This window comes from Diceros bicornis, chromosome 18 (genome assembly GCF_020826845.1).
Source record: "Diceros bicornis minor isolate mBicDic1 chromosome 18, mDicBic1.mat.cur, whole genome shotgun sequence".
Classification (NCBI taxonomy): domain Eukaryota; kingdom Metazoa; phylum Chordata; class Mammalia; order Perissodactyla; family Rhinocerotidae; genus Diceros; species Diceros bicornis.
This window is the reverse complement of record NC_080757.1, coordinates 43,923,463-44,470,778: the sequence shown is the minus strand read 5'-3', so window position 1 is coordinate 44,470,778 and position 547,316 is coordinate 43,923,463. Positions and strand designations below refer to the sequence as shown.

The 547,316-nt window shown below is 47.4% G+C and overlaps 7 protein-coding genes, 1 long non-coding RNA gene and 1 other non-coding gene across 14 annotated transcripts; 4 read left to right on the top strand and 5 right to left on the bottom strand.

Annotated features, from left to right (window-relative positions):
* Nucleotides 1-31,296: 31,296 nt before the first annotated feature.
* On the bottom strand, nt 31,297-33,351 carry SPPL2C (signal peptide peptidase like 2C). Its single transcript, XM_058559425.1, has one exon. The coding sequence runs from the start codon at nt 33,349-33,351 to the stop codon at nt 31,297-31,299; it is 2,055 nt and encodes a 684-aa protein (XP_058415408.1).
* An 8,680-nt stretch (nt 33,352-42,031) lies between these two features.
* CRHR1 (corticotropin releasing hormone receptor 1) lies at nt 42,032-89,222 on the bottom strand. Of its 2 annotated transcripts, XM_058561268.1 has the most exons (13): nt 89,005-89,222; nt 66,706-66,793; nt 59,452-59,571; nt 54,499-54,584; nt 47,292-47,398; nt 46,456-46,576; nt 46,096-46,249; nt 45,766-45,826; nt 43,564-43,636; nt 43,237-43,322; nt 42,888-43,023; nt 42,668-42,709; nt 42,032-42,223 (listed from the first exon to the last, which is right to left on the bottom strand). In XM_058561268.1, exons 1-13 carry the CDS (start codon nt 89,035-89,037, stop codon nt 42,083-42,085), a joined length of 1,248 nt encoding a protein of 415 aa, XP_058417251.1. In that variant the 5' UTR covers nt 89,038-89,222; the 3' UTR covers nt 42,032-42,082. The 2 variants fall into 2 exon arrangements, with proteins under 2 accessions (XP_058417251.1, XP_058417250.1); XM_058561267.1 differs by lacking the exon at nt 42,032-42,223 and having other exon boundaries at nt 42,431-42,709.
* An 84,286-nt stretch (nt 89,223-173,508) lies between these two features.
* LOC131416746 (uncharacterized) lies at nt 173,509-179,004 on the bottom strand. Its single transcript, XR_009222631.1, has 3 exons — nt 178,868-179,004; nt 177,967-178,010; nt 173,509-173,958 (listed from the first exon to the last, which is right to left on the bottom strand). It is a non-coding gene; the product is annotated as an uncharacterized LOC131416746 (long non-coding RNA).
* Nucleotides 179,005-221,145: 42,141 nt separating this feature from the next.
* On the bottom strand, nt 221,146-238,342 carry LOC131417614 (ADP-ribosylation factor 2). 2 transcript variants are annotated; one of them, XM_058561265.1, is made up of 5 exons: nt 238,198-238,342; nt 235,931-236,097; nt 230,249-230,359; nt 224,046-224,170; nt 221,146-222,972 (listed from the first exon to the last, which is right to left on the bottom strand). In XM_058561265.1, exons 2-5 carry the CDS (start codon nt 236,076-236,078, stop codon nt 222,811-222,813), a joined length of 546 nt encoding a protein of 181 aa, XP_058417248.1. In that variant the 5' UTR covers nt 236,079-236,097; nt 238,198-238,342; the 3' UTR covers nt 221,146-222,810. The 2 variants fall into 2 exon arrangements, with proteins under 2 accessions (XP_058417248.1, XP_058417249.1); XM_058561266.1 differs by lacking the exon at nt 238,198-238,342 and adding an exon at nt 237,982-238,157.
* An 8,280-nt stretch (nt 238,343-246,622) lies between these two features.
* NSF (N-ethylmaleimide sensitive factor, vesicle fusing ATPase) lies at nt 246,623-392,421 on the top strand. The gene is made up of 21 exons (XM_058561264.1): nt 246,623-246,678; nt 269,870-269,955; nt 272,055-272,154; nt 274,490-274,529; nt 283,457-283,623; nt 286,620-286,727; nt 287,483-287,558; nt 289,813-289,968; nt 320,002-320,201; nt 335,544-335,709; nt 336,546-336,620; nt 336,808-336,995; nt 345,639-345,734; nt 349,230-349,386; nt 352,439-352,572; nt 363,517-363,583; nt 365,623-365,702; nt 386,558-386,692; nt 388,637-388,750; nt 391,740-391,795; nt 392,248-392,421. The coding sequence occupies exons 1-21, from the start codon at nt 246,667-246,669 to the stop codon at nt 392,291-392,293; spliced, it is 2,259 nt and encodes a 752-aa protein (XP_058417247.1). The 5' UTR covers nt 246,623-246,666; the 3' UTR covers nt 392,294-392,421.
* LOC131418002 (small nucleolar RNA U13) lies at nt 330,270-330,373 on the top strand. The gene has a single exon (XR_009222799.1). It is a non-coding gene; the product is annotated as a small nucleolar RNA U13 (small nucleolar RNA).
* Nucleotides 392,422-397,291: 4,870 nt separating the features above from the next.
* WNT3 (Wnt family member 3) lies at nt 397,292-445,681 on the bottom strand. Of its 2 annotated transcripts, none has more exons than XM_058561262.1 (5): nt 445,293-445,681; nt 408,104-408,345; nt 404,124-404,389; nt 402,948-403,423; nt 397,292-399,325 (listed from the first exon to the last, which is right to left on the bottom strand). In XM_058561262.1, exons 1-5 carry the CDS (start codon nt 445,664-445,666, stop codon nt 399,076-399,078), a joined length of 1,608 nt encoding a protein of 535 aa, XP_058417245.1. In that variant the 5' UTR covers nt 445,667-445,681; the 3' UTR covers nt 397,292-399,075. The 2 variants fall into 2 exon arrangements, with proteins under 2 accessions (XP_058417245.1, XP_058417246.1); XM_058561263.1 differs by having other exon boundaries at nt 399,262-399,325; nt 402,936-403,423.
* A 25,360-nt stretch (nt 445,682-471,041) lies between these two features.
* WNT9B (Wnt family member 9B) lies at nt 471,042-494,204 on the top strand. The gene is made up of 4 exons (XM_058562052.1): nt 471,042-471,121; nt 487,383-487,639; nt 489,323-489,588; nt 490,491-494,204. Exons 1-4 carry the CDS (start codon nt 471,042-471,044, stop codon nt 490,962-490,964), a joined length of 1,077 nt encoding a protein of 358 aa, XP_058418035.1. The 3' UTR covers nt 490,965-494,204.
* A 30,253-nt stretch (nt 494,205-524,457) lies between these two features.
* GOSR2 (golgi SNAP receptor complex member 2) lies at nt 524,458-543,658 on the top strand. 3 transcript variants are annotated; one of them, XM_058561256.1, is made up of 6 exons: nt 524,458-524,543; nt 532,550-532,614; nt 534,083-534,191; nt 535,040-535,172; nt 537,616-537,756; nt 540,806-543,658. In XM_058561256.1, exons 1-6 carry the CDS (start codon nt 524,515-524,517, stop codon nt 540,965-540,967), a joined length of 639 nt encoding a protein of 212 aa, XP_058417239.1. In that variant the 5' UTR covers nt 524,458-524,514; the 3' UTR covers nt 540,968-543,658. The 3 variants fall into 3 exon arrangements, with proteins under 3 accessions (XP_058417239.1, XP_058417241.1, XP_058417240.1); XM_058561257.1 differs by lacking the exon at nt 524,458-524,543 and adding an exon at nt 524,640-525,086; XM_058561258.1 differs by lacking the exon at nt 537,616-537,756.
* Nucleotides 543,659-547,316: the final 3,658 nt, after the last annotated feature.

Here is a 547,316-nt window from a genome sequence, read left to right as displayed (position 1 = left end):
TTTTTTAACAAAGAGCATTCGAATCTATTTATCTAACTGTGACCCTAGAGTAAAATCTTAAATTAGACCAAGATTTAAATGGCGCTTATTACATTGTAAAGCATTTTCACATAAACAGTTATTTTTACCTCGTTTGTTGAAACACTGTTATACTGGAAGTAGAGCCTGACATCTGAATTTCTAAGTGCCTGGGGGAGGGGGGGGAGATTCTCACCTGGCTAACACACCTCTGACAAACTGACCAGAGGCCTTCATTCTCTCAGTCGCCCAATACGATATGGGAGCTTGTATTGAAGTTTTTTTTTTTTTTAATTTTTTGTTTATTGCAGTAACATTGGTTTATAACATTGTAAAAATTTCAGGTGTACATCATTGTACTTCTATTTCTGCATAGATTACATCATGTTCACCACCCAAATACTAATTACAAGCCATCACCACACACATGTACCGAATTATCCCTTTCACCCTCCTCCCTCCCCCCTTCCCCTCTGGTAACCACCAATCCAATCTCGGTCCCTATGTGTTTGTTTATTGTTGTTATTATCTACTACTTAATGAAGGAAATCATACGGTATTTGACCTTCTCCCTCTGACTTATTTCACTTTGCATTATACCCTCAGTGTCCATCTATGTTGTCACAAATGGCTGGATTTCATCGTTTCTTATGGCTGAGTAGTATTCCATTGTGTATATATACCACATCTTCTTTATCCATTCGTCCCTTGATGGGCGCTTAGGTTGCTTCCAAGTCTTGGCTATTGTGAATAACGCTGCAATGAACACAGGGGTGCATGTACCTTTACAAATTGGTGTTTTCAAGTTGTTTGGATAAATACCCAACAGTGGAATAGCTGGATCATATGGTAGTTCTATCCTTGATTTTTTGAGGAATCTCCATACTGTTTTCCATAGTGGCTGCACCAGTTTGCACTCCCACCAGCAGTGTATGAGAGTTCCCTTCTCTCCACATCCTCTCCAACACATGTTGTTTCCTGTCTTGTTAAGTATAGCCATTCTGACGGACGTGAGGTGATGTCTCATTGTAGTTTTGATTTGCATTTCCCTGATAGTTAGTGATTTTGAACATCTTTTCATGTGTCTGTTGGCCATCTGTATATCTTCTTTGGAAAAATGTCTGTTCAGGTCTTTTGCCCATTTTTTAATTGGGTTGGTAGTTTTTTTGTTGTTGAGATGCATGAGTTCTTTATATATTTTGGAGATTAAGCCCTTATCAGAAGTATGGTTTGCAAATATCTTCTCCCAATTGTTAGGTTGTCTTTTCATTTTGTTGATGGTTTCCTTTGCTGTGCAGAAGCTTTTTAGTTTGATGTAGTCCCATTTGTTTATTTTTTCTATTGTTTCTCTTGCCCGGTCAGACGTGGTGTTTGAAAAGATGTTGCTAAGACCGATGTTGAAGAGCGTACTGCCTATGTTTTCTTCTAGAAGTTTCACAGTTTCAGGTCTTACATTCAAGTCTTTAATCCATTTGGAGTTAATTTTTGTGTATAGTGTAAGGTAAGGGTCTACTTTCATTTTTTTGCATATGGCTATCCGGTTTTCCCAACACCATTTGTTGAAGAGACTTTCTTTTCCCCATTGTATGTTCTTGGCTCCTTTGTCAAAGATTAGCTGTCCATAGATGTGTGGGTTTATTTCCGGGCTTTCGATTCTATTCCATTGATCTGTGTGTCTGTTTTTGTGCCAGTACCATGCTGTTTTGGTTACTATAGCTTTGTAGGATGTTTTGAAATCAGGGAGTGTGATACCTCCAGCTTTATTCTTTTTTCTCAGGATTCCTTTAGCTATTCGCGGTCTTTTTTTGTTCCATATAAATTTTAGGATTCTTTGTTCTATTTCTGTGAATGATAGAGATGGGGACTGATTTCTTAAGCCACTGGTTCTGAGTCTCTGGAATCGACCTTTTTGTTTTTGTTGTTATTCCAACTGCCACCATCCTAAAGACCCTTACCTTGGTTCTGGACATGTAGTGACCTTACCAGTCTCCCTGCTCTCTGTTTCTCCCTGTATCAGCCTACCCTGCACCTCCTTGTGAGATCAACCTTAAGAAGGAATCATTTTAATCATGACACTCTGTTGCTCAAAAATATCTAAGTGGCGCCTAAGTGAAGTTAAACTCCTTAGCCTTAAACACCCCAGCCCCCACCCCATCACTTGAGCCCCTGTCCTCTCCAGGTATATCTCTCATCTACTCTGGCCAAATGAGCTTGTTTGCAGCTCTTCCCCATCTCTACTCTGAGGTTTTCCTTTGCCTAAAAAGTCCTTGCTCTGTCCCCACCCCACCAATATCCTACCTAACCTTCAAACTCTAGCTCAAATTTTACCAAAGCCTCCCCTAATCATCCCAACTGGAAGGGATATTTCCATCCTCTAGAAGGAGCTTAGCAAAGCTACTCATCTCCTTTCTCAAAGTGGAGAGATGAGTGGAATTAACATCAATCTTGCAGGACTGAAGTGTTATTATTGTCCCCAGTTGTTGCCTTTCCCCTTTTCCTGCATGGGGATTGTATGTCCTTGCCCCTTATGGTGAGACCTGCGTTGCTCCCAGTCTCCACTCCCCCGCTGTTGTTTGGTTAGGCTGTGTAATGGTCTTTGTAATGTGTCCGAGCTGAAGCTTTAAGAGGCATTGAGAGTTCCTGCCACTTTTACTCTTTCCCACCACCACCAGAATGGCATGTCCCTATAGGGCTGCTGCTTCTGCCTAGGTCCCAGAATGAAAAAACTCAAGGAAGTACATATCACATGAGCCAGAAGTAGACATTTATTGTGTGAATCACCGAGATTTTGAGAGTTTGTCACCACAGCAAAGCTGACTGATAGAGGGAGTAAATGAGAATATATATATTCTCATTTATATATATATATATGTTTCTTACACAGTGTGTGTGTAAAATTTCTTACACAGTGCCTGACGAATAATGGGCATTCATGAAATGATAAATAGTAGTTAGTTATTTCATCATCATCTTTATTACCTATGCTTTTGCTGTACATTATTTTATTTATATATGTAGAATAAACTGTAGTAGTCAAATTAACACTCCCCCATTCAAATTTCTCATTTTCTTTCCTTTAAGATATAGGATAATTGTGAACTGACAGGGCCTGATGACACTGTGGTCCCCTGATGCTGGGTGATCACATTTGCCTACATTAAATTGAGGTAATGAATGCTCGAAACAATCTTAAGCAGATTTGTCATCTAACTGTATGTAGTGTGGAGCTGAGTGTTCATTCCAGATAATTTAATCACTGTAGGTAGGTAAAGGCTCACGAATTCAGGCCAAGAAAATGCATTCCCTCCCTTCCTCCCTGCCCCTCCCTCTTGCTGAAATAGGAATCTCATGGCCACATTCAGCACACCGTGCCCACCGTACAGAACCACAGAAGGTAGAATGACATAGGAAGAGAGAACTGGATTAGGTTTCAGAACTGGATTAGGTTCAGAAGAGATGGCTAATCTTAGCCATCTTGCGTGACCTTAGACAAAATCATTAACTTCTCTGATCTTCAATTTCTTTATGTAACAGTGTCCCTGGTGGGATTAGAACTAAGATACAGATACCCATAGAATTTGGATGCTCTGCTACCAAATCTATTCACATACTGTTTCAGTCAAGGTAAGCTAAACTGTTGTAACAGGTAGACCCCAAAATGTAATGGCTCAAACACAACTCCCCTAACGGTCTAGCAGGGAATGTTCCAGGTTGGTGGTGGCCTCCTCCATGTGAGATTTGAGAACCTGGGCTCCTTCCATCTTGTGGCTCTGCCACTCCTTAGAGCCTTGTTGATGTTTGCTTGGTTGAGGCTGGGTCATCACATGCAGGGTCCAGCCGGCAGAAGGGGAAGGAGCAGTGGAAGAAGCACACTGGCTCTTGCAGAGGCTGGAATTAGTGTCTGATCATGTTCTACTGTTAGAGTTTAGTCACACGGCCACCCCTAACTGCAAGGAGACCAGTAAATGTAGGAGAGTTGTGTGCCCAGGAAGAAGAGGAGAAAGGATTTGGGCGGAGGGTAATACATACACACCTTGGCTTACATGGGGGCAAAAAAGACCCTTGGGAAAAGAACCTGAACTTGTCTGTCATGTGATTCTGACATACGGAAGTATGTCAGTAGACCTTGAAGGGGTGGTGGCTAACTAGAGAGAAAGATAAAAGCCAATTTCAAGTTAAGTTCCCGAGAGAGAAGACATCGTTGTACACCTCTATGTCAGAGGTTATTAACCTTTTTCACACCACGTAACTCTTTGGTAGTCTGAAGAGGCCCCTTCTCAGAAGAATATATTTAAATGCACAAAATAGAATGCATAGGATTACAAAGAAAACCCATTATGTACAGTTATGAAAATATTTAAATATCTGTGATCTGGTGTGTGATGGACATGAAGATGTGCTGCCCAGATTGCCCTTTAAGGAAGGGTTAGTTTTCTAGCTCCTAGGAGTGCTGTCTGGGAGTGCAGACGGGCTTCAGCTGTTGGTCCCTTCAGGGACTGCCATGGCTGCAAGTCCCTCCACTCCAGGGAGGCCCACGTCCGGTGACTGATGGAGGTAGGGGCTATAAAGGCCCAGTCATCGTGGCCCACAGCAGACAAGTCCGATGAGCCATTTCAAGTCCAGAACTTCCCATGGGCCGGCTGGGCTGTTACAGGGCTGAATCATAACTGAGCTTCTGCCTCTGCTCAGTCCTGCTTCCTTCTCCCGCTTCCTCAGGTGTTGATTGCATGTTCTAAAGAAGATTCTGTATCCTAAACTCTGTCTGGTTCCTGGGGACTCAACCCAGGACAGTTAGTGTCAGGTGTGGTTCAAGAAAGCAGATGATCAGATGGGGTTTTGGAATTGGATCATTTGCTGCGTGGCTGTCGATGGGTCCTCATTGCTGGTGGTGGGTGGAGGGCAGATAGCCCCTGGCACAGGTGGGTCCAATTATTAAAATGGTGGGTTGGGATGATAGGCTGGTAGAACAGAATGCATTATGGTGTGATATATCAGGTGTTTGAGAATATGGGGGAAATTGTAAGTAAGGACAATGTAATTGGGTGACTATTGCTAAATTCAATTGAATAACCATGCTCCAAAGAAGATTAAACGTCCAGCCAAGGCAGGCCTGCTATGACCAGGTTGGAGCCCTTGTTGGAAACGAATGGGTTCTGATGTGTGAAATGCGGACATCTTAGTTGATACCCCTGAAAATCTTGGATTGCCAGATTCCTTTGAACCCTCTGAGCCTGCAGACATGCCCCTCCCCCTTGCTTGAAGAAAACACAAAGGCCTCTTCCCACAAGTCGACATTGGAACCCCTTCAGGGTGTCCCCTCCCCTCCCCTCCTGGCCACTAAACATAACTAAGATTAATTCAGTCAAGGACTTAATTCAATCAGAGATATGATGGGGCTAATAAGGGAGAAAAGGGGCTATACCCAGGAGCTGCAAGACCTGACAGGCGTGTACCGGCAAGAACCTGGAGAGTGCACGTGGGGCTGGATTCTGGGGTGCCTGATCAAGGGGGCTGGGAATTTAATATCCTAGCAAGACTCCCAAAGATGATATGAACTCATCCTAGAAGCATGAAAAAAACAAAAGGCCACACTGAGTGGGACAGAAATGCCCAGAATTGCCATGGTGGACAGTGGAGGAAGGCATTAACAGGTTAAGGGCAGTAGGCCTGCTAGAGTAGATATACTGTGTAAGGTCCAGAAAACCCTCCAGATGACGAAGTTCCACAGGCAAGAGCAGAGGACAACTGTATCAAGACCATAAGGAATGTGCTGGTAAGAGGGACCCCAGCACCTGTAAGAAGTTCAGAGGTAGCTCTCCTCTAGGCCAGGTCGACACAGGAGAGGTTCTTATAGAATTGGGCCTGCTGAGGGCAGTGGGCGTGATAGAGCCCAAAGCCACAGAGGCCAGATGTGGCCCTTAACTACCTGGGTAGGTACAGGGTTCATCTTTTCTGGTTTGTTGCAGCCCTGAGCTGATCTTCAGGGGACCCTAAAGAAATGGTGCTGACCCTTGACCCATCCAGAATGGAATTTATAAAGTAGTGATTAATGTAGTTCTGTGCTGAGTCCAAAAAATACTAGGGACAGCCTGTACCAGCTTGTCACCATCATTTATAGAAAATGTGTAGATTATTTGCACCTGGTTTCTGGTATATAATCTTAGTTTCCACTATTGAGCCCAATCATGAAGGCTGGTTTTGGCTACATGACCAGAAGGATACTAAAGACCCATCTTGAGATGAGACTGTGGCTTCCCTGAGACCAAGGCATTTTGCACATATCCTGGTGGATTATAATCCTGAGATGAAGTGCATCCTATGTGACTGCCAGGAAGCCGCACCTGGATGTCTTGGACATCTCTGATATTTGCCTGTGATTTCTTGATCCTGCTGGATTATTTCCTTTACTTTTAATAATGTCTTAAGTGAGTGTACTTTCTGGAGCCTTGTAATTCCTCTCATTCATCCGAAGAGGCATAATTGGTGCACCATCAGAAGCCAGGTAGATGGATGCATTTATCATAATGAAGAATTGGGGTGGTAGCCAAGGGGCCTGACCTACAGAGCATTAGGGAATTGGGTAATGGAACACAGAGACCCTGGGGGCAAAGGAGGTGGGAAGCCAGAAAGGGTGTCATTCAACGTATACCATCAGAAGAAATCAAGGATGAATGATCAGGAAGCTAAGGCAGTCACCGAATAAAAAGTCATGCTCCCTTGCCAGTTTTCAGACCTGAGCCAGTTTTTGGATCCAGAGCCAATTAATTGAAAAGAAGCCTGACTCCTCCTGTTAAGAAAGGGCTCTGCAACACTATGGCAAGTGTATTGCTGGGGAAAGAGGAATACTCAAATATTTTGAGGACTGTTGGACACAGGGTCTGAATTGACATTGGTACCCAGAGACCGGAATGGCCCTCATTAGAGTGGGAGCATCTGAAAGCCAGGTAATAAATGGAGCCCTGGCCAAGGTCTGGCTGGTAATGAGTCCACTGGGTCCATAGACCCCACCTAGTCACCATTCCATGGTTCACATCTCCTTCTCTGACTCAGACACTCTTGCCTCCCTGTTTCGTTTATAATCCTTATGATTAAATTGGACCCACTCAGATAATCCAGGATAATCTCCCCATCTCAAGATCCTTAATTTAATCACAGCTTCAAAGTCCATTTTGTCATATAAGGTAACATATTCACAGGTTCCAGGGATTAGGACGTGGACATCTTTGGTGGGGGCATATTGTGCTTCCTCCAGAAGGACATGGTGACCAGGGCATAGACCCCCTCAGGGAAGATGGCTTGGGTCATGCTATCAGGTCAGCCCCGAGGCCAGCAGAGATGCTAGCTGAGGACAAGGGGAATCTAGAATGGGTAGTGGAGAAGGGAGATGACGAGTATCAACTGTGGCCCCCAGACCTGTTACAGCCATGGGGGCTGAGAGCTAACAGGGAGAACTAACCTTCCTGCTCTAACTTTCCCCCAAGAAGAGGGGCCTACTGGAATACTGAAAAAGCTGCTCCCTGAATGTGTGTGGAAAAGTGGATCTGAGGTGCAAAGGGATGGACATGGAGATGTACTGTCTAGGTCCCCTCTAAGGAGGACTTGTTGTCAGCTACTGGTTGTGCTGCAGCTGACAGCTTTCAGCTGTCATACCTTTCAGGGATGGCCTCACTGGCAGGGAGCTGCCCCCTCCAAGGCCATGCCCTTCCTGGGGTACCCCCATCTAATGGCTGCCCTGGGTGGGGGCTGATAAATGTTCAACATGGGGCAGCTCTGATGGTCCATTTTGGCTCCAGAGGTCCCTCTGTGCTTGGCTGAGGCTGTTGGTGGGCCTGCCTCCCAACTTGACTTCTCCTTTTGCACAATCTGCTTCCCTTCTCTCCCTTCCACAGGTTTCGATCCCAAGGGCACTACCTAAATATCTCACGTGCTAAACTCTGTCTCAGAATCTGCTTCCCAGAGAACCCAGGCTGCATCTTCATTAATTTAGTGCATTAAATAACAACATCTAGCAGCGGATTTAATGACTTTCCTAATATCAAATAGGGATAAATATAAGTGATAAATTGAGATAACACAGGTGCTGTGATATGAAAATATCTATCAATGACAAAGTCACAGGTACTGTTGATACTCATTCATTACTGAAATGTTAAATTCCAGTAGAGGTTGTGAAAACAAGGATGAACTTTTCCCTTCTAGGTTCATGGACCCTCAGGTTAAGAATCCCTATCATCTTTTTCTGTATAACAGGAGTTTAATAAGTCCATTTAATTGGATGAAATAAAGGCTACAATGAACTGAAATGAGCATTTCCTTAATGACTGGATTATTAGTCTTGGATTCAGCTCCAAGTGACAAAAAATGCAAACCAGCAGTGGTTTAAACAAGAGAAAATTTTATTTTTCTCTTACATAGAAGCCCAGAAGTAGGAGTCAAGGGCTGTTTTAGAAACTCCAACACCATATCCATTTACTTGTTTTCTCTACCATCCTTAGCTTGCTGCCTCATAGTCCAAAGTGGCTGCTTGAGCTCCAGGCATCACAGCCCCAGAAAGGAGGAAGAGATAAAGAAGGGAGCAACTCTGTCCTTTAAGGAATTGCCTGGAAGTCACACATGACATTCTTGCTAACATCCTATTGGCCAGAATTTACGCAGGACCACACATAGTTGCCAGTGAGGCTGGGAAATGTAGTCTTTATTTGAGAGGACCTTGTGACCAGCTAAATACCAGCTACAGACGGAGAAGGGGACATGGAGTAACAGCTACAATAATGCTAAGAAGCCGTCTTACTTGGTAATTCCCCCCAGCTATGAATGAGCAGCCCATTCTTTCTCTTTGAAATTGTTTCCCGAAAACACTTTTCATCACAAGGCATTTTCTACTGAGACAGATGACAGCCTTCAAGACCAACATTCCCTTATTTTCAATGATCAAGTTAGAGGCCCAGATTCACAGTATATTTAGACAGCTTCAAATGTATTTGTTCTCTCTAATTGTCTGCTAGGCGAGATGCTTTGACGAGACACCTACAGTCCTTTCTCAAAGCCAACATAGAGAAATATCAATATAATAGAGCTACATCAGGAAGCGAGCATGAACCTCAGAAATGCTTCACCATACAAAAGGAACCATCACTAGCTTCCCCTAAACGTCAGTTCCCTCTTGCAGTTGAAATGTGAGTTGATTTACATGCATATTTACAAACACCTCAATTCTATAAAGTGAGCAGATCCATGCCTTAATTTCTCTGGACTTACTTCTCCCTAATTATCATTTAGGCTCAAGTTTTCCTCTCTGTCTTTATATTTCCTGGCTGCCTCTGACCCAGCTCTCCCTCCCTCCGTTGCCTTGCGAGGCCATTGCCCCTGGTCTAGGTTCCCTGGTTCCGGCAAGAAGCAGGATGAATTACAGGCCAGGGTTTTGGTTACACATGACTCAGCAGTGTGGCTCTATTGTCAAAAAAGCAGGGATGATCCTGGGGCCCAGAAATAGGGACAAGGCATAACGGCTCCATGAGGTCATCTTCTCCTTATATTTGCCACCCAGACACTCTGGGTATCCTTGCCTTGGGGAGTGTCAGATAATTTGGGGAGTGCTCAGAGAGGAGCCCCCAGTATGAAACTTGAAGAAGTTGAGCAGAACCCCTTTCACTTAAACCATGCCGTCAGTTGCGAAGTCCCACTCTGTGGAAGATGTCAGAATTCTAAAAGTTACTGAAGTACTAAGATCTGAATCAGATCTCATGACCTACATATGTATGGAGACAGTCTGGCATTTGTATTTGACTTTATTTTTTACAAGCTTCTCTTTATTTAGAGTAAATATCATTATCATTTCTTTTTCTAAGTAATACTAAGTTCAAAGTACTGCCACTGACTGTTATTAGTTTTCTGATTTTTTTAATCAAAGAAGCATCCATTGATCCTTTTTACTTTTTAAACTGCAGCAATTGCTGCTTAGTACTTCTTTTTTTTTTTTTTTGAGGAAGACTGGCCCTGAGCTAACATCTGTTACCAACCTTCCTCTCTTTTCTTTTTTCTCCCCGAAGCCCCAGGACATAGCTGTGTATCATAGCTGTAAAGTTGTAGCTCTTCTATATGGGACGCCGCCTCAGCATGGCTTGATGAGCGGTGAGTAGGTCCTCGCCCAGGATCCGAACCAGTGGACCCTGGGCCGCTGAAGTGGAACGTGCGAACCTAACGGCTACACCACTGGGCCGGCCCCCCACTGATCCTTTCAACAAACGTTTGAGTGCCTCCTCTGTGCTGGGAATACAACAATGACCAAGACCTCGAGTTGCTCACAGCATAGCGAGTTGCAGGTGATATGAATTTATATCGATCTTACGCATTCAGAATTAGCCAATCCGAAAAGGCTACATACTGTATGATTCCAGCTATATGACATTCTGGAAAAGGCACAACTATGGAAGCAGTAAAAAGGTCAGTGGTTGTCAGAGGTTGGGGGGAAGAGATGGAGCACAGAGGATTTTTAGAGCAGTGAAATCATTCTGTATGACACTATAGGGGTGGATACCTGTCGTTGTACATTTGTCAAAACCCATACAATGTACAACACCAAGAGTGAGCCCTAATGTAAACCGTGGACTTTGGGTGATAATCATGTGTCAATGTAGCCCCATGGATTGTAACAAAGGTACCACTCTGATGCTGGATGTTGACAGTGAGCAAGGCTGTGTGTGTGGGGGCAAGGGGTATATGGAAATTCTCTGTATTTTCTACTCAGTTTTCTTGTAAACCTAAAACTACTCTAAAAAATAAAGTCCATCTTTTAAAATTAAATTTAAAAAAATTGGGGAAATGCAAAAAATAAAAACATTTGGCATTAGATACCACCTAGGCAGTTTGTAGCATACATTCTTTAAAAATCAAATTCTAAGTAGTGAATTATACACTTTAGTGATAAAGGAAAGTCCCTGAGGAGGTCAGTGGGTCAGCTAAGAGGTCAGACTGAGGGAACTGTGTCCTAGAACTTCTTTTTCCTATAAGAGACTGCCTATATTTTAAAATATTAAAGAAACCTATCAGTCTCATGTCTAGCATTTCAAAGAAATAATTGCCGTGGGAGGGTCTCTGGGATTTATCAGCTCAAGGAGTTCATTTATCACTCTGTCCCAGAAAATTTTGAAGCACCAGGCTGCCCTGACTGTTCTCGTAACATAGTGGCCTGCCACGTTTCTGTCAGCAGCCAGCAGGCCCCAGACCCCGACTCCCTGACGTTCCTCCACAGACAGAGATACAGGCAGTGTCTGTGCTGACAGCAGACACAGCAGAGAAGCCTCTGGGGCTCTTGAGGCTTTGCTTTGCTCCAGTCAGGAACGACTCTGCTAGTTGAGGAGTCTGGGTTCCCTGGCATCAGGGACCAAGCTGTAAGTCACCCTCTGACAGGCTATCCTTCTAGAATGATGCAGGGTGGTCTGTTTTAAACACTGCTGTAGTGTAATGTAGCTTTACGTGAGTTCCCAGATCTTTAGTCTTAAGTTCATAGATAGCTCTGAATTCACTCCTGCCTTTCTCCTGTATTCTAGGAGAAATCAAATGGAGAGAATCCGAATATTCTATTGAATATAGTGGTCATTGGCAGTACTGAGAGTTTAGGGGTTTGTACTTACGTTTCTGAAATACGGATATCCTCATCATGCACAATCCATATTTGTGAATTTACCTACTCCCTCAAAGGTGTTTGTAACCCCCAGATCAGTATTTGTGGCACTTTTGCGTCATTCATAAATATGAGCAGCGTGGTCCAGCTGTGCCTGCCCCTGAGGTCAAACAGGGCCCTGCCTTCCTGTCTCAGCTCTCACCCTGTGAGCAGGTGTCTTTTCTGTGGCCTATTTAGTGCCATGCTTTTTGCATTTTTGCGCTTTTTGTTGGTGATTTCGCTGTTTAAATGGCTGCCTAGTGTTTCTAAGCGCAGGAAGCTGTGATGCGCCTCATGGAGTTAGATAAGCGTCATTCAGACACGTGTTATAGGGCTGCTGGCCATGAGCTCAATGTTAATGGATCAACGATATACATTAAATAAGGTGTTTTAAAACAGAAACGCACATAAAACAATATTCTATATTGTCCAGTGGACGAAAATGTTGTGACCAGAGGCTGGCAGGAACCTATGCCAGTGTTTCCCTGAGAGCAATGGCTCAGTATTCACTAGTTCAGTGTTCGCTGAGACTTTGTAGAACACAACTACTGTGGATAACGGGGATGTGAATAATGGGAACTGTAGCTTGGTAACGAGGGCGGAGGCCCAGGGCAGAGCTCCCTGGCACGGCAGACGTGGGTCGGCCAGCTTGGTCTTATTCCTCACCATCTCCTCTCCAAATGCTGCTGTCTGATCACATTCTACTCTTTATAGGTCAATGAATCACTAAACTCTCTCCTGCTTTTATGCCTTTCATAAGCCTGGATCATTCTCTCATCTCTGCCTGAATAACTCCTATTTGTCCTTCAAGACCTAGCTCGATACCCCCTTCTCAGAGGGCCCCCTGAGGCCTCCCTTTCAGGGCCAGCTGTCACCCCGGTGTCCCATCTACCACACTGGCGGGTGATCACCTGTGTACATGACTTTGCCTGCCCGAGTGTCACGCCACGGAGGGCCTGGGCTGTATTTTATCCACCTTTGTACCCTCAGCCCGTAACACAGTACTCAACACACCGTGGGTGCTTCGCATCAGCTGGCGAGTGGCTGGCAGGCTGGATGGATAAAGCGCAACAGGCTGGAATTTCTCTGAGCAACAGCTGCTGACTGTTAGCATAGCCTGGGAGCTGGGGTTATTAGCAATCCAGAAAAGTGCTAACATGGCTGGAAAAAACCAAACAGGTACAAACCTAGCACAAATAAAAGGTAGGCATAAGCCCTTTTTAGGACACCTAGAGTGAAAAAGGCCGTTCAGCCTCCGGCTTTCAAAAAGTCCTGCGTCATTGTTTAGACTGAACAGCCTTTTATTAAACACCTCTCCCTCCCTGGCAAGTTCACTCTCAAGCTTTATTGGATTCTGCGATGGACCAGGAGGAAACGTGGATGGCGAGGAGCAGGGGGCATCTCTCCCTTTCCCCCTCTCGCCCCGTCTTTTGATTACAGCTAACAAGAGTCAAGAGGCCAATAAGAGACCAGTAAACCTAATAATCCTGTGATAATGATTCTTTTTAATCTTACAGGCAGATTCAAGCTGAATTGAAATTGTTCAATTTCTCTTGCCATTAGCAAGGATACAGCAGAGTCACACACACACACACACACACACACACACACACACACACTCCCTCCCATTCTTGGGTACATTGCTCTTTTCTCTGTGTACATTGCTTGCTATTTATCCCTTAACTTCTCCTTCAGAAACCCTTTCCCAGCCCCTTGTCCACCTCTTCTTATTCCTTAGGTCACAGATGACCTGTGAGTGGGGAAGCATGGGGTTATCAGGGCCTCCACGGCCGATGCCTTTCCCCCATCCTCCTCTTTCCCAGCCACCCCACTGGCTGCCAGCCCTCCATGCTCTATGGGCCCCTCATCAGCCCCCTCCCGTCATCTGGGCTGTCACGCTGTGCAGCTGAAATCCTCTCTCTACCACTTCTGTGGGGAGAGGGCGAGGCTATGACTGGAACGGTATTAGAAAGAAAAATTCCAGAACCGGAGCCCGACAACCTTAGAAGCTCTGAACCAACCTTAGGAATTGTCCTGCTCAATCCTCCCATTTTACAGATAGGGAAACTGCGGTCCCAAGAGGGAAGTTATTTAATGAGTGATTTAATGGCACAACTGGATTAAACTCAGGCCTTACAGTTCCAGTTCAGTGTTTGTTCCTCTGTGGCATAACTAAAACGGTACCCTCAGCAAACCTGGAAGCTGTGTTAGAACAGGGCTCTCAGCTGGGGGAGATATTGCCGGGGACACTGTCTGGAGACATTTCTGATTGTCACTGCTGGGGAGGCAGTGCTGCTGGTGTTTGGAGAGTCAAGGCCCCTTGTGAGCAGTAATCAGAGGCGGGATCTGGTCACGGCCCTGCGCAGGCCCCGCGGCAGCCCCCCTTGTGGACGCACCTGCGCGCCTTCTGCAGGTGGCGCTGCAGCTTCACGGCTGATGCAATGTGCGGGGCAGAACTCAAAGCGTGCTTTTTGTTTGTTTTAGTCTGAGGATTTGGTTTTGGTTTCTGTTCTGCTGTGTTTTCAGAATGTGATCTTTGCATTCCTCTGCTATAGTGTTTCTCAACCGTGGCACAGTTTTGGACCACAGAAGTCTTTGTTGTGGGGGCCTGTGTGGGCTGTGTAGCAGCATCCCTGGCCTCCCTCCTCCCGATACCAGTAGCACCTCTATGACTCTATTTTTCCCATGGAGGAACAGGGAAACTTTTTTATTATTATTAAGATATAACTCACACACCATAAAATTAGGTGAAAAATTTCTATGACTTTGGTTGTCTAAATTCCTACTCCTTACTCATCAGTCCCATCCAGGCCTTGCCCAGGATTGGTACTGAAATGTTTGACCACTGAACTTGGCCCTGAGCTCTCCTCAGAGAAGCATTTTCCTGGACCTGGAATGAAGGTGGGATCCTTTGGAGTGGTGGGTGCATGTGCCGAGTGCAGCAAGCAGGGCTGCCCTCCTCTCCCCGTGAGTGCACAGAGTACTGGGCTTCCTGGCCCCCTCCGGTTGCATGGGGTCATGTGACCAGTTCAGGCCAATGAGTTGTGAAGGGAAATGACAGGTGACACTTCTGGGCTGGAGCGTTAGATTGCTTGTGTGAGTCCCTCCAGAGCACCCTCCAGCTGCTGAGATGAGTGTGGAAGCACGTATCAGGATGGAGCCTCCTTCAGTCAGGGTCCCTGAGTGATTACAATGAGCGCTAAGCTCCCTCCTGATCCCCAGGGGACGTGTAAAATGAGCAGAAAACAAACCTCTGTCAAGCCTTTGAGATGTGGGTTTTGTTTGTTACTGCACCACAAAGGAGCCCATCCTGACTGCTACAGGCACACACACAGAAACCAGCCCATATTCAAAGAAACCATCCGATTCACACCAGCCAGTGGAGTCCATTCAAATGCAGAGATAATCTGGGGTTACAAAAAACCTCATGAAGTTAATTAACAAACATTTTATTGAGTTAAAAACACAAGCAAGCTGAAAAAACAACTTGTTTGTGTTATGTTTCAGTTGTTTACAAATTCAGGAGGGTTAGATGGAACGTGAGCACAGTGTGTGCCCTCTTTCCCGTGCTATGTGATGTGGGGGCTGGCTCTCACGGAGCCACAGAGGGGCCTTTGTGTCCAACAACAGCATCTCAGAGCCCACATGCTTCGCTCGTTCACCCATAATAACTGCTTTCTCTCCCAAGTTCGGGCCAATGACTTTGGGTTTGGGATATGGAATCAAAATTATGAACAGCCTAAGGAAGAAAAATTGTACCAAACATTATACATATAGGGGTGTCTGTCTCTTTAAGGAAGACAAATGTGAAGGTCCAGAAAGAGTGATCAATGACCGAAGCAATTCTTTTACAAGGAATTGTTGTGTCCTCATTCCCCTGGTGCCCTGAAGTGTTTGGTTACAGGACACTGGAGGTGGAGGTGAAGGGCAGAGAAATGTAAAGCTAAGATTCATTTTCCAGTGAAGATCAGAGACCCATAAAGATAAAGCATTTTGTAGATGAATGTACCAAGGAGAAAAATTAGATTTAGTATTCATGTGGTTAAAAAAATCTATGGCTTTAACTTTAAGCCTTAAAAAAAAGGTGAGACGTACCTGTCCAGGATAACTTTTTGTTATCACATTTTTTCTTAAATAGTTTGTAAACATTAGCTGGAAACCCTGAGTGTTAATTTTTAGGATTCCTTTATCGCCAATGCTACTAACCAGCTGGTACAGTCGAGCAAAACGTTCAACATCTCTGTGCCTGTTGCCTTGTTTGTAAAATAAAGGGGTTAGAATAGAAGACCTCCAGGGGGCTCTTAGCTCTAAAAAACATCTGTTTCTTTGAGAAGAAGTATCCTGGAGAGAAGCACGGGGCACCCTTTGTATACAAACGATGCATTTTCCAAGATAATCGACCCCCCAAATCTGACATTTCAAAAGCTAAAATAACTTTCTTCCTGATAGGCTGGTTGCTGAAAAAAGTCAGATTTGGCAGCATCCAAGGTGTTTGGTGCCTTAGAAGTGAAGGCCGTGAGGAGGGGCTGATGGAGTCAGAGCCAGCGCGCTCTGGGCGCGTGCTGTCGATGGCAGCGGCTGGGTGAAGGGGATGAAGCAAAAGCAACCGGCAGTGCCAGCCAGGTCTCCCACAGTCTTCCCTGCCTGCAAAGGAACCAGTCCTCACGCACATCAAGGCCAGGCCGTGGGCTGACCATGGGGCAATGTGAACCACGTGGTTCTGATCAGTGGCCCTGTGATGGTGTCCATCCCTCTGGTCGTGCCGGTGGGCACATGATCCAAGTAGGGCCGACCCCTAGGCTCTTTCTAGGTGGAATTGGAAGAAAAGGCCCCCTTCCTCTCTGGTGGCCAGGCTCCTAGCCTTGTGGAGAAAGTCTCTCTGAGAGAAAAAACAAGTAAGGGAGAGGCCTGATGGGGTCTGGGTCTCTGGCTGGACCTTTTCCTGCCCTCCCAGCAGCCTGTTATGAACCAACAACTTCCCCTCTCTACCCAAGTGAGTTGCAGTTAACCATTTGCAACCCGTGAGGCTGGACCTGTGGGAAAGAAGGAAGAGAGAGGAAGTCCCGGAAGCTTTCCTGTGTGTGTCGACGCAAATAATCCGTAACCAATCTATAAATCAAAATTGGGGTGAGTTTATTATGAGCCAACTTTTGAGGACCATATAGCCCGGGAGAGTCCTTTCACAAAGAAATGGAGCACTCCAAAGAAGTGGGGTGTACAGAGTGGTTATATATCATCAAAGAGCATGTATCACATATGATTGCAATGTCCCTTTTACAATAGCCGCAAGATTGACCTGCTGGCACAGCGATTGATGGACACAGCGAGTATCAGGTCTGCTGTCTCCATGGGCGTGGCTGGTGGCAGGTCTGTTGTCTCGAGTTGAGTGGTTACAGGATAAGCGCAGCAATCAAATCCTAGCCTAGGGAGAAATGCTTATCCTTAAGGAAATGCCAATGTGGGGGAAGTTGCATCCATATCTTAAGGGCATCTTCTTGTCTTTGGGACTTGGTAATTGCTTAAAGCAGATATACAATGAATGAACAGAGGCTACAGGACCTTTTTGGAAAAACAAGGTCAGGCTGAATTAGTTTTACACCAAATGGCTTCCTCATATGCTCCAATATATCCTATTGCTTGCCATTTATTTATCATGTGATCATCCTGGGGAATCCAGCCTTGGAAAGGGGAGTGGAGTCAAAGAGATGGAAAGACGTGACCAGCTCAAATGCCACTTGGGAAGGGCAGGCAGGATCAACAACAAAAATCCCCCTGGGAAGAGGATTTATCGAAGAGTGGCAAATCTCACTCAATGAGGAAAGAAAGAGGAGAGGGAGGAAGAGAAATGGCCAAAATCTTAGGAAGTTTAGGGAAAAGAAGATGGGTGGAAAACAGTCGTCCAGAGAAAGAGATAGAGAGGCAAAAGGAGAAAAAGAGGGAAGGGGTGATATACCATTGTGTTGAGAGAGATGTTTGAGAATAAATTTGGGTTTCAGTGCAAGGATCTGAGAAGAGGTCAAAACAGGACACTGTGCCTTAAGTGAACTTAGAGGGGCATGACGTATCCAGGAGATGGAAAAACACTACGACAGAGTGTGAACTTTAACAGGAAACTCACTTGAAATAGGTTCACACTGACCCTTTACTTCTCTTCAGCTCTGTTCACCTTGAGATGACCCCCAGTTGGTTAAAGACAGGTTCTACCTTGTGTTCCATGTTCTACCAAGATCAGCTCAGACTCACGTGGGCTTTGATGACCGGGTGGCCTCATGCCACCCCTCCCCCTTCCCCACTCCTCACCTCCCACCCCACCCCTCCGCCACCATTTAAAACCCTCCTGAGGCGTCCCACCCTCCTGAAGCTGAAATCCTAACTCCTTGCCCTGGTCTCCCAGGCCCTCTCTGATCTGGCCCCGCCTTTCTCTCCTCCCTCGTTGTTGCCTCGGGTGGTCAGGGAGGCCTCCCTGAGGAAGTGACGATTAGGCTGAGCTATAAACGACAGCTCTGTGAAGATGTGGGGAAGAGTGTACCAGCCGGGGGAAACAGCAAGAGCAGAGGCCCCAAGTCAGGAATGAGCTGGAAAGTGTGAGGACGAGAGAGAAGCGGGTGGGGGTGGAGAGGAGAGGGGTCAGTATACTACACAGCCTCAGATTCAAGTTAAAGAAATTCAGAGCTGGAAGCAATCTCAGAGGGGCCCTAAGTCAACTCCTTTATTTTATTTTATGTGTTTTTAATTGAGATATAGTTGACGTATAACATTGTATTACCAGCTCCTTTATTTTAAAGATAAGGACACTGCAGGTCAGAGAAGGTTAGCACCTGTTTAAAAAAATTATTTTAAAAAACCGCACAAGTAATACATGAAAGCATTATTGTTAAAGATTCAAAGAATATGGAGGGCCGGCCCCGTGGCTTAGCGGTTAAGTGTGCGCGCTCCGCTGCCGGCGGCCCGGGTTCGGATCCCAGGCACGTACCGATGCACTGCTTCTCCGGCCATGCTGAGGCTGTGTCCCACGTACAGCAACTAGAAGGGTGTGCAGCTATGACATACAACTATCTAATGGGGCTTTGGGGGAAAAATAAATAAAATTATAAAAAAATAAAATAAAATAAAAATTAGTCTTTAAAAAAAAAAACAACAAAGAATATGGAAAAAGTGAAAGTCCCCTTTGGCACCACCCCACACACCCAGCCCACCCCAATCCCGTCCCACAGCCCTGCCCACTGGGAGCTTCTGCGAGGCGGGAGAGTATTTTTCCTGACTTTTGGGTTAGCATATACATCTGTATACATACAAATAAATGGCTTTATTTGTGCTTTTCCTTCACATCAATGAGCTCATACTGTGTATATTGTTTTGCAACTTACTTGTTTACTTTAGAAAACTTTTCCTTTTGGTTCGTGTGGATGCACTGCTTTCTTTCTACCTGCTGCATAGGATTGCGTGATTAGACGCACTACATCATTGACCCTTTCCTCTGTTGGTACATTTTCTCTGTTTGGGCATTTAGGTTGCTCCATGACAAATAGGGCTATGGTGAACATCCTTGGTCACACCTCTTTGAATACAAGTGCAAGGATTTCGGAAGGGTAAATGCCAAGCTGTGGAATTCCTGGGTCAGGGGGCATGCACGATGAAATTATAATGCATACTGCCAAAGTGCTTTCCAAACAGGTAGCATCAAGTCACCCTCCCACCAACGGTACATGAGGCAGCCTGCTTCTACCGGCAACACCACACCCAATGCTGGATCTTATTAATCTTTATAATTCTAGCCAGTGTTGTGGAGATGGTGATAGCTCTGCTGTTTTCTGTTATTGTTGAGTAGCAGTTGTTGTTGACCTTTTTATTTTGAAATAAGTTTAGGCTTACAGAAAAGTTGTGAAAATAGACCCTTATTTTCACAGACCCTCCACCCAACTTCTCCTAATGTTAGCATCTTGCATCACCATAACACAATGATCAAAAGTATTGGTGTGATGCTGTGAGCTAAACTGCAGACCTTATTCGGGTGTCACTAATTTTCCCACTTGTGTCTGGTAGTTTTAAATTTTGTTTCCCTAATTAGTAGAGATATTGAATATCTTTTTGTATGTTTTTTGGCCATCTGCATTTCTTCTGTAAAATGCCTGTTCAAATTCTTTGCCCATTTTTCCCCCTATTGCATTGTTTGTCTTTTTCTAATGACTGGTAGAGGTTCTTTGTGTAAGAGCTCTTCTGAGCTCACACAGCTAATTAGTGGCCGAGCTGGGAGGAGAACCCAAGTCTCACCTAATTGCCTATTTCCTGTGTAAACACCCTGTCCTCAGTTCTCCTGCTTCTCAATTGCTTATGTTCTCTCTTGGTCCATGCTTAGTGGTTCCTAGCTGGCAGACCACGTTCTTATCAGCATCCCTCAGAGAAGCACAGTGGGGCCAGGGCTGCTCATCCTCGTTTCACTTATCATCGCTGGGCTAACAATATTAGAGGCTGTCCAGGATGGGCCCTTTCTGGACACCAGTTCAATTTCTGGAAAATCTCATCTCCCTTGGCCCTGAGACAGAACACCGGCTGCCAAGGCCCAACAACGTACCATTTGGCTGATTGTCTCCTCCTTAATTGCCCTCCTGGCAACTGTAAAACCTCCTGCACTGGCAGAACGGAAGCTGCAGAAGGGAGGGCATGCACATCTTAGGAGCGCTGGGGGCCCTGCAATTCCCAGAACACCATCCAGGGTGCCCCGGCCCCATCAGGGCACTCGCTCATCCTCCAGCCTCAGCTCTGGAGATTGACAGGAGCTGGTGGGCAGGGGCGGGCACTGCCGTGGGTGGGGGTGCAAAGGTGGCACCCCTCTTTGCTGTCTGGTCCCACCCAACCATCAGTTCCTTGAGGAGAGGGGCTGTGCCTTGTTTCTGGCTCTGATATGGGGCTAACCAGCAATCTTGTCATTTGTAGTTACTCCAGATAAGGATGGAGATGGGGTGGGGACACCATTTGTCCCTAGTCTTGTCCCAAACATTTGGCAGGGATGGTGGGGTAGTGTGTTGACTGGTGCCCCTCCCCCCAAAATATATGTCCACGTAGGACCTGAGAATGTGACCCTGTTTGGAAAAAGGGTCTTTGCAGATGTAATTAGTTAAGAACCCCAAGATGAGATCATCCTGGGTTATCGAGATGGTCCCTAAACCCAGTGACAAGTGTACTCGTAAGATAAAGGTGGAGGGAGATTTGAGACACACAGAGAAGAGAAGCCCATGTGAAGATGGTGGCAGAGATTGGAGTTATGTAGCCATAAGCCAGGGAAGCCTGGAGTCACCAGAGACTGGAAGAGGGAAAGAAGGGCTTCTCCCCTGGAACCTTCAGGGGGAGCACAGCCCCAGTGACACTGGAATTCCAGACTTCGGGCCTCCACACTGTAAGAAAACAAACTTCCATTGTTTAAAACCACCCAGTTAGTGGTAATTTGTTACAGCAGCCACAGGAAACTGATACAGGTGGGAACCGACCACTAAAACCCATAATCCTTGAAGGGACAAAAGAAATCGCCTGCCCTATTGTTGCCTGAATAGGAAAATGAGGGCCACAGGAAGAGTTGACCCCCTCTGACCAGCATAAACAAACATCAACGTGCTACATTTACATACAGCAGCTTGCGTGGTAGTTTCTCTTTGCCAGCCCCACGGGTGACAGGTGGAGAGCAAGATACTGACTCTTCATTGTGGAAAGAAGATGAGAATTTTCTCCATGGAAAACAGAGGGCAGGGCATGGGGCTCACTCTGAGCACTGGTGTGAAGTGCCCCCTCCAGGCCCCGGGCCAGGCCCTCAGAAGTTACGTTTCTGACGAGTTTCCAGGTGATGCTGATCCTTCTGGATCAGGGATCAATCTTTGGGAACCACTGCTCTATATCAGTGCTTCTTAAACTTTAATAAGCACACGAGTCGCCTGGGGATCTTGTCAAAATTCGGATTCTGACAACCCTCTGTACTGTGTGACCCTGCTCTCCCCACCCTCCATCTCCAGCCACAGCTGATTGAACCAGGGTTAGACACCTGAGAAGTGCCCGTAGGCTCACCAACAGCCGATGACAGGACCTGACCAAATAGAGTCAATCTGAGCAAGTCAGTTCTCTCTCTTGAGATTCTAAGTGGTGTCTGACTAGAGACTGTTGCCCATTGGTGGTGATCCCTGTGCTGAGAGACCATGACGTAGAGCTGGGGCCAGTACCATGTTGCACCAAGAGCAAGGTGGGTGTGCAGAGGCAGTTGGCTCGGGGAGGGGAGGAGAGGAAGTGGATGCACACAGACTATGCAGCCTGGAGAGGCAGAGGGCGGGTTTGCTTTCTGACAGCTTTCTATTTCCCAATTCCCATGAGCCCCACTGGGCTGTTTGCCCTCGTGTTCTGAGAAATCCCATACCCTTCCAATAAGCATCTCTTTTTGCTTGAGAGACTTTGAGCTGGCTCTTGTTCCTTGAAGCCAAAAGGGCCTTACTCATTCAGCATGTATCTGTGCCCTCCTCCACCTGATCCCGATGAAACCCTGTGAGTCAAGAACTACCTCCTGTTTACTCTTCATCTCCAGGACCTTGGACAGGGCCCTGCACAGGGGTGCTGGAGAGTGTAGAATGAGTCTCAGTGGCTACAATGTGCATAGGAATTAGCAAAGGTGGAAGAAGCACGTTCCACATGAGTGGAAGGGTGGAGCAGAGGCATGGAGGGAGGATGAGCATGTGTAGAGAACTACACACACAGCGTAGCCGGGGGCTCGTAGGAGGCAACGTTGGCTGGTAGAGAAGGCTGATCATGGATGGCCTTAAACACTAGGCCACGGAGTTGGGGTTGGTTTGACAGGCAGTAGGGAGGCATCTGAGGTCTTTCAGCTCGAAGCACATGACCAAGAATGGCTGTGCTCTTTTCTCTAACAAGGATTCTAATGGCCCAGGTGAGAGATAAATCTTGAAATAAGTCTGTGAAAATGGGAAGGAGAAAATCGATCCCAGCGATTTTCCTAGTGTAGAATCGACAAGAAATGATAACTGGTTGGACATTGTGCTAAGCTCCGAAATGGAGAGTATTCCATTAATAAACCAGAATATGGAAATAAAAGTCCAACCTCACCATTAATCATAGATATGCAAATTGAAAGAGATGCTGTTTTTCATCATATCAAATTAGCAAAGGGTGTGAGGATGTGGTAAAATGGTCATTTCCATGTTTGACAGCATTTGTGGAGGATAAATTGACATAAACATGATTTGGAAAGTAATTTGGCAAAACGCATCACACTCTTTAAAGATTTTCATGTCCCTAGTTTCCCAGAAATAAAATTACCGGATATATCTTACAAAAATCTCCTAAAACACATAGAATAGTTTAAAGCCAAAGATATTCTTCATGGTGCTGCAGGAAACAGACCAAACACCCGAGAAAAGAATGTGAAATCTATGTAGTTCCCCCTGCTCTGGAATACCGCATAGGCCATCCAAAACAAAGGTTCAAAGAGTACATAGACTACCTATAGCAAAATACCGATTTATATATCCAGTTTGATTATAACTATTATGTAAGTGAAACACACAAATAACAACCTATGCATGGAAAAAAATGACTGGTGGAAATAAACCAGAAGTTTAGCAGTAATCGTGCTTTTTCCTACTTTCTGTACTTGCCACTTTTTCTCCAAAGCACAATAAAATACAGTAAAAAGAAGTCCCTGGAGCCTGATAGAGCAGTCTGAACTGAGAATGCACTCACTGGCTGTTGTAACCGAGACCCAATTCCTGCCTCTCCTTCACTGACTCCCTTGTGCCCGGCTCTCCCCAGCAGGAAGCAACACATGGGCAGACTTGGAGTTATGCTGTTTTGCTGTGTCTTTGTCTCATCTGCTCTGTGAGACGTTTCATTCTCAGGGGCAGTGTGGGGCACACAGGCAGCCTGTGCCATGGATGTGTGTTGGCCAGTGTATTACTTTCCTGGGGCGGCCGTAACAAATTGCGACAAACTTGGTGGCTTAAAACAACAGACATTTATTCTCACACAGTTCTGGAGGCCAGAAGTCTGAAATCAGTATCACTGAGCTGAAATCAAGGGGTCGGCAGGCCAGTGCTCCTTCTGGAGGCTCTAGCGGAGAATCCGTTCTTTGCCTCTTCCAGCTTCTGACGGCTGCCAGCAATCTGTGGCTTGTGGCCTCATCAGTCCAATCTATGCTTCCATCATCACGTTGCCTCCTCCACTTCTGTATGCGTAGTCCTCCTCTGCCTCTCTCTTATAAGGACCCTTGTGGTTACATTTAGGACCTACACAGATAATATGGAATAGTCCCCCATCTCAAGATCCTTAACTTAATTGCAGCTGCAAAGTCCTTTTTTCCCTTCCATATAATGTAACATTCACAGGTTCCAGAAATTAGGACATGGCTGTCTTTTGGGAGAACATCGTTCAATTTACCACAACCAGCTTTAAGGATTAAGCAAGGTGGGTCGAGACCAGACCCGCCCTTGGCTCACACCCTCATGGCTGAGGCAGAGTGTGGCCTGGAAGACAACCTGAACAGTGATGGGCAAGGATTCTCAGGCAGGCACCCTCTTCTGCCCGAGCGCATGTCATTGACTGGGTCAGAACTGCGGGTGGTGGCGAGGCTTCAGCCAGTGGGTCATGAAGGGCCAAGGATTTTGCCCAGAGAAGTTCTTTTCTCTCTGGACCCAGGGCCTCCTGCTTTAAGAAGACCACGTACTTCTTCCGGGGGGGGGGGGGGATTGGGACCTCGTGAAGCAATCCCTGAAAGGCAAGCATGTGCATTCCGGGAAGGGTCTCTTGTTTTTGAAGGACTCTGGAGTTAGTTTCCAGGTTCTTGGTTGCTGTGGCCTTGTCATTAGCTTGCTGTGTGACCTTGGGCAGGCTGCTTTCCCTCTCTGTCCTCAGTTCTGGAGAGTTCTGGAAGGTCTCTGCCCTCAGTTCTGGAGCGTTCTGGAAGGTCTCTGGACAACCAACACCCTCATTCAGACCTCACACACTGCCCACTCCTACCCCCTGCCATCTTCTCCACCATTCAAGTCCTTAAGAGGCTGGGGGAAGCCACTTAAAGGCATTTCTCAGAACGACTCCTCAGAATGTAATAGCCCAAGGCTCTTCCAGCAGGAGCCTCAGTTTCCCTTGCCAGCCTCCCTCTCTGGGTCTCTCTAAGACTGTGTCCCATCATCCTAGGTGGGCTCAGGAGTGAGGTATGGGACCCGGGCTCAGACGCACACGCCTGGAAGAGCTCTAGACAAGGGGCCGCAGGGGAGGTCCCGGGAAGAGTTTCTCCTAAAGATGAAACTAAGCATTTGGAGAGCAAACCAGTGGTGGGCAGGGATTTGTCCCCAAACAAAATGAATAATCGCTGCCATGTGTGGGGGACGGGGCATCTGTGGGCCTACGAGGACAAGGTTGGGTCTGGGCCTTGGGGTGGAGTCCCCCCTCCTATAAGGGGTCCTAGTGCTGGAGCTCTGCAAACACTTATTCGCGGTGGCCTGGTTCTATGCTATGGGACAAGCAATGGTGTGAACCGTCTTCAAGCATTAAGGACATTCAGTGATGCTGTGTTGGGGCTGCTTCACTTTATAAAATACCGGGAAACTCTCAGACCCTTCTCCAGGACACCTCCACCTCCTCACAACCAGCTTCTGAAGGGTTAACCCTGGGCCTAATAGGGGCTTCAGAACTCTGCCAATGGGTAGGTTTATTACATGTTTTTTGAATATCACCCCTGATTGTAATTCCCAAGTTCCGTAATAGAATGCCCTGGCCCTTAGGGTGTGAGCCCGCCTGCTCTGATCTACCTACCAGCAGGTGGCAGCACAGGAGCGCTTAAAGTTCAGGGTTGCAGGAAAAAAGGCACAAAACGTTCGCATTTCCGTCTAACTGCGGAGGGACCCCTCTTCCCGACTCTGTCGTGGAGCCCCTGCTCACGGCCAGCCACCCACCCGTACATCACATCCCACCAGGCATAAGTGAGGAAGACCAAAGGAAGAGGATGACTCCACCTCTGGGAGCTCAACCCCGAGAACCATAGCTGATTTGGGAAAGACTGCATTTGCAGGGATGCCAAGCGCTGTTCTGGAAACATTTGCACTAAAATCTGGACATTATGTAACAAGATAACTCATATATCTAGCCCGTTTCTAGTGCTTAGCAAATGTTAGCTGTTTATACACATACTCACCTCATTTCACCCTTACCACAAACCCACAGGGTAAGTCTTAGCAGCCCATTTTACAGACAAGGATATTGAGGCACAGAGGCTCTGGCCTCAGTTGTTCAGGGTCACACAGCAAGCAAATAGCAATGCTGGGCTTTGACTCCAGGTCTCAGGGCTTCAGAGTCCAGCTGTGTCCTCCTGCTCTAGCTGAGATGCTCGATGTTGCTCACAAAACTTCTTTATCATGCAACACACACAACTACTTCCCAATGAGAACGGAGGGCTGGACCTACTGAGGGCACAGGGCAAAGGAGTGGGTAGACTCAGAGTTTTCCTGGGGGAGACTTGTTTTGCAGACTGGCATGTGTGCTGAGGATGAGACCTGGTCTCGCTGCTGGGCGGGAGGCAGGAGACCAGAGTTGTGTTCTATTTCTGCTGTCCCGTTGCTGCGTGACCTTGGGCAGGCCCCGGCCTTCTCTGAGCTTTCCTTTCCTCATCTGTGGATGAGAGCCTTTCACGGGTCCTTGCTGGTTCACACTATCCACGGAATCCTGAAGTTCCAGCACCAAACTCTTTTCATTAACTGAAAAAAAGCAAGGCTGTGAAATTCAGTTTATGGAGTCCTTGCTGGGATTAAAGGAGGCCACAACGAGAAATGCGGGGCAGCCTGAGCAGAGCACAGCCCCAGAGCCGAGGCTGGGCCCCCCGGAGCCCTGAGTGTGGCCTCGGGGAGTCTGTTCCTGCCCTGGTCCCATCTTGGGTTTCACCTGTCACAGGTTGGGAAGCAGGAAGCTGATGCTGAGATGGGGTCAGGAGGGCAAAGGAGAGGAGGAGGAAGCAGGTCAGAGCAGGGGGCGCCCTCAGACAGGGATGCAGGCCTTCTGCTGCCTCCGCCAGCCCCGAGGGCTTGGGCGCAGAGGCTGCCCGTTAGAGGAGGCCCGCGCTGGGCGGAGGTGGCCAGGCCCTGGTACCGCTGTCTTGCTCCATCACTAGCTGGCCTCCCATCCCCGTGTCCCCCAGAGCAGCCTGGGCTGGAAAGCAGAGGCATCCCCTGGAGGAGGCTGTCGGCCAGCCTCCCTCCTCGAGGTGGGATCTGAGCATTGTGTCTCCGTGTCTGCCCCATCAAGAAAGGGCTGCCCTGCCTCTGAGGTGGGAAATCCAGCCATCAGCACCCCACTCCCCAGGCTCAGGGCAGGCCTGATGCAGAAGGGTTGAGTCTGAAGGGAACAGCTGCAACAGGTCAGCGTTCAGGTGCAAGGGGTGTGTGTGGGTGTGCAAGTGTGCGTGGGTGAGTGTACACATGTAGGGACTGCACAGGGTATGTGCCAGTGTTCAGTACAGCTGCATGTGTGCTGGCATGAGTGTGCACATGAGTGTGTGCAGGGCATGGGGGTGCGTGTGTATATGCGTGTGTGCCTGAGGGTGCAGTATGGATGTGTGCATGTATCTACAGGCACACCCACCTGTGTGTACGCACATGTGCCGTACCCTGTGTCCCTCCAGCATTCAGGTGGGGCTGCCAGCTCTGGGCACCTCTGACAGGTGGCAGCTTGGTCCGGCCCCTGGGAAGAGGACTGGCAAAGTGAGGCAGGGCCCACAGCTAGGAGACCCTGGCTCCGGTGTCAGGGCAGGAGCAGGGCCACTGGGCCATCGCAGAGCAGCAGCAGCAGCACTACCAAATTCCTGGAGCCCTGGCTCTGCTCTGCCCTGTGTGGTTACTACCTACCACAGCCCCTGAGGTGGGTGGTTTTATTCTCCCCATTTTATAGGTAGGGGAACAGTTGTCCTCAAGCCCACACAGCAGTAAAGGGGACGTCATTCACCATCAATTTCCTAGTAGCACATGTTCTACTGACACCTACCCTGTGCCAGACCCGGTGCAGGATGAGCAGAAGGTCTCCCCTCAGGGACAGGACATTCTAGAGAGCAGGGCTTGGCGACGCTGGTGGGTTGTGAGTGGGTGAGGTCGGTGCAGTTCCTCCGGATTCAGAACAGGACCGGCCGGGGCGAGGGTTGGAGGCCGAGCCTCTGGTGCGGTCAGGTGGGCACAGGGCGGCAAGGGGAGCCCATCAGGGCCCCGGCTGAGCGTGTGTGTCAGCCGGGGAGGCAGGAGCTGCAATTTCAAGCCCTGGTCTCCCTTCCCCAACCCCTCCTGGCCCGGCTGAGACGAGAGACCTGGGGCCAGACTTCAGCCTGGGGTGGGGGTGGGTGTCCCCCCAGACCACAGGCCCTGGTTCCACCCCAGACCTGCCAAATCAGAATCTGTGGGGCTAGGGCCCGGGACTCTGTATTTTCAGCAGGTGACCCGGGGACTCTGACATGTGGCCGTGCTTTAGCACCATCGTCTACACACCTTGCTGCCTGTTAGACCCAGAACCCAGCCCCATCTATAAAATGAGCAGAATGGCTGCAGGGTGTTCGTGGAAGGAAAAGAAAGGTCCTGGCTCGTCTCCTGCCCTCCCCACATTCCTGCTCCAGAGTAGAACAGAGGAGCATGACGGGATGTGTTGGGTGTGTGGGGAATCTAGATAGTTCTTCCACCTCACGCGTAGACGTCAGATGTCCTGGGTTCCTGGGTTGGGAGAGTCGTTGGTGGAGGTGCGTGGGGAGTGCTCCAGGGGGAGACAGCTGTGAAGGGGTGAGGGGTGCAGGATGAGTGAGGGGAAGCTGGCCCACAACTGAGGCCTCAGCGAGCCCAAGGGGAGCTCTGGAGCTGGGATGCCCCTCAGAGTGGTTCCCCATGTTATCCAGGCAGGGTCAGCTCTGGGAGTGGCCAAGCTTTGGGTGACCAGGAAGATTTCCCAGTGAGGAACAGAGCTGTGAGGCTGCGCTGGGGGACAAGGTCTGGACACCTCAGTATCCACTGCACCCTGGGTTGCCTTCCACCCCAGGCCCAGACTCAGGACTCCTGTGGACCCTCCATTCCTGCTGCCCAAACACCACGTGCCAGCCCTTACCTCCCCCTTAGGCCCCCAGATGGACAGGGACAGGGGCTTCCCTCTTCAGACCTTCCCCTTGAGAGTCCTCTCCCTGGAGGCCTCGGCCCCACCGCAGGGAGCTCTAGTCCAGCGTCATCAGAGCCACCCTGACTGTGAATTCCTGGGAGAGAGGAGTTCCCTTGTCCTCCAGTTTGGGGAGTGAGGGGACTGAGAGGCCTTGGCTCTGTCCAGCCCCTCCCCTTGGGCCTGGCGGAGGGGTGTAGCCCACCCCTGGCAGGCCCAGTGACGCAGGTCAGCAATGGGAGGCCGCCCTGGCTGGGGACGAGCCAGGGCCTGCAGAGGCCCCTCTGTCCAGGCCAGATGGCCGCTGGTTCCAGGGGGAGGGGCTGCCAACACCTCCGGTCAGTGTCCTGGCTCGGGTTCCTCACTCTGCCCTTGTCCAGCTGGGCCTTCAGGTGCCATGTGCTGAGGGGTCCAGCGAGTGGGGCTTTCTTTGAGACGCTCATTACGTGCACCCCCAATGGCCCCCTTACTCCCCACTCCAGAGCCCAACCAGACCCCTCACGGTCTATCTCTGCACTGACCAAGGCCCTGCAGGAACTCAGGGAGGTGACCTGGGCAGTGGGGCCTTCCCTCATGGTATCTCCTTTTCCTCTACACTTCAGGCTGGATCAACTCCTCATTCATTCATTCATTCATTCCTCCAACAAATACAAATCAAGCCCCTCCTACACCAGGCCCTGTTCTGGGCCCTGGAAGTACACAGGTGAACAGGACAGAGGTCCCTGCCTCATGAAGCTGACACTCGACTGGGGGGAGATGAGAAGACTAGTGAACAGGATATACGGTAATATGATTGCAGCCAGGGCTACTTCAGAAAGGGCCCTCAAGGAGGGCCTCCCTGAGGTGGGGGCATCTGAGCTGGGGCTGGAAGGAGAAGGAGGCAGCCAGGCCAATTCTGGGGGCGGGAGGAGCGGAAAGTTCCAGGTAGAGGAACCAGCACGTGCGAGGGCCCTGTGGTGGGGTCCTGTGTGTGCTCGCTTGAGCATGGTTGTTGGGGCAGGAATGCCGGGTGTGGAGGGGAGGAGGGATGGAAGTCCTCGTAGGAGATGGATTTGATTTTGAAGGGCTTTCATGAAGGGGAGTAGTATCAACAGAGTGAACACTTATACAGCTGGTCCTGCACGCAGGGCCTGGTGTCAGTCACCTTACATGAGCCAACTCGTTCAAACCTCCCCAAACCCTCTTACAATGCCTACAGGTCCCATTAATATCCCATTTTACAGATGAGGAAACTGAGGCAGTGAGGGGTTAAGTCACTTGCCCAATGGCACACTTCGAGTCAGTGGTAGAGCTGGAATTTCCGGTAGACAGCCGGCTCTGGAACCCTAACCGCTGTACCACACTGCCTCTCAGGATGTGATTTCCTCACCTCCAACACACCTCCTCCAGGAAGCCTTCCCTCACCCCAGCATTTGTTTACACTGCTAAAGCAACATATAAACACGCCATACAGCCTAAAAAACTGGGGTCCTCAAGAGGTCATCTTGTCCATGCCCCTGCCTCTGGGTGGATGTGGTATTATAAGTCCCATTTTGAAGATGAGACTACTGAGGCCCAAAGAAGTTAAGAGACTTGTCCATTACCCGGAGGCAGTGAGGGAACCAGAGCTGTGGTCTCCTAAACTCTTCCACTCCAGCTCTAACCCCTCCATCCTCCTCCATGAGATGATTCTCAAGTTTTCTTGCCTGTTCTCCACTGCAACTTGTCCTCCAGCTAGACAGCAGCCTCCCTCGGTGCCCAGCACAGGGCAGTGCACACAGCAGGTGCACACTCAGTGTCTGCAGATGGAACAGGTGGATGAGTGCAGGAATGCGCTGGGCTTGGTGCTGCTGTCTAGGACGCCTTGAGCAGGGAAGGATGGGTGTCAGCGGCTGCTTGAAGGATGCTTAGGAATGTTTTAGTGAGCCAGGGAGCTGGGTTGGGGAATTTCTGTCTGGGATGGGAAAGGCGTCTTGGCCAGAGGGAACAGGGTGTGCAAAGCGAGAGGGAGAGGATATGGTGTGATCAAGGAGCAGTAATGGTTCAGTTGGACTTGAGCATGAGGAAAAGATGGGCAATGAGGCTGTGGTGGGGCTGCAGGGATGGGGCCTGTCTGCCAGACTAAGGAGCTGTGACTCTGGCTGTGGGGGTCATTGGGCAGGCAGAGAGAGGACAAGTAGCTGCCCAGTGAACCCTGGGCGCAAATCCTGACCTTGCTGAGTAACTTTGTGCAAGTCACGTGCCCTCCCTGAGCCTGTTTCCCGCTGTGGACGATTTGGGGATGGTGCCTATCCTAAGGGCCCTCTGGGCCCCGCATGGACTTATTCCGTGGTCGCTGAGTTCTTACAGTCTTAACAAACAAAGAGGCTCTGCTGGGTAGATATGGAATATCTTTAATGCCCTGATTTCTTCTTGCCATGCGTGGCTTTGCTCTGCGATATTCCGTGCCCTTGCAGAGGCACGTGGCCCGGGGCCCCAGGTCACAAGGGGGCCTGGGTCGACATGCTCTTCTTTATCTTCAAGCCTTTCCTTTTGTGGATTCCGGTCCAGGGCAGGTCGACATCGTGGGCCTGGGCCTGGGCCTGGGCGTGGCCCAGCTCCGAGGGTGGTGGCATCAATGGCATCAGTGGTATCAGCATGGCCATCGGCATTAGTGGCATCAGCCCCTCCGAGGCCCCAGGGGAGGCACGGGGCAACTCATCAGGGTACAGGTTGGCATCACTCCAGCCTTCGGAGCTATCACTGTGGCTATCTGGACCAGTGGCTTCATCCTCAGATATGGTGACGGTCTCAGCCGTGTCTTCCTCAAGGCTGCTGTCTAAGTCCTCTGACGAGTGGCCGGTAGCCCCCTTAAACCCACTGGCTGTGTGGACATCTGTTGCATCCTCCTGCTTCTGCTCAGAAGGGGCAGCGCAGAGCCCTGCCACAGGCCGAGTGGGCATCTTGACCCTGCCCTGGCCTGTCCAGAAGAGGGTGAGCTCCCGGCGGCAGGCGGCCACTGCCAGGCTGGTGAGCAGGGTGCTGGACACCAGGTAGAGCAGGGCGGGCTGGCCCATCTGCATGAGGACCATGGCCACAAAAGTGACCAGCAGGCCCACGGCATAGGCCACCGTGCAGGCCATGAAGTAGACCTGGCGTGAGCAGATTTGCACGTCGAAGCGGTGACAATAGGCCACCAGGAAGCCTGGGACCACGATGTCACCGAAGCCAAGGATAGAGAAGGGCTGGTTGCACAGGGTCAGGGCTGAGAAGCTCAGCCGGGGCACTTTGAGCACCATGGGCAGCCTCTCATGGCTCAAGGAATCTGTGGGGCCCGAGGCCACCTCCACCATGATGCTCTCGCCAGTCCTGGTGAGGAGGGGCGTGACAAAGACAAAGAAGACGTCAAAGGCCAGCAGGGCCAGCAGGAAGGAGGCGCAGTTCTTGAGTGTGGGCAGCCGCACGCGCTGCAGGACGAGGAGGCAGTAGGCCACGCCCAGCGTGTCCTGCAGGAGCCACGCCCAGCGTTCCTCGTTGCGGTAGGCAACCCAGAGGACGGTCACCACTGTGCACAGGCCGGCCAGCAGCAGCAGAGGCAGCTGCAGACGGGCCCGGCGGCCAGGCAGGAGCCACTGGTGCTGCTGCAGGGACAGGTGGCACGCCAGGGGTGCCAGGCAGCTGTAGAGGCCAGTGCCCGCGCCCAGGCCGAAGATGGCGATCATGACATAGACAAAGCAGTCGTAGAAGAAGTAGAGTAGCAGCATGATGGAGCAGGACGTGGTGACCACTGCGCCCGTCATGGCCGGCGTGAAGTCCACTGGGGCATCCTCGTCTTCCTCCTGCCCCCGCTGGGCTGCCACTGCTTGCTGATGGTTGTGTCCGCCCGGCCCCCCTCCTCCTCGGGCTCGGCGCCGCTGCAGCCGGTTAGACTCAGTCAGGCCCGCCCAGTAGCCGCCCACGGCCACGGTGCCTACGGCCAAGACAAAGATGACCACCATGTTGTAGTCAAGGATGGGCTCTGGGGGCGCATACAAGGCCACACGGACCGTGGCGCCACCGCGGATGTGGCTGAAGATGTCAAGCATGTCGGTGTAGCGGAGCACTGCCACTGGGATGGAGAGGTCTGGCAGGGGCTGGCGGGGGTCCTGGGACGCCGGGGTGGTGTCTGAGCACTGCTGGCCGCTGACGCGGCTCACGATGAGCAGCCCGTGGGCGCCTTGGCCCTGAGCCAGCCAGCCCTTGGTGTAGAAGCTGCAGTTGCCCCTCAGGACCATGGCGGTGGTCTGGCGGAGGGGCCGCTGGCTGGGGGAGGTGGGCTGGGCCTGGTGGAAGGAGTCCTCGCCTGGGCACCAGGGTGCTGTGGTGCCATCATGCAGGGGCAAGAGTGGGGCGTGGTGCAGGTCGCGGGGGAGGGTGACATAGTTGGAGCTGAACAGGACACAGTAGTCCTTGCTCCAGTTCTCTGACACCACATGGACCACGCCGTACTCCCCCCGGGCCACGGTGTTGGTGAGGAGGAGGAGGAGGAGGAGGAGGAGGAAACCCAGGCATGCCATCCTCCTCAGGCACCTATGCTGCATCCTAGCGCAGCAGCTGCTCGCAGCCCAGCTCCCCTCCCCGGGGCGGGTGTGGCCCTCTGTCACAGAGCAGCTGGGCCTCCCTTCCAGGAAACCAGGGCCACACCTACCTAGTCATAAAGCTGTGCAGCCCAGGCCCAGGGCACTGCTGTGGAGCACAGGGTCCCTCTCAGAATCATGTCCCCCAACCCTGCCTCCGGGTAGAGAGGTCCCCTGGGTCCCCACTCTCTGCCCAGCCCCAAGTGGGGCGAGACCAGGTAATTCGAAATAAGAGGTGGGAGGATGGGGTTGAAGATCCCAGACAGGATTCTGGACCAACTTTGCCCCTTACCCAGTGGGTGACCTGGGCGGACACCTCTACTCTCTGTGCCTGTTTCTTCAGCTGCAAAGAAATGAGGTTGTTAGACCAGAGTTTCCAAGGCCCTTGGGAGCCCAGACCTCAGTGACATTGCACACTTTTACTGAGCACTTACTGAGTGCCAGATACTTTATTTACACTCATTGCGCCCCTGCAAGGAGATATAACTATATCCACCCAGCCTGAGGCTGCAAGCTGTCCTTCAGAACCCATGCCCCTTTCTATCGGCACATGACTGGAATTTCGTTCCCGGCCTCCCTTGGAGTTAGGAATGGCCACGCGGCCATTTCTTGCCAATAGAATTGAGCAGAAACGACGTGAGCCCCTTAGGGGCCTGGACAGAGACTGCGGGGCTCCTCGTCCATCTCTTTCCCTTTCTCACAAGTCAGCCATGGGCAGGCCATTGACTGTGGAGAGGAAGACATTGTCCTAAGCGATGGGCAGAAAGGACGTGAAGGAACCAGTCCCTGGGTGTCTGCATGGAGCAGTGGCGTGGGATGCTCACTGTGGACTTCCTTAAGCCGCTGGCTTATTGTGGGCCTCTGTTACAGCAGTAACCTCACCCACATACCCCCATTTCATGGGTGAGTAAAGCTGAGGCCCAGAGAGGCCCACCCCATGGGCCCCAGCCACAGTCCCCAGACCTAGCTCTCCTTGGCTGGCAGCTGCCTCACTCCAATCTCTGCCTCTGTTGTCACATGGTGTTCTCCCCATGTGTCTCTGTGTCTCTCGTCTTCCTATAAGGTCACCAGTCATAGTGGATTAGGACCCATCCAATGACCTTATCTTGATTACATCTGCAAAGACCCTATTTCCAAATAAAGTCACATTTACAGGTACTAGGGGTTAAGACTCCAACATAGCATTTTTGAGAACACAATGCGAGGAACACATTTTATTTTAACTTCCAAGGAGTAAGCATACAGTCACTGATCTTTCCTAAGGCCTCTCCTTAAGGAGCAGTCACCTGCCTTGTGAAATCCACACCAATGAGCCACCATCTCCAATGTCCAGCTGTGGCTTCTTTGAAGTGGAGGGCGAGCTTGACAGGACCTTGCAAGTGGTTGGCAAGTGGAACCGTGTAGACTTGGACAATCTCCTCCCACCTGCTTATTTACATTTGTCTCACCCACACCTAATTTGACAGCTAATTTTTCGTATGACTCAGATTGTGTCTTTCAAAGCATTTGACTGAGTTTTCATAAGAAACAACATCTCTCCTTGTTTGTGCACTTCTGTTTCATCCATTACTCTAACATTTAATTATATTACAAATGGTAATTACAGGGACAACTTAACTGTCAGAAACGCATTAGGGAACAAAGACAAGTGACTGGGGAGCGCACCCCCAGCCAATGCGGGGAGAGGCGGCAGGCCCAGGGGTAGAGGCTCCCAGCTGCCCCTTCAGTGTCACATTTGTCAGGGGCGGTCAGGGGAGGAAGACGGCTTACATGGTTCTTATCAGAGTATAGCAGTGTCTAGACTGGGCACACCTCTCTGTGTCCAAGCACCTAGGCACTGGGCACAGCAGGGCATGCCAGCCCCTTCCTGAGTGCTGTGATAATAAAACTCTTTCTGGCCCCCCGGCCACTGAGGTTCAGCCTTTACCATCACTCAGGGCTCCGCTCTCCACGCAGGGAGTCTCGAGTCTTTTAGAAATCAAGGACAAACGCACCCACTGGGATGGCTATTATCAAAAACAGAAATCACAAGTTTTGGCGAGGATATGGAGAAATTGGAACCCTCATATGTTGCTACCGGGAATGTAAAATGGTGCAGCTGCGGTGGAAAACAGTTTAGTGGCTCCTCGGCAAGTGAAACATGGAGATACCGTATGACCCAGCCATTGCACTCTTGGGCATGTACCCCAAAGAACTGAAAATGGGTGTTCAAATGAAAACTTGTACATGAACGTTCATAGCAGCACCATTCACGATAACTTAGAAGAGGTGGAAAGAACCTAAATGTCCTTCAATTGATGAATGGATATATAAAGTGTAGTATATTCACACAATGCAATATCATCCAACCATAAAAAGGGATGAAGTTCTGACGCAGGCTACAGCGTGGATGAACCTTGAAAACATTACGCTAAGTGAAGGAAGCCAGACACAAAACGAGAAATATAGTATGATTCTACTTTTATGAAATATCTAGAATAGGCAAATCTATAGAGACAGAAAGCAGGTTCATGGTGGCCAGATGCTGGGGAAGGAAGAGTGGGCAGTGACCGCTTAATGGGTGTGGGTTTCCATTAGGATGATGAAAAAGTTCTGTAACTCGATAGTGGTGGTGGTTACACAACGTTGTTAGTGTATTTAATGACACTGAATTGTACACTTTAATGTGGTTGAAATGGTAAGTTCTACGTTATGTGTATTTTACCACAATTTAAAAAAGAGCAAAACAAGGACCAGCTCCAGTCCCCTCCAGGGGCAGTGTGCTCAGGACAGGCCTCGTTTTAGTTCTTCTGGAGCCATCAGACCAGCATGCACCCTGACTTGGGGCTCAGAAAACATGGGCACCCCAAACAGAGCCTGCTCCTGCCCTTCCTCTCTGATCTACCCTTGGGCTCCTGGTGGACTTGGCTCAAAGAATTCTCTGGGGCCCCATTCCCTCCGAGACTCTTCCAGGGACCCAGCTCACTGAAGGCTTTTGGGTGTCTGTACAGTCGCTGCTTCCTCAGATCTCCCCATCCAGCCCCCCAGCCCCCAATCCCTGACCCACCTGCCCTGAAAGGGCTCTTCTGCGTGGCCACTTGGTGCCCCGACAGCACTGTGCACGATGCCCTGGCAGGTGCAGTCACACAAGTGGCCGATGCCCTCTGGGGCCATGGCCCACGCCCCAGGCCTTCTGTTCCAAGACTCTGCAGCACCCACCCCGTACACCCCCAGATGCCATCCCTTTCCTTGAGGGCACCCCCTGACTCTGCAGCTTTTGCTCCCTCCTGCTGCCCCCCTTAGCTATGGCCTGGGTTCTCAGGATCACTCCTAGGGCAGGCCAAGGGCCTCTGCCTTCCTTTTGGGGAACTAAGTGGCACCTGGAGCATTTCTCTTCATCCACTCAGGGCAGTGAAGGCAGCAGACCCCAGGCAGTGTGTCTCAGCCCAGCATGGCTGCTCAGGAAGGATGGGGAAGGTGCCCAGCTCACCTGGCCCACCCACTGCCCTCGCATCCTGGCCCAGTGTCTTCCTAGCTGCATGTCTAGAAGTGGTACAATGCTGAGAAGGGACTGGATTGCTGTCTGCTTTCTCCCCCACTACTCCAGTAATGGAGGCAAGAGAGGCAGGAGCACGCTGGCCGGTCCCACGCCCTCCGACCCTAGTCAGGTCCCTGCTCTGCTCTCCCAATCTCCTCTTAGGTGCACTGAGTGCAAGGCCCCTGCCCTTGCTTCTGCTCCCACCTGCCTTGGCCCAATGGGCAATGAGGCTGGGCAGTAGGCCTCTGTCCATGACCCCCTGGAGGGGCAGAGGGGGTGGGTGACAGTCTGGTGACCAAAGGTGGTCTTTGGAGTTATCTCCAAAGGATGACACTCTCACTGGTCTTTCCAACATGCTGAGAGCTTTCAAAAATACACATGGTCCAGGCCTCTCCTGACCCTGAGCCTGCCCAGCAGGCTCTGCAGGGGTTGGTGGGCTGTAGAGGGTAGGGAACAGGAGGCGATGCTCTCAGATGGAGCAGGGACAGGGCTGGGGATCTTGGGGGGCTGGCAGCCAGCAGCTGGCCTGGGGGCTGGGCTGGGTTCCGGGGGTGGGCCACCTGAGCCCCATGCTTTGCAGACTCCTAAATCTAGCTTCATCTCTGAATGCCGTTTGTTCACAAACTGGGGAAAGTAAAGAATTTCCTTAGGGAGGGAATTGGGGGGCAGTGGGGCAGGGAGGGGGACCCTACAAAGAACTCCTGCCGCATAGGGATTAAACACCGCGGAGGCTGAGTGAGGCTGGCCTGGGTGCACGTCCCTGGGCCTCACTTTCCCCATCTGCTAAAGGGGATGACATCACCAGCCTCATAAGGCGGTATGAAGAGTAGATGAGATGTGAGGGGCTTCAGCGCCTGGCACCCAGGAAGCACTCACTCAATGACAGTATACCTATTGGTGAAATGCTGAAAGCAACCCCCTCTGTTTTGGCCAAGGGTGAGCAGTTGAGTTTGAAGCCAGGGGGCTGGATGAGATGAGCCTGAGAGACCCCTGAGCTGGAGGCTGGGGCACCCTTGCACAGGCTGGGCAGGGCCTGCGTGGTGCTGAGAGACCCACAGAGGCTTCTGGTGGCCTGGGTTGCACTGTTTGCAGCTAAGCATCATTTTAAGGAGTAGAGGGGTGGAGGATGTTGGGAAGGTGGGGAAGAGGGTGCTGGGAGCCAGGACGGACGTACACAACCCTCACTGCTCTCACCCAGGTGGGCCATCTTTGGGCTGGTTGCATCTTTGCCTGGGACACGTCCCTAAACAGACAATCTGAAACCCTGGGGCCTGCTCCCTGCTCCCTCCCCTCAGAGCTGCATTTTCAGTCCTGGCCTCTGGAAACCCAAGCCCAATGACTTCAGTCAACTGAGGGGGTGGAAAGAGCCCTGGGCTTGGAGGTGGACGACCTCCGATCACAGGGGAGTCCCCAGGCCTCAGTTTCCTCAGTTGTAAAATGGGCTGGTTCCTCCTTCTGTGGGCTAGTTGAGAATTCGATGATAAATGTTATAAAGGATTTTGTGGATTGCAAAGCAATCTACAAATGCCCACAATTAAGGTACTATTACCTAGATTCCAAAACCTCCCTCCCTCCCAGATCTGACTTGCTCCCCAGTCCTGGTCTGCCCCATCAGCAGCAGGCAGACTGAGGAGGCCTGGAGAAGAAGCCCAGGACCCCAGGGCAGGGGCTATGCAGTCCCACTCAGGGAGGTGGGGGGAGCTCAAACTGGAAAACCAAGCCCCACAGTGTGGTTTTTCCTCCATTGCTGATCTGTGCCCATGAGGGAGGGTCCCAAGGAGAAATGGGCTCAGGTCGGGGGAGTTTTAGGGACTGCAGCCTCTGGGCATGGCATGGAGAAAACTTCCTCCAGGCTTGAGAGAGGGGCCTGTCCCGCAGCGACTCCCACCCCGCAGCTGCCTGGGCCCGTCCCCACAGTGTAGTGACATGTGTGTTTGTTGGCCCATCACACCCCCACTTACCCCCAAGAGACCTCTTCCTACCCATCCACCCACAGGTGGAACCTCAGGGCAGAATGACCCTCAGAAACTCTGTCTGGGGGCCTGCCCCGACCCCGGCACAGGAGCCCAGAACACACACCGGCCGTGGAAGGGTTAAACCTTGGACACCTGCCCGTGGCACCAGAAGCTGATGTTTTTGGGGCCTAGATGTTCCCAGCTGTCTCCAAAGCAGCCCCTCCACCCTCACAGTCTCTGGATGGAAGGGGTTCTGAGGCTCATCTGGACCAGCCCCTGCCTGCCCACGGACCCCCGTGCAGCTTCTCTGAGACCACCAGCCTGGCCTCGGGAGTGTCCTCCGACGACCTTCCAGGGCCAGCAGCTCCCAACTTCGCAGTCGGTTGCTGGCGTAGGTCCTGGGGAGCTGCTCCCCTCTGCCCCTTGCGTGGGGCCAGCAGCGCTGAGCTCACAGGAGGTGCTCGGAGGGAGCCCATCAGCTAAAGCCACCAGGCGGCACCAGCAGGAAAGGGGGGCAGTGCCTCAGCTTGGCCCCCTCAAGACCCCGTGTCTATGCAACCCCCTCACAGAGTCCTCAGCCCCTCTCAGGCTTCGCCATCCTTGGGGTGGCCCCCACCACCTCCCGACACTGTCCAGGAAAAGCCTCGCTTTCTCACTTCTCCTCCTTCCTGGGGTGAAAGGTGAGTTGAGAAAAATACCTTAGTTGTGGCCATTTGAGACTCATGGGTCACTTCTGGTCCCTCCTGTCAGCCAGGACCCTTTATGGGGCTCCTCCCCAACCCTGCAGTTGCTCTAGAAGCTGTCAGCCTATCTCTGTCCCGGTGCCCCCTGGTCCCCTCCTCCTGTCTTCCTCTGCTCAGCTTGTCCCCCCTCCATCTCTCTACTTAAGGGGACAGAGCTTGGGGAGTTGGCAGAGTAGGTACCCACACGGCCTTCAGGGAGACCCCCTAGCTCCTCCCTGGGGCCAGACCCTCCTCCATCAGACCTCTCCTCCCTCAGCAGGAGCTTCTGGGCTCCCAGCACCACAGTCATCTCGGTCTGTTCTTGATGTCCTGTGCACGCTCTTGTGTGCACAGGTGTGCACACACACACCGGCGCGGCCCTCCTCCCTGGTCAGAGACCCAGAGGCAAGGCTGGGAGGCCCCGGGCCCGTGTGCCAGAGGTGGAGTTGTGGACACGGCACACACTGGTTTCCACCGCACGCTGCTGTGTCTGAGCGCTCTCTTGGCCTCCTCGTGGCCCATGTGGCCGCCGACAGTGCAGGGGGATTAATGCCCCCCGGGAGCAGCCTTCGCCCTGTGACTAACGGAGTTGGTGGATAAATACCCCTCGCCCCCCGGGTGGGATGACGGAGGCCTGTGTCCCACTCCAGGGCCCCAAGCTTCCACAGCAGGAGTAAGCTCCAGCTGCCCACGGGGGTGGAGGTGTGGGCGCGCCCACCCTTCCTCGCACCTTCCTTTCCTGGCCTCACGTCCCCACTGGCTCCCTGTGCCCCCAGGTCTGCTTCTGCAGATCCCAAGCTAAGACAGCATTCAAGCCCGTTCAGCCTCCCCAGCTCCTAACTCTATTTCCTGTTTCCAGCCCAGCTCCTCCCCGGGGGCGGGGACACACTCCTGTCTGGTCCCACTGCCACACCTTTGCTCAAGCTGTGACCCCGCCCACAGTGTCCTTCCCCTGCACCCTTCCCCCATGGCCCTTGGCCCTTCTCTCCCTCCAGCTTACCCCTACAGAGCTGTCCTTACTAACCGGGCCAGCCAGACCCACGCCCCTCTAAGTCCTCTACCAGCCCTCAGGGGCGCACCTAGCACCCTATCCTCGATGGTGTGTGAGAACTATCAGGTTTCCTGGCCACACAGCGGCCCTGAGGACTGAAAGTGGCCTCCATTCTCTGAGGCGCACTCTCCACCCAGCCCTAGCACAGTCCAGGCCTCCACAAACGCTGGTTGAAAAGATAAATATTATTATTTACATCACCACCCCCTCACAACCAACACTAACACCCTCATCTCCCAGCCCTGCACCCCCAAAGCCCTGCTCTGGCTGTCCAATACCTCTGGGTGTGGGCAGGTCCAGTGGGGGCTGGGGCAGTCCACACCTGGGGTGTAAGTCATCAGCTGGCTGGCTGCCCCAAGAGCCACTCGTCCTGCCCCAGGCACTGAAGGCAGAGAGGGGTCCAGCGCCCCATCCCTTCTCTTTTCTTCACTTAGCTAATGATGCTGCCCCAGGAGCCATCCAGGGGCCACAGGCTCCCTGTGACCAGCAGAGGGGTTGCCCCAGGGGCTGGGCCACTGAAGCCAGCAGCATGATGGCCCCAAGGATTCTCAGCCCTCTCCAAGAGAGGCTGGCTTTGGCTGGGGCCCACCCTGGCTCTTGCTCACAGGCCACTCCGTCACTCTCCCACCCCCCATCTTCTCACAAAGGGGACGCATGTGGGACAGGAGGTGACAGGAATCAGGGTGAGAGTCTTGGTGGTGGTTAAGGAGTGGGAGCCTGTGTGGCCGGCAGGGCAGTAAAGGTCCGAGGGTGCAAGGCAGCAAGGCAGGACTTTGCTGGTGGCTGTGCCACAGTGCCAGACGAAGTTCTGGTGGCCTGGGAGGGTTTCTAGTGATGTGGCCTGATGTCTGACGATGTCACCCAATTTCTAATGACGTCGCCAGGGCTTCTGACAATGTGGCCTCGGTTCCCAGTGGTGCTGGAAGGCACTGCTCAGGCCCAGGGGCAGCAGCGTGGTGGCTGGATGCTGTCACAAGAGCTTCCTGTGATGCCCCTGGGGCAGCGAGTGGCCCCGACAGTTGCTGAGGACGGCCCCAGGTCTCTGGTGGGCTGCAATCTGTGCTCTGGGAGCAGACCCCTCTTGGAGGGACCCCTGTGCTGCTTTGAATTTCCTGGCTCCCCATTTCCACTCCATGCCCCGTCTATTCCCCAGGGGGGCCTGGGGCAAGGAAGAGCCAGAGGCCTGGGGCCCAGCCCAGTACTATTGGTTATTTTCCATTGTCCTGTGGCCCAGACTGCTCTCCTAGGCCTAGAACTCCTGCCCAGCCTGGGGCTGGGGAGGGCCTCCCACGATCTCAGTGCCAGCTGCTCCTGGAGGTACAGGGTATAGGAAGGAGCTGGTCCCTCCACAGACAGGGCGGCCGGCTGAGCCTGGTGATCATCTTCCCAACCATAGATCTTGGGGGCCACTCCATGGCCCTCCGGCTCAGACGCCCGTGGACTGCTTGATGCTGTGAAAGCTGACGCGGGTGGGGGAGGTGGGGATGGACATGGCACGGGCCACCCGGGCGCGGATGGAGTGCTTGTCCTGCCATCGGTGCCACCTCTTCCGGATGGCAGAGCGGACCTGCAGGCACAGAGCAGAGCATGACGTCTGAGCCCTGGTGTCAGAACCCTCACTCCCGCCGCTGGGGCTGCCACAAGCAGCGGTGCAGGGAGCAGCTGTGCAGGTGAGCAATGCACAGGTGTGTAGTACACAGGGGTGAGGTGCATGAGGGCCACATAGGAGGTGGCGACATTCACATCGTCAACATTGTTGATTTGCATATCTGTTGGGACAATTTTGTCAGGTGTTCTGTGGAAGGGATGCTTTTTTAAAATCCACACAAAACTGCCATAAGGCCTTTGCCATGAAGATCCCCTACCCTCAACCCACTGGGGCTCCCAGCAGCATCTCCACAGGGACCTGGGAGCAGGGAGCAGAGAGCCAGAATGTGAAGGGCAGGACAAGGCTACAATCTCTGGTCCCAACGGGCCTCCTGCCATCCTGAGCCCAGCCCGAGGCCCTTACCTCGCTGTTGAGGAAACAGTAGAAAACAGACACGAAGAAACCCTGGGTGGAGGGAGAAGGCAATTCAGGGGTCTGGGGCGGGTGTGGCCCCACCCAGCCTCCGAGCTGCCCCCTCGCCCCTCCCCAAGCCTCACGCCCTTGCAGGCCCCTGCCTGGGAGCATCCCCACCCAAGAAGGTGCAGGCGACACCAGGGCCAGAGTGAGGGGAGGGCGGCTGTACCTGGAAGGATTCCAGGAAGGAGTTGAAGTAGATGAAGACGACCCGGGAGACCTCGTCCTCCCCGGGGTTCACGAAGAACAGCATGTAAGTGATGCCCAGGAGGGGAAGCAGCACCAGAGTGGCCTTCACAGCCTTCCTGGGGTGGGGCGGGGCGGGGAGGCCCAGAGTCACAGTCCACTCCCGGAGGTGAATGGGACCGGGTCTGGGGGGAGGGGGTGGCAGGTCCCGGGAATGTCTGAGACAAGGGGAGCCGGGGTTTCAGGAGGGACTGCCAGGCCTGGGGGGAGACCCTGGGTCAGAGGCCGGGATCTCTGAAGCCCCCATGGGTGGGGGAGGCGGGACCAATTACCTGTACTGAATGGTCTCAGACGTGGTGGACGCCCGAAGTTTGGTCATGAGGATGCGGACGATGTTGAAAAGGAAGATGAAATTGATCTGCAATTTGAGTATACAATGGCATGGTGTGGGCATGTACGTGTGCAAAACGTTGAGGGAGTGGGCCAACAGGTCAGGGACTCAGCCGTCTCAGGTCTCGTCTTGGTCCCCTGTTGTTCTTATTAGCATTTGCACATCCTGGCCCTTCACCCCCCACCTTGAGGCAAAGGGATCCACAGGAGGCATTAACGGCACCCCCCACACTGTGCCCCTCTCTCTTGCCCGATACCCAGGTTCTTACCAGGAGGACCAAGATCATGGGGCCCTGGTAGATGTAGTCGGTGTACACGCCAGGCCTTTTGCCAAACCAGCACCTAGAAGGCCAGAGAGGAGAGGTAAGAGAGGGTCATCTGGGTCCAGTTCAGTGGCATGGGGAGGGGCAGTGCTTGGCCAGGGCAGGATTGGGGCCAGAAGCCAGGCTCTGGGTGCCCCAATTCCAACCCTGGCAGAAGGTCAAGCCATTTGATTCCATCACAGTGCCTCAGTTATCCCATCTGCAGAATGGACAGCATCCTCTATTATGAGACGTACAGCTGAAGGCAGGGAATTGTGGCAGGAGGGGGACTGTGGGAAAGACCAGTGAGCGGAACAGGCACCCACCCTACACACCACCACTCCCCTCGGTCCCCACGGTGCCTCTGGCGCGTGCCCACAGGCAGTGCCTTGTCACACAGTGGGCACCCAACAGCTAGCAATCTCTAAATCTGTTTAACTGCAGCTTGAACGACCTCGAGGCAGAGATTCCACGGGTTCCACCTGTCGGGAGAGGCAGAATCGCTGTGCATTTCCCTGGATTTCCCTCCAGCAAGCTCTAGAGAGGTCTGGGGAGTGGGTGGGGAGGAGGCACGGGGGAAGTCCCAAGTCGTTGTGCAGAGACGATAGCTCCGTGGGCACGCAGACTCACAGCGCCTAATATCATGATGCTTCCATAAACCAGAACTGAGATTTTTATATGAAACCTCTTGACTTTTTAAAGGTTGGCAATAAATTCAAGTTTTCAAAAAACACTGTGCAGAACAAACGCAAGCTGTATGGGGCCAGGTTCAGTCCTTGGCCTCGGGTCTACAAGTGTTTCCCGATGTCTCCCACCTGGATCCCTTCTGCTGCAGTGTCGGCAGCTCACCACTAGGTGGGGTACCCGAGCCGCTCAGACGGACTGATTTCTCCAGTTTAGGCTCCTTTTCCCTCCAAGACACACATAGACACACACACTGGGCAGCTTTTTGAAACCTGTTCTTCCTCTCCCCCCCTGTACACACACTCACACCTGCACACCTGCAGGCACAGGCACCATGGCCCAGGCCACCATCCTGGGCATCACTGCCAGGCCCCCAGGTCTGTCAGCTGGTCCCCCTCCCAGACAGGGCCCCCACCCTGCCAGCTGTGCAAACGCAGTGACAGCCAGCTGGGCCCAAGTCAGGAAGGAGTCACTCTGATAAACATGAGTATAATTTTCCAGGCTCTTTGTCGAGCCCAGTGAGGTTGTGGTGGCGCCCGCTCCCCTCTACATGGGGGGAGGAATCGTCACTGTGATGGAGGCCTCCTGGAATCCCATTCCGACAGTGGGTTCCTGAGAACACTTTGGCAGAGAAGATCCTGGCACCTCCCCCGTCTGTCCACGTCCCTTTTTCTCCCTCTCTCTCAGTGGTTCTCAAGCCTAGCTGCACATCAGAATTACCTGGGCAGTTAAACAACATCCCAGTGCCCAGACCACACTCCAGACCAGTTACATCCAACTCCCCGGAGATCAAGCCCGGGCATCAGTACTTTTTAAAGCTTCCTGGGTGATTCTAACGTGAGACGAGGCTGAGAACCACCACAGCGGAAGTCTAGTTTTCGGGGGTGACTGGGAACACTTTCGTCCATTTAATGAGGCACTTCCCGACTGCAGAGCTGGAAGGAGCCTCTGAGATGGTCTGGGCCAATTTCTATTAAATCCGTGGACTCTTGCTGAATCAAGTCTTAATATTAACAGAAAACATTTATGTAGCATTTACTGTGTGCCAGATACCATCCAAAATGCTTAACAGATATTAAATCATGTCACCCACACAATCCTTTGAGGGAGACACTATTATTAGAACGCCCATTTTACAAATGAGGAAACTGAGACACACTGCAGAAACTAGCCCGAGGTCATAAAGCTACCTAATGATGGAGCCACGATTCAGAACCTGGGCAGGCTGGCTGCAGAGACTGCCAGTAGCCCTTACACAGCTCTGCCTATCGTGAAAGCCCAACACAGACAAGAGCCTGGATCCTCTGTCCAGCCCACCTCAGGTAGAGCACTGGTCGGGAGCCCGGGACTGACCAGCCCCCAGCGCCCTCCCTTTATAGAGGGAGAAACTGCGGCCCTTGGGGGGTGTCAGGCAGAGCTGGGCTGGGATCCTGGACCTCAGGGCTCAGGGGGCCTGAGGGCAGTGAAGGGAAGGAAGTGACTTACTTCTCGTTGTCGTAGTAGAGCTTCCCAATGGCCCAGGCCACGATGATGGGGAAAGGCACACCTGGGGGAGAGACCGGCTGTCCCAGAGCCTGACAGTGGGGTCTGAGGGATGCAGGGCCTGGAGGCCCCCAGTGCAGCCCAGGGCCCAGAGGAGGGCAGGGGTTCCCCAGGGTAGGGCCTGTATTCTTATGCTCAACATGCCCCCTTCAGGATGTTCCCACCGCCCCCCACCCCAAGCTGGGGCCTCGGTCTCTCGGGACTCCAGCCTGCTGGCCTGAATCTGGGTGAGGAGAGGGCAGCCGGGCTGGGGGCAGGGGGTGGCCCGCTTACCCCAGCCGATGCAGATGAACATCCACTTGCGCAGCCGGTCGGTGGAGTAGGTGAGCACGATGGCCGTGTGCAGGTAGCAGCCCTCGCCGAACATCCAGAAAAAGTTGGTCACGTGGAAGTAGTTGTAGGCGGCTGTCACCAACCGGCACCAGCCCTGCCACCCCACCCCCAGCAGAGATGACGATGCGCCGGGGAGTGGGGTAAAGGCAGCAGCAGCACCCCACCCTGGGCCTGGGGCCTCCTCTAGGCAGGATGGGGCACCCCCCGGGATCCACTCCTTTTCTATGGGCCCCTCATCCGCCAGGGCAGCCACACCCGGGGCCCTTCCTCTGACCCTGGGCCTGCCCCTTCAGGACGCACCACGTTGCTCTGGTGGACCTCAGGGCTCATGGTGAGCTGGACCACAAACCACGTGGCATTGCGCAGGATGAAGGCCGAGATGAGGTTCCAGTGGATGATGTTTCTCAGGCACCGGATGCTCCTGGGGCAGCAGGGGAGGGTGGGTGACAGGAGCAAGGGGAGGAGAGAGAGGATGAGGGACAGGTTGCCAGCATCACTCCAGCCCAGATGTATGGATGGGGAAACTGAGGCTCAGAGAGGGGCTGACTGGCTAGATCACTCTGGGAGGTGGCAGCAGAGGCTCTCCGATGCTCCCCAGGGCCCTTCCTACCTGTGGCCCAGAAGTAAGCTCTGGGGGGCAGAGCCTGGCATCCAGCTGGTGCTCCAGGGACCAGGGGCTGCTTACTTACTAGAGATGCCCCTTCTCCTGGGGCCCCTCCCCTCCCTGTAGTTCCAGGTTTGAGGGTCAGAAAACATCAAAGGCCTCCAGCGGACGCCTCCCTCCCAGTTTTCAACCCTGATGCTCAGCTCTTGCTCCCGCTCCCCATTCCTGGCACTAGCCTGCCTAGCACTGCCACCTGCATCCTTGGCAGTAGTGCCAGGTGGGTGTGGGTGACACAGGCCAGCCTGGGCTCTGGCCATCACCCCTCCCCCCCAGCAGTTACTAGGGAGGGGGACAGAAGTGACCCTGCCAGAGGTTCCAAGAGACTGGGGACTCCTATATCTGTCACTTCCTCCCACTGGTGGGAGGTGAGGGGGCAGGACTCCGCCTTCCCAGCAGCCCCCCCAGAGCCACCCTCTGCTTCTTACTTCTCTGCCCTGCTCAAGGCCCGGGGACAACACCAGGGCCTCCTTACCTGAGCCGCAGAAAGAGGACAAAGGCCACCAGGAGGGCCAGCAGGGAGACGCAGTGGCCCAGGTAGTTGATGATGACAGCAACATGGTAGTGTACCTTGCTCTTCTTCTGAGGCAGGAGAGAGGGGCAGAGGTGAGGCTCCTGCACAGCCGCACCTCTGCGCCAGCTGGACGTGCGAGGACGGCCTCCGTGGTGGCCGGGACAGTGTGGGTGACAGTAACAATTGTTATCCCCCTTGCTGCGCCCCTACTGTGTGTCAAGCATTGCCCAAGAGCAGCAGCGTCCAGTTTGAGACTATGTCTGTCTGTCTGTCTGTCCCTGGATCCCATGCTCTGTCCACTGCTCCATGCTGTGGGACAAATGTCAGTGAACTTGAATCTCCACATCACACAGGGTTCCTTGCTCCGCGTGCACAAACATGTGTGTGGCTCTCCAATGTGCTCTCACACTCACACTTCCATTCAGTCCAAACACCAGGTGGGCGTCGTAGGTGCAGACGCCAACCCTCTAGGACTTCTTTCCTGCACCCATTTCTGAGTTGAGCCACCATCTTCTCGATCACCCCTGAATCCCTCCTGCTGCAGGTGAGGCCTGCTCCTATCAGAGAGGAGGGAAGGGCAGTTGCTGTTGAGCAGCATCCACAGTATCATTAGAAACCAGAAAGAACCTCTCAGGCACCATAACTCACTTCCCAGGTCCTACCCCTGGCCCAGGGAGTCTGCTCGAAGTGAACAGGATCCTGTCCCAGGACTCAAACAAAGTCCCCAATGTGATTAATCCATTTCATATACTCATGGAAGCTGGAAAACGCCATGGTCCCTTCTCCAATCACAGGCTCCATGAGTGACGAAGCCTTCGCATTTACAGAATATTTTCACATCTGTTATCTTCTCAAACCCTCAAGGAAGCCTGTGGGAAGACCTGGAGGGGGGTCTGTACTTTATTTTGCAGAAAAATAGGCCCAGAAGTATGTTGACTCATTCAACGTCACTCAACTTCAAACCACCTCTCACCTGCATGTGCAGACTGCATGTGCTCAGTCTGCGAACAGGTCCCCAGCCCACAATGGGGGACTGGTGGTCCCCAGCGCCTAGCTCTATGCAGACTCCTCCCCCCTAAGAACAAAGCCCCCAGTCACTCTTTTCTGGGTCCCGAGAGGGCAAGGTCTAGAGAGCCAGATCATGGCACATCGTAGAGCTCCATAACTGTGTGTTGAGTGAAGGAAGGAAAAACGAATGTTGGAAAACAACTGGCTTTGCAAAGAGGGCTCCCTGTCAGCACCCCTCCCCATCTCTTTCCAGGTTCTTGGGGGAGGTGGGCTAGGGCTTGATGATGCACAGAAACTGGCAAGTGTTGACAAAAGGATGAGCTCACAGAGGCCTTGTTCATCCTTTCAGAGCCACCAAAGAGCTCCTGGCTCTCCGTGGACCCTCCTGTTGGAATTACAGAATCCATGGATGTCAGAGCCAGTCCCGAGGGACCCAGTCCAGCCCTGCCCATCTTCCAGATGAGGAAACTGAGGCCCAACCTCACCCACCCAAGGACAAGGGATATACCTCTGCGGCAGGACACCTAGCAGCCCTCCCTCTCCTCCTCTCCCTGGCCCCCGCCGCACCCCTTCTGAAGGGGCGTCCTCGCTGAAGAAGGTCTGGGGTCCAGAAGGCCCAGGAAGCTCTGCTCCAGGGGCTGGTTCTCCTGGCAGAGGTTTTCAGGAACACGGCAAGAAATTACATTAGCAACTCTGGCCTTGGAAGAGTTGAGACCCAGGAGCTGTAAACTGAGGTGGACAAGAGAGACAGAGAGAGGGCAGAGGGCATTCATTGCCGCCACGCAGACGGGGAGGGGCTCTGAGCACCTGGTCATCATAGAAGCCAAATCTGGAGACTCCAGAAGATGTGCACGTGTCCAGCCTGTCTGGAGCTGGTGCCTCATTTCCTTTTATTTAATTTTCCATAAACCCACCCTGCGAAGGCCCAGGGTAATAACAATGTGTGTGAAGCCCCGAGTGGCATGACGCCCCAGCTCCGTTCACGGGCCCAGGTGGACGAGGGAGACTTTGCCACCACCTGCTGTCAGCTGGTCCCCCCCCTGGCCCCCACAGTAGGCCGTGCCTGGGTTGTTTGGTTTGGGGTGGGATGAGTCATTTATTAAGCACCTACTGTATGCTGGGCACTGCATCAGGTGCTTTATAGATGTTGTTGCTTTTCTTTCTCCCAACTGCCCTCTGAGGCTGTCCTTCTGTCTGTTTTTCCAGTTGAAGATGCTGCATAATCGGCCCAAACTACCCGGCCAGCAGTCGGAATCCAGGTCTGCTTGGCCTTAAAGACCTTCCCTCTCCTGCCCCCATGGTGCATTTCTTGGGGGACAAGGAGGGACTGAAGACAGAGGCACTCTCTCCTTCCTGGGCCCAGGGTCCTCGGAGAGCTTCTGTGGGGAGGATGGGGGCTCAGGAGGAGTTTTTTCCACCCAGGCTCAAAGGGGAGAATTGGGCCAAACCATGTAGGGGCCGTCTCTGTGTGACTCAAGCTGAGAAACAGCAAGCCAGCTGGGGGGTTACAGGGCAGAGAGCCCGAGTAGACTACTGGAGAGACGGCAGTGTCACGCAAGAGACAGCCAGTGTCACCAGGACAGATGGCCAGAGACACCCTTTGATATGGCCAGCAATACCCTGAGAGGGGTCAGTGACACAGGAAAGAACAGCCAGCAACATCCTAAGAGATACTCAGTGACACTCCAAGAGACCCTAACGACACCCTGAGAGACCTCAGTGCCCTCCTGAGAGAAAGCCACCATTCACTGCAGAAGCAGCTCGGTGCTCAAAGGACAAATGGACACAGCCAGTCTCTGGGGACCTGACCAGCACTGTGTCCCTGTCTCTTCTGGAGACCTAGGACTGGCAGGTTCCCTGAGGAAGGTGGCACAGTGTGGCACTGGGCAGAGGCCACTCCGCTGCACCCCCAATGACCAGAATCCAATAAGTAATTAGTGCCGGGCCAATTCTGACCAGACTCTCTGCAAGACACACCTTGTCCCAAATGTCAGCAGCGTCAGACCTGTCCGGAAGCCTTTTCAGCACGGCGCAGACTCCTCGCTGCCTGGTGCCCAGCCCCGGTCTCTCTCCAGCCCCCGCTAGCCCCACTTAGTGGCTCCTCCTCTCCTGGGTTTCCTGAGCTACTCCCTCACCCCACCAGTGGGCACTCCAGCCCCCGCTCCTCACAGCGTGCTCCCAGACCCTGGAGCTGCAGCACCTGGAGCTTGCAGGAATCTTAAGCCCACCCCAGACCCACTGAGTCAAATCTTCATTTTAGCAAGAAGCCCAGGTGATTCCTAAGCATTTCAGAAGTCCTGGTCCAACAAACCCCCGCTGTGAGCAGGGAACCCCGGCCCACAAGCCTACACCCCCAGTCCCTTTCCCGACTGAGGCTCCCTGGGCTCAGCAGAGTGTGGGCGAGGGGAGCAGAGTGTGGAAGAGGGGAGCAGAGTGTGTGGGGAGGGGAGCAGAGTGTGGGGGAGGGGAGCAGAGCGTGTGGGGAGGGGAGCAGAGTGTGGGGGAGGGGAGCAGCGTGTGTGGAGAGGGGAGCAGCGTGTGTGGGGAGGGGAGCAGAGTGTGTGCAACTGTCATCGGAGGTGGTGGTGGGGTGGAGGCGTGGGGTGTCTGGAGGTCCCTGCAGTGGAGCAGACTGTGTGTGTGTGTGTGTGTGTGTGTGTGTGTGTGATGGGGGGTGCTGGCATGGAGAGTGGGGGCCCCTGCAGAGTGGTGCTGGGGGGTCAGTGCCATCCCCGGGGGGGGGCTGGGCCATGCATGAGCCAAGCTCCCCCATTGGGGGCTTGTCCCCTGGTGGTGATGGCTATGGGCAGGTCTCCTCCTCCGCCTGGCCTCTGGGCGCCCTCACAAGTGCCATTTCACAGGCAGCTGTCCTGCGAATCCATTATCTGCAATCCCCTCGGGGCGCTGGTGCCTAATTAGGGCTTAGCTGGGGCCCAGAGCTGAGAAACCAGGCTGCTCCATTAATTGGAGACTTTCCTCTTCCTCTTCGCAGTGACTCTGGGAGGAGTCTTGGGAGTAGGGAGGGGTCTGGCGAGGCTGGGGGCTGGCAGAAGGAGATGGCATTTTCACTAATTAAATTAATTGATTACCCAGAGTGCTAGGCAACCAGGTGGCAGGGGCTGCTGGGGAAGGGGGTGGGTGGCAAAGACAGGAGGGGCCCGCCGGGGTGGGGGTGTGGCATTGCACCACGTGGGGGCGTGCGGGTGGCAGCCCCCACCCTGTCGGTAACCAGAGGAAGGGGGTGCCCATGTTACCTGTGGTCTCTCATCGATGACCCCCCACCCTAGGTGTACACTACCAGCTCCCCTGAGCTCAGGTGAGACAAGAGGCAGAGGGGTGGCAGATGGATGGAGCGCCCTCCGCAGGCCAAGACACAGGCAGACACCACCCTCCCTCTGCCAGGAGGCAGAGACTGTGTTACCCTCGGCCCTTTTCCAGACGAGGACGCTGAGACTTAGTGAGGCTGAGTTACCAGCCCAGGGTCACACAGCGCACGTGTTGCAACCAGAATCCAAACCCCAAACCGTCCGCCTCCAAAGCCCACGCTGTTCAGTTATACTGCCCAATAGGGGACTGACGAGAAGTGGGTGCTCCCTCATCCTTCCCGCCCTCACCCCACTGGTGGACAGAGGGAGAGACCCCTGTCCTGGTGGAATGGGTGGGAGATGCAGGGTGGGGAGAAGGGAAGGCTGAGGGCAGCTGTCAAAGACCTGGAGTCTTTGAAGGGTGTTGGGGGCAAGGAGGGCTGCTGAGAGCCCCCTGGTCAGCCACCTAGAAGGAAGGGCTTAAATCAGAGCAGGAGAGATTGGGTGAGCCATGAACCACCCCTGACATTCAGGAGGCTCCAGTGCAGGAGGGAGGCTGGGGGCAGCTGCAGCATCTCCAGCTTTGCGGCTGTCCAGGAAGGGGACAGACACCTGCTCCTCTGGGGCGAGGGGAGGGTCGTCTGTCCTAAGGCAGGAGGCTGGAGACCTGACCCCTAGTTAGAGATACATCCAGATGGAGATACATAGTCTGCTCAGGCTCGGCAGACCCAGCAGGACAGTCAGAGCACAAGGTGGGGTGCGGTGGAGGGGCTGAAGATTCTTTGCCTTCGCCATGCCTCCCCCATACCATCCTCTCTGGGCATCAACTGTGGTCCTAAGAGACACTGACAGCACTGACCTGCCTTTCAGAACATGAGCCCCGGTTCCCGTACCCCTGCCCCTACTGTGTGCCAGGTAAGGAGTTCCCCACCCCACCCCCAGCCAAGCCCATCTCTCCTGGCCTAACTATGTTTCCTGACCTGGAACCCCACTTCCCTCCCCCATCTAGGGGAGTGCCCTCATTCCCAACCCCAGAACTTCCCCGGTTGGCTCACCATGTGGGTGCTTAGCAACCCGGGGGCTATCTTTGCTCAGGTCAGGCAGTCGGGGAGCCAGGCCAACACACCCCAGCCTGGGTGGACCACATAGTCTGGCCCGTGTGGTCTGAGATGCCAGGAACCCTCACCCTGCATCCTGAGGAATTCTTTCATCCTGCCAAAGCAGTGCCATTGAGGAGCGTGTCCTTCTTTTAAGCTAAGCTTTGCCCTATCTTTGCAGTTTCTGAAAGAAGACAGCAGAGCCCCAATATCTCAGTGACGTGAGGCCAGGCAGCCTGGGGAAGGAGCTAACCAAAGTGCTCAGGGTGGGGTGGGGTGCTAGGTGGGGAAAGCTGTTCTCCCACCATCAACATCGCTTCACACCAAGTACCTGGCGGTGGGCAAAGGAGAGCCTGGACCTCAAAACCCCAGGTTCCAGGCTCCAACTCACTCTGGCCATGTGACCTTGCATGAGTCACTCCCCCTTGCTGGGCCTCAGTCTCCCCATCTGTAAGGTGAGTGGGTTGCACTAGATCAGAGCTTCTCACTTTTTCTCCGTCAGAAGGCTCCCCTGGGGCACTTGTGAAAAATGTAGATTCTCAGGTCCTCCTTGGTGAGTTCGATGTATTGGGTGAGGGGTGTAGCCCTGGGACCTGTATTTGAACAAGGGCTCTGGGTGATTCTTATTACCAGGCAAGTCTAGGGATCTCAAGATGGGATGGAGGGTCTGCAAAGTCCCTTCCAATTCAGATCTTTTAGGTGCTGGAATTCTCGGGACTGTCGAGACCAGCCGCTCTCTTCCATGCCCCAGAAGCCTGGGGCCCTCGGACAGCTTGGGGCATCCTCCCCTCTGCCCTGCGCTTTCTGTTCACTTGTTCTTCCAGGTCCATGACCCCCACCTTCCTCAGCACCCATTGAGGGGTGGGTGGAAATGTCAGGGAGGGGGCAAGGGGCACAGAGGTAGCAGCAATACCAGGAGGATAGACACACCCGTGCATCTGTCAAATGTCACCTTTAAAAGATTATTCATTGCGGCACCATCAGTAATAACTGAAGACTGAGAATAAAGATTGGTTAAATAAATTACAGTACAGCTGCACAACGTGATGTTATGCAAATGTGGAAAGGAATAAAGATGCTCTTTATGTACTGATACAGAACAATCTCCAAGATGGATGATTATATGAAAACAGCAAGGTGCTGAAGTGTGTATAACATGCAGCATTTGGGTAAAAACAAAAAAGAATATATATACATAATTACACACATATGCAGAGAATGTCTCTGGGAGAACACTCAGGGAACTGGCAAAATGGCTGCCTCTAGGGAGGGAACCCGTGGCTGGGACAGGAGTGGGAGGGAGACTTTTCTCTGTATTTCCATTTGCATCTTTGAATTTTGTATTATGTGGAAGCAATATCTTCTCAAAAACATTTAAATATTTAGAAGGCTCTCTAAGGGCTTTTTGGAATGGCACTGCTCCCCTCACCCCATCCCTGACTCTGATGCAGCCCCCTTGGCTGGATCTGGATGTGGTGCTCAGGTGGGTGGGGTGGAAAATGGATGAGAACCCATCCCAGTGAGTGAGAGAGGAGCAGAGGAAGGAACAAGGACCCAACTCACCCCTCCCGGAGCCCGCCCACCGCCCACTTGGCTCCCCCTCCTCCGAGGATGCCTGCTCAGGGCCCTGAGCTCTGGCTCCCCAGTCGGCTTCCCTGGGGCAGGGCCTGGGTGTCAGCCTCTGCTGCCCCCACCCACTGGCCTTGTGAGGGGCCCCTAACCCCTCAACGCGGGCAGCCTCGCTCGGCACAGCCTCACCTCCTCACTGAGGATCTCCTGGCACTCCGAGTAGTTCACGCGGGCGGCCCAGCTGCCATTGGCCAGGCACTGCCGGTAGCCATTGTCTGGAAAAAGAAGAGCGAGTCAGAGTGACCCACGGGCTCCCCTCCAGAAGAGCAACCTGGGCGTCTGTCTGCCATTCGTCTGTCTATCTATCCATCCATCTGGGCCAGCACAAGGGCCTGCTTGCTGGGCGGCTTTGGGGTGAAGTGCGGGGAGGGGCTTCCCTACTACCCCCTTCCTTCTGCCTCTTTCTGCCCACTGGGCCCCAACAGGGATATAGTGGCAACCCCAACAATTGCCCATGGGGCCCGGGCCCTGCCCACCCAAGCTGGCATGATCATGCCTGTGGGACTGGCCACGGGCAGGCTTCACCAGCTCACTGGGCTGTTTCCTCGCAAGCCCTTATGTGGCGGCAGACTACGTGGCAGGTGCCATTCTGAGAAATCTCCCATTTTAGGGTCTCACGTGGCAGCAAAAAGAATGGTGAGATCTCATGAGTCAGTTCTCACTCACGTGGCTGGGTGTGATATGGTGGAAGGACGTGTGTTGACAGCTCACGTGGCACATTGAAATGACAGGGTTTCATATGGTGGGACTATCAGTGGTGAGGTACCCCGTGGGGGGTCCTCACGTGGCAGTGTTTTGCATGGGGTGGAGCTCATAGGGCAGGTGTTGGGGAAGGTCCCCATGGTGGCATTTCCCTACAGCAGGCCTTGTGCCAGAGGGTCATGTTGTGGGAACATCCACGGTGAAGGTTTCTTGGGACAGACAGTGACAGGTGGCAGGAGTGTGCTGGGGTATGTCACAAGGAGTGACTCTCATGTAGCACATATAGCAAGGATCTTATTGTTAGGATCTGCTACAACTGGCTCCCAGTCTGGCACATGGCCCTTGGGAAAAAAGACAGGACAGTGGCCCAGGGACGGGTGGTATCCATGCAGCCATCAGCCTGGACTGCAGCCCAGAATCTGTCACCTTCTAAGGAGATGGGGAGGGGCCCTGTGGTCCCAACTGAGGCCTGGCTTCAGGGCTCTGGGACGGCTGGAGCTGTACAAAGTGCACCCTCCCCGCCACCTGCCCCTGGGGCACCAGGGCCCTGAAACCCAGTAAGGGAAGTACCGAGGGAGTTCTAAATCTTGTCTTTTCTCCTTTGCTGGCGGCCGTTGCTCTGCCCCACCCCAGGCCCCTCTCTGGCATCAGTGGCTTTAAATATGTTTCCTTGAGTTAATTCTGGCCCCGACTCCAGCCAGTGCTGGCTGGAAGAGAAATTGAGTCCTGAGCCATTTCCACTGGAGCCCCTGCCCTGCTGCAGGCCTTTCCATGGCTCCTGCTGACCCTCACTCACATCCCCACCCCAGCAGGGCAGGAGGAGGGCTGGGGCAGCTGCCGGAGTCCCAGTCCCTGAGGCTGGAGGCCGGGAGGGGCAGAGCTCTGCGTGGGAGACACAGGCGGGGGCCCCGCCCACCTCAGTGCAGGGCTGTGCTGCCCGAGCAACCTCAGCCAGCGGTCTCTCGGGCCTCTCTCCTCATTTATAAGAGGAATGGTTGGACCAGCTGATCCCCCAGGCACTGTCCAGCCTGCGAGCTCCTCTCTGCGGGCAGCATCAGGACCAGAGGGAGATGATGGGTGGGCGGCGGAGAGGGAGCCACGGCCTGGCCTCCAGGGCTGCAAGGCAGAGGCCTGCTCTGTGACCCCCCTCCCCGGCCCCTCTGCTGCAGGCTGCTCATGCCACACATACCAGTGGGGAAAGGAGGCTAAATGGATTTTTAAAGCTCTGCTCAGCTTCCCTGCTGGAGGACCTGAGTCTCGGCAGAGTTGAGCCCTGGGGCAGAGTTCATGAAGATGCTGCTGATTCTCTCCTAATTGCTCAATGAGAGATAAGCTCCCAGAGGGCTGAGGGCTCAGAGACTGGGTTTTCAGGGAGATCTTGGAGAGGCAAGTAACCAGGGGAATCCAGTGTGTCTGCCATGGACCGGAAGTGCCTGGGACCAGAGGCTGCTCCGGGATGTCTGCAAAGAAAGGGACTTGGGGGCAGACATCTAGTTGGAAGGGGCACAAGGGTGGCGGGGTGGGGGTGGGAGTTGCCTTGCCTTAGGAAAGGCAGCACAAGGTAGTGTTAAGAGAATGGCTCTCAACCCAGACAGCCTGAGTTTAAACCCTGGCACCACCCCTTACTAGCTGTGTGACCTTGGGCAGGTCATGCAACCTCTTAGCTTCCTTATCTGCAGGATGGGAATGATCTTAACGAGGGCTCCTCCTTAGATGGCTGAGTGAGCATTTTTAGTTAATGTGTGCAGAGTGCTTAGAGCTCTACCTGCATGTGGTGTGGGCTGTAATTTTTATTACTATTGTCTTGGAGCTGTATTTATATAACCTTACATAAGATTCAGAATGTATCCATTATCTCTATCAAAGGGGGTACAAGTGGGAATTCCGGGAGGGGCCCCCTTGGCTCATCCACATGTGGGGTGAGAGCCTGGAGTCCCTCCCAGGCCGGGTCATGCAGGGGGAGCAGGCGTTGGCAGGAAGGGAGGAGGTGATCCTGAAAGAAAACAGGCCCGAGGAGCAGCGGGTCGTTGCCAGGGAGGATGCGACCTCCTTGTCTTTAATTGCCAAGCTGAGCAGTCCTCCGGAGAATCATGGGAAACCGGATATTTTTGGAAATGCTTCCCATCCATTTGAAGATCAGATGCAGCAGGAGGGAGGGCATTAAGGAAAGGCCTAGAAGTCCTGGCAGCACCTCATCAGTAAATGGATTAATTAGCGCCTAACGAGGAGGTACACCTCTGGGCTCCTAATCACTGCTTATTACACTGGTGTGTGCCTCATCATTCTGGCACTGGGGGCACCCGGAAAGAGGGAGTCTTCCAGCCCTGCCCCCACTTGAAGGGCCCATCACCCCCAGCTCCTCTCCTGGGATCAGAGAGGGAAGAGGGAGGGGGCCGAGAGAGCACCTCACCCAATCTCCCGCCCATCCTGCAGGTGGAGCCCCCGAGGCCCGGAGGGGGCCAGTGCCGAGGGTTCCCTAACCAGTTACAGACGGAGCTGGCGCTGGGACCCAGGACTCCCAGCTTCCACTTAAGGCAGGGCTGGCAAATTGAGTAGCACATGCCCAGGCACTAAAAGTTTATCTGGGGCATGTCAAGTCACCCTTGGGGACACCAGTGCAGGAGCTTGCGGGGAGGGGCCAGGGTTGGCTGCAAAGGTAGGCAGGGCTAGGGCCACAGGGAGCCTGGCTGGTCCCACTCAGAAGGGTGAACTGGACCATGGAGGCAGTGGGGAGCCACAGAGGGTTGACTCCAAGCAAGGAGGTAACAGGGTCAGATGAGAAACTAGAGTTAGAGACTGGGCAACCTTGGACAGGGCAGCAGCCCTGGGGATGGAGGGCAGGTAGGGTCAGACACGAGGATCACTTTGGAGGTGGAATTGACAGGACCTGGTGCTGTTGTGAGAGAGAGAGAGGGACCTCCGCCCAGAAGCACCCCCACCCACCTCGCGCCCCAGCTCTAATGCTGCCTCCTTCCTGCGAGCTCCAGAAGGACTGGGCACACAGCACTGTGAAGGGGGCACCGGGGGGCTCTGATTTCCGGGTTTGGCTCTGCTTCCAAGCTTTGTGACCTTGGGCAGTTATCAGCCTCTCTGCCTCCATTTCCTAATTGTAAAACGGGCCCTACTAAATTGGAGGCTGGTGGGCTGCGAACCCCAAAATCTCCTTTTAGGTCCTTCTGCCCTTCCTCCTGCCTGCGTTTCCTACCCACCCTCCTCCCAGTCTTTCTCCTCCTCCAGGGGTCCAGGATGCGGTTGCAGACATGTGAAGCTTCGAGGTCTGGCTGTTCCCTCCTCCTGCACAGTCCCAATGGCTCCCCAGGGCTCTCCCACCCCTTCTTGGTTGCAGCCCCCAACCCTAACCCCCTTCACCCAGCTGATAAAGGAGAGAGCGGCAGAAGAAAGAACTTGGGAGTTTGGAGCTGGACAGTCTTAAGAGCCATGTCATCCAGCCCTCTCCATCCTCAGACGAGGGGCCGGAGGGCCATATAAGAGGGGAAAATGTGCTACAGGTCATGCAGCGAGTCTCAGAATGAACACTCTCGTGTCCCTGGTCACCCTCGGTACCCTCTTGGGGCTCTGAGCTCAGACCCACCAGACCCCAAGGGCCTCCCAAGGCCTTCCACCCTCCCCTCAGATAGCTCAGGGCCCCTGGCCTGCAGCTGTTGCTCTCTTGATAAGCAGGGGCTGTGAGTCACTGACAGGGGAGAGCAAATTAATTCTGAGGGTGGCAGGTGGTATAGCAAGGAGCTGCAAAGCCCGCAGAGGGAGGCTCAGGGCCTCAGGGGAGCGTGTTTATATGGGGATCAAGTATCCGACTGACCCTGGTCTGTCTCTCCCATCTCACCTGACCTGTGGGCCTGCATGCATGGCTGAGCCCCAAGCCTAGGAGCTAAAACTCTGAGCCTCACCTCCTGGCTGGAGGGCCCGGGGAGGCCTCGTAACCTCCCTGAGCTCAGGGGTCTCGTCCACCAAGTTGGGGCTATTCTGAGGATTCCTGCCCCACCTCAGGGGGCTGTCGTGGGCTCACGCCGACTGACCCAGTCTGTCGACTGCAGAAGCAAGTGTCCGACAGGCCTGGATGCAATTCCAGCTGCACCTGTTCTCTAACCTCTCTGAGCCTGAGAGGCCTTAGTCATACACTGAGCACTACCTGGTTCTCTACAGTGTCTTCCAAGGTTCTGTGAGAAGCAGCAGTGAGGAGCACAGGGGGCCCAGCAGAGCACAGGGCCAGACTTTGGTAAATGGTGGCTGTACCCATGAGAGGTACAGTTGTGATTGTTGTTATTGTCATTATTATTTCCCCACCTCCAACAAGTCCCAAGCTCTCCCCATCTTGTCCCACCTCCCAGAAGATGCCCCGCCCTCCACACGCTCCCTTACTTGTGGTGTTGTAGCGGACACCGTAGAAATAGGCAGGGCAGGGTCGAACCACCAGCTGCCCCGCCGGGCTCTGGGGCCAGCAGGTGCCAATGAGGTCCACGGATGCATTGCACTGCAGTCCTGGGGGCAGAGACGGCCGGTGAGGCAGAGCAAGATCTCCACTCCAGGGTCCTACCCACCTCCCCACTGGCCCACACTAACACACCAACTGGAGACAGAACAGGAGCAACGACCCCAGTGCAGAGATGGACTCATCCTATGCAGAGGAAACACCAGGGGAGGGAATCTGAATTTGATACTATGGCACTAGGGAGCCAGTGTGGGTTCCAGAGCAGAGGAGGAACAAAGATGGCTGGAAGTGATGTAAAAAGCTGAGGTCCTGGCTGGCATTTAGAGGACGGCTGCACATGCTTCAGGTCCCCTGCTCTGTAGCCTGAGGACACTTCTCTCGGCCCCTCACTTGGTGTAGACTGGAACTCTTAGACTTCACAGCCTGAAACAGCTTGGAACAGACTCAGCCAACTCCTAACTGAGCCCCCTTACATGTCTCTAGAACCAAACCACATCTGCTCTGGCCCTGCAGGGAGGAACCAGCTAAGGGAGGAACCAGATGGTCCACCTTCCAGCTGGCCTGAAAACCACATTTACTGAACATACACTCTTGGTGCTCTGGTCTGTGTTGGGCTCTAAGAGAGGACTAACTGAGAAGCGGACTATAGGGAGAAAAAGGAGGGAGACACCATCCGGGGGAGTAGAAAGGACACTGAACCAGGAGTCTGGAACCCTGGCTTCAGACTGGGCTCTGCTACTAATTTGCTGTGTGACCATAGGCAGGTTGCTTACCCTCTCTGGGCCTTAGTGTCTTTATCTATAATAAAATGAAGTGGTTGGATCTGATCAGAGGTTCTTAATCTCAGTCCACTGGAAGCTTTAAGGGTTCATAGACTTTGAAATTAAATGCAAAATTTGGTCTATACATGTGTTTTAATTGGCAAAGGGACCATGGCTTCCATTAGATTCTCAAAGGGGTCTGTGACTCAAAAAAGGATATAAAGAGTTGAACTAGAAACAGAACGTCCAAGTCCCCCTCCAAAGGTTTGCCCTTAGTTAAAGAGCTTTTCGGAGTGGAGTGTGTGCGTGTGTGTATGTGTGTGCGTGTGTTGGGCCAGAGTTGAGGCCATGGTGACACTTCTGGAGGGGAGGGGGGCTTCTGGTCTCCAACAGGTGGGCGCTGGCTGAGGACAGTCCTGGCCCCCCTCCCGATGCTGCCGCTTATGTCTCTGCCCTTCGATGCCCCTCTCCTCCATAAGGCCGGCACCCGGGGCCTGTTGAGACCCAGCATGCCCATCGCGACGGGAGGGGGTTAATAATTCCTGGGACCGGCACAGGAATGCACAGACAAGCCAGAGAGAGCCATGAACCAATGGGGGGCAGCTGCCAAACCCCGGCTGGGGCCCGCCTGCCACCCCTTCCCCAGAGTATCTAGCCTGTCTCCAGTCTTTCAGGAAACAGCACCCGGGTAAGTTGGCCTCCTTTCCCTGCTGGACACGGGGCAGTGCTGAGTACCACTTGTACCAAACGCTGCTTTTTCTTTCTAATCAAAGCTATTCAGAGGGTGTTCGTGCAAATCAGAGCTCAAGGGGCAGAGGCCTTGAGGCCAAGTGGTTTAATTGGAGGAGAAAGAAATCTGGACTGGGGCTTAATGGACACGAGAAGCCAGCAGGCCAGGGAGCTGGGATGCGCCAAGCCCTGGTGCTCTGCCACCATAGAGCCTCGGAGAACGCATCACGGAGCACTGGTGGGGTGGGGATGTGAGAAAGCAGGGCTATGGGTGGCAAAGGCGTGCCAGGTTGGGATTTTAATCTGTCATGGGTTATGCTCATGGTGCGAAGTGTGGAGGAGGCGGGGAGCTGGAGGCACGCGGCTGAGGGGAGGGTGGGATACTATGGACCGTGCTCTGCTTTTTCAAAGCCTTCTTCATATATTTCGTTTGATTCTCATCCATTCTGCAATGTCACTATTCCCTTCTTACAGACGAGGACACGGAGGCCCAGGGAAGTTAAGTGACTTGCCCAAGGTCATGAGTCAACGAGTGAAGGAAGAAGACTCATAGGCAGGGGTTTTTGACTCTGGATTGAGTGATTTTTCTATTACACCACGTGGGCTGCCACTAAAGGGAGGGGGACATCCAGGAGGCAGTGGGGAAGGGGGCAGCATGTGCTGAGGGCTGACTGCGTGCAGGCACATGCAAGGGGCTCTACGTATACCATCTCTTTTAATGACATTCATTCACTCACTCATTCATTCACAGTATCTCCCGAGCCAGGCACTGGGAAGATTAAATGGGACATCCTGTGGGGCAGCAGCTGGAACTTGCCTACCACGCCTTCTCAGTCAGTGTCGCTTCTGCCCTCCCTCCCTCCCTTCCCTCTCCCTCTCTCCTGCCCTGGACAGTGCCCCAGAGCCCCTTTCGAAAAGAACAGAGGGCAGGGCAGGACTGGGCACCAGCCACAGCCAAGACCAGGCCAGAGCCGGCAGGGAGTGGTCACTGAGTGCATGGCTCTCCTGGCCTTGAGGACCAGGTACCAGCCAGCGCCCAGAGCCATGGCCCCGCCCACAGCTGGTTCAGGACATGGGGGTGGCAGTGAGCAAGGCAGACGCCATTCGCCCCTGGTCTGTGGTGTGGAGTAGGATTCCACAGCACCTACTATAGGTCTCACACCACCTGCCAACGTGGGCGCTAATTCTCCCCATTTTGCAGATAAGGAAACGAGGTCCAAGCAGTCAAATGACTCATCCTAAGTCACCCAGACACTACGAGGCAGAAGTCACCCAGGGCTCTTCCCACTGCACCACGGCCGGCGCGGTCTGGGCAACCGGCCCTCGCAGCATTTGGTTGCACCCATCTCTGTGCCCCGGGTTCCTCCGGGTCGCCATGCCTCTCTCCCTCCCACCTGCACAGAAGGCTGCGTGGAGGGGGCGCAGGAGACACTGCCGCAAACGTGACCTTTTACTAAGAGCCCAGAAAATCCTGGAGGGAATTCAAGTCTGCGTGAGACACGGGAAGAAACGCACGGAGAGGCTGCACGAGCGAAGAACAGAAGCTTAAGGAAAGGGGTCAGGAGACACCTGCCCCCTCCCCTCCTAATAAAAGGCCACCGCGCCCACCGAGGCGTCTGGGACTGGGTGGGCGGAGTCCGAGGGCAGGGCCGAGCCAGATGGGGCGTGGCCAGAGGTAGGGGGCCAATCAGGAGCGGCGGCCGAGCTCAGGCTCGGAAATACCGGCTAGAAAGTTCAATAGGAGGTTGGCCTTGTGGTTTTAGGGAGCAGGCGCAAGGATGTCCTAGGCAGAGGAAACAGCAAGTACCAAGGGCCTGAGGCAGGTGTATGTTCGCTGTATCCGAGGTGTTGACATTCCCATCACTTGATGGCTCACCCTCTCATTCATAGGGCTGCTAGATCCCTTCGGGATCTTTTGCTGGGGGTGGCGGTGGCGAGTCAAGTGGATTAAGGTAACCTGTAAAACTGGTCCTGCGACTTCCTCCTTCCCCACACATGCGCAGAGCAGATGCGCGGGGCCCACACTCCGACTGCTCTTGGCAGCACTGTGGTTAGACTGCCCCACATCCCTGCGAATTGGGGGAAGAGGAGAGAGGAATAGTGTGGCGGGCTCCCACCCGCCTATGAAAAAAACCCTGCTGAGTCAGGGTCCTGGGGGGCTGCTTTAATGAGCGGAGAAGAACCCTTTGAAGGTGGCCTATTTAATGCTTGTGCACAATTAGGCACCGGTTTCTTCCCCTGAGTGGATTACATAGTTCCCTTCCCATCAGGCTCAGGGTCCAAAAGGGCTCAGCAGATCTTTCCGTGGTAGAAAACTTCAGAGGGAAATGGGAACCTGGTTCCTGTCCCCAGTTATGTCGGGGCTCCCCTCACCAGCTTCTGAATGAACCAGCGTAGGTGGGCACCTGGCAGCAGCCCTGCGGCTGGCAAGCCCATCCCCCCGTTTGGTTTAAGCCCAAGAGAAGGACTCAGCCAAGGCTGCCCAGAGGGGAGCAGCCAGCTGGCCCAAGGGCAGGCTCTGAACACACATGTTGCCCATTCAAAGGAAGGTGCTGCTGGGGTGAATGGGCAGGGGCTCTGCCTGGGTCGCCTGACATGGAGAGGGTGGCAGAAGGCAGACAGAAAGTCCTGCTCTTTGCTCAGCCACCTTGTGGTTGGGCTGCCTCTGCCTTGGCTGGGCAGGATGGAAAGATGCCTTTGCAGGTCGTATGATTCATCAGGACAAGTGGGTGGGCGCCTCCTCTCCTGTGGTCTGTGGGCTCTTCGTTCTTGCACTCCCAGAACCTAGGACAGTGCCAGGCACATAGTAGGTTCGAGGAAAATTGGGGGCTGTGTGCAAACCCAATATGGGTAAGGGAAAATGCAGGGGCAACTCTGCACCCCCGGATGACTGACCACACCGGGCCCTGGGCACCGCAGCTCTCTGGGTGGCCACATATATGTGGTGGTGGGAAAGTCTGGAATCAGGCCCATTTGGTTCAAATCTAGAGGCCACTGCTTAGTAACAGTGTGTGCTTGGGCAAGTTGCTTAATCTCTCTGAGCCTTAGGTTCCTTTTCTGTAAAATGAGGATAAAAATACTTCCTGACAATATTATTGTGATGATTCATTGAGGTTAAAGCATTTAGAATGGTGTCTAACACGTAGTAGGTACTAAATAAATATTAGTTATCATTAATTATTATTATCATTCATGACCTTAAGACAGGGGATGGGAACTGATGACCCTGGGTCCTCGTTAACAATATGATTCCACTTGTCTCTGATGTCATTAGTCAATAATCCTATTACTTTCTGGCACTGTCATATTCATGCCATGATTTTATGTGTTGCCAGGTCTGTGATCTGCCACATGATGGAGACTCGGCCCTGGGGACCACCCCTCTCCCTGCTCCTGGCATGTGAGAGGCCCTCCAAAGGCCCCAGCTCAGTGCCAGCCACCCCAGCCAGACGCCCACCCATCTGTCCTGGTCCCTCCACCCCACCCTCACCATCTGTCTCTACCAATGCCCATGGGCAGATGGTAGGTCTCAGTGTCGGAAGACAAATAGCACGTTATCAGAGGCTGCTGTGGAGGGTGATGGATTGTGTGTCATGAAGCCAGCCGGGCTGGGCTGGGGTGGGGACAGGGGCACAGAGTACAAATCATCGGGGAATGAACGACATTCATCATGGCCTGTTGCCTCCAAGGACAGGTGACACCTGCGTGGGCTCAGGGATGTTACTCCTCTGGAGCACAACAAGCCAAGTTAATGGAGGCTCACCTGGCCCCTGTGCATGGGGGGCGTGGCCAGGGCCTTTCAACTCAGGCTCCAAACTCTTGCTTGCTCAAGAACTTTCCTGTTCCCCATGGCCCAGCTTAGCCAACTTTGCAGCCAGATGCTCTGGGCTCCCAGTACCTCCCCAGGCTTACTGCCCTTCCTTCCTCATCCCTCCCCTGTCCTTCCACCAAACCCACCTGCTAGCCCCTAGTCAACTCTAGCTTTGGCTCAGAGCTCTGGCTCTTCTTTGCTGGTCCATGCTCAGAGTCTCTCAGAGACTCACCCTGAAACCTCCTCCTTCAGGAAGCCTTCCTGGATTCACACCACCCCTGATCTAACCTCCCTGCCACCTCCATTGCAGTGAGCAATTCATGGCAAGTGCCTTCCCCTTATTCCAGCTATATGGTAAGCACTTTGAAAAGCCTGGTGATGTTACCAACAATAATAAATAATACTCAGTAATGGTATGGCATTCTACAGCTTGTGAAATATTACCGTAAATCGTGGTGCATTCAATCATAACAGATCCTTGAGGTTGGTATCATCCCCCTCATTTTACAGTTGGGCAAAGTGAGGCTCAAGGGGCTCATGCTCATCCCTGTGGTTACCAGTGAGGGCCGCTCAGGCAGACAGGACAAGACTGAGTGCCACTGTGAACACGCGACCCTGGTTGGCCTTTTCCAGTCCAGTGCCCATTCCTCTCCCCTCCACCCTCCCTAGTCAGGGAACCGCAGGCCTGGTGGCAGCTGCTCTGAGTTGCCGAGGCCTCCTCTCCCCGCAGACCCAGGTTCGGAGACTAATGCCTCCAGCTTCCCTGCTCGCACACTGTGTCATCCGTTCCTCCAGCAGCGCACGCCTCGTGCTCTGCCTCACAGTACACGTGTTTGTGGACTTGACTCCGAGACCAGACTGTGAGCCCTTCTTTGTCCTCCCCAGTGCCTTGCATGGGGCCCAGCGCACAGTAGGCACTCAACTAATGAGTTAGATTGAATTGGAAGAGACCTGAAGAGGAAAATGAATCAACAAAGAACAGTGAGCCCCCCAAAGACCCTTAGGTGCAGGAGGCCCTCTCCACCTTTGCAGCCCCAGGACCCCAGCTAAAGGGGCCAGGGTGAGGGTTCACGGGCCACACCCAAAGCTGGAAAAGGCATGGCCTCAGTTTCCTCATCTGTACAAACGCTGGGTCTTAAACACTTGTGAGCGGGAAATAAGATAATTGTACAAAAGCACTTTGTCAATGGTGAAGTTATACAAATATTAGTAAACTTTGCAGTTATGCAGTATTTTCTATTGAGGAGGTCGTGGAGCAGGGTATTAAGAACACATCTGGGAGCCAGGCTGCCTGGGCTCAGATCTTGGCTCCAGCACTTTCTAGTGTTTCTCTGTGCCTCAGTTTCCTTATGTGTAAGATGAGGATAGCAGCACTACCTCAGAAGGTCGTGGTGAAAATTGGGCTAATCTATCTCCAGTACCCCCAGCAGGGCCTGGCACACGGCTAGCACCACAGTTTTATGCTTCAGGCATTTTTAGCAGAGAAAACAGCAGCCTTTCTCCCTCGCTGATGCCTGAGTCACAGCCCAGGCCTCCTCTCTATTGATTCTCATGCAGCAAGGCTGGGGTGACTTCCTCTGTTGCCCACCCCAAAGCAGGGAAGATAACTACTTGGCACCCTTGCCACATGCCCCTCCTGCACCCATGGCAGATGCTGTCACCTAATTGCAGCTCTCTCTCCCACCACACTTACACGCGACTTCAGGATCCTCCTCAACACAGCACTCCGTGGAGATATGACGAATTGCTTGGAGCCCTAGAAAGGACATCCCTCTGCTCTTCTGCTCTAGGGCATGGCTCTGTGTGCAGGCCCTGGAAGACCTGGGAGAGTGGGGGGCTGTGGGCACCTGGAATCTTGCAGGAAGGGGGGCCGGGGTACTCACCGGAGATGTTGCTGGCTGGGGGAAGGCTCTCGCAGTGCTGGTCCTGGAGGGAGGCGGAGACAGGGTTCAGCCCCAGGAGGAGAAGGGCCTGTGGGTGCAGGGAGGCGAGGGACACGGTTAGACTGTGCCATGAGCAGGCTGCCTGCAGCTTCTCGCTTCCCCTCCCCTCACACATGTCTCTTCCCAGACACCCCTCCCACCAGTCTCCTTGCCCTCCTCCCCCACGTCCTCTCTGCCTAGAAGGTCTGCAGCTGAGGGGCCTGGAAGGGAGGCTGCTAACAGCAGGAGCCCAGGTCCCCAAGACAGAGGTGAGTTTTCTCCCTGAGGGCTGGGGGCCTCCAGCGAGGCTCTGCCTGAGGAAGCCCCCTCCATCCCCATGGGCTCCCAAGGATGGCCCAGCTGTGTCCCAACACACACACACACACTCACACACACACACACACACACGCACACCCTCCCACCTGCCCGCTGAGCACACACAGGCTCATTAGTTCTCCTCCCTCCCTCCCTCCCAAGCTGCAGGTGCTCCGGGCCCTCATCCTCGCTCAGTAATTACAGGTCACTACAAATTGTGCCTCACCGCTCACCAAGCTCTTTTACATCTGCGATGGCACTTAATTCTCCCTGGGCTGGTGCGGCTGCCCCTGTTTGCAGATGAGGAACCTGAGGCCCAGAGAGGTGAAGGGATAAATGTGTCTGGAAAGATGGCTGCCCCATTCCAGAAAGAATCTTTGCCCTTTACCCTCTCTGGGGACTCGGTGTCACTCTGATTCCAGAATTTCAGCCCACTTGGGAGGAGGGTGGGATGGGCCTCACACCCAGAGGGCCGCCCTTCTTCAGCTAACACCTCCACCCAATCATGTGTCCCTCCCTTGAGGTCAGCACCCTCCCCACAGATTTAGAGTCAAAAGAGACCTGGCGTCCAGCCCTGGTTTCACTGTGTTGCCATGGGCAGGTTACTTGACCTCTCTGTGCCTCAGTTTCCTCACCTGTAAAGACAGGTACAGTCATGCGCCACATAACAATGTTTCAGTCAACAATGGGCCACTTAGACGACGGTGGTTCCATGAGATTATAATGGAGCTGGAAGATTCCTATCGCCTAGTGACGTCATAGCCATGGCATAGCACCACGCATTACTCATGTGTCATGTTGATCCTGGCGACAGCTCCGAGCGTGTTATTGCTCCTGAAGCCCTTCCAGTGGGACAAGATGTGGAGGTGGAAGACGGTGATATTGATGATCCTGATGACCCCGTGTCAGCCTAGGCTGAGGTGTGTGTTTGTGTCTTAGTTTTTAACAAAAAAAGTTTAAAAAGTTAAAAAAAATAAAAAATTTTAAAAATAGAAAAAGCTCATAGAGTAGGGATATAAAGACAGAAAGTATGTTTCTTTTGTATACAGCTTGTGTACAATTTTTGTGTCAATCGCGTACAAGTTTTCATTGTACAGCTGTACAATGTATTTGTATTTTAAACTAAGTATTATTACAAAAGAGACGAAAGGTTAAAAAAATGAAAAAGTTTATAAAGTAAAAAGTTACAGTAAGCTAAGCTTAATTTACTACTGAAGAAAGAATTTTTAAAATAAATTTAGTGTGGCCTAAGTGTACAGTGTTATAAAGTCCACAGTAGTGTGCAGGAATGTCCTAGGCCTTCACACGCACTCCCCACTCACTCACTGGCTCACACAGAGCAGCTTCCAGTCCTGCCAGCTCCATTCGTGGTCAGTGCCCTATACAGGTGCGCCATTTTTCAGCTTTTATACTGTATTTTTACACTACGTTTTCTATGTTTAGATATGCTTAGATATACAAATACTTACTGTGGTGTTACAGTCGCCTACAGTGTTCAGTACAGTAAGGTGCTGTGCAGGTTTGTAGCCTGGAAGCAATAGGCTATACCATGGAGCCTAGGTGTGTAGTAGGCTGTACCATCTAGGTCTGTGTAAGTGCACTCTGTGATGTTCGCACAAGGTTGAAATCACCTAACGATGCACTTCGCTAAGTGGTGCAAGACCTCATCAGAGTCGTCGTCCCCCCCGCCCGGCTCACATGTGTGAGTATGAGCACAGCACACTCCCTGAGGGCAGGGTTCTGTTTTGTTCACTGCACTCAAATTTGCTGAAAACAGTAATGAACTACATTGAGTTTCAGGTCTATGATAGGCACTCAATAGGCCATGCTGATGGATTTGAACTTGGTGATTTTTATTCAGCCCTGGGTTAGAGGCGAGGTGGCTGTTTCCCCTGGGATTTGATTTTCGAGGGGATGAGAAGCATGTGCAGGTTGGGGTGGGGGGGGGTCTCGTAACCAGCCCCTCCCTCCAGCTGTCGGGACTTGGGCACCTGGTGACCAGCAGAGCTCCCTCCACCCGACCAGGCTCCCGGGGTGGTGAACTCCAGGTCACTCTCTGCATCCGTACCCCTGTGCCCCTGCTCTTTCTTCCTGGGGTCCCCTCCCTGGGACCCTCTCCCGGGACCCCCGGCCGTGGTGTCTCAGCCCCAGCCCACTTCCACAGTCTGCAAAATTCACTGCAGAACTTCAGACAGAGACGCGTAGATCTGGAAGCTGTCCTAGATCTGGAAGCTGTCGTAGCCATTTCACAGAAGGAAGATGAGAACGGGGGAGAGGTGGGGACTTGTCCGAGTCCCCTGGTGAGCAAGTTTCTAGTTTAGACTAGAGCCAGGGCGGTGGGCCACACTAGCAGCACACAGCCATCATGCCCAGTGCCCGGAGAAGGGTGAGGAGAGCCAGGCCCTCACCTCGGGTCCAAAATTTAAGGGGGCACCAAAAAACTTAGTAATCAAGACAGATAATATTTTAAGGCAACATTTTTTAAAACTCTAAATTAATGCAAAAAATCCATGAGGAACAAAATATCAAAAACTTTTTAAAAAAGACAGGATCAGTAACAGTGCTGGGTATATTGGAGCTTGGGGCAAAAGGAAAAATCAGTAATAATATTAAAATTCTGTGTATCTTGATTACTGAGACTTGGGGCACCTCCTTAAATTTTGCGCTTGAGGAGACTGCCTCACTCTCCTCACCCTAGTCCTGGCCCTTGGAGCCTTCTTCCCAAGCTGGACTCCAGCCCATCGCACCCGTGCCCAGGGCTGTACATCCTCCTTCCCCCTGGACTCCTCCCTATTCACCTCTTATGGACCTCAGGACCTTCCCCCAGTCCTTAGAAGCAAACTGACCTGCTCTTTTCCAGAGCTTTCCTCCCTCACCTGCCATGAATGTCCTCTCCTACGCTGCCCCATCCCCATCAGTGCCACCCACCTTCCCCGGTACCTGCCCCTTCCCACTCCTGTCCCATGACAAAGGCAGGCTCTGCTCCCCTCTCTCCCACCCTACATTCCAAGGTGGAATCAAACGCTCCCCACTCTGGGTCAGAGCCTGTCCCGTCCCCCCTTGACCCCGATGATTCACCCACATTGTACCCTCAGTGCTATTCCTGAGTCCTTAGTGGACTTGTTTACTCTATTCCCTCGCTGGCACACTCCTGTCACATCTTCACAGGAAGCACACTTCCTGCTCTTAATGGGCCAAGCTCCAGGGTCCCAAGCACCCCCAGAGCCCTGCACCCCATCCTGTGCTCAGCGCTCAGGACACTCAGCAAACGGCTCTGGGGTTAGTTGACTCGCTCCTGGGACTTGGGAGTGATTACAACAAACCCATTCGTCTCTCTGGCCCCAAGGAACTTCCAACACTTTATTAAACTTCACAGTAATTAAACTTCACAGCCCCCAGAGGGATGGAGAAATATCTTTACCCTCATTATCCAAATGAAGACGCAGAAGCAGAGAGAGGAGGGAGCCACCAGGCCACCCAGTGACTCTTGGTAGCTAAGCAGACAGCAGTGTCCTCGCTGACAAACCCACCCCGCTCAGCTCAGCGGTCGGCAGGGACTCAGCTCTGCGCTGTCCCCAGAGAGGGGCTGCTCAGCTAGGACGGCCAGAGGCCCCTTCTAGAGGGAGACTAGGAGTCCCTGCCCCCAGCTTGTTGCCCCATCCCTGCCTCTGCCACCTTCCAACACACACACACACACACACACACACACACACGCACACACAGAATGGAGGTGGGGCTCCCAGCGCCAGCTCAGCCACAGGCAAATTAAAGAAACTGGAAACGTGGAAAATATCAGCCCCGCTACTTGACATTCCACCCTTATGCTTCTAATCCCGAAGCCATGCTTTCTGCTTCGGTCTTTCAGATCCCTTTGGAATCACGCCACCTTCCATTCACATCGAATGACTTGTCACCTCCCCAGCACACCCGGGAGCCTGCCGGTGTCCGCACACCTCTCTCCGTGCAATTCTCTGCCCCTCCTCACCCCGGCCCACCCCTTCACCCCGTGAACCCTGCAGCCCTCCAAGCCAGTTCCTGGGCCCCCGCCCCGGGCAGCAACTTCCCCAAGACTCCAAAGTAAATCACCTCAGTCACCCTGTCAATGTGCCCATGTCCCCTCTGTACACGCGGTGGACCCTGGTGCTCGTGACGCTTGAAAACCGAGACCTCAGAGTAGTCCCAAATGCGTGAAACCTCCTCAGTATACAGAATTATGCCCCAGGGTTCTAATTAGATGGCAAATACACAGGCCGGAAGGTCTAAGCCTCGCATCTCAATGTCCTGAGGTTCACAGAGGAGCAGAGCCAATCCAGATTCATCACAAAACCCAACTGAACGCCACAGGGCGAGGGCTGGCCTGTCCACGGCTGGCTGCCTGTAACCCCGACCTTTACGTTTCCTTCTTGGAGGTGACGGTTCACAGTTTTTCTACCAAGAGGGCCAGTTTTGCATTATGCAAAGAAAAAGCCTTCTTAAAATTCCGGAACCAGCCGGAGAGCGTTGTTCGCTTCTCAGCGAGGTCTAGCAACCAAAACACATGACCAGAGCATATGGTGAATGGGGTCACATCAGAGGCCTGGGCCTCACCAAACGGGCCATGTCATCCTCTCTTAGAGCAAACCAAACGTGGTTTTGGCCTAAGAATCGCCACTTTCTTGGACGCCCTCCGTTTGCTCCTCCCCTCCATTATTAGCCCTAGCTGCTGGCTTTCCTTTCAGAACCGTTTTCGACAAGTCAAGTTTTCCGGACTTTGTGAGGGTTCTCATTTTCGATCAGCTGGTAGAGGAAACCCAAATGGCACTGAGGATCGCAGCCGGCGGAGCGCTAGGCTCACTCACGGGTAATGCCTCACTTCTGTACACCAGCCGGGCAGCCCCAAGGCCCCAGTAAAACCTGCACCTCGGCTACAAATCTCTCCACTTGCCAAAGAGCCAAACCTCAAATGTCAAATCTGAGAAGGCCAAGGGTGTGTGGCAGCTGGATTACAGCATCACGTAAATGGATGTCCAAGGACCCAGTGGGTCCCCGACACAGGAGGGGCGCTGCACTGCAGAAAGCAGATGGGGTGGGTCTCATGCTCCCCGTTTTACAGGGGTTTACAGTTGAGGTGCCCAAGGTCACGGAACTGTCTTCAGCAGCTGAGTGGGGACTAGGATCCAGTAAGCAGGCGATCGGAGTTTGTCTTTCAAGTGGATGAAAGGTGGTGGAGGGGGATGGTCTGGGTCAGGACAGGGCATGGGAGGAAGGGATGGGCTGAGGAGAGGGAAGCGGGCAGGAGCCGCGGAGAGGCGGAGTGGGAGGGCGGGAGTCTGACAGCCGCCTGCTTCAGCACAGAGCGAGCTGAGCGGGGCTGGAATGGAAGCTGCCATCCCAATTCGCAGTGTGACTTCGGCGTAAAGGTTAATCACACCCAGAAAATGCTTATTAGAGACCATAAATAACAATGTTGCTGGAGCTCAGTTTGGTCTTTAAGGCAGAAAAGTGCAATTTCTTTTGATGGGATGATTTGGTAATTAACCTTTTAGGGAGAGTCCTGAAGGGCCACTGGAGGGAGAAGAGGGGTGGCCTGGAGGCACCTGGGGCTGCCCCCACCTCCCAAAAGTTCATGAGGAGCAAGGAGAAGGGGGCCCGCCTCCCCTCCCCTTCATAACTACCTCTGATGTGCGGCTTGGGAAAAAGCCTCCAGAGGCCCCCGGAGAACCTCTCATAGGGGCCAGGGGCCGAGCTGGCCCTCTGACAGAGCCACAGCTGCAGCACTTGAGTGATCCTTCAGCAGGATTCCTCCCCCTTCTTTCTCTGCCTGAGCCCAGTCCTGCCACCGACTGTGTGACTTCAGGTGAGTCACCTGGCCCCCGTGGGCAATGGGGGCTTTCCTACCTGAAACACAGAGATGTGGGCCACCGGGGGAGAACGAGGGGAGAGATGCTTTCTGAAATCTAAAGTCCCCTACAAGTGTCCATGGGGTCGTTTTCACAACTTGGTTGCTCTGGGCCCCAGGACCTTCCTCCGTTACTTAGAGGGTCGGAGTAGAGCAGGCCTCCCGCAGGTGTTCCTCCCTGGGGGCCCTGGGGAGGGGCTGCAGGCAGGACCCAGGCCCTTGCCCTGCTCAGTCAGGCCTTGCTGCTTTCTCTGTAAGCTTTCCTTTGAGAAGGGGTTTTTCAGCTTAAAAGGAAAGTTGTTTTGTTTTTTTAAACCACCAGATTAAGTGATCTCACCAAGCCCCTTGCTGGACTGGGATTCTACATCCAAAGAGTAAGATTTACGTAAGATTACTCTCTAAGCCACTTTCAAATATACAACACAGTATTTTTAACTAGAGTCCCCATGCTGTACATTACATCCCCAGAACTTACTTGTCTTACAACTGGACATTTGTACCTTTTGACCACTTTCATCACCCCCCCACCCGCTCCCCGCAGCAAACACCAATCTGTTCTGTTTCTATGAGTTAGGTTTTTTAGATTCCACATATAAGTGAGATCATACGGTATTTGTCTTTCTCTGCCTGACTTATTTCACTTAGCATAATGTTCTCAAAGTCCATCCATGTTGTTATAAATGGCAAGATTTCCTTCTTTTTTATGGCTGAATAATATTCCATTATATATATACACACACACACCACATTTATATATACCCCATATATATACACACCATATATATATGTATGTATATATATATATATATACACACACGCACACACCATATATATATACACCACATTTTCTTTATCTATTCATCTGTTAGTGGACACTTAGGTTGCTTCCATATCTTGACTATTGTAAATAATGCTGCAATGAATACGGGGGTGCATATGCCTTTTCGAGTTAGTATTTTTGTTTCCTTTGGATATATACCCAGAAGTGGAATTGCTGGCTCATATGGTAGTTCTATTTTTAATTTTCTGAGGAACCTCCATACTGTTTTCCACAGTGGCTGCATCAATTTACATTTCCGCCAACAATGCACAAGGGTTCCCTTTTCTCTGCATCCTCGCCCGCATCTATGTCTTGTCTTTCTGATAACAGCCATTTTAACAGGTGTGAAGTGATATTTCATTGTGTTTTGATTTGTGGTTTTGATTTGCATTTCCCTGATGATTAGTGATGGTGAGCACCTTTTCATGTACCTATTGGCCATTTGAATATCTTCTTTGGAAAAATGTCTATTCGGGTCCTTTGTCCATTATTTAATTGGATTATTTGTTATTTTGCTATTGAGTTATATGAGTTCCTTATATATTTTTGATATTAGCCCTTTATCAGATACGTGGTTTGCAAGGTGTAGCCTGTTTTAAGCAAAGCCAAGAGAAGAAAATCTAAATATGAAAAAGAGGAAGGGTCATAAATCAAGATTTCTTTAAAAAGCTGGCTCCCCCATTGCATTTATTTATTTATTAATTTTAATTTTATTTTTTCTTCCCCCAAAGCCCCAGTAGATAGTTGTATGTCATAGCTGCACATCCTTCTAGCTGCTGTATGTGGGACGCGGCCTCAGCATGGCAGGAGAAGTGGTGCGTCGGTGTGCGCCCGGGATCCGAACCCGGGCCGCCAGCAGTGGAGCGCCCCGGGCCGCCAGCAGTGGAGCGCACGCACTTAACCGCTAAGCCACGGGGCTGGTCCCCCCATTGCATTTAAAAATGAGGATCTGGTTTGCAAAAATAAAACATATGTGCATACAACTCTTTGGAAACCTGTCTGCGCCTACAGGAGATATAGCTATGGTTACAGACTGACAGTACAGGGAGGGGCAGGGCCCACAGGCAATTGTGCAGTTTCTGCCCTGCCCAGAGGTGCTGAGCGGAGGGGTCCCTGGGGCTAGAACTGCAGGCTGTGCACCAGCAGGGCTGGGACCCTCAGGGGGCCTTTCTCCATGTCCGTAGAGGTGCTCTGAAGACCAGCCAGGGTGAAACAAGACTTGGGACTGAGGCAGCCATGTCGGGGGCCCTTTCTCAGTCCTCCTGATGGCCCAGGGCTCTTGCCCCCTGAGCCGGGCCAGGTCCCCCTCACAGTCTCTTTCTGTGACAGCCACAACCCGTCCCCACCTCAAGGCCAAGAATCTTTGTCTTCCCCCAAAGTGGGTGAGAGTGAGAGATTATTCTAGGCAGACAAGAAATAATTTATTATTACATTTAATTAACTTAAATTGCTGTTGTGCAGAGAGGAAAAAATGGAAAGGAAAATCTCCTGCCTACAGTTCAGGGAGGGGGCACGCCTGGGTGTTCCCCACCTCCACACCTTCTCCCCAGGGCCCTGGGCCCAGCATGCGCCCTGCCTGCCTCCCACCACTCGGGCCCTGCCCCCTTCCCTGCTACTTCACTCTGCTGCCCTAACGAGGCCCCAGAGCAGAGCTGAAAGCAGTGGGCCGCCTACTTCACCCACCCCCAGGGCAGCGAGGACCTGCGAGACCGCAGCTCTGGAGTCTATACATGCCCCTCGGAGGAGCCCAGATATACGCTCTAGTTGGGTGGTAAGCTCCCTGAGGGCAGGGTCTGTGTTTGGCTAGTTTTGTACCCACAGTGGGGCCTGGCGCAGAGTAGGCCCCAATACATGTTTGTGGAGTGAATAAATGACTGACTGACCGAGTGAATGAATGAACAGATGGGTTTTCACTTTTTGCTGCCTTTGACCATGGGGTCCCACCAACATTTTGATGGGCTCACTTCCCCATTTTTCTGCATCTCCTTTCCCCCTGCCCACCAGGAACTCTCTCTTACTCTTGGTCCTTGCTTCTGCATTGATCCCCACCTTGGACTCCAGAAGAGTGTGCTGGAGGAAAAAGTGTTTTGGGGTGGGAAGTACAGGGCTGAGACCCTATTCTGACTCTGACAAACTTGCTCTGTGCCTGTGGACAAGTCAATCCTCCACCTCCCTGCCTCAGTTTCCTCATCTGTAAAATCAGGAGGGCAGTGTGTTCCTTACGTTCCTTTCCAGGTCTGATATGCTCTGACTCCAGGACTGACAGGAGTGTAGAAATTCAGACCTCTAACTTCGGGGCCAGAGAGATTCACATTGGAATCTTTTATCTGCCCCCTCCGACCTGTGTGAACTTGGGCAAATCACTTACTCCTCTGAGCCTCAGTTTCCCCATCTGTAAATAGGGCTAATAGGGATGAAATAGGACAGCCTAAAGCTCTTGGAGAGATTCAACAATATGGTGCATTTAAAACAGCACGGGGCTGAACACATGGTAGGCAGTTAACAAATGGTTGTGATTACTATTACTTGACTATGTGCAAGTCGCTTCTTTCCTGACTTGGCCTTTCTCCCCAGAAGCACTCCCTGACCGGTCCCCTACCCACCCAGGTGCACACGCCCACTTTCCACCGCCACTGTGTTCCCAGGGGCCGGGGCCTGTGGCCACCTGTGAAAGTGGAGTACGCCCCACTGTTGATGATGGGGATTTGCTGGGCACGGGGCAGGGGGTGGGCAGTGCCCTGAGCACCGCTGACCTTCCCACCCCAACAGAGGTCTAGCCTCTTTTCCTGCCTCTCATGTCTTCATTCTCTCCCCTTCTTGGTATGATTCGCTCTCGGATTCACTCGTTAATATTTTCTCATAGCTCGTGCCTTCTCAGCCTCCCTGCCTCCCTCCTACCTACCTTCCTCTCTCCTGGTCTTAATCTCTCCACATCTCTTGGTCTTCCCTCACCTCCATTTTTCTCTTTCTCTCTCTTTCTTTCTTTTAAAGAAAGAAAGGCTGAAGGCTTGCACAGTCCAGACTCTGTGATTTTTCTCATTCAATCCCTCTCAATCCCAAGGAGTTGACTCTCTGTCCACTATACAGATGACAGACTGATGCATACAGAGATGGTGACTTGCCCAAGGTCTCTCACCATGGTAACTGGAGGGCCTGGGATGGCAGCGTGTTCCAGTCCTGGGGTTGTACCCCTGGGCGGGACAGCCTCTTGCCCCACCTGTCCTGTCTCCCTTCCTACCTCCCCCGGCATGGACCCCCAAAAAAGGAGGTACTGTTTTTCTTTGCCTCTTGACCTCTAGTTCCAGGCTGCAGCCTGGTTCCCCAAGAGCTGGCAGTGTGAACTGGGTGGTAGACACAGTGGGACTCTGTCAGTGGGGGACCCAGGAAGGGCTGAGTTTGGTTCTTGCAGAGGAGTGTAGCCCAGTCGGGGCTCTGATCCAGCCCCCCGCCCCCAGGAGCTGCTCAGCCGTGAGCTGTGAGCAGTCCAGACACTGGGAGCCGTCCCTGAGGGGGTGGAAGAGGCATCTGCTGCTCCGAGAGACAGAGCCAAGGTGTCGGCAGGCGGGGACACCAGCTATGCAGGTGCCACTATCAGCTGTGCTCTCGGCTCAGCCTGCTCTCTGGCAAGTGTAAAGCAAGGGGGATTTCAGTGTCGGCGGAAAAGGGATGTCTTTCAAGAAGTTGCATTTTAAAAGGGATGTGAAGAGGGCCAGGAAGGCAGAGTGAAATCGTCTGACAGCTGGGAATTAGGTTCTATTAGCGAAGCCTACACGGTTTGAGGCTTTTTTCCTGGAGAAGCGACTGCCTTCCCAGGCCGTGAGGGGTTGGCTTAAAGGGGGCTACTGGACCACCAAACCCCACTGAGCAGGGAGAAGTAGGGCAGAGACTAGGAATAACCATATAATCGCCCATGAGACAGGCAATGGCCTGTCTGTTTCTTTGCCTGTAAAAGGTGAATTAGACAAAATCAGAAGTTTCCAGACAGTGCTTGGCATCCGGGAGATAGAACATTCTGTTTCTCGGGCTTTACCCCAGAGATTCGGGCTCCGTTGGCTTGAGGGGAAAACTCAGGAGTGTCTCTGCCTTTAATGCTCTCCAGGTGATTCTGAAGGGTCACCAGAATTGAGGGTAACTGAACAATCCCGGTGGTTCTCAACTGGGGGCAATTTTGTCCCCCACGGGACATGTGGCAATGTCTGGAGACATTTTTGGTTGCCACAACTGGACGAGTGCTGCTAGCATTTAGTGGCTAGAGGCCAGGGATGTTGCTCTACATGCTCAAATGCACAGGACAGCCCCCACTGCAAAGAATTACCTGACCCCAAATGTCAACGGTGCTGAGATTGGGAAACTCCGGGCTGGAGGGTTTTGCATCTCCTTCCCAGCTCTGAAAACACTCACCTGCCAATCCATCATGGAAGTTTGGGAGGGGAAGAAAGATAAGGAGGAGGAAGGGAGCCCTAGAAAGAATGGGAAGACCAGAGGGAGGAGCCTTCAAGACAGGAAGAGACCTGGCTCTCACTCTGTCTAGCAGACGCCCTGTGGGACCTTGGACCGGTCATTTGCCCACCTCCTGACCTCAGTCTGCAGGCAGCAGACTGGCAGGAGTGACCTCTCCCAGCCAGCTGGGCAGATGGGAGGTCCTTCCCCTCGCTGCCGTCCTGGTGCTGCCTGGTCAGCTCCTCCAGGCCTCCCGCTGGGGGTTGTGCACGGGAGATGCAAGGACAAAGCAGGAAGGCGCCTGCTGCCTGCGGATGCCGCCAATGTGGGGAGCAAGCAGTGCAGGGAGGGCATGCACGGCAGCCTTTTCCTCAGGGCAGGTGAGCTGGGCTCACCCATCCTAGACTCTGGAGTGGCCTGTCCCCAGGGCCAGCACCTCGGAGGCGGGAGGCACAGCTGGGTCCTGGAGCACTGGAGAAGTCGGGCTCCTTTATCTTGGGTGAGCCCGGAGACAAGGGCTCAAACCAACGTGGGGCTGAGTCCTGTGAGCTTTGGGGTGAGCGCACCAAAGAGGAAGAGCTCCGCTTGCCTTGCTACAGCCCTGCAGCCCACTGAAGGTCACGAGTCTTCCCTTGTCCCCAGCGACAAGCTGCAGGTTGGTGAATGAGAACGCGGAGGGGGAAAGGGCCCACCCAGAGCTGCCAGGGAGAAGGGGTCTGAGTAAACCAAAGGTTTCTGCCCTCCTGGCCACGCGTTCTTCCTGCTCCAGTCAACACGGCCCCCGCGTCCAGAAAGAGCTGGCATACAGGTGCAGAGCATGGCAGGCAGCCAGACTCCCGTGGACAGTGAACCAGAGATTCCGGGCCATGAGTTCTGGCCCCAAAAGAAGGCCTTAGACCAGTGCTACTCAAACGGTGGTTGGGACTGGTGCCGGGCTGCCAACTGTGTGTTACTGAGAATAAGCATTGGAAACTTGGACATGAATTTGTTCTTGCCGTGACATCCACGCATGTTGTCAATAGACTCGTCTGGTTGAGCAGAGTCTAGAGCAATTCAGATGTCGTCCAGCTCTCCAGGGGAGGCGTGTGGTGCAGGCTGCACAGTTGTCATGTGCAATAGGACCAAGGGCCAGTCTGCCACGGGCTGGAAAACCCACGTGGTCCTTCCCTACAGGTGGTTTGAGAAGCTCTGCTTCAGCTAGAGGAGAGAACGAGGTGGCTGGCTTATCAGGGAGGGCGCAGTGGAGGAGGAGGGTCTTGAGTGGTGGTTGGGCTCAGCGTCAAGGGGAGATACAGCAGAGGCAGGGGGAGGGACCTCTCCAGTGCAGCAGGTCCTACTCATTGAGCTTCAGTGGGGCAGGACCCCCGCCACACAGGCATTTCCTCCTTTATTCTCCATCACAGTCCAGGGGAGGACCAAGCCCAGAGAGGTTGTGTGACTTGCCCAAGGACACCCAGCCAGGAAGTGGCAGAGCTGGCTCCAACCCCAGGCATCCTGCCTCCTCTGCTTCAGGGACAGTGCTCCTTCCTCAGGGGTGCTCTGCTTCTCAGGAGTGCACACGTGCCCTGACACTTCATGGGCCCCATGTTTCACAGCCTGGCAGCAGGATTCACAGTGAGGCCATTGGGGCCAGCGATCTGGAGAGAAAGACACCAAAGGCTGCCCCACCCCGGCCCATAGGGAGCTGGAGGGTAGGGATGTGGATTGAGACAGGATCCCACGGAGGGAGCCAAGAATGGCCCACTCTGGTCCACTGGTGTCTCTGCCCACTTCTACCTTGCCTGGCTACTCCTGCCTCGTAACCGCAGAACAAGGGCAGCAGCAGGGAGGGAGCCCCAGGCTGCCACCAAACCCCCTCTCCAGCCCCTGCTTGGGGACCAATGTGTCCTGGAGCTGCTCTCTGAAGACCCCAGGTTCCGAGAAGGTTCTTACACCTTTGTCCTCAGCCCAGCCCCAAACCTCCCGCTGATGACGCCTCCCACCAGCCCTCCCAGAACCCTCATGAAGCAAAATGCTGCCCCTGCTTTTAGAGGTGGACCAACACCCGCGGTGCCGTGGGGACCGCATGGAGCACGGTGCCGGACCAGAAACACTGAATGTCACTAAGCGGGTCCGGGAGCAGCACTCGATATGCTGTTGAGTCCTAAATCCACAGGCAGAGGCAGAGGACTCTCTGTCTAGCTTGTCATTTCCGTGTCTCCTGTCGCCATAGCACCTCCACAAGCACAGACAGACGTTCAGCAGGGAGCAGGAGTGGGGGGATGCCCTCCATTGAATTCAGCGTCTACTGTTCGGGGAGCACTGGACCAGATACTGGGGGCACAGTCTTCTGTTTTTGTTTTTAAGAGGCTCCTCCTGGCCCAGGCAGAGCTCAGACTCTATGGTGGGAACGAGGGCTTGGGTTAGATGTGAGGGACCACAGGATGTTTTGAGCATCAGAGAGCTCAAAACACACCAAAGAGCTGGAGGGCCCGGTGTGGTTGAGAGCCCAGGCTCCACCACGAGCTAGCGGCTCACACAACAGGAAGGAGATGCAGAGAAAGCAAAGGAACAACCAGTGAGAGATGGACTTAGACTGGAGGGCTTCCTGGAGGAGGGGATAGGGATGGTTCAGGAAGACTGTGGTGGACATGACAGATAAGATTAATACAGAGAGACTGGGGGGCAGAAGCCCCAGAAGGAGGAACAACACAGCCAAAGGCAGGGCAGCCAACAGTAATGAATATTCTGGGTGTTGGGGTAGGAAGGAGGACAGTGGGACTGAGGCAGAGGGCCAGAGGTGAGGATCGACAGATTCAGGGGCGTCTGATTCTTTCACTTCTGGAGGGACAGGAGGACTCAGTGGGGTCAGGCACACGGGCCCTGGCATGGAGGCAGCTCAGTAACTGGTGCATCTGGCCAAGAGAAGCTGGGTGACATGGCGGGGAAGGGCAGGAGGAGCGGGAAGAGGAAGGGGCTCAGACCAAGCCCAGGACGCAGGCCTCCCTCCGAGGAGCAGCTTCTCAGCCTCCCAGCCTCCCAGCCAGGCACGTGTGGCCAGGGGAGTGGCCGTGGAGGCTGTTCAACCTGCCTCCACTCCCACTGCTGACCCCACGGCCCCGGGTGCCCAGCTGCTCCTCTGAGTCGGTCCTGGAGCCCTGGCTGGAGCTGGCGGGGGCTGCCCACCTGCCTCGCCGGTTTGGCTGTGCTTAGAGAAGAAGGAGGAGGTGCTGGCCATACAGTCACCTCGAAGGGGGTGCAGGCGGGGGGACGCGATTACAAATGCTGCAAAAGTGGCTCACTCCCCGAGGGTCCCAACGTGTGTGTGTGTGCGCGCGCGTGTGTGTGTGTGTGTGCGTGTGTGTAAGAGACAGACGGCACACTTGGGGCCAGTTAGGACCACAAAGGCAACAGGCTCTGTTTGTTCTGAACTCGGTGGGGGGAACCAGCCCTGGGGAGGGTGTGGGATGGGGCGGCTCCTCCCTGCCGACATGCCCCGGCAGCCTGCACACAGCGTGTCTCAGAGCATCCCTGCTCCCTGGGGCTCTTCTGACAGCAGAGGAAGCTCCAGGCAGCAGGTTAGGGATGGGGGTGGGGAATTCTCGTCAAGAAACGGAGGAGGGGGTTTCCAAGAATTGCCATCTCTGGCCTCAGAACCAGGGGCACCTACTCTCTTGGGTGCCAGGGGGAAAGTACAAAGCAAGAACAACCAAAGAAGACACGCAGGTCTTTTTTCTTTTCATCACCCCTCTCCCTCCCTCCCTCCCTCTGTCCCTCCTCTTCCCTCTTTCCTCCAGGCCTTTCTATCCTGATCTCTCTCATGCCAACCTCAGCCAGTGGTCTCCATCTCTGCTCCACCTTTCATTTCTTTCTCTCTCTCACTGGCTGTCTGTCGGCATGCCCACATCTTACATAATAATAAAATCATCCACCCTGAGCAGCGCATGGACACTCAGCTGGGCCTTTGCTTCCGACCGTGGGTCAGGGCCCCCAGTTCCGGGGGGCCTGGACCTGTGAGGACTGAGCCTTAGAGAGCCTGGGGCTTTCCCTCGACCCTTCCCCAGGGTAGCCAAACCCCTCCAGGAGCTGGTTTCCTCTTCGGCCTGCACAGCCCAGACCCTCATCTCTGGGCCTACCCTCGTCCCCCCATCTGTGCCCACAGGTTTCCCACCCAGCTCTGTCCCCACAGTTCTCCAGGAGCAGCTGGTACTTCTGGAAACCACGGAGCCCCTCATACACCCTGCCAAGGAGGCTGGAAAAACACAGATCAAAGCGGGGAAAATCCTTGCTGTGAACGGAAATGTCACAGACATCTCTCACCCTAGCCCGTCACCCTGGGCAGGCTGCCTTCCAGCTCTCGGGCTCCATGTGCCTGCCAGGGATACTGAGCAGTAGGTAGTCCAGCCCTCCCAAAGGCCCTGACCTCCCAGAGCTTTAAAGGTTCAATTGTCTCCCCCTGTGCTTGCCACGGCCCCACTACCCCTTAAACCTCGCTGGTGGGTGGACTCCAAATTGTAGTGGGTCAGCCTAGAACAAACCCGGCCTCCCCAGTTCTTCAGCCTGGGAAGCAGCTGGACCAGTCTAGCCAGTTTCTGTCCTGGGCTCTGACCTAGGCGCCTTGGCTCACCGCCAGATTGGCTGGAGGTTGGGAATGATCGACAAGTGGAGGGGGGCAGGTGGGTACCCCACAAACCCCACCTGTAAGCACCCCACTGGGGCGCTCCCTGGGGCCCAGCAGGGCCAGGAGTGGGACCATGAAATTGCCTGTGGTTATAGGGCCGAAAGAGCACCCATGAACATCTCCGTCTGTCCTAGAAATGGTTTCACGGCTGCTGGGTGGACTGTTGCGAAAGGACGCATTTGGCTAAAGCACTGAGTCGGCGGTTCTGTGCACACGGGACCCGTCTCCCAGAAATGCATCTCAACACACCGATTTCACAGAAAAGGAAGTATGCGGCCATATTCCCCAAGACTTCCTCTTCCTGTCCTCCCTCCTGCCTTCCAGCCTCTCCATGTTGTTGAAACAGACACCAATCACTCCAAAAAGAAATGGTTAATAATCTGTTGCTTAATAGAACCCAGTTAGTTGTTTTCAAAATAATCGTTTGTACCAGTGAGTTAATCATTTTGTATTATCCTCCCCACAGGCTTTACTTTTATTGTCAACTGTTTTCCCATGTCGGAGATGTTCAGAGGGCCCTTTGTAGGCACCTCTGTCCTCTGACCTTTGAGCTCAGCTGACGGCAAGTGGCACCGCCCCTTCTCCCGGGAATGTGAAGAGGACCCTGGGGCAGGAGGAGATTCTATATTGCCCAGCACCCTCCCTCCACCTCCCACAGCCCCTCACCACGCCTCCTTTTGCTGTTCTTCCCTGGATTAATAAAACTTGGTACGAGGTATTAAATGACTACCAGATCTAATATTTATCAAGCACTCACTATGCGCCAGACACCGTGCGATTGTGCTTAATTTCACACTGACATCTCTTGGAGTTATTATGATTATCACGTAAAGTAGGTACTATTTTCCCCCTTTTAGAGATGAAGAAACAGGTTCAAAGTGATAACCTAACTTGCCCCAAGCTTCACAGCAGAGTCAGGATTCAAGCCCACGTTTGCTTCACCTGATGTTCCCATCCATACAAGAAGATGCTGACTGCCACACTGGGTGGAGTGAGGGATGGCTGGCCAACAGCGACAAGTCCAAAGACAAGCATTTAAAAAGGACTCGATGGGGGCCAGCCTGGTGGCGTAGCGGTTAAGCGCACGCGCTCTGCTGCGGCGGCCCAGGGTTTGGATCCCGGGCGTGCACTGATGCACCGCTTGTCAGGCCATGCTGTGGTGGCGTCCCATATAAAGTGGAGGAAGATGGGCATGGATGTTAGCCCAGGGCCAGTCTTCCTAAGCAAAAAGAGGAGGATTGGCAGATGTTAGCTCACAGCTGATCTTCCTCACAAAAAAATAAAAAAGTAAAAAGGACTCGATGGTGTTACTTCCAAGAGACTCTGCTGACAGGGGCCCCGGGGAATCTAAGTAGTCAGGAGTCATTTGTAACGAACAAAATTCATTCTTCAAATATAAAACTGCAGCTAAAATCATGAACAAATTCATTCTTGGAATATAAAACTGCAGCTAAAATCGCGACTTGGCCTTAGCTCCAAAATAGTCTCACTCTGCCTTTTGTTGATACCATGAGGGGTTAGGGCAGAGTCAGAGGAGGGAGAGCCTGCCACACCCCCCCTTCACTGAGGAGGAAGCAAGGAAGCCCCCAGGTCACCTGCCACCGGCCTGCTCTCCTCCAGATAGGGGCTGGAGCTTCACCAGCCACGGCTCCACTCTCAACGGCTGCATCAGCTGTTTGTTGCTGTCTTTAAAAAAAAAAAACCATAGTGGGCTTAACGGGCAGTTCCAGCCTTTTCTGCGTCAAAGATGGCTTTTCTGCTAGGGTGGCTTTGGCATCTCTCTGCCTTCTCTGTTTTGACATGACATCGACATCTCGTGGGAATGGCAACAGGTCCACTTGACTGTATAAGACTAAACTGGAGGAAGCAACAATAACGCCATCTATTCAGTCGACAAACGTTTGTGAAATGCCTACTATGTGCAACGGATTATTAGGCCCCGTGCTGTGAAGGGTGAAACATACAAAAATACCGAGCGTCCAGCAGCTGCTAGTTGTTTTTCCTGCATTATCTCATTTCCTCTGAAGAGTGGCCGCCTTGCACCTTTTTCTGAAACCAAACTGTGCCAGGTGCTATTCTAGACATTTTCCACGTACTAACTCATCTCATCCTTACCTCAACCTTATGAGTTAGGTATTGCCCCATTTCATAGCTGAGGATGCTGAAACTCAGAGAGGGTACTTAGTACCAAGTTCCCACAGCAGGGAGCGGGCAGGGCTAGGAATGGAATCTGCTGCACCCCTCTCCTCCCACGTGAGGTCATGGCCCTAACGAGTGTTTGGAAAAAGACCTTTCACAGAGACACGAAAGGTAACAGAGAATCTAGTTCAATAGAGAAACTGTGGCTCAGAGAGGGAGGATGACTTACCCAAAGTCACACAGCTGATCAGAGGTACAGGTGGGACCAAAGTCAGGTTTGCCATCTCCTGGCTGATGGTCTTGCCACCCCAATAGTTGCTGAAATGATCAGCCCTGCGCCTAACGCCTTCCTTCTAGGCCACACCATGGCCAGGGCTCAGGCCCATGGGCTTGGCAAGCATTGTGGGCACTTGAGGTGCTGCCAAAGGGCACCTTGGACCCTCCCACGCCTTCTTCTGCGCAGCTGAACCCCGCCGGCTGCTGATGCTCTCCGAGGAGCCAAACGTTAGGGAGGGTGAGAAATGGATTTTCCACTTGAGCTCGTCCTCACTGGCTCTGGGTCAGTGTCCTGCTTTTCCATAAATCTACACCCTCCTTGAGAACTGGCCTCACCCGAGTCATGCCCTCCCCAGGGCTGGTGGGATCGAATCCGAACAGCTTGGCCTGGCTGTCAGCCCCCCCACCTACTTTGCTCCTGGTCTGGCCAGGCCAGTTGTCCTCACTCTGCATGGCAGCCCGTGGCCCCACCCTGGGCTCACTCTTTTGCCCTCCTTATTCCTCCCGCCAATGCTCCCCTCAAAAACCAGGCTCCGTATTATTCGTCAGAGAAACAATTTGGAAATGGCCCAAATGCGCACAGACATAAGGACGGCAAAGCACATCCACTCACAGGGAACTCGCAGATGTCGACAACCTCCCTCCGGAGGCTCCAGAATAACGGGGCAGACGTGGACTGACATGGTGAGTGAGAGGGCGTGCCCCGCGGTCACAGCTGTGCCCGACCTGCGCTTGAGAAAGGCCTGCAGGGATTATTTTAAATGGTAACAATAGCTGTGCGAGGAGGGTAAGGTTGGAATAATCTTCCCATCGTTTCCAAACTTTGTGTAATGCTGCTAGATTGCTTTTATGATAATAACAATAGCAATAAAACTAGCTCCCTCCTCAGAACTCGCTCTCCCTTAATAACCCATGGAGACCTCGCGCCTTCTTCGCCCCTCACGCTCCCAGGAACCCCCCGCCTACACTCTGCTCTCCCTGCCAGGGGCTGCGATTGGTGGGGAGGTGCCCAGAGGCACTCCATCCCTCCTCCCCTGGGGGTAGAGACAGTATTCCACCTGTCTCCTCCTTCACATCCACCAACACTCACACACACATCTCGCTCCCTCATTCACGCACACAACCACCTTCTCATGCACACTCATACACATTTCTCTCACTCACACACACACATTTCTCCCTCATTCACACACAACCACTCTCTCATGCACACTCATACACATTTCTCTCACTCACACACACACATTTCTCTCACACACATCATCTCTCCCTCATTCACACACACAACCACTGTCATGCACACTCATACACATTTCTCTCACACACATTTCTCTCACACACATCATCTCTCCCTCATTCACACACACAGCCACTCTCTCATGCATACTCATACACATTTCTCTCACTCACACACTCACACACATCAACTCTCCCTCATTCACACACACAACCACTTTCTCATGCACACTCACACGCATTTCTCTCACTCGTGCACACACACACTCACACACTCTCCCCCACACACTCTCCTCCAGATCATAATCAGCACAGTGCGAGGCCCACAATAGGGCCCCCTTTCCCAACCCTGGCTGACTTGGTGGGGAGAGAGCTGGATTTTGGATTAACTCTCCTAGATTCATACTTTCATACTGAAAAAACTACCTGAGCTCTTGTCTGGCAGAGGTCTAGGATGAGATTTAAGTGGCTTAGAATATTTTCTGGTAAAAGCTACCAAAACAAAGCCCTAGAGCCACAGTGCCTGGGTTTGAATTCTGGCTCCACCACTCACTGGCTGTGTGATCTTAAACAAGTTACTTAGCCTCTCTGTGCCTCAGTAATAATTCCTACTTCCCAGGGCTGTTATGAGGACTAAATGACTTAATATTTGCAAAGAAGGTAGAACAATGCCCAGCAAGTTGTACATGCTACATAAATAAAATAAAAAGTAATTATTTAACTGAAATCAGTATTCACTGCCCATTCACTCACTGCCTCTCATTCATTCGGTTTTTGTTGAACACCTACTGAGTTCATTAGGCCAGACATGAAGGGCACACGCCTCACTATCTAGTAGGAAACACACACACAACAACAGTAAAAACAGTTTCTTTTCTTTTAGGAAAACGTGATAATTCTAAGCAGAGATTTGCACATGATTCTAAGAAAGGCCAGGGAAAGAACATTTACCTATTACCACGTAAACTCAAAAAAATCACCAAAAACCTACAGTTAAATCCTTTGAATCCATTTAAAAGAATGAATTCGGTCGAACTGATTTGTGTATTTAGATTTAGGTTCTGTACACACAAGCATTTTGGAAAATATTCCCATTCAATGCCATCTACTCAACCTCTCTGGATGTTTTTCTTCCTCCCTCCCTCCCGGATCTCCTTGATCACTCAGAAAATAATCTCCCAGCTCGCCCCCAGGCCTCAGTTAAGGGGTGGGAGAGGGGGTATGGTTCAATCAGACCAGCCCTCAGTCACTTTTAAAAACAGCTTATAAATATTTGGGAGCGGGAGGGAGAGGATGGAGAAAAACCCAGTAACTAGGAACGTCTCTACTGATGAACTGGCAGCGGTTGCATTTTAAAATCTTGATGGTTTAACTCAAACCACTTTGTGAGCTGGTACACGTTTAATGACTGATGGAAAAATGAAATTCAGTCAATCCGCACCCCTCCCCCAAATCCATTCAATCCTTTTGGACGAAACCGCTTTTAAATGCACTGAACCCAGTCAAGCTGGTGTCTGTGTTTGTAACTCAGGCCGTCCACACCGACCCTGCGGAGTCCGGATCCTCCGGCGTGAGCCGCGCGGGGCTCCCCGGCGGCGGCGCCCAGGCCCCCGCACCTCTCCCTCCGGCTGCTGCTTACGTGCCTACACCCAGCAACCGGGGAAGCGCTCGGCACTGGGAAGTGGCTGGCGGCTATCACTAGCGGCGGGCCTGCTGTCGATCCCCAGCCCTTCCCTGGCGCACGCCGCCCGCGGACAGCCCCCCGACGCCCCCGAACTTCAGCCGCAGACGCTGCACGTGCGGTCTGGCGACTTTCCTAAACTCCAGGCGCCGGGATCGCGTCGCCAGACCCGGGGCAGGAGCCGCCGGCGCAGCGCGGGGACCCGCGAGTGCAAAGGCTGGGAGGGGAGCGCTGCGCTCCCGCCGGCCGGCCTCGGCGGAGGAACCGCAACCGCCGCCGATGCACTCTCCTCCCCGGAGACTGCGATATTGATCCAGAGTTCCGAGGCGCGGGGGACATTTATCTCCACGGATTTGAAGCTTTCAGCGGAGGAGAAGGGATAGGAAGGAGCTCCCAGGAGCAGGGCGGGGGCGTGTGGAGTGGGGGAGCTGATGAGAGGGTGCTGGGGCGGGTGAGGAACCCATCTCCAGGGCCTCCTGGCCGGGTCTGCATGGGAGGGGTGGCAGGGAGAACCAAGCGTCGACTCCCAAAGCCTAAAGCGATTCTCGGCACAGAGCTGGTTACCCGGGTGGGCGGACCCCCTCCTCCGCCAACATCCCGGCCGCTTCGCCACAACGATTTCTTTTTTCACCTGAGTTCTCTCCCCACCCACCCAGCACCAGCTCCAAAGGTCCAGGGAGAGGGAGTTGGGCTGCCCCTCAAACCCCGGCCGCCCCCGACCTGTGCGCAGCTCTTCCCACTGACCCCCCATCACAGCCACAGCCCACCCGTGTCCCGCGCCGGCCCGGGGCTGGGGGCGCCCGCGCTTCTCTTACCTTGACGAGCCGGAGCTGCGGGCGCCGTCCCATCCTCGGGCTCGCTCGGTCACCGTCCTGGACGCCTGGGTCTCTCGGACATCCCAGAGGGGCCAGCCGCGGGGGCGGGCTCGGGCGGGGCGGGGATGGGGGGCGGCCTGGCTCCTCTGTCGCTGCCCTGCGCCGAGGCGCCCGGCTCCGCGCTCCCCGGCCCGCAGCCCGGCCCGGCCCGGCGGGCTCTCGCTCTCCCCTTCCCGAGGAAGTCCGGCCGCCGTTTCCTGACTCAGCCCGGCCCGCAGCCGCCTCTCGCCCGCCGGGAGCCCGCCTCGCCCCCGCCGCCTCCCCCTCGGTCCGCGCCGCTCTTCGCCTCGGCTCCCCGCCCCCTCGCCTCGGCGTCCCCTCCCCTCTCTCCCTCTCCCCTCCCTTCCCCTTCGGTCCCTCCTCCGCGCCTCGCCCCTCTGCTGCCTCCGCCACCCCGCCTCCCCGTCCCCTCCCCTTCCCCGGGCCAGCTCCTCGCGCCCTAGCCGCGCTGACCCCCTTTCCCTGCGCCCCGGTTTGCGGCAGTCGGCGGGGCGCACTGGCGGCAGTGGCGGCAGCCGCAGCCCAGGGAGAAACCGGGGATGGGGTTGGGGGGTGGGGGGAGACGCGCGGGAGAGGAGGCAGCCTCTCAGCTCCTGCCGGCTTGAAGTCCGGGCCTGGGGAGTCCAAGGAGTCTGAGGGGACTTGGGGGCCTCTGGCAAATCTATGGGAGCGAGGCTATTGGAGACTGGGGAATAGAGCAGCCCCGGCTGAGGGGAGCCTCCGCGGAAACCAGGTGGAGCTGAGGACTGCGTTTGGGCAGTTCCCGCCCTGCATCCCGCGGGGAGAAGGTCCTCACTGCCCCCGCCTCAGCGAGGCCTTTGGCGCTGACACCCCAGGTGCGCGCAGGGACACGAAAGCTCTGCGGAAGAAACCTCATTCATTCATTCATTTCATTCATTCGTTCTTTCATCCATTCATTCATTCTACAAACTAAGCGCCTGCCCAGTTTGGTCCCAGCAAGGGGCTGAACCTGGGAACCCCAAGATGAAGGGGAGACGGCGGTGCCCTGCAGGACTAGCGGACGTCTGAACGCTGCGGCGGGGAAAGCGGAGCGCATTGCGCTGCGGCGGGGGGAAAGCAGCTAGGAATCCAGCGGGCAGAGTGTAGAGGAGGCCACAGCGCCCCCTCTCGGCCGAGCCCTCAGGGTAGGGATCAGCACCCGCGTCCCGGTCTTCATCGAGTTTGGCCCTCTAGCTTCCCATCCCACCTTCAGCTCCGGGAAGCAGCTCCCGCCTCTTCCAGCCCCTTAAACTTTCCCCTCCAGCCCCTCCAGTTGGACAGAACTTTTGGCTTCCTTCTATCTCTTCCTTCCTCCCGCCAGCGCTGAGAAGGGAGATAGAGAAAATCACTCCACTCACAGAGCCTCGGCCTGCAGCGCCAACCGCAGCCCCTCCAGAGGAAGCCAGAGCTTCTGGGCGGAGCGCGGTCCCAGAGTGGTAGTCAGCCGGCTCTGAGATCAAACTCTGAACCCAACTGCCCTGGATTCTGTGTTCTGCCGCGCCCACGCCCCTCCTGCCTTCCACCCACTTCTCAGCACACTGGGCAAGAGTCAGCACGCTCACGATTCCAACTGGTTCTTCATTTAGAAAAGGAGTTATTGTAAGAGGTCCTGTGATCCAACACGCACAGTTTACTGGTGAGGAAACTGAGGCACACAGAGAGATGGTGACCTGTCCAAAGTCCCATAGCTGGCAAGCCTAGTCCTCAGTCTCCTGATTCCCAGCTTAAAGTGCCTGGAGGGCTGGGCCCTGATGGGGTTTGGGGCTCTGAGGTGGGGAGGGGCATTGCCCAGGAAGCCAGCTGGTCACACTGGCTTAGCCACACGGGGAGGCTCTTTCTAAATAAAGCACACAGTCTCCAGTCTGGCAAGACTCCCATTAGAGCTGGTCATGCTGAATCGTACACGGACTAACCCCAACTAATTCTAGAAGAAACGGATGTACCAACCAGATGGACAATTTATTGCTCTCAACAAAAACTAAATGCAGAGTGGTCTAGTGTAGTGCGGGTTCTGGAATTAGGCAGCCTAGCCTGAGTTTGAGCCTTGAGTCTTCCACTTACAAGCTATATAAACCTGGAAAATTATTTGACAGTGCCTCAATTTTCTCAACTATAACATGGGGGTGGGAATACCCACCTCATAGGGTTGTTGGGAGGTTTAAATGAGCTAACATTTGTAAATGACTTGGAAAGATGCCTGGCACATAACAAGGACTTAATGAAGGTTAGCTATAGTCACCATCACTATCATCATCATCATCATCATCATCATCATCATCAAGTGGACCAGATCCTCAAATGTATGGGCAGGGTGATCCCTCCTCTAAGCAATTCTCTGTGGGAAGCAGAATTCTTGATTAGAAGGCCACAGCAGCAGTGGATTGTGGAATCAGAGGAGAGGAAGCTGGTGGGTCCTCAGGGAGGTTTGCCTAGGCCCTGCAGAGACTTCACTCCCCAGACCTGCCCCACCTTGGAGCTGACTCTCCAGGGACCAGACAGCTCCAGATTTCCAGATTCTGTGTTTCTCTCTGCTTAATATTTTGCCTTTCTGAGCCCTGTCTTCCTCCCCTTGACATGATCTTGAAATATGCTAATGCCATGGGTTAGGCTGTAATCAAGTCTTGCTCTTCTTGCCTTTTTGGCCTGGGATTCAGACCTTCTCTTTCTAAAGGGGCACCTACAGACGGCACATTTCATCCCGCTGGTGTTGATGGTCTGTGTTGATTTTGCTGACTTAACTGGCACTCCCCCACTCCACCCGCCCCCCCCTGGAGTTGGCAGGAGGGGGCTTCTGTACCACTCCGGGATACTTATTCATAGTTTTGGCCTTGACCGCTTTGTGAGGGTTATGAGAGTCTCAAGTTTAACACCCTCTTTGTAAAAAGATTCCATATCCCCTTTCATTTGTCCTGAAACTGCTCCCTTCCACCTTCAAAAGCCCGGCTCTCGTCTGCTCTGCTTGGTGAGGATGCCAGTGCCCAGGTCTTCCACGCCCTTTCCCCCTCAGCCCCAGCTCTCCAGCCAACCAGCCCAAGGCTCAGGGTGGTCTCTTTAGGCAGCCTCTCCACCCTCCTCAGGACAGCCTCCTGCTCCATTCCAGCATTCTCTTCACAGCCTGACCTTCCCCAAATCTCTCCTCTTCCTGTCCAGGCCTAGACCAGAGTCAGCTGTCATTTGTGGAACCAAATTTGGAGGAAAGGAGAAATATGAGGAATCTAAACAGGAATAAAAGACAATTCCAGGTCCTTCCAAACAGTAGGAAAGACAGATGTGAGAACAAGTAGTGATGGTGGGACCCAGGGAGGGAGGGCTGAGAAGGCCCTTCTGCCTGTGGGGCTGTGGGGTGCCATTGGCTTAACTCTGGTCATCCCAGTGAAGTCGATGGTCTGGAACCATACTTCTCAGACTACTTGTGCCGAAGAACCAGTTCTTGATTTTTAAACTTCTATCTGTTGCAGACTGATACGATTGCAAAATAAAATGGGAATGAATTATTAAAAAATGAAATAAAAAATAAAGACATACAAAATAAAAGCCCAATTTTTAAAACTATCATATCCAATGGACATAAAACTACTCTGTGAAATTGCTTAAAATTTTTTAAATGCTTCCCTCAATTTCTGCACTTAACCTTGTCATGGACTGGCAACAAATAATCTGCAGACAGATCAAGCTTGGAATAGCACTGGTCTGGAATGCTTCTGAAGTATGAGGTCAGGAAAATGGCCTCATGGAGGGAGCAGCTTACAAAATCGCATGAACATTGGGGGAGATGGTGTTAATTACTCCATTCATCTGTGCATTCATTCAACAAACATTTAATGAGCAGCAATTATGTGCCAGTCACTTGGACGCCATGGCTAATAAAGATTACTACAACAGGGCCCTAGCCCTCAAGATGTTCACAGACTGGAAGGGCAAGCCACTTTGATAAATAATTAAAAGCTAGTGAAATCAGGTCAATAATAGACCAGGCACCATGCATGGAAGCAGGAATATCAATTCTGCCCAGGGCCAACAGGGAAGGTTCTCCCAAGGAGGTGATATTGTGCTGGAGTCTGGAGGCAGAGAGGCAGATGTTTGCTCGCATATGGCCAGCTGGCACTCAATAAACGAGTTAATATGTGTAAAGTGTTTACCGCAGTGCCTAGCACATAGTAAGTGCTTCAAAAGTGTTAGTTGTTTTGATTATTAAATTTTGTAAATTATCATCATCATCATCCACCCAGATCTACCCAGCAGTGTGCGTAACTTTGGCTGGGGGTTGTGGGGTTGTAGGTAGCTCAGCTGGGGGAAGAGAGCAAACTGGCCTTGACACACCCACTTTGTCAGAGGAAAGATCTTCTGGAAAAGGTGGGTTGGGAATTGTGTATTGAAGGAAATGGGTGTGGACAGGTGAAGAAGAGAGAGGGAGACCTTCAAAGCAGGAGGGTCCCTTAGAGACACAGCCAGAAGAGCAAATATGGGGCAGGGAAGGAGACTGGTCGGATGGGGACAAGCGACGGGGGTGCAGTGACTGGATGAGGCTCGGCAGTCAGCGGGGGGACGGTGACAGGCTGAGAATCTCCTCGGATAATGGGCTTGATATTGTTCATTCTTTCATTTAGAACAACAGATAATAATACTGATCAGGATTTGTGTGGCAGACTGTACCACACAGCTCTTTCACAAACATTTTCTCATTTAATCCTTACAACAACCGTGTGAAGGAGATATTAATAGCCTCTCTTTACAGAGGAGAAAGCTGAGCTCAGAGGTTGGTACCTTGGCCAAGGTCACACTGCTGCCCTTGGCACAGGCAGGATTCCAGCCCAATGTCCCCAGCTCCCACTCCAGATATTTTCCAGTGTAACACAGAGAGGTGACCTGAGCCTAGACCCCCAGGGAGCTGTGACATCACCTATAGGAGATATAGGCAGCTCCAGGAAAATGATGCTCCAGGACCAATCTTTCCCTTTTTCTTTTCCCAGTGGACACACAAAAAGAGAAGGGCAGAGGCAAGCCGTGAGACAGAGCTTGGCAGTGACAGCAGGCAGGGGTGGGCCACTCAGGTGACCTACCTGCTCCTCCTCCTCCCCTTGAGTCTGAGTCTGTATCAATCAAGGGCAAGTGTGCCTACCCTGAGCACAATTACCATATTTTTGCATTTATTAAGTATGGCTGAGAGAGCCAATGAAGTTGTTTATTTTTAAGAAAACTTTTTAAAGATGCATTGAAATAAGAAGGGTTGACACCCTGGGAACGTTCTGGAAGTGAAAACAGATCAGAGATGCTAGCCGGAAGTGCAGAGTTGAAGGCAAGGGCACACACCTGTATATCTTTACAGAGAAATAGCATTGCTCTAGGCTGGACCAGTGGTTCTCAACCTGGGTGCTTCTGCACTCCAGGGAAGGGTTAGCAATGTCTAGAGACATTCCTGGTTGTCACAACTGGGGGAGAGCTACTGGCATTTAGTGGGTAGAGGCCAGGGATGCCACTGTCTTCCAATGCACAGGAAGCGCCCACAGCAAACAATTATCTGGCTGCAAATATCCGTAGTGCTTGGTTGAGGCACCGTGGCCTAGACAGTAGTCTGGTACCATGGACAGCAGAAACTCAGGCTTTCCATGGGGCTATGATCCAAACCTAGACATTCTATTCTGTCTGAAAATCACAGAAAAGCAAGGGATCCCCATTCTACATTTCCTGAACTCCATTATTTCCAAACCACTGAGGCCCCAGGGAAGGCACCTCAGTAACACCAATCGTGGTGGGGGTGGGGGCGTCCTGCTTCAGGCCACCCAGCTGGTAGTTGGTAGAGCCAGGACTTGAGGACTCTGGGGTCTCCTGTGAATGTTCCTCACCCCTCCCCCAGGCTAGAGCCCAGCCCTCCCTCCTCTACCTCTTTTATAGGTGTAGTTGGTCCCTTTTTTCCTACTCATAAAAATCCCATTTAGAACTAGGAGGGCTCTCACAGAAACCTGCTGGTCTAACAGGTAAAGAGCTATTATTTCCATTTTACAGGTCAGCATGTTGAAGTCTAGATGTTAAATATAGGATGTGCCTGTCTGTTTCCCTGAAGAGCTGCAAACTCCTGGAGGGCAGAGACTGCCTCCCATTCTTCTCAGCAGTCCCAGCCTCTGGCAAAGTCCTGCGTCTCAGCAGATGCCAGATGAAATGTTTGCAGTTAATGGTCAATTTTATCAGTGGCTTAGACCCCAGGCTCCTGCCTCCAAAGCAGTGCACTCTGTAGGCACCCATCTTCTTCTGGATCCTTCTCACCACTAGTGAGGTACCCCCTCTCCCGGGGTTTGACCTCAACTCAGCCCTAGAAGGGGGCCCCCCCAAACAGGCAGTTACAGCTTCCTAGAGGGAAACCACAGCACTGAGCCTCAGCCTCGCCTTTTCACTCCCTCTCTCCTCTTCCCTCAGGCCTTAAAAAAGCTCAGGGGAGAGCAGATTCCCCCTCCAGCCTCCCGGGAGTGTCTTTGCTGCCCCCGAGAAGCCCACGCAACCTGGCCACCCTGCCCTTCACCAGGCACTTACAATTCACAGAACAAGACGGAGAGAGACTGAAGAGCCATATCAACCAGCTGCAGGATGTGGACCTCATTTGGACCTCGATGCTAACAAATAAAAAAAAAAGACCTATAAATAAACAATTGGAAATATGAATTCTGATTAGATATTTAAAAGTGTGGTAATGGCATTGTCGTTATGTATTTAAAATGAGCCCTTATCTTTCAGAGACACAAACTGAAATATTTACAGATGAAATGACACAATGTCTGGGATTTGCTTTGAAGTAATATGGGAAGAGAGGAAGTGAGTGGGGATATTAACACAAGAAGGTTGGCCATGAGTTGTTAATTGTCGAATCTGGGTGATGGGTACATGGGAATTTATGGTAACATTTTGTCTATTTTTATGCATTTAAAAAATTCACAGCATGTCAGCGGGGCCTGGGACTACTTTAGGGAGCGCATAGGCCAGGGTTTCCAAACTATTTTCTGTGGAACCTCAAGATTCCAAAGAGATGCCTCAGTGACTGATGGTAGAGATGGGGTGGGGGAAGGGAGTGGTGATGGGCAGACTGAGCTGGGGGGTCTGAGGCTGCACTTTTGTTTGAACCAGTTTTACGTATTGGAGTTCTACAGAAGACTTCATTTGGGAAAAGGGTTCTGCCCAGAGGGGGAAGCAATTTTGCCAAGACCAGGTGTGTTGGGGGCAGAGCTGGGCAGAGCCCGGTCTCCTGACCATAGGCCTCCTGTGCATTGCACTGCACCACACTGCCTCCCTCAGGCCTGGCTGATGCCCTACAGCCCCTGCCAGACTCAGTGGACCTGAGGTCTAGCCAGCGAGCCACAGCCGGCTGGAGGCTGGGCCGTGCCGCCCCTGCCCTGAGGTGCCTGTGGGCAGGCAGCCTCCCGTGGGCCACTGACTGCCTGATTTCCAAAGCCAGGCCCGTGGCTCAGAGCCAGCCTCAGCCTTTCTTGCTGCCATCTGGCCAGGCCCCAGTGGCTTGGCTGGATGGGGACCAGCACCTCCAGGCATGCCTGAGCCAGAGAAGCGCTGACCAGGGCTTGGCCCCCTGGCCACACAGCAGCAGCTCAATCCAGAAGAGGACGGCCTCATGCTTGCCCTTTCCCTCATGCTTGCACGGAGTCCCTCCTGCATGAGAGGACTGGCCTGAGGCTGGCCAGACAGTTCCAGCCCTGTGTGGTCAGGGCAAGGGGGTAATAAAGGCTGAAGTTATTGGGTCCCATCTGCAGGCCTGGTGGAGGAGAAGCCCAATCTCCTGGGCTCCTGAGCCACAGGGCAGAGGAGGAGAGAAAGAGGGGAAATTACTTGTAAGACAGGTGAGGGGTCCATTCACAGGAAACAGAGCCCAGTAGGACACGTGAGGGCACAAAGGGAGAGTGGGCATGTCAGTGATGAAGGAGTTCACGGTGGCTGTGCAGGGGACCTTCCATTTGCCCCTCCACATCCATCCTCCATCTTTCTCTACCTGCTGTGTGCCCCAGGGCTGACTGGTGTGAGCTGTACCAGTGGGCTCCCTCACTCTCCCACTTCCTGTTGGGTTCAGCCAATAAGAAGCCCTTGCTGTCGATCAGCTGAAGGGAGGAGAGGGAGTTGGGGTACTTATCCCATCAGCTCTGTCCCTGTGGGATGGCCATGGGCTGGCTGTGTCGCTCTGCTGAAGGTCCGTGCTGCTCTCATGGCAGCCTCTCTCCACAATTCTCCTTCAGCGTTCTGGTGACCTCTTCCTCCCCTCGTCCCTGTGCCTTCCCATCTAAACACAGTCAGTTCTCACTGGCCTCAGGATACTGCACGACCCCTTGTGGTTTCCCCATTCTATGCAAATTTTTGTAAACAGTCCCTTTAATAAACCCTTCTCAAGTTATCCGATTCAAGCAAGATTCAAGCGGGCCATTTGTTTCCTGCTAAGACTTTGGTCGATGCAGTCTACTCAGAAGCTGAGTTTGCAAATGTGAGGGCACAATGAGTCTTTTCTTGCATGTGACCTCAGTGAACTGGAAGGATGGGGAGGCCTCCCCAGGGGGCCTGACTGGACAGACTGGGCAAGGAGGCAGGATGTGAGGCAACCCAAAACAAATAGCGGAGACCCCAGTGGAGGGGATCCTGCTGGAGGCATGGTTTATAGAGGTGTCAGGTGGAGACGTGGGGGTCTCTCCAAACCTCACTGGAAGGATATTGCTATGGGCAGGGGAGGGCAGGAGGTGGAGGGGTCCAGGACAGAGAGCAGCAAGGCTGGGCTCTGCCCACGCCTCTCCAGCTGTGCTGATGGAGACAGCATGTACTGCACGACTCAGGGGGTGCCCTGGGCCTGTGGCTGCTTAACTCTCAAGGATGAGCCCCATTAGCTGGACAAGGATCTCCTGCCCAACGGCCCTTCCCAGCCGTGCTCTGGGTCCTCCCCTGTAAACATCCTCTCCCCAAGCTCGCTGCCTTGGCACTTTTTCTCAAGATCTGCCAGCTGCCTGTGGTGTCCGGCTCCCTCTCTAAGACAGCTAGAATCTCTATCCTGGCCCCTGGACAGCACTCTGGGCCCACTTCTCTCCTGCATCAGTTCTCACCTTATATTAGGTTTGTACCCCAAAACCTGCCCTCCAGTCCTGGCCCAGCTGTCTACTTGCTGTGTGACTTTGGGCAAGTCACCTCTTCTCTCTGGATCTCAGTTTCCTTGTCTGTGAAGTGGTAGCAGTCATGAGTGGTATATTAGGGGACCTCTCCTGTCCCTCTCAGACTTGCATAAATCCATGGATCTATGTCCTTTGTCCCACTGACAGATAATGCAAGAGAAGATAGCACGCTTCACTCATTCATCTTGTATTCCCCACGGCACCTGGCTGAGGGCCCGGCCAGGAAGGGTTGGACGGATGGATTGGTGGGTGGGTGGATGATAAATCTCCCTGGAGTGGAGAAAGGCAATTCATTCCATTGCCCTAAATTGATAGAAATGTCCCCTGGGAACTTCCACCACCTCTGCCCGCTTCCTGATCAATCCTGCATGTCCTCATTTGTAACCCGGTCCCCTGAGCAGACAATCCCCCAAAAAGTGCATCAGGAGCCAGCAATAACAGTTACGCTTTACAGGAACACGGGAGACCATCGACCACAATTACCTCTGCGGTATGAGCTTGGGGGCTCGGGAGAAAGAAAAAGTGTTCGTTGTAATCCTTTTTGTTCTCTTTGGATTTACTTAAAACCATGAATTACTTTTATAATATAAAGGAAGTCTTTTTGAAAAAAAAAAAAAGTCATACACAAGAGGCTGATAACCATTTGTTGCTTCCAGGGAGGGGACCTGGGTAGCTGAGGACTGAGGCAAGGGTGAGGAACAGGGAGGAGACTTGCCTGTCAACTTATATCCTTTGGTCCCTTTGGAATTTTGTACCGTGTACATTCATCATCTATTAAAAAATTAATACAAATTTAAAAAATCACTAACCTGTGTATAGATATTCTTATAGAGAAATGAGGCACTTTTACTTGCAATAGCTCACTTAATCCTCATCACAACCCTAAGTAGCCATTATTATCCCTATTTTTGGATGAGGAAACCAGGACTCATAGAGGATTACAGGTTTGCCCGAAGTTCCTTCGTTGGTGTGATGTGGCATTGAAACTCACATCCCAGGTTTCTAATCCTAAGGCAGGCTGCCAGTGAGGCTTAGCTTGCCAAATATACTTCCATTACAGAAAAGCAAATTGGCATTTTGATGTATGACTCAGTCTCTGGAAGGTTTGTTTATTGTGAGTCAGCCCCACTGAGCTCTATCCCATTGGAGGCAGTGGAAATAACCAAGCTCCCGATGCTGCAGAGCTGAGGCCGAGACGCAGGGCTGAGGAGACCCCACGAAACCGCAGCCTCGAGAGGCTCCCCGGGCCACCGGTCACATTCCAGCTCCTCATCTGGACTCCAGACTCCTCAACTTTGTCTTTGGAGATTTTACCTTAAACCCCACTCCCTCTAGGAAGCCGGCACGGTGTCCCAGGCGAGCTCTCTGGGCTTCCCCTTGCCACTCAGAACAGCCTCGTTCACAGTCTGCTTCCCCCGCTATACCCCAAGCTCACATCCTGTTCACACCTGCACCCCAGCACACCCAGCCCTGGGCCCAGCACTGAGCAGAACTCAGTAGATACTTGTCAAATGGACCAATAAACCAAAGGCCAGGCCCCTGCTCCTGCCAAGCTGCCCTACTTCTCTCCTTTCCTACGACCTCCATCTGTGCCCATCATAGGTCCACAGGGGTGCAAGGAGTGGCCACAGGGGATGGTGCCTGAGGAGTCTGCTTGCCAACTCTCTCTCTCTCTGTCCAAGGATGTGGTGTGGGTAAGGTAGCTGCTTCTCTTGTCAGTCAACGAGCGCACGTCCCTCCGGGGCTGCCCAGCCCCAGGCTCTAATTTCCCACAAGAGGCAGGGACTCGGGCTGGGGAGCCCTGGCGGGTGGATGAGCCACTGGCCCCTCCCTGAGGTGCCGCTCCCAGGGTGCCCGAGGTCTGGGGATGGAGCCGGGTGGCAGTGGTGGGGGAGGCGGCTGCGGGAGGCCCCAAGTGGCTCCTGGCCACCCCTGAGCAGGGTCGCCTTTGATATTACCTCGGCAGAGCTGTGTTGAAATTGCTCATTTGTGCGTCTCCGCCATCTCTCATCTCTCCCTTTGTACATCCCTGCCCTCCCAGCCGCGTCCCCCAGAAAGACAGGGGGAGACTGAAGGAGGTTCCGTTCTCTCCGGCGCTTGTTCAGATTTTCAATGAGCTGCAGCCTCACTCACGCCCTGACACCCACCCCCGGCACCGGCCCCTGCCCACCTTCCCTCCAACACCTCCTCCGTGAGTTCCACTTCTCTTCCATCCCCCTCCTCCCTGCCCCGCCCCTCCCCCCCTCAGCGGTAGAATTTCTGCTCGGGTCAATTTCAGCGTTCCTAAACCACGGGAAAGCCAGGCCTCACTAATGAGCTAAAGCTGACCTTGTCTCCTGCCTGGCCGCTGCACTGATGAGTCCCTCACTCCGCCGGGACCGCCGTTGATTTCCCAAATGCTTCCTCATCACTATTCAGTCCGTCCGATGCAGCCCTTAATTGGGCGCCTACTATGGGCCAGGCCTTGACGGGGAGGGGGGATGCTGGGGACATGGCGCTTTTCCTCGTAGAGCTGTAATCTCGCAGGAGCGCCTGCAGGCACAGGGCTCCGTGTGTGAGATGCAAGTGGCCTCTGTGAAGCCAACAGACCTGGCGTCTGGTCTGGGGCTTACTGCCAGCCAGCTGTGTGACCCCGTGCTAGTCCCTTCCTCTCTCTGGACCTTGGTACCTCTATTCGTAAAATAAGGGGTTGAACTACGCCTGCATTTTCCAAACTGCGGTTTGCAGCCCCTTACAAGATGGCTAAACAAATTTAATGAGTCAGAACCAGCATTCAAAAAAAAAAGAAGTAACTATCAGAGCACCGCACACGGGAGCAGTAAATGTCACATAAAGACATTTCTTTCAGTTGTAAGTATGTTGGTACATGTGTGCATTTGTGTGCACAAGTGTATCTACTCATATGTGTGCTTGAGTGTGTATATGTATGTGTTGTGTAGTGTGTGCATGCGTGTTTATGTGTGTTTTACGCATGTTTGTGTCTTTGTGTGCGTACTGGGTCACAATACACAGTGGATTTCTTACCATGGATCACAGTTAAAATATTTGGGGAAACGCTGGTGTAGATGGTCCCTCAGGCTCTTCTGGCTCTAACACTACCTGGTTTCAAAGGCTGTTTGAAGAAAGGAGGGACCCTGAGGGACGAATTCTAGCCGTGGGATAGGAAAGGCTTCACAAAAGAGATGGTGGAATTTGTACTCGAAAAGATGAGTAGGATTTCCACCAACAGAGAAATGTGAGGTGGGGAGAGAGGAGGGATGGGGAAACGGCGTTCCAGGAAGAGGCACCATTGTGAACAAAGGCCCAGAGGTGGGCCTGTGCTTGGTCTGTTTGGGGAACAGGAAGAAGTCCTGTGAACCTGAGCAGAGCATGACTGGGAGGTTCTGAGGTTGGAAAGGTGGGCTGGGGCCACAGATTGTGCAGGCCCTTGGCTTCCACATTGGGGCTTCTTAGGGGTGGTGGGGATCCACCATAAGGCTTTCCATATCCTAACATGATGGGCCCCCCACGAGGGACCCCAAGACTCCATGCTCCTCCTCCTCTTCCAGGAAAGGACTTTATAGACTCATTTATACTAAGATGTGACTGACTGAGAAAACTTCACGAATACCTTGTTTTATAGGGATGGTTGGTGTTTTACTGCTGGCTCTAAGACAGAGAAATTTTGGAATTTTTAGAGCTGAACAGGACTTTAAAGTGATTTTTATTTTCAAGGGAAAAATTGGCATGCAGGGTCTGAAGGATTATCACTGTGCACGTGCTGCCTGATGGTCTGTGAGGGGTTTGCACACTGATGTGTGGGCATTTCAGGGACCTTGATGTTGGTGAGGACATTTGGGATAAAATACTGGAAATTGTGAGTCCACAATGTCTGAAAATCCACTACATAATCGGATGGACTCATTTAATCCCTCCTTCGGCAGATGAGAAGCTGCAAACCAGAGGGAAGTGACCGGCCCAAGGTGACAAGTGGGCTAGAACCCATTCCTAGCCCACCGTACTCCCACGTGACGGTGAGCTGCTGTTGGGCGGAGAAGAGGTGGTATTTCGGGAGGCCAACCAGGGAGTCCTCGTGGAAGGTGCCTGCCTACTCAAAAACCTGTAGGATTAAAATAAAACAACTCAGCCTGGCCCTCCTCCCCCAGAGAAGGCAGCCTCGCCCCGGCCGGCCCTGCTGGATAATTCCTTGCCAGTCTCATTAGTTAAAGCTGGGTTAATCCTTGATGCCTGGCCCCCAGCACCAGGTCAGGACCCCAGACTCATTCCCTTCCTGGCACCAGTGGAGACGGGATGTTGAGCAGGGAAAGGTGAACCCACAAGCCCGCTATTTTTAGTCCAAAAATTGGTTGCCAGGGACATTAAGCTAATTCCCTGCCGTCTATCAGGGAAGCGACAGTGCTGCTGTTTGTAGGGTCTAATTGCGGGGATTTATTATAAAATGCAACTTGTCAGCACTGCTGTGCCCGGGGCTCAATCTTCTTGTCGTCGGGATCTGAGCTATTCCTCGGGTGGAGGGGAAGGGAGTGGGACCCTGGACAACTCTCAGTCCCGACCTTGCATGGACAGTTCTTGAGCCCAGGAGGGGACAGAGAGGATAAAAGGGATGGAGGCTGGACTGGGGCCAAGCGGAAGGGGCTGGGGCTGCTCCCACGGTTGACGAGACTCAACCTTGACTTTCTTTGTGCCCCCAGACCTGGAAGTGGCTCCTGCAGGACCATGCTGCCAGCTTTTCCTCTTGCCCGTGGACAACAGCACAAGGGGCCATGGACTTGGGTTACAGCAGGAGGGTTTTCAGCCAGACAGAAGGAGGACCTCCTCAACATGAGGGTGATTGATGGAGGCAAAGAGGGGACAATGTCTGGTCTCGGTGGTGATCATTCTTCCACCCAAAGGAGGGGAGGGGGATGAGCAGACACCCAGCAGAGTCCACTATGTGCCAGGCACACTGGGTGCACCTTGATAGGATCTTATTTAATCCTCTGCACAGGGGGTCTCTGAGCCCATGGCATAGAAGAGGAAACTGAGGGGCAGTGAAGAGACTCACCTAAGGTCACATGGCAGCCAGGAGAGCAGAGCTGGGGTTTTAGGTGGAATGTGTCCAACTCCAGGGCTCTGCTCACCAGCTCTCCCTGACCCAGGATCCCAGGAGCTGGAAGGAGGGCTCCTCTTCCCTTTTGTTCCTCCATGCCTGGAATTCTGGGGCAAAAAGACATCCGTCCGTCCATCCATCCATCCATCCACAAACGTGCCAGGTGCTGCAGCAGGCCTCTGGAATATTGGAATAGAACATGGTGCCCAGCCAGAAAGCGCTCACATGGAGAGGTCATTTCATCTAGCCCCCGCCCCATCTCATCCTCTCCAGAGACAGCAGTCTGCAATTCAAATAGCTCAGTAAAGGAAGGGCTGCAACCTTCCTTGTGTCAGGAAGATTTAGGAAGCTTCTGGTATCCCAGGGAAGGGGAAGGGGAAGGTCGGCTTGGACTTTTAGCGTCTTGGGGGAAGGCTGGACTCAGGCCTACTTTCCTTATTTAGAAACCCGGAGTAATGATGCAGAACCACCTTATGGGAATGCTAAATGAGAAAAGGAAGGTTGAACGCCGCCGGCCACGGGTTCAACTTTCCTGAGACAAGCTAAAATTGGGTTGATCATTGTAGCAAAACTCTGTGATCAGGCACCCAGGTATGTGGTTATTCTTTACAATTATTTTTAAGTTGTGTATATTTTTTAATAGATACCACAGAACTTGCACATGATGCAAAAATCAAAAAGTGCACAGGATACATACTGAAAATTTCTCTCCCTTCCCTGCTCTCAGCCACCTTATTCCTCTCTCCAGAGGCTCCAATGTTATCAGTTTCTTGGTTGACTCCCAGAGATAGTCTGTCTCTTCACATAAGCAAGCAATTATGGCTGTATGTTCTTTTTGTTTCATAAAAACATGCTTGCTTTTTTCCACTTAACAATTTATCTTGGAGACTGTTCCAAATCAGTCCATAAAGAATGTCCCCATTTGTTCCTTTTTTTATGGCTGCATAATATTCCACCAATTGGATGAACCATGACCTAGTTAGCTTGTCCTCAGTGATGGGCACTTAGGTGTTTCCAATCTTTTGCTCTTGTAAGCAGTGCTACAAAAAAAGCCTTGTTCACAAATCTTTTGGCATATATGAGAGTATATGTAGAGGATAAATTCCCAGAAGTGGAACTGCTGGCCCAAGAACGTGTGCATTTATAATTTTGACACTTATTGCCAAATTGTCCTCCAGATAGATTGTGCCAATTTAAGCTGTGTTAGGGTGCGTTTCCCCAGAAGCAGACCCTAGGAGAAGAGTTTGAGGGCAGGTAGTTTATTTGAGAGGTAATTCCAGGACACCCCAGTAGGAGAGGGGGAAGTGAGACAGGGAGGGAAGGAAACCCCTGTGGTGACTGGAGCTTAATCCCACTGAGGAACTTGGGGAGCCCGTGTGGGAACAGGCCTCAGAGTTATCCCAGTTGGGGTGCAAGGGTAGGGCTCTGCCAGAAACCTGGGTGTCCTGTTGCCCCACAGCCTCACCAACGGCATGTGGTTCGTATGAGAGCCCAGCCCTCCTTCCCTCGATGCCCCTCCCTGCGCCCATCTCACACCAGCACACTGACAGCCTGGGGGATGTCTGCTCTCCCTGTGCCCGATGCCGGTCTGACACCTGGTCATTCTGCCCTCGCAGGGCCCCTGCCAGCTGCCGAGCCCTGGAGAAGATCCAGAGGCACCTCTGGGGTAACCGGACGCTAAGCTCGGTCAAAGGAGACCATTCCTGGCCCTTCCTTTGTGCCCACCCCACCCTCCGGGCCTCAGCACAAAATGTGCCCACTCCATAGTTCTTTAATTGGCCCAAGATAAGATTCTGCCCTTGTTCCCCGGAACCCACAGGGTTCGGCAGATGTAAGCCCCAGGGAGGGGCAAGGCCACACACTGAGGACACAGACATAAACGCCAGGAGCGAGCCCAGCCAAAGTGAGGGCCGCGGCCTCCTCAGGTGGGCAGGGCTGGGTGCAGGTGGTGGTGCCGGCGCTGAGGGCCCAGGACGCTTCTCCCTGCTCTCCCCGCTCCCTACGCCTGCTCGCCCAACCCTGTACAGGCTGGAATAGAGCTCCAGGCTCCCCTACCAGAGGGCCCTGAAGAAGACTGTGGAGAAGGGGTACTACAGGGGCCAGGGCCCGGCCCCCGCCCAGTGAGGAGCCGATGAAGTTCTCTGTGGTGCCTCTCACCTGCTTTCAGGACGCTGTGCCTCCACCCAGCTTATTGAACTGATGGCTACTCTCCCGCTAGGACACTAGCAGTCAGCTCAGGTGCAAAAGAATAAGGGGAAGCACAGTATACTCACCAGGCCCAGGGCAGGACCATGGCCAGGGGCATTAGTCCTTAAACCAATCCTGCAGCCACTGGTGACGTACACCAGGTGTTAAGGTGGGAACAGAAGCGACCACCCTGACATCTGTGGAACCAAGTGGAGGTCTTAGCTATGGCCTCTCCTTACCCGAGTCCTTTTCCTGCTTGACTATTAACAAATGCTGGAGAGAAAACCCAGCACTCATGACAAGCGGCTCGGTGTCAGGGAGGGGAGAGGGCAGGCTCAGGGGAGCCTGGAAGCCTGCACCCACCACGTCCCCCAAGTCTGGCTGGTGAACACCAGACACAGCCCTGCTCCTCCCCAGGTCTCAGCTTACTTCTTTGTAAAATAAGGGTGCTGTGCTACATTCCAGTGATACATGAGCATGGAGCACCTAGTACATGCTGGGGGCCAGGGAAACAACTGTGGAGCAACCCGCAGTTCCTGCCCTCAAGACACCTTCTGTCCAGCGGGGACAGGCACGAGCAAACTACCTCCTGTGAAAGGAAGAGCGTAAAGTGGTGTGTGAGGGTCATGGGCACAGAGGAAGGACTGGTTAATTCTCGCAGTAGGGAAACTCTACAGAGAGCCCGAGGGCATCTGAAGTGGGCTTCAAACGATGGGTAGGAGTTTTCCAGGGGGACTTGCATGGCCCTTTCAATACTTCCAGTGCCAAAATTCTATTCCCTAGTCCGCCTCAGCATTTCCAAACTGCATCCTACAAAACTCTAGCTCTTCAAGATATGAATTAGGTGCCCTTGAGAAAAAAGTTTCCATGAGGGAAGATTTTGGGAAGCAGTGAGTTAAAACTAAACAGGTTACCTTGCTGCAGGACTCCTCAGAGCCTTCACTGTGCTTTTTACCTTGTGGGTGTGGAAGGGGCCAGAGACTCAGGATCCCCTTCCTCCCTCTTCTCATCTTGAAGAGGCCCATGGAGTCCAGCTGGGGAGGGCTCTCTTGGGGGATTTCCAGTTGAGTGTGGGCTCCGGCAGCTCCAGTCCCTCCCTCGGTGTTGGGCGCAGAGGCTGGGCTGGTTCCCACCCCTGCCTGCCAAGCGGCTGCTGCAACTGACTGTCCCTCCACCCAGACAGGCCTCTACGAGCCCAGTGATCTCCAAACAGCTGTGGTCCTGCTTCCCTCCCCTCCTGCAGCCAGGCGGGAGCCCCCATGCATGCGAAACAGGCCTGCCCCTCAGCCAGGCCCCAGGACGGAGAGCTGGGGGCTAGACGGAAAACGGAGGAGGAAGGGGAACGCACCTTTCCCCAGCCAGGCACTGCTCAGGCTGCACATGTGGCCTGCTTGGGTCCGGACAGGCTGCTTCTGCTGTCCCTGCCCCACGCTGCACCTGGCCAGGGTGGGCACTCCTGATTCTACTGGGTAGCACAGGGCCTCTGGAGCCAAGAGCTCTTACCTGGATGCCCCACCTCAGCTCAAGGGAGAGCAGAGCTGGACAGGAAGGGAAGTCCAGACCAAGGGAAGACAGACCAACGTCATATTCCCTCCCTTCCCCACTCCCTTCCATCCTTCCTTCCTTCCCTCCGTTCTTCCTTCTTTCCTTTCTTCTTTCCCTCCCCCCCTTCCCTCCCTCCCTCCTTCCCTCTTTCCCTCCGTCTGACCATATATCCATCCATCCACCCATCCATTCACACAAAGTGCCTCAGGCCCCTCTTCTGTACCAGTCCCTGTGGAATTCACCAGATGTCTAGTGCTGGTGAAGGACTCCTTCCCTCTCTCCCGGCCCCCCGTGACCTCTCTCCTTTTTCCTTCCTTCCCTCCTTCTCTTCTCCCTCCTCTCCTTCCTCTCCCTTTCTTGGCCCGCCTCCCCTTGGCCTGCACTCATGAGTGCTCGTTACCTGTAGAATTCCGGCCCTTTGCCTCTAGAGGGGAGCATGATGCCCACCATACTGAATGCACTAAGCAGAGGAAAGAGGGGGAGGCTACTCTGTGCCCAGGATGAACTCTCTGGCATTTAAGTACCCAGAGAGGCGGAATGAAGGAGCAGGGCACAGTGGGCCCAGAGAAAGGAATCAGATATTCCCGAGAGCTTCCTGGTGCTGAGCACATGCAGGGGAAGTGGTGTTGTTATCCACATTTTTGCCCATGAAGAACCTGAAGCTCAGAGGGGTTATGCAGGGGGACCAAGGTCACACAGTGAGTGGGGACTAAAGTGCCTACTTCTTGGACGCAGTGACCTGGAAACAGGTGTTGAAGGAAGTGACAGGCTGCACTGCTGGAGAGGCCAGCGAACCCAGCTGAGGAGCAAGAGTGAGTCTGTAGGGCGCTGGCCTGGGGGTGCTGGGTGATCAGCCACGATGGAGCTCAGAGGAGAAATGAGAGGAGAGAAGGGGCTGCTGAGCGAAGCTGTTGGCAGGAGGAGAGGTGGGGCTGGCTTCCCAGAAGTAGTTCATCAAAGACCCCATAACAGAAAGGTTTCTGGCCAAGGGAGTGGAAGAGACACTGGGGAATTCTTGCAAAAGGCACTGAGACTGTGAAATGTGAGCTTCTCTGATTTATCTGCTGCAGGTTATGTCATGGATATTGATTTTCTTTTAATAAAATTTCATTCTGATTTTTTAAAAAAGAAAGATGAGAATGGATGCTTGTGGAGACAGGGAGCTGGGCAGCAAAAGATTTGGTACAAAGGTTCTTCCCGGGCAATCGGGTACAGACCCCTGGAGGAAGGGCGGTCCCTCCACTGGGTGCAGGAGGGTGCTGGGGGTGGGTGAATGGGCCCGAGAAAGACACCCCCAGACTTCAGTCCCTGCCCACTCTCTTCCCTCCCACAATCCACTCTGGGTTGGAACAGATGGCAGTTCCATCGGTTGTGGTCTGCTCAGACACCTGCACCCATGTTCCTCTGCCCGCCGCTGGGGGCCTTTCCTGTACCACGTGACAGCTGTGGGCCCGGGGAAACCATGTCACCTCTCTGAGGCTCACCTTGTCTACAAAACAGGGATAATGCCACTTTGTGGATGCTCTGCCTACTCCACAGAAATGTGGTTACAGAAAATGAAAGCCCTTTGCAGACCCTAAAAGTTTCCCCCAAAAGCAAGGGAGGGGTTGAGGGGCTGTTGATTCCACCCCTCTGCAGGCGGGCCTGCTCCCCAGGCAGACACCTCCCTCACTCGCACACTCTCCTTCCCCGCCCATGTCCTAGCCATTTTCTGTTCCTGAAATGGGGGTGGCATTGATGAGGCCTGCAGGGGCCCATTAATTTCTCTTTGGCCGCCTGTCCCCAAATCAAGTAGCCACCACCACAGAGCATAAGCCAGAGGGGTGGTTTATTCCTCAGGAACCGCCACAATGCACACATTTCTATTTGTAAATAGATTTATTTTCATAAAGCAGAGACATTAAAAGAATGATACACATACAAATATAAATGATCTAACTCCCCTCTTTTGCCTGTTAAATTTAAAATAAAATCTCATTTGGAGCAAGATTTAAGGTAACCCCAATCCCTGCATACAGATGGGTGCCTTCTGTCTAACAAAGCTGTTATCAATCTCTGCTTAAATTAATTCTGGCTTCTCCCTTAGCTTCTCTGGAAATACTTCAGTTTTTCAAAATCCATGGTCTGGAACTATCCACAGACTTTTGCAAGCAGTTTGCAATTCTTCTTTTACAAAAGCCTTTCTGGGACCTCGCCTGCCAGGCTCACTGAGCCATCGACTGCTCATTTTCTAGGCAGGAACTTACCTGCTTTTCTCCCTGCTGCACCTTCCAGTTCTTTCTTCTCAAGAAAAAAATTGGCCTTTTTAAAAACATAACTATAATGTAACTGGAGGATCCAGCATGCCAGGTCCACAGTCTTCTATAACTCAAGCCTTTCATCCAGAAACACTCTGAGCCCGAGAGATAGCTTCCTTCCAACCCTCAGTGTGGAGTCGGAGCCCTCTCTCGTCCAGTCTTGTCTCCCACCACACGCCTCTTGGGTCGGCCTCACCAGCTCCCCACAGTCTCACTGCCTCCACTGTGTCCTCAGTGTGGAACGCCCATCCCACCACGTCTCCTTCAAGGCTCAGAACAAACGTCACCTCTTGCATAGAGCTTTCCAGAACCCTACAAGTGACCATGAACACTCCTTCCCTTGAGTTCCTTTACACTGTGCCTGGTAAAGCGGTTAAGGACCAAACTGCCTGGGTGGCCATCCCTGCTCTGCCTCTTCTCTATACGACCTTGATGAGTTGCTCAACCTCCACAAGCCCACTTCCCCCTGAAAATCGGAGATGATGATAATAGTACCTACCTCGTAGGGCTGTTGTGAAGATTTAAGAGTCCTTGTACCTGATCTGACCACGGCATGGGAGCAAGGGCTCCCCAAATGTTAGCTGATGGCAGTAGCCCTGACTACAGAAAACGTGTAAATGTCCATTTCTTTCACTAGACAGTGAGCTCCTAGAGGACGTGGACCAGGCCTTATTCATCTCATAGCCCGTTATCGGTCAGGACAGCTCAGGTCAGACCTCATCCATACAGCCTTCCTTGAATGCTCTAACCATCATGGTCCTTTCTTCCTTGAAAGCCCACCATCATTCATTCTACCCTTCTGCATTCATTAGGATTAAGTTTGGGTACAAATGACAAAACAACAAAAACAGCAGTGGCTTCAAGGAGACGGAAGTCTATTTCTCTCTCGCACAGAAGTCCAGGCAGGTAGATCAGGGCTGATATGGTGTTTCCATTTCAAGACCTCACACCTTATTGCTCTACCAGGTGTGACCTCCATGAGCTCATGACCTCCAACTTCATGATCCAAGATGGTAGCACCCATGCTCCTGGCAGCCAATGGACAAAGAGGAGGGATAAAATGTGTCTCTTAAGGAAGTCACGGAGGATCTCACAGGACCCTCCCACTTACCTGCCACACCCCCCTGCAAAGAATGTTGGGAAATGTAGTCTTTATTCTGGGTGGACTTGCACCCAGCTATATTTTCTATTTCTTTGAAAAAAGGGGAGAACAGCTATCAAGGGAAACTAACAATCTCTACCACCCCCATACAATGTAACACAATGATTTTTATTTTATTTTATTTTTTTTATTTTTTTTAATTTTTATTTATTTATTTTTCCCCCAAAGACCCAGTAGATAGTTGTATGTCATAGCTGCACATCCTTCTAGTTGCTGTATGTGGGACGTGGCCTCAGCATGGCCAGAGAAGCGGTGCGTCGGTGCGCACCTGGGATCCGAACCCAGGCCGCCAGCATCAGACCGCACGCACTTAACCGCTAAGCCACGGGGCCGGCCCATGATTTTTATTTTAAAATTTAAAAATTTTTTAATTGTGGTAAAATGCACATAACATAAAATTTACCATCCTAACCAATTTTAAGTGTACACGTCAGTGGTGTTAAGTACATTCACATTGTTGTGCAACAATCTCCAGAACTCTTTTCATCCTCCAAAACTGAAACTCTGTCCCCATTAAACAACAACTCTCCATTCCTTCTCCCCCCAGCCAGTGGCAACCACAATTCTACTTTCTGTCTCTATGAATTTGACTGCTCTAAGTACCTCATAAGAGTGGGATCATACAATCCTACAGTATTTGTCTTCGTGACTGGCTTATTTCACTTAGCACAGTGTCCCCGAGGTCCACCCACACTGTAGCATGTGTTAACCCATAATTTTATATAGTCCCACTGTCATTTCTGCTGTTCCTTGATGTTGGACTTGCCCTCCCGCTAGAACTGAACATCCTCACTCATTTGACAAAATTGTGTTGGAGGATTAACATGTGCCAAGGAGAATGCTGGGTGCTGGGGTGGAGGTTTGGGGCGAGGACAAAGGTGATGCTCCTCTCTGCCCTATGACCTGTCCAAGGCAGTGTTAGTTTACACTGCTGCTTAGTCAGTATTTGCTCAATGACTGAAAAGTCACTCTAGTCTACCATCACGCTGGTTCTCAGTGTTTTAATTTGCGAACAACTCAGACCAGAGACCCCATGGGTCACCTAACCACCTCCTCTCATGCCTTTACCTGGCTGGCTTCCCACTTTCGGCACCTTCTCCCCAGGCCCCTCCTGTGTTTCCTGAGATCCTCTTTACTCAGTCAGTTCTCAACCCTGTTTTCCTTGCTGGTCCCCACTGCGGAGAAAGAGGAGAGCTGGAGAGGGGAAGGTCAGGGTTAGGCTTCCGGCTCTGGACTGGGGCTGGGGAAAGGACAGGTGGCGGGGCCGGGGAGTCAGCTGTGCCCCTCAGGGAGACCTCCCCTCTCCCAACCCACCTCCTCTCTCTGCCTTCTACTCTCGAAGATTAAGTATCCACCTACAGGAGGTGTACCTGTACACACCTGGCCTTGTACCTGAATCTCCTGAGGGAAACTGTTAAAATAGAAACAAACAAACAAGTAAAACCAGATTCCTTGGCCCCACTCCAAACCTACAGAATCAGAACTTCTGAGGGTGAGGAACCAAAAATCTTAATTTCTAACAAGCTCACCTGATGATTCCCATGCAGCCAGCTTGGAGCTGGGAACCACTAGGATACAGAGGAAACAGTCTGTGGAATTGGACTCCCTAGGTCTAATGTCACTTCCAGCATTTATTTGCTGTGCAAGCTGGACAAGTTACTTAAACTCTCTGAGCCTCATACAACACCTGCCTTATAAGATGGTGGTGAGAATGACATGAAATGATGCATTTATCACACGAAATGTGAAGAACTTAGCACAGTGCCTGGCATGCCCCGAACCCTAATACATAAGGAGCTGATGTTACAGTTATTATTACGTCATTAATTATTATTTTTACTACTCAAACCCCTGCCACAGCCCACTCTGAGGACTGTAGTTCTAAAGAGTGCTGTCGCCAGGCAAGGCTCTTGGGGAGGGTGTCTCAAGTTGAAAGCCAGCCAGATAAAAGGCAGCAATAAGGCTATTTGCTAGATGCTGGGCTCAGTGATAGCGAAAGCTCCAGGGAGATGAGGGAGATGAAAGGAAGGGACTCTCCATGTTGGTGATATTACCCCGTCGCTGTGACATCTGCCAAACTCTCTGACCGCAGCTAACTCCAGCTGCAGCCACCCAGCAGCTGCCTGCAGCATGGGAAGAGGCTATGAGAAGCTTCAGGGCAGGGAGTCATTTGGGGAAGTTCCTCTGGGCTGGAGCAGGGGGCAGCTGGTACCACTCCGGAGCCCCAGCTCCTGGCAGGGAAAGGGAGGGAGTCTTGGAGCAAAGTCTATGGAGATAGAAGGAGGGAAGGCCACCCTGGGCCAAAGGGAGATTTTCAAGTGCCGTCTCAGGATTTGGTGCCAATGTTGCCTTCTCCAGGCTGAGTTCAGGGCTTCCCTGCAGCATTTACCACACTGCCCTGGTTGTTTGCTTGTCTGCATCTCCCACTGGAGGGCAGCGACTTGTCCAACCTCATCTTGTACTGCTGTCCCTCTTGCACTCCTGCTGCACTGGCCTCCTTTCTGGTCCTCAAACCCACTGAGCTGTTTCTAGCCCCAGGGCCTTTGCACTTGCTATGCTCTCTCTTGGCTCCTAGTTCCTGCCTCCTGGCTCTTTCTCCTCAGTCTTCAGGTCCTAGAGAGCCCCTCCCTAGACTGCCCCTGTCCAAAGTAGGTCACCCAATTGCTCTCCATCACAGCACCTACATATTTCCTTTAGAGCACCTACACAATCTAGAATCATCTTGCTTATTAATTGTGTACTTGCTTACTGTCTGTCTCCTGTGGAGGGGAACATATGCCCTCCATGGAGATAGGAATAGCTGTCCTATTCACCTCTCTGTCCAGAACCCAGCACGGTGTCTGGTGCAAAGTGGGAGCTCAATGCATATTGTTGAATGGCTTCATTGTCTAGTCATCTCAGTCCTTAGCACCTGGCATGGTGTCAGGAACCTGGAGCTGCCTAACAAATGCTCATTGAATGAATACATGATCCCTCAGCCACTCCTGACCTGGTTTATTACCAATCTTCTTAGAGTGATTCTAGGCCTGGAATTCCGTTCATTCAACTGTATTTATTAAACAGCTACTATATGCCAGACACTGAGCTAGGCTCAGGGCATACAGCAGAAACCAGGCCCTTCATGGTCTAAATTACAGAGGAGAGGATGTTAGCTGTGGGGAGGTGAGTACAGACACTCTCAACATCCTCTTTTCCCTCCATCCTTTTTCCTGAATTCTGGGATGTTCTAACATGCCATCATTGTTTGGTTTTGATTTGTGAGTTTGTGGCTTTGCTGGCAGGGATCTGAATGTTGAAGGAGGAGCCGGAGGAGACCGCTCTTTGTAGGCAGGATCAAAGCAGCCAAAGCTCAGAGACAAAGCTTCTCCCCTCCCCTGTCCCTGTCTCTCTGCGTCCGCCCAACCACAGCCCAGACAGCCTGCAATCGGGCACCCTCGTTATGAAGACTGGTGGTGCACGGACGGACGGGATCTGAGAACGCTTCTGCTCTGTCTGACTTTCGTGGTAGGAATTGAGAACCCTCAGTAGCCAGATCAGCACAGCTCCGTTACTCTGCGCCCATCAGCCAGGCTGAGGTGAAGGTTCCTAGGAGGACCTGGAATGAGTGCTGGGGGCCTAGGATTGCCAGCTGGATGAGCCGCCCCAGAGCCCAAAGGGGTGGGCGTTCCGGCCAACATGCGGGGCGCTGAGAAGCAGGTGCAGAAGCAGGGCCAGCCCAGGGTGGAGGGGCAGCAGGGGGCAGGAAGGCCAGGGTGGGAAATGGCGAGAGCAGATTTGGTTCCAGGAAGAGGAGCCCTGGTATTGCCTGAACACACACGCTGCCTGCGGAGAGGGTTAGGAAGCAGAGGGGCAACCCGGCACACTCCGGGGGCTGAGGGACTCCACAGGACAAGCTGCAGCCTCCAAAGTCCTAATGCCAGAGTCCACTTGCTACAGACTGAACGTGTGTGTCCCCTCAAATTCATATGTTGAAACCTAATCCCCAATGGAATGGTATTTGGAGGTGGGGTCTCTGGGAGCCTTCATGAAAGGGATTAGTGCCCCTATAAAAGAGACCCAGAGAGCTCCGTCGCCCCTTCTGCCGTGTGAGGACACAGCAAGAAGATGGCTGTGTATAGCAGAACTTGCTGGTAGCCTGATCCTGGACTTCCCAGCGTCTAGAACTGTGAGAAATAAATGTTGTTTAAGCTACCTGGTCTGTGGTTTTAGCCCAAATGGACTAAGCCACTGCTGATCAGCCTGGTCCCCCCAGATCTCTGAGATACAACCAAACACACAAATACCCACTTGATCTGAACCCTCTATTTTAGGGTCACCCCTTTCCTGTAAATCAGGCTCTCAGCCTGTGGAAGGGAGTGATGCCCACGACACCAGAGTCCTGAGTTCCCCTCATCCCATTATATTGCCCAAGCAGCCCCTGGGGTCTAGGAGAGGACCACTGTCTGGAAACGAGAAATTTCTGCCCAGAAAATCGGCCTGAACCCTGAAGTGCCAGAGCTGGAAGGGGCCTTGAGATCATTAATCCAACCCCTCGTTCTCCAGAGGGGAACTGAGGCCCAGAGAGAGCAGAAAACTGCCCAAGCGCTGGTGTTGGAATCCGGTGTTCCAGCCTTTTACCCCACGGTTCTTTTTATCCTACACACTGCCCAGTACACAGGAGGTGCTCAATATATATTGGCTGAACAACTGAATGACTCAATAGATGAATGGATGGATGGAGGGATGGATGATAGATGGAAGGGTTGTTTCCCATCTTTAGAAAAGGAACAAAGACATCCTCCAGATTTCCTGTGGTGTGGTTAACTCCACAGACCGTACCTCGGAAATTTATCAATAAACCAAATGATCAATTAGGCACCACCCGGAAGTGCATAACACACTACACAGCCGCGACCAAATTGGCTTTGGGAACAGCAAACTGTGCCAGACCAATTTAATTTCCTCTCCAGTGATAGAATGCCGGGCCTCCTTGGCGAGGGGTGACAAGGAGCTGTCATCTATCTTGATCTCAGGGCGCTGTTGGTTCTGTCCTACATGACATTCTCATCAACTTGCCAAGGAAACACTGTCTGTTCCAGCATCCCCTGGGGGTGGACAACCAGCCTGAGGCTTCCTGCTTGAGGCTTTGTCCCCACGTCTACTCCCGTGGGCACTGGACTCCCATTCAGACACCAGCCTGTGCATGCCTTTGTGTAGGGGGCCCCTCTGGGTGCTCACACACTGAAGACATGAAGAGGTCTGGAGGCAGACATGCATGCATGTATGGGTAGGGATATGTGTGCACGAGGCCACACGAATACACACATGGACTTGCAAACATGTGTGTCATACCGAGATGAGCATGCCAGCTATGGGCCACACATAAGCCCAAGGGGGCTATCTTTTGAGCCTGAGCGTGTGGGGGAGGGGAGGACAGGGTGGGGCTGGATTGTCATCACAAGCTAGATCAGTGGTCTATATGAGTGCTGTCTGATAGAAACAGAATTCAAGCTACATACATAATTTTAAATTTTCTAGTGGCCGTATTAAAAAAGTAAAAGAAAAACCAGATGAAATTAATTTTAAGAAACATTTTTGCTCTTTGCTCTATTAATTCAGTATATCCTACATATGATCATTTCAACATGTAACCAGTAAAAATTGAGATATTTTATGCTTTTTAAATTTTGTGTGAAGTCTTCAAAATCCAATGTGTGTTTTACACTTACAGCATGTCTCAGTGAGGATGCTAAATTCAGATACAAGTTTTTTTCACTGGATATATTAGATCTGCGTTTGGATTTCATTAAATTTACAGTTGAAAAGGTAGGTTCACATACCCAGATTGTTCCAAACATATTCAAAAGTTTTCCAATAGCTGAATTGAATATCAGTTTTTACATTTAAATCGATGTAAATGAAATGAAAAGTTTAGCTTCTCAGGCTCACTGGCCACATTCCAAGGGCTCAGCAGCCATGGGGAGCAACCGGCTACCAGACTGGAAGGCAGGCTGGAAGCCCCAGCAGGCCTGGGCTCTGCAAAGGCAGAGAGGGGGACTGCATGGAGGAGGAGGTCTGCGACTTAAGGGGAGGCAGCAGCCAGGAGCTCACGCTGGGGCTGTGTTGGAAGGACGGGCAGGGGTCAAGGATCTGGGGCCACTGGGCCATGGAGAGGCTTAACCTCCTAGACAACGGGAAGCACCTGGAGGTCTTTGGGCAGGTGGGCGCTGTGATGAGAGGGGACTTCAGATGAATGATGGCGGCAGGGCTGGGCTGGGGGGCGAGGTAAGGGCAGGGAGCCAGAGGGAGGCCAGAGCAAGGGATGAGGTGATGACAAGCTGAGCCAGGTCTGACAGGGGAATTGAAAGGAAAGGAGGGGTGTGAGGAACCCTGAAAGCAGGAAGCCACAGCGTTTCCTGACGCTGCTCCAGAAACAGTGGCGGGTAAGGGAGGGAAGTGGCAGAGGGGATACTGAGACTGGAATTGCTAGCCTCCCGTGGGCATCTCCCCGCCCCCAGGACTCAGCCTCAGGACCTTTCCTCTCCAGGAGGACCTCTGGGGTTGCCTATGACCTTGGCTGGGGCCTGCCCTGCTCCTTTGTCACAAGTCCTCCCACCTTAGCCCCTACCCAGAGGTCCCTCAACTCCCATCCCCTCCTTGGGGCCCCTAGAACCAACCTCCAGCCATTTGGGCACGCTCTTGCTGGCTCCAGCTCCAGCTGGGCAGGTTCTGTCCCTGGAGGGTTGGCTGCCCACACCTGGATGGGCCCAGGGACTTCTGCACCCCTGGCAGAAATAGGGGAGGACAGGGAATTGCCTGAGGGTGGGCTTAGAGAAGGCTCTGGTTTGGGGTGTGCTGGATTTGAGGGACCTGAGAGAGGTTCTGAGGAGAGTCCAGCAGGTGGCTGGAAACACTGGACATGAGTTCTAGAAGAGAGGCAGGAACGAGCTCTAGTTCAAGGAATCATTTCCTTGCAGGAATTCTCCAGCCACTGAGCACACACAGGCTCACACTTCCTCCCCTCCCACTGGCCAGCCTGTCACCAGCACCAGTAGGAGCAGTGCGGTGGGGTCCCAGGTTCACGGTCCACAGACACAAAAGAATTTGAGAGCAGACACACAGCAGCAGTTTTAACAGAGGAGGATTTATTAGCAAAGCAAAAGTACACCCCCAAGGGGAGGGGCAGGCAGCCTCGAGGGAGCAACTGCACCAAAGTTGTGGTGGTCAGTGGCTTTGGAAGGCAAGGTCCCGGCAGTGGGTGAGGGTCTTGGAACGTGTGCCAATCAGGGCATTGTCTCCAACCCCACGTCAGGAGGGGGATATTTTTCCTTACATAGGCGTCTCCGGAACTGTCACGGTGGTGATCCCCGCGGGGGGCCAGGGTCAAAACCGCAATGCAAATGAGGGTATAATGAGGTTTGGGACTACTCTCGGTCAGGGTCAGGGGGAGTGCTGCACATCTGAGGAGCCACTGCCTGGCGGAGTGACCTTGCTCCCAGCTCATACGTAGCCTCCTGCCTATCTCAAGCCCACCAGACCTTCCCCAGAGACAGGCTACAAGGAACCTTTGCTCTGCTCCCAGTGTTCCTTCATTCTTCTCCAAGCAGCAAATTAGTTCTACATTTGGATTTGGATTTGGATTTTGGACTGAGATTCTAGAAGAAATTGGATAGGAATGGGGATTGGTCTGGGGATGGGAGTGCCGGACTTACGAGGGCCCTGGTGGCGGGGGTCTGAGGGAGCAGAGAAGGTGGGTACTGTCTTAAGGGATGGGTTGGGTCAGCAGAGATCCCTGGCACTTACACATGTCCCTCCCCCAGTTCTGGTCACTCACTGATGCGTGGCACAAACACGAAAACTTAGTGGCTTAAAACAATGAACTGTTACCGTGTCTCACAATTCTGTGGGTCAGGGATTTGGACAGGGCACTGAGGGAATGGCTCATCTCTGCTCCAGGGTATTTGCGCTGCAGTTCCGCTGACGCCGGTGGCCGGTGGCCGGGAGCGGGGAACCCATGGAGCGTGGCCTGGCAGTCTCTCTCCCTGCTCGGTCTCTCCACGTGGCACCTTGGGCTCTTTCACTGCGTGGCAGCCTCAGGGAAGTCGGTCTTACACAGCAGCTCAAGGCCCCAAGGCCCTAGAGACTCAGACAGGAGCTGCAAGCTTCTTATGATCTTGCCTTAGAAGTCCCTAGTGTTACTTCTGCCACATTTTACAAGTCAAGCAAATCACTAAGGAAAGCCCAGATTCAAGAGGAGGGCAGGAAGAGATTCTGTTACCAAACCAACTGGGTTCACCTCCTGGTGAGTTAAATAAGACTCTACACCGTGAAAGTTGTCTCACAAAGTAAAGTGCATTTGCAGCAAATAGGAGACCATGAGGAATCATTTCCAAAGTCATGGCGTCCCTGAACAAAGAGAAGCAGGGACCTTTTATTTCGGATGGGGAATGAATATTCAAAACGGAGAGGTGGGTATTCACTTGCACAGGCTCAGTTGGAAAACATGCTTCCACATACACTGCAAGTTATGGTTATAAGGCCTAAGCTCGTCCTGGAGAGATCTTAGTGTTAAAAATAAGGCAAAGGTCATGGGCATAGCTCTTGTGGTGAGATTGGTCTAGTTCAGGGTGGTTGATGGTTGCATCTCCTTAACATAACAAAAAGGGAAAAAACAATTTGGAAAAACAGTTAAATGCTTCCAAACCCACCCTTGAGTTCCTCGGGGCACTTAGTCGGTGACAATTCCACCACTGGATGGGAGAATGACATGTACATAGAAAAGGAGGGAATGGACAGCAGCCATCTTGGGGACAAGCTACCCCCGTGTGTGTGTGTGTCCCCCCACCCCCAGCCCTGTAAGCAGCTGTGTGTTTTACCAGCTCTCCCACATTCGTCAACCCAACAACCTTTCTCTTACTGTCACTGCCTTCTGCATGGAGGCCACAGCCTCAGTGACACGTTCAAAAGCTTGTCTTACCTACTTAGCCAGAACATAAACCCCTCAAGAGTCGAGACGTCTCTTTTATGCCTTGTTGCCCTGGCCTTGGCAATTTGGGTGCTTTGCTTTGGAATCGGTGCTCCTCACCTGGTTCCATCAGCCTTCTGCCACTGGGCACCCCCCGCTCCTAGAAACACCCTTATTGAGTATCTGGACCCCAGCCCCCTGGGGTGGAAAGAGGTCTCACTAACTCACCACCACAGCTCAGACGCTGGGACAGATGCGGAAAGAGGACAGAGGTGTGGGGTGACAGAGTGGGAAGAGAGTGACCGTGGGGGCCGTGAGGGCCGTGGAGAAGCCATAGGTGCTGGTGGTCACCTGGATTTATACTCTTGTCGTGGACACACGCAGTCTCTGTCCACGAGGACCCAATGCTGCATTTCAATTTAATGTTGTCGTGGCCTTACACATGCAAACTGTGTTAGAGAATTACATCGTTCCGGGAGGGAAAACAAAGATAAACAACAAAAAGAGGGGAGGGAATAATAGTACCTTTAAAGAACTATTTGTCAAAATATTTCTAACTGATGATGGCTAGAATAGGCTAGAACAGATCAACATTCAGGTCCTTGTGGAGAAATACCTGCGCTTGCACTGAGAAAGGGATGTATCCAAGTGTGTTCTTCTCGCCCCTGGCGGAATGCCGTGGAACAATGAGACGGGGCCATGCAAAGCAGAAACTGCTGATGGAAAAGATGATTTCTGCTCAGGAGGGCAGGGGCTTGCCTCTGTCTGGATCCCTTTCATTGCTCCACAAAGAGCTCTTTCTTCCTCCCAGGCCATTCTCAATAATAACAACCAGGGACTTTTTCTCGCCTCGATTTCTGAGTCTCTTCAAGCGTCGCCTGGTCAGCAATAAAATTCATACCTGGAATAGTGTCTTTGACCTTGGGCGAGTCTGCACATTGCCCCAGTGCCTGGCCCTTTTGTTGGGATTCTGGGAGAAATAGCTTGGTTTGGAAATATGATGGCAATTGGAGGCTGCCTGAAATGTTGGCCGGCCGCGCCTATCTGTTGGATTTTTGTAGAGCAAATAGTTTTTCCTATTGGCTGCTGTTAGATTGGGGAAAAAGTGTTGTCCTGAAGGAATTGCATAAGCTCCACCCACCGGCCACCTCGGCCCAGGCTTCTCCGGCTTTCCTGCCCCCACCGTCTGGGCTGTGTCCTGGGGTACTGTTTTGCTTGGGTTTCTGCCTGCCTGTCTCCCAGTCCCGCAGGTCCTGGGTCCGGGGGGCCATCTGCCTTGCCTTGCTCTTGTTCTCTGTGTCCACCTCAGCATGCCTCGCCGCCCTGGCCTTGGCATTTTGGGTTCTTTGCTTCCAGAATCGGTGCTCCTCACCTGGTCCCATCAGCCTTCTGCCACCCATCGCCTGAGTGACGCCATGTCTCACAGAGTGGGGTGGTGGGGAGAGCCCAGCCAGCCGGGGGATGGGGGCTGGATTCGAATCCAAGCTCCACCACTCACTAGCTGTGGGACACGGGCAGGGCACTTAAGAAGCAAGAACGTCTGTTTCCTCATCTCTGAAACAGAGATAATAAAACCCTCCTTGCGGGGTCGATGTGAGGATTACAACCTTTGCAGGCCAAGGGGCTGGGCCTCTGGAAGCCCTGACTAAAGGACAGCTCCTGTCACCCCCTCTCCTTTACTGCTGCTGGTGGCAGTGGGGAATAGCTCCACGCACCTGAGCCGGGGGCTGCCTGGCCAAGGCCTTTGTAAACAGCCCATTTCGCTGCACGACCCGAGGGAGCAGATCAAGAGGGCTGAGGAGAAGCCGTCTGAGTCATGGGGCTCCTACCAGGTCTGGCATTTTGCTGGGAGCTCATTTACTCCTCCTCATTTAGTCCTAGGTGGGAGGCACCGTTGTGCTCATTTTACAGAAGAGGGAGTTGGGACTCAAGGCAGAAGGCAGGTGTAGACTAAAGGCTGGGATCCAAACCCATGGCTGGAACTGGCCCAGGATGAAGGCTAGATTCCAGGGGGACCAAGAAGATAACAGGTGACTCGATGCTGAATCTACAGACTCCCTATCCTCAGTTAGGGACGAGGCTCAGAAGCAGAGCCTGGGGAGGGGAGCCCTGTAGGTGGAGGCTGCGCAGCCCCTGTGCTGGGTGGGGCAGTGCCTGAGGGGTGGGGAGATGAGCGGGCCTTTGGAGGCCTGAGGGGTCTGTGTCACTGTGGGTGGCACAAGTTCTACATCAAGACTTGTTAACCCGCCTGCCAACTCAGCACGGTTCCTGGAACAGGGGCACCCAGGTTAGGAGGAGGGAGTGGGGGGCTGCGGTGGAGGCCAGTGGAAAGGGGCCCATCAGCCTCTGAGGACAGCATACTCCAGCCTGTCCAATCTTTCCCTCACCATCTACTTCCCGGCCCCCTTCCTTCTTCCCCCCACCCTGCAGCCCCCTCCCCAGTCACTCTTACTTCTCTCACCAACACTGCACCCTCATCTTCTGAAATCACTCTCTCCCTCCTTCCGAGAGATTGGAGGCCCAGAGAGGTGCCTCAATGGCCTGGAGATGCTCAGCGCGTCTACCGCAAGAACCTGTCTGCAAGCATGCTGAGATTCCCTTCCCTGCCCATTGTCCTAGTGCAGCTGCTGCCTCGTCCTTGGGCAACAGTCAAGGCTTGTCTTCTTTTTCCTCCCCCAGAGGGGAGATGGTGCAGCCCCTTAAAATGACAATGTTTGTCCTCCCATTTATAGGCAAGCCTGGCTGGTATAGAACTGACTGGCTTGTATAGCACCTTTCACAGCCTGTCCACTCAGGGGAATGTGTACTATCTCCCATCTCCCCGACCTGTGAAACCAAAATACAGAAACAAAGGCCCTTCCTCAGGGGCCCCTAATCTCTCAGCCAATCGTGGTCAAGGAGCCCTCTCTCCCTGGTCACACCTGCTGGCTCGGGTTTAAAGCTGAGGGCACGGCAGACAAAAGGGCAGCCAAGTAGGTGAAGACAGAGCTATTGTGTTGCCTGTTTAGTCCTGCCATCCCAGCCTGGCCAGCTGGGAGGGGCAGGGGGTCTGTTTCATTGCGGTTGGCACAGGTTCTACACATCAAGACTGGCTAGTCCACCTGCCAACTCAGCCCAGGCTCCGGGGCAGGGGCACCCCTGCTAGGAGGAAGTAGCGGGAGACAGTGGAGGTGGCGGGAGGGCAACATGACAGAAAAACAGAGGGGTAAACACCAGCTTTAGCATCAGATGATATCTGCCCCCATATCCCCAGGTGGCGGTGGGAATTGGGGATGGAGGATAGAGAGGCTGCAGTCTCAGCCCCCTCCATAACAGCAGCCCCTAGCCCTGGCTCTCCCACCCCACTGCCCCATGACTGGGCAAGCTGTTCCTGGGAGTCCCCTGGGAGTTCCCGAGTGAGCACTCAGGCCTCCTGGTTTAGGATTAGGCGTCCTGCTCTGGCATGTGCTGTAAATGAGGATGTCACAATAGGAGACCCATCCTTGGTGCTGAGTAACTCCCAGACTTGATAACAGTCATTCGTCACCCCCATTAACAGGCGCTGCCTGGTCTTATGCAGTGCATGTGACAAATACGGCTGGGTGTGCCCACCCAAAACCCTGGGCAAGGAGCTTCCCATGGGGCTGGAGGAGAGGGAGAGGCAAGACTTTCAGCTGAACGAGCTTCCGGCCAGCCTTGCCGTCCGTCTCAGCCAGCGCCTGCTACTAGGAGAACAGGGAGGGAAGCAATATGACTGAGGGGTTAACACTAGCCTTTGGTTTTGGGAGACTTTGGGTTCAAACCCTGACTCTGCCACTTCCTGCAGGTAATCCGCCCTCTCTGAGCTGCCATGGCCCCATCTGTAGGACGGTGAGAATAAGAACGGTTTCATAGAGTTTCCGGCAGATCAAGTGAGGTCAAGCTGTAAAGCCACCAGTACACAGGGCCATCAGCACACAGAAGTGGGTATTACTGAGATGTCACACGGGCGGAGCACAGGTAGTGTCAGACAAATGTTGCCTAATGAGGATGAGATAATTCTGGGCTGATGGCACCACTTCTGACAACCAGGGCAGCCTCTCTCTCCACCACTGTCCTTGGAAAGACCCTCGGGGCATCCTTGGAATTGCAAGGCACCTCACCTCCCGGCAAAGACAGGGAGACAGGGCAGGGACTTGCTTCGTGCACTCAGGGACCCAGGCCCCAGCGGTGGCAGGGGCAGTCCCCTGTTGCCCAGAGCGGGACACGGATGTTCCCTTTGAGGAGCTGTAACTGCCCAATTCCTCTCACACAGACTCTGTAATGATGTCTGGAGCAGATGGCAGGGGCGGCTGTTCCCGGCTGGGCTCACGGAGCCTCATTTGCCTGGAAATTCCCTCCAGTTCCAGGGAATCCCTTCCAGATGTTCTCACCCACAGCGTGGCTGAACGGGAGCAATGGGAGCTAAGGAGCTGGAGCTGGAAAGCTGAGCCAGCCTTCCACATAGATGAAGAAAGCAGCCTCCCATAAGACCAGTCCAATGGCCCTACTGCCCCAGTACCCTCCCACCACCACTTATACCAATCAAGGGCTCCACTATTAGATAGCCATTCCTTTGGATAAGTCATTCCATCTCAGGGAGTTCTCTCTCAGACTTTAACCCCCTGCGAGGGATAACACATAAACCCTTGCCACTCACACCGTGGTCCAGCAACACTGGGCATCACTTGTTAGAATCTCGGGCCTCACCCCAGATCTACTGGGTGAGAATCTGCATTTTAACAAGATGCTGCACTCAGTCATCATTGTTCCTTAACTTTCTGGATTCAAGCTCCAAGAGGGCAGAGATTTTGTTTGTTCTGTTCACAACTGTATCGGCAGCACCCAAATTGTTCCTGGCACAGAACTCATGAAAGATTTTTCAATAAATGAATTAACACTATTTAGAGCCTAGTTCCCCAGAGCCCCGAGGGAAAGGTACTCAGGAGAGGTAGGTTTTGATGTGGGAGGAAGGAGGAGTTAGAAGGGGACAGTACAGGGCCCAAGGCACTCCGAGGAGAGGGGGGCTGGAAAGAAGAGGGCGTGCAAAAGGTGCGGTGGCTCCAAAATAAGCTTTATAATTACTCCCAGAACTGGAAGTGAGAACGGGACTGGCGAGGAAATGAGACAAGCCCCTCCTCCTCGAGGTCCTCCTCCTCTCCTGCCACCTTCAATCTGACCCCCCTGGACCCCCTCCCCAAGTAGCCTCCTCCTTCAACAGCCTCTCACAGGCCTTGTCGCCTTCGATGCCTGCGAGGCTCCTGAGCTCACCGCACACGCCCTTTTCTTGTGGAGGTACATTCCACCCTCTGCCCCGCTGTGCAGGCTGCTCCCTCCCGTCCCCAGGAGGGGCCTTGGCTAATGTGGGTGGTCCTTGGAGAGGGCAGGCCCCAGCACTGACCATGGCTCATTCCCAGACCACCTGGGCTTCTGCCCGACCCCACCCCCAGCAGAGCATTCGGGCAAGCAGGCCAGGCCGGGTCTCTGCCGCTCAGGTCGCCTGGAGACCACTGCTCTAGTACCCCAGCCTCAGCCCAGTAGCTCAGCGGGAGAATCGCATAGTGATTGCTAAGCTGATCGCTCCATCGGCAGCTGGGGAAACTCTGGCCAATGAGGTAAAGCAACATGGCCAAGTTCTCACAGGTGGGAATGGCAGACGAATGCCCAGGGCTCTGCCTCTCGGATTGGTGCTCTCTCTGTCGCGCCTTTGGACAGCTCAGGTGTTCCTCCTCTGGGTACCCTAGCGTCTAGTGCCTGGCAACCAGGAGGTGGACTAACTGGAATGAATGAGTGAGAAGCAGAGCCCCACCAGGAGCCGAGAGACTGACAAGGGTGGTAAAGGCCCCCGCTTATCCAGCTCTTCCTCCGTGCCAGGCGCCGTGCTGAGCACATTATACAGGCTATTTCTTTGAATCCTTACAGCAACCCTATGGGGGAGGCACTGCTGTTATCCCCATCTACAGATGAAGAAACCGAGGCACAGGGTGATCAAGAAATGCACTTTAACCCTGTTGGAGCTGGGATTTCAACACATTTCTGCCTAAGACTCTAAAGCCCCCGGCCCTCATCAGGATGCTACGCTGCTCTCCTTTTTAGTCAACTCTCTTTGCAAGAAGCCACTGCTGCCCAGATGACTCTGGCACAGGCTCTAAGCCAGATGCGTTTTTAATTTGCTTTGATGGCAAGCAAAGCGTGTCCCCACTGGCTCGAGGAGGCTGAGACTTCAAGGAATTCTTTCTGAATCCTGCTCCCCATCTGGGATGCCCCGAGTCCCTGATTCACTCTCAGTGGCAGCTTCTATTCAAATACCAGCACTTCTGCTGGGCTTTGGGGACCCTTCAGTCTAAAATCGCAGCCCACCCACCCCTCCTCTCTCCCTCCTCTTTCCCCGCTTTATTTTTGTCCATAGGATAAAGCATTGCTCCACATCATCGTGTAGCTGCGAGCTGTGTTGCTCTTTACCTGTCACCCCACTAGGAAGTGACCTCCATGAGAGCAGGGACACGGGCTGGGCTCCTGGTGTATCCCCAGGGCCCCGGGACGCAGTCAGTGCTCAGTCCTTATTGACTGAATGCATCTTCGCAACACGATACATAAAACAGCGCTTTTCTAAATCGGTACGAGTTTGTAGCGATCCTGTGAGAGATGTGCCTCTAGGAATTTGTTAATAAGAGTAAATTTACTTTTAATGCCATTTACTTTAAAGAAATCACCGTAGACCTGTTGGCTCACGCGTGGAACAATTCCTGAGCGCCTCCGCGTGCCAGGCGGCGTATTAGGTTCTGGGCATGTGTCAGTGCGCAAGCCCCGCCCCGCCCCGCCCCGCCCCGCGAGTTGTACGTTAGCGGGGGAGGTGGACACTAAGTAATCTCCACAAATAAATATTGGACCTGCATTGTGATAGAGCTGGAGCTGGTCAGGGCCCCGACCTGATGTGGGGGAAGGAGCACGGATTCCGTAACCGCCCCCTGACAGGTGGCTCACACTTGTCTGCATTCCCGTGGTTCTTCCTGAGGGGCAGCCAGGGGCAGGAGCAGCAGTCGGCGGCTCGCCCAGAGCCGTGTATGCCGGAGGGGTGGGTTTAGCAGAGACAACATCCCTCCTGTCAGCAGCGGGGAGAGCAGGCTGGTAAAGGCTGAGGGGGAGACTTTCTCCAGGGAAGGCGGGGCCCCACAGGATCTGGCCTCAGCCTCACAGCGTTAGGGGGTCTTACAAGTTCCCTACAAAGGCCCCCCTCCATCTGGGCTCCAGGAGCGTGCTTCTCCCGCTATAACACAAGATTAACAAGATCTGCTTCCCTGCAGGAGACGTACGGAACAGGGAGACACAGGGGAAGGATGTAGCTCAGAGCCTGGCTCCCCGGATGAGCTGTGTGGGTCTCCAAGTGTGGGATGAGGTGGAGATTCCTGGGGAGGGGGTACAGTCAGGGGCCAATGGAAGGGGAAATGGAAGACAGGGACTGCGATTGTTCCATCTGGAGAGCAGATGGCTCGTGTGCCTCAGTTTCTTACTCTATAAAATGGATCACTAGCCAGTTGTTTTCACATGAAGGGCAGAACAAGGAGAGATGGACTTCAACTAAAGCAGAGAGATTTACAGTCAGATAAGAGGAAGAACTTCTTGAATCTCAGAGAAAATAAATGACTGAATTAGCCAGTGAGAGGGAGGGGTGGACTCCCTAGAAACAGAATTATAGAGCTGGAAGGGACAAGTCATCCCCGTCCCACAGACACACATCCCCTCGGATTTGAGAAGTGAGACTTGGAAGGAATGTGGCCTGCCTTTGGTCAACAGGCGGTCAATAGTGAGGCAGTCCTGTGAAGTGGGCACCTCATCACAGATAAAGAAACCGAGCCACAGAGAAGCTAAGCACAAACCCACCCTCATTCAGCTCAGCGGGGACCGGGGAGGACCTGCTCCCTTGCTTTCTGACTTACCTGCTGGCTCTGCAGCCTCTCCACTCTCCAGCCTCCAGCCTAGAGATGGAGGCCTATCTGTTGTGAGGGGGCCTATTTGTTAGGACAAATCAGTTTCCTAACCCGATTGTGAAGACCCCAAGCACTTCAAAAACGAGAGCAATTTCCCCTGGCACACCTTTGCACTCCCCCACACCATAAGCACACTCCCTGGGAGACAGTTTCAGGCAGGCCCCAGCTGCCTGAGTATGCCACCCACCCACTCACCCAGGGCCCCACACCTAGAAGGAGCCTGCCTTCGGCTTAATGCATTCTTAATACTTTTTAAACAAGTGCCCTGCATGTTTGTTTTGCACTGGGCCTTGCAAATTACATAGCCTGTCCTGATTTCAGACAAAGATCTTCAACTCCCATCTGAGGGGGCTGAGGGGCAGTGCTACTACCCTGGGGGGGAACAGCCCCCTGGCAGCAGGGGCCTCATATCCCTTCCCTGGGGTGGGGATGATTCCACCTCCGCCTTCCCACCCCACTTTTCCCAGACAGAGGTGAGGTCAGCTCAGGGCAGCACCCTCATGTTCTCTCTCTCCTTCCCACAGGCTATAGATGAACCGCGCAGGGCCAGGAGGAGAGGAAGCTCCCTCTGGGCTCAGAGGTGACGACTCACCCTCAGGCTTCCTCCACAGCCTCTGGCTTCTTCCTGACCCTGCTGGGCTTATGGCCAAAGGCAGCCCATCCAGCAACCCTGGAGCAAAAGACACAAGGAAGCTCCTCAACAATATTAACATCAGGCAAAACAGAGGACATGTGGGAGAGACACACGGTGGAATGCTACATGGCAGATAAAAGGAATGACCCAATTAGATCTCAAACAGAAAATCTTGAGTTTAAAAAAAGCATTTGGCTGAATGATATGTTACTGTGATACCCTCTATGTAAAATGAGCCTCATGCATACACACATTTGCACTCACAAAATGCTACATATTTTCCACCGGCTCATGTGTATATATGAAAAAAATTTTTAGGTGTGGAAAGATCATATCAAATTCGTATAATAGTTGTTACCTCTGACAGTGAAGTGAGGGACCAAAGGGGAGATTATCTGTGACTGTGTAACGACTTAAAAGGAGAATCACTCGTGCGGTTTTATATTAAGCACCAGCGCTTCAGCTATGCGGCAGAGGAGCCACGTCGACCCATCCTTCCGGGGGTTCCATTAGCGCCCACTCCCAGCTGACTGCACAGCACGCCGCGGGTGGCAGAGCACCGTCACCCCCCTCATCTTAGGTGATGCCCGCAGTAACGCCGGCGGGGTAGGGCAGGTGTCATTATTATCCCCATTCCACAGATGAGGCAATGGAGTCAGAAAGGTTGAGGGACTTGCCCTCCGTCACAAAGCCGGGAAGCAGCAAACTAGGACTCCGTTCCTCCAAGCTGAGTCAGGACAGTAGGAGTGGCCCGTCCAGGGTCCAAGTGGCCATTTATTCCCCAGGAGCTATTCAGGGTTTGCAGGGCTCATGGTGGCCTTCCAGGCAGAGGCAGCTTCTCCTAGACCTGCTCTGAGGCTCCACGCAGACATGAGATGTGTCCCCCATCCCCTTCCCTTGCCCCCATGGTCTCCTTCTCCTCCTGAACCCCAAAGGTGATGACTCAGGGTGCAAGGAGCTGCACCTAGACAGCAGTAGCCAAAGAACTTGGGCTTCTCTTCTCAAAGACTTCTTTTCCGGGGCTGCTAGCCCAGCTGTCTCCCTGGCCAGAAGAAGTCTCCCGTTTCCCTCACAAGAGGAATCCCAGTCCTGCTGCATCCGCTTCTCCTGATTGGGTCCTCCTCTGGCTCTTCCTCGTTCCTGGTCACTGATTGGCCTCTTCTCTGGCTTCTCCCACCTCCCTGGACCGGCCTCCCTAACTTCTGCCCAGGCTGCCCTGTGCTGGGTTTAGTGAAGTTCTAGGTCGTGGTTCTCGAGACGTCACTGCCCCAGTGGCCACTCAAAAACCCGCCTGAGAAGCCTGTTAAACACCCAGGCCCAGAGATTCTGATTCATTAGGTCTGTGGTGGGGCCCAGGAATCTGTAGTTTATAAAAACAAATCCCAGTGATGCTGATATTTAGTGAAATTTGGAAATCACCTTAGTCCAAATCTTTGAGTCAAAAATCAGGGAAACAAAGTCCCAAAGAGGATACATTACTTGTCCAAGGTCACACAGCTATTAAACTGAAAGCAAATGTTTGGAGGCTACTGGTCCTCCCATGACACCCTCCCCATGTCACAGACACACATGACACAGATGCACATACACACCCCACACATCCCCGCCTGAACTAACTCTAGGCTCCCGTCCTGGGCCCTGGCTGAACTCTGGTCCCTTTACTTCTAGGCCACAGGACCCACAGTCTGGGCCAGAGTAGTCCCTATAGAGCGGGGAAAGGACGGTGGTTTCTTGGTGAAAGGTATCAGCCCTCAGGGCCCGGGGCCTGGCATCATTCTGCTGCCCACTTGGAGCCCAGGTCACACACCAAGCAGTGATGAAACCTGAGCTGCCCCTCCCTGTCCCCAGCTGTCCCTGGAGGCTCCAGGGGCCTGGTCCCTCAGCCACCCTCCCCAAGATTCAGGTGCCACACAACTGGGCCCCAAGCCAGGCTTCTGGTTCCCAGGCCCCTCCTCCCCCCTCAAGCCTGTGGGGATCCCAGGAGACTGCAGTTCTTTCTGTTGGAAATGGCTGGAAGGCTTGGGAGGGCAGGGGGAGGGTGCTGAGGTAGTGGGGCCTCCTCCTGGGCCTCAAGAGACCGTCTCCACTACCAACAAGCCCTGAGTGGACAAGCCCGGTCTTCCAGGTCCTGCCATCTGCATGCTGCCCCAGGCCCGTCACTGCCAGCCCCGTGCCCTAGTGCCCTTCCTACCTTTGTGCTTGTCCTGATTCTCCTCAACACACTTGCTGACAGTTGCTCTTCCTAAAAACTCCAGTCCTGAAGTTTCTAGTGTCCAGGGAATTCTGAGAGCCAGTCCTTCTGCATCTCCTAATTGTGACCACACCCTCTCCTCACTGGTACCCATGGTGGGGAGTGGGCAGCAGAGATAGAGAGAAGGGCTATAAAATTCTGAGACTCACACCAAAAAGAACGGCTAAAATAACAACAATAACAATAATAATCTGACAATACCAAGTGTTGGCTGAGCCAAGCAACTGAAACTCACATGCCTTGCTTCTTGGGAATGCAAAATGGTACAGCCACTTTTGAAAACAGTTTGTCGGTTTCTTACGAAGTTAAACATATACTCGCCATACAACCCAGCAATGTTACTCATAGGTATTTACCCAAGAGAAATGAAAACTATGTACACACACAAACCTATGTGTGAACGTTTATAGAGACGTTATTCACAATCATCAAACACTGAAAGCCCCCAAATATCTTTCAACTGGTAAATGGATAAATAAACCGGTATATCCATGCAATGGAATACTACTCAGCAATAAAAAGAAATGAAGTACTGATACAAACAACATGTGTGAATCTCAAATGCATTTTACTAAGTAAAAGAAGCCAGATCCCAAAAAACTACATATTGTATGATTCTATTTATATGACTTTCTGGAAAAGGCAAAACTATAGAAGTGGACCAGTGGTTGTCTGGGCTGAAGCTGGGGGGAAGGGTTGACTACCGAGGGGCAGGTGGGAATTTTGAAGGATGATGGAAATGTTCTATTTCATGATTGTGGTGGTGATTACATGACTGTGTTCATTTATCAAAACTCTCAGACTTGTACACTATAAAGGCTGAATTTTACTGTACGTAAATTATACCATAGTTTTTTTAAAAGCCTCTCTCACCTCCCCATCTCACCTCCACAGTAGCTTTCTGCCACATCCCTGAGGCCTTAGTGCAAAACCCACAACACTAAACTATGACCAAATGCAATGTGGGACTCAAGATTGGCTCCCAGAATAGAAAAAAGGACATAAGTGGAAAAACTGGTGAAATCCAAATAAAGTCTGGAGTTTAATTAATAGTAGTGTACCAATGTCATTTCTTAGTTGTGACAAATGTACCATGATAATGGAAGATGTTAATGTTAGGGGAAACTGGATGAGGGGCATAAGGGAACTGTCTGTATTATCCTTGCAAGTTTTCTGTAAATCTAAAATTATTCCAAAATGATTAAAAAATATATGTATAATATTATCGTATTATACATTATTATATATATAATATATATTACTATATATAAGTGTTTTTTTATTTTATTGAGGTCATATTGGCTTATAACGTTGTGTAAACTTCAGGTGTACATTATTGTATTTCAGTTTCTGTATAGACTGCATTGTGTTCACCACCAATAGTCTAGTTTTTATCCATCACCATACATATGTTCCCCTTTGCCCCTTTTGCCCCCCCAACTCCCTTCCCCTCTGGTAACCACTAATCTGTTCTCCTTATCCATGTATTTATCTTCCATATATGAGTTAAATCATATGGTGTTTGTCTTTTTCTGTCTGATTTATTTCACTTAGCATAATACCCTCAAGGTTCATCCATGTTGTCACAAATGGCAAGCTTTTGTCTTTTTAATGGCTGAGTAGTATTCCATTGAATATGTATACCACATCTTCTTTATCCATTCATCCATTGATGGGCATTTGGGTTGCTTCCACATCTTGGCTATTGTGAATAATGCTGCAATGAACATAGGGGTGCATCTCTTTGTATTGTTAATTTCATGTTCTTTGGATAAATACCCAGCAGTGGGATAGCTGGATCGTATGGTATTTCTATTTTTAATTTTTTGAGAAATCTCCATACTGTTTTCCATAATGGCTGCACCAGTTTGCAGTCCCACCAGCAGTGAATGAGGGTCCCCTTTTCTCCACATCCTCTACAACACTTGTTATTTCTTGACTTGTTAATTATAGTCATTCTGACGGGTGTGAGGTGATGTCTCATTGTAGTTTTGATTTGCATTTCCCTAATGATTAGTGATGTTGAACATCTTTTCATATGCCTGTTGGCCATCTGTATATCTTCTTTGGAAAAATGTCTGTTCATATCCTCTGCCTATTTTTTGATCAGGTTGTTCATCTTTTTGTTGTAGAGTTGTATGAATTCTTTACATATTTTGGAAATTAAATGCTTGTCAGATATATGATATTCAAATATTTTCTCCCAGTTGGTGGATTATCTTTTCATTTTGTGGATGGTTTCCTTCACCATGTAGAAACTTTTTTTTTTTTTTTGTGAGGAGATCAGCCCTGAGCTAACATCCGCCAATCCTCCTCTTTTTTTGCTGAGGAAGACGGCCCTGGGCTAACATCGGTGCCTATCTTCCTCCACTTTATATGGGACGCCGCCACAGCATGGCTTACCAAGCAGTGCGTCGGTGCGCGCCCGGGATCCGAACCAGCGAACCCTGGGCCGCCGCAGCGGAGCGCGCGCACTTAACCGCTTGCGCCACCGGGCCGGCCCCACCATGCAGAAACTTTTTAATCTAATGTAGTCCCATATGTTTATTTTTTCTGTTTCCCTTGCCTGAGTAGACATGGTATTCAAAAAGATACTGCTAAGACTGATGTCAAAGAGTGTACTGCCTATATTTTCTTCTAAGAGTTTTATGGTTTCAGCTCTTACATTCAAGTCTTTAATCCATTTTGAGTTAATTTTTGTGTATGGTGTAAGATAATGATCTACTTTCATTCTTATGCACGTGGCTGTCCAGTTCTCCCAACATCGTTTATTGAAGAGACTTTCCTTTCTCCATTGTATGTTCTTGGCTGCTTTGTCAAAGATTAGCTGTCCATAGATGTGTTGTTTTATTTCTGGGCTTTCAATTCTGTTCCATTGATCTGTGTGTCTGTTTTTCTGCCATTACCATGCTGTTTTGAGTACTATAGTTTTGTAGCATATTTCGAATTCAGGGAGTGTGATACCTCCAACTTTGTTCTTTTTCTCAAGATTGTTTTGGCTATTTGGAGTCTTTTGTTATTTCATATACGTTTTAGGATTCTTTGTTCTATTTCCATGAAGAATGTCATTGGGATTCTGATTGGGATTGCATTGAATCTGTAGATTGCTTTAGGTAATATGGACATTTTAACTATGTTTATTCTTCCAATTCATGAGCATAGAGTATCCTTCTATTTCTTTATGTCTTCTTTGATGTCTTTCAATAATGTCTTATAGTTTTCGTTGTATAGGTCTTTCACCTCTTTGATTAAATTTATTCCTTGGTATTTTATTCTTTCTGTGGTGATTGTAAATGAGATTGTATCCTTGACTTCTCTTTCTGCTAGTTTGTTATTAGTGTACAGAAATGCAACCGATTTTTCTATGTTGATTTTGTACCCTGCAACTTTGCTGTATTTGTTGATTATTTCTAATAGTTCTCCCGTGGATTCTTTAGGGCTTTCTATATATGAATCATGTCATCTGCAAATAGCGAGAATTTTACTTCTTCCTTTCCAATTTGGATCTCTTTTATTTCTTTTTCTTGCCTAATTGCTTTGGCTAAAATTTCCAATACTATGTTGAATAGCAGTGGCATGAGTGGACATCCTTGTCTTGTTCATGTTCTCTGAGGGATGGCTTTCAGTTTTTCACCATTAAGTATGATGTTGGCTGTGGGTTTGTCATATATGGCCTTTATTATGTTAAGGTACTTTCCTTCTATACCCACTTTATTGAGAGTTTTTATCATAAATGGATGTTAGATAAATTATTATATGTAAAATTTTTTAATGTTTTGGAAGAATTATTCTCAGCTCCCTTGCATAGAGAAATGAAGACTTATGTTCACACAAAAACCTGTACACAGATGTTTATAGAAGCTTTATTCATAATAGCCCCAAACTGGAAACCACTCAGCTGTCTTTCAACAGGGGAATGGTTAAATAAACTGTGGCATATCCTATCATGAAACACTACTCAGCAATAAAAAGGAATGAACTATTGATACACACAACAACCTGGGTAAATCTTCAGAGAACTATGCTGAGTGAAAAAAGCCAATCCCCAAAGCTTACAAACTGCATGACTCCATTTGTATAACATTCTTGAAATGACAAAATGATGCAAGTGGAAAAGAAATTAGTTGTTGCCACCAGTTAAAGAGAGGGTAGGGTCAAGAGGGAAATAGGTGTGGTTATAAAAGGGCCACACGAAGATCCCTGTGGTGATGACAAGGTGCTGTATTCTTGACAGTGTCAATGTCAGTATCCTGGCTGTGAGATTCTAGTGTAGTTCTGCAAGATGTTACCATTGGGGGAACTGGGTAAAGGGCACATGGGATCTCCGTATTATTTCTTACAACTGCATGTGCATCTACAATTATCTCAAAATACAAAAGTTTAAATAAGTAAATTTAAACTTGGGAGACAGAAAGACGGGAAACAGCTGCTGCTTCTCCAAGATGAAATAAGAATGGCCAAGGCTTCCAGACGGGTACCTGGACTCACCTAGAACCCACTGGTTGAAAGGGAGGACGCTCAGCTTCCTCATTTTGCATCCAGTCTCTTCCTCTCTCCAACACAGCCTCAAGTAAGTCCTCTCAAGCCCCCTCTCCCCCTCCCCTGTCAAAATGGAGAAAAGCTGAGAAAGCCTCTAGTACCAAATCGTAGATAATTGTTCAGATAGTGACTGCCTGCTCACCAGAGGAGGCGCATTTTACTGGGAACAAGCCCTGTTAAACTAAAAAGCCAATCCCCATAGGGAAATTGTTGACACTGCAAACAGAGGAGGGAAAACATTTAAGACAGTTGGAGGAAGGCAGAGCTTCCTCATTCTCAGGAAAACCCATCAGGCCTGTAAGCCCGGCTGATTCACCAGGCTAGCTGTGCCCCATGGGCAGAAAGCAGAGACCTAACCACCCTGGTAGGGGACAGGAGGGGGCAGAATGTAAATTTCTGTAGTGGCACGTCAGTATTGGATGAGAATGACTAGAAGCAGAGAGAACTGGGATTTGGAAAACAAAAGATATTTACTAATTTGTCCAGAACATTTCACCCCCTTTTTTCTGGGCAAAGAACTGCCCATTCTCACTCTAGTTAGGGGATCTAAATGGGAGTGGCCATCTTGCTAAAACATGATTGGCCTAGGCGTGATCACCTGATTCAAGCCTGGCCAATCATGGTACTTTTCTACCTCTCGGTCTCAATAATTGGTCCAGAAGGTGATGGGTAACCGAAGCCTAGCCAATAGGAGTCTTTCCTCCTTTGTTGGTAACGGGAGTTAGAAAGAGTTTCGGTTTTCAGGGGCCAAACTGGGAGTATTAAGCCTCACAACAACAGCATGGGAGAAGACGTCTGAGCAGGAGTGGACTCCCAGAGGATCAGAGATAAGACAGTAGGAGAACCAGTGGTCCCAGAGGCCCTGGTTCTAGTCATCCCTGAGGCCGGCTGCATTCCTGCCCAGCCAGTGGTTTGGCTACCTGAGCCAATAAGTGCCCTCCTTATCCTTTTCCAGAAGCTGGAGCAAAGCTGAGTCTGTACCAGAGCGGGGGTGGGGGGAGTGGGGGGTGAAGTGGGGGTGGGGGGTGGCGGGTGGGCTTGACCAACGGTTCCTGGTCAGAAAGTTCTGTTGCTTCCCATGAGCCCTGGCAAAAGAGTCATCAGGGGCTGTGCTGAGGCTCTGAAACTGCGTGCTAGAGAAGAGGATGCTTAGGAAGCAATCATGTAGGGACAGTCTCCTGAGTACCTGAGCTGTGCCTGATGCACACCCTGCAGAGGAGGTATCTTAGTCCATTTACAGATGAGGAAACTCAGGCTCACAGAAGTAGAGTTGCTCAAGGTCACACAGGAGTGAGAGGCAAAGCCTGGGTTGGGACTCAATTATTTCTGACTTCCAAGCTAGTTTCTTTCCAGTTCACCACACTATTCTCCAGGAGCACAAGGATTTCTCTCTCAGTAAGTCTTGTCTGCTTAGATAAAGATTACCCAAAGCTGTTTACCATCTCAGACATCTCAGCTGCTTGAATCTCAAACCATAGGCGGGAGCCAACCCAGCAAGCCCTAGCGGTTAGAATTTGGTGTCAGGTGGACGTGGGACAGTGTCCAGGCTGGATATGGGACCCTGGGAAAGTTACTTAGCCTCCCTGAACCTCAGTTTTCCCATCTTCCATTTGAGTTAATAATAGTAATGACCTCATAGGGTAATCGCGTGGCTTAAACGAGACAGCGAATGGAAGGTCCTTAGCGTATACCAAGCGCTCTGGCAGAGCTCAGTGAGCCACCTATGATCCTTACGAAAGAGGAGCCCAGGGCCAGACATCTCCTGTCACCATGTCAGCCTTCTGACGTCCCTAATCCCCCAGGCTCTGACCTTCTCCCGCCTCCCAAGCTCAGCCCTGCCCAGGCCATTCTTGTCTAAACTTTCCCAAATGTCACCCTTTGGTTTTTTACTGCTTTATGCTCTGTGTCTTTATCTAGGTGACATTTTTCTTTCCTTCCACAGGGACTGTTATGAGAACAGGAGTGAAAATAACAACAGGGCCTCTGGTCAGGCTCCCCCAAAGAGCAGGAGGATATTTTGATCTAAAGACACCCAGAGGGAGTCCCAAGAGAGTAGAGGGGGGAGCAGGGAGAAACTGAGCTAAGGGAACGCTGGGGGCAGCTCTGCAGCTAAGTCAAAGGGCAGGCCTCCCTCTCTAGGGAAAACCCCGCTGACAGACTCTCAAGTGTGAGAAGTCAATGAAATCCAGCTCTGGAATTCTTGACAAACCTGAAGCCTTCCACATAGGAACTTGGGGAGCAGGTTAAAACACCTCTGGCACTTTCTGTCCACACTGTGCTGACTGGCTCAGTCAGATCAATCCTAAGCATCCCCCAGCTAGGTGAAGAGACCAAGTACAGAGCCCAGAGCAATGGGTCCCGCCGCAGTCAGGCTCTCCCAAGGCTCCAGGCTCCTCAGCCTTGTGCTGCTGAGATCGGTGAACCTCATGAGGGGTGTGGGATCGTCTCCATGGCACCTGTCACCTGTGATACATCACTTAGAGCCTCAGTGAGGGTTGGATGAGTGACATAGATCCTTGCTCTCTGGAAAAATGAAGAGCAGGACCTTCAAGGAGAGGAAGTGTGAGTTGATGGCAGGAGAGCACTGCATCTACAAGCTTGACTGCCCTAGTCTGCCCAGCTCGCCACGCCCTCCTCGTTCTCCAGGAACTGGCCATCCTCAGGCAAGGGCCCAGCGTGCTCCCAGCTCACCCCCACTCCTGGGGTTTAGCTAATTGGAGCAAAGAAGAACACCCGACTGGGGCTACCCAGTCAGAGTCTTTCTGCAAAGAATTTGAACTTTTACTGAGAGAATAACTCAGTAAAAGTTCTGAGGCATAAATGGTGATCCCTAGGAGGAAAGTCCGTGGCACGGGGCACGGACTTGCTCTTCCTCCCAAGGCCCATGTTGTTAGCTAGGAGCCTCAGTATCTCCCCAATTCATCCCTCCTTTCAGCTTGAGCTGGCAAAAGTCTGTGTTGCTTGCAAGCAGAAGAGCCTTAGCCGCTCATTCCCACATACCCTTGGCGGCCGGCCTGAGCCCCATGTGAGTGCAGATGTGCCACTGTCCTCCAGATGTGAGGTCAGCATGGTAGCTGGAGGTGCTTGGAGCCTGTGAGCCACCTGCTTTCTCCTTTCGATTCCGGGGAGGCTGAAAGAAGGGATGCGCCAGCCAGGCCTTCTGGATGAGGCAGTGAGTGCCGAGGGAAGAGCACTGGGTTGGAGTCAGGAAGCCCAAGTCCTAGGCTTAGTTCAGCCATCAACTTGCCATGTGACCCTGGACCCTTGTCACTGCATCTCTGGGCCTTTTGATCTTTTATCCTTTCTAACTCTGCATCTCCAATGCCGGGGTCCTGAGCACCTATTTTCCTGTGCCAGTCTTCCCCTCAAACTGATCCCTCCCCTTCCCTTCCATTCTGCTCCAACACACACACACACACACACACACACACACACACACACACACACAGTTTCTCTCTCTCTCTCTCGTGTGCACATGTATGCACGTGTGCTTTCTCTTTGTCTCGGTCTCTCTTTCATAAGGTGCCTTGAATTAGATGTGTCTTTGCAGTGTATGGGGAGGAGACGGGGCCTGTATCAGTCAGAGTGGGTGAGGTTATGCTGTAGTAACAAACAACCCCCACATCTCAGTAGGTTTCTTACTCCTGCTACCTTCCACAGTGGGTCCACTGGGGGCTCAGCTTCTAGTTTTCCTCACCCCAAGGCCTGGGATGACACACCAGCCTCTCGCTGGGAAGTTGCCAGTTGTTTGGCCCACAGGTTTTCATGACAGCAGGAAAGAGGAACATGGCCATCCAGAAACAATGATGCAAGTGCAAAAAGTTTATCTGGGAGGTGCAAGGAACACTGGTGTGGAGTGGGAAATGCAACACGGAAGGGAAAGCAGCAATAAAGGATGCACATTAAGCCAGCTGCCAGTGTGAGAGAATGGACTTAATCCCATGGGAAACCCCAGGGCAATGGTGAGGAACACAGGCTGCAGGGGGAGCACGTCCGAGGGCTGAGAGAGCTGGGGTATTTATATCTCAGCTCCCCAGTCAGTGACGAGGGCTGCCGGGGATGATGGCGTGTGATGCCCTGGCACTTTCAGCCTGTTGTGCATGCAGGCAGAGCTGTCTTTTGGGGTCTGGAAAAAGCCCTCAGGCACAGAGATGCAGACACTGCAGGGAGAAGTTGGCAGGATGATCCAGGGGCTGTGGGTGGGGCACTGATGGAGTCGCCTCCATGGGGAGTCGTGCACTGGTTCTTCAAGCTTCCACCTGGAAGTGATACCGTCACTTCCACTCACACGTCATTGGCCAGAGCAAGTCATATGGCCATGCAGAGCTCCAAAGGCATAGAGGATGTTGCTGCCATGTACCTCCATGTTTTCTGGAGAGAACACCAGACTATTTGTGCACAGCCCACTGAAAGCCGCAGGGACCCAGTCTGGACTCTCACTGCTTATGCAGAAAGCAGCTGGACCGAATCTGCCATGAGACACCGAAAATCCTGTCAGCTGGTCACATCTGGTCTCCTACTGGAACCACTTCCAGCTCCTCCCCTTTCCCTACCTCTTCCTGCGGTCTATTTTGGGTTTCCTCTCTCTGTTTTCTCCCTCTCTCTTCTCAGCAAAGCCACCACAGATGCTCCAGGGGAATTTCTTAGCTGTTCCTGTCCACCTCTCAGTCCAAATAACTGGACTGAATTTGCAATTTGCAAATCGTCAGGCATCCACTCTTTCTTCTTCTCCTTATCTCCTGTGAGGGGCATGATCTTCAGTTCGACAGACGAGAAAACTGAGGCACAGAGGACGTAAATGACCTGCACGGGGATACACAGCTCGTGGCAGACATGGGGTCTGAAAGTCAGGTCCCCTGGCTCTTAGTCCAGTGCTCACCTTTTCCCCACATGTGGCTTTTCTGAGGTCCTGACTCCACCCACCATCCTAGGGCCGCCCATGGTCATCCTAACTGGCCAGCACTCTGTTGTTCTATTATCTCTCAACTCCTTGTCCTTGTGTGTGCTCTTCTCTCCCCCCTTGAAAGCCCTCCTCCAGCTCCACCAACCCGAGGGCACCCCGGAAGTTTTTCCTCTCCCTCAGGCCACAAGTGCAGGAGCCCCTGGGTCTCCTCTTGAGGCTGCAGTGCTGGCACGTGAATTCCTTCCACCTGTGGCTACAGCCACTCAGATGCCAATTCCGTGGCTCATCACCTGAAGTGCAGCCTAACCTCCCCTCTTCCCATCAGTTCACTCCATCAGTTCAATTACCTCTGCCGGTGAAGCTCCACGTGCCATTCAGTGCGGGCAGCCGGCAGCCAGCCCAAGGATCCAGCACTAGTTGGTTCAGCCCCACTCCCTCTCTTGGGGGGACAGCAACTAGAATCTTCCTGCCAAATCACCCTCCTTGGCTCTGCTCTAGGCAGCCCATGGCGCTGGCCTGAGCCTCCTGTGCTGAGTCCAGCCTGGATTCTTCACCCTGCCTCGAGGCTCCAGACCTCGGATGGCCATGAGGAGGGAACAGGAGATGGGTTAAAGGTGGGCCTGAGCTAAAATTTGAGAGTTGAGGAGGAACTGGGTCTCCTGCTGCCATTGCACCAGTCAAGCCTTTCTTTCTGCAGCCTCTGCCTTCTAGCTCCTAAGCACATAGAACCTGCACTTCCTGGGTGTCTGTGAGCCAAGCACTGCACTCCACACTCAACCTGCACTGTCTCCTGCCATCCTCAACACACAGCCCCCATTTTATGGATGAGAAAATGGAGAAGGAAATAGATAGATAAAGAATCAGAGAGAAGTGTGTTCATGTGTCCATTCAAAGAAGATCGATTTGAATATTTACTGTGTGCCAGTCACTGTTCTAGGCACCAGGGATAGCAGACACAGGGAGGAGATGGATCATTAATATGTCAACAAAGAAATACACATAATAGAATGTCAAGTCATGATAACTGCCCTGGAGAAAAATAGAGCAGAGTCCAGGGGTGCAGAGCGACGGTGGGACTGCTTAGAAAGGGCAGTCAGGGCTTCTATCTCTGAGGAGGTAATATTTGATCCGAAGCCTGGATGAAGTGAGAAAGAGCATCATGCAAAACTTTGGGAAAAGAAGATTCTGGAGGAGGGAACAATGCGTGGCCAAGGCACTGAGGTGGAAATGAGCTTGGAGTGTCAGAGGCACAGCAGGAAGGCTGGTGTGGCTGGGGCAGAGTGAGGGAGAGGTAGAGACGTGGGTGAGTTTGGAGCGGGGCCGGACCGTACAGGGCCTTGTATTAGTCAGGGGAAGTCTGCTTACAGCCGCTGTAACAAATAGCCACCCAAGTTTCAATGGCTTCACACAAGAGAGGTTCATTTTTTTTGCTTGTGTTACAGTTCAATTAGTGTCATCAGAGTGGGGGTAGAGGGGTTTTGTTCCACACGCCCAGGGACCGAGGCACCTTCCGTCTTGGGGCTCCGTCATCTCCTCAGAGTCCTCACTGGATGCCCACAGCTAGCCGGCACTGGGGAGAGAGAACACTCCTCTCAACCTCCTCAGCCTAGGGCCACACATGCCACCTCCACTTGCATTCCATTGGCAAGAACCAGTCGCATGTCCCCCTACCCTTACGAGGGGCCTGAGGGATGCTGCAGCAGTGAGTCTGGGACCAAGAGGAGAATGTAGGTTTGGGTGAGCACTGGCAGCCTCTGCCATGGGCCTTGGTGAGACACTTGGATTTTATTCTAAATGTGATGAGAAGCTGTTTGGAGATTGAGAACAGAAGAGTGAAATGATCCAATTTATGTCACTCTGACAGCAGGGGAGGGGAGTATAGGGGTGGGGACTGGAGTAAAGAATCACCCAAAGTCACTTAGCTGGTTCAGTGCTACCAGCTCTAATTTGAACTCAACCAGTCTGACTCCAGAGCCCTTGGGCTTCACCCCTGGGTCTGCTGCCTCCTGAAGTAAGATGCACAGATGTCAGCTCTTACATGGACGGTTGCAGTAGTCGGCATGCCCACCCATCTTTCAGCCTCCTGGAAACAGCTCAGCACAGTAGGTAGAGGACAGTTTTCAGAGTAAAACAGGCTTGGCGTCAAATCCTAGCTCTGCACTTAGCAGTTATGGGACCTCTGTTGCCTTGCTCAGGCTTAGTTTCCTACAAGATGGTGATGATAATGTCACATAGCTCATAGGGTGGTTGTGATCATTAAATGAGATGCTGCATATGAAGTGTGGTGCTGGGGCACAGTAACTCTGCCCTGGAGAATCCAGGGACAACCTTCCAGGTGTACTTCTAGTAGCCTTGGGAAGAGGACCCCTGATCCCCAATGTTTGGCTTTGCTTTTCGTGGAAGCTGGGATCCTGTCCCCTGGGCTTAAGGCTCTGCCTCCTATTACCATGGAAAGTCCCCTGAGAGAAGCAGCACATTCCAAAGTCCCTGTCAGTTCCCTCTGGGGGACCAGCTTCTGCAAACCCTCCCCAGAAGCCCGCATGGATGAGAGTCTCAGGTCCCAGTCCATGAGGAGAGGAGTGCCAACAAGAAGAAAAATGACCCTCAAATTAGGGCCAAAGATTCTCTTTTTCTCCTAGGTAGCTTTGCCTGCTGTCCCACCCCAGAATTCTCTCACACTCCTTGATTCCATTCTGGGAAGGAGAAGTTGGCCAAATTCTGGCCCTTCCAAGCTCAGAGTTGGACCTCACAGGCCAGGACCTTGCCAATGGGAAGAGCTGGGAGTGAAGGCTTGGTGCTGACATTTGAGTCTCTGAGGATCAAAACTTTGAGTTTTTCTGACGTGTAATGTTCACATTGATTCAGAGGAGGGAAGCTCCAAAGAGATTATAAAAGCTCTGACCTAAACCTGCTCCTGGCTGAGCACTTTTGACATGTTGAGTAGTGATGGGTTGAAGAGCTCAGAATGAATAAAGAAGGACTCTGACAAGTCTGTGCGGTAGATAAAGCCTGAGCGTGCACACTGGGGCAGTGGAGTGTCTGGGGTTGTTCACTGGCCACATTAAGGGGCTGGAGCTAGAGAACCAAAGGGAGGAGCTGGGGAGGGTCAACCAGGAGCATTGAAGAAAACCTGCCAGAATGTTCCCTCAGGACATGCAAAGCTAATAGCTGAGATCTAGTAGATAAGTGTGGCTTTAGAGTGGAGAGAAGGAGCGAAGACTAGGGGAAAGACAAGAGAGAAAACGAGAAGGGGATAAAAAAAGACTGAAAGACAGTGGGATTTCAGAGTCACAGGCCATCCTGAAAACCTCTTCCAGTGCACAACACCTAGAAATGCTGGGCACAATGCAAAAACACCCTTTCACTGAAGCACTGAATCCCCAGACAGGTGGGGGCAATCCTCAGGGCCCCAGATGAGAGAGAAGAGGAAGTAGGAATGCTAAGATGACAGTGAAGGTGGCAGTTCCTCAGGGCATTAGCCACCTGCGTAACATAGGGGCTTGAGTTTTAAAATCCATATGGGGACCCCTGCAAGGTGGGACGCTGGCATTGAGATTCCAGCATAGAATCTTGATCCTTGAAGGGCTAAATCTGGAGTGAAAAGCCGTCCCCATCAGCAAAGAGAGACTGAAGGAAACACGGCTGTCTTGGCCTGGGCTCTGAGTTGAAAAAAGTCCGTCTCTCCTGAGAATTTGGAATCACAGGCTCCTCTCCTCTCCTGGTTGGGGTTCAAATATACACTGCTTAGATAATTTGGAATATCCCAAACCAAGAAATTTACCTAAAGTGGGCCCAGGTTAGGAGCACCCTGGAGTGCTAATGCTAATCCTCTTTGGGGCTCACATTCTTTTTTGTTGGTGAGGAAGATCAGCCCTGAGCTAACATCTGTTGCCAATCCTCCTCTTTTTTGCTGAGAAAGATTGGCCCTGGGCTAACATCCATGCCCATCGTCCTCTACTTTATATGTGGGATGCTGCCACAGCATGGCTTGACAAGTGGTGCTGTCGGTCCACATGGGGCTGACACTCTTAACCCAGGCCTCACAGGATTCCCACAGGTAAGGAAAGCCCAGATGAACATGAGTTCACAACCTGCAATTACAGGACATGCAAGAAAATAAGCCACCAGAGTGAAAATCAGCAGATAAAACAAACAGCAGAAGTAGACCTCCAGAGGACCTCAGATGCTGGAATTATCAAATTCAGACTACAAACAGCATGTTTAAGTTATTTAAAGAAAAATACTTAAAAAGATACAAAACTCTTACCCAAACGTTATTTTGTTTCAGTCTCATAAAACCTCTTTGGAGTATGCAGGTAAAGTTGCATTTGCTCCATTTTTTGGATAAAGACTCAGATCAGAGGCCAAGAGACCTGCTCAGGATCACACAATTAGTAACTGGCAGAATCAGACATGAAATTCAGGTCTCTTGCCTGCAAAATCAGTGCTTATCTCTTGTGTAGTCCCTCTGTTTCTCAAATGCATCCTCGAGGGCCACTTGGACTGGGGTTGACTTAGCATAGGTGAAGCGGTCGTGGGCTGGTGTAGGAAGGAAGACAGGGAGGCACACCATTGTCCTCAGCTCCAGCCCTCTGGGACGTGGTTGTGCACCCTGACCCACGGAACCCAGAAACACCATCCTGCTTATCCTAGGAGTTGTGTACCAGGTGAGGGAAGAGGTGGAAGAAAGAGTGAGGGTGAGGGATGGGGTGGGGGAGAGGGAGAAGAAGGGGGAGGAAGAGCAAGGAAGAGGGAGAGATAGCAATAAATGGATAGATGATGCAAAAAGGCATAATCTCATGAAGGGACCGTCAGAGGGAAAACATAAACTTTTGGCTTGATGTAGTTTTCAGAGACCCAGAGACTGCTAGTGACCCATCACACTTTATGTCCCTCCTCCCTCAGCGATCAAGTTGGGTCTGAACACATGAGAGCCTGGGTAGGGCCCATAATAACCAGCCTCCTTTGCAGTTAGGTGTGACCTTGGGGCTAAGTTGCCACCAATAGCATGTGAGCAAAGAAAGGAGCTCAGCCCCAGGCTGGGGCCCTAAGACAGGGGCGTGACCCCACAAAACCCAGCCTTGATTCTTGACCCCAAGGCTGTGGGTCAACAGAGCCACACCACAGAAGGAATCTGGGTCCCTGTGTGTCTGTGTGAAGAGTTGCCCACTGACCTGGAATCTTCACCTCGTTACGGGAGAGAGAGTTAAACTTCCATCTTCTGAGTTGTTGTTGGGTCTCTGTCACAGCAGCCTGGCCTTCCCCTAACGAATACACCAAGGAAGAAACAGCCAATTATAACTGAGGGAGAGTCAGCAATGTGTGCTGAATGACGCAGAGCTCTGTAAACTAATGTGAGCCCGAAGTCCATGCAGGCAGCTGCAAGGCCCGGCAGAGATGATCTAATTGAAGTGTCATTGTCACCTGTGTTATGCTGCAGGGCTCATATTTTGTTTTTTTTTTTAACACTATTTCATCACAAATGGAACTTGGACTTTTGTTTCATAATTTACTTTACTGATTTCATGTACTTCTGACAATTCTCATGTTTCTAACTGCCATGAAGCATGTTTTTCCCTCTAGGGAGCTGAGAGGGCAAATGTTCTTTCTGGGGGCTCCCCCTGCTGCCCTGAAGGAGGGAGGTGTTGAGGGCAGGAGAGCCCCACTGACGCGGCCCGGCAGAGAGGAGGGTTTTCTGCTCCCCTGGCCCTTTCCCTCCTGGGCTGTCTCCCCCTGCTAGACTGGGACCTCACGCTGGGTCTCTGGAGCCTCTTCAACAGAGATGTTCCTTCTGAAAACGAGATGTGTGTGAAGTGCCTGGTGGGTAGGCAGTAGGCCTCACCTCACTTACCTGCTGAGCAGAAGATGCAGGAGAGGCCCCTAGGGAGGCCTGAGAGTGTTTCATGCAAATCGTGACAACCCCCATCCCTGGGAAAAGACTGAGGCCCTCACCCCATCCCCACTGGGGTGCCTGGGACACAGTGTCATGGGCCCTATAGCCCTTTCAGAAACTCAGAGCAGGTCAGAGCTGGAAGGGCCTTGCAAGACTCCTTCATCCAACCTCCTCAATTTACAGAACGAGAAACTCAGAAAACGGAGGCCCAGAGAGAGAAAGTGACTTCCGGATAGAGCTTAAGTCTCAGCTCCTCAGCAAGAACATTCTCTAGAAACCCCACTAGCTCCCTATAGATTTGTATTGGTGGCCCCATAGCCATGGCATGTATTTTGCATTTAAAAAGAAAACATTCCATCCACTCTCACTGAAAATAAACACGCCCCCTCAAAACACTGACCCCTGAGTTTATTAAAACCAAGTGTCCCGGCTCTCTGGAGGGAAGATCCCCCCACCCCAGGCCTCATGCGGGCAGACTCCTACAGGAGGAGGGGGTGCCAGGGGTGCAATGCTGACTGTGCCCTGCGGCACACAGGAGGGGGCTCAGATCAGGCAGAAGACCTGCATCTAGAAGCCAGTGACCTGAATTCTGCTCACATTGACAACTTTGTTCGCTGTGTGGCTGTGGGACCCTCATGTACCTTCTCTGAGCCTCCGTGTTTCAGGTGGAAAGTTTCAGGGGGGGTTGGACCTGATCATTCTGTGATTTGAACTGCAGAGGAAAGAAACATGTTAGGCCCTTGGGCAGGCAAGCAGGACCCTGCTCCTAGGTCAGCCCAGCCCAGGACGGAGCAGAGAGGAGAGCCAGCTGTAGGGTGGGAAGAGGGAGGAGAGGGTCCCAGCCACCCTGTACAGGGGCTCTGAAGGTGGGCGCTGCGGCAAGGGCAAAAGCAGGTCACAGCACGTGGTCTGCCAGCAGTGTGCGCGGGCCTGCTTGGGCTGAGCGGGTCCTCACCCAGGGACATCTTCCCAGGGAGAGAACTCGCCTAGCTGGGGGGGAAATGAAGCCTTGCGCAGAGAAGCCTCTGGGCTCATTTTCGCCATGCGCTCATTTCCTTCTTCTTCCAGCCTTCCCTGGAAGCTGACAAGGCTGTGAGTGCGGCCTGAGCTCGGGCATACAGCTTTCCCTAGTGACAGCCATAGCCCCATCGGGCAGCCTTCCCTGAGTCTGCACTCGCTCTTCCCAGGGCTGAGCTTCTGCTGCCTCCTTTGGTCTGGAGAATTACAACTTCTAACCAACTGCGACACCCCCTCCATGCTCTTCCCTTGTAGCCTGGGATACGCAGCCGCATCTCGAGCTCTCAGAATCGGGCTTCTGATTCCCCTCCATGAGAAAATGCACCCACTTCATCGCAGCAGTCAACACCCCATGCCATGGGTCCCCTGGAGGGAGGGACCTTTGTCACCAGAAGGAACGTGAGCCGGGGTCTCTGGGAACCAACAGGCGCAGGGAGGATGATGTAGTTTCCGGCTTTGATTCCGTTTTCTGCCTGTCTTCCACTCAGCCCAGGCAGCCTGCTCCCTGAAGCCCTGCCGGCACGACTCAGAGGCCAGCTGCCTCCTAACTACGTCCTTCATCAATTCCAGGCCACTCCCAACCTGCTGGGCTCGGGCCTCCCAGCCAGCCTCCCCATCCTTGCCCACCCACTCCTCTCCAATCTCCATCCTTGCCCACCCACTCCTCTCCAATCTCCATCCTTGCCCACCCACTCCTCTCCAATCTCCGCAAGGATGCCTCCCTGCAGCTTTGCTTTGGGCTCATCTTCCAAAAAGCTTCACCTCGCTTGTCTCTTCTGCCTTGGAGGGTAGTGTCTGTAACTCTCTCTGCCAGGAGGCCTCTCTTCTTCCTTGCTCCAAGATTCTCTTCCACCTCTCCTTTTCCTCCTACTCTTTCTCCCTGTTCTCCGCCTTCTTCACCCCATCTTCCTCCAGAAAGCCCACCTTGATTACGGGGGAGCGGAGGGAGAGCATCCCTGAGTCACCTGTAACTGTCCAGCACCATCTCATCTTTTCTGCTGGACACTGCATGTTGGGACCAGAGGAGGCAGGAGGCATGCTCTGCCTGAGTACACCACCACCAAAATGTCTTCCTTTTTGGAATTAGCCAAGCTGATTCTAAAGTTCATACAGAAAAATAACCAAGGAAGTGGGGCCAGCCTGGTAGTGTAGTGGTTAAGTTTGCGTGCTCCACTTCGGCAGCCCGGGGTCCGCGGGTTCAGATCCCAGGCACAGATATACACACCTCTTATCAAGCCATGCTGTGGCAGGTGTCCCACATAAAATAGAAGAAGATGGGCACACATATTAGCTCAGGGCCAATCTTCCTCAGCAAAAAGAGGAGGATTGGCAACAGATGTTAATTCAGGGCTAATCCTCCTCACAAAAAAAATAATAATAATAACCAAGGAAGAATAGGCAAAAACTCTCTAAAAAAATAGTGAGGGGGCCTAGATCTACTGGATATTTAAAATAGTATAAAGCTATAGTGATCAAAACAATATGAATAGACAGACAATCAATGCGATAGAAAAAAGCTCTAGAATGAAAACAAATAACAAGAGTAATTTGGTATGTAGTGAATATTGTATTTCAAATCACCGGGCATAAGATGATTATTTATTAAATGGCCTGGAACAATTGGAAAACAAGGTTGGATCCCTGCCTCACACCTTATACTAAAATAAACCTCAGGTGCATCAAAGGCTTACACATAAAAAATGAAACCATAAAAGTACCATTAAAAGATTTTAAAAATTAATTTGGAGGTAGGAAGGCCTTTTAAAATATGACACAAAACTTAGAAGCCATAAAGAAAAGGTTAGTAAATTTGACTACATAAAATTTCCTTCATGGAAAAAATGCCATAAGTAAACAACAAACTGGCATGTCTTAGCATCAGCAAACGGATTGTTTTCTTAATGCGTAAAGATTCCTCAAATCCATAAGGAAAAGGAACAACAATCCAGATGCAGAACTAGCAAGTAAAGAATATAGACAGTTCACAAGGAAGGAAGAACAAATGGTTCTTAGACACATGAAAAGATGCTCAACCTCACTCATTAAAGAAATGCAAATTAGGCTACAAGGAGATAGCATTTTTTTTCGCCTGTCAAATCAGCAAAGATAAAAAATATTTGCTAACACTTTTACATATGGCTGGTGAGAGTGTAAATTGGTACAATCTCTGAAGAAGGCAATTTGGTCCTTTCAAAAGTAAAAACTCGTGTGTCCTCTGACCCAAAAATCCTACTCCTAGATATTTATCCCACAGATTAAACATAGAAGTCTGTACCTGCAGAGCTATTGTATTGAAGCATCTCTTGTAAAACAAAAGATTAGAAAATGACCTAAACGGGTAACAGAGAATTAATTAAACAAACTGCCCATAAAATGGAATACCAGCAACTGTTTAAAAAATGTGGCTACTCTTTATGTGCTGATATGGGAAGATCTTCAAGATAAGTAAAGTGGGAAAATTCAGGGGCAAAGTATGTATAGTATGTTACCTTTTCGAGGACAACAAAAGTAATTTTCTCATGCATGCACTTATCGACATAGCCTGTCTCTGGAAGGATCTGTCAGAAAGTGCAGTGGCTGCCTGTGGGGTGGGACTGAGTACGTGAAGTGAAGGGGACACTTTTCACAGGATACCCTTTTGTGAGTTTTGGATTTTGTTCCGATCCTAACAAATAAAATCATTAAAAAAAAAACAAAAACAAAGCAACCCAGTTCTTTCTACAGTCTAACGGCGCTTTCCTGTCACAGTTGACCCTTATTTCTTGCTGATCAGGTGTGGCTCTTCTTATTTCAAAGCCCACTCTGACGGTCCATCCCCATCACTCTCAAAAAAAAACAAAAAACAAACAAACAAAAAAACCCCCACAAATTTCCCACGGGACACCCCCCCCAAACACACACACATATAGCAGGTGCAGGAAGCCACGCCCCACTGGAAACAAATGGAAAAGTCTAGTGGCACCCCCTCCACCCCATCCCCAGCAATTTCCATGCGCCCAGCTGTTTCAAAGTGGGCAAAGTGAAGGCCTGGACAACATGGGATTCTAACCACATCAGCATGAATCTCTCCAGCTGAGGAGTGCCTCATCCCCACTAGCAAATGGGAACAGTTCCCATGGAGCTTGTGATTGCCCCAAGGCCTCTGGCAAGGTGCCTGCTTGACGTGGAAAGTCATTCCTCCTTCCAACCTGCATGTCCTAATCCGTTGGGGCATCCACCCAGCCCAGGCTGGGGTGCAGAGGGAGGTGGTGCTGCCAGAGGGAGGGGAGAACAGAGACGGCAGCACGGTCCCTACTTGGAATGGCAGCCTAGGGGGACTGCAAGGAGCTTAGAGACCAGGCTGGTGGTTCTGAAGCCTGACTGGGCATCAGAATCACCTGGGAAATATTTAAAAATACAGATTCCTGGCCCCATCCCACCTCCTGAAGTAGATTTTCCAGAGGGTGGGGTCAAGGATATATTTTCAAATATTTTATATTAATTAATTAATACTAATTAATATTTTAAATGTTTTGTTTAAATTTTATTAACTATTTAATATTATTTATTTAAATGTTTTATTAATATTTTAAATATTAATTAATACTTTTCTAGATGATTCTGATGCAGCCTATCCAAGAGGTGCTGTCTGGGACCCTGATCCAGGCCATGCCACTCATGGGACAGGTGAGGAAACTGAGTCCCATAAAGATGTGATTCACCGAGGTCATCCAGAGAGCTAGAGGGGAGCTGGCGGTGTCACCCACATCGAGCCTGCGATGGGTCAGAATCAAGCACAGCGCAAAGACTCCACAGGGAGTCCCCGGGACTGATGGACTGGGGTCTCGCTTAGGACCAGCCCCCGGTGTCAGCAGCATGGGAGGTGGCCCGGGTGGAGAGTGACGGGAGGGACCCCCCAACTCCAAAACCTTAAGTGGAGAAGAACCAGGAGCTCCTATTTCTTGAGCGTCTACTCTGTGCCACAAGCCGTGCTGCACTGCCTGGGCCCCCTGCCTCCTGTCATCCTCGGCACAGGTAGGCGTCATTCACACCCATTGCACAGAGGAGGAAACTGAGGCTGAGGAATGCCAAGAACTTGCAAAGGCCCAAAGTCAGTGAGGCACGGGAGCTGGTCGTCAACCCTGAGGGCTGTGGCTCTGAACGCAGTCTTTTCACAGCCCCACTGCTTCCCCACGGGCCTCACACCACAGTGACTCATTTAAGGCGATGGGTATCAGACGGGGTTCCATCATGGACACCCGGGAGGCATTTCTTTCTTCATTGACTTCCTACCTACAGTTGCAAGCAAGAGCTTTGGAGGTGCACAGAGCTGAGCTCAACGCCTCTTATTTGCTGTGTGACCTTGGGCAAGTTACTTAACTTCTCTTTCCTCATCTGTAAGAGTGGGATAAGGTCAGCTACTTCATGGGGTTATTGGGAGAAGTCATCTCATCATCAAAGCATAATGATATCTGACAATTCTTGAGCTCTTCTCTCGTGCCCGTCATTCACTGAGCACTCTACAAGCATTAATCACCTCCTTTAGCCCCACAACAGCCCTACCAGCCCGTTCTATTACAGCCCCATTTTACTGATGAGAAAACTGAGACTCAGAGAGGTTAAGTAATTTGTCCAAGGTCACACAGCCAAGTTGGGACCCAAGCCCAGTACTGGAGCTCTCATCCACCACACTTAGAACTACCTTTCAGTGCCATGTCTAGCACAAATGATGTTAAGCCAGTCCTAACTCTTAGTAACATTAATATCCTGCCACTGTCCTCAGAACACAGAGGAAAGTCCACGGCAAGAGGATACAGGCAAGGGCTCGTGGAAGGGGAGGCAGATACAGGTCACTGTGGCCCAGTTACTGATGTGAAAATAGGAGGTCTGTGCTAAAAAAAAAAAAAATGGTGTGTTCCCTGCTTTAGCCACACATTCCTCCTGCCTGGTTTTGTCCCTGCCTGGTGGGAGTCTGCTTCCACTTCCCTCATGAAGAGTAATTGAGTCGCTTAGGCGAGAGCCTGGCCACAGTATGAACACCAGGTGTGGACGGGCTGACCCCGCCTGTCCTCGGGGAGTGCAGGCAAGTGTGAAACTGGCAGAGGCCTGAGAAATCCCAACTGTCCCTCACTGCAGTGCACTAATTGCTTTAATTAAGGTGCAGGGCAGTAGGGCAAAGGAGCCCATGATCATGGCTGAGCCGTGTAAACAGGATCTGAAATTAATTTGCGATTAAGTCTTCTCTGTTACTGACATCAGCTGTCAGGTCTTTAGCTTGTGACGAATGCTTTCCTGAAGAAGAGCTTTGTCTTAAGGGGGCTCCTGAGCAGAGTATGGGTCTTGGGAAAGCGATTTGGAGAAAGTGTGACTTGCACGTGGTCATGAAAAAAGACACAAGGGGATGGCAGAGGAGAAAGAAAGGAGAAAATTATTTTAGTACCTACCATGCACCAGATTCTTTCACATCCAGAACTCTGAGGTCAGTATCGTGCTCTCCACTCAGCAGGTGGGTAAACCGAGGCCGAGTCAGCTCTAAGTCTGGCCTGAGGTCACAGGGCTGAATAAGCAGCAAAGACAGAACAGAAAAAGGGTCAGATTAGTCAGGCACCGCCACCGCTGCCAAGTGCACATCCATGTTTTTACCTTCATACTTACGAAAACCCCGCAGCCTCGGTGTGTTTATCACCATTTTACAGAAGACAAAACTGAGGTCCAGAGAGCTGAAGCGGCTTGCTGGTAAGTGGTCTGTCCACAACAAAACCCACGCTCTTTCCCCGGCAGCTCAGAGTCTCGGATTGCAAGGAATCCTCGAATCTGTAGTGTGTCAGGTGAAGGCAGAATAAACACCACACATTTTACATTTGTGTACTGCTTTCAAATGTTCATCAGCTGCTGTTATATTGGATAAAATATGCATTAAAATGTAATCAGTGTTAAAGGGTAACTAATTCATAGTTGCTTTTTTTTATCACTGTCTTCCTCCTCCCACCTGGTCCCAATCAGTGGGTACCAAAATACAACTGCTGAGCCTTGGGGGTCTGAGACACGGGTCAATGCCATAAAAGGGCTTTCGTAATGGAACAAGTTGGGGGGCTTGCTCCGCCCTCCCTGATAGGAGCGTGTTTGGGAGGAAAGCAGGTACTCTTCAGAGGGAATGAATCTGACAATGGGGGGCCTGGATGAGGGGCAACAAGATGCTTCTCCAACGCAGTGAGGAGGCAGAGGGGCCGGGAGGGGGTATCTGCTTTTCCAGGATGATGCTGTGTGACAAATAGCCCCCAGATCTCAGTGTCTTATAACAATGAGCTCATGCGTCTGCAGACTAGCTGTGGTGACCGCTCCTGCTGAGGGTGGGATACAGCTCGGCTCCACGTGTCTCTCATCCCGGGACGCGGGTTGAAGGAACAGTGGCTACATGAGGCATGCTCTTCTCAGGGTGCAGGGCTGGAGCCCAAGAGGCCAAGCCATTCACGAGAGCACATATAAGCCTCTGCTTGGATGAGCTGTTAAGTCACGTCCACCGACATTCCACTGGCCAAGCCATAGTCAGAGGGCAGGGCAGATACTTGGCTGCACAGCAAGCAGGGGAGAGTAAATATTTGCTGAACAGTAACACAGTCCACCACAGAGGGCGAGTCTGCCTACAGCCACCTGGGCAGGAAGGCCTGAAGGACCATTCTAGGGGAGCAGGCCCTAAGAGGCCAGAATTTTAAATCCACAGTGGTCTTAGAGCTGGGCACCCATGGCCGTCCCTTAACAAGCATCAGTGGCTTGGGCTTAGAGCCTCAGGACAGTTGAGCCAGCCCCGGTGCAAGACTGTCTCCTGCCTCCAAGCCACCCCTCTGCCCATCTCAGGAGACTGCTCCTCAGCCAGCTCGTAAAACATTCATTTCCCCTAATTCAAATATTTTCACCCTTTAGAAGACTTGTTAATACTGTATTTTAAGAAGCATTAAAAAAAAATCACTCTGCTCTGGCTGGAGCAGTCCTTCATAAATTATTGATTTCTGCTGGCAGGAGACAAGGATTCTCTTCCTTCTAGAACCAAAAAGACATTGCCCCGGCTGAGATCTCAGAAGGAGAGGCAAGTGGGGAGGGCGGGTGTATGTGCAGGAAGAGGGTCTTCACCCACCCAGGGCAAGGGAAGGAAGAAACAGGGCCCCCTTCTGTCCACCCCTAAATCGGATTCCAATTCCTGGCTTTCCTCACTCTCGTTTAGGCAACGGGCCTGGTGGAATTCCTGCTCTGCCTCCTGCCAGCTGTGTAACCCTGGGCCAGCCGCTTGGCCTCTCTGAGCTGCAGTCTACGTGCCTGTAAGCAGAGCAGTGCCGCCTGCACACAGGGCTGTTGGGAGGAGAAGAATAAACGAGATGAGGCCTGAAGAAGTCACCATCACCCACGAGGTCCTAATAAGTGGTGATTTTCTTCCTTCTTCCTCCGGCTTCAAGTTCCATTAGAATAGTGCACCCTGCACTTGCAGCCACCACATTCAGACTCCGAAATCAGCACTAGATTGGGCCTAGGGCAAGAAGAATTCCCAACCTGGGTTCAAGGGGAGGCCCTCTGTGCTGCCTGGAGGCCCCTGCAGGGCAATTCAGCAGTGCCTTTGGGCCTGGCTTGTCCACGGGAGGTAGGAGTGACCTTGATCAAGGCGTCTCAGCAGTGCTCAGTGCTTAGTGGGGAGCTGAGCTGCCGGCGCAGTCTGTCTTCCCCGTGCCAGCCTCCGCCCCAGCCTGTCATCCCCGGGGACCCGTTAGCATCTCTTGACTCCACAAGACTTGGTAAATCAGGCTCCCTGTACGGCAGTATTCACTGGAGATGCAGAGAAAGCGGCCTGGAGATGTGGAGAGAGGCAGCTCAGGGTCCCAGGGAGCAAGCCTGGGGAGTGCACTGAGCTGGATCTGTCCAAGCCTAGCAGAGTGATCTGGGCATTTGACCCTCTTTCCCGGCCACTGTCTGATGTCCACGCAGAGGGGAGATGGTGACAGGGGCCATAGCAGCCCCTGATCAGTGAGGGGCATGGAGGCTAGACACCCAGTCCTGACCTAGCTTTGCCTCCCGCTGAGAAACCCAGAATCAGGGCGTCTTAGCCCCTGAGCGGAGGGACCTGGGAAGACTGGAGTTTCTCAAGACAGTGACCCAGGTGCTGGGTAGAGCATTCATCCCTAAACATCAGGTGCAAAAGCTTTGAATTTTGTTATATAAATTAGGACAGATGCAAGGGCATGCCTACAGTGCCTTCTTGCTCATTGTTCTGATGAGCGTTTTGGAAAGGGGACAAGGGTTTGCATTATCACAGCCCCCGGAGTGGTCCTGAAGTAGCCCACGGAGGGGCAAGCATGTGCATGGTCATGGATGGAAAAAAATAGTCTGAGAGTCATTGATCTGGTCCAACCTCCACTACAGAGTGAAGAAATCCAGAAAAGGTAACAAGTTTGGACAAAATCACGCAGCCAGTTAGTGGAGCCTGGACCAGAGTCCAAATCCCAATCCAATTCCTCTTCTGCTTCGACGTCCTCTCCGCACCCACTTAGCACTGTGGGTCTCGCTCTTCCCACCTGCGAACGGGGTAATCACGCATTCCTCCCTGCCCTCGAGGTCTTCCAGGGAGCTCTCAATGGGGAGGAGATGAAACAGGGTGAGATCAAACAGGATCACAGTGGGGCCCTTGCCTGGAGGCCACAATCACCAGGCCCTGAAGCTCAATCCTCCCGGGGTCTGGGGACGGCCCAGGCCCCATTCAGCCTGCTGTTTGTCAGCGTATCCTGCTTCTCCGTCACAGAGCAGCAGAACTGTGCTCATAAACGCTTCATTGGAACCATTCTCCCCTGATCCCCTGCTGGCTTTTATTGGGATTACTTATCAATCAGGAAGCACACCATGGCCACCGCCAGAGCCAGGTTGAGAAACAGGTGGAATCATAAGGCTCCTCTACTGCCACCCCTCCCTTTCCTTGCAAGGAGCTCTCTGCCAGCCTGGGCCCTTCAGCCCATCTCTCAGGGATCTGCACTTTAAAAGAGGAAATGAGAGAAATGCCTGTCCCCAAAGGTATAAATGGCTCCTGGTAGGATATCAGACTGTGGGTCCCTGCAGGTAGGAGGGGCATTTGGGCATCTCTGCAACACCTGAGGTGGGCAGCCACTTACTCGCTGATGCCTGAGGCCTCCCTGTCTGCCACTGGCCACCTTAGCTCTGGTTTACTTTGTAGCCTTGTGGTACCAACTTCACAGCCAAAGCCCCTTCCTTCTCATCCTTCTTGCCTAGGCAGAGTCAAGAGACCTGAATTCCACTTCCAGCTCTGCCCCTGACTATGTGATTTTGGGCAAAACATTCCTCTTCTGCGGACCTCAGTTTCTTCATCTCTAAAATGGAGAGACGACCTGAAGATGGTTAAAACCCCTCCCAGCCCTGAAGGTAAATGATTGTGCAGTTCTATGAGGATCTTTGCGTGCCCAGCAAAGGCCTGCAAGTGGGGTGCATGATGTTCCTTCTGTGGACCAATTGGAAAGACAAGGCCTAAAGAAGTTACCAGAATCTAATAGCGATATGAGATGACCCTACAGGGCCATCTGTCACCAGAAAGTTCACACTAAGGGCCAATGTGGCTGGGAACGACCTTGAAGAGAGAGAAGAATGAGAAGATGAGGAGATCAGGGGCTGGAGTGATTCAGGAAGTCTTCCGGCAGGACATGAGGCAGAGCTGAGCTTTGAAGGATGTGTGGGATTTGAATCAATGGAGAAGAGCCGGGCAGGGAGACGGTGTGGGCAGAGGTGGGCATTGGGGGTTGGTGAGTGTGTGAACGACAATGAAGGTAAGGCTTAACGATCAGCCAGGGTCACTACGGAAATGGCCCTATTTCTCTCTCCCAGAATCTGCCCTGGGAGCCCTGGCCTGCAAGATGGTATTGAAGACTTGTACTCAACCTCCAGCCATTCGGCCTTCCATGCCCAACTGCCTTTCCAGATCAATCCTCCTTGCCCCCAACACTAAAGCGGGAGCCCCAGTCCCGCCATGTACCATGTGACTTTGCCCCCTCTTGGCCACAGGAGCTTAGACGAGAGGTGGGCAAGTGACTGCCTCATCCGTAGGCTGATTGAGAGCACCAGAAATGCTCTCTCTTAAGGACGCCACTAAGACACATAGAAACTGTAGTCAGGAATGAAGACTGAAACCAAAACGCTGTAACACAGAGAGAAGGCGGGGGCAGCTAAGTTGGCCCTTGTGCAAAGTAAGTAGGCTGCGGGGCCCCAGGAGAGGGCTGGAGTCCCTGACCTTCCAGCTCCAGCCTCTGAGGCCCAGTCTCTACTGCCCGCAGGCTGCCTGTTATCTTTGCCCGCCAACAACACATCAAGGCAGTGCAGTGGGTCCCAGTTCCTTGTAACAAGCACACCTTGAGTGGAATACAGCTCAGCCAGGGCAACTGGCCTGAGAAGTGGTGGCCGCAGCAGGCAGAAGCTCCCCTGGTCTCTGGTGTCTTGAATTAGCATCAGAAACGATCTACAGAGAGGCCCTGCCTCTCCCACCCCAAATTCCTTGTTCCTCTGGGCCTTTGCCAGTGATGTTCCCTGTACAGTTAGAGCCCAGCTCAGGACTCACTTCCTCCAAGAAATCTCTAATTACACCAACTTCACCTTACCACACTGTCACTTGGGTCAGCCCCAGACAAAGTGGTAGAGTCAGGATGAGTTGCCATGAGGGGCAGCCCTTTATAATCCACAGCGTGCTTGTATCTCCATCACCTGGCCTGAGATTCACAGCTGGCTGGAGGGGTGCAAGCTGGGCCGCCTTATCTCTGCTTTCCTGCTGGTGAGGGGCAGAGCCCAGCTCTCCCCAGACCCAGTCTGAGACCTTGTCCACTTAGTCCCCTACAGTGGGTAACCCATTACTGGGTGTATAACTTGTCCGAACAGCATGCAGAATTGTCTTTGTTAATTCACTAATTCAGCTAAGATTATTTGAGCACCTTCTTCATGCCAGATGCTTTTCTAGATACAGGAGATACTGCAGTGAATAAAACAAACATCCCTACCCTGGTGCAGCCTACATTCTAGTGGAAGGAGGTATCCAATAAATGATAAATAAGTAAAAGATACAGTATGTTAGATGGTGATAAGTAATATGGAAAAAATTAAGGAGGATAGAAAATGCTAGGGGTGGGGTGACATTTTTAAGTAGTATGGTCAGGGGAGCCTTACTGAGAAGGTCATATGTGAACAAAGACCTAAAAGAAGTGAGGGGGTTGGCCATCTTGATATATGGGGGAGAAGCCTTCCAAGTGAAGGGAATAACATGTGCAAAGGCCCTGAGGCAGGTGATTACCAGTCCTGCGTGGCTTACGGCAGCACTACCTGCTCTTTTTCCTTGTATAGTTTGGCCTGCTCAGACCACTTTGCCCTCCTGCTCCTTTCAAGGTGCTGGCCACAGAAGGAAGGCAGCAGCCCAGGCAGCCAAGATAATATCCCTTTCCCTATCTTCCAAAAAGAGAGGCCCACACAGCCCATTGCCACGTCAAGTGACTAAAACAGACCCTTATGAGTCTTTCTCCATGGCAGACTCTGCTCCAAAACTCAGGCCAGGACACTGGCCACTAGCTCCATCCCCCTCTGATGGATGTGGACCAGTAACTGGGGGGCCATTGGCTGAAGATTCCCTGAAACTTCTGTTCACCAACTTCACTGGCTAAGAAGGGCTAAAGGGACCAAGACAAAATACACAGGGAAGCACCAAAGAATGCAGATGGGACAAGATCAGGAAGACAATGCCATACACACAGGCGACTCAAAGAGAGACCTGAGAATGGCAGGACCATCAGACTGACATGGCATCAGTGGGCACCAGCTGCTCCCACTCCAAGGCCCCTGAGTTTCCATATTTCCTTGGGCCAGTAAAGATGTGCAACCTCCTTGCCTTCACCCACATTGTACTCCCTTCACTGAGTCATAGTCTCTCTGTCATCTACTCCCACTCAGAGTGACTCACTCACGTCAACAGACCCAACATGCTTTCCCCACCCTTCCTGTAGCTCCCAAGACTGGCCTCTGGTGCAGATGGGGCCAGTGGGGGTGGTGGTGAAACCCAGCATGGACTCCAGTGTTGACACTGCTGGGGAGGGAGCAAGAGGGAGACCTGGAAGGGAGCCCCTGGAGCCCCTGAAAGGGAAGGTTCTTGGGCTTCTGCTCAAGACAATATAACATCTGGAAAGTAAGGTAGAAGCTGGGGCTGGAGGCAACAGGTGAGAGATGGCTGGATCTGTGTGGCTGGTGTAGTCCCTCTGCCCATCCAGATATGGCTGAACTTCCCTCTAAGAAGGGCCCCAGACAACCCTCCCAGCACTTCCTCTTCTGTCCCCAGCCATGCCAGATGTGACAGAATTTTCAGAGATGTGGGGGTTGCAGGATCCACTGGGACAGCAATGGAGAATAACAAAATTGATGGACTGAAGAGAAAAAAGTCCATTTCTCTTCCCCAACCCAGTATTTACCAAACACTAAAGCCCCATTCTCCTCTCTCCTGGCAGGGAAGCAATTAGACAGCCTGACAGCCAGTCCCTGGGGCCTGGGCTGAGTTGGAGCTAATTACCAATTACTAACAAACATCAAATTAATACTCTTGACCAAATTAAAACTAATTTGGATCAAGCCATAATGACCCAAATGAATTCCATCTCCTTTGTCTCCTCCACACATATTCACACACTCACACCAACTAATGTATGTGAGCTCTAAACTCTCCCCAAGTTTGGGAGTCCCAGGACAAAAAGTCAACCCACAGAGACCTGGCATCAGGACCAACATCTCTCTTGTTCTTGTTGAAGCAACTCTAGACTCCAGCATGCAAGGCCCTGGTCATCTGCCCCCCGTCCCCCCTACAGTCCTGCATCTCAACAAACACATCTTACACTCCCTTCTTCTGACCCACTGGAGCCCACTGAGCTCTCCTGCTCCCCAGACACATTCAACTTGCCAATTACTGCTTCTGTCTTTACATCATATGAGTATCCCCAACTCTCTGCAAATCCTGATTCAATGCCTCTTCTAAAAGGGTCTCTGGAGAAACCTTCTTGGGTAAACTTTATCATACACTAAATTGAGGTTCATGTCTTATCCCTGCCTTTTCACCTGCACCAGCCTCCCCTTGGTATCACTCTGTTCCTTCCTGAGGCCTTGAGATTGAAGTCTTTGTCCAGAGGAATGAAAATCTATTCTTTCTTCTTCCTTTTCTTTTCTCCTTCTAAGGTGGTAAGGCTTTGGGGCTGGTCATGCCCCCTGCCTTTTCTCTTGAGAGTTAGTGGAAATTAAAGGAGGAGCCTGCTAGTGAGGCTGGCTCTGGTTAAGGTATCAGGCGAGAGATGGTGACAGGTTCCTTTAGGATCTGTGTTGTCTAGCCCAGCTCTGTTGGTAGGAAACCAAATAAAATTGAAAGCAACAGTCCCACATGAGAATAAAGAGTGCGCCTATGGATGGAGTATTCCCTGAGTATTAGCTCTCAGGGAGTTAAGACTTCAGGGGGCGAGATGGATGGATGGAGTGTATATATGTCCAAGGTAAGTAAGGACTCAACCAACACAATCAAATCTTCTGCTTCAGAGACTGTGAGGATGATACAGCAGGAACCCTGCTCAAACATCCAGTCAGCTCTTCTTGCTTTAAAGGAGAAACTGAGACCAATAGCGTGCGACCTACCCCTCATACAGCAAGTTAGCGAGGGATCAGTGTATTGCTTTGATGAAATAGTAATTTTTCCAATTTCAAGGATAGAGCTAAAGCAATTTCTTTCCTCTGTGAGTAGTGAACCTTCAAAAAGATACAGTCTGGATGAAGGTACAGGCAAGCTACCTCCTCCTGTCCCTCCTGAGACCCCATGGGGAAGGCAGGGAGGTCCCTAGCTAAACAGGGAGTCCACAGTTGCAGCCTCTCCTCATTCAAGGCTAGGGAGGGCACATGCTGAGAGCGGAGAAGGGGGATGGGCATAGTCTCAACAGGCTCAGGCCCTGAGAATGCTGAAGGCAGAGGAGGGACTGAGGAGGGACAGCTCTCCCTCAGCAGAGAGCCTTTGGAGCCTCCAGCTTACAGGGCCAGCTGGGTGTGACTGTAACAAGCAGGGGTTGAGAGACCATGGCCATATGGTCTGAGGATGGGCACTCAGACAAAATTACTCACCAATCCTTTTTAAAGACATACCTAAAAAGCCAATCACATGCTTACATCTCAAACATAGCATTAGCACCTAAATTTAAACTGCTACACTACTGCAGTTAGATCAACTAGTTTTATATCCAAGACCTTTAGGCTTTAAATACTCTAGGGAATGGTATGGCGACTAAAGAAAGAACATTTCATTATAACGTTGTTTTTTCTTTAAAAGGCATAGATCCTAAAATGGGGCTTGCCTCAGGGACCCCTTTATCAAGACAGCCAGAACATTTTCCCCTGTGCAGTTTTCTGAGACCCATCGTTAAATGGACTATTTAGGATTATTCCTATGTGCTCTCACGTAGGTGTTTTATTGCCTTCAACTTGAATGAAAGACCCTTTATGGCAAGGACTGGGTTCCCTACATCCTTTGGGTTCTTCCCAGTGCGTGGCTGAGTGTTGAGCCTCAAACAGAGGCTCAGCAACTAATTATTGCTGGGATTGACTTCAGCACCATGGACAGAACCTCTCCTCCTCATCCTCCTCCTCCCAGGCTGTTTTCTACTTTGCATCTCTCCCTCCTGATTTCCTTCAAAGCAAAGCCTCCAGCTGCCTCACTTAGGGCTCTGTTTCACTAAAACTTGCCTTTCTCCTTGGGGGACTGTACCGGGAGCCAGAAGCCAAACCATGACAGGTGGGAGTAGAGATGAAGGACTCTGGGAAGGAGGGGACTTTACAGCATTTCTTGCTGTGCTTAGAATGAGATCATCTCAGTCATGTGCCCCAGCCAGAGCCACAGTCCTCAACTCCCCCAAGAGCTGCAGATACCCTTCCTAATAATGCTGAAATTGGTCTGTGGTCACCTGGTTCTAGGCCAGCAGGACACCTGGCCACTGGGGGCAATGTTGGGATAGAGCTTAGGCTGGGCTGGGGAGACCCTGGTATGCCAGGTGACAGATGGGATGAAGAACATGCCTGGACTGTAAATGAAGAAGGAGTCAAAGGCTGAGAATTGGGAGGGCAACATCAGTCATCAGAATCAAGGAGAGTCTACAAGGCCCTGGTCGGGGGCAGGGCAAGGGGCCAGCAGCTGAGGCCTCCAGGGACAATTCAGAGAAGATTCAAAGCAGAATGAGGTGGTGGGTTCAAGACAAAGCCTGGAAATAATACCATGAGGCTAGGAGCTTCCTCTTGTTTGATGTTGGCTGTGGGGTGGAGATGGGTCAACATTTTAAAAGTGCAGGGTGCCAATGGGATACATCATGTGACAGGAACAAGACAGAATTTTCAATGGACAATAATCCAGCATCCATTAGAGGTCAGATAGTGCCACTCCAGAGCTGGAATTAGTGAATTTGGCAATTCATGATAGTTTAAAAAATCCGCTCACTTCCTATATCTGCACTGTGTTGGATGCTCCAGAAGCTGAGATAAAGCAATAACGACCACTACAACATGCAACAATTCTGTGAAATTCATTGCCTCTCCTCTTCCTTCCACATTCTGCTCCCCCTTCCAGGTCCACTTGGAATCCTTCCTCATCCAAGAAGACTTCTAGGGCTAGAGTTATCATAAGTTTGAAACGCTTGTTTGCTGAATGAATGGCTGGCCCTGGTGATAGTCGGATCTGGTGATCCTTGAGTTTTTTGTACTGCCTTAGATTGGGTTACCTGGGAAACAGAGTCTGAAATGGAGATTTGCATGCGGGAAATTTATTGAGGGTGCTTTGGGCATCAACAACTGGGGGTGAAAGAAGGGGAGGAGAGTGAAGGAAATGGGATTGGGCAGAGAAAGGAGTTGAACTGGGATGAAGTTTCAACAAAGTTCTCAGATAGTCGTACAGAAAGCTCTGGAACTGGGATGACCCTTCTGAGTTGTCCTGTACTAAGGCGAAAGTGATGGATATTTATATCCCTACATCCATATTGGATGCAGGCTGCCCCCAGGAAGGTGGTATGACCTTGGGTGAGATGGCTGCTTTGGCTGAGGGAAATTCTTGGAGAGGGACTCAACTTAGAGTCATCACCTGCCAACACTCCCAGCAGCTCGAGGAACGAGGACCTCGGTCCTGAAGGAGGGATCAGGGTGACAGCCCACAGCATCCACACATGTACCAACAAACTTGGATGATATTGGGTCGAGGGGACATATGAGAATCCCTGGAGGGGGCATAGTTTAAACAGTTGCCCCAGGTGGTTGTTACCACACCCCCACCCACAGAACATCATGATTCGGTTTTGCTGATATACCACAACCTGCCCTGAGACAAAGGAGGTGATTTGCCCGGACACACACAGCAGGCAAGTGGCTAGTGTGGAAGGAGCCCATGCGTTTGTGGGCTGCTCTCCATTGTGGTGTGAGCCCCATTTCCCAAGTCAGCACCAAAAAAGCAGCACCTATGCTTCACCTGCTCTCCTATCCCCTATGATGAATGAAGCCTAGCACACACCTGATCCAGAGAAGATGGGAATGTGTTGGGGGGTGGAGGTGGAGGAGGTGATGCATGTGTCAATAAATGCATGCAGAACTGAATTGGTTTTTTAAAGCAATTATCATGTATAGACATGGCCTTTGTGCTGTGTATACATGACTTAAACTGATGAGCAAATCACCTGATTCTTAATTAACCTTTTTATTTGAACCCCTTGACCAAGCAGCAAATGGAGGCTAGTGAATTGGAAATGACAGCCTCACCTCCCCTGTGCCCCAAACTAGCCAGCCAAGTAGGCTGGTAATTACCTCGAGCAAGGCTGGGATCCTTTTACAGGCTGACGAGCAAATACCTCCCCACTAATAGCGATGATAACCACAGAGCCCTGCTCTCCCTTCATCTCTGTACTGATTACCTTCTGTGAAACCAGGGGGCAGCTTGTAATAATATTCCTCTCTCTCTCCTTTTAATAAAAAGGAGACTGTTTGGACTGAGGATCAGGAGAATTAGCATAAGGAGGAGGAGACATTTGCCTGCAGAAGCCTGTCTCCCTAGGAAAAGCCAGATGCTCCGGCCATGTCCTTTAGCAGACCTGGTGAACAGCTGATATTTCTGGAACGTGCTCCACGGTGGATGTCAAAGCAATTTGGAAGACTGGCTCTTGGCCTGCAGTCACATGGAGGGGGTGGGGACGTGTCAGCAAAGTCTTCGGCCTCCAGGGCTCCCAGCAGAACTGAGTGAGGAGCAGTAGGTAAGAAAGGGAAAGATCAATGGGACAAAGAAGGGGAGAGGAAGAGGAGGATGGGAGAAGGATGCAAGAGAGGAAGCAAAGATTAGGTACAGGGTATTATAGGAGCCTGGGCCTAGAAAGGAGGTCCTAACAGTGGCCTGGGTGGTGCACTGTTTCTGCCTGGAGTGTCCTGCCTGTCCCACCCACCTCAAAACATAACAGTAATGGTAGAATCACTTACGGACTGCTGACTTTGGGCCAGGCCTGTGCTGAGCACTTTCCATGCAGCATCTCGTGTGAGCCTTAAGCAGCCCTAGGAGCTAGGCACCAGTCTTCCCATGTTACAGAGGGAGGAGCTAAAGCACAGAGAGGTTAAGAAAGTTGCTTGAGTTTCTTAAGGTTCACACAGCTAGTTCGAGACGGAGCCAGGCAGTCCGACTCCAGAACCCAGCCCTTAACCATTCTGCCCAACTCCACGCCCCCCAGAGCTCTGGGTACCTTACCTGTATGTGCTTGATGTAGCAGAAAGAGCACTGGATTTGAGTCCCAGATCTGCACTCCCGCCCACCCCCCCCACCCCCACCCCCCCCGGGGCCCAGCCTTATAACTGTGAGCAAGTGAACCTGCTGGTGCCTCAGTTTTCTCGTCTATGAAATGGACACGAGATTATCTGTCCTGCTTACTTCACAGAGAAGGTGCAGGGATCAAGTGAGATAATATTTATGAAGGCCCTTTGTAAGCCCAAAGGGCCCTGCATACGTCCATTGGCATCCTCCTCCCTTCCACATGTGAGCTCCTGCAAGGACTTCGGATGGTCCCTGCGTTGTTTCTCTGAGCCCCTCTCACATGTGGTGGGAGCTCAGGAATTGTATGCTTCCTGTCGCGCAAATGAAGAAAGAAACAGAGTGCCAAATCCTCTCTCCTCCCTTCCCCCTTGTCCCCTCTCCTTTCTCCTTCCTCTCTTCCTCTCCTCCTCCTCCTTCTCCTCCTCTGCGGGGCCCCGCCCTTCCCAGGACTCACGCTCTAATGGGAAGACATCTGCCCGTCTCTTTCTAATCCATCCCACACTTTGCTTTGAGATCAAATTGTCAAAAGCACAACTGACACCACATCACAACCTGCTCAAAATCCTTGCACGTGCTCAGAGAAGAAGGTCCGTGCTTCTGGGCCTGGCACTAAAGCCTCTGCGATCTAGCCCCGCCTCTCTTTTCTGGCCTCATTTCTCTTGACTTTTTCTCCAGGATATTCCAGTCTTCACTCACTTCTGCTGTCAGTTTCTTCACCTGTAACAACCTTACAGGTAACGGGTTAACAGTGCCTGACGCATGGTTATCGGTCAATAAAAGCAATATATTGAACAGGAGCTTCAGTGAGGACTTGCTCTGCTGTTTAGGAATCTCACCTGAGGCCCCACGGCTGAGAACTTCAGGCGTGAAGTGCCTACACATTCTGAGGGGAGATGCCAGACCATCTAGGTAGGACCTGCTAAGACTGGCCCCACACTGGTTCTGCAACCCCTGCCTCATTGCGCATCTCAGCCTGTGCGGAAGAAAAGACTAGAGACTGACCGAGGCAGTTGGAGGGAGGTGGGGTTTTTTAGACTTCTCGGCTAATGGTGAGGGCTGGGGTGACCCCGGGCCTACCCGTCTCCATCTCCCCAAGCCAAGTGAGGGTGCTGCGGTGGCTGGACACCACCATGGAGATGGAATGAGAGATATCTTAGGAAAGTTTGACCTGCCACCCCCAGAGCTGGGAGAACACAGAGACTAGGGCCCAATTCACCCCCGAAAAAGTCTAAAGTCAAGAGACCAACTGGAGAAGCCTGCGTCAGTAGCTGAGAGAGGAGAGAGCATCAAGCAGGGAACAATCCCCACTTGCAGAGTTTGGTGGGGCAGAAATGCCAAGTCTCTCCGAGGCCAGGGCGGATGCAGAGGAAGGTGGATGGACCAGAGCAGTGTTGAGAGGGCCCACCCAAGAGGCCGTGAGGACCACCCCCTGAGGGGAGGCGGCCCTGGCAGAAGGTGGCTGTGTGGGTGACATATCAAAGGGAGGGGAGGATGAAGGGAGGGGCTTCTGAGGAGTCACAAAGTGGTTGAGGAAAGGTACATCACCCAAGGTGGCAGGGCCCCCGACTAGTTATGGTTATTTTTTATTATCCTTTCCAGCACTAATTCTCAAACCTCCTCTACAGGAGTGCTCCAGGCTAGACTAGTTTGCCCACTATCTTCCCCCATACTGAGTGCATTCCCCTTTGCTTCCATTCTTTGCCCTGCCTGGAATGCCCTCTCCACTCACGTCTTCCACTTAAAACACAAACTATTTCTTTAAGGCCATGCTCAGTCTCACTCCTTTATGAAGCCCTCCCTGATCCGGCCACCCAGGCACCTGTCCTTTCTGGGGATTTGCTACTTTTGGTAGCCATAGCTAGTTGCATATCCCAATATTCATTGTCTTCTTTAAAAACAGAACCTCTTAGTTTTAGCTGGGCACATGGCAACTCAGGATAAAGACTGATTTTCATAGCCTCTTCTGCTGCTAGGTATGGCCAGTTAGATATAAACAGTATCTTCAGCCAGCTTCCAAGAAACTTCCTTAAAAGGCTGCTGGTGTGTGTCCTTTAGCACCTTTCTTCTTTGCTCCTTCTTCCTTTCACATGCCTGGAATGCAAATACGATGGTTGGAGGTTTAGCAGCCATTTTGGACCATGAGATGACCTTGTGGAATGAGAGCTACATGCAAAGGTGATGAAGCAAAAGGAGAAGTACCCTGGGTTCTTGAGACTGTAGGACTACCCTACAAGTTCTGGACTGCCTACCTCTGCAGTTTAAATGAGAGAGAGACATACTTCTATCTTGTTTAGGCCACTAGTACTTTGGGTTTCCTGTAGGAAGTAGCCAAACCCAATCCTAGTTGATAGATTGCCTAAATTGTTCACAAGCTAACACTGGTGAAAGTACCTGGCATAGGAAATCCCAAATGACAGCATCTCAGTCAATCTCTTTCTCTGCTAACATGTGACATCTCTGGCATTGTAGCTTTATACAGTCTTTATAGTGTCATTTAACTATTCATGGGTATGTGTGACCCTAGCTCTCTAAATAGAGTTCCTGTTGTATATGCTTTTCAGAATTATTTTACTCCTGAGTTTATTTAATCCTGCAAAGAATGCATTATTGTCCCCATTTTGTAGATGTGGTACTACAGGTTCCTTGGGGACCAAGTTAGGTATCCAGGTCTTCTCACACCGGGTCCACTGCTGTCCCTCCTGCCTCACATCCACAAGCTTCTTGATTTATCTTCATGTTCTTTCCATTGCAAAGAACATGAACGTTCTTTGGTATGAAGGCATACACACAGTAGGTGTTCAATAAATGTATTACCTGAAGCCCCAAGAGGTTAAGTGATTCACGCAAGCTACCTTCCAAAATACATCTAGACCAGGGGTTGGTGGCCCACAGACAAATCTGGCCCACAGTCTGTTTTTGTGTAGCTCATCAGCAAAGAATGGTTTTATATATTTAAATGATTATGGAAGAAGGAAAAGAAGAAGAAAAAAGAGGAGGAGGAGGAGGGGGAGAGGAGGTGGAGGAGAAGAAAAGGAAACAGAAAGAGGAGGGGGAGGGGACAGAGGAGGACAGGAGCATGTGACAGAGCCCATAGCTGTCCTGCAAAGCCTAAATTATCTGGGCCTTTACAGGAGAAGTTTGTGCCCCCCGGGCTAGCCCATCCTCACGCAGCTGGATGTTTTGTCCCCCAGCAGCGCCTGCACCAGCTGCTGTCCCCTGAGACACGCAATCCCCCTGAGAGGTTGGCGATCATCCACGGAAGGCCTGCAAGGTTGGTCTGCCCTCTGGTGCCAGATCCTGGGGGGGAAGCCCCAGGGCCCACTCTCTGCGGTACCACCTCCTTCCGGGCAGACGGAGATGAATTTCTATCCCCCCTACCACCACCACCCTAAGACTTGGAAGCCTTTCTGATTCGCTGGTCAAATACGCAAGCTCAATTTGATTAAAAACTCATTGGCTTTTTTCCTGTAAAAAGAATAAATAAGTGAGCAAACATCAGTGGCTGAGGCTGTAGACTGAAGTGTGAAAGCTCAAACAGGCTGAAACCATTACAGGAAAAACCGTCAGCTCCAGAGCGTTTCTATTTCCAAAAATACCAGCCTTCCAGAGAGGAGGCTGAGCCAGGTCGCCATTTCCAGTACCCCTGACAGCATATTCCCCCATAAGACCCCTTAGTTATTCACTCAGTAGATATTTCAGTGGTTAAGAGAATGCAGTTTGAAGTCAGACTGATTTTTACCAGCTGTGTCTCCTTAGCGGAATCACTTAACCTCTCTGAGCCTTGGTTTCCTCATCTGTAAAACAAGAATATTAACATTTACCTTGTAGGATATGTGAAGCGCTCGGCACAGTGCCTAGCCCTGAAGTGCTCACTAGATAAAAGGTATATATTTGGTATTATACTGGCCAGATCTCGCTCTTTCCCCCCTCCTCCTTCTGACTCTCTTCTTTATTTCTCCCTCTTAATCACTTCCAGTTACCTGCCAAACCCCATCCTTGAAAGCAGTCTAACCTACTTCTCTAACCTGGCCCTCTCCTGTCTGGCCATGCCCCTCAGCACTGGCACTGAATCTTCCTTAAACAAGCTCAGACCATCATCCTCCAAGCCTCCTGCCAGGGGTCCCTTTCCATTCTGCTTTTTCTGCCTGTCCTCCAGGCCAGCCTTCTGCCCTTTGCTGGCACGTTGTAAATCTAGAGGCTAAAAAATCCGTCTTTCATTTGATGAAGCATCTCGAGAAATCAATCCATCTTTAGAGCAGGAATCATGCCTTTTTTATGCTATTTACATCTCCTGGCCTGGGCCCATGGTAGGAGTTCGGTGAGCATTGGCTGGTAGCCTGGCTGGGGGAGTGAACAATGACCAGCTCATGGCCAGAGTGTCCCTGTCCTGTGATCAATGTGAATCCCAAGACCACTTGGACTCAGGGACTGGGCCAGGCCCAGACAAAGTCGTTCAGTCGGAGGGCTGCCTGATGTAACAGGAAAAAATGTGGACCTGGAAGTGAATCATGCCTGGTTTGGATTTTGGCTTCACCTCCGGCTATCTGGGTGTACTTGGACAAGTTGCTTCACCTCTTGGAGCCTTAATTTCCTTATCTATAAAGTGAGATGAGCTTACAATGAGATACCAGTTCACACCCACTAGGATGGCTAGAATCAAAAAGACAGATAACAAGTGTTGGCAAGGATGTGGAGAAATTGGAACCCTTAAACCCTTTGGTGAGAAGGCAAAATGGTGTGGCCACTTTGGAAAACAGTCCGGCAATTGTTCAAAAGTTTAAACATAGAGTTACCATCTGACCCAGCAATTCTATTCCTGGATATCTACCCAAGAAATGAAAACGTATGTCCACACAAAAACTTGTACACAAATGCTCATAGCAGCATTATTCATAACAGCCGAAAGATGAAAATAACCTGAATGTCCATCAACTGATGAATGGATAAACAATATGTGGTATACCCATATAATGGAATATTATTTAGCAATAAAAAGGAATGAAGTACTGATACATCTACAACATGGATAAGCCTTGAAAACATAATGCTAAGTGAGAGAAGCCAGACACAAGAGACCACATACTGTATGAATCTATTTATACGAAATGTCCAGAATAGGCAAATCCGTAGAGACAGAGAGTAGATTCGTGGTTGCCAGGGGCTCAGACTGGGGGAGTGGGGGGAATGGGAGTGATGAAAATGTTCTTTTTTGGAGTGATGAAATATTCTAAAATTAGGTAGTAGGGACGGTTGCACAACTCTGGAAATATGCTATAAAGCATTGAATTGTACACTTCAAAAGGGTGAACTGTATGGTATGCGAATTTTAGCTCAATAAAGCTGCTATTTTTTAAATGGGGTGGGCAAGTCCTCCCCACCCACTTTGCAGGGTTATTGTGAGGCTCGGGAGGCCGGTGTGTGGCGTTTGGACCCAGCATCACGCTGTTACGAACAGGCCAGCAGGGTCCACGGCCCATCCTACAGAGGGACCTCTTTCTGCCGTCTCTTCTTTTCCGCTCTGGTGCGGGACCCCTCGGGGAGAGAGTTGTTGAGGAGCGACACTGCCATCTGGCAATGACAAGAGGAGGTTCTAGGCCTCCAATATGTCCACCCCGAGCTCGGGAGGCAAGAACTCTCTCCTTTCAGAGCCGCAGACCGGCAGAAACAGACCTGCCAGGATACTCCTTTGTGCCCCAGTACTGCCTCTCGCCTCACTCAGAGAGCCTGGGCGCCGTCCTGCAGGAGGAGGGAGGGGCCAGTTAAACTCGGGTTTGGAGTCACTGGACGCAAGGCAAGGGGAGCAGAGCAGGGCTGTGGGTGACAGAACATATTTTAAAGAAAGATGGCTTTAGCCCTTTCGAACCTTTGGCAAGCATCAAATGCCACAATAATAATGATGATGATGACAACTAATATTTACTGAGTGAGCGTTTACAGTCTGCCAGGCATCACTCTAAGCATTTATGTGTATTGACTTATTTAATCATCACAAAGATCCTATGAGGCAGGGGCATGTCTCATCTTACAGATGAGAAGATTGAGGCACAGAAGCTTCAAGTAATTCAGTTGCCCAGGGTTGCATGGCTAGAAATGGCAGAGCCAGGATTTGGACCCTGGCAATCTGGCTCCACTGCCTGTGTGCTCAACCACTCTGTTCAGCTGCATAAACCCTGCAGACTGTACGCAGTGGAAGACCAAAGTTATGACCTAAGACAGGTCAATGCTCCTCGCCAAGGAAGTAAGTCTCAAACTTTACCAAGCACCAGAGTCATCTTGGGGCATGTGAAAAAGGCAGAGTCCTGGGCTCCCCCTGGTGAAACTGACTCACCAAGCCTGGATGGCCCAGGAATCTGTATTTGTGACCAGTACCCCAGGTGACCCTGACGAAGTCTGCTCAAGACATACTTGGAGACATTTGGCCTCCCTGAATCGAGACCCAACCTCTGGACCTGTCTGACTGGATCTGCCCCATGAGGTGAACTCTCCCTGCTCAGGCCCACCACACTTACCTCCAGTCCACTGTCCTCATCCAAGTCCCACCATCTTTAAAGGCCCAGGTCAAGTTCTATGTAGTGTCCTAAGCCCTCCACAGGAATACCAGCAAACTCCGGTTTTCCCTTCTCCAAACCCCTAACCCCTTATAGAGGAACGCACACTGCTTCAGAGCATCATTACAAGCTGCCTGGTATTCCTACATTAGCATCCGGTAGCTGCAGCCCTTTGCTGATGAACTAGATCATCATAAGTGCCTTAAATGTAGAAGCTTTCTTGGGGCCAGCCCGGTGGTGCAGCAGGTAAGTGCGTGCCCTCCACTGCGGCGGCCCAGGGTTCGCAGGTTTGGATCCCAGGCGCGCACCGACACACCGTTTGTTAAGCCATGCTATGGCGGCGTCCCATATAAAGTAGAGGGAGATGGGCACAGATGTTAGACCAGGGCCAATCTTCCTCAAGAAAAAAGAGGAGGATTGGCATCGGATGTTAGCTCAGGGCTAGTCCTCCTCATACACACAAAAAAGTAAATTAAAAAGTAAAATAAAATGTAGAAGCTTTCTTTTATATTCCTCATATACGTCACCCAGGGTTCATAGTAGGTTAGCATTAAATAGAGACCTGTGGACTTGGTTACAGATCTCACATGGCAACTCACTCCTATTTCAATGATCAACATGGCCAATACGCACAACTGGCCAATTCAATGTCTACCTGCCCATCAGCATAGTCCAAGTGTCTAGATTCTTCCTCCACAGAATCCAGGTGCCTTCTCTCTGCCAGGCACCGTTCTATCGCTGAGGGTCCAGAAGGTGCACCCTCTCTGAGGGCTGACACACTCAAACAGCTCATTCTAACACAGTGTCCTGGGGTGTGATTTTGACCCCCCAGGGGGTATTTGACTATAACTGGAGATATTTTCAGTTGTCAAAGCTGGGGTGATGGGGCTACTGGCATCTAGTGGGTAGAGGAGATGAATGCTGCTAAACATCTTACAATGCACAGGACTGCCCCCCACAACAAAGCGGTACCCAGCCCCAAATAACACTCCAAATGTTGAGAAAGCTGACTCTAATGGAATACACTAAGACCCACAGCATGGCAACAACCCGTGGTGGTGACGGGAGCCCAAAGGAAGGAACAATTGACCCCCAAGGAGTAGGGGGTTATTGGAAAAGGATTTGCAGAGGAGATGCTTAATACGTGTGAATTGGTTGGGGAATGATGTGGCAGGAAAGACTTCACCAGGCGGAGGCAGGGGAGGGAGAGGTGTCCCTGGCAGCGAGCCCTGAGAGCACTCGGTGGGTTGGGGAAGCTGCTGTTGGTTACGATGCAGCCCGAGTGCCTGGCGCTTGTTCTTTTCATTCACTCAACACATCTGCCGCCATCTTATTTTCATTTCTCATTTGATCAGCAAACTCTGTCACCAAGCAGAGTGGCATGGTCAGCTCCAGCTGGAGCTGAATCATCCCCGATTCCAAATTGGTGGTCTCTGAACAAAGGAGGCTCACTTCGAGGGCCGGGCAGGGCTAAGCTGAATGTGGCCGTCTAGCTGCACCGAGAGGTGAGGGCCCCAAGGTCTGCAGCTGTGAAAACACCACAGTACCTTAAAGGTTTCCAGTGGCTTCGGCATCATCATAAATGGCTACCACATGAGGTGTGATGTCTTCCTTCCAGAACTGTAAAGGAGACTTTTTCTGCCTTGGCAAATGAGGAAAATCGATTCTCAAGAATGCCTGTACTTCTCAAGTTAGATAGGAAAGAAAACACATTACAAAGTAATTCTGAAAAAGAGAAGTAATTCTGGTAATGTTTGCCTCTTAAAAAAAGAAAAGAAAAAAAACACCCCTTGATGGCTCTGTCGTTTATGGTAAATAGCTGTTTTCCTGGAGGAGCTCCATCTTGGCCGTCTCCTCGGGTGTTCCTCTTCATGTGTCTCCGGCCCCTCCATCTCTGGCTCTCTTCACATCCAGTGTCTCTGTCTGTGTTGTGTGTGCACGATTCTCTTTTTTGTCTGCATTTTTGTGTTTTTCTAAATGTGGATCTCTTGCTCGCGTGCTCTCTCTCTCAAGTTTTGATTTTTTCCTTATTTCCAGTCACGTGTTTCTAACTCTGCTTCTCCTCCCCTCCCCTACACCTTGAAGCTCTTTATCCTCCCCCTTCAGCCTCTCTCCCATAACTGGCCACAATATATGACTAAAGTGTATTTTTATTACTGTTTATGTTTCCCAGATAGAGTTACATGCTCCCCATTCTTGATTTTTGAAAGCAAATGACTGAAACCTTTTCTATTTCTCTCGCCCAAAAGCTCCCTGCGTTTCATCTTCTTCCATTGATTTATATTTCCATTCTGTGGGGCATGCCCTTGATAGAAAAAAATAAATTCTCCATCCTCATTTTACTGTATTTCAGAGAGGAGCTGGCCCAGGCGGGGTGCAGGGCGCCGAGGCGGGTGGTGCTGGGGGAGGCCACGGGGGTCTCCGGGTCGGGCGTATCCCAGTGCTCCGCCATGGAGGACCAAGCGCATCTCATCTCAGTGGAGCCCAGACCTGCTTTGGATTTAACACCTGCAACTCTGGAGGAATACCTGCAGACTCCTAATTCATCCCCACAGATTCCCTCGCCTTCCATGCTGCCTATAGCGGCTGGGGAGGGATAGAAAATGATTGAAGACAAGTCTCAGGGAGCAAATCTCTTACATCTTAAAAGGAGAGAGATTTTCAGCCTGGCAGGAACATTCAAGTAGATCCGGGAGCTCTTTAAAGCTTTGCACTTCCTCTTTTGCCCAAGCCCTTGATACACAGACTGCATTTTAGCTTGGCTGTCAGGTCCAGGGTCCCCACATCTTGCTGAAGTTGACTCTATCTTTTTGCCCTGGTCTTCATCCTGCCCCTCCTGGCCCCTGCCAGGGGTCATTATAAATAGAGTCACAGGACCTGGAATATCGGGATGGAAGGGTCCAGTCAAATTGCCTCACCTGATAGAGGAGAAAATGAGTCTCAGAGTGTGGAAATGATTTGCCTGAAAGCACAAGGCTGCCTAGTGGCAGATATCCCCAGTCCGCCTCCAGGCCTGTCTGCACATCTATTAAAGGTGATGTTACCTGGTTGGGGTCTGGCCTGGATCCCCATCTCTGCCAGCAGCTCCAGGCTCTGGGGCACACGGCCAGCCTGGCAGCATGAGTGGATCCATATGGCTGCCCTTGGGGACCATCCCAAGGCACACACGACACTCACCCCCTAGAGGGATGGCAGATGACCACCTGCCAAAGTGAAAGGGAAGGCAAAGGGGAGGCTACTGAAGCAATCACACCCATGTCCACATTCAGTCTCATCAAATTCAACGTCATTCATTGACTGGCTAGTATAAGTAAGTCAGGCCCTTTGCTAGAATGGGGGTCCAACATGAAGTTTAGAGCCTTAGGGTATAATACTGAGGTATATGTGGGGTGACAAAGGGGCAGAGAACTAGTCCTCCCTCCCAACTCAGTCTGGGGAGAGGGTCTAAGAAGGCTTCCTGGAGGAGGTGATGTCATGAGAAATAACTGGACTCATGCTCTGTTGGACCCTTCCTCATTGAGCACCCAGTCAGGGCCCTGTAAGGAATACCATGGAAATAAAAGGCATTTTGATATATTAGCAATTCAGATCAAAGCACTTAGTGTTTCCATCTCAGCCCCAACACTCACGCACCAGCTGTGCGACTACAGGCAAATCATGTGACCTCCTGAGTCTCCCTCGAGTGCTCCTCCAGGGCTGGGGTGAGTATCCAGCAAGATGTGATCTGGGAATGCATTTTGCACATTTTAAAGTGCTCCGACATTGTGGGCCATTATAGCGCTTAGGATTCTATTTAAATCCTCCGACTGTGGAATGCAGCCAGACTCCCGCCCTTGAGGGTGCAGCAAAGGAGCAAAGCAGGGGCCTCAGACTCTGTGTCCTCAGGCTCGCCCTGAACCTCTCCAGGCCTCAGTTTCCTCACTTGAGAAATGACAGCATTGGCCTTTTCCTCTTAGTTTCCTTCCTGCATGCGTGCTCCGCAGGCCTGTGACTTGAAGACAGCAGCCAGGAGGCAGAGGCTGGGGCCCCCCGGATGGCCAGCGCTCTGCGGGAACAGGTGCTGCCTTTGGCCTTGCCTGCCCCCAGGCAGGGGCCTGCACGACCTCCGACCCAGCCTGCCACTGCAAGGGGAACCCCTGACTCGGCCTCTCTGGGACACCACTGGCAAGATGTGAGGCCTGCTCCACTCAAGATGCTGGAAATGAGCTCCATCCCCAAAAAGAGGGAGCTAAGGGAAAAAAAGATCTGCCATCTTCCTCAAAATAAAAACAGAGGCAGATGGCTGAGAGGGTTTCCATGGTTAATTAAATATGCTTTAGTCTCTAAGTTAATTATGAAATTATTCCTACCGGGGGAAGCTCTGCTTTGCATGGAGGGGTTCAGGTGAATAGCCTGGGGAGGCTGCGGGGTCCCCTTTGCATCTCTCCCTGGCGTGAATAAAGATCCTCCTGTCCAGGCCTCAGAGGCAGCAAAGGCCACTCACTCAGGGGGTGACAGGAGCCACTCGCCTCCTCAGGAATCCGTAAGGAGAGAGGTACCAGCAGAGTTGAGACTGTAATTCCCCTTCTAAGAATTTCTTCTAAGGAAATTATCAGAAACCCAGATAAAGATTTCCTGGACAAGAATATTCACCGCAGCATGATTTATAATCATGAAAAATAGGAAATTGCCTAGATGCCTGCAAATAGAAATGGCTAAATAAATTCTGGTACAACCAGACAATGAAATATTATGTAGTCATTAAAATGGCTTTTTTGAAGAATAGATAATGACACTGGGGAATGTTCCATTTGTATAAAGTGAAAAAAGCAAGACGCAAAACTGTATATAAAGTACCACCTAATTTTATAAATAGTTGTGCACAGAAGAAAAAGGTGGCACATTAAATGCTAATAATGGTTATTTCTGAGAGGTAAGATTCTGGGAGATTTTATTTCTATGTACCTTTCTGTATTTTCTTAATTCTTTGCAATGAGCATGTATTACTCCCATAATTAGGAAAATAATAAAAATTTTTAAATGCTGGAAGTCTTTATAGTGGATTTCCAAGTGGACTTGAATAATTTTATCACACCTTCTTTGAAGTAAATTAGCTTTACTAAAATACGAGCTTCCAGGATTGATAAAGGTGAGCAATAGTTTGTTTTCTAGAACTCTCGAGTTAAGGTGCTTTCAAAGGGAAGCACTGCACATGTTGAACGCCTATTCCCACTGGTAGAATGTGACATGGCATCCTGCTCTGTCAGCTTTGACAACGGTGCTGGAGTCCGGGACAGAGGAGGTAGGCATGAGTTCCTGGACCCACCTAATCTGAGAACTTGATGAGGCCCTGAGGTTTGTGAGGGCTGCGAGGATACAGCTGAGGTCTCCCAGGACAGAAGGAACCCTTACAGTCTGGAGAAACATAAGGATGCAAGGTCAATGGTGAAACCCCCGCCTGGCCAGGACCACAGGACTGGACTCTCCTCAGCCTCTGAAACCTTCTTGGAGTCCCCAGGATTATGTGGGGACAGTGGCAGCCAGGCTGACCTAGCAGCTTATAAGGCACTACTGCCCACTGACATGACAGGAATAGGGGATAGAAAAAACACTCACAAATGTTTGTAAGATCCGAACACCACTGGACATTGTAACAGTCGCCAACCCTGGTCAATTTAGCAAGCCGCCATCACGAAAACAACTCACACCCCAGAATTGAAAAGCAGGGGCATTACCAAGAGAGGGGAAGGAAGGAACTAGAGTTCTGTCCCTATGAGGCGCTCTCTGGTGATGGTATTCCCCTCTGGGGCCCTTGGCTGCTTCTATATACAGAGCCATCCTGTCAACACGTGCAGGCCTCCATCAGCATCAGGACTCTCTCTATGTCTCATTGCCAGACATGTTGCTCAGTCACACATGTCCTCTCCAACTTCTAGAATCTAGCCATCAAAGTAAGGAGAATACCAAGATTACGTAAACCCGAACTGTAAGGAGAGTGGAGAACTCCAGCGCTATCCAACTAAGCCCAATCACAAAAGGAGATAAAGAAATGTGGGATAAAGAATGGAGATGTTATCGAGAGTTATCAGCTGTAATTCAAGACACTCTCCTGCTGGAGAACAAAAGAGGGGAGGGCTCCAGGCCACACTGAGGAGGCAGCCTTGAGTATCTGCTGCTCCCTATAGCTTCTCAAGCGGAGTACACCGTAGAGCTCACCACAATTCCACGTAAGAGTCTCCCCTTTCAAAATTTAAGAGCCTTCCTTTCAAGCTTCTGCTACAGGAAGGAATAGCAATTACTAAAAGTGCTCTCCAAACTCGCTTACCACGGTCCCAGTGTGACATACACCTGGCCCCATCTCCAAAACTTTTCAAAGCCGTCCATTTTCTTGTAGAATACTATCTTAATTTTATAATAGAATTAAAAAAATATACAACTCACGTTATGAATGGTTGCTTTATAGCCAGCTCTTTTGGAATGGCTCTGCTATTAAAGTGAAGGACACCTGTCTCCAACTTCATGATAACAAATTGTCCTCTCAACAAGCAGATCACGACATGAACCCAGAAATATGTCCCCACCTCAACGGCCTTTGGCTTTCAAATCATCGCCATCATTGTACATTGGGCTTTGACATTCTTAAATTGATTTTCCTTCACTAAATTTGGACTTTTGCACATCCCCTGGCAAATATGTTGAGATGTCATAAGGTGACACAAATCACCAGCCAACAGTCCCATGTTTGAAACACAGCCATTCCATTTGGCCTGTACCGTACAACATGGTGGTGCAATTGTTTGACTATGTTGTTGTGTTTGTTGATGTAAAAAATGAGCAAAAACAGGAAAATAAAGTACAAGTATTTGTAACAAGAAACAAAAGTTTTCGCAAACTTAATTGAAACTAAGATGAAATTCATTAGGATACTGAAAGTGGCAAATCTTTACCTTCAGCCGAGTGTTCATTGGTCTTGAGCTGTTGACTGGATTCACTTGGGAGGGAAAGAAAACAGTCTTAGAAATACATTGTCACTAACTGTGTCTTAGAGGCAAAATATAATTAGGGAGGCGATCACTCATTTCAGCTCTGAGTATAGAACCCACCTTCAAACATACAACAATTATCATTAACACAGATAAGGCATAAGATTCTATTCTAGTGCCTTAAATATATTAAATCACTTAATTTGCACAAGAACCCTACAAGGGTTCTCATCTGAGGTGCAGAGAGCTCTCAGCCACACATCAAGAAGTGGCAGACTTATGCCCATGCCCCCAAGGTCATTGTCCGTGTCCTTAACCACTAGGCAACACTGCCTCTTGTATAGCATAAGATCACCATCCAACTTTGATACATTTGATATTCTCAGACACTTTCAGGACCTTATCACATGTAAAAAAATAAGGTAAAGTTCTACTAGGACAGGGCAATCCTTCAGGGAACCTCCCTCTCTGTTGCACTTGGCTTTTATGAGCATGCTATGGTCAGCTTTCAGGCCTCAAGTTAAAGCAGGATTGAGGAGAGATTTAGACAAGACCAAGACAGAAGGCATTTTTGCCATGATTGGAGCCATTATCACGTGAACAACTCTGTTTGCCTGTCATGTTAGGAAGCTGAGTTCTGTTCCAGGAAACACATGAAAACTCCTACACAAGGCGGAAGCTCATGCATTTAAGTTAAATTTTTTAAAATGCCTTTGGGAAGAGACTGCTCAGACGCAGGATGTCTGCATGAGGCAGCTGGTTTCCCTGTCGCTGAGAACATCACCTGTAGCCTGGGGCGTGGGCCACTTTCAGGTCCGGGGACACTGAGGTCTGCCTGGGAGGAAGAGAAGGATTGAGGACGCACCTGCCCGGCAGGTCTGATCTCAAACCTCCCTGAAGCGGGTTATTAGAGTTTCAAAGTGAAGAGGTGAGCGCTTCTTCAGGGTGAATGCCGACAGCCCTTAGACTTGGAATCCAGATTTGCTGGGAGTAAACATCCATGTGGGTCCAGTCTGGAGAGCCTGGTACCAAGTTAGACCCTTTTACGGGTCACAGACCCCTTTGAGAAGCTGCAGACATTCCAGGAAAAAAAATGTACATGTGTACATACCCATAGGATTGAACACACGAAATGCATCCCAGAACCGCCACCTCCTCCCCAGACAAATCCATGTCCCCTCCCCAGATTAAAGAGTCTCTGCAGAGTGTAGGGGCATCTGGGATGTAAGCCAGGAAGGCTAAAAGGGCATAGCAACCTGGGTCACGTAACTTGTCCTCTGGTTCAATGCCAGGTCCGGAAGGTTACAAAAGGTCTCCTCACCAGGCTGTGCCTGTCAGAGCCCCTTGCAAGCTGTTCTCATTCACACTCTCAGCGTCTCGGCGAGAGGCGTGGGCAGCGACCTCATTCTTCCCACGGCCATCCAGGAAGGGGGAGAGCTGAACGCCTTGTCCATCTGTCCATCCTGGGGTCCATTCTATCTGCCTCTCCCCACACCTTGCCCCTCAAGCTGTGCAGACACCCTTATCCATCTGTCTTTCCTCCACTCCTAGTGTGGAGATGGGTGCAGGGGGGTGGGGGTGTCTACAGAAAGGGTTCAGTCCTAGGAGGTCTGGGCACCCCCAACTCAAACCACCCGGAGAGAGGCCGCTGTTGCAGGGGATGATGCAGTACACGGTCCAGTTTGGAGGGCCTCACAGTGAGCACCCAGGAGCCCATGGGGGTTCTTCAGGAAGCGGGTGGGCAGGATAAGAGTGGAGCTGCAGGAAGCTCCCTGGGGCAGCTCAACTACTTGCATGAGCAGAGCTAATGCAGGCTGTGAGCAGAGGCAGCGAGTATGGGAGCTGTGGGGAGGGCGGTGAGGTGGGGCTGGGGTCGTGGCTGGGATGGAAGCTGTGCATCAGAGGGACGTGGCTGAGGAGTGTCTCAGGGGAGGCCTGAATGGAGCTATGGAGGAGGGGTCCGGAGTGGCATCTGTCCTGGCCTGCAGAAGGAGGTGTGGAAGAAAGAGTTCAGATGTCAATAGTGCTGCCCAAGGCCCCTGGAGACAGACAGGAACTTCTGGCAACTGCTAAGCAGCCAACATCCCAAGACTTTTCCAGATCCTTGTTTCTGGCTCTGTTTTCCTGATCTGACCCTCCAGGAAAGCATCCCCCCACCCAGGGCTGTGTTTGCCCCTCAGCGGATGCTGAGGGACACATCATGTCCCCGTTAAGTGGTGAGAGCCTCACACCTGAGGCTCCAGGTTCATCACTTTGATTCGTCACCAAAGTTCATCACCCCGAGCACAGGTTTCTTGAGCAAACACCCAATGTTGGCATCTGCGTGGGTAGAGGTGAAGAGAGGAGCTAGGCCAAGGGCAGGGGATGATGATAGAATAATTGCAAACAGGCCTGGGTACATATGTCTCTGTGTTCAGTGGGGGAAACTGGGATGGGGTGCGGATGGCTGCTGAGGGCTCTGCAAGTTTGCCAGGGGCCCCCAGAGCCAAGTCCTCCTCCTTGGCGCACCGGATCTTTAGCACAGGGTGGCCCTACTCCGGGGCCCCCTACACAGCAAAGGCTGTTGGGGCAGTGCCCGCACACTTGTGTCAGAGCAACCAGGGCAGGGAGCACGAGGCTCAATCTTCTCATGGACGTGCGAGGGGCCTGCCTGAGTTCTGTGAAACGCCCTCAGAAGGGGAGGGGCCTGCCCAAGGTCACCAAGATCATTGAGGTGGTGTGGAAGAGTGGGAGAGCACGGACAAGGGCAGACAGGCTGGGCTCAGGTCCTGGCTCCACCACCAACCAGCTCCGCAGCCTTGGTCAAGGGATTTGACCTACTGAGCCCATTTCCTCACATGCACAACAGGGAGAATCACAGCACCCACAGTGAATGAGAGGGCACAGCTGAACGCACGGATCTCTGTCCCTACAATGCTGCTCCCTGTCCACCAAATGCAGGTAGGTCTTTGGGTGTCACACCTGCCTCGGCTCTCTCGCCTGCCCTCTCATGAAGCTTTCTGCTTGCTTCGTGTGTTAGTTATCTATTGCTGCAGTTAAAAATTACCCAGGGGCCGGCCCGGTGGCACAAGCGGTTAAGTGCGCGCGCTCCGCTGCGGCGGCCCGGGGTTCGCTGGTTCGGATCCCGGGCGCACACCGACGCACTGCTTGGCAAGCCATGCTGTGGCCGCGTCCCATATAAAGTGGAGGAAGATGGGCACAGATGTTAGCCCAGGGCCGTCTTCCTCAGCAAAAAAAGAGGAGGATTGGCGGATGTTAGCACAGGGCTGATCCCCTCACAAAAAAAAAAAAAAAAAAAAATTACCCAAGGGCCAGCCCAGTGGCATAGTGGTTAAGTTCATATGCTCCATTTCGGCGGCCCAGGATTCGCAGGTTTGGATCCAAGGCACGGACCTACGCACTGCTTATCAAGCCACGCTGTGGCAGCGTCCCACATATAAAGTAGAGGAGGATGGGCATGGATGTTAGCCCAGGGCCAATCTTCCTTAGCAAAAAAAAAGAGGGTTGGTAACAGATGTTAGCCCAGGGTAATCTTCCTCGCACATACACACAAAAATTACCCAAAACTTAGTAGGTTAAAACAATCACATAGGAAAACACTCCTGTGTTTCTTCTTTACTCTCATGCTACCACCACACTCCACTTCCGATCACCAGTGTGTGGGGGCTGTTTCCACACATTAAGTGATTCTCCAACCCCAGCCAGGTGTCCTACAATTTAGCTCAATTCTGACACTATCTAGCTGGAAATACCATCAGATCCCGCAGGTTAAGGGTTCAGTCCCCCAGGACTGCCCCCGCCCCCAGCTCCAAATGCCAATTGCAAGTCCCAGGTTGTCACCTGTACTTCTTGAACAATTGGCTATAAATCAGGGTTTCTACAACCCCCTTCTTGGTCTCCCCACTTCCATAATTTGCTAGAATGGCTCACAGAACTCAGGGAATCACTTACTTGCATTTACTGGTTTATTATATAATAAAGGACATGATAAGAGGACACAGATGAACAACCAGATGAAGAGATTTGTAGGGCAAGGTCTGGAAGGGTCCAGAACGCAGGAGCTTCTGTCCTCATGGAGTTGGGGCAAGCCACTCTCCTGGCACATGGGTGTGTTCACCAACCCAGAAGCTCCACAAATCCTATATTTTGGGAATTTTTATGGAGTTTTCATCACATAGGCATAACCAATCATTAACTCAATCTCCAGCCCCTCTCCCCTTCCCAGAGGATGGGGGTGGGGCTGAAAGTGCCAAGCTTCTAACCACTGCTGGTCTTTCTGGTGACCAGGCCCCATCCTGAAACTATCTAGAAGCCCATCAAGAGTCACCTCGTTAGAACAAAAGACACTCCTATCACCCAAGAAATTCCAAGATTTAGGAGCTTGGTGTTAGGAACCAAGGTCAAAGACCAAGTGTTATAACAAAGGATGCTTCTAGTGCTCTTATCACTTAGGAAATTACAAGAGCTTTAGGTGCTCTGTGCCAGGAACTAGGGGCAGAGACCAAGATATATTTTTTCTATTATTTCACAACGACGAACACTTTTTGTCTCACAGCTTCTGCAAATCAGAAATTCAGAAGCAGCTTGGCTGGAGGGTTCTGGCTCAAGGTCTCTAATGAGGTTACAGACAAAACATTAGCCCAGCTGCAGTCATCTGAAGGCTTGACTGGGGCTGGAGGATCTGCTTCCAAGATGGCTTATTCACATGGCTATTGGCCAAAGCCCTCAGTCCTTTGCTAGCTATTGGCAGGAGGCCTCAGCTTCTCGCCATGCAAGAGTTTCTGACCATCTCTCCATTGGGTTGCTTGAGTGTCCTCACAACCTGGCAGCTGGCCTTCCCTCAGTGTGAGAAATCCAAGAAAGAGAAGGCAACAACAGTGCCTTTTATGACCTAGTCTCAGAAGTCGCCTACTGCCATTTCCACTTCATTCTACACATTAGACAGAAGTCATTAAGTCCACCCACACTCAAGGGAAAGGAATCAGGCTCCACCTCTTCAAGAAGGAGTATCAAAGAATTTGCACACGTATTTTAAAATCACCACACCTCGAAACAAACTCCAGCGCCGTTTGGGTTTTCCTACACAGACTGGAAACAAATGGGCCAGGGGCCTCTAGCAAGAGGTCCCTCAGCATCTGGAGGGTTTGGCTGAAGGGAAGATAAGATATCCATCTATCTGAGGACACTGGGAGGTCTCTGATGATCCTCAGCAAACATCCCCTGGAGGCCACAGCAGAACTGGCCAGAGGGGGTGGAGGCACCACCCACATCATCCCACCAGTCCCCTCCTAATTTCCTATGTTGTGCTGGGAGGAAAATGTTGCTACATGAGCAGCCAAACCCATAAGACTCATTCAAGTTTCAGGGACAATTGTTATAATTTTGAGCATAGCTGAGGCTAAGCCAGTCAAGGTCCTGCACCTAAACTGGGGGAGAATCCCTCCACCCATTAGGGGTCCCTCTCTCAGTACTTCCCATCATCCTTGACGATGAGAATCACCTGGGGTACACGCGAGTGGGCAGATTCCTGGGCCCCAGCTCGCACCTACTGCATCAGAATTTTCAGGACAGAGGACTAGTGATCTAGATAGTTGACAAGTGCCCCAGGTGACTCTTCATCAGGGACATTTGGGAAGTTGTAGGGCTGACGAAAAGAGGACAATCCAATTAGGAGCCACAGCCAGCTTCATTTACTGAATCTGTAAAATGGGAATAACCAGGATTACTCAACTGCCTAAAGGCAAGCCTGGGACAAATGGCTTCCTGGAGTTACCAGAGCAGGGAGGAAGTGAGAGAGATTCTAGCGGCTGGAACCAGTAACCACCCTTGGGGAAAGAGATGTAGTTCTGGCAGATGAAGAGGCATGCCCGTCTTTCCCTTGGGTACTGAGACTCATCTGAGGAGTCGGTGTCACGGGGCCCCCTGGGGCTGCCCACCCACTCGGCAACTTTGGCAGGGGAAAATGTGTCAGCTAGGTTTGGCAGCTCTCCCAGCACCAACCCAAGATGGCTCTGAACAGAAATAAAATCTGCCTTCTCACTCCAGAAGGTGGGCTCTCCTGCTTCCCTGTGAGTCAGCCACACACGTGCAAACCCAGAATATGCCGGGGGCACAGATGGCGGGAAGATGGGATGGGAAACCAAACCAGGCTGTGGGGCAAACTGGCAAATTCAAGGGCTTTGGTGGCAGAGAGACCTGGGTTCAAATCCTGCCTCTACCACCTCCTGGCTCTGTGACCTTGAGCAAGTTACACAGCCTCAGTTTCTTCATCTGTGAAATGGGCTGTTATGAAGAAAGGTAGCAGAGAATAGTGGCCAACAGCTCAGCTCTAGAACCAGACTTCCTGAGTTGAATCCCAGCTCTACCACTTATTGCGTGTGTAACCTAGTTCAAGTCACCTAACCTCTTAAAGCCTCAGCCTCCCCATCTATGAAATGGGAGTAATTATAGTCCCTACCCCAGAGGGTTGCTGTAAGGATACAATGAGTTAATTTATGTAAAGAACTTAGAGTACTGCCAGGCACACAGGAAGTGCCATGTAAGTGCTCACCATATAAAGGAAGACTCAGGGATACCTAGAGACTGCTCTTTGTCACCTATAGCATGGCTGGGGAAGGGAACTGGCCTTCACTGAGCCCCAGTGACAGGCCACTGTGCTGGGTGCTTCCACACCCAAGTCTTCCTCCTGCTCTGTCACCTCCCTCCTCCCTCTCCAGGTTCTCTTCCTCCTGGTTTGTTTCCATTCCACACCCTCTCACTCCCAACGAAGTCTTCCCCTCCTCCTGCCCTACTCCTGCCAGAGATCAGTTAGTTTGACAGAATGGACCAAGATCCTCCCATACCATGAAACCCCATACAGGATCCTTAGGAAGGGGCCAGGGTACTGGGGGGTTGCGGGGTAAGACAAAGGAAGAGACCAAAACCCAGATCTTAGGGAGCACAGGGTGTCCCCCTTGGAGAGGCAGGTGTGGAAAGTAGGCCAGGTGGCAAGGCGGCTCTGACCATGCAGATGGTAACAGTGCTCTAGGGCAGTGCTTCTCAATGCTGGCTATACCTTAGAATCAGCTGGGAGCTTTAAAAATGCTGATGCCTGAGTCCCACCTCAAAGATTCTGATACAATTGTCCTGGGATGTGCCTGGGAGTTGAGAGTTTTGAAAGCTCCCTAGGTGATGCTCACGTGCAGCCAGGGCTGAGAGTCAGGGCTCTAGAACAGTGGTTATTAAACTTCAGCAGGCATAAGAATCACCTGGAAGGCTTGTTAAAACACAGATTGCTGGGACCCACCCCCAGAGTTTCTAATTCAGCAGGTCTGGGGATTGGCTTAGAAGTTGCATTTCTAACAAGTTTCCAGGTGTTGCTGATGCTATCGGTTCCTTGAGACTATACTTTGAGAACCGCTGTTCTATGGTAAGGGCTGGCAAACTATGGCCCTTGGGCCAAATGCACACTGTGGCCTGTTTTTGTAAATAAAGTTTCATTGAAACACAGCCACACCCATTCATTTACATACTGTCTATGGCTGCTTTCATGATACAACAGAGCTGAGTATAAAGACAGATACCACATGCCTTGCATAGCCTAAAATGTTCAAAACATCTGGCTCTTTATGGAAAAAATTTGCCAACTCCAATTGTAGGGACCTGTGAAGCCACAGATGGCAGGTCCTGGGTGCCTGAGTGACTGCCTGGAGCAGAGCTTCCCTACTGACCTGGGGCTGTTCTATGAGAAGGAAATAAACATCAACAGTCTTTAAGCCATGTATGTTGAGGCCTTTTTATTACAGTAGCTCAGCTTCAGCTACATTCTAAATCCTCACTCCAACACTTCCTGGCTATTCTATGACCTCTCTGAGCCTCAGTTTCCCCATCTGTAAAACACGAATAATAATATCAACCTTATGGATTATTGGAAGGATTAAATAAAATATAAAGCCCTGGCTCAGAGTAGGAGCTCAACAGATCTTAGTTCCCTTACCTGCTACCCTCTTTGGGTGCCTGTGGTTTGAGGGAGAACATCATTTCTGCCCCCTGAGAACTCTATCTGCTCAGGGAAAGCAGGTCACAAGCTGACACGCCACAGAAAGTTGCTAAAACCTCTAGATGCGTGTTTTGCTCTTAAACCAAAACACACTCCATTTCCCCAACCCCACCCCCTGCTCCAAATGAATACAGTTTTCTTCTATTTGGAGGCTGGCACAGTTGTTCACTTGCAGAAGTGTCCTTCTCAACTCCAATGAGCGATCCTGGAGCTACTTTAAAATAACAGCCTCTCTGGGTGGGGAACCCTCTGGCTGGGCTGGAGGTTGAGAGAACTGGCTTAAGTGGCCACCCACGGCTCAGGGGGCTGCACGTGAGCACTTCATAGCGAGGTCAGTAATTACACAGTTTCTACTTGGCTCCACTTAGTGCCAGCTGTGGAGTGGGGCTGCCTCTCCCCCCTACTGGTAGAGAGTGGGTTGGTTAGTTCAAATCACGTCTTGATCATCTGCTGAACATTAAACATTGTGCTAAGGAGCTGAGGAAGAAGGAGGAGGAGAGGACACAATGAGAAACAGACCAAGAAAGGCCACCATCAGCAGCGCTTTGCAGGACCCAGCTAGAAGCCAAGAAGTGGCCAGGTCTAAAGGCTCAGGGCTGCCAGGGGCCCTGCGTTAAAGCCCATTCCATACCTGGCTGATCACCAGTCACCTGGGGAGTTGTTAAATACACAGATTCCCAGGTCTACCTGAGCCCATAGAAGCAGATGTCCCAGGATGAGGACCCAGGACTCTATTTTTAGCAAGCTCCCTGGGTGATTCTGGTGCTGCCCTCCTGGCACTTGTCTGAGGATAAATTTTGAGGAAATACTACACTAAATGTATTAAGAGGAAGGTCTTGGATGCCCACAGATCTGGGTTCAGATTCTGGGTCCAGGGCACAAAAAAGATCAAGCATAAAAGAAAAAATTGGTAAGCTGAACTATATCAAAACTAAAAAACTTCTGCCCTTAAAGAGATATTGTTATGAAAACAAAGAGACAAGCTGCACACTTATAGAAAATATCTGCAAAGCATATATATGATAAAGGACTGGTATTCAGAATATAAAAAGAACTTTCAAAACTTAATAACAAGCCAATAAAAAAACAACCAACCCAACAAACAACCAATTTTTTTTAAGGACAAAAAAATTTGAACAGACATTCACCAAAGAAGACATGCAAATAAGCATATGAGAAGATGCTCAACATTAGGAGAATGTAAATTAAAACCACAAGATACCACCAGACACCTATTGGAATGGCTTAAATCAAACCTTGGATCTACTGATTACCGTTTGTAAAAGCTGTGGTAACATGCTGGACCACTCTGCAGGGTTGTTGTCACAATTTTATGAAATAATGTATTGAGTCTGGCTTGTAGTATATACTAAGTACATTTAGTTCCCTTCCTTAACGCCACCTTTTCTCCTCTACAAGGGACCTTAGTCATTTATTAAATTTTTCACTCTTAATTTCTACACAATCTAAAGCCTAATTATCTTGTCCCATTTCATAGGAAAAGAGGCTGTTGTAGGTAGGGCCACTGAGACCAGGGAGAAAGGACAGCAAAGGCATCCATGATGACCCACGCTCATTCGTTCATTCATCTCTTCAGCCCATTTTCCTGAGCACTGAATGCCTTGAGGCATTGTGCTAGGCTCTCAGAGATGGAGGAGATTCCAGGAGCTCAAGGAGCTCTCTTTCTGTGGAGGACACACAAGCATTCTATTAGCCAGGCCTCTCCCAGTTACACGTAACAGAACCCCAGTTCACACCAGCGTCGGACATTTACTGCCTCAGTTGCTGGGAAGGTTCCTGGCTCCCAGCGCTGAGGAAGAGCGACAGGAACCAGAACCTCAGGAGCTCACACTAGAGGTTCAAAACCCCAAGACTCTCTGCAGCCCTCTCTCATCTCTGCTTGTCTCTCCTCCTTTCACAGGGGCCTCACTCTCTGACACAGCAGATCAGCCTTCTCCACCAGCGGAAGCTCCCACAAAGGAGGGCTTCACGTTCTCCCAGGGAAGGATTCTGATTGGCCCTGCTTGGATCACATGCCCCTCTTTTGGACCAATCACCTTTCCAGGACAGGTAGTCACATGCTATCTGCTCTTGCATTCCCCAGAAAGCAGAGCCGGAGACAACTCGAATGCAGGTAGTTCATTTGGGAGGTGACTACAGGAAGCAGGAAGCAGGAGTGTGAAACGGGGTCTGGGAAAGCCAGTGCAGGGCAAGTTGCCGAGCTGGTTAGGACAGAGGCCATGCAGAGTACATCGCAGGACTGACCCCTGAAGGACAGGCCACTGAAGCGCTTCTCCCCCGTTCTTGTCCCCAGTGGTTGAGGACTGCCGCTTCCCATTCCCCGCCCTTCCCAGCTGCCCCCTGCCAGGGCTGAGCCGGCTCCCCGGGCTTCAAAGTGAGGTGGCAGCCTCCTGAGATGGACAGAACTGTCCAACACGGCTGCGGCTGAATCGGAAGTGGGCCAAGGGGATGAGATGTGAGGCACTGGGGCATCTGCTCCTATGGCCTAGAAAGCAAAGTCTGATCGGTGAAGAAGGGGGCCGGGAGGCTTTGGGGACAGACCCAATCGGTAGCCCCCACAATCTAGCACACTCCTCCACCAACAGTTACAAGAAATAGGATGATAGTGCAAGGTACCCGGGAGGGGGTGCTCGGCCTAGGTGCTCACAGGCTGGTCTTACAGAGCTGCTGCCCTGGCCAGGGTTAGCGGGGCCAAGATCAGGTTCAGACCCTCTCTTCAAACCACCCCATCCCCACTGCCCCTCCTCCCACCTCCCCTCCAGCAGCTGCCTGATTATTGTATCCTCACCTTCAGCTGCCAGGCAGGGCAGGGATGCCCTGCTGCCCTGGCTCGGATACCCTGAGCAGTGATGACAGAAAACCCACCCTGGGCCTGCTCTTCTCATTCTTGCACAGGGGAATGGAAAAGAAACATATCCCAGCCAGATATTGAAATTTTCTTCTTTCCATTTTGCCAGTGCCTCCTGGCAGGGGAGATGAAGTTGTCTGCCATCACTAAGAGAAGCAGACACTCAGAACTGTGAAGCAGGGTCCTCACAGAGGGGTCCAGGCCTGCCTTCGGCCTGGTCCAAAAGGCCAGGGTGGGCTGTGTCCGTGTCACTTGAACCAAGCACATAGGGATGGACTTTAGAAGGGTGGGGTCCAGGAAGGAGTAGGTGCTGCTTACCTGGTTCGGCCTTTCTAGGCTCCAGAATCTTGGCTCTCAAAGTCAGGAATGGCCCACTTGGCCCAGGTATCCAAAACACCTAGAAATGTTCTTAAATTTGGACTTCATGAAAAGGACAAAGAACTGATATTTCAAATGACTGATCCATTCCAGACTTAGAATGAGAGGTCAATACAATTAATTATGCAGCAAATATTTTGGTTAGCATTATTGGCCAATACACAGCATCCACTGTGAGCCCGGCCTCTTCTAAGGGCTTATTTAATCATCACAACTTCATGGGATAGATACAATTATTATCTCCACTTTACAGATGAAGAAACTAAGTCCCAGCAAAGTTAAGTAATTTGCCTGAGGGAACACAGCTAGAAGATGGCAGAGCTCGTCACTGGTACCCTACACTGCCTCTCAAGTGTAATTAACAACCATAGCAGCTGGTAAGAAACCTATGGTCAGGATTGGCTAAGAGAATACTCCAGTTCTTTCCCTGATTGAAGTAGAATTTGTTCTTTATTTTGCGAATCTTGGACCTCTTCTGGAGCTCCATGCTGTTTTCACCACACAGGAGATTCGGGGCTTGGCGTTGTCTCCAGCCCTTTGTTGCTATTTGCAGATTGTCTCATCCTCTGCAGCTACTCAAAGTTCACCTGAGCACAGATTCTTTAGCAACAACCTTCCTGAGAGGTTGGTGCCCTCTGAGATACAGTCTGCAGGACGCCAGATCCTGATGGATGCAGGGCAGTGGCCCCCTTCTGGGTGTGTCGGCTCAGCTCTCCCACCTGGGCGCTCCATGGTTGCGCTGCCCACACGATGCTGCGTGCCCATCCTCCCTTCGGCAGTAAGTGAGCGTGGGAGCAGACTGATCTGTTTCTTTGGGCAGCAAGAGTAACTTTCTGATTGAAATAGATCCTCCACTGGACAGAAAGGCGAATGTCTCGACCCTTCCTAAGTGGCATCACTGATCATCCTCCAGCTCCAACAGCCCAGCAATGTCCATGTTTAACCTCCTTTCTTAGCCAAGACCCCCTGGGTTCCACACCAGGTGAGGATTGCCATCAGTGGAAGGGCGGGGAAGGGTGGGTGTATCCGAAGACCTCTGGAGCCTTCATAATTGCACGAACAGCAGCCAGCTGGGAGTGGTCCAAAGGGGCTGAGTGAGGGAAGCAGGCTGGGTAAGCGAGTGGAGGGGCAGTTTGGAGCCACTGCCTCCAGAACCTTCTCTGAGTCTGGTCCCTTGAAGAGTAAGGATGGAAGGGGGAAGGAGGGAGACCCCAAACCTCAGCAGCAGTGGCAGCGGCTCGTCCTTCCCATCCAAGGGGCCAGGATATTCTAGAACTGCCTGCCCAGGGAGGGTTCTTTTTTTTTTTTTTGTGAGGAAGATCAGCCCTGAGCTAACTCCATGCTAATCCTCCTCTTTTTGCTGAGGAAGACCAGCTCTGATCTAACATCTTTTGCCAATCCTCCTCCTTTTTTTTTTCCCCAAAGCCCCAGTAGATAGTTGTATGTCATAGCTGCACATCCTTCTAGTTGCTGTATGTGGGACGTGGCCTCAGCATGGCCGGAGAAGCGGTGCGTCGGTGCGCGCCCGGGATCTGAACCCGGGCCACCAATAGCAGAGCGTGCGCACTTAACCACTAAGCCACGGGGCTGGCCCCCAGGGAGGGTTCTGAGGTTTGAGCATGCCCCCAGTGTGAGTACCTACTGCGTCTACGTCTTTTTGCAAGACAGAACAACAGGATCTGGTTGGGAGATGGGAGGTGCATACGATGTAAGAGCTGAGGACCCAGAGGAGGGGTATCTGGAGGGGCCGCAGGGAAGAAGTCAGCAGGAAAAGAAATGACACACCTTGACTGGCCATGAGGAAGGCAAGCACACTCCAGACAGAGCAAAAAAGCATTTGCTCATTCATTCGTTCATTCATTCAGTAAGTGTTTACTGATCTCCTACTATGCTTGGTCACTGTTTTAGGCCCTAGGGATACAAAGATTTACAGAATGTGACCTCTCTCCTGAGCAGGGCCAGGTCTGGGTGAGGCAGGTAAGGCCCCTAGCATTCAAAACAAGGACTTAGCGGCTCTCAGGGGCCACCTCTGCATGTGCACGACTCTGAGAGTGAGTGCCTCCTTACATTTTGCTCCCCGGGCACCTCACTTGCCACACTCCAGTCCTGGCCCTGCTCCTGAGGGGCTCATAGTCTATGATGAACAAAGGCCGGAAGGTGGGAAGCCGTGACCTCCTTAGTGTGGCATTCAAGGCCATCAGAACTTGGCCCACCTACTATTTGAGGACCACCTCTTGCCCTTTCTCCTTTAAGCCCTTGCCCAGCCCAACCATGTATATTCTTCTGAACATGGTGCACACCTTCATGCCTCCATCCTCCGCCTGGGACTCCCTCCACTCCCCTCCCCCACCTGCCTGGCAAAGTCCTGCCCACCCACCGAGACTCAGCTCCAGCAGCACCTGCTCTCTGGCACGCCCTCGACCACCAGAGCCGTGACTGGCAACCCTGATGTCCAGGGCAAGGACAAAGATCGGCTTGGTGCATGATATGGCTCGGGGGATGGGGAGCAGGATATTAAGTGTGTACCTGGAAGCTTCCTATTTTAAATGATCGTTCTTCCTATCAGCATCTTGCTGTGTAGGAGGCGTGTCCTGTCATCAGGCAAATAGAGCGACATTTTTCATTACAAAATCTAAAAGCATTTTTTCCCCAAATGTTGCACCCTCTATGTTTGGCTGGTCTGGGGCAAAACCCCAGTTGTCTGAGTTCCAGCTCCGCCAATCACACCCCCCAGGAGATGAGGGTTTCCCTGAGCTGCGAGGGCCCCTGGGCGTTCTGCCATTAGGGCAGGCATCCTGTGTTAGTCCCTGAGCCTCCCCTCCTGTCTGGGCAGCCAGCTTCTGGGGGGGCAGGGGGTGACCCTCTTTATCTCTGGATCTCCAGACACAGCACAGGAGCTGGCACAGGGTCAGAGTGGTGACTGAGCTGACCAGATGTGCTGGGGGTCAGGGATGGCATCTAAGAGACCACTCGGCTCAGACAGAACATGAAACGAGAGGTGACCAAGACATGGGCAAGTGCCTCTCAGGGTGTGTGAGTCAGCCAGAGAGGGAGGGAGAGAGGGCAACAGGCCCCTAAATGCCTCCCCTGATTCAGAGCAAAGCCAACTCCCTCTGGGAGGCGGAAGGGGCCGTGGGACCCAGTCGCACCCTTGGGGCTGGCTCCAGATACAGCCCTGTCTGCTCAGATGAGAATCTCCTCGCAGCATGCCAACAGATGCCTCGTGGAGGAGAAAAATTGCAGAGAAATTACAACCCCGTGTTGTGACTTCTCCCATGGAACTAAAAACAGCACATCAATCCCACGCTCTCTGTATCCAGATGGATTCCGCAGCCTCTCCACCCGAGGGGGACTGAGGATGGAGCGGACACCAACCGGGGAGGGAGTCCGTGGGGGAGGACAAGCCTCAAAGCTCGGAGAATGAGTGACACCCCAGGCTGGGTTTGCAGCCCTGGAGGAAAATCACACAGCGGGCTCCCTGTCCCACCCCCATGACACCCCAATCCCAGGGGGAGCCACAGGAGAGTCAGGGGACAGGGGCCCTTCTGCTCCCTTTATCTTGATGAGTAGGTCAGGCGTGGGTAGGTTAGGACCCATCAGCACCAGCTGAAAAGCCAACACCTTTTCCCTAGGTGGCCCACCTGGGAAAAGATCTCTGAGCCATGAGAAAGTAACCAGGGAGGTTAAGAGCATGGCCTGAGAAGCCTGAATGAGATAAGTCATGGGAAAGCACTCTGTCCACATTATTCTGCTGGGTTATTACAGATGCAAAGGGTGACGTCAGGATTCTGAATGCAGTTGTGATCTCCTGTGGCCTAGTTTGGTGGACCCCAAATTGACTGCACCCGGTCCCCTTCCAGCGACACTTCCAGGACCCCAAATCGACTGCACTCGGGCTCCACCGTCTCTCCCATTGCTGAGAGCAGCGTGAGAGGACACAGAGAAACCCTTGCCTCTCCCTGGCCCACCCCCTCCTCCTCACCTTCCCCCGGGCCATGGGCAGGCTGCCCAGTACTGTCAGAAGAGTGGCTGCTGTGGGCTCAGACGCCTTGGGCCCAGCCTGGGCACTGAGCGAGGGGATGGACTGCAGCTCTGGGGGAGGAGTGGCTGCATCCAACATGCGCGTGGAAGGGTGTGACAGTGATGGGCAGGGAAGCACTCCTGCCCCAGCCAGGGGCGAGGCACCTCTCCTCCCAGAGCAGTACAGGGTCCTCCATGGCAGAGCAGTACAGGCTCCCCAGGAACCCATGGGAGGCTCCTGTTTACAAGTCCCAGCTCATCCAATCGCAGCTGCTTGTTTCCCACTGCATCAAATGGACGCCCCTTAGCCTTCCTGCCACGGCTCTCCCTGCCCTGTCTCTCTTACTTCCACGTTTATTAGAAGTCACTTTCTTTTCAGCCTGCCTGGCTATACCTATTGTGTGTCACGCAGGGTCCTGGGCACCTCGGGGGCTACAACATAAACAGCATGCCTGCCCTCGCACTGACGCCGTGTCCCCAAACCAACAGGATGCAGTGAGAACTCCACCTGCGGTATACAGAGCCCAGGAGCTGGGGCAGGGGAGAGGTCCTGGGAGGCAGAAGGAGACGAGCAGGGCTGGTGGCATTTGAGTGGGTCCTCAGAGCCAGATCTCATCATAGCTCAATCACTCCTGCCTCAGGGCCTTTCCTCCACTGTTCCTTGTGCCTGAAATGCCCTCTATCTTCCAACTGGGTTCCTGCCTCTCACTTTGCTAAGCATACACACAGAACGCTGTGGAAGGCACAGTAGTGGATCTGATGCCAAGACAAAATAAAAATACTGTAATAGCTGCTATTTATTAGCACTGGTTCTTTGCCAGGAATGATGCTAAACATTTATATGCATCATCTGTTCTAATCCTTACAGCTCTCTCACAAGGCAGGTATTATTATCTGTATTCTATAAGTGGAGAAACTGAGTTTCAGAGGGGTTAAGTAACTTGCTCAAAGTCACACAGTTAGCAGATGGAGTTGTTTCTCTCTAAAGCCTGCATTTACCACCGCCCTCTATGCTGCCTCCCAAAATGTGTAAGCTCAACACTCCGCTCCTCCAGAGAGCCCTCAGCCTGCCCCCAATGTCACATCTCCAACTTAGTTTATAGATCAGGCCATCTAAATCTTAACTGGGAAATCCATCTGTCAGAAAGAGACAGCAGTTATAGAAAAGGATGACAGACATCACGTACCTTCTTTCCAGCCCTGAGAGACAGCTTGGGTCATGGATAGAGGGCTGGCTAGAGTCAAAGAATCAGATCCCTCATGCCACTTTGCCACCTTGGATGAGTCCCCTAACTCTGTGTGACTGACTGTGTGAACTCGGACAACTTGTTTACTCTCCCTGGGCTTTGGTTTCCTGCCATATAACATGATCCAGTTGGATTGGGCCCCTGGTTCTCAATCCAGATTGCACGTCAGAACCATCTGGGGAACTCGAATAGACACTCGTGCTCTCACCCCGCCCCCAGAAAGTCTGATGATGTTGGACTGGAGTGGGGCCCAGACATGGGCATTGTTTGAAAGCTTCCCAAGTGATTTTAAGATGCAGCCACAGTTGAAAACCACTGGTCTCTGAGGCCCTTCCCAGTTCTGTGCTTCTCCAGGAGTCTACCGCCAGCTGGATTGTTTTTGTAAATAAAGTTTTATTAGAATACAGCCATGCACACCATTCACATATTGTCTGTGGCTGCTTTCAGGCTACACTGGCCAAGTTGAGTGGCTGCTAGAGAGACCTTATGGACTTCAAGCCTAACATATTTACTATCTGGCCCTTGACAGCTGCAGTAGCAATGCTAGTTCTTGGTTCTCAGCATAGGAGGGAGCAGGAAGGCCCAGGATCTGCTCTCCATAATAGCCAGGTATTTTTACTGCCTTTTCCTCAGTGCCTAGAACAGTACTTGGTGCACAGTGGACTCACAAAGTATCTCTTGAATGGATGGATGGGTGAGTGAGTGGATGGATGGGTAGATGGATGGATGGGTGGGTGGATGAGAGAATGGATGGGTGCATGGGTGGATGGGTGTGAGTGGTTGGATGGGTGGATGGATGGATGGGTGGGTGGATGGGTGGATATGTGGATGGGTGAGTGGATGAGTGGATGGGTGGATGGGTGGATGAGTGGGTGGATGGGTTGATGGGTGGGTGGGTGAGTGGATGGATGGATGGATGGATGGATGGATGGATGGGTGGGTGGATGGGTTGATGGGTGGGTGGGTGAGTGGATGGATGGATGGATGGATGGATGGATGGATGGGTGGGTGGATGGGTGGATGGTTGGCTTGATGGGTGGATGGACAAATGAGCAAGGAGGAACACAGCACAGAGGCTAAGTTGAAGAGAAAGATGCCTCAGCCTCCAGGACCCCCTCCCTCCAGCCCCCAGCGTCCTCACTTCCACCAGCCCTTTCTGCAAAAGCATGAAAATGTGAGCAATTCTCTCAGCAAGGCAATTTCCATCAGCCCCCTTAACGTCTTTGAAACTGCACTGCAGGGTTTTCCTTCACTGAATGTGCTTCCTGAGCCCCAGCTCAGTGAGCAGAATGGGGCTTGGAGAGGAGGCTGTGCCTGGGGCTGTCCCTTCCCTCAGCAGGATCAGTTGATGAAAGTGATGGGGGAAGGGGCCTGACTGAGTTTTCTCCACTCCCACTGGGGACAGTGAGAAGCATGCGGTCAGGCAAAAGGGTGAAGGGCTCCCCTGTGATCCTCACCCCCACACATACATATTCATAAGCTTTTCTATTTTAAAAACTCACTACGAGGGGCCGGCCCAGTGGCATAGTGGTTAGGTTCATATGCTCTGCTTCAGCTGCCCGGGATTCGCGGGTTTGCATCCCAGGCACGAACCTATGCACCGCTTATCAAGCCACACTGTGGCAGGCATCCCACATATAAAGTAGAGGAAGATGGGCACAGATGTTAGCCCAAGGCCAATCTTCCTCAGGAAAAAGAGGAGGATTGGCAACGGATGTTAGCTCAGGGCTAATCTTCCTCACCAAGAAAACCCAAAAAACCTCACTATGAAAAAGTATCCATTTGGTCCCTGTATAACTACTCCCCTTCCCCTCAGCAATTAGGGTCAGTGGTTAAAAGTGGGGGTTCTGGAGTCAGCCTATCTGGTTGTCTAGTTTTGCCACTTTCTGGCCCAACTGTGTGACCTCAGGCAACTTACTTTACCTCTTTGAGCCTCAGTTTTGTCACCTGTAAAGGATGATAATTGTACAGGTTGGCATAAGTGCTCGATGAATTGTAGCTTTGATGACTGTCATACTATGGGGGACACAGGGATGTCCTGCCTAGATGCCCCTTCAAGGAAAGACTTGCTGCCCAGCTGTGGGGTGCGGGAGGTGCAGAGTCAGCAAACAGCCTCCAGCTGTCAGCTCCTCCAGGGTCTGCCTCAGCTAGAGAGCAGCTTTGCCCCAGGTCACGCCCCTCCCCGGGCAGCCCTCCTTGGGTGACTGCGCAAGAATGGACAATAAATGTCCCATCGTTTTGCTGGATACAGGGCACGCTGACAGGCACTGCTTGCTCCAGAGCTCTCCTGGAGTTGGCTGAGCCTTTGTCAGGCCTCACAGTCCCATTTCCCTCTCTTCCCAGTCCTGCTTCTACCCGCTTCCTTCACGTGTGTTGATCCCCAGTAAACTGTCCCAGCCTCTGCTTCCAGAGAACCCAGCCTATGGCACATTTCATTTCATTATTTTGGGCGAATGAAACCAGTGCAAAAGGCCCTGGGTCCAGACCTCACCACTGCTCACAGTCTCCGTGGGTCACCCCACAAGGCCCAAGATGTCTGCTGACCATAGTGCCAGGGCAGTGGGGACCAAGGCAATGCCAGTGGTTGGTCAGAGCTTGTGATGGATGTTGTCTGCCCCTGCAACGGACACCCTGTGCCAGGTGCACCAGCCCCTCTGGGAAGTGAACCCCTTCCTTCTTTCCTTCTCTCCCTCCTTCTCTCCCTCCTTCCTTTACTTCCCTCCCTTCCTGCTTCTCTCCTTCCTTCCTTTCTCTTCTTCCTCCTTCCCTCTCTTCCTTCCTTTTCCCCCCTCTCCCTCCTTCCTGCCTTCTCTGGCTGGCATTGTGCCAGATGTGAGTGCTCTGGGATTATTAGGACAGGGAGCTTAGCATCTAACATGAAAACAACTCAATTCTATATAATCAACGCTCAGCTAGAGGGTGCCATGGGTGCACTCTGATCCAGAGGATCAGGGAGGCATTCTGGAGGATACGTCTTTGTTGAGTCCGGAAGGGCAGGTAGGAGTTGGGCAGCCACAGCGGGTAGAGCGAGATGCGCTAGAGAAAAGGGGAAGCTCATGTCAGCCTGGATCGGGTGCCCACGCACTTGCTGTGGGCAGTTGCCAGTTTCCTGGACAGCAACTTTGCTTCCTGAGGACTCAAGTTCATAGAGTCAGCAGAGCATCTGTGGACACAGCCCCCTTGCCGTTAGCAATCCACCTATGTCCCGAAGACAGTGCTAAGTCGCCCTTTGAGCTCATCTTCTCCAGCTCATAACCCAGCTCCTTTCCTCTTTCCCTGCGGGTCCCACGTGTCTGTCCTGTCATCACTCTCACGCTCTAACCCGTCCCCTTTCCACATGCCCTGCCTCTGCAAGGGCACAACAAAACATAAGTCCCTAATGCCCCTTCTAGCCCAGAGGGAGGTGACCGGGTTCGGGACACGCTACTCCAAAATATGGCACCTTGGCGTTTCGGTATTTTAAGCTGAAGGAGTTTGAGAAAATGGCGGAAGCAGAAAGGTCTCTCTGACCTTCCCCCACCCTTCTCCCCTGAAGCACGTCAGGAGACCCCATGTGAAAGAGATGCCCTCCCTGTACCCGGAGGAAAGGAGCATCCTATCTCTAAGACAGAGGGACCCCGAGAAGAACCTGAACGAACAGGCCTTGCTAAGTCTCCCCCAGTTTATGACACTTAGTCTTTGAGCAATGCTATTTCCACACGGCCATCCACTCTTCATCAAACCCACGTGAAAACACTCAGATGTGACATTTCTTCAGGTCTTCATCTCCTTGTGAAGCCTCTGGTGTCATGTAAAAATTATGTTCAATAAATTTGTGTGCTTTTCACCTATTAATCTATCTTGGTTTAATTTTCAGACCCAGCCGGGGATCCTAAGAGGGTCGAGGAAGGCTTTTCCTCCCCTCCGCGGGCCTGGGGCTGGTGTCCAGCACCCCACGTGGCACCTGTAAGAAGCCTTCGCTTCCCCACACGCGCTGAGATCCCAGCCCCTCCAGGAGGTGGGGGCCTGCTCTCCACATGCTGAGTTGCTGTAAACAGAATCTTATTTTCCCCACAGAATCCATTATGAAATCAGAGATTATTTCCAAAGATGGCAGAGTGACGTCCTGTGAGTGATGGCTCTGTCATTAGCAGGGCAGAGGCAAGCTGTCCCTGGATGAGGAGCTCTCTGCCATCTTTGGCACCACCCACCACCCAGTGATTCACCTCTCCTCTCTTTAATCCAGGATCATCCCGCCTGTTTTTTTCTTTATTTTTTAACAGTTCTGTTGAGATAGAATTCACATACCATACAAGTCACTCATTTAAACTGTATAAATCAATGGCTTTTAGTATATTTACAAAGTTGTGCACCCATCACCACAGTCAATTCAAGAACATTTTCACTACCCCAAAAAGAAACCCTGCACCCCTTAGCTTTCAACCCCCCAAACTCCCCAACCCCATCAGCCCTAGACAACTACTAACCTACTTTGTGTCTCTAAAGATGTGCCGATTCTGGATATTTCATATAACATTCCTCTTTTATTGGCCATTGTCTTTTCCTTACAATTTACAAAGTCCTTTCATATATATTATTGTGGTAGACTGATTTTAAAAAAATAAAAATTAAAAACTTGCTCAAATCTTCCTCCCTCCCTTTGTCGGGCCCTGCCATGGTGGGCGTGGTGTTCTGGGTTCTACCCCACCCCAGATTCCAGCCTCCGGCATGCTGCTGGCTTTGGCCAATGAGATGTCAGCCAACAGGAAGGAAGCAGAGGCTTGAACAAGGGCTGTGTGTTTCCGCTTCCTCTCTTGCTGCTCCGCTGCTGCCCTGTAGGCATACCCGGCTGCCCCGTGGAGAAAGAGAAGTCCGTGGCCCCTCTGCCCCATCACCTCAGCTGATAGCCAGCCGACTGCCAGCCCTGTGAGGGAGCCCGCCCACATCAGGAAGTCACAAATTTGTGAGCTAAACAAATGTTTATTGTGGTATGCCACTGAGGTTTGTGGTTATTCCTTACTACCGCGTTATTGTGGCAATAAATAACAATTATCTCATTTGTTTCTTACCACAATCCTTCGAGGCTGGGAGAGCAGGAAAAAATCTAAAATTAAGACACGAAAATAGAGAAGAGGGAGGAGACCAGCATGTGTTGAACACCTACTCTGAGCCAAGTCCTGAGCTGGGAATTTTCCCCTGTGTTATCGTCTTATTTGATCCTCATAACAACCCTGTGAGATTGCTGTGTTATGGGGAAAAATGTTTCGGTTGCAGGTCATGTACCTGCTAATGTCTTATGGGATAAAGATTCTTCACCATCTCAGATAAAAAGTCTGGAGAGATACGTAATCCCAGGGTTGATGCAACAGCTCAACAAAGTCATCAAGGACCCAGTCTCTTTCTGTCTTTCTGCTCCACCGTGCTTGGTGTGTTAGCTTTTCTTTCTCAGGCTTATCACCTTGTGGTTGCAGGATGGCTGCCACAGCTCCAAGCGTCACATCTTCACCCAATCTCATTCGTGACACAAGGATGGGAACAGGACTTTTTGGCATAAGAGGAAGAAAAATCCTTCCCAGGAGTCCTCCAATAGCCTCCCCTTTATATCTCATTGGTTAGAATCGGGTCACATGCCCACCCCTAAACCAATCAATAACGGAAAGAAAATGACATGACCATGCTTGGATTAGACCAATCGTACTTTATCCACTGAGGTTGTGGGACGGGCCCTCCTTCCCTGAGCATGTTCCATCTAAATGAAATCTAAGAAGAAAGGAGAGATTCGCTTTTAGATGGACAACAGTGACATCCACAGGTATTATTATTCTCACTTTATAGATAATGAAACTGAGGCTTGGGAATTCAGATAAGTTGCCAAGGTCAACCAGCTAAGAATTGGTAGAGCTAAGATTCAAACCTGGCTCTGTCTGGCTGCAAAGCCCTTTCTCTGACACTGTAAGGGCCCTTGGCCAAATGTACACAGCTAAGACGTGCCAGAGCAGGGTGAGAACCTGGGCCTCCGGTGGGAGCTTTATCCTCACCGCAGGCTGCCTGTTTCTCCCTTGCCCAGGAGCTCCCTTCACACCCACAACCCTGTCGCACAGCTCCCTTCCTCCTTCTTCCCCTTGAGTATTTCCTTGCCTCTGGAGTGGCCATGCTGCCACGATTTATGGCGCATCCCAGGAGATGCTCCCACCCTGTAGTATGTTCTAGCCTGCGAAGCTCCAGTCGTGGTGTCAGGGTCTGTAAAATGATTTAGAGACCTACCGCTCTCACTGTAAATCCAGAAGCCTGTGCATCGCATTTCCTGAAGAAGGACACACGTACCTGAGCTGAAAATAGATGGTCTTCATCTACCCTCTACCTACGCCTCTCCAGGAGAAATGGCCTCAGCTCCTCCAATTTTACTGTATTCCTACCACCTTTCTGGCTCTTAAAGAGGTGTCCCGGGGATGCTCCTTTTCTGTCCTGATGGTCTGGCATGCCAGGCTTGTTAATCATGCCTATTGGCTGCCCTGTACCATCTTCAGTTGTGGAAAGTCAATTTGATATCCGGCAAACACCGTCATGGGTGGGTCCCACTGGAGCTCCACTCTCACTCTCTGCTGGGTCTGGGAGTTTGCTGGGGTCTCACACAGGCCTGTTACAGGGACAGTGAAATGGATTCCTACTCCTTCACAGATAGCTTCTTCTTAGTGGAAAATACACACACACACACACACACACACACACACACACACACACCCTGAAAGGCTCTTGGTGTCCATTCACACCTCCTTCCCCCACACCAGCCTCTGTCTACCCTGCCTGGAGATGCCCTCTTAGACAGGTCAGCATCTGGAACAGGACCCAGCCTGCCTGGCCTGCCATCTGCCACATCTATCCTGGAAGAAATACATGTTCCTGAGCCCTGAGTTTCAGAAGTTCTAGGAGAAACTCAAGGCTGAGGTCACACATGGGTTGGGACTTGATAAAGTTGTCAAGGTAAATGAACAAGGTAAAATATAGAAGACAAAACCAGAGGGAAGAAAATCTTCAAGATCGTCTAGGCTGGTGATTTTCAAACCGCTTTTTAGAGGCAGTACTTTCACCTTCCGAATGAGATGTTTACATAGAACCCCAAGGTATAAAGTAAGTACAAGTGAGGCCACTTTAAGTAAGCAGAGGTGGTGGACTTGGGTACACCTTGACCCTCAGCAGAACCCTGGGCTCTGTGGAACACAGTTTGAAACCATTGTTGTAGTTGATTTTGCCAGTGGGGAGATTGAGGCCCAAATAAAGGAAATAGTTTTTCATCCAAAATGGGCAGCCAAGCTGGAACTGAGATGCAGGAAACTCTTCACCAAATCCAGAGGCCAAGGGTTGGCCAAGGTCTCCATGCTAGAGCTTGGGGGGAGGGGAACTTGGGGGTGAGGAGGGGAAGAGGACCTGGGAGGACTGTGTGTGTGGCTGGCTACCTTGGATAGAGCTTCAGTGGAATATTCTGGGCCCCAGATCAAAGGCCTCCACCCAGAGGAAAGGCCAGGCTTTCCTTATTTTTTCCCCCACATCAGGCCTTGGGGCAGTATTCCCAGGGCACTCCTGCACCACACTCAGCTCCTGTGAGCCACTTAACACACTGAATAAAATATCAGTCCCTCACCAAGCACAGCTCCAAAGTGGAAAGTTGACTGAAGCTGATCCAAGGCTCCGCTGAGGTCTCGATTCTTGCAACACTGTAGTGCCAGCAAAAGCCCAACTTGTTTCCAGAGTCAGACCAGGGACACTCACTTTCCAGATGGAGCAGGACGGATGGAGGAGGGTCTGAGAACTGAGGAAAGAGCAAATCAGTTCCCTCCCCTCCCCGCCCTACCCCCAGCCTAACAAGATCTGACGAGGGGAGTCAGAAGTATAATTGAGTTGTGAGGGTGCCATTGTTTTATGCAAAAGCAGAAGGGAAAGCACAAAGCAGGGACTTCCTAGGGCGAAGTGTAGGACATGGATCCTCAAAGGTCTGGTTCTCAGAGTGGTCCCCAGACGGTAGCATCAGCCCCAGCTGGGCATTTGTTAGAAATGCAAATTCCAGGGCCCCACCCCAGACCCAGTGAATCAGAAACTCTGGGGGCGGGGCCCAGCAATCTGCTCTAACAGCCTGGGGGGGGGGGGGGACTCTGATGTGCACTCAAGTTGGAGATCCGCTGTCTTAGGACCCGGGTTCCTGAGTCACTGCCCTTGGTGGAAGAGACTCAGGGGCGGGAATGGGGCCATTTGGGATCAGGTCTAAAGGGAACAGAACCGTGCAGGGGGTGACCCCGAGGGCGCTGTATTAGAAAGGAAAAAGATGGCCCTAGAAGGTTTGGGGAAGGCTGGTTTGGGCTCCTCTCCAGGCTTCAATATGACCCCGATTTCTGCCCAGAAACCCCAGTGCCCTGCTCTCGGCTGTTTACACTACTTGCTTCCCAAACTTCTCAGGCTGTCCTCTAATCTGGGGTCCAAACATCTTTCAAGGCTTCACTGAGGGGCCTCAGGAGTTGCCAACCCCATTGATAGATGCAACATTTTGTGTGTGTAACCAAATTTCATGTGGCTGGGCCTAGAATTCTTTCTGGGTAGAGGGACCTGAGTTTTCACCTGATTCTCCATGGGTTCAGGACCCAGAAGAGAAACGCTCAGTCTAGACCATGCTGGGGGCGGGAAAAGGGGGCAGCACATGATCCACTTGGGTCACTGGGAGGCCTCTTCCTCAGCCCGCCTTCTCTGGCTAAGAAAGCCTCTGTGCTGCCTCCAATGACTCTCTGACTCAGAGGTTTATCTAACGTGAGTTGTTTTGCATTTCCTTCATTAGAAAGTCTTTTAAAATGCATTTTCAGGTCTGTGTTCGGTACAGTGTGTCTCCACGTAAAAATTTCCAGGCAAATCACTTTAGTGGGTTGGTTGGTTTTTATTCCTTCTGCCCAGTCTTGCCAGGCCTCAGCTCAGTGCAGACCACAGGAGAACATCCATCATAAACCACAAAGCAAATTCGGGGCTTCCAAGGGCCCCACCTGCCCAGTTATCTCCATTACCTCTACCTGGTCGGGCCCTTGGCTACCACCTGCGCAGCTGGACCAGCGGATAGACTGTGCGATGCCAGTGTCCCCTCCCCCACCCCTGCAAACCCATGCTGGCCTTGCCACTAGACAAAATTTGCCCTTCACAGGGGTTATTTTCTCAACTTTACAGATGAAGAAAAAGAGCCTCAGAGAGATGAAGGTCTCCTGCATGGTCGCCCAGCAAATCCCTTGGCTGGTCGCCTGACTAGACAGGAGGGCTTCAGAAATCACGGCAGGTTTGTGATTTTCTGCTGGTTAAAAATTCTAGGAGAAAAGAAAACACTCAGAGGTTGTATGCAGGACCTAGCACTGGTCTGGAGTTTTCCAGACACTGCAGTTCGATCAGCTCAAAAGGCCCAGACAATGCCGGAGACAACCCGGGGACAGGGCTGACAACTGGGCTCCAGACCAGGTGTCTGAGTCCAGACTGCTGACTCTGCGTGGTAACACTCGACTCCAGCCCCACGAGGGGAGTGATGGGTCTGACTCTCAGGCCACAGGAAACAGCTGGGCCTTCTACTCCATGGCAGGCTTCTGAGGTCTCTGTGCAGTTTCTGCAGGAACATTTCCTTTTAGAAGCAAGACAAAGAGCAGCGTGGATTTCTCCTCTGAGCACAGGGGCCTGATGTTCACAGATGACCACCTGTGTCCTCAGGTCACACGTGGCCCTGCTCTCCCATCAGGCTCTCTGTGCCCGTTCTCCCCCTCCTTCTTGGCCCGGATGATCCCTGCATGGACTCAGGAGCTCCTCAGTCAAAACCAACGCGCCCAGTGCCTTGCACATGGTGGGCATTCAGCAACTTTTTGCTGAGTTAAAGATTTGGAAAAAATCATGAGGGTGATCTAGAGTCTGGGAGAGCAAGTCCATTGGGGGAAGATGCACTAGAATCTATTGGTTCTAATGGAGCAGTGGGCCTGTCCCAGCCAGAGGAGGATTTATTGGGAAGCTAATAAGTTTATGCTTGAGGCCCTCCACTTGCAAGGACCCCTCCAGGTCCTGTACCTAATTCCGTGTCCATAATTTTGTATTATTTTTCTCACAGAAGGTACCTAAAGTAGTATAAGCTTCAGGCTTCACAAGACCTGGATCCACCTTGGTCCTGGCCTTTCAGCTTTGCAAATTTGGAGGCTCCTGTATTTGAAAGTAAAATTCCAGAATTAGGTGAGATCTCAAAAGATTATCTGCTTCATCTCTCAGGCGGGTAGATCCATCAGTTCCCAGGAACTGTTTTCTTGGGGATCTGCAAGAGTAGATGTCCCCTCTCAATTGCCCATTCTAATGTTTGACTCCCTTAAAGTCAAGAAAGTTCCCTTTATGTCTGGTTGCTGTCTCCCACTTTAATTGAATATTATTTCCTCTTTTCAGAGTTTGTGGACACAGAGAGCGTATCTCCCCTTCCCCTAAGAATGTTGGCATCTCCCTCAGAAAACTTGGTAGACAGATGGCAGAGACAATGCAACATCCTTTCCACGCTGTATCCTCCTCCAGAGCACACAGGAAGACTGCATTTCCCAGCCTCCCTTTAAGGTAAGTTGGGACCACGGGACAGAGTTCTGGCTAACGGGATGTGGGTAGAAGTGATATAAACCACTTCTGGTCTTGGTCATTACAAGCCTTTTGCATGATCTTCCAGTTCTCTCTCCCCTTCTGCAGCATGCTGGAAAGCCATGTGTTCCAGATAGCAGAGCTCGGAGACAGATGCAGTCTGGGTCCCTGGGCCACCTTTTGGAGGGAGCTACCTGCAGGGATAAAAGGGAGAAATGAGGGAGGAATGAACCTTTACTCTGTCAAGACACTGAAATTTCAGCATTTGTTTGTTACTGCAGCATAGCCTAACCTATCCTTATGAACACTGTCTTAGTCTCTCCCCCACCCTCTCTCTCAAGCTTAGGATGCCTCTTTTATGGCAACTTAGAAGTTTATACTAACACAAAATAGGACAGTGCGGGAGGTATCAGGACAGAAATCACTCCAAGGACCTTGAATTCAAATGAATATCTAAACCATCCCTGAGCCTCTTCCTATCCCAGTTAAATAGCACCAACACCTTCAAACACTCCCCTGGATTAAAAGTCCATCCCTTTGATCATCTCCAGCTCCTCTCTCAGGGTTTCCTTCAGTTTCCCACATATTTGTTAAGAACTGGGGACCCAGATTAGAAAGATCGCTAAGACAAGAAGAGAATCCATAACATGTTCAGTATGGGATACTGGAGACCTCCCTTGATTCTCCTATGTCTATAGTTGCAAAAACATGCTACAGCTTGAAAAGTCTTTAATCCCACATCTCAAGTTAAACCTGGCAAATGGAGCACATGGATTTCTCGTTGTTTCTTTCTGAAACTGCACTAAAATGTGAATTAAGGAATAGAAATGTATGCCCACAAGAATGAAAAGAATGAAAGGAAAAAAACCAGCAGAAGATGAAAGATGCCAACAGATTTTTGGAAGATGGAAAGCAGGTGGAGGAATTATTAGAGCTGAGAAATCTGAATACCATGTGCCTACACAGGGGGATGCTAATGAGAACGGAGCCAAATCAAGCTGCGGAATCTTGGCAAGGCCTGGGAATCACAGGCACCGGGGACTGCAAAAGATAAGGACGAACTGTAGAACTGAAAACTGGGGGGTTGGTAGGAAGGCTGTATAAGAAGCAGATGCCTTACTTAAGTCCCTGCCCTCATCCAGTATAGCCGGGTGACCACCTTTCCCCTACGCCAACAGGGGGTTTATTCAGTGAAGAAATTGAGGGTCTAAGCCCAGATCAACAGGAACAGCATAAAGGAGAGGTGCCAGAGGGGAAATAGGAGGATTAAATGAAAATCTGCTTAAAAATGGTTGTGCCCCCAGGCCCCTGCGCCATACAGCTCCAAGGATATTGGAACCAGATCTGCACTACCCTACCCTACCCATCCACTCCCACCTAAGAGGAGGCTGCTGAATTCTTCCTGGAGAAATTGAATGGTCTCTAGAAAAGACCCACTGCTACTGACATTTGGGGATCCCCAAAGAAACGGCCCCCATATGACTCCTCATCAACTGACAAATGACACCCATGCACACAGAATGTCCACATGGCTTTTTAATACTTTACTCTTAAATATTAGTGGACTGCAAAGGATAACCAAGAACATGAGGAAAGTCTCCAACACAAAAGACAGAAGCTGAAACCCGCTGACCAACAGCTGAAGAGAAGAAATTGGAGGAAAGAAAACATCAAAGAAATGGTCATTAACATCTTCAGAGACATAAGAGAAGATATTTCACCTATGAAACTAGAACAAAAGATTGTACAAGAAGGAATAATCAAAATTGGATTGTGGTGATGGTTGCACATCTCTGTAAATTTACTAAGAATCGTTGAATCATACACTCAAAATGGATGAATTTTCTGGTACGTAAATTGTACCCAACAAAACTGTCTTTAAAAAAGGAATAATCAGGGGCCGGCCCTGTGAGGTAGCAGTTAAGTGCATGCGCTCCGCTGCTGGCGACCTGGGTTCGGATCCCGGGCGCGCACCAAGGCACCGCTTGTCAGGCCATGCTGTGGCGGCGTCCCATATAAAGCAGAGGAAGACTGGCACAGATGTTAGCCCAGGGCCAGTCTTCCTCAGCAAAAAGAGGCAGATTGGCAGATGTTAGCTCAGGGCTGATCTTCCTCACAAAAAAAAAAGAAAAAAGAAAAAAAAGAAATAAAAAAGGAATTATCAGGAAAAAAGGAGCAAGCCCTTGGATATTGAAAATATGATAGCAGAAATAAAATAGTCAATAGAAGAGTTTGGATGATAAGGCCAAGGAAATCTTTCAGATAGAGGAAAAAAATAAAGGTATGGAAAATAGGAGAGAAAAAATAGGGAAAGTGGAAGATCCACCTGGGTGGCCCAACAATAGAGAGAAGGGAAAGGAGTCCATTAGCAGAGAAATAATGTTACTGCCCAACGTGGGGACTTCTGCTGGCCGCAAGACATGCCAATAGTCAAGAGGCAAGGTGGTAGGAGAAAAAGGACTTTTTTTATTACAGCTTGCTAGCAAGAGGGAAGATGGCCGACTAATGTGTGAAAAAACCATCTTAAAGGGCACCAAGTCTTACAGCAGTTATATAGGCTGGTGGGTTATTGGGGAGGGGGTTAGGAACGTTGACCTTCTGGTCTTACAGACTGGGAGTCGCCACACCAGATCTTTCAGTTTTCCCTGATGATGGTTATTAGCATAGATTCTCTGTTCTGGGGTCATCACATTCCTAAGGAACTCAAAAAAGCGAAGTTATCATCTTATCACAGCTGGGAGGTACATGCACAAGCTGGGGTCGTATCCAGCTGGGTTAGTTTGTCAGAGGTCATTCAAAGTTACAATAGAGTTTCTTTTCTACAATGGCTTCCTTCATGTCAACCTTGTCTTGAGCCAGTATCAATAATACAAAAATATTTCCCAGAACTGAAGGACCTGCATTTCCAGATTTTAGAAGCCCGTTGAGGACCCAACACAATGAATGAATAGAGCCCCCTACACTAATTTCATGGTGATGTGTATGAAATTAACAGAAATCTTAAAAGTTTCCAGAAAGGGGCCAGCCCGGTGGTGTAATGCTTAAGTTCGTGCGCTCCGCTTTGGTGGCCCAGGGTTTGCGGGTTTGTATCCCAGGTGTGGACATACTCACCATTCATCAAGCCATGCTGTGGCAGGCGTCCCACTTAGAAAATAGAGGAAGATGGGCACAGATGGTAGCTCAGGACCAATCTTCCTCAGCAAAAACAAACAAACAAACAAAGTTTCCAGAAGGAAAAAAACCCAGACTGTAAAAAAAAAGAGATCAATACTAAGAATGGCATCAGACTTCTCACTGGCAACTTCTCATTCTAGAAGTCAGAAAATAACAGAGAAATGTGTTCAAAATTGCCCCCTTAAAATGGCAAAAACAAAAACAACAAACAAAAACAATTTTTAAAAGCAAGTCTTTGATGAGATCAAAACGAGTGTGTGCGCACACGCGTGTGTGTGTATGTGCGCGAGCGTGCGCGTGTGGCTATGCTCCTCTCTTCTAGCTTTCTTAGAGACTTTTCCCTCTTGGCCCTTTGCTTTCCCGGCATTATCTCTGCACACTGCTCTTCCTCCTTTCCCTTTCCCTCCTGTCCTCATCTCTCTTCCTGAACTGGCCATCATAGAGAACGGAAGGAATGTTTTTTCTAATTACTTTCTTCCTTTGTTAAGTCACTTTATGTTCTCTGTTTTCCATTTTAAAAGCAAACACGTGGAACACTTTGTCTCTGCATTACAAAATTGAAATTAAACTGCTTTTCTGTTTTTCCCTCTGTGGTCTGTGAGGCATCTCCTTGGACTTCTGCCTGTGATGCCCTGTCTCGCTTCTGCCTCTAGTGAGCGCAGCTCACATTTTGTGGGTCACCTCAGATGGGAATAAGAGGCTTAACTAGTTAGTTCTGAGCTCAGACTCAGCATGAACATTAAGGGACAATTCCAAACTGGGATCTCCTAGTTCATTCAGAAAAAAGAGCTTAGATTTAGTCCTCAATAGAAAAAGGCCTCCTCATTCTACATCTTTCTATCCAGCTGGACTTCCAAACCACAAGCCCTAAAGCGGGTCTGTCGCTCCAGGCCAGGCATCAAGCAGGGACTGGCTGTTGCCCAGTGTGGAGACTTTGGAGAGGGGGATGGTGACCACGATGACAATCCATTCTTCAGCACACGTTTGTTGAGGGCCAACTCTGTGTTCAGCCCTCAGATACAGAGAAAGCAGAGACCGGGCCTTCAGTCTCAAGAACTCATGTCTACAGCAGGGGGAACAAACTCCCAAACACATAGTTATCATTCACTGTGACCACTGTGTTAGGAAAGGTCTGTACGAGGCATCAGAGCAGCGTGGAGGAGATATAGATTCCTTCTCTCCTGGAGCACTGAAGGAGGCTTCCCAGAGGAGGGGACCCGGGAACTGAGTCTTGAAGAATATGTGGGACGTTGTCAGATGGAGGGCAGTGGAGGTAGGGGAGGGCAGGCTCGGCAGAGAGGAGGGCAGGCTCAGCAGAGAGAAGGGCCCGTGCAAAGGCACTGAGATGTTTAGGAACATTTCTGTGTGATTCTGGGGAATGCGACATGATTGAGGGGGGAGGGTATCCCTGCTCTCCCCTCGGAGCTCTCCAGGCCCCCATGACATCTGTCACCTGTCTGGGGAGAGACAGCAGTGTCTGGTCCTGCATGATTCCGTGGTGTCCTGTGAGTGACGGCTCTGTCATTAGCAGGGCAGAGGCAAGCTGTCCCTGGATGAGGAGCTCCTGGATTTGACAGCCACGCTGTCAGCCACCAGCCCCCACTCACTCCCAGCCAGACTCTTACCCCTGCTGCTCCCATCTCAGGAAGGAAGATCCCCTCCCTTAGAATCACCAGCTCTCACTGGAGCCTGAGGATGATGGCAGCCCTGTCTTCTGAGGGGGCTGGGCTGGCTCAGCCTTCAGGGCTCCATTGTAGTGACAGTACAAACAGCAGCAGCGTGGAAAGACTGCTGCTGTGACGAGCTGTGGGGCCTGGGAGAATCCTGTGCAGGGCACACTGTATCTCTGTGTCCCACACACCCTCCCCTCCCCAGTGCCTGGCATATGGTAGGCACTTCATACATGTTTGTTGAATGACTATCGTGCTAGGAAAGGGAAGAGGAAAGCAAGAGAGACAGGGAGACAGGGAGACAGAGAAACTGATTGATTTTTAAAAGGGAGAGAAAGAGGTGAGATGTTGGGGCACCGAGGCACCAGCACACAGTAGTACCACATCACACCCACGGGGCACATGTTACATGCCAGGCACCGCTGCCAGCACCTTATGTGCATTAACAACAGCTCCATTCTGCAGTTGAGAAAACTGAGGCAAAGTGGGGATAAGTAACTTGCCCAAGGTCGCAGAGCTAATGCATGTGGGAGCTGGGTGTGACCCCAGGCAGTCTGGCCTCGGGACCTGCACTTCTAACCATGCAGTGTGATAAAGACTGCAGGCGTAGTAGGGAGGCATCTTCATGGGACACAAAGGAGATCGCGCCCCCAAGGGATGGGATCACTGACCAGTGAGGAGACAGTCTCAGTCCCCTCGTGATTTCTCAGTGCACACTCTGGCCCTCAGCCTCTGCACTGGCTTCCTAGAGACTAGCTCCTGCACTCACTGGCACTGCAGTTTGCTGGCCTGAAAATTGCTGATTGGGAGTGTGGTGGTCTCTGGGAGGCCTTGGCCTCCACCGCCAGTTGTGGGTCAAAGGAGCTTGGCTCTCGAAGCCTGTGACACCATCTATTTTTGTTGCAAAAACAGCTGGCCATATGGTCAGCTCACTTTGCCCAGTGCCCAGATCCCTGCCAGCATGGCCACCCCAGGGGGTCCGCAGAGTAAGGGTGGGTTCCCACAGTGGCTTTCAAGGGTCACCAAGAAACTCGCTTCTCCAGAACCCACTGTCACTTCCCTCCCACGGTCCTCCCACACTAGCTGTCCATGTCCTCCCCCTGGTCTGATACCCCCTCCATCACTTCTGCTCCTCACTGAACAGTAATCACCACCATCTGAATATCACTGTGTGCCAGGCCCTCTGCCAAGCCCGCTGCAGGTTTCTCTGATTTCGTCTTCACTACTGCATCCTAGAGGGCAGGGGTCAGTCTCTTCTTTTGGCAGGCAGGGGAGGGAGGCTTAGGGCATCCCCCGTAATGAGCCCCTGGCCACACAGATGCTGGGTGGTGGGGCTGGGACTCCGACCTGGCATGTTGGAGCCAAGCCCAGCCCTTTGCCTTGGGCTGTAAAGGCCGGCCTTTGTCTTCTGAGCACCAAGTGGGGGTCCTGGGGCCTTCTCTCTTTCAGCACTGGCTTAGATCCTTTCTCAGATTGCCTAGCTTCATCTTGGATGGGAAACAAAGTCAGAACAAGAATGTTTCCAAGAGCGGAGCCAGCGGTCCCCATCACAGGTGGATGGAGCCCTGGGGAGTCATCTAAACGCTAAGATGCTTCAGAGGGATCAAAGGAGCTGCAGACACACGGCCGCCAGAGTGCTTCACAGGGGCCAAAGGGACTGGGTGGCTTAGTTTGAGGAGTGGGCTGAACCTGCCCGCATGTGAGCACGGCCAGGCAGGAGAGACCTGGGCAGCAGAGGCCGGTGAGACCCACTGCTCCAGCTACTGGAGAGGGCAGAAAAGGAGAAATAGAGGCACTGGTCATCAGGGAACTGGCCTGTGAGAAACCAAATGTGACAGTGGGGGACCTTTTGTGGGGGCAACATCCAGGAAGTAGAAACCCAGGCCAGACCCACCTATTGCTGAACCTTCAAGTTTAGTCGCACCTGTCCATCGGTTTATCGCTGGCAGCCTTCTCCGGGCGGCAGCGCCATCTGCAGGGCAGCCCCGCGTCAACACCGAGGCTCCTGGGGCTCGTCCTAAGAATGATTGATCATCAGCATTCCCGAAGTGATTGTGCACGACAAAACCAGTGGGTACAATTCTTTAAAGCTTAGGACAGTCATATAGACACATCCCCTTTCCAGCAACCTTCTGAATGATTCGGTCAGACATCATCGTACACATTTTATAGATGGAGAAACTGGGCCTCAGAAAGCTAGAGTCACCCAACTAGTTGGCAATGGAACCAGGCAGGATTCCAGCTTAGGCCCTTTAACAAAAAACTCCGTGCCCTACAGCTGTCTCACCTGTCGCAGAAGAAAGAGAAGAATTGTGATGGGTGGAAGATGAAGCGAAGATCTGCTGGTTGGAGGGGTTGGAGGGCCAGGATTTGTGGCTTGCTTCTGTCACGGTAGGCCTCAAAGAGGACCCTCTGCCTCCCACCCCTACCCTTCCCAGCCAGGGAGAGCAAAATCCCCAGATGGCCCACCCTCCTGGGTCTGTCAGCAGATGAAAATACAGGAAATTTAGCTGCTTAAAAGGGAATGTCGAGGGGAGTGAGGTGGATTTTTTACACATCTCAATAACTGGCAAGATAATTGAGAACATTATTTTTTTACTCCTTTCAGTGCCCATCTCAGTAGCAAGCCCTTGTCAGCCAGAACGTGGAGGGTGAGGCTGTCTACCTTAATGAGGAGCAGCTACTCGAGTTGCCTAAATTCACCATTTTTTCTGAAATTTGAAACCTATAATTTCCTGAGCCACATTCTGTTAATTGGCCATCTAAATTCTTGAGCTTGTGTTTAAGTGTCATTGATACAAAACGAAGCAACCCAATCAGGTTTACACTGATGGTTAGCATTCCATTAGCCGCATGTGGAGTATTCACTCAGAAGGGGTTCATGGTGAATTTATTTATTCCTGGGACAACCTTCTTTTACCACCCAACTCAGATCTCCGAGGAGTTTGTTCCAAGAATAGAAGATGCCTGCTATGCTATCCGGAGCTAATTGCAATATTATCCTGATGGAGCCTAGTGAGAGGGAGAGCTGCCTAGCCAGCCAACCTCCCTCTCCCTGTACACAGAGCGCAGAGGCAGATTCGATTGTTCTAGAGACTTTGTTGCTTGATTATCTTTAATGCAGCTCTCTTTATAATTTACCACTTTCGCATGTTTATACTCCCTAATTAGTCAACAAGTATTTATTAACTGCCTATTGCATGCTCATAACCACGATATTTGCTTTGGGTTGGGGAACCCTAAAAGAGAAATGTTTGCTCCTTTGGGGTGCTAGTCTCTTCTGGGGTCTTTAGTCAGATGAACAAGTAATATATATGGAGCAGTTTTTGTGTGCAAAACACTTGCCTGGAAATCCACACATCTGAGAATGGATGCAATGTAGAGAATTTCTAGGGTTGGTTGAAGGAGAAAGAAATATCAGTGTTATTGTTCTGGGACTCTTCTCTACCCAGCCAGAAAAGCATAAGGAGAGCATTTTGATTTCATTCATTAACTCACCAAATATTTGTTGAACATCTGTCCCTTGCTAGGTCCTAGGAGGGAATTTTGCAAAAACACAGTTCCTTATCTCAAAGATAAGGACAGCACGGTGGGGAAGCTGTCTTTTTTTTTTTTTTTTTTTTAATGCAAATCACAGAATGGAACAGCGGCAAGATCCAGGAGTAGTGAGGAAATGCGGCCCTCTGGACATCATTAGAAAGGCTCATTCTGCTAAAAGTAGAGCGTCCTGTAAGATCTTATCTGCTGGTTGCCAGCCTCAGTCCTCAGCAGGTTGAGGAAGTGGGGAGAGAGCCGCTCCTCTGGACTCATTCCTGACCCTCATTATTGAAAAAAGAAATGATGGTGTAGTGGGGTTCTCCAAAGAAAGAACCAATAGGATATGTAGTGATATATGAGAGGAGGTTTATTATGGGAATTGGCTTACACGAACGACTGTGCAGGCTGAGATATGAAATGATATGCTGTCTGCAAGTCGGAACAGGACTGCTGGTGGCATAATTCAGTCCAAGGCCAAAGGAGGTCAGCCTGCTGTAAGGCCCGGAGTCCAAGGCCCTAGAACCAGGAGCTCTGATTCCAATATCCAAGGGCAGGAGAGATGGATGTCCCAGCTCAAGAAGAGAGAGAATTCGCCCTTCCTCCACCTTTGTGTTCTATTCTGGCCCTCAATGGATTGGATGACGCCTGCCTACACGGGTGAGGATGAATCTTTTTTACTCAGACTACTAAGTCAAACGCTAATCTCTTCTCGAAACATCCTCACAGATGCACCCAGAAATACTGTTCTACCAGCTATCTGGGCATCCTTAGCCCAGTCAAGTTGAACAAAATGAACCCTCACAGACGGGTTCACACTGTTTCAGCCTCCATCTGGAATGACTTCCTTCTCTCCACTTCCTGCCCATGCCCACGCTTCACAGACTTTAACCTTTGGACTCCTCCCACTGCACTCCCCGGGGCCTATGCTCAGCCCACCTCTCCACCTTTTGCATCCTTCCATGGCTAATTTTCAGCTTCTCCTTCCCTTACATAGCCATCAGTTACCGTGAGTCAAGACCTTGCATCATCCACACAGCCTGAGGGATCCCATCACTCCTGTGGGTCTTGGAAGCCAGGACTCCGCCATACCTAGTTCATCCTGGCCTCAGAGGCAGGACCCACCCACCCAGGAGAAAGTAAAGAGCAGCAGCTTTTAAAGAGAAGCAAGTGGCCGCACTGGGAGCTCATGGCTAACCTCAGATTTTAAGAGGACATGAATGACAAAAATGAAAAGACAAATTATAAAAATGGATTGTTTCAGAAATGTTTACTAATGAGACGAATATGTGTAAGACATTTAGTGCCCAGAATGCAATAAGTATCCAATAAAGATTAGGTGGTATTAATATTACTATTATCATTGAATCCCAGACTGATGAGGGCTTGTAATAAAATGTAAATGTAACAAAAGCAGCCTTCAAAAGCTAAATTTTTTTCAGAGCAAGAATAACAGGGGGCCGGCCCCGTGGCTTAGCGGTTAAGTGCGCGCGCTCCGCTGCTGGCAGCCCGGGTTTGGATCCCAGGCGCGCACCAACGCACCGCTTCTCCGGCCATGCTGAGGCCGCGTCCCACGTACAGCAGCTAGAAGGATGTGCAGCTATGACATACAACTATCTATGGGGCTTTGGGGGGGGCGAAATAAATAAATAAACTCTTTAAAAAAAAAGAATAACAGGGAAGAGATGTTCAAGGCAGATGACGTGATGTTAATAAAAGACTGAAAAAGAGTTAAAGCCTCCTTTCTCCTAATTTTCTTCCATTTCCTTTGTTAAGGAGAATAATCTTCAACCTGGAAAGGTTAACAAACACCGTTATGGGGTACCTGGGACCCAAGACATACGATGCGGCGCTCCAGGGGAGCCCCGCTGATCTACACAAGCTCAACTCTCCTGATTCCAACTAAATACATCCGAGAACTTTCCAGTGTGACTGCAGATATTTACCTACTGGTAAATATTGAGAAACCAAGAAGCTGAGAGGGGTGGGGAAATGTTGCCCAGGTTTGAGAGAGAAGGTGGATTCCAGAATTACAGATTGGTGTGTTTGATGTTGACCTGTAGTCAGATGGGTTTTGAGCCCTTACAAAAGATGGCCGGTGTTCCCAGAGGCCAGTGTGGCTTACTAAGGGTAATTGGTCAAATTAACCTCATTTGCACTGTTGACAGATTGGTACATGGAGGCACTGCTATGCATATTGTATACTCAATTTTCGCAAAGCACCGACAGAATCTTTCAGGATTCCTGGTGGGCAAGGTGAAGAAATAAGGGCTAGATTTAAAGTATGATTAACGAAATTGTAGGTGGCTGAACAGCCACTGCTAAAGAATCGGGCAGTGCCCAGAGGGCATTACAGGTGCTCGGTGAGTATCTGTTGCATGAGTGAATCAAGCTGGAGGGAGGTTTCTGATGGCATGCCCCAGTCTCGTTCAATATTTCTTGCTGTTGATTCAGATGATGACTTATGAGTCATGGTATCAAATTTGCAGTAAGCAAAACTTGGAGGGAGAACTGATAGATTCGATGACAAAATCCAAGATTCAACATGAAGCCAACAGGTTGGGATGATGGGCCAGAGCCCATCATGAAGAGAGACAAATGTCATTCATTAGTTGCTAAAAGCAGTTGCACAAATGTAGAAGAGGGAGGTGGCTGCACCGCATTTCATGTAAAAGAGATCCGCAGGTCTGAGTGCTCAGAAGCTCAGCGTGCTTCATTAGCATGAAGCGGCTGCCAAAGCACAGCGGCCACCTTAGCCCACAGAGGAGGATGAAGGAAGGAGAGAAGGGTCCCAATGTGCACTGCCCCAGCAACAACAGCTTGTATTTATTGAGTGCTTACTGTATGCCAGGACTGTGCTGTGTTTACATGAATGTTTTCTTTATATTTCTTTGTGAAGTTTTGATCAAAAACGATGTCCATCATACTGGAAGGGGGAAAGGTCTGTTTTATCCGTAAGATTTAGTTACTGGAAATACAGTGTGTGGAGTCAGTGAATTAAGGGCAATGTCAGAAGGACGAACAGAGTTGGTGGGAGAAGCTGCAGGGTGTTTACATTCCTGGGACCCCTCAGGGGAGGTGAGCAGAGAATCAAGTCAGATTTCAACCAAGTGGAGCCATGGGCATGGCTAAGGCTGAACTGTGTAGACCCCACCGCCCCCACCAGGTTGTCCCAATTGGGGAGCCTCTTCCTCAAGTAAATGGACTCTAAGGAGAAAGGCATGGAATAACAGTGATTAAGGGTGGAACAATATATGGCCTGTTAGCCCCACCTTGGGGGTAGTTTTGGGGAGGGGCTTGTCCAGTGGACAAAGGGTGAGATGAAGAGGAGACTCTTGAAAAAAAACCAGGAAAAAAAAAATAGGTGGACAGATTGCTGTAGATTAAAAGAAACATAAACATAATGGATAAAACGTGACTGGATCCTGGTTTGGAAAAAAAAATTACTGCTATAAAGACAACTGGGAGACAACTGAGGAAATTTAAACATGAACTGGAAACCAGATGATATTAGAAAATTAGTATAGATTTTCTTAGGTGTGAAGATAATTTTGTGTTTGTGTTTAGAATATCCTCACGCTTAGGAGATCCACGCTGACATTCTTCAGGGTGAAGGGTCATAGTGTCTGCATGTTATTTTCAAATGAATCAGCAAGACAAGTACATATAAACAGAGATCTACAGAGCAAATGTAGCAACTGTGAACCATTGTTGCATCTAGGTGATTTTGTGTTTGAAATTTTTCAAATTAAAATGTTAAGGAAAGAGAAAGAAGGGAGTAACTTCTTGGGCATCTGAGGCAGGCACAGCAGCAGATGTTTGTGCCCCCACCCTCCCCCGCATCGTCTCCCCCCTCTACCAGAGACCAAAGCTCTGTGAGAGGAACGCCCGGTAGGCAGAGAGGGCAGAGCCCCTTCTCCTGGCGGTTCGTATCCGCTGGGCTGATTAGCAGCTGTGACAGCTTGCTATCTTGGACCGCTCTCCCTCATCCTAGCCATCACTAAGCCAGGACAAGCCCACCTAAAGGGGTGGACAGCAGGACCCCTCAGAAAGGTGAGGGTCAGCACAATCCTCCATAACTCAGATGGAGACACTGATGCTCAGAGAGGTTGGTATTTTTAACCATGGTCACAGAGCAGGCCTGTAATGGAGTGAGGATTTGAACCTAGAGAGCCTTAACTCTAAGATCCAAACTGTGAACCACGGCTCTGGGCTGGCATCTCAGAATATCACTGGTCCCCACATTTTAAGAAGGATGCTGACAGATCAGAGCAAGTGTGACAGAGAGCTACCAGGAGAATAGGAGGGGCTGGAAATCTTGTCATATGAAAACCCCTGGGGATTTCTGTATGGGATAAAAAAGACTTGGGGGGAATGCAATGATTGTCCTCAAGTGCTGAAAGAGATGTCATAGTGCAAAGCAAAGAAGTTTATTCTGCACAGCAGGATAAGGACAAGTGATAGAGTTCAACTTTCTAAGGATTAGAGAGAGTTATCTCAAACTTGAACGGGCTGCTTTAGGAGGTACTGAGCTTCCTGGCACTGAACGCATTCAAGCAAAGGCTGGACAGCCACTGGTCAGGCTTTCTACTCTGAGATGCCACTCTCCATCTCTTCTCAAAGTGCCTACAGCACTACTGAGACCTACTGACTTGGCACCCTTGTCGCTATTGGTTTCAGGATTATAAACTTCATACAGCTTTATTGAGATAATATTTATATGCCATACAGTTCACCCATTGTGAGCAATTTGATGGTTCTTAACAAATTTATACAGTTGTGCAACCATCACCACAATCCAGTTTAGAACACTGTGATTATCGCTTTGGCTTTCCAAAGAACATTATCAGCATCCAGGGTAGGTCCGGGTCTGCCTTGGCTGTGGTCTCCACCGGCCGTATAGCGCATCTGTGTGCCTGGGCCCTTCCTCCTCCACCCACGGCTCATTCCCCCTTGTGTGTCAGCTGACACAGTTCTGCACATGCTGCTCTGTGTCCCTGGGCTCTGGGCCCTCCCTAGATGTCTCCAGTGGGCACTTCCTTCCCTCCCCGTCGGCCCAGCTCTGGAGGCCAATGTCTGGTCTTCAGCACAGAGCCCAAGGCAGCAGTGTGTGCTGGAAGGATGTGGGCCCCGGCGCCCCAGGAATGCATTTGGATCAAGGCCATGTGGCCTCCAGCAAGTCACTTTATCTTCTTGAACCTTGGTTTCCCCCTTTGCAAAGCAGACATAATACACATGCCTTGCTGGGTGTGAAGATCAGATGACGTACGTAAAGTGCCTCGAGCAGTATCCAGGATGCTCAATAAATAGTGGTGATTACTGCTTTATGATTACTGCTGCTAACACTGCTGCTGCCTTTATTACTACCAGCACTCACAAGCCCTCTGCTCTAGGTGCCTATTTTGCCTTTCTCTTCCAGGCATATCCCTGCCTGTGGTCCCTGTTTTCTGGGTCACTCTTGGTGTCCAGGCAAGAAGATGGATTCTCCTACACTTGGGAACCCCCATGGCCCACCCTAGCCAGAGGGTTGTGCAGGTCAGTGGGATGGAGCAGCAGCACCACCTAGTGGCGACGAGCAGCAGCAAGCTATTTACAGGCCAAATTAGTAGCTAATCTAATGAGCAGACACTGTGGAGGTCACAGTTCAGTGGTCCGTCCAATGCTTGCGTGTGGCCACAGCACCCCCCTAGAGGCCTTTAGATGCCATGCATTAGAAGAATAAAGATCAAAAGAAGAAGGAAAATCAAAACAGGAGAAAACTTCTCGGCGTGGTGCTCCTCAGAGACCATGGGTGGTGAAAAAGCAAAGTTTGAAATGTGTCCCCACCAAATCTATAGACAGAAAGGGCATCAGTGGCGAGTGGTGGCCCAGCGCTGAGGGGTATGAAAGAAATGGGGTGAGACTGCTAAAGGGTACAGGGTTTCTTTTCAGAGTGACAAAAATGGTCTAAAATTGATTGTGGCGATGGTTGCACAAATCCGTGAATATACTAAAAACCATTGAACCGTATACTTTTAAACGGGTGAACTGTATGGTATGTGAATTATAGCTGAATAAAGCGGCGACCAAGAGGGTGAAAAGAATATTGAACATTTAAAAAGATAAAAGTGTCTCCAGAGCACATGGTCAGGTTTTCTGTATACTGTCTGACCTCCACCAGATACCCATGGACAAAAGACTCAGGCGACTTCAAGGTGTCATACTTCACTTCACTTGAAACCCACCTCGACAGGAGTATAAACTCTCCTGTCCTGAGCAACTCACATGCAAATATTCTCAGCCTTGAGGCATTATTTAAAATAGATCAAATTACATGATCCACAATACATACAACGGACTCATGGAGCCCCCACACCACCCCCATGCTCTCGGTATTCACGCAGAGTTGTGCCCCGGCAAGCCTGGGAACTTCCTCTCCAGGTGGGCAAATTGAGGGTCAGAGGCTGAGTATCCCACTGAATCCAGCTGGAGGATGGGCGGAGCTGATTCCAGCCTCGGCCTTTGATCCCAGATTCAGAGCTCCTGCCACTCTGATGGGGCGACCACACATCCCACTTTAGGCTCTATGTCCCCGCATTAATTAGTACCACCTTCCTCTCAAGGTAATCAATTCCAGTCACCTAACTATGGGGCAGTCTTTTCCCTGGGGCTCCGCCTCATCTGTCATTAGACTGACGCCCGGGACTGGTGCTGCCGTCAGGCCAACAGCACCTCGGCACTTCCTAAAGCACCCCCAGTTCCCCAGGCCCCACACCAGCCCACAAGGGGCAGATCCCTAGAAACAGAAAGTAGATTAGTGCTTGCCGGGGGCCATGGGGAAGGGAGAAAAGGGGAGTGGATGCTAATGGATCCAGGATTTCTTTTTGGGGTGATGAAAATAGTCTGAAATTAGTAGTGGTGGCTACACAACTCTGTGAATATACTAAAAATCACAGAATTTAAAAACAAACCAAAAAAGGAATAAAGAAAAAAAGGGTGAGGGTAGGGGGACACGGCAGTGTGCTTTTTTAAACAAGCATCCCAGCTGGTCTCATTAGCATCTACCATGGTTAGAAGAGGACAGAGCATTCAGCAGGATCAGAAGGTGACTAGAGCGGGAGAGAGGACACAGCCCCACCTCCTCCCACTTCATCTCTCCTATAACAGTGCTGACAGTCTGTGGCCAGCACTGCTATTCACTTTCAGACCTCAGGTTTCTCCAGGGACCCACCAGAGCCAGGCGTTCAAAGGTCTGGGACATTTAATCCTCACAGCCATACAAGGTAGGTGGTATTATCCCCATTTAACAGTCAAGCAAACTGAGGCTCAGAGATATGGAGGTTAAGAGTAACAGGCCTGAGGCCAGCAGCTTGGGAGGGACACAGGTGGGATGTGAACATGGCTTTCAGGGACCCACGTCCTTGCTCAAAGCCACTACACTGAAGTGCTCCCATTTACCCCAACTCCCCAGCTCCAAAATCACAGAAAGAGCAAGACTGTCGTTGAAAGTGTCGAGACAAGTACAGGGAGGACAGCACCTCTGCAGCTGTTTTTGTACAAGTGCCTGGGAGTTTTCAATGGAGAGTCTGCTGGGATGGAGGGGGAGGGATTTTAAAGTAGTTCAAGACATTTGGAAGCACATGGCGGTCCTCTGCTCCTTCCAGAGCAAGTTCTTTATTGTCCAACCAACCAACACGTGTCTCATGAGGCCTAGCACCATACGAGGTACACTGTACTAAACATAAACACAAAAGCCTAAGACACAGTCCCTGCCAATTTGAGGCACACAATCTGGACATTTCTCAGGAATTACTCCATGGTTAAAAATCAAATCTGGACTTAGTTGCAAGTGTTGAAATGAACATTCTTTAAAGTCAATATTTTAAAGAAAAACATTACACCCTACATTTATCACAGTATGAAATTTCTTCCTAGTAACAGCAACTCCATCGATATCAATAAACAAGGTTTACTTTTGTTAAAATTCACCGTACATTCCCCTCCTCTGTAATTTGAATAAAGGTTTTTTGAAAAAGGAATTTTAAAACATAAAGCTTAGGTACAAATTTGGCCAACAGCCATCTGGGCAAAAGAGCTCTAGACAACTGAGGGCACTGAGCTCATTTCCAAGCCATTTCTATCAATATTTTAAAGACAAAGAAAGCACATTTCCACAGAAGACATTATTGCCATCCAGAAGAGGGAGTCAGTGCCACGGAGAGCAGTCTAGACTAGACATTTTTCATAGCAAAATTGAGCACCAACTTGGGGGCAATACCAAGGGTTGCCAGGAATTTTGTCCCCAAAATCAACTTCTTAATTCTCTCACAAACTTTCAGAACTCACAGGCATGTGGTTCTGGGAACAGAAACTAACCCAAACCAAAAGTTGGCCTAAGAGACGGTACATGGTGATGAGTCCATCCCAGGAGCAAACCTCCTGCTTCGAGCGCAGAGCATTCAGCACAGAGAGAGCAGTGGGAGCAGCAGTCTCACGAGCCTACGCCTGAGACGGTGATGTAGGACACAAACATGATGTCACCTCGCTTCCTTAACCTGACCCTCGCTTGACTGTGTGGCCCCAGTAAGAGCCTCAGCCTCATGTTGGGTTATTACCCAATTTGGTCTCCATTTGGCAAATAAGGGCAGGAACTAGCATAAGGGAAGGACTGGATAATTTTCAAGTGTTACAGAGTCTTGATACTCTAATGAAAAAGATAACTGGTTCCTTTAAATAAAGCACGTTAAACCAGGAAGTCTAGGCTGAATATAATTTAAGGGAAAAGTTCAAATCTGAACTTCCATCCTGTGGCAAGCAAGTGCCTTTTTTTCTTGAGGATCGTTTGCTTTAAAGCATTGAAAAGTGAGCTGCTATCTCTGGCAGTGATGGGAAAGAATGACAGTTCCTTCCTATTTACAAAAGGACACCAAAGTCTAACAGGACCCCAGGTGTGCAGACGCCAGATCCAGGACTGCACAAATGAACTCAGTCCACACGCCAACTCTCCCCCGCATTCCCACCACAAAGACCACTCTGGCTATCGTGCACCAGTGAGCCCTCTGGACTCCGCCATCAACTGCAAAACTGATCATCAAAGCTATTGAAACAGAAGGTAGCATTTAAAATGTAACACTGGTTTTTCTTAAAATGTAGGACAGGTTTTCTTACAGCATGTATAAGGCACGGTGTGAGAAAGCTGCTCCCACTCCCAGCCACACACCCACACTTGGCTCCTCACACACACACATGCACACAGAAGAGGCCAGCTGATTTTGCCACGATGCACAGGGAATAGATCACTTCCGATCACTTCTGGTTTTTGAGCTGGTTGGAGAGCCAGTCCAGGCCTTCATAAAGCCCATCTCCACTGGTGGCACAAGTAGCCTGAATGTACCAGTTTCGCTGGCGGAGGGAATGTAAGCCGAGCTTGTCTGTTATCTCTGCTGCGTTCATAGCATTGGGAAGATCCTTGAAAGAGAATATTCAAAAGTCAGTTTATAATGTTGTACCTACATAATGAAATATTATGCTCTTCCCCCAAAACCTCCCCTAACCCACAGTCTTATTTCAGCTGATGGTAACTCTAGCCTTGTAGCTGCTCAGGCTAAAACCCTGCAATCATCCTTAATTTTTCTCTCTTTCTCAACTCTCTCAACTCCATATTAAGAAATCCTACTGGCTCTACCCTTAAAATACATTCAGGATCTGACCACTTCTCACCACCTCCATAGCTATACCCTGATCCCACCATCATCATTTCTCACTCGATTACAGAAATAACTTCCTAATTGGTCTCTCTGCTTCTGCTCTTGCTCCCCTAAAGTCTCTTCTCAACCCAGCAGTCGGTGCAAGTCAGATCAAGTTATTCTTCTATCAAAACCCTGAAACAGCTCCGTCTCTCTTGGGGTGAGAGCCAGAGTCCTTATGAGGCTTTGCAAGGCCTTCATGATCTGAGCCCTGTGACCCTCCTAACTGTCCTGCTTAACTTTTTTAAATACAGCACTCACCACTTGCTATTATGTTATAAAATTTACTTATTTAGTATGTTATTGGTTATTATCCATCTCCCTTAACTAGAATGCAAGCCGTACAAGGGCAGGAATCTCTGTCTATCTTGTCCTCTGATACAAGGCCTTGCTCAGACACCATCTTATCAGAGAGGCATTCTGGCCCTTCCCCACATCCATCCTGCCCCCTTCCTCTGCTCTACCTTGCTCCACAACATTTCCACCAGGCACATATTTATTGACTGACTCTCCTCCCACTGGAAGGTAAACTCCATGAACACAGGGACTTTTGTCTGTCTTGTTCACTGCTATATCACCAATACCTAAAACAATGCCTAGATCTTAGTAGATGCTCAGTTAATATTTGTTGAGTGAATGGATGAATATTAGACGTATGTTGAAAAGGCAACAGAGGGAAAGATTATGGTAGGGACTGAAGAGAGGAAGGCAGACATCTAATTTAAATATCTATATTTTTAAGTGAGCACATGGCAGTAAATTTCAGTCCCAGTATTCAGAAAGCCAATGACATACCTGTTTATTTACAAACACCAACAAAACTGCATCTCTGAGCTCATCTTCTGCTAACATTCTGGTTAGTTCTTCTCGGGCCTCATTGACCCGCTCTCTATCATTACTGTCAACCACAAAAATCAGACCTGGAAAGAAATCACAAGCATGTTAGTAACCTGAACCTGGAAAGGGCAGCCGTTTATATGTCCCCCAGCTTCTCCCTGCTCACGTGTGTGGTTTCACTGAAAGCAATCAATATGGAAGGATATATGATCTCTAGAGTTAGGAGTCCTGCTGTACGCTCAAGCAGCCTATCTTTTTCAGAAGCATCACAGCCTTATACCAGATTAACAATAACAAGAATATAGACAGAAAAAGTTAGACTCATTTTTAATCACTTCATTTCCATATCACGCCTACATAATAAAGTCTCAATAAAAACTATTGACATCAAAGTTCAGATAAGCTTCCTTGGTTGGCAATACTTTGCGTATGTTACACATCAATGTGCCGGACAGGTAATGCACCCTGACTCAATGGGAAGAGGACAATGGAAGCTTTGTGTCTGATGCCTCCCAGATTTCGCCCTATGCATCTTTCCCTTTGGCTGGTTCACTTGTATCCTTTTGCTATAATAAAACTGTAATCGTAAGTATAGCACTTTCCTGAGTCTTGTGAATCATTCTAATGAATTATTAACCTAAGGGGGTAGTGGGTACCGCCAAATTTGTAGCCAATTGATCAGAAGTGACAGTGGTCTGGGGACCCCTAAATTTGCAGCTGATGTCTGAAGCGAGGGAGTTTTGTGCCCATTTGGCCAAACTCCAGGTAGTTAGTGTTAGAAGTCTTTCCAGCATCAGAGAAATCCCACAAAGCTAGAGACAGGTTGAAGAAAGGTACCACCACATTGTATCTGAGCAAAGGTGGTTGAAACATGCACAGATTTGGTCACTGCCACATTGGCTGGAGGAAGTGGTAGGGCCAAAAGATCTCCAGAAGAGGTACCCAGGAGGAATCCAACACATACCCAAACACAGAATGGGGAAGATTCTCTTAGCAGTGGTCCATGTGGCAATAATGATACTAATAACTTGGTGGTTAGTTGACAATAAACTCTCTATGAGACAAAAATGTGAAGTAGCTGCTAAAAGAACTAATCTGATCCTAGGCTGTATCAACAGCAGTGACAGCAGCTCAGTTTTTAGGATACGGGTGATAAAAAGCCTACTCAACTGTACGTTAGTCAGAACATCCTGGGGATGTTACGTGGTCAGCGCCGGACCCCACACTCTAAGACAGAGGCAAACCGGAGGGATTCAAAGAATGAATAGGATGGCAAAGGAATTTGATTCCATGTCATATGAAAAATAATTGATATAACTGGGGATATTTTCCCTAGAGAAAAGACTCACTGGGAGGACTGACAGCTGTCTTTCAATATCTAAAGAGCTATGACATAAAGAGAGGTTCAACTTGTTCTATGTAGCTCTAGAAGTAGATGGAAGATAAGTGGGTACAAACTACAGGAAGTCAACATGCTAAAGAGTCCACAGAACTGAAGGGGCAATGGGCTGCCTCAGGAGGCACGCCCGTCACTGGAGACATTTGTCCCAGCTTAAGCCACAACTTGTGGGGACACTGCAGAAGGGACCCTGCTGGTAAGAAAAGGGTAGTGGGATAAGATGACCTCTTGGTTCCTTCTGACAACGAAAGTTCACAACTACGTCTAGGAGGGAAAATCAGCACTGGCCCTCTGTCCCTTCCCTCGGTGCCTCCCAGGCCCTCCCAACAGCTGCCTGACAGCTGCTCTGGAGCCGGCAGACAGGAGCTCCCAAGGCTTCTGAATGTTTGGGGCTTGCCTGCAAGTCAGTCATGTCTGTTATATCACATCGGATTAAAAAAAATGCAGAACATTCAACACTCCCCCCAAAGATCTGATATGCTACCAGTAGTTCTCGACTCTGATCAGAACTAAACAAATGAGGTTATCCAGGAATTCGAGAAGATCCTTAGTCTCCAATGCAAAACTGACAGGGTGGAAGCTGACATGTTATCCCTTTGCCATTCCTAATGAAAATAAAGGCTTATAAATATTAGGTCCTATTTTATACTCTGTTTTAATTTAGAGCCTTATCTGAGGAACAAAAGAACCTAGCATGAGACTGACTACACTCTTGAGCTGAGAGAACCCAGAAAAGATAAATTTATACATGAAGAGTATAATTTGTTTTTAAAAGGGGGGAGGAATATATATCAACAGCTGTTTGAATATGCATAAATATCTTTCAACAGACAAACAAGAAATAAAAGTAGTTGTCTATGGAAGGGGAACTGGGTGGTTAAGGTACAGGAATGGGATGGTGACTTTTCACTATATACTTTTATTTCTTTTTGAATTTTGAACCATATAAAAATATATTGCCATTTAACAAATTTAAATAACTGAACCTATAATCAAGGAGAAAAATCTTTCCATATGAGAATTAATAGACCATTTTATGCATTCTATATGATAAAATCAACTAAGAAATCACATAAACATTCAAATTCTGATCTATACAAGAGAAACCTACACACAGTTAAGTGTCTTAATAGAGAGCTAAAAGCTATCATTAAGTCTGCCATACTCAACATACTGAAGAAGAAGAAAATTCAAATTAAAAAAGACAGCCTGACCTTTGGGAAGCTGGAAGAAAAAATAGGGGTAGCATCCAAAACTATGCACGGCTGAGATATTTGGAACCACCAGTCCCCATGTGTTAATTTCATAAAGAGCTTAAATTACCCACCCCAAAGTCCTAGAAAATAGCCAGTTCCTCACCATCAAAGCAATAGTTACTGAAATTTGAAACAATTAGGCTTGTTACGAATAGAAGATTGAAAACAAAACTGCATTTCAACTTGCTGACTGAATATAACAATTCTGAATAGGGTAGGCAAAAGAAATCCTCCCAGAGAATGAGGAAGTAAAACCTCTAACAATTTGGGCTCTGTAATGGTTAATTTTATGTGTCAACTTGACTCAGCCACCGGATGCCCAGATATTTGGGTCAATTATTCTGAGTGTGTCTGTGAGGGTGTTTCTGGATGAGATTAACATTTGAATCAGTAGACTGAGTAAAGCAGACTGTCCTCCCCAATGTGGGTGGACCTCATCCAATCCACTGAATGCCTGAATAGGACAAAAAAGAGCAGTACGAGGGCCGGCCCATGGCATGTGGTGGCGTGGTGGTTAAGTGTGGCACGCTCTGCTCCAGCAGCCCGGGTTTGCAGGTGCAGTTCCGGGGCTCGGACATACATCACTGTCACCCATGCTATGGTGGTGACCCACATGCAAAATAGAGGATGACTGGCACAGATGTTAGCTCAGGGCTAATCTTCCTCAAGGAAAAAAAATAAAAAAGAAGAAGATTGGCAGCTCAGGAAGAATCTTCCTCAGCAAAAAAAAAAAAAAAAAAAGAGCAATAAGAGAGAATTCACTCTCTCTGCCTGACTGTCCTAGAGCTGGGACATGGGTCTTTTCCTGCCTTTGAATTGGAACTTACACCACTGGCTCTCCTGGTTCTCCAGCTTGCCAAATGAAGATCCTGGGACTATTCAGCCTCCATAACCATGTGAGCCAATTCCTATATAACACATCTCATATATACAAAAAATATACTCATACACACATATATATACATACTCATATATACATACCCACTCATCCATCCATCCTATTGGTTCTGTTTCTCTGGAGAATCTAATACAGGCTCCTGTCTGAGTGCCTACTACATTTCAACCACAGAACTAAGCATTTTACAAAATTAATCTCATTGAAGCCAAATGATACAGCACAGTACGTATTACCTCTATTTTACAGATGAGGAAATTAAGACATAAAAGATTACTTAACTTTCCCAAGGTTTTATAGCAGAGCTGTGGTTCAAATCCACGTTTTCTAGCTTTATTAACGATGAAGAATTGCAATAGTTTGGCCAATATGGCAAGTGCCAATCCAAGATAAATGGACACTCTGAGTATCAAAAAGTATATTGTCTGCAATGGATTGAAACATAAGGATACAAAAATCTAAAAGTCATCATGAAGTTGCTAGGGTATCAGGATGTTTCTCTGAAAATCAATACAGGGAAAGAATTAAGCATTTTTCCTGCCTTTCTTGTATAAACCATTTTTCAGAGAAAACAAATATTTGATGAAGGAGTTTCTTGTTTAGAAGGATTTCAGCTAATAAATGCAGATGGAATGACAAGATCTAGAAAAATCACCATTTTGTAACTCCTAATGAAATAATGGGTCTAGTAATAGTGTTCATGGATGCCAAAACCATTAGATGAAAGGTTAATAGGGAACTTTATTTGGGGGGAATTAGGCTGATACCGTCTGAATCCACGTAGCATCATAAAAGTGTGACACTCAAACTTCTGTGTTAAATGTGATACAACAGGAAGTACTTAGCACCACTTATGAAGCATTCTTGCCCTCAAAATGAACCAGAATCTAATCAAGCCTCTAGAACAAACTACCATTTTACAGGATATCCATAGATAGGCAAACAAGTTAAACGACATCACAATAATCAACCAAATCCAGAATGTGGGATAAACACCTAAAAAACAGCAAAGAAAAAAGAGAGGGGTTACCTACTGTAGAATAACAGGCTCAAGTGATGTAACAATGAAATGCAATGTGTGAACTCTGATTCCTGACGCAACAAACCAAACGTGGAGAGGATATACCTGACACAACTGGAGAAATATGAATAAGAACTGGGTACTAGATATTAAAGAATTAGTATTAATTTTGGAGATGTGATAATGGCATGGAGATTACGTTAAAAAAAAGGCTTTATCAATTTGAAATGAACACTGAAGGATATATGAGTAAAAGGCATCATATCTGGAATTTGCTATAACATATTCTGGGCAAAATGTCAATCACTGTTGAAGCTGGGTGATGGGTACATGGGGGTTCCTTATGTATCCTCTCTCTTTTTGTAAATGTTTAAAATTTTCCACTAACAAAAGTAAAAAAAAAAAGATAAATGTACTATTTTGAGGAAAGACATTCTAAAATCTATAGGCCGAGAAAATAACTGCAAACAGAGTTAAGTGCCAGAGGTAACAGCTAAAACAATGATATAAAATATAAAGGAATAGTCGACTTGGGTATTTGGTCTGAAAAGAGCAGCAAATATAAGTCTTTTCTAAGAAACACATGCAATGAAACCACCATTGGTAGTGGAATCTTCAAAATTAAAAGACTCCAAATAAATTCTAAAATGAGTACGTAGATGCCATATCGTTATGATTCTACATGAGAATCAGGCTGTAAAAACTATGTGAACAGTTACGGATATCTTGATAGGCAATATTCTGTAAGGTATCATTTACCCAAAATATAATCAATGAAAAAAACTCAAATAGATTGATGGGGGAGTAGAACACACTAAAACCCCAACTTTTAACAAACCAATGATAAGGAAATAAGGTAACAATCTGGGATATTCATGCCTATTTATGTACTTGTTAGAACAGTAGGGCAGCAGGGAGGAGCTGTGGCCACACAAGATGCTGAGATTTGGGATTCCAGCCATCCGTGTTCATCTCTTTCTCTCCAGAGGCATGATTTTTAGATATTCTCAACAGGTTTAAAAGAGTTTACTGAATTCAAATTCTTCAAAAATTGGTACTTCATCTAAGGCACATATAACTCTCAATTAACCAAAAGATAAAATTCATCAGGATAACCATTTTCTAACTATTCTAGATTAAAAGGAGTTTCCTATGTAAGGCATTAAAGTCCAAGTACTTTTTCTAGAAAGGCAGGAACCATTTGTCAAAGAGAAAGCTCCCCAGTAAGTGTAAGTGGGTCATCAGAAGAGAAGGAATGAGTGACAGTCCATATAAAGCAGAGCACCACAAGGTTTTGCTTTAAGCATCCCTCTTTTTTTTTTTTTATAATTTTATTTATATTTTCCCCCAAAGCCCCAGTAGATAGTTGTATGTCATAGATGCACGTCCTTCTAGTTGCTGTATGTGGGACACGGCCTCAGCATGGCCGGAGAAGCGGTGCGTCAGTGCGCGCTCGGGATCTGAACCCGGGCCGCCAGCAGGGGAGCGCGAGCACTTAACCGCTAAGCCACGGGGCCGGCCCCTCAAGCATCCCTCTTTAGACCCATTTAATATAAACAGTTCCAAGGCAATAGACAGGATAATCTTTACCTTGGGTGTTCTGGAAATAATGTCGCCACAAAGGTCTGATTTTGTCCTGGCCACCAACATCCCAGACTGTGAAGCTGATGTTTTTATATTCTACCGTCTCCACATTGAAACCTAAATTGAGAAGATGGAGAAAATTTTTAAGACTTTTGCTGGTTGAACAATTCAAAATAATTTCAGCTAACATTTAGACAGTACTTTTAATTTACAAAGCAGCTTACTAGTCAAAGATCTACAGCTTACAAAACAGAATATGGTAGTCAGCTTGCTCTTCCACTCGTCATGACAGATGTTTCAAACCTCCTCTACTCTCCCATCTCCCCTCTTTCTCTCGGCGTCCTTCAGAGCAAACAGAAGCCACTAATGGGATTGACTCCCACTTCCCATACGCAATGTAGAAACCTACCTACGTCTTCACCCACACTTTTCTCCCTCCTCCTTTGAACAACAGAAGAGGGCAACTATCTAATGCCAATTCCATCCACCTGTGTGCCAGATCCAATCCACCCACACTGTCTGGAACCTTTTACTACTGCTATTCTCTCCCCCTATCTGAAATCTCCAACCTGTTCTCAACACGCTTAAGCCTTTTACATCTTTCAAAAAAACCCTTCCTTGACGCCACTTCTTCACCTGCTACCACCCTCTATTTTCCCTTTTCAAGTCAAACTTCTCTAAGAAGTTCAGCTCCATTCACTGTGCCTTCTTTGTCCCTCACCTCTCGCCCAACAAACAGTACCTTAGTTCTACTTCATCATGTTCCGTGGCTGGTCCCGCCAAGGTCAGCAATGATCACCATGTCAACGAATCCAACACATGCTCTTCAGTTCTTATGTAATTTGATTTTATCTTTATCTTTTGTAATAAATTTGATTTTGACACTACTGCTGACTCCCTCCTAGAAACTTCCCTGGCTCATTTGCCTTCTATTTCTATGGCTGTACCTTCTCAGTCTCCTTAGTGAGCTCAGCCACACTTAATTGATCTTTTAATGACGAAGTTGCCATGACTCTGTCCTGTCCCATTCATTCTCCTCTTTCCACACCCCCTCATTCCTAGGGCTTCATTACCATCTTTGTGCTAACAACTCTCAAATTTATGAAACCGGGGGCCAACTTGCTTTAACCATACTCAGCTGTTTGTTTGCAAAAGCAGATAATGCATTACTAAAACCCACCCTATGGATAACATTTCTGAGGCTTGGGTCACCATGGTAACGGGTGGACTGCTTGAGTTTTTCATGAACTGAGAGTCGACCCCTCGTCTTCATCCAGTTCAGAGCACCAACCCATCAACTTGGCCTGTGCAAATGCTCCACAAGTGAACTTTTTGATGCTAAGGAGCTAAAAACTCCACCCTCAGATCATGGTAATGCTGCCATTTTGTGAACATGTGTCCTATGAAGAGGCACGAAGCTTGACTACGCTTGCGCAAATCAATTACCTCATTTCTCCCTACCTCCAATCATCTATTCCCACACTTCAGACTGTCCCGCCCCCTTATCCCATAAATATCCCTGAGTCCCCATTTTCAAGGAGGTGGATCTGAGATTGATCCTCCCGCCTCCTCGCTTGGCCACCTTGTGATTAAATCCTTTCTCTTTGCAAACTCCTCATCTTGGTGATGGGCATAATCATGCAGTGGCCAAAACGAACCTGGTTGGGTAACATTTACATTACCCCAACCCAGGTCTCTCTTGCGAGCTTCAGGCTCATAATCCAACCTTCTAGCCAACATCTTTGGTTAGATGTCTCAAAGGCTCCAATAAGACAGTATGTCAAAAATTGAACTTCAAGTTTTCAATCTGCTCCTTCAACCTGCTCCTCTGCTAGTTACCCCCGCACTGACTTCATTCCACAAGCTGGAAATGTGGGACACATCCCTGACGCTTTTAACTCTCTCATTCCGAAAAACCTCATTACCAAATCTTATCAATTCAATCTCCTAAATATTTAATAGTCACCCTAACCCAAGAAACCATCATTTCTAGCCCGTTACTGAAACAGCCTAACTAATCGACCTATAGCTACTCTTTCTCTCTCCATCCATTTACTATTTTCTCATCAAAGCTAGCAATGTGGTCACATCACTTCTCTACACATTTATGTTTGACTGAAATATTTAAAATAAGGGGAGGGGCTGGCCCAGTGGCCAAGCAGTTAAGTGCACGCTCCGCTTCGGTGGCCTGGGGTTCGAAGGTTCGGATCCCGGGCACGCACCGATGCACCGCTTGTCACACCATGCTGTGGCAGCATCCCATATAAAGTAGAGGAAGATGGGCACAGATGTTAGCTCAGGGCCAATCTTCCTCAGCAAAAAAGAGGAGGATCAGCATCAGATGTTAGCTCAGGGCTGATCTTCCTCACCAAAAAAGAAAGAAAGAAAGAAAGAAAATAAATAAATAAAATAAGGGGAAAAAAAAAAGAATAATCTCTCCTTGGCTTCCCACCCCCAAAATCCCAAACATGATCGTCAAGGCCCACCACAACCTGGCCCTGCTCACTTTCCAAATCTCATCTTGAGTCATGCCTTGTTTCAGCAAGAGCACTCAAAACACTGCAGCAATCTAAATTCTTGCTAAATGTATAAACGTGTACATTCATAAATTCAATGCCATTTCAATCCTAAAGTGATGGGGGAAAGGGAGGAAGGGCAGGAAACTTAGCAAAATGATCTTAAATTTAATCTGGAAAAGTAAGCAAGTAGGCATAACTAGGAAATCTCTGAAAATGAATAACAAATTATTTTTAAAGATATTATCAAACCCTAGTCATATTTGAAGTAATTGAGTTCAAATGAATACAACAGGGAGTTGTCCAGAAAAAGACACATGTACCCATGAGAATTTAGCATATGATAAAGTAAGGCATTTGCATAAAGTAAATGAATGGCATTGGACAACTGTCCACCCCCGTGCATGACCAATACATATGTGGCTATTTAGATTTAAGTTAAATACAATTAAAAGTTCAGCTCTTCAATCACACTAGCCACACTTTAAGTGCTCCACAGCCACTTGTGGCTAATGGCTACCACACTGGAGAGCACAGACACAGACATTTCCATCACTGCAGAAAGTTCTACTGGACAGCACTGGCCTACTCATTTGAAAAATATACCTAAATCCCTACCTTACTTACAGAAAAAAAAACTTCAAGTGGTCAAATATTTAAATGTTTTTAAAAATGAAATAAAAATAACCCATAAAATTAGCAGAAGAAAATTTTGGTGAATACTTTTATGATCTTGGAGTGGGGAAGACTTTTCTAAAAATGATACCAAAACTAAAAAAGAAAAAAATTGGTAAATTTAGCTACCTAATAATTTTGAACTTCTGTCTAGCAAAACACAGAAAAAACAAGGTTGAAAGACAATCAACCGGGAAACAACTAATATGTGACAAGAGTTGTTCCCGACCCACGATGTCCTTCTTCAAAACCTTAGGATTTGAAGGATTTGAAGAAAAATCCCAAAAGAAAAATAGCTGAACAGTATTAAAAAAGAGTCACAGAAGAACAAATACAAATGGCCAATGGACGTTTGAACATATTCACTTATAATAAAAGAAATCCCAACAGAACTCGGTGTTTTTTTCTTTTCAAGACACACAGCCTGGCAAATTCCCCAGAGAAATGAACACTTTTTATAGTTGGTGACACAAGCTTTTTGGAGAGCAATTTGGCAATGCACATTAGTTTGAACATAGCAATCCCTCCTCCAGGGATTACTGCAAGGAGATAAAGTACGTGTTTGCAAAAATGTTCAAGATGCTCACTTCAGCATCGTTTACCAAGAACCATTGCAAATAACCTAATCATCCATCAATGGAAATCTGTTAAGATATAGCCACATAATGGAATACTTTCCAGTTATTAAAATTTGATGTTGATCTGTATCGCTTATTATTTAAGCCCCAAAACTTAGTGACTTAGAACAATGATTCCCACCCCCCCCACCAATTCTGTGGGTTGCCTGGGCTTCCTCTTGCAGCTGCATTTGGCGACTGAGTCCGGTGGGGGCTGGGCTGGGCCTCTCCCTCTCCAGGTGGTCTTTTTATTCTCAAGGAGCATAGAGCTTCCTCATATGGTGGTAGAGAGTTGCAAAAGGGCAAGCCCCAAGGCACAAGCCCTTATCAAATCTTTGTTTGAATTACATCTGCTAATGTCCCCTTGGCCAAAGCAAGTTCCGTGGCCAAGCTCAGCACCACTACGGAAGGTGACTGCACAAGGTGTGAATACTGAGGGGCATGATCCACTGGGGCCATCAGTTTAACGATCCACCACAAGATCATTATTCAACTCATCCACCAAATATTTACTGGACACCTACTATGTGCCAGGCATTTCGCTAGGCACCTGGGGACAGTGGTGAACAAGACAGACATGACTCCTGCTCTTATTTACACTGTTGGGAGGAAGAGAGACAGTGAGCAAGCAATGACAAATTTATTGACGGTTACTAAGAAGTTCAAGTTGCTATGGCAACTTATAAAAGGGGAAAACCAGTCAAAGGGGTCAGGAAAGGTGTCTCTGAGAAATAATGTTTAAACTGAGACCAAAAGAATGAGCTGGCATTAGCTACATAAAGGGGGGAGGGGGCTAAGGAAGAAGGCAGGAAAGCATTCCAGAGAGGAAATGACACAGAAAGATCCAAACATATTGTCTAACGCAAAATAAGTTGGAAAACAGCATGCATATGATTTTACAAATATATTACCAAAATCTTAATAGCAGAGTGTTTTTTAACACTTGCTTATGTTTTTCTGTATGTATGACATTATGGAAGCAGGAATTATTTTTATAATTGGAGAAAACCAAGCAATTATGGTATTTTCATTTCGGACTAATAACATTTTTTTAATTGTGGGTATGAACATTTTCTCCATCTGGTTTCCTCCTCCTTCAAATGTTGCAATCTCTGAAGCTACTGCCCAAGTTGGAAGTTGATCATTTGGTTCCTGTGCCTAATCCAACGTTCAGAACACTCCTGCCGTTCCCATGCCATCCTGTGGAGTCTATTCTCACTCAGGGGTTTGGATCCAGAGGCAGGTCATAAGGCAAAGATTAAATTCTGTCAAAACCACCTTTGCAAAACCCTTAACTAGCTCACAAAACACAGTGCTGGTTCACAGGAATAACTACACTGCTAGACTGCCCTTCAGCATCAGAACAAATTAGATTCTGCAATTGAACACCAGCTCAAATAGTTGGCTTGAGCCAGATGAAGAAAAAAAATTCACACTGCATCTTTAAACACTAAGAGCATACTTCGTGTGAGAGATGCTTCCACTTAGAAAGGCCAGCTGGAACAAAGACTGGCTGAGGGGGCAGCAGCAGGTTCCCAGCTCCCATCTCAGGCTTAGGCTTGGATACACACTATCTGGGAGGAATGGATGGCATAACTGCCCTCACTGTTTTTAATCATTCTCTTTTTCTTTTTGCAAAGCAGATAGGGTTAAATTTGCTAACGTAAATGTGTTCAGATGATGCCCCTGTAAACCTACCAATGTGCTAGAGAGGCGGGAGAGCAACTAGGAAAGTATATATGACCTAGTTTGGGCCTCAAAAAGTTTACGCTTTGGGAGCAGATAAGATTTTCAAAAAGAAATATTCAATAATGTAAGAAGCAGGCAAAAGTATAAGAGACTAAATTGTACATTGGTCTTGTCACAGGTTGTTAACATACCTATTGTAGGGATGGTAGTCACAATCTCTCCCAGCTTCAATTTATACAAGATGGTGGTTTTTCCAGCTGCATCCAAACCCACCATAAGAATCCGCATCTCTTTTTTCCCAAATAGACTTTTAAACAGTTTGTCAAAAACGTTCCCCATTGTAATTGAATTCTGTTACCTGAATGAAAAGAAAGGCAAGTCAAGTAATTGTTCTTTGCAGAAATATAGAAATGACAGACACAAAATACAAGTCTGTATTAGAGGTGGCTCCTAGTAAAATTTAAGCAATTTTTAGTTTGGCCAATAAGGAGTAGTGTGTCTTGTTTTCAAAGAGAAACTCAACTAAGCCTTTTGATGCCTTGCCAGAAAATTCTCTTTTCCACTGCAGCAACCAAGTGGGATACGTGGAAGCGCAGTCTCAATGCCACCACCATGGTGCCAGGCTTCAGTCACCTTAAGTACGGAAGCAATGCCACATCAAATACATCTAAATTCTCTTGAAAGGAGAACTTATGAAGCAGAAAACCAGTTTATTTTACACAATGTGAAGCAAAGTCCTTAAGGCAGGTGAAATATCAATATCTCTTAGAAATTTAGTAGCTGCCTTTGGCTAGCAGACAGTATCAATACCCAGAAAAGATCCTAAAAAGCTTCGTGAGGAAATACAGCATTGAGAAACTGCACCGCTAAGAGAGAAATTAACCAGGCAAAGAGCTGAAGACGTACCACAGTGTCCAGTGTTGACCATCACTTTACTCTCAACTAACTTTTTAAACTTTTTATTGAAATGTAATTTACAAACAAATATAAACATACATGGCAACTGTACAGTTCAATGAAATGTCACGAACCAAATCAAAAAAATATGATTACCAGCCACTCAGAACTCCTCCTACCCCCTCCCAGCATTACTCCCCAAAAGGCAATCACTATATTGACTTCTAACAGCATGAATGTTCAATATTTTATTTTTCAGTGGAGTGCATAATATTCTATAAAGGAAGGCAATAGTAAAGATAGACTAGCTTTGCATAAATTTACTCTACAGTCTTTTCTTTTAACAGATCAGTCTATCTGAAATGTGAGCTTGACATTCTAATTAAAGACTTAAAAGTACTACTGTGTCTACACCTCTAACCAAGCTCCTGGAAGTCTACAAAGATTCTTCAAACAGAAAAAAAAAAAAATCTCCTTGTTCCAAAGACTACGATTTTCCTTTTAAACTGCTAACCAAAGGAAAACTTTACTCCTGGACAGAGCAGTGGGACGGTGCAACGACAGCCCATCTCCCATTCATCCGCACCCTAGTGACCTCAGACCGGAGGTCACCAAATTCCAGAGGCCCCACCTCTAAAATTCAATGGTTTCCCACAGTAGTTTAACACCATGGATGATGTTCAAGCACATACCATTCCATTCTCTGAGCAGAGAAAAGGGGCAGAGTTTTTATCCTGTACACAAATGAGATACAGGTGAACTGCTACAACCAAAGAACGATGAATGTTTTAATCATTCACAGAAGGTCCATATAGAAAGTATATAAAAGTCCAGTGCATGGCAGCACTCAAAATCTTGCTGGGCGACAAAACTAGAGATTCCTTGTCTTTGTTTCCGAAAACAGACAAATCTCACAGATGAGAAAAACCGTAAGGAACGTGCTGGGGGAGGAAAGGTACTTCCCACTTAGATGTCCTTTGAGGCAAATACTCGTGCGATTCCCCCTCCCAACCACACACGGTACATCTCCTAGTTTCTCCCTCTGGCTTCTCTTTCCGTCGTCTTCCCACTCATCTACCAGAGGCGCCCAGACCCCGCTGCGCCGCTGGAGACCCCTAGAAGACGCCGCCACCGAGCAGGGCGCCTCTTCGGCACGCTCACGCTGCCCTGCGACAAGCACCAGTTGTCCACCGGCGAGAACCGGCGGCGAGACCTCCAGGGCACGAACGAAAGCGGGCGGCCAAGTGGGCGTGTGCGGCGGGTAGGGACGCGCGCCCAGTCCTCGGGGAAGGCCTCCGAACGCCCTTTCTGCCCGACCACCAGAGCGGGGCGGCCTCACCCTCACCTGCGGGCCCTCTGGACAGCGGAGGGCACCACGACGGCCGCACCAAGCCTCTCTCGGATCCCGCAGCCCCCGCCCTGCAACGGGCGGAGAAGGGACAGCGAGCCCAGCCCCTTTCCGCAAGCCACCCGCTGCTTTCTAGTCTCCTGCCCGCCGACGGTGCGGAAATCCAACCAGGCCTTGATTGCCGCCGCCCCTTCTCCTCAGCCCGCGACTCACCTGTCCCCAAACTGAGCACGGCTCCCAACACCTCTGCCTTCAGGATTTCGGCTCCCGTCTGCAAAATGGCGACTGACGCGGGGGGGCGGGAACAGGAAGCAACCAATCACCCACGGCCTCTTGGAGTTTTTTGCACCAATGAGCGCGAAGTTCTGTGAGTGACGGCCCGTCTGGCCAATGAAAAAGAAAATAATAGCCTGGGGGCAGGAGGCCCGCCCCTCGCGACCTAGGCGACGGCACGAAGCTCTGGAAATGCCGGGTTCATCTTCCAATAACAGCTCACTGCGTCCCGGCGAGACCCGCCCATATGCCCCGCCCCAGTGCCGCGCGCGACCAATGAAAAAGACAGAAGGCTTGCCGATTTACTCCGCCAATCAACTGGGAAGAATCCCCAGGCTTGAACTAACCCCGCGAGCATTCGGACCAACCGGGTGGGGGCATGTGGGCGGGGCCAAGTTCATGGCGCTATTTAAAGAAATTTGCCGGGGTTGAGCTAAAAGTGGAAACTAGTTTGGGCGTTGTTTTGTAGGAAATACCCAGACACCGACACCGAAATTAGGCATAAGGAAGGTTTCCTATTCAGTCTGAAGCTAGACTGCCGCCCTGCTTCTAAACAGATTTTAAACAGTTGGGGAAAATACTAGCCACCTGCACCTTCGTTCAGACGTCGCAGAACCGCAGTCCTCACTTCCTGAGAAATGCTCTCAATAACTCAGCCCCCTAAACGCCAACTTGGTTAACTAAAAAGGTTACAAACGCCCGTAAATGGTAGATAACTGTACATGCTCAGAAAAACTAACATCTGTTGAATGCATAATATGTGCCAGGAAATATGTCAAGGACTTTACCTGCATCACCATAACGTCCCATGAGTTAGAAACTACTATCATTCCCATTTTACAAAGAGGGGGCAAATTAAGTAGCTGGGCAGAGATTCAAGCCTACGTCTGTCTGACATCTTAATCTATTTAACCAAATACTTTCCTGGTCACACTGATTGTATATATGAGGGTAAATATAAGTACGTGTGAGAGATTTTTCCACATGGCTCCTTTAAAGTATTTTTTTCTGACTATAAAAAATTATACATAGTTATTTTTTTACAGTATAATGAAAAAAAAAGGCACTCTCCACCAGAAAGAGAAGAAAAGGAGGAAGAGGAGGAGGAGAAAGAGAAAAGAAAAAAATCACCCATCATCCTATCATCCAGAGGCAATCGCTGTTAACATTGTGGTTTATTTCTTTCCAGTCATTTTTCCATGTGATTTTTTTGTGTGTGTGAGGAAGATCAGCCCTAAGCTAACATCCGTGCTAATCCTCCTCATTTTTTGCTGAGGAAGACCAGCTCTGAGCTAACATCTATTGCCAATCCTCCTCCTTTTTTTCCCAAAGCCCCAGTAGATAGTTGTATGTCATAGTTGCACATCTTTCTAGTTGCTGTATGTGGGACGCGGCCTCAGCATGGCTGGAGAAGCCCTGTCGGTGCGCGCCTGGGATCCGAACCCTGGCTGCCAGTAGCAGAGTGCGCACACTTAACGGCTAAGCCGCGGGGCCGGCCCTCCATGTGATTTTTACATAGTTCGGATTATGAATACATACAGTTTTGTTTTTTTCCACTTAACGTGTTAATTTGAAATTTTCCACATTATTTAACATTTTTCTTAAACATTTTTGATAGCTTTGTGATATTCCATCATACTCTGATTTATTTAATCATCTTTGTATAGTTCAGTATTTACATTGTTTTTAAGTTTTTCTGTTATGAATAATGTTGCAGTGAACATCTTTTTTTTCCCCTGCATTCCTTGCTATTTTTTTAGGAAAAAATTCAGAACGTGGAACCACTGGGTCAAAACATGAAGATTTTTAAGGCTCTTGGTACACATTACATTGACAAATTGTTTTCTGAGTAGATTATACAAATTTACATTCCCATCGACCAAGTGAAAGCCATGTTTACTTCCTTAATTGATAAGCTCTTTTCGAAAAAGAGAGTTTTTAGTGTTCTGTTTCTACAAATTTCATAACCAAAAAATAAAAATAAAAAGGTGTCTCATGTTGGTTTAATTTTCATCTATTTGATTTCTTGTTATTTTTTTCCAAATTTTACTAGTGTTTTTATTTCATGTACTACCAATGATCTATTTGTGTCCTGCTGACTTCCAAGACAAAGATGTAAAGTTGTTTTGCCAGCAACTATGAAGGTTGTTTGTTTGAATGGAGTCATCATAACCTGAAAAAAAGGTGAAATAGCAAAGATAAGATTTTTACCTACCATTGTATGTACCTATGGAAGAAATGTTTGGGCTGATAATAATACAGCTTTGTCCCTCCACCCTTCACAACCTGAGAATATGCATTATTTTCACAAGATCTTCATTGTGCCTGTGAATTAAACAAAGTCCTTACCCACAATGGCACTCACTTACTAAAGGATTACTACAGTATAGATACATACATATACACACACATATTGATATATATATATAATATATATATGTTTTATACATACATATGTTTCATATATTTTTTTTTACTTACTAGTGATTGTATTCAGGAGGTGGGGTTGTGATTTTTTTAAGTGATTGAGAGAAAATGTTATACTAATTTTATAATGCAAAACTTGTTATTTTAAAAAAATACAAAACTCTGACAATTAGGAAGGAAGTTTAATAGAAATCGTGATAGCTGCTCAGGGGAAGTTTATCAAGCACAAACTGTGATGACTCAATAAACAAAAATTGCTTATGATGATATTGATTGAGTGGGGTGTTTTTCTTCATAGAAAACATTTCTTGCCCACTCAATAATGTTATTTGTACAGCATGGAAAGTACAAAGTGCTCTTGGGAGAAGCAGAGAGAGAATTTCCCCTGGAGAAACATCTTATTTGCAGACAGCTCCCCATCTCTGAGTTAGACTTTAAAATCAGTTAATTGTGTTATTAGTTTTAGTTATAGTACCCATGGTAGTGTAGTTAGCATCTGCTGTGTAACTGCTGGGTCGGGTGCTGAATGTAGTAGGTACTCTGTGATAATTATCTCATCTAATTCTCCCGTGAAAACATTTCAGTTTAGAGAGTTTAAATGTCACACAGTATACCCAGACCACCTTCCCCTAAACTTCTCTCTCTATTCTGGTTACACTTCTCCTCAAGAGATGTCTTCTCCCTCTCTTAGAAAGCCCTGCTGTACATGTTTCTTGCCCTAGAAACAACCCTCCAGTAAACTCATCCTTAGGAGAAACCTTAGGACACATCTTCACTTTTTCTCAAGAGCCCCCCAGAGAACATGTAGCCAATATAGTCATGCCCAATCAGCTGTGGTTTGTGGGCCTTTAGTATCTTAATGTTCTAGGCAACTCAGCCCCTCCCACCTAACTCCAACTTTCTTTTCTCAAAATGCACAAAAGCTCATCAGACCAATATCTGAATAATCTCTTTTCAAAGAGATGCAGGCAGCTCTCTGGACCCACAATGTTAATATGCAGGGTTAAGCAGCCTGGTAAGTGCTTGGAGCTCGCACTAAAGGATCCTCTGGTTTCCATAGCAACGTTCATTCCTTTCCACAGAGGATTCTATCATCTTTCCTGCCCACTCAGATTTTCTAGAATGAATTGATTTTCATGACTATAGGTGTTTGTCCTTGATCCTCTAAAGAGAAAAGACATATTCATCCAAAAAAAAAAAAACAAAACCCACACCTGACTACAGCTAGAATGTTGCATTGCATTGGCTGGTCTACCTTTCTTTTAAAATTCCATATCCTTTCTCCGTTTTGCTCTGTTCCCTAGCCTTTTGGGAAATAGGTTTCTCTGACAGAAAACAAACAGATGGCAACTCCATCTTCCTAAAACTGGCTATGATGTGGCTGTAAAGTGAAGTTTTCACAAAGCTCCCTGAAAGCCTGGGCTTAGGGCATGGGCGGCTAGCTTGTGGGTTATGATTGGAGGGGCAAGAATTAGGATCGCTACCCACGCATAGCTCCCCATAGAAATGTCACAGTCTCTGCAATTTGCCATTAGAGATTTGTTTCCTTAGGCTAGGCATTACTCTCCCTGCCAATGCTCTCTTAAATTGCATATACTCCTGGGAAGAGAAATATATTGTAACTAATGCTGAAAGAACTTGGGAAAGAGGGGAGGAGGTACAGAGGGAAAGGTATACAAGAGCCTATGAAGACCACCTTTGTCTGCTTCACAATGACATCTGCAAGAGAGGCGATGATGTCCTTGTCTCGCACACATACGCACACACACACACACACACACACACACAGCCGCTGGAGGACACCCTCTGACATTTACATGCAGTGGAAAATTCGCTGCACAGCACTGTTCCTTGAAACACCTGCACACAGTCCCGCTGAAAGATCTTTGAAACTCATGCCTGGAAGTGACTAAACACTCCTCTCTGTCCCCAGCGCCATTTGGTTAATCCCAGAGTTTCCTCAGACTAAAGGTAGTTTTCCTTTGCTTCACGTGGAAATCACCAAAAAGTTGCATTGTTTTGTTAAATAAACTGGATGACAGTGAATCAGTTCACTTTTATGTAGTTTAATATTGCTCTCACTCCTCAAAGCACAAAAGAAATTTATTTTCCACCAGTTAAGTTGTTACCACAACTGTTACAATCAACATGTCTATGTGACCAAAAAGTTACTCAGCCCCGTTCCAATGGAGCACTTATTAAGTGATGTTTAACAGGACACAATTTGAACATAGAATTATATCCATGCAGCCTTCAAGTCTTTGAATCAGGCCTCCACCTATAGATGCTGGTTACCTATCAGGGAGCAACAGGTGATACCCAGCTTCACCAAGTAAAAGCCTGGAATCACTTCCTTGTCACTGGCAGGAAACTTGGTGCATTAGTCAGGGTTCTCCAGAGAAACAGAAGCAATAGGATGCATATGTATGTGTGTATATATAGATGAAGAGATTTATTTTAAGGAATTGACTCATGCAATCGTGGAGGGTTGGCAAGTCCAAAGATCTGATGGGGGAGGCTGGCAAGCTGGAGATCAGGAAAGAGTTGCAGTTCAAGTCCAAAGGCCGTCTGCTGGAGAATTCCCTCTTGCTCCCGAGAGATCAGCCTTTTGTTCAATTCAGGCCTTCAACGGGTTAGATGAGGCTCACCCACATTATGGAGAGCAATCTGCTTTGCTCAAAGTCTATGGATTTAAATGTAAATCTCATCCCAAAATACCCTCATGGAAACATCCAGAATAACATTTGTCCAAGTATCTGGCACCACGGCCTGCCAAGTTAACACATAAAATTAACCATCCCACTGGGTAGCTGTGTTCAGCAAGAGCTGACCTTGGTCAACCCTTACCCCTTTCCCCCCAGCCTCACTGTTCTTTTTCCTGGCTCCTGTTATCTCCTTTTCATCGTGTCATCATGTTATCTCCTCACCTTTCAGGCACCTAGTCCCCCTTTCCTCTCTGAGCCTATCCCTAGTCCCACCTCATCCACCTCCTGCCCCCTAAAAAGCCCTCCAGCTCTTAGAAAATGATGCTAGTCATTTACACTTTAGGTCAAATTTAAATTGTTGTTAGCTGTCTTACCTATTTTCTCACTGTAAAAGGAAAGCATATTAAAAGGACTTCAGGGACCAATGAAGAGCTGAGGGAGGTATTTATTTATTTATTGCTGAGGAAGATTCGCCCTGAGCTAACATCTGTGCCAATCCTCCTCTATTTTGTATGTGGGTCACTGCCACAGCATGGCTGACAAGTGGTGTAAGTCTGCAACCGGGATCCAAACCCAGGGACCAGGGCCGTCAAAGTAGAACGCACAGAACTTTAACCACTAGGCCATGGGGCCGGCCCTGGGGGAGGTATCTTTTTGAGGAAGGGAAAGAAAGTGACTAACTCACAGAAATCCAGACAAAGGAGGGGCAACCAGATTTTGCCAAAGACAGAAACCAAGTAAACTCCAGGGATCTAGATAATTAGTGGACAATCTTTTCACGGTGTCAGGAAATCAACTCTAGCTATTTGCTGTCTTTCTGCCTTAGCATAGTTAAGATCGTGGTTGCTTGGGAGACAGAGATCATCTGATTGGTTCTGGGTTCTATGCTGCCTCTTGGGCCAGGGAGGGCAAAGTATCTTGTCTGACAATGCTTCCAGGGCTGCAGGAACTGGGGGAGCTGTGACCAGAAAGAGGAGGAATGGATTTGGGGCAGCAAAAATATTTGTTGTCTTTTGACTACTGCACAAGGATTCCTCAGGAGGTGATGCAGAATCAGTTCTGCTCTGTTTCTAAGATGACCTTGAATATCAGAACACAGCACAGATGGGATGCACAGACACATGACAACCTGGAGCAATGTCTCAGAATCTGTCCCCTCCAGCTGAGTGCTAAGCACCTTAAGGACAAGGGCTCATGTTTCACTACAAATTTCTTTGGTAGGTTCTGCGGGGCTGTACACATGATTCTACTGAATTTATACTACTTGTGAGAGGATACAAAGAGCCCCTTATCATGGGTAGCTATGCTTATAAGCTGACACTGTGGAACTTTTCCAGCAGGCCTATCTTTCCTAGATGATACACATTCCTTCTTGTTGGACAGATTGAAGACATTTTCACTTGCAATCTAGCTTATCTAGTAAAACAGACAACAAAGCAGTGGTATAGATAAATATGTTTGCATTATTCTCTGGCCTTGAAGATAATATCAGATCATTGCACTGAGAGCCAATGTCATCTTCTGGATCCAGGAATTATTTGGGCAAAATCTCTTTGATTTATAGATTCAAATTCACAGTATCAAAAAATGTAAGACACAACTGTTATCTAATTATACCTCTCACTTTATAAATAAGTAAACTAGGGCTCAGAGGAGTGAAGGGACATGGTGAGTGAGGGGCTGAGCAAGGAAAGGGACAAGAACCTAAGCCTCCTGACTCCCCAACCTATTCTAAGTATTTTTACAGCTTTTGCAAGCTAATAGATCAGAGTTCAGTTAGTTCCCTTTCTTGATAAACTCTCTGATCCATTGACGATTAAGTTAACGTAATGTCAACATATAAGAGGCATAAATTTTAAGAGAAGTGAAAAGTTTATTTTGGGTTTCAAGAATTGCAATTCAGGTGACACAGATTCAAGGAGAAACTCAAATGTGCTCTGATTACAGAAGATGGGCTCAGAGTTTTTAGGGGAAAAAAGGAGGAAGATGAGGTATGCTGTGTTAAGGAAGAGCTCATTGGTGCTACACGAAGTGAGGCTGGTTTTATACTTCATTGATTGGTTAGCAATTCAGTCATCAGCAAAGCCCAGTTTTACCACTCTCTACAAATAGGAGTGTTGGCAGTTTGGTCCAGTTTGGAAAATAAAGAAAACTGTGCAAGGCAGTTCCTCTAAAACAGCTGCTCTGGCTCTATTTTAATATGGCTCCAATCATTTTATCTTTCACAATCTGATTTGTCCAACAAAGCACTCCGGTTCTCAGGTACAGTGTGATAGTTTATGAAACTCACCTGATTTTTTTCTTCTGTCCCTGGCTCATTTCCAGGTCACTTATTGATTTTTATTAGCTCTCAATTTTAAATCGTTAAACATGCCTACCCCTTTAATTCTTTCTTTCCCTTCTTCAAGTTGGAAAAAACTATTTTTTCTAATCAACTGTGAGAAATGAAAGATAAATCCTATTGTTTCCTATCGTCTTGTGTAACCATGAAGACAAATATAAGATAGCGGGGGCAATAAAAGCATCAAAGGAACCATTTGGCAGAATCTCTCTTCTTGTAGGGTGCCGCTGTTATTATTATTATGATCTATTCTGAGATTCCGGTGAGGAAATAGTATGGTAGGAAACAGGTAAAAAAGGCATAAAATAAAGATATAGAAATAATCACAATTCATTTTTAAATTTGAAAAAAATACTGAGTTTTCCAGGCTACACATAAGCTACGTACAAATGCTAACGTTGATAACTTTCAGGAGCTTGGAAACAAGTCCGCCTAGAGAGAAAAGCCTGAATTCACGCAGGCCTTGAATTCAGAACCAACCCCTCGTTCCTGATGCTCCTCGGGGGCAGGCCAGTACCCGCGCCAGGGGCGCTTATGTACATTTTCCCATTTCAGCGGGTCTGGAAGCATCAAGCTACAAGGCCGTGAAAGGGCGAACAACAGCTGGCAAAGAGAAGCAGGCGCTCAGTGATTAAAGCATCAAAGGCCTGGCTACAAAGCCCAGCACAAACGGCCAGCTGTGATGAGACGCGCAAAAGGAGCCCCGGAGAAAGCCGCTGGCGGACGCGCACTCCCCGAAAATACAGTCAGAACACTCGCAGCCCCCAAGCTCGCATCCAAAATGGCCCCGCGCGCGCCCTGCGGGGCGGGGGCGTCGGGGACGCGCCCGGGCGCGCGCGCGGCTTCAGGGCGACTGCGCGCCTGCGCGCCTGCGCGGCAGGGGCGGGCTGTACCGAGCGCTGAGCTTCAGCGGCGGAGCTGGACGTGTCCGCGAAGATGGCGGGCCGGGTGAGTACTGGACCCGGAGCCGCGGCTCGAGGCGGGGGCGCCGGGCTCGCGGGCACTCTGAGGTCCCAGGGGCAGGGGAGCGAGTCTGAGTAAATGGGTTTTGGAGGGGGCGGCCAGCCAGAGAAGGGCTTAAGGGTGAGAAGGAGGAGCAGTGGCAGGGAATTAGCCCTCCTCAGAAACTCCATCCCCCTGAGGAAGCTCGAGGGCAGGTGACCCCCTCGCTCCCCAGGTCTCCTGCGTCTCCCATAATTCTCCCTCTCCATCCCTTGGGGCTTGTTCCCCTCGTCCCTAAGGCAGCCGCAGGATTGTGGCCGTCCCAGACCCGTCTGACGGGCTCTGGGGCTTTCTCCGCACCCCCTGGCGAGGGCTTATTCGGTGCAGCCTCTGGGATCCGTCTGCGGGCGCTCCGTCTGCTGCATTGGGGCGAGGGCTGTGGGATGGATCATTAGGAACCCATTTCTGGTTCTTCACGATAAAAGGTCTTGGGAACGGAGGAAGGGGTGCAAATGACTTTCAGTGTCAAACCCCCGCCATCTGGGGGACCTGTCACTGTCGGATCCGGCAGGAATGCCTTTAGTTTGGAGTGGGGATGAATTTGGGGTGTCGCGTTTTGCTTTTATGAATGACAGTCGTTTCAAATGCAGCAGGATATGTTGTAGTTTTAGGGTTTTAAATTTTACTTCCTCCTTTAGCTCTAAGATCGCGGTGTAGTATGGGTTTGGCGAGCAGAGATAGGACTGGTTCTGTGCTGTATTGCAGTGTGCGTTGAGCGAAAAGCGCTCTGAGGGATGGATCCTGCCCGGAGATTACACTGGTCATAAACCTGGGGACATTAACTGCGTCATTAGAGGATAAGGACGTGCTTGACTGATCTATTTATACTGGAATATTTGAATAAGTTTGCATAGATTTATGCGTACATGCAAATATCCTACCTAAAGGGAATTGTGAGTCATGAGATTCGAGTGAGAAGAGACCTTAAAGGTCGTTTAATTCGGCCTCTTTCTCTTCCATTTCCCCGTACCCTCTCTTTTTTATCTAAGGCTACTCTCTCCACCTATGCTTCAGAAGTCTATCCCCCCCCCTTCTCAGGAACCCCACTCCTGTGCATTCACTTGCTCCCTCTTAACTTACTCAGGCTTCTCCCATCTTGAAACAAACCCTCCCTCCATCTCCACAGCTGTCACCTTGTCTCTTCCCGCTTTACAGCCAGAAATCTTGATAGAGCTGTCTACTTTTATTCGCTCCCATTTGCTTACCACCTACTCACCCCTCAACCCACTGCAGTCTGACTTCTGGCCCTATCATCCCACTGAAAGATGTCCCTAAACTTAACTGACATTTTTCATTCCTTGTTTTACTTGATGTCTCAACAGCATTTGGCCTTGTTGACCCATTGCCTCCTTCATGGAAAACGCTCTTCCCGTGCCTTCTGTGAAGCCTTGCTCCTGTTTTTACTCAGACCTCTGTTTTGCAGACTCACCCTCCTCTACCCTGTTATTTAATGCAGATATTCTTCAGGGCTGTCTTCTCACTCTGTTTTCTCCTCAGGCAGTCTCTTCTAAATCCACAGCTTCAACTACTGTCTATATGCCAACAATTCTCAATATTTTACTCCCAGTCCAGACCTTCCTTTAAGTTCCAGATCAGTATATCAGACTGCCTATTTAAAACCAAGGTACCTCAAACTCAACTTGTTCAAATCCAAACCCATGATCTTAGCCCACCTAATTAGTACTTTCCCTATATTTCCTATTTCAGTGAATGGCACCACCATCCATCCACTTACGTGGGCTGGAAACCTGGGGGGGCAGGGAGGTCATCTTTTATACCTCTTCTCTCTTAGCACATCCTCTGCCCCCAGTAAAATTCATCACTGAGTTCTGTCCCCCCATTCCCAAAGGGTATTAGTAGGGCAAAGAACCTGGCTTGGGGCGTTGCTTCTTTAAACTATACCCAAATCACCCACTGGACTGGTCACATGGGTTCTGTCATTTTGACATCCTAAAAATCTCTCCAGTCTGTCCACCTCTCACATCTTCATTTCCACCTCCTTTTCCCAAACTGCTGTCATTTCTGGCCTGGACTACTGTGGGAAGCTCCCAAGGGGTCTTCTTACGGCATTCTGCCCATTTATTGTTCCCTCCCATGCCCACTGCTACTTAAACCCCTCCCTCAATACTATCCCATTACTTTTTGGAGAAGACCAGATCCATAACTGGGCCTTTAAGGCCCTTTGTGGTTCTGCTCCTGCTTATCTCCACTGCTGCCCTTACTCTCTATGCTCAGGTTATATAAGCCTTTCAAGTCCTTGAACCTACAGTAGTTTCTCTTACTGCAAGGTCTTTGCATATGCTGTTTCCTTTCTTTGTAATGTTCTGCTCCCAGCCATTTGCCTCCTACTCATAGATCTCTCAGCTACTCAAGGGAAGCGTGTTCTTATCCTACACAAGTCAGGATCTTATGTTATTGCTCTTGAAGAACTGTATTGCTTTCCTTAGAGCTTTATCTGTTTGTCATTTTAAATTTATTAGTGTGATTATTTGCCTCTACCCCTAGACTTGACCTTCTGTGAAAGCAGAGGCCAGGTCAGTTTTTTACTCACTGTCATTGTCTGTGCTTTGCACACTGCCTGGGACCTAGGTGCTCAATACATTCTTGTTGAGAATGAATCTAATCTCTGTTTGAATATTCTAGTGATAGAGGGTACATCACCATCAGGCTAGACCATTTTAGTGTCATCTTAGAAAGGTCTTTTTTATATGGAGTTCCATGTAACTTTTATACATAGATATTATTTCTGCTGTTTAGAGCTACGTGGAACTGAACACAATTCCTTTTCTATATGAAAGCTCCTCAGATGTTTGAAGACAGATTATGTATTCCCTCAGATTTTCTCTTTTGCAAGTTAAACATCCCCAATTCCTCCAATATTCTATATTCCAAACCCTTCATCATTTAGTTTACTTTCCTTTGGAAATGCTCTGTTTTGTCAACGTTTCTTCTAAAATGTGCCCAGAGTGGAAAACAGGGATCAGTGAAGAATATATGTGAACTCATTCTCTTGAGCTGGACACTACCATTATTAATACATGGTAAAATTGTATTTGCTTTTTTTCTGCAGTAAATCACACTCTTGACTCATACTGAGCTTACAGTCAATTAAAACTCTCATGTTCTTTTAAAATCACTTCCCCTACCCCCATTCTAGGTATTGTGCAATTGTTTTACTGAAGCTGAGTGTAAGACCTTACATTTATCCCCTTTACAATTCATGTTTTTAGGTCAGGGCATGTCTGCTGCTTGTTGAAGGTCTTCTTGATTCTTGATTTTTTCATGTTATGCAAAATAGTAGTTCTGGTTTTGTTTCAGCTGTAGGTTTAATAATCATGACTTCTGTGTCTATATTCAAGTCATTGGTAAAAGGTAGAATAAGATGGGTCAGAACTAGCCCTTGAACATGCTGCTAGCGATGCTCCTCTAGGCTGACATACATCAATACACTTGGGCTCCCATTACTTAACTACAAATGTATCTCATTTAATTCTGACAAAACCACCCTGCATGGTAGGTAGTATTAACTTTGTTTTACTCAAAGGGAGGGGCTCAGTAACTTGCCAGGTTCACAGCTAGCAAGAAGCAGGGTCAGGATGGGAACTCAGGTCAGTTTGATGCTGTTACTTAGTTCACCAACTTCGTTGCTAGGGTATAAAGAAGAGTAGATTTACCTTACCTAGGGCTTCTTGGAGGTTGCTGTCAAAGTTTATTTTTCAAAAACTACCTTCTACCTTTTGGAAAATCTGAACACCTTTGGCCCATCTCTTATTGCCTTATCATTTCTTTCGATAGCCATAATTTCCTAGTAACTACTTATCCATGGTTGTCAAATACAGTTAGCCTTGTTGCGATACTCTTAACATGGGTTCTATATTTCCTTCTTGTGGAAGAAAAGCTATTTGAGTTATTGCTTTTGGTTAGTTTAGTTCATTTTGGCGTTATGACATCATCTTGTAAATGGTATTTATATTTACTATTTAATTGAGGATTTTTTTTCTTGTATCACTGATTGTTGCTGTTGATAGCATCAGTAACCTGTATACCTTGTCTTTTGCTTTTCCTGGCCAAAAAAGAAAACATCATATTTAGTACATCTGGGAAATTGGCTGAAGAATAAAATGTGTGATGTTATTCAGTATATAGCATCTAGGTCATCAGAACTTGATTAAGCCATAAAATACTTTGAAGCCCCTAATCTGAAAAGTAAAGAACCTAAAGGAAAATTTTTGTCGTTATTGTTTTAGTGTATTTACTGTATGAGAAAAAATATGAAATGGTAAGTTGGATACATTTTATAAAATGATCAATTGATTTAAACTTATCTGGTTCCTTTTGGCCTTTCAAAAAGATTCACTTAGGGGCAGCCCCGTGGCCTGGTTGTTAAGTTCGGCTCGCTCCACTTCAGTGGCTGGGGTTCAGTTCCTAGGCTCGGACCTATACCATTTGTCGGCGGCCATGCTGTGGTGGCAACTGACATATAAAATAGAGGAAGATGGGCACAGAGGTTAGCTCAGGGCGAATCTTCCTCAAGCAAAAAGAGGAAGATTGGCAACAGATGTTAGCTCAGGGCCAGTCTTCCTCAGCAAAAAAAAAAAAAGATTCAATTAGGTAATAAGTTTTCTTAGCTATTTTAACTTTTTGCTAGTTTAAAGCAGATTCTGAAGTTATAATTCTTATTACTTACATTGAATACAGACTCTTATTTATAAATGAACTCCACATACAGATAGCTACCACTGCCCCAGGCCTTCACACTGTCTTTCAGAACTGTCATGCTACAGCTGCTCTGGAATCATGGAATCAGAGGTTGAGAAAAGAAAGAATCTGATATGCAGCCTTAATAGTTTAAGAGAGCTGACTCTAGGTGGGGAGAGGCTCCTTAGTAAAGCTCCTCTATTTGGTATTGCTTTCTATGCCTCTTATACTACCACCACCCCACTACTGAAAAGAAAAGAAGGGCTTCCCACATTGCCTGAACTTTTTTGTACTCTGTCTTTTAAAATTGCCAGAAATCTCACTGGAGATTCAGCAGTCCCTTTCTGAAAATATACGTACATTAATGTGAATAAAACAAATGGATCGCTTTCTTCATAAGTTCTTACACCTAGTTGAGGTAATTTGTTGTGAAAAAATAGGAGTAAGACGATGTTAAATAGGAGTCTGAGGGAGAGAACTCTCTTAGGAGTTGAGAGAGCTGTAGAAAGATGTTAGAGGTAAAATTTACTTAATCCAACATTTTGACCAGGGCAGTCTAGTGTATTTAGTATTGGTTAGTATATAGAGGAAGCTTTTGTAGCCTAGTTCAGAAACGTAGCCATTTATAACATTTTATGGATGAATGACATCTTTACCAAATAACTAACCTTCAGATGAAGTTTTGGAGCACAAGTTGTAAATTGGGGATAGCCCATGTGCAGTACCACAAGTCAAAACAAATAATATAAAATGTTTTGTAGTCCTATTTCCTAAATCAAAGTTTTGCTATCCAAAGCATGTCAACTTTCTGCAATCTTATATGCAGTAGATACTGTTTTTGTGTATTACTTTAGTGGAGATTTTTAAAAGTGTCGTGAAATGCAATACATGTTGGAAAATAAAACTGAACTCTTTACAGCAATATTAAATAGCTTCTTCTTTCTGAAACCCAGAGGAATTTATGCTCATATTCTTTTTTCAAGTAATTAAATCAAGATGCAAAGGTGTAAGGTGAAAGTATAGTATCGTGCTGTTGAAATTTTTGAATCGGTAGAACAGTGAATCCTTGGAAACACCTGCATTGGCAATACACTAGACACTTGCTATAATGTTGTTTTTAAGGGTCCAAACTCTGGGTATGGAATTTTAGGTAAAAATCTTAATGAGATCCTTTTTCATATGTCAGTATTAATAGCCTTGAATGGCCTCTGAGTCTTAGCTTACACTACCTTCAATTTCCTAGCGATTTAATCTCATAATTTCCAACTTATTTTTTTGTGGTGAGAACTAAATATTCCTTGTGTGGCTACAACTATTTCTAGAAGCTCTATGCATTTTATTTTATTTTATTTTACTTTTTTGCTGAGGAAGATTCACCCTGAGCTAACATCTGTGCCAATCTTTCTCTTTTTGCTTGAGGAAGATTCACCCTGAGCTACATCTGTGCCAGTCTTCCTCTATTTTGTATGTGGGTCACCACCACAGCATGGCTGCTGCTGAGTGGTGTAGGTCTGCGCCTGGGAACTGAACCTCGGCTGATGAAGTGGAGTGCACTGAACTTAACCTATAGGCCACAGGGCCAGTCCCCTCTATGCATTTTAAACAAGTGTAATTCATATACACTTTACGAGATTTCAAGCATGCTGAAAAGTGTAGCAAATAACATATATCCATGTGCTCACCATCCACATTTAAGAAGTGTTAATATATTGCAATATTTGCTTCAGATCTTTTAATTTTTAGAAATAAAACATGACAGATCCAGTTGAATCCCTTTGTATCTCTTCTTGATTCCACTAACCTTTCCCAGAAATAAGCACTATCCTAAAGTTGGTGTAGATTCTTCCTGTTCACATCTACATATTTTGTGCCCATAAATAATATATTGTTTTGTGTGTTTTAAAAATGTGTATAATGGTGTCATATTGTATATTTCCTTCTGCAACCCCTCATTTTTTCATTTAAAATGGCATTTGAGACTTGGTCATGTTGATTTATAGAGAGCCACTTAATTCTGTTTAACTGCTGTGTGGTGTTCTGTTTTGTGAATATAACACAATTATCTGTTTTCTTATCGAAGGACAATTTCGGTGGTTTTCAGTTTTCTTTTTCCTGGAGTGCACATTCTTGTGTATGTCTCCTTACATACATATGTACGAGTTTCTTTAGGATATTTGTCTAGAGACTTAGACATATACGCTATGTAGAATTGCTACACAGAATTGCTGAGTGATGAGTTACCTTTGTCTTTACCTGGTTATACCAGTTTGTACTCTTACCAGCAGTATATGAGTTCCTGTTACTCATGTCCTCTCCAGCACTGAATATTGCAGACATTTTAATTTTTACAATATGATAGGTGTAAAACAATGTTATTGTTTAAATTTGCACTTTTTTTCCTAATTACTAGTGAGATTGAGCATTTTTAATATTGGTCATTGGAATTTCCTCTTCTGTGAATTACCTTTGTGTATCCTATGCCCATCTTTTCTGTTGTGTTATTATTTTTGTTAAATTGATTTGTAGAGTTTTCCTTTTTGGGGGCATAGGGTGTGCTTTGGATTCTAATCCTTTGTTAGTTGCAGATACGTTCTCTCAAATAGTGGCGATCTTCTCATGTTTATAGAGTTTTAGATTTAAATTTTATTATAGTTATAATTACCCATTTTTTATCTCTAAATTAGTGTGTTTTTAAAGAAATCTTTCCCCATTTTGAAATCAGAAATATTTTCTTCTAAAAGGTTTAAAATTTTGATTTTCACATTTTGATGTTTAATTCATCTGGAATTTATTTTTGTGTTTGGTGTGAATTAGGAAGCTAATTTTATCTTTTCCATATGTATAACCAGTTGTCACAATATCATTTATTGAGTTCATCATTTTTTCCCCACTAATTTGTAATGCTATCTCTGTTTTATATCCAGTCTGAGTCTGGACTCTATTCTGTTTCATTATTCTGTTTGTCTGTGTGTGCACCAATACCACTGTTTTAATTACCATAGCTTTAAAATTATTCTTGCTCTCTGGTAGGGTGAGCCTCCTTCTTATTTTTCTTCATTTGGCGTTTCTTGGCCCTTTTCCATATAAATTTTAGGAGGAACTTAATCCCTCCTCCTTTAAAAAATTATCTTTATCTTTAAATTTAAATTTATCTTTATCTATTGCTAATGATTTTGACCTACATTTCTTCCTTATATTTTACAAGGGCAGATACAAAGATCATTTCCATAAAATTTAGCTGAATTACTCTAGGAAGCTGATTTTCTTTTCCTTTTTTTGACATTAAGCCAAAAAGTGCTAATAATTTATCACAACTTTGTGCTCTATAGATTTGGAACCAAATGAATTAGCATCAGCTGTTTATGAGTAATGCAGGGTATTTTGGTGCTTTGCTAAATTCGGAATGAAGTGCTAAAATTCTGATGTATTTTGCGCTAGCCGTATAGATCTTTCATAATGGAGAAAATGGGAAAATTATTAATATAAAGTAAGATGTAAGTTGTCATTTTTACATGCAACATTGAATTTTTTAAAAATTGTAAAGTGTTTTTAGTGTTATGTGCACATGAACAAACATTTTCTTACTTGGTTTGACAAGCAATAAAAATAACAATTATCACTAATTCTGGGTCTTCCAAAGAACATCTATGTGGGGGATTAAAAAAATTTTGTTATCCTAGTTACTTTTCTCTTAGAGAATAATATTGGCAACATTTTGTGAGATGATAGCCGACTTAGTTTCTACTAAGAAAGAGCCTGGCATGGAGGTATTACGCAGTAAATGATTGTTGAATGAATGAGTGAACATTAATTTCTGAATACCTTAATAAATTATCATTTTGGACAATGTCTGTAGTTTGAATTTTAACGTTATATTCTCTACCAAGCTATTGAATACTCTACTGTTGTTCTGTTATCCAGATCGTTAATAATATAGCATAGATCTAACTTTAAACAACTGCTGGACTCCAATACAGTCCTTTTTCTCCACCTGCAGATATTGAATCTGATAACTGTTTTTTGTATATATAGCCTTCCAGTCAATTTACTACTTATCAAGCATCAAAATAAACTTAATTATATTTACAAAATTAAGTGATGAAATGGACTAAGAGCGTTATTGAAGCCCCTTTTCCGTATTTTTTTTCTCCTCTATTGTAGAAGGAAATGAACATGTCAGTATTTCTGTTTTTATGAAGTTTATTTCTCCTTACTTATTACAATGATTCTGGAAGTGGAATCTGCAGACCAGCTAATCAGTATCACCCGAGAACTTGTTAGAAATGCAAATTATCAGGCCCCACCCCAGTCTGCTTAAATTAGAAACTCTGGTGGTGGATGTCCCTGCAGTCGCTTAACACGTTCTCCAGGTGACTGATGAATGCTAAAAGTAGGACTATTGACTTAGTATTTTGAGTTCTCCAGTGTAGTGCCTTACAAATTGTTGAAGCTGTTTTTTCCAGATTTCTTTCCAAATGTATACTCAACCTTGATATTTCTAGATTTCAGGGTTATTGACTTTTCTTCCCTTTAATACCTTCACCTATATCCAGATTTCAAACATTTCAGAAAGCATAGTTATTTCCTGCAGTATAGTGGATTTGGTACCCAGACTGACCTTCCCATAGAAACAGTTTAAAATGCTAGATAGCATGGTAACTGTAGTTAATAATAATGTATTGAATACTTGAAATTTGCTAAGAGAATAGATCTTAAGTGTGCTCACCACACACACAGAAAATGGTAACTATGTGGGGTGGTGAGTATGTTAATCAGCTTGATTGTGGTAATCATTGCACAAAGTATACTTATATCAAAACACCTCATTGCACACCTTAGGCAAAATTCCCTAAAGCTGAACATATGCGTGTATGCCTATGACCCTGCAGTTCTACTGGAGGCTGGGGGATGGGATGGGGAGGGAATATATGCAATGGAAATGCATACATATATTATTCAAAAGACATGTACAAACATGTTAATAACAAGTGTTCATAATTAAAAACTGGAAACAACTCGAATAAATGGTGGTATATTTATATAATTATATACTATAAAAAGCAGTGAAAATGAATGAACTAGTGCTACATGCAACAACATGGATGAGTCTCACAATCATAATATTAAGGGGTAGAAGTCTGACACAAAATAATACATGCTGTATGATTCCATTTATATAAAGTTTTCAAAAACAGGCAAAACTAATCTGTCTGTGATTTCTATCTGCGGTGATAGAAACAAGATAGTGGTTATTTGTGGTTGGGGTGAAGGGCTAGTGACTAGGAGCGGGCAGTATGAGATGCCGGTAATGTTCTCTTTCTTGAACTGGGTGTTGGTTACCCTAGGTGTGTTCACTTTGTAGAAATTCATTGAGCCAAACACAATGTATGTACTTTTCTCTATGTATTTCTTTAATAAAAAGTTGATTTAAAGAAATGGTAACGTTCTTCTTAAACTGGGTGGTAGGGACATGGTGTTTGTTTTATGGTATTTTATATCTTACATATATTTTATTCTTATTTAGTATTCAAAAAATATAAAAATTAGTCACTGCTTCATTGTTAATTGAGCATGTCCTGCATAGAGCACAGTGCCTGGGACATTATAGATAATCATTAAATATTTGTTCCATTGAACAGAAGTAGGCTAGTAATTCCTTTTGGGCTTCAACAGCCAATTTTTTACTCAATTATTTGTAAATACTTATTTTTAAATAATAAAAAGATATATAATATCATTATATTGTGCTTATATTTATTATCAAGCTGAATTTATAAAATGAGAAACCTCTCAATATTACAAGCACTTATATCATGAATTATTAGCATATTATGTTTAATTATAGTGACTCAGATTAATATCAGCAGTTTAGATAAGTATAGTGTGGACTCTAGATATAAGTCAGTAGATTTTGCAGCTTTGAAGATGTGAGGTTTATTAGACCTTCTAATATTTTCAGGTGTCTCATTTTTTTTTCATTTGCTTCTGAACAGTTGGAGTCACAGCTAACTTTTCCCACTAAATCTTGTGTTCTTCCTCTGTACCATGCTGCTCTTCCTGCCTGCCTGTCTTACATCTGTCCTTTCTGCTTTCCTGAATGCCCTGTGTCTTGCTAAGGGAAGAGTCCACACGTACAAGACGTAGGGGTTGGGGCTGGGGAGAGGCTCTAGGCCTTGGATCTTTGTTCCCATTCCTTCTCCAAAGATTCTTTTCTTCTTCACCCTTTAAAACAACATAGGTGTTAAACTTTCATCAGGATGTTGGTAATTAAAAAAAAAAAAAAGAGCTTCACAAACGTTGTTTTGATTTCTTTAACAACATTTGGAGTAAACTTTTCAGAGTAAGAGCACTAAGTTACTGAATAAGAGTATCTTAAACTGAATGGTATTTTACAGTTTTGAAAACACCTTCACGGATCTTTTCTTGTTAGATTCTCAGAGCAGTCTTATGAGTTGGTACTATGAAAATTCAGTTCAACAAACAAGATTCAACTAACAGGAAAACCCACAGTTAACATACTTACTAGTGAACACTGAAACCTTTCCTCTTTAAAATCAGGAACAAGGTGAGGATATCTGCTCTTGCCACTTCTGTTCAACACTATATTGGAGGTTCTAGGTAGGGCAGTTAAGCAAGAAAAAGAAAAAAAAACGGGTTCAGATTGGAAAGAAAGAAATAAAATTTATCTCTATTTGCAAATGACATGATCTTCTATATAGAAAACCATAAAGAATTTACAAAAAAGGAAAAAACGATTAGAACTAATAAATGAATCCAGCAAAGTTGCAAGATACAAGAGCAATATACAAAAATCAGTTGCATTTCTATACACTAGCAATAGACAATCTGAAAATAAAGAAAATAATTTCATTTACAATAGCATCAAAAAGAATAAAATACTTATGAATAAATTTAACCAAAAAAGTACAAGACTTGTACACTAAAAACCACAAAACATGTTGAAAGAAATTAAAGATCTAAATAAATGGAAAGACATCTCGTGTTCAGGGATTGGAAGACTTAATATTGTTAATATAGCAATACTCCCCCAATTGATCTATAAAATCAATGTAATCTCTATCAAAATTCCAACTGCTTTTTTTCCAGAAATGGACGAGCTGGTCCTAAAATTCATATGGAGTTGCAAAACCATTTTAGCCCCAACAATCTTGAAAAAGAACAAAGTTGAAGGGCATACTTCCTGATTTCAAAACTTACTACAAAGCTACACTAATCAAGATGATGTGTAGTGGCATAAGGATAGTCATATAAACCAATGGAATAGACCTGAGAGTCCAGAAATAAACCCATACATATATAATCAATTGATTTTCAACAAGGGTGCCAAGACCATTCAGTGGGGAAAGGATAGTCTTTTTAACAAATGATGCTGGGACAACTGGATATCTACATGTAGAAGAATGAATTTGGACCCCTACCTCACGCTACATACAAAAATTAACTCAGAATGGATCAAAGGTCTAAATCTATAAAATTCTTAGAAGGAAACATAGATGAAAATCACCTTGGATTAAATAGTGATTTTTTTAGATATGACGCAAAAAAGCACAAAGAAAAAATAGATAAATTGGTCTTAATAAAAGTTTAAAACTTTCATGCATCAAAGGACGCTATCAAGAAACTGAAAAGACAACCCACAGAATGGGAGAAAATATTTGCAAATCATATTTCTGATAAGAGTCTGGTATCAAGAATATGTAAAGAACCCTTACAGCTCAACAGTAAAAAAGACAACCTGATTTAAAAGTGGGCAAAGGATTTGATTAGACATCTCTCCTAAGAAGATGTGCAAATGACCAATAAGCACTTGAAAAGATGCTCAACATCATAGTCATTAGGGAAATGCACATCAAAACCACGAGATACCACTTCATGACCATTAGGATGGCTGTAGTTAAAAAAAAAAGTGTTGGTGACAATGTAAAGAAATTGGAACTCTCATACACTGCTGGTGGGAATGTAAAATGGTGCAGCCATTGTGGAAATAGTTTGGCAGTTCTTCAAAAAGTTAAATATAGAATGACCCAGCAATTCTACTCCTAAGTATATAACCAAGTGAATTGGAAATATATGTTCATGTGGGTGTTCATAGCATTATTCATAATAGCCAAAAAGTGGAAATAACCCAATGTCCATCACCTGTTGAATAAACAAACAAATGTGGTATATCCATACAATGGAATATGATCCAGCCATAAAAAGGAATGAAATATGCTAGTCCCCCCTTATCTGCGATTTCACTTTCCATGGTTTTAGTTACCTGTGGGCAACCATGGTCCAAAAATATTAACTGGAAAATTCCAGAAGTAAACAATTCATAAATTTTCAGTTGTACGCTATTCTGACTAGCGTGATGAAATCCTGTACCATCCAGCTCTGTCCACCCGGGATGTGACTCATCCCTTTGTCCAGCATATCCACGCTGTGTACACTACCTGCCCATCAGTCACTTAGTAGCCTTCAGGTTGATTTTCATGATATCGCAGTGCTTGTGTTCAAGTAACCGTTGTTTTACTTAATAATGGCCCCAAAGTGCAAGGGTAGTGATGCTGGCAATTCAGATAAGCCAAAGAGAAGCTGTAAAGTACTTCCTTTAAGTAAAAAGGTGAAAGTTCTCAGATTAATAAGAAAAAAAAAGTCAAATGCTCAGGTCGCTAAAGGTTAAGACTGAATCTTCTGTCTGTGAAATTGTGAAGAAGGAAACAAATTTGTGCTAGTTTTACTGTCACACCTCAAATATGTATGTGTAGGATAAGACATAGGATAAATAGGTTTTGGTACTATCTGTGGTTTCAGGCATCCACTGGGGGCCTTGGGACGTATCCCCCATGGATAAGAGGGGACTACCATACTGTCACATGCTACAACATAGATGATTATGCTAAGTGAGAGAAGCCAGTCACAAAGATGACAGATTGTATGATTCTATTTATGTGAAATGTCCAGAATAGGCAAGTCCATAGAGACAGAAAGTAAATCAGTGGTTGCCAGGGGATGAAGGGAGGGGAGAATTGGCACTAACTGCTAATAGGAACAGAGTTTCTTTTTGGAGTGCTGGAAATGTTCTGGAATTAGATAGTGGTGATGATAGTGCAACATAGTGAATATACTAAAAACCACTGAAGTGTACACTTTAAAATGATGAATTTTACGTTATATGAAGTTGCCTTAGTCTATTTGGGCTGCTATAACAAAATACCAGAGACTGGGTAGCTTATAAACAACAGAAATTTATTTCACTGTTTTGGAGACTGAAAGTCCAAGATCAGGGTGCCATTATGGTTGAGTGAGGGCCCTCTTCTGGGTCACAGACTTCTTGTTGTATCCTCACATGGCTGAAGGGGTGACCTGACTTTCTGGGGCCTCTTTTATTAGGGCACTAACTTCATTCTTGAGGGCTCTGCCTTCAGGACCTAATCACCTCCCAAAGGCCCCACCTCCTAATACCATCACCTTGGGCATTAGGTTTTCGGCGTATGAATTTTGGGAAGACACAAACATTCAGACCATAGCAGAAGTATTTCTGAAAAAATGCTTATAAAAAGTTCACTTAACATATTGCGTATTTACTGGGTGGCACAGGCATGTCAGAGCTTGAAATCGTGGTACTCAACTAAGTAATGTAAGGCAGCTGGTGATAAGTAGTGATAAGACTGGTGCAGAAGCACAAATAAAGGAGATACAGGAGATAGTCAATCTTACTAGGAACCAGGGAGTTTCTTGTAAACTTGGCTTTGGAAGATGGGTAAGATTTCCATAAGTGGAAGTGGTTTAGAATAGAGAATTCAGGCAAAAGGAATAGCGTGAACAAAGGCATGGAGTTTGGAGTATGACGTACGTGAGGTTGGGGTGGAGCATTGAGGTAGTTGTGGAAAAACAAGGATAGATTCTACATAAGTGGCTGTGAATATCATGCTAAGGAGTTTGTGCTTTATTATTTAAAAATCACATTTTTGGTTTTAGGTCATGTCTGGAGGCAGAGGGAAGGTTGAATTAGAGAAGAGAAATTAGAGTCAGGGAAACCAATGAGGTTATTGCAGGTTTTTTTTGGAAAGAGGTGATGTGGGCTGAACTAGATTAGCAATTGTGAGGATGGAAGGGAGGAATCAAATGCAAGTGACAGTGCAGAAGTAGAATTAATATGTCTTGGCCCACAATTGTATGTCTTGGGGGATGGAGGGGCGTTAGGTGGTGAAGGAAAGAATGACCCTGAAATTGTGAATTTGAGTGACTTGAAAGGATAATGATGGTATTAACAGAGGTGAGGAAGAGAAACAAAAGTAAGAGAAACAGAGTGAATACTGGGGAGAGGGAGACACCACTGAATTTGGTGATTAGAAAGTCATTGGTGACTTGGAAGACAGAACAATTGCAGTAAGGTGGTTGCTGGAGAGGATTTCAAAGGGTGATTGGAAAAGGTTGCCATAGTATGAGAAAATGGGAGGCAAGGAGGGAGACTCGAGAATTTTGGTTGTGAAATGAAGAGAGAAAAGGTTGATAATTTGAAGTAAGAGTAGAGTTAAGGGATTTTTGCTTTTTAAGTCACTATGAAAGGCATGGGCCCAAGATGCGAAAAAGCAAAGGCTGGATAATGGGGGTTGGGATCAGACCTACAGATGAGGGATCCTGCCGCTCTATACATTTGAGCTATGTACCTTATGATGCTTCTGTAAGGTTAAGAATAGAACATTGTGATCCTTGAATGTGACGAAATGGAACTACATTACGTGCTTGAATCAAATTGGAGGTAGCTATAGGATAAAAACACGCAATCTTCAGTTTATTCACCTTAAAATTAGAATTTTTTTTTCTTCTAAGTATACATTATTCAGAATGAGTTATGTTTAAAAAATCATTTAGAGAGAAGTAGTTTTCTTTCTTTCTTTCTTTTTTGTGAGGAAGATTAGCCCTGAGCTAACATCCAATGCCAATCCTTCTCTTTTTGCTGAGGAAGATTGGCCCTGGGCTAACGTTCACGCCCATCTTCCTCTATTTTTTTTTTATATGGGGCGCCTGCCACAGCATGACTTGACAGGCAGTGCATTGGTGTGTGCCCAGGATCCGAACCTGCGAACCCTGGGCCACTGAAGAGCAGGGTGCGCACTTAACCGCTACACCTCCGGGCTGGCCCCGAGGAGTAATTTTCTTGTGTTATGAGAAACAAAAATGTGAGCTAGAGTGAGGCAAATAATGTTATTTAGATTTTGGCGATAGGAAAGAGAATTGTAGGCTGGGATGCTTGCAGGTATGTAAAGCTCTTAAAACAGTGCCTGGCACATAATAATCTCTCAAAACATCTTAGCTGTTGTTATTAACACTCCAGCCCACCGGCAATGGGTAGTCAGTTGTCTCCACACCATTTATTGAGTAGTTCAGCTTTCCCTCCCTGATTCTAAATCTCATGTATTAAGTTCTCATGTGTATCTGGTTCTATTTCTGGGTTGGTTGGTCTATACCATTGAACTATTTGTCTGTTTCTGTACCAGTACCACATTGTTTTAATTACTGTGTATGGCATGTTTTGGTGTCTAGTGGTGCCAGTGCCCCTCATTCTTTCTGAAATTTTTCTTGGCTACTTTTACAAATTAAAAAAAAAAAAAAAATTCCCTTCCATTTCTCCTGCTACATTTACTTTGCCAGTTGTAGTTTAGATTGAATTTACAAAAGACTCATTCAGATTTTGCTTATAATTACATTAAATTTATAGATTAATTTGGAGTTCCTGATAGCGTTGTAATATTGAATCATTGCATGCAGTGACATCATATATCTCTACATTATTTGGATATTCTTTCATGTACTTGCATTGGTTTTCTTCATATGGATCTTACACATTTTTGCTGAACTTTTTTCTAGTACTTTAAAATTTTTTGCTTCTGTAGTAAATGGAATCTGTAGTCTGTTTCCTATTTATAGCAAAGTTTTTGATTTGTCTGCTAAGGTAGGCTTTAATTTTATTCAACTTTTCTAGATATATTTTTCCACACTTTTTTTTAATTCAACAAATATTTGTTGAGTGCCGATTATGTGCTAGATATTGTTTCAGGCACTTCTCCAAATTGTAAATACTTTATTTTAAGTCATTGGTGGACTTTCTCAAATTAATGCAGTCTTGGAGAGGAAATTATTTATTCACAGAGCCGAAGACTCAGTTAACTGGCTTATGATTTAGTGCTCATTTTGATCTGTCATTGGTTAACCTGCCCAGTATAAATAGATTTTTAACTCTTTGTATATTTATCAAATGATTCTGTGCTTTAGACTATATTTTATAGCTTCTTACTGAGTTTATTGAAAGTGCTTTTTCTTAATTTATTTACAAAAACCCTTGGCACACTATTAACAAAGCAAATTAGATTTAACCAATGTGATTTAATTACAAAGGAAAAATACACACAAACAAATGATGAGACCATGTCTTGTATTTCATGAATAATGACAAACCCATTTATTTAGCATGTCCTTCAAGTTATTTTCCTAATGTGCATGGTCATCACTGTTTGTACAGAAGCAAACAGAAGTCTTAAATGAAATATACTGTTAATTAACTTTAGTACAAAAACTTTAATTTGGTTAGTGAAGTAACACCTATCTATATTTTTAAAATTGGGAAATGCAGAAAAGAAATTAAATCACCCATAGTCCCATTATCCAATCACAATTGTTATTTACATTTTGGTGTGTTTCCATTTATTTGGTTTGTTATACTTTTAAAAAAATCAAGCTGTAAAGTAAAATTTATATATATATAATCCTGTGATAAGAGCCCTTTCCTTAATGTATTATGAGGATTTTGGAGCTATATAATATTTAATTAAGTGGATATGTTGTAGTTTACATAACCATTACTTTGAAATAGGACTTTTAAGTTGCTTCTACTTCACTGTTAAAATAATGCTGTGGAGAACAACTTTGTACATAAAAGTTTTCTGTTTAAAATTATTTCCCTAAGACAAGGGTTATTTCAAAAACAGTTCCAGGGGCCGGCCCTGTGGCGCAAGTGGTTAAGTGCGCGCGCTCTGCTGAGGCGGCCTGGGGTTCGCTGGTTCGGATCCCAGGCGCACACTGATGCACCGCTTGGCAGGCCGTGCTATGGTGGCGTCCCATATAAAGTGGAGGAAGATGGGCACGGATGTAGGCCAGTCTTCCTCAGCAAAAAAAGAGGAGGATTGGCAGATGTTAGCATAGGGCTGATCTCCTCACACACACGCACACACACAAAAAAAACAATTCCAAAATTCAGAATTGTGAAAATTGGAGGTGTTTTCCTTATACCTTCTTGTTTCTCCTCAGTGGTAACTACGGTTAACAATTTAGTGTAGTGTGTATCTTTTTTATTAAAAAAACTTATTCTGCGTACTGTTTTGTAACTTTAAAAAAACTTAGCACTTTATTGTGGACCTTTTCCCTTGTCAGTACATACAGGGGTACCTTGACCTTTTAAATGGCTGCATAGTTGTGATTCTTTGATCTGTGCTCCTATTTATGGCATTTATTTAGGTTTAGGTTGTGGGATTGTTGTTTTTTTTTTTTTTGGCTATTACAAATAATTCTTTATTGACTTCTCTATGGTAGTTATAATAATAGCTAAGATTTATTGAGTATTTACTCTCTATCAAGTAAATGAGGACTATATCATTTAATTCTCATTGTTGTGTGTGTGTGGGTGGATGTGCATTTCTTCCTATTTCCTCACATTTCCATACCTGCCCATTGGGAGGGTAGAACTTCAGCTCAAACGTCCTTGACTTCTAAGGAAAGAATTATTACTGGGGGAAAAGAACCTTACGTAGGAGGAAGAATTGCCAATCTAATGGTCAGAGTGGGACATTTGTGCCAGAAGGACTTGTAGGTTTTATCCTTCCTTTTTCGCATCCTGTACCCAGGACCAGCAGGCGAATATGGTCAGCAACCTCGGACTGGCCTTTTAGAGGCAGATCTGACCATTCTCTTAGTTCTCTGTTATTCCTACAGCTGGGATGAGGGCTGGCTGGGGAGTGGACTGAGTGTGTTCTGCAGATCTAGTTCTGTCTCTCTTCCAGTAGGCATACCTGAGTATGGACATATGAAAGTTTAGGTCTTTGTTGCATGGGTGTGGGGCCCCATTTGACCTTGTTCTTAAACTATATTTTCTAGTTTCAGCATTCATCCCATATTTGCATTGGGAATTATTAGAGATTTCCCAGCCATTAAAAAATCAGAACATCATTTCTCAACTTTATTGAGGTATAACTTACATATGATAAAATACAATCAAGATATAGAACATTTTTGCCATTTATGAAAATTACTTCATGCTTCTTTGCTGTCCATTTCACCTAGGCAACCACTGACCTTTTTTTTTTTTTTGGTTAGTCTAGATTAATTTTGCCTCTTCTATGATTTTATCTAAGTATGAGATGAATTTTATATAAGATGAATTCTTATTTTGCATTTGGCTTCTTTTACTCAGCATTATGTTTTTGAGATTTACCCATGTTATCGCATATCAGTAGTTAGTTTCTTTTTAATTGCTGGGTAGTATTCCACTGTATGGCTATACCACAATTTGTTTATCCATTCACCTGTTGGTAGACGTTTGTGTTATTTTCAATTTTTGGCTGTTATGAAATAAAGCTGCTATGAACATTTGCATACAAGTGTGGCTATATGTTTTCATTTCTCGTGACTAAAAAACTACGGGTAGACTTCGTGGGTCACATTAACTTTATAAGAAACTGTATTACATCTTTGCCAGTATTTAATGTTGTCGGCCTTTTACATTTCTCTGTGTTTTTTTTTTTACACAACAGACCAAAATGGGAACATGCTTTTTTTCTTTTTCAATATAAATTTGTAAAGGGATTTTACAGCCTTCAGAAATGTCAGGAGGTTCATTTATGTGAATAGTTAATGGTCTGAGATGGGTAATGTGAAAGGTATCCCTATAGGCTCCTTACAGGACATAAAAGTTTAACTTATTTCTACCCCATCTCTTCTAGTCCTACATGAATTAAAAATTTTAACAGAAATTATTATTACGGGAGTTTATAGCACAGAGTGAGTCCATAGGCCTGACCACAGGTGTCCTGATGGCCTTTCTCACATTGTTCTAGACTAATATTGTCCAAGGAAGATTTCTGCAATGATGGTTAGTAGCCACATGTGGCACTTGAAATGTGGTTAGTGTAACAGAAGAACTGAATTTTTAATTTTAATTAATTTTAATTTTCATAGCCATATGTATCTAGTAGTTACTTTATTGAACAGTGCAGTTCTCAAATGTTATTTTCAGGAAAGGCCATCTGACAAGAAGTAATTGAGTGAGACTTGTCAGCTGAACTGGGTCTGGGGCAAGTTCATGTTTTCTGTCCTACTTCCTGTTCCTGTGGGGGATCTGCGTGTCTCTAGAGAGATGTAACCATGGCCTGAAGCACCACAGAGGGAGAACCTGTGGGTTCGTGAGGGTGCTTCTTCATTAGGGTAGGGCAGTTATTTGGTCATGAGCTCTTCTAGTCAGGTACTAAGCTCTTTGTTTTTTCCTGTTTATTTTGCTCTACCAAATTCTTTGGTAAACAATAAAGCATGTGTTTAAATAATCCAATTTTTAAAGTAGACTTTTGAATGAAAGTATTTTATTTATATTTTGAAACTGTACAGTGTTGCCCAGAGGAGTCCTGGTTAAATCTTTGCAATTTTTTTGATGAAGAGAAGTGAATTCTCTTTCTGCACTTTAAAGGTTCTGAAATAAATAATGATATAATTACTTCCAGTAAAGTTTCCATTAAAGATTTGTTGAGATTTTCATGCTTTTGAGTAGCAACAAGTTAATAATTTTTTACATTTCAAGTTGTTAATGAAAATATTTTATAGCCCTCAGACAGTTAAATGTTCTAGTAACTCAGATAACTAAACTTATATAAAATTGCCTACCAATTTTGTATTTTCATTTCTTAATAGCTGCATGGCTATATGGCTGGGCTTTCATTATTGTTTCCTAGAAGCAAAGTCAATGTTAGAAAAATTATGGAATTTTCCCTGGGCATTACTGTGGTACGTAAACAGCTACTATTTATAGGGACGTATATTTTTATGAGAAAATGAGACACCCTGCTTAGCTTACCATAAAAACACAGATGCTTCTAGAATTCAGTAGGGAGGCATTTTGCTCACAGCATCTGTTTTAGTTGGCCAGCCAGATGACTTCTACAGATTTTCTCACTCTTTTTGAAGGACACCACCTCTTTGACAAGTAAACAAGTTTACAAATGAAAAGGTTAACTTAGCATTTTGTAGATTTTTTATTAGTACTTTGGCTATATCAGTTCTGTATAATTTTGAATTCTTAGATCATTTTAATTAAATTATATCACTTCCTAAATAACCTTGGAATGTCCTTTGTGTACATGTTCTTTGCATTGCTTATTTTGTGGTTGAGAGAGATTTGTATTGATCCATAAGTTCATTTATTCAGCAAATGTTTGATGAGCACTCACTGTGTGCCAGGCCCTCTACTAGCCTGGGACCCACAGACGTGAACCAGATACAAGCTCAGTCCTTGAGAAGCTAATGTCTTTTATGCAATGCAAACATGTAAACAGACAATGAAAATACAGTCGGGTGCTTCCATTTGAAGTTTATTTTGTCAGTTTAGTGGGGAGGGGAAGATGTCTAGGAAGGTCTTCTAGAAAAAGTAATGTCTGAGCTGAGAATTGTAGAATGAGTAGGAGTTGGCTAGGCAAGGGGCTCAGGGTTAAGGGAGAGAGAAGAATATAAAAGGAAGAAGCCTGCAGGTGAAAGAGACCCCAGGGTAGGTGGGAAACTAAAAATGTTTAGTACATTTTTGTCAGATGGCTGATCGAGCTGTGACCGGGGGCAAAGTACTGTCTCATTCAGAAAGCAGACTTATGACCTAGACTTCATTCATTTCATGTTCTAAATTAGTGATTTCCAAATATTTTATCATGAAGCCTGTAAGTAAAAAATTTTTTGATGGTGTATCTCCAATATATATACACACTTATTTATAAGTGGTACACTAATAGTTTATATATACATAGTAAAACATATACAAAAAGAGATTAAAAGGATAAAGTAAAGATGAAAAATATATTCTCATTTGTATTTTATTAATAATACAGGAAGCAAAGTGATACTTCATTATTCTTTAAAATCTTGGTTTAATATTTTGTGATACACCTATTCCAAGGTATGTTTCTAAATTCAGTTTATTTGGTACTTGGATTATCCTGAAAACACTTCAAGTGCACATATCCCACTTTAGAGACCACTGCTCTAAACAACTGGGATAACTATTGAAACTAGCCTCTTAAAACAAAAACAAAGCAAAAAGTAACTTATTTTCCTCTATAAATTTGTATTTGAGAGACAAATTTAAGAAGAATCAACTTTGGCTTGAGGTTTGAAGAATGAGCACTTTAGTCATAACAGATGATGACTATGAGTGTCATATTTCACAAACTAGGAAACCCTAGAGATTGGTGGAACTATTTTTAAAAAACATACCCTGTAATTTTCTTTGTTGGGTGATATTTGGAAGATGGTTTTTTTCAATCTATAGGAGATGTGGTTCATAGCCACTTGGGATCTCTTATAAAAAGATACTTTTTCATGATACACTTTATCGAACTTACTGAATTTACTTCATTGCATTTGAATCAGTTAAAATTCTTTTTTTGGGGGAAGAGATGGAAAACTAACTCAAATAAGCTTGAGCAAAAAAGAGAATTTATTAGCTCATAACCAACGTTCAGGACTGGTCTCAAGGGCTTTAATTTGGTTGTCAGCTCTATGTTGCTAGGTGTCTATTTGTTTTCTTGTATCTCTGTCACCTTTGCTTTCTCTGTAATAGTTTTATTCTCTTCTAGAGCAGAAAGTCTTCTTCCATGCAGTGATGAGGCAATGGAGAGTGCCTTTGTCTCTTTCTCTCTCTTTTTTTTCTTTTGCTTGAGGAAGATTAGCCCGGAGCTAACACTTATGCCAGTCTTCCTCTATTTTGTATGTGGGTCACCGCCATAGCATGGATGACGAGTGGTGTAGTCCGCGCCCAGGATCCAAACCCATGAAGCTGGGCTGTTGAAACAGAGCGCATGAAACTTCACCACCACGCCACGGGGCCGGCCCCTGAGAGTACCTTTCTTGTAGCACCTGTCTATATAAAAATACCATGGTTGTAATAAGACTCTGTGTGGTTGCATGTGTGCTGTGATTGGCAGGCACACAGAAACATGGGAATGGGACAAGGAACAGTTTTCCACAGGAAAGGTTTGCTATTATCACAGCGAAAGGGATGCTGGGAGTCAAAAACAATAGGTGTTACTACAGGTGATGAGGGATAGAGGACAGGAAGGCGTAAACTATTCTGTAAGGTTATAAAAAGATGACTTAATTTTGTTTTCCTAATCTTTGGTTTTTATAGAGTATGCAAGCTGCAAGATGTCCTACAGATGAATTATCTTTAACCAACTGTGCAGTTGTGAACGAAAAGGATTTCCAGTCTGGCCAGTGAGTATCTATCTAGCTTTGTTTTCTTCTAACCTGCTAAGTGGTATTTTAGAAACTTCTAGAGAGCCTGTATTTTTTAGGAAACTTGAGAGTAATTTTTGTATTCCTCTTGCTGAGTTGGAAAATGGAAGAGATAAGAAAGAGTTATATATTTCAGACTTTACTATGTTAAACTTTGATAAATAAAATGTTTTTTAAATTATGCATAGCTTTTTGTATATAACGTTTATTTTTTATCGATTTTCATTTTTTTTTTTTTTTTTAAAGATTTTATTTATTTTGTTTTTTCCCCCCAAAGCCCCATTGGATAGTTGTGTGTCGTAGCTGCACATGCTTCTAGTTGCTGTATGTGGGACTCGGCCTCAGGATGAACGGAGAAGTGGTGCCTCGATGCGCACCCGGGATCCGAACCCGGGCCACCAGCATCGCAGCGCACGCACTTAACCACCAAGCCACTGGGCCGGCCCTCGATTTTCTTAGCAGAACTGAACATACTGGTCATATGAATCATATATAGCATAGTCATTAGGTTTTCGCCTCTGGAGTCAGATCGTCTGAGTTTGGATCCTGCCTCTGCCAGTTACAAACTGGGTGACCATGGATAAATTATTTACCATCTCTGTACCTCTGTGTCCTAATCTGTAAAATGGAGATGATGATAATGTCTTCCTGGGGTACTTGTGAAGATTGAATTACACAAAGAAAGCACTTAGAACAGTGCCTAGCACATTAATAAGCCTTCAATAAATATTAGCTATTTTAATCATTATTACTGTGATAATCTAAGAGACATGAAAATTGGAAGATGCACAAGTGCAGAATCTTTACATTTTTTGTTGTCATTTATTTTAACTGATTCACATCACCCACTGCCAGAACTTCTGAAGACTCCGCTACCAAGTTCAGTGTCCTCGATATGCTTCTGAGGTTGGTAGAGATAAGGAGATGAAGGGGCTGTAGAAGGCAGACTAGGAAATAAGGAACAAAGAGGCAGGATTTTAAATGAGCCTTTTTTTGTTTTTTTTTTTAGGCTATTTGTGAAATACTTGAGTTTCACAGAGTTAGAATTGCTAATCATCTGTAGTTTTCAGCACAGAGTAAGGGGCTCTCCTTCTTGATTGTATTAATATTATTTCTAGTCCTAAAAATTCTATAATGCTAAGTTGAACATAGAACTTTCCGCATATAAACTGGAGTGTAGATAATCAGTGTGAGAATTTGCTTTATGGAATTCTTTTACGTATGTCAAATGTTCACTGTACTCATGATGGGATTACTTAAAATATAGTTGGTATGAGGAACTTGTGTTCTAGTAACAAAATGATATGCATAGAAACATTAACCATTAATATTAAAAAATTATAGCATTCTAAAAGATAATTTTAAAAATGATAGTGCTGTTGCTTAACAGTTTGAAGCTTCCATCTCAGACACAGTTGTTGGTAGTTAACTTGGTGTAGGAGATTATCATGAGATGACTATATTTTGTCTGTTTATGAGTAACTACTGAGCAGGGTGAATTAGCACAAAATACTTTGAAATAGTAGATATTGATATCTATATGAAAGCTGATATATTTTGTGAAAATTTTTCATTTTTACCATCTTTTTAATTTTACAGATTTTTACTGTCTCAACCTGTTGTGAGATTGTGCAAAGAGATTTAATGAATAGTCCTAAAAACTAACTTTGACTCTTATATCCTGGCTCTTCTATCTTTGGTTCTCCTCCCTTTATTCTATTTAGGATACGAAGTAATTCTCAGGAAAGGAAATTCATCTAATTTTTACTTAATATCAAGGACTCTAAATCACTGACTTTCGTTTTATATAAACTGGAAATGTAATGAAGTAGATGTTTTTGGATAGTATGTGCTCTCTTGAACTTGGTCCTGATTCTGCTTGATGTGTGTTTGGCCCAGGGTGCTCCTTATGCCTGAAAAATATTTTGAATTGCTGACGTATTTTGGAAATGAAATATTGTAGTCCTATTCCTTCAAGACTCTCATGATGCCGTGTTTCCACCTGGTACTCATCAAGCATCAGTTATTGGAAATGAACACATTTGACATGGAGTACTGACTGGGTGTCTGTCTTTTAGGCACGTGATTGTGAGGACCTCTCCAAACCACAGATACACGTTTACTCTGAGGACCCATCCTTCAGTGGTTCCAGGAAGCATTGCATTCAGCTTACCTCAGGTAACTGTTAATTTATTCTCTTCTATTCTTGAAAGTCGTGGAAGAATCAATTCATTTAAAGCAAGAATTACCCTATAACTGTATTGATTGACATTGAAGAAAATCATCTAGGTATTATATAAGGAATTTCAAGATATGTTCTTAATTGCCAATTTTTACTGTGTCTGCCTTTTATTGCCTTGATTTTTTTCCAATTTTTAAAAATTCTGCAGTAATATCAGTTAGCTATCAGATAAAGTGTCAAGTTATTTTAATGTTAACTCACCGGGTAACAGAAAATATATAAAAATAACATTTACTTGTAAAATTAACATCTAATAATGATGATTTTAAAATGCAGTGATGTCAAACTAGAGAATATGGTGAGTAGTTGTTATCTCAAATTACAACCTAACTTGCTGGGCTTCTGGAACAAGTGGAAGGATTATGATTATATATATAACTATTGGTGGATTCTGTGGAGGGAAACTGGCCTAGCATTGTTGCAGGCACGTAATAGGTAATCTAAGAGCATCACAAGTGCTAGTCTGTGTCTTTTTCTCCCTTATCATCTTGCTCATGCTGCTGATTCCACAGTCCTAAGCACTGTAAGTGCAACCCCTACCTCCTAGTATGCTAATGACCATTGATTTACTCCCCTGGTGGTTGAGGGAGAGAGATCGAACACTTGTTAGGGAACTATTAAAGATCTCTTGCAGCCCTCAGAAATTATGAGAAATCCTCACTCACTAGTCCCCTTCACTGTTTAGATGCCTCTCCATTATCAGGACTACTTTTCACATTTGTTTCTACAAATCAAAGGTTTGGGATACTCTAGAGTTTGCCAGCTTTTACAGAGCCACATTTGAGATTCTGGTAGTCAGAAATGGAGTTTCTGATTATTTCTCCTTGTCCCTCTGCTTTTTAAAAAACCAACATTTACTCTAGGCAAGTTACTATTCTAAGTACTTTTGCATGTATTAGCTCATTTAATTCTCAAAACAACCCCATATGATAGATACTATTATTGTCATCCCTTGAGGCTGTCTTTGGAATTGAAGTACAGAACCTAAATGCGGCTGCTTTGTGACCCGAAGTCTGGGCTTAACCAGCATGCTGCTAAATTTCAGGTTGGCCAGAAGTGGGATGGGATGTTGTAGGAGATGGAGGTGAAGGGCAGAGAGGAGGGAGAAGTGACCTACGGTGAGAAAGTTGGAAGGGAGAGCACTTGACATTGCGCATATTCAAAATGCAGCATCTTTTAACTATCCACCACAAAATCTACGGTGTTCAGATGATTAGACAAACTGTTGATTTTCAGCCAAAAATTATTTTTCTCACAGTTCTTTGAAATGTTATCAGTAATTATTCATTTTGAATCCATACCAAGCCAGTCCTGAATTCCTGCCTAAACACAATCTGGCCTGCCTCCGTACATTCTTGCCATTATAACTAGTCAGGACCTGGGGAGAAGCTAAAGTCTAGTTGCAAATGTCTGAAAATGCTTTTAGTTATGACCATTTAATGATTTGAATTCCTGCTTGCATTTCAGTGTAGATTATCTGACCAGTTTTAATTTAGTTTTCATGAATTGAATGTCTTTCTTTTTGTGATACTCTAACAAACACTATAACTAACCACAGTATATTTAGAATATTATCTGATACTATGAAAGCCTTCAGGAGCGTTTTATTATGCAAAGGAGCATCCTACTCAGCGCTGCCGGCTTTACTGTAGAAAGGCAAGCTTTGTATGTTTTTGGACAGATGTTCAGATATAAACTATAGCATATAAGTTTTCTAGGGCTGCTGTAACAAAGTACCACAAAGTGGGTGGCTTAAAACAACAGAAATTTATTCTCTCGCAGTTCTGGAGGCCAGAAGTCTGAAATCAAGGTGTGTCAGCAGGGCCGTGCTCTCGCTGACGGCCCTAGGGAAGAATCTGTTCCATGCTTAGCTTCTGGTGTTGCCAACCATCCTTGATGTTCCTTGACTGGTAGATATATCACTTAAGTCTCTGCCGCCATCATCAGATGACTTTCTCCCCCTGTGTCTGTGTCTCACTTCTCTTCTTATAAGGACACCAGTCATATTGGCTTATTGAATCCTAATTCAGTATGACCTCATCTTCACTTGATTGAATCTGCGAAGACCCTATTTCCAAATACAGTCACACTCACAAGTGCCGAGGGTTAAGACTTCAACATATCTTTTTGTGGGGCACAATTCAACACATAAGAGCATACTGTGTTTTGGACTTTGTGTTCCTGAAATTCATAGGAATTGCTCTTTTCCTCATTTCTCTAATTTTGTTTGATTTGATTTGAAGTGTCTTTTTTTTCTCTTTTATTTTACAGCGAAAATGGGCTGGACTTTCTATTGGGCAAGAAATAGAAGGTAGGTATATTTTTTAGATACCTGAGGTAGATTTTCTTTGTGATTTTTTCATAATTATGGAGCTCTGTACAATTTTCTGTTACTGGTTGTTAGGCCATTAAACATTCATCCTATTCATATTATGAGTTAGATCTATGAGAATGGAAAGTAAATAGTTATGGTACCTACCTCTTTATCTACTTGCTATTCTGCCTGGAAATGATAATCTAATGGGAGAAAGAATATCCACATATTCATTGCTCAAAGAATATGTACAAGGTAAATATGTGCACAAATATTAGCATTAGGAGCTCTGTGTGAAAGTGCTGAGATAGAACAGGAGTGGATGGGGCCGGCCCCATGGCTTAGCAGTTAAGTGAGCGTGCTGCGCTGCTAGTGGCTCGGGTTCGGATCCCGGGTGCGCACCGACGCACCGCTTCTCCGGCCATGCTGAGGCCGCGTCCCACATACAGCAACTAGAAGGATGTGCAGCTATGACATACAACTATCTACTGGGGCTTTTGGGGAAAAAAATAAATAAATAAAATTATAAAAAAAAAAAAAAAAAAAAGAACAGGAGTGGATGAATTGACTGGAGACTGGAAAATTAGCCAGAGAAGTCTTTCTAGGCACTGGAGTTTTGAGCATAATTGTGAAGTAGGGGGAAATCATTACATGGTGGAGACAAGGAAGAAAGACTCGTAAGATGAGAAATAATATAAATAAAGGTAGTGAGATGGGAGCATGGAGATCATAGGCGGTGCTCAGGAATTATGTTTGCCTGATTGAAAGGATTTGCCTGAGTGGATTGTATTAAGTGATGAGAGTAGAGTATGTAGTTAGTGGAGGGCCTAGAAGTGAAGAACATACTGAAAATTTTGAATTTTACACAAAGACAATTGAGAGCTCCTGAGGGTTTCTGAATGAACCCATCAAAATCCTACCTTTAGAAAATAATTCTATTGTCAGTGTGGGATATAGTGAGGAGTTGGGAGAATTCAGGAGTCAAGGAAAATAGCTCAGAGGTTATTTGACTTGCCTAGAATTAAGTTGAATAGGACTTGAAATTATGGCTATGGAAAATTTTTTTAAAAGTCTAAGTTATGTTGAAGAGGAATCATTGGTATTACTTGGTGATTCCATTTTACTGTATACTGAGATATGTTTTCTTCTGTGTTTGTTTGGAAAGATAAATCAGATTTAAGTTAAGGAGAAGAAAGGGTGGCAATATTTAAACAAACGGTGTATTTTTTTAATGAAGTGTGTTATAAAGTCATCGTAGTTCATTAGATAAGGGCATGGAAAGCAATTTATGACTTCAGGGGAATAAAAGGGCTAAGCTGCTTGTGGATTATACACCAAGAAGCTCATAAGCAAGAAATGACAGTGTCTCAAAGTTGGGGAAATGGAGTATGAATCTTCTTGTCAGATAGTTTCATGCCAACTTCATGGGTATAGTAGGGGAAGAAAAGAAAATGCAAGTATAATTAAGCCAGCTTTTTTTCTGCTTGCTTTTAAAACCTAAAAAAAATTCATATTTACAGAAAGGTTGCAAAAATAATACAGAGAATTCCTGTATACTACTTTTACCCAGATTCACCAATTGTCATATATCTTTTTATCATTTTCTCTCTCTCCACACACACACACATGTGCACGCACACACACACGTGCACACACATTTCTTTTCTGAACTCTGAGATTAAGTTACAGAAATCATTCATCTTTACCTCTAATACTTCAGTGTATATTTCCTAAGAACAATCATGTGCTCTTATAGCAATCAAATTCAGGAAGTTAAACATTGATATAATTAAACATTTGAAACTTTAATCTATAGTTCATATTCCAATGTTGTTAGCGGTCCCAGTTATCTCCTGTATAGCATTTTCCCCTTCAGTGTAAGATCCAGTTCAGGATCATGTATTGCACTTAGTTGTCATTTCTCTAATCTTTAGCTTTTTCTTTCCTTTCAAAATGGTGACATTTTTGAAGAATACATTTATAAAATGAGGAGTCATTGGTCAAAGGGTACAAAGTTTCAGTTATGTAAGATGAATAAGTTCTGGAGAGCTTATGTACTGCACGGAGATTGTAATTAACAATACTGTATTGTATACTTAAAATTTGCTAAGAGGGTAGAGAAAATGGTTCATGTGCACTGAAAAGGAGATATGTTCTCTGTTATCAGGGTGTAGTGTTTAATACATACCTATAAGCTCTACTTTATTGATTATACCATCTAGATCTTCTATATTCAAACTTATTTTTGGTCACTTGACCTGTCTTGCACTAAGAGTGGTGTGTTAAAATCTTGTTACTAGTGTTTTTCTGTCTATTCTTCCTTACCTCTCCTGTAGTTTCTATTTTACATAGTAGTTTCTGTGTTATTTGGTATGTAGGTATTCATAACTGTTATATTTTTATTGTGAATTGTGGTGTTTAGCATTATAAAGTGTCCCTCTTTATCTTGTTTAATGTGTTTTGAATTAGACTTTGATATCAGGATCACAATCCCTCCTTTCTTACTGTTTTTAATTTGCTCGCTATATCTTTGCCCATCTTTTTACTTTTAGCCTTTTTAAATCACTGTGTTTTAGATGTGTCTGTTATATACAACGTAGAGTTGGGTTTTGCTTTATGAGCTAATTTGAAAGTCTTTTCTTTTAATAGGTTTGTTAAGCCCATTCACATTTATTGATATGACTGATACGTTTGATCTCAATTCTGTCATTTTATGTTTTGTTTGTGTTTCTCTAATTGGTATGTCTTTTTGCCAGTTTTTACTTGGTTGGATAAAACCTATCCTCTAGTAGATTCCTCCAGGAAGTATATATGTGTACAATGTATACACATATATATCCCTGGTTCCTGCATATTCAAGAATATCCCTTATATCCCTAAGTTCTTGCATATTCAAATAGTGCATATTATATCTTTGATATTTCAAGCACAGCTTGGCTGGATATCAAATTCTTGGCTTGTTTTTTTCCCTTGAATTTCTTGAAAATCCTGCATCACAGTTGCCTTCATTTGTATGATGCTCTTGAGAAGGCTGATGCCAGTCTAATTTTCTTACCTTTATAAGTAATTTGATTTTTCTGCCTGGGAGCCCTGAGGACTTTTCTGTCTTTAAAGTCTAATATCCTTGTTAGGATATTTTTTGGAATTGGTCGTTCTGGATCAATGACCCAGGTATATAATAGGTCATTTCAATATGTAGATTTAACTTTTCTCTTATTTCCAGAAAATTTTCTTAGATTATGGTTTTAAGTATTAATTCTGGTCTAGTGGTTTTGATTTTCTTCTCATGGGCTCCAATTATATGTATGTTGGAAGTTGTAAGTGGTTCCATTTCAACCACTTCCTCTCTGTTCTTTTTCTTTCTTTATCTTATTTTTATTATCTTCGTCATTTTCCTATCTTTCTTTACTGCTTCTTATTAAATATTAATTTGAATCTCTTCTCCTGTGGACACTTTGTAATTTATTCTTCACTTGTGAAATAGTTTTGACTTTTTCTTCAATTTCTTTCCTGAATTCCATAAATCCTCATTGTATTTCTTTTGTCTATTTCTGTTCTTAGTTTTTAATCTTCTGATTTTAGGTGTTTGGTATATGTCTACATACTTGTTTGAGGATACTTGATTTAGTTTAAAGTATTATATATGTGTTTTCTATTTCATGGTTGATCTTTTTGGGGAAGACACTTCAGCTGAAATGCTGCAATATTTTATTATATGTCATGTTTTCTTTTTACAGTAACTTTGTGAAGTTATTTTTTTCTATTTATTATGATTTTGTAAACAAGATTATCAGTCCAAGAGCATTCTTTTCTTATATAGAGAAGTACAGTTTCTTTAATAAATAATGGTGAGATGGAGGGGGAGGTAGAGAGCTTGGTTGGCATAGCTTATTTCTTTTCTGTTTCTGCATGATCTTTAATTTTCCTCTCTTACTGCCTTCTTTGCCTTCATTGCCACATCTCTAAGGGCACCATCCCTTCTCTATTTATCTGATTCTTTCCAACAATTCTTTGATGCTGCCACTTCCAGTCCTAGTTACTTTCAAGTCCTTTCCTGTCCCTGGAGTTATGGACTACAAAGTCCCAAACCTGTGTTTACTGTTTTGGCATCTCGTGTTGGACTTTCTTATTTGGGATGGTTTTGTCTGTACTTTGTCTAAGTCCTGCTCTCCCTACTCCTCTTTTTCCACAATGGGAGCTCTGTGTAATTTTGTTGGATATTTCTGTACTTTCAAGTAGTTTGAGTTTCATGGGTTCTCTGTTTCTTAGTGCTGCTGAAGCTATGGACTGTATGTGGCATTATTTGTCCTCCTTGTTGCTCCCTCAGGGTTTTAGGAGGATGTGTGGGAGTATTCAGATTTATGAGGGCACCATTATCCTCTAGATCCAATGCTTTTGAAAGCATTCAAAGATATAGTAGCTTTAAACTGGTTGAAAGAAGACAAATACTTAAAGTCTTTGCCCGGAACACATTACTAGCCTGGTCTGTAGTAGAGATGTCTGAGAAGAGAAGTTGGTAAAGTGGCAAGAGAGAACATTCTACTCCTCATTTAGGAACATGGCAACTTATAATTTTTTTTCTGAGTTAGAGGGAACTTAAATATTGGGGTTATCTTCAATTGAGTTTTTCTTTTTCTTTGTGGAAGTAGGATGAGGGCTAAAATTTTTTGATTGGGAGTAAAAATAAAGGAAATTACTTTAGATATGGGTAGCTGGTGGAGATGGTTGCATTATTAGTGCTTTCCAAACTTGCCTCAAAGAAACACCTGGGGAGTTTGGGTTTTGTTGTTTTTTGTTTTTTTGGGGTTTTTTGCTGGGAAAGATTCTCCCTGAGCTAACATCTGTTGCCAGTTTTCCTCTTGTTTTTTTTTACCCCCTTCCCCAAAGCCCCAGTACATAGCGGTATATTCTAGTTGTAAGCCCTTCTAGTTCTACTATGTGAGCTGGGACCACAGCATGGCTACTGGCAGACGGGTGGTGAGGTTCTGTGCCTGGGAACCGAACCTGGGCCGCCAAAGCAGAACATGCTGAACTTTAACCACTAGACCATCAGGGCTGGCTCCGGGAATTTGTTTTTTTAAAAAAGATTCCCAGGGCCGGCCCCGTGGCTTAGCGGTTAAGTGTGCGCGCTCCGCTGCTGGCGGCCCGGGTTCGGATCCCGGGCACGCACCGACGTGCTGCTTCTCTGGCCATGCTGAGGCCGTGTCCCACATACAGCAGCTAGAAGGATGTGCAGCTATGATATACAACTATCTACTGGGGCCTTGGGGGGAAAAATAAATAAATAAATAAAATCTTTAAAAAAGATTCCCAGACCCCTCCCTTGGGGAGTCTGATTCATGAATCTGTGTTTTTAACAACCACCCTGCCACATTTTGGGAAACATTGACAGAAGTGATTCCCTTAACTATCACCCCATCACCTGGAGCATAGTGAGAAGCTGAGACAGTGGAGGAGTTCAGCACCAAAGTGAAGTAGGCAAACCAAAGTTTGCAGACATTGGCAGAAATAAAAATGAACACTGTTAAACCTAATGAGAAAATGGGTATGTATATAGCCTAGGTTTCTAATTTCCTTAAACTTATTTTTCTAAATATGGGGTTAAGAGGGTGCTTAAATTAAACTTTTTTTTTTTGGTGAGGAAGATTAGCCCTGAGCTAACATCTGTTTCCAATCCTCCTCTTTTTGCTGAGAAAGATTGGCCCTGGGCTAACATCTGGGCCCATCTTCCTCTGCTTTATATGTGGGATGCCTGCCACAGCATGGCTTAATAAGCAGTGTGCCAGTCCACACCCAAGATCTGAACCTGTGAACCCCAGGCTGCCAAAGTGGAGCATGCAAACTTAACCACTACACCACTGGGCTGGCCCCTTATATTTAACTTTTAATGTAGATAAATTCTATTGTGAAAAGGTATAAAAATTTGAGGTTATAAATTTTGATGAATTGAGAAACATGTTTTGTGGCTTATATTATGTTTAAAGCATTCTCCTGCTACCAGAAATGCTTATCTTGATTGTAAAGTCAGTTCTTTAAAAGGTGAATAAAACAGACTTAATGGGCAAAATTGTAAAACTAAGTGATTAGGTGAGACTAAGGTGGAGTAAGTTGAGGCAACGAAGAGTTTGGGGGCCTAAGTGCTGTGGATGATGTGGCCATAAAGGTAGAAAGCTGGTTGAGTGTAAGTAGAGATGTAGGCAAAGATATGCTAGGAGGTGTGATGTGAAGGCGAGTGCTAATTCAAAGATTCCAGAACAGGAGTTCTGTCTGTAAGGTGAGATAATTTTTTAGTCAAGTCAGTGATTTTAGTCTGAGGGAATCTTCCAGAAGAATCATTTAGACTTCTCTCCATCTGGAAATGCCATATTTTAAGTATTACAGACTGATTTTCAATAACAAATGTTTTTTGAACATTGTAGTATACCTATTATTGTAAGTCTGCTTATTCAAAGCAATGGCTGTAAATTTTTCTTTGCTTATGAAAATATTTTTCACTAGTCTTTGACATTAAATTGTTATTAGCCATAAAATAAGAAAACATTCTCAACCTTCTGGCTCTTTGCTCCTGGATGAAACCTTCAGGGTACCTGTCCCTTTGGGGCTGAGGATGGTGCTGTCCATGGTGCTGCCCACAGCATTTGAAGCTGTTGTAACAGCTTGATCTTTTCTATTGAGGAACACGGACTCAAATTAAAATGCACTGGCAAACTATAGTCAGTAATGATGATATTTTAATACACTTATTCAAATTTCTTGATATAAAGATGATATATACACATACATATATATGCATCAGGATATGGAATTATTTAGGAGTCTTTGCACAAAATGGTATCATACTGTACAAATTTTTCTAAAGTATAATTTTTTTTTTTGGTGAGGAAGATCAGCCCCAAGCTAACATCTGATGCCAATCCTCCTCTTTTCTGCTGAGGAAGATTGGCCCTGGGCTAACATCTGTGTCCATCTTCCTCTCCTTTATGGGACACTGCCACAGCACGGCTTGACAAGCGGTGCATCGGTGCATGCCTGGGATCCAAACCTGCAAAGCCTGGGCTGCTGAAGCGGAACACGTGCACTTGACCACTGTGCCACTGGGCCAGCCCCATGAAGTATACTTTTTAAACTCAATATTCTGGGTTTTTTTTGTTTTACAGGGGAAGATTTGCCCTAAGCTAACACCTGTTGCCAATCTTCTTCCTTTTTTCTTTCTTCCTCCGCAACAAGCCCCAGTACATAGTTGTGTATAGTTGTATATTCTTCTGGTTCTTCTATGTGAGCTGTGGCCACAGCATGGCTCCTGACAGACAAGAGGTGTAGGTCTGTGCCCAGAAACTGAACCTGGGCTGCCAAAGCAGAGCAGCCCGAACTTAACTGCTAGGCCATCAGGGCTGGCTCTCAATATTATGTTTTAATGGGCCATCCATCTTTATCAAATATACATCAAGTTTTTATTTTAATTGCTGTACAGTACTCCACATTATGAATATGCTACATTTTATTCATCATTCTCCTACTGATCAGTGTTTTTTCAATGTTTAACTTTTACAAATAATGCTGTGATGAACCTCCTTATAGATCTCTTTAGGCAAATGTTCAGGAGTCTTTCTGGGACAGACACCTGGAGATGGAATTGCTGAATCAACTTATTTGTTTTTACCTTAATATTACATCCTGTACATATCTTCACTATGTGGGAAGCAACTAAGTTCTCTTGCTTATGAAAGTTACTCGACATATAACTTGTACTTTCTAAGAAATGTTAAGAAAGAACAAAACACCCAAAAGTGGAGGCAGGGGAGTATTCTGAAACTTTCAGCCGAGATTTGAACTTATTCTTTGATCTTCAGTGAATTTTCTATCCCTCACCCTGGCTTTCTTTGTTATTTTGCGTTTGAAAATGTTTATCTTTAAAATATGTGTGTCCCCATTTATGATGGCAAACCAAAATATAAAAATATGATTACACAAGCAATTTCATTCGAAGAATTTATAGAAAATCCCTGTACATAATTCAAGTGGCTAGACTATAAGAAACAAGTTTAAAACTGAATTTAGAGTATGAAAGGACCATTAAGATTTGTCTAGTCCAGTCTTCTTATTTTACGGATGTGACAAATCAAGGCACAGAGCTAGATGATTTACTTAGATTGTTCCAGTTACTAACAGAATCTGTTGAAACACATAGACTCCAAAGTTCCTTTGTCTTGCCTCCTTTGTTGTTATAATGGACACTATAGGTTTTTTGCTGCTGTTGTTTAATTTAAATAATTCATGAATATATTAAGCATCTAACAGACTATTAGGTGCTGTTAATACAAAGATGAGTTAAAAACATGGTCCTTGCCCTGTTCTACGTGTTGTACATGTAGAACGTACTGTGGTTCCCTGGATATGTTAGGTGCTCAGTAAATATTTTTGTAGTAGTAAAAAAGAAATGCTCTGGAGCAAATCTCCCTAGTAAACACTGTTTCTCAAGCCTTCTTTTTTTTGTCCTGTGTCCTACTTTTTTAGGGCAAAAGAGTCCACTCAACTCTCACCTTAGCTCTTTCTTATGTCAAACAAAAATCTGTTTGAAAGTCCCCAGTGGGACTTCCATACTGTCGTTTTGTCCTCTGGTAATTGAGAAGAAAAAAGATGCAGAGGCCACGTGAGGAGGGCTGCAATTTGTCCATAAGAGTTAGGTGAGGGGTAAAAGAGGGAGAATGCTGTTTAATATGTTCTAATTAATGCAGAGGGGAAGAAAATCTTTAGTGGTTATTATTTTTTCTGTCTGTGCCTATGTGTCCCTCCAATGAAGGTCATGTAAAGCCCTTTTTTGGTCGAGTTCTGATATGATTCATTTATGTTAAACTTTTAGTTACTCAAAACACAGCAAGTATTTGGTGTCCCTGTGATTTTAAAAATGCTTCCTTTTTTCCTAGTGTCCTTATATACATTTGACAAGGCCAAACAATGTATTGGCACAATGACCATTGAGATCGATTTCCTGCAGAAGAAAAGCATCGACTCCAACCCTTATGATACTGACAAGATGGCTGCGGAATTTATTCAGCAGTTCAACAACCAGGCATTCTCAGTGGGACAGCAGGTAGTTTTAAATTTTCTGTCATTCTTTTACTTTATAGGCATTCTAATTTCTGCAGATGTCCGAAATTGATTCTACCATTTAAAAACTGAGAGGAGCTTTGCATATGAACAGGTATATCCAAGATGAGTGATAAAAAGTGAGGGAAATGTATTTGCTGAGCCTCTAGGAGTCTGTTCAGGAAAATTCTAAAGTAGCTTTTAGGTTACAGTGTCATATATAATTACAGGGGCTTTTCCCTCTGTAAATTTGGGAACACTGCAGGCATATATGTCTCAAATTTCTTACTTCTTTTCTTATTGTGGGACATTTGTTTTGTCTTTGGATGTTTTTCTCTTTTACTGATATATTTCTGTAGAAAAGTAGTTCCTAACCTTTTTTGCTTATAAACTTCTTTCAGAAGCTTAAGAAAATTATGTAACATATATATATTTTCAGATTTTTCATGGAACCTCTGAAACCCCTATAGTCTCTCCTTTAAAATTATATTGCTGATGTTGTCTCCTTTTTTGGACTTCGGTCAATATCATATTTCTAACCTCCTAGGAAGAAATTCTGTTCTTTTAAAATTTTACTTTAAAAAATATGTGAGGTCATAAGTTGCTGTTTGTACACATAAATAATCGTTGCTCTCTTGCCCTTACATTAATATGTCTCGTCCTTTGTGACTTTTCTTAATCATTCCTAACACCTTCCTCGTACCATAGCTTCATAGCAGTGGTTCTCAAAGTGTGGTCCTGAGATCCCTGGGGGTCCCTGAGGCCCTTTCAGCGGGTTTACAGAGTCAAATATTTTTATATTAATACCAAGACATTATGTGTCATTTTCTTCTTATTCTCTCACAAGTGTGCAATGGAGTTATGCAGACCGTGTGGTGTGTGCTAGCATAGCACATCCACTGTGGAAGCAGACGTGATGGCCCAGCTGTCTTCCATTCAGGCAGACATTAAAGGGATTTGTGAAAATATAACTTTGTCACTCTTCCCCCTTTGTTTTTTATTTTGGAAAATGGAAGTTTTTTATAAATTAAAAATATGTTATTTATGTTAACACATAACGGATTTAGTGTTATTTTTTAAATAAACAAATTTTAAAGTTTTGTTCTGATTTCTGATATGGTGATTATCAATAGATATAATCCAGATAAACAAAGGCTCTTTGGGGTCCTCAAAAATTTTTAGGATATAAAGGGATCCTGAGACCAAAATGTTTGAGAATCTCTGCTTATAGCATTCTGATCTCGAATGACTTACCTATAGTGCCCTCGCGTGGGAAGGTGTGTAAGGTGGGCGATGAAGGAAAGAGCTGTTGGAGTGAAGGACTGTCATTCTTTTTTTTTTTTTTTTGTGAGGAAGATCAGCCCTGAGCTAACATCCATGCCAATCCTCCTCTTTTTGCTGAGGAAGACTGGCCCTGAGCTAACATCTATTGCCAATCCTTCTCCTTTTTTTCCCTTTTTCTCCCCAAAGCCCGAGTAGATAGTTGTATATCATAGTTGCACATCCTTCTAGTTGCTGGATGTGGGATGCCGCCTCAGCATGGCTGGACAAGCGGTGCATCAGTGTGCGCCTGGGATCCGAACCTGGGCCGCCAGTAGCGGAGCTCGCGCACTTAACCGCTAAGCCATGGGGCCGGCCCCAGGAATGTCATTCTTTTGATTCTATTGTCTAACTGAAATGGAATTGTAATATCATAATATTACAATATCAAACTTTCACAAGTGGAAACTGAGTTACTGATAGACAGGAAAAGGATACAGTGCATTTATTATTATTTTTAAGAATACTAGAATTGGACTGAACCACAGAGATTATCTTGCCTAACCTCATTTTGCAAATGACGAATTTAGGTCTGGAGAAGGTAAATGATGTGCCCATGGCTACACAGTCAGGGGCATAATGAGACAAGAACCTATTTGGCAATTGATAAATTAATTAATTGAACAAATATTTTTTGAACGCCTAATATGTTTCAGCTACTAGTTTAAGCCCTGCGGATCACCAGTGAACAAAATAGACACAATTCCTACCCATAGAGATTACTCTGTAGTTGGGGAAGACAGAAAATAAGAAAGAAATGCCATGTACTGTTAAGTACTTTGATGTCAGTGAAATGGGATGATGCATTAGAGAGCCACTGAGGTGCTACTTTGGATGAGATGGTCCCAGAAGGCTCCCAAAGATGACCTTCAGCTGATAATTTGTTGACTACCTGTCCATTGTTTTTTGGGCTATACTATATTCCTTCTGGATTCCTACACTTTTTGACTTATAGTTGTGCTCAAATTGCCTAGCTAAACTTCATTGTTTTTACCTTCTCCTTTAGCTTTAATATTTTACTAGAAAATGCTTTGGTATTTATAATAATTTAAAACCCAGTAACATGCAGATATAAACCCATGAAAGAAATACCTTACCCCAAATCACCGTTCTTAGTATTTATTCCCATTCGTAGTAGTTAGTAGTGGCAGAGTTGACAGTCAGCTTTGCCTGTTATATTTACTGTTATACCCCAGCACGTAGAAGAGGGTCTAGCTTGTAGAAGGCACTCAATAAATATCTGGTGAATGGATGAGCATTCAGAAGCTGTCTCTGCACTTGTATGGCAGGCATTTTGTATTGGTTGTAGAAAAGCATGAATTTTAGAGCCACACATCCAGGCTTGAATCCTGGCGCTATCATTTACTGTGACTCTGGGTCCCATTGCTTAGACTCTCTGGATCTCAGCTTCCTAACTAGTAAAACTGAGGAATAATTTCTGTTCTGTTCTGTTAATTACAGAACCTCCTGTAGTGTGTGTTTGGTTCATAGCCAATACTCAATAAGTGTCCATTCCCTCTTCCTCTCATTGGGCATGTAAGTGGTTTGCCTGTGGAGCCGATTTGAGAGGGATCTACATGAGACAGCTGCTGCCCGCATTTGGAGAACATTGGTGATCATGTGAGAATTAAGCCGTATATCATGAAGTGATTTTTCTCCCCTTACCTCTTCTCTACATAGCTTGTTTTCAGCTTCAATGAAAAGCTTTTTGGCTTACTGGTAAAGGATATTGAAGCCATGGATCCTAGCATCCTGAAGGGAGAGGCTGCGACAGGTAAAAGACAGAAGGTATGTTTTATTTCTAATAATCTTTATTAGATAATCATTATGATGTGAATTGTGCAGATTAATATAATCTTCCTAGCCATTCTCTTGCTCAGTGATTTCTTTACATTATGTACTCTTTATTTTAAGATAATAGGAAGAAAAAATTCCTTTCATAGCTATCACTGTTATTAAAATATAGCAGAAAACACACTTATTTGCAGACCTAATAGTAATTTGAAATTTGTATATATACTTGTAATCCTGATTGAATGCAGATGATATTTATTGTAAATAAATAATGACAGGCATTATCAAAAGATATATACCCTGAAATAAAATAGGAATAGTAGAGGCAGTTATGACAAAAGTAAATGTCACTTAGATGATGGTCTGAAAGATTTTCTTTGCTCAGAGTGACTCATTTCCCCTTCATTTTTATTTGAGGGAGATCGGCTCTGAGCTAACATCTGTTGCCAATCTTCCTCTTTTTTTTTTTTTTCCTTTTTTCTCCCCAAAGCCCCCAGTACATAGTTGTATATCCTAGTTGTAGATCCTTCTAGCTCTTCTATGTGGGACACCGCCTCAGCATGGCTTGATGAGTGGTGAGTAGGTCTGTGCCCAGGATCCGAACCGGCAAACCCTGGGCCGCCAAAGCGGAACATGCGAACTTAACTGCTGTGCCACTGGGCCGGCCCTCCCCTTCATTTTTGACCTGGCTTTGAGAAGTCCAGAAGTCTGCTATTAGACCAACTACTAATTACTGTCTTTCTATACAGATTGAAATAGGACTGGTTGTTGGAAACAGTCAAGTTGCATTTGAAAAAGCAGAAAATTCATCACTCAATCTTATTGGTAAGATTTACAGTCTTTAGAAGATTCTGAATGAAGTGGGACTATCTCTGTTATTGTATGTGACTCAACGACAGTGATTTTCTGGTGGCAAAGGAAAATAGGGGCACCTCCCTTGAGAGGGCTTATAATAGTATTTCATATTTGTCAGATGTGCTGATGTAGAAAAAAAGTTTAAAACCTTCACTAGATCAGCATTGTCCTACGGAGATATAGTGTGAGCCACATATGTGATTTTTAATTTCCTAGTAACCACCTAAAAATAAGGAAAAAGATAAAATTAATTTTTAAACTTTTAATAGTGAGATAAGTTCAGGCCTACAGAAGATTTGCAAAAATAGTTCAGAGAGTTCCTGTATACCCTTCACCAGCTTCCTCTGATGTTGCATTTTAAATTACAGTTACCAAAACTAAATTAACATGGTTACATTGCTACCAACTAAACTTAAAGACTTTATTCGGATTTCACCAGTTTTTTCGTTATGTCCTTTTTCTGTTCCAGAATCTAACTCAGGATCCCACTTTGCGTTTAATTGTTTAGTCTCCATAGTCTTCTCCAGTCACTGACAGTTCCTCAGACTTGCGTTGTCTTTCATGACCTTGAGACCTGGTCAGTTATTTTGTAGAATGGCCCTCACATGATTGTCACTTCTATCTGTGACTGAGTTAAATGATGAATGTGTGGGTAAAGAAGGTCTTTCCAGTAGATTCATAGTTCAGTTCTACTCTTGTACATTAGCTCTACTTTTATTATATTAAAATAATCCAGATTAGTCTCTAAGAATAGTAGCTCACCATAACAATTATGCCATTAACTGTATAGTAATTCTTGTTTTCGGTTCATTTAACCTTGTTGATGTCTACCCCAATAGAAATAGAGGATTTTCGTTGGTTGCACACCATCATATCCAAGGTTACTTAACTTCAAATGTTTAGCCTTTTTTCTTGATCCATAAATTATCATTCCCCCCTTACCATTTTTTCTTGATTATAAAATAGAATATTTATTTCAAAAAATAGGGATAGGCCCTCACTCAACAACTCACACACTCTAAAATTTGATTCTACTTTCATACTGTTTTATAATTTGTTCTTTTTGCTTAACGTATTTCAAGCATCTTAAATACTCCTCTACAACATAATTTTTAATTACTACATATGTGATTTTATGGAGGTAGGATATATCATAATCTCCTCTTATTGATCCAATGCATTTCTAAAGTGATTTCTTTGTATTTTGTGTTTTGTACACCTTTTGTTAAGTAAGGTATCTTATCCCAAGGGAGTTGCATGACTTTCATAAATTGTGGGTATTTCTAAGTAATTCATGCAAAGGTGTGATTGATAGATTTTTTTTCTGTTAGAAAATAAAATTGTGGAGTGATTTAGTATGCAGTAAATTTGACCACAAGAGGGCAGTAGAGTGTAAGAAAAATATTTTCAATAGCTTTATAAAGGAAAAGTCCACAAAACTCTAACCATAAAATTACCATCTAGGATAAACTTTTTCTAATGTGACCTTTTCTTCCCTAATTTTTAAAAAGCTATAATATTAGTTTCTTTTTTTTGTTTATAGTAGAGTGTACTAAGGCACTTTTACTCTCTGTGTTTGAGATAGTTAATGTGATTCTCTTGGGTTACTTTAGGTGGCACTATGACATTTAAGTTAGATAATTTTCATCTTTGTGAAAGAATTTGAAAACATGAATTTTGAAATCATTAAAGACTTTAGGATGATTTTAGACTTCTGTGTGCAAGTGAAGAAAAAGCAAATAAGACATCAAACTTATTCAGTGCATCTTTTCATGCTGAAGGGTTATATACCCAATTATAAACTTAATCTGGATAAATATATGTACTTTTAAATACACTTGAGAGACTGCTAGATTTCAGTTGCATTTCTGGCAACTAGTGTTGTCTTCTTCAGATATGCACATGGTGTTTCTTCTAATCAACCAAGTTAGTTAACTTGGTTAGGATTAGAGATCAGTAAGACCAAGGATTCATTACAAATGGATTACAGCATGAGTTTAGCAAGTCATTCTGAAGGTGTTTTACTGACCCTAAATTGGGACCAGACAAAGTAGTTACCATAGCAAAACTCATCTTTCTTATTAGAAAGTCAGCTAAGAGCATGGTGTTCATCTTTCTATAAGGGTAGCTTCTTTTTATTCATTGAGGATGCCCAGGGAGTTCTGTCTCTTTACACTTAGTGATAAAGCTCTTGTTTCACGTTGATTATCTTTGTTTGACATAGGCAAAGCTAAAACCAAGGAAAATCGCCAGTCTATCATCAATCCTGACTGGAACTTTGAAAAAATGGGAATAGGAGGCCTGGACAAGGAATTCTCAGACATTTTTCGACGAGCATTTGCTTCCCGAGTATTTCCTCCAGAGATAGTGGAGCAGATGGGTGAGTTTAAAAAGGAAAATTTGATAAAATCTTGTATTGTTAGGAAAAAAAATGAATGTGCTTAAGTCTCTTTTCAATAATATTTTGAAATTATTTTTCAGGCTTGCCAAAGTATTTCTCTATTTTAACTTCTTTAAAAAAATAAATTTTTCTAAAAAATCTTTGAAGTATTAAAACTCTTAAAATTACACCTTAATTGTATGGAGAAGTCATAGAAATATTTGTGGTTTCTCCATTTTATTTATCTATTTATTTGAGTATGTTTTTCTGTAGGACATATTTAGAAATTTCACCTGACTCTAAATATCTATTCTGGGTCAGATTTACCCTGCTAAATAATCTTTATCTATTAGACTGTGGGCGTTGTTCTAATATTAGCTGCTGCTTTTTCTTATCGTGCTGTTGCATTACCCAATTAGTACATCTTCATACCTAGTAAATGGATACTTAGCATGTTTTTAAATTAGATAAGTTTGATCCAAAAAGACAAATGCAGGATATACATAGGAGTTTCCATTTCACATACAAAGAATTGCACTATTCATTTATCACTTTCTTCTTGAAGGTTTATTTAATTTATCTGTGTGTGAAGTGGCTTTATTTGCCGTACTGGAAATGCTGTCATGACTGTTTTCATATCCATATCACAGGTTGGGTTGGAATGCGAGCAACAGAATATCTGAGAAAGGAATTTATAACATAACAGCTTCTGGCAGACTATTAGTATAAAAACAGTATCCAAAAAAACTGAAAGAAGATGAATATATTACTCCCCTCTCCTCCATCATTCTTTATCATTAAATTGCTACTGGGAGATAAAAGTATATTCATCATGGTGGGGATAAGAGCTGCTTTCTAGGCACTAAGTGCTTGGTTCTATTAGCCTCCTATTGTTGGTAGCTTTTCTGCCTGGTCGCTCACTCTAATAAATTACAGGCACAGCACACACCTGTTTGCTGGGTAAAGGTCGAGTTTGGAATTGGATTAAGAGAAAATGACAGAGACCCTCATCACCTGATGTTTATACACCTTGAAATGACAATAACATACTTTTTTATCTGAAAGATACAAAGGCCAAGTCTGTGAAAAACATAATTTTAATTTGGAAAATAGAAGTGTGGTAGTTCACTGTGTTGGTAATGTGTGTTTTGAGGCACAATAAGTCCATAAAGCTTTTGATCGAGACATGGAAATATTGTTTACATATATTTTGGATATAAGCAGAGATAAAAGGATGATTCCAAATGTTCTAAGTTATTCTTGCGGAATATTTTTACTGGTTTTCAAGACTGAGCTCTGTGCAGAAAGAGTGTAATGATTCTGCTTCTTTCAACATTTATACTATCCAGCCAACAAGTAGAAAAATAACTGCTTCTGTAATAAGCCATATCTTTTAATTATATTATAAGTTTTTTGTCACAGTTTGGAAGGTATTGAGGATTCTGTTATTCAGATACTAATTTCCTGTTTGTGCATGATCCAAACCCTGCTCATTAGGGCCTCTGTCTGAGGTCCCGGGGATAATGCATAAAGAAGTAAAACTCATATAGGTCAATTTGTGACTGCCAGCTGTTGAAGAGTTTGAAATTAAATCAAAACAGATTTGGAATTTCTGAGTGAATTTAATCTGTATTCTGTAATCTATATTGAAATTAGTTGAATTAAAATAGTATGCTTTTTGTTGTTGTTAACATGTTTTCTGACTAAGGACTGTGGATTTGAATTTTGTGAGTGCTACTATCCAGAACCTTTTTTATGGATTTATTTTTCTAATATTTTTACACTAATTTAATTAGACAGACAATGATTTCTGTCTTTTTTAAAGAGTAATATATATTTTTTCTCTTTACAGCTTTTTGCCGTCAAGAAGTATGTGTTATCAATTTGATTTAAAAGACAATAAGTTTTAAGTTTAAAGTTACCTTAGCTTTTGCACTGAATTGAAACCCATTGTTTTCTTTATTTGGAATGAAGATTCTCAGTGTCCTAAAGCTACTTTTTTATGGTAAAATGACTGAGAAATAATTCTCTTGCTATGCGTGTGTCTTTCCCTATTTTCCAATAGGGCTCCTTTTTTTCCTTTGAATTTTAGAGGAATTGCATAGTAGAATACTTCACTGCACTGCAAGTACAGTGTGGTTTAAAATTCTCATGAGGCTTTGATAAGGGCAGATAAAGGAATAAATTGCTACGTTTGGATAGAATATAAAATAACATTTACACAAGTCCTTTTTATATATACCCTGTGGTCTTTTCCCCTGCTGGGTGGGAACAAATTGGTTGATTTTTTTTCCTCACTCTTTGTCAACCAAATAGATAAACCTATATAGTTTGGGGATCCAATTGGACACTGGGTATGATTGGCTAAATCAATTCAAAAGGAGAAAAAATAGTGATTAGAAAAGAATAATTTATGTAGGTTATGGAGCTGTTTTGTTTTCAGCAGAGAACTTTTTTACTTTTGGCTTGAGACCAAATCATTGTCTTTACCATAGAGTCTAAAGTTATGTCTACTTTGTAAACAGGAACCTTAACTAAATGGATTTTTTGCCTATATATCAAAATTTCAAGTTCACAAAGTGATAAATTGAGAATTCTCTTCTGTCATTGTGTTTATAAGACTGACAATTATGCTTCTAGGTAATATAGTTCTTTCCTTTTGCTTATAAACCTTCATGTTGCTTTTCAAAATTAAAAATATAGTTTAGATACATACAGAATGTTGCCGATGAGAAATAAGACGACTACAGGACTAACCAGAGGCACACAATTCTGCAGTAAAATTAGGGCTCAGATGAGGTAATATATGTAAAATAATTGTCTTAGAGTTTCCAATCTGTTAGTTTCTCTCATGAAGTACTTTCAAGTACATAGTATATACCTTCCTGTTTTTGTAATAATATTTTTATAAAATTAAAATTAAGGAAAGCCTTAAGGGGGAAAAGAAGTTACATACATCCCTACAGAGGTAGACAGTCCATGTGCAGAAATAGGAAAAGGGATTACTTAGGGGGAATATCAGTTTAGACTTGGTTTTTTGTTGTTGTTGTTTTAATCAGTGTAGCTCTTTACTTCTTCCTTGTCTGTAGCAATTGGACTCACCCAAACCCTCAGAAGGCAGCTCTTCTTTGGAAGTATATGTAAGCATTAGCAAAGAAAACTAGACCTATACCTTGCGCTTAGTGGATACCAAATAGCTATTTAGTTAGAATGTCCTCCAGACCCCACGATGATAGACATTTAGTTAGGAATGACCTTAAATCCTTACTTTGTGGGATAGTAGAAGCACCTTTCAAGTCCCAGGGTAGAAATGTGGGCATCAAAAACTGGTATCTGGAAGTATAGGTGAATAAACTCGGCTGCTGATTGCTGTCCTTGAGCATACTCAGGTGTCAGCTAAATATATACTCTGTTCAGACCTTTACCACACTTATTCCCTTGTATGCAGTTTTGTGGCGAGTGCTCAGGGTAAGTGATTGATTGATTATCTCAGTTCTCATTGTAACTCTTTTGTTGGCAAAGATGGAGTTTCTGCAAAGAAACTTCATTTTTCAGCATCCCTGGCAATTGCCTCTAAACTGTAAATGTCAGAGCAAAAAAAAAAAAAGACAATTTCTTTTCAAAGAACAGTGGAATAATTGTTAAAGAATTAGTCAGCGTATCTTAGGACGTTGTCCACATGTATAAGGAAAAGGGCTTTGGCAGAAGCTATCTGTTTTAGAGGAAGGAGGAAAACAGTGCAGAGACTTAGGGCCTCAAGCTTCATACTGTCTTTTGGTGGATCTGCACCTTGTGGATACCTAGGCCATCTAGTGGGAGGAAAGCCACTTGTTATGGTCTTGGGCCCCCATTCTTTGAAACTGGCACTGTGTTCTTTTTGGTCCACTTTCCCCTGTGCCTCCCTCTCTAAGCCCATTTTCAATCTGTATTTTTAAGGTTTCTTTTGAAATTCTAGAGGAAAGCAACTCTTTTCTGCTATCATAAGTGAAAGTGCAGTTACTCTATGAAGTAGAGCTGCCAAGAAGATAAGGAGCCTTTCAATCACATGCAGACATCTTTCACATGCTAAGAACAGTGCAAATAAAATACAGAAGAAAGAGCGCTAAGGTTTTGTACATGCCATGTTTGGGAGAGAGGGAGTTCTTGCTAAGATTAACATAAACACTGACACTCTTAAAATGCATTTTCACACCCCCACTCTTGAGGAGAGATTGCAATTTAAATGGGGGTTAAGACATCTAGCAGAACTCCAGGGCTCTGTAAAAGGAACCCTAAGGCTAAAGAGCTTATCTGAAATTTGAAAAAAAGAAAAAAAAAAATGAAGCTTTCTGACATTCATCTTTTTTCCTTGTATTAGTCATAACTTGCTTTTCAGCTATATTTTAGGTTTTGAATGCCAACCTGACATCTGTTCAAGTCTGCCTGTAATTTATTAGGAAAGGAAAAGAAAGCCATTGCTCACTAGTTAGAGATGCAAAACTTCCCCCTTCTGCTTTTCCACAAAGTCTTATAGATGATACTTGGATGTGAGGAATGTAATTATTTAATAATTTACTGATTCTAACTTCAAGTTGGGAAATTTATCGTTTTTTTTTTTAACTGGAGAAAATAGCTTATGACCATGTGATTTCCAAAATCTGTAGAGCAGGATTTAGAGATGAAGCATACACCCTAAAAAAGATACTATAGGTGCTTTTCTGTAAGCTGAAATTTTTAACTTGAATAAATTTTTCCATTAGTCTTAATTTTTTAAGTTAAATTTCTTACATTTGAATAGAAATAATGTAGCTGTGCTTATAACTCAGAGTCAAACTATATATAAATTCAGTTAGCATTTTTTATTTACAGACAGACTTTTAGAAATAAATCTTTTGGGGAGACAGAACTGTCTATAGAGTCACCAATGGATTTGCGGGCAACTACAGCTGAGTTACTTACAGATCAATAATCGGGTCACTGTAAAGTGGAAGTCTAAGTTTGAACCTAAATGTCCACCAGTAAGGAAATGATTAAATAAACTATGCGACATCTTCCCGTCCTCATTAGGGAATACAGTGAAGCAAATCTTAAAATGATATAGCTCTAAATGTAGACATGTTTGTTTTAATAAAAAAATATAAAACAAAGTAAATGCATTACAAAAGTCTCTGTAGACACATATTAAATTGAAAAAAATTGTTTACTTCTGTGAAAGGGAAGTTAGGAGGGGAAATATAGGGAGATTTTTGTTATTTTACTCCATGTATCTCTGTGTCTGAATGTTTTACTGTGATCTTACATTTTTCCTTGTGTAATTTTTTTTTTTTTGTGAGGAAGATCAGCCCTGAGCTAACATCCATGCCAATCCTCCTCTTTTTGCTGAGGAAGACCGGCTCTGAGCTAACATCTATTGCCAATCCTCCTCCTTCCCCGCCCCCGCAAAGCCCCAGTAGATAGTTGTACGTCATAGTTGCACCTCCTTGTAGTTGCTGTATGTGGGACACGGCCTCAGCATGGCCGGAGAAGCGGTGCCTCCGTGCGCGCCCGGGATCCAAACCCGGGCCGCCAGTAGCGGAGCATGCGCACTTAACCGCTAAGCCATGGGGCCGGCCCATCTCCTTGTGTAATTAAAGAAACAAGAAGATAATATCACAGGCTGTTTCTCTCTCATGGTGGCTCCACTATCACCAGAGCAAGGGAACAGGGGAACAGGTGCGTTCCACTTGCTTAAAGTTTCTGTGGAGGAGAAGAGTGCAGGGGTAAGGGCTTGGATCCTGAGGGCTTTGATGGTAGCCTCTTACAGAGAGAAGGCAGAAGTGCCTGTCCTTTTCTACTGAAAAGATAAAAATTTCTTGATTTTCGCATTATAGTTAATGGGTATAAGTAGTTTGTATTCCCTTCAAACTGTGAGAACCTTTGCATCCAGGCCTCTAAGCAGCTGTGGAAGCAATGGAGGAAAGAGTGGGAGAAGGGTGACTGGAGGGAGAGCAGTTTCTGACACAAGGAACTGTGCTTGAATTTGTTCAGTCTTCAAAACCTTTCCATTGAGGAATCTAACTCATATGGCTTCTGAAGTGAAATTGTTGGTGTTTTTTCCTGTTTTACTCCCATATTTAGATTGATGGTGATGATGATGTTGGTGGTAGCTAATACTTATATAGTGCCAGGCACTGTTCTAAGTGCTTTACGTATATTAGCTTATTTAATCCTCACAACACTTTATGAGGTAGATAATTGTATTGTCCCCACTTTATGGAGAAGGAAACTGAATCTCAGAAATGTTATGTAACTAATGCAAGACATGTAGCTAGTAAGTGGCGGAGTCAGATTTGAACCCAGGCGGTTTAGCCTCAGAGTCCATGCTCTTAACCCTTAACATTGTTCTTCTTTCACTAAAGCCCATCATGTAAAACCATTAAAATGGGCCTTCTCAGCCCTACTTCTGAGGTGGTCTTCAAGGGAGCTAGAGCCAAGGGTTTTTTAGCTGTGGCAGCATTGACGTTTTGGGCCAAATAATTATTTGCCACAGGGTGCTGGCTATCCTGTGCATTGTAGGATATTTAGCAACATCACTGGCCCCTACCTACTAGATGCCAGTAGCACTTCCCACCCCATGCCTAGTGGTGACGACCAAAAATATCTCCAGACATTGCCAAATGTTCTCTGGAGGGCAAAATCACCCTTGGTTAAGAACCACTGATCTCGTACAATCCCCTGGCTCCTTCCCTTTACAGATGTGGAAAATATGGCCCAAGGTCACTAAGCAAGTCACAGGCAGAACTAGGACTAGAACTTGATTCTCCTGGTTGTGGAACCCTTAAAGGAGGAGCAGGAAATGACTTAGTAAATTTGTATAACTAGTAAGTGGCAGAGCTGGGATTGGAAATCAGGATATCTGGTTCCAGAGTCTGTATTCTGAACTGTCTCTCCAGATATTGGAGAAATGAAGCTAAGAATCAAGTAGTCAATAAAGCCTTGAATTTTATTCATCAAAGAATATCCTATGATGAGTAAATAAGTTCCACTTTTGCCTTTCTTCCTTAATTAATTCTCAAGGAAACTTACAAAGCTTTCCATATATAAAAGTTCTGAGAACTCAGGCATAATAGGTTTGGTGGGGGGAAAGGAAGAGAGGAATTATTAAAACACTGAAGATCTATAGGTCTGGCCTCACCCCTACCATTTCCTATATGCATTTATAAATGACAACCTTAGCATTCAGAAATTATCCAGTGCTGGGCCGGCCCCGTGGCTTAGCGGTTAAGTGCACGCGCTCCGCTGCTGGTGGCCCGGGTTCGGATCCGGCGCGCGCACCCACACACCGCTTCTCTGGCCATGCTGAAGCTGCGTCCCACATACAGCAACTAGAAGGATGTGCAACTATGACATACAACTATCTACTGGGGCTTTGGGGGAAAAATAAATAAATAAAATTATTAAAAAAAAAAAAAGAAATTATCCAGTGCTTTAGTAATTCGGTAGAATTCTACATATTGAGTATATATAGAGATAGTTGTAAACTATAGAAATCTGACCTTTATAGTTAGATGTCAGACAAGACAACTGCTTAAACTTTTCTGGCCTCTCTTCCTCTGCTAAAGAGTTAAACCACCTCCTTCTTCTTGTTTCTCTTCATCATCTTCCTCTTCCTTCTCCTCCTTTCCCACCTTTCTTCTTCTTCCTCTTCTTTTTAAGGTTAGAGGTATTTTCCAAAATCTCACATTTTTGTCATAGCAGTGAGTGTATTGTGACTGAAAGCATAAAGGTTGCTTTATCTGTTTGGGTTTTAAAATTTGAGTAGAGAAACTCTCAATTGGGATTCTTAATGTTCTTACTTCTGGCAGATTTTCTGGAATTTGAATGTGGCAAAAATCATTGGACTTATCTTGGCCTGGAGTAAGAAGTATAAGTGCTGAATATGTGCGAGTGAATGAACTCTCTAAGACACTAAGGTTTTATAAATAAACCACTTTTCTAGTAACCTGATATATTCCAATTGTCATGAGCTCAAGAGGCATGAAGAGTTAGTTGGTGGTAAGACTGTAATGTCTAATACCTAATAACTCTAGTCCACTTTCTTCATATGTGTTTTGGCACCTATTGTAGCATAATACAGGAAGGAAGTAGTTGCTTTGGGTGTGTCAGAAGCTGTCTTAAGTGAACTGTCAACTTAGAGATTTAACATAAATGTGAAAATGAAATAATCATTTAGAAGTTAAACAACATAACCTAACAAATGATATCAAAAGCCACTATATGATAAAGTGCCAAATGAGTGGTATAGATGATAAGTCCTAGACGAATTTTAAGAGAGAATCACAGAAGACTTCATGGAGGAGGCAGAGCTTCAGTGAGGCCTTAAATGCTGATAGGAGGATAGGAGGAGGGATAGGAGGAGGGAAAGAGATGGTTGTCCATGTCCTAGGAAGAGTGACAGATTAAGCAAGGTGTAGAATTCACAATTTAGACCAGTCTAGCAGAGCTGTGGTTGGGAAGAAGCAGGAAATTAGATTTAAAAGCTAGGTTGGCCTTGGGTTGTGGAAAACTATGAATCAGGAGATGAGGACTTTTTTTTGCAAGTATTGTTCCTGTTTAACCTTCCAGACTCAGGTGCTTCTCTTATGCTTCCCCTGCGCCTTTTGTGTACTTAGACTCTAGCTCTGTTCTTTTTTTTTTTATTTTTTATTTTTCCTCCAAAGCCCCAGTAGATAGTCATATGTCATAGATGCACATCCTTCTAGTTGCTGTACGTGGGACGCGGCTTCAGCATGGCAGGCGAAGCGGTGCGTCGGTGCGCGCCCAGGATCCGAACCCTGGCCGCCAGCAGCGGAGCGCGCGCACTTAACCGCTAAGCCATGGGGCCGGCCCACCTAGCTCTGTTCTTAATGTGTTATAATTATTCATTTGCATTACACTCGTAAGGCAGAGTTTCCCAACCTCAGCATTTTTGACATTTTAGGCTGGATAATTCTGTTCTGGGGGGGCCTGTCCTGTTCATTGTAGGATGTTGAGCAGCGTCTCTGCCCTTTATCCACTTGATGCCAGTAGTTCCCTCTTCCTCACCGTGTGACAATCAAAAATGTCTCCCCTGAATGACAGAGTCGCCCTGCACTGAGAACCACTACTCTGAGGCCTTTGGAGGCACAACCGTAATGTCTTTTTATCCATGTATTAACATCAGGGCTATTTGGAATGTGGTCAACAGACCATTGCTGGACCTGAACCATTATTACCAGCCTACAATAAGATAAATATTGAAATCGAGAATAAGAATTTAGAAACTTTTTTAGTAATTTAACACTGTATTTTACAAAAATATTGGTCTGGGGCCGGCCCCGTGGTCTAGTGGTTAAGTTCACATGCTCCACTTTGGTGGCCTGGGGTTCGCAGTTTTGGATCCCGGGTACAGATCTACACACCGCTCATTAAGCCATGCTGTGGTGGCATCCCGCATACAAAATAGAGGAAGATTGGCACAGATGTTAGCTCAGGGACAGTCTTCCTCACCAAAAAAAATAAATAAATATTGGTCTGCAATGGATTGGAAACTTAAAAGAAAAAAAACCCTGGACCTTAGCATAGATAGTTTGAGAAGTACTGCCCTACATAAATATTAGCTAAAATTTTTGAACAAATGATTATAACAAGAAGTCATTGGGGAATTTTCAGCAGTGGAATAAAGCAATTAAAGTTAATATTATAGGATAATTATTATGGTTATTCTTTGTGAAATGGATTGTTCTAGAGAGGAAGTGAAAAACTGAATAGTCTGGGAGACTAGTAGACTATAATTGTCCAGTTGCGTGCTCCTTAGAACCTGTATTAGGGTGGTGGCAATGGGAATGGAAAGGGAAGAAAAAATATGAAAAAGATTACAAAGATGAAATTGGCAGGATTTGGTGATTAGTTATTGTGGGTGACAGAATTAGACGTGAAACTCAGGTCTCAGTGAGAAAATGTTAGAAATAAGAAAATCAGGAGGACCTAGTTTGGGGGCAGTGGAGAATATCATTGCACATATTTTCATTACCATGAAAAGAAACTGGAACCTGAATTGAAGATAGAGAGGACAAATTACTGATATTTTCATTTATCGAAGGCTAGCTTTAATCAGTCTACATACATATGTTTAAGAAGCACACTGTTGACCACTCTTGAAATATCCTCTTTATGTGGTTTCTCTCATTCCAAGGGTTTCTGATCTTCCTTTTACCTCTCTGGCTGTCCCTTTTCAGTGTCTTTTGTGTCCTTTAAAATGTTGAGGTTCCTCTGGAGTCTGTCTTAGACCTACTCTTTTCCGCACTCTGTAATTGTTCTCCCCAAAATTGATTGCATCCATTTCCGTAGCTTCAATTAGTATCTTTATGCCATTAACTCTCAAGTATGCATATTCTGTCTTAGTCTCAGTGGCTATCTCATGATCATTCAGTAAGTTCAAAATTAAACTCACTCAACTGCCCCTTTCGTCCTCCCTAAGCATACTCCTACTTCTGTTTTCTATCTCACGCAGTAGTCTAGCTGAAAATCTGGGCACCTTCTTGAACTCCTCTCTTTCCCTCACCTCTCATTTCCAGTCAGTCCCAAAATAGACTGTCAGTGCTGCAGTCTCCTCAATATCTCAAATCTGTCGAGTTCTCTCCATCTCTCCCTGCCACTGCCTTCCTTCAGGACACCATTATCTCTTGCCTGAATTGCTCCCTAAGCCTTCAGCCTTGCCCTTTTCTAATCCATTCTCCACACTGTAACTGGAGCGATTTTTATAAAAAGGCAAGTCTGATCCTGTCACTCCACTGGTTAAACTCTTTAGTAGCTCTCCTTAACTCCTTCCATGGCTTACAAGCCCTATGTGGTCTGGCTCCTGCAAGACTTTCCCGCCTTTTCTCTCAGCCTGTGCCCCCTCCCCCATACTCTGGGTTCCAGCCAACCTGTGCTATTTTCAGTTCCTCTAATTTGCCATGCTATTGTCTCTTACCTCTATAGCCCAGGGTATTTTTTCACCATCTTTTTATTCATTTCCTGTTCATCCTTTAGGCCTCAGCTTTGATCTTACTTTTTCCAGAATGCTTTGGCTTTGGTGCTTCTCCTCTGTGTTCCAATAATTTCATATGTTCTTTTATGCATTATTACATTGTAATGTAATTGCTTATTACCTGTCTATATTCCAGGCCCCGCCCCCCACCATGTCTGTACCCCTACAAGCATAATATAAATTTAGTAAGGAAGAGACCTTGTTTATTTTGGTCACTAGGGTATTTTCTGCTTCTGGCATGGTGCCTAGCTCATAGTATGAGTTTTCAGGAAATGAATAAATGCCAAGAACTTGATTAATCTCAGTTGTAGAACACTTAGACCGTTAGACACAAGTCCTGCCCTCAGGATGCTTACAGTGTATTTGGGAATAATGCTATATTTGCACATCCCAGAACATCCCAGTATTGTGTAAAGCATAAGGCACGTTGTAAACCAAATTAGCAAAGCAGGGAATGTGGGGAAGCAGCAGGTGTATTGAAGAAGTCTTGAGCCATGTCTTTTAAAAGTCAGAGTAGATGTGATGTTTATAATTCATTACTAAATCTATGTAGATGCTCTTAGATTCCTTCTTAATCTAGGAAAGACCTCTTGTGTTGGTCCCAAATGGAACTAGACTCCAGAAATAAGAAACGGAAAAGTATTTTGCTTAGGTGCTTGTTACCTGCCATCTGCTTCATTGGGAACTGCCGTTCTTATGTGAGGGTGCTGTAACAACAGTGTTCAAATTTAAGGGCATCAAGTCAGTATTATGTTTATGTGTGTGTGTGTGTATGTGCATGCACGCATGCACATGTGCATTTTCTATTTTGCAGATTATAAAAATAATACATCCTCGTAAAACAACACAGATATGCAGAGTAAAAAGTGAAATCTCCCTTCATTTTACCCATCCTAGTTTTACTCCCTCTCCTAGAGGTGGTCATGGTAAAGTGATTGCTGTGAATCTTTTCAGACCTTTTCCTAAGCATTTGTACACATATGTGTTTATGACTGTGTGTACTCATGTATAGATTTATTTTTCTGTTGAAATAGTATCACGCTAGTCACTGTTCTGTATGCTTTTTTCTTTACTTAATAGTGTATCTTGGGCTTTTTTCTATGAAAGAACATATAGATAACATTTTATTTTTCAAAAGGGTAAATAGCATTAGCAAAATTATATCTAGATAAGGCTATAACGGTAAATAAGCGTCTCTTCCCCAGCAGTAAGAAGGCTCTCGGGGTGCCAAAACAAAGCTGGCCATGAGTCTGCCACTACCACTTATCACTTGTGTGGCCTAGTCCTCTTACTCTGAGCGTTGGTACCCTCATCTGCAAAGTTATTTACTTTGTAGGTTATTGTCAGGGTAGCATTAATGTGTATAAATTTTCTAACACAGTACTTGGCTCACTATAAAACACTCTGTAGGTGGAAGGTGGTTGGTATTATTATATTGCCAAAACGTACTTTTATAGCTCTGTGAAAGGCAAAAATCTTTAATCCATTACCTTTAATCAAGTGTTTAAATATATTTCCTTATCTTAAACTTTTGTTGCTGTTGAAAATAGTTAACACGCCTTAGATTATCCTCTTATGCTGTTTTGTAATTACCCATTTTGAACAGTGTTTGTTGATAAGGTAGTCAAGGGGATACTTAGAAATATTTTTTCTTTATTTGTGAACTCATACTTTGGCTGATTTATATTTACTTTTTATCACGTTCCATCAGACAGGAGTTGATAAATGCTCTACCACTTCTGTAAATCTTGTCAGTTTCTTCTATGTGATGTACCGACTTGGAAAAACAACAGCCGTCTTCATAGACACAATAAAGAATAGGATGTTGGAGGAAGGGAAGTGGAAGAAAGAATTAGCTATAACGTTAGCAAAAAGCTGCCTAGAACTTAACGCAGTATTATTTAGAAGAACACTTCTACCATGATTCAAACAAGCCTTTTCCCAGTTCCATATAATTTGTTACTTGGAGCAATCTACCTTTGATAATGTATTCATGATAAAAACAAAACAAAACAACCCTGCAAGAAACTTGAGTTTTGCTTTTGGCTTTTTAAATAATGAACATAGTGTTCTTTCAAGGTTTTCAAAGATATTACAATAGACAGCAGTAAATCCCTTCCATATATCATTTTACTAATAGTGTAAAATTTGACATTGAAAGTTATTATAGATAATGTATCCAATACTCAAAGATTTATTTGTGACTCTGAGTTCTTCACTGACATCTCTGGCTTTAATACTTGTCTCTGGGCAAGTAATAGTTCGAGTCTTATTCTTATTCCAGAGTGACTGAAAATTGGTATGTAAAGATATACATATCTATAGCTTGAACTTCTATAGCATTGTTTGTAGGCGTATTTACTCGAATTTATCCACAATGATGTAATTTTTTTTAAAGTGCTTTGATTTTTAAAAATCTACCTAGAATCCTGTCATGAGGGAGAAAACTTAGCAAGACTTAAGAGCCTTTTGATAATGAATGGTTACCATAGGATAAACCTATAATTATTTTGCTGCTAATCCACACAGATATATTCACTCAAATCTCAAGTATACATAGGAGAATTATCCAAATTGCAGATTATTAGTTCATTCCAGGGACATTTCCATGGTGATCCACAACTACTTTTTTGCCTGACACTTCTCCCGTGTTACTGGACTTCTCTTTCTACAAAAATTCTTTTTATTGGTTCTTCTTGCTTTTGTGTCTGTTACCTGATTATTGTGGCTTCCTCTGTAACTCTTCATTCGGCAATCAGTAGCGAAGACTTACTTTACTAAGTTACAAATTCTCTGTAGTGTGATCTTTCTTTTTTTTTTTTGTGAGGAAGATCGGCCCTGAGCTAACATCCATGCTAATATTCCTCTTTTTTTTTGCTGAGGAAGACCGGCTCTGAGCTGACATCTATTGCCAATCCTCCTCGGTTTTTTTCCCCCAAAGCCCCAGTAGATAGTTGTATGTCATAGTTGCACATCCTTCTAGTTGCTGCATGTGGGATGTGGCCTCAGCATGGCCAGAGAAGCGGTGCTTTGGTGCACGCCCAGGAACCAAACCCAGGCCGCCAGTAGCAGAGCGCGTGCACTTAACTGCTAAGCCATGGGGCCAGCCCTGTGTGATCTTTCTTTATCTGGCTATAGAAGGCTGACCATATATGATACTAAATGACATAGAACTCAGCTGTTCAAAATTCACATTTGTCTTATAAGTAGTAATGGCTACAGGTGGGATACTCTGTCAAAATAAGGCGAGAAAGATGATAGTTTATTGCCACAGTCAAAAGATTGAATCCTTTTCTCCATTTTATCTAAAAATGAATTTAAAAAAATTAAATAGGTTGAATTTGTATTTGAGTAATTCTATTTTTAGCAACTCATGTAAGAATTTGAAGGGAAAGATCATTTAGAAGGATAGACAGAAACAGAATGAAAGACGTTGTTTAACTAAATTACTTTAATTATCCAGTTCTTTCTCAAACACTATTTTTGCCCGTCTTGCTGTTAGACCCTTTGCTTTCTGCTCTCAATTGCTGCTGTCAAGGTATGAAATTTTCTCAGAAGGATTGTCACCCATTTTGCATTATCTAATAGTCCTTTTTATGAGATAATCAAAAGTAGATTCAAATACATTAAGGTAGCTATATATTTGAATCAGAATTAGACCATGTTAGAGTAGGAGACTTTAGAAATTATCTAGTCTAACATTTTCCCAATTTACTTACACTTATTTAACAAACAAAGATACACCTATTAATATTCCAGGGGACGCCAGTTTGAGAAATGCTGATCTTGTCCATGTCATTCTTATTTTATAGATGAGGACATTGGGGTCCCAGAAGGGTAAACAATTTATTTAAGCTAAAGTCACAATAGGTGCTAGAATCCAGGTTACCTTATTCCCAGTCTGGTGCCCTTTAGGCTTCTTGATTGAACCACTTAAAATGATTTGATTTATTATTGAGTTTTTTTATTCCAGTTTTCACAACTTGGATGTGAAACCATACTTCCCATTCTCTAGAATAAGCTTTGCTGTTTTCTGGAGTCTGATTCCTTTTATCTAAGAATTTAGTGGTGATTTTTAGATTACCTTTACTGTATATAATATGTGGCTGTTATCTCCAAATGCTTTCACCATCTCCCATTAGAATTCTTACTGAAATGTATTCTTGAAATGTTCTAAACTTTGTTACATTTATTAAACATTTTTTTCCCATCCCACAAATAGTTATCTCTTCCCAGTTACCTTTATTGTCTAGGTACTTGGAGCATTTTTTTTTATTAAGACTTGATGTTTTTAGAGCCATTTTAGGCTCACAGCAAAACTGAGGGGAAGGTACAGAAATTTCCCGTATACCTTCTGTCCCCACACATGCATAGCCGCCCCCATCATTAGCATCCCCTACCAGAGTGGTACCTTTGTTACAACTGATGAACTTAACGTTGACATATCATAATCACCCAAGGTCTATAGTTTACATTATGGTTTACTCTTGGTGTTGTACATTCTATGGGTTTGGACACCTGTATAGTGACACGTATCCATCATTATGGTATCATACAGTGTATTTTCACTGCCTTAAAAATCCTCTCTGCCCGTCCCCCGTCCCTGGCAACCACTGATCTTTTTACTGTCTCCATAGTTTTGCCTTTTCCAGAATGTCATATACTTGGAATCATGCAGTATATAGCCTTTTAAGATTGGCTTCTTTCACTTAGTAATATGCATTTAAGTTTCCTCCATGTCTTTTCATGTCTTGATAGCTCACTTCTTTTTAGTGCTGAATAATATTCCATTGTCTGGATGTACCACAGTTTATTTATATATTCACCTACTAAAGGACATCTTGATTGCTTCCAAGTTTGGGCAGTTATGAATAATTATCAATAAAGCTCCTATAAACATCCACATGCAGGTTTTAGTGTGGACATAAGTTTTCAGTTACTTTGGGTAAATACCAAGGAGCGTGATTGCTGGATCATATGAAAAGAGTATGTTTAGATTTGTAAGAATCTGCCAAACTGTCTTCCAAAGTGTCTGTACCATTTTTCGTCCCCACCAGCAGTGAATGAGAGTTCCTGTGCTCCATATTCTCACCAACATTTGATATTATCTTCTGGATTTGGGCCATTCTAATAGGTGTGCAGTGGTTATCTCATTGTTTTAATTTGCATTTCCCTATTGACATATGATGTGGAGCATCTTTTCATATGCTTATTTGCCATCTGTAGATCTTATTTGGTGAAGTGTCTCTTAAGGTCTTTGGCCCCATTTTTAATTGGGTTGTTTGTTTTCTTATTGTTGAGTTTTAAGAGTTCTTTGTATATTTTGGGTGATAGTCTTTTATCAGATGTGTCTTTTGCAAATATTTTCTCCCAGTCTCTGCCTTGTCCTCTCATTCTCTTGATGTTGTCTTTCACAGAGCAGAAAATTTTTAATTTTAATGAAGTCCAGTTTGTCAATTATTTCTTTCATGGATCATGCCTTTGGTGTTGTAGCTAAAAAGCTGTCGCCATTTCCAAGGTCATCTAGATCTTTTCCTTTGTTATCTTCTAGGAGTTTAATAGTTTTGCATTTCCATCTGTGATCGATTTTGCACTAATTTTTGTAAAGAGTGTAAGATCTGTGTCTAGATAAAATTTTTTTTTTGCACGTGGATGTCCAGTTATTCCAGTACCATTTGTTGAAAAGACTGTCTTTGCTCCATTGCTTTTGTTCCTTTGTCAACGATCATTTGGCTATATTTATGTGCATGCATTTTTCAAACCCATTATTAAATACTTCTTTTTTTTTTTTTTTGCTTTGTTTTTTGGATCTTTTTCATAGCTTCAGTAAATTACACTTGAACTATAGCAATAGCTTCCTTATTATCTTCTTAGTCTTCAGTCTCCTTCCTCCCCCATCCTGGAATATTTATTACAAAGCTCAGTGTTTTTGCAAAACTAGCTGGTTCTATCAGAGAATATCAAAGGAATTGTAGAATCTCAGCATTGCAAGGCATCGTTAAAGTCATTTAGTTCACAGACTTGTCTTTTGTTTGAATTTTCTCTTCATTTCTGCTGAATAACTTCTGCCAAGTTCCTTAGGCTAAGCTTGAATTCCTCCAGTGACAGGAAACTCATTTTCTCTGAATGTTGCATTCCAGTTTTTGAACAAGTAAATTTAAGTTGAGTCTTAGTTATGTTAAGGTGAGATGTACATTCTTGTAGCTGCTACTACAAGCTCTAGTTCTCTCCCTAAGACTGTACAGAACAAGGATAAGCTGACTTCCCTAGGAAAGCCCTTTAGGTATGTAAAGAAAGCTACTCTGTCCGGAATAAACTCCCCCTAGATTCATCTTTTCTCTCAGCTAAATCTCCCAGCCTGGTTGGTTCTTCCAGCCAATCCTTTCGTAACTTGATTTTTAGCCCTTTACCATCCTATTCACATTAATATCACTTTAATATTTGTTTATATTCGCCTTAAAGTTGTGAAACCCAGAAATCAGTGGAGTACTGCAAGTGTGATCCCTGTTATAAAATAGACCAGAACTATCCATCCTTTGTTCAAAACATCAGCCTTCTTTTAATGCAGGCTGAAATTGCATTAACATTTTTGACATCCACAGTCTATCTTGACTCATACTGAATTTACTATTGAGTAAAACCCCCAAATCATCTCTCACAAAGCCATATCTCTCCCAGTGGTACTCAAGTACAGAAATCTTACATTTATTCTTGATAACTTTTATCTTGTTAGAATAGCTCTTTGCTCTTCCATAGTACAACTTGTCAAGGAATAAAGAATATATCCTTATCAGCTTATGATTTAATTGAGGCTTTGGAACATATACACTAAATAAAATAAAAGCCTAAGAACTCTTAGAAGGCAACTTAATGCAGTGTCAGTTGTAACTATGAATGATGTTTCTCAAGGTGTCCTCTAGCCTGCATTAGAATCACCTGGGGGGGGCTTGTTAAATATTCTGTTTCCTCAGCTCCACTCCAGACTTAATAAATTCGAATTTCTACGAGTGATGCCTAGAAATCTGCATTTTAATAAGCTCCTTTAGAGGTTGGCACACGTTAAAGTTTGACGACTGCTACTATAAGTGTTGAAGAATAGAACCCAAAGATGTGGTCAGAGCTAGATGGTATTAACAGAGTTAGATGTGATCAGAGTTAGGTGGCATTAATTAAGAACGTGATTTCTGAGGAACATGAACTGATAGAGTGAGTAGAAGTTCCAGGAGTAGGAAAAGAAAGAATAAGTTGTTTGCTAGAGAAGACAAGATATTTGCTAGTCTGAAGCAGAGGCCTTATAGAGCAGCAAGTAAAATGAGTTTAAAGCTAAGGGACAGAGGAAAAAACGAAGAAAGGAAAAGCAAAAAAATTCTGAAACCAATAAGGATACGTGCTGCCAGATGGCAGCAAGGCAGGACCTGCTGTAGTAGAAGCATGATCTTTGTCATCAAGAATTCATGAAATACCAGGCCACACCCTAGGAGGGAGTGTCAAAGGGTGGGGGTGTCAGCAAAGATTAGTTTGGAGAGTTGCTACACATACCCCGTCTTTAGTTCTAGGCTATCTAATAAGAAGATCTATATTAAATCTCAGTTGACTAATTTGGATGTAGACCAGTCAGGTGGTAGACATCTTGCACAGCTGCTTGGTGCTCAAAGACTTGGAATAGGCCTTTTTCACTGTGTTGTAACGGAAGTCAAAGTGCTCTTGGTATTTTAAAGTTGGTGGGGCAACAGCAAGTCTCTACTAGACAGAATGATACCCAGAGAATGAAGAATCAAAGACCTGACTGCTCAAATGGGGTCAGAAGTTGGGTTTTTAGTCTTAGGTATTTCCTTTTCTTAAAGATTTGATAAGTCCACACCTAAGCAAATATAGACGATAATGTGTTTTAGATGCTGATTGACAATCTTTGAAACAAACAAACAAAAGGCTCCCCTATGTTACGAGTTGATGGAAGTTATGCTCCAAGTCCTCATTGCGTGGCTGGAAAATTCAAAGCTGTTTCTTAGAGTAAATAATCATATCATACTATTAAAATGATAAGTTGAATAGAACTAAGAAAATACTCATGATTCTAGGAGAAGCTGGAATTACGCAAACTTTAAAACAAAAGATCAAATATTAAAATAATTTGTGATTGTATTTTCTATAAGTGCATGCACTGTTTACAATTAAGCACTCAAATCTGGTTTGCACAACTGCAGAGGGAAGCTTGCAAGACTTGTGACTGTCCTGACTTGCCACTAGTCTGTTGATAGCCTCCCTTTTTGGCAAACATGGCGAATCTGTCTGCATTTGAACTGGAAGTTACTTGGGCTTTCCCTTTAAACATCATTTATCATTCAAAACCCGCTTCACACTTTTCTCTTTATAGATGATGTTGCCCACAGAATGAATTAAATACTCCTTTTCCTGATGCTAATTTGACAGACATCACTTCTAATTTATTATCTTTCTGCTCACTCTTGTGTAAAATTAGTGTTTGCTATAAATTTTTTCCCTTTTGGATACCTAAAAGTTGACTGATAATTTTTCCTCAGTGCAGCTTGCCTCTGATATCATCTCAGGAAAACAAAGAAAATACACTGTTTTTTAAAATAGAAGAGCTTAGCAAATACAAACTTGTCTTTTGATAGTGTTTTGAAAGGTTGTAAACGGTAAACATTACTGTTTATTCATTTTATTGGGGAAGTAAGGCCATGTACTTTTCAATGAGTTATTTTAAGAAAAGAGATTACAATTAATATATTAGATATCTTATAAATATTTTCATGTATTATTTTCATCGGGGGTTGGATAAGCCTTATTATAGTGGATAAGGTCCTATTCTAGTCTATTCTATTCTATTTATTTATTTATTTACTTATTTATTTTTGTGAGGAAGATCAGACCTGAGCTAACATCCGTGCCAATCCTCCCCCTTTTTTTTTTGCTGAGGAACACTGGCCCCGGTCTAACATCCGTGCCCATCTTCTGCCACAGCATGGCCTGACAAGCGGTGCATTGTTGCACGCCCAGGATCCGAACCCGGGCTGCCAGCAGGGGAGCGCGCGCATTCAACCACTACGCCACAGGGTCGGCCCCTGTCCTATTCTATTTAGACTTTTAGACCAGAAATCATTTCAAGCTATTTGTAGCACACACCTTAAAGCCTCTTAAAATTCTCCCCACCAAAATTTATATGATTATAATCACTGGATATCAACACCTGGGGCTCAAACAGTATTCCAAATTTTGTATAATGTGGAAAATTGCTTATTCAACTTGAGAGAGTGGTAGTTAGAAGTAAGGTGAGAGGCATGTCATACTAATCTACCTCAAACTAAGAGGTAAAGGAGGGGCTGTGGTAATCTAGCATTGCAAATACCCTTTTGGGTGAAGTGCCCAGAAATAACCCTAGTTCCTCCCAGTAGAACCAGGTCATCCCAGGTGAGTGCCAGCAGAGCAGGGTGTGTGCTCCTGAAGAAAGAGGAGTGGCAGCTTTCTAATATCTGGCAGTTAGGGGCTATAAGAGTGGTAGCAATTGAGGAGATAAGGGGAACTTGAGAAAAGAAACGTGCTTATTATGATAGAACAGGCGAGAGGAAAGATGATAGAAGGATGTGTACATGATAATCATGGTAGCTTGGTTTTCATGGATGAGCTACATATTGACCCTAAATGAGCTTGGAAAGTTTGAGAAATAGGTATAAATTGACTCTGCCTGAGGCCTAAGAGAAGCAGGCAGGATTAACTCTGATAGTAATCCACCTGTAAGAGAGAGGCTAAAGCTATGGAGAATCCTGACTTACTGAAACACTAGTAAGAAACGGCTGTAGTCCAGTTCATTTACTGCTATGCTCATTTGAGCTTGGGCTTCATCAATGGAATGGGTACTATAATTTGCAACATTCAAGAGGCAGTAGTATTAGATAAAGTTTTAAGGGGCCAGATGGTCACAATAGTCAGTCTCAGAAAAAATTTCATAAGCAAAATAGTCATTTATTTTCAAGCTGTACAGTCATCTAACAGTGATCTAATTCTCACATGGCAGTTGGGAGTCTGGTTCCACTTCATCACTTCTCTACAGCAAGATGGTAAAAAATAAGCTAATATTAATTAGTAGCCAATATTTATGAGCTCTTACTATGTGCCAGGAAGTATGCTAAGTGCTTTATGTGCATTATACTTAATCCTTAAAATAACCTTCTGAAGTAGTTGCTGTTATTTTTTCCAGCTACTAAGTAGAACCAGGATTTGAATCCAGGCAAGCTGACTCCAGAGCCCCCACTTTAACAATGTACATAAACCTAAGTTTATTTAATACAAAAGACCGTCCTTTATTCTGAGATTATGTCTGTCCTACCTTTTGATATTAAAGTATAAATGGTGGTGATAGAAGATGTCAGTTTTGATTTTTTTGTTAAGAAATCTTTGCCTTGCAAAATAAAACTAAGCAACTCAATGACAGCACTCCTCCCTAGGTTTTTTTAAAAAGTTCTTTTGCTAGTTTGTGATATCCAAGTCTGAGAACCACTGGTCAGAAAAGTGGGGCTCTTAGTAATTTTTAATGTTCTCTAGAGATTTTTCACTTGATTTATTTCCTAATGCATTTAATCCAGTCACTCCTTTCCAATCCAATCATACTTTCCTCCTTTTGACAGATATCTATTGTGAAACATAATTAAAATGCAGCTTTGTGGTGCATATTCTAGGAAATAATTAAAAATACTTTATGACAAGGTGCTAGAATGGGATACAAACAAGCCTTATGTTAAATTCTTTACAGAATATAGTCTTTTATAGTGAGATTCCAATGTCTCATTCACTTAAATCCTTAGTAAACAATGGTGCTACCATTTGCTATGTTTATTTCTTTGGCATTTTATATTATTCGTACCTTTAGTAATAGCTATTACTTAATGGCATATTAATAAACATTAATACTTTTCTTTGTCACTAACATTTGGAGAAACAATGAGAGAGAAGAAGAGTAGCCCTGCTAGAGAGGAACAGGAGAACCAGATAAAGAAGCTGTCGGGCTTACTTGCTTTTCCTGACTGTAATCTTCACTGTGTGTTTTATTTATCTGTGTGTTACTGGTGATTTTAATGTCCTTGTTGGTGATTGGTTCAACAGTCTATCTTTACAATTCTTTGACTTCCTCATTTCCATTAAACTTTCCTTCACTCCATCTCATCCACCCACTCTTTCTTCATACCTGACTTTCCATTACCAGTAACCACCACTTCTGAGATCTCAGTTTTAAGCATCCTGCTTTCTAGCCACCTCCCAGTTGTTCCTTGCTTACTTCTAGCATTCCCGCTATCCCAGCTCCAGCAAGTTTGACCCTATGAGACTCTCCAGTTAATTTATTCTGTCACTTCCCAGCCTTCCTATCCTCTCTTCTCTCTTTACTGAGCTTGAATTCCATGGTCTATCACATTTATCTTCTTTGCATACACCCTTAACAGCCTTGCTTCTCATCTTCTCTGTGTGTCAAAGCCCCAAGTGTGTCTCAGCTACCTGCCTCCTCTATTGGTACCCAGGCTGTTAAATATGGCTTAAGGAAAACACAAAACCATGGTGCCTGATCTCCCTTTAAATGTAAGAACCAAATCTCATGTGGGCCCTCAGTATTTCTTGGAATCAGTATTTCCTGGTAATCCTTCTGTTTCCCTAGTCTAGTTAATTTACTCTCCTACTCTCTGAGATGTCTAGTTCTTCTCCATTCTCCTCAGACCTCCAACACCACCTCTTCCCTTCTTCCATTCTCACCAGCAGCTGATAACTTGGAATCTTTATTTCACTGAGAAAATAGAAGCAATCAGAAGAGAACTTCCTCATCTTCCTACTACCAAATGTAGCATTTGTTGAATGGGTGAAATGATATCCCAGAACTTCATTTACTCCTATATTCAAATATAATTAGCAGCTTAAATTCCAAAACCATATATATATAATATGCCATTTTGGATTACACTTTATACTACCACCCTCCTTTATGTTACTGTAACCAAGAGTTGTTGATATGTTGGTGCCTCATTCAAATAAAATTAGGTATTTTTAAGAAGATGATTAACAGGAGCAGTTAGTAAAACAAGCAGTTCGGTAATTGAACACAGGAAATTAAAGAAGAAATGCTTTTGGAACTATATTTGGTTATACTATTAGCCCACAATAGTTCTTAACTTATCTAAGTTATAGAGGAAGGAGAAAAGATGCAAATGACTTAGAAATGAAGATTATAGCCTCAAACTTTGTGGAGAATGGAGGAAAAGTGTTGAGAACAAGTCGTGTGATAGTTTTGACCTCACACTTTGGATGAGAAAATTAGATAATAAAGTTGAGCTATAAATATGTTGATTTCAAATTAAATTAACTTAAACTGTTGTTTATCTCATGTTGCTAGACATTAGGATTCAGTTTTTTAAAAAAAGAGATGGTTAAAACCAAAGAAGTCAAGATTCTTATGCCAGCTTTGATGAAATTTGTATTTATAAAATTTGGCAAGAACCTGCACCTTACCTAACACTGTAAGTTGCTTATGTAATTACAACAGAGAGGAGAGTCCCTCAGTGACCTGAATTTCATATGCTGAGTTCACTTACCTGATGGCATCTGCCTGCTCAGGCACATTTCCCCACACATTTTCCCAATTCCCCACATTCTTTCCTAAGCTTTACCTTGTTTCCCAGTATCATCTCCTCATCCCTCATTTTGTAGATGACGGAAGCCCCTACTTCACATAGTAAACAGAACCGCAGAGGCATAACCTCAGTTTACTTCCTCTCCTCCTCTTTACTTAACTAGTCTCAGAAAAAGAGGCTTCCTTCCACTCTATCTCCCTAAATCCCTCCTCTGTGTAGCCAGAGTTCCTGAAAGTATGATCTCTGTCTGTTCCTGCTCGTGCTGCTTTGCTGCTTTCTCATACCTCAACCCAAAATGACCTAACCCAGTCTGAGACCCTGTGGCCCAGATCAGCATGAACTTCCTGATTTTTAAATCTAGTGTTTTCTTTCTAGGCCTCATCCTCTCTCTGTGCAGCATGGGTTCCTGTTGTCAGATTCTTCTGCTTAAAACTTCTTGTGGCTTTTCATGCCAGAGCAGGCATTCAAAATATTAAACCAGATGTTCTGATATCTTTTCTGAGCTTTCAACGTGTTTTTTTAATGGACATCACTGCCGGAATCTCAAATGCCTAATAGCTAAAAAGAAAGTTATGATTTCCTCTGCTCTCCTCTTGCTATCTTCTTGGTTATCTTCTGAGGTTGTCATCGTTTTACCTATGTGCCCAGGCTAGATACCTTAAGGTCATCCTTGACTCCTCTCCTTCTCTTATTTTCGTTTGGTCTCTAAGCTCTGATGAATATCTCCCACATCTTCCTTTCTTTTCTTACTACTGTTTCCTCCACCTGTTACCTCGTTCCATCCTTAGTCTCCTATCTGGATTTTTTCAGTAGTTTTTAATTTGGATTCCATGAATGGACCTCTGAGGATCAGGAGTTTTTTTTTTTTTTTATTGCGGTAACATTCATTTATGACATTATATAAATTTCAGGTGTACATCATTATATTTAAATTTCTGTGTAGATTACATCATGTTCACCACCCAAAGGCTAATTACAGTCCATCACCACACACATGTGCCTAATCACTCCTTTCGCCCTCCTCCCTCCCCCTGTTCCCCTCTGGTAACCACCACTCCAATCTCTGTCTCTATGTGATTATTTGTTGTTGTTTTTATCTTCTACTTATAAGTGAGATCATGCAGTATTTGACTTTCTCACTCTGACTTATTTCCCTTTGCATAATACCCTCAAGGTCCATCCATGTTGTCACAAATGGCCAGATTTCATCATTTCTTATGGCTGAGTAGTATTCCATTGTGTAAATATACCACATCTTCTTTATCCATTCGTCCCTTGATGGGCACTTAGGTTGCTTCCAAGTCGTGGCTATTGTGAATAATGCTGCAATGAACATAGGGGTACATGTATCTTTACGCATTTGTGTTTTCATGTTCTTTGGATAAATACTCAGCAGTGGAATAGCTGGATCATATGGTAGTTCTATTCTTAATTTTTTTGAGGAATCTCCATACTGTTTTCCATAGTGGCTGCACCAGTTTGCACTCTCACCAGCAGTGTATGAGAGTTCCCTTCTCTCCACATCCTCGCCAACACTTGTTTCCTGTCGTGTTAAATATTGCCATTCTGATGGGCATGAGGTAATATCTCATTGTAGTTTTGATTTGCTTTTCCCTGATGGTTAATGGTGTTGAACATATATCTTCTTTGGAGAAATGTCTGTTCAGATCTTTTGCCCATTTTTTAATTGAGTTGTTAGTTTTTTTGTTGTTGAGATGTATGAATTCTTTGTATATTTTGGATATTAACCCCTTATCAGATATATGGTTTGCAAATCTCTTCTCCGAGTTGTTAGGTTGTTTTTTCAGTAGGAGTTTTTAATTTAGGTTCCGTGAATGGACCTCAGAGGGTCTAAGAATCCCCTCAAAATTACATGCAAATTTTTGGTACATGTGCATTTTTCTGGGGAGGTACATTTGAATATTCCATGGGAAAGAAAGCGGGAGACAGAGTGAGAGAATATGACAATTTACACGAGTCAGTTTCGCTGGTTTCTCCTTCTACCATGCCTGCCCTTTGCTATTTAGTTCCCTAACTGAGGGCACTGATCTCTGAATACTGAGAGGGCATGTAAGACATAAAGAAAAAAAAAAGTAACAACAATCAGTGCAGTTCAGCAGTCAGACAGTCCAGCCACCAGAGATCAGAGGCTCCCCGACATCAGAGTCGTGCTTTAATGCCCTGGAGATGCTCAGGAGAAAGCTGGGGCATCAGCAGGGGCACCAGTAGGGAACTGTCCTCCTGAGGCTTCTGGACCTGTGTTTCCAAAGGACTTGGAGGGGTATGAAAGCTTAATTGGTCAAAATCCAGAGCCAGCCAGGGAGGCAGTGTCCCCAGAAAAAGATTAAGAACATTCCTCCAACTAGACTTCCACCCTCTGCCTCTTTTTTTCCTAGTCCTTCCTCCGCTCTACCACAAGAGTTAGTTTTTAAACACATATCTATTGTGCACCTTCCCTTATTAAAAACCTCAGGGTTTTGGGGCTGGCCCGGTGGCGTAGTGGTTAAGTTTGCGCGCTCTGCTGCTGCAACCTGGGGTTTGCAGGTTCAAATCCTGAGTATGGACCTATGCACCACTTGTCAAGCCATGTGTGGCAGCGTCCCACATACAAAAAATAGAGGAAGATGGGCACAGATGTTAGCTCAGGGCTAATCTTCCTCACCAAAACAAAACAAAACAAAAAACGAAAAACAAACCTCAGGGTTTTTACGAAACAAATGAAAAACTCCTGGGCGTGGTGTCAAGGCCTTCCGTAGTTGGGAACCTGTCAGCCTCATCTCCAGGCACTCCCCTTTCCTCTCCTTCAAGGCTCTAGCCACAACAGGTTACTACTGGCTGTTTTGAGAGGACACCTTCTACATCCATACCTCTCTGCCTTTGATCATGCTAGTCTCTCTCTTTAGAGTGCCATTTACTCTTCCTGGCCCAACCATGAGCCTCCTGTCCTTCAAGGCCCAGACTGAACGTTACCTCTTCCCCTGTGTCCATCCCTAATTTTCTGTCCATCACCCTGACAGAATCAGTCTCTCTTGGCTAGGTCCACAAACATTTCATACATATCTCTGATAATGTCATATTATATTGTAGATAACCTGTTTTTATTTCTGCCTTTCCTACTAAACCAGAAATGCCCTGCAGGTAGGGACTGCCTTTTTCATGTTTGTATCCCTAACACCTATTTCGTGCCTAGTCCAAACAGGAGCTTAATACACTTTTGTTGAATGGAATTACTTATGAAGAGTTTTTATGACTCATTTAAAATTAGAGACCAAAGCTTATTTAATAAGTCAGAATAGGCTATAATAATAATAGTAATAACAAAGTCCCATTTCCACAGCTTATTCAAGTAACTGCTTCCTTTGTGGAAGTGGATTTTGAGAATCTTCACATGTCAATGTATGTTTTTGATGTGCTTTCTTGAGATCCTAAAAGAATTATAGTTCTAATGCAGACTAGAGCTTCTATGATATTCCTGTTGATGTTATATTGAACAGATTCTGTCATTTCAGAGATCTGTATTATATATAAGTTCCATGGATATGTATTTTCTCTCTTTCTCTCAAACTTCATGGTAATATTTTGTGAATTATTTATTTTAATAATTAATTTACATTGAATTAAACTGAAGTCAATTTAATTCAAAACACATTAAATTGAGCATTTTCCACATACAAAAACAGAGTTACAGAGTTAAGGTGCTAGTATTTATATATCATGTAGTTTGTTTGCTAAATTTATAAAGTCCTAGTCCTTGCAGATGTGTTTTTTAGGGTATTTAAATTAGTTTAGCTATGAAAGTAAACAGTGTTCCTTAAATTAAGAGCTTCAAATAATTTTTTAAACAGTCTCCTCTCTCTCATTTTCTTTGAGTTTTGTAGGAAAAGTATCAATAGTTTACTTATTTAGCCATTTATTGAGTACATATTATGTGTTAGGCATTATGCTGGGCATTTGCACTTCCGGATTGATGACACACACAGTACCTGCCCTTGAATAGCTCACAGTCTAATAGAGAAGAAGATATATAAACAAATAATTGCAATTTAAACCTTGGAGAAGAGGAAGGAAACTCCTCCATTGAGAACCAATGCTGAAGTTGAGAATGAGTGTGTCTGCAGATAAATTATAGATAGAGGAGCAGGGAGCTGAAGGGAGTTCATACCTGACAGTCTTTGTTTTTAAATATGCGAAGTAGGAATCTAGATCATCTCTAAGAATGAATGGTATGGGGTAGCGCTTGAGAAGAGAAGAACCGTGAAGATCTGGATAATTACTAAGGAGAATGGGAGATGAACTAACAAAAGCAAGTAAAGGGTGGCATGCAGTACTGAGAAAGCAGTGAGAGTAGCACTGGAATTGGACAGCATGGGAAACTGTGAGGATACCAGTCAGCACAGTGACATCATTTTCTCTGGCTGAGCTCTGCGGCCAGTGCATAGGTGCAGTAAAGCCACAGTCAGGGCTCGTGGAATGAGTATAACAGAAGTATAAGAAGGCCAGGTTGTTGAGAGTCCTTGAAAGAAAGTGTGGCTTAATATGGAAGGAAGTACGATTAGGAGAAAGTTGATAAACTTGGAGGAAGTTAAGAGACTGGAGATGAGGATAAGGCCTGTACTTTGTATGTGCTCAGCAAGTCTTCATTTTCTCATTTCTGTCTCTCCTCTTCTTGTACCTGTTTCACCACCACCACCACCTGCCTCTGCTATGGTTTATATGAATAGTTTGACATCATGATGATAGCAGTTGGCTTGGAGGGGACTATTAGGAGCCAGGTTCCAAAGTCCTTGTCAAATGTTTCCCAGTGGCTTGGATGCTGGCTATACTTGGTTGTGCTGGCCTCTGGGAGAAGCTCAAGGCTTATCCTCTCATCTCCCTACCACTCATGCTCCAAGGGTGGGTCAAGGGCAAAGACATTTTATTGGGCTACCATTCTTAGGACAGGAATTTACTCTGTGATGAGAAGGGTTAAGACTCTAAGCCTTCAAGAGTTTCCACTAAGTTCCCTTTGTCTCTGCAAGACTAACCATAAGCACAGATCTCATTACTTTCAAGGATTTAAAAGGGAGTCTTTTCTTGACATAAAGATAGAATCAGTGACATTACTGGCAACCCAAAGGGTCTTCCTCTTTAGAATCTAAAATTTCTGATAGAGTTGGTTGTATCTTGGTATTTCTTTCATGTGAGTTATTAAATATATTGTCATAATTTTTTCTTAAAAGATAGAATTTTTTAAGGCTTTCATTCCATATGAGGACAAACTATTTTCCGTAAAAAAACACCCTATTTATATTCCATTTCCAGAAATTTTCTTTTCACCTGTAATTTCGAGTGTAACACTGAAATCTAATAACTCAGTATTTCACAGAGTGCTTTTTTTTTTTTTTTGTGAGGAAGATCAGCCCTGAGCTAATATCCGTGCTAATCCTCCTCTTTTTGCTGAGGAAGACAGGCTCTGCGCTAACATCTATTGTCACAGAGTGCTTTTTTGGGGTAGTATAAAGAAAAAACTCATAAGAAAAGATTCATGCATCTTAAGTGTGAAACTGCTAGAAAGGTGAGAATTCCATAGTGAGTAAACAAAAACCACAGGTTATCTTAAGAAATGGAGTAAATGCTCATGTGGAGTTGGCTAAAGAAATCCTGAGGAGTCTAAATCATCAGTCTTGCTATATTGCTATTGTTAATGATACCTTTAAGGCATTTAGTAATGCTTGCCTAGAAAAGAATTGAATACTATTCTTTTGAAACTTCATCTGGGTGGCTCTGAAGAAAACGTGTGCCTCACTTGGCATTAGTCACATGAAGTAAGACATTCAGCTTTATCCACAAAGTCTGTAACATCCATCTGTATCCTATGGATTGCTCTATACCCATCCATCTCAGACATGTCTGCCCTTCCGCAGGTGCTTGTATTGACAGGTAGACCTGTAATTCTATGACTAAGATATGGTTTCCATAGCCTACTGTATCATAATAGATTTGTGTTGGATTAAATTTGCCTAAAGACAGATCTTTTTTTACCCTGACTTTAAAGTGAAGGATAATGAAAAATATGTAATAGTTCCTAATTAGGTATTTAGGTCAAAGAGACATTTTCAGAGTTAAAAGTATTTGTTCTAGATGATAGTTTAAATATGCTTTTCCAAAGATCTTTAGTTGGCAGCTTTTCCCCCTCAAATATTAGTATTGGTGTAGGAATTTTTTCTGGATTTTCTATTTAAAAAAGAGCTTTAGTTGTTCATTCTTGTTCTGTTCATGGCACCTGGATATTAATATATGTTGATGACATCATTGTGTTTTTCCTAAAGTGAATATGAAGGAGAAAGAAGACTTTCCTTTAGATATCATACTTGGATTTTAGTTAGTTGATGTAAGACTGTTTTCTTTTTTTTTTAGGTTGCAAACATGTTAAAGGCATCCTGTTATATGGGCCCCCAGGTTGTGGTAAGACTCTGTTGGCTCGACAGATTGGCAAGATGTTGAATGCAAGAGAGCCCAAAGTGGTCAATGGACCAGAAATCCTTAACAAATATGTGGGAGAATCAGAGGCTAACATTCGTAAACTCTTTGCTGATGCTGAAGAGGAGCAAAGGAGGGTAATGTTAATATAAGTACAATTTAGTAAAAGTTTACTATCACTTATATGGTGAAGGAAACCCAGAGTTATGGTGCAAAACTTGTTACTGTGATCTATATTTTGAAAAACTTGCAGGTAAAATTTATTTAGTACCTAGTTAATATATGTCACTGAATCGGGGATTAGGGGGGATTTACATAATGTGAGCAGATGTCATTACCCACATGTTCACGATACAAAGAGAGATGATTGTATAAGCTGCAGATTTTGCAAAAACAGATCATGAATATATTTTCAGGTGACACTTTTGTTCCACATTACTTCCAGAGACTTCAACTCATTTATCCTTTGGAAAAGGGAGAAATTAAATCCATAAAGGGACTTGTAGAATTATGTATATGCAAGGTCCATGTGCAGAAAGCTAGCTTACTTACCACCAAGTCAGCTCAGTTGTATAATGACAGGTATGAGTTGTTAGGTCTCAAAGGAAAGCTTTATTTGGGTCTTAGAAAAAAAATAAAATTAATTAAAAATCAAACCAGAGTTTATTAACTGTGATGCTTAATTTTGTGTGTCAATTTGACTGGGCCACGAGGTGCCCAAACATTTGGTCAAACATTATTCTGGGTGTTTATGAAGGTGTTTCTGGATGAGATTACCGTCTGAAGTGGTAGACAGAGTAAAGCATATTGCTCTCCCTAATGTGGGTGATCCCCCTCCAGACAGTTGAAGACCTGAATAGCACAAAAAAGCTGACCCTCCCTTGAGTAAGAGGGAATTTTTCTCCTGTCTGACTGCCTTGAGCTGAGACCTCAGTTTTCTCCTGCCTTCAGATTCAAACTGAAACATTAGCTCTTCCTGGATCTTGAGCTTACAGGTCTTCAGACTGAAACTATACCATTGGCTCTGCTGGGTCTCCAGCTTGCTGACTGCAGATCTTGGGACTTGTCAGCCCCCATAATTGTGTTTGCCAATTCCTTGTAATCAATCAATCAGTCAATCTCTATAGATAGATAGATAGATCTATATAGCTATATATCTAGATATGTATCTGTCTGTTTTCAGGTGACCAATAGGATTCATTCATAATTTTATTTATTTATTTATTTTTCCCCCAAAGCCCCAGTAGATAGTTGTATGTCATAGCTGCACATCCGTCTAGTTGCTGTATGTGGGACGCGGCCTCAGCATGGCCGGAGAAGTGGTGCATCAGTGCGCGCCCGGGATCTGAACCCAGGCTGCCAGCAGCGGAGTGCGCGCACTTAACCGCTAAGCCACGGAACTGGCCCAGGATTCATTCATATATAAAGATATATGAATGACTATATGGAGAGAGAGAGATATATATATATATATTTACACACATACATATATATATATATATATATATATATATATATATATATATATATCTTTTTGGTTCCGTTTCCCTGGAGAACCCTAACTAATATTAACATATTTATTTCATTGACAGAAAGTTTAAAAACAATGCCATGGGATTTCTGGTTCTGGCAATACAGTAGACTAGGTAACCTGAAAACCTTCCTTCTACTAACACCTTCAAATGCTGGGTAAAATATAACTAAAATCCAGCCGGCCTGGTGGCGTAGTGCTTAAGTTCGCATGCTCCGCTTTGGTGGCCCAGGGTTCGCAGTTTCGGATCCTGGGTGTGGACTGACACACCGCTTGTCAAGCCATGCTGTGGCAGCATCCCATGTAAAATAGAGGAAGATGGGCACGGATGTTAGCCCAGGGCCAATCTTCCTCAGCAAAAAGAGGAGGATTGGCATCGGATGTTAACTCAGGGCTGATCTTCCTCACACACACACACACACACACACACACACACACACACACAAATATATATGAAATAATTTTAAATACATAATTGAGCTCTCAGGAAAGAAAAGGAAATCTCCAGAAATGAAAAGAAAACTCTGAAAATTACAGTGGTAAAGATATGAGCTGTAGCTTTTGGTTTTGGTAATGTATGAATTTAGGTTTTAGCACCCACTAGGGGGCAGAAGATGAGTCCTTGAACTCATTTAAAGTGTGGAATATGAACTGGAACCTTCAAAAGAGTTGTGTCCTCAATGAAAAGAGTGGACTAGAAAATATCCACCTACCAGCACGGAGAAATAACAAAAACATTTAACTATCTGCCTGGGTTCTGGAGTGGAGCTAGGGCATCTCCCATGGGAATTCTAAACCGTGGATCCTTGACTCATGCTGTTTAGGATTTGAAAAAAAAAGAATACACACACACACACCACCTATGTGGTCTGGAGCCCCCACACTGAGAAAGTAATTTAAAAATTAATCCCGGGCTGTGATACCATAGGGTTGTCATATATAAGGAAACCCCAAGGGATACTCCAACAATCGAGGCCACAAGAGATTCTCACAGGGGAAGCTAAAATAGCTTGAAGAAATGGAAATCAAAACTTAGAACTCAGCAACCAGTTTAAACATAAGCTGATAAGTTTCAGCTGAAGAGAAAGATGAACAAAAGAATAGATCTAAAGAAATAACCCAGAATTTAGCACAGAGAGATAAAGAGATGGAAAATATGAAAGAGAAGTTGAGATAACAGAGTTAAAATGAGAAGTCCAAATAGAAAGAATAGTGTAGAAGCAATATTCAAAGAGAGAATGGCTGAGAATTTTCTAGAATTGATAAAAAACAAATACTCAGATTCAGGTAGCACTATGAGTCCAAATAGGATAAATAAAAATTAATTTATATCTAGAACCTTTGTAGTGAAACTGGAGAATGCCCAAGAAAAAAGAGAAACATCTTAATATCAACAAAAAAGAAATGATGATGACAAAGAGATACCACTACATTGACAGCAAACTTTTCAACAACAGCAAGAGATACCAGAAAACGGTAGAATAATATCTCCACAGAGCTAAGTGAAAATAGCTGTCAACTTAAAATTTTATACCCAGCTTAATTCTCATTCAGGAATAAGGGTGAAATAAAGACTTTTTTCAGGCAAAGGCTAGTAGAATTAACTAGTCACAGATGTTTGCTGGAAGAATGTGAAACAGGATGTACTTGAGACTGAACGAAATTGAACCCAGGAGGAAACAGTGGATGTAAGAAACAATGACGAGCAATGAAATTGTTGAAAATGTAGATAAAATCTGGGACTGCTGGTAGTGGCAGATTAGGTAATTTGAATCATGCCTGCTGCTGAAGACTATCAGAAAAGCTCAGCAAAGTATTTTAAAATTTTTTGCTTGGAGGCATCAAAGAACTTACAAGATCTAGGAAGCAAATGGAGGCTCAGAAAAAAAGGTCCTAGTGTATGGGTCACTGTTCCTCTGGAGGTATTAGCTGTTTCTGGAGGGAGCTGCTAAATAGCTATGCAGCCCTTTTGACAGGCTGGTGGGCATAAGTGGGGCAGAGATTAGAGCCCCATGGCCCACAAAGAAGAGACAGCTGGTGAACGTGCCTTATTTTGAGTTGGGACCCTGAAGGGCTACACTATAGGTGCAAGGGTTAACTAGAAGTGGGCATGCTGTCACAGAGGCTGCAGATCAGCTTTGAATCATGTCATTCTCTAAAATTAGATTGATGCCAGCAGGCATCTGGCAGAATTGTGGATCCTTCCTGGAGGAAGGTAATATCATGCAAGGCCACAAATTATTTCTGCAGTTTGCAAATGTAATGTCTGATTTATAATCAAAAGCAACCAGATGCACAAAGATGTAAACAGCATGAAGAAAGAGAAACAAAAGATGATAAAATTGGGCCTCCAGATATTGAAATTCTCAGATATAGCCTTTTAAAATGACTATGTTTATCATGGTCAAGGAGATAAAATTGAGACAAGATTGAGAATTTTGGGAGAGCACTGGAAACTGTTAAAAAAAGTCAAGTGGAGGGCCGGCTCCGTGGCTTAGCGGTGAAGTGCGCGCGCTCTGATGCTGGCGGCCCGGGTTCGGATCCCGGGCACACCCCAAGGCACCACTTCTCCGACCAACCCGAGGTCGAGTCCCACGTACAGCAACTAGAAGGATGTGAACCTATGACATGCAACTATCTACTGGGGCTTTGGGGGGAAAAAAATGAATAAATAAAATCTTTAAAAAAAAAAAAAAGTCAAGTGGAAATTCTGGAAATTTGAAAGTCAGTAACTGAAATTAACTCAAATGAATGGGTTTAAACAGCAGATTAGATACATCTGAAGAGAGAATTAGTGAACTGAAAGATGTTAGATGAAAATAACCAGAGACAAAGGATGAAAGGTATGAAGAGGGATAGAAAATACGTTGAGAAGCTCTAGTGGATATATTTAAAAGTTCCAGAAAGTCAGGAGAAAGAGGATGAGGCAAAAGCAATATTTGAAGAGAAAATGGTTTAGAAGTTTTTTTCTAACGCTGATGAACATCAGTTCATAGATTCCAGAAGTGCAATAAACCTCAAGCAAGAGAAATACCAAAGAAATCTACAGCTATAGATATCATTGTTAAACTGCTGAAAACCAAAAACAAAGAGAAAAATCTTAAAAGCAGCTAGAGAAAAAAGAAAGATTATCTTCAAATAAGCAACAATTATCTGGCAGCTGTCTTCTCAACAGAAATGATGGAAACCAGAAATCGATTGAATGCCATTTTTAAGGAGCTAAAAGAGAATAACTATCAACTTAGAATTTTATATCCAGGAAGTGGATAAATTGTCATATAAATATACAATGGAGTACTCCACAGTAATAAAAATAAACAGACTATGGCTATACACAGTTGTGAATCTCACAAATAAATACTGAGCAAAAGAAACCAGACAAGAAAGAATACATACTGTATGATTCCATTTCTATAAAGCTCAAGTAAGGTATAGTGTTTAATGATGCATACTTAGGTGGTAAACTATAAAAGAGAGTGAGAAATAATTAATATAAAAATCAGATTGTGTTGCCTATGGGGAATGGTGGGGGAGGGGTATTGGGGAAGGGTTGTGAGGAGGTGCTCCCAGGATGCTGGCGCTATTCTGTTTCTTGTTGTGGTTATGTGAATGCTAATTTTGTGACAATTCATTGAGGCACACGTTCACATTTTGTGAACCTTCCCTCTATGTGCGTCATTACTTTACAATAAAAACGTTTAACAAAGGTAAATTATATAAGCATTCACTGTATAAAACAATGATAATGATCAATGTGGGTTTTTTTAAGGATAGAACTAAAATATGGAACAAAACATGGGAAGTGAATCAAATCCATGTAAGTTCCTTGTATTATTTGGAAAGAAGATAGTAATGTTAATTAACATAAAAATTTAAGTCAAGTGTGTATGTGAAAATTGTGTATAACTCTCAAGCTTTTCCAAAGCATGAGAAGGAGCTAGGGAAGGAATAAAGAAAACTCAAATACTTTAGAAGGCAAGAAAGGAATAATAAGAGTCAAAGAAAATGTGAAGATACTGAGAATACAACTGAAAAAAAATTTCACTTACAACAGCAATCAGAACGATAAGTACCTAGGATTAAATCTAATAGGAAAATTAAAGGAGAAAATTATAAACATTTTTGAAAATCTGTTTCAAGAGCTAATAAACAGTAAGATAGAACATGTTCATGTATGAGAATACTGACAATATCATAAAAATGACAGTTCTGCCCATATTAATCTGTAAATTCAGTGCTTTGCCAATCAAGTCTAACAGGGATTTTTTAAAGAATTTGACAGCTTGATTCTAATTTTTTTTTTTTGATGCTGGAAGAGCCATGAAAATTCTGAAGAATAATGAAGACTTATTTTGTGAGATGTCAAGACTTACTGGAAAGCTATAGTAATTAAGATAAGTTATATACTCACACAAAAACAGACCAAGGAAACAGAATAGAACACAGGAAGAGCTTGCCATATGAAAAATGAGGATGCCACTCAGAGGGGAAAGAATAGACTATTCCATCATTGGCCCTCTGTTTAGAAAAAGATAAAATGCAGTCCCTATCTTACATCATACAGAATGGCGAAATGGATTTGCAAAAAATAAAACTAAAACTTACAAGAGAAAACATTTTTAGAAGAAAAACGAGCAAAAGTCCTTAAGAATTGACTCTAGGGAAGAATTTCTTTATTAAAATATAGAAATCAAGTCCATAAAAGAAAAAAAATGTTAATTTGGCTACATTAATATAAAGAAAATTACGTCTGACAAAGTACACTAAATACAAATATCTCAAACTCGAGAAGATATTTGCAATGCATATAATCCACAAAGAATTGGCATCTTCTATAAAAAGTTCCCTGTAATAAGTAAGAAAAAGGCAAACACCACAATTTAAAAAAAAAACTGACAAAGGATATGAACAGGCAGTTCTCAGAGGAAGACCCCAACTGAAGATAAGCAAATGAAAAGATGCTCAGAAGATGCATAATAAGAGACATTGTTTTACACACAACCTGGTAAAATTTACAAAGACTAATAACACTAAAAGTTGATGAGGTTGTGGTGAAACGGCCTCATATACATTACTAGTCATAGTACATATAAAGTAGAAGAATGTACCAACTGGGGAATATCTTACAGATTAATTTGACATCATCTTACAAAAATAAAGGTGCAGAAGTCCCATGACCCATGAGTTCTACTTCAAGTCAGCTATCCTGGAGAAACACTTTTGCACTCGTGCACAAAAGGACATGTACCAGGATGTTGATTGCTGCACTATTTGTAATGGGGAAAAAGTGGAAACATCTTGACTCTTCCCCAGTAGGAAACGGTATATCTTACAAACATTAAAATGAACAACAGATTTCCATGGAACAATATGAATAACACTCAGAAACATAATAACATCTAATATTTTTTTTAAAAAAATCTAGCGAGCTTACCTAAATCTAATTTACCCTATTTCCTACTTTTTCATATTTTTGTTGATGGTAAAAATAAATTTTAAACATTGCCTTTATAACAAAGCTTAATGCTTCAGATCTGCTCTTTGGGTGCTTAATCGTTTCAGTTTTACACAAGGTAGTCTTCTCCCCGGGTTCCCGGTATCCCATTAAGTTCTTGTTCATGTTCATGTTCAGGTCTCTGGCCATCTCAACCACGTTGGTTCCAGCAGGCATGGGTCCTGTTGGATTGGTGCAAGTCCAATAACTTGATCTCAACTCTTCAGACAGTCCCAGAACCAATTCAGTTTTATAAGTCATCCCTAATACTACAATATTTTCTGCTTCGAATATCTTTTTAACATACAACATACCAAGAAAAATAGTCATCACCATTTACTATCTGGGTTGAAAGAATCCCTTTTTAAAAATTATTTTTAAGTTATTTTACAAATAACTTACAAATGGAAGAATGAAGTGAAACACTATGCAATTATTTAATAAGAGCTTAAATATAGCAAACCAAATTTTTATTCCATATTTTCCTGGTTTTGAAGACGTATATCTATATAACCAAACTTAGCAGGAACCTCTGAATGTAACTAACTGTTCATCAGTTGTCTTGCATGACCTTGTACATACTGATTCTAAATATCGAATACATCTCTTATAGATTCTAGCTTATCATTACTTCTGGTTCTTCTTATATTTGCATCGTCAAGACACAATACTTGAAGAATTTTTTTTAAATCTTTGGCTCATGATTTTCTTGAAGAGAGGATGGCCATCAGATGCTCCATAATTGCACAACATTTTTATTTTTAGATTTGTATACACCTTTTAGAATAATCAATCCAATTTTTTAATGTCTTTATCATCTATTTCTTCTGGTCATCTCTCTGATACCTGCCTTCAGCATCTGTCTACTTAGAAACCATATCAAGGAAACTTTGATGCACAGATGAAATAAAAGATGAAAGAATAGGGGCTAGCCCGGTGGCGCAAGCGCTTATGTGCGCGCACACCAACGCACCGCTTGGCAAGCCATGCTGTAGCAGCGTCCCATATAAAGTGGAGGAAGCTGGGCACGGATGTTAGCCCAGGGCCAGTCTCCCTCAGCAAAAAAAAAAAAAAAAAAGAGGAGGATTGGCAGATGTTAGCACAGGGCTGATCTCCTCACAAAAAAAAAAAAAAAAAAGATGAAAGAATACTGTTGTGTGTCCTTTTAGAAAAATGAGGTGGCCTAGTTTCTTGTCACAAAATATTGCACAGTGAAGACTTTTTGTTGAATAAATAATTGGATGAAAATGCCATATTTTCTTTTTGTCCTTAGAAATATATTATTCACTCATTTTTTTTTTTAATAATTTTATTTATTTATTTTTCCCCCAAAGCCCCAGTAGATAGTTGTATGTCATAGCTGCACATCCTTCTAGTTGCTGTATGTGGGACGTGGCCTCAGCGTGGCCGGAGAAGCAGTGCATCGGTACACACCAGGGATCCAAACCCGGGCCACCAGCATCGGAGCGCGTGCACTTAACCGCTAAGCCACGGGGCCGGCCCCACTCATTCTTGAGTTTGAGAAAATTTATGTAAGATATCATCTGAAGGCACATAGTCTGAGATTTTACTTACAGTGATCAACTTCACCATCTTCATTAGAGTCTCGTGCTGCTATCTCACTCTTTGCATTTACCTTTGAATTCATCTAATAATTATGAAATATCTTCCTCTGTCGATTTTCTTTTCTTTGCCATTATGGCCAGGGAATAAAAAAAATCTGACTTCTCAACTGTGTTCAGTTAAAGCTAAAATCAGGCAACAAAGATAGTGGGTGGTGTCTCCAGACTTCTTTTATACCTTGAATGGTGATGCAATACTTTGAGCAACACAATAAGAAAACTGAAGGATGATGTCGTAGTGATGTTTATTTCACTATTGCATCATTCTTCTAAGCAATTGCATCATTCTTGCATTTTCTTATTTCAGTCTTAGCATGATTGGGAATAATTGATGAATAATGATGACATAATTTCTAGAATATTGAAATAGTGTAATATGTCTTAGATTTATAAAAAGATCCAGTGGACCCATATGGTAATTACAAGTTAGAAGGAGTTTTAGTCTATTTTTTAAAATATATTTTCCTTTTTGTTCTGTGGAAGACTTGTAAGAAAAAAAAAGTCATGAGATATCAATCTTTATAAACAGTTAAAACTGCTCAACAAAGAAACTGAAAAACTGAAATTGTGTCCAATGGACCCTAATGGTATACTGAAGACTAAACACTAGATGCAGGTGAGTTATAATGCCCTGTAAAGAAGCATTTTATAAAATCTGTTGTGATAGTTTCCACATGGCTGCAAAAGTATCTTTGGTGCTGTTTTTAAACTTTCAGACAGTTTAAATATGACACTATTAATGATAAAACTGAGTTGGCAAAGACTTTCTAGGTAGATATTAATCATAACCAGCCTTTGCAGTTATATCTTTCTCAGTCCTTACATCCAGAAGTGGCTTGGTGTATTCGGCTAATGACCCCGTGGAAGGTGTGTGTGTTACATAATAAAGAAAAGCATCACCTCTGTGATTCTGGACAGTCCAGGCTGACAGAGATGAACACTTGCATATAGGTCAAACTAGTTAAATATAGAACAGCCGTTTTCGAAGGCTGTTGCCAGGGGCTCAACAGCATCAGCTCTGTTTCTATGGGGGAAGACTTTGCAGATGGTAAGAACAGAGTAGAAGCCAGTGAATTGAAGAGGATTGTGTTGTGGAAATTTGAACTCTTTGGTAAAGGGTTTATTGATGATTCAGCTATGTTAATCTGTGAACATTAGTCTTGACATCTTCCTTACCTAATTCCTAATTTATTGCAATAAGAACTTGCCCTTATTTAAGTAACACACCTGTGAAAATTGATGTTATTGTACTGACTAGGTTGGGGGAAGAGACTTGATGACAGGTCACAAGATTAGTAAGGTTCTGAAAAGGTCAGAATTGTACTGAATTATGTTTAGGACAGATTGCTCCTGTGATCATTTAATCAAACACAGTATTCCTATTGTCTTTGGCTTCCCTTTTACATAGATGATTTTTGAGGTTGGACTGAGAAGGAAGTCTTGATTCCAGTGGCAACGTAAGGCACATTCACAGGAAAAATTCATACATTATAGCAGCTTTTTGTTTCATGCTGTATTGGTAGACATTGAATTAAAATGTCTTATAAAAATAACGTAGATCCTTTTGTAGTTCATAAGCATGATGATTGGGTATTCACACTATTACGTGAGATGTGCCCCCCTCAACCTTTGTTACAGTATCGGCACATTACCCATCCGACGTGGAAGAGAAAAACTAATAATAAAAATGATGTAGAATCTCAGTTTTTCAGTTACAAACAGGAGTGTCCTTGTATTGGACTGAAGATGGCAAGAATTAATACCCTGCTATATAGAAGTGTTTGGCAAAGCTAAGGTTGTAGTTCTGATTCCTCATTCTCAGTCTTTTCTACAGATAGAAAGATGAATAGTTTTTGGTATTGAATTTTTTTTAAGCAGCGAGCTATCATTTATCATCAGATATCTGTTCAATAAATATGATAATATTGAGAAATTAATTTTTTCAGATTTGAATTTAGTTTTTAAAACATTTGAGAAGGAGAACAATTTATAGTATTGTTCAGGAAAAAAAATAAAACCTAGTTAAATTTTAGATAATTTGATGAACACATGACTATCGTCTTGCATAGAATTGCATTAAAGAGTGAACAATACTCCAAATATGAGTAATGGAATGTAAGATTATAAGATATTTTATCTGTTTTTTTACTTATTATTAAGAAGTAAAATTGGCTTTTCTGGTACACAGTTTTATGAATTTTAACACATGTATAATTTCATGTAACCACCACCAAAATCCAGATACAGAACATTTATGTCACCCCTAAAAATTGCCTCATGCTGTCCCTTTATGGTCATTCTCCCTTTGCTAATAATTCCTGGTAACTACCGATCTGTTATCCTTCCCTATAGTTTTGTCTTTTCAAGAATGTCGTATAAATGGGATCATAGTATGTAACCCTCTGCATAGTTTTACATAGTATGTAAAAACTCTCTTACAGATTCTGTTTACCTCATTTATGTACCATTATTTCTCACTTACCTTCCGACTACATACTTCTCCTTTTTCATCCTAAAGTCAGGATTAAAATCATCTTATATAAAGGATAAATATAGAAAGGATATAGGATATAAAGGATATAAAATCATCTTATATATATTCTCCTTTTGAAAATCCTTTGGTGATCTTCCCTGTTTCAGTAGAAAGGCCTGCTTCTGGATTTTGTTCCCTGTCGTGATAGTACTCTAAGTTCTGTTTCTCACATTGGGTAAATTTTATTATCCCTCTTATAGGACCTTGGCTGCCTCTGAGCCATTTGTTCAGGTGACCCTGCACGCTTCTACATTCTAATCTGTTAGGCCCTCTCTTTCTCCTTCTATGTGTCTTTCTTCAGGAACAAATTCTCATACACAAAAACGAGTACACCTGTTAGTAAGGAGGACACAAAGTTGTATTTGTAGATGATAAGATTGGGTACCTAGAAAATTCAAAAGAATCAACTAAAAAAACTTAGATGTTTATATAAATAAGAGAAAACTTAGATGTTTATATAAATAAGAGAGTAAAGTAGCCAGATATGACATAAATATACAAAAATTAATGTTGTTTCTTCATACATATTGTTTCTGAAATATAATGGAAAAATCCCATTCACAATTGCAACCAAAAAACATAAATAGTTAGAAATCTTGATGAAGAAATTTATGTGACAAAAACTACAAAACTTTATTGGGAGACATAAAGGACTTGAATAATTGGAGAGACATTCTTCTTAAGAACTGAATATGCTCTAAAGTTATTATAGGGGCCGGCTTAGTGGCGTAGTGGTTAAGTGCGGGCACTCCGCTGCTGGCGGCCCGGGTTCGGATCCTGGGCGCGCACCGACGCACCACTTATCAAGCCATGCTGTGGCGGCATCCCATATAAAGTGGAGGAAGATGGGCACAGATGTTAGCTCAGGGCCAGTCTTCCTCAGCAAAAAGAGGAGGATTGGCATGGATGTTAGCTCAGGGCTGATCTTCCTCACAAAAAAAATTAAAAAAAAAAAGATATTATAGTACTTCCTAAACTAATTTAGAGATTTAATCTAATTCCAATTGAAACTTGGATTTTTTGTTTGCTTTTAATTGGTGGAGGTTGTTTTTACTCGGGTAGAATGATTCTAATGTTTATTGGGAAGAAAACATGGTTGAAAATAGCCAAGACAGTCATGAAAAAGAAGAAGAATGTGTGGAGGGGAAGAGCTTGCCCAACCTACTACTATAGTAGTACAGGCTGGTAATAATCTAGCATACATAAAAATATAAAGCCCGATAAAAATGGCATCTCAGTCAATGAAGAAATGATAATTTAGGATTGGATCAGTTAGTTAACTATTTGAAGAAAAGTTACTTGGATTCTTACTTCACTTGTACCATATACAAAAATAAAACTCCAGGGGCTGGCCCCATGGCTTAGGGGTTAAGTGCACGCGCTCCGCTGCTGGCAGCCCGGGTTCGGATCCCCGGCACGCACCGCTTCTCCGGCCATGCTGGGGCCGCGTCCCACATACAGTAACTGGAAGGATGTGCAGCTATGACATACAACTATCTACTGGGGCTTTGGGGGGGTGGAAATAAATAAATAAAATCTTTAAAAAAAAAAATAAAAAATAAAACTCCAGATAGGTTAAAGAATTATATGTAAAGTAAAAATTTAAAAGAGAAAAAAATGTAGGTGACCATCAGTATCTGTAATGGGGGAGGATTTTAAGGATAAAAGTAATAGAAAGCATCATAAAAATAAAAATTGATAATGTTGGCTATTTAAATAGTAAAGAGAAAATTTTAAAAACCCTTCCATTATCAAAAATATACCATAAATAAAAGACAAATGGCAGACTTGGATAAAATATTTATAACAAATATAAAAATACCCTTAATATATAAAGAATTGTTTTATGAATCAATAAGAAAAATTCTTAAATCCCAACAGAAAAATGTGCAGAGGACATGAACAAATAAAAAGAGAAAAATTACCAATTGTAAAAAAAATATGATTTAAAAAGTGCCAGCCTCTTCAGTAATTAAACAAATGCCAGTTAAAAACAACTGAGAGGAGAGGGCCGGCCCCGTGGCTTAGCGGTTAAGTGCGTGCACTGTGTTGCTGGCGGCCCGGGTTTGGATCCCGCGCGCGCACCGCCGCACCGCTTGTTCAGCCATGCTGAGGCCGCATCCCACATACAGCAACTAGAAGGATGTGCAGCTATGACATACAACTATCTACTGGGGCTTTGGGGGGAACATAAATAAATAAATAAATAAATAAATAATTATTTAAAAAAAAAACTGAGAAATTCCATTGTTCATTTATCAAGTTGAGAATTATTTTTTAAAATTTTCTAATATTCATTACTTGTGAGGATGTATCGAGCTATGCACTGGCATATACTGTGGTGGGAAATAAAGTAATAAAACCTTTCTGGAAAAGTATTCGACAGCCTATTTCAAGGGCCTTAAAATACTCAAGGCACCTTTTAACCTAGCAATTTGCCTTCAGGAAGTAATCTGTATATATTGTCAAGGATTTGCGTATAAAAATGTTCATTGCAACAACATATGTAGTACTAAAAACTTAGAAATTATTGAATATCTGAAAGTAAGGAATTGATGTAGAGTAGGGGAGTTAAACTGTGAAACCAGTCATACAGTGAAATATTATGGAGCCATTAAAAATCATAGTGTATAGTTGTATTTATAGGCATGGGAAGGGGTTTAAGATAATATCTGGACTGAAAAAAAGGATACAAGCTATTTACATAGCATCAAATTAATAATATTAGTTATTTCTAGCTAGTTGAATTTTGGGTCACTATGATTTCTTTACATTTTTTGGTATTTTTCCAGATTTTCTCTAATGATCATGTGTTTTGTAATTAGAAACAAAAATAATTTTTAATTGTTTTTAAAGAACGGTTAATGTTCAAGAGAGTACAAGATGCAGTGAGTTCCAGATTTTTTTTTTTTTTTGTGAGGGAGATTAGCCCTGAGATAACATCTGTCGCCAGTCCTCCTCTTTTGGCTGAGGGAGACTGGCTCTGGGCTAACATCCGTGCCCATCTTCCTCCGCTTTATATGGGATGCTGCCACAATGTGGCTTGACAAGCGGTGTGTCAGTGCGTGCCTGGGATCCAAACCCCAGACCACGGTAGCAGAGTGCGCGGACTTAACTGCTCCGCCACTGGGCCAGCCCCATGATTTTTTAATTAAAATAAATTTAAAATATAGAAATAAATCTACAGAATATTAACAGCATTTATCTTTATGTGATATAGTTTATTTTTAACTTATTTCAATTTGTTTTACTTTTGCTCAGTTAACATCTAATACGTAATAAAGTAAAAAAAAAAAAAAAAAATTAAAAAAAAAGATTATATCCTTGCCAGAGTTTTAATGAATACCAACCATATCTAATCCTGAATCTCATTGCACCTATATTATCCAGATGTTGTCATATTTAATTTATGTTCATTTTCACCTGTTTTGTTTTGTTAATCCCTAATGGTTTTTTGTTTAAAAAAAAAAGAAAATTTCTAGAGTGCACTTCCCCCTTTGGTTCCTAATAAGAGACTTAATTACCTAAATATAAATTGTTAGAAGGTCCATGTTAACTTAACCTAGTGAATTATTAGCATTTCAAAGGATTTGCATCTATTAAAGGTTCAAAATATATAAACTAATTTCTTTTAATGATGACTCTATATCCAATAAACTAAAACAGAAATCACTATGCAGAAGAAACAGCACCCCCTCTACTGTGTTCTTTTTATAAACTGCGTCTCTGTTCTCACTTTACTGTTAAGAAGTAATCTGTTTTCATGTGATATAACTAGATATGAATCAGGTTCAATTCCTTCCCCCATTTGCCCAATTCCTAGGTGACCTCTGGGTGGAGTTACCATTTAGCTATAAAATATGATAAACAAATGTTAAACCTACTGATTCTAGGACAGTCCTTTCACCAAAACTCACCAGAATGGGAGGGAATTGCCATTCACTGACTTAAGAAGTGCATCTGATAAGTATGAGAGTTCTTCTTTCAAATGGTGAGATAAGAAATGTGTGTAAATGAACAGTTAGTTATTTGATGGACTCTTCACTTTCATCAGCATATAACATGTATTTTTGTTTTATGGCTATTAAATATGAGGTTCTGGAATGCCTTTTCAGTTTGTAGAATTCTGAGAATGCAGTTCTAACACCTTTGAGAGGGCAGCTATGATTATACTTGCTATATTTATTAGTCAAAATGGAGCAAAGTCAATCTGTGGAAAGCTTTGTTTTGCTTTTTTGATTAGTTTGTTTAATAAGATATTCAAATTATGACTTTTAATATAATTTTTTCCCTTATTAGCTTGGTGCTAACAGTGGTTTGCACATCATCATCTTTGATGAAATTGATGCCATCTGCAAGCAGAGAGGGAGCATGGCTGGTAGCACAGGAGTTCATGACACTGTCGTCAACCAGTTGCTGTCCAAAATTGATGGGGTAGAGCAACTGAACAACATCTTAGTCATTGGTATGTTTTCTTTAAAAAAAACTACTGTGATTTCAAGAACATTAGACACATAGGTTCTGAATTAAGATCTGTGTAGGTTGTAATTACCCTATTTTGCCAGTGTTTCCAAATTAGAATCGAGTGATATTGAAGAATTTGACTATTTTAATGTCTAGCCTTTATAGAACAAATAAAAGATGGCTTTTACTGACTCATGGCTTTAAGCTTATAGCTCACAGATGAAAAAGGCAGCTCAATGTGATACAGTGGTTTTCATTCTGGGTGCCGTAGGCCTCCAGGGGTCCTTAGAGGTGGTTCAGGGTCTGTGAGGGCCAGGGAGTGAGCTTCAGATCATGCATCCCTATTATAACTTCTTCTTTTAACTGTTTTATGTACTGAAGTTTTTCTTAAGATGACTTTTGAAAAAAAACCACGCACACAAAACTTCTGCTGCCTATGAAGGTTGAAAACCATTGGCCTATGAAAAAGGGAGAGGGCTTTGGGGTGAGACAGATAGAGCATGTTCACGTTGCCTCTCTCTCACTTTGACAGGTTACCTACCCTCTCTGAACCTTGAATTTTCTCTTTAAATACTCGAAGTTTTCATTACATTTATGTTCCATTGGCTTGTATGGTAGTGAAATACTAAAGCAAAGTCCCTAAGTATTTTTGTTAGAACAGATCAAGAACAAATGATATTTTTACTTGAGAATAATTGGTTTTCTATTTGACTTTTATAAAATGTCCTCTTAGCTTGTCAGGGAAATTATTATTCTTACATATACTTAAGGGACATTTTATCTTATTTTTGAACTCTGATGATTGGTGTGTTGTTTTGTTTTAACATCTGTGCTCAGGAATGACCAACAGGCCAGATCTGATAGATGAGGCTCTCCTTCGACCTGGAAGACTGGAAGTTAAAATGGAGATAGGTAAGCAGATCTGTTACTGATTGGGGCATGTGGAGTGTATTTAGAATTCATTAGCAGGAGCAAAGTCATGTAACAATGTTTGTTAGAAAAGTTGTATGTCATGAGAAGCAGATGTTTACATGCTTGAGTACCTATAAGAAAAGCATTAGGATTATAATAATCTCTATTTTATTTTCAATTTTATCAGGCTTACCAGATGAGAAAGGTCGACTACAGATCCTTCATATCCACACTGCAAGAATGAGAGGGCATCAGTTACTCTCTGCTGATGTAGACATTAAAGAACTGGCTGTAGAGACTAAGAATTTCAGCGGTGCTGAACTGGAGGGTCTGGTGCGAGCAGCACAGTCCACTGCTATGAATAGACACATAAAGGTCAGTAAAATCAACTAACAGATTAGGAGTCTGCAGTCCTATAAATACTCTGCCAATATTCTTTCTCTTTCTTTCAAGCATACCAAGAGCTACAGTAATGCTGACTTTTGACAAAGAGACATGGTAAAAGAAATAGGAATTAATTGTCAATTGCTAAACCTTCAGAGTAACCATAAAAAAGCTAAATGGTAGCATCTGCCCCGTGGTAACCACTGACGCATCTACCTTAAGTTGCCACCATTTGATACAGACGTGAAGAAGATTTTGCAGAATTTTTTTGTTTTTTTGTGAAGAAGATCAGCCCTGAGCTAACATCCATGCCAATCTTCCTCTTTTTGCTGAGGAAGACTGGCCCTGAGCTGACGTCTGTGCTCATCTTCCTCCACTTTATGTGGGACACCGCCACAGCATGGCCTGACAAGCGGTGCGTTGGTGCGCACCCAGGATCCGAACCCTGGGCCACCTGCAGCAGAGTGCGAGCACTTAACCGCTATGCCACAGGGCAGGCCCCTGCACTACTTCTTACTTGCAAATCTGAAGGATTATATATTCTGTACAGTGGTAATTAACATTTCAGCTTTATAATTAAAAAAATTGTAACTGCAAATAGTCAACAAAAATTAGAAACTCAGATATGGAAAAGGATGTATATGGCATCCTCTCAAATCAGCCAATAATAACAAAAATGGAAATGACTAACATTTATATAGTTTGTAAGGCACTTCCACATACAGTATTTAAATTCATTTTCATAAAAACCCAATGAAATGGATAGTTATTTCTCCCTGACAGATCAGAAACAAAAAAGTGAAATAATTATAGTGCATAACCACCCTTTCTGACTGTGAACTCTGTGATCTTTCCACCATTCCTCATTGTCTCATGTGCAGATAAACCCAATACGTGCTTAAAGAAAGTATGTTTCTAAGTGAAGCAATGGCTTAGAGGCATTTTGGGATAAGATTATCGTGGTAAAGATGACAAATGACTAATAAGAGAAAAATCTGGTGGCTAATGCATATGAAAAATCTGATAACTAATAAACTATTTATTGTGGATTATATCAAAAACACTGATGTGGTCTGAGGTGAAAGATCAGGATGGTGAGGAGCAATTTTCACATCATTTACACAGTTTTTCTGGAAGTCACCATCACTTCTTACAAAGACATTTCTCATGGCAAGGAGAAAGAATGAATGAATGAAATGAGAGGATCCATTCTATAAGGAACCCAATACTATATTCCTATACTATCCAGAACTTTGGCATTCTTTTTTTTTTTTTTTTTAAATGCAGTAGTACTAGTAGCCTGCTCCTGCCAGGTCTCCAGTATTTTAAAGAGGTTTTTCTTACCACACTGTCCAAAGTGGCTTCCTCCTGTATGGCATTCTCGCGCTAGAACAAAGTCACTTCTAGTATGTAGGGAAATTATGACTTTATATGAATAGAGTTTGATTCAGAATACATCTATAAGTTTACTAATTTAAAAAATATTCACTAAACATCTACCATGTTCTTAGTATTTAGACTTATTTGAGATACTGTGGGAGATTCAGAGGTGAATAAGACATGGACTTAAAGGCTAGAACAGGAGTTGACAAACTTTTTCTGTAAAGGGCCACACAGTGAATATTTAGGCTTTGTGGGTCATAAAGGCTCTGTTGCAAATATACTCAACTCTGCTACTGTAGCATGAAAGCAGCCACAGATAACACATAAGTGAATGGGGGTGGCTGTGTTCCAAAAACACTTTATTTATAAAAATTGGTGGTTGGCCAGATATGGCTCATGGGCCATGTCTGCCGACCCTTGGTTTAGAGTCATTGATAGGATGTACCCAAACAACTAGAACATACTCAACCTAATGGTTCGGCTTTTATTATTTCCTGCACCAATTGTTATACTATATGAACTGTTATATCCCCTCTCTTGTGTCACCAACTCTATTCCCCTAAATACTTCACTTGATACAGCTGCCAGAGTGAGCTTATGTTTTAACAGTGTCACTGCTATTCTTAAAACTCTTCAATGGCTTAGCACTACTCACAGAAAAAAGCCCATACTTCTCAGCACGGTATAAAAGGCTCTTTGTGCTCTATCCTCCTTTAGTCTCGTGACTTATCCCCCACAATATCTCTCTCTACCTCCCCTCCTCTACCTTTTATGCTGAAGCAATACTGAATCACCCTAACACACCGTGCTATTCTGTCTCTCTGTTCATTTGCATATGTTGTTCCTTCTACCTAAAATGCCCTACCCCACCAGGAGAAACATCCACCCAGAAATTCCCCTGTTCCTCTCAGCCCACAAGTTGACCACATCTGACACCTTTTCACTTCCTTACCTTGTATGTATTTTCTGTTACTGCATGTGAAGGATTAGCCTGCAAGCTGCTCAAGGATATGCAATTGACTCCTTTGAAGTTGTAGCATTAACCCCTAGCATAGTGTCTGGCATATAGTAGGTGCTAAGTAAATCTATTTTGAACCAAAGTCAACCGAAGGTATCATAAATGATACACTACTACTTCAAGGAGAAAGAGAACACATCATTCTCGAAAGGCAGAATCAGAAAAAGTTTGAAGAAAGTAGTGGCATAAGAACCAGGTATTGAAACAATAAGTAAATAGATAGAGGAAAGACTCTCAATGAAGCAAAAAAAAAAGGCAACAGCAGAGAAGTGAAAAATAAATTACTATCTGATAACTGGTGAATATTTCAGTTTGGCTAAAGTATATGGAACACATCTGGAAAGGCCAGTTTAGGGTCAGATCAAAGAGGATGACCTTAAAGACCAGGCTAAGAAGTCTACTTTGTTCTGTAGACAAAGGAGAGTCACTGAAAGTTTCTTAAGGGTAGAATGATATGAAACAGGAAGACTGATCAAACAGAAGGCAGGTAGTGGCAATGAGAACTGAAAGATACTGCCAGGACAGAACTGACAAAATTTGGCATATGACTTGATGTAGGACACAGCAGAGTGGTGGGAATCAAAGAGAATCCTGAAGTTTTAAGCCTGGGAAATTGGGATAAATAGGGGGAGAGAAGGAGGGAAGGAGGGAAAGAAAGAAGCAGGGAAGGAGGGAGGGAGGGAGGAAGGAAGGAAAGAGGAAATAGCATGTTTGGTTTGGAATACTAAATTTGAGATCTGACAAAATATCCAGGTGGAGGAAGTTAGCATAAATCTGAAAGTGGGAGAAAGATGTTTTCAAGAGATGAGACATAAATCTGGGAGTCCTCAATCTGTAGGTAATAACTAAAACTTGAAGAGGAGAAGGAATGGTAAAGGGTCAAATGCACTTTATCAAACTTTACCAAAATAAAAGTTTCCTGGTATGTATTTCTACAACAGTATCAATAACATTATTGTACTAATTTGCAAATATGTCCATTTCCATGACTCTGAATTCCTTGAAGGAGGGGGTCATTCTTTATTATCTTTGTCTGCAGCTTAATACCTCAGAAATAGCAGGTATTCAGTATATTTGCTGAATGAAGTAGCCCCCATAGTTCTAGCATGTAGAAAATCCAACTTCCTATGACATGTTCCAACTCCACACGGCACAAAGATTAAAAAAAAAATTCTGGAGGCTGGCCCCATGGTGTAGCGGTTGGGTGCGAGCACTCCACTGCTGGCAGCCCAGGTTCGGATCCTGGGTGCGCACTGCCGCACTGCTTGTCCAGCCATGCTGTGGCGGCGTCCCACATAAAGTGGAGGAAGATGGGTGCAAATGTTAGCTCAGGGCCCGTCTTCCTCAGCAAAAAGAGGAGAATTGGCATGGATGTTAGCTCAGGGATGATCTTCCTCACAAAACAAAACAAACAAAGAAAAGTAGTGCAAATAGTGGACTTTATTTGCCTCACTTTTTCCATGTGGTTGAATTAGCTTTAATTTAAACTTCAGATGATACATATTGACTTGTGATCAACACCTTTTATACCAAATAGCTTTTAATTTTTTACAATATCTATGGAGTATCTAATGCAAGGGACTATGTAGGTGTAAAGGAAAGATATCTAAGAAACTAACTTCACCCCCTAAAAAGAAATAGTACTAACATTTATTTCCTTTTCTGCCATTTTAAAAATCTGCATTGTCAAGAGGTCTTTAAACACTGTTTTCCTAACAAGACTTCTCCTCAGCTGAACAAAAGCCATACAGTTTTAGTGTTCCCATTGCTGTAGATGTTCATAGTTGTTTTTTTTTTTTTTGAGGAAGAGTGGCTCTGTGCTAACGTCTGTTGCCAATCTTTCTCTTTTTCTTTTTTCTTCCCAAAGCCCCAGTACATAATTGTATATCATAGTTGTAGACTTGTAGCTCTTCTGTATGGGACACCGCCTCAGCATGGCTTGATGAACAGTGAGTAGGTCCGCACCCAGGATCCAGACTGGCAAACCCGGGGCCGCCTAAGCAGAATGCACAAACTTAACTGCTAGGCCACTGGGCTGGCCCCAAGATGTTCATAGTGTTACTAGTAGAGATTGATGAATAAGTATGTAATTTGACACTTATGATTTCAAATTGGTATAGAACTGATACACAACCTTCAACTATTTGTTATGATGTTCTTTCTTTGTATTATAAAAAGCCACTATTAGTGTTATTTTGCTTCCTTTTTAAGACTTAGGCTTAAACAAAGTCTGGTGGACGAAACTAAACAAGTTTTCCCTGTGAAATTGTGTTTTCAGGTTTTCTGAAACAAGTGGAAAATCCAGTCATAAACACCTGATGTTCATGTCATTTGTACTTGAGCCCATGTTTGTGGTCAACTAAAATTCATATGACATTTGGTTGTTTTTATCTTGAAAGGAATTTCTGCTTCGGGTAGGGAAGATTCATAACCCAAATTTCTTCTGCTCTAACCTGTTGTAAGGAAATAAATTGAGGACACACACACACACAAACACTTTACAACTGAATCAAAGCTCTGATTTATGTTTGCAGAATTTCAATAAAATTATTTCTTATTTTCCATAGAATTTTCATTGATTAAAGTTATTCTACCCTTAATTTAAGAGGAATGATAAGAACTTTGAAAGGTCAGATTTAAAAGGTTATGAAATTTAAGGGTGACCACTTGATATTTGCTAGTGTTGAAATACAAGTTTATTAGTTTCTCCGAGTATAAGCTGAAAGATGTTCTGTATTGATTAGCTGTTATAAATAAAATGCAGAAAAAAAATGCACTAATTCAGACAAATGAGAAAAGGTTTCTGAATGAGGAAAAATTGAGAATTATAGATTTTTTAAAAATAATATTTTGCTGGGCCGGCCCCATGGCTTAGCGGTTAAGTGCATGCGCTCCGCTGCTGGCGGCCCGAGTTCAGATCCTGGGCGCGCACCGACGCACCGCTTCTGTGGCCATGCTGGGGCCGCGTCCCACATACAGCAACTAGAAGGATATGCAGCTATGACATACAACTATCTACTGGGGCTTTGGGGGAAAAAATAAATAAATAAAATTATAAAAAAATAATATTTTACTAATTTTGATAAAACAGTAAAAGTTAGCTGAGAGAAGTGCTGAGAAAACATATTTTAATGGATAGGCAGGAATAATTTACAATTGTAATATTGATTGTTTACAATTAGGTAACTTCTAAATTTCCTGGAGTACCTAAAATCAATTTGTTCTAAAATAACTCTCCCCCAGGTTGTGTATAATTCACTTTTAATTCGTTGGATGAGTCCTTTCGTAATAGTATGAAGACAAGTTTCACACACCAGCTTCAGTCCTGAAACCTGTCATACTTTTTGGCAAATGCTGCAAGATAGACAAGATTTTCCCTTCATATTGCTATATGTTTCTATTGGTTGAATTCAGTTTCACTATAAGAGGAAATCAAAATACAAAAAACTTGATAGTAAAAACTTAGGGCTGTATAGGGAAGGGACATTTAAAATGAGGCTGGTAGCTTCACTGGGGTTTTAATATGATTCTGTCAGAGCTCACTTCTTCACTTTCACCTGAGAGTTTACACCTTGTAGAACCCTTTAGATGTGGCCAAGAATTTTAATCAGAGTTTAAAATCTTTATATAAGATTACCTAGAAAACTAAATCTTCTATCTACCCTTAATTAAATTACCCTTATTCTTAATTTAAGAAAACTTCCAGGCTTGTATACAGATAAAATGAGATAATGGGTATGATGAAATGAACTAATGTATATGAACATACTTTATAAACTGTAAAGCACTGTAGAGATTTATATATTAAGAATGGAGCATCATAATTCTTTCATAGCATGCTTGTTTCCTATAACACCATTTCCTTTTTTTTTAGCTTAGAAATATCAAATAAATGTGATTAATATTTATTGAACGCCTAATATGTGCCAGTGAAAACCCTATTAATAATTTAAATGCTAATTGTCTCTTTAAGTAGAATATCCGTCTGTCTATTTAAATGTTACTTGTTAATTTTCTCTCTTCTATGAAGTCATACACAAATACATTCTCTTTGTAGAAGACTCAAGGATGCCCAAGTATGTAGGGAAAAGTGAGAAAGACCATCACTAACACCCCTTCCCTTTCCCTCTCCAGACGTCACCAACATTTGGGATATACCTTTATAGTCTGTTTCCTTTACATTTTCATTCATAAACATATGTGCTTAAAAAAAAAAAAAGAAAAGTTAGGCCGGCCCTGTGGTGTAGCAATTAAGTTCACGTGCTCTGCTTTGGCGGCCCGAGGTTCGCAGGTTCAGATCCCGGGCATGGACCGATGCACTGTTTGTCAAGCCATGCTGTGGCGGGGTCTCATATAAAATAGAGGAAGACGAGCACAGATGTTAGCCCAGGGCCAATCTTCTCAGCAAAAGAGAGGAGGATTGGCAACAGATGTTAGCTCAAGGCTAATCTTCCCCCACCCCCCAAAAAATTAATGGAATTGTACTGCAGTTTATGTTTTTCACTTGGCAATATGTCTCGGTTAGCTTTCCATGTCAGTATATTTAAGTCTTCATTATTTTGAACAAATGCACAGTATTCTAGAATGTTACAACATAATTTAAAATGTGAGATCCATGAGGGCAGAAATCTTATCTGTTTTATTTACAGCTATGTCTCTAGTGCCTAGAACAGTGCATAATACTGTTATGAAAATGCCTGCCTCTGTTCCCTTTGTACATATGAGAATCATTTCCTAGGGTGGAGATAGCCAGATGTATTTCTGAAGACATGGTTACATTGTCTTCTAGTTCGTAGTGTTGCCAGTGAGAGGTACCATGCCAGTTTTATTCTGGCTCCTTTGCAGGTAATCTGTTTTTGTCTCTCAAAAATGTTCTAGGACTTTCTCTTCATTTTTGGTGCTCAGAAAGTTTACCACAGTGTATCTAGACAGACGTGAATTTCTTTTCATTTATCCTCATCAGCACTCATTGAACCCTTTAAACTGCCAAGACACACCTTTCTTCAGCTGTGGGAAATTTTTTTCTTCTGTCTTTTATTGTTTTTTCTCTATCATTCTTTCTCTTCTCTCATTTTGAGACTCCTCTGAGATCCGTGTTAAAGCTTCTGGATATATCTTCCATGCTTTTTAACCTTTCTTTCTGTCATTTCATGGAATTAGAGGCAGGAAAGAAGATGAATAAATGTGTTCTGTTTGCCATCTTGATCCAGTTTCCTGACATAGTTCTTTTTATCTCATAAGGCTGACTTTTTAAAAAATGTATGTCATTTTATTTGTCTCAGCAGTCTGTTCCTACGGGAACATGACTCATGTTTTATAATAATCGATTGAAGGTTGATATTGCTTAACATACTTTTGTTTTATAGTCAGATTTTTTTAAGATATCTTTTTAAAAAACTGAAGTACCATTTTAAAAATTAGACTCACTTGCCTTGTGCTATTGGGAGTGAGCCCAGTCACATTAAAAAATGTGTTGGTATCTTAATCACTCATCAGGTCTAGGCAGCTCCAAGTGCTGATAAAGGCCTTGGTGCTTCTCCAGATGTCTATTCTCAGTGTTAGCTCCAGGTGCAGTAAGCAGAATGTTTGGAGCTGGCACATAGATTCTCAAGCACAAAGTATGAGTACAAGTCAAAGTTTAGGTCCTTGGTCTCCTAGAGTAATGGTTGGTAAACCTGATTGAGCATCAGAATCACCTGCAGCATTTTATAAAAATATAAATGCCTGGACCCTCTGCTGGATCTGTTAAATCAAAAGCCTGAAAGGAGTGGGGCTGGGCACCTATACAGCTTCAAAGGTTCTAGAGGTTGTTCTGATATACAGCCAAGGGTGAGAACCACTGTTGTTAGCGACCCTCTGTATGTATTTTCTCCTCCTCATGACTCATCTTGAAAAAAATGGCTATCCAGTGTTCTTTGGTACAGATGTGTCATAATTTACTTAACTGGTACCCTCTTGGTGGACATTTAATTTGCTTGCAGTCTTCTGCTATTACAAATTACTGTAGTAGATATCCTGGTACATATAACTCTGCACACATTTCTGAATATACTTATGGGAAAAATTCCTAGAAGTGGAATTGTTTAGGCAAAGAGTATATATGTTTATGAATTTGGGAGAGATGTTTTTTGTCTGTGAAGTTATGCTTTTTAAGTTCTCAGATATTACATTCTTAGGCTGAACATATGCTTACATCTTGGAAGTCCTTACATTTTGTTTTCATTTCTAATTAGGCCAGTACTAAAGTGGAAGTGGACATGGAGAAAGCAGAGAGCCTGCAGGTGACAAGAGGAGACTTCTTTGCTTCTTTGGAGAATGACATCAAACCAGTAAGTATGAATATTGAGTGATGTATAAGCCAAAATAATAATTCGGGAGAGAAATAAGTGCCATTTTGCCTAGTATTATGCAAGGTTATATCATAAGTAGTTTTAAAAACTCAGAAAATCTCAGCATTGGAAGCGTCCAATATAAGAAACATCTGTACAGTAACTCTGATGGCTCGGTAATTAACCAGTACTTACTGAAATATTTCTCATGATAGGAAACTCAGCATCTTACAAGGCAGACCATTCAATTTTGAGACTCTCTAATTATTAGTTCTTACTTTATATTGAACTAGATTTAGTTTTCTCATTGGTTCTTATGTAATCTAAAGCTACGGAAACCTAAATTCATCCTAATTCATCCATCTTCTATATGTTAGTTATTATATTTAAAATTAACTCTCATATCCTCCTTTTTCTCTCTTTCTTTCCCCAACCTCTTCCAAGTTCCCTTTTTCTTTCTCAATACCTCTAGTTTCTCTAACTGCTATAGTTTCTAAGACTCTTAACCATCCTAGGTGGCCTTTAAAAAAAAGGTGTCAGTTTTCTTTAAATGTACTCAAAACTCAACAGTCATAGTTGGAGCTTTAGAATATAGTATAAGCTCACTAACCCATCTTCCTCTAAAACAGCCGCTAATGTTTGAGTAACCATTGTTTGGAGTCCTATATTAGTACGGAAACAAACTGTAGAAAGGCCTCTTAAAGGGGTGTGTATGTTTGTTTTTCTTTCTTAAATGGGCCTCAGGTGCACAGAATTGGATTAATCTTAATCTTTAATTCTTGACTGTTGTCATTAGTCTACATGGTGTATAAAACAAAATATGGTGTATGTAATTGTCTGGGACTTGCTATTTTATTATATTTTATTACCAAGAGTCATCCAAGTGATTTTCTATAGCTATACATCATTCATTTTCATCGCTAAATAGCATTCCATTGTGTGACTACCTGAATTTATCTGTTTTCCTGTCAGTGGGCATTTGGAATGTTATCAGTTTTTTGTTATGACAAACAAGTGCTACTATAAACATTCTTGAATGAGTTTCTCTTAGATATATATTTAGGAATAAAATTGCTGAGTTGTTGGGTATATGAATGTCCAGCTTCAAAGTGAAGAATTTCAAACTGTTTTCCCAGTGGTTGAGCCAATAAACACTGTCTCCAGTAATGTAAAAGAGATCCTGTTACTCTGTATCCTCTAGAACACTTGTTATTGTCAGACTTAATTTTTGCCATTCAGTTGGATGTAAAATGGGATCTGATTTTGGTCTTGATTTGCATTTCACTGATTACTTATGAAGTTAAACTTTTCTCCATATGTTTATTGGCCATATGAGTGTCCTCTATGCAATGCTGTTCATGTCTTTTGCCTATTTTTATGTTGTATTGTTTATCCTTTATTTTTATTTGATCTGTATAAGTTCTTTATATATTCTTGACAGTAATTATTTGTTGCAAGTATCTCCTTTAAAGACAAAAATCAATTTGTTTTAGCCCTGTCTACTTTATGACTATTCTGAGTTGTAAATATAAAATAATTACTTTCAAAAGTTACTGAGCAATGGAAATGGTTTAATCTTTTGTCGTTTTCATTTGTAAGAGTTACCAAAATATTAGAGCCCAGTCTAACTGATCTATTCCAATATTTTTTAATGACAAGTAATTTGGGCCAACATGGATAGACCTTGAGGGTATTATGCTAAGTGAAATAAGTCAGATAAATACCATATAAATACCATATAATTTCACTCATATGTGGAAGATAAACAACAACAAACACATAGATACAGAGAACAGATTGGTGTTCTCTGTATCTGTAGAGGAGAAAGGAGTGGAGAGAGGGTGAAAGGGGTAAAGGGCTACATGTGTATGGTGACGGATGGAAACCAGACTTTTGGTGGTGAACACAATGTAGTCTATACAGAAGTTGAAATACAATGGTGTACACCTGAAATTTATATAATGTTATAAACCAATGTGACCTCAATACAAAACATTAAATTAAATAAATAAATAATAATTTGGCTTCCAGGAAGGGGAAATTAAGATAACTTAGTTAAGTAAGTAATAACTTACTTTCATTTATTCTAAGAGTCTGGAGCATAAAACAAAAAATGAAATGACAGGATCAATAGGGAAGAGTCATACACATTGTGTAGCCTGAGAGGATCACTGTTTCCTGGTTCAGGCATCATAAAGCTGCTGCTGTGAGGCTGAGGTATATACCTGAAATAATTAAAGACAAAAGCCAGCCAATCTACATATTTCCTACAACAGCCATTCAACCAGTATTTATTAGGCTCCTCCTTTATAACCTTTTACAGGACCACTGAATTTACCATATCCAGACCGGGAATGAGGACTTTCCTCTGTACTCAAGAATCGAAGGACTAGTGTATGGAAGGACCAAAGAGTGGTCTGAAAAATGATTTAGTGGCAAAGTAATAGAGTAATGAGACCACAGTATTACAAAGAATGATTTTCTGTGAGGTGCAACTTCTAAAGAACTGTTAAAATTTTCCATACGTCAAGTAATGAAAAATTGACTTTTTGAGGGATATGATAATTTTTAAAAATTTGAAATTCTCAAGATATATGGCCTTTATGTTACATTGGGTTATGTTTTCCTACTCATTTCTTCTCCTGTTAACCTTATGAAAATGCGATTCAATTAAGTAGCTGAGTACTAAAGTTACTGAATACTTTTAGCAGCTGGTTTGATGGGAGTTACAATTTGAGGAAGATGAAGAGGGAGGTGATTTAAGCTCCAATTTAAGCTCCAATATATAGTGAGCACAAATAAAATTATTATATATAGTAATTGCTTTTATTTCCTTTTCCTAACCCTTAAGTCTTTTATTACAGCTGCTCATTTCTACCTTGTTCTAAATCTTATATTTACACATGTATACTTACCTTAGTGCCATTTATTTATTTTATTTTTTTGGTGCCATTTAACTTATATTCCCTACCACCAAGCTGATGTAGACCTCCTCATTACCATTTCAAGATACTATACCAAGATCTCCTCAGTACCATTTCATGTTCCCATTTTAATCACGTACAGTCAGTGTTAGGATAGTATCTTTGTCTGCTGAGCCAAGTGTTTCTAATTTCTAAGTCTGTAATCTATTTTTCTCTTTATTCTTAACAAAGGGTCACAACCTGCGTCCTCTTTACAGAAACAAGCACATTGGAACATACCCTTTCTCCAGGATTACAAGGCCTTTTGGGCTCTGGTAGAATCTGAGCCTAGAATCTATTGTTTTATTCCATTAAGTCACCCAAAGCAGCCCCCACCCCCACTGGGTAAAAAGTTAAATGAGAAATTATAAAACAGCTTTTTGGTTTTTTTTGGCTTTTCAGGCTTTTTACATTAATATGGGATATTACGCTTTTAGCGTGTAGGAATTATTACTCGTCTTTTATACCTTTAAATATTTTAGTTTTTAATACTAATGCTCAAAATGCTTTAAACTATCCTTTTCCTCCATAGGCATTTGGCACAAACCAAGAGGATTATGCAAGTTATATTATGAATGGTATCATCAAATGGGGTGATCCAGTTACTCGAGTTCTAGAAGATGGGGAACTGCTGGTTCAGCAGACTAAAAACAGTGACCGCACACCATTGGTTAGCGTCCTTTTGGAAGGTGAGAAAGAATGATGAGATGGCATTAAAAGTAAAAAAAAAAAGCAGCACTTTGACAAGGCCATTTAGCACATTCCAAAAAAATGAAATATTTTCAGTTCTAAACCTGTTCATGATCTGAAAATAGTAATCCAATTTATGTACCAATATTGTGCACAAATTAAAATTTTCCTGGGGTAGAATGTTACTGATGAATGATAGCAACTAGTTTTCTTATAGTATTGTTATCTAAACTTCTGTGTTACTTAATAGACTGTATGATACCAGATAGTACTCAATTCAATTATATAAATATTCACTGAGTACTTACTATGTTTTAGGCATTGAATTAGTTGCTGAGGATACAAAGACATTCACAGAGTTCAATCTGGTCATGAAAAAAGATATGTAAACAAATTCCTAACTACAGTGTATATGTGTAAAGGTGTGTGTGAATGCAAGTCATTTTGCCTGGGGGTAGTCAAGGAAAGCTAGAGGAGGTGTTTAATTTAGACTTTGAAGGATCAGTTAGGATTTTACTATGTAGACAAAAAGGGAAGATCTTTCTATTCATCAATTATTTATTTACACTTATGATTAGTACAACAACAGAAGAGTTCAGTGAGTCCACATGACAAGGGAATCTAACCCCTTCCAAAGGTCTGGGGGTGAGGGCTCCCCAAGAGAAACACACTAAGCCAAGATCTGAAGGATGAAGGAGAAGCTGGCCGGGCAAAGTAATTGGGGAAGATGTTTTAGGTAGAGGGACCAGCATGTGAAAAAGCTCTGGGCAGGAAGGATATTGAAACAGAAAAGGAGATTGGCTAGACCTGAGACTGAAGAAGTAGACAGGAGCCAGTTCATGCAAAGCCTTGTAGACCATGTTAAGTATTTAGACTCTATCTAAGGGGCAGTGGGAAGCCATTTGTAGGATTTTAAGCAGTGAAGTGACATGATCAGATTTGTGTTTTCAAAACATCATGACTGCTTTGTGATAGAGATTGGATTGGAGGGGCAAAAAAGATATGGGAGAGACCAATGGTTAGAAGCAGTTGCATTAGTCTTAATGAGAGCTGATTTTGGTTTGAAGTAACAGTAGTAGTGGAGATGGAGGTAAGTAGACCATTTTGAGAAATATTTAGGAGGTAGACTAAAAGAGACTTAAAATTATTGTTGGTTAATTATTATTGTGGTTAATTATTAATCATAATTAAGCTAACATTTTTTGAACTCTTACTTTTGCCACTCACTCTACTAGCACTTTACACATATTATCTCATTTAAAACCCACTTCAGTCCATTGAGGGTACATGCTATTGTTATCCCCGTTTTGTAGATGGGGAAGCTGAAGTTTAGAAATATTAAGTAATTAGATTGAATATGGGGAGAGGTATCAAACATGATCCCCAGGTTTCTAGTATACATGGCCTTGTAAATGGTGCTGTTTACTAAGATTGGGAACACTAGTGGATACGCAGATTTTGGGAAGAAAGATCATGAGATCCGTTTTGGACATGTTGAGTTCAAGATTCCTACAGGATAATTGGATGGGAAAAGTTGAGTAGCCCATTGGATATGTGGGTCTGTTGCTCAGGAGAGAGATCTGGCTGACAATATACACTCATGAATTGTCAGTATATGGACTGTTGTTGAATTCATGGGAGTGGATGATGTCACTTACAGAGAGGGTGTAGGCTGAGAAGAAAAGGGAGGCCTAGAGCTGATCTCTGAGGAGTGTCAACATTTAAGGACTAAGTAGAGCAGGAAGAGTTGACAAAGGAGACAGCAAGAGTAACCAGATAGGTAAGAGGGGGAAAAGATAATGTGCTATCACAGAAACCAAGAAAAGAAAAATTTTTAAAGGAAGAGGAGAGCTACTGATTGTATCAAATATTCCTAAGAGGCCAACAGATAAAATGTCTGTTGAATTTGGTGACATGGAGGTCATTGGTGACCCTAGCGCGGAGCCTGTTCCATCAGATGGGAATGGAAGCCATGGGGCTTTTTTGAGGATGGATGAAGGTGAAGAGGGAAGGCAGCCAGTGTAATTATTTAGAGAAGTTCCATTTTGAAGGGAGAAGAAAGAGTAGTGTTGAGAGGTGTGAAGTCCAAAAGGAGTTTTGTTGTTTTGTTTATTAAACTGTCAGATAGACTAGAGCATGTTTAAATGCTGTAAGAAAGGCTTCAGGAAAGAGGAAGAGGTGGAACATATAGGGGAGGAGTACAATTAATAATATCAGGTTCCCGGGGCCGGCCCCGTGGCTTAGCGGTTAAGTGCGTGCGCTCCACTGCTGGAGGCCCGGGTGCGGATCCTGGGCGCGCACCGACGCCCCACTTCTCCGGTCATGCTGAGGCCGTGTCCCACATACAGCAACTAGAAGGATGTGCAGCTATGACATACAACTATCTACTGGGGCTTTGGGGGGAAAAGTAAATAAAATTATAAAAAAATAATAATAATAATAATATCAGGTTTCCGAGAAGATGGAAAGGAAGAATTGGTTGGTTTATGGATGGAAGAGAGGGACACATCTTCCATTACACAGAAGGGAAAACAGAGGAGATGTTTAAATACAGATAAGTTTGTAGATTTGGTTGCCTTTATGAGAAGGCTTGAGTCTTTAGAATTCTAGGTTTTCAAGCCACATTTGCTTCTATAAGGCAGTTTTTCTCTGCCCCCAGTATCATCTAAGAAGATTGTATTTTTTTGTTAGACAAATGATTTGATAGAACTAACAACATAAGTACTGATACACATTTGAATGCATTCTCTTTTTTTTAAAGAAGCAAAACCCTTGCATTTTATATATTTAGCCAGAAGTTTGAAAGATTAAGGCTTTGTTAGAAAGAAAGAAGGAGTGCATTTCATCATACTTTTGAGAAATGCTAATCAGTTCATTAAGTTTAGTTGCTAATAAATAAGAGAAAACATGTCTGCCATGAAATTGTGACAGGAAATGTTAATGAGCAACTAGTTGAAACCTCAGTATATTGTGGATAAAAGTTGAAACTTGTTTTATTCCTCTTTGCTTAGGTTGGCTTTTTTCCCCTGACTTGCTCATATCTTTATGCAGGCCCTCCTCATAGTGGGAAGACTGCTTTAGCTGCAAAGATTGCAGAGGAATCCAACTTCCCCTTCATCAAGATCTGTTCTCCTGATAAGATGATTGGCTTTTCTGAGACAGCCAAGTGTCAGGCCATAAAGAAGGTATAAAGATTTTTACTTTCGTTTTAATTTCCTATCTCTTAGATGTGTGTGTACACATCTACATTTATATCTATCTTTGTACATGTGTATATATAAAAGCTGTAGCAGCTATGTTCTTCTCAAGTGGAACTAAATTATTAGCAGAATGTAGGGGGAAACAGCGACTGTTTTAGATATATTTAACTTAGTAATACATTTTTATTACCTTTATCTTCCAAATTATGCTTTGTTTAGTACATATTATAATTAATTTTTATTTCTTAAGTTTGTATCAACTTTATTGAAAGAAAGATCTTAGTTAAGAGTGTTGAGTAGAGTGGAGCAAGTTCATTTAGGATTTTTTTTTTTAAGTTCTTTCATCAATGTACAGAGTCAAACTCTTTAGGGTCCATTAAGTTAACTGTATAGTTTGGGAAAGAAGAGGGGTATATCATTGGAAAGCTATCCTCGAAACCCCTACAAAGGGAATGTGGTATGTTAGATAATGATGAGAGTCTGCTTGGCAACTTAGTGCAGTCCTCATCCTACTTCCCTTCTCCAAGTGCCATTTGTCGCCTTATACTGGCTGCTTTGAACCATCAGTGAAAGTTAGAACAACATAGAATAGATTCCTAGAGCTGAAAAGACTCTAAGATCATCTGGTCCATCTCTCTTACATTCAAGCAAGTGCCATGTAAGGCATCTAGAATAGTAGGTGGCTGCTTTTTAAAAAACAACAACAAAATCAATGCTGAAGACTCCTAATGTCTATTTCAGCTCACTTGGTAGGCAGTATTTCCATTGATATTCTAATTTTGTATACTCCCAGACAGTGAAGAAATTATTTTTCACATCTAGTTGAAGAATTTCTTTTATTTAAATGCTTTTTTTATGCTTATCTTTTATAGATAGGAAGTGACTGTAAGTTAAAGAGATGTGGGAAAAGCAGAATCAGGGAAAAGAATCCTGAGAACTAGAGTGCTCCCTACTAAAGGCAGCTCAGGTGCTCTTTTGCCTCCCTCCTAGGCCCTCACTTTTTAAAGAGGTAGGATAGAATTACTTCAGCTTTTCTGTAGGGAAGAGAATGAACAGCAAAAATACATTTAAAAAGAAGCAGACTCCAAAAAAATATAAGTTTGAGAAGTTAGTCTCTTGCTTGCGCAGGTAGCAGAAAATTGTGTAGGGTGCTTGAAATGGATGGAGGAGGCAGAGTGTGGAACAGGATTCCAGCCTTACACACTGAGATATCAAGGTAAATATTCTATGTAAGGATCTTTGAAGTTGAGTGTGAAGGAGAGGGAGACACAAAAAGAACTTAAATATCATAGTCAGTACATTCTGTGTCTGAGGTGAAACCAGTAGTGTCTGTCCTTCCCAGGAAAATCTGGACAGAATAACTAGGACCAGTGATTTCTCTAAAGTAGGTAGGGGTTGCTATTCTTTAGTTTTTGGTTTCTTCCCTCTACAGGGAATCCTTAAGCCACTTCCTCTGGTGAAAATTTAAATAATAGCCTTTGGAATCTGTGGCCATTGAACTTATTTAATTGAACAACCAGTTCTATTTGCATTTCTCTGACTCCATCTATTCCTTATACTTGTTCAAAAGTAGTAGTCTACTGTGCAGATGGTAAATTACTCCTTTGCTTTTTGCCAGCTGCCAGCTTCTACCTCAGATGTACTTGGAGATGTGGGTGGATGGTCCTAGTTTTTCTATAAAGTTTTTAAAAAGTACTTGAGTCTCCTGCAGATCAAAGCTGTTTTGTAAGTGTGAGATATTATCATTTTTATTATTTTAATCTCTTGCAAATTGACTTGAGGGGGGAAGGTAATATGTGCTGATTTTAGAGGCTTAAATGGTTAAATTAATGGCTTAATAACTTATGATTTAATCTTTAAATAGTTGCAGCCTTTCAAGGTAGAGTTTTAGATGAGTAGAAGGCTAAGGAATATAAAAATAAATGTCTATACAAGCTTATTCAAAATGGTTTCGATTCATGATTCACTGTCTGGATCATCCATGCACCTTTAAGGTTACAAAAATTATTTCTGCTTCAGCAGTGTAATAAATTCATATTAGACTTTTTGGTTTTCCTTGGGGAAAAAATATTATTCCCTGTAACTAAAGTACAGAACAGAGAAAAGAATGAAGCATAGTTGTCTTAGAAATATATTAGAAATATTGCAAAATCTTTCCTTGCAAATAGTTTTCACATTGTTGCCTAATGATAGGTTGACAAAAGCCTGAGGGCTCAAACCAGTCTAAAGGTGTTAAGTCTTCCAGGTTGCTTTTGAAAATGGAATATAAATGCCACTCTTTAGTAGTTCTCGTCTACCTCCCACCACTGTTCTCTGCCCTTCATTTTTACTGTGAGGATGGGAAGAAGACGTTTTCATTTTTTTTTACCAGAACACAAATAATTTATAATTTTTTATCATTCTGGAGAGGACATTTTTTTCCTTTTGAATGCTTCTCCCCCACCCTCCACCCTAAAATGTGGCTTTTCCTAATTATAAAAATAATTTAGAAAATACAGAAAAAAAATAGAAGAAAATTAAAAAGAGAGTCCATGTTTGTCCTTCAGTTTTCTTCTCTACTCAGACACACGTAAACACATTATGCATTGGGGATCACATTTGACATACTATTTTAAACCTGCTTTTTTCACTAATTATATTATGAACTTTTTTCAGTGTCATTAAAATTTATCTCAATATTATGTTAAATTAATAGCTATATAATATCCATTTAAACATTTCCTTTTTTTTTTTTTGTGAGGAAGATCAGCCCTGAGCTAACATCCATGCTAATCTTCCTCTTTTTACTGAGGAAGACCGGCTCTGAGCTAACATCTATTGCCAATCCTCCTCCTTTTTTTTCTCCAAAGCCCCAGTAGATAGTTGTATATCATAGTTGCACATCCTTCTAGTTGCTGGGTGTGGGATGTGGCCTCAGCATGGCTGGAGAAGCGGTGCATCGGTGAGCGCCTGGGATCCGAACCCGGGCCACCAGTAGCAGAGTGTGGGCACTTAACCGCTAAGCCACACGGCCGGCCCTAAACATTTCCTTTTTATTGAACATTTAGATTGTTTCCAGGTTTTTTCACAATTATAAATAATATTCTGTAGAACTACCAAACTAGGGAAATCACTGCCCTCATTCTCATATTAGATTTTTCTTAGAGTAGCATCATATTTTACTGGCTGAGAACTTAGGCTTAGGTTTCAAATAGATCTGAATTTGAATCCCAACTCCACCACACTATCAGCTCTTATAGTCACTTAACCTATAGGCCTCTGTTTTCTCATCATAAAATGAAGATAATATTAATAGCAGGCTTATAGGGTTATTATGAGAATTAAATGAGATGTTAATTTATGTAAAGTATCACACAGTGCCTTGGGATATAATATGTGCTCAATAAAGTGTAGTGGTTATTTTTACTTATCATTATTATTGTACATACATTTCTGGTTATTTCCTTAGGATAAATTCTCAGAATTGGGATTGCTAAGGTAAAAATATTAGTATTTTAGAGATTTTTGATAAATATTGCTATCAAAACTCTTATGTAAAATACTAATGATTCCTAAAGCCCACGTCTTTGGAAAGTTGCACCAATTTACACTTGCAGCCCCATCATATGAGAGCGTCAGTTTCCGTGGACTCTCACCCACACTTGATGTTATTAAAATATTTTTTGCTAGTTTGATAGGTGAAAGATTGGCATTTAATTATTTCTTCAGCTACATTTTAATGACTACATTCTTAATTTAAAAGATTTTTCAAAATGTTTTGCAATGGCAATAGTTTGTGAAACTCAGAGATATTATAACCCATTAATTTTTGTTAAAGAGAGGTGATATGAATAGTTAATTTATAGAATATCTTTATATACCACTTTATTACTTAAACCAGGAGGTAAGTTTTTGTCAGTAGAGAAGGCCGTTTTGCTTTAATGAGTATCTAAGATTTAATTGTAATTAAGCTATTGCTTCTTGTTCACATATGGATGGTGCTAAAATATATGAAAGTAGTTTATTCTCAATTAATTTAAAATTCACCTTGTACTTCTCTTAATTTGCTTAGTAAATCCTTTCTCCATGGATAAACTCCCCAACACTGCCAAAGTCTGTATGAGGTATTATCCTTACATTCTGGGGGGATACCATATGTTCCATTAGGATATTTGAAGTATTCACAGATCTTCCTCTTCTCCCTCATTTATGTTTGTTTCTGCAACTTCATTCTATTTTAAACTCTTAATTTCTGTATCCATTTTTGCATCTATACTTTAAAAAAAAAAAAGCCTATTTCACTAGTTCTATTAGTGGTATTAAATGAGCAAAAGAACAAAGCAACAGAATTTGACTTTAACTTACCTAATTACCTAATCTTGATGCTTTCCGAGTACACAATCAGTACAGAGATGAAATAGAACAATCTGATGTGACTAAATTGTTTGAAGAAAATTAAGTAAAAATATCAGTGATTTATAAAACTATGCCCATTAATAACATAATATAGGCTTGTTCTTAAAGGACTGAAAATTAATGGAAAAAAAATTTCCTTTCCACTAGCTTTGTAAGAAAGAAATAATCTTCTTTGAATATCCTCCTGTAAATCCCACTGCAAATTGTAGTCAGCGCAGAACAGAATGATGGTGCCTAATCCTCCTCTTTTCATGGTTTAGTCCATACAAAGAGCAGGGCTGGAAATTGGATCTTTTGACAGCAGTTACTAAGCAACAGAATTTGGATGTTTTTGGTTAACATCCTAATATATCATGTAGCTGATTTTTTGAAGTTTGTACATGTATTAACTGAGAGGAGTGGACACTCCAGAAGTGACTACAGGTCCCTGTATGGCTGGGGGGTGGGCGCTTCTTGTTGTTTTGTTTAATACACTTTGTCTTTTGGTGTTTATGTCTGTTGGGCACACAAAGGAGGATGGTGCAGATCTTTGGTAGAACTTCCAGACCTTGTGACTTTTTCTGTTATTAATAATACCCCACTCTGTGGCTTTTGTTATGTGAAAAATGTGAGAATTTTTCCTGAAAAGCAGGGAGAACAAATAAGGGATTTTAAGGTCATTCCAGGAAGCTTCAGTACTTTGCCAAAAGTTTAGGTCCACTTCCTGAGGCAGTTTCATTAGGAGACAGCTAATGTTTGCTTGGTCTACTCCCAAGTTACTTTTAGAAACTAGAGATTATTACTGATAGCACTGATTTGAATTTGCTCATTTAGGTTTTTATGTGCTACCAAATATGATTAGAGTATGCTTTCAACTAATTGCTGACAGATTTACTACATTAGGGATTTTCTAAGTCATCAGATTCCTACTGTCATCAGATTCCCACTAACTAGGTACTTCATGCCAACCACTTCAGAATTGAGATGAACTCTTTCAGCCCCTAAAGAACCAGAGAATTTGGCTTCACTTACCTCAGAGCACTAAAGAGGTTATAGAAAATGGAGGACAGAATCTACTTAGAACACGCTTTGCTGTGGTTTGTGATTCTGAAAGGCTGGATTAACATGGAGCTAATGCTGGCGTGTTCCCATTTGTATTCATGTAGACTCCAGAGTCTGCAGCTGATGCCCCTCCCCTACACACAGGTGGCTCCCAGCTTGTCTAAAGATTCCAGGAGTGGGCTCTGTGCCTTGAGAGCTTGCAGTGTCCTTGAGGACCATATTCAGGCCTGCCCCTAACCCCTCTGAGGCAGGACTCCACACGTCCTTTTCCGTAGTGCTTACAGAGTATGTCCAGCATGCTCTGGCCTTGAGCCCAGGCTCCCCCACATTCTAGGTTGTCTCTTACAACCCACTGTCTACCTTTGCTCACAAGAAAGGTGGTACCAGAGACTTTAATGATGATAATCTCCTATCCATAGCTAGAAATGGCCTATGGAATTCTGTGTTTTCTAGAGATAGTCTTCGTCTTGTAGAATAGACCTCTCATTATTTCCATGTTGACTGATGCCACTGTTTTCCACACTTTTTCTTTCTTCAAGTCTTCGCATTCTTTTTCTTCACCCTTTTCTTTCAGATTTCTCACCTGATTCGAAGACCGTATATTTTTATGCTGATAATTTTACCTCCTCTACAGGAAACTCCCTGATAAAACTAGGATGCCCATACACTCCAATTTGCTTTGTGCAATCCTGGTTTTCACCTGTTGTTCCAGCATGATTATTAGCAGCTCTCCCCGTTCAAGTGTCTTGGTTTGCATGATAACTTATATGATCTCCTACTGATTACCTCTCCAGCAAGAAAAGGCTTGAGCATTATACTTTCATGTTACTAAATAAGAGGATCAGAATTTAAATTATTATTATTAATTTTTTTTAGATTTTCCCTGAGTTAACATCTGTTGCCAATGTTTTTTTTTCCCCTCCCAAAAGCCCCAGTACATAGTTGTGTATTCTAGTTGTAAGTCCTTCTAGTTCTTCTATGTGAGCCACCGCCATAGGATGGCAACTGACAGATGGGTGGTATGGTTCTGTGCCCAGGAACCAAACACGGGCCGCCGAATCAGAGCGCACTGAACTTTAACCACTAGGCCATCAGGGCTGGCCCTAAATTATTTTTTCTTTAAAAGAGTCTGTAGGATACAACCATTAGCCCCAGATTCAGCCTGCCTGGCTAACTCTTGTTTTGGCATCATTTGATCTGGAGCAGGCACTACATATCTGCTGTGAGCTGTTACTGATGGCAAGTTTGGCACTTCACTTGTTTTCTAGCTGGGGCAGTTTGTACAATTTTACTTTTTCTGCATCTTTCCTTCTAGTACCTCTCCTCTTTTTCGTGTTAATCTACCTAAAGTTGTGGTAGAACTTCCTGGCTCAGTATGTAAATATCTCGCTTAGATTTCAGTTTGGCAGCTAATTGCATATGCTTACGCGTTGACTCTCAGTATCTTCTTAGTGAACATTCTGCTGGGGCTTGGGCCAGGAAGCCAAGAATGGAAGGGCTGAGGAGACTAGGCAGAAAACATGGATCCAGGGGAAGAGCGATGACCTTATATTACACTAGTGACTAGATAAGGAAAAGAATGTGTGTGTGAAAAGTGAAAGGGGTGTGTGTATTTAAATTAGAGCATAGTTGCTATGCAAAAGAGTTTCAGTTGACTGGTCAACTGAAACTGGTCAAGTTACAACTGGAATTGCACAGCCTTTGTCGTGGTTAGTATGTTGTTAAGAGAGTTAGCTGATAGTAATTAGTACATTAAAAGCTGTCTGTAAAAAAAACTACATTAAGTGACTGCTGTAGGTATTTTTCTTCTAAAATGTTATAGGTAGCCCATGCAGTCAATTGTGAAGTAATTTGTAATGCTTCGTGAACCACAGTATCTAAATTGGTGAGACTATATACTGATTTATCATCAGTTTAGACCCCAGCAAGGTCCTGAGTAAGGTCCCTTTAGCTGTGTAAGCTCTACACTGTTTTGAGAAGAAAGAAGGGCTGATTCCAGAAAAATGTAGAACTACTAAAAGTAGCCAGTCCGTGATGTCCTGGGCCCCTGTGGCTTTAATCCACGATATTACAGCCTGACAGGCGGAATTAATATGCTCGCATCAGAGCCCTTAGGAGAATTCTGAACAATGTTTTGAAGAGCAAAGCGTCATTTTCAGTGACTCCTTGAAATCACCTGAGTTTATAGGATACCGTATTGGCTGCTGTATTGCTCCAGTCTTCACAAAATAGCAAAGAACCACAGTGGAACTGCTTCCAAACTTTTCCATTGTCTCTTCCATTTCTCTTCTGCTTCATGTCTCACCCACCACTCCCCACACGCATTACACAGACAACGACACCTCTTCATTTTAATTCTATTGACTGTATATCAGTTCCTGCAGTGCTCATTTCTCTGCCTCCTAATATTCAGTTCCCCTGCTTAAAATACTTTCTTCCCTCTTTTCCAATGGTTGTTCACCCTTCAGGTCTCAGCTTAAACGTCACCTCCTAAATGTAGGAGACCATCGTTGACTCCTTAAGCCCCTGTGTCAGGATAGGCTAAATTATGCTGCAATAATGAACAACCCCAAAATCTCAGTGGCTTAACACAACCAAGTTTATTTCTTGCTCAGACTACAAGTCCATCATGAGGGAGCTCTGCTCACTATAGTTTCTCAGAGACTCAAGCTAATAGATAATAGAGGCTCCATCTCACGTGTGATTCCACAATAGCTAAGGCAGGATAAAAGAAATATGGTGAATCTTGCAGTGGCTCTTAAAGCTTCTTACATTTCCACTCACATTTCATTAACCAAAGCAAGCCCCATATTTATCTCTAACTTAAGAGGGGGTAGGGAAATACAATCCTACTGTGTTGTGTACCAGAAAGAGAACCAGGATGTGTATGGGTATCCCCAAAGGACTACCACAGCTTCTTTGCTGTATACCGCCATATCACTTTCTATTTCCTCTAGCATAATAATGTTATGCTTTCTTATAGTTACATGTGACCTGCTTCCTCATTCTTAGTTTTGTGAAGGTCGGATCATATTTGCCTTATTCATTACTCTCTCCCTTGCCTTCGTTAATACTTGACACCTAATAGGAATTCAAAAGTATTTGTTGAATGAATAAATAGAGCAATACTCCAAGATTCAGTCCTTAGCCTTTATTCTTCTACCTCTACTATTTCTCCTTGAAGATCTCATGGTTTCATTATTCACTGCCCTTAGAGTGATCTCCATACCCTGACTATAATCACACATCTCAAACTACTCACTTTTTATTTCTACTTGAATTTAAAATGCTTAAATTTCTTCTTTCAGTAGATATTTATTGATTACTTTCTGGTAAGGTATTATATTAAGTGATGTGAGGCTATAGAGATAATTAATACAGTACTTGCCTTCAAAGAGCTTACAATCTAGTATAATACAGGGAAGAATACAATGAATCCATAATGTCTATACAATATACAAAATGCTACACCAAAGGAGAAGAGAGGCAAGTGTCGTAGGGCAAGATGGAATTAGAACTTGTGTTGTTTCAACCATTGAATCCATTAAGCAAATAGCATTACTAAATACTGTTCTGTGCTGGGTACTGGAGATAACATCAAAAAACTTTTTAATCCACCTCACGATCCAGTGGGGAGACAGATAGCTAAGGATGAAAGGGTAGGTGGGATTTTGACATAGTGTTGGGGGGTGACTGAGAGGTAAAGGGGATGGTGCAAAGAAAGCAACAGAGACATTCTTTCATGCGTGCATACAGCAAACATTTATTAAGCACCAGTGAGGTGTCAGACTCTGAAAACATAATAGTGAGGAAGACAATTCCTTCCTTAAAGAACATACAGTGTATTGGGAAGAACTTACTATCTACATTGTCAACATGAGTTGTTGTTTTATTTTGCTTTTGTTTTTGTTTTTGTTTGCATCTTTGAGGGCGACTTTTGAGCATAGAAAAGACCATGTGTAGCTAATTTGAGGTCTGAAATTATGTAGTTTAAGGCCTGGTTTTTCAACACAAAAGAAAACTTAAACTTTAAAAAATTTCACTTACATCTCTTATTCTATTTGTAAGTCTAGTAAAATTTAGCAATGACTTAAAAGGGGACTTTTACAACTTAATTAAATTTCTTTAAATATTTTAAACTGTATTCACACATTTAAAATATTTTATTTTCTCTTTGAAGTACTTCATTTGGTTGTCTATTTTAAGTTTCAAAGTAAATCTGTAATTACATCTATTTAATAATTAGTTAAAACTAATATAAATATAGTGAATCTTAGATTATCGTTACCATTTGCAAGGCTCTTAAAGTTATCTTTTACCTTCCAACATAAAAACTTATCAAAATTAATTATTCAATTATGTATTTTAAATCGAACTGGCAAGGCTAATCTATTAATCTAATATGGTAAGTTTTTTCAATTGTTACAAGTACTTTGAAGACCAAGTATACACAGGTTGTCTTTAAACTTAATATGAAAAATATTAATATTGTAGGTTTGATTTACTTTATTTCTATACCTAATTCTTAATCTTCTATAGTTAAAAGATACCCTCTAAGGAATATTATGCCACCCCAAGCAAGATGGGAGGGGTGGCTATCATCTTGGTGCACTGAGTTTACTTAACCAGAGATTGGGCCGGAATGCACCAGTGAGATGTGCTAAGCCCCAATCATAGTCGCTGGAATAGGAACCCCCAACATTTACAAAAAGGCTTGTCTCAAGGCCTTGGACACTTATATTCAACTTACACATAAATTAATTCCTCTCTGGCTTGAAATTGCTACGTCCTTGTCAGGATATAACAACTTCCTTCACTGCTTGCTTTAATTTGCATTTTGTTGGCTGTCGTAAGACAATGTATTATTATCTTTTGTCTGGTTCTAAAGATAGAGCCAGATCTAGCTGACCCTTTATACACAACTTTAATTCTTTTGTGAACACTTTGCCCGTTATGGTCTGATTTGAGTTGACGGGATTCTGTTCTTTCAGTGTTATTCCTGCTTAACAGAGCCACAATTCTTACAGATGATAAAATGACATCCAATTTTATTCTACACATCCCTTGTGGCTCCATCTAGCTCTTGAGTCACAACACTGAGGTCATGCTCCTGACATAGATAGGAGAGACTGTTGTGATAAACTTGATGAGATGTCAGTTGATTAGTGACCAGCTGTTCCTCAGCATGCCCTGGTATGACACATTCAGCTCTTGGGGCTGAAAACAGCATTACTCTGCTGCTTGCTCAGCCATGATCCAGTTGTGTCGTCTTGGGCAAGTCATTTAACTGCTTTCGGCCTCATTTTTAAATTGCAGGGACTCTTTTAGTTCTAAAATGCTATTATCGAATTCTAGTTTAGTGTAGTCTGAAATATTGGTGTTTTACTGTGCTTTGTTCAGGCATTGCTCAAGAATTAACTAAATTTTGTCTTCTTGGAAATTGTCATAATTATGGAGAGCAGTGAGATAATAAATGGTTTTGCTTTCTTCCAGATCTTTGATGATGCATACAAATCCCAGCTCAGCTGTGTGGTTGTGGATGACATTGAGAGACTGCTTGGTGAGTCATAACGTTTGCCATTGTACTATCTTTGCCACATTACAGCTAATGTCTCAAAAATCACAAGAGAAAAATAATGCGTATTTATAAACTATAGAGCAATAGAAATATCCTTCTTTGTCTTACAAGGAAATGTAATGTTATCTCACATCTGAAGTCAATGATGGTATTCACGTTAAATAGGCATTATGACCATAACTCCATTATAAACTGCTTTCTTGCAAGGGCTTGTGTCTCATATTACTTTATATTTTCCACAGAGTTCCCTGTTCCTAATAAATGATTAGTAATTTTTGTTGATGGATATATTTGCTATTTAGTACCTCTGAGCCGCCTGTAGCTCAGGAGTTCCACTTGTGAACTTTGACAAGTGAACTAATGAAAGACGGGTTTAGGATTGGAGTACAGATTAGCTATAACACTTGGAGCAGAAGTTGTAAGCCCTTTGTATCTCAGTTTCTGCTCTTATAGAGACTGTAGTCCCTCCCTAACTTATCCCACAGAATAATTGTGAAGGCAAAAATGGGATAATAATGTTGAAAACATTTGGAAAGTTAAAAGGGCTCTATGGTAATTTTTTAAAATATTTATTAAACATCTCCTACGTTTACATGCACAGGATATAAAGATGAATAAGACAGTTCCTGCACTCAGCTCATAAGGTGTACTCTACAAGTAAATGCAGAAAAGTATTGTTACTCTTACATTTTGTTTCATTGCAAAAATTAGATAAACTTGGAATAAATTCGTTATAACAATGGCTCAGGATGCTGTGGTAAACTCTATTGAAGTTGAACCCATCTGGTTACTTAATAGACATCTGAAAATACTACCAAACACGTGATTAATCCCTTCTTCCTTAAGATGTCCAGGATGATGTAGTAAAGATGTCAAGTTAACTGTTCTTACTACGTTTTTCCCCTGATTTTCAGACTTGCTTTAGGTCCTCTGTTATGTATTTATTTTCCTGTTTCCTAAGGTAATGTTTGTTATAAAGCAAAGCAGGTATATCTGTGAGGTCTTCTTAAATTGCTAGTTTTATTTAGTGACCCGGGTTTTTGGTATGCTATTTTTGATACATTTCAGCCCAGTTTATAGGATTATTTCTTTAAAAGCTTTTAGACACATACTTATAGCTCTGTGTAAATTCCTTTATCTAAACACAATTGAGATGTGTGGTCATAGCAACACTACTATGTCAGGAATGCGTGCCCTCTGAGTATATTTTCCCTTGTATGAATAGTTATTATCTGTGCTTGTTTGTTCATTTATTCAACAAGCATATGCTGAGCCCTTACTGCGGTGCTAGAATTATTAGGGTCTCAGAAAAGTAAGAAAGACGCTGTCTGTCGTTATAACATATATTGGCAAAAATTGGTGCAAAGTAGAATGAGCCACGTGTTCTTGATATTCAGCAGAGGGAAGGATCACTTTGACTTCCAAGGGCTGATGCCGGAAGGTAGCTCTAAGCACAGGGCAAGGGTGCATTTGCAACATGCAGAGAAAGCTGAGGAGTGGCATTGCTGCTGATTCTTGAAGGATTGGTACAAGTTTTACAGGTGGAAAGTTCTCTATTCTTCACCGTGTGAGGACCAATCTTAGTGGCTCCACCATCATTTCAGTTATACTGAAGTACCTTACTTGCATTATTATTACTTGCCATTTTCCTCTCTACCCATTTTCTAGTATCATGTTTTGTTGCCTGTGTGCTTACTGTATTATCATGGTTTGCAGTAATTTCTTGGAAATGCTTAGTCAATACACCTGGGTTTTTTTCCTTCCTTAAAAAAAACTGTTTCTGAATATCAGACAAAATGTCTACATGAACTCAAAATGGATATTTAGAAGCTTTTTAAAAAGTTTACAGATGAGAGTTCTTATATAATGTTTTAAGCAGTTAAGTTACTGGAGATATTTTTCCTAATTATCATTAATTGCATGACTGTTATTTAGGACTGTGTTTACTCTTCATGCAGAAAAATCTGAATGTGTGGAATATGTATATCAAATCCCTAAACATAGCAATGTTTCTCTTCCAGATTATGTTCCTATTGGCCCTCGATTTTCTAATCTGGTGTTACAGGCTCTCCTTGTGTTACTGAAAAAGGCACCTCCTCAGGTAAAAATAACATAAGGAACATTTTCACAGATATTTCCAATAAATTGCATATAATGGTGCACTCTCTAAATAAGCAGGTTATCATAAACATATAAAATTCTGTTGTTGAAAGGATTTTGAGAGGTCATCTGGTCTGGCCTTCCATCTTAAGATAAATGATTTTCTTAACAATCAGAGGTTTTCCATTCCTTTTCTGAAGATCTCAAAATCCCACTGTTTTAATTAGTATTCCGTTTTGTTGTTTTATAACTTCCCCACCATTCTACACATCCCTACCTCCTCCATCTTCCATGAGAGATTATGATATTAATGTAGAAGAGATTAATTACATGTTCCTATTTGTTTCATTTATCATTTCATAGGTTTTCCTACAAATTTGTATTTGGGGAAATTTATTTCCTGTAGGCATTTTTTTTTTCCCACAGATGAACTTGAGTTATTTCTCTTGTGTCATGTGGCATTTTTGAGGAGTGAGTTTATAGCCAAGATCTTGGTTCATGTGGTTGCATTTTTATTGATGTGGCTATTGGAGACTGGGGATTTTGATAGCTTAACACATTTAAAACTAACCTATGAGGGTTGGTTAAATATGTTAATTATGTAGAGGCTGCCAGAGCATGTTTGGCTATGACACAAGACACCTATTCTCTTGATTGATTCTGTGTGCTGTAACCTTGAAGAAATGCCAATCAAAGGCAGATACAAAGTGGTTGAATACTACCTTGAAAAACTTCCTAATGTCTATATGAGAATCTCATGTTTGAAGTTAGATATATAAACTAAGCTGTATGGAAAATATTTAATGTTAAACTGGCGAATCTAATTTTTAATTTAACAGTTAAAATTATATGTGTGTGTTGTTAGACCTAAAGGTAAAGGACTTATCTTAATTTTCTAGAGTTTTTCTTTTTTTCTTTGTTTTTTGTATTTCTAGAATAGTGAAAAGAAACATAACCTACAACAACCTTGAAATTTTACTACATATATGCACTGTGCAAGGATTTTTTAATCATCTTTACATACACTATCATTCCCAGTAATTGGAGTTTTAGCTTATATTAAGGCTAAAGTTAGAGAAGTGAGCATATTTTTCCCTTCACTGATTCCTTTAATAAATGCATAAATAGATATATCTAAAGTTGCTGTAACAAAAATAAATAACCCCAATATCTATGTATATCACATACAAAAAAAATTCTTTTTTATGAAATCAGCATTTTAAAAATTATTAGATTGAGAGACTTTTCCCAGGCATTTAAATTTATTTCTTGTAATATTCAGTTTTTTAGCTAAAGAGAATTTATGCTAAAAGTCATTTGGGAGAGGGAAGAATAATTTTTCAATGATATTTTTTAGACTGCTTGTCCTTTTCATTGTTAAATACCGTACACGTTGACTTAAACAGAGAGACATCCCCTAGCTGAGAATTAGTTGTAATCCAGAATAGATACTAATAGAAATAAAGAGACTATATTAACAAATGACCTGCAACATTTTGATTAAACACTTAGCAATACCTCTTTCTATTTTGTAAAAATAATTGTAAAATTCTTGAGGAAACAACATTATCGTATGCTTTTAAATTTTACAGCATCTGACACGGGGATTTATATATAGTACTTCATGAATAACTTATTTGACAAAATATATAAACATCACTTATTCAAAAAAATATATTTTTTGAGTATCCTCTCATTTTGGTGGGATTAAGTATTTTAGTATTGCTGTAGTTTTTATTTGGCAAGGTATGATTAAAGTGAAAAGATTCAAAAATAAGTAAAGTTTAAATAGCCAATAAGCACATGAAAAGATACTCAGCAACATTAGCCATCAGGGAAATGCAAATTAATGCTACAGTGAGATACTGCTTCATACCCACTTGGATGACTATAACCAAAAAGTCAGGGACTAACAAGTATTCGTGTGCATATGGAGAAACTGGAATCCTTATACACTGCTGGTGGGAATATAAAAACCGTACAGCCTTTGCCAACTGTCTATCAATTCCTCAAAAGGTTATAAGATAGAGTTACCATGTGACCCAGCAGTTCTACTTCTAGGTATATACCCAAAAGAAATGGAAATGTATGTCCACACAAAAGCTTGTACATGAATGTTCATAGCAGCATTATTCATAATAACCCAAAAGTGGAACCAACCCAAATGTTCATCAAATAAAATGTGGGATAGGGGCTGGCCCGGTGGTGTAGTGGTTAAATTCGTGCACTCTGCTTCGGCAGCCCAAGGATTCACAGGTTCGGACCCTGGGCATGGACCTACACACCACTCATCAAGCCATGCTGTGGCAGGCTTCCCACATATAAAGTAGAGGAAGATGGGCATGGATGTTAGCCCAGGGCCAATCTTCCTCAGCAAAAAGAGGAGGATTGGCAATGAATGTTAGCTCAGGGTTTATCTTCCTCATCAAAATAAATAAATAATAATAAAATGTGGTGTATACATACAATATATTATTCAGCAACAAAAAGAAATGAAGTACTGATGCATGCCATAACATAGACAAAACTTAAAAACATGCTAAGGGAAAGAAGCCAGTCATAAAAGACTACCTATTGTATGATTCCATGTATATCAAATGTTCAGAACTGGCAAATCTATGGAGACAGAAAGTAGATTAGTGGTTGCCTAGGACTGTGAGAGGTGGATGGGGAGAATGAGAGGTGACTGCTAATGGATATTGAGTTTCTTTCTGAGGTGATGAAAATGTCCCAAAATTGATTGTGGTGATGGTTGCACATATCTGTGAGTATACTAAAAGCCATTGAATTGTACACTTTAAATCAGTAAATTGTGTTATGTAAATTATGTCTCAATAAAATGGTTACCAAAAAAAAAAAAAATGGTTTCAGAAGCTACTGAAATGATGAAAAGAAGATTATATGGAGAGCTAGAAGTAAGGAGTGAGCATTCCAAGAGCAAGGCCCAGCTTGGGAGAAATCTGAGAAACAGGCATTGGATCATTAAAAAGGGATGTGGACGAATTTCTCTAAGGACTGAAAAGGAAGAATACAGGAATATGTAAGAAGTAAAAGATAGAGCTGGTTGCCTTAGTGATTGGAAATGACAGGGATTCTCTTTTAAGAGACTCCCAGCCTGTCATGAATCAGAATTTGGTGACTGACCCGGACTGCTAGATGACCTGCTGCGTACGTGAATCAGTGGCAGAAGAAATTAATGGTTGAAATATTTCTAATTGGCATATATTTAACAAAATAAAAATATGCTTTCTCTGTATCACCTTGGTTTTTAAAATAGTTTGTCTTCTTTCGGGAAAATTTTCAGGCTGATCCAGTGTCAAGAATATTTGTCATTCTAAAGTAGAAGCATTCACTTTACCAAACAATTATTATGTAGGTTTTTCAGATGTTTTCAATTAAATATTAAAAGTGTCTGAATCTGACTGATATAGAGTTGCCTAGACTGGTAGAAAGCTATTATTTTATCACTGTCAAGAAAACAGAAAAGTTGTAGGCATTTTTCTTTAAAAAGAGGAACTGTACGTGTATACAATACAGTAATCATATCAGTCACAGAATCCTTAATTTTGCATTTGTTGTTATTCCAGCTTTCACCCAGAAAAATTGTGTGTGCATGTGTGCACATGCTCAAATAAAAGAATCCCTTCAGGGGCACTACGTTGTTAGGTATCAAGATATTCTCTTTTCAACTTCTCCCCCTCCCCCAATTCCCCTCCCTCGTTGTAAATTGGCTTATTAAAACTGGTTCACAAGCCTTCCTTTTTTCCCTTTGTGATTGCTTTGGTTTTGGATTTTCAGTGTAGAACTGAAAATTCAAGTCAGATTTCAGTTACTAGGATAATTTTCTTTGCATTTTAAATTTTAAATTTTTCTTAGTAAATACATAGATTTTTAATGAACCTGGTATTCAGTGAATTTGCTTTAAATTTATCTGGAGAGTTAATTTCATGATTGATTTATTAGCCCTTTGAAAGTATAAAAAGTGGTATCTGTAGTTCATGAAGACTGAAAAACATCATCACATTTTGTTTAGCATCTTTTTAAAACCAATTAAAAGCTTTTCTAAAATGGATTGAACAGGAGAAAATAAAACATGTTCCCTAGGTCTTTATTTCAATCAGGTTTCCCTGTGTTCTGCAGGAGAAGAGATCGAGGGGGGATAGAAAAATTGAAAAGGGCTGTCCCAGCAGGGAGCCACGCCGGAGAAAAGGGCTGCTCTGAGAACTCAGCAGCAGCAGCTAAGAAAGCTCCCAGGCTGCTTCATCTACATGCAGAGTCACACAAGGCATGGGGGTGCTCACCGTCACCACAGAGGTTTCACATGTGCTTCCCTGCTGATTCCTGTGAAAAGCTAACAATTGGCTTGGAGGGTAAAAGACCACTCCAGTTCACCCTCCCTGAGCTGGACGTACAATTTGTCCAGTGTTAGGAAATGTCCGGCTTAGCACTGAGCGGCTTGAAGACACCCCTCCTTCCAGTGAGATTCCTAAAGCCGTCTCTTTCACTTGATGACACTGGGGCTCTTTTCAAGTTTTGCAGATTTATGGAAGTTGAGGGGAATGTGCTTTTCAAGATCAGGAGGATGAAAGCCTTAGTCTTAATGTCAAGGAAGGAGCAGGAGTAAAGCAGTAAGGCCAGGTAAATCTTCCCGCAACCTGCGGCACCAGCGGCTTGATTCTTTTCCTCATAGATCTCTTCTAGTGCCTTCTTTTTTTCTTTTTGGGAGACAAAATAAAGTGCCTGAAAAGGAACTCCTCAGGCTGTAAAATGACATGACTTCCCAGTTTCCTCAACAAGTGTGAGAGTAGTTAAGCCCATTAACCTGACTGCTTTAGTGCTAAGTTTACTTGAGTTTTTGACTTTTTAGAATCAAATTGGAAAACCTCATCTATATGTACCAGAATAGCCTTATAATTTATGGAGAACCATTCCTTTTTTTGGTTCAGTGTTCCCAACATTTTTCATGGCATGGCATATAGAAAATGGTAACATGTGATGATGCACTTGGATAAATGGATGAGGCCACTCACAGCTGGCCAGAGGTGCAGCCTCCCCAAGGGCCACCCAGCCTTCCCAAGCGCTGATGAGAATTGATATCTTAGTCTCCCTATAATTCATTTTCAGCATATCCATTGGAAAACTCTTTGGAAACTGTAAACTCTTACAAAAGATCATTCCAAATTCATAGCAATATTAGTGAAGTAGAACTCAGACCTAACAAACAGGTGTTAGAGTTTTAGCTAAAGTATAAAGTTGTTGGAAAAAATAACTTCCTCACTACTCTGGCACCTAGGAATATTACCTAATAAGAGAGAGGCAGAGTTCAAAGCTGGGAATGGCATAACGTGTAAACCAATAGGAAACTGTTAGTAAATTCCTAATGGGAACTCAGGCAGACATATTTGTTTCTCCATGGGTTTCGTTTTAAAGTCATCAGTCTCTAGACAAGATTGCTTTTTATGTAATTCTTCTATGACATCTTAGTACAGTCTTACTTCAGATATGTTATTAGGAAGTCTTGGTAATATTAAGCAACTCTTCAGGCTTTGGGTTGCTCTAGTGAAATAAGCAGATAATGGAGGAGACTCCAAATCATGCAGGCCTAAACATGAGTATCTCTCCATCTGTCTGTTCAAAATTAACTCTGGCTAATGACTACAATATGACTCAATAAGATATATAACCACTTTAGGAAAGAGGTTTAGTCATTTTGCCAGACACATTAATTGTAATCACTGATGTGGTGACTTTTACATTGGACTTATTTACTGAAAAAAAGCTATATGATGATTGACAGTGTAGTGGCCCAATTTTCCCATTTATTAGATGGCTACTATATTTTATAAAATTCTCTATAAGTATACTTTGCTTAGCATAGTAGATTGTCTCAGAAAGTTCTGTTTAAATCATATATATATAACACATACATATGTAGAACAATTTCAAATACATCAAAAAACTGAAAAATTTGGTGAGTCCTTTTATAAAACATTGCTACAAATATCTCCTGAATAAAACCATGTTTTCAAAATAGGGTTTTATTTTGTTTTTTGGTAGAGCACATCTATAATAGGTATTAAGAATACAAAAAAAATTATAAGATATATATATGTATATGTATCATTTTCAGATAACTCAAATTAAGTATCTAAATTTTAATCATCAGAGAAATGCTGCTGGTGCTGAGACAAAATATTCTCTCACTGCCAGAATATCTTTTAGCCCCATTGCCTTAAATATGTTACTGTAACATGACATCAGTGTTAGAAAAGTGTTGCTTATAGTATCATAGTATTCCATGGGGCCATGAATCTAGTTATGAGAACCTGTCTGCACAACTTACTCTTTGTATTGGACTTGGAGTCAGAAAACCTGAGTTTGAGTCTTAGCTCAGACATCTTCTGGCTTTTATAGCCTAGTCCTTTAATATCTTTGTGTCTATTTCTTCATCTGTAAAATGGAGATAATTCCTCCTGCCTTACCTACCCCATTGAGGGGCAACTAAAATAACAGAAGTTCTCTGTAAACCTGTGGACTACACAGATATAAGGTGTTAATGCCTATTGTGAAAAGCATGGAGTTACTGAAAAATAGGAGTATGCCATTGTCCACGGAGAATGCTATTTGTGAAGAATAGATTTATAGAGTCCTATCCTAAGATCTTCAAAAAGAGAATGAATGTTTGTCCTGCGTGATTTGAATATTCCCATTGCTTGAGGCCTAGGGGTTGACATCTAAGATTCTGTTTCTTCCTGTTTTGTTACTATTTCAGAGTTCTTAAAGGGACTAGTATTTTATTAAGACTGTTGTATGGAATGAGAAATGTATTTTCCAGGTTTTTTTTTTAAAAAGAAAAGCGATGCCTTTAAATAGTCCCCAGGACCTTTTTAGCTTGTAGGATAGGAAAATTAAAGAATGTAACTACTATATATAGCAAATTTCTACAGAAAGTGAGTTCAGGGTTCCAACTTGGAATGCCCAGGTACAACTTCCCTCATTTGCAATACTGGGAAAAGAAATAGGGACATCTTGGTTCCCCATCTCCTATTTGATGAAATTTGGAAGCATCATGTGTCCAAAATAAGACAAATAGTCTGTTTTGGGGATTGTAGATCCCTCTTATAAAAGGGAGAATGAAGAAGAGACAGGAATTTCAGAGTTCAGCAGGGTAAGGAATAGAGGGAGGGCCAGGGCTTCTGGCCATTATGAGATCCCCAAGGACACTACCCATTACACTTGTCCTCAGCCTCCAGGGACTGGCCCACCTACTTCCTTTTTCCCTGCAGTCACTTGTTGCTGGTGACTAAAGTTCCCATTTTCTCTTAACTCGTTGTGGAACAGAATAGCGTTTCACAGCTTCTCTCCTACTTTCCTGTCCCTGAAACAAGTACACAGATCTTTGGCGATTTCCTAGGGGCTTTATACTACGTGGCATAACAGCTGTTGGGTAAGAAGAACCAATAAGGGGAACGTTACAAAGGGTCCAGAACAACCCATCAGTATTCCTGATACTTATTGTAATATAGATGGAACCAGGCCTTGATCTTTTTAAGTCACAACTTGGTCTGTAAGTACATCTTCATCTTGACAGTCCTACTTACCCCTCACATTGGGGAGTGGAAAGAGTGCTTTTCACAAGGAAAGATTCAGATAATCTACCTGGCCCCACCTTTTTTCTTTCTTTCTTTTTTAAACCTATTTAGATTATATAGATGATAATATTTGTTGAATGGATATTTTGGAGCTGGTGGGTCTTTATACATAGAACTGGCATTGGCAGTGTAAATAAGAGCTCAGGAGTTAGAAGACTTAAATTTGAATTCAGCCACTTAACTCTGAGTCTTGATTTTCTCATTTGTAAAGTGGGAACAATAGTAATATTTAGGTGTGAGAAATAAGATAAATGTTGATTGTAGTTCTTTGTAAACTGCAAAGCATGACTCAATTATTAGTTTATTATTCACTTTAAAAAACACTCTGACTCTGTCTTTCCTCACACGGAAAATACATAAAACCAACAAAGTAACCAACCCATATCAAAGGAGCTAGGCTCCAGGTGGCTGCTGTGGAAGAAACCAGCCCTAGAAATGTCAGCAGGAAAGAGCAAAGCAGCTTCCTTCTCCCCTGGCTGCCAGCCATCTTGCTCCTGCAGACCCAGCCTTGGCTAGCCCTGGAGCAAGCGGAAGAAGGGAGCCAGTTTCCGGAGCAAGAGAGTAATAATGGGAGGGGAGAACAGCAGTGAGTTGAAAGGCTCTATGGCCACCCAGCTGGTGACCCATTTTCTGTATAAACGGGGCCTATGTCAGAAACTGCCTCCATAACTATTAAATCACCTTTCACTTAATCCTCAATTATTCTCATAGTGTTTTCACTTGTGATTTCGGTGATAAAGAAAAGGACTGGAGGAAGTATGCCAACATGGTTTATTGTGATTGCCTTTGTACCAGTGGCCTCTAAACTTTTGAACACATACCCACACCAGTAAAAAAAACATTTGAGCTCATCCTCCCAATGTTTTTATACATCTATTATTCTATAAGATGCTGTTCATTTTAAAACATATACAAAAAAGGAAATTTTTTTTTTTTTTTTTTGTGAGGAGATCAGCCCTGAGCTAACATCCGCCAATTCTCCTCTTTTTTTTTTTTTTTTTTTTTTTTTTTTGCTGAGGAAGACGGCCCTGGGCTAACATCTGTGCCCATCTTCCTCCACTTTATATGGGACGCCGCCACAGCATGGCTTACCAAGCAGTGCGTCGGTGCGCGCCCGGGACCCGAACCAGCGAACCCCAGGCCGCCGCAGCGGAGCGCGCGCACCCAACCGCTTGCGCCACCGGGCCGGCCCCACAAAAAAGGAAATTTTTTAAATAGTGAAATTAAAAATAAAAGGAGGGCCGGCCCGGTGGCTTAGCGGTTAGGTGCACGCACTCCGCTGCTGGCGGCCCGGGTTCGGATCCCGGGCGTGCACCGACGCACTGCTTCTCCGGCCATGCTGAGGCCGCGTCCCACATACAGCAACTAGAAGGATGTGCAACTATGACATACAACTATCTGCTGGGGCTTTGGGGGAAAAAATAAATAAATAAAATCTTTAAAAAAAAAATTAAAAAACAAATAAATAAATAAATAAAAGGAAAAGGAAATTCTATTATTTCTCCATCTTAAAGGCAACTGCTCTGTCTTAGAAGGTAAGATTATAGGTGATTTTTTTTCTTCTTTATTTCTGTATTTTATAAGTCTTCTACAATAAGCATTTATTACTTTATAATCAGGAAAAAATTAAAACTTAATGTGTATACAGTTGTTTTGTTTTTTAACTTAGTAGCATAACTGTCAAAATTCTTTAATTCCAATCCTTCACAACTAATTTGCTGTTGACTAACAGAGTTAAATAAATCTACCTTTGCATGTAAGCTTGTCTATGTATAATATATTTATTTAACCTTGTTTTTTCTTTTAAGGCTGATTTACTTTAAGGTCTGGTCTGTTAGACACCCTGTGGTCCTCAGAGTGAAAGTGTGACAGTGCCTCATGACTCTCACAGTTGTCCTTGGATACCCACCTGGCATGGGCTCAGTGCAGTGGTCCCAGTCTGAACTTAGGACGGTTGAATGCCAACGTGACTAAAGTTGATCAAGATAGATGGTGACAGTTGTATTAGGTTTCGTGAAAGGGAGATGGGAAGTTTCTTTTCTATCCAAAAATATTTCTTTTGACATGCAAGTTCGAAATATTACTTTAAGGAATATAGTCATGCATCACTTAACACCAGGGATACGCCCTGAGAAATGGGTCATGAGGCAATTTTGTTGTTGTGCAAACATCATAGGGTATACCTATACAAACCTAGATGGTGTAGCCTACTACACACCTAGGCTAGATGGTACTAATCCTATGGGACCACTGTCACATATTCAATCCATCATTGACCACAATGTCGTTATGCTATGCAAGATCATATATGCTTTTATTAGGATGTACGTTTAATAAACATTTTTTCCACACTATAAAAATACAAAGATGAGTAAGACATTGTACCTGCCCTCAAAGAGCTTATAATCCAGGACCACCTGTTCAGTTGTTCAGCTTGTACACAATATGTGCACAAGGTCAAGTGGCAAGTAGGGGTTAGCATCCAGCCCACACTCTGCTCACCAAGCTGTGCACCCTGGTGTGGGGCTGAAGGTGCCCTGATTAGGGTTGCCAGATTTAGTAGATAAGAGTATAGGATACCCAGTTTAATTTGAATTTCAGAAAGACATCAAATAATTTTTTAGTGTAAGTATATCCCTTGCAGTGTTTGGGACATACTTATACTCAGGGCTTTATCTGACAACCCTAACCCTGAGGAAGAGGGAAAGGGGTGCCTTTTTACTCATACAAGGTGCTGGGGCTTTGGGGGATGGGAGCAAGGGTGGCTGCGCTCACCCAAATGACTGCTTTTATTTAATTCGTCCACCTAGAAGGGGTGTTTTTTTCTCGTTCATACAGAGGCTTCCCAGTGTCCCTGTCACAATCCAGTGATGGGGAAAGATGTGTAAACATGATGTATGTAGTTAGGTTTTATAAGTTATGTGGGTTCCAGTGGAATATAAAGGAAAGCATGGTCCATTTTACCTGAGAAAATCTGCAGATGTTTCACAAATAGAAGTTCTTGATCTTAGTCTTGAAAGATGAGCAAGAGGGAGATTTATCAGGGCCATTGTGCCGTGCTAAGGAATTCCAGCTCTGCAGCAATGGGGAGAGACAGTGAAAGGTGGGCCTGTGCCAGAATTAGCAAATTTTTATTATTTACCTACTAATACTTGGGAGTTTAAGGATATGTTTTGTGTACAGTTACTTATCTTAGGCTTCACATGGCATATTCAGTTTCACTGGAGGGAAGAACAGAAATTCCTAAGAAATCAAAGGCTTCATTTTTTCCAAATGACTAAAGCTTAACCTCTTTAAATATCAATTGTTGTTATACTTTAGCCTTTTTTAAGAGGAAAAAAATGGCTACATACATCTTTGGTGTCTGAAACAAAGTATAATAAACACTATGTTAATGAGTAAAGATCATCATTACAAACCACAATCATATGGGTCAGTAATCCATGAAACAGCAAGAACTATTGGAATGTGTAAGACTCTAGCCTGGTAGTCATTAAGTAGGCCCAGTGTGCCCTTTTTTGTTGTTTTTTACACTTTTTCTTGTTTTTAATGGTTTTACTGTTAATGTTTAATGATTCAGCTGTTAACTTGCAGAATCCAAGTGAGTTGCGTCAGTCGGCCTGCCCCTGACAGTTCCCCCTTCGAATTCGCTGCTTCTGTCAGCTGTGAACTAAGAAAGGCAACCCCCAGGACTCATGACTGTTTGTAAAGTAAGAGTAACGAGGCTGCGATGAGAGCTGGAGGAGACTCCCTGTGAGCAGGGCCTCGTCATCACTGCTGTGGGGCCCTTCCTCCATAAAAAAAAATTTCAGATTTTGTTTTCCAACTGTTGGTATTTAAAACATTTTCTTCAACCTGAAAGTTCATTTTTTCTTCTGATTTTAAAAGCAAATAGAACATTTTTGTGGGCCTCCAAAGTTTTATGGGCCCTTTCCACTGTGCCCACTGTGCCTAATGGATAAGTTGGCTCTACCTGTGAGTAGAGTCACTTGAACCTCACTTTATCGTGTTTTTTTCAGTTCTAGAAGTTAGAGGATTTTTGCTTATTTCTTGGTTCTTGGCTGTGTTCTGGATAATTTGAAATTGTTCAGCAAATTGGCCACCAGATAAGTGAAGTGTTGTTACTGGGCACATTGAATCCATGTTCTGAAAGATTGGTGCCTAAAGGAGTAAAGCAGGTTCTATAGGGTTCAGTGAGAGCAGAGTGTGGAGAGAAGGCAAGTTTTGAAAAATCTTGAACATAAGAAATAATTGCAAACTGGTAGAAAATGCTAGAAAGCATTTTAATAAAAAGGAATGCTATGAATAAAAATCACAGAGATAGAAATAAAATGAGAAAGAAGAAGAAAATTGATCTGATTAGAGCACAGGGATTGTTTTAGGGCACGGGAAGCTAAAAGCTGAGAGAGGTAGGAAAATCTCCTATGGGTGCAAAGTTGAGGGGTTTGGGTTTGCTATTAACCAGTGGTCGTCTTAGTTAAGTTTCTAATGAGAGAGCACGTCTACAAAACTATTCCTTTTGACACTAAGAATACTGTGGCATGGTCACTACAACTTTATTTTCTTAATTTATTTATTAACCTTTTCTTCTAGGAGCTCAGAGGTCATCATTTCTAGGTGATAGATCTACCTAACTGATAATTAAGAGATCAGCTATTGCTGATATGAGTTAAAAATTACACAAATAAGAACAATGGACAGCAAAGCATAGTGGAAATACCAGTGAGGCCTGGACTGTATTTTCAGCTCCCTCCCTGGATGTAAAAGCTTCGGACAGGTCACTTCGCCTCTCACCCCAGGTTTCTCATCTACAAAATAACCAGGAGAGGGAGAAGGAGAAGACTAGGTAATCTTTAGGCTAGGTAATCTTTAAGAGCTACTCCGAGTGTAAAATCTGTGATTCAGTGTCTTTTTCATAAATTGGTACTAAAATACTCTCTAATATCACAAAGCAGTCTGCTCTTGCCTATAGTAATTATTTAATAAAATTATTTGAAGTTTCTCATTTCATATCCAATCTACATCATGAATTCCCCTCCTTATTGTCGTCTGCCCCACTTGCCGCACATGAGGATGGTGACAAAGAAGGAGACTAAGAATTTGCTTCAGGGTAAAATCCAATGGAGAGTTTAGTAGTTGTCTGCCTAGTTGTAGCATGATTTATTTGAAACATCCTTCCTTTGGTATTCAACTTAAACATTTAACTACCAAAAAAAAAAGTTACGGACATTTGAGCATGAGAAATCAGAAATGCATGCGGGATATGCAAAGAGGCCCCATTCCTCTCCTTGCACGGTCCAGACTCCTGGTTGTTTTTAATGGTACTCAATTTTTTTCTCTTGGTTTGGGGAAACCAGGAGTTGTAGGAGATGCTTAGTAATACTTGTTATCTTGCTAGCTTAAATTAATGCTTCTAATGAATCTTATCTTTTCTCTGTTAGAGAAGTCTGTGTTATCCAATCAATAGCTTAACTATTGATTGATCAGTTGATTAAAAGAAAGACATGTGACAGCCTTTGCATCTACTCATATTGTGAATGAAGCATACATGCCATTTTTTCTATTTTATTTTCTTTAAAACTTGTTATCATGGCATTCAACACTTGGGGCTCAGAGACACTCTGAAATGGTAGGTAGTTATTTTCCTGCTGAACACTTGGTATAATGTGCATTTTTCTAGAGCCAGAGGAGAGAATCTAACAAGGAAGCAGTGATCTGCTACCCTTGAAACCTACACTGAGATCACCATTCATTCATTCAACACAAATTTGTTAACTTCTCACTAGTTATAAGGCACTGTGCCAGCCCTGGATACATCAATAAAACCAAACAGATAGAAATCCTGTCCTCATGAAGGAAGACCAGCAATAAATACAATAAATAGGTAAAGACAGTAAATGAGTAAAGTATCTAGTATGTTAAAAGGTGATCCATGCTGAGCGGGGAAAGAGCAGGATACAGGGAGATGAAGAAGGGGGTGTTGCAGTTTTAGATGGGCTTGTGGGGGGGTTCTGGAGGCCTTGTGGAAAGGTGACACTCAAGCAAAGCCTTGACTTTGAGGGAAAGAACCATGTGGATATATAAGGGAAGAGCATTCTAGGCAGAGGGAACATAGGAGTGTCTTCTGTGTGCCAGGCATGCCATGCTAAGAACTGCAAAGATATAGATGAATAAAACATGGCTCCTACCCCCAGGGAGCTGACAGGCTAGAAACAAGATTCAGACTTGCAAATAAACGCAGTGATAAAGTTGTACAAGCACTATGGTAGGTAGAATTTTTTTTAAATCTATATCAAATAATACAAAGTAAAAATATGAGAAATTATTCTGTTTCAAGAATGAAGCTAGGATAACTGGTGGACTAAAGCACCTCTTACTAGCAAAGCTGCTTCACACCCTGTGCCCTGAATTTCTCCTCAGAAGTCTCTGCCTCTCATTGAGGCCCCTCACTCTCACCTGCTGCCACCACTCCTTCTGAGGGGGTGTTTGATCTTTAGCTTCAGGCCCCATCTGGGCCTCACCGCAACCCTAGTTAAGCTGAAGATTGGAGCTCTCATCTTCCCCTGACACAGAGTGAACGTTGGCCCTCTGGGAGAATGTGCTCTCTCTGTAGCGTTTGCTGCGGGTGCCCTGTGTTGTTATGGGGAAGAGAGGAATTCTCAGGCGCCCCACTGCTCGTCCACCCACCTTAATGTTACGCATTCCTGACATCCTAGGCAGGGGATGATTTTTCAGGTTCCTCTCAAGACTGTCCGTTCAAACTCTCACTTCTTTTCATTCTTGCCTCCTCTGAAAGTGATGGCAAAGCCCCCTCCCCCAAGCATTCTTCACCTCGTGCTCTACTCTGACAGGTAGGTAGGATTTTTAATCCCATTTTTATGGTTGAGGGGGAGACAGGTGCTGAGAGTTTAAAAAATCTAGCCCAAATCACACAGCTGTGAATGATGGAGCCTGTACTTTTTCTACTGCACCAAGCCGCCTATTCATCAGGGACCTTGCCTCTCCTCCCTTGCTTTCTGCCAGCCCTGGGCTTGCATTAAAAAGGATGCCAGTTGTGTGAGGTATTGGTGAAAAGGTGCAGATGCTTCCTGGGCCTGCTTGCTCTTAGAACTGGCGTGTCATAGTGCAGCCGCTTTCTCAAGGCCACAGACCATCCTGCATGTAGCTGCCAGGATCATCTTTCTCTTCATCACAGTTCTTCCCCCTCAAGAACCTTCTTTAGTTTCCTGTTGCTTTTTATACTAAATCTCCTTCCTGAGTTTAACATTCTGAGTCTTCCTTTTATTGGCTGCCCACTCCCCATCTCTCTAAAAAGACTCCATTTCAGCCCTTAGTGCCCTGGCTCAGCTGCCTCCACCACCCACATAGGATTTGGTAGCATCAGAGACCCTTCCCTCCTCCTCCAGGGCCTACTCTTTGTCAGTCTCTCTACAATACTGCAGGAATCTTCCTAGATGACCCCTCTCCAATGTAACTGTCCCCATATGCTGTGTCCCCTTAGCCATTATTAGTTTGTATTTGCTGATGTATTACTTGGTAGTGGTCTCTGAGTATGTATTTGCTCTTCCTGGCTAAATTGTAATCACTTTAAGGCACCAATCAAATCTCATGATTCCATAAGTACCTGAACAGAGTAAATTCTTGTTAATAGTATGATCAACTAATCTATTTTAGGGGCCGGCCCCATGGTGTAGCAGTTAAATGCGTGTGCTCCGCTGCCGGCTGCCCGGGTTCAGATCCCGGGCACGCACCGACAGACCGCTTGTCAGGCCATGCTGCAGCGGCGTCTCATATAAAGTGGAGGAAGATGGGCACGGATGTTAGCTCAGGGCCAGTCTTCCTCGGCAAAAAGAGGAAGATTAGCATGGATGTTAGCTCAGGGCTGATCTTCCTCACACACAAAAAAAACTAATCTACTTTATCTTTTATTTACCAGGTTTATAAATTCTTAATATTCTGAAATTTTTCACTCTCATTTATAAAAACCTCAAATTCTAACAAGCAGAAAATAAAGTTTAAGGCCCCCAGCACACAGCAGTTTTGAGTTGCACTTTTAAACTCACCTCTTAATCCATTTCAGGGTTTCCAATTGTTCACAGTTAATTCTTCTTACCAGGAGTGTATTACACTTGCTCAGCATTGAATGATATGGAAAGAATGGCCTTTCTTTATGGCATAACTGATTTTACTTTTGTTCACAGGTTAAAATCAGCCCTTCCATTTCACTACAGCATTATATTGGTGGCATTTTTATTTAAGACAAAAAAAGCTTTCTTCCACATGAACTTTTGTTACAAATCAGTTTATTGGGGCCAATCAATGGGCAGGACCTATGAAAGGGTGTGGATTATCTGGTTAGTCCTTTGTGTGGCAAAAGGCTTAGATACTGCTTAGTACTTGGTTCATTCTTCATCATGTAAAGAAGTGTTTTTTTGAAGGATCAACACCTGACTGAGCCCTGCCTTTTTCATGGTAATGTTTTCACCTGAGTTGCTTCTTATGGTACTAAGAATTAGTTAACTAATACTTATTTAACCTTGGAACAATGTTTATCATAATCCGACTGGCAGATAGTCATTTTATTTAGGCCTTTTCTTTATTGCAACAGGACTAACAAATCTCAGTAAAGAGTATGCTGGGAACAATTTTTTTTTCCAAATAAGTTATCACTCTACTTATTTTCTTTCCATCAAGGGGCATGTTTTGGTGCTGTAGGCTTAAGACTAGTAGCCACAAATTAACAAGTTGGAGTTTCCCTCTTGGGTTGAACTCTACTTTTATTTTTGAAGCTGGCCTTCCTATTTTATGATGCTGGCAGCTTTTCCTCCAAAATGCTCTCCAATGTGATTTTTATATTAATACATTCAGAGCTGTTTTTTCATGATAAAGCTTCCTCATGAGCATTACCACTAATTAATATACAAAATGACCCAGCACAATTTATTATTTGGTAATGTTTTTCGGTGTTTTTTTAAAGATGATGCTTTACAAGTCAAGGCCTAAACTTGCCTGGGTCGTGACCTCTCTGCAGTGTTTGCAGACTTGTGAAACAAGAAGAAAAGCAAAACGTAAATTAGCCTCTTCATTATAAGTTGCTCTACATTTCCCAGTCTTTCAACACTCTGAAGAACATAGTCACTCTCAACGGAACAGAAAATTTCACTAGGAAAATGGCAATTCCCACTTTCTGGGATAAGTAAGAAGTTTCTTACTCAATGCCATTTTTCTAGGGCCACCATTGTCCTCCATGAGAGAGGAGCAAGATGAGGGAGTTTGAATTATGGGCTATGGAACATTAAAAACCTAAGTAAAAAAGAAAAGTAACAGTTACCTTTATTTTTTTTTTTATTTTTTTTATTTTTTTGTGAGGAAGATCAGCCCTGAGCTAACATCCATGCTAATCCTCCTCTTTTTGCTGAGGAAGACCGGCTCTGAGCTAACATCTATTGCCAATCCTCCTCCTTTTTTTCCCCAAAGCCCCAGTAGATGGTTGTATGTCATAGTTGCACATCCTTCTAGTTGCTGTACGTGGGACTTGGCCTCAGCGTGGCCAGAGAAGCAGTGCGTCAGTGCACGCCCAGGATCCAAACCCGGGCCGCCAGTAGCGGAGTGCGCGCACTTAACCACTAAGCCATGGGGCCGGCCCAACAGTTACCTTTAAATGTAATGAGAATGTACCAGCCTGTATGGGCTTTGGCATCTGTTAGCCTTCAGGGATACGTTCCTAAGGGTACCACTAGAATTTAGTGTTGAAAAATACGTGGAGTGTAAAAGCACCACTTTTCTGTTATAGTCGAAGTTAATATGTCTTGATGTGTTCGTAATTATTCCAACGCCCCAGTTTTTGTTTTTGTTATTTTGCCTTTGGACTTAGGTATTTCTGATCCTTCTGGCTTGGAATGTCCATCCCTTTCATCTTCCCAATCAACCTTCCCAATTATTCCTTAAAACTCAGTTCCGGTATTATCTCCCCCAGAGAAAGACGCTTTCTCTACCACATGTTTCTTCCCTCTACCATGGCATCCTGTACGTAATACCTCCACCTTTCCATACTGTATTGTAATGATCTCTTTTGTATCTGTCTGTCTCTCCATACAAGGTCTGCTCTATATTCATCTAAGAGATTGGTAAAGGTCTGTTGATAATGTGTTTGAATTTGGCTAGTTGATTTCTTAAATAATAATGATTATCCTTTCATCGGTATACTTCACAGGTACACTTCTATCCCATTGTCTTTGTATAGTCATCTGATATGCCAATCACTGATTGTACCAGAAGGTCTCCACTTTGTTTCTTTGATATGCCTTTGTTTATGTTGGTTCCTTATCTGTTATTGGCACAGTAGATGAACAAAAACAATGAGTAAGATTGAGAAAGGCTAATGTGCCTTATTGACAGGTGTAATATTTACAAAACCCAAATTGAAGTTGTTTTGGCATGTCATCTTCAATTTCTTAAAATCTTTTCTTGCACTTATTTTAATTTCTGCATCATAATTTTTTTATTTGCTCATTTATTTTAGCATCCTGAGTTTCTAAGATATGTGAATAGGCTTAATGATTGTATTAAAGCCTTATCTGTGGAATGAGTGTGTATCATAAATCCAGTGACATAAGTTTAAAATTTATTACTCTTCCATTTTCCAAGTAAACATTTATTTAAATGTGTTTTTCTTCATGAAGAAAGACAGTATGTAATTTTGGATTCTGGATCTGGTTTCCATTCCTGGCTCCAACATTTATTAGTTACTTGACCTTGAATAAATTACTCACATTTGTGAGGCTCAATAGCTTCATCAGTAAAATAGAGGTAATACTAGTACTTAATTCTCAGGATGATAATGAACATTAAGTGAGAGAGTGATCTAAAGAGGTGCCATACTACAAGTAGGAGTAAGTGAAGTGTCTATATTGAATGGTGAGATACCCAGACCCCTTCCCCCATTGACTCTCAGTATGCTGGAAACTAGGCTTTATAGCCCTCAGGAGGGAGATTGGAAGATTCTTCTCTGGGAAAAATTTACACATACTGACCTTTGAGGGACCGCTAATAATCAGCCAAGTCTTATCTGATCATCCTGTAGTGATGCCCTCAGACTCAGAACTTCCAGTCATTAGTTTCCTCTTAAGTATAAATAGTCATCCAACAATCACTAGACATTTGAGGAAAGCCTCCAATGAACAAACAGGAAAAAGAAACTCAGAGGAAACAGAGATAACAGAGAACAGAATAAAATGTTTTTAAAAATGTGTAATATTCACAGAGATCTAAAATAAGGTATTGTACCCATCAAATATAAGAAGATGTAATGAAAAAAAGAAACAAGAAAGAGCTCTTAGAAGTAAAAAATATATATATTATAGAAAGAACTTAATATAAAGCTTAGAAGATAAAGTTGATGCTAATTTAAAAAATATTAGAAAGAGAATGAAATGAAAACCAGGAGAAAAAAGAAGAAAATGAGAGGATCAGTCTATGCCAGTATCCAACAAAAGGAGGTTCCAGGAAGAAGGAAAAAAACAGAAAATGAATGGAAGGAAATCTCAAAGAAATAATCCAAGATAATTTCCTAAAACTAAATGATTGGAGTTTCCAGTTTAGAAAGGACCCATCTAGTGCCAGCAAAATGAGTAAAGAAAGACTTATGTCAGCCTACATTAGTCTGAAATTACAGAACATAGGGTAAACAAAGATTCCTTAAAAATTATATTTGAAAAAAACAAGTTAGAAACAAAGAGTCAGAAAATCAGAATGGCATCAGTTTTCTAGCCAGCAACACTGAAAATTAAAAGACAACAGAGCAATGCCTTCAAAATTCTGAGGGGAAAATTATTTCTAACCTTGTTGTCGATACCCAGCCAAACTATCAAGTATAAATGGAGTGTCCAATATTAGGGTGGAATAAAGGCATTTTGAGATATTCAAGGTCTTTAAATTTTTACCTCCCATACACCTTTTCTCAGGAAGCTTTTGAAGTATATGCACCACAGAAAAGAGGGAACAAATGAAGAAAAAGGAAGAGCTAGGATACAAGGGATCTAACAGAGAAGAGAGGAAAGTTCTAGAACTCCAGCTGTGCAGCAGGCCTAGATAGCAGTCAATTTAGCTTGAGCTCTGAGAACAGAGGACTCCAGGAAAGGAATTTTTAAAAAGTTGGGCGTTTTTTGTTTTTGTTTTTAATTCTCTAATGTATTTGAATGTATTGAAAGGATGTTTATGGTTGTGTTTGGGGGTCAACTTGTGAAAAGTACCTGGTAAACTAAGCAAAGGGGGAAAAATGGCAATTATTAACTCTAATAAAAACAAAATGTTGCCCAAAAAAGGAAAGTTAATAGTACGCTACCACATGGCTTAGCTGTAAGTCATATTTATATAGTTATAATAAATACTGAATACAGACTTAACCAAAGACAATGAAATAACTATTGGAAGGCTGAGCAAAGGGACATATGGGGGGTAAGTGCAAAATTAATATTAGATCCGCATCATCCATAACAGGAGGTCAGTAAATAATATTTAAAGCCAAAAATAAAAATCTAAAAATAGTAGTGTAACCTTGTTATTTAAAGATAAGGTGGTAAATACAAGAAGAAAAGCTGGGAGTTGAAAATGGTTGCCTGTGAAGAAGAGGAATCAGGAATGGTGGCATAGGCCTGCTGTAGTTTTTAAGCATTTTTTGTATATTTTTGGGTTAAAAATGAAATTTTAAAATATTAAATGACACAATTATGTAAAGCACTTAACACCTTGCCTTTCACAGTTAAGTGTTGCATAAATGTAAACTATTATTATTACCTTATTCCTTCTAAATTGCATACTAAAGCCTTGCTAAGTGGGTGATACAGACTTTCCATTCATTCATTTCCTTTTTTTTTTTTTCAATTCCCACCATACATATACCATGTTGGCTGTGAAAAATGAATTACAACATATGCTGAAGTATCTTCCTATTTGTTTTGTATTATCTCCCTGATTTACTAATCCATTATTTTATTGATGTGAATGAGAAGAAAATGTTGCTCTTTCTGAATCATGTTGATACTTTTTTTTAGAATTTCAAGAGGAAAATTCTTAACTTTTTCCTTCACTTTTGCCTGATCATTCACATTTCCGCAATTAAATAAATGGGTATTGTTCAGGCTTACTCTAGTTTCCCAATCGGTCCTACCCTATGCATTTTAACATGTTTTCTCCCTATGATCAGGGCCGCAAGCTTCTTATCATTGGGACCACTAGCCGCAAAGATGTCCTTCAGGAGATGGAAATGCTTAACGCTTTCAGCACCACCATCCACGTGCCCAACATTGCCACGGGAGAGCAGCTGTTAGAGGCTTTGGAGGTGAAAATGAGTTAATGGATTGCACACTGTTTATAAGAAAGGAGTCAAGGCTGGAAATAATGCTAAGGGGTGCCACAGACATCACACCTGATGTTTAGTTTCTATGTTATCCTAGAACATGTGGGACCTAGGATATACCTTCAGTTGTTTTCAGGAATTAGAGGAAGAAGAGATGGCTATCAGTGAGAGTGAATTAATTTCCCACTCCTCAGTGTAGGCAGCATACAACCTGCCAGGAATGAATTACTCTGTGCCCAGCATGAGTAATGCATATAGATTACATGAACCAGAAACATGGAATGTGGGTTGAGGAGGGTAAAGTAATCAATATATAGAAAATTCATTCATTCATAGTAGCTTTCAGCCCATTTACTTGCATTTAATAAGTTGAAACAATGATTAAAACCTTAGAAACTTCAAAAAAGCTACCGAAATAAAAGGAGCTGCTTTATTAAAAAGTTCAAGGGCGGCCGGCCCCGTGGCTTAGCAGTTAAGTGCACGCCCTCTGCTAGTGGCGGCCCGGGTTCTGATCCTGGGTGCGCACTGACGCACCACTTGTCCAGCCATGCTGAGGCAGCGTCCCACGTACAGCAACTAGAAGGATGTGCAACTATGACATACAACTATCTACTGGGGCTTTGGGGAGAAAAAGGAGGACTGGTAATAAGTGTTAGCTCAGGGCCAGTCCTCCTCAGCAAAAAGAGGAGGATTGGCGTGGATGTTAGCTCAGGACTGACCTTCCTCACAAAAAAAAAAAACAAAAAAAAGTGCAAGGGCTGGCCAGGTGGCGCAGGCGTTAAGTTCACGCATGCTGCTTTGGCAGCCTGGCGTTCACCGGTTCAGATCCTGGGCCCAGACCTACTTACCGCTCATCAAGCCACACTGTGGCGGCGTCCCACATAGAAGAACTAGAAGGACCTAGAACTAGGATATACAACTATGTACTGCGACTTTGGGGAGAAAAAAAAAAGAGAAAGAGGAAGATTGGCAACAAATGTTAGCTCAGGGCCAATCTTCCTCAAAAAAAAAAAAAAAGTTCACATTATGGGGGCCAGCCCAGTGGCATAGTGGTTAAGTTTGCACGCTCTGCTTTGGCAGCCCAGGGTTCGTGGGTTCATATCTCAGGTGTAGACCTACATACTGCTCATCAAGCCATGCTACGGCAGCGTCCCATATATAAAGTAGAGGAAGATTGGTATAGATGTTAGCTCAGCGACAATCTTCCTCAAGCAAAAAGAGGAAGACTGGCAACAGATGTTAGCTCAGGGCCAGTCTTCCTCACCAAAAAAAAAAAGTTTATATTATGGAAATATTTTCTTACATTTTTTTGAGGATGACAAAGTCTTTAATTTTAAAAATATATATACTCTTCATTAAACTTTTGATTAGTATCAATGTGCACAAATGACTTGATGAGATCTGTTAGAAAATATTATCTAGTGACTTGTTCAGCAGTATTGAAGGCTTCTTAAAATCCTCAAGACCCATACAACCGGGGCATACTCCCAACAAAATAGAAATTATCTATATGATAAATGTCTCCAGGTTACCTGTTTGAGCAGCTTTTGTGCTGGGGTCGGGTAAGAGAATTAAATTTAGTCTGCTTTGACACATACAGATTGTTCCTAGAAAGGAATGTTAAAAATTTTAACTGATATTTATTATAGATTGGAGCTACTATTTTTCCCCCCAGCAAATATATCTCTAAATTATAATGGAGATCTATAGGAAAACAAGATTTAGGATACCAGTTTTCACTTTTATAATTACACCTAATGGGTTTAGGAAGGTCAGGTTGAATTTTAAAATATGGGGGAATCCTGTCAACTTGAACCAGTCGGGTAGTTCTTATCACTGTTCTTTTAAGGATAAATGTGAGAATTAACTAAAGTTGTTGATGCACTTACTATAAAAGTGCTTTCGTTATTTTTATTGTTTTTGTAGCTTTTGGGCAACTTCAGGGATAAGGAACGTACCACAATTGCACAGCAAGTCAAAGGGAAGAAGGTCTGGATAGGAATCAAGAAGTTACTAATGTTGATTGAGATGTCCCTACAGGTAAGGTGCTTCCTTCTCCATGTGATTCAAACATAGAAGTTTCATGATATACCAAGAAGTTTTATATTTCCTTTGCTAAGGTTTTAATTAATATGTTATAATTCTATTATATTATTTCCAAACTCAAGTTGATATTAGTAGCCTGCTTCTGAGATCAAACAATAACTTATTGGTACTTATCTTTCCCACTTCTTAAAATTCAAAAAGAAAAGAAAAGATTATAAAGTTACCTTAAGTTTTAATTTAGGGATCACTAGATCTTAGAACTAGAAAGGACTTCAAAGAGCAATTGTTCTGCTGCTCCCTCATGTTAGAGACGAGGGTACTGACTGTCACAGGTTGTCAGTGAGTTATCCAAGGTCACAGAAAATTCTTGATGGAGGGGGACGGCATTGTCCATCAGAGATCAGGAAGCTACTGCACATACACTGAAAGGGGCCTGAGAGACTATGTGAAGGGAGAAGTTAACTGAGTGGTACAGGTTAGACTTAGGCTCTGTATACTTTCCCCTGGCTGGGTTCCTGGAAATTTCATGCAAACTGCAGTAGGGTTGAAGCATCCAGGATCACATAGAAAACAGCCCCAGGCTGCTGACTGGGCAAAGACATGAAACTTCTTTGGGACTTTTTCACGTCTCCTGGCAACTTACCTTTCCTCTTTTGGGAACTCCACCCCTCCATGTGCCCATCCTGTGTCTTCTTGTCCTTACCTGACATACTAGTTAGATAATAAATGTATCCCTACCAAGCTCTATGAGTTCAGCGACCTTGGTCTCACTTACATTGAATCCACAGCCCCAGAACAGAGCTGGACACATAATAGGGTGCTCGGTAGACTTTGGTTGAATGAATCTATCCCAGGTCCTGGGTGGATAGACTGGCTGCATTCTAAGCATTATGTATTACTGCTTAGTCCTGCCATTTAATCAATGTGAGCAGTGGGTGGCAGAGGTGAAGTTTAAGTTTTACTGTTACATCTGAAATAGGCTCTTGGACCAATAATAAATTGGAAACACGAAGTGAATGCTTTTTAATCTTTGCTGGTAAATTTATTTTAAAATAAAATTGTGGCTTTCAGAAACCTAAAGTTTAATCTATTGAACTTTCAGCTGGACTATTTTTAAGCCAATTTATTTATTTTCCATTGTGAGCAGTAAATTAAAGTTACAGACTAATCACTTTGCTTAGTATTATTCTTGGTAAACGTGCATATACAGATGTATTGGCTCTTTCCTTGGAAAAAGATAAATCTGTCAGATAGCTCTACTCTTCGTTTTTTTAGTTTCAGCAGTTTTTTTTCAATAATTGCATAGAAGAAACTATGTGGATTTTTCTCCCCAATCCCTACCCCTTCCTCTCCCTTTGATGCCTGCAGGTCCATGATCAAGTTAATGCCTCTTATGTATGTGGGGAGAGAGTGGGAGTGGGGCACCCGGGCCTAATCTTCAGCGACTGACGCTTCATAGGCCTCTGAGTTTGAACCCCTTCATGTCAAATGGATTTCGTGCAGCTGAGTGAATCCTCTTTAGATCTGCCTTCGAGAGACTGAGCCTAAGTGAAGAGGCATGTAGTTTAGCAGAATATAAGTCATGTTACCTCTCTGTTCACTATATATGATTCTGTTAAAACTTGCACAGTGCTGAGGATCTGCTCTGACTGGATGTCACCTGAGGGAATAAAGTCATTTATCTAGATTACTTTTTTCCTCCCTTTCTCTTGACTTTTAATTCCATAGCTACAGGCAAGTCAGTAAGTCGTTGCTCACACATATTAAATATATTTAATGGGCAAAGACCTGCAAGTACTGACTACAGCTGAGCTCCAGCCAGTTCCATTTTTTTTAAAGAACTTGACAATTGATTCATATGTAATTCTATTCCCAAAGAGGGAGAATGTTCGTTTTGTTAGCTATTCACTTTTTCTTAGTCCTTTGTAGTCTGACCTCCTAACTTTGATACATTTGAAACTTCTGTTCAATGTTTTTCTGAGATAGAAAAGAAGAAATCTTAAAAAAAAAAAAAAAAAAAGTGGTTAGAGGAGGCAATTCAATTGCACATTTACCCACAGCTGCACTGAGCATTTGAAAGCTACTCCTGGAGGGCAGGGAGTTCCCTCTTGGGAAACAGACTCCTGCCCTGGAACAATTTTTAAAAGTTAGGTGTGTTTCTTACAGTAAAAATTCATCTTAAGGAATTAAAGATGCTTTTAATGATCCTTTTTTAGATAACTTCACATCTCTGGTGGACCAATGAGAATAAAATATAATTAAACAAATTATATAAATATGAATATGAAATGAAAGTAAATAGAGATAATTAATAATGACCTGAACTCAACACCTGAACCAAAACTCGCCCATCTTTTCTTAGACTCATGCTTATCTCAGTCACAGAAGACCTGGCTCATGTCAGAGGAGTCAGCCCCACTGTTCATTTTTTTAGTTTCAGCACAATTTTTTTTGTTGTTAATTGCAAAGGAGAAACTATGCAAGAGAGACCAAGGCGAAAAAAAGCTTAATTGTCCATCATAAAGAGTTAATAAGCTACTTTTTAGTCATTTAATCAACCTCAATTGGTTTCTTCAAGCTTGGTCTCTGTCTTATACCTTAGATGAGTCCTATGAATTGGATACCATTTGAACCCCCATGAATGGCCACATCTGGTCTCACTCTGGTCCTCTCAAGCCTGCTCCCTCTTCACACAGCGCTAGCTAAGGGAGCACTCAGTTGAGGTACCTGTGAATGACCAGCTGGTCATTTGGAACCTTGTGCACAGTGATTCTCTATGCTAGAAAATCCCCTTCACTTCTCTTGAATGACGTAATCTACTTTGCTGTGTATCCGAATACTGGTCAACGAGCAGATAATCATTTCTGTGATTCCAGAGTGCTGATAGAAGTAGGAAGCTGAGCATTTCCCTGGCATGAGGTAAGTGCATAGTTATTAGAAGGTACCGTTAACCCGTCTTCTTTATTTCTTCTGATGTATTTAGATGGATCCTGAATACCGTGTGAGAAAATTCTTGGCCCTCTTAAGAGAAGAAGGAGCGTAAGTACATACAACACTTAAGACCATCAGCCAGACTCACCACTCTGTTAAATCCCAGTGTCTATTCTGAGACTTGCTATACAGTGCATATAAATTTGAATTGTCAACCTTTCTTGGACAACTTTGTTTCCATTTATTAGAATTCTTCGCTGTGTTGTAGGTCTGAGAGACCAAGCAAGGCAATTGGTTGTACTGTTGGTTTGCTCTCCTTGTCCTGCTTCGCAAAACTTCCTTGTCACAATGCAGGAAAAAACTCAATGGTACATATTTATTGGAACCTGCTTTTGAATGCATGGAGCTGACCATTTTCTTTTGGGAAATGCTCATCTAAATAGCAAATGCATAGTGGAAAATATAGAAAAACCAATAAGAAGCTTTTAGTGATTTTTGTGATGAATAGCTTTTTGCAGACCCTCATCTGTTTTTTTGTGTTTTGGATATTTCTTTTTCAGTAGCCCCCTTCACTTTGAAAATGGACTGTTTGCAAACACACAGTGACCAAGGGAAGTGACCAAGGTGAAGATGGCTTGTGATCTTCACTCTATTTACTCAAGATACTGGACTACCTTCAACACGTGCTCACTCTGCATGATTAGTGCAATAAAACTCCCTTCCTTATGCTTTGAGATACTCTGCTGTTTTGTGAAAGGTACAAATTTGCTTTAGAACGCTGTGCTTACCTTTCTGTGCAAAATAAGATGATTCCTTCTTCCTCAGTCTTTAAGTGTGGGAGACATACTGTACTTGTGAACACTACACATTTTAAGCTCTCCCCCCCAACACCACCCAAAAACTCTCAATAAACATAATAATCTTGCAAGACAACACTTGGCCTCTTAGAAGGAAGACTTTCTATGTGTAAACCAGGAACAGTGAGTGAACAGAAGTATGGGTTCAAAGGGGTTATCTCAACTTCCCTGTGCTAACACTAAGGATAATTGGGTATTTGGTTAAAAGTTCTCCCAGAAAACTAGTTATTACCTTTGCTTGAAGAAACAGGGCTTTTAATTCCTAAGATGCTGTTCTCAATCATTTTCAGAGATGTTTCCAAGTTGCATTCAGGAGATCTTTCTTAATACAAAGTCAGATTATAACTGTGGTGGCTATGACATCCCCTTAATGTAACTAATTTGCTCTGTGGTAAAAGATATGCTAATCATTACCATTTGGTAGATGTTGGTAAAAACTTGTGAAAGATACATATGAAAAAAGCATACACCCCTAAACAGGAGTCATTAAAATAGAGTAATTTATAAACCTCTCAGCACTAATTAGTGTCCAACTTGGGTCAGTTCCTTAGTATATTATTAAAGGCTTATTAGTATCACCACTTTTCTTTTTTCCTTAGCTTAATGACTTAGAATGTATCTTTCTTTTATTTTAAATTATCTGTACTATCTATCATGTAAATAAAACACTATTCCCAGAAAAAATGAACCACTTTCTAGCCCTCTCCCCTCAGTCCTCTAACGTCCATTCCAATACATTTAACACATTTCCTTTACCCTCTACACGGTTCTTCCAAAGGGAAGGAGAATGGGTGGTTTGTCTTAGAACTGAGTTAGAAGGAATTTAATTAGGTCATCATATTTGGTGATGAGACTTATGGAGCATGCCACTCTCTCCCCATTGCTGCTGAAAATGCGAGGGCAAGCAATCAGAAGCCATCTGAAGGTGCTTAAAACCGCCCGTGAGGCTTGTTGCTACAGTGGCACTTGGGTGTAGCTTTGTCATTTGTCTCCGTGGTAGAAGGCAAATATCTCCATATCTTGCTATCTGTATATTTTTGGTAGACTTGTATGTCATATCTACTTTGTTTTGGGTTTTCATCCCTAGCTTGTTTTGTGGCTTTTTAAAAAGTGGATTGTATCGTGAAATTCTGTGATTCCTGGTGGCCAGTATCGTGGATTCCCTGATCTGTTTTAGATCCTTTCCCTTCCCATGAAAGCAGCACACATGGTATTAACTTATGTCTCTGGTTAAATGAGGTTAATGTCTTTGTGTTTTGTCCAAAACTATATTGATAAATATAAATATTATATTGTTTAATGCAAATGAAGGAATGCAATAAAGAGTACATATACTTGAAAACATTCTGTAGACAATGTTTTGTACAAAACAACATATATAACTGCTCTGAACGTATGAAGAAGAGGTGGCTCAGAAAAGCCCCTCCTTGTTTTAACTAGCATCAGAAGATGAATGATTTTTCTTTAAAAATCTCTGATTTTAATTATTTAGAAAGTATAGGGCCAGCCCCAGTGGCCTAGTGGTTAAGTTCGGCACACTCCACTTCAGCGGCCCGGGTTCACTTCCCAGGTGCGGACCTCCACCATTTGTCTGTCAGTGGCCGTGCTGTGACGGTGGCTCACATACAAAATAGAGAAAAATTGGCAACATATGTTAGCTCATGGCAAATCTTCCTCAGCAAAATAAATAAATAAATAAATAAAATATAAAGTATAGTTATTTAAAAATAAAAACAGATCAATAGCATATTTTAAAAAGTTAATGCACAATAAGAATCTTTTTACTTATTTTACTTATTTCATCTTATTAAAAACTAAAGTGTACCAAAGCCATAAACAGGTGAGTAAAAACCAGAAAGGAGAATTGTTTCTCAATTGGAATTACTCCTCCCTGTGAAATGTACAAACCAAGGGACTCAGTCACTCTCAGTGCGATTTCTTTACCCGGTTCCTTTTGGTATCCTTCATCCTTTTTGCATTTTTCTGAGCTATCGGATCTCTTAGCCTAAACTCTGATCCTTAGAGTTGACTCAGGATAGAACAAAAGGCAGCCCAGAAAATTAGCAAGGCTCTGTGGGAAGAGGTCACCAGAGCTTCTCTGGCAGTAGGGTGGCTCCCCAGGAGCTGTCTACACCCTCCCGGGAGGAGGACTCTGAGACCCCCAGTCCCTTGAGAAGGTGGAGTCTTGACGCTGGCCCAGTCCTCTTCATAGCCAGGGCTGAGCAGGGAGCACGTGAAATGACAGCGGGGCCTGGTGATGAAACCGAGGAGACTCTGACCAAGGCTGCCTTCACTCTCTTCCTCTGTGCACAAACTGGTAACAGGCTATTTTTTTGTCAGAAGATGTAATTAACACCTCAAAAAAGGAGGTTATTTTATCGTTCTAAATTTGTACATCTACACTGAAACACTTTTTTTTTGATATAACACAGAAAAACTGTATAATGGTGATTAAAATCTGAAATAGGTTTTGCTTTAAGGCTGTCTTCATATCCTAATAATTACAGTGAACAGCCTCCCCTTTAGGTTTTAGCAGCAAGTCATGGAGTAGATTCAAGTGTGTATAATGATCAAGTCCTGGTAAACAGACTTGTTGAAGGACTGAGTCAGCTATAAACAACCAACCCAGCCCAAACACAGAAAGCAAGATTTCATTTTCCTTGCCTGGCAACTTGATCCATAAGTCTCTTCACAGAAGTAACTGGGAAAGGTGTGTATGCGAGTTCAAAAAAGCATGTAAATTTCAGACGTTATTGCAAAATGATCTAAAGTTTCTCATCAGCTCTAAGCAGTGCCGAGACTGGGTCCTGGAGCTGAGCCCAAGGAGGGCGTGCGCTGTACGGACAGCGAGGCATTAAGATGCAGGAGATAGCGCCTGTGATCGGCAAGATTCCCAAGTAGTGAAGACAGAATTTGCAAGGAGGACTCAGGTTTGAAATTTTCCCAGCATACAGTCTCCACACAACTGACTTTGTGACCCTATATGGGGATTGTAAGATTAATGGTAAGATAATTTTTTGCCTCCTAGAAAGTTCTCTGTTAAGCTAGGAGAAACGACAGTCTAACACACAGCTGTAATTTTGCTGCAATAACTTCACTTGTGTGTGTAGGTCAGCCACGCACATTAGTACGTGTTCATATGCCCAGGCCGGCATGGATACACCACTGATCGCTGGACACCATCACTGGATACACCTAGAATATTCTCACCACCAAGTTTCCCTTTGCTTTTCTCTGCTTTTTCCTTACCCTCCTCCTTCCTTTTGCCTTTATTTATACCTCATCCCCTCATCCTTGAACTCTCACACTTTCCTTCCCTTCTCTCTTCATAAAATAATACTGCTTTGAAAGATATCTTCTCATTATCCTGTCTCTTTTCTTTCCTTTGGATCTTTTTTTTAACTTTCTCTTGTTTTAGGATGTTTATTAGTATTTATGCTTATAGAGAAACTAAGTGTTCAAGCTCTGCTATAAACTGTATTCTCTTTAATCATAGAATGTGATTAATCATAGAAAGGATTACAAATGGCCTTGGTAAGTATGACTAGGGACCATTTAAATATTTGGCAATCTTATAGGTTAAAAAAAAAAGGTACCCAGAATGCTGGGGTAGATGAGTCTTAGCTTTATGTAAGAGTGAAATGCAAAGATGAGCAGACTGTGAGACGTGGAGGAGGTCTGTATACTTTCCCTGTCCAATTCATTGCACAGCTGAAACAACCATTTTTGTGGTTTAAGCTTTTCATGGACTAAAGTTCATGAACTTCTAGTAGCCAATTCTAATCTAAGGTTAGAGGTCTGAATGGGGCACAAGGCAAACTGCTTTATTTTTCTGTTATTTTTTCTGTGAAGTGAGATGATTAAGATTTGTTCCTAATAAAGGTAAACCAGGAGAAAGAGAAAGAAAAAGAAAACATTTTAGCTGTGCCAGATAAACCAAAAGTGACATTTTATGGGTAGGTCTGAAGACCAAAGGACTGTCTATTGTCATAAACCCGAGTTATAACATCTCATTGTTGAGAAGGCGTTACCTGTGAGCTTCAGGTGAGTCCTTTTGAAGCAGCAGTCCAAGGAGAGACTGCCTTTCCCTAGAGCATGCCCACTGGTGGATCCTTTCTGCCCGAACCAATCTAAAACTTCAAATGATACCTATTCCGGACAACCCAGAGCCCAGGGCACACCGTTTCTTCTTCCCGACCAACCTACCCCCCTCTATAGCTTAGCTCTCAAGCTAGCAGGAGAGAGCAATTTGCAGTCAAGTTTCATTTTCAGTAGAGCAAGTCCCATTTTCCCAATAAATGGAGTTGAAAACATGGGTGAGGAAAGGATTAAGCCAGTGGCCAACTGCATGGTCTGCTGGCCTTGGGCCACATCTTTGTGTGTCTGTGACATTCATCTGTGCGTTGGAAGTGCTGGAATCTATGAAATGAACACTGTTCAAATTGCTTATTTCTAAAACTAGAAATTCTTTGCTGGAAGCTGATTGAGAACAAAGTAAGCCTGTGAGAAAGTCTTATAGTAGGTCAGACCTACTATCCATGACATCTCAGATGATCTTGCTTAGAGAACAGAGGAAATGATCTTAATTTGGGCCACCCTTTAAATTAAAGGGTGCAAGTTGAGGCCACCACATTCAGAATCGGATATTCTTGACCTCCTGAGCATTAATCTGGAAACTTCACACATTGTACAGTGTATCCATTTTAAGTTTGTTTACCTTCTCTTTAATGACTTAACAGAAAAAAACTGCATGATGAAATATATTTTCTCCAAATATATATATATTTATATAATATATAATCTTAGTTAACTCAAAGGTATATACATTGTATAATAAATAATATTTATAAAAAGAGACTTTTTGAATATAAAATCAAAAAGATCAACAACTTCTACAACTTTTTACAAAACTTTGGATACAGCAGGTTGGTAGGAAATTTCTGTTGGATACTATTACCTGACTACGGCAAGAATAATTACAATGCACTCCATGTACTATTATTAAATAATTACTTGTCAGCTACTTGAATACGCCCCAGAAACATGACTTTATCACTTTTAATATAGAATACATAGATATGAAAAGACTGTTTTGAAAATTTGTATCCATTCTGCTGAAATAATTCTCACATCAAGCAAACATTATCTGGTTGACATGATGTAAAACTTGTCAGTCTACAGTGAGATGGAGAGGGGCATTTCAGACTCTATAGAGGGGCTGGGGGTGTGTCTTTAGCAGGGCTCGTGCCAGCAGATTTAAGAGGCAGGCATGGCTTCTAGACGACCGTCTTGGCAAGTCTGCCTGAGCAAGGAGATCGCTTGACCCGATATCTTAGGTCAGTGTTAGGCAGACCAAAGAGAGAAGGGAGAAAAGGAAGAAAAAACGTTCTATTCTAAACCCCTGCTGCGTCTCTTTTTCCTGATTCTCCTTAAAACAGACTTGTTGGATTGATTTATACTGTCAAATCTGTTGCCTCCATTTTGCTAGCTTCCTTTAGGACACTCTAGAGGACCAGTGTGGATCAAGGAGAATTCAGCTGTGAGATGCTTTACCAAGAGAACAAGCGGCTGCTTGCCCCCTTTGAACACCTAATCCTGATCCTTGGTAACCATGTAGATTGATGCCGTCTCAGCATCCAAGGGAGGCTGGAAGATCTGTGCTCAAGAATTCACTCACACAGGCCAAAGACAGCAAAGGATGCAGGAAGACGTGTCCTTACTGCAGCGGCGAGGAAGGAATCATTTTTACCTTCCCCCTCTACTAGTCTCAGAATTGGAACTTCAGGAATAGATTGCTACTCTCTCCCTGACCTTTGTCTAATTTATACTAAGGTGACCTAGCATCCACCTGCTCCACCTGGAGTTGTTTTTATGGACAATCTGCAGGTGAGCAGAGCCGGGAGGGACTGAACGGCCCCTTCCAAAGATACCACTTCTTTCTTTAGGAAGCCATTTGGGCTGGAGAAGGCTTGCCCCCCATACATAATCTATTTACAACGTCCACTACAGAAAAAGTGTACAGCGTTAATGGTGGAACTGCAGAATGGTGGAGATTTTGAGATCTGACTGCAGTTCACAAGAGTCTCTCGTGCAGAGCAGGGTTACAGAGAAAATGAGGCTGAGAAGAACACACAGCTGCTCTTCAAACAGCTTACCAGGTCACCTAGAACTCCTAGTTCTTCAAACTCAAAACCTACTCTAACAATTGCCTTGGGCCTCCCTGCCACTTTATCCTAGCTACACCTATGGCTTTTATCAGAATGTGAAAGTATATCAGATTTGAATGGGGGTAGACAGAGAAAAGGAGACTGCAGGGGTTTGTCCTACTTCATAACTCCTACCTCACAGGCATCGTGGAATGTTACCATAAGAAACAGTCTGATAACAGGATTTTGCCCATGCCGATGTCTTTACCACCAGGCAGAGAGCTCACATTAGCCCAGCCTGTTCTGTTGGAATAGAATTTTTTTTTCCATTTTTATTTTCTTTAAAATGTGCAAAGATAAGCCTCGGGTCTGTTGCTATCAGACCCTAGAGAACTAAAAAGAAAGCCCCTTCTTTAAAAACCACACACCATCCAGAGTAGGGTGAGAAACTTAAGATGAAAGAGAGGAAGGGAGGCCTCCCAGTCAGCGGGCGGGTTGAGTCCAGGTAATTTACCACACGTGCATCTGGCAACAGTCCTGGTTCCTTGCTGTCTGATGCTGAGGGCTCTAGGTCCCGCTTCCCATAGGACTTCGGTGTATCTGCCCAGCCACACACTTCACCTGTTCCCAGTGCCCTTTGGGAAACAAAGAGGAAGAATTAGAAACCTAATTCCTGTCTCAAGGAGAGCACCCATTGGGGTGCAAAGATCAGAGGCTGCTCATAGGAGATGTCGACATTTCGCTTGTACTTGGAGGTCCTGGGGACTCGAGTGTCTTGACCATGCTCCCTCCCATGCTTTGGGGTCTACACTGAGGAAGGGCGTGTGATCCACAGGAACAGCGGGGCTGTAGCATCCACAGACTGGAATCCAGTCCCACTTCCCCCACCTACTAGCTGGGGCTTGGGCAATAGGAAGCCCAGTAGCACGTCACTACCCTAATGTAGAATCCGTCTGGTATAGACACTGGGAGAAACCTTGCCCATCTAGGGCCCAGTTCCCAATGAAGAGTAGACTCTTGTGCGCTGTGTTTGTCTGTTGCCCCAAATAGTTGGATAACGAGCTGTCCAAACAGGAGAAAGTCTATTTAATTAATTATGAATAATTCCTTCTCAGGGGAGCACCAAGGTATACATTTATTCATTTGTATATTTACATTTCACAAAGGATTTGAGGCCCAAAGCGCTTTTCCGGGCATACCCAATCAACCCTCAACTCCTCAGGTGGCTGACAGGGCCAGTATAAGACTGTTTTACATGGACAGGAACTGAGGCTCAGCAAGATTAAAGGGACATGTCCAAGGTCTCGCAGCGAGTTTAGTGACAGATGCAGCACTTGGGGTCAGCCAGGCCACCTCACTCTTGTGCAGAGCCCTTTCCAGCTCACTGTGCTCACAACGGCTGAATAACAAGGAATAAATCTGGTACTCGTAAGGTAGGAAATCAACGGTTAGCCTGAGATGCTGCACAAAAGCTACAAGCAATGGAAAAGCTGTTTTCCCAATAAGGAAGGACCAGGACTCTGGCCTTCCTGTGGCAAAAAGGCATTTGACTGGGGCTCCCCCACCTCGAGTGTGTGGAGGGCACTTGTCCTGCTCTGCGGCTCCCTTCTCTCTCCTACCTGCACTGTCAGGATAGACAGCGCAGCCAAGAGAAGAGCTAGAGGCTTTGTCCCATGTGTTCTCTGCCAGCTTGTCTCGAAAGTTCCCATCTTGCCGGCAGCGTGTCAGTGGACGAAAGGAAGAAAGAGGTAACCGGTCTCAGCCTATGGCTCCAGACCAAGCAGCACACCGGCAGAAAGCCGCTCTTGGAGGTCAGCTCCACTTGGCCCAAGAGTCTTGGCTGCCTTCTCAAGAGCTCGTGGACCCTGTGCCAGGGCTCTCAGTGTACGTGGCCTCTAGCCCACACGTCAACCCTGTGCTGAGGATCTGTCCAAAGGGCACCACACTGGGGAGAATTCTCCACCTGTCCCAGAGGGAGGGCTCCAGAGTATCCATACAGGAGGGGCTTGGGGGCCACCATCTACCTGGACATGGTATCTTGAAACCATGTCTATGCAGCACTTTCCCTAAGACTGGAAACAATGCCGTTCTGTTTCAGAAATGGGGAGAAGAGAGGGCTGATGGAGAGTATCGATTCTTCTCAGGACCAGTGTTAGTACGGGGGTGGCAGGCAGGGGATTTTCTGGACACCGGGCCAACCCAGCACCTCCTTCCCCACTTGGCAGATGGCTTATCTCAGCTGCCCACATGGGGAGGGGAGGTGCTGGAACAGAGCCGCAGGAATCTGAATCTGCGACACCCCGAGAGCCACTGAAGGGGCCCGGGCTGCTGCTGCTGTGGCCTCTGCAGGACCTACCTATGGGGCCTTCTGGAGGCAGAGACCTGGGCTCAGTGTCCCTTCTGTGCAATGAGCAGGCTAGACAAATGGCGTATCCAGTGTTAGTTCCCCACAGCCCCCTCTCAGAATGGCCAGACCTATGTCCTGCTTGATAGTGGGGACACGGTGCTGCCTCTGGCCATAGTGGACATCAGAGGAGGGTGGCCACTGTGGTTTTCAAACATTCCTTCCACTTTGATGTGCCGCCGTGAGCCTGTGAGTTCTCCTCATTCGCTGACTTTTCTTCTACCATTTTGAAAAGCAGGAAATGGCACTGCCCAAGTGATGACACCACTTCATTGCACAAGGACCGCCCTCATGTCACGGCTCTCTGATGGCACGTATCACACTTTCTATTAGTACTACATTCAGACGAGCGTTCACATCTGTTAGCTCACTTGAGCCTCATAAAAATTCTGCTGGCCTCCACCATCACCACCACTGTCCAGATGGGGAAACTGGGCTTCCCAGCTCTGACGGCTGCTGAGTAGTGGAGCTGGGACCACCTGTGTCCCCTTTCCACTCACCACGCTGCTTTCAGTCAGATACCAAGCAAGGTGGTGCCTTCTGCTGCCTTTCTGGACTCTGTCCCTGCCAGGATGTGAGCCACACCGAGGGGCTTCCCAGATGGGCTGGGGAAGTCACCCCTCAACCAGAGCTCTCCCCACGCCTCAGAGAGGCCGGACCCTCCCCAGTCCCACACAGCGTGGACGTGCGCCACCAGCTCTGAGGTGCCCTGTGTGGAACCGCATCGCCCGGTGGGGTATCTCCCCAACACAGCCTCAACCAGCGATGACCCAGGCAGGCGAGTCCCTTGGAATGAACCAAGCACTGGCCCCGGTGTCCTTTCACTTGTTCCTCACAGCACCTCTGGGGAGGATGGCAGATGAGGAGACAGGGTGTGAAGACGAGCTTGTTTGGGTCACACAGTTAGCAAGTGGTGGAAGCTGGACCTGGGCTTATGACTCTACATACGAGACTCCTTCTCAGGGCAGAGAAGGAAGAAAGGGCACGCCTGCCTTAGAAAGCTTCCACCTCCAAGACTAGGCCACTCTACGGCAGTCTTGACTTCTCCTGGGGACCCACAGATCCAACGGCCAGGCAGTGTCTCCCACGCAGGCCACCTCTGGGAAGCTTGGGAACATAATCCTCCAGCCTTTGATCCCTGCTTACTCACAGCCGTCACTCTGAACTTGAATCGCTCCTCCTCCCCATCACCGTCCATAAACTGGGTGAGAGTGCACCCCACTCCACCCAGGCTTCAGATCTGTCAGGATATGGGCTTACACTCCGCTTCCCCACACCCACCTCCTTGAGGTCGGTAGGATTCATGCTTGTGCAAAATCTTGCCCTCTGAGTTCAAGGTGGATGCAAAATGACTCTGCCCCAGGGGTGGAAGAGACTTCAGCTGACCATTTCAAGTATTTTAACCTCCTCATTTTACAGCAAGAAAACTGAGCCCCAGAGAAGTGAAAGAACAGGAAGTTAGGGGTCAGAGTCAAAACTAGGACCGGAAGTCAGGTGTCCAGATTCCAATCCCCTGTCCCTCCTCTGGCTCCCCAAATGCTCAATAATGATAACCAGTGGCCATGCAAAAATTTGACCAGGCTCGTAATTTACTAACTTGTATAACAATTTTAATCAACGGCTTGCAGCCTCATGTGCACACACTTGGTTATTATCCGTGCTTTGTGTGAATCCACCCAGGACCATTCCCACGGAAGCTTGGGAAATCCTGGCTTCCTATTTTGGCTGGGGGAACTTGTGTGTCTTGGATAGCTCAGACATAGAAAGGGGTCATCATCCTTGATGGGCAAACCCAGGCCCCTGCACCAAAGCCCCCAGCCCCCCAACCCGCGCCACCCTACCTGGCTCCCTACTTGCAGGTGTGCACGTCGTAGATGCGGACGCACTCCTGGCAGCTCACGTAGCAGCACCAGTGGAAGATGCAGTGGCATTTCTCCTTCCGCTTCTCCGTCCTCGTGTTGTGGCCGCGGCCGCAGCAGAGCAGGTCGCAGCCATCGATGCCGTGGGAAGTGACATTGCAAGTCCGGTCTCTGGTGCCAAAGGAGCCCGTCTCGGGGTTGGGCTCACAAAAGTTGGGGGAGTTCTCATAGTAGACCAGGTCCCTCTCGGTGGGCGGCTTGAAGAGCGCGTACTTGGCGCGGAGGGTCTCCACCCAGCCGCGGGACTCGCGGTGCTTCTCCACCACCATCTCCGAGGCGCTGTCGTACTTGTCCTTGAGGAAGTCTCCGATGGCGCGGAAGTCGGGCTGGGCCCACCAGCACGTCTTCACCTCGCAGCTGCCCGACAGCCCGTGGCACTTGCACTTGAGGTGCATGTGGTCCAGTATGGTCTGGAAAGAGGAGCAGCGGCTGGCCCCCAGACTGACCCCACCCGGGAGCACATCTAGACCTTCCCACTCTGCCCTCCCCCGCCCCCAACCCTGGAGCCTCCTCCCTTCCTGCCCTGTGCCAGTAAGAAAACTGGAGACAGGAAGAGAACTGAGGCACGGACCTAAAGAATGGTGACCATTGTTTCCCTCCCCTTCTGACCCTAAGTATTGTCAGAAATCGCATCCATTCCTCAAAGCCATTCAAAATAGGGATTACTGTCCCCGTTTAACAGATGGAGAAACTGAGGCTGGGAGCATAAGGGAGTCACCCTAGGTCAAACAACCTAGGAAAAGGTGGAGGCTGAATTCAAAGACAGGCCCACAGGTCTTCACAGCCCTACACGGGCAGCCCAAGTGTACAGGATGGGCTGGCCCGGTACCTGCTCCATGGGGCGGCCACACTCCCAGGCTGACGCATCCCCGGGGCTGGCAGAGACCAGGGACAGTCCAAGCAGAAAAGAGGGTGAACAGAAAGGGTGACTGTGGGGTGTGGGTAGGCGCTAAGCCTGGCCATGGGGAAAGAGGAAAGCAAGGGAACCCAGGACACACAAGGGCCACTGGAAGGAGCAGGGCGGGGCCGGGGCGAGGCCATCGCGGGGTGGGGGTGGGGCGCAGGGACAGGGTCCCGGGCAGGGTTGGGACAAGGGCGGCCGTGGCTCACCGTGCGGCCCGCCTCGTTGTTGTGCTTGTTCATAGCCGAGCGCGCGTCCGGCCTGTTTTCACGCGCGTCCGCGAACTCCCGGGACACCAGCACCCCGAAGTCGGCGTCCTCGCTGCAGCCGCCCCACTTCCAGCCCTCGCCGGGTGGCCCCTTATGATGCGAGTCGCAGCCGCAGATGGTGGAGGTGCCCTCGGCACAGGAGCGCGTGACGGCGAAGGCCACTCCGGCCGAGGCGATGGCGTGCACGAAGGCCGATTCGCGGGTGGCTGCGGGGAGGGCATGGGGAGGCATTGCTCAGGCCAGGTCCTGGGACGCGGTCGCCCTGCCTCAACCCCCCCCGCCGGGAAGAAGGGCTGGCCAGCCCAGAAGGAAGAGGGAAGAACCGAGGTGCCCTTCAGACCCTCTTTGGCTGCCCAGCCCCTGGTGGGTATCCCCACTTTACGGATAAGCAAACTGAGGCCCAGGGTGGCTAACTGATTATCCCAGGGCCTCAGCATCTGGAACAGGGCAAAGCGGAGACTGTTAGAAGCAGGAATGGAAACCATAGCTCTGGGGGGTTGCTGAAGAGAGAAGGTGGTCCTGCTCTGTCCTGGCCCCAGGCTCTCTGCCTTCTGCCTGCCCAAATTCCAGAGACCCCAGCCCAGGCCTGAGCCCTCCCACTCCTGAGAGAGCCTGAAGTCTGTGAGGAGGGGGGCCTGGGAACTACAGCCTAAACTACCCCAGCCCACCCATTGCCCACCAGGATGCATTGGGGCAGACCCTTTCCCTTTCTGAGCCTCAGTGAGTCTCTTTGTAAAATGGGTACGACTTCCCTCTGCCACGGGAGCTCCTGACCAGGAGTGCAGCGGTCGCATCTTAGTCTCCCCCTTTCCATTCTCCTGTCCTCCACCCAGAGAGGGGCAAAGGTTTTGGACTAAGAAGGCCAAGCCCCTCCCCAGAGGATCAGAACACAGGACAGTTCCCCTGGTTCTGCCCCAGGGTCCATGGAAGGAAAAGGAGAGATTCTCAGGGATGTCCCCTAACCTCATTATAATGATAACCACTTTTGAGTGCTCAGTATGCACCAGATTCTGCCCTCCATGTGCTTTATCTCATTTAATCCTCTTAACCCTATGAGGCAGAAAGCCTCTTCATAGGCCCATTCTACAGACACAGACATTGACAATTAGGGGGCAAAGAGCTGAGAGACCCGCAGTCCAAGCTTCTCCTTCCTTACAGGCGAGGAACCCAGAGCCGGAGGTGACCTGCCCAAGGTCGGGCAGGTGGCAAGACGCCAGGCTGGCCTAGAAGCCAGGGCCCCCGCCGGCTTTCCTGGGCTGCGGCTCCCGTCCTGAGTGCCGAGGGCGAGCGCAGCTCGGCGTACAAGAAGAGAACCTGTCACCCCTCGTGGCCACGGCAGCCTCTTAGCGGCCCCAGGGCTCCCAGGGTCACTTGCAGAGGAGGGGCGCGCGACCCTTCCAGCAGCAGGCGCGAGGGGAGCGCGCGGCGGGCCCTCCGGCGCACCGGGGTCTGCGCAGCAAGGGGGACGGCGACCGAGGGAGGCCCTGCGCCCGGGTGCCATCCTGGCCTGGGCTCCCCCCCACCAACACCCCCCGCTCTCCTCGCCCCGCCTCGCCCCTCCACCCTCGGCGCCCGGGAGCGGGGGGCGCCGAGGGCGAGCGCCTCGCTTCCGGCCGGGCCCTCGGCCTCTCGCGGCGGCGGCGGAGCCCGGCCCGGGCGCGCTCGGTTCCCAGCCCCGGGGCGCGGGGGCGGGGCGGGATTAGCCTGGGAGCGGCGCTGACAGCCCCGCTGTGCCGGTCCCCGTCCGGCGGGGCCCGCTGGGCCGCTCAATCCGCCTTTGTTCGCGCGGTGTCACACCGCATTACCCGCATAATGCGGCCGCCGGGCCCGGGCCGCCGGGCCGGCCGCCACCGCGTAGCAACGGGCGGCTCCCGCGGCCGGGCCGCGCCCCCGGCCCCGGCGCCGGCCCGCGGAATCCCCATTGAGGCGGCGCCCCCCGCCCCCGCGCCGCGCCGAGTGGCCCGAGGGCGTGTGAATGGCGCGGCGGCCGCAGCGGGCGCGGGGCCGGGCCGCGCCGTGGGGGGCGGCGCTCGGGCCCCTTTCAAGCCTCTAAGCCTCTCCGGGCCGCCCGCCCCGCCCGGGAGAGCGCTCCCCGCCGCCCGCGCCCCGCCGTCCGGCCGTCCGGCCTCTCGCCTTCCGGCCGCCGACCCCGAGCCCCTGGCCCGCAGGTGCAGCGGAGCCCCCGGCCGGGGGCCGGCGGGCCCCCCCTGGGGAGTCAGGCCCCGCCCCGCGGAGGATGCGCGCCCCGCACCCTGGGTCTCAGGCGGCGGCAGATGTTAGCCCCCGGCGCCCACGCAGCGGGGTGGGGGACCTGCCGGAGGCGAGGTGCGAACCAGGAGCCTAGAGCAGGGTTCGAACCCGGGGTCAGGCCCGGCTCCGGACACTCGGGCGCGTGGGCATCGTGAGCCTTCTTCCCCGAGACTCCTTGGCTTTCATCAAATACCCAGAGTCTGACATATCAGCCCCCCAACCCACGCCCAACACAAAACTGCCCTCTTGCAATTCAGGGACGAAGGCGTGTACTAGAACCTACAACGTGATTTAAAACGTTAAACACTGAATAGGTAATCAGCTCAAAGACCCGATTTTCACTGGCTAACGTCCCGCGCGGGGAAGAGCAATCAGAAGGTGAGCCGTGCTTCGGCGGAGCGCGTCTAGACGCCAGGCTGTTTGATTAAGGCTACCTGGCCCCAGGTGGGGCACCGGAAGGCGCTGAGACACCGGCAAGATCAGGTTTGAAATGCAAACCGCCGCCACTTGGCCCCAGTTAGAGGCCAAACCTTTTATGTAAACAGGAATAATTAGCTTTGGTAATGGAAGCGTAAACAGAATCATCATCCATTGATTCGCTAATTGCTCTTCTGTCCCATGACAATAACCTGTAGGTCCGACAGACTCTGCGCACCTGAGGCACAGGTAAAGGGGGACTGAACTCCCAAATGGGGGGACACCCATTCCCGGCCACGCCCCCAGCCCCCAGGTCCAACTGGCTCTCAGAGCCCTTTTCTTTCTGGCTGTAAATGCAGTTCTTCTGAAAGAAGGGAAGGCCAGGGTCACCAGTTTGGGTGGCAAAGTCCTGGTGGGGGTGGGAGAATTCAAGTTGCTGTGGAAAGGAGTGGTGGCTCCCAGGGGGCCAGCTGGGCTCATTAAATTCCTGGACTCTGCAATTCCTCAAAGAGGAATCTTCAACCCAGAACTCACCAGCCCCCAAGTCCTCTTCTTGGGAGCAATTGCCCAACCCTTATCCCTCTCTCCTGGTGCCTTCGTGTTCAAAGTCAAGTTGTGTGAATCCCATTCAATGAGGCACAGCTGGTTAGATTCCCAGTTTGCAAGATGCCTGGAAAGTCACCCAGAGGCCAGCACGGGTGGCCTCTAGCCCCACCACAATCCATGGGCATATCCAGCTTGCAGGGGCAGGGGGACCAGCAGAAACTTCTCACGGAAGCCCTTGGGGCAATGTGATGCCATAAGCACCAGGCAGCTTCCTCAACTCCTGAGTTTACTATATGGGAGGGACCTAGGGATGGCAATGCCCCCACCCCGCTCAAAACCTAGATTTGCATAGCACTTAACACAGCATTGGGAAAATGTCACAAATGTCCACATCAAAGCCTGGGACCACCCACTGTGCAAGCCAGGAGGAAAGGAAGGTTGCAGCCTCCTAGCCGGCCCTAGGATCCCAGGATCTCAAGGCTGCCGGGCCCTCAGCAGCACCTGGGAAGGTGTGGCAGCCATGGTGACAGCCTGGATCTGTCCAGAGAGGGACCCACCCACTTTCTGTGGAGGCTGCCGGTCGTGACCAGCCTTATCACCCTCCCTGGGCTCGGTGCTGAGGCAGCCTGAGATGGAAGAGATACTGCGTCCTGATACCCTCCCCTCCCCAGCCCCCATCCACCTCCTCCCTGGCCCAGAGGCAGTACCTTTGTCAAGGACGGGCCCGAAGATCGCCAGGCTGTCGTCTATGGTGGTGCAGTTCCAGCGGCGGCCCCGGAACTGGTGCTGGCACTCCTGGATGCCCAGCTTCACGCCCTCGGCCACGCTGGGCATGATTTCGATGTAATTGCGGCAGAAGCGCAGCTGCTTGGGGACTAGGCCTGGGATGGAGCCGCAGAGCAGGGGCTGGGAGCCCAGGGATGTGTACTGCTGGCCCAGGGCCAGGGACCTGCGGGCACACAGAGGGCAGTGGCACTGAGGCACAAAGCACACGGCCCATCCTGGGGGTCAGTTCTTCCTCAGGAGCCCTCTGGGGCAGGGGGAGCAGCAGAGGGCCTGTGAGCCTGAACCCACGGCCCTGAGAAACCTGGCACTGGAATGCGCTGCCTTTGACCTCTGGAGTACACTGCCCCTTGAGGGGCAGCTCTGATCCAGGCAAAGTCAGCCCTCTGACGTGGGCGTATCCAGCTTGCAGGAGCCTGGGGGCCAGCAGAAACCTCTCATGGGGGCAATGCAAGCCCATGAAAAGAACCCTGGACTGGAAAGATGGTATTGGGGGCCCAAGTCAAGTCCGTCCCAGGCTCTGGGCTAGTTTCCCGGATGGGCATTGGAGGGCACAAGCTGGGAGTCTAGGTTTCTGGGGCCACATGGAGACTTCCAGTGACGCATGTCAAGGAACCCAAACCTAAAGAGAGGAAGGGCAGGAGCTGGAGGACCCCAGCCCCCTCTCAGAAAAAGTGGCAAGTAGAGAAGACCCAGTCCCAGCAGGGAGCTTGCACATGCATGTGCGTGTTTGCACACGTGCACACACACAGACACATACACACAGAGGCCACCCATGGCAATGCCCCTCAGCCTCTTCCCCAGGACAACACCCGCCAGCCCAGAGCCTCCCAGCGTCTCCCCAGGGAATCCGTGGCTCACACCCGGTCCTCTGTCCTTTGTCCACCAGGGCCTCCATAACCATCCTAGCAGCTTGCTAGAAATTTCTGGAGCGCCATCTCTTCTCTCACCAGAGACTGGAGCTTGCCTTTGTGTCAAGACAAGTTCAGCTCAGGGTTGGAGGGAGGAGACCTCAGATCATACTCCTCCCACTCTACACCATGTGACCTTGGTCAAGTCACCTCACTCTTCTGCGCCTCATTTTTCAATCAATATCCTGTCAACCACTCAGGTTTTATAGTCAACAGAAGGAAAGATCTTGTGAAGAGCTGGGGAGGAGAAACAAGAGTTTAAAATACCAGAGACACAAGGTGCTGCTCTTCCTCTCTCCCCTGACACAGGGACAGCAGGAATGACATTTTGTGGGAGAAGCTGAGAAGACGATCCTAGGGTCTCAGTTGACTTCAAGGCCAGTTGTGATTAGCCCTGTGATCAGAGACCACATGAGCTGGAAGAAGGAATGCGTTGGGCCCATCTCCTCTCCCTTTATATCCAGCACTGACTAAGGCTCTGGTCTGGCAGTGGCCTCCATTGAGTCTCCCACGTAAAGTGAGGGCAGAAGCCTTGGGAGGAGGGTCCAGAAGCCCCCAGGGGCAGATCAGGAAAAAGCACACAGAAGCTTTCGGGACTAGACACAGGGATGAACCAAATGTCTGCCATTTATCAGCTCTTACCTTGTGCTCCGGACAGGCACCATGGCTGGGTGGGGTGGCCATCCCCCTTGGGCTGGCTCTAGGCTCAGTTGTTTGTTTATTCTAGAGGAGGGGATTGGGGAGCCAGATCTGGGCATTTGGATGGTAACATTTATGAGAAGTTTCCAGATCTTGAGCGCCGAGCCCTTTGAGAGAGAAGAAAGGGGCACCCCGCGGGCCTGCTCACCACTGAGACTGGCTGACGACTGACCTCCTCTGGGCTATGCGCAGGATTGGCCTTTCCTTGGGTTTGCCTCACTGAATCCTTATAAAAGCCCTTTGACATAGGAGGGTCGCTAGGGCAGCCTGGTTCTCAGATGGCTTAGCCTTGCAGGTGAGTAACCAGCCCAGACCACAGAGCCACTAAGGAGTTGCTCATTGGAATGAAGCCATCTGACTCCAGAGCCCGTGGGGCACACCACTGTGCCAGCCTGCCTTCTGGGCAATGCCTGCCTGGGTCCTGAGCAGTGCGAGTGGCTGCAGGCCTGGCTCGTCTGCACCCTGGGCCTCACTGCTGAGCCCACGCCTGAGTGAGATAGAGCAGGTCAGCCCAGAGCCCCCAGTGGGCACATGGCACACACAGCAGCAGACGGGCCCTGCAGGCCGCCCTCTCCTGCCCCTGCCCTGTTTACGAGTATAAACTGGTTACCATGATAATAATGATAATCAAATGCCTATCGTTTATTATGTGCTGGGCCCATTCTGAGTGCTCATGTCTCTTTCTTTATGTGAACCTCACAGCAGTTCTATGAGGGAGGAATGTCATTATCATTGTCATCATCTCATTTCATAGACGAGGAAACTGAGGCCAGGGAGCTAAGTAAACCGTGAAGGTCAGAGTTGGGCCTCCCTCCCAGTTCAGGCCACCTCGCCAGGTGCTCCTAACCAGCACGGCCAGCCCTGCCCTGCCAGCTGCCCCAGCAGCGCTGCAGTCACTGGAGAGGGAAACTGAGCCAGGGTTCAGGGAAGACGACTCACCATAGGGCCATCCCGGGAGGGCAGCTCAGTAGCAAGCCCCCGCTGCGAAGAAGCCCAGGCCTTTCTCACTCCCTTCTCTGACGTTTAGGACCTGAAGCCCTATATGGGGCAGCCAGAGAGGGGAGCTAAGGCCGGAGAGGGGACTCTGCCATCTCCATGGCCCCATCTGGCTTTGGTCCTGAGTGTGGGGCCACGAGGGCCCCTCTCAAGGAGTGTGGTGGTGATTCTCTTCCCCTCCCCACGCCCTGCCTGGTCCCTGGCTGTCCCAGAGCAGCATGGGGAGACCTGGCACCCACTTCCCAGCCTCAGTGTCCCTCCCTTTTGTCCAGAGCACTCCCCAGTCTCCCTACCACAGATGCCTCTGCCCATGCCTGTTCCTGGAGGTGTGGACTGGCCCTGAGGCGCCCACACTCTCCTTCAGCCTGGCCTCCCGCCCCCACTGCACACTCCAACCTGGGCAGGCCTGTCCCACCATCACATCTGACCCCAGGGTTATGTCCCATGTGGACCCCCATTTATTGGTCTTTCACCAGCCAAGCCGGGGCCCCGAGGATCCAGCCCCCCTTTGCTCAGAGAGGTGAAAGTGAGGCCCGAGGGGCACTCAGGTACCCCTCCTATACCCCTTCACCCCATGACTTTCCCTCCTCCTCATTCCTCGCCCCCTCCCATCCTCCACCCCACACCTGTCGGCACCTGTGCAGGCCTGGGCACCCTCAAGCTAAGCTGAGCTGTGAAGGCAGAAGCCTTGGGAAGAAGGTCCAGAAGACCCCAGGGGCAGATCAGGAAAAAGCGCACAGAAGCTTTGAGAGGAGAACCTGTGAGAGGAGCCTTAAACGCACACAAGCCCATCGTACAGATGAAAAAGCAGAGGCCCACAGAGAAAAATGGCTTGCCCAAGGCCACACAGTCAGATCCACGGAGCCAGGTTAGGCTGGCTACCACAGCAGGGAAGGGGGGCTGAGGCGTGGGGAAGCCCAAGCCCCCCTGATCTTCATTTCCACTCACTTGAGGCTGCTCCTCATCCCAACCCTCCAAGGGGCTCCCTGCTCCCTGCTTTCACCAATTCCCTCCCAGTGGGTCCCAGGCAGGCCTGCCCAGTTGGCCGTAAAGGCCAGAGTTGCTCTGGTAGGGAGATGCCAGGGTCCCCTCCACTCCCCTGCGGGGCACCCAGCCCCTGATGGCCGAGCCCTTCCTACTGCTTGGTTGCAGCCTTTCCTCCGCCCCGAGGGGATTCCTCGTGTCCTCTGCAGTCACATTCAACACTAGCAATCATAAGGACACCATCTATTTAGCACTTGGTGCTAATAGATAGAAGAGCCAGGCTCCTCACATGTACTATCTCGTTTAATCCTCACAACTGCTCTGTGGGGTGGGCGTTGTCATCCACTTTACAGATGAGAAAACGGAAGCACAGGGAAGTTGGGTGACTGACACAAGGTAGTGGCGGAGCCAGAATTCAGACCCCGGCTTTGCCTGACTCCAAGTGTGGGTCCTCCGAGAACAACTCCCAGCCTCAGAGATGATGGGGTCTTTTCCCTCCTCCCACCAAACCCAGTCTCCTGCCTGCTGCCCAGGTCGCACCAACTGTGCCCCTGGGAGCCAGGCTGCCCCTGGTCAAATCCAGCTCCGCCACTTCCCAGCTGCGGATCTCAAGCAATTGACTTAACCTCTCTCTGCCTCAGTTTCTTCATCTGTAAAATAGACGTAATGGGAGGAACACATGATATAGAGCACCTGGCACATGGGAGGCCCCCAATAGATAGTGGTCGTTGTGGTTATCAGGTGATAGGGGCTGTCCCCAGCATCTGTCCCCTGTCCTGTCATCAGCCTCTCTCCTCCCACCCTCCCATCCCCAACTTGATAGAACACATTTGGATCAGAGCCAAGCCGGCCCCTTCCCCGGCCCCTCAGTCCTAACCAGGGTGGCTGAACAGACATTTGGGATCCGGCTGAGTGTTAAAGGTGACCCGAAGGGCAAGGGCATAAGCACATTTCCAGGATGCTCCGGTCAAGGGCTACAGCTCAGATCTAGACATCCTGCCGGGAATTAGCAAGGGCACCTGGGAATGGGGGTTTAGCTCTACGGGCTGGTGTTGGGGCTAACGAGGCTCAAGCTATGGGATTGACTTCTTCAGGACAGCTGCCCACCCCAAACGTGCCCTGCCGCCCCAGACCCCGTGTCTCCCACCGCACGCCACGCATGTCTGGAATCCCACCCCACAGACGCGCTCTTTAACTCTCTAGCCCTGGCCCCCATTATTAAAGGGCACGCTCCATGGGGGAGGTGGCACAGTGAGCCTCGCTCTCCTCAGTTCTTCATACCAGGGTGTGAGTGCTTCGCTTCGATTCGCCCAGGCTGCTGCAGGACTTGCAGCCCGGCTGTTTCACGCCTCCCTGCCTTTGCGCATGGCGAGCCCTCCACCTGGAGTGCCCCTCCGCTGCCCAGGCCCCTGGCAAACACCTTACCCACCCTTCAACCTGACCCCTGGGTCGCCTCCCTTCTCAAGACTCCCAGACGCAAGTGACCTCTCCTCCCTCTGGATGTTTCCTCCACCTTCTTCAAACCTTCTTCTCTCAAAGTGCTGAACTGATTCGGTTCCAATTCCATCTGGCTGCGCTGGTGTAAGTTCCCTGAGGATAGAGGTTGTGTCTCCTCCCATTCTCCCCAACACCTCCCCCCATATCTCACACACACGCACACACACACACACAGATGCGAGCACACTTGGCCTAGCAAAGGGCCAGGCCCACGACAGGTCCTTGCTGATTCTCAGCGGAAGGAGTGAAGGAAGAGCTCCTTACCCAAAAGGCCAGTCTGAGCCTCCCCATCGTGCAGCCCCTCAGCCCTACTCCCCAGGCCTCCAGGCATCCGGAGGTTCCGCCTACGCACAGGACAAGACTCCTCGGTTCCGCTGAGGAAGTTCCTAAGTTCCTACGTGTAGGACCTGAGACAGCGGCTAGGCTCCCAAGGGAGCTAGGGACCTGCCTGGCGCCGGCAGCTGGTAAGGGGGAGGGTGGAGGGCACTGCCAGGCCTTCCTAGCTGGGCGGGGGCTATTTATACCCAGCTCCCGGCCCTGCCCTGCCCCAGGGCCCTGCCGCCCTCCCCTGAAGACAACTCATCCTCCACCCCAAACACCCACCACCCAGCTGGGCCGAGGACAGACACGGGCAGCCAGGTGGAGGGAGCAACAGGCTGCTCCTGAGACCTCGATGTTGACCTCTCAGGGTGAAATCCCCTCTCCAAATAGGCCGGACTTAAATATTGTGCACAACCTCATGAGACTCCCACCTCCAGGCAAACTATTCACTTCTCCCCGACAACATGTTCTGTCTCCGGAGGGCTGGAGGCAGGCCTGCATGGTGAGCACAGGGCAGAGAGAAAACTTGCAACCAAAGAATCCAGGTCAGCCTAGATGCTGAATTGACTCACGCACGTAACATAGTGAGACACCGACAAGTGCCCCGCGCGGTGCGTCCTGTCCGGAGACCCCGGCATTGTGGGCCCACAGATTCTGCCATCCACCAGCAATGACCCGCCCCTTGCCGCCTGACCGCAGGCTGACCACGTGCTGCAGGGGTGCACGCTGCGCTGTCCCTGCCGTGCTGCCCTCACAAGCCATTCGGGAGGCCTCCCCTGCACCCTAACCTGTCTGTATTTTTTACCTTGGGCCCTCCTAACATTATAGGAGTTGAGAGACTGGAGGGGCTTCAGGAGTCATCTAGTTTAGGGTATTTCATATTTTTTAGCTATTTTTTCCAAATACACAATCTCCCCCCTCCCTTGTACATAAAACAGATAAAAAGAGGTGTTTGTTTCTCAAAAAGCTAAACATAGAATTGCCATATGACCCAGCAATTCCACTCCTAGGTGTAGTCCGAAGAGAACTGAAGCAGGGACTCCACAGATACCTGTACACAGGCGTCCATGGCAGCGCTGTTCACGACAGCCAAAAGGGGGAAACAACCCAAGCGTCCATCAGCAGATGAATGGACAACACAATGTGGTCTATCCACACACTGGAATATTATTCGGTCATGAAAAGGAATGAGGTTCTGATACATGCTGTAACGTGAATGAACCTCCACAATATTATGAAAAGTGAAAGAAGCCAGTCTCTTTGACTGATTCTACTTATACGTATGATTCTACTTATACGAGGTACTTAGAATAGGCAAATTCACAGTGACGGAAAGCAGACTAGAGGTTACCAGGGGCTGGGGAGGGAGAGGGGAAGTTGTTGCTTAATGAGTATAGAGTTTCTTTTTGGGATAATGAAAAGTTCTGGAAATAGATAGTGGTGATGATTGCACAACATTGCGAACGTACTTAATGCCACTGAATTGTACACTTAAAAGTGGTTAACCTAGGGGAACAAAAGGCTGGGGCCTGGAGCTCCATCCCTCAACCTTCCCCTTGCCCCCATCTACGGCCCTCTGCAGGATGCAATCTGAGATCCACTGGTCTAGTCTAACCCCTTCCTTCTTTAGATGAGAAGACTGACGCCCAGAGAGGGTTTGTCATTTTCCGGGGTCACACAGCCACATATGGGTGGGGCTGTGGAAGGTGGATCTGAGGGCGCAGCCCAGGGTTCCCTGCCTCCTCCCTCAGTCAGGGGGAGCCCCATGGCCAAGCCTCCCCTAGTCATGCCTTTCTTGGGGTCATGGTCCTCTTGCCCTCACCTTTCCCCATGGCAAGGCCTAACTATCTCTGCCAGCCGCAGACAGGGCACCTTAAGATTCTGTTCCAAAGAACTAGTATCTCTTGAAATGACTGACATTTCAAGGGTGCTGGAGGGGGTGGGGAGGAGGGAGATGGAAAGCAGGAGAAGTCGGAAACCACCTCCTTTGTGGTCGTTTGCCTCTCTCCTCCAGAGTGACCATTGTGTTTCTGGAAATCCTACAACAGCCCAGGGCTTGGTGCTCCACCTGCTGGCTCCTGGACAGTACTGGACAAATGCCCTCCCTGTTCCTGCATCCAGAGGGGCCTCACCCTGGCCTGGGGCAAGACAGAAACTTCCAGAAGGAGAAGGAAAGGCTTAAAAATGGGCAGAAAGTAAAGAGCCAAGTCTTGGCCTTGGAACTCAAGGCCACTGCATGTCCACTTAGGTGAAGAGGCCACTCACTCAGGGCTGGCGGACGTCATGAGGGAGCCTGACAAGCTCAGGGGCACATGCGCCCAGTGGGGCAGGGCCAGGGTGGGGCCTGGTGGGCCCTGATGCACCTGACTCCTGGAACTTCCAACAAGCTGCAACCCAGAGTGGTGAGGCCATCGCTGTCCTGACATGAGGCCTCAGGCCACTGGCCGTGGGGCCTTGGCAGGGAGCTCGTGACAAAGCAAGAGGAGGGACCTAAGTCAAGACTCACAAGCTGCCTCACCCAGTCACTGGTTCTTCCTGGAGCACAAGTGGGCCCCGTGGGTGCGGAACACAGCTTTACGCCCTCCCAACCCAACCCTGCACCCATCTCGTGGCAGGCCAAGGGCAGGGAGTTGCTTTTGAGTCCAAGGGGGCTCACGTGGTCCCATGGTCCACAGAGTGGCCTAGATACCTCAGTGGTTGGCCTTCAAAGAAGCAGGGACGCCTCCCTGGACCTTTCCCATCAGCCTCTGTTCATTCACTCAGCAGGCACGGAAGGGCCATCTGGTTCACATGTGCCTGCAGCAGAGCTGGGGGGCACCCTGTCTAAGTACAGGAAGGAAAGGGAAGGGTCAGGGTGGAAAGGGTCTACACAATGAGCTGGGACCCAGGGTCCAGAAAGCAGTCAATGAGGGAGCAACTAAAGAGCCTCTGAGCTGAGGGGGGCCCGGGCCTCCTGCTGGGCTCGCCATCTTGATTTCGTCCCAGCCATCCAGACTGGGGCCCCACGAGGGCAATAAATATGTGGAGTGAATACAGGTGCCTGCCCTTGGGAGAGTAGGTTAAGGTCTTCCCTTGGTAAACAAATTCATTCACCATCTATTCACTCAACACACCTTTGACTGATGACTCTGAATCTTCTGAATCGGGCAGAGCGCCAGGCACTGGGAACATGGATTAATTAAGCCAGCACCTGGACCAGGAGCCATCTGACAATAACAGACCAACAAGCATTTCTTCAGCACTTACTAGGTCTGGGTGCCAGGGGTGCCATGAATGCGTGACAGAGGGTCCCAAAGCACTTGGGTTATAACCCAAGTAACCACCACACCGGAGAGCACATGGCAAAAACAAGGACGTCCTGGAAGGGAGAGGTGAGGAGGTTCCAGCCCGTGGCGAGCAGGAAGATGCCACAGGCGAGTAGCCACTGAGCTGGTGAGGGACGGCTGGGGCTCCCTCAGGAGGAGCTGAGGTGGCAGGGAACAGCCTCCGCAAGAGGTGGGAGAGGGGACAGCAGCCCATCCACCGGAGGGGAGTCCAGGGACTGTACAAAGGAGAGAGAAGGGGAAAGGGGCCCTGAGTGCCAAGCTTTATTCCAGCGACCTGGGCAGCCATTGAAGGTTCCTGAGCTGGGCTTTGGAATATTAATCTGTTAGACAAAATAACTGCAAAATGGGGCTAGGAGGTGGGCTCTAGAGACCGGAGGCTGGGAGAACAGTCAGGAGGCCAGTGTGACAGTTTATGCTAAAGAGAGTCTCAGGCCTGGCTGCATATTACCAACCCTGGGGGACAGGATTCACTGGTCTGGGGGGAGCCTATGGTGCGGCTGGGCTGAGCACTACCCATCTAGGTTGGTGGGGCCTGTGGCAGTGGCTCTCAGGACAGTGGCATTAGGAGCAGAGAGGAGGCAGTGAGTAAGGATGGGGAGCTGTTTGGTCACGTGGATCAAGAGGCAGGAGGAAAGGAGGACCAAGGTTTTGAGCCAGGATGACCAGGAAGTTGGAGATGATGTTAGCCAAGAAAGGGAACTTAAGGAGTTGAAGCAGGTTTGGGAACAAAGACGAAGGAAGTTCATGAGGTTGGTGGGACCTCCAGGGTCCCGTGTCCAGACAGTGCTGGAGGGGCAGAGCCGGGGCCCGAGAGAAAGATGGGGGCTGGAAATTCAGACTGGGAATCTGTCCTGGACCTAAGAGTTAAATGACACTTGAGGCCTCATCTCCTGGTGGGGGCGTAGGCTGCCGTGTACGGAGGGAGAGGCCCCAGTGGCGGCAAGAGGAAACACAGGGCTTCTCCAGGAGGCAGGGCACCAGGATGAGGGCAGGGACCTCACACCATGAAGGCTAGAACTTCAGGCCAAGAGGTGGAGAGAGCTCCCTCAAAACCCCGCAGGAGGCAGGTTGGTCAGCCTGGCTCCGCCAACGTGGGCACCAAGCACCACCAAGCACCAAGGTCTGCTTGTTTCCCAGTTCCTGATCAGGTCCCCACAGAGGCGCAGCCAACATACTTGCAGAGAGCGAGCCACCACACCTTGCCTTTCCTCTGCTCTTTCCCTCTTCCACTTTCTCCACACCCTCCTCCCTGGAAGAGAGCTCTGGGTGCATCCTAAACCCTTAGTCCACAGCCGTGTCCCTGTGCAGGGGCCCCACTCTGCGCACACAGGTGGGCTACCGAGCCTGACCCTCCTCCTCCACCCGGAGCAGCAGAGGCACTCTTCCCTCTAGCCCTCAGACCCAGGGCCTGGGCCTCTCCCTCATGTCGGCTCGGCTGAAATCTGGGCCTTCAGACTTTGGTCAGCCCTTCGTGGGTCTGTGGGTCTGTCACCCTGTATTGTGTGCCCAAGGTCACCAGGAGCGTGGCAGGAGCGGGAAGGTGGGGGCTGGGGTAAATGTGAGGGAAAGGGGGTCTTCCAGGCAGTGGTCTATATGGCCATAGGTGAAAAAACCCACACATCCAAAAAAAATGAAACCAAAGTAAAAAGCCATCTCTCCCACTGGGCAGCAGCCCCTGAGGAATGGCCATGGGAGCCGGGGGCAGGAGTGGGGGTCTCCTCATCTTCCTCTCCCTCCCTGAACTCTCCAACACAACTCAGTGGCCCTACTGGCCAAGTGACCGCTCCTACATTCGGTGAGTGGCTTTGACAACTCCCCTCTGCCCCTCGACTTCTAGAGGTCACCTTTCAGGGCCAAGTGGGGTCCTCAGAGGAGGCGCATTAAGACCACCTGACAGCCTAGAGGTGCCACAGCTCTCGGCAGGTGTGGGAGGAAGAGATAGGCATTCACCGACGCTCAGAGCCAAGGGGCCAGTCAAAGACGGGCTCCCAGTTGGCGGGAGGGGCAGAGGGGCTGGCCCTGTGCTGCATGCAGGGAGCCCTGTGGGAAGAAAGAGGAGAGGAGGGGTGAAGGGAGAAGAGGGGACGGGAGGGGAAGGCGGGGAGGGCGGGGCAGAGCCTTGGTTGGAATGTTACAGCTTCTGTCCTCCAAAGCAGCTCCCAGAGCCCTGGCCTGCAGCTCCCGGCTGATCTGATAAGATGTGACAAGACGGCCTGAAAAATGTTGAAACCTGTAAAATGTTGAAACCTGTTTTTTGTTGTGTTGTGAGCATGAGGGTTTTTTTCCTCAATTTCATAGGAAAGTGGAGTTGATCGGAGTGGAGAAGGGGAGAGGGTGGGAGAGGGATTGTCCCTTTCAGCCAAATTGGGGGCGGGGTGCAGAGCAGGCCGGTCAGACCTGGGGAGGAAGAAGGGAGGGAAGCGGCCCGAGAGAAGTGGGGAGAGGGGGGGAAGGGAGGAGGGGGTCCTGCAGCTCCGGCCGGTCAGCAGCTTCAGCTTGGGTTCCTCTTAGGGCTGTGTCTTCCCTCAGCACCCCGAGAGGACACAGGGAGCTGTGGGTCTCTTCCTTCAGGCAGGTACCGGCCCAGGAAGACTCACCGGGGGGCCCGGAAGGGCCTGAGCCCAGTGGATGTCCAGAGAGAAGTGAAAGGGGGCCAGGCCCCAGCCTCACTCCTCAGACCCCCAAAGGGTCTCCTGAGAGGCACCAAGACCACAGGGAGACAGATGGTACAGGCGATCACATGGGAAACAGCCCCCCAGTGCACAAGCTTTGCTGAGCAGTCAGAGCTCACAGGTGAGCCCCTATCTCTCTTGTTCAGCTGAGTCCTGCCCCTTGGGAGCTGGAAGCTGCCATCAGTCTCTGCCTTCAGACACACAGAAACCTGTCACGTTCTCTGTTTCACAGATGAGGCAACTGAGGCCCAAAGACGTTACATGACTGGCTTGGGGTCACAACACTCCTGCCCCTCAGTTTCAGGCCATGCTCTCAAGGTTCCCTCCAAGTGGGTCCAGTCTTTCCAACTTGAGAGATGCTGAGCATTCTAGAAACCATGGTTGGACCAGATGTCTCTGGGGTGCTCACTGGGTACCAGGTACATGCTGAATGAAAGCCTATTGAATAAAAGTGTCTGCCTGAGGAGGTTCTGCTGGTTTCCTGTGTGTGTGTGTGTGTGTGTGGACATGAGATGCCCTACAAAGGCTTTAGAAGTATTCTGTAAACGGCCACACGCGTTAGGTATTCTGTTGCAGTATCAGGCCATAGAATGTCAAAGTTGGGTGGGGCCTTGGGCAGTATCTAGTCCCTTTCCTCAAGGGAGACTGAAGCCCAGAGAGCCATGGGACATGCCTAGGGTCCCCCGCTGGATGAGGCGATGTAGGGAGTACAGCCGGGACTGTCTCCCTGACACCACTCATCTCCTTCTTGAAACCTCCGGTCCAAGGGCTGTGCTGCATTCAGTGCACCTTCCTTGTGTATATACGACATCGCCTCCACCCTCCTCAGAGGCCCCCACCCTCGTGCAGGAATGACACTCCCGCAGGTGACCGCGTTCAGTGGCAGAGTGTGAGGAATCTCATTTGGGGTGGAAACCACAAGGAATGGAAGTGCTGAGGGGAAAGGACTGCAAAAAACAAGGACGTCTTCAAAGGTGCCCTTTGAGCCGTGCCTTGAGGTGGAGTTCAGCCTGGACGTCTTTTACTCCTAGAGCTCTGCCATTTGTTTCTTCACCTCCCACTCCACCAATCAGAATTCTAATTCAAACTTTTCCTAAACCATATTTGCATCTTTAGCTCATTTTAGCCTTATAACGCTTCTCTCCTTCCCGACTCCTCCAGCCCTGAGTTACATAAGGCAGGGGTCAGTCTCCCATTTTACAGATGGGGAAATGAGGGCCGTACAGGGTTATCTTGCTTGTCCTGAGAAGCCAAGTCTGCTGGTTCCCAGGCCAGGATTTTGCTGGGTTCCCATACTGCCTTAACCTTCAACCCCAGTTCTGGGAAAAGACAAGACACAGCCTGCCCAGCCCTCTTGTTCCCTTTGGACTCCTATTCACCCATCAAGATCTGATTTAAAAATCCCCTCTTAATGTGTCCAGGTAAACTGTCCCCTCTGGGCATTTCCCAGCTCTTATGTATACTTCAGGGGTAACCTTAAACATTCAATTGAATTGTCCATTGATTCTGTTTCTTCACTAAAACTGAGTTTGCTGAGACGAGGAATTATTTTATTCATTTGTGTACGCCGAGCCGTGCCTGGTCCTCCAGTGGGCACCGCAGCCCTGCTCCTCTTGCCCCTGAGCAGCCTCCCCCTGATTACCCCAGCCACTCTCCTCGCCACCTTCACATCCTGCAGGCTGCCACCAGCACCAGCTGAGGGCAGGGGACGGCTCTGTTAGTTCTCTGGGCCTTATCACAGTCACTGGCTCCACAGTCTAGAAATCCTCCGTGTGACTCTCAGGAGGAAGCCCAGGAGGAATCACGGAAGCAGTGAACTCCACGGGCTGGGAGTTCACTCTCACAGCAGCCCCAGGGCTCCTCTGAAAGCCACTGCCTGGTGTGTCTTCACGCTAGGCCAGGCCCTGTGCTGGGTGCTGGGAGCACAGAGAGGTGCGTGGGGCACCCTTGGTCTTGCAAGAACTCTCAGCTGAGCCTGGGAGCTGCCCCAAGCTGAATGAAGTTCATGCTCCTCCCCTACTGGGGCCCAGATGCCCACTCACCCTGCCTCACACCCAGACAGCACTGACCAGCAGCCCGGGGGAGGGCTGGGCCTCGAGGATTTCACCTACCTGACCGTCCCATCCACTCCCTCTGGAGGACCACAGACGTGCATTTCCCAGCTGGCTACTAGTCAAAGATGCAGGCCATGGCACTATGCTGCTCAGATCGCTTGCGGTGGTTTTGAAACATATAGACACCTGGGCTCCAAAGCCAGACCTGCTGAATCAGACTCTCTGGGGAGGCATCCAGAAACTGGATCATTAAAAACCTCCCCAGGTGTGACCATAGCACAGTGAGATGATGCAACACCAAATACTCAGCATTTTCTAGGAAGGTCTCTGGCAAAGAGGTTTGACCTGAATCTGCCCAAGCTTTTAGAAGTAACTGAGCTGTCAGGAAACATGAGGGACAGAGGAACAAACCAAATGACACTACAAGAAAGCAGCCAGACAAATTCAGAATTTGAGTTCTGACAAGACACAGGCTACAGGCCTGAACTCTCCAGAAAGTCCATGTCATTTTTTAACGGTGTGTGTGTGTTGTGGGGAGGGGGGAGAGGGATGTTTTACGTGAAAATAAACTTAAGAGACATAACAATCAAATAATTGGAACCTAGTTTGAAAATCCTAGCCATGAAGGCATTTTGAGGATAGTTGGGGAAATCAGAATCACTGGGAATCACTAATAATTTTACGTGTGATAATGGTAAGCGGTCATGGGGGTCACCCTTATATTTTGGAAAACAAAACAAAACAAACCGTGTGTGTATGTGTCGGGGGAGGGGGGCGAGAAGGAAGGGAGAGGGGAGTAACAATGGAGAAATGCTACCACAGTTGCACCAGGAGTTGTGCATATGCTCCTTGCACTATTTTTGCTTTTTCTGATTAACAATTTGCATAATAAAACTTCTAAGGAACGGTAATAATAAAAACTCCAACCAACCCATGGGGACTCCTGGACCCAACTCATGCAGGGCTCCACGCCCTGCCTTGCCCGCCGGAGCGTGGAGCGGCGGCCGCGTCTCCCGCCCCCCCCCCCCGGGGAGCCGGGACCGGCCGCGGCAGCGGCGCCCGCAGGTGCGCACCGGCGGGCCCCGCGGGAGCCGGGCGCGAAAGCTCGGCGCTCAGGGCGACGTCCACTCCCTGCCTTTCAAAGCGGGTATTTCCCCGGCGTCCCCAGGAGCGCTTCCTTGCGCCTCGTGCCCCCACGGCGCCGAGGATGCGCAGGTGAAAACAGCTCTGCCCGGCACCTGGACTTCCCCCGCTCCGCTTAGGGAGGCTCCACGCAAGTTCAAAGCGGTGGCTGCCCCTCCCTCCCGGCCCCATTCCCCATCCGCAGGCGAGGCAGCGGGAGCGAGCCTCAACATCTTCCTCTGCGCCCCCCAAGACTCATCAGTCCCGGAGTCCTGCCGCCAATTCCTCTCCGGGGTCGCTACAGTCACTCCCTCTGTCCTTGCTTCTCAAGGGGCTCGCTGCCACAGGCGCCTGTACTCCGGGTCCTTAGGAGCTGTACTCCGGGTCCCCCGCAGACCCATGCAGGACCTCATTAAACGTTGCTGCCCTCAAAGGGGTGTGTCACTGGTTCTCAACCCTGGCTGTACATCAAATGGCCCCGGGGGAGCTTCAAACTACAGATGCCGGGCCCCACCCTCAGAGAAACGGATTTAATTGGTCTGGATGCCCCCTCCTCTCTGTGGTATCCTCCCTTGCTCCATTTTAAGAGGAGGAGGCAAGGTGGAGAAGCACTGTCCCAGGTCACAGACGAGACTCAGAACCTGACCATGGTCACAGGGGGCGCTGGGCACAGCTGGGCCTGCGCAGCCCTCTGCCGTCCCTCCCCAGGGCCCCACCTCCTCTTGCTCCCAGCACCGGTCCGTTCTTTCCAACCAGGGTTTTGTCCATTTCCTCTCATGAAGTAGCCTTCCCTCATCATCTCTCCCGGCCACTCAACAAATCTCCATCTTTACAGAAAGCAAAACTTTTTGGAACCAGCAGCATATCAGTAAAAAATGTTTGGGCATGCCCCTCCATTTACATACACTTAGGTCTAAATCACGCCCGCCAGCCAGCCACCATGCTCATATTTCATGTGCATTACAAAACACAGGCTAACACACGCTGGAGAAAGACAAGATAAAAAATATATTTCAAAAGAAATCATTTCCTCCTAAGCCTGCTGCATTATCAGGTGACCCCCTACCCAAGCCTCAGTCCTCGAGTCCTCTGGTTTTTCCTGCCTCTCTTTTCCCGTCTTAATTTCCTGCTGACCTTCCTTAGCCTTGCAGTGGGAGTATGTCTGTGAATAAGGGGAAACTCTCTCTGCAGAGATGCAGAACGCCAGCAGACTCTTGGGGTTCAAGGTACCAAGGCCTTTCTCCTACGGTTCCACATCTTTCTCGGTTCTTGCACACGACTTTTTTGTTTTTTTTGTCTAGGACTTCGAGTTCCCCACTCATCTCTCACTGGAAATGCTCTCTCTCCACAGGTCTGTGGTGGAGCCTCCCGGCCACTCACCTCCTCTGGATCTGTTGTCCTTCCACTCCCTCACCTCCACTCTCGGCAACCAACACCCTGACATCCCGCCAGACCAGGCACGTCCCCACTCGAGTGCTGGGGCCACAGGGAGTTTCTACTTTTTCAGTCCTGTGTTCTAGTCACATTCATTACAAAAGCAGAAAGGAATTTCTTCCAAGGGGAAACACAGTTTGGACAGAAAAGATAAAATCATGCACACACACACATACACACAAATAGCAAACATTTAAAGTAAAAAAGTTTTCAATACCAATTTCTCTACAAATTGGACGTGTGTTCAACATGAGGAGCAAAATATCAAAGCGGATTAGCTCCAGCCCAGGTTTCCTCAGGAATCCGGCCTAAGAGAAGGCCGGAGTCGCCACAGACAGGAGGAGGGGCCCACAAAACCCTGGGGAGATGAGGTGATGGGGACACTCAGCTGTAAACAAATGATGAGGAGTGTTTTACGGGCGCAGACGCAATGATGAATAAGATAATGTGGGGCGTATTTATTTGGGTAGAGACTGGTTAATAAGGTCATGAGGAAATAATTTACTGAACTCTGCTATAAGTAAGGTAGTGAGAGACCAATTTACTGGGGCACTCAGAATAGTTATTATTATTATTAATAATAATAGCTAACTTTTATTGAATCCTGACTAGTGCCAGGAGCCACATAAAGCACTTTACACAGAATATCTTTTAATTTGCCAAAGAACCCTGTGAGGTTATTATTATCCCCATTTGACAGGTGATGATATGGGTTCAGAGAGGTTAAGTGACTTGTCTGGGATCACACAGCTAGGACATGGTGGTGCTGAGAAGGCTAAGAAAGCAGTGAGGGGAGACATTCGCTAGGAAAGGCCTGTCTGTATGTTGGCGGAGGGCTGAAGGAGGAAGGGAAGGAAGTCCTGAGGTTTATCCTGCTCCTCAGGTTGCTCTCTGGATTTACAGCCCTGTAGATTCAAATGCTGGGGCCCCTGCCTGTTGATCTTTTTTCTTTTGAATGTCCTCAGGGATCTTCCACACTTGAGGTTTCTTTCTCTGTATCTCAGACAAGGCCAGACTTGCACTCAGGGCATCCTGGGGTCAGGGGGAGACCTCTATCTGAGAGCTGGAGGGATTCATATGTGAGACAGGACACGTGAATTCAGGACCGGAGGTCAGGGTAGATGACACACGTTCCAGCACCTTCCAGTTTGCAAGTCATTTCCCCACACAGCATCTCGGTTAATCCTCTCAACAGCCCTGAGAGATAAATATTGTCCCTTTACAAACGAGGAAACTGAGGCTCAGACAGGGGACCATGAGCCAGTCAGTGGAGGTGGGGTTTGACCCCCACCTGTCTGACCTAAATCCCGTACCGTTGCTATTTTGCTGCTCTGTCTAGATCCCACCCTCTGGGGATAACCAGTTCATTCCAGCAGAATGCACTTATTCAGCACCCGCTGTGTGCTCTGTCCTGGGCTGGGCACGATGAGGTGGATAACCAAGTCAGTGTCCCAGTCCTTCACCTGGAGGAGGGTGTAATCCTACAGGCAGGCCACATGCACAGGAGCAGAGGACGTGAGAAGGAGACAAGCCAGCTTAACAAACTGTCCCGGCAGAGAGGCAGAGACCAAGTGAAGGAGGACATAGAGCGGGGGATGGGGGATGGATTACCCACAAGGCCTCAAAGGGGTGTGCTCGGAGGTGGATTTTTATGCCCTGAGAGAAAAGGAAGAGGAAGGGCACTTCTGGGACATTGACGTGACTCAAAACACCAAAACCCAAGGAGCAAAGAGGGCAGGAGGCCACAGCCTGAGGTCCCAGCTGATGAGTGTGAGTCCCAAAGGCAGTGAAGCGGGTCCACTGTGGGCCTGAAAGGAGCCTGTCAGAGCTGGAAGGATGGTTGAGGGTCATCTGGCACAAAAGGCAGGCCCACCTGAGGCGGTAGGACCCATGTTCACACCCACTGGCTCCGTAGCCCTAGTTCAGGAGTTCAGTTGGGATCCCACGGGGCTGAGGAGCCGAAGCACTCAGCCAACGGTGAGATGGGGGTCTTCCGAGTGTTTCTGGAATTCAGGTTCTCCTTTGTTCACGGAGCACACAGTACCACCATGGAGAAGATAACAATCTAAAATTCAACGCCGTACCAGATTCTCACTCTGGTCAATCCGTCTATAGACTCTTGGGAATTCCCTCCTCCTTCCAGACCGGGAAGATCTCAGTCCCCTTGGTCTCGCTCCCTCTGCCAGACTCACTGGCTCTTTCCACTCATGGGGACCTTTGCCTCATGAAACCTGGTGGGAAATCTTACCTACTCAGCTCACCTCCGACTCTCTAAGCCGCCATTTTGGCCCTCGTGTTCTGTCCAGGGATGGTGCTAGAATAAGGCCCTGGCCAGTGCGGAGAGAAGAGGACAGTGGACGCCGGGACTTCTGGGTTCTCCTCCTAAGTGAGGAAGAATGGGGTCCGCCCACGGGGTGTGAGGCCAGCTGGCACGTGGGGAAAGGAATTCCAGCACGCTCACCTCAGAGTCAGGGACGGGCCCCAGTCCAGAGGCCCCTTTATGACCATCCCTCATCCAGGGCTGCTAACCCTCAGGGATTTTTCTTTCACCCAGACGACCTGCCTGCGTAAAGCGACCTCAGGTGTCCTGCCTGCAGACACTTCCCCGGGCACACACAGGGCCCCGGGAACGGTGCTGACACAGAGCTGAGCTCCAGGATCTCCCCCTGTTCTGCAGCATTGCTGACTGATCACCGGTGATCTTTCTACTGTGTGTTCTCAGAGTGAGTCCTGTCTCAGTATCTTTGTCTTCTGTGTCTACCACGAGGGTGCTGGCAACCCCCCAGGCCTCTGAAATAACTCGTTCTCACTAGCTGACGCTCTTGCTCTCTCTCATGTGCGCACGTGCACGAAACACCCAACCATGCAGTGCCACGGGTCTCCGTCTTGTTGGGAAGGTTAGAGGATAAAAAACAACCTAGCAGGTTCACGGTGGGGAAATTATAGGTGAAAAGAGGTAGAGGAGCAGCCCAGTCCCCAAGCGATGAGCAGCACCATTTACCACCGGCTGATCTGCTGACCTGAGTCCTAGTCCCATTGCTGTCACCCACTGCCAGGTCCCCTTGGGAGGACTCAGCTTCCTGATCAGAAAAATGTCAACATCACCTACTTCAAAGAGGCTGGAGGGAGGACTCATTGAAACAATGTATCACAGTTGACAGCACAATAAAGGGTGGTTGTTGTTACCAGAGCTAACACAGGCCAGTGCCATTCTCCACGCCGCCAGGCACTGTTTCACATGCTTTACACATATGATCTCATTTAATCCTCCCAACAACCCCGTAAGGAAGGTACTGTTATCATCACCCCCATTTGGACAGGGACACTGAAATGCAGAGATGAAGTAATTTGCCTGGGGTTACCTGGGTAGTTAGGGGCACCTGCAGTCTGGCTGCAGAGCCTGCACGCTGAACCGCAGTGCTCTCCCACCCTCTGGAAGGAGTCGGAGGAGAGACTGTCATTCAGCAGCCGGGGACTGAGCACCGCTTGTGGGAAAACAGACAGGTGAGTGTGACATGGTCCTCACCCTGCAGGGACTCCCAGTCTCACGGGGACAGATGCCTAAGAAGCAAATCACAGGAGGCCTCATCCGGGGAATGATTCATTCCACCAGCAGTGAGGGGGGCAGCCCTAGTGGAAACACCACGGAGAGGGCCTGACACTGGCCAGATAGACCCGTGTTTCTGGAGCACAAAGACCAGCTGGGCCTGCTTTCTGACTGCCTCACAGAGGAGGGGATTCAGTTGGATGACCGACCCATTGGCTGACTGCTTCATTCGTTCATTCGCACATGTGTGCATTCATTCAACTCAGGCCCCTCTGGAATGGGTGCTCCGGACTGAACGAGTTCACATAGGATGATTTTTATTTTTTATTTTTATTTTATTTTTTTGTGAGGAAGGTCAGCCCTGAGCTAACATCTGTGCTAATCCTCCTCTTTTTGCTGAGGAAGACTGGCTCTGAGCTAACATCTATTGCCAATCCTCCTCCTTTTTTTCCCGCAAAGCCCCAGTAGATAGTTGTATGTCACAATTGCACATCCTTCTAGTTGCTGTATGTGGGACGCAGCCTCAGCATGGTCGGAGAAGCGGTGCGTCGGTGCGCGCCCAGGATCCAAACCCGGGCCGCCAGTAGTGGAGCGCTCGCACTTAACCGCTAAGCCACGGGGCCGGCCCCTCACACAGGATGATTTTTAAAAGTCAGAGGAATCACAGCCTGATTGCTGAGAAAAATAAGACCACAAGGACAAACAGACATGAAAGAGACAGGAGAATTTTCTAGATCACATTTTCCAAATGGCTAATAATTGTTACTTGGGGGGAAAGGGCTTTGAGGTTAAATACTTTTGGAAAACAGATTAAACCAATGAAAACAAGGGTCATCCTCCAGGGCCTCTCTGTGTGGCTAATATGCTAATGAGATGCTAATATGCTAATGAGCACCATAAACAACAAAAGGCTGGAAGTAGCACGGAAGGTGACACTTCCCAAACTCATTTGACCCCAGAAGCCCTCCTCTGCAGCATTATGTCGCATTGGTGTAAAAAGCACACTTTCTGACTTCCTGCTCTGGCCCACAAAGTGCAGAAGAGCTGGGAGAGAGAGAAGTTAGGCTGGGAAGATTCCCAGGAAGACGGCGGCTCTTAGCTGGACTTTGAAAAATCTTGTGAAGATCATGGCCGGGTGCAGGAGTGATGGGAGAGAGTTTTTCTGTTGGGGAAAGGGGTCCCAGGACCCCTTTATCTTCATGGCGGAGGCCCAAGGTGGCGGAGCTTTGCCTCCAGGCAGGAAGGGAGGACAGATTCCAGCAGGAGGTGGCTGTGCTGCTGGTGTCTGACTGTGCTGAGGAGCTCACACTCTTTCTTTCAGAAGGAAGGAGTCTCAGTGTTTGGATAAGGATTTGGGGGGAGGATTCACCTTCCGGTCTTCCCTAAAGTGGCACCTGAAATAAGTTATTGCTGTAACTCAGGCAAGGTGGCCCACTGGACAGAAGGGCAAGGAGAGGCCCAGGAGGGAAATGTGTCCAGGTCTGGTGGGGCTGACGGGATGGGGCTCCCGGAAGGAGTGACATTATTTCTGGGTAGTGCAGGGCATTCAGGGCCCGTGAGGGTGCATTTGAGGAGCAGAAAGGGGGAGAGTGGTGGAGGTGAGAGGTGAGGCAGGGAAGAGAAGGCTGCCCCGTCACCAAATGCCTGGTGGTGCCCTCCGGCCCTTAGGCAGACAACATGAGGAGCCCGAGGGACTGAAAGCTGAAGTCGGGGAGGATTTCTACCAGATGCAGCAGAAAAGGGCCATATGTTCCTCCAAATGCATGTTTTCTGTGTCGACAGGAACACTGGAGTCCCAGCCCTGCCTCTGCGTCTCCCAGCTCTGGGATCTTAAAGCAGTCCCGTCTCTGCAAACGCACAGACCACACTGTGTAGCTGCCAGACTGACAAAAATAAGGAAGTCACCTGATTCCAACTGTCAGTGAAAATGTCGAGCAAAGACGAGAGTGCAAACGGGCACCACATTTTCCGAAACCAGTTTGGCAGCAACTTGCAAAGCAGAACATTCGCACATCCTGCAACCCAAAGTTCCACTTCTCGGTGGGGACCCGCACGAGCCACTCTCCCTCATGAGCACCTCGAGACGCTCGCGCACTGAGATGGAATAGACAAATCCTGTATTCAGATGGTGGACTATTACACAACTGTGAAAATGAAGGCACTCCAGTAATAGCCGATAACATAGTCTGAAATGTAGAAACACAATGCAGAGAGAGAAAAGCAGATGACAGAAAACTGCATACAGTATAACACCATTTTATAATGCCTAAGGATAAGCGAAACAAAAAATATATTGCTTAGGCATTCCTAGCTAGCAAAACTATTATTTTAAAGTAATGGGATAAATATACAAAATTCAGGATATGGTCACGTCTGGAAGGAGATGGGGGACGGGATGGGGAGGAGCCCACAGAGAGATGCAATGGCCTTGATCACGTTCTGGTTCTTCGGGGGTGTGGGGAGGCGCAGGTTTTCATCTTGTTATTATATCCTATATATTATACGGTATGTTTGCTCTTCGGTGCGTGTCATGTATCACATAATAAAAACTAGTTTTTATCACTTTGCAATCAAAACTATTTTAAAGAACAAAATGCATTATGTGGCCTCTCTGTGCCTCAGTTTCCTCATGTTCCCTCCTATGGCTTAGCAGGCCCCTCTCACCTAAAGGCTGGAAGTGCACAGTGAATGCCGTGCCTTAGTTGGCCTGCATCCCGCCCCGGCCCCGTGGTACACCCAGGCGTCCTTACTCACTGTGCCTGGCAGGGCTAAAGTGGCCAGTGTCTAGGCCATTCACTAGGCCCACGCTAAACCTGCACAGACCAGTCCTGGGAACCCCAGTAAAACCTCTGACAGCCACCAGGTGTGATTTACCTTTCCCTTCCTGAGAACTGGAGGCCTCTGTGGGTATTTTGGATGAACAGAACACCAAGCACAAGGTCAGGCCAGAGTCCATGTGGCCTTGGGCCCACTGAGTCACAGACTTCTGCCACGTGCCCATCACCCACTTATTTCTTCAAACAGGTTAACTGGTTGGGACAAAGCAACATAAAGCATCTGGCTTTCCCTGATGCGGCCTTTTCCGTTTTGGAAGGAATTCAGATTTTTCTATTCCGAAGAAGCCTGGCCTGGGACAGAATATTTTATAAGCCTTGCTACACTGGAACGCCCTTCACAACATCCTTAATTCATTCAATATTTATTCACCTTTAACTCAGTTCCTGTGTATTGTTTCATTTCATCCTCACAACTGCCCTGAGATCAGAATTTTTACCCCCATTTTACAGATGAACAAACTGAGATTCAGAGATTTTTAAGAAACTACCCAAAGTCCCAGAGCTATTAAGTAGCACATCTGAGATTCATACCACAGGCAGTTGGACCCCTCTTTCTGGAACACCAGGCTGCCTTCCAGCACAGACAGGGGCTAGAAGCTCAGAGCTGGACTCTGCGGAATCAGAGCGAGGGAAAATGCTGTCCTGGAGAGTGGGGACCAGCTGAGGCTGGAAGTGAGCTTGCTCCGGAGAAGCCTGCTTCGTTTGCCAGCCAACAGAATTACCAGCTCTTCTTCTGCAGTCTTCAGGAGGACGGGTGAGGCTTACCGGGAATAAGAAGCCCTCAAGGGGCTGACCCTCTAGTTGGGAAGACAAGACGGATACACATGAAGAGGCAACTGTGACCAGCGCCAGCAGGTCTTCCTGGGAGGGCCTCAGGGAGGCTATGGGAATTCAGCCTGGGCTGGAAGACTGCGCCTGAGGCTGACGAGTGACTCTCAACAGCATCCCTTCATCCCACGACCCGTCTTAGAGGACCTGCTTGTGCCCCGTGCTTGGCTATGTGGGTGCAAAGATAACGGAGACCTGGTCCTGCCCACAGGGGGCTCACGGTCTAGTCAATGAAGCAGGCACGCCTGGCAGGGGCTGAGCTGCGCCAGGTGCCGAGGGAAGGCCGCACAGAGGAAATGGTGCCCGAACTGTGCTTTGAGAAATGAACTCGGGTTCACAGAGGTCATTCCACAGGAAGGCAGCAGAAGTGCAAAGGCCTGGAGATGGGAGGGAGTATAAGAACTAAGAAGAGCACAGACAGGAAAACGAGATGGTGATGGCAAAATGTGTGGCCACCAGCCCCAGTGCTGAGTCCCACGTGTGTTATATGCTCAACTCCTCACAGTGGCCCTCATTTTACAGGGAGAAAACTGGGGCTCAGAGAGGTTCGGGTCGCCCAGAGATGAAAGGGAGAACCATCTAGAGCCCAGGACTGCTGTCCCCCAGAGCCCATGCTCTCACCCATGCAAGTGAAAGTAGGTCGTAGGGCAAGGTTGTGGGAGATGAGATAAGTTAGGGTGGAGGGTTAGGAAGGGGCCAGATCGTGCAGGACCTCATGGGCCACGCTGAGTGTCGGGCAACAGTCAGAACTGCTGGCTGAATGCTCTTCTGATGGGGCCGTTTACACATGACAAAACCAACCAAACACGAAGGAAAACCCTCAGAGGCCAAGAATGGGTAAGACAAGGTCCCAGTTTAACAGAAAGGGACTTGAAGGTAAGAGGTGACCACAGACGGTGAGAGAGCTAGAAGTGTCGCCGAGGGAGAAGGCAGCTGACCTGCTGAGGTAGGACTGTAAGATGGCACAAAGATGCAGACAGCAAGCCCTCTTCCGAGTCTGTGCTGGTCAGACCCCGGGGGACCCTATTTCCCATCCACGGGCCCAGGCCTGGCTGGAACGTTTTGGGGCCTGGGGTGAGAGTAAATGAGCCTCATCCACCATGTGCCTAATATTTGAAAGTTTCATGTCAGGTTAACAAACTGTTAGATAAAATATATTCTATCCAACTCAGCAAGCTATACACTTATAATTTACATACTTTCCTGTATGTATACAGTTTATTCACCACCTGGAAGGCGAGGTTCCCCACAGAGTTCTGTGCTAGAGAAGTGACATGGGGAGAGCCCGCCTCCGCCAGCAGCCTGCTCATCCCTGCTCCATCTCGCACTGGACACCCCGCCTGAACCTCCAAGCTCCATCCACAGGCCCTGCAAATGGCCTCCTTGACCATCTCTTGGGCCTTGGGGCACTCACCCCAGCAGGAGCCTGCCCTGATGGGATGACCCCCAGGCAGAAGTCTGCACAGCCCAGAAGTAGGCTCGGGGCTATTTGGGCGAGACACTTCAGGGGCCTGAGTACCTGGAGCATGGCTGGGGGTGGGGGTTGTGAGTATGACCCCTTGGACCCAGGCTCCTTGCCCTGCGGGGAGGGGCACGGCCTCAAGACCCCAGAGTGGAGCCCTCTAAACTGGAGGGCCTGGCAGGACCCCCTTGCCCTGGTCTAAAGGCAGTTCTGTGGGTCACAGCATTTTCAAAAAGATGTAGAGAAGCTGGAGAGAGATCAAGGGAGAACAAGGTGGGTAAATGTGTGCAGGAGACTGGGTATCTGGGAGGATTGTTCTGGAAAAGGGAAGACAGTGAGAAAAGCACTCTGGTCCTTGAGTGCAAGCTGAAAATCTATAGTGATGCTCACATCCCCAGGAGACCAAACAAGAGAATCTGGGCTGGGACCAAGTTAGGAAAGACTGCAATCAGACCTAAGGAGGAACTTCCTGGTTGTCAGGATGTGGTGTCACTGAAATGGCTGTGAAGCCTGGTGGGAGCTCTGGGGTTTGCCAGCTGTGGAGCCTTGGGCAATGGAGTGGCTTTCTTGGGGCCTCAGTTTTCTCATCTGTAGAATGGGGATAACGAGAGTATCTGCCTCCTGAGGCTGTTGGGAGGATGAGTTAATATGCGTGCTGTTTCCTCAGCATACACCATACACGGTGAATTATTAGCTGGCTGTTAAATCCTGCCTCCCCCACTAGCTTCCTAGCTCCTTACGTGGGCTCTGAGCCTCGATTTTCTCACAGATAAAATGGGGATGAAGATGCCAATCTCATGGGGCTGTTTTGGCTTCAAGGAAAGTGCCGAGGTCATAGACTCCATCCTTACTGAAAGCTGAGGAAGGCTCCAGAATCTCTCCTGTAGCAGCTTCAGTTAAGATGGAGGACCACCTGGCTTGTGGTTAGGCATTCTCTTCCCTGAAGTCAAGGAGCTGCGTGGGGTGGTCTCCAGAGGCGCTGCCCAACGGCAGAAGCAGAGAGGAGGTGGGAAGCCACTCAGAGCTGAGAGGACGCCTTGCCGGTGGATGGGTGAGGCCAGCCTGGCTTCCCTCACTGACCGCTCTCGTCTGTCCCTCCCTGAGGCTCCATCCCACAGATGGGGCCTTGGCACCTCCAAGGTCAAGCCAGTGCCCCTCTAGGATTTTGCTAATGGGAAGGGCCTCGCTGGCTGTGAGGAACCCTGGTGCTCATCCCGTGTGACGGTGGGCCAGGTCTCCCTCTGCTCTACCTACCCATCTGTACCCTACAGTGACAGTAGTTCTCACCACGGCTGCTGGGGGGTGGGAGCAGCCCCGCTGGAGAGACAGTGTGGATGCTACCAGGGCATTCTGTCACCTACAGAATGGCAGCAGTAGCACTGAGGCGGCCTTCAGGGCAAGGGCAGGTGTGAGGAACCAGACGTGACAGGAACCAAGGAAAGAGAAAAGGACAACTCTTGGCCGGAAACGAGAGAGCTTCCCCAGGGGAAAATTGTGTACCCACTTCAAGTTTAGAATAAAGCAGATCGTGGGGAATAGGAAGATGGTGACTTCCCCGAAGACAAGGTTTTTGTAGACTTGGGGGCAAAGGCTGACAATAAAGGAACAGAAAGAAACTGACTGGAAGTGTCACAACCCAAAACTGTGCGGTCAGGGCCAGCTCCCCGATATAGCAAGATATATTTCTGTTTTTAATTTATGTGTGCCTTGCCTCTTTCCAGGAAGGATTTGAAGCGGCTGACAACAAGTCTTGAGCATCTGCTCTGTCCTTGCCAGGCACCGAGAACACAGCAGTGCGAAGGTGGCACCTGCCTTTGAGGAGCTTGTAATACAAGCACATGGGATTCAACAAGAAAATGAAAATAGAAAATCAGGATCAAGTGAAGGAGAAGACAAATATACCAAGTCAAGGGCAGTGCAGGTACAAGGGCTGAGCTTCAAGTTTGACTCTCAGTTTCCTAACAGCCAGGACATAAAGGAAGAGGTCCTTTATCTGAAAGGATAAATCATGCTAATTTTGCAGGGAAAAATAAAGTTGGATATTGAATTGTAAGGGTCATGGAAAAAATTAGCTATATCAGAGATACTAACACAAGAATTGGTTTGGGCAAGGAAGAGATTCTGTCCAATTGCTTTCTGGTAGGTGTAGGATGGAGATCGGATGGAAAGGAGGAAAAAAAACTAAACAGAATGATAAAGCTTCTAGCTGGAATTCGTGTGAGAGGTCATTTACTCCACCTCCTTCCTGTTTCACAGGTGAAAACATGGAGGCCCAGGAAGCAGCGATTTGCCCAAGGCCATCCCCCCAACAAAATGGTCACATGGCCAGCAGGACACTACTACCGGCATCATACAATCCCAGCTTGAGGACATGTGGGAAATCTGTCAGTGACTCGCACCTATCCCCAAATAAGAGACCTCTCAGAGGTTTAGAAATAGTATCAATAGACCCAAAACATCAGCTTTCAAGCTGGGCGTCAAATATAATCTTGCCTCAAAGCCATCCTTTGGGGAACAAGGTAGAATATGAGTAAGTAAATTTTTGCCACAAATAAGCAGTCCACTTTTGAGCCTGGTGGTAGAAGGAAAAAGCTTTGGGCCCAATAGGACATAGGTTCAGAGTACAGGCTGTATGACCAGAGTCCTCATCTGTAGAGTGGGGAGAGGTCTAGATCATGACGTATGTATAGGGACCAGCACGTAGACACCGTCCACAAACATACTGACCTATTCCTGGGTGGAGAGACAAGTCCTGCCAAGTGGGATTTTAAAAGTAAAGACTTGGATGCCTAAGCCTAGTGTGAGCTGGTGAACACGGGGGAGGAAATAGCACACAATAGGAAACATTTGCAAATGGAGCTAGGATGGAAAAAACAATCCTGGGGGACCTGAGACTGTGGAGACAAGGCTCACCTCAGCTTCTGGGATGGCAGCCTGCTCAGGTCAGGGGTCTCATCCTCCTGAGCCCCCTCCGCAGTGCAGGGCTGTCAGCCATGTGGCCTGAGCCAAGCGGGGCCTGAGCTGAGCAATGGGAACCAGGTCCGGTCGCCTTTCAAAGTTAGCAGAAGCAATGTGCTCCGAGCTTTGGGTCACGCCTGGGGATGAGGTTTTTATTCATTCCGCTCATTCTGTCTGCTCATCACACTGTCATGATTCACGTGTGAAACTAGAAGTCTTAGAAACCTCTTTCGTCCATGCGTAGGATGCATGGGACATCTACAGAGTGTAGTAATGCATACAGAGTTGTTGTTGATTACTGACCCCTACCATATGCTGGGCAGTGGGGCAAGAGGGCACAAGGTGACTCAAACACAGGTTCTCCCCTGAGAGGGGCACCTGTAGTCTAGTAGAGGGAAATAAGACATCCAAGCCCATGGTAGAGGCAGTGGGAATAGATGGCACGTCTGTCCCCTGGGGGAGAAGAGGAGGGAATGATGACATATTCCCTGATAGGGGGCAGTGGTTTGGGAATCCAGGAGGGCTGCTGAAAGGAAACAGGTTTTGATCTGGGTCTGGAAGGCAAAGTGGAATTTCAGCAGTTGAGTGCTGGGAGGGGAGAGAGGAGGAAGTGAAGTATTTCAACGAACGGGCACAGAAGGATGTTGGGGGCTCATGGGGGGTTATGAAAAGTACAGCCAACAGGTGGGTAGAGGCCAATCCTAGGGAGCCTTGGTGCCACAGAAGTGGGGAGCCACAGGAGGTTTAGAGAGACACCCTCAGAAACCAGGTTAGGAAGATGCCTGGTGAGGAGCTGGCAGGAGGCAGGGTGCTGGTTCACTCGCACAGCACAGCCCCTATTTGCATTCCAGAGATTGGTTTTCCTCGCTGGCCCAGCTGGCTCTGGCAGATAAGTGGGACTCTGTGCCCAGGGGCAGGTTTCGCAGAACGGCCTTCCCGACAGACCTGGGCGCTCAGTCCTGTTGCTCCCATCCCCCTCACCACCCCCAACACACACACACACACACACACACACACACACACACACACACACACACGCACACATACTCAGTCCTCCCTGTTTTTCCAGCCTAGCTTGAGTGAATGGTCTCCCAGTCAGCTAGTCCTTATCCAGGTGATTAGGATTTCCTGATGACCACAGGCCTCAGAAGAGCCCCTTCCAGCTCCCTCACTCCCCTCACTCTGCCCACCTCTCCCTCTACTGTGTCCCTGCTTAAAAATCCTCCTCTATTTGGGCTGGTGGTGTAGTGGTTAAGTTCCTGCACTCCACTGCAGTGGCCCGGGGTTTGGATCCTGGGCATGGACCTACATATTGCTCATCAAGCCATGCTGTGGCGGTGTCCCACATACAAAATAGAGGAAGATTGGCACAGATGTTAGCTCAGGGACAATCTTCCTCACCAACAAAAAAAAAATCCTCCTTTATGTCTGGCTGAGCCCAGGTCAGGCCTGTGATCTCTGCATCAGGTGGGGAGGACTCCCCAGCCTCACGCCATGAACCAGGAATCTGGGCCAGCCCTGTGGCCACTTGGCCTCAAACCTCTGCTCCTTCCCCTGGGTGCTCCCCACTGAGCCTCAGGACCCCCACAGGAAGGAGCTGAGAACCCCCATGTCCGGCCCCATGCCTTCCTCCTCTGCTGGAAATACCAACTCCTCCGGCTCAGAGGCTCAGAGTCCTGCTGGGTCCATCCTGAGCACCTCTGACCATGGCCTGGCTCTGACCATGGCCTGGCTCTTACTCCTCTTTTCTGGTAGGACCAGCAATGATGTTAACTTCTCTGGAAAGAACTTGATGCTTCTCAAAGGGCTTTCACAAAGATTATTCCTTCTGAAGCTCGTAATAGCCCTGTAGGTAGGCGGGGCAGGTGTTTGATTATTATGGCTCATTTTGCAGATGAGAAAACCGAGGACCGGGGACTTAAGAGACTCATCCGCCATCTCGCAGCTCTTTGAGGGTAAGTTTTGTGCTCACTGCCCACCCTGCCCTGAGGTCAGCTCTCAGTGATCCCCCTACCGGGCACAGATCATCCAAACAGCTGGGTGACCGGAATCCAGGACTGAGATCTCAGAGCTGGAAGCCCACAGCCAGCAGCCCGTCCAACTCTCAGATTTATTGAGGGCCAGAACAGTGAAGGGACTTGCCTAATGTCACACCACAACTAGTGGCAGAGCCAGGTCCTAGGTCACCTAGGTCCTTGCCCAGAACCTCCCGCCACCCCGTACTGCCCCCTCTTGTCTCCGAGCACACTTCTGCATCTCCATCCTTCCCCTAGACGTTAGGGTGTGCCTGACATTTCTGGAATTTACTCCACACACATAATGAGGCCATTTTGAGAAGGCCTGCCTCAGGGGGAACCAGAGAGCTGTCTAGTGTCCCCATCCTGACCCCTGCCAACCCCTCCCGGCTGTACACGCCAAGCTGCAACAGATAAAGAGGCTCTATCGGCCTGGGCTACCCTACCCCCTGCCCCTGACACACCTTTCTGGCCTCAAGAATTGGAGGCGGAGTTTTTGGGTTTCAAAGCTGCGATGGAGGCTGCGCAGGCGCTCAGAAGCAGTGGAGAGACGTCAGGCTGGTTGCAGCCCGTGTCGGTGCTCTTAGAGGGAACCCAGATGTCACCACAGCAAGGGACTGAACAGAATGGCGGCTGCCTGTCAACAGCGCAGAAGCGACTGTAGCTTTAGCAGTGGAATTGTGGGGGCTTCTCAAGACAGTAGTTTAACATGAGGATAGGGAAGTTTCTCTCCCTCCGATACAAGGCTGACCCTGCCTGGAGAGCCTTTCTGGATCCGAGGTAGCCGTTGTACCCACGAACCACAGGTTGCCTAACTCCAAAGAATTGGGTTTCAACCTCTGAGCACAGAGCCTGGTCCCCTGTCCCCGGCCCCCTGCCCACTAAGAACCGAACAACAGAAAAGGAGCGTGCTTGAAGGAAGGACCCAGAAGCAGCAGTAGGATAGAGCACTAGAGGGAAAGTGTGGGGTCGCAACCCTTGGGAAGCTTCTAGAAACCCTCTGCCGGGGTGGGTTAGCTATTCACCTGTCCAGAAACAGAGAGAAAACCAAGTGGTCTTTCCCAGGTGGTCCTATTTCCCAGCCCCCTCTGCACCCCAGACTCCCCTGGCAGAGTCCCAGGAGTTGGGACTCCAGCCTCTTCCCTTTCCTCGGCCTCCTCCACCTCCACAAGTTCTTCCTGCTCTCCCAACTTCGTTCTCATCAGGAACAGGGAATTCCCTCTCTGGTCGCAGGAGAAAGAGGGACCCTGCTTGGAGTTGGGGCAGCTACAGGGACAAGGCGCAGCGGAGAAAGGGGTAGAAATTGATCCCCCACTGCCGCCCCACTCATCCCTGCACCCCCCCCAAAGAATGTCATTAAGCAGCAGGCCTCTGCCAGGAGCCAAGCTTTCTGCCTTCCGTCTATAAATCACCTTCTGAATCATCTCTCAGCTCCTGGAGGAGCAACTTCTGCTCAGGCTGCTCCAGGCGGCCCCAGTGCCACTCCCCCCCCCCCGTGAGCCTGGCTCCCCCACCCTTCCTCGGCCCAGCCCAAGGTGGTTCCAGGTCCCAGCTGGAAATGGCAGTGGCTGTAAGAGTCCCGCAAACTGTGGGGTGGGAGGAGGGTTAGGGGAGACTCCAGCGCCCTCTCTCCCCTCCCGTCCCCTTCCTGGGCAGGCAAAGAGCTGAGCTGAGGTGAGCCTGGCCTAGCTCCCTCAAGTTAAGAAAAAAGCTACAGGCTTCTGGTCACCAGTGCCAAGTATGGTGGGGCAAGCTGGCTCTGAGAATAAGGAGGAAACAGAGCTAGGTGGCGGCCAATCTGGGAGGGCTTCTTGGAAGAGGCAGGTTTAGATCCAGGACGTAAAGAGCTCAAAATAGCTTGCAGACGGGGGGTGAAAATACATTTATATAGTACTTCCTGTATGTCAGGCATTATTCTAAGAGCTTTACATGTATTCACTCATTTAATCTTCACAACAACCCTAGGAGGTAAAAGTAGTCACTATTCCCATTTTACAGATGGGGAAACTGAGGCTCAGAGAAGTCAACTTGCCCTAGGTCACCCAGGTAGTACATGAAAAAGCCAGAAGTGAATGTGAGAACACAGCTCCTGAGGACCGTGAGTGTTTAGGGGAAGTGTGGGTTGGAGGTGCGAGCAGGCTGGCTTGGCAGCAGTGGAGCGGCCAGCTTTGGGATTTAGGCCAGATGGAGCTGCAGAAGTAAAGGGCTGGGCTGCCTGAGGCAGGCTCTGAATGTCTGAATGGGCCTGGGAGGGATGGAGGAAGCAGACTCCCCGGGGGCCTCCTGGAGCTCCATGCTTCACAGCAATGAATCCCTATTATAGTTCTGTGGACTCTGAGAGGCAGAAGGGACCCCTCAGTGTGGTCAAGGAAAAGGAAGGCCAGAGGGAAACAGAGACAGAGAAGGAAAGGGAGTCAGCCTAGGTCACACAGCCAGTTGGCGGTAAACTCAGAACGCAAACACAGATCTCCGCTCAGCTCTAACCACTTCCTAGCACCCGAGGTAACCTTAATGTACAGATGTAACATCAGGCTGGCTCTAACCCTTGAGGGAGGCATTCCTCTTCCTCCAACTAGGGATGGGAGTAGAGAATATCTTTCCTTCCTTGGTGACTTTAGAAGTATTCTGTGGCTCACAGCAGGGTGGGTAGAAAAGAAGACCAGATCCTCCTCCACCGCTGGGCTCACCACATTCTGAGGCCAGAAAAGTCTTCCTTTCCCCCACTCTCCCTGGAAGGGTCTGTCAGCTGCAGCCCCCTCTGAGAAGAGTCATCTCTCCTGCTGAAACCCCCGGGTCATAGCTTTTGCACCCTGCCCCCACATGTCCCTCTCTCTCCTCAATTCTACATCTGCCCAATACCATCCGTGTTTATTATCATGAGGTTCTGAGTGAGCGGGATGGCGGACGCTTGCTTGGCTGAGTCTATTTTTTGGGGATTTCCGCCTGGAGCCCTCTCTGTCTTCATCAGTGACTGAGCATGCACCCAGATGCCAGAGTGTGGGCGCTGGTAGGGTCTGGCTGGGTTTGCTGCTGGGAGAGCTGCGGGGAGGGAGGAAGGAAGGTACCCGCTCAAGGACTTGGCACCACAGTCCAGCTCCTGCTTCTTTTGACCTCCCCGTGAAGGTCTTCCCACCGAGCAGACTAGCAGATGTCCCAGACCCGAGGCCCTCAGGATCCCTGGGGTTGGGGGGGGGATGCTTAGGGCCAGACTCCACCCATCGCTCACCTCTTGGCCCGGAGCTGTTGACAAAATGCTCTGAGATTCTGGGAGAACTTTCCCAGACAGCTACCCCTTCCCCCGTGCCTTCTCCACACACATTAAGACAAGTTCTTCCAAGAACATAACTCGGCTCCAGGCTCCCAGTATTATTATAAAGTTTGACCTGTTTGGGGTTTTTTTCTTTTTTTTTAAGCAAAATGTGGTCCCATAAGAATACACACAGATCAGCCACCAATTTTGCTCCCTTTGGACACCAAGCTCTGCCCACAGTGGGGGTGGGGTGAGCAGAATGGCTGTTAACTCACTTCCCAGAGACCTGGATTAATTTCCCTGCCACATTCCCCCAGGGAAAGGCCTTCCCTGGAAGGGAGACCACCCGGTGAAAGCCTGGCCATCCGATCTGGTATCTGCCCATCTGTCTGTCTGTCTGTCTGTGGGATCAACAGCCTCCAGCCAGCTCAGCTCCTCACCAGCCCCAGCCCCAGCCAGCTGTAATTCCTGCCTGTTACAAGTGTTAACACCTGGCCTGGGGCCTTCCTCCCCCGCAGTCTCCAGGTGCCTCCCTGGGCCCAGCCCACTGACCCCCACGGGGTTTGACTGAACATGTTCACAAGCCTCTGAAAGGCGGTGGAGGTGAGAGTGGGTGGAAGAAGCAGTGGGACATCTGACAGATGGAGAAACTGAGGCAGGGCTTAGGGCAGGCGCTTGAGTGGGGGAATGGGTCCCAGGATGGTGGAAAGAGAACTCAGGTATCTTATTTCCCAGCTCACTGCCTTTGACTTCGGCAGAACACTTTCCCCCAAGCTGTGAGGCAGGGCAGGCTAGAGATCCCTGAGTGGAAGGTGAGGAAACAGAGGCCCAGAGGGGTGGTTCACAGAGGCGGGGAGCCAGCCCCTTCCATCGGGGCCTCTGCCTCTGGAATGTAGCCGACACTAGGCTGAGCCCTAATAAGACAGTTCATTTCTCCCTCAAGAAGGAGAAGAAAGACAAGTTCCTCCACCAGGCACTAACCGGGACTGACAAGAAGAATTATAGAACTCGGTGCTGCTGCCACTGCTTCCTGTCCCGGCTCCACTGCTGCCTGGCTCGGAGGCCCTGCAGCGCGGCTCTGCCTTCCATGAGCCTCCGTCTGAGCCCCTTACAGCTCTACCCTCTGGGCTACCTTCTCTCAGGGCTGGGGCCTGGGCAGTGCAGGCCACTGGGGGCTGTGGGGGACCTTCCTTGAGGGGTGACATGGACAGAAATCCCAGCTAAACGATTTCCCCTGTAAATCCCTCCTGGGGAATGTGTGAGCTGGGTGGGCCAAGGAGGGCAGGCTGTGATGGGCTCAGGTACTAAAAGGACTGGAATCTGACTGCCCCGGGGGCACAGTGGGGACAGGAATCTGAGGCCGTTCACTCTACTGTCCCTCTCCCTGTCCCAGCCCCTGCTGGGTGCTAAGAAAGTGACTCACCCTCCACCCCAGCTCCAAGACCAAAGACAAATGGCCTCAGAGAGGAGGGCTGCTGACCACGGTCCTCAGGCAGACAAAATGAGCTTGGGATCCCAGGTCACCTGTGCCCCTGGTAGCTTCCTTGTTAGACCTTTGTCTTCTGCTGGACTGTTCCTCCAGGACCCCAGACGCCCACCAAGCACCCAAGCTTGGGATGTCATTCACACCCACAGGTCATATGTCTGTGAACATATCTATGGCTACCAGCCCAGCCACGGTCACTGGCACTTGAGGACAGGGTCTCAGACAGACCCAGACACAGCCCTCGCACTCATCCTTACAAGCACAATCAGGTCATGGCTGTGAGCACTGATACCTATGCACAAAGGCATCTGTAGGGCTTTCCCCTTACACTGTCGTGAAGGCATGCGCACACACGCACACACACACAACACTCACATGCCCAGTCATGAACAGTCACGCAGTATCACGAGCAGACACAGGTGCCGACCTTCACATGGGTATAGATACTTCTAGACTTCCTCTGTCTCGCACACACGCGCACATCATAGAATCAGCCACTTGCTGACACTTGTATGCAGACACAGCACACCCTGTCACAGGCAAGGATCCCCCAGGCACATCTTGCACGAGTTCACATCCATGGTCGCCTGGTCGCAGACACGGACACTCCTACAGGGACATGCCAGTGTACAGTTGCCACCTCTCCGGGTCATAGGCCTACAACACACACACACACACACACACACACACACACACACACACACTCAGGTCTTTCCTCTGCTCAGACAAAGCAACATCCCTGTCCCTCCCGAACCCTAAACAAGCCATGTGTCCAGCATTACATTAGGGCCAATATCTTGGCTTTCCAGGTTTTTTCAACATCTTCCTATTGAGTGGTCCCTATCTAGATGCTCCCCACTGCACCATGACACACCAGACCCCACCACCACCCCCTCACTGCCAGCACGGCCCCGGGAAGTGCCCTCCTCCAGTTCACAGGGTAAGGGAACCTGGTCCCTCTTCCTCTGTCCCTGCAGCCTGTGGCTCTCCAAGCCTTTTCTTCCCACCCTCCCCTGCCAGGGTCCCTGTGGAGGCAAAGAAAGCCTGGCCTTGGCCCGGGGATGGGAAGAGGGTCAGGGGAGGCCGGTGAGGCAGCACTGGTTTCCGTAGGGGCCTTTTCCCCAACCAGCAGAGCCCCCACCCCAGAATCTCTGGCTAGCCCCGGCCACCCCATGGACTTCTTTATGTACAGGAGGCCCCAGGCCAGCCCAACACCGTGGGAAGGATGGGCTGGGCAGAAGAAAGACTTCCCCTTGGGTGTCTGTCCTGGAAGCAACTCTCAGCACCCTCTAAATAGAGACCCTTGGCCATGCCCTGCTCCTGCCCCCATCCCGGTCCCCAAACACCAAGACACAAACACTGCCACCCCCAAACAACTGGAGGCAGACTCGGGGTGTGGCCCCCGAATCTTAATGTCTCTGTTCCCCTTACCCTGGGTTGGGGAGGGGGCGGCAAGGAAGGAAAAGTGGAGGCCCGCAGGTGGCACCACACCGTGGTGACCCTCCCCTGGGACTTTCACCCCAGGGGCACAGCCCTTCTTACTCACAGATCCCAAATTCTTCCTCCTCACCTCCCACCCCCCAGGCCGAGGCTCTCCTACGTCCAGGAGGGGAAGATTCTTTAATTAAAGTTTTCCGGAATGCAGGGGGCTGGAGACTGAGGAGAGGCGGGGTGTAATTTAGAGAACTGGTTTCAGTGTGTCTTTCCCCTCTGGCCTCTGGGACCTGCCGGGGGGCGATGGAGCCGCTTGGGAAACAAGGGGACTCCCCGGAACTGGGGGTCCCAAAGGGCTGTTTATTCCTCGGTCAGTTACCCCCTACACACACACCCGCCCAAACACCGCGCCTGGTTTCCCAGCCTTATTTACTAAAAATGCCTTTTGTATCCGCATTTCTCAGGGACAGAATTCTCCTTTCCTTCTCTCCTTTCTCCTCAGTCCTCGGTTTTCCAAAATGAACGAATAAGGCAAGGAGAATTGGGTTTTTGGTCAAAGAACAAATGCACCCCCTCCCAAACAACTACATTTTCAAGGAGCCCCCCTTTTGCCAGAATAGACAAGCAAGAAATGAATAAAATCTGAATTCAATGGCATCTCAGATCAGTAAATACCATATTCACTTCTGAGCCTCAAGATTAATCTAGAGCAGAGTGGGGAGAATCTGATGAAATCCCCCCCTCACTCCACTGCCCCCCGGGATCCCTGAAGCCATTGGGGTCTGAAATATGAAGGCAAAGGGGGTTATTGTGGGGAAATCTCTTGATGGAGTCACCGGCGGAGGTGGGGGCAGCAATGAAGGAGCAGGATGATTTTGCCCATGAAGACCCCAAAATGGAGAAGAGGAGTGGCTGGGCCCCAGGGACAGCTCCGGGTCTCTGGAAACCCAACTGCAAGCAAATGGAGGGTCTTCGGGGCCCCCAGATTGGGACGGGTGGAGGGTTAGGATCTAAGAATAAGAGACCTTCTGAGACGAGGAAAGTCCTCCAGCCTCTGCAGCGAGTAGCAGAGAAAATGGTGATTATTAGAGAAGCTAGGAGTTGGAATCTGAAGGCGACACCAGCAGAAAATCCAGGAGAGGTGGGCGGGTGGGGGGCTGGAGGGAGGCAGGGAGAAAGGAGCCCCAGCCCTGCCGCAGCCCACCCCCAGCCGGCGCCCCCCACCTCCCCGGGACGCGGCGGAGAAATCGGGCCCCGGGCAGACAAGAGGCGAGTCTTACCACCAAATTGGGTAGCCAGCGAGGACCCTGGTGCCACAGAGCAGGAGGCCGAGGAGCAGCCCGAGCAGGTGGGGCTCCATTAGAAGCGGCGCCGAGGAGGAAGTTTGCCCGCGACCATGAAGAGGGGGAGCGACGCCCCCAATAGTTGGAACAAAGTCCACTTGAGATTGGAAATGACTTTCGGGCTTGTCAGAAGCGCACCTCCACCCGCAGCCGCCCCCCTCCGGAGCCCAGCGCGGAGCAGCCGGGTTTGAGGATGTCAGCGAGCAGCCAATCAGCGCCCGCGGCCTAAGGTAAGAGATGAGTCTGTAGTTCAGCCTGTCAATCACGCGCCCCTCCCGCCCAGCCCACGAGTTGGGCTCGGGGAAGGGCATCGCCCGGCAAACTTGGGCAAAGCCCGCGCCCCGGACACAGTGGGAACTTGGGGGGACACGGCACATGGACCTTCTGCTGGTCCGGGACCGCTGCCGGCCCCCGCCAGCCAGGTTTAGGGAGCCGCGGCTTTGACCGGGCGTTCACGTGGTGCCGGGTCGGCGTGGGCATTGATGGGTGGCTCCTTTTCTCTCGGGGGACCGTGACCCCTTGGGACTTGAGCCCATGAGGAATCGAGAGTAGAAAGCACAGGGATGTTTCCAGAAGCCTCGTTCGGGCAGGACAGGATCCGAGGGTTTCCGAGGGGGTTGGGAAATACAACCCCTCCCAGCCTCCAGCCTCCCGAGCCCGCGAGCCGAGCGGCCACTCGCCCCGGCCGCGGGAGGTCGCTTCCCGGGTGTCCGAGAGGCGAGCAGAAGGGTCTGCGGAGGCTCGAAGGTCTGGCTGCGGGCGGCGCCGGGGGGGACAGAGCCGAGTGTCATTTGAGTCTTTTGTCAGGGATCAGATCGGTATCGGGACCTCCTGCTGCCTTTGCATTTCCTGCAAATGACACCAGCGGCCAGTTGCATTTCCTGCTCGCAGAGCCAGGTCACTTTCTCCTCCTCGAGGGGTTCAGGCCCGGCCTCCAGCTCGGGTCAGAAGCACGACCAGGGGTCCCACGTGGATCTTGAGGATGACCCCTTTGGGGTGCGGGAAGCACAGCAGCCCCAGCAAGGAGTGGCTGGGGTCCTGCAAGACCCTGCCGCCGGCCAGGACCACCCCCTCCCTGCGCAACTCTCCTAAGGCTCTGGGCTCCAACCTGGGGTTTGGTGATAACACCCCCTCTCTCTGTGTGGACACCAAATGCATCCAAACACCCCACCCCTCACTCTAGGAAAAAAGTCCTCCCAAGCCCCCCGTGGGTTTTTTCTGTCCTCTCCTTCAAAGTCAAGGAATTCTGTCTCAGCCCCGAGTGGTGCTGAGATTGAGGCCAGATCTTGGGGGACTCGCCTCCTGTCACCTGGGCAGCCTGTCCCCTAACCCCCCTCCCGGGACACTCGAGGCCCCCAGAGGCATCCCTGAGCCTGGGGCAGAGAAAGCAAGGCCAGTGAGAGGGGTGAGGGCGGCTGCGCCGGGAGCTGTGGCAGAAGGGGTAGTGAATGAGCCGACCCAAAATCCTGCTGAGCCCTGGAATGGCATGGGGGGTTTGTGGGGGGCACGGCTGGAGGAAGTCCACGATAGGTGACAGACATTTCTGGCCTTTGATCTGGGCTGCCCATGCCCACAGCTTGTACCCACTGCCCCTGCCCGTCCCAAGGGCTCTCTCCCAACACAGCTGCTGCGGGCGCCAGGAGCTCGGGGAACTGGCCCAGGGGCACCAAGGGTCGGGAGAGCCGCCTGGGCTTGTCACGGTTTCTGCTGCGTTCCTAGCCTGGTGCTCGACTGGAGGGGGTGGGGTGGGGGGGAGAGATGAAAGAGAGGAGGGAAGAGGAGGGGAGAAAGGGAGAGAAAGAGTGGAGAAGGGAGAGAGAGAGACTGACTGAGAGACAGAGACAAATGAAGACAGAGAAGAGGGAGGGGAGGCTAGTGGAGGGAGCCTGAGGAGAAAGAAGAGGGGGAAAGGGGAAGGGGAGAGGCTGAGAGAGAGAAAGATGAGCACAGCGAAGAAAAAGCCCTAACTTGTCCAGGAACGGTGGATGGGGTGGAGGCTGCGGAGATGGGGACCCCTAGAGATGCCCCCATGATGGGCTGATTCTGGGGTGCCTTGTCTCTGATTCACCTGGAAAAGGGTCACAGTGGATTTGCCATTGTCCATGACTGCAGAGCCCCAGAGCCCTGGCTCTAGGGGTAGAGTCCTCACAGCCTGCTAGGTCTTGCGGGGAGTTCTGTCCTACCCAACAGGGGCTCTCAAATGGTTTTCTGATCAGAGGTGCTTGCTGGAGCTCAAATCCTCCCTGACAGTTTGAGGGGCACCAAAGCCCCATAATTGTCTTTCTGAGAGCTGAGGAGGGCTACTTTCTCTGGCCACCAAGACACCACTGTGGATTCAGTGTGACTGGGAGGCGGGGTCTGGACTAGATGACTTCTTGGGGTCATTTCTGGGCCCCAAGATTCCACAAGTGCCAGCCCTGGGAGGTGGGGGCAAAAGATCCCTGAGGCTGAGGGTTGGGTGGGGGTTGGCTGAGTCATGCCCATCCAGGGCCCCAGGGTGGGGGCAGGGGGTAGGAAAGACTAGCCATTCCCTGAAGGGCTGTGTGTATCCGGATGCCTCCTCCAGGTAGCCTGGGAGCATCAGGAGACGCAGGTCTTGAGCACCAGCAGGGAATGAAAGAGAGGCAGGGAAACAAGTGGGCAGGAGGGTGGAACCCCAGACTTTTGTAAAGGAAGAGAGGACCGGAGGGGCTGTGGGAACCTGCTAGTGGCCCTGCATGGCACCCTTGAGAATGGAAGCAAGTGTGGGAATTTCCCCCCACTTGAAAGCTCCCCAGAGGAGGGGATTCCTGAGCCCTTTCCCCTCCCCTGCCAGGTGTCCTTCCTTCAACACAGGCTTAATTTCCTTCCTCCTGCCCGCCCAGTGCTGCCGCTGGGAACACAGGAATGGTCCCAGCCCTGGAGGAGGAGGGTGCCCGTGCGCCACGTGTCACAAATGGAAACACTCTCTCTAATAGGCACCCTGAACTGCAGGGTGGGTTGCACTCGATGGGGGAAAGGGTTAAATTCACTCCAAGGCCAGCCAGGGTGAGTGAGGTGGAAGCGTCCGTGCAGTGGATCCCCGAGGCCTCCGCCCTGAACGGGAGGGTGGCTTCTTGAAAGAGGGTGAAGGCGACAGGTAGGGCCAGGGGCGTGGGCCCTGAGGGTTGGCACGTGGGAAGCACTTTGTGCTGCTTGTGCGAATATCGGGGACCTCAGACCTGCCGAGGGACTGCGCATTCCCATCCCAACCCCACCTCTCTAGCTGCCCCGAGGTTCCTTTGATGTGCGCTCCCCCAGGCCACGCAGTCGGCCGCTGTGTATTCAGCGCCGCCGGACCGCGCCCCCCGCGGAGGCACCGCCAAGACAAAGAACCCGGCGGCCAGGCCCCCGCCCGCCCGCAGGGGGCTACCCGTCTGTCGCTGGAAGGGAGAAGGAAATCTCCGATCTAGCCTTGTGCGATTCATTTTTGCTTGGAATATGCCCGAAGGCTGCTGGGGCCCAGGAGCCGGGCGCCCAGACCAGCCCGGGAGGCACGAAGCGGGAGAGAAAGACGCAGCGGGCGGGGAAGCAGTCGATGCGAATGTCCAGAGGCCGAAAACAACCGGGTTAACACCGGGAACGGCACCAAGGGGGTGCGTGGGGCTCCACGTTCTCTGACCTGGAGAGAGAGGCTTGTAACCTTCGCCTAAGAGCTATAGGAGCCAGTTTTCAGCGAGCTCCTTGGAGGCCGCTAGAAAGGTGGCCAATCAGGGCGGGCAACCTGGAGGCAGACCCGCCATAGCGTGGGTGGTGGGCGCAGGAATTAATCAAACAAGATTTCTCTAAATTGCGCAGCATAGAGGCAGCGTCCTGGAAATGCCGAGCCCGCGCGGGGTAAGCACATGGGTGAGCAACGAATGTCAACGGAGCAACAAACGCGCCCCCGGAGCATACCTGCCTCTCCGTTGGCTGGCCCCGGCGCGCCCCCTAGCGGCGGTGCTGATAATAAGGCGGGAAGTCTGCAGGCGAGGCAGGGGCCCCGTCCGCCCTCACCCACACCCGCGGGCCCGGGAGCCGGAGACTTTGTTGGTGAGCAGCCCGGATCTTTGGGGATCCGGGTTAAGTAGGCATCCTGGTGAGTGAATGCCCTTAATCTACTTCGCAATCCCCGAGTTTAGCTGGGGATAAGGTGTGCGTGTCTTCGGGCTCCCCTCTCCTCCCCACTCAAGTGGTTCCTTGGAGCTGGTGGGCGGGCCGAGGTGATGTGAGGTCCCGGGCTCGCATTCCTGGGCACCGCCGGGCGGGACCCTACGGCTGCCTCAGCCTTGTGTCCAAATCTGGGGAGCTGCAAATGGCAGGGTGATGTCACTGAGTCCTTCCTGGCCCGGCCCACACGCACCCCAAGATCACAGGTGCCACCTGTGGGAAAGTGAGGGCTTTTCCCTGTCACAGTAGTTGCGCTTGTGTTAGACATCTCCAGTTCCCCAAGTGCATTTTGGAAAGTGATTTGGGGTCAAAGTCCTGTAGAAGGGAGGGAGCAGCAGAAGGAAGGGGAGGGCGCCACTGGCCAGCTGGCTCTTCCCTCCCAGCCCCTCTATTCCGTGAGGTGGAGAGAGTGCTTTATATCTCACAGGGAGTTGTCAGCGTTAAATGAGAACCTGCTGACAGGGTGCCAGACCGCGATGGTGAAGAATAAATATTGGGTTTCTTTCCTCTCCTCTTAGGGGTGAGGAACAAGCTGCTCTCTGGGGCGCTCTTTCTGCCCCAGTCAGCCGCAACCAAGCGGTTCCTCCTCAGGCGCCTGGGAGCCTCCTCCAGGAGGATTTATCCAGGAGAATCTGGTCTGACAGCCCAACTTGAGACCCACCTCAAAATCTCGTCTTCAGAGAGCCCCCCACACCACTAGCTCCTTCCCAGCCCTGTCGCTCTTATTTTGCTTCTTCTTTTTTTTTTTTTTTTAAAGATTTTATTTATTTTATTTTTTCCCCCCAAAGCCCCAGTGGATATTTGTGCGTCATAGCTGCACATCCTCCCAGTTGCTGTATGTGGGACTCAGCCCCAGGATGAACGGAGAAGTGGTGCCTCGATGCGCACCCGGGATCCGAACCCCGGGCCACCAGCATCGCAGCGTGTGCACTTAACCACCAAGCCAGGGGGCCGGCCCTATTTTGCTTCTTTTTCTGCAGAGCCCTAACACTGACCTTATATGACATATGTTACATATCAAATATATCTAAGTTGCTCACTTAACGCTGTCCATCTCCTACTCTAAAACCGAAACTCTGTGGGCCTGCCGAAGCCCCAGTGACCGGAGCAGGGTCTGGCCCGCAGTAGCCCCGTATCAGCGCTGGTGATAATGGGCTGAGGGAGGGACGGAGGAGGCGGGGTCTAAGGCCTCAGATGGGAGGACCGCTGTCTCCTGTCTGGGATCCTTATGGCCTTTTGGGGTCCTCACTGCCTCCATCTTGAGTAGATCTTGGCCCCTAGAGCTCCCTATCCACCCTATTTGGCCCCCGCTTCCCTCTCAGGTGGCGCCTGCACTGCCCCAAATGGGGTGAGACCAGGGGTTGGCAGCCTGTCGGGAAGTTGCCACAGCATAGGGCACCTGGGGCTTGGCGGGCCTCTGGCTGCGCTTCTCCTGCTGCACAGCGCCTCTACACCACTTTCCCTGGCTGCCTGAGGCCTTGGGGCTCTAACTCAAGTTCAGTTCCCGTCCAGGGAAGAAGTAGAGCCAGACCTCTGCATGGCTGTCTGTGTGCGGCTGACGTGGTTTCTCTTGGTCTGGGCCACTGCTCCTGGGTTTTCCTTCGGGGGAGAGCCCCGGATGCAGCCCAGGAGCCATCCCTGGTTTCTTCTGTCTCCAACCTCAGCCAAGCTGAGGCCTCCCTTCACCTGGGCTCCAAGGGCAGGAAAGTGGTCCTGTTTTTCCCATCACCCACAACATCGACTTGCCTGCTGTGGGCAAAGCCTGGGACTGAGCTTTGGGAGGAACGGTCCATCCTCAGGGAGCCTGCCTTCCTTGTTAACACCCACCGCCCCACTTCCCCCACCCCTGCTGCTGCGCACAGTAGGTCTACGTGAGTGGGGGATGGTTCATTCATTCAACACTCCTTCAGTGAGCACAGGGTGACCACTAGGGACCAAAATTCAGGTTTTGGCCTTGCCGTCTGCTGGAGAAACACTCATCCATCAGATGATCAAATAAATGTTTCTTTAAAAACCAAGATGAGAGCTGTGAAGTTTCTTTCCATCTCAGGGGTCTTGAGGGGAAGACTTTTATGGGGCACATTAGGGAGATGGGAGAGAACAAACCTAACATTATCCTTGGAGATGGTGCAGAAATTTCTGGTCAAATCCTGGTTTGCGTCCTCTGGAACTCTGCCAGCGAATTATTTTCCCCAGAGAGCAGTGCAGCCAGCAGCAGACATTGTTGGGACCTCAGGATGGGCCCAGCCCTTGGCCCTGGGTCCTGGGAGCCTGGACGCATGGATGGGGGCCCAGTGGGCTGGCAATGGGGTCAGAGCTGCCTCACCTGCAGGGGCCAGGAACTGGTGGCTATGGCTGGCACAGTAGGCTATGGCTGGCTATGGTAGGCAGATGTTTCCTTGGGCAGACCAGGGGTATTGCCCTACCCCCAGCAGAGCCCTCTCCTTTGCTCCTTCAGCTTGGCTTCCAGGTAAGGCCTGAATGGGGTTTCATATGTCTGGCTGGGGAGACCCTCTGTCTGAGTGGCTGTGTTAGAGCCCAGATCTCAAGCCACCACCACAACCCTGGTGAATCCCAGCTCTACCTCTTACTAGGTGACACTGGGCATATTACCCACCCTCTCTGACCCTGTTTCCTCACCTGCAAAATGGGTATGATAATACCTGCCAAGAAAACGCTGTTGCCTGTTCAGTGGAGTGATGTCTGCAGTGTCTGAAACGGCACCCGGGATGAGTTAGGGGACCAGAAAGTGCCCCTCCATTCCTTTATGGCAGTCAGCTGCTCTTTCTTGAGCTTCTCGAAGGCAAGGCTTCTGTGTAGGTTGTAGCGTAGCTCACACTGCTGGTGGCACCTTCCTCCAGGGTGGCAGAAGCATCTACCCCTCCCTCACCTGGCTCAGAGATAAATCTTGATTGGTCTAAGCCAATGGTGGGAACCCATTCCCCTTGCCAGGGATTGGTTTAGGGGTAGGCATGTGATCCAGTTAGGCCAATAGGACATGAGAGGAGGTCTGCTGGAGGGTGCAAAAACTTTTCTGGAAAAAGCCTTTTTTGGTTCTTAAAATGAGACTAAAGCATGTCCATTTTTTCTGCTTTTGGACATCATTGTGTCTGGATGTGATGCTAGGAGCTGCAGCAGCCATCCTATAACCATGAAGGAAGCTACCTGAGGATGAGGCTGACTAGTGGAGGAAGAACAGAGCAAAGACAGAGAAAGAAGCTGGATCTCTGACATCATTGCTGAGACATTAGACTCCCAGGGGAGTTCTGCCTTGGAACTTCTTATCATGTGAAATAATACATTTTCTTTTTTGTTTAGACCACTTCAAGCTGTTACTTGCAGCCAAAGTCCTAACTGATATCTGTGTCCTCCTGCCCATAGTGTCTTGTGTAAGGCAGTTAGATTAAGTGTTGCTGATTGACTCAATAAGTTGAGTTGCTTTAATTTAAGGGCTGGTGGCTTCTTTTTCTTGGTTTGTGGGTTCAGTCTGGGTGGAGATGAGGTTGCAATTAGAGCATGGAGCTGGGAGACTCACTCTGAGACAGCTTGGGGGGGAAGGAAACAACAAAAGACAGGGTGTAGGGTTGAAGTGGGGCTTAAAATTAATCCAGAGTACAGTTCCATCTGGCGCTGCCTTTTCCTTTTCCTTAAGAAACTGCAGCTCGACTGCTAATGGGTGCAGATTACCTTCTGGGGGTGACGAAAATGTTTTGGAATTAGATAGTGGGGATGGTTGCATAACTTTGAATATACTAAAAGCCACTGAATGGTACACTTTTAAATGGTGAATTTTATGGTGCGGTGAATTATATCTCCATTTGAAACACAGACAAAGGAAAAGGGCTGCAGCTCAGCTGTCTTCCTTCCACACTCGCTCCTCCACTCACTGGCCTCCTCGGGCTCCCCAAGTGTGAGGAGAAACACCCCACACCCCACATCCACACAGCGCTTCCTGGGGTTGCCGCTCCCAGGGGCTGGTGGAAGGCTTGTCTGGGGGCAGAGGGCTGCGTTCCGCCTTCCACCCACCATCTCAGGCCTCTGCACATCAGCCTCACCCTCTGACCCGAGGGCCAGGATCTCCTGGGGTCCGCCCCACTGTCCAGAGAGCCTCCGGTAGCGGGGAGGGAGTCAGAACAATACTGTGGGGGAGGCGTGGGCTCTGCCATCAGACAGAGCAATTTCAAATCCTGGCTCCACTGCTTAGCGGTGACTTTGGGCCAGTTATTTAGATCCCAGTGTGCCTGTTTCCTTACCTGGCAAATGGGTTTACTAATTCCCCAGCTCACAGGGTCAAATGGCATAGTGGGCCCCAAGAGCTCAAGGCACACAGACAACAAATGCTGGGGCCCTAAGACTTATTAACTTGTGACCAGACCAACGGCAAAATCTTGGCCAGACTGTCCAGTGACAGAGGGCCAATGGTGATGATGATGTTCCCAGCTCTCCTGCTTTGCGGGGCCTGAAAGGCTTCCTTCCCCTTATCCTCCACATCTACCCCTACTCTCACCCTCCCAGGCCCCCTCCGCCTTTTGTTCTGCACTTGGGGGGGGCGGGTACTAAGATGAGAAATCATTTGTGAATCCCAAATCAGAGAACATGCCATAACCAAAATATTTTTCTTTTACTTTCTTATATTTTATTTTTTCTGCTCCAGAATTTAAGAAAGTCTGAAATATAAATTGGCCAAAGGTTGGAACTTGGAGAGCATTTCCGTGACTAGTGATAATGTTTCTCAGAGGCCGGAGAGGACTATGGATGCCCCACGAGATGAAGCGTGGTGTTAAACAACTTTGAAACACAGTGAGAAAGCTCCTTTCTTCATGTGCCCGGTTCCACTCTCCTTCACCCCTTCTGAGCATTGTCAAGGAGAAAGTCTGTTTGGTGCTAATACAACACTTAAAAGATCCCTTTCCAATAAAGTGAGAAGGTCATACATTCAGAGCCTTTGGGTGGGGAGCATCTGTATCTGGTTAGAATGAAATCACGTTGTTGAAAATCATAGTAATCTAAAGTCTCCTTTTTAATTGAAGTTATTAAGAACAAAGCAGGGCTGGCCCCGTGGCTTAGCGGTTAAGTGCGCGCGCTCCGCTGCTGGCGGCCCGGGTTCGGATCCCGGGCGCGCACCGACGCACCGCTTCTCCGGCCGTGCTGGGGCCGCGTCCCACATGCAGCAGCTAGAGGGATATGCAACTGTGACATACAACTATCTACTGGGGCTTTGGGGGAAAAACATAAATAAATAAAATTAAAAAAAAAAAAACAAAGCAAATCAATTTAAAGAAAGGTATTAAGAAAATAGTAGAACAGGTCGCATGCAGCTATAGTGTGAAGGTGGCGTGGAATTGCCTGGGGTCTGGAAAATACTGGATTGTAGGGACAGCTAAGCAGAGAGCCTGCAGTCAGGGTGCCCTGCAGGTGCCAGCCTGCGTGGTCAGGGCATCCTCATGGTGACCTGCACCTGCTGGTTGGCTGGGGGCTCTGGGGGGTGAGCTAGGCTGAACTGGAGGGCCCCGGAGTTGGATCTGGAGGCCACCCTGGCCACGAGCTGAGAATCAGCCCAGAGTCATCCCTGCCATGAAGTATCTGATAGGAGGCTTGGGGCCACCCATCCAGCCTTATGAATATGTTGGATGCCAGGGTGGCCCAGCACCAGGCCTCTGTGACCCAGATACTCATGGTGGCGGCAGGGGAGGGTGAAAGAGGAAGCTTAAAAGCCTCCCAGTTGTCCAGAGGGACTGGGCAAGGTCCTGGGTCACCCCTCCAGTCCAGGCCTGATAGAGGCTTTCTGCATGAGGGAAGAGGAGAGCCTTAGGTGGCCTAATCAAGTTGAGAAACCCCTTGGACACTGTGCTAGAAGTAGACCGGTCAGCGTCCAGAAGATGCATCGGCCTCAGAGAGCCACCTGTTTCCCTCCAGTAGGGAGTGTAAAGAACCACAGACAAGGGAGACCAGAAACCAAGGTTCCAGCCCCAGCTTTTCCCTGATTGGCTGTGTGTCCCTGGGCAAAGCACTTACCCTCTCCGGGTCTCAGTATCCCTCTAGATTGAAGTGGCCACATGAGGAGTCCTTCTGGTTCCAACTCACGGATGGGATGGCCTGCCTCCCCATGGTCCCTGTGGCCCACCACCCTCTGTGCTCCTGCCCCTTTCAGGGCAGACAGGACACTGGGCCAAAGCTGGCTGCAGGCCTCTGGCTGGGGCTGTCCCAGCCTTCAGCAGAGGCTTGTCCTAGGTGAGGGGTTGTTCGTGCCTGTGGGGCCCTAGCAGGGCTGGGCAGTGCCCGCTGGCACTATTGGCACCAACAGAAGAGTCTGGGACCTAAAAGGGAGGAAGGAAAGGAGAGAAGGAAGAGGTGCCCAGGGAGGAGGCAGTTCCAGCGTCTGCCCCTCGTGAGCATGCCGAAGGTTGCCAAATTGAGTTTAAGCCTTGGTTCCAGAACACAAAGCCTTGTCTCTAGGGGCTTGACCCCTCAGAACCCCACCCCCAGGGCCGGCTGGCTGAGCCGCCCCAGGGGAACTGGCCCCAGAAGGGCCTGGTTGTTGGCTGCGAAGTGGCTGGGAGGGAAGTTTTAATGACACACAACACAAGACACAGGGGGGGAAAGGAGAGAAGGGGGCGGTGGAGGAGAGAAGGGAGGTTGGGGGGAGAAAGAAAGACCTCCTGCCAGGCCTGTTGCCAGGAGACGGCTAGGCAGCCAGAATCAGCCCTGCTCTTTTCACAGTTGCCTTTAAGCACCGAGAGAAAGCCCTGGCCATAAAGGGGGACATGTGTTGCTGGGTGTGTAAGGCTAGCCTCTGCAGTTAGGGGAGCCCCCGGCCCCCGCCCCCTGCCGCTGCCCGGAGAGAGCCCCTCTCGCCCCCAGCCCTGCCCCCGCTCCTGGGGGTTATGGATGAACGAGACTGGGCTACAGAGCAACGGAAAAGGACTCAGGGAAGGCAGTGGCGCAGTGGCCCTGCCGCCAAAATGCCGCAGCCACCTCTGGGGCAAAATTCACCAGCTGGGGGCCCAGGAAGCTGACCGGGGCCGGCAGGGGCGGGGAGGCTAGGGGACTCTGCATGGCGTGTCCATGGCAAAGTAATTCTGTTGGCTCAGGGTGGGCCATTGGCACATGGGTGTGTCTAGGAATCCTCAACAGGGGGCTCAGAAGGGTGGGCTGGGGGGCTGACAAGTCCGCCAACCTGCACTCTGGCCCCCTGGTCCTTGTCACAGATCCCATGGTAGAAACAGGCCACTCTAGGCTGTGCCTGGCACTTGGGGACAGTGTCCTTGCAGCCCAGTGGATGACTGCATCTGTTTCCTCGAAGAGGCCACCACACAAGCACGAGAGTAAACAGAGGGTGAGGGCTGTTGACAAGGGCTCAAGTGATCCAGGCCCTGGCTGTCAATGGAGAGACATCAATGGCGGGGGTCCCGCCCAGTGCACTCAGTAGAAGGGCTGTGAGTATATGTGGCCGAGGCCTCCTCTGCTCCGTGTGCACGGAAGCCGGGCGGATTTTATCCGACTCGGAGTGTCAGCTCCCCGGTGTAAGAGCTCCTGCAACATTGTGTTCTCAGGCCCCGAGGAAAACAGGCTGCGGTGTCTGATGCTTCAGGGAGCAATCGGATTAGAGAAAGAGCAGTTTCTCCTGATCCTCGGGCACGCCACGAAAGCGTGGGTTCTAGTCCTGGAAGCATTCCCAGCCCCCTTGAAGCATCAGTGTTAGCATTAGGAAGAAACCGACAGCCAACCCATCCCAGCTTCCCAGCTGGTCGTTGGGCTGCTGTTTGGATGTCAGGGGCCCGGCTGGAGGCTCGAACACCTGTTTCCCCGCTTGGGGCAGTGGACAGCCCTCTTCCCCTGCTGTCCTGTGGGACTGCGCCATGGAGGCAATGAGGGAGCGTGTGTGAAATAGCACAGCAGAGGCCAGTTCCAGCCCAAATGGAGAAATCATCACGTCTTCCAAGCAGTCTCTCACTCTGTATGTACGTGTGCACTGAGATGTTTTCCACACGAGCCAGCGTCCTGGAAGACAGGACTCCCCTGGAAGGAAGGAAGGAGCAGGGTGGGACTGCCCACTAGGAACTGCCCATCGGGGCTCCTGTGAGGAGCTTACTTTTCCTCCTTCCCTTACATCTTGTTCCTGCTGAAGTGTGTTTTTACTAGTTCTCAAGTCTTTCCTGCCCGGATCTGGGGCCAGGCCCCACCCCAGGTGTCACGACTAGCTTCCAGAAGGGCCGAATCTCCATGAGGTGCTAACCAAAAGGGCAAATTTGCCAACTCTCAGAGGGGGGATGGGCTGGGGGTGGGGGTGGGGGTAGTGGTGTCCTGGGCAGCGGCTGGAGGGAGGTGGTGACTGGTTCTGATTGCTTGAGGGCCTCTGGGGCAGGGCCATGGGCTGGGAAGCAGGGATGTGTTAGTGGGTGGAGGGATGGGCCATCAGGAGGTGCAGAGGGGGGACCTGGGAGGTTCTGCTAGGCCCTCTGAAGTCTGAAGATCTGCACAACAGGAGGTGTTGAACGACTTTTGTGGAAAAGCCCATCTCCCTGGCTTGTCACTGACTTCATCCCAAGAATGGCCATGAGCTCAAGGAAGCAAACACACTCGGTGCATGGGTTCAGTCCCTCCTCCCTGCCTCCTCCCACTCTCTCCTGTCACAGCCCACCCCCATCCAGATGACCCCATTTTTACCTGGAAGGAAGGTCTCCCTCTCCCCTCTCACAACTTGGCATCCTGTTATTCCCTCACATCCCCTTGCTGGCACCTCCCAAGGCCCCTCCCCCGGCCCCCCACTCTCTTAGTGGTTCCTGCTTCTTTGGCTTGTGGGAGGTGAGTCCCTGGAAGCCCATCCCAACACCAGAAACACCCTCAAAATGGCCATTGATAAACTCAGCTACCTTCAGCATTCCTCCCACAGACAGTACCAAACCCCCTAGGGTGGCCCCTCATCTCGCTTGTTCTTCATGTGAGGCAAGGCCGTGAGTTAATCTCTTGGGCCCACACTCACCTCCTCCAGGAAGCCTCCCTGACTTGCAGCTCCTTTTGTGTCTTCTGGTTCCTCATCAGTGTTGGGATTCCTGACCCCAAGTGGCCTTCTGCTGTCACCAAGGTTTGTCGCCAAAACTCAGGGCTGGTGGTCAGGTGGGTTGAGGGAGAGTTGGGGGGACTCTCTCCTAATGCAATGGAAGAAGAGACCCGGTTGAGTTGGAGGGAAAGGAGGAGGGTCTAGGTCCCCTCTTCCCACTTCACACTCCCCCTCTGTAACCCCCGCCTAGCCCATTGACCATGAGATTGAACCTTCACTGAACCACAGCCCTTCCCTAAAGAGAGTGTGAAGCAGAGACAGGACCCTTCTCTCTGGGACAGGACCCTCCCTGTGGGACTCCTTAGAGGTGAGGTCCCACCTCCAGGAGCCCCCCAGGCCTTCAAGGTGTGGGCAGGAGCCCAGAGCAGGGACCTGTGAGGATGGTCGGGGTCACAGTGACACCTGCTGGAGCTTCTAGGAACAGCACCTGGAGAGACCCTGGCTGTGAGTGTTTGTGGGGGGGAGGTAAGAGCAATTAATAACACCTCACCACAGATCTGGAAATTTGCCCCAGATATAAACTCTCATGCCTTTCCAGGGAGAAACACAAGACAGTGCAGAGGGAACGGGGACATTGGAATCCCAACTGGGGCTCCCAGGGAAAGCCAGGGTCCTGGGGACATGAGCCCCATTCCTCAAAACTGATGGTGGTTTTTGAACTTTGTTCAGAGTCTGGCCTCTAGGGATGTACTCAGAAGGAAGTCTGAGATTGTTCTTTGAGTTTCTGTGTGAAATGGAGTTAGAAGGGCAAAGAACAAGTATACCCTCTGTATGTCTGTGTTTTATTGCATCGCTAACAGGAAGAAAGGTTTGTAACACTGCAAATGTCAAGGATTAAAAACAGTCCAGGTGATCACAGTAATGCCAATTTCTGAAGAAATTGGGAGGAATAAAAAACATAATGAAATGAATTAGCACAGTGCCTGACACCTGGTAAATACTCACTATGTTGGGGCAATTATTTGATAAAATGAAATGCACAGTGGAGGAAGCATCAGCCTCCCTGGCAAGCCAGGCTGGAGGTGAGCAGAGCTGCCCACAGCCAGGGGGTGATGTCTTGGTTGGAAGCCACCAGCTGACCTGTGTCCCTCTAACACACAGCTGTGCTGCTCAGTAAGCCCCTGGAATAAATAAAAACCCAGATGTGTGAATAAAGAAATCCAGAGATAGGAATTTCAGTTTGTGAAATAATCCTTCCCTTCAGGAAGAACTCATTCTAGGACTATGGCAAGTATTTCAAATATTATTTGCTTTACCCTCACACCCTTTACTTGTATAATAAAATTCCAGCTGCAGCGATGGGGCTAGAGAGAGAAACTACACAGATAGCCAAATGCTGATGTTCCCTGGGCAGAGTTTGGAGTATAAACTGGAAAATATTTGGGAGGGGGGAGGAGCTGATGTTGGGAGCTCAGCAGGCGCCAGGCCCCCGTCTTAGTGCATTACATCTGTTTCCCCATCTCGTCCTCACTGAAGCCCCATGTAAGAGCTGGCACCGCTGTCACGTCACAAATAAGGGACTTGTGGCCCAGGGAGGCTGTGTGACCTAGCTGAGGTCACAGTCCCAGTAAATGCCAGAATGGGGATGTGAACCCAGATCTACTTCACTAGGAAGCCAGAGAGTGAGGAGTGACTCTGAAGGGCTGAGGCTGGGTACATAGGAAGGCAGTGGTGTCCCCACTGGGAATGTGCCTGGGGGAAGGTTTGGAGGGATAGCTAATGGTCAGCGAGACTCGGTTTCCCACTCACGGGGCAGAGGACCGACATGGTATACACCTTTAGGGCTGCCATGCACAACCATGCAGGTTGTGCCCCACAAAGGGGTACCCCACAGAGCAAGGCACCATTCGCATCCCAGACATATCTGCAGTGACCATTTTCTGATGGCCGGAAGTCAAGCTGGAGGAGGAGATACTTGTTTCTATCTTTCGGTGCCCTGCCAGCCTTTCCTATGTACATCACAGCTTCCTCGAGACCTCCACCCTAAGGACTGAGCAGGTGTTGGGGCAACTCTGGGCCATAGCCTGGGAAAGGAGGAAGCTTGCACATTTTCTGTCCCGTCTTGTTTCTCCCAGCAGTCACGGCGGGACAACAGGGAGCAAAGCCTTCCCTGTACACTGGTCCTGCTGTTTCCTCTCAGAGCTAACTGGCTGAAGATTCAGGCTTTTGCTCTCCTTGCTGGAGCAGGGCCTCATAATTGGGGATGAGGGAGGGGAGGAAAGGAGGGAGAGGGGAGGCAGACAACGGAGCCCGGGGCGTGAGTAGAAGGGAAGATGCAGAGCAGGGGTTGGCTTTTTTTTCCCACATCACAGATTTATTTTTTTGTAACATCATAGAACATTTGGGGAAGGGGAGAGCCCTCCCAATACCATCAGGAGGCTGGGGACCCTGAGACTGCTTCCTGGAGCAGTACCTGTTGTAACAAGCATATGAGTATATCACGCTTTGAGCAGATGCAGTCCATCAAAATCTGGGTACACAAAACAGACAACTGGCCTGAAGGTCCGTGCCACACAAAACAGTTCGCGAGGGGTTGTTTCCTTTACTAATGATTTTCAAATGAATTTCCACAAGTTTCCTATATTATTAACAGTATTCATTGAGTGCTTATTTTATTAGACATGTAAATACATTTGTGGCCGTGCTTCACAGCACATACCCTGTCCCCCTGACCACATACTTCAGAGCACATACCCTGTCCCCATGACTACAGCCAGGTGGGCCAGGTGTGGATAACTGGCCCTCGGGCGACCAGTCCACACCTAGTCAACAGCCTTTAACAGGTCCAGGTAGCAGCAGTGTGGTGTCCCCTTTTTTTCCTAAGACACGTATTGGGATATATGGCAGATGCCACCGGGCCCCAAAGCCAAGCAGCTGTGGTGCTGTGAGGGTGTCATGGTAGCCATGATGCAGGCTGTAAGTTGTAAGAAACAGGAGCCAGGAGTTTATAGAAGCTGGAGCAGAAAGACATGCTTAGCAAGAGTGCAGGGTGAAGCAGGCGGCGTGAAGAGGGAGCGAGAGGCAGACCCAGGTACCCAAAGGTCCCCTTGGTGGGAGCATTAGCCGGGCAGCCTGGCTCGATAACCCTCACTGTTCAGCCTTTTCTGTCTTCTAACTGCATCCTCCTTTGCTATGATCCTGCCGCAGGCACTGTGCGGCCCCTCCCTGATTCTGCTTACAATAGGAGGCAGGGGGTGGGGAGGATTAGGGTTGGAAGGTTCATATCTAGGAAAGAGGGTGCGAATAGGAGAGGGATGAGATCAGAGACCAGCCCAAGGTTCCTTGGAAGTCTTACTAACCAACCTTGCCAATTATGGAGCACTGACAATGTTGCAGGCACATTTTACACATTATCTCACTTAATCCTCACAACCTAAACCATGAGAACAGCTTTATCCCTCTTTTACAGTCAGGGAAATGGGGGCTACAGGAGATTTTAAGTGACTTGCCTAAGGTCACCCGCTAAGAAGGAAAGCCCCAAAGCCAGCAAAGGCATCCTGGCTGTCCAGGGCCATGAACACTGCTGCGCTGGTTTGCAGTAAGAAGAAAAACATTCCTGAAAATTCAAAATATTCATCACCGAGTGAGAGTTCGGCCCTGTACCAGGCACCTCTGGGTGGGGAGGGGCTAGGTGGTTGAGGGGAGAATCCGAAAGAAAGAGGCCTCATCTGTGGTCCCCAAGATCGTGCCAGCAGGCTGACAAAGCCATGTCCCGGAATTGAAAGCCATTTAAACTCGCGGCCCCTGGAGGCCCCAGAGCTCGGGAAGGGAGAGCTCTGGGACGGAGTGTGGAAGTGTTCCTGGAGGAGATGGGCTTGTGGGGCGGGTAGGGACTGGAGAGGAGAGGAGGAATAGAGGCTGGCTGGGCGCAAGGTGAGGAGGAAGGGGTCCTCTGGGCTCAGGAATGCAGGGTAGGAGGGGAGCGGAGACGGAGGGCTCTGCAGTGTGAGGCGGAACCACTGGGAGACCCACATCCAAACGGCTCGCTCAGAGCCCTTGAGCAAGTCACTTCCTCCTCTGAGCTTCGCGTTTGCCATGTGCAAAGTGAAGAGGTTGGGGCGGCCCCTCTGGGCTCTTCCTGCTCTACTCTGGGAGGGGCAGGTCTCCGGTCCCCTAGAGACCAGTCCCTCCAGCGCTGCGCATCCTCCTCCACCCGCGGCCACCGCAAGCAGGAGCACCGGTGACCAGCAGGGGGCGCTCCTGCAGAAGGCTGGCCGCAGCGGCCGCCCTCAGCTTCGTCTGCCTGGCCAGGGTGTCAGGACAGGAAGATCCTCCCTTCTCCGTCCCTCCCATCCTGCTCCAGTCACTTGTCTTCCCGCACTGCCCTTTCCCACCCCAAGTTCTGGGATTAGCTGGCTGGGAGGTTCCTGGAATCCAGGTTCTTGGACAGGTCACTTCGCTTCTTCGTGCCTCGGTTTCCCCATGCGCAGTCGGTCGTGTGTGGAAGAGAGGAGTTACGGCATGGGAGAGACTTCCAGCCGCAGGCCGAAGTAGATGTCCTGCTGCTTCACACCTCCTTGTCTTTCTCACGGCAGGGGATGCTGCTGTTACCGCCCGCCAGGGAGAGCTCGAGCCTCCCCCTTCTTGAGGGTTACAGTTTGCTTTAAACTTTTATTCAAAGTCCTTTTATGCAAAGGTAGAAATAACTTCTGGATTTCATATGGCACCCGGCACGGTGAGCGATGCTCAAAAGGTAGTTGTGGAATGACTGGTTTTTTGAAATCATCTGGACAGGAGCTACCTCTTCTGAATCGCACTGGAAGGTGTTCACGTTCATCCTCACATTTCTCACCACTGTTCTGTGAGGAAGGCAGGTAGGGAGTGTTATATCCATTTTACGGATGAGGAAACCGAGGTCATAGAGGAAGTCAAAGGAAAGGTTAAGTTAGAACCCCGGGTTCTCTCCATTCAACTACAGGTGTCCCATCCCGCTGTCGTCAGCGACCCCTAATGGAGACCTGTGGTATTACAGCCAGGTCGTACTAGACACTGAATGCTGGTCAAGAGGAGGAATGTTGGCACATCCTGGGTGCGACATCCAGAGAGGGAGAGACGGGGGTAGACCTTGACATTGGAGCTGTGGGGTGAAAATGAGATTCCAGATCAATAACACAGAGTGGCAAGTTTCAGCAAGACTCAAAGGCATTTCCTATTCTAAAGTCCCTAACACTCTTTCAATCTACTTCTCACTCCAAAGGTGAACTCAGTACAGCAAAGGGATGCTCTGTAGGGTCATCCCTTAGAATTATGACAACCAGTGGTAAAACTTGACTCCTTCTCAAACATTTATGTGGGAAATTAGGAAGGACAGTGCCATTTGGTAAAGTGAAGAAAGATGGACTGACAAAAGTCACTCTGCAGCACCCAGCTCAAACATCACCGCATCTCGGTAATGCCCTAGACACACTTCCCCTGGAACAATGAACGGACTGTCCTCTCGCCTGGGTTCCCATCTCACTTTCTTCTCTTTACTGCAGCACAGTGATGAAACACACGGCCTCTGGGGCCCTCTTCCTGGGTTCTAATCCCACTTCCATGCTTACTAGCTGGCCGGTTACTTAACCTCTCTGTGCCTCAGTTTCTTCATTTGTAAAATGTTATGAGGATTAACGAGTTAATATTCTTATAGGGCTTAGAACAGTGCTTGGCACATAGTAAGTACTCAATAACTAGCTTACACTTACAAAGAAATGTCCAAATGCTGTATGTATTTATTTACATGTCTTTCCCAACAAACTGTGCGCTCCTCATGGACAAGACCTGGCTTAATCATCTCTTACTCCCAGGGCTTAGCACCAGATGCTCCATCAAAGTTTGTTAAATTGAATATTATGTGATCATACTTTATATGAAATGAAGATTTTGAAGTAAAATGGAGTTAGTCATCTTTTTTTGTGTGTGTGAGGAAGATTAGCTCTGAGCTAACATCTGTTGCCAATCCTCTTCTTTTTGGTGAGGAAGATTAACCCCGAGCTAACATCATGCCCATCTTCCTCTACTTTATATGGGACGCCGCCACAGCATGGCTTGACAAGCAGTGCATCGGTGCGCACCTGGGATCCGAACCTTGAACCCTGGCCTGCCGAAGCAGAGCGCAGTGCACTTAACTGCTACGCCACCAGGCCAGCCCTGTTAGTCACCTTTTGTTTGTTTGTTTGAAGAGTTAAGCCTGAGCTTACTGTATCCCAGAGATAGATCAAGGTTTGAGTCTCTCCCCATTTTAAAGAAAGACCTCTGGCTGGGCCACTGGAGTCCACGGTGAGCTCGGGAAACCAGGCTGTGCTCCAACTGTCTGCTAGTCAAGGTTTTGTTAAGGAGCACTGCCTGCAGACTTGTATGTACCAGTAGCTGTGAAAATGTGACCTGGAGGAGATGGTCTGTGACGGCCATCTCCTGAGACTGTGCAGGGGATTCATTCCTCCAGGCACCAGCTACATTAGAACTTCAAGATGGGACCCGTCTCCTCTGGCCCTTCCCTTTCATAGAGCAAGAAGGTACTCAGATGAAAACAAATTAAAAGGAAGATGTTGAGAATGCCTCTGTTCAGAGTCAAATCTTTTTTGTGTGTGTGAGGAAGATCAGCCCTGAGCTAACATCCATGCCAATCCTCCTCTATTTTGCTGAGGAAGACTGGCCCTGGGGTAACATCCGTGCCTATCCTCCTCCACTTTATATTGGAGGCCGCCACAGCATGGCCTGACAAGCGATGCCTCGGTGCGCGCCCGGGATCCAAACCCAGGCAGCCAGTAGCGGAGTGCGCGCCCTTAACCGCTACACCACGGGGCGGCCCCTAGAGTTGAATCTTTAGGATGTTATTTATAGTAAATTCTGGCATTATTTTTCATCTCTATTACCTAAGAAAGTTGTTTTTCTTGCCTTCCTCCTTCCCTTCCTTCTTTCATTTTTCTTTCTTTCGAGCTGTATTAGTAGCTGTGCCTTTGTGGAACACCATTCTGTTGTAAAACACCCTCAAGTAGAGTCTTTCATTAGCACTTTGGCTGTGGGGAGGCCCTATGGGGGATTCACAATAGTCGGAGACAGAACGCAGGCTGCTCAGCACTGCTTGCCCGGTCATCTCACTGTGTTCTAAGGCTCCCAGACGTGGGAACCTCGGGGGTGGGCATATTCATGGTGATCCCAGCACCCAGGCAGAGCAGGGACATATATGTCACCTGACATTTATGAGTCAATGTATGGGGACAATGGAGCAGGCTATTAGAAATTGGGATTGTCCCTCCAGATTGCTATCTACCTGCCTACTTGCCCACCCACCTACCTACCTACCTGTGATTACCAGACAGAACTGGACTGCTCAGAACCCTCTCCCCAGTTCCAACTGTGCTAGTTGGATTCAGCTAGGTCCAACTTAAGATGCTAGGTTCACCAACTTGTTTTTCATGAAGATTATAAAGTCAAGGGCAGGCTTTGGAGCCATCAGTAAGTCAGTCTCACCTGTCCAGGCTCGTGTTTATTTGTTCATTAATTCAAATATTTATCGATCACTTTACTGTGGGCTGAAGCTCAGTACTACCACGGGACAAGGTGTGAGGTACAAAAGAAACAGGGGACAGGGTCTCAGGCCTTGAGGAATCTGTAGTCTATACATCGTAGGGGTGCCTGACTCCCCCAAACTCAAGGACGGTGTCCATGAACATAGTCCCTAGCATAAAATTAAGCTGTGCCAATAAAGTCTTTAGGGGCAAAGTGGTGAGTGAGCAGAGCCAGGAGTGGTCAGTCAAGGCAGGCTTCCAGGAGTGGGGGTGCACCACAGCAGGAAACCTCCCCACCAATACCTTTCCTGCCAATGCTTAATGCTCTACCATTAGAGATTTATTCTTGCGTATCTGTCCCTCCCCCGCCCCTTTTATTCTATTGGTGAGGAAGATTGGCCCTGAGCTAACATCTGTTGCCAATCTTCCTCTTTTTGCTTGGGGAAGATTTGCCCTGAGCTAACATCTGTGCCCATCTTCCCCTATTTTGTATATGAGACACCACCACAGCATGGTTTGACGAGCGGTGTGTAGGAGTGCACCCAGGATCCGAACCCTCGAACCCCGGGCCGCCAAAGTGGAGTGTGTGAAGTTAACCACGATGCCACCAGGCTGGCCCCTGTCCCTTCTTCCTTTTAAGGAATTTTCTTTTCATTATAAATGTTAAACATGCTTGTAATAGAAAATTTGGAAAATACAAAGAGGATAAAAACATTTCTTACCCCCATTTTCAACCTCCAAAGCACCTACTTTCTTTCTCCACCATCTTTCCTTGTTGTTTTCAAGCATAGCCATGAGTCTCCTTCATGTGGGATTCAGTAGCCTACTTTTCCCACTTAGTTTCAGTCTTATTTCAGTCTGATGTTCTGGAAACTCAGGTCCCCAATCACCAAGTGCCAGTGAGTTCCATGACATGGAGGAAGTTACTCACCTTTCTGGACTTTAGTGTCCTATCTGTCTAGAGGGGACAGTGACGCCCGACATGCTACCTCACAGCATCCTGGAGACAAATAATGCAAGTGAGAGTCAAGTCTGCTTCAAATGTGTGGGGGCAGGATGGACGGGAGGCATAGAAACAGAAGTAGTCATGATGAGGCCACAGCAAAAAGGCCAGTCACAGGGACGGGGGAAGGACAGGCAGAAGGACAGGTGAGCACACCCACACCAGTCCTGGTGGGGCCTCCCCAGGACCAGCTCTCCTGAGCAGCCAGGCCTCGGACCTAGCCTGGGCACTGATGCCTCCCCTCGGAGCTGCTTGGGCATTGCCTGCCCCGGTTCCGGTCGGGTCGAGTCCATTTCCAGTGCAGCATGAGGGTGATTAGAGGGAGATGGCCAGCTGGAATTCTTCCTTTCTGCTAGCTCATGGCCTGGCGGTGAGCTCAGGGGATTGCCTGGCTCTGCCTGGGGCCTGGGCTTGGCTGGGGTTTGGAGTTGTGGGGGACCTGGGGCCAGACAAAGACAGATGGTTCCTAGGGGGGGAAGAGGGAGAGGTCTGGAGACATCCTGGAGCTGGATTTGATGCAGCCATCGCAAGCCTTTCAGCAACACGTTTGTGTGTGTGTGTGTGTGTGTGTTTGTGCATGTAGGGGGAGAGGAGAACTCCATCCGCAAGCCGTAGCTGCCTTGGGCTGGTTCATGGAGACAGGTAGCTGCACGTGGCTGTCTAAGAATGCCTCTCTCGCAGACCTGTGTGAACGTGTGGGTCCAGGAGCAGCTGTGGGTCTGCCTAGGAATTTAGACATCCATGGGGCAGGTGTGGGGGAGCCATGTGTCACTGAATGCCTGGACTTGACTTGCAGAGTGTCAAAGTCTGTGTGTGTGTGTGTGTGTGTGTGTGTGTGTGAGATAGAGCGCGTGTCTGAGCATGGGAGGGGGTGCTTCTGTGAGCAAGCATTGTGTCAGTATGACACTTTCTATCTCTGTAGCCCCAGAAAAAGGCACAGCCCAAAGTTATAAGCTGGCAACAACACATATGTCCTGAGCACCTACCATGTGCTGGGCCCTGTGCCAGGCTCTGGAGATGCAGAGAGAAGTGAAACAGGTCTGCCCTGAGGAGCTCACAGGGCAGAGGGGTAGGCGGGGGGAACAAATCGTTTATGGCACAAGGCTGCAAGTCCCGAGGGCCACCCCTCATGTCCTTCCTCAGGAATCCCACAACACCACAACTGTGGAGATGAGCTATTTTTACCACCATCTCCCCCTTCAGACTGGAGCCCCTTAAGGGTCAGCCCTTAGGAGGTACATAATGCTCCGTAAGATTGAATTATGCAAAGGCCACTGTGAGGCGGGCTGGGCCTGGGCAGCTCTCAGCCAGCCACAAACATGAGCCACAACCTGTGTGACAGTTCCACTGGGGCTGGGCTCAACTCCTGCTTCCACTACTTAGAGCTGGGTCACAGGCACCAGCTACTTAAGCTCTCTGAGCCTCAGTTTCCTCATCTGTGCAATGGGGATAACGATTGCCCTGACTTCACAGGGGGTGCGAGACTTCAGCAAAACCATGTGCTGGGCCTGGCACACACACAGAGCTTGGTACACAGGAGCTGCTGTTGAAATTATCAGCAACAGGTGCTGCCACTTGGGAAGTTTTGTGAAGCCCTGTTGACCAGAAAGACAGAAGCAGAACTCTGAAGCCTTCACGGGCAAGCTGGGAGTCATCCCAGCAGGCAGAGACCTGCACAGTTCTAACGTCAAGAGGAAAGAGCCCAAGGGCGAGGTCCACACCGTTGGCTAGTGGGTGTTCAAGAACATCCTTCTGGATGTTTTCTGTGTATCTCACTATCCAGCCACTGATATCTCCATCGAATCTTTGATGCTTCCTCCGACTTCTTTGCATCACAGCCTTAACTGTCAGATGTCAACATGTAACTTTTATGAAATGTTGAAAATGCGGCACTTTGGGAGAATGTGCTCCGCCCTCTTCCCCCACCTTCTCCAGGCACGTGCATGCTTGTGCGTGCTTGTGTATATAGTGTGTGCTTTTGTGCATGAGGACAGGAGGGGCCGCTGGGGTAGCCCAAGCTGGACCTGGAGTTGCTCCCTCCCCACCTGCCTGCACTCAGGTGCCCATTGGGCATGGCCAGGGCCTGGTGGGCACTCTTCCTCCTCTCTCACTCATGCTGGTCCAACTTGGCCCCCCTCCTCTGAACCTCACTGAGCCTGGTTCAAGGTCTTACCAGTGGTGTGCTGGAGCCAGCTCAGACTGGCTAGCAGAGCCAACGGTGCAAATCTCTTCCTAACTCGAGATCAGGGATGACACCACATTGGTAGCTTGAAATCAGCCATGGTGGGAATATTTACAGCCCAGAAATCAGCAAATGATACAAATCAGATACCCGTCCACCCCCCAAAAGCATGTAATCACTCACCAGCACACCACTGGTCCTGCCTGCAGTTGTAATGACAACATGATATTGAGTGCCAGCACCTGCCTGGCATTTGGCATCAGTCTTATCTGTACAAAAATCCTGTGAGAGACATTTGTCATCACCTCCATTTCACATCTGGGGTTCACGATTTACGTGATTTGATGCCAGGTCTCTGCCCACCACGCTGGGTTGTGTGCCTCAATAAATAGAACCATGTCATTTGGTAGAGTTGGCAGAATTGTTAAACATCCTTGGTCATCTAATCACTCCACTTGTTTGACAAGGGAACTGAGCTCAGGGAGGTTCGCTATGGCCGGGTAGGGGTGGGGGGGAGCTTCATCACCTAACATGGCAGTTCCCATCTCCCCACCAGTCTCCCAGCCCCTCGTCAAGCTGGCATCCACCACAAAGCCAAGGCTGCTGTCTCCTGATGTTCTGCACGCATGGCTGATTGTGGGGGGGAAATTTTCATGCAGATCTTGACATTCAGTGCAAGTTATATTTTGTTTTGCTTGATTCGACCCAGTGTTCAAGACTCTCAAAAACATTTTAAATTTCGCTTGGGTCATTTGTTGTATGTCTCCCTCCCTGACGGGCACCGCCCACTGCCTTGATCACTGTACCTTCGCTGCAGGAATGGGGGGTGCCCACTGCCTTGATCACTGCACCTTCGCTGCAGGAATGGGGGGTAAACTTTTACAAAGAACAAGCCAAACAGAGATTCCCAACCTGTGTGACAGAGGTTCTGGCATCTACACACCGTGGAAAGCTGGTTCCTCTTCGGCCTCCCACCTCTACCGCGCCCTACCTGCCCCACTGACCAGAGAATCTGGGTTTTTGTCCGAGAACGACAGCAGCACCTTGTGAAACGCCCACCGAGGCCCACGCTGTGCGTCTCACCCTGGACACAGTCTCCTGTTTAGAAAGAGGGCTTCCTTTCCCCTCTCCGCTCTGACTAAGGGACCCCTCCAGGACTCCTTTTGCTGGGCAACAGGGTCCCCCAGCCATTAGACGGGGATCTCTCGCTCCGGGAGAGCAGTTCTGCGTCGGGACCCGGCCCCGCCCTCGGTGTCCCGGGACAGGGGCAGAGACCCGCACCCGCCGGGCAGGAGAGCGGACACGACCAGACTCCAGGCGCCTCCTTCCTCCTACGCCCCCCACCGCCTGAACCTCGGGGGAGAGAATCCTGCGCGTCCCTTCCCCGCGCCCGGAGAGGCACAAACTCCCTGGTCCCCGCCTCGGACCCCATCCCCTCCTCTCCAGGCCCCGGGGGTTTCACGTTCCGCCGCCGCACCCTGCGGCAGGCCCGGCGTCAGGTGAGCTCTCACCTGGAGCGGGTGGGACGGGAAGATGGGGGCGGGGCGGGGGCGGGGGCGGGGGCGGGCCCGGGGCGGCGGGCCCACCCGCGACGGGGCGGGGCGAGGCCCGCGGGGCCAATGGGGCGGGGGGGCTCGCCGCCCGGGGGGTGCCGTCAGCGCCGCTCCCTCCCACCGGCCCGCTCCGCCCCGCCCGAGTTTAAAGCCCGGCGGGTGGTTGGTGGCGGCGCTGCGAGCGCTGAGCGGCGCGAGGAGATGCGAGAGGGCGCCGCGCCGCCGGCACCATGCGCCCCGCGCCCGCGCTGGCCCTGGCCGCGCTCTGCCTGCTGGCGCTGCCCGCCGCCGCCGCCGCCGCCTACTTCGGGTCAGTGCCCGCCGCGCCCCCGGCCCGCGCCCTGGCCGCCCGCCTCCCCCTCCACCAGCTGCAGCAGGGCCAACTTTTCCCTCCCGCTGGCCCCGGCCCCGGCGGGATCTCGAACTCAGACCTTAGCCCCCAGGCATCCAGCCCCGCCTCGCGGTCCCAGTTCGCGCCCCGAGCTCTGTCTCTGGCTTCCCCAGCTCAGGCCCCGATCGCACCTTCTAGCGTCCGAGCGTTGAGTCCCCTTAGCCGCCGCCCTTCTCACCCCGCGCTGTCCGAGACTTCATCCCGCTCGCTCCGCCGGGTCTCGCACACCCCAGCCCAAGCTCCCGGACTCTGCATGCGTCTCGGACCCCGGCCCCGTCCGCTCCGACTCGCCCTATCCCTGCCTGTCCAGGTGTCCCTCCCGCGCTCTGATGCCCTCTCCGGATCCTCACTCGGTGCCTGTCTGCCCCTCTCCTGGGCTCTGCCCAGCCGCAGTCCTTGCCTCAGGCTCCCTCCCCATGCCCAGCGGAGCGGAGACCGGAGGGCTGGGAGGATGGGTGGAAGTGGGTTGTTACTGAGGCCGGGGGAGGGGATCGCGCCGATCCAAGGAGAATGGAGGAAGCCACGGACCGTGGGGAGTGTCAGCTGGAGACGCTGCAGGGAGCTGTCTGCTGGGGAAACCCGACCACATCTCAGACCTGGCGTCGGGTGAATTCTCAGGATGACGAGGAGAGTGGGAGGGGAGGCGGTGTACATGATTGGGAAAGGAGCATCAGAGCCGGGGTGACATCTGGGGAGAGAGTGGGGTGGGAGCGGGGAGAGTTTGGAGCGCAAGTTACAGGGCAATTGTCCCTCCTTCTCTGACCCTGAATTGCAGGGACTTAGGGTGGGAGATGGGGTCTTGGGTGTGAAGGCAAATTCCTGACCTCCACCCAAAGCCTGCTCCAAATATGTACAGTCTGTTAGTTTAAATCGTGCCACTTTGTGATATTCACCCCAAATCAGGATGAGGTTTACTGTCTGACTACAGCAAAGACAAAAAAAAAAAAAAAGAAAGAACAAAAACAAAAACACCAAGCAAGTGACCTGCCAGAGACTGCTCTGAAGGACCTGCCAGGGAAGGGCATGCAAGAGTCTGAGAGGTCCCGCACAGGCTGGAATAAGGGCTGTGGGCTAATTCCAGGTCATGACCCTGGTTAAAACGTGCCTTGCCTCTGGGCAATGGCCTCTCCTGAAATATATGGGGGGGGGGGTGGAGGTGGGGAGGAGGTCAGCCCAACCCCAGCTCCAAGCTCAGCTTGCTGGTGACCTAGGAAGACCACTCAGTCTCTGGGCCTCAGTGACCCCTCTTGTACAAAGAAGGGGCTGCCTTGGTATGACTGAGCCTCTAGATCCCCCCCAAGAGCCATGCACACACATGTCTGTTTCCTGAGGATTTCAGGCTTGAAGGCACTGCTGCTGCCTCAGCAGACAGGATATAATGGTTAGGGCACAGACTCTGCAGTCGATCCCCAAGCCTGCCACTTGCTAGCTGTGTGTTCTTGGCCAAGTCACTTAACCTCTCTGTGCCTCAGTTTCTCATCTGTAAAATGAGGATAATAGTGCTTATTTCCTATGAGGGTTACGTGAGTTCATTCTTGTAAAGCACTTAGAACAGGGTGTAGCACATGGTAAATGCTCAACTAATGCTAGTGATGATGATGATGGTGATTCAGGAGACCAGGTGCAGCATCTTGGTGTCCCAGCCCTGACAGGGGTTTCTCAGCTGGAATGGACAGTGCAAGGACAAATGGTACCTGCATCCTCTGGGACACCAGCTCATTTCCATAATTCTTTTGTTTGCTTGGGTTTAGGGGTTGAGGTTGGGGTGGGGGCCAGGTGGGGTGGGAGTAGAGGGGCTCTAGGTGGCTGGGACCACCCTGGCTGGTGTGTTTGGAAGAGAAAGGAGTCTGTAGTAGTGCCCAGTGTTAGAATTGGAGGGCTGTGAGCAAGGAGGCAGCCTTGGAAACAAGAGGGGGATGGTGGATTAGGCCTGGGTGAGGGCTGAGTATTGGAGCCATGTATTGGGTCATACGAGTATGGGAGCCTCCTCCTCCAGGTTGTGACCCCGGCTGGGAAGACCTGGCAAATATACTCAAGCCACCACCACCCCAGTCTGGAGTGCAGGACAAATACTCAGAGAATAAGCTAAAATTGAGGCCTTGTGCTGTTATGTGTTTGGTCTCAGAGAACAGACAGGATTCATCCTGAGTTCTCATTGAGGAAGTCCTGTTGTGACCATCAGGCCAGGTTTTCCAGCTTCCTATCAGAATTTGCTCTCTGGAAGGAATCTATATCAGTCTTAGACAATGTAGTGAGAATGCGAGGCAATGTGCCTCTCCCTTCTCCCGGTCATTTGCATTTGAAATCTTATTTCTATTATAAGATGAAATGTTTTAGCATCCCGATAAAAGAAAATTCAAACATCAGGAGAGCAGGTGAGGCCAATCTTCTTGGGGTCTTTGAAATCATAGAATCACAGACTTAAGAGTTGGAAGTGATCCCTGAAAGATCCCTGGTCCAACTCCCTGCTTCAAGCAGGTCATGTATTCCCAATTTTCAGATGAAGCAACCAGCATCCCCAAACCACAGAGAGCCAGCAACTGCTTCTGGTGCTTTTGCACGAGCCTAGTGCCTCATTCTGTTGATGTTGTTATTAATGTATTAACTAGTATCACAGTTCACAAATCGCTTTCTTATACGGCCCCTCTCTCATCTGAGCCTGAGTCATTGTTGAGGTATATAGGATGGGTGTAAATAGTTCCCAAAAGGAAACTGAGGGTCAGAAAGGTTCAGTGACTCACCCTATGTCACACAGCAAGTTAGTGGGAGAGGCAGGATAGAAGCCAGGTCCTGCCCCCAGTCTGGGCTCCTTGCCCTGCAAAGAACAGCGTCCAGAGCTAATACTGTGTGGTCACCAGGGAAGCAGCTGCAAAGGAGCTGTAGAGGGGGTGGGGGTGCAGGGTAGCCCCCTCCCCTGCTTAGTTAATTCTTTGAGACCCTCTTGGCTGTAGTGGGATGGATGAGGCCACAGCATTCTCCTCTGTCCTCAGCAGTGGGACAGAATGCATTGAGTCCTGTTGGGGTGTCAGGTGGGCTCCCAGAGGATGGCGTGATAACAGCAGGATGGGAGGGAGACCAGAAGTCAGGGGCCCAGGTTTGTCCGGGCTCTGGACCACTCTCTGTGTTGTCCACGGTCAAGTCACTTGCCTCCAAGGTCTTTAGCATCTGGAGGCCCTAAGGTACCCTAATAGGCTGGTCCTGGCTTGATGTCTAGGATTACTCAAGAGCTCGTGTTTTGGCTCAGATGGCTTGGGAATTCTGCAAATATTAGCTTTCACAGAGTTTTCTAAATGAACACCACTGTATTATGTGATGAGCTGGGCACATGACAGGCCTTGTCAGCCAATCCAAGCTTTAAGTCATTCCAGTGGCTTTGTAACTAGAAATAGTTCTTGTAGATGCTACTTTTAAAATTGTAGCTGATTTTGATGGTGCTTATTAAATGTGTGACTTGTGCGCTGGTTGGGTTTCTTTCCTATCGGCATGGTACGGAGACGTTTATGGAAGCACAGGCTTTTGAGTCAGCTAGATCTGAGTTTGAATCTTGGCCTCACCTCTTGCTAGCTGTGTGACATTGGGAAAATGTCTTAACCTTACTGAGCTTTGGGTGATGACAATACCCATCCTAAAGGCTGGTGCAAGGCTTAATTGAGACAACGAATGAAAGGGCCTGCTAGGGTGCCTAGCACATACTGAGTGCCTAGGCTCACCCTTGCTGGTTGTTGGGCTGCTAACCATCTTCTTGGGTTGTGGAAGTGCCATCGTTGTGAAGAAGCAAAACACAAGCTTAATTCTTTTCCCCAAATCAACATTATGTACAATACAATGCATGCATTCTAAGTGTACAGTTTGGGTTTTAACAAATGCGCACACCTGTGTAGCCGCCACCACCACATTACTATATGGAACATTTCCATCATCCCAAAGGATCCCTTTGCAGTCAACCCTCCCCCACCAGCTCCTGCTTTCTGTTACTATAGATTAGTTTTGCCTGTCGTAGTTCATATAAATGGAATCACATGATATATAGCCTTTTGTGTCTGAACTCTTTTGCTCAAAATAATGTTTTTGAGATTCATCCATGTTGTTGCTTATATCAGTAGCACATTCCTTTTTACTGCTGAGTAGTATTACATTGTATGGATGTACCACAATTTGTTTATTTGTTCACCACTTGATAGACATTTGGATTGTTTCCAGTTGGAGGCTATTCCAAATAAAGCTGCTATAAACATTCATGTGCACATCTTTTTGTGGACGTATGTATTTCTTTCTCTTGGATAAATATCTAGGACTGGATTGTTGGATCATATGGTACGTATATGTTTAACTTTATAAGAAACAGCCTAATAGTATTCCACAGTGGTTGTATCATTTTACACAGTAATGTATGAGAGTTGCAATTACTCCATATTCTGGTCAGCTATTGTCAGTCTTACCTTTGGCCATTTTAGTGGGTATGTATTTGTATCTCGTTGTGGTGTTAATTCCATTTTTCCGTTAATGAATGGTGTGTTGAACATTTTCATGTGCATATTGATCATTTGAAAATCTTTTTCCTTGGGTTGTTTCTCTTATTGCTGGTTATAAAAGTTCTTTATATATTTTGAATACAAGTGCTTTGTCAGAAACTATTGGCAATATTTTATCCCCATCTATGGCTTGCCTTTTCATTTTCTTAATGATGTCTTATGAAGAATAGTAGTTTCTAATTTTGATGAAGTACAATTTTTCAACTCTTTCTTGTACGGCTTGTGCTTTTTTTGTGTTCTGTCCAAGAAGTCTCTGCCTATCAGAGGCGGCAGAGATTTCCTCCTATGTTTTCCTCTAGAAGCTTTATAGCTTTAGCTTTTGCACTTAGGTCTATGATTCTTTTTGAGTTAATTTGTGTGTATGGTGTGAGGTAAGGGTCAAAGTTGATTGTTTCCCATGTGGATGTCCACTTGTTCCAGCACCATTTGTTGAAAAGATGAACCTTTCTCCATTGTCATCTTTGTTACAAATTAATTGATCCAATTATGAAGGCCTATTTCTGGACTCTCTATTCTGTTCTGTTAATCTATGTGTTTATTCCACCCAGTCTTGATTACTCTACCTGTTTAGTGAGTCTTGAAGCCAAGTACTGTCAGTTCTCTGACTGTCCTTCTTTTTCAAAGTTGTTTTGACTACTCTAGGTTCTTTGTATTTCCACATAAATTTGAATATCAACTTATTGATATCTATAGGAAAGCCAGCTGGGATTGGAATTTGGATAGCATTGAATCTATAAATTGATTTATAGAAGATTGACATTCTAACAATATTGAGTCCACCGGTTTATAAACAGACCATCTCTCTCTATTTAGGGCTTTTAAAATTTCTTTCAGTGGTGTTTTGTAGTTTTCAGTGTGCACGCCTTGCAAATAATTTAAAAAAATTATTCCTAAGTGTTTTATGTATTTGGATGGTATGTTTTTATTTAAAAAAACATTTTTAGAAATTGATTGAGTCTTGAGAAAAACAGGGTTGAAGGGAAGAAAAGGTAAAATACATTTTACTGCTTTGGGGTGGTGGATTGCAAGCCAAACATCACTGATAAGAATCATTGTGTTTGGGGAAAACATTTAGGCAGGCTTGTCCCTGGCTGTGCTATAATTCCTCGAGGAGCTGGGCTTGAGTGTTGGGCTCACGGTCAAACCAGTCTCCTCCGTGGATGATGGTGGAGTTTCTGAGGCTGAGGAGGGGAAAAAGGACGGGAGGGAAGCAGGGCAGGGGGACTCCTGGGCTGGCATCTCCCAAGGAAGAGAAGCCCTCCTGCCTTCAGGATTATGTGCTCAGGGAGAAGTTGGGCTCCAGAGGAGGTGGGCCAGGTCCTGTGAGGGAGACCCCCACTCTGACATCAGCCTGAGTAGGATGGGAGGTGGCCTGAGGCCCTGCTATAGCATAAAGAGCACTGGACTTAGAGTCATACAATCGAGTTCAAATCCTCTATCAACCACTTACTAACTATGACGCAAGGCAGGTCAGCTGCTCTGACCTCAGTTTGCCCATCTATAAAATGGGCTAATCCTTACCTCCTAGTGTTGCTGTGAGGGTTAAATAAATGTATATAAAAATGCTGTGATGCTATTCATATATAAGGAATCCAAGAAATCTGGTGGTCAGTCTTAGAGCATCCCAAGCTAAGAAGTGTCTTTGGTTTTGGTTCCTTCTCTTCATCTTTATTTATCCCAGTGATTGTATAATTCAGAACAAATTGAATCCTTCCTGTGCTCAGTACTTTATGTGCATCATCTCATTTAACTATTGTGACAGCCCAGGAGGTAGGTGCTGGTATAATTATCCTCATTTACAGGTGAGTGGAGAAAAAGCTTAGAGAGACCAAGCGCCTTGCCCAGAATCACACAGCTAGTGGCTAGCAGCACCGAGGTTTGAATTCCAGTCTGTCAGAATCCAGAGCCGACCTCTACATCCCTGCCTCCCCGGGAACTCTGACCCTCTGAGCCCTCCACTCTGTCAACCACACCCTTCGCTTGGCATACGTCGTAGGCATCTTTCATACTGCATGTCTTAAACTCTTGGTTTGTTACCCAGTTTTTCAGGTGCTCATGTCTCCAATTCATGCATAGGTCCCCTTAGGAAGAGGTCTTGGGAACCTGCTGTTGGCTGAGTCCCCCACAGTCCCCAGCATTGCCTCCTGCTCCACAGGGAATGTCTGGGTGGGCAGTCCCCGCTCCCTTTTACTGGCTCTTCCTCTCCCCCAGAACCTCCTTCTTTGCCCCATCGCGTTCGCTCTTTCATCCGCTTACGCTCGGCTCTCTGGAGCACACGCTGCTTGGCCACCACCTGGCCTGTCAGGACAGGGACTAGAAGCCAAGCAGAGAGCAGAGACGTGCCCCCATCAGACTCCAGAAGTCAGCCACTCCTGCCTTCCATGGGGATCCTGGTGGCAGCCGAGAGGAGCTGTGGGGTAGGGCAGAGCCCCTCACTGGAGAGATGAAGATTAATGGGTGAGTAGGGGGGAGTCCCAAAGAGCCAGGAGAGACTTAAACAACCATGTTCGGTCTGTCCTAGAAATCCCAAAGAGACTGGTTTTAGGACAAGAGCAGAGAAGGTCTGCTTTCCTGACAGTTACAATCCCTTTGAGGACAGATGTGCTTCAGGATTCAAAATTTTTTGGATTTCAGAAAGGTACTATAATGCATACTGTGTAAAACATAACAAGCCTAGCAGGGTCTAGGGCAGCACCCCGTAACCAGACACTTTATTATTTTTGCAGAAAACCCCTGCATGTTGGGATAAATAAAGACCATAAATATTCTCACCCTGGTTCAGGTCAGGACTTGTTGCCATATGAGTTCACCACAACTGCACAAAAAACGTGTAGCTGTCCGAGCTTTCTGGAGTTTGGAATTGTGGATAAGGGTTTGTGAACCTGTGGGAAACTCTGAGCAGGTGTCACCACGAGAGGCTGTGCCAGCTGAATTTTAAGGAAAGACTTGGGCCCAGTCTCGGCTGGTCCTCACTGGGATCAAAGGGAGGCTCCGGCTGCCTGGGAACAGCTCGTTCCCAGGATCTGACTTCAGAGGGAACTAGCCTGGATCTCCCAGTCCCCACATCGCAGCACCCCACAGGGGCTGAGTGGGCCAAGGGACTTGGGGTCTGACTGACCATGGCCAGGAGGCCCTGAGATCTGGTGTTGGGGAGAGCACGCACCAGCGATTGCAGTCTGGACGCTGGGTAGGGCCTGGCCACAGGCAGGCTCCTCCAGAACCGCGCCCTCCCAAAGCCTGCATAGCCTGAGCTTAGGAAGGTCTGGGGGTTAGGTGGCCCCTGCAGGCTGGGAGCAAGACAGCACGGAGGCCAGTGGAGTGGGGGCAGGTAAGGCTGAGGGAGAGCCTGGAGCTACACTCTCTGCCTGGGTTGGACATCTGAGAGATTTATGCAGCCAGCAGGTGTCTGCTTGGGGTGCAGGATCTGGGCTGGGGACAGGGGGACCTCAGGGGAGACTGTCTGTACAGCCCCGAGGAGGAAGAAGAAAGTGCCAACCACGCAGAACTGATGGTACTATATCCACAAAAGTGGGAGAAGACAAAGAACAAGGATGGTTAGAGTGGGATGGGGCTGGCAAGTAAGGAGGGCTTCCTGGAGGAGGCAGACAAGCATCATAGCGTGCTAGAGCTGGATGGGACCTCAGGATCACCTTTCCCATTCCCTGCATTTTTGAATCAAGTGTTGAAAAAGGCAGTGGCTATAAAACACTCCAGGGGATCCATGAGGGATTTGGGGCTGGAAAAGTCATCCCAGGTGAGATGACAGCGTGAAGAAAGGCATGGAGGTGAGACTGAGTTAGCCACGGCAGAGGACAAAGGGGAGAGTGGCCTGAGGGGAGGGGCCCTCTTCCACAGCCCTGACTGGCTCTGAGTCCAGGACGGTCCAAGGTGGGAAGTTGTTCTGGAGGACCCTGCTGGATTCCTGAGGGAGCCCCTCACAACTTCTTCCGTCCCCTGGGGCTGTGCTGACCACTCTGTCCCTCCCTGGGCATGTTCGGGGAGTGGCTCCTTGGACAGGTTGGGAGGTTCCTGCTGTCCCGGAGCTGAGGGGAGGGGTGTGAGCCATCCCGGGACTGCGAGAGGACAGATGGAGTCTGTGGCGTGGGACATCTCTGCTAGAGCATCTGCAGACAGTGGAGCTGTCCTCATCCCAGAGGGATCACACACAAACCATTCCCCAGGGGCCTGGCTCTTCCAGGGTGCACAGCCCAGCCCGAGCCTGCCTGTCCATGGGGAAGAGGGTGACGACTCAAGAGCCTGCCAAGCTGGTTAGTTGGTCAACTGACCATGGTTAAATGACTCGGCAGAAGTTACGCAGCCCAGGAGCCAGGCTCCCCTGTTTGGGGCAGAGCTGGGTAGCAGTGTCGCTTGCCACGAAGAGATACAGCCTCAGTGACTGCTAGCCTTTCCCCACAGTCCCTACCCCGAACCCCCTAAACTGCTCCTCCCTGGGTCAGGGCGGCGCCTGTGAGCCCAGGAAGCTGGGGCAGCCTGTCTTTTCTCAGCACCCCTCTCCTCTGTCCCTACCCCTCGTCACCCCAGGCTCCCCCTTCCTCTCTCTCTTCACAATACCAGAACCTCTCCTTTGATCTTCCTTCTATCTAACAAAGCATGTTCTCAGGTACTGGTATTGTATCAGACTCCCACACTTTAGTATGAATAGGCAGGCCACTCCTCTAAGTTTTATTTCTGACTTTTGGCTGAAAAGAGACTGAGTTTTATACCAGGAAGAAGTAGCCTTTTAAACAAAGGGTCCTTCTCTCCTTCCTGAGGTCTCACCTCTTAGACTTCCCAGGAGGTCAGAGGAGTCCTGACCGGGCTTCCTTCCCTTCAAACCTACCTGTCTTGTGTTCCTATCGCCCTAGACGTTTGCTGTGGTGATGGCTGGTTTTCTTCCCTGAAGTCTTACACTGAAACTGAAAGCAGAAACCACCGGGTTTAATAGAAGCAGTCAGGAGACTGGAACACAGTCCCAGCCCTGCCACTAACTCAGGGGGTGACCTTGGACAATAAATCTTACATGAACTTCCAGGGCACCAGACAGGTCAAAGCAGAGACCTGCACACTTGGCAAACCTCTTGCCCTCCTGCCTTCCCCCAGAAGCCTCTGGGATACGTCCCAGGAGCCATCAGGGCAAATCCTCCGGACTGGGTGCTCTTGAAGGATTTCTCCAGCCCTAAAATGTAATGATTCAAATGGTGTACATTTGGACCCAGTGGGAACTGGGGGAGATGTTTATAATTCCCGACTGGTGGAGGGGAGGGATTCCTCTGCACAGGAGTGACTTTTGGTACCCTCCGTGGCCACGGTGCCACCTAATCCATGCATGCTGGGACAAAGGCGTCCTCTCCTCAGCTTCAGCCTGAGCCTGAGTGGAGAGAGAGAGAGACAGGAGAGAGGAAGGGGGAAGCATTTCCTCCGCAGATGTTGCACAAGCCACGCTCTAAATACCGGAGATTGTTGAGATGCAAAGCATGCTTGCTGTGTGGGCTGCTGGCTGCCCACTTATCTCGTGAGCACACGTCCTGATGCCATCCTCAGCGGGCAGCCCGTCTGCGGCTGTGAAACAGGAAGCGGAGCTGTTCTAGAAGAGACAAAGCCCACAGCTGGGCCAGGCGATTTTCTCTCTGAGCCAGGGGTGGGGTGGGGGACGAGGCTCTGGGATGGGCTCCAGGGAGGAGGTGTGATGAGATTCAGTCCTCAGTGTGGGTTCTGAGGTTAGGAGCTGGAGAGGAAAGGCAGGCTGGACGCAGGAGGGGCTGAGGGGAACCCAGACAGGGAGGAGGGAGTGGCCTCCCTCGTTTTGGTCTTCCATGGGAGCCAGGCCTGAGGCTGAAGCTCAGTAAAGTCCTTTATACCTACATTGAAAGGAATGAGTGAGTGAAAGGAGGGCGAGAAGGGAGTTGGAGTAAAGGTAACTGGGAAATGGTAACTGCCCATTTGGCAGGCTGCTCGTTAAGGATATCTTGGAGAAGGTGCGAGGCACATTGAATCCTGCAGAGGAGAGAGGAGACTGCAAGATGAAGGGAAGGATGTGCTGGTCAGAGGCATAAACCTTGGGGCCCTCAGACAACAGGAGGAGGAGAGAGAAGCCTGGGGTGGGTGCTGAGGGGCCCCCTGTCTGAAGAAGGACTGTGCGGAGCCACGTGCCCTCTTCTTGGGCCAGGAAGTGCCCTCACTAACTTTCCCCTGCTGGGAAGGGGTGGGTAGTGGAGAGTGTGGGGTAAGGGTGGGGAGTGTGAGTGAGTGACTGTGTGTGTGTGTGTGTGTGTAGGGGATTTAGTGAGGGCCCGGAGAGGTGGACTGAGATGTTTGAGATGAAAGCACAAAGGGCGCACTCACCATGCAAATGGCCCTGCAGCGGAAGCCTGTTATCGGGAGCATCTAATGGGGTTTTGCAGGGCCAAGGCCAATGCTCCAGGCAGGGCAAGGCTTTCCTGGTTCCCAGGCAGCTGCCTGCAGCTGGCATGGGCCCTGGTGCCAGGCACAGCTCCTGGCCCCTCCAGCTAAGGGTGCAGACACACTGGCATTACCTGGTGCCCTGGGAACTGCCAGCCTTGTCCGCATTTCCCACCCACTCACCCACCCACTTCCTGGGGCAGCCTCCTCTGGAACCGTCAGACCCTCTCGAGCAGAAACAAGGATGAGGTGGGGGTGAAAAAGAACCTGGAGCACTTGCAGGTGATGGGAAATGCCCTGCACCTGCCAGGTCCTCCCCAGCTAGCTGGGAGTACTCCCTGGAGCTTCCTCCTGCCTCCTCTCCACCCCCAGGCCTCCCACTACAGACAGCACAGGCCTGGCCGTGGTCAGGTTCTCACCCAGGTGGGGCTAGGAGTTCTGATCTGGGTCCCTGAGCAACTACTGATTCTTCCCCAGGGAGCTCGGCTGGTTCCCTTGCTTCTTGGGGTCTCGGAGAGTCTGGGGTACTCCTGAATCCAAGTGAGTTCCCTCCAGACTGAGCTCCTCGAGGGCAAGAGCGTGTCCCAGCACCCAGCACACACCCGGCACATAGTAAGAGCCTCATAAGGACACTTCTCTGGAGCTCACCACATGCCAGGCACTGTTCTAGGAGCTTTACAAAGGTTACTCATTTAATCCGCGCCACACCCCTGCAAGGTAGGTACTGTGATGGTCTGCATTTTACGGGTGAGGCACAGAGGGGAAAGTGCCTTGCCCAAGGCAGCACAACAGTCAGAGCTGGAGGTGGGATTCGAGCCCAGCAGTCTGGCTCCTGTCATGCTCTCCCACTGGTCAATGTGCATTTGTTAGATGGACTGAGCTCAGGGGGTGAGCGGACATCCCCGAGGCCACCAATGAGTGAGGGCAGACCTGGGACCAGACTCCCCAGGCCAGAACAGCCTTGGGGGCCTGAGGTCCGTGGGTCCCCGCACTCCCGCAGGCATGGGTGATTGTTCCAGGGTGAGCTCCATTTCTTCTCAGGGGTTTGGTGGTCCCTGGGGTCCTGCTGATGGTAGACCAAAGCAGTCTCCTGGGAGTCTTTCCCCAAAGCCTGGGAGAACCTTCTTTTGCTTCCTTCAAAGTCATCCCGGATGGGGCAGCTTTAGCCCACACTGTGGATGGGGTGAACATTAGTATGTATGAAAGGATGCAGGGGCAGGAAGCGCCAGGAGTGGACAGAGGAGATCTGGGGGGTGGGGTGTATATGATGAAGTCTTGAGGGGCACCCTTGACTTTTCCCACTCTGGGGGGAAACAAGGTGGCTGGGGTTGCACTGGGGTCAAAGCCAGAAGCACCTCATTGTGTGGGGGTGGGGGCTTCCAGTCTTCTTACCAACCTGACCGCTAAAGGCCATGGACTGAGGGGTGCAGGAAGCAGACGTGCACAGGCTGGGGGCAAAGAAGGGGGAGAATGGAGCTGGTCACGTGCGTTGTTGCTTTCTTAATGGGAAAAGAGAAGCTGGAGTTAGCCTTGGGGACCCGTCTGGAAGCAGGAGTGCGGGAGACCAGCTGGGCCAAAGCAGCCGATGAGGGGGTGGTCCCCGGTGGCTCAGGAGCACTTGAGTCGGGGAGGAGACTGAAGGAGCTCTTGTCCCCCAGCCCAGAAAGGCAGTTAACAGGTTCGCAAGTTATCCAACCTCTGCTCTTCAGTTCAGAACACTGGCCATTTGTTTGGCTGATAGCATCTGACCTGACCACGGGGTAGTGTCTTCATTAAAACCCCAAACTTTGTCTGGACTCATTAGCCTAATGAAGCTCACTCGATCTTCTCCGGTTGTACATCTTACTCTCATGGGGCTCAACTAACATGTGAGTAATGGAGACTTTTGCAGAGAGGCCTGGTGGATGGGGCTCTCAGGCCTGGGGTGTCAGAGTATGGTTTCTTCAAGCGGAGGGGATCATGCCCACTGATCCCAAACAGACTGGAATGTGCAATGCCTAGAATTCTTCTGAGGTCCAGGAGAAACCTTCCCTAGGAAATGCTGTGGGATGGGCATGTGTGTGAGAGCTCACTGGCACTGTTTAAGGAACTAAGTTGAGTTGTTTTCTAAATTTGATGTCATGGCACTATTTCTTCAAAGGAAATATGATCCCAAACTGCAACATAGAAAACAAATAAAAGGGAAACTAGATCCTGGAAGGTCCCCCAGCTGTCTTCCCAGGCCCTGTGGGGACCCCCCAGGGCAGTGCCGGGGAGCCCTCTTTAAGAGCAGCCCTGGGCAGACCAGGGCCCAGCGTGGCCTGCGGCTTCTGTGCGGTTGGCTGCCTTTCCTGACCATTAATCTCTACTAAGTGTCATTACCGCTAATAAAATTAACCGACTTTATACTGGACTCCTGGGGCCATCAATCACAGGGTCTATTACATGAAATTAAAGAAAACAGGTGCCTGTGGATGAGGGAAGGGTGTTTGTTGAGCCTGGCTCACAAGTGCAGCCTAGGGCACGCTGCTGCTCCACGGCTGTCAGAAGGTCGTGGTCAGGGGCGGTACCCTAGACAAGTCAACTCCAAGCCCTGACACCATACCGCAGACAGGAGTGTCTCAAGCAAGAACACAGTTGACCTCAGGAAGACTCTGGGGCCAGGGGCTCAAAAGCTCCCCAAATTCTCCCTCCTACTCTCACCTCTGCTTCTCTCTATGCATTTGATTTGTTCTTTTTCTCTGTTTTTGGACCAGCTTCCTCTTTTTATCTCCTGAGTTAGAGGCCCAGTCACCCAAAGAAAGAAAGAAAGAGAAAGCAAATGTATGCTCTCTTAACTCAAATCCCAAATTCCCAGAGAACGTACTGATTGGCCCAGCTTGGGTCATGTGACCCTCACTAGTCCAATCAACAGGCCAGAGCAGCAAGGTCATGTGTTATAAAAAATGGCCGACATGGTAACCATATAGATAGAAGGAACAGGTAGGCAGCTAACCCAACAGGTTTCTGCAATAGCAGTTTAAAGGGCTTAGTAATAAGCGCTCAAAAAGCAGTAGATAACATAATATAAATTATATATTATATAATGTATCTATAATGATATAATAATAGCTATTGTTCTTAAAATGGCATTTGAGACAGGCCTTGAAGGATGTGCAGTCCTGTTGGCCAAAATTCCCATCACTCCTTGCTTGTTCTCTGATCTGTCAAGCAGCTGATACAATTTCTGAAAGCCAGGAACTGTATCAGCAGAAGCTGTCCCTCACACCAGCCCCTGGTGTGGGAGGAGGACATTTAAGGGGCACACAAATGCAGCTCCTGAGCTGCCTTTCACACTGGAAGCCAGTCAGGGCGGGGCCTCCTCAACTGGAGTTGACATCGGATTCTGCTCTGGACCTGCCAACGGTCAAGCTCGAAGGGTTTCCTGAGAGGCTGCGGGGAGGGGTTTGGATGTAGACCTGGTGGACTGGAAATTTACCCATTTGCCCCCAGATTAATGATTAACAGGTCCCTGCCCTCACCCTGTCTGGGAGGGGAGCCCAGGGCCAGGCTGGGCCAGGAGGAGCCTGATAGCATCTGTCTCTGCTCTGGGGTTTCGGAGATATGCGCCACACTGGGCTGGCTGCACCTGACAGATTTGGAATCTATGGGCACTTTCTGGGGGCACCTGGGGCCTGGCCAGGATGCACACTCTCCCTGGGGCAGACAGAGAGGATGCTGCATCCAGCCAGATGTCCTGGCTGGGGCAGGTGGCTCCACACAGGAGAGCCATGCCCTTGGCCCCATGGGCCTCTCTGGCCACTCAGGACTTGGCCAGGGGGCTTATCTTGGCCAGGGACACATGAGCAGGAGTGACAACTGCCACATCCAAGCAGGAGCTTTGAGAGACGTCGCCTGGTTCCACCTTGTCTCTTTTACCAGCATGTTCCAGAGAGGGGTTGCTTCCTCCAGCCTGGGTCCCAGAATGCCGTATATTCCACCCACACTGAGGGCCACCGGGGTATGGGACAGCAAACATTTTGAACTAGGAGAGCATCTTACAGACACTTGTGGGGAGAGGGAAGCTGAGTTCTAATCCTAGCCCCCACCTTGCTGTTGATCTGCCCTATGGCTCGGGCCAGTCGCTGCCTCTTCATAAAACCTTTGTTTCCTCATCTGGACAAAGAGAAGACTCTGCCCAGGTCAGAGAGTGAAGCATCTTGAAAGAGGAAGGAATTTTGAGAAACTCCAGCTAGCAGGAAGGTGAACCAGCATGTCCCAGGCACTGGTACTTTTCATGTGAGCCTCCCGGAAGCCCCAGGAGGTAGAAAGGATCACTCTCCACTTTCCAGGGGAAAACCAAGCCTTTAAGGTTACACAGCTAGGAAGTGGCATCAGGCTTAGAACCTGGCAGTCTGACTCCAGAATCCATGGACTTTGGGTAGAGTAGAATAAGAAGTCTGGGGCTCGTGGCCTTCAGGTGAATCTCCTTCACCTTCATCCACCCATCTGTCAGTCCGTCCACCCACCTATCCCTTCCTTCCTTCCTTCCTCCCTCCCTCCCTCTCTCCCTCCCTCCTTCCTTCCTTCCTTCCTTCCTTCCATCCAACCAGGTATGCCCCAAGCATCTCTTTGTAACAGGCACTGAGTGGCCACATAGTTGAAGATCTACCTGGGAATTTTGGAAGCGAGTTCAGCTGGCATGGGATTATTGGGCAACAGCATAATGTAAAGGAGTGAGGGATATCAGGAACATGGCTGGGGGTCTGCTGTCTACACCCCTCTGCCTGCTCCCTCTTAGGACACGGCTCTCGCCTTGAGGCAGCAGCTGATAGCAAGTGCACTATTTCCCCCAACTTCCCTGATCATCCCAGCTGCCCAGGGAATGTGGTAAACACACAGATCCCCAGGTCCCACTCCAGGCCAATAGAATCAGAATTGCCAAGTATGGATCCTGGGAGTCCATATTTTTAATAAGCACTCCAGATGGTTTTTCTGATTGGGCAGGTTTGGGAAATAGGGTGGGTAAGAAGAGCAGAGACTTCAGCATCTGAAAAACTTGCGTTTGAGATCCTGCACTGGCCCCTGTTACAGGCACCTTGGTTTTCTACTCTGTAAAATGGGGACATAGCCCCATGGGGCTGCCTTCCCTCCCAGAAGGGCAATAAATGAAGCCCCCCAAAAAAGGCCCCCTTCCTCTCACCTGCCCCACGTCCTCAAGGATTGTTATGCTTTGTCCTCCCTGTCACAACCCCCAAGAGTCACTGGTCTCCCTCTCTTGCCCTCTCTAGCCTGACCGGGCGGGAAGTCCTGACACCATTCCCAGGACTGGGCACCGCGGCGGCCCCCGCGCAGGGTGGGGCCCGCCTGAAGCAGTGTGACCTGCTGAAGCTGTCCCGCCGGCAGAAGCAGCTCTGTCGACGGGAGCCCGGCCTGGCGGAGACCCTGCAGGAGGCTGCACACCTCAGCCTGCTCGAGTGCCAGTTCCAGTTCCGGCATGAGCGCTGGAACTGCAGCCTGGAGGGGAGGACGGCCCTGCTCAAGAGAGGTAGGGAGGAGGGTGGGGAGGAGGAGGGTGGGGAGGGAAATGGCTGGGCAGGAGGAGGACTGGGGAGGGGGAGAGCTGGGGAGGGGGAGAGCTGGGGAGGGGGAGGGCCAGGCAAGAGGAAAGCTGGGCAGGAGGAGGGTGGGGAGGGGCAGGGCTGGGGAGGAGGAGGGCTGGGCAGGAGGAGGGCTGGGGAGGGAGAGGGCTGGGAGGGGGAGGGCTGGGGAGGGGGAGGGCTCGGGAGGGGGAAGGCCGGGCAGGAGGAAGGCCGGGCAGGAGAAGGGTGGGGAGGAGGAGGGCTGGGGAGGAGGCTGCCCTTCCTGCTCCCTTGGCGCCTGTGCCCAGGCCACACTGGCCTTGCGAACCCAGAACAGTCCCAAGTGAGAAGAGTCCTGGGAGTTAATGAGACCCAGTCTTTCCCCCAGTTTTTGGAAGATGGAGGAGCAAGGAAGACACAGGAGGAGAGGAGGCATAGCTCATCCTGGAGGTGCCCACAGATGAGATGGGTGGTTCCCCAGTCCTCTTCCTCAGCTTCTTACACACACACACACACACACACAAAGGTGTAAGAACAGATAAGGATGGAGGGCAATTAACAGTTGGCCAAATAACATGAGACAGGCCCAATTAATTTGTTCACTCATTCACCTGTTTCTTTGTTCATCACACCCATCGATCCATCATTCCCTCCTTCCCTTCCATTCCCATCCCATCTCCCTCCCTCCCTCGCTGCATCCTTCCACGCCTCCTCCCAGCGATCCACTCACTAAGCATCTGGTGAGGTCACAGAGAGCCAGGCACTGTCAGCACAGGACGCTGGAGGCACAGAGCAAGCAAGACCCCGTCTGCCCTCGGAAAGCATACAACCTAAGGGGGAAAACAGGTCATTGTGTGACTCTATCACGAAGCAGCAAGGGGCTTTTATAAGAAGGCAGTGAGGGTATCCCGGAGCAGCAGGCCCCCTTCCAGCCCAGCTGCTCTCCACCACTGGGGAGGGTCTGGGGCAGAGCTGGTGCCATGCTCCAGGGTCACCAGTACCCCAGGCACCTTGGAGAGCAGGCAGGAGGTAGCAAGTTCGTGGGGGAGGCCAGCTTTGGGCCATGCCCCAACAGTGCAAGAGTTGCGATGGTCCCAGAAGTGGGTGGATGTTCAGTCTGGGACAAGTCAGGCAGGAGACCCAAGGTTACTCTGTCACTGGGTCTGCTCCACAGTAGGTAGCAGAGAATGACATGTGAGAGGCATCATGAAGCACAGGAAGCCCATAGGGCATATTTCAGGGGACCAGGGGCCCCGGAAATGGGTTGGTCCAACTTGCTTACACGTTGATGTGGAGTCACGGTCAATGGTTTAGCCCAGTTTTGCCCTCACCTGGAGCCTGAGTCACTTCTCTCTGCCTTGTGGTGTGCTTATCTGTTCAGCAGAGACACTAACCACTGTCCTGCCACCCTGAGAGTCGGGGCACATACTCCGTGGTGAATTTGAAAGTTCCATTGAAACAGCAACTTGCAGCCTGAGTTTAAGGTGCAGGTGACAAGGAGGCTGCCCTGAGCTATGTCCTCAGGTTCACATGCCCCTCGTCCTGCTCACCACAGCGCTGCCACTGCCCCCTCCTGCCCTCAGATGGGAGCAGGCAGCCTCTGAGCCCACTCTCCTCCTCCCTCCCGGATCTCCTGGTGCCCGGCCCAGGTTTCAAGGAGACGGCCTTCCTGTACGCGGTGTCCTCGGCCGCCCTCACGCACACTCTGGCCCGGGCCTGCAGCGCTGGGCGCATGGAGCGCTGCACCTGCGATGACTCTCCGGGCCTGGAAAGCCGGCAGGCCTGGCAGTGGGGCGTGTGCGGTGACAACCTCAAGTACAGCACCAAGTTCCTGAGCAACTTCCTGGGTCCCAAGAGAGGAAGCAAAGACCTGCGAGCACGGGCAGATGCCCACAACACCCATGTGGGCATCAAGGTGAGCACATTCCTGGGCGGCCCGAACCCCTTCCCAGCCAGAATGCAGGGCTGGGGACATGGGTCTGTAGGAGACACCCATCCTGGCCCCCAGCACACACACAGAGCTGTCCCAGCATGAACCTCGTTCCTTCAACCAACATTCCTTGGACTTCCACACTGGACCATTACCAGGTCCCAGGAAGTAGGGAAGGGCCCTGGGCCTCATTGGTGGCTGGGCAGCAGATGGGAACCAGGCTTGGGACCAGGACTTGGTAAGGCAGGAACATGTGTGGAGAGGGGTATCCATTCCAAGGACTGGCCTTCCTGGAGGTCCTAGAAACCAACATTGTTTAAAACTGATCTAGTACAACCCCTGCCACTCCTCATTTTACAGATAGGAAGACACAGGAGGCCCAGAGAGGGGAAGGGGCTTTTACCCTCCAGTAGTGGGAGGACTGGAGGGTAAAAAGTATCTAGGTCGATTGGGATGAGTAAGCTGGATGGGGCTAGTGCTCCAATTCTTTAGGAAATTGAGTTCTGTGTTCTGTATCCTCATCACTGAGTTGGTGTAAACCAGGGCTGCTGTGTTCAGTTGTGCAAGCTGTCTGCTCCACAAGCACCCTGTGCCAACGTGCAGGCACTCACCGAGCAGCTGAGGCTGAGATCCCGCCCACCCTGCTCTCACTGAGGCATGCACATTGGCACAGGACTGCCTCTGCCCAGCAGAAGGGGAGCCTTGGGCTAGTTTGCTCAAAGGTGCCATGTGGGCTAGCTTGAGTCCTATTTGCCCCCCTCATGTGAGCCTTCTACTCTCTCTTTCCCATCCTCTTGACGCTCCCCTGCCAGGGTTGGTGCTCTGGGGCAGGTTTGGGTCATGGGCCCCAGCCTCTGACCACGCCTCCATTCTGCCTCTCCTCGCAGGCCGTGAAGAGTGGCCTCAGGACTACATGTAAGTGCCATGGCGTGTCGGGCTCCTGCGCCGTGCGCACCTGCTGGAAGCAGCTCTCCCCCTTCCGCGAGATGGGCCAGGTGCTGAAGCTGCGTTACGACTCAGCTGTCAAGGTGTCCAGTGCCACCAATGAGGCCTTGGGCCACCTGGAGCTATGGGCACCTGCCAGGCCGGGCAGCCCCACCAAGGGCCTGGCCCCCCGACCCGGGGACCTCGTCTACATGGAGGACTCCCCCAGCTTCTGCCGGCCCAGCAAGTACTCGCCGGGCACGGCGGGCAGGGTGTGCTCCCGGGAGGCCAGCTGCAGCAGCCTGTGCTGCGGGCGGGGCTATGACACCCAGAGCCGCCTGGTGGCCTTCTCCTGCCACTGCCAGGTGCAGTGGTGCTGCTACGTGGAGTGCCAGCAGTGCGTGCAGGAGGAGCTCGTGTACACCTGCAAGCATTAGGCCTGCTGCCCAGTGTGCCAGCCGGGAAGCCAGGACCTCCCGCGGCCCCTGGTCAGTTTGAGGCCACCCAGCTGTCCAGCCGGCCCCTCCGGGCAAGTACATACAGCGTGCGTGCACTCACTGATGTACGCACCAGTGCACACCTTCTCCTCTCTCCACCGGGTCTCGGTAACCTTTTCCTCCCTCAACACTCAGCAAAGAGAGGTGGGGGCCCCACCCCTGACCCCGAGGATCCCCAGCCTTGTTGAGGACTTGGAGCAGGAGGGCAGAGTAGAAAGGATGTGGAGGGAAATAAGGGAGACCAGGAGGAGGGCAGGACTGAGGGTTTGGAGGGGAGAAAGGGGACATCTCGTCATCTCGAGTGCTGGGTGAGTGGTCTAGAGCCAGCAACAAGTCGGGAGGTGAGCTCTGGGCCAAGAAGGCACAAGGAGGCAGTGTCAGCTGGAAGCAAGGGCTGGAGTCTGGCTGGGATGGCTCAGTCCAGGCCTCAGGCCCTGCTCAGGTGGCAGTGAGCCCTGGGGCCATACACCCTCACTACCCTGTGGCTTTGCTGTACGGGAGAAGGGGGAAGGCCAGGTGGGAGGAACCGTTGGTTTGGAGAAAGAAAGGTTTGGGCCTGAGTAGACCCAAGTAGGTTATGTGCCCTGGAGCCCTGTGTCCTTGATTTGGTTTTTAAAATATGCCTGCATGGAGGCTTCACCATTGTCTCGAGAGCTGAGCGGAGGCCAGACAAGCAGGGAGGGCCGGTCCCCAGGGTGGGGCGCAGATAGTTCACCGAGGTTGCACAGGGAGACAGTGACCTCTCCCCATTTTCCCTGTGACATGTAATCTTTAGTCCCAGGCCAGGAGAGGGTGACAGCCCCCTGGTGCCAGGGAGGGACACGGGGAGCTCAGTTTCTGTCTTCCCTTGAGCCCACTTTGGTCAGCTCCCAGTGGCTGGGATCCCCCTGTGAGGCCCCAATACAGCTGACATTCATTACAGGAGAGTTAGTTTATGATTCTGATTCTGGTTACATTTCTACTCTCATAGCTACTCATCTAGTTAAGGGTTTTTTTTCCAGGCTGGAGTTATAGGCATAGGAAACTCTTTGCTAAGCCCAGCTCCTTGGGGGCCCCCTTCATTTACTAATGGCCCCCTGCTTTGGCTTTTACCTGAAAATAGAAGTGACTTTACTAATTTCCTCTGATCCTGTGGACATTTCCAGTGCTACCTACCAAGGCTCTGTGTGGGAGGAGCAGAGAGAAACTGGTACACACACACACACACACACACAGACACACACACACAGACACACACATATGCAGGCACACACACTCCTTGGGCCTGCCAGGCTGAGGGTTCCTGTTTAGCAGCACACACCTCTCTGGTGCAGGACCAAGACCTTGCAGGGGTCACTTTGCTGGAGGCTGCGTGCTTCCCCAGAGCAGGGCCCGATGCCAGCCAGGAGGAAGTGACCTCCTTCTGGAAGCTTTTGGCCGCTTTGCCGGCCCCACCGCGCCCTCTGTCAGCTTCCTTTCTCCCTGAACCCAGAGTTGCTGACCCTCTACTGAAACAGGAAACTTCAGGCTCCCTGAGACCTCCAAGGGTGTGCAGGAGCTGCCCTGTCTTCAGTGGATCAGGATGATCCTACAAGATGCTGGAAGGATCTTTGGCTGCAGAGGCTCTGAGGAGAAGCCAAACTGACCTGAGACCCCTCTCTAGACTGACTCTGCTGACCCAAGCAGCTGGCCCACGTCTTGGCAGGAAGAGCAAAAAGGAGAGAGCACTGGTTTTCTAGTTTCTTCCACTCCTCGACTGCATGGAGACTTTCTCTCTGCCAGCTCCATCCATCTTGCTCCTCTGAGACCGCAGCTCTGCCTCCACTCAGGCTCAGCACTTGGCAAAAGGCGGCGGAGGCCTATCTGGCAGGAAGAGGGGGCCTGACCCACCAACACGGCACCCACATCCCAAGTCCATGACCGTCAGTGCTGGGGTTGCAGGAGGATAAAGGGCAGACTCTGAGGGACCGAGGCCCGGGCTGGCCACTAACACTGACTAGGTCAATGGCATGGGTGCAGGCTCAGAGGGCCCCTCGGCCTGTGGGGTCCTCCCTGTCCAGCCCTCTCCCTCTCTTCTCCTTCCTTGCTCCCACCCCTTTCTCTTCCAGTTGCCCCCGTAGGTCCATCTCAGCCCTGCTAGGGCCCCTGGGGACCAGTGACCACTGACCCTTCATTCTACAGCTTTAAGGGAAACACTCACAGGGTATTTTTTGTCTACCTCACATATATAGTATTTAGGGCAAAAGAGAATAATTTATATAGCTAAGATATATGAGAAAATATTTATGTTATTTATATAGTTTCTATATTCCATGGGCAGCACCTGTGGGGTCTGTGTTCTGCCGGAAGCCATCTCTCTGGGGAGATACAGCCTGGCCTGACTGGGGCGGCCCACTGACCTGGACACCAGGTGACTGGGCAGAAGGTCGCACAGGCTCCCGTGTCCTGTGACCAGGTCTGTCTTGGAGCTGGTGAGCACGCATCCCCTTCATGCATGAGCCCTGGTGGGCTCCATCTGGATCCTCCTTGTGAAGTCTTTGTAAATTCTCTGCTGTTCCGAGTCCCAGGCTCCCTCTTCTGCTCTGGCAAAATTGGCTTGTTCATAATAATAATGACAACAAGGATGACCACACCTTGCATTTGTAAAGCACTTTTGATCTTCGGAAACACTTTTGTCCCTTAAATGTCACTTGATTTCCCCATTATCCCTGTGAGGTAGGTGGGGCCACATTACTGTGCCTATTTCACAGATGCTGCCGAGAGCTGGAGGGCTGTGCTCAAAGTCACACTGGAGATCTTCATTCAATGAACATTTCCTGAACTTCTACGTGGGCCAGGCGCCATGGGGGCTGACTTACCTTGGGCCTGGGAGCCCCAAAGCCTGGATACACCCTGAGCCCAAGAACCCAGGGAAGTGGCTGCTTCCCCGGCTGTGTTTGACCCTGGCCTTTCGGATCTGGATGGCAGATTGGCATTTTCCCAAGTGGAGTCCTGGGTCTTAGCGGCTGGAACTCCCTGAGAGGCCTGGAGAGACAAGGATCCCTTGGAGGCCACTCCAGGGGCTCCACCTTCCGGCTCGCCCTCCTTCTGCCCACGCTCCGAGAGGGTCTGGCTAATCACAGGGCCCCTCCCAGCCCACTGATGGGTTTTGTTTGCTCTCATTTGTGTTTTTCTTTTAAAAATGAATTGTTTCCCATTGGCTTTCTGGCTTGTCTTGTACAATCAGCTGCGCTGGCAAACCGAGGCTGCATTCCCACCTGGCCACAGTCAGCTAGAGAAAGGGAGCCCTCTCAGACAGGATGCACGGGGCTCCCCAGTTTACCAAGTACCTCCCACCTCCGCCCACCGCGCTCAGGGGTGTTTCAGCCTGGCTCTCGCGGGCACGTCGTGTCTGCCCTCTGGTCCAGATAAGCTCAGCCTCTCCAGTGTCCTCCACTGCCTGGCAAACAGACCAACAGACAGACTCGTGCCAACCCTGAAGATTATTTCTTGCTTTCTAGAGTTTCCTTTCTCAACAACCAGGAACGTCAAATGCTTTTTGTCTCAGCACATTTTAGAATTACAATGGGAGCTGTCGTATATCCAGTGTCTGTTCTGTCCACCCATTCAATCAGCGATTATTTAGTGAGCTCCTGCTGAGCTCCAGACACCTCTCCGAGTGCTGGGTGCAGCAGTGAGCAAGCCAGTCCCCGCCTCGTGGGGCTGCCACCCTAGGGGAGGAGAGAGACAGTGAACCAATAAACAACATGTCAGCTATTTGCACCTATTTTGTCTCAATTTATTGCAAGAACCCTGCCTGCTCGATGGACACAGCCATCCCCATCTTGTGGTTAAGGGAACGGAGGTTAGGAAATGTGAGGGCTCCTGAATTCCACCAGGAAGCAGTGGTGTCAGGGCTGGAACATAGAGCCGCTGGCCTCCAAGATATGGACTCTTCCCCTCTTACGCTGCCTCCCCTCAGATGTCAGCAGATGGGGGATGGATCACCCCATTTTATGGATTCTGGGTAAACTGAGGCCTAGAAGAAGGATGGCGTGTCACCATCCAAGGTGACACGCCAAGTCAGACCAGGCTGGAGCCTGGGTCCCCTCCCAGAGATAAGTGTTTCTAGCGCCCTCATCCCATGGCCAGCAGTGTGGGTTGGGGGCAGGGGGAAGATAAGGCACAGCAGGAGCCTTCAAGGACTTATGGTCGCATAGGAGAAATGAGAGGCACGGCCTTGCAATGGTTTGGAGCTCCTCCTCTGGCCACACTACCTTCCCAGCATGCTTTGAGAAGTGCATGTCCTCAACCAGCTGCTGCTCCTGGGGGTCTTGGGGGGAAGGAGGCCCCTTTCTGAGCAAAGGGCTTGTCCCTGCCCCTCCCCAGCTCTTCAGCCCTGCTGGGATCCACACAGGGTCCCCAGGGAGGGAGGCAGAGGGAGGCCCACAGTCCATCCCTGAGGGCACCTACATTTCCACCTGCATGCCTGTCCTAACATGTCCCTTCTGCCCCGTGTTCTGGGGCCTGGAGACCAGCCTGTTCTGAGCAGTGACAGAAGTGTCCACACGCAGCGGCAGGCTCCAGGGTCCCAAGGCATTTCTCACCCGTGTTCTCACTTGAGCCTCACAAGGCAGGCACCCTTCTTCACTTTTTACAAATGGGGAAACTGAGGCACAAAATGGTTGAGTGACTCACTGCAGGCCACACAGCTAAGAAGCAGACCCAGCTCTTTGCCTCCAGACTCTATGTTCTTTCTACCCTACACTGCTTTGAGCCTCCCCCTACCCCCTTTCTCCTAGCCTGCCCTTAAACCAGGTCCCAAACAGGTCCTGGGGCCTCTCCCCCTTAGCCGCTGGGTGCACCGCTCTTCCTGGGGATCAGCGCTTGCTGAAACAACCACTATGTGGGTACTGTACCATGGTATCCCCCCTCCCTCTTTAAAAACATTTAGCCACATTTGCTCTCTCTCTGTATACACATATTTATTTTGTTGAGCCATTTGTGAGAACATTGCAGACACCGAGATACTTAAATACTTTATCACATAGCACCTATGAACAAGAACATTCTCCAAAAGAACCACAAGGCCATCATCACATCCAAGAGATGTAACATTGACACAATATTATCTACTACACGCTTCCTATTCCTACTTCCCAAATTGTCCCTCAAAATGTCCTTTATAGCTTCTTTTCCTGATCGAGGATCCGCTCAAGAATCGGGCATTGCATTCTGTTGTCATGTCCCTCTACCCCTCTTTGGTCTAGAATAGTCTCCCTGCCTTCTTTGCTTTCACGACATTGGTATTTTGAAGCGTTCAGGCTGGATGTCTTGTAGAATGTCTCTCAATTGAGATGTGTTGGATTGTTTCCTTATGATTAGGTTCTGGTTAAACATTTTGGCAAGAAGTCTCTGGGGTGGTGCGTGTCCTCTGTGCACGCTGTCAGGAGCAGAGGGAGGTTGGTTTGTCGACATTACCGGTGATGTTGAATTTCATCACCTGGGTAAGGTGGTTTCCGTCAGAGCTCTCTGATGTGAAGTTGCCCTTTTTCCTTTGTGATTCATGACTCATCTGTGGGCTGACGCTTTGACACTATGGGAATATCCTGTCACCCAACAACATTTTATCTGATAGTTTCAGCCTCCATTGGCAATCCTTGCCCAAATCGATTGCAAATGGTGATTTTCTAATTCGATCATTCCCTGCCTATTTTTTAGTTGGCATTCTCCTATAAAAGAGAGCTTTCCCTTCTCTCTTACTCCCATGGTATTCCTTTTAATATTCACAATCAACCCACAGGGTAAGAATCGTTATCCCCATTTTACAGATGAGGAAACAGGTTCAGGGAGCTTAAACTATTCGCCAAGGGAGTGGCGGAAGGGGGATTCAGATTCAGGCCTTTCTCATGCCTGAGTTCACACCCACTGCCCTTTGGAATCTTCTCACATTCCTAGGTTTCTTCTCTGATGACTTAGCTCTGAGCAGGAGGTAAGAAACCATGCCCTCTCCCGGTAGAATTCTTGTAGCAGGTGGGGAAGGCGTTTAGAGCAGCAGTGGAGGTGGGTGTCGGGGAGGGAGATTTCCTCTCTTGAAATCATGGAACAGATTGCTCCTGCCTCACCAGCCCACCTCCCACCTTAGAGGCTCAGCAGTGCCCATGCCTCCCTCTTTGCTGCCCCTGAGGACCCCACACCCCTGCCGGCCCTGCTCTGGTCTTTGCTGGGTTCCCGGCTCTGAGGAGCATGACTGTGGTGACCCTACGTCCTGAAGCTCCTGAGATGGGCCCAAGGTCTATTACTCTGCCCGCCGACTCCTAAAGACACGTGGAAGGATCCCATATGTCCGATTTCCATTGGGGACATACGGTCACTGTCTAGCCAGCAAGCACAGTCTGCCGAGCCCTGCTCTAGAAGTAAGGCTCTAAATGACCAGAGGGATGACCTGTGATTGGGGTGGGGGACATTCTGGAGGGAGAGCGGCGGGGTCCTCTGCCTACCCCCTGCCCTCCGCATTCATTTCCCACTCTGCTCTGCATGTCTGTCACCTGGTGTCCCTTCATGTAAGGGCTCACTCAGCAACCACTAACTAGCCGCCCACAGTGTGCCAGACATGTGCCAGGTGCTAGGGTGATGAGACTCAGGCCTGGCCTTCAGGGAGGTCACAGACAGGGAAACAGACAAGGAAAGAGATCACTAGGTATGAAGACCTGTGCAAGGTGCCTGACTGCACTGAACTCTGGTCCCTTATCCTAGGATCATCTTGTTTAACCACTACGGCAACTTTAGGGGTACATACAGCCATGATCCCCATTTTATAGAAAAGGAAAATAAAGCTCAGAGAGGTTCCCTGCCATGCCCAAGGCCCCACAATAAATAGCAGGGCTGAAAATGAAACAGCCCCTTCATACTTCTTCTCCCATAGCACAGGGCACAGCTTGTGCAAAGGCCCGGGCACCGGGGCAAAGGTGGCATTGTGGAAGTGCAGGGATTCAGTGTGGCTGATTGTGTCTTCCTCCCTCTCCCTCAGTCCTCCTCCTTCTTGTTTTCCTCCTCCTTCCCTCTCCCTTTCTCTCCTCCCTGCATACCTGCCAGCTGAGGCTGACTGCCTCTTGGGTGTCTTATCCCCTCTACTCCCATCCCTCCTCGAGTCCCCAGGGGCTGTGGGGCCCACATTCCTCCCTGGCTCTCTCAGGCCCATTAGTGTGTTTACGCTGGAGCTGTCCCAGGGGAGCTGGACCCTCCCTGCCCCGCCCCCGCCATGGAGTGTGGACAGTGGAGAGGTGGAGGCCAGTCAGAGCCCCAGGAGAACCCGACCCAGCGTCCGAATTCCTGCCCCCCGTCTGAACAAGTCCAGGGCGGCCAACGGTAGCCCCCGGGTGCCCGCACCCCTTCCCGCACAGCCCCTCCCAGGGCTGACAGGCCCTAATCTTAGCTGTCTTCATGCAGCCAGCCCTCCAAGCCCGGGGTCACCTGATGCCGACACATTTTAATTCAGAAGCTGATTTCTGCTTGTTGGCAACATGTCATTTCTGAAATTGCTTTCTCTGCCCAGAGGCGGGAGATGTCAGAGCCGCGCAGGTGTTACAGCGGTGCCGCCCCCACCCCACCCACCCCCCAAGTTCAGGAAGGATTAAGGGGTATGGGGGGGCCCACATTAGATCCTCAAGCTCTGCTTCTCATGTTTCCCCAAGGGCTGGGGGCCAGGGATGGGGGATGCTGGGAACAGCCTTGGCTTTCCTCTTTTGCCCAAAGACAGAGGCCCAGAGTTGAGTAAGCGTAGTTGCTGCTGAAACTGACAATACCCAGATTAGGTTGTTTTGAGCATGTTCTATACAGGGGCAAGGCACCCTGCAAAGTGCCTCTCATGCACTGTCACATTTGAATCTCATGACAACCCTCCAGGTTGGTGTCGTCTCTACTTTATGGCTGAGAAAACTGAGGCTCAGAGAGGTTAGATCACTTATCTAAGGTCACACAGCACGTATGTGGCAGAGCTAGGACTCAAACCCAGCGAGGGCAACAGTCAGACCAGGATTTGGAGGTCTGGGAAGGATGAGCCGCAGAGCTGGGGAGGACTTGGGGGCTGGCCTCTCCCCTGCGTGCTTCGTGGCTTGGCCTAAACACCTTCAGTGAAAGTTGCCTGCTTTCCTCGCTTCCCTACTTCTGCAACCCGTCAAATAGTTATTTGCTCCCTCTTTTGCCTTTTCTTAGCATTTTGCATATACCTTGATTAGCAATTATCTCTTAATATTGGCATCCCTTGTTTTATTGGATGAATGAACAAATGAATTTATGAATCTTGCTCTCCATGCTGTTCCCGCATCCCCATTTCCCTCCCCAGCAGCGTCCCACCGGAGCAGACTTCCTTTTTGAGTGGGTACCATGTCCCTCCCTGACACACTGGCTCCTTACTGGCCGCGCTCCTTGACATTTTCTCTCCGTTTCCTTCCCCTTCCTCCCTCTTGCCTCCCCTTCCCAACTCCTAGAATCCCTGGCTGCCTCGACCACCGGGAACAAGGCCACACAGAAGCCTGAACCTGCAGCTTCCACGAGATGAGGGCTGCTCTCCGCAGCCCCAGGCAGGGAATGAGCTAATCCCTTCAGAGAGCAGCCTGCTGGTCTCCTGGTGAAGATGGTGCATGGGCCAACCTGCGGTCCCCACAGTGGTCCTCACAGCTCCACCTGCGTCCTCAGGATGAATTTCTCCCTCCCGCCTCTCCCTGCAGCTCTTTAGAGGACCCACGGCCGTGTGTACTTGACCCTTGGCCTGGTCCAGACCTAGGGACAAAGCCAGATTGGCTGGTGTGGAGCCCAGGACAGAAAACTGTCCTGACCTGCCTCATGCGTTTGTTGCATTGGTATCAAGCGTTAGCTTTGATCAAAAGGCTTTCATAGCTCTGGTTTCCTTTTAGGGCTGGTAGAAAGCAGTACCAGCTGGAAGGGGTACAAATAGAGAAGACATCAAAGATCCATAGAACTTCAGACCTAAGGGGCCCCTTCCCATTTTACAGATGGAGGATACTGAGGCCCAAGGTGAGCAGCAGCAGCAGTAGCAGCAATAACATCCGAAACACAACAGTGGGTGAGGACTGAGCAGGCACCAGGGCCGGGACTTCTGAAGTGTGGAGCTTCTCTATTTCCTGACACACGGCTCTCTGCTCTGTGATCATTTATTGAGGGGTCCTCAATAAATTCATGTTCCAATTAAAAATTAAACTTAAAAAAATGAAATCAGGATCTATTTCACAGAGAATGAATGGTCAATCGTCCAGGAAGAAGGGACAGGTGGTCTTTACAAGTCAGATAAACAGAGTCACCAGGTGAGCACTGTCTTGGGAGTTAGAGCCAAGCAGGCAAGTTGCTTGTCTTCTCTGAGCCTCATTCATTAAAACAAACAACAACAACAAAACCTCTATGTAGATATCCCTCAATAAATAGATAGACAGACAGACAGATTACATACATGATATCCCTCTTATGGGCCAAGCACCCTGCCCCTGGGGATGAAACAGTTAATGAGGCAGGCACAGTCCCTGCTCCTACAGGACAGAAGACAGATAAACAAGTCATCACTACTCGGTGAGATGAAACTGACAACCCTGGCTGCCCCGGGCAGGGGCACCGGGGTGGGAGAGCAGGGAGACTTGGCTGTATTCCTTGTTGTTGGTTTTGGATTGTGAACCATGTGAAAGCATTATTTTCCCCCTAAAACAAATCAAATAAAAAATAAAGTAAAAATAAAGTGTGAAAAGTGTTAACAAGGGGTAAGTGCTTATGGGAACCCTGTGGGGTTTCTTGCAGACCTGGCCTAGGGGAAGGGAGAGAAGGCTCCCCAGAGAAGTGGTAGCCCAGCTCCAGCCCGAAGCTTCCTGAGGCCTTGGCCAGGTGAGGAGTTGGAAGGGGAGGTGGAGACAGGTGTCAGTGGGAAGGTTACAGCATGGGGTGATAACCCCAGCCTTGCAGGGTCATTGGGAGGATTAGAGGGTGTCTCTGGAAAGTGCCTGGCACACAGGACATGCTTAATGAACAGTAGCCACTACTATTATTATTCCCCAGGTATGGATGCTGTCGTTGACAGGGCTACGGAGAGTCATGCTGGCACTGACTCTGTGATATATTCCCGGGCCTCTGGGAGTCCTTGGTGACAGGGACTCCTGGCCCTGCTGCAGCATTTTATAGTCTACGTGGGTCCAGCCTTGGCACAGCAAAGCGGAAAGGAGGCCTAAGCTGAGGGTTGCCCGTTCTGGGGAGGCTTGGTTCCTCTAGAATCAGCTGCCCCTCAAACACAGGACCAAACAACCCCGGACTTCTGACGCAGGGGACGGCTGCCCAGGTTGTTTTGTCTCACACCACAAACCAAGAAACTTCCCCACGCTGGGAAGGGACAGAATCCCCTCCCAACTGCAGGCCCAAGGCCGTGCATGGCATGGTCGTGAAAGCCAGTGTTGTGAGCACTGATGAAGCACTCGACGCTCACAGAACGCTTTACATGCATTAGCTCCTCATGCTCACAACCACCCTTCTGGACGCGAGGTACCATAATTACCATCCCAGCTTACAGATGAGGAAGCTGAGGCCTGCAGAGGATAAGGAACCCTCATGAGGTCACACAGTCACGCTTTGACCCCAGATGGCCTCTTGGCCACTTACTGACCCTAAAGCAGAGCTCCTGGGTCTCAAATTTTCTCTGCTTGCCTGCTCGGCCCTTCCCTGCATCAGAAGAGAACCATTTCCTCCAACTCAGCAGAGCCCACCAAGCCCGACTCAAACTTTATCTGAGTCCTAGACTTAAAACCCATAGTGACATCAGTAACATTTTGAAAATCTGATTTCCAGGGAGGCTGGATGGTCAGGAGTGGACTACGTCTAGATGCAGGATGGGGTAGGGGTGCATGGCTCACTTAGAGGCCTTCCGGAATCCGGCCCTCTGGGGTGTGACAGCCTTAGCCCGACAGGAAGTGCTTCCCCTGGGAGGAGGGAGGGGGCTCAGCATGTCTCCCAGTGGCCAGGGCCAGAGGTGACAGTCCTGACCCCAGGAGACTTGGCAAGGCTAGCGAGGCACAGGGAAGCAGTGCTGGTGGCTATGTACCCTCTCTCCCTTCTTGGAAGAAAGTGAGAGTCACACCTTAACCACAGCTTCATCATGGCCTCAGCAGGGTCCACCAACTGTCAGTGGTCATGGCCTCCAGCCGCTGATTAGCTAAAGGGACCTCTGACTTCTGACTCCTGAAAAGCTAATTAAGACCTCTGACCTCTGCGTTCCTGGCACTCACCTGGCTCCCATCATCCATGCCTGCGTGGTGGTCATGAGTGCACGTCCTTTCTTCCCTTCCAGACCCTGGAGGGAGGGGCCCCACCCAGCCCTAATGTTGCATCTCATTGACTCCTGAGCAAGGCCTTTGACTTTTGACCTGTAGAGAGCAGAAGGCCTCTGTGAGCAGCAGACCCTGACCTTGCAGTCAGGACAAGCACTCTTTACTGATGGACCTCTCTGTGCCATCAATAAAATGGGGATAATAACACTAACATCTACACCGTGAGGATTACATTCGTTCATACGAGAGCTCAGAACAGTGTCCGGCACACTGTCAGCTCCAAATAAGCATTATCTACTATCATTATAAGACTCTGGCCCCCAAGCTCTTGGGCAGCCCCTCTCATGCCCCCACTTTGGCCCTGCCTGGGTCTCAATCCCTGAGGCCCTGCCTCATTCCCGTGTCTGCTCTGTGTCTCTTTGTCCCCATTCGTCCTCCTCTCTCCCCTTCTGTCCCTGTTACCTGCTGCTCCTGCAGCCCTTGGCTGGCTAATAATGCCGCTGTCAGTTCAGATTAGAGTCCATTACGTTCCTTCATCTCAGCTTAAAATTTTTGTGGTTTCCCAGCTCTGCCTAAAGTGCTCCACGAGGGCCAAGGGCTGCCCAGCTGGAGGAAGCTTCGGGAGGAGGAATGTGGGTCTGTGAGTTCCCAGGTGGGCTCTCCTGGATTCCTGCAGCTCAGAGATGGGGCCGGAGTGGGGGTGGGGGCCAGGAGGAGCGGCCCCTCTGCGGGCTGCGCTCAGGAGAGCAGGGAATGGAGGTTTTGGAATCTCAGCGTCACTGCCCTGGGGTAGACTCCCAGCCCAGTGTCCCGTGATAGATGGAGCCACACTGGGGGCTGTGTCTTGGGCACTCAATCTGAGAGGACTTCCAGGGTCATGGAATTCTGCAACTGGGAGGCTCCTGGCAAAACAACTGGGCCCAGCTCCTGAGCTGGGGTCTAGCTCCTTCAGCCACAGGTGCGGCCTGTCTTCTCAGCCCTTCTCAGCCCTTGCCACAGGTCTGCCTTCCTTAGGCCCAAGCTCCAGGCAGCACACCAGCCATGGGGAGCCCTCAGGAACCCTGGGCGAGGTTCACAGGACCACAGTGGGAGCGAGGGGACGGAAGGGGGCAGACTACAAGGAGCAGGGAGACAGACAAATAACCACTTGGGGAGCACGTTCAGCGCCCGGCAGTGTGCCAGGACTTTGCAGGCCTCGTCTTAATTCCCACAACAGCCCCCTGAGGTCGGCACTCCTATCACTGCTGAACAGGTGGGAAACTGAGGCACAGAGAAATGCAGTGCTTTGCTTAAGGTCACACAGCTAGGAAAGGGAAAAGCAGGATTTGAATTCAGGTTGTTGCAGAGCGTCTGACAGGGAGAGACAGAAGGAGGGCCCCTTGCAGAGTCTCAGAGGTCTCTCTGGCTAGTCTGAGTCCCCAGCAGATCCGGGTGCAGAACTCTGACATCTCACGTCTGGGTCTTCCCAGCTCTGTGACTCAGGTATTACCTGTTAATAATCACATCTAACTTTTGTGTAGGACATTCCCGTTTACGAAGTGTCTTCCATGCTATTACTCGTTTGTTAAGGAGTAGCCCCCAATAGCCCACAGGGTAGACAGGGCATGACTTATCATCCCCTTTTACAGATGAGGAAACTGAGGCTCAGAGAGGTGAAGACCCTTTCCAAGGTCACAGGTAGAAGGTGATCGAGCCAGAACTCAAACCAAGGTCTTCAGGGACCAGATGCGCAGAGTGGGGACACTGGATTCTGATTTCTCCAAAGGATAAGAATTATCATTCACCCCCGCCCTCTGCAGAGTTCCCAGCCATGCTGCCCCAAATGCCAAGAGGCTTCCAATGGGCACCCAAGTTGAGGATCTCGTCTGGGCCCCTCAAACCTTCTCCTGTCCATCAGCTCAGTCAGGAGGATGTCAGTTGGCCTGTAGAGAATACCAGGGAGAAAATTACCGTGAAATGTCTCCCATTCCACCCAGCCCAATGGCCTTCCAGCTGGAAATGTCCTCGTGCATGGCCCAGTTTCGCCCTGCCACCAGGTCCCGGTCCTTCTTTGTGCTCTGCTCACTCGGGCCAGAAGATCACCCTCTGCAGGAGCCTCAGGGATCCCAGAGCTCTCTTGGCTCCAAATGAAATGGTCTCTGTTTCTAGTGAAGGTTAATGCCAGTCCTCAGAGTTTCAAAGTCCCTCCCTTTACATTTCTTGGTGGCTGGACATGTCACACTCCTGCTTGAAAACCTTGGCTGTTTATCTGCAGGCGCGCTCCTTAGCCCTTGCCCGCCATCCTGGCCCACACCTCCAGGCCCCCCTCCAGGTGCCCCATGCCCCAGTCAGCTGCACCGCTTCACCTCTCTCCGAACGTGGCCACGCTTTCTCACCTCTGTGCCTTTGCTTGTGCCAGTCCTGCTGAGAATGACCGTCCTCCCTTTGTCCACCTGACTCACTCCTGCCCAGCCTTAAAGACTCTGCTTTAAGATTTCCCACCATTCCCCAGAGTGAAGCACTCCCTCTTCCGAGCTCCCACCATCAGACTGTTTTTTTCCTTTGCATTTGCATTAAGTGCCCTGCCTCATGGGCAACTGTGCATCCATCTCTCTCCCCCACCGGACTGTGAGCTCCTTGGGAGCAGGGCCTGGCTCCCATCCACCTCAATTCCTGAAAAAGTTCTTTCCCTTCTTCCTTCATTCTTTCCTTCTTCCCTCCCTCTCTTCTCTCCTCACTCCTTCAATAAATATTTATTCAGTACAACAATGTGCCAAGCCAGGTGCTGGGGGTTCAGAGTGAACAAAAAGACACAGTCCTAGTTGTCCTGAGGTTTACAATTTAGTGGAGGATGTAAACAATCAAATACTCATACAATTAATCAAAAGATTGATTAGCACTGTGATAGCTGCTCTGTTGAAGAACAGTAGCATGCTGGATTGTACAGCCCAGGACTACGTGAACTTTCTTAAGAAGCACCTGATAGTGAGGAGCAGGTCAAATATTTCATAGCAATCCAGCATCATGTTGGCTTGACTCTCAGAACATCCGTGTAGCCAGTGAAGTTTCAGTTTGCGGTCCTTTATGAACCCCAGATCCTTTTTACCTATCCTTGCTCAGACTCATTCCCCCCACCAGGGATTTGTAGAGGTTCTAGCAGCCCAATCTAGTCCAGATCACTGGGGATGGAGGATGTCTGTTTGTGGGACAGTGTATGGGAAGTGCTGGGAAAGTCAGAGCCCCCTTGACTGGGGCAGGTCATCATCTACATGTCATTTGTGGGATTTTCTCACCATGGGAAGAGGTGAGAACAGCATCAAATTCTGAGTTGAGGTTGGAAGCCTGAAGAAACCAAACTGGAAAGGCTCTGGCTTCTCGAGGCTGGGAGGAGGAAAAGAAGCAAGGAGTCTAATTCATTCTCCTGGGCAAGGGCAGATCCTTCAAAGAGCCGAGCTGGCCAGACAGGGCTGTGGGTCCCTAGTGGTGCCAGATGGTGGATAGCATGCTTCCAGGGTCTCTGTGCAGTGGAGATGTCTTGGACATCTTTGTCAAGACACACACAGTGAAGACTAGCACAGCTGGATTGGTGCAGCTGGCTGCCTTGACACCACCGGCTTACAGTTGGTCTGCCTGTGGCACTCAGCGACCCATTCCCCACTTGTGCTTGGTTTGTCCTGTAACTCAAGACGATATTTACCTGCTTCCATTCTTCACGGCCAGTGAATTAGCTCCCAAGATTTAGAGAATGCTCCAAATGATCATCGTGCTCATTAGCTGCTACCACTTTATCATCCATACAACCAACAAACAATCATTGAACACCCCATGTGTCCAAAACTCTGTTGGGTTGCAATGGTGTCATGAAGTCACCCCAGCCTTGATTACTCTAAGCCGATCATCCCAGTTCCTTTAACCTTAATACTTTAGGTATAAACAGGAGAATTAAAGATGCAGCCCCCATCCCCAAGGGACTTACAGCCTCATGGGACTAACCACACAGCAGTGTGACTGCCCGAGTCCCTTTCCTTCTCTGGGTCTTAGGCTCCTGCTCTGTAATAACAAGGACAATCAGACTTCCTGAACTTGAGTCCTTGCCAGGTCTCATATAATTCCAATGTGGGTTCCATACGGAAGGTCATTGGGTGATGTGCAGGAATCATTTAAGTCCCCCTAAGACAGGTGCCAGGAAACCTACCAATTGGATAATTAGGCTTGCCCTGACCCCTCATCCCTTGAGGGAGCAGACATGGACCTCAGCTGCCCTCCCCAAGTGGTGGGCGGAAGCACTGGGCGCCGCGGGGGTCCCCTGGTGGAATGTGGCCATGGTGGGCGCTGGGACAGAGCGCTCGGCTGACAGATCTAAGGCTACCGCCTGCCACCAGGTCTCCATAGGGCGGCCTGCCGGCCTCCCTCCTGTGGAATGAGGAGCCCTGCTCCCCCCTACCTGGCGTTTAATCTTTAATGCAGCCCCAGCTGCCCTCGGGCAGGACCCATCAACCCACCCCCTCTGATAAAAGCGATAATTAGCTCTTTTTCAACTTTTCACTTCTCCCCCCTCCACTCTGATGTGTGAGCATTGGGAGAATTCCAGCTAATGGGCCTGCCCTCAACCAATTCCCCGGCCCATGCAGGCCGGAATGCACGGGGTCATTAGCCGGGCCTCCCGGGCAGGGGCCTGTGCTCCGGACGTGCTCGCCTGCCCGATCTGGGGTGCCCCAGCCACCCAGGAGAGGTCCCAGCTTCAGCAGAGCAGACCTGCCCAGACCTGCTGGATCCCACCTTCCTCGGCGGCAGCCCCTTCCTGCACCTCAGCAGAGCCCACTGGGAGGTGGCCTTAGGCTCCCATGGGGCCAGGCCGAGAGGACACAGGGCCATCCGTCCAGGCATTGCCTTGCTTCCAGGGCAGGGAGCCCAGCCTGAGTTCAGCCACCGGTCAGTGCGGAGGCTGCTGGCTGGGATCCCCCCAGCCCCGCCCCGTCAGTGACTTACAGTAACTAACTTGTGCACAGCGCCTGTCCCTTACGAAGTGCTTCCAGGTGGCTCAGCTCAGAGGAAGCCACAGCCCGGGGCTTAACCATGCAGGCTTGGGAGCACGGGGCAATTCTGGCTTAGCTCTTCTTCCCTTCTTCTCTGACCAGCTCTGGCCAATGCCCACAGACTCATTGGTCACCTAGTGCCAGAGGCTGCCAGCACCTGGAACCATGGGGCCTCCATCACTAATGCCACAGGATCACCAGCACCCAGACTGTCCAGGGCTACCAAAGTCTAGAGCCACTGATGCCTAAAACCCGGGGTCACCCTTAGCCAGGGCCACCTTCACCTAGAAACCCAGTGCCACCTTCTTCTGGTGCTGTTGACATCTGGAACCACCTAGACCCACACGACACAGGTGCCTAGCACTCCAGAAAAGCCCAACCAGGGCTGCCATAAATTAGAACTCTAGGGTCACCATGAGCCTGTGTGATGAGCCACAGAGTCACTGATCTCTAGTTCATCCTTGGACTCATATTGGATTGAGGGACTTTGTAGTAAGATCACGCTGGCCCTTAGTGAACGGCTCTCCTCATATAGGCTCTGGGTGTAGTATATTTCCCTTTATTGACTGTGCTTGGCAAGGAAATATCCCAGAGATTCCTGGGCTACTTCTTCCACTGCCTGAACCAAAGGCCTCTTCGCCTACCTGGATCCTGAGTCTCCCTGTGAACTTTCCAAAGAGGAAAACAAGAGGCAGCAGGTGTCATGTGGGTGGGTCCTGCACACCCAGCATCTGTCCCTGAGTGGGGCTTGTTCAGCAAGGGAGGGCGTGCATGGCCTCCTAATGTGGTGTCCTCTTTTTCCTGGAAGTACTTTAGGGAGTAGGATCAAAGGGCTTCCTGGAGGAGGCAGCATTAATGCCCCAGAGATAGAGCAGAACATAATCAGGGATAGGTCACTGGGACCAGGGCCTCCCTGAATCACACCACCCACTCAAGGACCAACTGTTCTCCACACTTTTCAGCCTTGGATGCTAATATCCAAGGGAAAATGTGGGAAAGGACTTTTCTCTTTCCACTTCCCCACCCTCCTCCAGCCAAAAAATACATAGCTTCAGAATATCACAAATGTATACAGAAAAACTTCCAAGTTCTTAACAACGGAAATCTTAGTAATATCGATAAAAAAAAATTGTACATCTAAGATAATTCCCATGGGGTGCCCTGGCCTATACCCCAAGGTTTCCACTGCTAAGTTTAAGGGTCCCCCAGGAAGCAGGCTACTCAGATACTCTCCTCCCACTCTGGCCATAGCCGGTGCCCATGGCCATTCACATGAGACCCGACCTCATCTCTGGCTCCCTGGGGCCTCCAGCCACCCCACCGTGTGTGAGGAGGACACAGGCGAGGCCTGTGGGGATGACAGGGCTGGAGGAGAGTTAGAAATTAGGGCGACGAGGAAGGTAAGGAGGCAGGTGAAGGGGAGAAACAATCAAACAAAAATAAAGTCACGTTGGGGGTTCTTTCCTAGTGGAACCTCAAATTTCAGGGAGGATCCTTGTCTAATGGAGCCAGCCTCGACAGAGGGTCAGACGATCATGTATTTCAACAGTAATAATAACAGCACCAAGCATCCCTCACACGTCGGAACCCTCACACTGCTGGTGGGAACATGACATGGTGCAGCTGATTTGGAAAACCCTTCAGCAATTCCTCAAAATATTAAACAGAGAATGATCACGTGACTCAGCAATTACACTCCTAGGTATTTACCCAAGAGAATTGAAACATATGCCTGCCCAAAAACTTGTACAGGAATGTTCATAGCAGGATTATTCATAATAAGGTGGAAAGAAATCAAACTCCATCAACTGGTGAAGGGATAAACAAATGTGGTGTATCCATACAATGGAATAGTATTCAGCCATCAAAAGGAATGAAGTAGTGATGCTCACTATAACGTGGATGAGCCTTGAAATAGTATGCTGAGTAAAAGAAGCCAGTCAAGAAACACCACATATTGTATGATTCCATTCATGTGAAATGTCCAGAACAGAAAAATCCATAGAGACGGAAAGTGGAGTAGTGGTTGCCTACAACTAGGGGGAGAAGGGAATGGAACTGATTGCTAATGGGTATGGGGTTTTGCGGGGAGGTGACAAAAATGCTCTGGAATTAGACAGTGGTGATGGTTGCACAACTCTGTGAATTGTACACTTCAAATTGTACACTGAATTGTATAGTTTAAAAAGGTGAACTTTATTGTATGTGAATTCTACCACAAGAGAGCTGTTATTTAGAAAATGCTAGGAAACCGTGTTAGGTGAGTTGATTGTTATCTCATTGAATTCTTACAGTGATCCACATCGAGGGAGAGAGGTGGTCTAGTGGAGTAGTTAAGAGCACAGACTTTCCCCCACTCCACCCTCTACTAGTTCAGGGACGTTGAACAGGCCCTCCAACTTCATGAGACTCAGAGTCCTCGTCCTTAAAATGGGCACGACGATCTGTATGTTATACCCACAGCACAGTGCCTGGAGCACGCAGGCATCGTCACTACGAGAGGTGCTTCCCTCACAACCTCCTCCCGTCCTTTTCTACTTCTCCAGACCAAGAAGTTCAATCACCCTTAGAGGATGAGGATGAATACTGACGAACAAGCAGAAGGAGAAGCTTTTATGAGAGTCTTACATCCGCTTCTCTCTGTCACCTCACTCTTCTGTGTTCAGCATCACGGAACACAGCAGGGTGGGGAGGCTGCAATTCTAGCTAATCTCTACCAGACACTTTTGCAGCAGATTTATGTTTTGCTTCTTTCATTTCATCCCAGAAAAGTGGTCTGGGCTGGAGACATCATTCATTCATTCATTCGTTATTGAACGCCATCTACAGGCCAGGCTGTGCTCTAGGATACAGTGGGGACCAAGATAGTTCAGGGTCTGGCCGTCCCGGGGCCGCTATTCTAGGGCGCGAGGTAGAGAATAAAGAAGTGAACCTATAAGTGTTGTATTTTCTGATCAGCTATAATGCAATTAAAATAAATAAAGGCGGAAGTAACTTTCTTATATAGCTGTTCAAGGAAGGTTTCTCTGAAAAATTGGCTTCTGCGCTAAGATAGGAGGAGGGCATTGAAGCAGAGGAAGCTGACGTGGGAACAAGCCTGGCACATCGAAAGAACAGCAAGAAGGCCAGGCTGGCTGGAGCTGAGGCAGGACGGCGGAGTGATCAAGGGGAGACCCCAAGGTGGGCGGGGCCCTATTACACAGAGTGCGTGGTCTGCATTAGAGACTTGATTTTTCTATCTAGTGCAACTGCTGCCATGGGAAGTTTCCCTAGACTTCTTGTGAGGAGGAATGAGAGAAACAGCAGAATCCCAAGGAATATATTCAGTATGGTGTTTCTCTATGCTTATGGCAAAGGAGTGAGGGGCAGTCTTTGCAGCAAATCTTTTGGTTCCCTCCACAATGCCCAGGCACCATGCACTGTCTCTGGCTGCCTGGAGCAAAATTTTTAACACTGAGATCCTTGTGGTGCCTGCTACGGACCCAGATGGACAAGTAGCCTCCCTCCCTGAATGCTGCCTGGTAAGCATCTTCCTTCCCGTCAGGCCACAGGGAGCGCATGAGGTTAGGTGTCCTTTCTTCCTTTGCTTTAGATCAAGCCTGGTCTTGGGCTGTAAACTGTTCTCTGAAGAAATGGAGGCCCACAGATGCTTACTTGTGCAAACCTTTTCAGAAACAGATAGGGGTGTCTGTACCGGGAAGAGGGCAATGCACTGGGACAGGCATTGTCCTCATAGAAAAGTGGGGTTCAGAGTAATTCAAGGGACACCTAGATTGTGCTTGTGTGTGTGTGTCTAAGACTGAGATAGAGAGAGAGATGCTGTGGCAGGAAGTTTTCACTTGGCCAAGTTTTAACAACAAACAAGGAACTGTTTGTGGGCAAGCAGTCAGGCTAGAGAGAAAAACAGACAGAGCAGGGGGCTGAGAAAGGCAGAGATGGGTTTACTGAGCCGCTCCCGGGGTGTGGGAAGAAACACAAGATGCTCGGATCTTTCATCTGGTTGCCAACAAACACTGAGAGTAGCCAGCTGCCCCTTCTTCTTGGTAAAGAGAACCCCAGTTCTGATGAGACACCCATCCTCCCTAGGGAAGGGATCTGCACTCCCAGCTCTGGGGTAAATCCAGGTGTGATCATCCCTCTTCCCTTTTCAAAGATTAATTTGAGCCTGGGCAGGTGATCCAGTGCTAGCCAATGAGAGTCAAAGGCAACTTCTGCTGGGACCTGTGGGAAAGGTCTCCTCTCTCTTAAAAAGGGATGCGAGAAGAAACTGCTCCTCTTACGCTTCAGCTATTTACAGAATTGGCCTGCAGCATCCAGATGTGTGGCAGCCATTTTGACACCGTGAGGTGAGCTGGCAGGCACTTAGGGGATAGTCAGGCAGAAAGATAGAAAAAATCCCAGTTCTCAGTGATGCCATTGAGTATCTGAATTGACCAATTCCGAAGCTTCCTCCCTCTGGCCTTCTTGCTGTGTGAGATAACTTTTCCTTGTTATTTAAGCCATTTCAAGCAGGGCTCCCAGGTACTTCTAATCAATGCTGTCTCCCTTGCTGGAAAAATTTGAAGGTAAGGACCATGGCTTCCTTACCTCTGGACCTCCAGCACCCAACACCAAGCCTGGCTTATTCTGGGTGCTCAGCAGATTGACGGATGGATGGATGGAGCTCACTATCTCTTACAGCAACTTTGTCCCAGCATCCACTCTTCTAGTTCTCATTTTATCCTCGATCAAGGTCGGAGTGGGCTAAAGAGGCATAAAGTCCCAAACTCAGAAGACGTGAATGAAGCCTTCACCCAACATAGGCCTGAGCTCTGCCTGGGACTGGCAGGAAAACTGAGATCTGAGATCCTCCCAGCAAAGATCTCAGAAAGACCCCCTGGCGCAGGGTTTCCAACAGAACTCTGCCTCTCCCTCAGAGATAATGCACTTTGAGGTCCCCTCTCTGGGCCTCCACCTCCCAACACACAGAGCAGGAGCTGCTGACATCTATGCAAAGGAACCAGCTCTGGGATCTTGGAACAGGTCTCCCCGTGTCCCAAATCCTCAGTTTCTACATTGGATAAAGGGGAACCGCAGTGGCCCTAGTGACCTTCTTAGACAGCCTGCATCACAGCATCCAAAGGTGCCATGTGAAGATGATGCCTGGAATGACCCACCCCCAGCCAGAGTGGGCATCATCAAGAACAGCTTCATCCTTCTGCTGAGTCATAAGCTGATCTCTTTTGTACATGTTGCACATGTATGAGAGACCAAGCCCTGGTGCAGGGTGGCATCTGTGGCTATGGAAGAGAGGCAAACCTATCTAAGGATTGACCCACGACCTTGACCTCTGGGCAGTGAACACTGATAGCTAAGCCATCACTCCCAACAGCCCATTATGCATCCAGACAGTGGGGCCTTGCAGCCTGGGAGAGCCCAGTGGAATGTCAAGCAGAAGCCAAGTCAATAACTGGTTGCTTCATCCCACAGCCCCTGCACTGTGTGTCTGTCGGGGGAGGGGGGGGACTCTGTGCCTGTGAGTGTGTACCCAGCCCTGCAGACCAGGGTCCTCCAAGGGACTTGCCCCGGTGTGAAGGAAAGACCCCGCCCAGCTATGACGAAGTGGCCAGGACATCTTTCCACAGCATCTGGGAGGAACAGGCAGGGCCGGATATGGGCTGCTGACCTTCTCCCTTCCTCCTGCAGAGGAAGCTCCTCCTGCAGCCACCTTTGTGCTGGACACTGGGCGGTCACAGACACATTCCCTGCCTGTCGGTCCCTTCCTGAGCAGTGAGGAGCAGCTCACTCAGCCCAGCACAGCCCCCACTCCCGAGACGGAGCTGCGCACCCTGGCTTCTGACCAGTGCGGGGTGGGGTGGGAGGCAAGGACCAGAGGCCACACCGAGGCCTTCACCCAGCCGCTTCTGGAGCCTGGCTCCCTCCCCTCTCCTGTAAGAAAATAGACACAGGGTCAGAAAGGACTTCCTTGAACTAACAGGACAGGGCCTGCAAAAGGCCTGAACTGGGGCCGACAGATGCACGGTGAGCATCTCTGCCGGGAAGAGCACCTTCTGCAGGGAAGGTGGTCAATAAATTTCATTTAACAAAACACTCTGATAGCACGTATCATGTGCCTTTTATAATTATTACCTTATTTAAATCCTACAACAACCCTATGAGGAAGGTGCTAGCATCATGTGCATTTTACAAATGAGGAGGTTGAGGCACAGAGAGGTTAAGCAACCGGCCCGAGATTGCCCGTCTAGTAAGTGGCAGAGCCTGGATTTGAACTCAGGCTGCAGAGTTGATGCTCCTACCTAATATGCAACCCTACCTCCCAAAGGTACAAAAATAAGCACACTGCTTGAGCATCATGTGTGTACTAGGTGCTGTCACAGGGTCCTGCCTGGAACACACCACTTGGGAGACCAGTGTATAACTATGCCACGGCTACACCACTTTTAGGTGATTGGGGTGATCAGAGCTATATCGTGAAGGAACCAAGAGAAGCTATATTGTGAAGTGGGAGGGCAGGAGACAGAAGGATGAATTCCATCTGATGGCAGCACCCGCTGTGTGTTGTGCCAGGTACTTTCAAATACGTGATTTCATTTAATCCTTGCAAAAACCTCATAAGGAAAATGAAGGTCAGAGTAGTCAAGTAACTTACCCAAGGATGCACAGCCAGCCACTGGTCCAACCCAGGTCTCTCTGATGGCAAGACCAGATGGCTTTCCACTACCCCAGGAGTATACTAGTAGAACTTACCAGTTAAGGAAACGGGGCTCAGAGAATTCAAGTAGTCTGCCAAGGTCAACAGGCAGCAGGGGACTGAGCTAGGATCCGAACACAGGCCTTTCTGATGCCTAGATGAGCAACTGTCAAGGCTTAGGGCTCTTCCTGGCCCTGCTGTTCTCAGGACTGCAGGTCCCCAGACGGGGCTTCCTCGGGAGGGAAGGAGAGAAGGGAGGTCTGTGCCTTTGTCCCACCTGGCGGGGGCCTCAGGGAGCACTCAGGGCCCCTGAGGCTGGCTGACCCCCGGTGTTGCAGGCGGGCGAGCCAGGCGTAGGTGTTGGGCTCGGCGAGGAGGACCGCTGGTCCTCTGCTCTTGTCTGAGGTGTGCTTCCCCTTCTCTAGGCCCAGCTCTCGGCATAGACGAGACTTTGGAGACCTGCACTGCAACCCAGCTCTCCTGATGTAAAAAAAGAAAAGATAGTAAAGATTGCCTCTCAAATTGTGTGCTATTTTCTTAAAAGCAGGGGCAAACAAAAAGGCCCCACCAATTTCTATCTTGCCCTGGGCCCCTTAACTGCAGCTCTAGCTGGCGGGGGGCGCAGGTGTCGGGGAGTTCAGGCCCACCACTGTGGATGAGCAGGTGGGGGGCCAGCCTAGGGTGCTGACCCCCTAATCCCTCGCCAGTGGAATGTGCTTGATTCCAGGAGGCTAAGATTTTTTGGGGGTAGGGGCGCTGCAGAAGTCCCCTTTAAAAGCCAAACGTTCAGGCAGGCCTGTGGCCCTGCTGTTTGATGGTTCTTGATGGATGAGCCTCCGACCCTGCTGTCGAGCCGCCTTGTCCCCCTCCTCATGCGCCCCCCTCACTCTGTGAGGTCTGGCTTGTGCAAGGAAGCCTGTCAGTGTTGGGACACGTTGGCCCCATGGCCTGCAGCGGGACAGAGGCCTCTGAGGATGCCTGCCGTCTGGCCCTCTCCTCAGAGGGCTCCTCTAGCCCCATGCCTCAGGGTCTTGGGCGCTTTCCTTTCAAAGCTGCAAAATTATCGCCATTAATGTAGCTTGTCTCCTGGAGGCACTGAAGTAGGATGAGCAGGCCCTGGCTGCAGAGGATCCAGGGCTGGATCTGGCTTATTTGGGGCTGGCTTGGTGGGTGTTGAGTGGGGTTTTGCCCATAGGGGGCAGAGGCTGTTAGGACCACCCTGGGACTGCCGTGGGTTCAGCTGTGGACCTCTGTGGAGATGTGGCTTCCACATGGGTCTCCCTGAAGGAATCACATCAGAGCCTGACAGGGCTGGGAGCAGGGCGAGCAGCATGCTAAGTTCCTGGGGTCAGCCCCTGCACTACCCTGAGAGTGAGGGCCTCCTTTAATTTTGTGCCCTTGGTGCCAGGCTTGCCTCTTCCCAGTCCTGGCCCTGAAGCCCCCTTCGCCTCCAGCAGAAAGCCTGCTTTGGTTGCCCTCATACCCTACATTGAGATTCTTTGGATCCGAGGGACCTCAGAGGAGCCCATATGGAGGGGCAATTCAGTCTGGAGAACTGGGGACCCAATTTATGGATCAGCATGTGCCAGCCTTGGGATGTCAGGATGGGAGGGGGTGAGTTGTGTGGAGGAAGTACTACCCCGGTCAGCTCTCCGCCCTCAGGAGCCTGCAGTTTCAGCCAAAGTGTCTACTCTAGATTAGTGCTGTCTAATAGGAATAGAGCACAAGCTACAAATGTGAGCCACGTATTTAATTTTAAATTTCTAGAAGTCATATTAAAAAAGGAAAAAGAAACAGCTGAAATTAATTTTAATAACATTGTTTCAACATGAATCAATGTAAAAAAGTATTGAGACATTTTCTGTATTTTTTTGCACTAAGTTTTTGAAAGCCAGTGTATAGCTTGCACTTAACAGCACAAGTCAATTTGCACCAGCCACACTTCAAGTGCTCAATAGCCACATGTGGCTAGCGGCTATTGGACAGCGCAGCCCTAGACCATGTGGCTTGGGCTGTGGGGACATCACCTTCATTTCAAGGGGAGAAAGAGACAGGATGCCTCAAGGTACGGCAGGTTTGGGGGCCTTGAAGAGGGGCTTAGAGACTCCTTCTTGGAGACTTTTTAGGCTGTGTTGGCCTGCTCAACCTCTTGGCATGTTGGAGGCAATCTGGATGCAAGGATGGTTCCTGAGGTCTGGTCCCCAGGCCTGCGCTTCCAGAATCTCTGTCTGCAGGGCTTGCTGTGTGTGTGTCACCCAAGAGGCAGTGTGAGGTAGAGAGCTGAGCACTGGGCTGCAGTCAGGGCACACAGGTTCCAACCCCAGCTAAGCTTTGAACTCTGTGTGATGTGGGCAGGTCACATCTCTGCCTTGGGCCTCAGTTTCTCTGTGGGAAAATGAGCAGGCTGATTAGTTATCAGTTCATTGGTTGTCAAGGGCATGGAAGGAAATTACTCAACATCCCTGCCTCCCACTCCACACCTGAAACCCTGAGTGCTCATTGAATGGAGATAAAAGGGGATGACACAGCGGCTCCTGCATGCTCAGGGCAAGCCCTATGGGCTGTAGAATAGAGGGCTTCTAGGTTGGCACTCTTTGCCAGGTACCACAAAGTTGCCACCTGCCAAAAACAATCTCCCTTCCACATTAGCCTGCCACGGCTCAAGTCAATTCACAGATGTATACTGAGCCCTCCAGTAAGCCAGATCCTCAAAGTACCACTGCTCAATGAGCTCATGTGGCGGGGTGAGGCTCCCTCTTCCGACACAGAGGTGGACTGATTCCTGAGGCCATCCCCTTAAGCCCATTGCCTCTCTACCCTAGATTAGTTGAGCAGATTCATTGAAAGACTCTAGCAGGTCTTTGTCCTCAAGAAGCTTATGATCTAACCTGGAGACTGATTATACATGGAAAGTCAACACTCCTCGGAGGTGAATGCTAAGGCGCAGGGAATGATCAAGACAAGAGGGTGGAGAGGGTGGGACAGGATGGGTCGTCAGGAAGCCGGCTGGAGGAGGGGTTGGGATGGGAGCCAGCTTGGAAGAGGAGACAGATCACTTCAAGGAGCCAGCACAGGCGCACAGGTCTGAGAACACACAGTGTGCCCGGACACCCCAGTCGGATGTGCGACTCCAGCCCACGGTTGGGCAGGGAAGCAGAGGCTCAGGGTTTGGGAGTGGGAGGTGGGCCAGTCCAGGAAAGGTGAGATCCAGGCCCAGGAAGCAGTAGCAGGGAGCCACTGAGCTCCCTGCTCCCTGATGGTTCCTGAGCAGAAGACATGCATAAGATGGTATTTCAGGCAGGTGAAACTGAAGGCAACATGCCTGGGAGGCAGGGGAGCAAGGACACAAACACCGGAGGCAAGAAATTCACCCAGGAGGTGCCACGACAACCACTGTAAAAATAATTAACACATGCATCAGGTGCAAAGCCCTTCATTCCCCCTCTCATTTATCCTCCTTCAACACGGTGAAATACGTAGAGTGGGTATTATTGTCCCCATCTGACAGATGAAGAAACTGAGGATCAGAAAAATTAATTGATTTGTCCAAAGGGACCATTTGGAAAATCAAACTCAGGCTCCCTGTATCAAGTCCTGAACTCTTCCTACTTCCCCATGCCTCAGTGGTCCAGGAAAATGGGGGCCCAAAAGGAGGAGACAGAGACGACCAAGCTTTCCTGGAGGGGTGAAGTATATTTAGAGGAAAGGAGAACTCCCTTGAACCAAGCTTTCCCGAAGTCGTCACACTTAAGTACTGATCTGGTGCATCTGATCCAACTGACGCTGAAATGCCCAGGCTGGGAGTCAGCGAGGCCTGAGTTCAAGTCACTGTGTAACTTTGGGAACTTGACCTCTCTGAGCCTCAGTTTTCTCATCTATAAATTAAGATACCTGTACACAGGGGCTTGTAAGGAATGAGATTATTAGAGCCCAGAGAGATCGATCTGTCAGTCAGTCCCTCAAGTCTACTTGAAGCCAACCCATTGCTCCATGTGCTAACACACAGCCTCCTTCTCCTCCACCATTAAGCAGGAGACCACCAGCCTCCCCCTGCAGCTGCCCCCAGCCTCACGCCACCTCTGCCTCCCTCAGACCTCCTCTCCTCCTAAGGATGCCCACACACACCCTGTTCCACGTGGCCCCAAAGAGCAGAGGCTGAGAAGGCATCTCTCCAGTCTAGCAGAGGGCTTCCTAGAAACTGTGCTGAGCTCCACAAATGCCTGATGACCATGGGAATCACTTAGCAAGAGGAAAAGCCAGACCTTTGCCCTGGCTCTGCTCACAGGTGATGGGGTTAATCAGGAATTCTCTTTCCCTCAGCTCAGGGCTGCTGGTGGGGGTCCAGCTCCCCAATGACCTGGGGACACATTAGTCAGTGATAAGTGGGGCTTTCCAGCTCCTTTTATCCTGTTTACAATACACTGGCTCTCCTTGGACGCAACCCTGCCCCCTGCCTTTCTCCTGGCTGTTATGGCTACATGAGACAATTTGCTGATGGACTTTCTGTGGAGGGCAGCTTCCTTGGAGACCCCCCACCTCCCACAGCACCTGAGGCAACATCCCCTCCACCTGGTGGGTCCTGGAAGGGGCCACAAATGCTTGTTTTTCTCAGCTCATTGCAGCCTCTGAATTCAGAAATGTCATCCTTTCTGTCTGCTCAGCTTTAATCGAAGGGGTTGGGGAGAAAACCCAGAGGCAATGAGATTATGTTTCTCTGGCTTTCAGGGGGATGACTAGGGTTTTGTTGTTATCAAAAGCAGAAGCCATCAGAGGTGTCTTACTTAGCTGTGGCAAGGCCCTCTTTGGGTCAAAAAGGCAGAATGATACAGCAGCTACCTGGAGGGCAGTGTGTGACCGCAGCCTGGACCTAGGTCCCCTCTCCCACGTTCAACTTGGGCAAGCAAGTTAATTTCTCTGAAGCTCAGCATGCTTGTCTAGAAAACTGGGATGGTGATGCCCATCCTGCCTCCCACCAGTCAGTTATAAGCACAGAATGAGAAATGGTTGTGACAATGCTTAAAGAGGAGGTATTTTGTTTAGCTCTCTGCACTGATTTCAAGTGACGAGTCTTTCAGCAAGAATGGCTCCTCTGATGTAGACGGTTTATAATTGCTTAAAAGTCAAGTTTCAAATAATTCTGGGCCTCCAAAATGGCAGGCAGGTAGGATACTTAGGAGAGTGAGTCCATTTCAAGGCAACAGATATTTAACAAGCACCCTCCTTGTGCCAGTCACTGAGCTGGATCTGGGGGGATGCAGGGATGAAAGACACATCTCCTGCCCTCAGGCTGGTAGACAGAGAATTGGAACACGGGTGACAGGTACTGAGAAGGAGCACCAGGTGCCAAAGGAGCACAGGGAGAAGTTCCAACCGAGCCTGGGTGTCGAGGTGCTCCCCAAGGGAGGTGAAACCAGAGCTGAGACTTGAATGAGTGGAAGTTAATCAGGCCTGAGGCAGAGAGAAGGGTGTTTAAAGCACAGGGAACAGCGCATGCAAAGGCCAGAGGACACAAAGGTTCTTTGTGAGAAGAGCTGCAATTAACAACTCTAGTTAGGATGAGGGAAATGGCCAAGGATGTGGCCAGTAAGGAGGGCTCTGTCTACCAAAATAAGAATTTTTCACTGTGCTCTGTAGGCACCAGAAAGCTATCAGAAGGCTCAACATATATATGACATCAAATCTCTGTGTGAGAAAGATCTTCTGGGCAACACTGAAGAGGATGATTGCAAAGTGGTGGGAGTGGTTGAGGAGTGATGAGGACCTCTCAACAGGCTCTTCCATTTTGGTAGGGGAAGTGAGACATAGTCACAGCTGGCACCAATTGTGCGAGGTGGTGTGTGAGCATTGGCACAGGCGGGATAGACAACGGGAAGATGGGGCTCAGGAGGAAACAGGATCAGAAGGTGCACTGGGAGGGGGTCAGAAACTGGGGTGGTGGGAGGAAGTATAGGGAGCACAGATGGTTTGGTAGAAGGGATAACAGAATTGTCCTATTCAAGCTGTTTGAGATGGTCAGAGAAACAAAACACTTTAATTTGGTTTCAGAGATAAGAATTAAGTTCCATCAAATTGGACGAATCAAAAATACTCTTCAGAGCATTCAAGTTTATCACATCACAAAGGGAACAAACAGGTCGACTGTGGATTGGTTTGCCAAATCCTGAAGCTGTGGAACTGTGGGGCACCTCTTGAAGTTCAAACAAAAGGAGAGAGCAAGAAGTCATCATACTGATTTCCCTGAAATATTACTTGATTCCATTACCCAAGGCTCAAAGCCCTCCAGACGTTCCCCATGGCCACAAGATGGAAGCAAAGCGTTCTTCCTGTCCACAGCATGGCTCTGACTCACCATTTTAGCTTCATCTGCCTCTACTACAGAAACCCTCTACTGTAGCCAAGAGCAGCCAGACAGACTGCCTGCGAACACCTACACCCTTCTGACTTTATCCCCCTACTTGCCAGGAACGCCCTGTGCCTGCCTCTCCATACGTCTTAATCCTTCTTGTATTTCAAGGTCCATCTGAAGTCTCATCTCTTCTGGAAAGTCTTCTTTCATCACCCAAATTCAAAGGGGTCTCTTCCTTCCCTGCATTCTGGCAGAACTGAATTTTCTTTACTACTCATTACACACTCATACATTGTCTTTCATTGTTACCTTTTCATAAGCCCTGTACCCTGTCTGCCCAACTAGATGATAAACTTTTTGAGGTCGGATATCTGGTGCTACATAACAAACTACACCAAAATTCAGTGGCTTAAAACATCATCCATTTTACCATATCTCTTGATTTCCTGGGACAGGAATTCAGGCATAGGCTCACTTTGGTGATTTGTCTGTTCCACGTGTAGTCTACAGAGGTCACTTGGTGGGATTCAGCTGATGGATAGACTAGTATAGTGGGTACAAGATGGCTTCACTTACACGTCTGGTGTCATGGCTGGAAGACTGGTCTCAGCCGGTCATGTTGACTGGAGTACTCACAGAGGTGGCCTTTCCAGCCTCGTGGCCTCAGGGCAGTCAGACTTCTTCCAAAGGTGATTCATGGTTACCAAAGTGAGTACTCCAAAAGGCTGGGTGGAAGCTGCAAGACTTTTATGACCTGGCCTTGGAAATCCCAGAATTTCACTTCTGCCACATTCAATTGGTCAAGCAAGTCACTAAGGCCAGCTCAGATTTAAAGGGAATGGAATTGATTCCATCTTTTAATGGGAGCAGTAGCAAAGAATATGAGACCATCTTTATTCTACCACACAATCTTGTCCTAAGACCTAGGCAAGCAAAGTCCCTGGCCCAGGTCCCAGGCTTCAGGGGGCCCCACACTTTGGAGTGCTATTTTTGAATTTTTCTAAGTCCCCTTGGGTGGCTGGGGTCGTTCTAGTCTGTTTCTCCTCTTCAGGGTACTCTCTAACCCTCCACCCCATGCATGGGGTTGACAGGGTGCCCTGAAAAGCTTCCGGGCTCATGCATATGAGTTGTCCAGGGCAACCTGGCAAGCAGATTGCTTCTATTGGCCAGCACAGTATTTCTTCTATGGAACTGCACAAGTTCGGGCCACCAGAACGGTACTGACTTGCTGATTTGGAGTGATTCCTGTTCACATTGGATAGATGATGAGTTCAGGACTCTGGGCTACTGACAGTCCACTGCTGACCCTTGGGATTGAGCCACCTGTGTGGGTCCATGCTATGGCTCTTGCAAGCCTGTATTCTGACCATAGGGCTGCCTCTGGTCTACAGCCCACCAGAATAGTGGGGGTGGCAGCATCCTTTGCCCTGTGTGGGGCTCCCCCCGCTAACTGGTAAGGGTGGTCATCCTACTCCCTCCACAGGCTTTGCACCACATGTCAAGCAGTCCTCCAGAGGTGGCTGTGCCTATCTCCTCCACTTGAGACCATTACTCTGCCAACTGGCTTTTACAATCAATGTCCTCTCTTTCTTCTGATCAATGTAGTGACCCCATGAACCACTGAGTAGTCTTAAGCAGGGCCAGGTGAGGGCCAGATATTCCTTGTGTGACTAGGACTTCTCTTCTTGCTCCACCCATGGGCCCCTGGCCTAACCACCCCCTCCCCTGCCAACTGGTTTCAGTATGGAAGGCAGGGGTGCAGCCAACACTGGAAGAGATCATATTCTAGGAATGCAATAATTAAGGCCTAAAGAATTCAAGAGAAGACATGGTTGGAAGATACATTAGTGTAGATTTACACTACAAAATTCTGAATAGTGAATTATTATTCATATTTTCCTGCATATTCTAGGTAAAACCTGCCATTAGTGTCATCATCAATGAAGCACAGTAGCAAACTTTGGGTCATTTGAAGTCAGTATTCATGGGCAGTGTGAAGGATGATGCAGCATCATGAGTAATGATGTAACCAGTATTAAATAAATAAATCAAAACTCAGTTTAGGTATCATCTCCTCTTTGATGCCCCCCTGAATCCCCAAACTAGGCTAAGTGTCCCTTCTCTGTCACCCCATAGTTCCTAGTTACCTGTATCCCACACTCACCACATAGTATTCTAATTATCTGTGTAGATGTTTCACTCCCAGTATATTAAAGAACTTCTATGGCAAACTGATGTCTTACTCATCTTTGTACCCCAGCCCTTGCATTGTGCCTGATACATAGTAGGAGCTCAGTGAATATATGTCAGATGATTCATGGAAAGAGACCACTGGACTAAGTCAGATGAACTCTGGTGAGCCTAGAAAACTGTTCTAGGAGAGGTTGGAGGGCAAGTCACCCATACAGAATGTTGGCAGTGTAGATCAATTCTCCAAGTGGTTTAGCCATCAAAGAAAAAGAAATGAGATAGAGGTTAAAAGTGCAGCAAGATGGAGTGATGGAGTTTTCTTCTCTTTAGAGGAAGGCCTAAGCACATACAAAGGCCTAAGAGACTGAGAGGCAGCAGGGAGGTCCGCTGGACTTCAGTTTCCTTATCTGTCTTATGTACCTCACAGGGATGCTGTGAGGTCCAAAGAATAACAAGATAAAGGCATACAAATTCTTTGAGAAAATTTAAAATTTCTGTGTAACCTCTGATATCTTCCAACTACCTATAGAACAAAAATCTATAAATAGAAATCTAAGCATGACATTTAAGATCCTCCATGATCTGGCTCCAACTTTCCTTCTAATACTATTAATACCCCAAGCCCCCAAAACCCAGCCACAGGAGATCTATGTTCTTTCCCCTTATTTGCCTTTGCTCAAGTTATCCCCTCAGCCTCAAATGCCCTTCCCTTCATCTCCACCAGGCCAATACAACAAACATTTACAGAGTGGTTAGCTGTGCAAGACACTGTTAAAACTCTATTGATACTATTGATTCATACTTAAGTAGGCCATGAACTCTTCTTGCTCTTCTCCAGAGAAATGGTATTTTGTATCAATTGTAGCACTTATTCTACCTGATAACATAGCTTGAGGGCATAATTAGCTCTTAAACAGACTATGAGAAATGAGAGATTTGAGGGCTGTCTTACTTGTATTCCTACCCCTAATATCTGTGTCTGGTAATAGCAGGTGCTCATTAATAAATAAATATTAGTATAAATGGGAAAATGTTAGGGAAAGACTGTACATGGGTGGACAGCCTCTTGGGACACAAAACTGGGTGGGATCCAGGATAAAGGAAAATAGAAGCATCACCTTGTCAAAGGAAGAGGAACATCTCCTCCCTTGGGAGGAACCGAAGATAAGCCTGGGAGGATGGAAATGGGTTAGGTCTATGTGGAGAGGCCGAAGTGTTCAAATCCTTCAAGTCCTAACTCAAATGCCATCTCCTACATTGTCTTTCCTGAATCTCCTACTGGAGCTGACCCCAGTTTGGCTCGTCTCTTTGAACTTTCTACTCTGTAGATGTTTATTTGTACACATATCTTACTTTCTTTCCTAGATCGCGACCTCTTTGAGGGCAGAGGAACCCGGTTTCCCCCACAGCACACAGGACACATAGTAACCACTCATTCATTGTAGGTGTATTGGACGGAACAATGCTGGGTAGGGGGTGTGGAGGAGAGTGAGCGGACAAATCTGAGATAAGAGAAGCTTGCGCCAGAGACGCCGGCGAACAGCGAAATCTCCAGACCACAACTAAACAGTTTAATGCGAAGCCAAGCAAACACCCCCCAGCCTTCCTCTAGCAGGGCAGAGCACGTACCCGCCCGCTCGCCTCTAACCTTGCTTTGAGGACCTCACGTCAGTGGTATGTGACTGCCCTCGCCAATGCCTGACTCAATGCTGAAGACAACCTTCTGCCAAAACCTATACTTCCTCGTCCCCCAGCTGAGGCAGAACCTCTGACGACACTTAGCCTTCTTCTCTAGGCCCCTTTTCTCGTTTCCCTTCGCCTCTCTTGCCACCATCACTAGTAGGGCGCGCGTGGGGACAGCCCTAGCCGGCAGGGGGGGGGGAAGGTCCTACGACCGGAAGCCGGAAGCCGGAAGGTGGGTTGTGAGGACGTGTTCTGAGAGAGCCCGAGCCGGACCCGCAGGGCGGGCGACATGGAGCCGCTGTACCAGCAAACGCACAAGTGAGGGCAGCGTCGGGGCACGGGCGGGGGCGAAGCCAGGCTGGGCAAGGCCGGACACCCGGGCTGGGGCCTTGGGCGTCCGCCAGTGTGGAGGTCGAGTCCTTCCGCCCGGGCGCTGCCGGGGACAGCTCGGAAGTGCTCAATCTCTGGCGGAATGCCCAGGTCAGCGGCGGACGAAGGGTCCGGCCTGGTGCCCGGGGACGTTGGCCGGATGGCTCCTGGCATCTTCGAGGCCGTGACTACCTCCTGGGTAGAGTAGTTGAAGGGAAAGTCGCACCTACCGGTTGTAATACTTTGTCCAGCACCTGCCAACTCTGCTCCGGGTTGACAGAGCTGGTGGAGAGTCAGGGCCCTTGCACAGAGGAGTTTACTGTTTAGTTGGAGAATCAAAGCACGTACGAAAAAAGATCTAACGTGTGGCACGATGCGGTAGAGGGTAAATGAGCAGTACAAACAGGATCTTCTTAAGCAGTTTAGAAGGATCCATTCCTGAGCTAAGGTCGTCAGAAAAAGTTTCATTATATTTCACAGCTGCTAAATGATGTGAGTCCCTCCTCTTGACTGACCCTAATCTTGTTGCTGCTACACTGTGGTTTCTTTTTTTCTGGTTTGGTTTACTCTGAAAACCATATTTTTATGGTACAGAGAAATTGCTGTACAAGGAGCGTTCAGCGTCATTACTTGTTATTTATGTCTTGTTACAGGTTACCTTTAAGGAAATCGAATTTTGGTTTAGCTTCTCATGTCTTAAATTCCTTGGTAGTGTCCGTTATTCATATTGTCTTGCATTTTTGGAAGTTGCTGAGGTGTGTAATTGAGTATGGTAATAGACTCATACCTGTCTTATTTTTTTGGCAAAAAATTTTCCATTTGTTTTTTATTGTGGTAAACTCTACATAAAATTTGCCATTTAAAAGTTAACCTTTTATTTTTTATTTTTTTTATAAATCAACTACCATTGTATTCTTAATTATTTATTTATTTATTTTTCCCCCCAAAGCCCCAGTAGATAGTTGTACGTCATAGCTGCACATCCTTCTAGTTGCTGTATGTGGGACGCGGCCTCAGCATGGCCGGAGAAGCGGTGAGTCAGTGCGCGCCCGGGATCCGAACCCCGGGCCGCCAGCAGCGGAGAGCGTGCACTTAAGCGCTAAGCCACGGGGCCAGCCCCTAAAAGTTAACCTTTTAATTTTTAAAGTTACCCTTATCATTTAACTTACCATTTGAAGATTTAATGATTTCTAAATGTATAGTTCAGTGACATTAAGTACAGTCACAGTGTTGTGTAACCATCACTACTACCCATTTCCAGAAGTTTTTCATCATCCCAAACAGAAACTCATGAACCCATTAAGCAGTACCTCCCCATTCCTCCATCCCCCAGCCCCTGGTACCCTCTATTCTACTTTCTGTCTCTGAATTTGCCTATTCTAGATATCTCATATGGTGGAATAATACAGTATTTGTCCTTTTGCATCTGGCTTATGTCACTTAGCATAAGTTTCCAAGGTTCATCTATGTTGTAGCATGTATCAGAATATCATCCCCCCCCTTTTTTTTTGGTGAGGAAGATTGGCCCTGAGCTAACTTCTGTTGCCAATCTTCCTCTTTTTGCTTGAGGAAAATTAGCGCTGAGCTAACATCTGTGCCCGTCGTCCTCTATTTTCTGTATGGTACGCTGCTACAGCACAGTTTGACGAGTAGTGTGTAGGTCTGCACCCCAGATCCGAACCCAGGAACCCTGGGCTGCCGAAGTGGAGCATGAGAACTTAACCACTACGCCACCGGGCTGGCCCTGAGAATATCATCCCTTTTTATGGCTGAATAATATTCCTGTCTGTGTGTCGGGGGGTGTACATACCCACACCACATTTTGTTATCCATTCGTCTGTTGATGGATACTTGGGTGGTTTCCACCTTTTGGCTATTGTGAATAATGCTGCTATGAACACTGGTGTACAAATACTTGTTTGAGTCTCTGTTTTCAATTTTTTTGGAGTGTATACCTATACCTATCCTATTTTAACAACTTTCAAATTTATGCTGTAGTTTTGTGCTGATGAAAACACTTAAAATCACATCCCGAGGGCCTGAAAATGAAATAAAATAGGGACTCCCCTCCCCTAATGAATTTACAAGAAATACTTTGGAGCATTAGGAATAAGAGGATGATGATCCTCTTACTGTTTCATTTGCTAAGTTTATGGGTTTCTTTCTTTTTACTTTAGTGATGAGATGTTTGGTTTGGATGGGTGAAAATTTAGAACCCACTTTGTAATGGTATAAAAATGACAGAATTTGCTCTTACACTGGGGAACCCTATTCGCATATAAAATTATAGGAAGGGACTTTAAAAACTAGACCTGTGAGTCAATTGGAAAAGGAATGAAACAGAAAATCATGCTCATGTTACTAAGAAAGGGCATATCTTTTACAATAGCAAGGCACAGTGGGCTGGGTAGTGCCTTGAAGTTAATCTGTGATGTACAGTCTCATCTGGTTAGTTAATTTGGTTAAACAGTGTTGCTAAGGAGGCCACGGACCCAGTTTATTATTGAGAATAATTTTGTTCAGAGTCTCAGACTACGTGTTATCAGTGCAGCAGGTAGCTGATCACAGAGTAATTGAAGTAGCTCGATTCTATGTAAACGTAGGGAGAGTTGCAAAACTACGATACTAAATGGTGTCCCAAACAAGATTTGTGGAGTGTAGACGAACTACTTAGCTCTGCAGCCCTCCAACAACCTACCCTCAGACTTTCTAGACCCTCAGACTCTATAGCAGGGCTTGCCAACTTCTTCTGTGGAAAGCCAGATAGTAAATATTTTAGGCCTTGTGGGCCATACAGTCTCTGGCAGCTATTCAACTCTGCTCTTATGGCACGAAAGCAGCCATAAGGCTATATGTAAACAAATGGATGTGACTGGGTTCCAATAAAACTTTGCTTATGAAAACAGACAGTGGGCCAGATTTGGCCTCCCACTGTTTGGCCCTCTTCTAGGCAGGCGGTCATTCATTTGGTGAATATTTATTGAGCACCTACTATATGTCTCGCACCGTTCCCAGTGCAGACAGTACAGCCCTGCCCTCTGGGAGTTTACCTTCTTTCATGCTGCGGTGTATTCTGATCTGCCTTTCCCCTTAAGTACTGAGCTGGGACTGGGAGTTCTGGTTCTAGACCTCTTTGCCTTGCTTTCCTCATCTATAAAATGATAGTTTTGAGCTGGTTAAACTGTAAGGTTCCTTTCAGCTCCATAATACTGGTGATTGGGTGTCTTTAAAAGGAAACACACTGAGTCTTGTGAGCTCAGCAATTAACTTTTGCAGTTGCAGAAATTAATGACTGTAGCTGAATTGATGCAACAATAATGGAACATATTAATTTTACTGGAACTTTGAACCCATTTTGTGGTTATCTCTTGCCATGTCCCCCAAAAATACATTGGAATTAGATCAACATTTTAAAGTTATGTATCTTGAAAACTCCTGAACTGCCTGAATAATGAGTGAAAAAAGGGTGAATATTAGAATAAACATTTTACACTTAAATAATACTGCAATAGGATGAACCTTAATAGAGGAGCTAATAGCCAGGCTTCTATTTTTGAGAACACAGTGGTGGTGAAGGTGCCCATATTTGTCCCCTATGTAGTCCAGGACCCTTCAGTGCCCTGGGCCTTATTATCCCTAGAGATTCTGATTCAGTGGGTTTGGAGCACAAGAAGCTCTATTTTTAACAAGCTCTCCAGGTGATTTTGATGAACAGCTGGGTTTAAAAGCTATTACCTTATCTATCTTGAGACCAGTTGTTCCTTTTTTTGATTTTGCCCTCTGGTGAGAGACTAAATATTGTAGAGGCAAGTGAGTGAGGTGAAAATGACTAGATGGTTCCCACTACTTTTAAGTAAAATTCAGTAAAAACAAACTTTTGTATGATGCTGTATAGGTTACACAGCGTTTCAGTTTGCATTTGGATCTATGATCTTCTAAATAATTGTGATTATTAGTACCCTGTTTTATCGTTGCAGAGACTGAGGCTCCAAGGAGTTGCATGACCTGTTCAGTGTCCCTCAGCTGCTACATGGTAGAACTAGAACTTCAACCCAGATCTTTTAACTCGAAAACTCTGTTTCCTGCTCACGGTGCTCAGAGGCAGCATGAATGCAAAGTGGACATATATGATGGGGGGCAGGGGTAGTTCCATGGACTTTAAAAAAGAAATTCCATTTTAAAATTCTTCCAGATCTTCTACAGACTTTTTTTTTTAAAAAAAATCAGCAACAGCGACCCTTGCTTACTTGCTACTAGGTCTCTGCTTGGTTATGTAATCACCCAAGACCACCATGGACCCCAGGCTAGACAGAGCTAGGACTTCCGAGTTCTGGTGTCCACATTCCCAAGTCGTAGTTGTGTATCACCTCTTCCTTATTGGCTTTAAGTGTGTTGTCTGAATTCCCAGTTCAGTTTAAAACAGATTTGCCACTGGCGTGTAGTAGTTCCCACCATGCTATTCATACTTGTTTTGCATTTATTTCCTCTCAGGCATGAAATGTAGAGATTGGAATCAGTTTATTGGCTATATCTTTTCTAGTTCATTCAAAGCAAATAGAAGTTGGGTGGGAAAAGTCAGTAATGTTTCCCCGCAACTTAAAGTTTATTATTTTAGCTTAGACAATAGTAAAAGCCAGCTGAAGAGTGTTTATAGGGTTTTGTGGGCGTTGGCATCATCTCTCCCGCTGCCCTCATAGAATTTAAAAATTGAAGGAGACTGGCAAGATCTTCCATTCCAACTCACTTTGGTCAGGAAGACCCTTTATGAAACCCAAGACCGTTCACGTACCCTGTATTTAAACATGCAGGAGCTCTTTTTTTTCCCTTTTCTTGAAGAGATAGTTCATAATTGTTCTCGTTTTTTTCCTTGCGTTGAGTTAAAATCTGTCATCTTGAAATTTGTACCTTTTGGTTCTGAGTCTGCCTTAAGGAGCAGCAACAGAGAGCAAGGCCAGTCCTCTTCCTATATGTCAACTCTAGATATTTGAAGAGCACTAACTGCTGCATTTTAGTTTAGTTTTGTTTTTTCTTTTCTTTCCTCACAGGCTCATTTTCACCAGCTCTGTTGACCATTCCTCTTCATGACTTGACTTCTAGACTCTTTCCCAGCCGGCCTGTTCATCATCCATTGGCGGAAACCTTTAATTGATAGGGTTCCTGTAACAGATGGCTCCCAGAATTGAATGCCAGTCTATAATGTGCATTTGACTTTTTTTTTTTAATCTTAAATCAAAATACTTTTCATCCCTTACAAATTTCATCTTACTATTTTAGCCTAAATGAAAAATGTTAATTATTTGTTTTGTGGTACAATATCCTAATCACTCATTATAGCACAGAATCATGTGAAAATTTCATAAGTTGGGTTTTTTTAAAATATTGGACAAAACGTAGAGCCAAAGGCAGTGCTGTGGTGGAAAGCTGGAAATCTTTTCCAGCATCCCTTAGGTACCGTTGTTTAGCCTGCCATGAATCCCTCATCCTTAAAGGTTAAAATATTTGTCAACCTAATGGGATAAATGTGATATTTCATTATTTTTAATTTGAATTTTCCTGATTACTAGTAAACTGGAATGTCTTTTCATATATTTATTGACCTTTTGGGTTTCCTTTTCTGTCAGTTGCCCTTTGCCCATTTTAAAAAATTGCTTTGTTTGACTTTTCCCATTGATTTGTAACAGTTCTTTATATTTTCTGGACATTAGTCCTTTGTTATCTGCCGCAGGTATCTTCCAGTCCCTGCCTGTCTTTTTATTTTTTTTATGGTGCCTTTGGTGTAAAAAAGTTTTTTGTTTTAATGTAGTCAAATATATCAGTCTTTTGTGGTTTGTGGGGTTTTGGCAATAGTTTTGTTTTTTTGTTTTAAGAAATCCTTCTTTAACCTGAAGTCGTAACATGCACGCCTATATTTTCTTCAGAAAGTTTTAAAGCCTTGCTTTTTACATTAGGCTTTAAACCATCTTGAGTTTATTTTTGTGTATTATGTGAGGTATCTTTTTTCCATAGGGATAACAAACTGAGCTGTCAGCATTTATGGTAGTCCATTCTTTTCCCACTGGTTTATGGCACCAAGTCCTCAAATATGTAGGACTGTTTCTGGCCTCTCTTCTTTCCTGTTGGGTCAGGGGTAGGGTTAGGGTTTGTCTATCTGTCCCTGCACTACTACCCTATTGTTTTACTTATTATGGCTTTGTAATAAGTCTTAATAGCAGGTAGGAAAGTCCTCCCTCTCACACTTATTCAGAGTGGTCTTGGCTATTCTTTGCTCCCTACCCTCCTTCCCGCCCCCCCCCCCTTTTTTTTTATTTTCCTGTTCCTGTTGATAATGCCATTAATTTTCAGATTTGCTGTGTTAAGCTGCTGTTGAAAATTTACCTCACTGCCTACATTCATGCCTTCAATAAAATCCTAATTCTCCTTTCCACCAGCTTCGCCATCCAGTCCTCTATAGCTGTTTCCATGGTTACCTCAAGCTGCGTTCCTACATCTGCTTCCATATCTCCACGTGCCCCCATTCTAAAATATTTGGACTTACCTTACTGAAGTAGCAGTCTGGTCTCAGACTTGAGTAGTGATTTCTAGTTGCCTCTCAGGGCCATGGGTCTTGCCCAGTAGCATTGTGAGAGTCTTTAGAGAGCTGGCCTTGCTTCTGATGCCATGCGTCATGTTTAGAGGCTGCAGGGAAGCCCTGGAAAAGAGTAGAGGCAAGTTGAAACCAAATTTGAGCTCCTGGCTTACATTGGTAAATTTGGGGTCACAGTTTGTGGTGCTTATGGTAGAGGATGGTTGCTGACCTTTCCCTCAAGGCTTGGAGATGACATAAGAGCTCAGTAGGCACCTTTCATGTGGCTCTAACATGGAGAGACCAGAAGCCCCAGGAGGTGGTTGTTGGGGTAGCATAAGCAGTAATCCAAGGACTGATCCTAGAGGACCGCTAGGAAGGGCTCTGAGGGTGACCTTGGTTAAGCCCTGGGGACCCTCTAGAGAGTGCTCTGGGGCCTGATGTGTGGGACCACGTAGAGGTCCAGGGGACAGTGTTGCATTTCCAAATGAGATGGCAATCACCTCATATCGCCAGAGAAAGATGTTTACCAAACAAGAGATCCCTATCTTTCAGGGCCTTCCTCTAATGGTTTCCTCCAACTAATGGCCTCATCCCGCTCTCCCCTCTGACCCCGGCTCTCTTTCAGGCAGGCCAGCCTCCTTGGGATCCATGTGACATGCCCTGCATGCCTTTTTGCATATCATTTTCTTCATATCTTCCTTTACCAAATCATGTCTCCCTTCTTCAAAATGACGTTCAGATGTCCCTTCATCCACACAACTGCCCCCAGCTTACTCTTATTTACTTGCCTTTGCTTGGCACCACTATGCGTAGCTTCTTAGCTTTCTTTCTGTTTACACTTCTATGTGTTAGTGTTCTCTTAAATCTTCTTGGGACTTTTCTTGTCTATCTGGCCTGTCGTTCCTAATTACATTGTTTCTCAAGGACAAGGATTATATCTCTTTTGCCCTTTGACTCTCCCTAGTACAGACCAGTGCTCAGCACATTGGGTCAAAGAGCAGAGAGTGGGATTGGCTGGGTCCAGATCGAGGTTTATTGCTTGCTGTATGACCTTGAATAGTTACATAACCTTTCTGGGCTTCAGTTGTCTTATTTATAAAATGAGGATGATAATAGTCCTTTCCTCACAGGGTTATTGACTTTGCAGAATATCTCAGATGTCGTAAGCACTCAATAAATGCTGCCTATCAGTATTATTATTAATATTAATGTTAAAGTATTAGAAACCATGCCAAAACATGTGGCCTAAAGTGCCACATACAAATTTTACGGTTCAGTGATGCTGTCAATTTAAATCAGTTACATGTTAGCATCAGAAAAATTGTCTTTCCTGACTGAAGTGCTCTTGATTACTCCTGTCTCACTCATTTCCTCCCTCTTCCTTTGATAGGCGGGTCCACGAGATCCAGTCTCACATGGGACGCCTGGAGACGGCAGACAAGCAGTCTCTGCACTGTGAGTAATTAACTATGGAGACCAGAGTCCTTTCTCTGATGACATGGTGCTAATGGGCTGGGTTTCCTGACTGCATTTCTGCCTCCGGGGCTTAATGATTCAGCGTGGAATGAGTTCTGATGTGAGGGTGGACAGAAACCCCGATGGCAAAGTCACTGATTTCCCTGAGTGTGCCCTTTGGAGTCCAAGTCTTATCCCCCATTACCCCTCCACTCAACCTGACATGGCCCTATCGGATTGGGAGCTCTTTCCTCCATCTGTATTAATCTAATTACCTAGTCCTTAAAGGAATGTACTCCATAAAAATTCAGAGATGTTTAACTGGAATTGGTTGTTTCTTCTGAGCTGAGAACTGAGGCTTTTTAGGAGGATTATTCAGAAATGAATAGCAATAGTAATTAGTTTAGTTCCCACAGTGCTGCTTTTAGTTTTTTAGTTTCTTTTCTATCACAAGAAAAAGTCCTTTTTCTGAGTTGGTCATACAGACACTACTGGTACCCACACACTGCAGAAGCTGTCTTCTCGCCTCACTACTTGGCTGTCCCCATACCCAATTCTCCTATTTTCTCATGTCTCCTTTCTGCAGCTTCAAAAGCATCTCTTCTCTTGGTTCTTTACCCCACCTTGTTCTAATCTAAAGTGTACTTGTTAGCTTTAGACTAACCTAGGAGGGTGACATTGGTGTTTTTACTGTCATTTTTTTTATTGGGCAAGAAGCAAACTGGATGCCTTTTTTTGGTGCACAGTTTCGTTTCTATCCCTCGACTGTTTGCCTTCCCAACAATCTCATTGTTACATGATAAGAAGTGGAAAAGAGGTCATTTTGACTGTTTATCAAAAGGGATAAGGAAAATGACTGTATTTATCATATCTTTACCTCTGTGGATTCTTTCCTGGACCTTTCCTATTGATATTTGGTCTATTTTGGGGCCTCAAGCATCAGCCTACCCATTCTTATGGAAAGCCTTAAGGGAGCTCTTCTCTCTGTTTCACATACTAATCTTCTTGTGCTTTTTTTTAAAACCTCATTACTGTAGGGAATTCAATTGGCAGTCTTTTTACTAGATATTTATAACCCATATCTGAGAATAATCTCAAAGGAAAAGAGACCTCATTCTGTATCAGAAAATAGTGCTTTTTCTTAAAATATTTATTTGGATAACCTTTAAATGTGTATTTTATTTTCTAAAGGCAGGAAATTTATTTCTATAGATTTATCTTCAGCTTTTTAAAAAATTGGCATTGTTATGGCATTAACAGCTATATATATATTTGAAACAACATTTACAGAGTCATTTAGTATAACTTGAATTTTTTTCCATTATTCCATAGTGTATGCATTTTTTTCCTTTTGAAATATTCTTTTTTCAGTTTATTGGCTATGAAAAAAAGACATGTTTAATTTATCATTCTAATTTAAGTTCACTATCTCTTTTCCAGCAATTATTCTTTTTTCTCTTTTATGCAGTAGTAGAAAACGAAATCCAAGCGAGCATAGACCAGATATTCAGCCATCTAGAACGTCTGGAGATTTTGTCCAGCAAGGAGCCCCCTAACAAAAGACAGAATGCCAAACTGTGAGTGCTCTGACACCCCAGGCTGGTCAAGGCAGGGCTTTCTTCCAGGGGAGGCTGTTGGATGTTCTGAAAATCCATTTACACATTGAAAAACTGAGACTATGCAAAGATAAAGTCCCCGTAAAGGGCACAATTCTATTTGAGTGATGCTTCCCCAAAATAAAAAGCCTGTGAGGTTAGTGGCTCAGAAGCCTTGTGTCTTCTTACCTCGCTGGTGTCATTTTGAAATTTTGCCTCTAGTACTTTTTTTCTGTCCAGACCCATGGCTGCTTGAAGCCTGATGCTGCCAGGGAGTTTTACTCTGCCCTTTGGTTCTCACTGCATTCTTAGGTTGAAATGAAATCTTACTCTTAATCACTTCAATCAGTCTATTTATAATGAAATACCGATCTAATGTTTGATACTCTCTCGTGAAATTAATATGAAACCACCCTCACCACCTCCACCCCAGCCCCTGCTCCCAAAAGTTTTATGGAACTTCGTTGATGCTTTACTCCAAAGATGCCCTTGGGCTTCTTCCAGAAGAGCGATATAATCCATAGAAGGTCAGGAAGAGGTCATCGAACCTGCTTCCTGTGACCTGTTCTCTGTCACACATCCAGAATCAGAGACCAGCAGATATTTAAGTAAAGCTGCTGGAATCTCATGTGCTACAACCCTACTTGAACCACAAGCTACTTCTTTACTTTCACCTTCATTGGTCAAAATTAGATTATTTTGGGGGGATAGCGTGGAGTGGTGTAGGGAGAAGCAAGGAAACATCATCTTTCCTGAATACAAAGCCTGGCTATCTCAAATTGTGCTGCCCCGGGTTCCTGGAATTTAATCTCTTTCTCTATCAATTCTAGTCGTGTTGACCAGTTAAAGTATGATGTCCAGCACCTCCAGACTGCTCTCAGAAACTTCCAGCATCAGCGATACACAAGGGAGCAGCAAGAGAGGCAGCGAGAGGAGCTTCTGTCTCGCACCTTCACCACTAACGTAAGCCAGGTGCCGGGCGGGGGTCTGCAGGTACTTGACAGCTTGTTGGAGCTGGGGCTCAGGTCTCTGAGCGTCACCCTTTAACGGGGTGTCTGAAGCAGATGGAGGAGGAGACCAACTGGAAAGACAGTGGACTTCGTGCATTGCCGCAGAGGCTAGCCCTAGACAGGGAATCTCTTTTTCTAACACAAAATCCTGAAGAGGAAGCAGTTAAATTGAGGGACTGGGCAGAGGTGAAAATTACCTGGTTTGACTGGTCCGATGCAGAAAGGTGGAAGTTCACATGGTGGAAACGTTCTTCTGATCAGATAGAGACAGATGATTAAGAACTTAGACCATTTGTAGTGAGGGCAGCATTTCAAAGCTGCCTTCGGGCGGTTGCCATTGTGCTGTGTATGTGTGTGGTTCCAGTGTCTGATGCATTAAAATGTTTTTGCCTGTAGTCTGAGCAGCAATTTGGAGGAATTTGTTAACAGATACTTCGTTTTAGATGGATGGCTTGACTTGAGCCTGTTTGAAAGTGGCCTTTTGGTTTGCTTGTTTGATCTCTTAGAACATCTTTGTTTCTGCCCTTTGGTCTCAGTAGAATCATTTCCTGCACATGTTGAAACATATAGAACATGTTGCCCTTTTTCATGTCATGCATAATATATTCCACCAAATGAGGTAGGTTTTAGGGGAGTTTTGGGTTTTGTTTTTTTTTTTTGGGGGGGGATTTTGGGTTATTTTTTTACAGAGAGGTTCATTTTCTGAAGAGGCCTTAGCTTTCTAAGCCTGACATCAGAATTCAAATCAGTTCCCACTTTGCAGATGTTTAACTCTCTTTGCTGTGTCCACACTTGTAGTAAGTTTCCCCAAGTTTCAGAATCTGCATATGTAGTTTTTGTTTCTCTAGAGTAAGCAGTCAAGTAACAATGATTAACAATTCAGAAGGGTAATGGAGACGTGTTGGTGGTATAATGGTAAGCATAGCTGCCTTTCAAAAGTGTAATGAATTATACGACACACTAAAAGATGTGTGGGCTTTTGATAGTTATGGCGTTGGGTATTCGGGCCTTTTTTAGGCTGGGGATGATTGCTTAGAATTATTTTGTTTCTTGCCAGCCTGGTGTGATGCTGTGCATACAGTGGGCCCTTAATAAAAACTGACTTGCCGAATGAACTTCTCCCTCATCATTCTACAGTCTGGAGCTATAATACATTTTTCTGAGAGATAATGGCCCATCACCTATACCCTTTCAGATGGGAGGGTTAAGAAAGATTTGTATATAAAAGGCATTCAATAAATCTTTGTTAAATAAATGAAAAGAAGTCTCTAATTGATTTATTCAAACTCTGGAGTCTTTTGACCCACTGAGCATTAGCTGTATGCAGAGCCCTACTTAAGGTAGTAGAGTGTGTGAAAAAATTAAAAGACATGACTCCTACCTGTGAGAAGCTCCCGTCTTAGCAGGAGGGATTGAAAATGTGCACGTGAAAAATGATTCTGAACTTGAGCAGCAAATAAAAGGTGGTTTAACCTCTTTGTGATGATTGAAAGTGGTAAAAACGCCCTGCTTGGCAGAAGAGTTTGTAAAGATCGTCGGGAGGTGGGAAAATTAGAGCCCGAAGATTGGTCTTGGTGTTTCTCCCTACCGGATGGTTGAGAGGGCAGGGTCTGCACCCAGTACTGGGATTCATGCCCTGCTGGACTTCTTTCAAGCTCTTTGTGATCTCAGACAACTTATTCCACCTCTCTGGGCTTCAGTTTCTTCATCTCTAAAATGGGGGTAACATAGTAACTACCTCATAAGGTTACAATGAGGATTACGTGAGCTTAGGGTAATGAGCATGCAAAGTGGAAAGCATTTGATCAGTGTTAGTTTTTTCTCCCTTCATTTCTTTATAGACTTTTCTTCCCTGCTCAGGAAAATAGTCCCATCCTGAACACTGCTAGGCCTCCAGTAGAAAGCACAGTTTCTTTTGTCCTTAGTCCGGCTCAGTCTAATTGGAGGGATAAGCTGTAGATAAAATAGCCAGAGAACGAAAGCAAACATCTAATACTGCATTAAGGGGAGTCCAAGTGCAGGAATGTTTGCTACAAGCTAGGTTAATGAGTGGTCAGAGAAAGCCTTTAGGAGAAGTACAGCGAAGTCTTAAAGGGATAGAGTTTTTCCTAAGTGGGGATAATGCTAGAGAGGCAGGAATTAACCAGACTGTGTAGTGGAACTCATTTGGAAAGTGACAAGTCTGAGGGAGGTTCCTCTTCCTCTGAGTGAACAGAGGCCACCCCAGATCTTTGCTTTGCTTTTCCTTCTCTGTTAGGTTCCTCTGATTCTTGCGCCATTCTCTCTGGCTGTTCTTCTGCCTTGGCCTTGGCCAAAAGGCAGAGCAGTCAGACTCAGTGGGACCCAGGAGCTGACCAGCAAGCAAAGTTAATTCAGTGCCTGCGTTTCCTTCACAGGACTCTGACACCACCATACCGATGGATGAATCCCTGCAGTTTAACTCCTCCCTCCAGAAAATCCACCACGGCATGGATGACCTCATTGGAGGCGGGCACAGTATTCTGGAGGGACTGAGGGCCCAGAGACTGACCTTGAAGGTGGGGGCCCTTCTGGGGGACAGGGAGAAGCCCTTTTGGCCTCATCCAGCAGTTTGGTACCTGCGTTTACATTTTTGATTACGTGTCCCTGAATTGTGGTATTATAATGGTGAGACAGGATCTTTGAGTTTGGGATCCTTCCTGTTGGAGTTGAATTATTGTGAGTCCAAAAGTAAACAAATTCCCTTTGCCAGTAGGTATTTCTTGTGCTTGCAATGAACCATAATGTGGCATCTCTTGGTATCCAGGTCTTTTTCCATTTCCTGCACTTATGAAAGTGACTGCTATTATGAGAGGGACCAATAATAGACTAAGAAATTCTCTTATAGATTCCACTATCATGAGAAGGAATGCGTGGCTGTACTTTGGCGTCTCACTCAGGTGTTTTCCCATAGGGTCCCTACTGTGACTGCGTTATACCCGAGACCTTTTTGTACTAACTGAATCCGCCTGGGTGGTTTCTTAGGACTGCCGTGGTTGACAGCAGGAGATAGCTTCTAGAGCACAACTCTTGCCTCTCTCTCTGGTCACAGGTGTTCTAGAAGCCCTGCCCCATTGGCTGAGACTCAAACTCCTGGGAGTGGTTTACAGAAACATTACACAGACTCTGATGTCAGTCTGAGGTTTCAGCCTCAGCCCTTTTCCTGTATCAGCCCTGTTGGATAATGGGGTGTGGGCTGTGCCTATTATCAGGGTGTGGTCCCCTGTGAACGAAGCACTCCCAGCCACTGAGCTGTGAGAAACAGTCACTCGGAAGTGTGAGCCTTATCTTAGTTTTTGTTGGACCACGTTGAGCCTGTCAGCTCCACAGGACTCGAGTGCAGTTCTGCACAGCCCCTGCCATCTTCACCAGAGAGAAGGTCAGGCGAGCCGCAGGTGACGCTTACCTCCTGTTGACGGCTGCAGTCCTTCAGGTGGTCTGGAAGTGTGGTCTCCGACAGCTTCATGAGTGCCCCCTTCCAGAACAGCCACCTGCAATAATCTAAACTGATACATGATGATTAATCCGCCCTTTCTTTAGTAAACTGCTGGCCTCCTTCCCATATCTCAGAAAAACAGTAAAACCCTTCTAGGACAAGACTCACCGTGTCACACTGACATTGACCCAGGGTGGGTTAGAGTTTATTGTTAAAGCAAATGTTGGCTTCCTGCTGAAGTCTGGTATCACTGAGGAGTCCAAGCGACTTCTGCCCTTACACTGTCACTGGAAGTGAAGTGCCGGGTTGGAGGGTGAGGTTTCTAACTCCATTTCCAATGACACCTACTGCTACCTGTTTTGGATTCCCTCCACCGGCCTCCCACTCCATTTCTATCAGCGAATTTTCTGCCTAAACCATTTGAAAGGAACATAGGAGACAGTGTGAAGGAGCTGAGCCTTGATTGGGGAAATTTGTGGTTGAAAATCAATACATTTTTTGAAATTGATGTTAATTTTAAGGTGATTTTAGAAGCTAGATACTTGAACTTCATAGGGTAATGAAATAATCTGCGCTTTCACAGCTCAGCAAAATCTTTAGCGAGAGTCTAATTTTTACAATCCCTGTTGTGGAGAAAAACATGTCTCTGGTGTCTGGCAGCAATAAAGTTTGACTTGAGAGATCTCTCTCGGTGAGGCTTGTCAGTCATTGTCTGGGCAGAACATCCGTATTGAATTCTGTCCATGATGCCTCATGTCATTCTCACTTCTCTTGCCTCTTCTCGCAGTTGCTCGTTAATGTGTCGTTCATTTAAAAAGTGGATATGGGCCATTAGGATAGATGCCATCCGTACAAATGCAGTTGGTGATGTTTGTGTAAGTAAGTTGGGGTCGGCCAGCATTCATTTATATTTGTTACTTCATAAGAAATTCAGTGTGCATAAAAATGAAAATTAGAAAGCAGAGAGGAAGGGCAGGCTGGGTGGTTTGGGTTGTTGGTTTAGGAATAAAATGCCTTTTTGTTTTTGGTGGTGGGCGGTGATGTTTATAGAAGGAGTTTTAGGTTGTTGTGCTGGTGTCTGTCAGCTGTGTTTCTGTTGTTCCATCTTGCCCACTTCAAACCCTCTTGTAAACACGGACACTGACCACACATTGTACTCAGCAGAATCCCCGAGGTTTCTACTCCACAAAGTGCACAGGCTAATAGCAAAGATTTTGGAGCTAGGAAGCAGAGGAAAGATTTTTTGATGTTGCCTTTTTTTTTAATATAAAATACTCTAATTTAAATTTTTTTGTTGAGATATACTGTACATACAGTGAGGTATACACATCTTATTTGTACAGGTCATTGAATTTTGACAAATGCATACACCTTTGTAACTCACATTGCTATCAAGACATAGACCATTTTCATCACCCCTCAAAGATCCCTCGTGCCTTCCCTAGTCAGTCTTCCCCTCCCCCTGGGCAACCACTGTTCTGATTTATTTCATCATAAGTTAGTTTTGCCTGCTATTGAACTTCATACAAATATATTCATATTACTGTTTAGTATGTGGCTTCTTCCTCTCAGGAATGTTTTCCAGGCTCATTCATGTTGTTACACGTTGGTAATTAGGTCCTTTTTATTGCTGAGCAGTAGCCCATTGTGCAGGTATATCGTAAATTGTTAATCCATCCTCTGGTTTGTGTGCTCCTGGATTGTTTCCAGTTTTTAGATATTCTCCTTTGTTTTCTTCTAGAAGCTTTATTATAGTTTTAGCTTTTATGTTTAATTCTGTGATTCATGTCAAATTAATATTAATGTATAATATGAATCGAAGATCCTTTTTTACACATGTACATATATGTGTTATTTATGAGACATATGTATGTACATGATACATATATGTGATATTTATTAAATAGCCAGTTGTTCCAGCACATTTGTGGAAAGACTTTTCTCTCCCCCTTGCATTGCTCTGGCACCGTGATCAAAAGTCATTTGACCATATGAAAGGGATCTATTTCTGGTTGATGCTGCTTTTTGTATGCTTTAGGCGTGACCAAGAAAGCCCCATCTCATAATGACATTCACCCACCCTTGGCAAAATAAGTTGATCTTTGTTTTTCTTTCTTTTTTGTCTGCCCCAGGGAACTCAGAAGAAGATCCTTGACATTGCCAACATGCTGGGCTTGTCCAACACAGTGATGCGGCTCATTGAGAAGCGGGCTTTCCAGGACAAGTACTTTATGATCGGCGGCATGCTGCTCACCTGTGTGGTCATGTTCCTCGTGGTGCAGTACCTGACATGAGCCAACCAAGCCCAGTGGCTGAATAACATTCCCGCTGCGTGAGAGTGTGTGTGTGAAAGAGGGGGGCCCAGAGGCTACCTTTTGAAATGTATGTCCCTCATAACTGTGAAGACCACTTAGAAGTAATTATGATCTGTAACCTAGTGGGAATTTCAAACCTGCTGTTTTCTGTGACATCTTGGAGGGGCAGTTAGTGCTACCAGGATGCGCGGTGCTTAGGAAATGAAAGAAGTACCTGTTCTCTCTCACTCTTACTCTCACTCTCACTGGGGGAGGAAGTGATGTAAGGGAAAGGGATGAAGAAGGAAGGGGGAGGAAAAGAATGGCTTTGGTGGTTTTGTCCACAGAGCTGATGTGCACCCCGGGAAGGCTTTCATGGTGAGCCTTGTGGACAGGACTTCCACACTCTGGCCTTTCTGGCTCCTAGGCTAGAGCAGAAGCAAAGAGAAGAGAAAGAGGCCCTCTTTTTCTGTGTCCATTATGGTCGATGGATTCACATGCCCTTGCTACTAGCCACTTCCCTCTCCCCCCAAATGACATGTAGATGACTGACTGCTAATACTTGTCATCCTCTCCTAGGAGCAGCTACCTAAAGGAAATAGGCATTGATGCTGTTACTGACAGCAAGATTTTCCACATTACAATTGTTGGGTGTTTCCCCTTTCTAAAATGAGGCCCCTGTTACTCCCTGGGGGTGTTCAGTCTTGAGACTGAAGACCCTAATTACTGATTTTTTTCCAGTAGCTAATAGAATTGTTGGCTTTTAAGGTTCCAAGACTGCAGCCTGGCACCCATGCCCAGGCTTTGGTGGGCCTTTGCCCCTTAGAAAGAAGCTGTGAGCAAAGGTTAGTAATTTGTCAGTTATAGTCTCATCTCTAGTCTTAGCATCTCTAATTCTTTGGCGCTCTTCCCATCCTTGAAACATATTGGCAACTGTCAGCTGAGCCCCCATTCTGCCTAGCCAGCGTGGGCAGATGCCACCCTGGAGACTTCCCTGGTGTATATGTCTTTGTGAGACTCTGTTTTCAGGGACCAGGACCTTTTTCCTTCTGTGACCAACCCTAGATTAGACCTTTTTTCTTCTGTGACCAACCCTGGATTAAGGCTGTACCAATACCCAGTGTATTGTGGAATTTATTGTAAAGCCAGTGTGTTTAATGGGATTAATTGCTGAAAGTACCAGAAAGACCTGGTTAGCGTATTTTTTCATCTATCACAGGCCTTACCGGCGCTAGACTCAGTAGCCTTATGGCAATACATAAAATAACACTCAGAATTTTCCAGAAGAACTGGAAACCTAGTCAGTATTAACCCCACCTTTTGTTGTCTTGCCTCACCTACTTCCTGTCTTTGTCTCCTGTCGTTTGAACTATCTTCTCTTCCCTTTTCTGTATGTCTTCCATTCCACCTCCCTTATTTACCTCCCACCTGTTTCTGTAGCAGTATTGGTCTTTTCAGGCACATCTGTGGCATGGATCCCCTTTTGATAAATGTTTCTTAATTGTCACAGATTTTTAACATGAGTTTCCTGGTTACTGATTTCATCCTTTTGGTGAGATTGCCATTGCTCCTACCCCTCTGGGCTAAACAGGACCCCTGGGTTTCCAAGGAAGGGGGAATCCATGACCCCCTCATGAAAGGCTTGAGGGCTCTGCTAGAGTGAAAACGGTGGCCTGGAGGTGGACAGAGGGGTGAGGCGTCTTCAGACCTAGATCTAACTTTGGGGAGGCACAGTTTGAAATTTCCCTCACACCCAGCACGCCTGCTCTCCCAGGGACCCAGCACAGGGCTCTTAGCAGTCCATAAAATAGATTTTTAAACTGCGCAGTCCTGGCCGTCCTATCCCATGGGCACCTGAGGATCCCGCCAGACAGCACACTTTGGAGGGAGGTGTACAAGGAGTAGTTGAGCCATTTGGACTTGAACTCAGGGAGGTGGAAACCCCCCGCCCTCCCCTGGCTGGTGTGACATCCATTTGTAGTGTACACCAGTGTGTTCCACACTTGCCTTTGTAGTGATTGTTGGCCTTGATGAACCAGAAGTAAGGCCTTCCTTCGTGCTGCACCTTCAGAGCCATTCTCCCTACTTCGTGATAAAAATTGTGGAGGTAGTTTGTGGGTCGTTACCGCCTGGAGCTAGGGAACAGCAGCCACAGTGTGTGTGGAGACCCAAGGGCACTGAGACCTCATGTGGTTGCATGACTGCCTTCCCTCTCACACGGCTTTCAGTGTCTGGTGAGAAACACACCTTGGCTGACCCGGCACTTCTGTCTCCACAGTCCCCAGTATAGGGAAGGGTCCCAGGCCTGGGAAGGAGCACCCCCTAGTGGAGTTGGGGTGAATTCTTAGATAGAGCTGGTGCAAGAATCTCTAGTAGACAGCCTCTGTGAGCTTGTCTGGGATGTTGGTGTCTCTTGTGGTTTAAGACAGGTGGGTCGTCAAGGAACTTGGAAATATCTTCATTCTGTGGACGTTTACTGCAGGTGTGACCACCTTAAGAAAAGCCAAACTCAAAGGCCAAGTAAGTAGGAGTATCTTGATCTTACAGAAAGCTTCACTGCTAGGTTTTTTTCCTAAGTCCCTTGCCCTAATGAATTTAAACGGGTTTGGTTTGCAATTTGGATTTACACCCATTGTTTTTGAAACACGTCAGTTGAATAAAGTTGAGATTTATTTTATTTAGAAAATTATATTTTGTAAAGGAATTTGACATTCATTGTTATAACTAATGATCCCTTTTTTTAAGTTTCCACGCCAGAGATTGGCAAACACTGCTCCGTGGTCAGGGGCTGGGCTGGCTGCCTCAGAAGCAGCTGGGAAACTTTTTTAAAATGATAGATTCCTGGGGCCTACCCCAAACCTTCTGAATTAGAATATTTTTTAAGTCTCTAAGGTGATTTCTGATGTGTGTATTTTAGAACCACTGTCTTTTACACAGAAGGCTTTTGTCTTAAAGATGATAGCATTTGAAAATATATGCTGAACTAGCTCAGCATATATGTGTGAAGAACCAAACTTATCAAGTCCAAAGTAAAGTCTTATTTGTTTATATCCTATCTTCTTCCAGAAAAGATTTGAGGAGACTTATAGGAAATAACTAAAGCAATGAAATAGAAAGAAGTGAGGACCAAGAACAAATCAGAGTAGAATGTCAAAACCAAGAAAGAGAAACTCAAGTGCTAGTCGTGAAGCCCCTTAGAAGTGCTCTGGGGAATCCCGAATTTCACTTTGAGCCCCAGCAGCCAAAGCAGAGAGAGAAGCATGATCTGTTACTGTCTAAATGGGGGATGGGGTTGTCATATTTGCGCAGGGGAAAACCCAGGCCTTTAATGGCTAGCTTGCCTGTGGCCCTTACTGGAAGTCAGGCATGGTTCTTTTCCTGGGTCTTCCCTCTAATCGTCACAAACCCTCTGAGTTAGGTCCTGTGTTATCCCCATGGGGCAGATGAAGAGGCTGAGCTGCAGTGATTTTCCCAAGGCCCCACAGGGGGTCCTGGAGGAGCTGACCCCTCATCTGTCTGGCTTCGTAGCCACAGCTCATAACCACTGCACCAACCTGCCTCCTGTGCTCCGTATGAGATGCAAGAGACCAAAGTGGCCTGCTGGGATTGAGTACAGGCCTATAAGGCATTCGTTGCACCTTATATGGCAGGTTCTCTGTCCTAAAATAATTCCCAATTGAAGTGGGGAGAGGGGATTTAGGGGGGGAGTTTCTGGAAGGGGAGCTATACTCAAGTCCTTCCACTAGGGAGCGACAGAGCCCTATCTGTGCCTGGTCTGCCCAGAAGTCTGCTCTGTGCGTTAGGCCTGGTGGTGGAAGAGGAAGAAACAACTGCAGATCTGGTTTGGTTCTTTTTAGATCCAAAATCCTGTGCTGACTAGTGGCTCTGAGCTGTTCTTGGAACTCCTAGGTATGGCCAAAATGACCCCTCAAGTTCTAATTTCTAGGACTCCCCTTGCAGTCCTTCCCTCAGCACCTGGGCAGATGGACATGTTGCAAACATGGAAAACACTTCTCAAAGTGTGTTCATTCCTTCTCCCCTTTTTGTGTCCTTTCATTTCATGTGACACATGGGAGAGGAGGGAAGTGGGGTGGTGGTGGGGGGATCTGGTGGGTCTTTGGCCCCTCAAGTACAGTTGGTAAGTTGCCTGACATAGGACCTCTGTGAGCAGGCCCACCCTGCCTCATCCCTGTGTCCCTCTAGCACAGAGTTCTCAACCTTGGCTCTACATTGGGATCCCCCCGGAGATTTTAAAAATACCCGTGTGTGAGTCTTACCTTGATCCATTCTGATTTCATTGGCCCCGGGTGCAGCCTGGGCATCAGGAGTTGTAAGAGTTGTCCAGACGATTCTAACGTGTAGACAAGGGTGAGGAATACGGCTCTAGCCCAAGAGCATTTTACCCAAGGCAGGGGTGCCTCCCACAGACTTCCCTCCGGCCATACCAGGGGAGCCACTGCCCTAGACCAGCAGGGGGTGGGGGTAGGGATGGAAGCTTAATTCTGCCTTCTGGTTTGGGAAGGGACCACATCCTTCCTGGCCAGTGAGCCCTCCTCATTGACTGATGTCTCTGTCTGCTGAGTAAAGCATCTTAGTGTGACAGGCCAGCCTTTCACTGCCCCCTCCGGTGCACCTCCCAGCCCCGTTCTCCCTGGACTGCTTAGCCTTCTCCAAACATGCCACCTTTGCACAAGATGTGCCACAAACACCCGCACAATCCCATGTCACCTCCCAGAAGCCTGCCCTCCCTCCCCCAGACATACTTCTAGTACTGCACGTGGCCTGGGGAACAGTAGTTCAGGTGTGTCCTCACTATGGGACCTTGTGCATCCTGTGCATGTAGTAAGCATTCAGTAGCCATTGGGTCAGTGGCCTGCAGGAGGGCACTTGATGAGCCCAGCCCATGCGGGTAACAGACTTCTGAGAAATGAGAGCAATGGTTCAGCAAAGCTGTTGTGCCAGGCCAGGAGGAAGCCAGAAGGTTCAGGGCCACTGATGCCACTAGCCATGTGCTCATAGGCCCTGAATAGCAGTGATGGTTAAGGTACAAGGAGAGGCATGGGACCCCGTGAGGAAAAGTGCGTCAACCAGGACAGTTTGGGGAGAGAGAAGAGCAACCAATTTGTTTTGGTTTTAAAGCTGAAAGTCCTAAATCCTGGTAACCTCCTCAGGCTGGAGTAAACCAGGATAGTCAGTCACCCTAGAGACACTAAAGGCTACGACAGCCGTGACTAAAGCAGGGCACCCAGGAAGAAGGGACTGTGGCCTCGGAGGCTGACCTCCTGACCTAGTGATTCCGTTAGTGAGGTCTCACCGGCCCCTCCTCCTAGGCCCTATGACATGGAGACTCCTGGAGAGCTGGCATAGGCTTGAGCAGGCCCAGCAGCGGAGCCCTGCCACCTTCTCAGTCCCTTAGTAACAGCTACCAGAGCCCTGGCCGATGCCCGGCACCAGGTTACTGTTTCAGAGTAGACACAGGTTGGAAGCAGCCTCTGCACCTGGCAGGAACTAAAGAGGCATGAGGCAGCAGTAAAAGCCCTGAGTCTAGGATGCAGATACTTGGCTTCAAGTCCCAGCCCTGCTGGCGGCAACCACATGGCAGGCCCCTCTCTGAACCTCATCTTTTTCCTCTTAGAATGGGGGTAACACATGTCCCACATCCCATCCCCGCGTGGACAGGGGGCCCAAAAGACCTAGTGTTTGTGGCAGACTCCAGAGGTCTGAAGCAGTGGGTCTCAGCCCTGGCCGCTGATTGCCATCACCTGGAGAGCTCACAAAATCCCGGTTCTGGCTCTTGCCCTCAGAGGTTTGGAGCTACTTGATCTGGATTGTGGCCTAGGTTTCAGGATTTTTTTTTTTTTTAGCTTTCCAAGAGATTCTCATGTGCTGCCCTCCAGGTGTGATGGATTATTATTCCTGTTTAACTGGAAAGACAAGAACTATTCACATGAAACAACCAGAGGACAGAGTAACATGCAGAATCCCCAAGGTTGAGGGACAAGCTTAGAGTGGCTGTCGCAGTGGGGGCATTAACTAGGAAGGGCTTTCTGGGCGAGAGCAAGGTGATGGCCGCGGGAGGGTTAGGGGAGAGGAAGAATTGCGAGAGCAGTTGAGGGGAAGGGGACTGCCTGGGGGAGTTAATAAGCTTTCAGCAGCCTGTAACTGCCAAGGCAGTGCGGGCGAGCTACTGGGAGGGCTGACGCCGTCATCTGCTCGGCTCACAGCTTCCTCGCACTGGCTCAGGGCCCGTCCAAGAAATGGTTACTGCTCAGAGGCCCAAGACACCTGAAATGGGGCGGAATCCTTGGTGGGCAGTAACTCATCAGAGATGAACAGGTGTACGCTGTGC

What these genes read in the sequence shown, in the direction of transcription:
- SPPL2C (XM_058559425.1), bottom strand. Translation starts at nt 33,351, where the DNA reads ATGGCATGCCTGGGTTTCCTCCTCCTCCTCCTCCTCCTCCTCCTCACC.
- CRHR1 (XM_058561267.1), bottom strand. Translation starts at nt 89,037, where the DNA reads ATGGGACGGCGCCCGCAGCTCCGGCTCGTCAAG. An exon ending in AGGTCCACCAGAGCAACGTG is followed by an intron (nt 46,250 to 46,455) that starts GTGCGTCCTGAA and finishes GTGGGGTGGCAG; the next exon opens with GGCTGGTGCCGGTTGGTGAC. An exon ending in CTCTACTACGACAACGAGAA is followed by an intron (nt 43,637 to 45,765) that starts GTAAGTCACTTC and finishes CTGGCCTTCTAG; the next exon opens with GTGCTGGTTTGGCAAAAGGC.
- LOC131417614 (XM_058561265.1), bottom strand. Translation starts at nt 236,078, where the DNA reads ATGGGGAACGTTTTTGACAAACTGTTTAAAAGTCTATTTGGGAAAAAA. An exon ending in GACTACCATCCCTACAATAG is followed by an intron (nt 230,360 to 235,930) that starts GTATGTTAACAA and finishes TTCTCAATTTAG; the next exon opens with GTTTCAATGTGGAGACGGTA. An exon ending in TTATTTCCAGAACACCCAAG is followed by an intron (nt 224,171 to 230,248) that starts GTAAAGATTATC and finishes ATTTCTTTCCAG; the next exon opens with GTCTGATTTTTGTGGTTGAC.
- NSF (XM_058561264.1), top strand. An exon ending in TTCATCACTCAATCTTATTG is followed by an intron (nt 287,559 to 289,812) that starts GTAAGATTTACA and finishes TGTTTGACATAG; the next exon opens with GCAAAGCTAAAACCAAGGAA. An exon ending in AGTGTCAGGCCATAAAGAAG is followed by an intron (nt 352,573 to 363,516) that starts GTATAAAGATTT and finishes GCTTTCTTCCAG; the next exon opens with ATCTTTGATGATGCATACAA.
- WNT3 (XM_058561262.1), bottom strand. Translation starts at nt 445,666, where the DNA reads ATGCCCTTCCCCGAGCCCAACTCGTGGGCTGGGCGGGAGGGGCGCGTG. An exon ending in GCTGGCTACCCAATTTGGTG is followed by an intron (nt 408,346 to 445,292) that starts GTAAGACTCGCC and finishes GTGTGCCCGCAG; the next exon opens with GTCCCTGGCCCTGGGCCAGC. An exon ending in TACGACGTGCACACCTGCAA is followed by an intron (nt 399,326 to 402,947) that starts GTAGGGAGCCAG and finishes TGTTTCCCAAAG; the next exon opens with GGCACTGGGAACAGGTGAAG.
- WNT9B (XM_058562052.1), top strand. Translation starts at nt 471,042, where the DNA reads ATGCGCCCCGCGCCCGCGCTGGCCCTGGCCGCGCTCTGCCTGCTGGCG. An exon ending in GCCGCCGCCGCCTACTTCGG is followed by an intron (nt 471,122 to 487,382) that starts GTCAGTGCCCGC and finishes TGCCCTCTCTAG; the next exon opens with CCTGACCGGGCGGGAAGTCC. An exon ending in ACACCCATGTGGGCATCAAG is followed by an intron (nt 489,589 to 490,490) that starts GTGAGCACATTC and finishes CTCTCCTCGCAG; the next exon opens with GCCGTGAAGAGTGGCCTCAG.
- GOSR2 (XM_058561256.1), top strand. Translation starts at nt 524,515, where the DNA reads ATGGAGCCGCTGTACCAGCAAACGCACAA. An exon ending in CTGTACCAGCAAACGCACAA is followed by an intron (nt 524,544 to 532,549) that starts GTGAGGGCAGCG and finishes TTCCTTTGATAG; the next exon opens with GCGGGTCCACGAGATCCAGT. An exon ending in CTCGCACCTTCACCACTAAC is followed by an intron (nt 535,173 to 537,615) that starts GTAAGCCAGGTG and finishes TTTCCTTCACAG; the next exon opens with GACTCTGACACCACCATACC.